Source organism: Hyperoodon ampullatus (assembly GCF_949752795.1).
Source record: "Hyperoodon ampullatus genome assembly, chromosome: 13".
In the NCBI taxonomy this organism is placed as follows: Eukaryota; Metazoa; Chordata; class Mammalia; order Artiodactyla; family Ziphiidae; genus Hyperoodon; species Hyperoodon ampullatus.
In genome coordinates, this window is record NC_136926.1 from 49,560,056 (window position 1) to 50,136,771 (window position 576,716).

Consider the following 576,716-nt stretch of genomic DNA (forward strand, 5'->3'; position numbering starts at 1 on the left):
TTGAAGACATGTCAAAGTAACAATCAATTTATTTGTAAGGTTAGATTGTGTGAAAATTTTCATTTAGCTATTTCCAAAAATAGATGCTTTAACTTCCCTTTCTACTTGAGAGTGTGTCGTCTCACTGACGGTAAGCAGAGCTTACTCCTTGACCCATAATGCTTGTAAACGGATTCTAACAATTGGGGCACTTCTAGTGCCAAGATTCATCCAACACTCAATGAGCAAACATTTTACTGATCCATATTGCTATGCTGGGTGCTGAATTTTAATAAGACAAAAGTTCTTATTGATGACTTGATTCTTCAAGAAATATATAAGTTACCATTTTTTTAGTGTTTTGTGCTTCAGCATTGTGCCACGAAGCATTTTCATAAGATAGAAGGAATTTTCTTTAAAAATGTCATTCAAATATACATTTCCAGGAAGCATCCTATTTCCCAGAACAGCATGGGTGTGGATGGGAGGAATAATGAGAGAATCGAAGTTTCAGAGAGAGAAATCTCCTTTGAAGTCATAATTTAATTTATTGCCTACTTTAGGTTCAGAGTCAAAATATTTAGGCAATATAGTATGAGAGGCAAAATACTTTTCTGCAACTTCTACTGGAGGAATTACACTTTCTCACTTAAAATAGAAAAATGAAAAGAAAGAACTCCTTTGTGTGGAGAATGATTTGTCACCAAATTCGACTCATCTGGAGAAAACAGCACAGATGGTCTGGTTTGCTTCAGAATTGTGGTTTCATGCCCTGTGTGACTCACCAGAGAAGGTAAATCAGTGTCTCATTTCATTTTGGGTTCACTGTTGTACTAATAGATAGCAATGTCAATAACATTCTTTAGACTTTAGCAGAAAAATGAAATAGATTATTTTTCCTATAGTTAACATTCAAGTGAATGAGGCAATGCTTTAAAAATACCTTGGCAAGCTTAATAAAATTCAGGATGACTTGACTTAAAAAGCCCTCTGGCTGAGGTCGAGCAAATCATTCCTCTTTTTTTTAGTGAATATCATGCTAATTTATCAGAAAGGAAAACCTGGGCTGGGCAATTGGCTATTCTTATACATGGTCATTTCTTAAAATATTGTCACAGGGGCTATTTCTGTGTATAATTTGCCTGTGAGAATGGATATTTAAAACATACTTCAGCATATAGATTTGATATAAATATTACCAAGAATGAATGATACATTTAATAACAGGAAATCTGATTTCCTAACCCCTAGTTCAGCAAATAGATTTATGCAACTCTGAAGAGGTAAGCTCCTATGTGAGAAGCAGATGTCTCCCTGGACTGTGCACAGCACAGATTTCTACTTTCCTTCTGGTCATTTCCTGCATTACAGTTTATAGTTAGGAAGCTTCATTCATTTACAGCAAACCCCATATATGTCACTGGACTGAAACTTACTGAAGAGCAGGTTGTGGCATCTCATCTGTTTTGGTATCTCTAAAAGGTTCCATTGTGCACCAAAGAGAATAGTCCATCCATGGGCACAGCAAGCATTGTTTACATTGTTGGCTTCCTCTGTGCCACGCTCTGTCATGGCTGCTACAAGTACCAAAATGAACGAACAGCCCCAAATCCCTGAGTTTTATTTTCGTGTGAGGAAACAGGTAGCAAAGAGTTGAACATATAATATACACAGTATGTTTGAAAATGGAAAGTGCTATGAAGGAAAATAAAGTCTAGTAAGGGCATAAGTAGGATTATGGTGTAGAGGTCGTAAATGTAGATAGGTTTCCAGGGAAGGCCTCACTGAGAAAGTGCTATGGACTGAATTGTGTCCCCCCAAATTCATATGTTGAAGCCCTAATCCTGATTGTGACTATATTTGGAGGAGGTCCTATAAAGAGATAATTAGGATTTAATGAGGCCCTAAAGGTTGGACCCAATACTATAGGATTAGTGTTCTTGTAAGAAAAGATTACAGAGTTTCTCTCTCTCTCTCTCTCTCTCTCTCTCTCTCTCTCTCTCTCTCTGCCATGTAAGGACAAGCAAGAAGGAGGTCTCTCCAGAAACCAAGTCAGCCAACACCTTGATTTTGGACTTCCCAGCCTCCTGAACTGTAAGAAATTAATTTTTGTTGTTTAAGCCACCCAGTCCATGATCTATTGTTGTGATTTCCTGAGCTAATATAAAAGCCATATTTGAGTAGAGAACTGAAGAAAGTATGAGGGTGCAGAGGTATGCCAAGTGGGCATCTATCTGATGGAGAGCCTTCAGGGTGTAGGCAAAAGCAAATGTAACATCCTAGGTCTCTATGCTGTGGTAGATAATTTACATATAATTATCCTAATTCTCAGAATAGCCCTTAAAGAAGGGGAAGCTCTCACACAAGGCAAAATAATGAACTTCTAGGTCTTCCATTTACCAAGACTCTTGTGTGACTGATGGGATCAGCTATTTCCAAAGGCCCAACTTGAGAATAAAGTGTAACTTTCCCAGGAAATAATTAAAATCAATTATGTTTCCTTTGCCCATGTTATTAGCTTCTAATAAAAAGTTGGATTATTTATTTATTCACCAAGCAAGATATTAAAAGTGTATCATATATCATATCATCTACTGCCTTGCTAGCTCTAAAGCCATCTCTAAGAGCTAAGAAAGTGTATGATCCACATTTTCAGATAAGAAAAGTAAGAGTCAAACACATTAAGTCAACTGAAAAGGACCCTCTGTCTCCAAAGGCCATGCCCTTTGTAAAGCACGCAGTCCTGGGTACATGTCAACATGCGTGAACTACTCCAGAATTAGCTTCTCTGTCATAGCCCTTTCTGGTTATGAGTAGCTGTAAATTTTAAAGAAACTGTCAGCTGGGATATGTTTTTGTCTCATAGAGGATTTTATTACATCTTTTATTCAAAACCTCTGAACAATATATACACCCTTTTTGACCTGTTATTGATAATTGCACCATCTAAAATGCAGAAGCTTACAAAAAATCAAAAGAACAATTTTGCCTCTCAGTCATCAGCTCTGAAGTATTCCCTTGACATTTGTGAACAGCATGGGGGAGGAGACAAAGCAATAACCATGCAATAACTCTTTACTGAACCAGGAAGAAACTTCATCTGCCTACCTATATGTGCACCTTTCTGCGTATAGCCTTACAGAGTTCTAGAGATGAATGAATATAGGTCATAGCACCAGAAAGACTTCATTGAATTCAGACTTTGGTGTTGACAAAGAATGTAATCTAGGTTAATTTACTTAATCAGTCTGAACCTCGGAGCTTATCCATGTAACCTGGCAAGTTTGTTATGAGAAATAACGATACACGTAAACAGCTTAGCATAATGTTTGTTGCATGTTGCACTCAAGATACATGACTTCTTGTATTCAAAGAGACATATTCTTCCCCACAGTGTCTCCAATGCCTGCATTTTAGTTGGAAATGAACTCTTTATAAATATCAGTATTCCAGTGACCTTACCCTAACCTTAGGATTTATCATCATTTCCATTTCATATAGGAAGAAATGGAAGCAAGTGAAATGTAAATGTTTTTCCAAGTTTGTGTATTTCCTGTTAACAGTATTACTGAGGCCTCTGACCATATCGTTTTATTTAGAGTGTGAATGGTTCTGAAACTTCAGTATGCATTTAAATAGCTCAGGTAGCTTGTTAAAAACTGCAGAAGTCTGGGCCTCAAACCTGGAGTTCTGATTTTGAATCAATCCAAGTAATTCTGATCGAAAGTTCTGATCAGAAAGCTAAAAAACACATTGCACCAGGATCTCTCACTATATGAAATACTAATTTACCACCTCACGTTGGAAGGCTGAAAACCATCAGCTATCTAGCCTTCAAAATTAGCAACAGTTATCTATAAGAGTAAATACTAGAAAACTTGGTAAATAATTGACAAATGCTTAACAAGAAGAAACTGGTTATAAATTGTTCTAGCCATATGAGGGAATATTATTGAATAACTGAATATAATATTGCAAAAGGATATTGAATGACATGGGGAAATAATTCACATTATGTTAATAGAAAAAAAGAGCAGTTTAAAGTGTTATATAGAAATAGACATTATTATTGTTGAAAAAGACAAGATAAATAATAACAAGTGACTATCAATGGTTAATTTAGGTTTAGAGATTCTGAGTAATTTTGTTCTTTCTCCTTTCTGAATCCTTCAACATTTTTTCTTTGAATAAATAAAACTTCTGTTAGTAGATTTTTAAAGCTATTAAAAGTAATGGCAACTTTTAATTATTAGGAAAACAATGTATGTCCATCTACAAAGTTATCCTGAGTAATGTTAAAATTTCATATTATGTTCATAGACTAATGGGTCATAAGGTTTAATGTTTTGAAGTTTTCTCATAGTCGAATATGCTAGTTTACGTTAGAGAGAAAAGTTAGATGACTATAATCTATCAAAAGATATTTTGTTGAGAAAATATTGTCTTTTAGTATGCTAAACTGAAAGAGATAAGATAAAACAATAAGAAAGTATATTCATGCAGTATATTTATCAAATTTCTGCTGCCACCCAGTGGCTGCCCAATCTGTTTTACATATTTTGTTCACCTAGCTAATTGACCAGTAAAGTTATACTCTACATCTGTAGGTAAAATCAGCCTTCCAGGAAGAAGCCGTGATTTTCCAGCTCTGAGAATGACCAATTAAACCTTATCAAGTAATAGAAAAAAATTTCAATAGATCAGCGCTAAGATGTTTTGGATCCACATAAGTAACATTCCAACAACCCTGCTTGTTCCACAAATTCTAGAATCTCTTTCTTGCTATAACAGATTCCTTCTTAAGGTAATATTCCATGAGTCCCATGCAAGGGACAATTGCCACACAGTCGCAATTAACACCTGTTAGCTGAATTGGATCCAGTCACTTTTAACTCTCAGAGAAGAGAAAAGCTGAGGATGAGGCCAAACTACACTTGGACATCTCCAGAGGGCAGCCACCTGCTGTTCAATAAGGGCATAGCTAGATAAAACGGGACTGGCAGTTCTGCTAAGAGCTGAAGCAAGGTCCCCAGAGTATGATATAAATGAAAATATGTAAAAAATCATGAAGGAAAAATAAGAAAATAATACCTGAACAAGTTCCAGTTCCAGTGCAAAGAAGTTTTAGAAAAACAGCCACATCTAGAGAGCCAAATGAAAAATGTAAAGGTCAGATATGTAAATCAGTGTTTACATAGGTTTGCAAAAGCCTTGGGAGAAGAATGGAGAGATAAACACCAAAATATTATCATTGGTTACATGATGTCGGTGGAATAAAAGGAGAAAACTACCTTTCTCCTCTCTCTCCTTTTTTTGATTGTTACAGTGAATGTACATATCAGTAAATGTAATTTTTTGAAAAACCCTATGAAATATTTATTGTGAAATGAAGGAGAATGTGATAAGTATTGGTCTAGTGACTCCTTATATTTCTTTGAGTAGGAAGAGAAAAAAGCAAACTGAAATTGTCTTCAGGGCTGTAAAAGGGTCATTTTGCCGAAAAAAGACATGAATGTAAGAAAGGGGAATGGTAGAGATGCTCCCACACGAAGCTGGGCAACTTGGGGCCCAAATAGAACCAGGTCAACAAACGTAAGACAGAGATATCATCTGACTGAAAGGTATCTCACGAAACTGAAGCTATTACTAAATTGAACTTATGAAAGGGCAATGTCAAAAGTAATTTAGGAGCTAAAGGAAAATGAATAAAAAAGTGTTTGTATGGAATAATGGCACATTTCAAATTCTAATTGAACCACAATGTCCAACAATCGTTGCTCTGAACAGGGGCAGACTGGAAAACCCTTCAGTAATTGTGAAAATCACACTCATGACTGATGCCTATGTGTCATTAATTCTAAATCAGGGAAGTGGCTTTGGAGGTTTTGAAGGGTAAAACAGGGATTGGTCAGTTGTAAAGATTTGCATCTCAAAGTCTTTCATTCATGAATAGATCTTTGTTGGCCCAGGCTGCCATTTTAAGCTCAGAGGGATAGGCATGATTTTTACTTGATTGTGTGTGTGTGTGTTTAGTGTGTGTGCCCCAGGACTCTTGTCTTTTTTTTTTTTTTTTTTTTTTTTTTTGCGGTATGTGGGCCTCTCACTGTTGTGGCCTCTCCCGTTGCGGAGCACAGGCTCCGGACGCACAGGCTCCGGACGCGCAGGCTCCGGACGCGCAGGATAAACGGCCATGGCTCACGGGCCCAGCCGCTCCGCGGCATGTGGGATCCTCCCAGACCGGGGCACGAACCCGTATCCTCTGCATCGGCAGGCGGACTCTGAACCACTGCGCCACCAGGGAAGCCCTGGACTCTTGTCTTTAAAGCACCTTTTTGGTTTGGCTTGTTCCTGACAGATTCTTGACTTTGGATGGCTGTGACATCAAAGACATAATGGAGATCTGTTGTTTATTTCTGTCTTCTTGGAGAATTAGCTTCTTACAAACCTAAAAAAGGTAGGATTTTGATTGCCTTCTTTTGACCAATTTAAACACATAAGTGATTTTTGTTATTAAATTAAGAATATGTAAAATGACCGCATTTTTGTTTAAATTATGTTTCTGAACTGTTCGAAAATCAACTATACAAAATTTATCTTCTTAGTTTCAGGACAGTAACAGTTGGTATACATTTATATTACTGATGAAACTACCAATGTTGAGTAAACAATACAGGAAATACATTAAGACCAATTAAAGTGTTAGTTTCTATGTCTTTATAAAATTGAATACTTGCTGACCACCTGTATACAGTAGCCTTCCCCAGTCACCTCTCTCTCTTCCCCTTACCTGCTCTATTCTCCTCTGTATAATTATCATTACCAAAGACAAAGCTTGAAGAATGGGGGATAAGAATAAAAGCTCAGTAGTCAGTTATATAACATAGATATGATGCTTTTATCTTTTTCTGATCTTAAAGTTAGCTCAGTGTGAGATTGGTTCACTTAAGCAAGAAAAAAAAGAAAGAAGAAGGAAAAAAGGTCTCTTTTTCAACCACAAACTGTCTTCAACCAGCACTGAAATCCATCTGGGATTTGATTCATATTACTACTACTTAATTTATATTGTGATATTCTTAGACATATTCTCATTTAACTTTGTAAACAAGCAAATCCAGCTGTTAGCTCATTAAACCTTTATATCTTATTTGTTTCCACTTTTACTTCCTATTTGGTAGTTATATATCTTATGCTGTAATCAATTATATTAGCTTGAAGCGAAGTTCTTAAGTATTAGTGTGGCAACAGTCAACTTGGATGCTCGTTGAAAAGGTAGATTCTGGGTCTCAGCCATCAGAATTGGTATATCAGCAATAGAACCCAAGAATCTGTATATGCAGTAGGCAACTCAGGTAATTACACACATAGTCTAGAGATTTAGAGTATGTGATTGTCATCTGCTTTTATTATATCCAGACATGTAGTGTAACTCTAATAATCCCTTTAGAAGTCAGTAATTCTTGGAGAAAAGTGGACAATGCAAGCCATAATATCAATACCTCTGAGAGGTAAGCTTACCATTGAGGAAGGTTTGTTGGATTTTTGGGAAAAAACATATGAGACTTTCCAAACATATGAAATGAGGTCATTTCACAGTTTTACACATTGGCAAATGATTTTTTTTCCTTTCCTTTGCTTTTTCAATTTAATTTCAGCTCCAGGGTTCTGTCTCTTCCATTTTACCTTTTTAATTTATTTGACTGTTCACCCCATAGGCTATTTGAGTACAGGGATAAAAGTAAGTTTTTGACAAGTTTTGATGTACTTAATATTATTTTCTATTAGCCTTTTCATTCAAGAACATTTCACCTGAAAAGCAAATGTGTCCTGCTGGTTAAAAGTAAAGTCTCTTAGCTTTAATTTATTTTCCAATTTGTAATCAACACTTATGCTGAATCAACTAGAGTTATGTCATTTATCTCCCTGTGTAGAAAACAGAAGTACATATTTTTTTGAAAGGAAATTTATATAATTGAATAAGTGTGTTATTCTAAGTATCTTGTATCATCTTTGTTTACATATACATGGACTCATATATTACAAATTTAATATGGAGTTAACTTTACTGCACTTAATTCATAGAATTGATATTATTATATTTATAATATCCTCCAGCTAACTTTTGAATTTGCTCACAAAATCATTAAACAAGATTTTGGCAAACATTTGCCTTCATAAATACTAATACACAATTTAACAATTTAAAGTTTTGTCTTCTCAACTTTTCTAAATCATGCTGTGGGAATAAGTACAGATAGACATTTCTCCAAAGAAGATATACAGATTGCCAACAAACACATGAAAGGATGTTCAACATCACTTATCATTAGCAAAAAGCAAATCAAAACTACAATGAGGTATCACCTCACACCAGTCAGAATGGCCATCATGAAAAAATCTACAAACAATAAATGCTGAAGATAAATAAATGCTGACTTACTTCACTCTGTATGACAGACTCTAGGTCCATCCACCTCACTACAAATAACTCAATTTCACTTCCTTTTATGGTTGAGTAATATTCCATTATATATATGTACCACATCTTCTTTCTCCATTCATCTGCTGTTGGACACTTACGTTGCTTCCATGTCTTGGCTATTGTAAATAGTGCTGCAGTGAACATTGTGGTGCATGACTTTTTTTGAATTATGGTTTTTTCAGGGTGTATTCCCAGTAGGGGGATTGCTGGGTCATATGGTAGTTCTATTTTTATTTTTTTAAGAAACACCATTACTCATCTCCATAGTGGCTGTATCAATTTACATTCCCACCAACAATGCAAGAGGCTTCCCTCTTCTCCACATTCTCTCCAGCATTTGTTTGTAGATATTTTGATGACGGCCATGCTGACCAGTGTGAGGTGATATCTCATTAAAGTTTTCATTTGCATTGCTCTAGTGATTAGTGATGTTGAGCATCCTTTCATGTGTTTGTTGGAGATCTGTATATCTTCTTTGGAGAAATGTCTATTTAGGTCGTCTGCCCATTTTTGGATTGAGTTGTTTGTTTTTCTGATATTGAGTTGCATGAGCTGACTGTATATTTTGGAGATTAATCCTTTGTCAGTTGCTTCATTTGCAAATATTTTCTCCTATTCTGAAGGTTGTCTTTTTGTCTTCTTTATGGTTTCCTTTGCTGTGCAAAAGGTTTTAAGTTTCATTAGGTCCCATTTCTTTATTTTTGTTTTTATTTCCATTTCTCTAGGAGGTGGGTCAAAAAGGATCTTGCTGTGATTTATGTCATAGAGTGTTCTGCCTATGTTTTCCTCTAAGAGTTTGATAGTGTCTGGCCTTACATTTAGGTCTTTAATCCATTTTGAGTTTATTTTTGTGCATGGTGTTAGGGAGTGTTCTAATTTATTCTTTTACATGTAGCTGTCTAGTTTTCCCAGCACTGCTTATTGAAGAAACTGTCTTTTCTCCATTGTATACTCTTGCTTCCTTTACCAAAAATAAGGTGACCATATGTGCATGGGTTTATTCTGGGCTTTCTATCCTGTTCCATTGATCTGTATTTCTGTTTTTGTGCCAGTAATATACTGTCTTGATTATTGTAGCTTTGTTGTATAGTCTGAAGTCAGGGAGTCTGATACCTCCAGCTTCATTTTTCTTTCTCAAGATTGCTTTGGCTATTCGGGTTCTTTTGTGTTTCCATACAAATTGTGAAATTTTTGGGGTCTCTGAGAGTGTCCTCAGTCCTTTGCATTCTTTTTTCTTTATTCTGCTCCATGGTAGTTATTTCCACTATTTCCACTATTTTATCTTCCAGGTCACTTATCCGTTCTTCTGCCTCAGTTATTCAGCTATTGATTCCTTCTAGAGAATTTTTAATTTCATTTATTGTGTTGTTCATCACTGTTCATTTGCTCTTTAGTTCTTCTACATCCTTATTAAACATTTCCTGTATTTTCTCCATTCCGTTTCCAAGATTTTGCATCATGTTTACTATCATTATTCTGAATTCTGTTTTCAGGTAGACTGTCTATTTCCTCTTCATTTGTTTGGTCTGGTGGGTTTTTACTTTGCTTGCTCATCTGCTATGTATTTCTCTGTCTTCTCATTTTGCTTAACTTACTCTGTTTGGGGTTTCACAGGCTGCAGGTTCGTACTTCCCATTATTTTTGGTGTCTGCCCCCAGAGGCTAAGGTTGGTTCAGTGGGTTGTGTAGGCTTCCTGGTGGAGGAGACTGGTGCCTGTGTTCTGGTGGATGAGGCTGGATGTTTTCTTTCTGGTGGGCCAGACTGCATCCAGTGGTGTGTTTTGGGTGTCTGTGAACTGATTATCATTTTAGGCAGCCTCTCAGCTATTGGGTGGGGTTGTGTTCCTGTCTTGCTAGTTGTTTGGCATGGGGTTTCCAGAACTGTAGCTTGCTGTTCCTTGAGTGGAGCTGGACCTTAGCTGGAGATCACTTAGATGGAGATCTCTGGGAGAGCTTTCACCATTTGATATTACAGGGGGCTGGGAGGTATCTGGTGGACCAATGTCCTGAACTCAGCCCTCCCACCTGGAGGCTGAGGCCTCATACCAGGCTGGAACACCAGATCCTGTCAGCCACACGGCTCAGAAGAAAAGGGAGGAAAAATAAAATAAAATAAAGTTATTAAAATTAAAAATAAAAAAATTATTAAAAATTAAAACGTTATAGAAAGAAAGAAAGAAGAGAGTAACCAAACCAATAAACAAATCCAACAATGAAAACAAGTGCTAAAAACTATACAAAAAAAAAAAAAGAGACAGACAGAACCCTTGGACAAATGGTAAAAGCAAAGTTATACAGACAAAATCACACAAAGAAGCATGCACATACTCACTCACAAAAAGAGAAAAAGGAAAAATATATATATATATATATAAAAGGAAGAGAGCAACCAAATCAATAAAGAAATCTACCAATGATAATAAACTCTAAATAACTAAAGTAAGATAAACATAAAACTAGAAGCAAATTAGATGTAGAAAGCAAACCCCAAGTCTACAGTTGCTCCGAAAGTCCTCTATACTGCCTCTATTTTGGGATGATTCATTTTCTATTCAGGTATTCCACAGATGCAGGGTACATCAAGTTGATTGTGGAGATTTAATCCACTGCTCCTGAGGCTCCTGGGAGAGATTTCCCTTTCTCTTCTTTGTTCGCACAGCTACTGGGGTTCAGCTTTGGATTTGACCCCGGCTTTGCTTGTCGGTCACCTGAGGGTGTCTGTTCCCGCCCAGACAGGGCGGGGTTAAAGTAGCAGCTGATTCAGGGGCTCTGGCTCACTCAGGCCAGGGAGAGGGAAGGGTACGTAATGTGGGGTGAGCCTGTGGCGGTAGAGGCCAGCGTGACATTGCAACAGCCTGAGGTGCACTGTGTGTTCTCCCAGGGCAGTTGTCCCTGGATCACGGGACCCTGGCAGTAGCAGGCTGCACAGGCTCCCGGGAGGGGAGGTGTGGATCATGAACTGTGCTTGCACACAGGCTTCTTGGTGGCTGCAGCAGCAGCCTTAGTGTCTCATGCCCATCTCTGGTGTCCGTGCTGATAGCCGTTCCTTGCGCACGTCTCTGGATCTATTTCAGGTGGTGCTCCAAATCCCCTCTCCTTGCACACCCTGAAACAAATGGTCTCTTGCTTCTTAGGCAGGTCCAGACTTTTTTCTGGACTCCCTCTGGGATAGCCGTGGCACACTAGCCCCCTTCAGACTGTCTTCACGCAGCCAACCCCAGCCCTCTCCCTGGGATCTGACCTCCAAAGCCCGAGCCTCAGCTCCCAGCCCCCACCCACCCTGGTGGGTGAACAGACAAGCCTCTCGGGCTGGTGAGTGCTGGTCAGCAGTGATCCTCTGTGCGGGAATCTATCCACTTTGCCCTCTACTCCCCTATTGCTGCGCTCTCCTCCATGGCTCCGAAGCTTCCCCCCTCCACCCCCCGTCTCCCCAGTGAAGGGCCTTCCTAGTGTGTGGAAACTTTTCCTCCTTCACAGCTCCCTCCCAGAGGTGCAGATCCCGTCCCTATTCTTTTGTCTCTGTTTTTTCATTTTTCTTTTGCCCTACCCAGGTATGTGGGGATTTTCTTGCCTTTTGGGAAGTTTGAAGTCTTCTGCCAGGGTTCAGTAGGTGTTCTGTAGGAGTTGTTCCACATGTAGATGTATTTTTGATATATCTGTGGGGAGGAAGATGATCTCCACGTCTTACTCTTCAGCCATCTTGAAGGTCAACCTATTCCTAGGTTCTTGTTCTGCTTGGTGACTTCTTGGGTCTTCCCTGAGGTGTGGTTTGCATACCTGGTTACTGCTTGCTCAGAAGGTGTCAGGAGTTGTGGTCTGTGACTAGTGAGTCAATGACCTTTTCTCTCCTGGCTCTGATAGTCAACTCTGCTGACCCAGCCCCACCTTAACCTTGCTGAAACTGCTAACCTCCACAGTTATGGCAATGCAGCCTATTTAATCTGCATCTGAACATCCTTCATTTAGCTCTTCAGTAGGGTAGGGACCAATCTGAGAGACAAGTCTCTCTCTGAGTCCCGAATAGTCAATGTTAAAAGCCTCTCTGCTTCTGACTCTGCTCTCATCGTATCTACCTGGAATTTTAGCTCAAAGGGAGCTAAACAACCTTGTGACAACCTCGTCTCTCCAGCAGCCTCTGCACTTTATCTCCTTTTTCATCTCAGGAACCACTCAGGGCCAAGAAGAATGGCCTAGTTTTCCCCTTGTTCTTTTTCTTTTGCATGACTCCATTCTACAACACGACCTCTTCCTTACCACTGTGTCATTTATTCTATTTCTTTTTCAGAAATTATAATGGCAGAAATGCCACCTAGAAACATGACTAAATGGAGGGAATAAAACACATTTGGGAGTAGCTTCAAGATGGCGGAAGAGTAAGACGCGGAGATCATCTTCCTCTCCACAAATACATCAGAAATACATCTACATGTGGAACAACGCCTACAGAACACCTACTGAACGCTGGCAGAAGACTTCAGACCTCCCAAAAGGCAAGAAACTCCCCACGTACCTGGGTAAGGCAAAAGAAAAAATAAAAAACAGAGACAAAAGAATAGGGACTGTACCTGCACCTCTGGGAGGGAGCCGTGAAGGAGGAAAGGTTTCCACACACCAGAAGCCCCTTCATGGGCGGAGACTGCAGGTGGCGGAGGGGGGAAGCTTCGGAGCCGCGGATGAGAGCGCAGCAACAGGGCTGCGGAGGGCAAAGCCGAGAGATTCCCGCACAGAGGATCGAGGCCGACCAGCACTCACCAGCTCGAGAGGCTTGTCTACTCACATGCCGGGGCAGGTGGGGGCTGGGAGCTGAGGCTCGGGCTTCAGTCGGATCCCAGGGAGAGGACTGGCGGTGTGAACACAGGCTGAAGGGGGCTGATGCGCCACGGCTAGCCGGGAGGGAGTCTGGGAGAAAGTCTGGAGGTGCCAAAGAGACAAGAGACTTTTTCTTGCCTCTTTGTTTCCTGGTGCTCAAGGAGAGGGGATTAAGAGCGCTGCTTAAAGGAGCTCCAGAGACGGGCGCGTGCCGCAGCTATCAGCGTAGACCCCAGAGACAGGCATGAGACGCTAAGGCTGCTGTTGCAGCCACCAAGAAGCCTGTGTGCGAGCACAGGTCACTATCCACAATGCCCTTCCTGGGAGCCTGTGCAGCCTGCCACTGCCAGGGTCCCGGGATCCAGGGACAACTTCCCCAGGAGAATGCACGGCGTGGCTCAGGCTGCTGCATCGTCACGCTGGCCTCTGCTGCCCCAGGCTCACCCCGCATTCGCACCCCTCCTTCCCACCGGCCTGAGTGAGCCAGAGCCCCCGAATCAGCTGCTCCTTTAACCTTGTCCTATCTGAGCAAAGAACAGACGCCTCAGGTGACCTACATGCAGAGGCGGGTCCAAATCCAAAGCTGAAACCCAGGAGCTGTGCGAACAAAGAAGAGAAAGGGAAATCTCTCCCAGCAGCCTCAGGAGCAGTGGATTAAATCTCCACAATGACTTGATGTACCCTGTATCTGTGGAATACCTGAATAGACAACGAATCATCCCAAATTGGGGAGGTGGACTTTGGGAGCAACGATATATATTCCCCCCCACCTTTTTTTCTCGTTTTGTGAGTGTGTATATGTATGCTTCTGTGTGTGATTTTGTCTGTATAGCTTTGCTTTTACCATTTGCCCTAGGGTTCTGTCCTTTTTTGTTTTGTTTTGTTTTACTTAAAACATTTTTTTTCTTAATAATTATTTTTTATTTTAATAACATTTATTTTATTTTACTTTATTTTATTTTGTCTTCTGCTTTCTTTCTTTTATCCCTTTTTTTCTGAGCCATGGTGGGGGGGACATGCTCTTGGTGCTCCAGCCAGGCATCTGGGCTCTGCCACTGAGGTGAGAGAGCCAAGTTCTAGACACTGGTCCTCAAGAGAGCTCCCAGTTCCACGTAATATCAAACGGTGAAAATCTCCCAGAGATCTCCAACTCAAGGCCAAGACCCAGCTCTACTCATCAACCAACAAGCAACAGTGCTGGACACCCTATGCCAAACAACGAGCAAGACAGGAACACAATCCCATCCATTAGCACAGAGGCTGCCTAAAATCATAATAAGGCCACAGACACCCCAAAACACACCACCAGACGTGGACCTGCCCACCACAAAGACAAGATCCAGCCTCATCCACCAGAACACAGGCACTAGTCCCATCCAACAGGAAGCCTACACAACCCCCTGAACCAATCTTAGCCACTGGGGACAGACACCAAAAACAACGGAAACTACGAACCTGCACCCTACGAAATGGAGACCCCAAACACAGTAAGTTAAGCAAAATGAGATGACAGAGAAACACACAGCAGATGAAGCATCAAGGCAAAAACCCACCAGACCTAACAAATGAGGAGGAAATGCGCAGTCTACCTGAAAAAGAATTCAGAATAATGATAGTAAACACGATCCAAAATCTTGGAAATAGAATGGAGAAAATACAAGAAACGTTTAACAAGGACCTAGAAGAACTAAACAGCAAAAAAACAGAGATGAACAACACAATAAATGAAATTAAAAATTCTCTGACAAAGGATTAATCTCCAAAACATACAAGCAACTCATTCAGCTCAATATCAAAAAAACAAACATCACAATCCAAAAATGGGCAGATGATCTAAATAGACATTTCTCCAAAGAAGATATACAGATTGCCAACAAACACGTGAAAGAATGCTCAATGTCATTAATCATTAGAGGAATGGAAATCAAAACTACAATGAGATATCATCTCACACTGGTCAGAATGGCCATCATCAAAAATTCTACAAACAATAAATGCTGGAGAGGGTTTGGAGAAAAGGGAACCCTCTTACACTGTTGGTGGGAATGTAAATTGATACAGCCACTATGGAGAAGAGTATGGAGGTTCCTTAACAAACTAAAAATAGAACTACCATACATCCCAGCAATCCCACAACTGGGCATATACCCTGAGAAAAACCATAATTCAAAAAGTGTCATGTACCAAAATGTTCATTGCAGCTCTATTTACAATAGCCAGGACTTGGAAGCAACCTAAGTGTCCATCAACAGATGAATGGATAAAGAAGTTGTGGCACATATATACAATGGAATATTACTCAGCCATAAATAGGAACAAAGCTGAGTTATTTGTAGTGAAGTGGATGGACCTAGAGACTGTCATACAGGGTGAAGTAAGTCAGAAAGAGAAAAACAAATACCGTATGCTAACACATATATATGGAATCTAAAAAAAAAAAGGTCAGAAGAACCTAGGGGCAAGACGGGAATAAAGATGCAGACCTACTAGAGAATGGACTTGAGGATACGGGGAGGGGAAAGGGTAAGCTGGGACAAAGTGAGAGAGTGGCATGGACATATATACACTACCAAATGTAAATTAGATATCTAGTGGGAAGCAGCCACACAGCACAGGGAGATCAGCTTGGTGATTTGTGACTACCTAGAGGGATGTGGGGGGGATGCTGGGAGGGAGGGAGATACAAGAGGGAAGAGATATGGGGACATATGTATATGTATAACTGATTCACTGTGTTATAAAGCAGAAACTGACACACCATTGTAAAGCAGTTATACTCTAATAAAGATGTTAAAAAACACACACATTTGGTTAATATTCTCAGTGGATTCACATCTTTACAGCTATAAAATAGGTATATTGATAATCTATTTAAGGGCTCTCTTAAAGATTGGGATAATGTATTTGCAAACTATTTGGGAAATTCTAGTCATTATACAAATGTAAGTTTTTATTATTCAATACTCTAAAGATAATCGCTAATCACTGTCATATAAAATAATACAAATACTATAATTCAGGGGTATATGTGTATTTGGGGCATCAAATGGGAAACTTTCAGCAAAGAAATAGCCACCCTGTGGATTTTTAGAGATTCCTAAACTGGTTAGTTTAACTATGAAGGAAAAGGAGTGTAGCAAATATTAGAGAGTTGTTTAATATTTTAGCCTATTACTCACCATAAAGTTCTTTGTTTTCCCTGAAAGCATTAATAATAGGTAAGTTCTGTGGTTGTTTTTTTTGGAGAAATATGCCTTAAGCATCTTTGTGAGGATCTCAAAATAAGCCTAAGGAAGAGAGAGAATAGAGATTCCCAACAGGAAACTCATAGCAAACTACCCATGATGTGTTTGATGACTCTAAAATTAATCAAATGAATGGTAAGCTGTTTTGGGAATGTTGTGACTCTTCCCTGTTGTTCAGCTGGACTGTAGAATTAGACTTCGTTTTAACCAACAAGCACACAAAGAACAAATTCCTCAGCACTGAAGCAGTAATGGTCATTTCAGCAAAATTTCACACTGTTCCTATCATAAGCAAGGCCTGGAGGTAGGCAATGGAGATAAACACTCGGATGAGAATGGTCAGTGTACTCAAGCTCTATATGGGAAGATGACATCTAAACAGAAATTTCAAAATAATGTGACAGATACTATGATATAGGTAGCTATGGCTGTACAGAGAATCATCACTTAAGTCAGAGCTGGGATTGGAAAGTGGCTTTTGGATGAAACAACACTAAATCTGAATCCTGACTATTGAGTAGGGCTTATCCAGGCAAAGAAAATGGAGATAAATATTTCAAGCAAAGGAAGACTAGGAAGACATATGGGAGTTTGGCATAGACAGGCAATTTTAAGCAATTTATTGTCACTGGAACCTAAAGTGTAAGTAGGGAGTAGTGGGGGATAGAGGCTGGAGAGGGATACAGGAGTCAGGTCGTGGAGGGCCCCTGTGCCACACTAAGGAGTTAGTGCTTTATCCCATGGGTGAGAGCCAGCCAGTGAGGGATTTTCAGCAGGGCTGATTCACAGTTGGTTTTATGTTTTGGATGAACAACTCTGATGTCACCGTGGAGAAAAAGAGTGAGACAATGGACAGAGGCATTCACGAACTGTTACAGTCACTCAGGAAAGAGATAATGAGAATATGGTCTCTACCAGCAGAGATAACACGGTATAGATTTGGAAGATGTGTAGAGTCTAGAACAAACAGGATTCTGGAACCCCCTTAACCTGTGTGTAGTGGGGAGGGGATGAATAAGTGGATGAGGGATGGGATGAGATTGGGATAACCTTTAGTTTTCAGGGTTAAGTACAAAACACACTGATATCTGTGTTATCCCAGAAAGGAGGAGAGTCCATTTAGGGGAATGGTGTAAAAGTCAATTTGATACATATTGACTTGGATGTGTTTGTGAGGCATCAAAATTGTAGTAGGCAATTGATTAAATGATTCTGAAGCTTTGGAAAAAGATGCGGGCCAAAGCTAAATATTAGCATGTCCTCAGCTTATAAATAAATATTCATATCATTAGAATTAATGAGAATGTTCCAGGATAGTGTGTAGAGAGAAGAAACCATTGGCCTGAGGACGTAACTCTGGGAAACCCCTGTATAAGTGGGGCAGGATGCGCAAGCACTCCCAAAGAAGTAATGGTTTGAGTAAAAAAAAGAACAAGAAGAAACGTCATAGAAGGCAAGTGTCAGCAATATCACCTGCAGCTGAAAATACCAGCAAAAGTCAGGATGTAAAGATATCCTGTGTATTTGGAATCACGGATTTAAAGTTTTCCAAAGCATTTTGGGATATGTATATTAAATGACTGAATGAGTACAAAATAAAATCCTCCAATAATTCAAGGTATTTTTTGAAGAGCCAGAGGTCACAACATAGCAGTTGAGGAATGAATAAAAAGTGATAAACTAACACATATATATGGAATCTAAAAAAAAAAAAAAAAAAGTTCTGAAGAACCTAGGGGCAGGACAGGAATAAAGACAGAGACATAGAGAATGGACCTGAGGACACGAGGAGGGAGAAGGGTAAGCTGGGACAAAGTGAGAGAGTGTCATGGACATATATACACTACCAAACGTAAAACAGATAGCTAGTGGGAAGCAGCTGCATAGCCCAGGGAGATCAGCTCAGTGCTTTGTGACCACCTAGAAGGGTGGGGTAGGGAGGGTGGGAGGGAGACGAAAGAGGGAGAGAATATGGGGATATGTGTATACGTATAGCTGATTCACTTTGTTATACAGCAGAAACTAACACACCATTGTAAAGCAATTATACTCTAATAGAGATGTTTAAAAAATAAATAAATAAAATAAAAGGAGAAACTGAATACAGCAAATACAGACAAAAACTTCCCAGAAAACTGAGGAAAATGGGAAGACAGGACCAATAGAAAAAGAGTGATGCAAAGTTAAGAGGGTTTTCTTTGGTTTCTGTTTGCTTTATTTCTTACTTTTAAATAGAAGAGACTTTAGCATGTTTATGGTTTGAATTTCCTTCAGTCAGGGGAGAGAGACTTTGAACCTACAGGAGGGAGAAAGTGCTGGAATACAAAGAACCAGAGAAAGTGGTGTGGAAGAGAGATGAAGATATTGGACTTTGAAGGGACAAGATCAGAGAGAAAGAAGTTAGGATGGCTGCAAATATAGACAGAATTCTGGGCTGGGGAAAAGTCCGGTCCATTTACTCTTGGAGGAAACATGATATGCTGAGCATAATGGGGGCTGGGTATGGAATGCATATGTAAATTTTTCATGAATCTAACTAAGTAAGGATTGACTATTAAACCATTTAATTAGAAGTGCTTATTGACGCAATGCTTCAGAGCTCCGAGGCTTTGTGTTCTCAAAGATACTCAGAATTAAAGCCTTTTATCTGGACTGTCAGGCAGAAATATAAAAACAAGCAGTCATAATATTGACTTTCCCTCTGATTAACCTGCCCATACCATTTTAGAGAGAGGAAGAAAAAAGTCACACCATGCTGGAGAGTTCTTTATGTCCATCACCCTCTGGGTTGTGTTGTGCCATGTTTGCTTTCCTGTCTTTCCCACTAGAGGTAGTGTGGTAGAGTGGGAAGAACCCGAGGTTTGGAGCCACAGAGACTGGGTTGCATCTTACTCTTTCTGTTTAGAAGCTGAAACGTCCTGGGGTAAATTACTTCACGTCTCTGAGCCTCAGTGTCCTCATTTATTAAATACATACATCTCATAAACCTACTGTGTGGGTTTGGTACAAGACACAAACTTTGAATGTTGCTCAGTGCTTGGGACTCACTAGGGCTACCAGTCTCAGTTTCTTTCCTAGGCTGTGAACCCCTAAAGGGCAGGGAGTGTCTTAGTCCTGGATTCTCAGTTCTTAGCACAGTACTGGATACACACATGTGCACACACACACACATACACACTCTTAGAAAATATTGGTTGATTGGTTGAATGAACAAATAAATCAACTAAGGAAGTTCTACAGCTGTTAATATTTTATAATTAAAAAGAAAAACTTAATGAACTTATAGAACAATATACATTGATTTGTTTGAATGTCTTTAAGCAGAGGCTTTGCAGGATCCTGACCTCCCCACCGCCACCCCGTGCCTAGTACAATGATATATAGTAATTTTTTTTATTCTGGTAACTTTTTGCTAAGGTTGCCTTTGACACCTAATGAAAAATAACTCTTCCCCTTTAAATCTTTTTTTAATTTTGGTATAGACAAGTGGGCAAGTGTATCCCACAATAACAAAGACATTGACTGTGCATGTGTCTCTCTTTTTTCTGTGTAATTGTTCTCATTATGGGGTTTCCTCCCCAACCTACTTGTTAGACATAAAAACTTAACATATATAAAGGTAATGTGCAGTTCTCTGCTTTGTTTTAAAAGTTTCTTAGATGCTGTAAGACAGGGAACCCAAAGAAATCTCCTTAAAGTCTAGCTTGGTTAAAAGCTCCTGTTCCTGGGTTATCAAAAACCTGGGGGAAAAGGGTACAAAATAAAGAGGGAATATGAGCACTAAATCTCACAGAAAGCAAATTTTAAAAAAAGTATTGGCCCATATTTCCATGGTCACAGCTGATTTACTTATTCTTTATGTACAGAGAAATTTGGTAATGGCATCATTAGTCACTGAGCGGTGGTTACTGAGTTTTCCAGACACAGAACAAGGCTGAGTGGGAGGCATCATGACATTTGCTCATTAGTGGATCCTTTCATTCGCTGTTCTCTGTTTCTTTCTATCTGGACATGCAAGGGGAAATCTGACTCCGACTCTCGATTCTGATACCCATCTTCTGCTCCCACTAAAGGCAGCTGAGTGGAATTGCCACCCATATCATTTTTTTCTCCACAGCTCAGTTTGTTGGCTCAGTGTGCAATTAATTAGCCTGTTCATGAAATGCAATCATAGCTGACACTTTGTGTGCAACACAGAGGATAGTGGAAGGGGCTTGTCAGTCTTTGCTCAGGACTCAATGGATTTCTGTCCCTCGAGGCTTGGCAGGGACATTTGAGGAGCACAGGCTCCAAGGGGCAGGAGTGGAGGGCTGAAAGTCTAAGGAGATGTTTTACCTGCAATGGGTTATTTAGGCTTCCTCCTGTCTGTCTGTCCTTGTCATATTGTATCCAGGGGAGTGTTACCACATGGCCTTATTTTAGGAAACTGTATGTCTCTAGTCATTATAACTCTGCTCTGTTCAGGAAAAGAGTTGCAGTGCAATCAGTGAGCAGTAATGATTTTGGCAGAAAATTTCTTTGAATGGATTTAAAGATGGATTCATACTACATCATCAAAAGGGGAAAATGCAATTTGTTTTGTTTGTTTGGTTTTGTTTTCTGTGGCTTAATTGACCAGTAGAATATGAAACTGAGATCTTCCTTTTTTTTTTTTTTTTGGCATTTAGAGAACAAAATTATCCCTGTATATAAGGATATCATCATTTTTTTTTTTTTTTTTTTTTGCTGTATGCGGGCCTCTCACTGCTGTGGCCTCTCCTGCTGCGGAGCACAGGCTCCGGGCGCGCAGGCTCAGCGGCCATGGCACACAGGCCTAGCCGCTCCGCGGCATGTGGGATCTTCCCGGACCGGGGCACGAACCCGTGTTCCCTGCATTGGCAGGCAGACTCTCAACCACTGCGCCACCAGGGAAGCCCTCATCATTTATTTTAAAATGGCCTACTATTTTGCCAGTCATCAGCTTTTTCTACCTATGAGACAAAAAGCTTTTCTTTCCTCTTTTGAACATTCTCCCCTACCCTCCCCACCCTGCAAACTTACATTTTAGATTCTAGAAATCCTTTTTTTAGGAATGTTTAAAAGATATAATTTTAAGAATAGTAAATGTAGTGAAAATGGAAAGGACATGAATGGCTATCAATAGAGTGCTGTTAATATAAGTTGTGGTTTGTGCAATGTTGTTCCCTGTAGCAGTTAAATAAAACAAAAACCTATATATTTTGATCTGGAAGGGTGACAGAAGCAAGTTATAGGGTAATACATGTTGTATATCAATTTTTATAAAAATATGATGTGATTATATGTACATGTGGCAATGTCTGTATAAGGGAGGCAAAGAAAAAAGAAAGAAAAATTCCCAGTGGGAAAATATCTTAAACTATATTCACCAAAACATTAATAATGATTGCCTTTGAGGTCTGAAATCAGTGAAAATTTTACTTCATTGTATAAATACTTAAAAAGAAGTGGGTGATTTTAAGGGTGACTTTTGTAGCTTTTGATCTTTAAAAATTAATTTTTATTATTGTTAGTATCTGACCTTTACCTTATAAAGCTATTTTTCTGTGCTTCGGCATGGACACTCTATATATCTATAGGCCATATATAATCTTTAGATGGAATATTTACTCCCACTGAAACTAAAAGAAATCACCAGACAACAAAAATCATACATTTCTTTAAAGTTAATGAAGCTCTATAGATACAAAAATATCTAAAAAACAAGCAAACAAACAAAAAAATAGTACACTCCAGAGAGATGAGCCCTCTGAGACCAATTGCTGGAGGTGGTGGCAGGGCTCGTAGTGGTTCAAGCCTGCAGTATTTTGTTTAGACAAGGAGAAACCAGCTACCTTTGAACAAGCCCATGCACTGGCATGCTGGATGCTGGATTTGAAACTGTAGGAGTCTCAAAAGCAGAAAACAAATGTTTTCTATCAATAAATTATCTTACATAGGAATTTTAATAAGTTAAGGAAAAGCTGGGGGTGGGACTGGAGAACAGAAAGAGATCTCTGCAGTTTTCTGTTCTGCAATCCTAAGTCTTGAAGTCTTATGGTCTCACAATCTCATGGCTTCACAGATGTGCAGTCTTGAGGTTCTCCTGTTTTGTGATTTGGTCCCAGGGCCCTACTGTAGAGAGACAGTTAACTCAAAGTCAAAGCAGTTGAAGCCAGAGATGAACTTAGTCTAATCAAAGTCATAACTAAACTCCCACTCAACTCAACCTGTGATGAGATAATGTATATCAGTGCTGCATCCATATAAGAAGTGGGGTTGAAGAGCAAAGAGGGGTCTAGTAAACTCCTGGTGTTCTAATTCCAGTGATCTGTTAGAGGAATTAAAGCCACGACCCGACCTCACTCCAAACCAACTCAACCTTTGATCAAATCAAGCTGAAGTCAGGTCTAGAAACTGAACTCAGCAGAACAGTAAATCAAGTCAGATTTCTGCCTACCTTACCTAAAGTATCTTTCTGAAGACAATTATCTATCAATCAAGGTTCAAGCAGAAGACAGAAACCACAGAGAAATTTGAACAGGGAAAGTTTAATGTACAGTTTTATCACCTTTAACAGGGGATTGGAGTAATGAGGGATGGACCAGGGAGAAGTAAGAACTATTTTGACTTATTTCACTGGAGTACATACCTTGGACATGTAAACACTAGTTCATCCACAAAAAAACAAACAGGCACACAAACCAACCAAAGTATAGCTAATGAGCTGAGAGAGAGAGAGAGAGAGAGAGAGAGAATGAAATCATAATAGTGCTTCATTAAAACAAAGAAGAAAAACAGAAAATAGGGAATATTATGAATATTATAAATAAATTTATACTAATATACTTAATGCCTTAAATGAAAATGCTGTCCACAGATATCTGTATTTAAATATTTATAGCATGCTATTCATTGTAGCCAAAAATTGGGAGCAATCCAAATATCTGTTAATAGGTGAATAAATAAACAATTTATGGCATATTAATACAATGGGATGCTAGGCAGCAATGACAGTGAATGAACTTGTGATACACACAGTCACATGGATGAATATCACAACCACGTTGGGCAAAGCAGCCTGATAAAAGAATACACACTGTATACTTCCATTTACATGAACTTCTATAACCGGTGAAATTAAGTGTAGTTGCAGAATTTAGGTGTGGTTGCCTGTTGACAGTGAGAGAGGAAACAGGAATTATTGACATGAGAGAACTTTTTTGGGTGATTGATAGAAATATTCTATATCTGGTTTATAAGGAACTGGTTAGAGAAGTGTATACATTTGTTAAAACTCACATAACTGTATATTTAAAACTTGTGCGTTTTGTAGATAAATTATAATTCATTAAAACTGATAAAATATTTAATTGAATAATTATTTAGTTTCTACTGTGTGTAAGGCAAAATTCTGGGTATGAAATCTTAGCATACAATTTCACATTACTTACAAAAGACGGTCTTTCTCTTCTATGTAGATGTTAGTCTCCCCTAAAACTATGTTTATTGATCCCTCTTTCCTGCCCTCCACCTTTCTCACCCACAGGCAGTATCAGTTATCTCGTTTTTTTATTCTTGAGACTGGTTTGATTAAAGTAAGAATAATGATCTTAAGATGTTTTATTTGCTTGTTTTGTTAGTTTTGAGGAGACGTAGCCACATCTATGTTTTTAAAAATCAGCACAATAGAGGGATGAACAGATAAGCATCCAACTTTCCTTGTCATCCCTATCAGTTATTTCTTACAAGAAATCATTGAATATCAGTTTGTTATTGCCTTTGTACAGATGAAGACTGACGGTCAGGCCAAATAGTGTTCTCAGATCCACATATCAAGGCCTCAAAACTCTAGGATTCAGATGTCATCATGCCCCACTTTCATATTTATGAAAAATTTGTTTTCACTGGATAATTCCATTTATATATCTCAAAATACTCCTCTATAATTTGGGGGAATAAATAGTGCTCCTTCTGTCCTACTATAATCCAGATCACAAAACTTGCCCCTTTGAATCTAAATATCTGTTTTTCTTTTGATGTTGCTACAGATGTTAAAAGAAAGGATAGAATAAGAGAAAAAGCTGGAGTGATTTTTTTTCATTATTTCTTTATACTCCACTTATATAACATATAGATCTTGGCTAAAATTCTTTAATTGAAGTTCTTTGGAACTTCAGCAAACTGGATTCAACAAACCCTAGAGATTTCTTCATAAATTTCTGATTGTATTTCTCTCCATTTGTACACTGCTAGTTTTTTAGTGGTTAACATGACCCAAGAGAAAGTCCAAAAGTGAAAATTTACATTCTTATATGCTTCATTTATTAGGTAAGAGGCACGTAACTTATACGTTATTTTATTTAAATTATATATGAAGGCATGTGTTTGATATAGCACACTAACCAACTGCTTCATGTTACAGAAATTGTTATTTGCTTTAATAACAAATTTGGGGAGTTGTTATATAATTCTTAGAAATATTAAAGTAGAAAAAGAAATATATCTTGATTTTGCAGAAATGTTCTCCCAAACCAATGGTAATAAATAATTAACTTACCTCATTGGAAATATTCTTTAACCTCGGGCTAGTCCACAATTACATTATTCTTTTTGATCAAAATAGTATAAACAAGTCATAGGCAAAATACTCTGTTGGCTTTAGGATCTGAAACAGACTTTTGATCATTTGCCTTCAGGCCTATCCAATCTTTGTTCTTTTGGTTGAATTTTCTGTGTTTGTGATGAAAATGAAAGAACCTAAAACATTGCATGTTCTAGTATATTTCCACCCATGATTCACAAGACTTTTTTTTCTCTCTCCTTATCAAGGCTCAGCTTATATTGTTGTGTGTTCTTGTTGAAAGTGTGCTAGCTCTGATAAACCAAAGCCCTTTCCTTTACCATTTTTAGAAACAGTCAAATCTCAAGGAGACTTGTTCTGAGGATTAAACGGTGTACAAATAAATACATACTGAAGCCCAATTCATGATCATCTGCTAACTTTGAGAGTATCAAATAATTTTCTCTATGAATAAGCCTTGTGTAGTTTGACTTTTCCCACCTAGAAGTGGTGATGTGCATGTGTGTTACAGTCAAATCCAGTGCTGAGAGATTTCTACAGCTTGTAGAAGATGTGAACAAGGAGGGGGGACATTCTCACGAACACTTGGGGGTTGTATTTCTCCCTTGTCCATTTGTGTTCCATTTCTCTGGCCTTTGTTCCCTGAAGCCTGAACTGTGTTTCTTACTGAGGCTTGGAATAGATCTTGCCACAAATCGCAGAATCATGTATGTGTGTATGGGGTGGTGGTGCTCGTTTCTCTGGTCATGGAGGCTGAAAGCTTGGATCTTTGAGTGGCCATTGGTAGCATGTTCATTTGCCCACCCCCATCTTCCATTGTGGATCTCTAATAGGTATTGTTGATCATGTGGAAAATGGAAAATTAGAGCTAAATCATCTTTTCTTGTTATCATCCTCAAAAGGAGTCAGAGGAGGGAAGGAGGAAGAGCAAAAAGGAACTGTCTATAGGACAAATTTAATTATCCAGATTTCATATGGAGGGGCTTGAATCAAATGCCCTCCAGAGGCAACCACGGAGCAAATATTACACATCTGAGGGAAAGACTCAATCCTGATGTACAGCTACTAATCTCCTAGGCCACTCGCATTAGGATAGGCTTCCCAAGTTACCTGGGTGTCCCATGATTGGCCAATATAGTAAGGGCAGAATTTTGCTCCAGCAGGTGTAAAACCTGTTGTTTACTTAACAGTGTTGGCAGTGGCGGCTGCTGCTTGTGCTGTTTCAAAGCAATTAAAGAGGGTGCTGTTTATAAGGTTGCCAGGTGCTGGCCTCCCTCTGTGCTGTGACAGGTGGGGCAAAATTTTATGAAAACACCTGCCAGCCTCCAAGACAGACCTGTGCTAACTGGCTATTATGAACACAACATTTAATCTTTTATGGGTTTCGCTGACAAAGCAGGAAAGAGCTACAATGCCCTCCACCAAGGGCTGAAGAGATATATGTAAGCACTTTCTTGCTCACCACTGCAGACAAGCATATTTTGGATATTATGAAGATATTATGACTTTACATTTATCGGTTGTATTTGGAGACCATAGAAAAAACACCCCAAATAGGGAAAAAAAAGTGTTATCTAGAGACATCATATGTTAATAATTAATTATCATGACAAAACTGATTTATGAAACCATAAATACTATAAGACTATTTTCTCCCAGTGCTGAAAAGCTTCTCATTGTCTTTGCTTTTAGTCACAGTTTGTTTCTTCTTAGAATAGTTGACATAAGAAAAATACCTAACATTCATGCTGGAAATAAATAAATGAAGAGAATTACTACAGCTTTTGGATTTGTTTTTTGTTTTTTACATCTTTATTGGAGTATAATTGCTTTACGATGGTATGTTAGTTTCTGCTTTATAACAAAGTGAATCAGTTATACATATACATATGTTCCCATATCTCTTCCCTCTTGCGTCTCCCTCCCTCACACCCTCCCTATCCCACCCCTCTAGGTGGTCACAAAGCACCGAGATGATCTCCCTGTGCTGTGCCGCTGCTTCCCACTAGCTATCTATTTTACATTTGGTAGTGTATATATGTCCATGCCTCTCTCTCGCTTTGTCACAGCTTACCCTTCCCCCTCCCCATATCCTCAAGTCCATTTTCTAGTAGATCTGTGTCTTTATTCCTATCTTACCCCTAGGTGAACACAAATGTGACTTAGGTCTTTAGTTTTCATTACACAAACAATGGAAAACTTCTTGTGGAAGAAATAGAAATCTAGAGATATTCCAAAGGTTAGATCACAACTATTTTCTCTTTGGTATTAAAAACTCCTCAGATGAACTCAGGAGACACATTTAGACTTCCTTTTAAAACATGCTTGAAAAGTCTTAGCCATCTACCAAGAAAAAATCCTTCCATCAGTCTTAGAGCTGTGGAAACTCAATAAACTCAATAAAGAAGTCTAATGGTGTTATCTTAGAACTATATTTTTGTGGTTTTAATTTTCCATTGAAAAAGTGCCTGATATTCTGCCCCCAGACAAGGAAGCTAAACAGAGCTAACAGTTTGTGGTATTTGAAGTGTATCTTCAACCTACTCCTCATACACCCCTTTTTTCCATTTTCTTTCTTCTATTAAAAGTTGCCCTTCTATTAGGTTATTACAAGATATTGAATATAGTTCCCTGCGCTATACAGTAAATCCTTGTTGTTTATCTAATTATATATAGTAGTGTGTATCTGTTAGTCCCAACTAATTTATCCCTTCCCCTTTGGAAACAAACTGTAAGTTTGTTTCCTATGTCATGAGTCTATTTCTGTTTTGTAAATAAGTTCACTTGTATCATTTTTTTAGATTCCACATGTAAATGATATCATATGATAGTTGTCTTTCTCTGTCTGACTTAGTGCCACAATCTCTAGGTGTAACTGAATCACCTTGCTGTACACCTGAAACATTATAAATCAACTTTAGTTCAATAAAAATTGTTTGCTTTAAAAAAATAAAAATAAAATAAAATAGGGCTTCCCTCGTGGCTCAGTGGTTAAGAATCCGCCTGCCAATGCAGGAGACACGGGTTCGAGCCCTGGTCCGGGAAGATCCCACATGCCGTGGAGCAACTAAATGCGTACGCCACAACTACTAAGCCTGCGCTCTAGAGCCCGCAAGCCGCAATTACTGAGCCCGTGTGCTGCAACTACTGAAGTCCACGCGCCTAGAGCTTGTGCTCTGCAACAAGAGAAGCCACCGCAATGAGAATCACATGCACCACAGTGAAGAGTAGAACCCGCTCGCCGCAACTAGAGAAAGCAAGCGCGCAGCAACAAAGACCCAACGCAGCCAATCAATCAATCAACCAATAAAATAAACCAAAAAAATTTGCCTTTCCAAAAAGAAGCTTAAGAACTTACTCATACTATTCATTCATCAATGACTGATATAGAATATTCTGTTACTTGTTCCTAGAACATTTGCATTTTAGGAGCAAGTAATAAATATTAGGTCAAGGGAAACAAACAAACAAACAAACAAAACCCTAATTCTGAAATGTGAAGGATCAGCAAAGAAAGAGGGGTGTATTTGGGAAGCAAAGGCATTTCTGGTTTGCATGCACATGCTTCATGACTGGCTCTTTCATGTCAATCCTTAATGAAGTTCACATGTGTTTCCTTAAGAGAGGCAGAAGGTTGGCTGGAGCAGTGATTTGAATCCCAGTTTGGCCATCTGCCAACTAGGTCCAGCATTTTAAAGCTCTGTTCTTTCATCTGTGAAAATGGAGAGAATATCAACACCTTCAGCTAAAAACTATTGAGGGAATTTCAATTAAATGGCAATATATAAAAGCACCTAGGATAATACTAGACGCAAGTGAAGCACTGGAGAAATTGTGATTTTTCTTTCTTTTCTTTAATTCAAATCTAGTTTAAATTTCTTCAGGAGATAAAGTTCATTCTAAGAGCACCCTTGCTGGTTCATATTCAGCGAGGTGGAAACTGACCACATCTTGGCATTTATTATTGTAGAGAACCACTCAGTAATGATTTATTACTTTTCTGTGAGAAAGGCTTTTGGATGAAATGTGAATCTTTGATACTCTCCTCCCCATCTTTCAAGGAAATATTTCATAACCATCTGATTTAATTGTGAAATGCAAAGTTAGTTTTATTAAATATATTGAGTTTCATGTGACCTTCAACTTCCCATTTCATCTGGCATGAACCTTCATTAATGTTCACCACTGTGATTAAGGTAACATTTTAAAACTGCCACAGAATAATCTAGAGGTTATTATACCTGAGGAAAAAAACGCCTTCATTTCCAAGTTCCTGCTAAGAATCTATGTTGCCCCCATTAAAAATTCTTTTAAACCATGTGGAGAAACAAATTTTTTAAATCAGAAAAGCACCATGTGGGTTTGACATGTGTTTTTTTGTTTTGTTTCATTGTGTTTTTGTTTTTTTTAATTTTTTGGCCATGCCACGAGGCATGTGGGTTCCTAGTTCCCTGACCAGGGATGGAACCTGTGCCCCCTGCAATGGAAGTGCAGAGTCCTAACCACTGGACCACCAGGGAAGTCCCTGCATATGTTTGTTTTTTATTACATATTTACAATTTTAGTTTGTTTCATTCTTGTTTTACTGGCCGCAACTACAGATAAATAAGGATACTGGGTGTGGGCTGGATACTATACTACAGCACCCTTGATGTGAGTAGGATGTTGGAAGCAATGATGATAAGATTGCAAGGACAACCTTGAGCCAGACTGATGGCTCTGATTTCTTGCAATTCCAGCTGTGTGTTTTGGGCGAGTTGGGTTCCCTGTTGATCAGTTTCATCTTTAGTAAAATGAAATGAAATTTTATATCTCATAAGGTTACTGAAAGGATTCAATAGACAAAGCAAATGTTTAAAATAGAGCCTGGCTCTCAGTAAATAATTGCTAACTCTTGTTATTAACTATTAAAATTAGATTTTAACTCATTTTCTTTTCATAGGTAATTTTTTTTGAAGAAATGATTTCTACAAAACCCACAACACACAGTCCTTTTCTTTCTTGTTTATCTTCTGACCTCCAGAAAGTAAATTTTATCTCCTTCCTGGGTAAAAAAGTGAAAACCTCATATTGCAAATATAAAATCTCATAATTGGGTTTTCCTAATGTAATAATCAATGAAGATGAAATCTGAATTTATATTGGGATGTTAATGTCTTAATATTTATGGACTTTCCATGTCAGATAGTCAATAAAAAAAGGAAATGGATGCTAAGAAAAGTGATTATTATAGTTAAAAGAGCGATATTAATGATTAAGGACCTGTGGGCATGGTGGAAAAGAATAGCCAATTAGAACAGACATTTCCTCATCATAAAGAAATTACCACCCAGGTTAGTTTAAATAGTTTTGATTTACAGAAGAAAGAAATAATTAAAATTTTGCCAATACACGCAGAGGATGATTTTGTGTATGATGATTAGAGAAGTTTTCAGTAAAATATAATTGTGATCTGCTAGAGGCACTCTTGTATTTTATTTGTAATCTATAGGAGAAAACTAGACCCAGAGATCTTAGTGTTTTTCTAACAAAGTATCCCATATAATTTATTTCTTGATATACAAGGCTGGTCAGTTCATTTTCAGTTTTGATGAAAATACTCCACTTTCTGTAACAAATGTATTCTATAGACTAAATTAAAAATACAGTGTTTCACATGCTTCATGAATGTTGAATGTTCTGTTTTGGGGAGGTGAAACAAGAACTATTTAGTGCCCCAGCAGAACAAACACCAAACGAACTTGCAATTCCCACTGAGTATCTCCTGAAGATATTGCTGCTTTTGTAGTATTATAACTAAGACATAGCAAGAGACAGAACCTTCACAAATGTAAATAGAACCTTTTCCCCCTTCTGACATGTCTCTTGCCCTGCACTTACTTTGTTTTGAGTCTATGATCACCGAATAGAAATATCCCAACCTTATCATTATAACTTTGAAATGTTATTGACCAATAATATTCTTCCACAGAGTTTATAAAATATTTTTGTGACCTATAGTTTATTTTACTTTTAACAACACTGGATCAAAATTTTACAGCTATGTTTTCTATCTCCAAAATGTGAATGTTAAACTGTTGTAAAACTTTAAATGTTAAGCAACCATTCAAGAACATAACCAGCTATCCTAGACAATCTCTGCCCTTTCTTAGACAAATCCAAAATATGAAGTAAATACCTCTTTGAGATTTATTAACCAACTACAAAGGAAGCAAACATTTTTCAGATGGCAGATCTCCTCCTTTGGGAGTCTCCTTAAATGAGGTGTTCATTGGGTCATATTCATGACTATACCCTATAAACAAACAGAAAACAAAACCACTAGGCTTTTCATAAAAGTGTTATAATGCTATTCTAGGAATTTCTTTTCCAAGGAATTCAGGTCCCTGGGTTGCTGAACCATCATTTCATCCATTACTCTATTTACTGCCCACAGATTCTTGAGTCCTCTCTACCTTGCCAATTCATTACCTCTCTACCGTAATGAATTTTAAAGGAGAGGGGATTCCTCATTTCCAAACCTCAGTGCTTCAGTTTGGAACTTAAAGTCTTTTTGTTACCCTGCTTACTCTCACATTCTCTTCTTATCATTCCTCCTCATTAGTTTCTTCCTCTTGCTTATATTATTAACATATACAGAGTTTAAACATTTTAGGAGAGAGAAAGAATACCATTTTGTTCTATTATGTACATAGTGTATACATTTTATGGTAAAGTACTCAAACAATACATAAATAGGTAAAGTCTAACATGAATTTTTTTCTTTGTTTCTTTTCCTCCAAATTGAAGTTGTCCCCTCCGAGGTAACCATCACTAAAAGTTTGATATTTAAACTTTCATGTGTGTTATATCCACATATACTCACATTCAAACATGCTCATTTCATTCATATAGTTGTATGATTTGCTTTCTTAAAAAGATATTTTGGGGATCTTTCCAATTCTGCATACATAATTCTACTTCATTCATTTTAATAGCTATATAGTATTACAGAGTATGGATGTTCATTTATTTTGTAATGTCTAAGATAAAAGGTATAAGGATTACTTCTGATAAAATCCCTGTCCAGTTTAAGAAATGACATGTTACAATTTCATGGAAGCTCTCTATGAAACCCTCCATGACCCTATCCCAATCCCTCCCTGTCCCTTCCCTCCTCCAGTAACTCCAAACTTGAATTTGGAATTTACTATTCCTTCACATTTCTTTGTACTCTCTACTTTTTATTACATTATTTATGTATGCTTAAACAGTATATCATATTTTTCTGCATGTTTCTAAACATTATATAAATAGTATCAAAATAAATTTAATATTTTCCCTCAGCAAAATGTTTATGATATTCATCAGTGTTGGGATAGAAATTTCTAGTTCATTAGTTGTTAATTTTTATTGATGTAAGATAATTTATTATATAACACAGTATATTTATTCACTCTCCAGGTAATGGACATTTATATGTTTTCAATTTTTCAGAACTAAAAATAACATGTTGAGAACTTCTGGTTTCTTGTCCAGCATGTAAAAAGCTTGGAAGTCATCACTCCCATCCTCACAGAGGCTGAACATATTGAAAATCAATAACTCTTCTTAGATTTATCAGAGAATTGAAGTCACAAGTCAAACTGCTGACACTAAAACTGAAGAGACAGACAGGTGGATACAGAGTATCACAGGTACTAGAGCAGAAGCCCAGCAACAGAAACATCCTCAGAAATAAGTACCAGGGTAGAAAAACCTAAATTGCAATTAACAAATTGCTAGAGGTCAGGATAGGCAAATCGAGGGGACCCAGCCTCAGGGGCGGCCTGATACTTTTGTGAGTCTTACCTCCAGAAGCCATACCAGGTTCTCACAGTAAACATCAGAAAAAAAATTCCCTTTGTTTATGACAGGGAGAGGGGGAAAGTAGCCATACTGAAATATGTCGAGGGCCTTCTGTTCTTCTTAACAAAGCCTATCATCAAGGGAAACTGTTTTACCAGAGCCTAACCAACTGGTGTCTTACCAGAGACTAATGGACCTGAGACAAGGGAAACATCTAACTCGAGACCACTCTGGCCTTTCTGTCTCACCTAAGGGGGAAACAACTGAAATGCTGGTAAAGGTCACAGACCAGGGGTACAGCTCATTAAGAGACTGAGACCTAATTCTAAGATGGTGCTATCCTCTCCCCACATCTTACATTACGTCAACAGGACTCCTGTGTAATAACAGGAAAATACAGCAGAAAGAACTGCATGAATTAGACTTATTTAAAAAGTCTCTAGGAAAAACCAAAGACAGCAGCAGAGATGAAAACAAGGACACCAAAAAAAAAAAAAAACAAAAAACAAACAAACAAAAAAAAACAAGGAGACCTGAGGAAATTTTAGCCTCTGACACTCACAGTTACAGCAAACCATAAACACAGACTAACTGCTGGCCAAATAAATGTAAAACCTCACACTAAAAACTATTTCACTTAGATCTTTAACTAAGCACATCATATCCGGCTTTCAGCAAAAAGAGGCAAAAAGCACAGTTTGAAGAGGTAGAGCAAGGATCAGAACCAGACTCAGATAGTGTAGAGATGTTGGAATTATCAGACAAGAAATTTAAAACTGTCATTAACATTATGAGGACTCTAGTAGAGGAGTGGACAAAATGCAAGAATATATGGGTGATGGAAGCAGAGAAATGAAGACTCTAAGAAAGAATCAAAAGGGAATGCTAGAAATTAAAGCAACCACACTGTAACAGAAATGAAAAATGCCTTCAATAGACCCATTAATAGACTTAATATGGCCAAGAAAAAGTTCTCTGTGTTTGAAGAAATGTCAATAGAAACTTCCAAAAGTGAAAGGCAGAGAAAAAAAAAAAAGAATAAAAAAACAGAATAGAATATTCAAGAATATGGAACAATTACAAAAGTTGGAAGTTACACACAGTGGAACTATCAGGAGAAGAAAGAGTAAAAGGAAGATAAATATTTAAAGCAGTAATGTCTGAACATGTTCAAAACTTAATGATATACACTAAATCACAGATCCAGGAAACTCAAAGAACAACAAGCAGGATAAATACCAAAAACCACATGTAGGCATGAATATCATATTCAAACTACAGAAAATCAAAGACAAAGAAAAATCTTGAAAGAAACTGTGGAGGGGAGCAGGGAAAAGAATTACATCATACTTCTCTTCAGAAACCATGCTAGCAAGAAGAGTGTGGAGTAATATATTTAAAAGTGTTGAAAGAAAAAAAAACACCAACCCAGAAATTATCTTTCAAAAGTGAAGAAGACATAAAGACTTTCTCAGACAAAAATTGAGGGAATTTGTTGCCGGTAGACCAATCTTGCAAGAAATGTTAAAAGAAATTCTTAAGAAAGAAAGAAAATGACTTATGTCACAAATTCAGATCTACATAAAGAATTAGAAGATAAATAAATGAAAATGAAATCTATTTTTCTTAATCTTAATTTATCTAACAGACAAAAGTTTGTTCAAAATAATAATGGCAACAGTGAATAGCTTGTATAATGATTGAAAAAATGACAGCAATGCCATAAGGAATGGGAGAGGGTTATCAGGAAGGTACTCACACTACCTGTGAAGTGGTCTTGTGTTATCTGAAAGAGGATTTGGATTAGTTGCAAATGTATTTGCAAATTCAATGCTAACCACTGATGAAAGGAGAAAAATAGTATAATTGATATGCTAAGAGAGGAGAAAAAATGGAATTATTTAAAAGGACAAATTTAACACCAGAGAAGAAAAATATTTAGTATGAAAGACAACAAAAGAAAAAAAGAAACAAAGAACAAGGGCAATAAATATAAAACAGTAATAAGTATGGTAGCTATTAATCCAACTATATCAATAATCACTTTAAATGTCAATGGTTTAAATAAACCAATTAAAAGACAGAGACAGAGGGGATAAATAAACAAGAACTAACTCTACTTTATCTACAAGAAACCCACTTTAAATATAAAGACACAGATTAAAAGTAAAAAGGTAGAAAAATATATACCATGCTAACATTAATCAAAAGAAAGCTGGAGTAACTCAATTTCAGGCAAAGAAGATTTCAGAGCAAGTGAAATTATCAGGAATAAAGAAGAGCATCATATGATGAGAAAGCAGCCAGTTCTCCAAAAAGACATAGCAGTCCTTGGGGCTCCCCTGGTGGCGCAGTGGTTGAGAGTCCACCTGTCGATGTGTGGCCGCTGAGCCTGGGCATCTGGAGCCTGTGCTCTGCAACGGGAGAGGCCACAACAGTAAGAGGCCCGTGTACCGCAAAAAAAAAAAAAAAAAAAGACATAGCAGTCCTTGACATCTGTAAAATAATTCATCCAACAGCAGAATACAGATTCTTCTGAAGCTCACACAGAGCATTCACCAAGACAGACCACATTCTGGGCCATAAAACACATCTTAGCAAATTTACAGTAGGTAAATCATTCAAAGTGTGCTCTCCTACCACGTTACAATCAAACTAGATTGGTAAAAGAAAGATAGCTGAGAAACCCTCAAATATTTGGAGATTAAACAATATACTTCTAAATAATACATGAGTCAAAAAGAAGTCTTAAGAGAAATTTTAAAATATTTTGAACTAAATGAAGATGAAAACACAAATTATCAAAATTCATGGTATGTAGCAAAAGCACAGTACATTGAGGAAATTTATAACTTTAAATACATATATTAGAACAGAACAAAAATCTAAAGTCAAATATCTAAACTTCCATCATAGGAAACCAGAAAAATAGCAAATTAAATCCAAAGTAAGCATAAGAAAATAAGTAATAACAATAAAAGCAGAAATCAATGATATGAAAATAGACTATCAATACAGAAAATCAATGAAATCAAGAACTGGTTATTTGAAAAGATTGATAAAATTGATAAACTTTTACTCAGGTTTACTAAGAAAGAAAAGAGAGAAGACATAAGTTCTTAATACTGATAATGAAAGAGGGGCCATCATTACTGATTCCATAGACATTAAAATACTATGAACCACTCTATGCCCACAAATTTGATAACCTAGATGAAATGAACCAATTCCTTGAAAGAGATAATCTACCAAAACTCACACAAGGAGAAATAGATAATATGAGTAGATCTATGCCAGTTTAAAAATTTAATCTGTAATTAATAGCCTACAAAAACACAAAGCACCAGGCCCATGTGGGTACCCTCATGAATTTGCCACATCTAAGGAAGAAATTATAACAATTGTCTGAACTCTATTCCAGAAGATAGAAACAAATGGAACATCCTAACTCATTCTATGAGGAAAGAATTACTGTAATACCCTAAACAGACAAAGAAGTTGTTAGAAAGGAAAATTACAGGCCAGTATCTCTCATGCACTTGGTTGCAAAATTCCTCAGCAGAATATTAGCAACTCAACTAGCAGTGTATAAAAAGGTTTATACACCACTACCAAGTGGGATTTAGTCCAGGTATACAAGGTTGGTTTAACATTTAAAATCAATTAATGTAATCCACCACATCAATAAGCTAAAGAAGAAAAATCATATGATCATATCAACAGATATAGGGGAAAAAAAAGACAAAATTCAACACCCATTATGTTGAGAATTCTGAGCAAACTAGGACTAGACAGGAACTTCCTCAACTTAATAAAGAACATCTCCAAAAAACTCCCAAACCCTAGCTGCTTCTGGATGATGGGGTCCATTGTAAGACAGGTAAAATTCAGGGCAATTATACTTTTAAACTTCTTTTGCCATAAAATGTCCCAAGGTCAAGGATGATGTCGTGTGAGATACTATGGCAGTAAATAATACATTCAGCCATTCCAAGTATTATGGTTTCGCAGTAGCATATTAGGAAGGGAAGGCAAATCCATGTCTAGAATACTGGGAATGCAATCGCTGTCAGAAGTGTTGCAAAGCAGCTAGAAAGACCAGGGGAAATACCGTGACCTATCTCTTCCCACCTCTTTTTTATTTTTATTTTTTTGCAGTACGTGGGCTTCTCACTGTTGTGGCCTCTCCCGTTGTGGAGCACAGGCTCCGGATGCGCAGGCTCAGTGGCCATGGCTCGCGGGCCCAGCAGCTCTGCGGCATGTGGCATCTTCCCTGACCGGGGCGTGAACCCGTGTCCCCTGCATCGGCAGGCGGACTCTCAACCACTGCGCCACCAGGGAAGCCCTCTTCCCACCTCTTGATTGCTTTCTGTGAGCCTCATTAGTCACACCCACATGAGAGCCAGAAAGCAGGGACCTCCAGTCTGCACAAAATAAGGCAGAAAAGGGGAAACTGGTTCAAGAAGGGTGGAAAACTGAGAATAATATAACACATTGACATTCTTATATTCTTCTACTTGCACCAAATGTATGATGCACTCGGAATCTCTGATTCAGTCTCTAGTACTGCATTGGGACCAGAAGACCCATTAGTTGAAACAGGAGAAGGGGTGGGACTGCCTAGGTACAAACTGCACACCAGGCAAACCAAGGAAGAGAAACACATCTTGATTGATTGTTCTAGTAAACTGTAGGAAAGCACGTGGCCAACATGAACTAGCAATAATAAACATAAATAGATCCTTCATGTGAAAAAACAGCTATCATGGACCAAATATGGTTATTGACACTTGTTGCCTCTCTAAAAATAGCCAAGTACTAGAAGGCAAGTGATTATTGAGAAAGGAAATGTATTCTATTCACAATCAAATGAAATGAGGTGGGCCCAAAGCCAGAGAATATTCTTGATTGGACTCATTTTATTGCCCTAAATTTAGCGAGTTGAATTTTGGTAAGTATCATCCTATTCATTTTTTGAAGTGGAGGTTTTGGCACTTATAAAATCTCATTTCCATTGCAGAGATATCATAAGGCTCTATAATTAACCCACAGAAAACAGTCTTTTTTTGGACACAACATACATAGCATACAGTGAAGTCTCAGATTATATTATTGTTAACAGGTTGCCCTGGAGGAATCCAGACATGAGGATTTGGAACCTTGATGAGAAGACATGGGGAAAAACTGTCATTTTCAAGTTGCCAGCAGTTCCTCTCTTCTAGAAATAGTGATTTCAACACACACTTGGGGCAGATTTTCCTTTCATGTTAAGGAAACTCCAGGAATTAGCCTTCAGTTACACAAATGTAAAACACATATCTACATGCTGTGAGGCAGAATGTCATTTCCTGCACAACTTTAATACAGTTGTAATATGTTTATTTTGGTAATGTTATATTAGTATGTCTTTGAACTTGAACTGGGTGATAAAATGTTTTTGGAGTTTATTAACTGAGCCCTTATTTTCCCTGAATACTCATGTTTCTAAAAAGATTTTAAAATTTAATATTTTGAAATAATTCTAGACTTAGAGAAAAGTTACAAAATAATACAGAGCCCCTGTTTACTCTTCAATCAGTTTTCCCTAATGTTAATATCTTGTATAACCATAGTACAGTTATCAAAACTAAGAAATGAACACTGGCATAATACTGTTAACTAAAGTCTCAATTTGGATTTACCAGTTTCTTCAATAACATCCCTTTTCTTTCCCAGTATCTAATCCCACATTGCATTTTGTTGTTATGACTACTTAGTTGTCTCCAGTCAGTGACTGTTTATCAGTCTTTCCTGGATATCTTTGAAGAATATTGGTCAGTTTTTATTTTTCTTTTCTTTTATTTTATTTTGGCCTCACCGTGCGGCATGCAGGATCTTAGTTCCCTCACCAGGGATTGAACCTGTGCCCCCTTCAGTGGAAGCACGGAGTCATAACAACAGGACCACCAGGAAATTCTCTATTGGTCAGTTTTTAATAGACTGTATCTCAATTTGGATCTGTCTGATCATTTCTAATGATTAGGTTGAGGTTATGCATTTTTGGCAAGAATATCACACAAGTGATGTGACTTTCTTAGTGCTTCATCGCATCACAGGGCATATGAGTTGGATACATCTTATCAGTAGTGATGTTAACCTTGATCACTAGACCAAGGTTGTGTCAAGTTTCACACTTCCCAGTCTGACAGTATCCAAATATTCTTTCTTTTTAAACTTTTGCCCCACTGGTGGATCTTGCCTGTAATAATTAATACTAGGGCATTCTAATGGTGATTTTCTCTTATTTCTTCAACACTTATTAATTGAAAGTTTGGAAGGAAGAATCCTCCATACATTCGTAATTTATTCACTAATTTACATTTGTCAGTATGGACTTATGAGTATTTATTTTATTCTATGTGTGTTATAATCCAATATTATAGTTATTTATTATTTGCTTAAATCACTCCAGCTTTGGCCACTGGGAGCTCCTTCGGGGTGGCTCCTGTGCTTGTTCATCATGTCTACATCCTGTTTGAGAAGTTATTTACTTTCAGGCACTACACAATGCCCCAGCCTCATCTCATTTTCCGTGGCCCATTCCTGGAATCCACTTCTTCTCCAGAGAGCCCTGGTTCTATTTTTTTTTTTTTTTTTTTTTTGTAGAACAATATTTATAAACCAAGGCCTGGGCTCCTAGGTGTGCTCATTTTTAGTAGATAGATTGTCACTACTTCTAAACCTGTCATCAAACAGAGGTTGGAATATATGTATGTATACTAACCTATGCATGCAAACACATGTATATTTTCATGTATATATGTATGTATACTAACCTATGCTTGCAAACGCATATATATTGATACCTTTGATTCGAGTCTTAATGCCACAAAGTTCATTCTAGGCTTTCCCTTTTCTTTTGTAACCTTTTTCTTTTTTTTTTCGGTACGTGGGCCTCTCACTGATGTGGCCTCTCCCGTTGCGGAGCACAGGATCTGGATGCGCAGGCTCAGCGGCCATGGCCCACAGGCCTAGCCACTCTGCGGCACATGGGATCCTCCCGGAGCGGGGCACGAACCCGTGTCCCCTGCATCGGCAGGCGGACTCCCAACCACTGCGCCACAAGGGAAGCCCTTCCCTTTTTCTTATTTGTAACTTCCTTCTATAAGAGTGAGAAGCCTGGCTCTCATTATCTAATAATGTATTTACTTGTTTGTCCAACTCTAGTACATACATAAAGTACCTTCAGAATTTCTAACCCATATTGTTGTGAGAAACACATTTGCTAACTGCAATAGTTGTATACAGATCTTTTTGTCTTTAGCCTTTCTGCATCTGGTCAAACTATTGTTTTCCTACATTAGTAGGTTAGTTCTTTTCTTCATCATCCTTTTCGTGCAGTCATGGTATTAATAAGTATTAGTTTAATTCCTTTAATAGATATAGAACTATTTAACTGGTTATTTCTTCTTGTGTAACATTTGGCAGCTTGTGTATTCCAAGAAGTTGATCTGTTTCATCTGGGTTTTCAAATTTATGGTTGTAGAGTTGATCATAGTATTCCTTCATTATTCTTTGAATTTTCATGGGATCAGAAGTGATATCCCCTCTTTCTGGTATTAGTATTTCTGATATTAGTAGTTTGTGTCCTCTCTTTTTTCTTAAACTTTCTAGAGGCTCATTAATTTTACTGATCTTTACAAAGAACCAGCTTTTGATATTGCTTATTTTCTCTATTGATTTCCTATTTTCAATTTCATTAATTTTGCATTAATTCTTTTTTTTTAGTCATTGTTCCCTTTACTTTTCTGTTTTTGAAAATTCTGTTGGATATCTTCTAGCACAGCAATTCTTTCCTCAGCTGTGTTTGATCTACTAATAAGCTTATCAAAGGCATTCTTTATTTCTGTTACAGCTTGTTTTTAATCTCTAGGCTTTCTTTTTGTTTTTGTTTTTTTCCTTAGGATTTCTATCACTCTGCTTCCGTTGCCCGTCTGTTTTCGCATGCTATTTTATCCATTAGGGTCCTTAGGATATTAATCATAGTTTAAAAAACGATTCCCAGTCTGATAATTCCAACATCCCTGCCATGTTTGATTCTGAGGTTGCTCTGTCTCTCCAAATTGTGTTTTTGGTCTTTTGGTATGCCTTGTAATATTTCTTAGTGGCCGGACTCAATGTACTATGTATAAGGAACTGTTGTAAATAGGCCTTTAATGATGTGGTTTTCAGGTGAGTAGTGGGGGAGGGGAAGCCTTCCATAGTCCTATGATTCGTTCTCAGTCTTTTAGTGAGCCTGTGCCTCTGGACTGGAAGCTTCACAAGTGTTTCTCAGTTTTTTCCTCCTCCTTAAGTGGGATGGGAGACAGGTTGTCTTGAGTGGGCTGGAATTGGGTATTTTCATCTCCCAGGTCAGTTAGGCTGTGATAAAACGCCAGCAGGTTAGGCTCTGGTTAATTAGTTTCTCCTGATAGGAGGCTATTTAAGAAGAACTGCATTTTCTAGTTTATTTCAAAATGGCTCCTTTACCTCCCGCTTCCCTGATGCCCAAGGAGGTTTTTCTCTGATATTTACTGTGGGAATCTGGTTCAGTTCCTGGAGGTAAACCTCACAGATTGCAGGGGGACCCTCTGACTGGGTCCCCCTGGATTTGGTAGCTCTCAGACTTGTCCACACCGAGCCTCCAACAATTCATCAGTTTCAGTTCCAGCACTTGTTCCTGCAGCGGATCCTTCTCATTGGTCTCTGCCCTGGTAAGTTGTTATTCTCTGTATCCCACTGTCAGTCTCTCCAATCTTGAGTCCAGCAGTTTGCTCTGTATGCTCCCCTCTCTTAGGAATCCAAGAAGAGTTGTTGATTTTTCAGTCTGTTCAGATTTTCACTTGTTAGAACAGAGTGGCAATTTCTAAACTTCTTACATGAGGAATTAAAGTCCAATTTCTAAAAAAGAAAAAAATGTATATACAGTTAAAGACACTCTTTGTGGGGCACAGTTCTATGGGTTTGACAAATATATAGAACAGTTCCATCACCCACCCCCAAATTCTCTGTGCTGCCTCTTTGTAGAGTCACCATGAACCCCCATCTCTTACAACAAGTGATTTGTCTTCACCCTTAAAGTTCTCCACGTCATATAAAGGGAATCATACAGTATGCAGCCTTTTGGACCTGGCTTCTTTTTCTTAGCAAAGTGCATTTAGAAGTCACCCTTTTTGTTGTGGGAACCAATAATTTGCTCCTTTTTATTGCTGAGAAGTATTCTGTTGATATTACATACCACTGGTAGTTTATCCATTCTTGGATTTAAGGGCATCTGGATTATTTCCAGATTTTGGCAATTATGTGTAAAGCTGTAATAAATATTCACACATGGATTTGTGAGTGAACATAAGTTTTTATTCTCTTTGGTCAAATACCCGGGAATGCAATTGCTGAGTCATATGGCAAATGTCTGTTCAACATTGTCCAAAACTGCCAAACTGTTTCCAGAGTAGCTGTACCATTTTGCTTTCCCACCAGCAGCATATGAGAGTTCTGAAAGCTTTGCACTCTCACCGGTACTTGGTATTTTAGCTTTTCCCCCCCTATATTTTTAGCCATTTTGAAGTTAGAATTGGCATGTATACCACTGTGGTTTTAATTTGCATTGCCCTAATGACTAATGATACTGAGGTGTGTGAATTTTTCTTAAATCGTTTTTAGCTGGTTGGTAGGTGCAGGGAAAGTTTGACAGTTCTCCGCAAGAGCTGGGGCGTGGAGGGGAGAAGCTGAGGGATTTTTTGCTTGTGTGTGGTGGGAAGAGGTGAAATACTAGAGGTTACCTATGATAGTTTGCTGCCCAGATTACTGGGTAGATTTTTTTCCCAGTCCCCACATAGAACCTGACACAATTCTGATGTCATGCAATAGGTGGAAATACTGAGATCATTGGAAAGCTGCACCCAAGACAAGAAATAACTCTACTGTGAGGGGTCCATTATAAGAGGTTACAGTACAAGTCCTCCAGTGGTTGCTGGAGCCCTGGGAGAATAACCCTGGGTGACTGTCACTCTTTATTTTTTTCTGATAGTGAAATTGGGAAAGTTAAATTTATTTTTTTCCAGTTTTATTGAGATATAATTGACATACAGGACTGTGTAAGTTTATGGTGTACAGTATAATGATTTGACTTCCATCATGAAATGCTTATCACTATAAGTTTAGTGAACACCCATCATCTCACATATAAATGAAATCACACAGATATTTGTCTTTCTCTGTCTTATTTCACTTAACATAATACCTTCTAGGTCCATTCATATTATCACAAATGGCAAGATTTCATTCTTTTTTATGGCTGAGCTATATATATATATATATATATATATATATATATATATATATATATAGGTATTGGTGGTGGTGGTTGATTGGTTTGTTGATTTGTATAGCCTTTCCTTCTCTAGGGCTCAGGCCTAGTCCCTGTGGGCTCAGTTAGGAGACAGAAATTGTAAATAATGTGGCAATGAACATAGGGGTGCATAAATCTTTTCAAATTTTTGTTTTCATTTTCTTTGGATAAATACTCAGGAGGAGAACTGCTGGATCATATGGTAATTTTATTTTTAAGTTTTTGAGGAACCTCCATATTGTTTTTCATAGTGGCTGCACCAATTTATATTCCCACCAACAATGAACAAGGGTTCCCTTTTCTTCACATCCTTGCCAACATCTATTATTGGGTGTCTTTTCGATAATAGCCATGCTGTCACGTGTGAGGTGATATCTCATTGTGGTTTTTTTTTTTTTTTTATAAATTTATTTATTTATTTTTGGCTGTGTTGGTCTTCATTTCTGTGCGAGTGCTTTCTCTAGCTGCTTCGAGCGGGGGCCACTCTTCATCACGGTGTGCGGGCCTCTCACTATCGCAGCCTCTCTTGTTACAGAGCACAGGCTCCAGTCGTGCAGGCTCAGTAGTTGTGGCTCACGGGCCTAGTTGCTCCGCGGCATGTGGGATCTTCCCAGACCGGGAAACGAACCCGTGTCCCCTGCACTGGCAGGCAGATTCTCAACCACTGCACCACCAGGGAAGCCCTCATTGTGGTTTTGATTTGCATTTCCCTGATGATTTTAGTGATGTTGTGCATCTGTTCATGTGCCTGTTGACCATCTGTATGTCTTTTTAGAAAAATGTCTATTCAGATCCTCTGCCCATTTTAAAAATTTGTTTTTTGTTTTTGTTTTTTTTGATGTTGAATTTTATGAGCTATTTTGCTTTGGATATTAACCCCATATTGGATATATCGTTTCCCTCATTTCAAATTATACTACAAAGCAACAGTAATCAAAACAGTATAGTACTGGCACAAAAACAGACATATAGATCAATGGAACAGAAGAGAGCCTAGAAATGGACCCACACTTATACAGGCAATTAAGCTACAACAAAAGAAACAACAATATACAATGAAACTACATCAAACTACAAAGATTTTTCAAAGTGAAGGAAACGATCAACAAAGTGAAAAGGCCACTTACTGAATGGGAGAAGATTTGCAAAAGGTAAGTTTATTTTTAATTACTGAGAAAGGCATTACATTTTTAAAATACTTCTTTTCTAAGACTGTGAGTGCTTTTGGAAATACTGGATTAGTTAGTTTGCGAAGTGTGATCTGCACTGACCCTAAATTGCAGCTCCTCAGCCCCTGCCAGTAAGTATGGGCACACTGGATCTAATGACAGTTATACTCAGTGCCTGGAGTCAGAAGTGGGAAAGCTGGGGGGCCAGAGACTTCTATGATTTCTGACTCCTAACTGAGCCCACAGGGACTAGGCCTGAGCCCTAGAGAGGGAAAGGCTATAAAAATCAAGAAACCAATCAACCACCACCACCAATACCAAAAATCTTAGACTATTTTTTTAAATTAATTAATTAATTAATTAATTAATTTTAGCTGCATTGGGTCTTTGTTGCTGCACGCAGGCTTTCTTTAGTTGCGGCGAGCGGGGGGCTGCTCTTCGTTGTGGTGTGCAGACTTCTCATGTGGTGGCTTCCCTTGCTGTGGAGCATGGGCTCTAGGCACATGGGCTTCAGTAGTTGTGGCATGCGGGCTTCAGTAGTTCTGCCTCGTGGGCTCTAGAGCGCAGGCTCAGTAGTTGTAGCACACGGGCTTAGTTGCTCCGTGGCATGTGGGATCTTCCTGGACCAGGGATCGAACCCGTGTCCCCTGCGGATTCTTAACCACTGCACCACCAGGGAAGTCCCCTAGACTATTTTTTTTTTTTTTTTTTTTTTTTTTTTTTTTTTTGCGGTTAGGCGGGCCTCTCACTGTTGTGGCCTCTCCCCTTGCGGAGCACAGGCTCCGGAGCACAGGCTCAGTGGCCATGGCTCACGGGCCCAGCCGCTCCGCGGCATGTGGGATCTTCCCAGACCGGGGCACGAACCCGTGTCCCCTGCATCGGCAGGCGGACTCTCAACCACTGCGCCACCAGGGAAGCCCCCCTAGACTATTTTTAACAAGGACATTTTGGTGTAAATAGTGTTGCTTGGGGCTTCCCTGGTGGCACAGTGGTTGAGAGTCTGCCTGCCAGTGCGGGGGACGCGGGTTCGAGCCTTGGTCCGGGAGGATCCCGCATGCCGCAGAGCAACTGGGCCCTTGAGCCACAACTACTGAGCCTGCGCGTCCGGAGCCTGTGCTCCGCAACGGGAGAGGCTGCGACAGTGAGAGGCCCGCGCACCGCGATGAAGAGTGGTCCCCGCTTGCCGCAACTAGAGAGAGCCCTCGCACAGAAACGAAGACCCAACGCAGCCAAATAAAAAAAAAAAAAAAAAAAAAAATAGTGTTGCTTCAGATTCTGTTAAACATCAGTGCAACAGGAGTTGGGAGAAGCCCAGACTCCTAACTGTATGTGGAACATAGCATGGATCTAGGACAATGAAGAGTGAAAGCAAAGGAATGCACACCCTAAGTTCTGCATGTTTGGGCCAGCAGAACTTGCCATGGATCATGAAAGTGCTATTGCTCCAGAAAATGAGCACCAGCCAGCATGTGACTAGAGATGTACAGTGGGAACTGTCCACTCCATGAGCACATGGGAGACGTCCTGGGGCTCCCAGAAACAAATGAGGAGCCTGGGGGTTGTCAGCGAGGTCCTGTGGTGAGGCTGTTATTGGCTCAGCATCATCCTTATATGACCTCTTACCCACAGGCTGATGCAGCCTAGTGAAAGCTGGGTTACACCTGGGTCACTCTACTGGTAGAGAATTACCTTCTCATCAGGGAGCTTGATTAGAAATGTGTGTGTTTAAATGAATTTAAAAAGCCAGGTTCAGGGGCTTTCCTGGTGGTGCAGTGGTTGAGAGTCCGCCTGCCGATGCAGGGGACACGGGTTCATGCCCCGGTCCTGGAAGATCCCATATGCTGCAGAGCGGCTGGGCCCGTGAGCCATGGTCTCTGAGTCTGCGCGTCCGGAGCGTGTGCTCCACAACAGGAGAGGCCACAACAGTGAGAGGCCTGCGTACCGCAAAAAAAAAAAAAAAAATTTAAAAAGCCAGGTTCAGGACTTCATTGAAGAAAACTGAAAATTTCCACCTTATATAAAAAATAAAATGAAAACTGAAAAAAATCCAACTTCCTCATTGATGGACCTCTTTTACATGATGCACATCTCAATGGCCTTCCATTTTCCATGATGGATATGTCTCTGTACCTCTGTTCCTTATAAACAAAGCTTTTTACTGTTCTTTTAACAGCATCATCTTTCTCTCTAGGATAACATAGTAAGGTTATTCTGGAGGTCAGGTGACCTCACACCACTCCCATAGATCAGGGAAAAATATGGTCAAATGTCTTCATTGCAGAATGAGTCAGAAAGTAAAGCTGGCGTTAGTCATGTTTTGTGTAATTACAGGGAGTGGAAAAAATGGTAACATAAATATCAGAGGCAGGAATGTTTTGTTTTCACTTTTCCAATTTGAGCTCATCCCAGTGAGAGAGTTACAACAAAAACCTGGATCCAAACTTGTGTGCATCAGAAAGAAAAGCCCCTTCCCTGCTGCTTTCCTAATAACACATGTCAGTAGTCAGTGATTGCAGTTTAACCCGAGCCCTTGCTCGGATGGCTGCTTCACAAGCTGATCTTCTAGGTTGACACGAAACCGTTGATATTTTCTTACCCTCTGCCCCCACCCCATTCCACTCTCTCCTGCTAGCAATACCCAGAAAAAAGGGGGCATGTTCCTCCTCTGGTTGGAGAAGGTGAAGGCTCTGGGGTCTGAATGGACGTGGGAAAATCAGTGACTCTAAAAAGTTGGTTCATCATAAGAGCACATTTCAAATTTGTTACACAGGTTCTCATTGGTGCCTATGCATCTGAGGAATGTAATTTCAACCAGAGAGGGTGAGCCAGGGTAATGATAACTGTTTTATTCTGTGACTTCCTTTCTGTTATAAAGTAACAATGATGATTTGGAGTGCCAGACCTGGGACATTAGCAATCCCCAAATCTCCACTATCTGCAAGATTTAACATCGAAAGTACTGGTTACAGATTTCCAGATTTAATGGAAGAATGATAAAAAAAAAAAAAAGGAACAATTTTAATAGCTAAACAGGAATAAAAATAACAGCAATGGTTAAAGTTTTTAATGTTAATCAATGCCATACATGTCTTCAGTCTGTCATTCACAGCTCTCAGTACCCTAAACTCAATCTACTTTTTCATCCTTATATTTCTGTCACGTTCTATTCCCCCTGCTACAGACTCCACCTCCAGGATTCTGGCCACTCTGGTCTACTCCTCCCTCCCCTCACTACTCAATAATTTTTTGGATTTCACACCTTGATTTTCCCCCTCCTTACCCTTCTCTTTTTTATTTGTTTGTTTAAATCTTTATCATATATCAGGAACTATTTCTCATGATGGTGAAATCCACTCCAAGTCAGTAAGAATTGCTGTCTCTCTATGTTCACTCATTACATTTGTTTATATGTCTAGTTTATTATTGATCATACTTTTCCTTAGAGTTTCTGACTGTGTAAAGAATGCTTCCCAGTATCCATTCCCACCTTCTTCCTCAGTCTTTGAACTTGCAGTTTCTTAGTGACCCATTTCCCAACCACAACTGCAACCAGGAGCAGCTTTGTGGCTGTTTTATCAAAGGAAAACAAGTGGAATTGGTGTGTCAAAGATCCATATAATGTCATAAAAGGAGGGAAGTGTGCCCTTTTCCTTCCCTTTCTTGTTGCTGTTCAGAATGTAGATGCAGTGGCTGGAACAGTAGCCACCACACTGGGCTATGAGGAGAAAAGTGCCTCTGATCTTAATAATCATGTGACTCCCATAGTTCTATTGCACTCTAATGCATTTCTGTCTTCTTTGAGCCTCTGTTATTTTGGTTTTATGTCTTTTGAATGGAAAGCCAAGCCTAACAATTAGACCTTTGTAAAAGTAGAACTCTCCCATGAGATTGTGATACCTGGGTGGTAGGTTTTCTGTGTTATTTTGCATCCACCTCATCACTTCCCAGCCATTAGCAAAGTGCATAACGTATATCAATTGCCAAAAGTTTTAAAATCATATGTTTGTAGAATTTAGTCAAGGTAAAAAATGTACTTTTTGATATTTTCTCAATACAAGGCAAGAAATGGAAAAATAATTGACAGTTAAAAAGTACATGGGGCTTCCCTGGTGGTGCAGTGGTTGAGAGTCCACCTGCCGATGCAGGGGACACGGGTTCGTGCCCCAGTCCGGGAAGATCCCACATGCCATGGAGCGGCTGGGCCCGTGAGCCATGGCTGCTGAGCCTGTGCATCTGGAGCCTGTGCTCCGCAACAGGAAAGGCCACAACAGTGAGAGGCCCGCATACCGAGAAAAAAAAAAAAAAGTACACGAAAGCAGTGACTATTCAGAACAGAATTCACTTAAAGAATGTGCTAAAGAAGGGGAGTCACAGTCCACACATGTTACACTAGACATATATGGAAGATGGTTCAGTATGAGCACAATTCTTGTCATGGCATACCGAGTATTTAAAGCTATTTTTAAAGTGACTTAATGTGTTTACTGAAGTGTACATGTTTGTTTATTCTATCAATATAAATTTTTGGAGTATCTACTATTGTCAGGTGCTTCAACAGTCAGTAGAGATAGAATGGTAAACAATCAGGTGTGGCCTTGTCCTCACAAGCAATCTAATGAGTAGATCTTTATTATAAAAATTCTCACAGAATTATTGTAAATTATTCATATAATTCATAGCGTATAATTTATAATAATTCATATAATTATTTTTATGGAAGTATAGTTGATTTACAATGTTATTTTAGTTTCAGGTGTATAGTATAGTGATTCAATATTTTTAGATTATACTATAAAGTTATTACAAAATAATGGCTATATTTTCCTGTGCTGAACAATATATCCTTCTTGCTTATTTACTAGATACATGGTTGTTTGTATATATCTTGCCCCTCCCCTCCTTTCCTCTTCCCACTGGTAACTACTAGTTTGTTCTCTATACTGGTGAATCTGTTTCTGTTTTGTTATATACATTCAGTTGTTTTATTTTTTTAGATTCGTATGTAAGTGATAACAGTGTATTTGTCTTTCTCTGAGTTATTTTACTAAGCATACTCTCTAGGTCAATCCATGTTGTTGCAAATGGCAGAATTTCATTCTTTTTTATGGCTGAGTAGTATTCTGTTATATATATATATATATATATCACAACTCTTTATACATTCATCTGTTGATGCACTTATCTTGTTTCCTTATCTTGGCTATTATAAATAATGCTGCTATGATCATAGGGGCACATGTTTCTATTAGAATTAGTGTTTTCATTTTCTTTGGATATATACACAGGAGTGGAATTGTTGGATCATATGTTGGTCCTATTTTTAGTTTTTGGAGGAACCTCCATACTGTTTTCCATAGTGGCTGCACTCATTTACATTCCCACCAACAGTGTAGGAGGGTTCCTTTTTCTCCACATAATCCACATCTGTTACTGGTGGTCTTTTTGATGATAGCCATTCTGACAGGTGTGAGGTGATTTCTCATTGTGGTTTTGATTTGCATTTCTCTGATGATTAACAATTTGAGCATCTTTTCATGTGCCTTTTGACCATCTGTATGTCTTCTTTGGAAAAATGTCTATTTAGAGCCTCTGCCCATTTTTTGGTTTGTTTTTGATATTGAATTTTAGAGCTGTTTATATATTTGGGGTATTTACACCTTATTGGTCATATCATTTCCAAATATTTCCCCCATTTCTTAGGTTGTCTTTTCATTTTTTCAAGGGCTTCCTTTGCTTTGCAAAGTTTAATTAGGTCCTATTTGTTTTAGGTTTTCATTCAGTTTTATTTCTGAATGAAATAAAACTTTTTTATTTTTGCCTTAGGATATTTAGTTTTTGCCTAAATATTATTTAGTTTTGCCTTAGGATACAGATTCAAAAAAATATTGCTACGATTTATGAAAAGAATGTTCTGCCTATATTCTCTTCCAGGAGTTTTATGGTATCAGGTCTTACATTTAGATCTTTAATGCTTTTTGAGTTTATTTTTGTATATGGTGTGAGGATATGTTCTGAATGCATTCTTTTACATGTAGCTGACTAGTTTTCCCAGCATCACTTATTAAGAGACTGTATTTGTCCATTATATATTCTCGCCTCCTTTGTTGTAGATTGATTGACCATAAGTGCATGGATTCTGGGCTCTCTATTCTGTTGCATTGATCTATGTGTATGTTTTTATGCCAGTACCATGCTATTTTGATTACTGTAGCTTTGTGGTATAGTTTGCAGTCAGGGAACATGATACCTCCAGCTTTGTTCTTTTTTTTCAAGATAGCTTTGGAAATTTAGGGTCTTTTGTGGCTCCATATAAATTTTAGGATTTTTTTTTTCTGTGAAAAATGTCATGGGTATTTTGATAGATAGTGCATGAAATCTGTAGATTGCTTTGGATAATATGGACATTTTAACAATTTAAATTCTTCAATTCAAGAATGTGGGATATCTTTACATTTCCTTGTATCATTTTCAAATTCCTTCATCAGGATTTTATACTTTTCAGAGTATAGGTGTTTCATCTCCTTGGTTAATTTATTCCTAGGCATTTATTCTTTTTGATGCATTTAAAAAAGGGATTGTTTTCTTGCTTTCTTTTTCTGATAGTTCATTATTAGTGTATAAAAAGTAACAGATTTCTGTATATTAATCTTGTATCCTGCAACTTTACTGAATTCATTTATTAGATCTAATAGTTTTCTGGTCAAGACTATGGTTTTTATATATAGTATCATGTCATTTTCAAATAGTGACAGTTTTACTTTTCCATTCTAATTTGGATGACTTTTATTTATTTTTCTTATCTGATTGCTGTGGCTAGGACTTACAAACTACATTAAATAGAAATGGCAAGAGTGGGAATCCTTGTTTTGTTCCTGATTTTAGAGGAAAGGTTTTCAGCTTTTCACAGTTGAGTATAATGTTAGCTGTGGGTTTGTCATAAATGGCTTTTATTATGTTGGGATATGTTTCTCTATACCAAGTTTGATGAGAGGTTTTATCATGAATGGATGTTGAATATTGTCAAGTGCTTTTTCTGTGTATGTTGAGATGATCATGCAATTTTTTATCCTTCCTTTTGTTAATGTGGTGTATCACAGTGATTTTGTGAATATTGAATCAACTTTTCATCCCTGGAATAAATCTCACTTGATCATGGTGTATGATCCTTTTTATAAGTTATTAAACTTGGTTTACTAGTGTTTTGTGGAGGATTTTTGCATCTATATACATCAGAGATATTGGCCTGTAACTTTCCTTTTTTCTGGTGTCTGTCTGGTTTTGACATCAGGGTAATGGTCTGAATTTGGGACTGTTCCATCCTCTTCAATATTCTGGAACAGTTTGAGAAGGATAGGTAATAGCTCTTCTTTATACATTTGGTAGAATTCCCCTGTGATGCCATCCAGTCCTGGACTTTTTTTGGCTGGGAGTTTTTTAATTACAAATTCAATTTCAGTACTAGTGATTGGTCTGTTCAAATGGTCTATTTCTTCCTGATTCAATTGTGGCAGGTTGTATGTTTCTAGATATTTGAGTATTTCTTCTAGTTTATCCAATCTTTTAGTACATAACTGTTCATAGTATTCTCTTAGGATTTTTTTGTATCTTTGTGGTATCTGTGATAATTTCTACTCTTTCGTTTCTTATTTTGTTTATTTGGGTCCTCTCTTTTCTTCTTGATGAACCTGGCTAAAGGTTTATCATATTTTTTTAACTTTTTAAAAAAACAGCTCTTTGTTTCATTGATCCTCCTCTTGTTTTTTATCTATTTTATTTATTTCCTCTCTGTTGTTTATTATTTCCTTTCTGCTGCTGACTTTGGGCTTTGTTCTTCTTTTTATGATTCCTTTAGATGGTAAGTTCGGTTGTTTATTTGAGATTTTTCTTGTTTCTTGCATTAGACCTATATTGCTATAAACTTCCCTCTTAGAACTGCTTTTGCTGTGTCCTATATTTCTGTTTTCATTTATCTTTAGGTGTTTTCTGATTTCCTCTTTGATTTCATTTTTGGCCCATTGGTTTTTTAGTAGTATGTTGTTTATTCTCCAGGTATTTTGTGCTTTTCCCATTTTTCTTCCTGTTACTAACTGATTTCTAGTTTCATACTGCTGTGGTTGGAAAAAAATGCTTTGAATTGTTTTTTGGTAAATTATTTCTGTTTCATTATTTTTTTTCAGGGGTTTTTCTTGTTCTTTCTAATGAGACAAATTCTTCAGTCTTCTCATTTTGCTTAACTTTCTCTACCTCTATGAAAATAGGTGAAAGAGTTACCTATTGCAGTCTTGAAGGGGTGTCCTTATGTGGGAGCATGATATACAGCCTGCATGTGCCCAGTGGCTTTGGTGAGAGAGCTGAATTTGATGTAAACACAAGTCACATCTTTCCTCAGGGTGTGCTGGCAACTATCACCTTGGTAGGATGTGGGGCTGGAGACAGAGGGGTTAGGGCCAAAGCCAGGTGTGAGCTAAGGATTCCCCTCTGCTCAGTGGCTGTACTGCCCTATCTGGGGTGGGATCAGGTCCCAAGATGCTGGAGCAGAAGCCCTGAGAGTAGGGTTTGAGCTGGCTCTTTTCCCTTTTAGTTTGTGTTCTCCCCCTCCTAGCACTGGCACCCTCGCACTGGTGTGGAGCTGCACCACAGAGTAGGTGGGGCCTGTGTGGTCTCTTGGCATGGGTTGGGGTGCAGCCTATGGCAGTGTGGCCAGGGTCCAAGACCTGAACTGCTTCTGATGCTCTACCTCTGTAAGCACCAATAACAGTTGCCCCTGCCCTGCTCAGATGCCACTTTGGGTTTGAGCTGCCTCTGTGTCTCACAGCTGAGGTCTCTCCTTGGTCATTGCAGCCCTAGCCCCAGTGTGGAGCTGGATCGTGAAGCCAGCAGGGCTGGAGCATTCACTGGGCTCAGGCTGGGCCACACATCAGGACAGTGATGGGAAACCAGCAGCCACATGTGAAGTTTTCAATCTGCCTTCTCTGCCCTGCTTTGGAAGCGAGCAAGCATCGGTGAACTCCTCACAAGAAGAATCTAAGCTTCTCACAGCTCTCCTGTTAGTCTCACTGGCCCTCTAATCAGCTAAGGGTGCTTGTCTTCCCTCTGTCGAACCCCAGGGCTGGGGCACCCAAAATGTGGCTTGAACTGCTCACTCCCCAGAGGAGATCTCCAACAGTGTAATTTCCCTTTTCCTCTGAGTCCCCTCCCAGGGTACAGGTCCTGACCTAATCACTTCTCTTTTCTTCCTACCCCGTGCTGTGTGGATCTTTCTTACAGTCTTGGTTGTACAGGAGTCTTTCTGCTAGTCTAGAGTTTTCAGTAAGAATTGTCCCACATTTAGATGTATTTTTGGTATGTTCATGGGGGGAGTTGCGTTCCACATTCTCCTACTCTGCTATCTTGACCTCTTCTCATAATTCATATAATTTATAATAAATATTCATTTATGTTAATATAATTTATGTTTCTATAATTTATAACTATAACACATGCAATAAAAAGTATGTGTGTTCCATTAGGGCATTAGAGATAGAATTGAAAGACTGAAGAGCGAGAGATGGGGATAAGTGTAGAGAGAATATGAGAATGAATACATAAATGTGGGGAGCTGGATTTTTTTTTTTTTTTTTTTTGCGGTATGTGGGCCTCTCACTGTTGTGGCCTCTCCCGTTGTGGAGCACAGGCTCCGGACGCGCAGGCTCAGCAGCCATGGCTCACGGGCCCAGCCGCTCCGCAGCATGTGGGATCTTCCCAGACCGGGGCATGAACCCGTGTCCCCTGCATCGGCAGGCGGACTCTCATCCACTGCGCCACCAGGGAAGCCCTGGATTTTTTAATTATGTAAAGTCATTGTGGAGAATAAGAGAGTGAGGTCATAGTATAAATGTTCTTCTTTGTAGTTTTGAGCGCCATTTGAAGCCGGCATTCCTGAATTTGTTGTGGAGCTACTCTTCCATTAAATGTGACTTTCTCCACCAGCTCCTGGCCTCATTGATGCAGCCACAAATAAATTATATATATATAATAATAACCCAGGGTTGGGGTTTTACCCAATGGCTATGATGAAAAAGATGATGGACCAGTGAATTAAGTTATTAAGCTAGTTGCAAAATTTATTCAAATGATCACTGAAGAGTTCTCAGCTACATAATGTAAAAGGGAAAGTATGAAGGTTTGGAAAAAAGGAAAGAGGTCAAGGACCTGGAAGTCCTAATGAGTTCAAGTCATGGCTGCAGTTTGGGATAGGAATGTTGGGTGGGGTGGATAGAGTGAGTGGTGACTTGTTGGAAAGACAGGAGATTGGGTGAGGTAGTGGGATACTTGAATTTGTGATTTTAGAGGTAATACACTGTCACATGATAACTGTGACCACGACGTTGGAGGCTTAGGTGGAGGGGAAAGAATCACTGGGCACAAGTAGGTCAAGAACCAGAGTGACCTGAGCATCCAGGGAATTGAGTGGGTGGTCCATGTTGATGTTAATATCACCAAGGATGACAGAATGTGAGGGTGTAGAGAAAGGCATAAAACCAGGCGCCTTAGTCTAAAATAAATGGAGACTGACCAGAAGACTGGTAGATGATCACAACAGGGGTGAGGGAGGGACAAAAGATCAGAGTGGAAACTTGTGTTTGTTTGTTTGCCTGTTTCTTTAATTCTAACTCTAAAATTCTATCTGTTCTAAAATGAACTGTTAGAAACTTGATGTCACCAAATCCTCTTTTACTTCTAAATAAGTTTATGTAAAATAACTCATAAATAACAACAAGGAGCAAATGTATCCCTTAAAAATGATTGCCTTTAAATTACAATTATGATTGTAGTTAGAAGCACCGATTGTAATTCTCCTCAGGATCAGAAGTTGAAAATGAAATAAACAACTGAAGCTTTTTCAATTTCTGTTTTTTTCAAACAGCCCTTTTTAGTCTAAGCTGGTTTGTAAATATAAGCACTGTAGTTCTGCTAATTAAAACTTCTGTGGCAGACAAGGTAAGACTTTTGGACAGGGAAAACAATAGGCTGGCTGAGGAGAGGAAGATCTGGAGATATTAATCCCTGTTTTATCAGCTAAATCATATTACTCCTTTCTAGTAATATGAAAGAGAAACTCAGAATTTTTGCAGGTCATTTGCAGGAAATTGAGCTGATAGTTATGTTGCATATGGAGGAAGTCCACTGAAATGAACCGGGATTAGAGATACAAGGAAGGGTCTAGAAAGAGAGAAAAACAACAGATACACGGGTGGAGCACCAGGGTAAAAACTTGTGTTACACTTAGAAGAAGAGAAACAAGTCACAGGACCTGATATTTTGTTTCTAGTGATTTTCCTTGTGAGGACCAGCTATATCTCATTTCCTGTTCATGGATCTATATGCAGATTTCTATAGTATACCAGACCATAACGCTGCTTTTTTTACATAGGCCGATTGGATTCTTCATTTGTGTGAGAGTCTTAAGTAGAAAAGTACTCACCCCAGCAACAGACATGTTCTTCTAAAATTTATTTACTTCTTTTTTACTTTTAAAAATACTTTCCTTAAACTCTGGAATTTGTTTTGTTGCATCATGTGAGGAAAAATCTCTACTTGATTGTTCCATGTATTTAGTCAATTCTTTCAACATCATCTATTGAATACTGATATTTCCCCATTTATTTCTGATGATTCCTTTGTTATTTATGAAGTTGTATTAATTACTATTTCAGAGCCTCATACATTTTATCACATTAATCTACCTGTTTCCTTTTTGGTCAATACCACTCTGTAATTAGTGAAGGATTGTGCTCTGTATTCATATTTGATAGTGGAAGGTATATTATTTTTTCCAAAAATTTACTTTCTTACTTGTTTGATCAGCTACAGAAACTTTAAAACAATTTCATCCAGTTACCAAAAAATTCCCTGTACAATTTTATCTTAATTGCATTAAACCTATAAATTAATTTGGAAAGATTTAACATTTTATCATATTACCTTTCTATGCAGTAATGTGGAATATTTTTAATTTTGTTTCAAACACTTAAAAAATCTCTTAGCAAGCCTGCACAGCCTTCTTTATAAGGGATCTTTACATTTCTTTGAGATATTCTAAGTTATTTTTTATATTTTTCTATTGTTGTTAAATATTTTCTCTGTAGTCTTTAGTTCTTTATTGCTTGTATGTAAAAAGTTATTAATAGTTGAGCATTTTTCTTGTACCTTAGAGTTTATTTTGCTTTCTTCTTAATTCTAAGAGTTTTGTAATTTATCCTCATGAATTCTCTAGTTATATGATCACATCATCTGCAGATAATTTGATCTCCTTTCCAATAATTATGCTTTTTAATTTTGGTTTCATTGATCTTATTCCATTGATTAAAATGTAAAACTATTAAATAGTAACGGTGAGCTGTGGATGGACATTCTTCTCTTATGACTGATTTTAATAAGTTAAATTAATAAGCCACACTTCCCAATATGTTCCTCATGTAACAATAGTCCCACAAGATCATCTCGGAAAATGAAATCCAAGGATTTCATAATTGGGGAAACACTCTTCACTATATCACCCCTCCCTGAGATTAGCAATTTGTCCTCTTCTGTCTCCTCAAAAATCTTCTATAAATCATATATTTACTAGTAAATGATATTGTATTGATTTCATTCAGTTTTTAACTTTCTTGATGGTGGAAGCAGGATACAAAAATGAGCTGGCATTGTTCTCAAGGCAAGCTAGGATGAGCTCACCAGGGCAAATCAGGAGTCCCTGTCACCTGGAGATGACACAGTTGATGATTCCTTAAGCACACTTCCAAGTAGGGAATGAGATTTCATCCTCCTCTTCTTGCAGGCATCCTCAGTCTTCATGAAGTATTATTTCAAACAGCACCTCTCCCATGGTTTGTGGGAGGGGGTGCATGCAAGACATGCAGGCAGCACGACACTTTGCCACAGGCCAATGATTCAGGACCAAAGATTTGTCTCTTTCTGTGCAAGCCCTATTTCTCCTCTTATAGAGCCTAGAGGAAGGTGAGGGGGACCTGGGATGATGCTACAGTGGTACCATAGCCTTCTGAGGTTGTTTTTTAATAAACCCAGGGGGCCAAGAGTAGTCTGACCTCAATTTTCATATATTTCTTTAAAATTTGAGTACTTTTTTTCTCTCTGCCTTCAACTAAGATTTCTAATAGCCATTTCCAAGAAATAGGAAATGTTTATTAATCATGTTTTCGAGGAACACTAAAATATGTACTGTAGATAAGGGAAGTTTTTTAAATTAAAATGTTTGATATTCAGTCTGAGTTTATTGGCAGACGAAAGTGTAAAGATCTTTCAAAAGTTCTAGGAGAACCTGCAGGGTTTCTGTAATTGGGAGCTTTGCAAATAATCATCAACTCACAGCGAAGACTAGAACAAATAATCCTTTGAAATAGATTCCAGCTCTAGGATTATGTTTCTGTGAAATGACAAGTGTAAACCACATCACAGTAATAATCCTTGTTATTTTGCTGGCAGTTAATTAATGCTTTTCGAAGTGACAAGTACTATAATGACTATGTGACATAAGAAAAGTATATCAAAAGATGACGCAGCCATTGTGACATTATTGCTCCCTCAGTATGGTTCAAAGACTGTGAGGCAATTATGAAACTAAATAACTTCATCAGTGATCGAAAGGATAAATGCCATTTGGTTTACTCTGTGGCAGCTATAATTTGTTCTAGTATTCCTCAGGATTATACTTTGAACAGTACTGATTCATTTGTTTGTTTTACTTTATCTTATTTTAAAAGGTTTTAAGGTAGCTTACAAAGATCTACAGATTATAGCATGGTAAAAATAAATGGAAAAAGAAAACAAGAAAGAATGAGGCAAAAGGAGTGTATGTAAGATGATTTTAGCGTAGTGTGGTTTAGTGGCCAAAAGACATGCCATGAAGGCCTTTCTGGGGATGATGTAATCAGAGAAACACCAAAAAGTGCATGATTTAGAGGATCCAAAATTTATATCAATCAGTTCCTATGGGAAGCAAAATTATATCCGATGCTGAGAGCTGTCACCCACTGGTTGTCATAGAGAGGGCACTTCTTATTGTAAAGAACAAGGTCCTAGATGATATCATTAGAGTAAACACAGTAAAGAATTTCATAGGACTATGTCAAACTGTGACATTTTAAATTACTCTAAGACCACATTCAAATAACACTCTATCAGTTTTTGTGCAGTGAAGGAACCATATAATAGGTAGAACCTCCAGACCTTATAACACTGTTGTCATTCATTTCACTTATCCATATGTTGTGATGACTTGATGCATTATTATTATTAATTTAAACTGTTATCTTTTTTTTTTTCTTTTTTTTGCGGTATGCGGGCCTCTCACTGTTGTGGCCTCTCCCATTGCGGAGCACAGGCTCCGGACGCGCAGGCTCAGCGGTCATGGCCCACGGGCCTAGCCGCTCTGCGGCATGTGAGATCTTCCCAGACCGGGGCACGAACCCGTGTCCCCTGCATCAGCAGGTGGATTCTCAACCACTGCGCCACCAGGGAAGCCCTAAACTGTTATCTTTTAAATTAATTAAGAAAAAATTACTTTCAAGTTTTCCTTCTCTAGTACCCTTTCTTTCTTGATCTAGATCAAAAATTCTGTCCTATGTAATTTTCCTTTCCTTGAAGAACTTCTTTTAACATTTCTTAACTGGTCAGGTGGTGAAGATTTGCATCCGCTTCTGGTTTTGCTTTTTATTTTTTTCCTGAGAAAGTCTTTATTTCTTGTTCATTGTTGAAGAAAAAATTTCCTGGATATAAAATTATAGGTTGGGTTTGTTTTCTTTCAAAACTTTGAAGATTTCACTCATTATTGTCTTGTTTGCTTAGCTTCTGATGAGAGGTCTGCTTTATTTCTTTTTGCTGCTCCTCTATAGATAAAGTACTTCTGCACCTCCCTGGCTCATTTCAAGGATTACTCTTTGACTTTGGTTTTCTTTCGTATTTAAAATGTATGCCTACCTGTAGTTTTGTTTGTTTTTATTATAGTTTACATTTTACAGTAGTTTTAGGGTTATAACAATTTTGAGCAGAAGATACCGAGATTTCCCATTTATCCCCAGTCCACAAACATGCATAGCCTCTCTCATATCAACATCCCCCATGTAGTGATGTATTTGTTATGACTCATGGGCCTACACTGACACATCGTATCACCCACAGTCCATAATTTACAGTTCACATACGGTGTTGTACATTCTATGGGTTTGTATAAATTTATAATGATATGTATCCACCATTACAGTATCACACAGAGTAATTTCCTTACTAAAAATCCCTGAAAATCCTCTGTGCTCCACATTTTAATCCCTCTGTTTTCTCTAATAATCTGGCAACCACTGATCTTTTTACTGTCTTGATAATTTTGCCTTTTCCGGAATGTCATATAGTTGGAATCATACAGTATGGAACCTTTTCAGATTGGCTTCTTTCACTTAGTAACATGTATTTACATTTCTTCATGTCTTTTCATGGCTTGAAGGCTCATTTCCTTTTCATGCTGAATCATATGCCTTTGCCTGGATGTACCACCATTTATCCATTTGCCTACTGAAGAACATCTTGGTTGCTTCCAAGTTTTGGCAGTTATGAATAGTGCTCCTATATACATCTGTGTGCAGGTTTTGCATGGTCTTAAGTTTTCAACTCATTTGTGTAAATACCAATGAGCTCGATTACTGAATTGTATGGTCAGATGTGTTTAGTTTTGTAACAGACTCCCACACTGTCTTGCAAAGTGGCTGTACTATTTTGCATTCCCACCAGCAATGAATGAGAGTTCCTGTTGCTCCTCATCCTGGTCAGCATTTGGTGTTGTCAATGTTCAAGATTTTGGCCATTCTAAAAGTTTGTAGTGGTATATCATTGTTTTAATGTGCATTTTTCTAATGACATATGACATGGAGCATCTTTTCCTGTGCTTATATGCCATCTCCATTATCTTCTTTGGTGATATGTCTCTTAAGGTCTTTGGCTTATCGTTAAAATTGGGTTCCTTGTGTTCTTATTGTTGAGTTTTGAGTTCTTTGTATATTTTGACTAACAATCCTTTATCAGATATGTCATTTGCAAATATTTTCTTCCAGTTTATGGCTTGCCTTTTCAGTCTCTTGACAATGTCTTTCACATTGCAGAAGGTTTTACCTTTTAATGAAGTCCAGTTAATCAATTATTTCTTTCACGTATTATGTCTTTGTCTTGTATCTAAAGAGTCATTGCCTTGCCAAGGTCATCTAGATTTTCTCTTATGTTACCTTCTAGGAGCTGTGTTTTTTCACATTTTACATTTAGGTTTGTGATCCCTTTTAAGTTAATGTTTGTGAAAGTTATAAGATCTGTGTCTAGATTCATTTTTTTTACACACAGATGCCCAGTTACTCCAGCACCACATGTTGAAAAGACAATCTTTTCACTGTCAATCTTTCACTGTCACTCCTTTTACTTCTTTGTCACAGATCAGTTGACTGAGGCATCTATTTCTGGGCTATTTTGTTCCATTTGTTTGCTTATTCTTTTGACAATACCACACTGTGTGGAATACTGTAGATTTATAAGTCTTAAAGTCAAGTAGTGTCAGTCTAATAACATTGTTCTTCCTCAATATTGTGTTGGCTATTCTGGGTCTTTTGACTTTCTGTAAACAACTTTAGAATCAGTTTGCTGATATCCATAAAGGAACTTGATGGGATTTCAATTGAGATGGTGATCAACCTGGGAAGAACTGACTTATTGACACTACTGAGTCATCTTTTCCTTGAACATGGAATGTCTCTCCATTTATTTAGTTCTTCTTTAATTTCTTCCATCAGAGATTTCCTCATATTGAACTTGAACATATTTTGTTAGATTTGTGCCTAAATATTTATTTTGAAGAAAATTTTGAAAATTTTTTCATTTTGAAGTTATTGTTTTTATTTTCAAACTCTACTTATTCATTGATTTTGTATATTAATTAACCTTATATTCTGAAACCTTGCTGTAATTATTTAATAGTTCCAGTAGTATTTTTGTTGCTTCTTTTAGATTTTCTATAGATGATCCTGTCATCTGCAAATTGTTTTTTCCTCCTTCCCAATTTGTATACTTTTTATTTTCTTTTCTTGGCTTATTGCATTAGCAAATAATTCTAATATAATGTTGAAAAGGAGTGGTGAGAGGGGACATCCTTGCCTTGAACCTGATCTTATGGGAAGGCTTCGAGTTTTTGACCACTAAGTATGATGTTAGCTGTAGGTTTTTTGTGGATACTCTTTATCAAGTTGAGAAAGTTTCCCTCTATTCTCAGTTTACTCAGAGTATTATAAGTGGGCTTTGAATTTTGTCAAATGCTTTTTCTTCATCTATTTATATGATCGTGTAATTTTTATTTAGCCTATTGATGTGATAAATTACATTAATTGACTTTTGAATGCTGAAACTGTCTTGCATACCTGGACTAAATCACTCTTAATGGTGGTGAGTAATTCTTTATATACATTGTGGATTTTATTTGCTAATATTTTGTTGATTTTTGCATCTATACTCATGAGAGATACTGGTTTGTAGTTTACTTTTCTGTAATATCTTTTTCTGGCTTTAGTATTAGGAAAATGCTGGCCTCACAGAATGAGTTAGGAAGTATTCCCTTTGCTTCTATCTTCTGTTAGAGATTGTAAAGAATTCTTATAATTCCTTCCTTAAATGTGGTAAAATTCACCAAGGTACCCATATGTGCCTTACGCTTTCTGTTATGGAAGGTTTTAAATTATCAGTTCAGTTTCCTTAATAGATACAGGCTTATTCAGATCATCTATTTCTTCTTGTGTGAATCTTGGCAGATATTGTCTTTCAGAGAATTGGTCTATTTCATTGGTTATCAAAATCTGTTGGCATAGAGTCTTTAATAGTATTTCTTTTGTATCCTTTTGATGTCTATGAGATCTGTAGTGATGTCCCTTGTTTTATTTGTGACATTAGTAATTTGCATCTTCTCTTTATTTTTCTTAGTTACCTTGTTTAAAGTCTTGTCAGTTTTACTGATCTTTCCAAGCAGCATCTTTTGGTTTTGTTAATTTTTTTCTCTATTGATTCTTTTATTTTGAATCTCATTGATTTCTGTTCTAATTTTTAATTGCTGCTGAGTTTCCACCTATATCATTTTCCCTCTCTCTAAACAATTTCTTTTAACAATTCTTGCAAGGCATGTCTATTGGCAACAAATTCCCTCAATTTTTGTTTGTCAAGAAAGTCTTTATTTCTCTTTCACTTTTGAAGAATAATTTTGTTGGGTACCGAATTATAGCTTGGTGAGATTTTTTTCTGTAAGTACATTAAATATTTCAATCCATTCTCTTCTTCTTTGCATGATTTATGTGGAGTAGTTGGATGTAATTCTTATATTTGCTCTTCTGGCTTCTCTTAGGATTTTTAAAATAATCTTTGATTTTTTTCTGTAGTCCAAAGATAATATGCCTAGGTATAGCTTTTTTGGGCATTTGTTCTGCTTGATCTCTGAGCTTCCTGGATCTGTGGTTTGGTATCTGACATCAATTGGGGGTGATTCTCAATCATTCTTGTTTCAAATATTCCTTCTGGTCCTCTTTCTCTTTTTTCTTCTCTGGTATGAGTATGTTACAACTTTGTAGTTTGTCTCACAACCCATGGATATTCTATTCTTCAGTCTATGTTCTCTTTGCTTTTTGATTTTCAAGTATTCTATTGATATATCCTCTAGCTCAGAGAGTCTATCCTCAGTCATGTCCAGTCTACTAATATACCTATGAAAATTATTCTTCATTTCTGTTACAATATTTTCTTTTTATTTCTAGCATTTCTTTTTGGTGTTTTCTTAGGATTTTTTTCTCTCTGTTTACATTGCCCATCTGTTCTTATATTCTGTCTACTTTATCAGTAAAAATCCTAAGCATATTAATCAGAGTTGTTTTAAATTCCCATTCTGATAATTCCAACGTCCCTGCCATGTCTGGTATGATGCTTGCTCTGCCTTTTCAAACTGTGTTTTTTGCCTTTTAGTATGTATTGTTAATTTTTTTCTTAATAGCTTGAACTGATTTACTGGGTAAAAGGAACTGTTATTAAGTAGACCCTAGGTGATATGGTGTGAGGTCGGGGGAGGGGAAGCCTTCCATAGTCCTATGATTAAGTCTCAGTCTTGTCTTTTTTTTTTTTTTTTTTTAGAGACACAGATGTAGAGAACAAACATATGGACACCAAGGGGGGAAAGTGGGGTGTGGTGGTAGTGGTGGAATGATGGGAGATTGGGATTGACATATATACACTAATATGTATAAAATAGATAACTAATAAGAACCTGCTAAATAATAAAAATAAAATAAAATAAAATTCAAAAAATAAAACATTTATATATTTAAAAAAAATAAGTCTCAGTCTTTTAACGAGCCTGTGCCTCTGGATTGGGAACTTCACATTTGCTTCTCAGATCTCTCCCCTCTTAGATGGGACAAGATTCCTGGAGTGGGCAGGAGTTGTTTAGGCTGTGATAAAACCCCAGCAGGCTAGGATTTGGTGAAATAGTTCCTCCTGAAGGCAGATCTAATTACGAAGAAAATAATGCTCTCGTATATCTCAAAATGGTTCCTTTTCCCTCCCCACTGCTGGAAGCACATGGCGAATTTTCTCGGAAATTCACTGTGAGGATCTGGTAAATGTCCTGGAGATATAACTCACCTAAGTGTGAGGTGTCTCCTTGGAGTTCCCAACCCTCAGACTTGTCCACAGTGAGCCTCTAGCAACTTGTTAATTGGAAGTCAGGTTTTCTTACCCTGGCACTGGTTCCTGCCAGGTTTTCTGCTTATGAGGTTCTGCTGCAGTTGGTTGTGATTCTCTGTATTCACTGTCAGTCTGCAAATTTGGAGGCAGTGGTTTGCCCTATGACCTCACTTCTCTTAAGGATCTAACTAAGACTTGTTGATTTTTTAGTTTGTTCAGCTTTTTACTTATTGTTAGTATGAAATGGCAACGTCTAAGCTTCTTATATGATGAACCAGAAGTCCCTTGGAGGTTTTTTCCCCATGTTTTTCTGCTTGATAACCTGCAGTTTCTATATTCCTATAAGTGAGCTGCCTGTATTTGTGGTATTGTTTCTGTCATTAGTTTTTGAAAGTTCTGAGTCATTATTAATACAAATATTTTCTTCTACTTTATTCTCTTTTCTTCTCCTTCTGATATTCTAATTATGCAAATGTTATACCTTTAAAAATTTTCCCACATTTCTTAGATATTTTGTTTCAAAAATTCTGTTTTTCTCTTGGCGTTTCAGTTTGAGAAGGTACTGTTGTCCTATCTTTGAGCTCACAGTATATTTTTTTCTCATCTGTATCCAGTCTACAAATGAGCCCAGCAATACCTGTTCCATTTCTGTTACCATTTTTTTGATTTCTAGCATTAATTTTTATTCTAAACATTACCATCTCTCTGTCGACATTACCTATCTGTTCTCTCTTGTTTTCTTTTTTATCCATTAGAGACCTTAACATATTGATTATTATTTATTTAAAATTCCCTATCTGAGTGTTTTAACACCTGTACTGTATGAGTCTGGTTCTTATGCTTGCTTTGTCTCTTCCAATTGTGTTTTTTCTTGATGTTTTGCATGTCTTGTAATTATTTGTTGAAAGCCAGACATATTTTATTGGGTCATGGGAACTGAAGTAAATAGGCTTTTAGTGTGAGGATTTATTTTCACGTGTCTAGGCATTGGCCTGTGTTTAACATTTGCTGTAGCTGTGGGTGTCAGAGGCTTCAAATTCCTCTAGTGCTTTTGTTTTTGTTGTTTTGTTTTCCTCTTGATTTTGACTTTAAGTTGTTCTTCTCAGGGAGAGTAGGCACCCTGTAATTTGCTTAGCTGTAGTCCACTGTTGTTATACTGAAACCCTGTTAGTGATGTGGTAAGGTATGTGGGAGGGGGAGCATTCTATCATGCTATGATTAAATCTCAGTCTTTCAGTGGGCCTTTGTCTCTGGATCTGAGCCTTCAAAGGATTTATTTCTCCATAGTAAAGCTTCCCACCACCCTTAGTTGAGACAGGAAGAAATGGGGGCACAGAGTAAGAGGAATGCTTTTTCTCCAGTTCAGGTATGGCTCTGGTAAAGTCTTTTCCCATGAAGAGGAGATAGTTGCTATGGAGAATGCTCCTTGCTTCACAGTGATGACTCTTTTCCTCTTCCTAAGCCACAAAGGACTCTTGCTTGGACCTTTTACCATGACATCCAGATGGGGTTCCTCGAGATAGATTCCTGATTGTGGCCACTCTCCTAAGAATGCAATCCTCTAAGTTTCTCATTGTCATGCTAGTCCATGCTCAGCCTTCAGAAATTTGTCAAAGTGATCATTTAAGTACTTCTGCTACTTTATGCCAGTGGCTGTTCCAGCAAAGCAGATCTCAGCTGTGGCTCTCGATTTTTGGCTGTCTTTCCACATTACTAGGTAGTTCTTTGCTTTTGAGTCTTCATTTCTCTGATAGGTCCAGGAAAAGTCACTGATGTTCAATTTTTTCTTGTTATTAGTACAGGAGAGACAATTTCCAAGCTTTTTACATGTCAGAGGTAAAACTGGAAGTCCCTGTTCTTGATTTTTTGGTTCTGTAAGATTCACTTTTTAAAGCAATTGTGTCTTCATGGCACTTCCCTGAAGGGGGCACTCTTCCTCTTCAATGGTGGGGCCTAGGTGTGGAAATAAGACTATTTGTATCTTTCCATAATAGAGACTGCTGGAACTTTGAAACGAGATTTTCAAAAGACTTGAGGCTCACACAGAGAAATCATCACCTAAACATTATCTAGTTTACAGGCTACAGATTACTTCATTTAAATTTAGGGTTACCCACAGGTGACCTCTTTGCAAAGTTTCCAGTCTGCTTCTCTGTGACAAAGGTCATATTATCTCTAACCTCCCAGAGGCTTCTCAAATATTTCTAAATTCATCAAAGATCAAAGACATTGAGAGAAAGAGAGAGAAAGGAGAGAAATATTGCCAAGCATGTTCTAGCTGAAGATCTGATCTTTTCACATGACAGCTCCCTTCAGTGGGCAATTTGCTGTCCTACCTTGTATTATAAACTTGTCTCAAGGTCTCAACAGGTCAACCCTCCCCAAAAGGAAGCAATCTATCTTAAAGCAGAGGAAAATTAGGAAGGAATAGATTTATATGCCTACTGCATAGTAGATACTCAGAAAGTGTTTATTTTTTTATTTTTATTTTTTTTTTGGTACGCAGGCCTCTCACTGTTGTTGCCTCTCTCATTTCGGGGCACAGGCTCCGGATGCGCAGGCTCAGTGGCCACGGCTCACGGGCCCAGCCGCTCTGCGGCATGTGGGATCTTCCCGGACCAGGGAACGAACCCATGTCCCCTGCATCGGCAGGCGGACTCTCAACCACTGCACCACCAGGGAAGCCCCCAGAAAGTGTTTATTTTTAAAAAATTTATTTTATTGAAGTATAGTTGATTCACAATGTTGGGTTAATTTCTGCTGTACAGCAAAGTGATTCAGTTATACATATGTGTGTGTGTGTGTTCTTTCCCATTACTGTTTATTACAGGATATTGTATATAGTTCCCTGTGCTATACAATAGGACCTTGTTGTTTATCCATCCTATATATACTAATTTGCACCTGCTAATCCCAAACTCCAATCCATCCCTCCCTTCCCCTCCCTCCCCCTTGGCAAACACAAGTCTGTCCTCTATGTCTGTGAGCCTGTGTCTATTTCATAGATAATTTATGTCATATTTTAGATTCCACATATAAGTGATATCATATGGTATTTGTCTTTCTCTTTCTGACTTACTTCACTTAATATGATAATCCATGTTGCTGCAAATGGCATTATTTCATTCTTTTTTATGACTATATACTATTCCATTGTGTATGTGTATATATACATATATTTACACACACACATATACACCTCATCTTCTTTATCCATTCATCTGTCGATGGATATTTAGGTTGTTTCCATGTCTTGGCTGTTGTAAATAGTGCTGCTGTGAACATTGGGGTGCATGTATTTTTTCGAATTATGGTTTTCTCCAGATATATGCCCAGGAGTGGGATTGCTGGATCATATGGCAACTGTATTTTTACTTTTTAAAGGAACTTCCATACTGTTCTCCATAGTGGCTCTATCAATTTACATTCCCACCAAAAGTGCAGGAGGGTTCCCCTTTCTCCACACCCTCTCCAGAATTTATTGTTTGTAGATTTTTTGATGATAGTCATTCTGACTGGTGTGAAGTGATACCTCATTATAGTTCTGATTTGCCTTTCTCTAATAATTAGCAATGATGAGCATCTTTTCATGTGCCTATTGACCATCTGTATGTCTTCTTTGGAGAAATGCCTATTTAAGTCTTCTGCCCACTTTTTGGTTGGGTTGTTTGGTTTTTTTCGTTATTGAGTTGTATGAGCCATTTGTATAATTTGGGAATTAAGCCCTTTTCAGTCACATCATTTGCAAATATTTTCTCCCAGTCTGTAGGTTGTCTTTTCATTTTGCTTATGGCTTCCTTTGCTGTGCAAAAGCTTATAAGTTTGATAAGGTCCCGTTTGTTCATCTTTGCTTTCACTTGTATTGCCTTGGGAGACTGACAGCAAGTTTTTATTCAATTGGTGAATGAATGAAACTAAGTCTAGGAATTTGAAGCAGAAGAAAATAGATTTGAAGTAAGGTAATAAAATGGTTTTGATTGCTTTCTGATAAACTTGCTCTTCCAGAACACAAGAGGGAAATGTGGATTAAAAGAAAAATGTCTAAGGAAAGGAAGGCGATGATGATGAGATGCAGAATTGTAGCAATCACTTGCCTTTACCAAAAAAAAAAAAGAAAGAAAGAAGGAATAAAAAAGATTGGAGATATTTTGGGGCATTTGGAACTGACAATGAAATTAAGTCTGTTGCTTTAACGAGCAGAGTAGCCTAATTTGGTTCTTTGCTCTCAGTCCCACCCCTCACCCCCCACACTTTTTGACTCCCTTCCAATTTGTCCTTCATTGTGCACTCAGAGTTTTCCAGAATATAGATTTGATTATATAATTTGCCTGCTAAAAATCTCTGAATTCCCACCACCTAAAATTAATAACTTAATTTTGGTGTTCAAAGCCAAGTCATTATCTTGCCTTAAATCTTTTTTCCCCCCTAGCTTCATGTCTAGTCCCTCAAATGTGTCCTCCAGTCAAAAATCTCATCAATTCCAACATCAACCACCAACATTTCCTGTAGCTACAACATCATATTTTGCTTGTTGAACTTCTATGCATCTCTTAAAACTCAACTCACTTACTGTGTCAAGACATTACTGAAGAGTCCCTCCCTTTGGTAGGTTCAGTTGCTCTTTGCACCAATTTATTATTTAACATTTTGTAGTGGAAAAGTGAATTTATAGATTTTTATTGCTTCCTATGGGCAGCTGTATCCTGTTAAGACCCTTTATTTGCTGAGTACTATGGAAGATGTGGTATGAGAAGCAGTGTCCATGGCAAAGAGCACAGGCTAGAGTTTCAGTTGCCTACATCTGAAAGCCCTGCTCCATCTCAAACTATACAATCTATGTAATTTTTTCAAGTTACCTCACCTCTATGCCTTAGTTTCCTCAGCTATAAAAATGTAAATGATAAAAATAAAACCTAACCCATTGGGTTCTTGTGAGGATTAAATGAGTCAATCCTTAGAAGAGTGTTGGACACAGAAGTGCATATAATGTTTGCTCTGTTCATGACCATGAGGATCATGATGGTGAAGATGATGAGATGCAGAATTGAGGGTACTGAATTGCATTATCTAATAAGTGGTGGAGACATTTGAGTTTGGTGAGTGGAGGAGTGGGGAGAATTCAGTAGGGAAAAGACAAAGGTTAATGAGGCTGGGCAAAGAAGGGACACATTGTTGGTACCATAGGAAGAATGAATTTTAGAAAACAAACCCATCTGGTTAAAATTTTTAGCATTTTTTTCTGTGATGTAACCTTCCCCTGTCCCCATTTTCCATATGAGACCACGAAATGTAATTTACAAATAACACTTTTGGTGCTATAAGATTCCTTCTCAGTTCCCCTTCTCACGACCCAGATCTGTTTCAGTGTAGCATGGGGCACAATTACCATTTTGTGTGGGGAAAGCTGACTTCAGATTGCAAGTCTGTGTCTTTTAACAATGAATCCTGGAGGTCACTACCCATGTCTTATACTGTAAACAACATTTACTCTCCAGCTTTCACTGCCTAAGAGAGAAAAATGTTAGTATTTTTCTAATACTAATACAGTGAGGATATTAGTATTTGTTTATGAACTCCCAAAAGTAGAACTACTGGAATTCCTACACTTTCTCTTTCTTTCCACTCCTAAAAATATTTCTCAATCATCACCTGTGGGTACACCTAAATGGTTCCCTTAGCCACACTCAGTTGGCTGATAGTCAACAATGATAACACGTGTTTCTTGCTGTTTTCTTCTTTTATTAGTAGTAACCCTTTGCCATTACAACTCCCAGTGTCTTCCAGTAGGATAGCCTTGTTCCATCAGTTTCTGATAATATCTCTTGTGTTTCAACTCTTTTTCAACATTTTCATTTTCAGGCACAAGTTTCCTTCTGAAACTTAAAATACTTCCTTAGGGCTGGTTAGAGAACAATAAAACTGATGCTTCTTGTTATGCTGCCCCAAAATTCCATCCCCAGCAATTACATACCCAGAGTAGAGCCCTTGAGGAATGACCCTCATTTATCTGGAGTGACACTCTCCAGGATGTAAAGACAGCTTTGTTCCTCATTTGTGTTTGAGAGCTTCAGTCCCAAGGACACCTATTCATTTTGACAAGTTTTATCCACATTTCTCTCAGGAGGACTCTAAGAGTCGCATGCAAACCATATCAGTCTGTTCTGATAAACTTGCACTCTATACTGGGTCCCCTCTCACACTCTTTACTGGACTTGGACTCTGTTGGAAGCTTGGTTTCATTTTATTCCAAGCTCGGGGCTGGTGGGCTATAGCTGCTTTGCACTCCATTCCTTATCCATGTGAGTGTCAATGGGCATGGAAACCCATCAGCACATTTGATATTTTAAGAGGTATCTCTTTGTATGGATTTAGTAAACCATTAACAGGACTGTGAACCATCAAAGTATCCTCACATGAAAATAAGATTTTTAAATTCTGGACTTTCCTACAAATGGAAGATAATCATATTCTAAAATGTGCTCTCCGAAATTGATGTGACCTAATTTAAGAGTATTTTACAAGGCAGATTAAGTAACCTGGTCTGAATAATTGGCCAAAGAAACCAAGTTCAATTTAGCCTACCTTATTTATAATTTGAATTTTGTTCATTTCCTTAAAATATTTAAAGTCAGTTTATGTTAATAAAACTGACACGAAACAGAGAAATTATAATAAGTCTAAGAAAAGGCAGAGACAGAAGAAGCAGGTGTCTGGGATGAGTCAGTTATAGCAAAAGAGTGGATACACTTAGCTCTGAGCCTCCTGTCAACAGGGTCAGATGCAGAAACAAATTTGTTGTCACTGTCATCTCTTGAATGCTTACTATGTGTCAGGCCCAGTTCTAAGGGTCTTTTTATGTGTGAGTTTCTTTTACTTCCACAGCTACCCTATGAGGCAGGTATTATCAACACCCACATTTTACAGATGAGTAAACTGAGGCAAAGGAAGAATAAAATAACTTGCCCAAGTTAACATATTGGATTGGCCAACAGGTTCATTCAGTTTTTTCCATAAGATGGCTCTAGTAGCACTTAGTTGTCTTTAATTTCATTCAAAACAATTTTGCTAGATTGTATGTGACAGCTGTCATATCAGCGTGCATTTAAAAAAAGACGTATCAAAATTGGTGAATGTTGGGGGCTTCCCTGGTGGCACAGTGGTGGAGAATCTGCCTGCCAATTCAGGGAACACGGGTTCGAGCCCTGGTCTGGGAAGATCCTACATGCCGCGGAGCACCTGGGCCCGTGAGCCACAACTACTGAGCCTGCACATCTGGAGCCTGTGCTCCGCAACAAGAGAGGCCACGACAGTGAGAGGCCCACGCACTGCAATGAAGAGTGGCCCGCGCTCACTGCAACTAGAGAAAGCCCTCGCACAGAAACAAAGACCCAACACAGCCAAATAAATAAATAAATAAATAAATTTATTAAAAAAAATAATAATAAAAAAATTAAAAATTGGTGAATTTTTGTGTAGCCATTTTAATATTGAAGATGGAAGAAAAAAGCAACATTTTCAGCATATTATGCTTTATTATTTCAAGAAAGGGAAAAATGCAACTGAAATGCAAAAAATGATTTGTGCAGTGCATGGTGAAGGTACTGTGACTAATTGAACATGTCAGAAGTGGTTTGAGAAGTTTCGTGCTGAGATTTCTCGCTGGACGATGCTCCATGGTTGGGTAGACCAGGTGAAGTTGATAGCGATCAAATCGAGACATTAATTCAGAACGATCAATGTTATACACAGGGAAATAGCCGACATACTCAAAAATATGCAAATCAGGTATTGAAAATCATTTGCACCAGCTTGGTTATGTGAATCGCTTTGATGTTTGGGTTCCACATAAGTTAAGCGAAAAAACCTTCTTAACCATATTTCTGCATGCGATTCTCTACTTAAACGTAAGGAAAACGTTCTGTTTAAAAACAAATTGTGACAGGCAATGAGAAATGGACACCGTACAATAATGTGGAATGGAAGAGATTGTGGGGCAAGTGAAATGAACCACCACCAATCACACCAAAGTCTGGTCTTCATAAAGGAAACTACAAACAAGATGAAAAGACAACCCTCAGAATGGCAGAAAATATTTGCAAATGAATCAACACAGGACTAATCTCCAAAATATATAAACAGATCATGCAGCTCAATATAAAAAAACCCAACCCAATCAAAAAATGGGCAGAAGACCTAAATAGACATTTCTCCAAAGAATAAATACAAATGGCCAAGAAGCACATGAAAAGCTGCTCAACATCACTAATTATTAGAGAAATGCAAATCAAAACTACAATGAGGTGTCACCTCACAGCAGTTAGAATGGGCATCATCATAAAATCTACAAACAACAAATGCTGGAGAGGGTGTGGAGAAAAGGGAACCCTCTTGCACTGTTGGTGGGAATGTAAATTGATAGAGCCACTATGGAGAACAGTATGGAGGTTCCTTAAAAAACTAAAAGTAGAATTACCATATGACCCAGCAATCCCACTACTGGGCATATACCCAGAGAAAACCATAGTTCAAAAAGACACATGCACCCCAATGTTCATTGCAGCACTGTTTACAATAGCCAGGTCATGGAAGGAACCAAAATGCCCATTGACAGATGAATGGATAAAGAAGATGTGGTACATATATACAATGGAATATTACTCAGCCATAAAAAGGAACGAAATTGGGTCATTTGTAGAGATGTGGATGGATCTAGAGACTATCATACAGAGTGAAGTAAGTCAGAAAGAGAAAAACAAATATCATATATTAACACATATATGTGGAATCTAGAAAAATGGTACAGATGAACCGGTTTGCAGGGCAGAAATAGAGACACAGATGTAGAGAACAAACGTATGGACACCAAGGTGAGAAAGTGGCGGGGTGGTGGTGGTGATGGGGTGAATTGGGGGATTGGGATTGACATATATACACTAATATGTATAATATAGTTAACTAATAAGAACCTGCTGTATAAAAACTAAATAAAATTCCAAAAAAAAAATTCTGGTCTTCATCCTAAGAAGGTGATGTTGTGTATATGGTGGGATTAGAAAGGAGTCCTCTATTATGAGCTCCTTCCAGAAAACCAAATGATTGTTTCCAACAAGTACTGCTCTCAGTTAGACCAACTGAAAGCAGCACTCAGCGAAAAGCATCCAGAATTAGTCAACAGAAAATGTATAATCTTCCATCAGGATAACACAAGACCACATGTTTCTTTGATGAGCAGGAAAAGCTGTTACAGCTTGGCTGGGAAGTTCTGGTTCAACCGCCATATTCACCAGACATTGCACCTTTGGATTTCCATTTATTTTGGTCTTTACAAAATTCTCTTAGTGAAAAAAATTTCAATTCCCTGGAAGATTGTAAAAGGCACCTGGAACATTTCTTTGCTCAAAAGGATAAAAAGTTTTGGCAAGATGGAATTATGAAGTTGCTTGAAAAATGGCAGAAGGTAGTGGGACAAAACGGTGAATATGTTGTTCAACAAAGTTCTTGGTGAAAATGAAAAATGTGTCTTTTATTTTTACTTAAAAACCAAAGGCACTTTTTGGCCAACCCAACAGCTAGTATATGAGAGTTGAAATCTGAACTCAGGCAATATGACTCCAGAGTTTATGTTGTTAACCACAGCGGTTCTTCTTATACTCCAATAAGAGTCCACCAAGAGGTAAAAGCTTCTTCTTCCCCAGATTTAAAAAAAAAAATGCATTTAGTGTAGCCTTAGTCTGGCTAACGTAATCAAAAACTGAAAATTAAAAACTTGATTCCATTTTTGCAAAAGAAAGAATATATTCTCCATGAGGCAACTTCTTGTGTCACTGTCTTAAAGTTAGGGGAACAGCATCCACCTAGAACTTAGAGGCATATGCACTTGGCTTTATAACGTCGCAACCAAGCACAGATTAGGTTTTAAATGTACTCAGAGATACCTGAGTGAACTTGTCTCTTAGACTGTGTTGCTCACATAGTAGATGTTTTAAGTAAGGTTTTGGAAGTATCTGCTTGAAATCAATGCAGAGTTGGCTTATTTAGCTAATGCTTAAAAATATATAATGCAGATTATTGATAATCTGTATGGCTCGGAATGCTGGTTTGTAGGGTAGTGTTGTCATCTGGATGAGCACAGGATTATGGGTTGGGGATGGTTGCTTTATCTCCACATGGATGAGGGGTTTGGTAGTGTGACCTATGGAACTGGAAGGCACAAATCAGATGAAGAAAAAAAAGTCAGGTGTAATTAATCAGTCTTGTCTATAAAATAAACTTAATATTTTATAAGAAACATTTTTAAAATCCAGGGCCTATATTTATATGTTATCATAACATTATATTTATAATACTATACATGAAATTTACTCCATTAAGAGTTAAAGAGAAAGTGAAATAAATATGTGTTAATATAAGTAAATATGTATATGTGCTGCCTCTAATATTCAGAAAATTTTTTTAGAAGTTTAGCTTAGATAGCCTTTACAATTACATTCCTCAAGAGAATGCCAGCTGGTGAGAGTTTATATAGAGATAATTATTAAACAGCTCACATTTTAAGAATAGTTCTACAGGGAAAAAAATAATTTGTTTTTAAAACATGTCCTATGTATAGGCTTTCTTTTTCTGTTTCACTGATAGCAACCTCATATTCCCCTTGCTTCACTGTTTATTTTGGAAGTAGAAAGTAATATAGGGGATTGGGAAAGCAATTGAGCACATAATTTACTCTAGCAAAAAGAAAATTTTTGTTTCCAAATAGAAAAGCTTGAAGTGCTTTCTCGCTAGTTACTGTTTGTTGTTACTCTCTTTTCCAGTAGGGGGCAGGATGTCGTAATTTGTGAACTCACAAAGTTTTAAGGGGTTAAATGAAGAGGAGTATCACATTCATTTGGAGTTACTGTTTACCTAATAAAACAGCTCTTATTTTTTTCCTGATATATATTATCTGTTAAGTCCCCCAAAGAGAGATTGTGATCATTTGAAAAATATTGTAACAAATCAATAGCTGTCCCAGTTCTGCTCCAGAGTTACCTATATGCTTTCACAGATTTCAAGAAAGTATTTTCCACTGTTTGGTAAACAAAGCAAATGGAAATTCACTATATACTCCAGTCTGTACCCAGATGTTGTATTTTAGGACAAGAAGTGTAGACATTTGTTATTAACTAAGAGGGAGCCACATATCAAATACTTTGCAGCAATACTTGTACCTGGCCCTCTTTCAGGCATGCATTGTAGAAATAAATGGAACAAAACTCCACTTGCAAGGAGCTTACCTTCTACTGTAAGGAGACAGAAGATCTAACAGAAGTTACCAGCTAAATAAAATGAGTGTAGGCACTCATAATTGTTGGAAAGAAAATGAAATAGGTTAGAGAGTAGAAGGGTAGCCTGGTGGTCAGGAAGACCTCTCTGGGAACTGAGAAGTAGTCCCCAAATTCTATATGGGCTGCTTTCTAATAGTGCATTTTTAGGTCCGTGGTTTGCCACTGAGAACTGCGTTTCCCACTAAATCTAAAACATAGTGATTGTATCCTTAAAACAGCTCATAAAAAACTTGGAGTCAGAAAAAACACAACAAAGCAGTGCTTGAGTTCTGGCTGTGATACCAGCAGTCTGCTTTAGACACATCTGACCTCTTTAAGACTCTTTTCCCCAGCTGCAATGTCATGATCATAATATAACTAGCAAGGTTATTAAGATCATTAAAGATCATTTATAAAAGGGGCCTAGTAGAGTGCCTGGCATACAGTAGGAGTAGTAGATAGCTATAATTTATAATATAGTCTTCTAGAGCGGGAGCTGACATTTTCTATAAAGGGCCAGATAGTAAATAATTTTGGCTTTGTGGGCCATAGAGTTTCCATTGCAACTACTTTGCTCTTATAGTGTGAAAACAGCCATACACAACATGGAAGTGAATGAACGTGGTTGTGGTCCAATAAAACTTTATTTACAAAAGCAATGAGTAGGCTGGATTTGGCCCACTGGCCATGATTTTATGACCCCTTTCCTGGAAAACATGTATGGCTTCAACTGTATTTATAATAGTATCGGTAATTGGAATATATTATAACGGAACTCAGTTGCCAGATGTAGCACTAATTCTGTGATAAAAAGCATTCAGTGATCTTTCTCAGTGTGCCAGAAACTTGTCTCCCTGCTGGAGAGATGGAAAAGACTGGGTGGTTAGCAGTGTCCCTAACTGTTATAAATCAGAAGTCCATGGCCTGAGGCCATCCTTCTAGAGCAGAGCTGCTAATAGATAGAGTGGAGTCTCTTGAATGAGAAAGCATTTTGGCATCTTATTTGGTGGGAAAGTAGAAGCCATGGGGTTCAGAGCTTCTCAATAGCATAATTTTCTAGGAACATTTCACAACGTTGGGCTCAGGGTGTCACTTTATTTTCCTTCAAACATGGCCACTTACTGGCCCATCTCTTCCCTTTCTCTGCTCTAGGCCAGAAGTTCTGAAAGTTTCAAGTTGCATCCAAATGATCTAGGAGAGCTTACAACAATGGCAGATTGCTGTACCCCAGCTACTCTGTAACCCCACCCTCCAGGCACCCACTGTGATTCAGATACAGCTATGGTGATGCTCTGGCATCTAGATTTTTAACACATGCAAACTGGTAAAAAGATAGACTGAGGCGTATTAAAAATTTTAAGAGTTTATTTGAGCAAAAATTGATTTCATAGGGCAGCACCAAACCAGAAATGATTAAAATTGCACTGCCAGAGGATCCAGGGAAAAGACTTTTACAGAGAAACCGCGGAAGCAAAGAAAGGAAATTATTGGTTGGCTATAGCTTAAAGCCTAGTTGGTTGTTTGTGATTGGTTGTCCTTGGAGTTTGGCTTTTGCGCTAGCAAGGCATTTACAGGCTTAGACTTGGGTTTGCTTAAGAAGTAGGTAGTCATGGCTTTAGATTCTCCTCTGTCTACTGGTCTCCTTGTGTATTAATGTGACACCACCTAGCTCATTCAGCTGACACTTTCTGAGAAAGACTGCCCTAGGGGAAGGACTTGCTTGGCGTCTGAGAGAGATGGGCTGGCATAAAAATGGGCTCTTGTTCCTGAAGGAGAAAAAAAGGGCTCTTCCTTTTGTCTTCTTTCTCTCTTTTTCTCTCCTCATCTGCTATCATAGGGGCACCTCTATTTGCCCTACCTAGTAAATTTGGTGTCCATGGGAGCAAGCTGGGGAGCTGAGGGCAATGAGAGGGAGTTGAGAAGAAAGAGCAAGCATGCATAAAACATATGAGGCCTGGTGGGCTGCCTTCCCTTAACTTGGCCTTGAGGCTTGGCCCAATCCACAGAGACAGGCCAGCAGTAGGTGCTACCTATTCTTTGCAGCTGAATAAGCAGTGACTGTCAAATACCAATTTTGAGAGAAAGCTCAAACATTTTCACAATTAAAACACATATCTTGCACATGTTCCCTCTGTCCTCTCCCCACAAAAAGGCAATTTAAAGACTAGTCAAAATTAATTCAGTTGTCATTTTCTGAGAACTATCTCTCTTAGGTAAAGAAGTGTTTCGGGTCAGAGATCTAGGATGGCATAAAGACGACATGTAGGGCATAAAAAATGGCATAATTTTTGGAATTAGATGTTTCAGGGGACTAGGATTTTGGCATGTGCATGCATGTTCATAGTGAGCTCATTTTATTTTCTCATCATAAGTCAAGGCTTTATGTGAATCTTAGGATTTTTCACTGATATGAAATAAATGGCTAGAGAGGCAGGGGAATGTGGTACTTAGTAGATTCAGTCCCTTTTTAGCTAAATGGCATTGGAAAAGCTAATTTTACCCTTCTATGCTTTCGGTGTCTCATCTGTAAAATGAGATAATAATACCTCCCTCCTATATAGCTAAAGGGGTAAGAAGTCATACCTGCTAGAACAGCATGTCACATACTGCTGTTCAAGGCATGCTGGCTGTTATGGACCAGGGAATCATAGTCTTGACCTGGTCCTGCAGAAAATGGAATCCATCCTGCACCAACTCTACTTTTTCGGTTAAAAAAATAGCAAGAGCAAAGTTTTTATTGTCTTTAGTGGGAACTTCTTAGGGAAATATGGAGTGCATTGCTCAGGTATTTCAGCAGAGTGACCAAAATCGTGGGCATTAAAAATAATGCATGCATAGTTCAATTCATAGTAAGACTGAGAAGTAATATATGGAAAGTTCCTGACTCCTATTAAGAGCTCAGAAAATATTAGTCATTGGCATTATTCCAACATAAGCAGGGATGCGGGATGTGGAGAGAATGGTACGGCACTGCAGGGAGAAGGAGGGGGCTCCTCCAGACAATTTTGGTGCCTTTTATGGATAAATGATGTGGGTTTGGGTCTGGATCATAGTTTTAAAGAATTAGAAAAAATAGTCCACATGGTGTTTCAGTGTGAATTGAAACTTGATGTATGATGCTGCTTTTTTCAAGTGTCCAATTGCCAAATAACTGTGTCCAAAACAGAGTGAGCAAACAGAAAATTCGTTGTGGCCCAAGTGTACCTTATTTTCTAAGTCCGTGTGCTTTCCCTGTACATGGACGCCCAACACGGGCCTGGTGGAAGCAGCGTGTCTGTGGCTATTACTTTGCTGCCTAGGTGTGCAGAGCAGGGCTGAGAAGCATGTTTCCTATCAAATACTGAGACAAGGTCTTATGTTTTTAGCTTTCATTTGGTTATGTTGGTCCAGCAAGAATTGTTCTTATTTTCTAAAATTAAACAACACTGCCAAGACTTTGAATAGAAATGCAAAAGAGAGTAGTGCTCTTTAATTCTAAATTTTATTTGGTGTGTACCTTAAAACCTGTTCTATTTTCATGTGTACTCCCATGCTTATATTTGTGAAAGAGCTTATTCTCATTTTATGCGTGGACGACGGATCTAGCCCAGTGGTTGTCAGCACAGGGCCTTGTGCCAAAATCCTCGCTGGTGACCTGCACGCCCTCTGCGGACATGTATTTCTTTTCTGTCTAAATCCCCTACCTCTGATGCCAGAGCAGCACGGGGTTCTGCAGGTTAGAGGCATTTCATACATTCTGGTTGAACGACTTTCCTAATGAATTTTTATTAGGAAAAAACCAAACCTACAGGCAAAGGAGGACAGAAAATCAAAAGATATTCTGGTTTGAATGTCTCTGAGGTTATAAATGTGTCAAAGGATGGGTAATTGAGTGGAAAAACACAGATATAAGGTATGTTTGTAATACATCAAAGAAACAACTCTTTGAAATGCAATGTGATATAATGGGGAGGGGTTGGGGACAAGAAAAACACAGGATTCAGAATGAGAAGACCTGGCTTCTTGTCTTGGCGGTAACAATTAGACCGTAACTCTGAGCTTCAGTTTCAGAAAATGATTATAAAATCTTCTGTCTTCCCTGGGATATGGATCAAAGAAAGCAATGCATTATGACAGTGCTTTCCAAGCTATAAAGCTCTCAAAATGGTCCACTAATAATTATATTTTTAAAGATAAATATCATGTGCTAGTACTTTTGTTATGTATTAAGAATACCTGCACAGTTTCTTATATTCTGCTTAATATTCAGTGAGTTATCAAAAGGAGTTTGATGAGGTGTGAAGAGGGAAGTAAAAGATTGTGTAACGTGAGTTTGCCAAGTTCAGCTGGGCTTTCCTTTCTGAGCAACCATAACTGCCTGTGTATTTAGGATTCATTTCCAGTGTCAGCAGAGGTGGCCTTTCCTGTCACAACACCAGCAGCAATGTTTCAATTAATGGGGAGATGTTGTCCCGAAGGACTGATGCCCCTGTACACAAGTTTTGCTCTATATGTGGGCAGATCCCCAATTCAAAAAGGTTTTTATCATTTTCCAGCTGTTTCTCCTTACTCTCCAGCTTCACCTAGTTTGGACATGGAGTCGCTGGGGCTGAAACCTCTGCTGCCACTTCCCTGGGGCCCAAGAGCAGGGGAGGGGTGGGCTGCTGAGAGCCTTCACCCTGAGGACTCAGCAAAAGTACACCCAACCCACCCTGCCCGTAAGTGTAGAATGAGACGGAAGATGCCCAGATGATGAGAGGCTCTGGGGAGAAGGACACACCGACTAAGTCCTGCGGGGGGAGAAATTCAGTGAGAAAGAAGTCCTCTCCAAACATGACATCGAGGCCACCAGTGAGGAGTATGGCTTTCTATTTAATTCTAAGATCTTACGTAGAAATCTGAATTTGACCTTTGGCTTTGGCAGTCTCCGAAGCCAAGCTGCATAATAATGAAGAGAAGGGGAATAATTGATTTAGAGATGGAGCAGGCACGTCATCGCATTCCTGCTGGTCTAAGATCAGCACTGCTCTGCTCTGCATGGCATGTGTAGAGCACAAATGACATATCACATGTCAGATTGTCACATCTTCCAAAAGAGACACACAATTCATTAGGAATTTTTGAAACAAAACAAAACAAAAACCCAAAATGTATACCATGTTATGAGGTTGTGGTTTTTGTGACAAACAAGTCCCCATCCAGTGCCAGGCCTACTAGGGAAACTCTGATGTTCTTGTCTCCAATCTTCAGAGGTGTTCCATGCTCTCCTTGCTCGGGCACAATGTATAAGGCCTCCCTCCTATCTGTTTCAATAGTGGATAGAAAATATATGCAATAATAGATTTTTCTGTTTTTTTTTAAGTGCTCTTGAAGAAAGATTGCTTATAATGAAAGGTTTGTCATAGGTGACATTGTTATAATTTAGGGTTGTCAAATGAAGTGAGAGATTGTTTCTCTGGTTTATAGTTTATTCTTGCAAGCCAAGCATTTATTTTAGATAAAAATGTTTTATTGGGAGATACTTTGTTTCAAATGTATTTTTTTAACTTAAAAATACTTTATTTTTATTTTTTTCAACATCTTCATTGAAGTATAATTGCTTTACAATGGTGTGTTATTTTCTGCTGTATAACAAAGTGAATCAGCTATATGTACACATATATCCCCATATCCCCTCCCTCTTGCATCTCCCTCCCGCCATCCCTATCCCACCCCTCTAGGTGGTCACAAAGCACCGAGCTTCTCTCCCTGTGCTATGTGGCAGCTTCCACTAACATTTCACATTTGCGAGTGTATATATATCTATGCCACTCTCTCACTTTGTCTCAGCTTACCCTTCCCTCTCTCTGTGTCCTCAAGTCCATGCTCTACGTCTGCATCTTTATTCCTGTCCTGCCCCTAGGTTCTTCAGAACCATTTTTTTTCTTTTTTTAATATTCCATATATATGTGTTAGCATACAGTATTTGTTTTTCTCTTTCTGACTTAATTCACTCTGTATGACAGATTCTAGGCCCATCCACTTCACTACAAGTAACTCAATTTCATTTCTTTTTTTTTTTTTTTTTTTTTTTTTTTTTTGTGGTACACGGGCCTCTCACTGTTGTGGCCTCTCCCGTTGCGGAGCACAGGCTCCGGATGCGCAGGCTCAGCGGCCATGGCTCACGGGCCCAGCCGCTCCATGGCATATGGGATCCTCCCGGACCAGGGCACGAACCCATATCCCCTGCATCAGCAGGCGGACTCTCAACCACTGCACCACCAGGGAGGCCCTCATTTCTTTTTATAGCTGAGTAATATTCCATTGTATATATGTGCCACATCTTCTTTATCCATTCACCTATCGATGGACACTTAGGTTGCTTCCATGTTCTGGCTGTTGTAAATAGTGATGCAGTGAACATTGTGGTAATGACTCTTTTTGAATTATGGTTTTCTCAGGGTATATGCCGAGTAGTGAGATTGCTGGGTCATATGGTAGTTACATTTTTAGTTTTTTAAGGAACCTCCATACTGTTCTCCAGAGTGTCTGTATCAATTTACATTCCCAACAACAGTGCTAGAGGGTTCCCTTTTCTCCACACATTCTCCAGCATTTACTGTTTGTAGATATTTTGATGATGGTCATTCTGACTGGAGTGAGGTGATACCTCATTGTAGTTTTGATTTGCATTTCTCTAATGATTAGTGATGTTGAGCATCCTTTCATGTGTTTGTTGGCAATCTGTATATCTTCTTTGGAGAAATGTCTATTTATGTCTTCTGACCATTTTTGGATTGGGTTGTTTTATTTTTTATATTGAGGGGCATGAGCTGCTTGTAAATTTTGGAGATTAATCCTTGGTCAGTTGCTTCATTTGCAAATATTTTCTCCCATTCTGGGGGTGTCTTTTCATCTTGTTTATGGTTTCCTTTGCTGCGCAAAAGCTTTTAAGTTTCATTAGGTCCCATTTGTTTATTTTTGTTTTTATTTCCATTTCTCTAGGAGGTGGGTCAAAAGGGATCTTGCTGTGATTTATGTCAGAGAGTGTTCTGCCTATGTTTTTCTCTAAGAGCTTGATAGTGTCTGGCCTTACATTTAGGCCTTTAATCCATTTTGAGTTTATTTTTGTGTATGGTAGTAGGGAGTGTTCTAATTTCATTCTTTTACATGTAGCTGTCCAGTTTTCCCAGCACCACTTATTGAAGATGCTGTCGTTTCCCCAGTGCATATTCTTGCCTCCTTATCAAAGACAAGGTGACCATATGTGTGTGGGTTTATTTCTGGGCTTTCTATCCTGTTCCATTGATCTATATTTCTATTTTTCTGCCAGTACCATACTGTTCTGACTACTGTAGCTTTGTAGTGTAGCCTGAAGTTGGGAGCCTGATTCATCCAGGTCTGTTTTTCTCAAGATTGCTTTGGCTATTCGGGGTCTTTTGTGTTTCCATACAAATTGTGAAATATTTTGTTTTAGTTCTGTGAAAAAAGCCATTGGTAGTTTGATAGGGATTTCATTGAATCTGTAGATTGCTTTCAGTAGTATAGACATTTTCACAATGTTGATTCTTCCAATCCAAGAACATGGTATATCTCTCCATCTGTTAGTATCATCTGTAATTCCTTTCATCAGTGTCTTATAGTTTTTTGCATACAGGTCTTCTGTTTCCTTAGGCAGGTTTATTCCTAGATATTTTATTCTTTTTGTTGCAATGGTAAATGGCAGTGTTTCCTTAATTTCTCTTTTAGATTTTTCATCATTAGTGTATACGAATGCAAGAGGTTTGTGTGCATTAATTTTGTGTCCTGCTACTTTACCAAATTCACTGATTAGCTCTAGTAGTTTTCTGGTAACATCTTTAGGATTCTCTATGTATAGTATCATGTCATCTGCAAACAGTGACAGCTTTATTTCTTTTCTGATTTGGATTCTGTTTTTTTCTTTTTCTTCCCTGATTGCTGTGGCTAAAACTTCCAAAACTATATTGAAGAGTAGTGGTGAGAGTGGACAACCTTGTCTTGTTCCTGGTCTTAGACAAAATGGTTTCAGTTTTTCACCACTGAGAACAATGTTGGCTCTGGGTTTGTCATATATGGCCTTTATTATGTTGAGGAAAGTTCCCTCTATGATTACTTTCTAGAGGGTTTTTATCATAAATGGGTGTTGAATTTTGTCAAAAGATTTTTCTGCATCTACTGAGATGATCATATGGTTTTTATCCTTCAGTTTGTTAACATGGTGTATCACATTGATTGATTTGCATATATTGAAGAAACCTTTCTTTCCTGGGATAAACCCCACTTGATCATGGTGTATGATCCTTTTAATGTGCTGTTGGATTCTGTTTGCTAGTATTTTGTTGAGGACTTTTCACCTATGTTCATCAGTGATGTTGGCATGTAGTTTTCATTCTTTGTGACATCTTTGGTTTTGGTATCAGGGTGATGGTGGCCTTGTAGAATGAGTTTGGGAGTGTTCCTCCGTCTGCTATATTTTGGAAGAGTTTGAGAAGGATAGGTGTTAGCTCTTCACTAAATGTTTGATAGAATTTGCCTGTGATGCCATCTAGTCCGGGTCTTTTTTGTTGGAAGATTTTTAATTACAGTTTCAATTTCAATGCTTTTGATTGGTCTGTTTATATTTTCTATTTCTTCCTGGTTCAGTCTTGGAAGGTTATGCTTTTCTAAGAATTTGTCCATTTCTTCCAGCTTGTCCATTTTAGTGTAATATAGTTGCTTGTAGTAATCTCTTATGATCCTTTGTATTTCTGCTGTGTCCATTGTTGCTTCTCCTTTTTTGTTTCTAATTTCTTTTGATTGAGTCTTCTCACTTTTTTTCTTGATGAGTCTGGCTAATGGCTTATCAATTTTGTTTACTTCTCTAAGAATCAGCTTTTACTTTTATTGATCTTTGTTATTGTTTCCTTCATTTCTTTTCATTTATTTGTGTTCTGTTCTTTATGATTTCTTCTGCTAACTTTGGGTTTTTTTGTTCTTCTTTCTCTAATTGCTTCAGGTGTGAGGTTAGGTTGTTTATTTGAGATGTTTCTTGAGGTAGGATTGTATTGCTATAAACTTCCCTCTTAGGACTGCTTTTGCTGCATCCCATAGGTTTTGGGTTATTGTGTTTTCATTGTCATTTGTTTCTAGGTATTTTTTGATTTCACCTTTGATTTCTTCAGTGATCTCTTGGTTATTTAGTAGTGTATTGTTTAGCCTCCATGTGATGGTATTTTTTACAGATATTTTTCCTAAAATTGATATGTAGTCTCATATTGTTGTTGTCAGAAAACACTTGATATGATTTCAATTTTCTTAAATTTACAACGGCTTGATTTGTGACCCAAGATATGATCTATCCTGGAGAATGTTCCATGAGCACTTTAGAAGAAAGTCTATTCTGCTGTTTTTAGAGGGAATGTCCTATAAATATCAATTAAGTCCATCTTATTTAATGTAACATTTAAAGCTTGTGTTTCCTTATGTATTTTCATTCTGGATGATTTGTCCATTGGTGAAAGTGAGGACTTAAAGTCCCCTACTATGATTGTGTTACTGTCAATTTTCCCTTTTATGGCTGTTAGCATTTGCCTTATGTATTGACGTGCTCCTATGTTGGGTGCATAAATATTTACAATTGTTATATCTTCTTCTTGGATTGATCCCTTGATCATATGTAGTGTCCTTTATCTCTTGTAATAGTCTTTATTTTAAAGTCTATTTTGTCTGATATGAAAATTGCTTCTCCAGCTTTCTTTTGATTTCCATTTGCATGAATATCTTTTTCCATCCCCTCACTTTCAGTGTGTATGTGACCCTATTTCTGAGGTGGGTCCCCTGTAGACAGCATATGTATGGGTCTTGTTTTTGTATCCATTCAGCCAGTCTATGTCTTTTGGTTGGAGCATTTAATCCATTTACATTTAAGGTAGTTATCAATATGTATGTTCCTACTACCATTTTCTTAATGTTTTGGGTTTGTTTTTGTAGGTCTTTTCCTTCTCTTGTATTTCGTGAGTAGAGAAGTTTTTTTAGCATTTGTTGTTAAGCTGGTTTGGTGGTGCTGAATTCTTTTTGCTTTTGCTTGTCTGTAAAGATTTTAATTTCTCCGTCTAATCGGAATGAGATCCTTGCTGGTTGGAGTAATCTTCCTTGTAGGTTTTTCCCTTTCATCACTTTAAATATGTCTTGCCACTCCCTTCTGGCTTGCAGCATTTCTGCTGAAATATCAGCTGTTAACCTTATGGGGATTCCCTTGTATGTTATTTGTTGTTTTTCCTTTGCTGCTTTTAATATTTTTTCTTTGTATTTAATTTTAGATAGTTTGAATAATATGTGTCTTGGTGTGTTTCTCCTTGGATATTTCCTGTATGGGACTCTCTGTGCTTCCTGGACTTGATTGACTATTTCCTTTCCCATATTAGGGAAGTTTTCAACTATAATCTCTTCACATATTTTCTCGGTGCCTTGTTTTTTCTCTTCTTCTTCTGGGTCCCTTATAATTTGAATGTTGGTGTGTTTAATGTTGTCCCAGAGGTCTCTGAGACTGTCCTCAATTCTATTCATTGTTTTTTCTTTAATCTGCTCTGTGGTAGCTCTTTCCAATATTTTATCTTCCAGGTCACTTATCCGTTCTTCTGCCTTAGTTATTCTGCTATTGATTCCTCGTAGAGAATTTTTAATTTCATTTATTGTGTTGTTCATCATTTTTTGTTGGCTCTTTAGTTCTTCTAGGTCCTCGTTAAATGCTTCTTTTATTTTCTCCATTCTTTTTCCAAGGTTTTGGATCATCTTTTCTTTACTTTCCAAGGTTTTGGATCATCTTTTCTTTACTTTCATTACTCTGAATTCTTTTTCAGGTAGACTGCCTATTTCCTCTTCATTTGTTTGGTCTGGTGGGTTTTTACCTTGCTCCTTCATCTGCTGTGTGTTTCTCTGTCTTCTCATTTTGCTTAACTTACTGTGTTTGGGGTCTCCTTTTCGTTGGCTGCAGGTTCATAGTTTCCATTGGTTTTGGTGTCTGTCCCCAGTGGCTAAGGTTGGTTCAGTGGGTTGTGTAGGCTTCCTGATGGATGGGACTAGTGCCTGTGTTGTGGTGGATGAAGCTGGATCTTGTCTTTCTGGTGGGCAGGTCCACATGTGGTGGTATTTTAGGGGTGTCTGTGACCTTATTATGGTTTTAGGCAGCCTCTCTGCTACTGGGTGGGGTTGTGTTCCTGTCTTGCTAGTTGTTTGGCATATGGTGTCCAGCACTGTAGCTTGCTGGTTGTTTGGTGGACCTGGGTCTTAGCATTGAGATGGAGATCTCTGGGAGAGCTTTCACCATTTGGTGTTACATGGAGCCGGGAAGTCTCTTGTGGACCTTTGTCCTGAACTCGGCTTTTGCACCTCAGAGGCACAGGACTTACACTTGGCCGGAGCACAAAGACCCTGTCAGCCACACAGCTTCAAAGAAAAGGGAGAAAAAAAGAAAAAAAGAAAGAAAAATTAACAATAAAATAAAATAAAGTTATTAAAATAAAAATTTAAAAATTTATTAAAAATAGAAAAATTAAAAAATATTGGAAAAAAGAAAGAAAGAAGAGAGCAACCAAACAAAAAAACAAATCCACCAATGATAACAAGCACTATAAACTATACTAAAAACAAACAAACAGACAAACAAAAAAACCCAGACAGACAGAACCCTAGGGCAAATGGTAAAAGCAAAGCTATACAGACAAAATCACAGAGAGAAGCATACACATTCATGCTCACCAAAAGAGAAAAAAGAAAAAAAAATGTATCTATATATAAATAAAAGAAAAAGGAAGAGAGCAACCAAATCAATAAAGAAATCTATCAATTAAAATAAACTCTAAATACTAAACTAAGATAAACATAAAACCAGAAACAAATTAGATGTGGAAAGCAAACCCCAAGTCTACAGTTGATCACAAAGTCCACCACCTCAATTTTGGGATGATTCATTGTTTATTCAGGTATTCCACAGATGCAGGGTACATCAAGTTGATTGTGGAGATTTAATCTGCTGCTCCTGATGCTGCTGGGAGAGATTTCCCTTTCTCTTCTTTGTTCACACAGCTCCTGGGGTTCAGCTTTGAATTTGGCCCTGCCTGTGCATATAGGTTGCCTGAGGGCTTCTGTTCCCTGCCCAGACAGCACGGGGTTAAAGGAGCAACTGATTTGGGTGTTCTGGCTCACTCAGCCGGGGGGAGGGATGGGTACAGAATGAAGGGTGAGCCTGCAGCAGTAGAGGTCGGTGTGATGTTGCAATAGCTTGAGGCATGCCGTGTGTTCTCCCAGGGAAGTTGTCCCTGGATCTCGGGACCCTGGAAGTGGTAGGCTGTACAGGTCCCTGAAGGGGGTGGTGTGGATAGTGACCTGTGCTTGCACACAGGGTTCTTGGTGGCTGTAACAGCAGCCTTAGCGTCTCATCCCCATCACTGGGGTAAGAGCTGATAGCTGCGGCTTGTGCCTGTCTCTGGAGTTCTTTTAGGCAGTGCTCTGAATCCCCTCTCTTCGTGCACTGCAAAACAATGCTTTCTTGTCTCTTAGGCAGTTCCAGACTTTTTCCCGGACTCCCTCCTGGCTAGCTGTGGCACACTAGCCCCCTTCAGGCTGCGTTTACGCAGCCAACCCCAGTCCTCTCCTTGGGATCTGACCTCAGAAGCCCGAGCCTCAGCTCCCAGCAGACAAGTCTCTCAGGCTGGTGAGTGCTGGTTGGCACTGATCCTCTGTACAGGAATCTCTCTGCTTTGCCTTCTGCACCCCTGTTGCTACGGTCTCCTCCATGCCTCTGAAGCTTCCCCCCACCACCTACACCTGTCTCTGCCAGTGAAGGGGCTTCCCAGTGTGTGGAAACTTTTCGTCCTTCCCAGCTCCCTCCCAGAGGTGCAGGTCCCATCCCTATTCTTTTTTCTTTTGCCCTACCCAGGTACATGGGGAGTTTCTTGCCTTTTGGGAAGTCTGAGGTCTTCTGCCAGCATTCAGTAGGTGTTCTGTAGGAGTTATTCCACATGTTAGATGTATTTTTGATGTTTTGTGGGGAGGAAGGTGATCTCCACGTCTTACTCCTCCGCCATCTTGAAGGTCTCTCTCAAATGTATTTTTTAAAAAACTTGTAGAAACTATTCTTCCATGTCTGCCTGCCTGATTTCCATTCTTTGTGATTGGTTGGATATACAGGTGCCATACTGTTTGTTTACATTTTATTCATATTTATGGGCTATGTTCATTGTTATACTTACTGTTTCTCCAAATACAGTGTGATTAGATTCTCCCTGACATCTCTTTGCCCCTTTTTCTTTTTCTATCTAAACTCACACTTCTTCTCTTTGACCTGCAGCGTGAGGGTGGGCTATTTTGAGTTCTATCTGCTTTTGTTTTGCTGAAAGTTTGGAGAGCAGGGTTCTGGGAAGTGATGCTAGCTATTGAGATTGGGGCGACCAGTCTCTGATCATTGTCTTCTGCAATTTTATTTTGTAGTCCAGTTTCATAACTCACTCCACTTAGGCAGGACTGTGTGCTATCCATATTGGGGGATAGGAAATTTAAGATTCCTAAATTCCCCAGTTTTGTGGTGGACACTCTGGAACTTCACTTTTGACAGAGGCAATGAGACCTAATAACTCATTTCTCCTAATGCCTTCCTTTTCCTCCAGCACCTTTGCCTGTTTCCCTCTCAGAAGAGAAAATCAAATAAGACAAGTGGACCTCATAAGTTTTGGCCACTGACTTATTAGTTAGGGGTGAGGGAGAGGTAAATGAGAGGAGAAAAAGGACAGGACAGGAAGGGGACAAGGGCAATGCCGATTGAATCTCCATTTCTTTCTGTAGAAAGCATACCCTTGTATCACTGTATTCCTCTTTACTCTTCAGTTTGTCTTTTCCACCAGAGAACACATGAAATGGCAAGTCCTGATGGTGTTTCTACTTCTGGAAACTCGTCAGGAGGGCAGCAAGGGTCTTGCGTTCCTGAAGGTTGTGTACATACTTTTCCACAAGCTGGTCCACTTACCCCTCATTGTCCTTTCTTCCAACTAGAACTTTAATAGTGGGGTTTTCAACATTCCTTTCCACTCAGTCTCTTTCCTCAGATCTGTTTCCTAAGGATGAAGTCACATTAATTTGTGACATTTATTGAATCTTCATGGCTCCCACCTTTCAGTGGCTATAGGACAAAGCCCATTCCTTTATTGCTCATATGCTACTTATGTAATACTTTTTGTTTTTCACTATTTTATTTAATTTACTTTTGGGGATGGAGGGACGTCCTGTGATCTAGCATTACGTCATCTTCTTCCACTGAAGTTCCAGCAAATAGTCAACAGAGGTGCCAACGCACACTTACCACTGTGTGAACCTGCCAGGGTCTCTCCATCCCCGGCAGGACACAGCCAGGCTCCTCTGCATGGCAGGTCTGGCCCTGCATGATCTGGCTCCTTTATTCCTCTCCAGGAGTCAGTCTCTTTTCATCTCAAACTCTGCCTTCCGGCAACACTAAACTGCTCAAGAGACTGCCCACCACACTATTCCCTGCCTCCTCCATCCTCAACTTGTGGCGTACTCTGTAGTTGAAAAACGTCTTTAACTCACGCATTTTTCATTCTTCCATCCTCCCTAAATAAACTCAACAGTTTTGCCAAGTATTCCCCACAGCTCCATCTCTGTGACCAACTAGCTCCCTGCACCTACCCTCCCCAACTCCTATAGAGGTCTGTGTCCTCCTTTGACCTGTTTGGCATGTTTCTATCATTACATGTTACACTGTTTCTCTTTATCCTTTTGTATTATAACCATCTGTACCTCTGTCTCTCTCCTCTACTAGATGTGACCCCTTGAAGCAGGAATAGTTTTTCTTTATCAGAGCCTGATGCCCCGAACATAGTAAGTCAAAGAATACGCTATTCAAATGAATGAAAACTAAAACGAGCGAAGAGGCTTACTACTCTATGGGTTTAGTTCAAGGCAGACCTCGGAATCCTTCCACCAGCAAAGGAACTAAGGTTAAATAATCTGTTGTGGAATCTCTGGCCACTTGTTCCGTCACTGCAATGGAGTGCTTTACATAAGTCGAGGCATTTCTCATGGGATGTCTGGGCTAATCCATTCCCCAATAAACAAAGAATATGAGAAGTCAACACTTTAGAGGGAAAAAAACTGGTGCCAATTCCACACTTTGAGTAATAGTATTTGCTCTCTGTGGTCTATGCTTTACTGTTTGTTTGTTTTTTCTCTCACAGCATTAAAAATGGTCTTGAATTATCTTTGATCTTCTTTCAGTGGATAGTAATTGAAAAGGGAAAAAAAAGCACAGTAGATGAGGGGAAATAAAATTTTTAATATGTCAATAAAATAGTTTTCTCACAAAGAAATGGAGGTAAAGAGGTTTAATTTTTAAACTCATTTGATTCTCCTAAATTCAATAGATATGTTATTGCCAAACCCTTCCTTTTAAAAGACATGCCATCTAATAACATCTAGTATTAATATATCTTTTATTTGTTCAGAGTAAATAAAACACCACCAGTAATTACCACTAGAAGTTTTATGAATATGGTTGCATTGCTTACAGAATTTAATTAAGCTTTGGATCCTCATGTACCTATTCTGGTCTAATGAGATGGCCTTAAACATATCTCAGAGAATTTCTTGGGCAGAAGCACTTTCTAGGAAATCAAAGTAAGGAATGAATTCAGAGGTATTTTTGTTTCATTTTCCTTGAAAGATTTAGCTGCACATTTACCATATGTATTTGTTTATTACATTTGATTTGAATGTGAGAAATTAGAGAAAAATGTCATTAAAATAATTTCCAAAAAACTATACCCTTTATAAGAAGAAAAAGTACAGATACGGCAACTGACAATTACTTGTAAAATATTTGTGCTGCTGACTTAGGATCTTTACTACAGGTGAATGGATGAAATACAGTTGGGTACAGAGGCATATAAAAGAAAGAAAAAGGGAAATTAAGATAACTAGAGTAGGCAGACTAATGCCCCCCAGAGAGAGATGTCCATATCTTAATCATCAGAACCTGTCAATATGTTTTGTTATATGTCAAATTAAGGAATTAAATTTATAGATGAAATTAAGTTTGCTAATCATCTGACTTTAAAAGAGGTTGTCCTATTTTATCCATATGGGCCCAGTGTACTCACAAGGGTCCTTAAAGGTGGAAGAGGGGGCAGAAAAGGAGGTCAGAGTTACAGAGAGATTTGAAGATGCTAAGCTCCAGCTTAGTTGATGGAGGAGGGGACCGCAAGTCAAGGAATGCAGGCAGCTTTCAAGCTAGAGCAGGCCAGGAAATGGATTCTCCCCTTGAGCCACCAGAGAGGAACATATTCCTGCTGACACCTAGATTTTAGCCCAGTGAGACTTCCAACTTAGCAGACTGAAATAAATTTATAGTGTTTGTGGTAATTTGTTACAGCTGCAATAGAAAATTAATACAAGTACATTCATACAATATAATACTATAGTCATCAGAAATAATACTTAAGAAGAATATCTAATGATGTGGGAAGTATTCATGGTATATTGTTAGGACAGAAAAGCAGATAAGGAAACACCATATATAGTAAAATTAAACAGAAGAATGTTTATATACCTGTTTAGATAAGCTCTGAAAGATATACTATAAAATGTTATTCATGGTTCTCTATGGCTGCTGGGATTATTTTTCCTTCTTTTCCTGTATTTCTCAAGTTTCTTTTGCAATCTGAAAACAAACTTAAATGTTGAAAACGATTGACCTTAAAACTGGAGATAGGTTAATCTACTAGTTGCATTTTTATCTCCTTTCAAAATATTTTTAAGAAAGGAGATTTTAATCATATTTAAATGGCAAACTCCTGTAGGTTAGCTTGTGCTCATTCTTTACCAAATTTCTGCATCTCAAACACAATTTAAAAGATAAACAGTATGTTAATGTATTGTCTACCTGCTTTATTTTTGGAACTTTTTCTTTACAAACTAAGCTTTTGAAATCTGGGCTGTACGAAATTAGAAAATATTTTTGACATAGAAAGATAAGTCTTTGAATGGTATTTGTGTTAATGGTACCAGGATTAATCAAAATAACCAAATAGCACCTGCAAATAGAACCCGCCAAAGACTGAAATCTCAGGTGAACAAACTTACCTTTACGGGTTCAACTGGATAATCCCTTTTCTCTTTCCTTACCGGAGTCACTACTGGCACCCATCATTGTCTTTAAAAAAAAAAAAAAAAAAAGTCACTGCCTTTTCTTCCTGCTTTATGTATTTGATTCTCATTAGTGGTGGGTTTTATTCTAGTTCTTTATATTTGTAGAGAACATAACTTAAAGGAAATTAAACTTCTATAAGTGGGATAAAACTCTCAGTGTTTAGTCAGATCCTTTATTTGATGCCATAGCTATTATTTAACTACGCAAATAAAACTGCTAAACTTCAGCATAAACAGGCCTGGTTCCAAGTGAGTGCAGAATGTTAAGGATTTAGTACCTGGGAGGCAACGGATTGCAGTGACCAATAGGGGGTGCTCCAGCACTAGGCCTACCTGGGTCAAATAATGGCTTCAAGTTCTCTCTAGCTCGGTGCTCCTGGCGGCAAGTTACTTCATTTTCTTGAGCCTTCTTGTAAAATGTAAAGTGACTATCCTGATCTCCTAGTGTTATTGTGAGAAGTAAAGGAAATAAAATGCCTTTTCCATGTGTAAATAATCAGTAAACGGTGGCTATCCTTCCTGGAATGCCCTTTTTACCAGTGCTGTTATTTTACACAATTTAAGAAAATTCAGTAACTGCTTGTGTTTGCATTCTCTATGGTTATTTCAAGGAATGTTTTCTTATTAAGTGTGATGAAGTAATACATATGTGACAAGAAACTGCTGCTGTATGAAAAGCTGTCAGAAATGACAGAAAATTCTATTTGATCTCCGTGTTTATGAGAGTTTTCTATCACCTCATTTGAATGAGAATATGAACCTGCACCCAATTTCTCCAGAATGCTTTATAAAGGGGATGTGATCTCTATTCTCTTGTGACAGAGGGTTAAAAAGGACCAGAGTGTTTTCAGGTACAAGTTACAAAGGAAAAGGAAAACAACATGGTACTTCGTTTTGGCCTTTGAGCTCTCCCAGGGAAACGATGGGAATCCTGGTACCCTCATTCTTTTAGATAAATGTGCAAAAAGCAGAAGATGTGGGGGGAATTTAGTCCTTGGTGGATGGATGTGGGAGTATAAGTGAAGATGAAAATGAAATGAAAACAAGAGCACCTTGCTGGAACGCCCTTTCTCTAATCCATTTGCTTTATTACCGCTATTAAGGATTTTTTATGTATAGGCTGAACTCAAACCGGGGTGTTACTTTGTTAAATAGTAACCATGCCAAAGCTTCAAATACTCTTACGACAAAACCCAAAGCATAAACAGGCACTTAAAACAGGTATGTTTCTCCCAAAATGTTAAATTAGGAGTGACTAAAAGAGCCAGATTACTTACGAAAAATGGGGAATAAAAGATAAATTCTTAAATCAGATTTAAACAATCAGATGAAATACCCATGATTTGCTAATCTGCTTTACCCCTTCTTGGAATAAATTATTTATTAGACTGAATGTGGAAGCTCTGGGGGACCTTGGGATGTTCTTGAAATATGTTTGAACTGTCAATTTTAAGCTAAATGTAGGTATAAAATAACATTTCATATCATTCAGAAAGTTTATAAGTTTTCACAGTCAGTGTTTTAACACAGAAATCTGTTTATTAAACCCAACAAAACAGAGAAAATTATACCAGCCCTCAGTTTTTGAAGTTTCATTTAAATAAGCAAACTCTAAATCCACACCTTAAAAGATGTTTGTGCATCTATGTATTTCCAAAATACTCATATTTCAATAAGATTTTCACATTATATTCACCAACAGTATCACAAAAGTTCTTTTTTGTTTTTTTGTTTTTTGTTTACGTAACTGTAAGGAACAGTAATTCTAGAAACACTAGAAGAAAAGAGCATAGCAATGTCCACAGTTACAAGAAAAAGTGCACATTACTTGGTCACAATCACAGTCATTACTTGAAAAACTATATGTAACAAGTAGTTAAGAATTATCACTGATGTCTTCAACTTATTATCAAAAACCAAATGACATAAATTTTACATAAAATAAGGCAAATTCAGGAATGCACAAAGAACCTGTATTCCAACCGAAGCCAAACAACAGAAAAAAATTGTACAAGAAGCGTAAACTGATGTACTCCTCCCTAAATATTTAAAAAATAGGCTTGCCTCAGTGCACAAAGAAAACACCATTCATGTGTATTCAACACCATAAAATATGGAAGAAGGGCAAAATATGGGGAAGAGGAGGGGACAGTTCATTGTAGATTGCAGCTGCATCCACTGAGAGTTCTTTACATCATTTTTACCTACAACTGTAAATTATACAAATCATATCAGGAGAGGTAATGGTCTTTTTGGGAACTATTTCTGAAAGAGAGAAAAGAAAACTACACACAAGAGTGCAAATTTTCAGATTGTCACTTGCAACCTCTTTAACATTCAGTCATCGACATCCAATGGCTGCTAGAGGGATGCCCATAAGACAGCAGCGGCAATCTGGGGAGAGCAGCTGTAAGAAATCAAGGTGTCATTTTTTTTTCAATGATATGTCTTTTTCAATATTAAAAAATTCTGTGGTGAAAACCGCTATGGTAAAGCTGCAATGGTGAGTGGGATGCTTGAGACCAGCATGAGTGCAGAAACGCAGGCTTCTCTTGGAAGTAGTTCCTGATGCGACGATTTAAAGAACGTAGGCAAGGGTATTTTTTTCCCCAGCATCAAGTGTTATTTTTGTAGAAAGAATTTGGAAAGAGGAGAAGGCAAAGGGAGGTGGAAAATGTACTTACAGTAGTTTCTCAAAACAGTTTTCTTTTAGGACCTATGAAAAAGTTACCAAAGTAAAAATGACAATTCTGAATGAAAAACAAGTTTTCTTTTTATAAAAATTACATATTTTTTTAAAATACAAGATCCTTTTCATTGTTATATCCTGTAGCAATGAGAAATTTTGGCTTTTTTTTTTTTTTTGCCAGATACTGCAGCTTTCAGTCCAGTAAGTCAGTAGCAAATTCCACTAATATTTCAGTTGGATCTTGAACTACTTTTTATACCACAAGCTTCTTCTGTTTTATCCTTGAATTAGGAATATACAGCCTTTTTTTTTTGCCCCAGATATTTATGCTGGCACACTGAAACAAAAAACAGTAGGCTGGACACATTAAAGTATCTCAAGTACTTCAGAGGCCAGAGTTCCTTTGAAGCACCTAAACACATCACTTTATGGATCAAGGACAATGTGGCATAATGGAAATATTTCTCTTAAGACTGTGCAGTAAGACCAGACGCATCTCTGCTGAGAAATCAAAACGTCATTAGTGGAAACTGCAAATTTAAACCTCAGTGAAGAGGATTGTTGCTGGACTCAGTTCTGTTGTAAAATAAGATTCTCCAGTTCATCTGCGGAACGCAATAAAAATGCAGCGGATTCCCGATATCCTGCAACCAGCTGTCTCACTGCATTGATTTCAGTTGGACTCAGCTGGGGTCTGGAGCTCGAACTGCTGGAGGATCCTGAGCTGGTTGCCAACTGCCTCTTCATGCTGAGATCAGTGGGTCCTAGAAAAAATCAGCACAAATTAGACATGGACAATTTTTCTTCTAGTATCTTGAACATGAGCACTAAATAAATGTGTTGATTTAATTCACCTATTCTTTCGTGAGAAGCTACTGATACCCTTAATCAAATACATCTGCTCTCAGAAAGATGGAAGAGCAACACGATGGGAAAAGAGTGGCTGGATTTTCTTAGACTCCTGGTCCAGCCTCTGGCGGTCACTTCTGATTGTAGAAAGACAGTGAAGAAATTCTCTTAACATGTGCTTTTTGGAAAATTCAATGTTAAGTCCACCTTCCACAAGTAGAAGCTTCTCTGGAGTAGTAGAAAATGATGGGAATCACATTTTTTATTTGCTACATTTGATAACAAATAAGTTGGACCCCACCAATTCAGAAATGAAAAGAGCCTACATGGTGAGGCTAATGACCCTAGATTACAAACTTTTCAATTTAGAACAGAGGAAACTTAGGACTGCGGGGGTTCAATGACACGTTTAGAGGTCCATGACTTTTAAGTGGCACAATAGGGACGTGGATTGCATATTTTTTTCATTTCAGGCCACTGCTTTTCCCACCAGGTTGATTAGTATTTAAAAATGTGAATATATTAGACTGAAGTTTGCTTTCGAAGTGTATTGTAAGTATATGATTAGTACAAACCATACCACAAAGAAACTAGACTTGGAATACTGCTTTAGGTATTGTTAAATACCTATTTAACAATATTTATTTGCACAAAACACTCATGTGTCAACACTTTTTCCTCACATATATTTAACTAAATCATATAGGTCTGCTTTTTGATGACATTTTTGTAAATTTTTACTGAAAAATAATTTATTAAGTGATTTACAACTTCAAGCATTTGTGTTAAGATTCTTTGTATGATTACTCTTAGATTATTATATTAGGTATTTATTAGATACCTAAGCATTCATTTTTATAGTTCTTACCTTTCATTAAGCAATTGCTGTAATTATTAAATTTGCAGTAATAAATTTAAAATCCTTGAAAAAATATTACTAAGCACATAACTAAAGGCATGCTCCAAAACTGTAGTGATTCTATAACTTGAAAGTATTTTAACAGATTTTTTCCTAAACATGTTATAAATTTTCAGATAGTAGTAATTCATTTCATGAACTAAAATGAAGGTTGTTGTTTTATCCTTCTAGTTCTTCTTGAGGCATAATGGAGACAGGTCAAGATCCATCCCCTTACACTCTCCCTCCCAAAGGGAGAGAAGGTCTTCTGTCAGCTAGGAGGCAGATGTCCCATAAGAGGGAAGTAGCTTCACTTGGAATTTAATTAGGGCAGAGACAGGAGTAGCACTCAAACTCTGACATCTGAGAGAAACTTAACTCCACTTCTGCCATGGCCTTTTCAAAGCTTTGATTTTCTAGCAGGAGTTGGCTGCCATTTGTTCTCCTGTTCACAAAATCATGACACAGATATAACAAGCCAAAAGGGAGAGATGCAGGGATGTTACACTTGCAAACAGGAATATTGAACAAGCAAATCATTAACAGCAACTGTTTGGGAAATTCTGAGTGGATTAAGAAACCATCATGACATAATAGGAGTTTGGGTCTCTGAATGAACCAACTTTAAATTTTACTTCTTTCCTTTACATTCAAGAATCCTAGTACAAATCTTATTTATCTATATATTTATTTATTTGAAGTATAGGTGATCTACAATGTTGTGTTAACTTCTGCTGTACAGAAAAGTGATTCATTTATATATATATGTATATATATATGCACATATATATATATATATATTCTTTTTCATATTCTTTTCCATTATGGTTTATCACAGGATATTGAATACAGTTCTCTTTGCTATACAGTAGGACCTTGTCGTTTATCTACTCTCTATATAATAGTTTGTATCTGCTAATCCCAAACTTCCAATCCATCCCTCCCCCACCTCCCTCCCCCATTGGCAACCGCAAGTCTGTTCTCTACCTAGTACAAATCTTTATGAAAGAAAATTGAAAGAATTTTCCTCTCAGTTATGTAGATACCTAGTGTCTGGTTGGCTGATTGTCATTATTTCATTAGAAGGTGTAACATTTTGTGATGGTTTTGCTGTCCTGACAAGTTGCTGACTAGCATCTTGCACTGGAATTGAGAAAGGGTGGGGTGAGGGCTCCGGTTCTTTTTGGGGTGAGAGAGGTTGTGATTTTATTCTAATATTGCAGTTTATGGATTATTCTCCACCTCTGTCTCAAAGGTCTACACCTCCAAACTGAGACATGGCTTTCACTTTCTTTCAGATTTTTATTAATATAGGCAAACTCTAGATAGCTCAGTAATTGAGAAGCCATTCACAGCTCTGCTACTTTTTGTTCTGGAAGAAAGTTAACTTCATTATCTTGGTTTCTTTTAGATCTACAGGATCAGGGTTGAGAATATAAATGAAAAGTACAAGAAATTCTTTTTGCTGAATGTTGATTATTCAGATCATCAAAGTTATGAGGTTGGATAGTGAAGCATAAAAAAAATTAAAATATTCACAAATGAATAATTTAACTAGTGACTGCTCAAACAGTCCTTCCCTGTTTGTCACTAGTTTTCATTTCTGCCTCATTGAGTCAATGTCATACTTGACTGGTTTGGCTTAACTCAAACAATATAATGTAATTAAAATGCAAATTTTGCTATAAAGCAAAATTTCAAATTTTATGAAGTTGCTGAATTTAAAGAAGTCGAGAAAAGTATTCTTGCAGACCTGATCAAATCACAGACAAGACCACTGAAAAGTGTGGTTCTGGAAGAGCAGAACCAGTTAATAAGAAAACGAGCAAGGAAAATGACCCACTAGATGCTTCAAGAGAAAATGATTTGAATATCTAGTATTAAGGCACATATTCAGGAAAATTGACAAGGCCAATTTTATATAAGTACAGCTGACCCTTGAACAGGTGAGGGTTAGAGGCATCCACCCTCTGCCATGGTTGAAAATCTCTGTGTAACTTTGAGTCTGCCCTCTGTATCTCTGGTTCCTCCACCTGTGTGGATTCAGTCAACTTCAAAAAGTGTAGGACTGTAGTATTTGCTATTGAAAAAAAAATTCCGTGTAAGAGGATCCACATAGTTCAAACCCACATTGTTCAAGGGTCAACTGTACTTATTTTAACCCAAATGATGCAGACCTTCTTAATGTTCATTCTGAAAAGCTGAATAAGAAATAAAAGATATTTCGTGCCAACATACAATGTTGTTAGAAAAATTAAGACCCACTAAAATCAACCCTTGATTTATTTTTTAAGGTTTGGGGAGACAATTAAATTATGAGCAAATTCTAATTAAATGAAAATATAGATCCATAATTCTTTATTTTTTAAATTAAATATCAATTGAATACTTTCCCCCTATTTATGGTGCATTTTTGGCCCCTGTTTTAATTAGATTTACCTTTGTGGTCCTATTTTGGTGTCAATTATTCACAGATAATAGAAACCCCTGGACAAAGTTTTGTTGTGTTTTTAAAAAACTTTGATAACCATTTTTATTATATATAATGAGGAAGAATGCAAGACCCATGAAGGCAGGCACCCTTTGTGTCTTACCACATTGTTCTAGGTAGCTGTGGTGGTGCATGGCATAAAATAAGGCTCAATAAATATTTGTGTAACAAATGAATGAGAAATGCCAGGTACTTTCTATAGCTAACACTCAAGAAACGGAGAATGAGTGATGTCATTGATAATACCCAGTTATGGTTAAATGAAAACTAGTTAGACATAGAAAATAGTAGATTTAGTGTAACTTATTCAAGTAAAGTTACCTCTAATATATGGGAATATTAGTATTGCTATGAAAGTTATCATCTGAAATTGTGGAAAAATAAGTATTGCTTATAACAGTACTTTCCATGTGAATTGTTGCTGAAAAAGAGAATAATAGTTACTGTCTATTGCCTAAATAATGTTTTCCCACTAAATGTTACAATGAGTATTGAGTTGGGCATAAAAACGTCCTAACTGCATGCAACCTTCTCCTACTTCCCCTCCTTTACCTACAACCTCTACTCCCAAGTCATGCACTCTGAAATATTTGGATAACTGGCAATTTATTTAACAATTTTAAATAAGTGAGTGATATTTTCAGATTCATGTTTTTAAGCATGATGGGCCAGATAGTAAATATTTTAATCATTACAGGTCAAGAGGCATTTAGGTACTCATAGTTAAAAAGTTTTGTGAGAATTTACTTTTTTTATTGAGATATAATTGACATATAACATTATATTATTTCAGGTGTACAATATAATGATTCAATATTTGTATATAATGCTAAATGATCACCACAATAAGTCTAGTTAACATCCATCATCACACATTGTTACAAACTTTTTTTTCTTCTGATGAGAACTTTTAAGATCTACTCTCTTAACAACTTTCAAATACATCAATACAACACAGTGTTAGTAACTGTCGTCACCATGCTATACACGACATCCTCATGACTAACTTATAAGTGGAAGTTTGTCCCTTTTGATGATCTTCACCCATTTCACTCACTCGTCCAGCCACCAATATGTTCTCTATATCTATGAGCTTGTTTTCATGTTTTTTTTTCCAATTCTGCATGAATTGAGATCAAACAGTATTTGTCTTTCTCTGAGTTATTTCACTTAGCATAATGCCCTCAAGGTCCATTCATGTTGTCACAAATGGCAAGATTTCCTTTTCCTTTTATGGCTAAATCAAATTCCATTGTGTGTGTGTGTATTTATAATTTTATATATATAATTTTATATATTATATATATTATAAAATTATATGTATAATTATATATGTAACCATGGTTATATAATATATAATTATATATAATTATATGTATCCATAATTATATATATAATTTTATATATATATAAAATTACATTTTCTTGATCCACCCATCTATCAGTGGACAATTGCTTCCATGTCTTGGCTATTGTAAATAATGCTGTGATGAACATGGGGCTGCAGCTATCTTTTCAGGTTAGTGTTTTCATTTCCTTTGGATAAATACCCAGAAGTGGAATTGTTGGATCATATGGTAGGGGGGTATTCAAACGTGTCTGATTCAGGATAAAATATAAACACATCCTATTAGAAATTTCTTTTAGATTTTACTGTTATGCCTTCAAATAAAGTCTTTGTTAAAGACCAAAAAAAATCTGGTCTTATGCCATATGTAAATGACTTGTTTGGTTTAGGGTTGCAGTAGAGAGGCCTTACAATTTAGGGAGGTGAGAAAGAAATAGCCAAAGTCCCTTGGATCCCAATGTGGCCCTTCCCAGAGCTCCTGCTCAGTGCTCTGGGAAGATGGTGAGGGAGGCTTTATATATATATATATAATGTACACACATATATGTATATAGGTATATAAAATTTTTTAATTTTGTTGAAGTATAGTTGATTGACAATGTTGTGTTAATCTCTTCTGTAAAGCAAACGGACTCCGTTTATATATATATATTCTTTTCCATATTCTTTTCCATCATAGATTGTCACAGAATATTGAATATAGTTCCCTGTGCTATACAGTAGGACCTTGTTGTTTATCCATCCTATATATAATAGTTTGCCTCTGCTAATCCCAAGCTCCCATCTCTTCCCTCCCTTATTCCCCCCTTCCCCTTGGCAAACACTAGTCTGTTTTTGTTTCATAGATATGTTGATTTGTATCGCATTTTAGATTCCACATACAAGTGATATATGGTATTTGTCTTTCTTTTTCTGACTTCACTTAGTATGATAATCTCTAGGTCCATCCATGTTGCTGCAAATGGCATTATTTCATTATTTCTGGCTAATATTCCATTGTATACCTATATATGCCACATCTTCTTTATCCATTCATTTGTAGATGGACATTTAGGTTGTTTGGCCATTGTAAATAGTGCTTCTATGAACACTGGGAGGTGCATGTATCTTTTTGAGTTAGAGTTTTCTACAGATATATGCCCAGGAGTGGAACTGCTAGGTCGTATGGTAACTCTATATTTAGTTTTTTTAAGGAAACTCCATACTGTTCTCCATAGTGGCTGTACCATTTACATTCCCACCAACAGTGTAGGAGGGTTCCCTTTTCTCCACACCCTCTCCAGCATTTGGTTATTTGTAGACTTTTTAATGATGGCCATTCTGACTAGTATGAGGTGGTATCTCACTGTAGTTTTTTTTTTTTTTTTTTTTTTTTTTTTTATTTTTTATTTAGGGCTGTGTTGGGTCTTCATTTCTGTGCGAGGGCTTTCTCTAGTTGTGGCAAGTGGGGGCCACTCTTCATCGCAGCGCACGGGCCTCTCACTATCGCGGCCTCTCTTGTTGTGGAGCACAGGCTCCAGACGCTCAGGCTCAGTAGTTGTGGCTCACAGGCCTAGTTGCTCCGCGGCATGTTGGATCTTCCCAGACCAGGGCTTGAACCCGTGTCCCCTGCATTAGCAGGCAGATTCTCAACCACTGTGCCACCAGGGGAGCCCATCTCACTGTAGTTTTGATTTGCATTTTTCTAATAATTAGCAATGTTGAGCATCTTTTCATGTGCCTATTGGCCATCTGTATGTCTTCTTTGGAGAAATGTCTACTTAGGTTTTCTGCCCATTTTTCGATTGGGTTGTTTGTTTGTTTTTTTTTTTGTTTGTTTGTTTGTTTTTTTGTTGTTGAGTTGTATGAGCTGTTTGTATATTTTGGAAATTAAGTCCTTGTCAGTCATATCATTTGCAAATATTTTCTCCCATTCCATAGTTTGTCTCTTCATTTTGTTTATGGTTTCCTTTCTGTGCAAAAGCTTGTAAGTTTGATTAGGTCCCATTTGTTTATTTGTTCTTATTTCTATTGCCTTGGGAGACTGACCTAAGAAAACATTGGTACAATTTATGTAAGAGAATGTTTTGCCTATGATCTCTTCTAGGAGTTTTATAGTGTCATATCTTATGTTTAAATCTTTAAGCCATTTTGAGTTTATTTTTGTGCATGGTGTGACGGTGTTCTAACTTCACTGATTTACATGCAGCTGTCCAACTTTCCCAGCACCACTTGCTGAAGAGATTGTCTTTTTTCCCATTTTATATTCTTGCCTCCTTTGTCATGGATTAATTGACCACAGGTGTGAGGGTTTTTTCTGGGCTCTTTATTCTGTTCCATTGATACCTGTATGTCTGTTTTTGTGCCAGTACCACAATGTTTTGATTACTGTAGCTTTGTAGTATTGTCTGAAGTCTGGAAGGGTTATGCCTCCTGCTTTGTTCTTTTCCCTCGGGATTGCTTTGGCAATTCTGGGTCTTTTATGCTTCCATATAAATTTTAGGATAATTTGTTCTAGTTCTGTGAAAAATGTCATGGGTAATTTGATTAGGATAGCATTAAATCTGTAGATTGCTTTGGGTAGTACTGCCCTTTTAACAATATTAATTCTTCCAATCCAGGAGCACAGAATATCTTTCCATTTCTTTGAATCATCTTTAATTTCCTTTATTGTTTTGTAGTTCTTTCACCTCCTTGATGAGGTTTATTCCTAAGTATTTTCTTTTTTTTAATGTGACTTTAAAAGGGATTGTTTGATTACATTCCCGTTCTGATATTTCATTGTTAGTGTAAAGAAATTTTAAATTTTTGTAAAACGGATAGGGGGTAGGAACCTGCTGTATAGCGCAGGAAGCTCAGCTCAGTGCTCTGTGATGACCTAAATGTGTGGGATGGCGGCGGGGTGGGAGGGAGGTCCAAGAGGGAGGGGATATATGTATACATATAGCTGATTCACTTCGTTGTACAACATAAACTAACACAACAGTGTAAAGCAACTATACCCCGATTAAAAAAATAATTATATATATATATATATATATATATATATATATATATAATGTTTAATGGGGACCTTGTTTAATGAAGAACAAAATTGGTAGTACAGGTGAGAGCTGTGGGGGCTCAGAAGAAGGAGGGCAGAGAGGACTGCAATGGTGGGATGGTGAGCAGGACACTGCCTCCCAGCACCTGTCTCCTTGCTAGAAAGTCACACTGTCCCTTTTTGGAGTCTCTCTGCAGTCTGGTGGGACAGCAGAGCAGGATAACTTGTCCCATTTTATAATTGGAAAAACTGAGTTACAAACAGGTTCACTGGCTTTCCCAAAGCCACACAGGGTTACTGGTTTTTCTTCCTGTACCACTGTGGCCTAGCTCAGGAGAAATATTAGTAGTTGGATAGGGGAAGACAAATGCGCCCCTTTAGGAATAGAAAACAAAGATGTGGAGACAAGCAGGAGTGAGCTGCATAGAGTGCTGGCTGGAGCCAAGTGGGAATACAGTTCAGGGGTACTTTTCTTTAAAGCCAGAATTTATTTCTATTTAAAACCATCCAAGAGACTTGAAAAAGGCCCAATGTCCCAAAGGTGTCTGGGCTTAATACAAGATTATACTGAAGTGGTGTCTCTTGGTTCCTCCTTTGCTAAAGCTTCAATTTGATCCTGGTTAATCGCATGCACTGATAATTCTTCTGGTTGGGTAGTGGTGATTTCCTCAGACTCCTGGCGTCTTTCATAAGTGGCCATCAGTCTATGAACCAAACAAAAACAATACCAGAAACACTGGTGAAATGCTTGCAGTTTCTACTTAACATACTTCTTGCATTATTCTTTGAAACCAGGTCCTCTAATTATCAGCTTGGGCAGCTGAGATCATGATGAGTCTTATGTGGTATTGGGGTAATGCTGGCCTCATAAAAATGAGTTTGGAAGTATTTCCATCTCTTCTGTTTTTTGGAAGAGTTTGAGAAAGATTGGTATTCGTTCTTCATTGACTGTTTGATAGACTTCATCAGTGAAAATGTGTGCTCCTAGACTTTTGTTTCATTGGAAGATTTTTAATTACTGATGTGATTGCCTTACCAGTAATTGGTCTACTCAGATTTTCTAGGTCTTGATGATTCAGTCTTAGTAGGTTGTGTTTATAAGAAGTTTATCCATTTGTTCTCAGTTGTCCTATTTGTTGGCATGTAATTGTTCATAGTATGTTATCATCCTTTGTAGTTCTGTGATATCCTCTTTCATTTCTGACTTCATTTATTTGAGTCCACTCTTTTTTCTTAATGAATCTAGCTAAAAGTTTGCCAGTTTTATCTTTCCAAAAGAATAGCTCTTATTTTCATCTGTTGTCTTTTTCATCTCTTTTTCATTTATTTCCACTCTGATCTTTGTTATTTCCTTCCTTCTGCTAACTTTGAGCTTAATTTGTTCTTTTTCTAGTTCCTTGAGGTGTAAAGTAGAGTTGTTTATTTGAGATCTTTCTTGTTTCTTGATGTAGGCATATATCACTATGGACTTCCCTATTAGAATTGCTTTTGCTGTATCCCATAAGCTTTGGTATGTTGTATTTTCATTTTCACTAGTCTTGAGGGTATTTTCTGATATCCCTTTTGATTTACTCTTTGACCCATTGGTTGTTAGCATGTGGCTTAATCTCCACATTATTTGTCAATTTTCTAGTATTTTTCTTGTAATTGATTTCTAGTTTCATAACATTGTGGTCAAAAAAGATCCTTGATATGATTTCAATCTTAAATTTATTAAGACTTGTTTTGTGGTCTAATAAATATATGATCTATTCTAAAGAATGTTCCATGTGCACTTGAGATGGAGTATTCCATATATATCCATTAAGTCAATGATCTAACATGTCATTTAAGGCTGATGTTTCCTTATTGATTTTGTCTGGAGATTTATCCATTGATGTAAGTGGGATATTAAAGTCTCCTACTATTATTGTACTGCTGTCTATTTCTCCCTTTAGGTATGTTAATGCTTGATTTATATATTAAGGTGTTCTTATGTTGGGTGCATACATATTTACAAATGTTATATCATCTTGTTGTACTGACTCCTGTATCATTATGTAAAGACTTTCTTTGTCTTAAAGTCTATTTTGTCTGATGTAATTATAAATATCCCAGCTTTATTTGGTTTCCATTTGCATGGAGTATCTATCTTTTTCAGTTCCTTCACTTTCAGTCTGTGTGTGTCCTTACATCTGAAGTGAGTCTCTTGTAGGCAGTATCTAGATGGGTCTTGTTTTTTTAATCCATTCAGCCACTCTATGTCATTTGATGAGAGAATTTAGTCCATTTGTATTTGAAGGAATTATTGATAGGTATGTACTTATGGCCATTTTGTTAATTGTTTTTTGGATGTTTTGTAATTCCTCTGTCCTTTCTTCTTCTCCTTCTCTCTTCATTTGTGATTTGATGATTTTCTGTAATAGTATGCTTAGATACCAAAACCAGACAAAGACACCACAAGCAAAGAAAATTACAGGCCAATATTCCTGATGAACTTAGATGAAAATATCCTCAACAAAATATTAGCAAGCTGAAGTCAATGATACATTAAGAGGATAACACATTATGATCAAGTATGAGTTACTCTAGCAATGCAAGGATGTTTCAACATCTGCAAATCAACCAATCAATGTGATATACCATATTAACAAAATAAAGGATAAAAATCATATGGTCATATTAATAGATGAAGAAAAAGCATTTGACAAAATTCAACATTGATTTATGAAAAAAACTGTCATGGGTATGGAGGGAATGTGCCTCAACATAATAAAGGCCATATATGACAAGCCCCAACTAACATCAATGGTGAAAAGCTGAAAACTTTTCCTCTTTTCAGGAATAAGACAAGGATGCATCCTCTCACCACTTTTATTCAACATGGTATTGGAGTTCCTAACCAGAGCAATTAGGCAAGAAAAAGAAATAAAATCATTCAAACTGGAAAGGAAAAATTAACTGTCACTATATGAAGATGACATATTATGTACAGAAAATTCTAAAGACTCACCAAAACCTGTTAGAGCTAAAAAACAAATTCAGTAAAATTGCAGGATAAAAAATGAATATACAAAAATCTATTGTGAAAAAAATATCTATTGTGTTTTATATACTAAGAATGAACTATGAGAAAGAGAAATCAAGAAAGCAACCACATTTACAATTGTAGCGAAGAGAATAAAATATATTTTGTAGTACAGGTCTACTATTGAGTATTAGTGTTGCTTGTCATCAAAATCAATTGTAAGTGTTCTTTGCTTAAATTGGATCCGTACAGAGATTTTCTCTGTTTCACCTATGAAAATGGCTTAGTGGAAGATAGATTTTTCCAAATACTGATATCAGTCCACAAGAATATGATTTTAATTCAGCATATTCATCACTTGGAAATAATTTATAGTATTCTCTTAGATTCTTCTCTCGATATGTGCCTTTTAGCATGTCAATGAATGCAAATTAATTACTTCCAATTGAAGGTGAAGCTGGAAGCTCTTCAATTGAACAAGGAAAAGGATTTTGAAATATGGCAAGTTATTTTGTACTTGCATCAGGGTCCATAAAAACATTGCTGAGCCTGTAGTATGTGTTCAGTAAATATATCCACTACAAAATTGTGTGGGAATGGAATTTTAATTTCTTTTTAAAAATTCTGACAGTATGGCATGTTTATCAAGTAGCTAACCATTAATTGTGATTAAAACAATATTGGTAATCAGCAAAATGGCTTTACCACAGCATAAGCTTCACATATAAGCACTGTTTTGCCTTGTATTTAGATTGAATTCATCAAGAAACATTGTCAATTCTGTGGCAAACGCTAATTCCTAAAGACATTTAATAATAAAGCTTACGGACAGTTCTTCTTGCTCAGAAAAATTTCAATCTTAGCCCTGAGCTGAAAAAAAAATGCAATAAAACTTTACCACTAACCTATCAAACTGTTGTGTGGTGGAGAAATTAGGATATTCAGATTCTATTTCTGAAAAAATTTCACAGAACTGATAACACTTGAATAGATGAGGACCAATGAGTTTAAAGCTGATATTACTGCTTCAATAACACTTGATTCAAACGTTTTCCACATTGTATCTGCCGATGAATAGTTCAAGGAATAACCATATGCCTTATGTAAAAGGAAATTTTGTAATTTTATACAAATAAGCCTCTTTTTGCTTCATACATCTTAGAAGATGCCACTTCAGGTTGTACTGAATTAGTTTTTTCCTTAATTTTGAAAACACACTTAGCTAAAGTTGCTCTACTCATACTATTCATAGATGCTAATTCTTCTGTCACTTCAAACTCATCATTGATTCCTCAAATAAACAACAAAAGAACAGTAGCAGAAACATCTCAATTTATTAAAAGACAGGGGAAACAACTTAAAATCAGTTGCCTTGTTCTTAACTGACTATTGATATTGCCAATATCTCAATTTCTTCAACCTCCAAAGCACTGTTTTTGTTATACTACTAATAGTCAAAGAAGTTTATTTTCTCTGGACATATTTCTTCAGCTGCTACAGTCCAACACAACTTAATAAATTCACCATCAGTAAGTGAAGTGATTTTTCTGGCTTGCCTAATACATGAGCCACTTGGAAACTTACTTTGGTTGCAGGTTCATTTTCATTTTATATTTTGATCAGGTGTTTAAGAGGTATTTTGTTGATAGTATTTTTGTACTTTTCTGCCAAATGGTGAAAAAAATAGGCATTATTCTTCAGCATCTCGGCTAAATTAGCTAATGTATATAAAGCATCAAGCATAGGGCCTGGGTTATAGCAGATATACACAACTAGACTCAATGTGCTAATGAGTTACATTTATATTCACAAGTGATTGCAATATAATTTGCTTTTCTAATACTATTCTTGATGATAGGATGACAGTAGCATCCTGTCCTTGGGTGTTTTCTATTTCTTTTTCTTTCCTCTCTTTTAGATCTGTTTGTCTAAATGAAGATTTTCTAGTCCTTGAAGTTCTGGTAAAACTCATTTGTAAAACCATGTGGATATGATTTTTTAATAATGGGTAGATTTTTATAATACTGATTCAGTTTAATCAATTGGAATATCTATTCCTTTTTGAGTCAATATTGGTCAATTATATTTTTGTAAAACAGTCTTATATCTCTAAATTTTCAAATATACTTGAATAAAGTTATAAATATTTTATTATTTTTTATGCTTCCTTTCTCTTAGTTCATTTTGCCAGATATTTTTAAAGTCCTTTCAAAGATTCTGCTTTTGATTTTATTGATCTTCTCTATTGTGTCTTTGTTTTCTATTTAATTTCTCCATTTATTTTCTTCTATATGCCACATTTTCTCTTATATGTTTCTAACTTCTTGAGTTAAATGAGTGCCTCATTAATTTTCTATTTTTTTGTAATGTGCATGTCAAAATACCACCTAATTCCATCACTCAAACTTAATGTGTAGTGTTTTCATCCTCATTAATTATAAATATTCCTGAACAAAATGCTACCAGTATATTAATTCTTTGGTTGTCACCACTTGTTTAGATGGTCAATATGTCTGAGAGAATGTGTATTATCAGATAGCTGGGGCAGGGTTTAGATATAGCCAGATTAATTTTTAATTACTTTTTAAAATCCAAAGGATTTTTCTTTTCTATCCATCAGTTTCTGAGAGAAGTGCGTTAAAGGTCTAAGGCTATGATTGTGCATATGTCAGTTTCTTGTTGTAATTTTGCTATTCTTTTATTTATTAATTTTGAGGTTATGATATTGGGGTTCATAGTTTCTAGACAGTTGTGACTTTCTGATGAAATGTTCCCTTCATTACGTTGTAAATTGTTTATGTTCCAAAGCCTTTGCTTAGAGCCAGATTTTGACTTATTAGTGTATACACACACACACACAAACACACAAACTCATATATATTATAAAATTTTCCTTTAAATACTTCTCCAAGAGAGACCTTCAACATGGCGGAAGAGTAAGACGTGGAGATCACCTTCCTCCACACAAATACATCAGAAATACAGCTACATGTGGAACAACTCTTACAGAACACCTACTGAATGCTGGCAGAAGACCTCAGACTTCCCAAAAGGCAAGAAACTCCCCCACGTACCTGGGTAGAGCAAAAGAAAAAAAGAAAAAACAGAGGCCAAAGAATAGGGATGGGACCTGCACCTCTGGGAGGGAGCTGTGAAGGAGGAAAAGTTTCCACACACTAGGAAGCCCCTTCACTGATGGATACAGGAGGTGGCGGTGGGGCAGCTTCGGAGCATGGAGGAGAGCACAGCAACAGGGGTGCAGAGGACAAAGCGGAGAGATTCCCGCAAAGAGGATCACTGCTGACCAACACTGACTAGCCCAAGAGGCTTGTTTGCTCACATGCTGGGGCGGGCAGGGGCTGGGAACTGAGGCTTGGGCTTCTGAGGTCAGATCTCAGGGAGAGGACTGGGGTTGGCTGTGTGAAGACAGCCTGAAGGGGGCTAGTGCACCTGAACTAGCCAGGACAAAATCCAGAAAAAATCTGGACCTGCCTAAGAGGCAAGAGACCATTGTTTTGGGGTGCACGAGGAGAGGGGATACAGCACACCACCTAAACGACCTCGAGAGACAGGTGCAAGCCACAGCTATAAGTGCGAACACCAGAGATGGGCATGAAATGCTAAGGCACTGCTGCAGCCACCAAGAACCCTGTGTGCAAGCACAGGTCACTATCCACAACCCCTCTCTGGGGAGTCTGTGCAGCCCGCCACTGCCACAATCCCATGATCCAGGGACAACTTCCCTGGGAAAAACACGGTGTGCCTCAGGCTGGTGCAATGTCACATTGGCCTCTGCTGCCACAGGCTCGGCCCACATTCCGTACCCCTCCCTCCCCCTGGCCTGAGTGAGCCAGAGCACCCTAATCAGCTGCTACTTTAACCCTGCCCTGTCTGAGTGAAGAACAGACGCCCTCAGGCAACCTACACACAAAGGCAGGGCCAAATCCAAAACTGAACCACAGGAGCTGTGCAAACAAAGAAGAGAAAGGGAAATTTCTCCCAGCAGCCTCAGGAACAGCAGATTAAATCTCCACAATCAACTTGATGTACGCTGCATCTGTGGAATACCTGAATAGACAATGAATCATCCCAAAATTGAGGCAGTAGACTTTGGGAGCAATGAAGACAGAGAAACACACAGCAGATGAAGGAGCAAGGTAAAAATCCACCAGACCAAGCAAATGAAGAGGAAATAGGCAGTCTACCTGAAACAAAATTCAGAGTAATGATAGTAAAGATGATCCAAAATCTTGGAAACCGAATGAAGAAAATACAAGAAACCTTTAACAAGGACCTAGAAGAACTAAAGAGCAAACAAACAATGATGAACAACACAGTAAATGAAATTGAAAATTCTCTAGAAGGAATCAATAGCAGAATAACTGAGGCAGCAGAATGGATAAGTGAGGTGGAAGACAGAATGGTGGAAATAACTACTGCAGAACAGAATAAAGAAAAAGAATGAGAAGAATTGAGGAAAGTCTTAGAGACCTCTGGGAAAACATTAGACACACCAACATTAGAATTATAGGGGTCCCAGAAGAAAAGAAAAAGAAAGGGACTGAGAAAACCTTTGAAGAGATGATAGTTGAAAAACCTCCCTAATATGGGAAAGGAAATTGTCAGTCAAGTCCAGGAAGTGCATAGAGTCCCATACAGGATAAATACAAGGAGAAACACGCCAAGACACATATTAATCAAACTATCAAAAATTAAATACAAAGAAAAAATATTAAAAGCAGCAAGGGAAAACAACAAATAACATACAAGGGAATCCCCATAAGGTTAACAGCTGATCTTTCAGGAGAAGCTCTGCAAGCCAGAAGGGACTGGCAGGACATATTTAAAATGATGAAAGGGAAAAACCTACAACCAAGATTACCCAGCAAGGATCTCATTCAGATTCAACAGAGAAATTAAAACCTTTACAGACAACCAAAATCTAAGAGAATTCAGTACCACAAACCAGCTTTACAACAAATGCTAAAGGAACTTCTCTAAGTGGGAAACACAGGAGAAGGAAAAGACCTACAATAGCAAACCAAAAACAATTAAGAAATGGTAATAGGAACATACATATCAATAATTACCTTAAATGTAAATGGATTAAATGCTCCAACTAAAAGACATAGACTGGTTGAATGGATACAAAAACAAGGCCCGTATATATGCTGTCTACAAGAGACCCATTTCAGACCCAGGGACACATACAGACTAAAAATGAGGGGATGGAAAATGACATTCCATGCAAATGGAAATCAAAAGAAAGCTGGAGTAGCAATTCTCATATCAGACAAAATAGACTTTAAAATAAAGATTATTACAAGAGACAAAGATGGACACTACATAATCAAGGGATCAATCCAAGAAGATATATCAATTGTAACTATTTATGCACCCAACATAGGAGCACCTCAATACATAAGGCAAATGCTAACAGCCATAAAAGGGGAAACTGACAGTAACACAATCATAGTAGGGGATTTTAACACCCCACTTTCACCAATGGACAGATCATCCAAAGAGAAAATAAATAAGGAAACTGTACTGACACAATAGACCAGATAGATTTAATTGATATTTATAGAACATTATACCCAAAAGTGGCAGAATCCACTTTCTTCTCAAGTGCACACAGAACATTCTCCAGGATAGATCACATCTTGGGTCACAAATTAAGCCTCAGAAAATTTAAGAAAATTGAAATAGTATCAATCATCTTTTCTGGGCACGATGCTAGGAAATTGGAAATCAACTGAAGGAAAAAAAACTGTAAAAAACACAAATACATGGAGGCTAAACAGTACACTACGAAAGAACCAAGAAATCACTGAAGAAATCAAAGAAGAAAGAAAAAACTACATAGAAACAAATGACAATGAAAACATGATGACCCAAAACCTATGGCATATAGCAAAAGCTGTTCTAAGAGGGAAGTTTATAACAATTCAATCTCACTTCAAGAAACAAGAATAGTCTCAAATAAACAATCAAACCATACACTTAAAACAACTAAAGAAAGAAGAACAAAGAAAACCCAAAATCAGTAGAAGGAAAGAAATCATAAAGGTCAGAGCTAAAAAAATGAAATAGAAATGAAGAAAACAATAGCAAAGATTAATAAAACTAAAAGCTGGTTCCTTGAGAAGGTAAACAAAATTGATAAACCCTTAGCCAGCCTCATCAAGAAAAAAAGGGAGATGATGCAAATCAATAAAATGAGAAATGAAAAAGGAGAAATCACAACTGACACTGAAGAAATACAAAGGATTATAAGAGACTACTACAAGCCACTATATGCCAATAAAATGGACAACCACAAAGAAATGGACAAATTCTTGGAAAGGTACAATTTTCCAAGACTGAACCAGGAATAATTAGAAAATATAAACATACCTATCTATCTCAAGTAATGAAATTGAAACCATAATTAAAAATCTTCCAACAAACAAAAGTCCAGGACCAGATGGCTTCACAGGTGAATTCTATCAAACATTTAGAGAAGAGCTAACACCCATCCTTCTCAATTGCAGAGGGAGAAACACTCCCAAATTCATTCTATGAAGCCATCATCACTCTGATACCAAAACCAAAAAAAGACATCACAAAAAAAGAAAATTATAGACCAATATCACTGATGAACATAGAGGCAAAAATCCTGAACAAAATACTAGCAAACAGAATCCAACAACAAATTAAAAGGATCATACACCATGATCAAGTGGGATTTATCCCAGGGATGCAAGGATTCTTCAATATACACAAATCAATCATGGTACACCACATGATCAAATAAAGGAATAAAAACCATATGATAATCTCAATAGATGCAGAAAAAACTTTTGACAAAATTCAACACCGATTTATGATAAAAACTCTCCAGAAAATGGGCATAGAGGGAACCTACCTCAACATAACAAAGGCCATGTATGACAAACCCACAGCTAGCATCATACTCAATGGTGAAAAACTGAAAGCATTTCCACTAAGAGCAGGAGCAAGACAATGATGTTCACTCTCAAACCTTTTATTCAACATAGTTCTGGAACTCCTAGCCACAGAAATCACAGAAGAAAAAGAAATACAAATTGGAAAAGAAGTAAAACTGTAACTGTTTGCAGATGACATGATACTATACACAGAAAATCTTCAATATGCCACCAGAAACCTGCTAGAACTAATCAATGAATTTGGTAAGGTTACAGGATACAAAATTAATTCACAGAAATCTCTGGCATTCCTATACACCAGCAATGAAAAATCAGAAAGAGAAATTAAGGGAACACTACCCTTTACCATTGCAACAAAAATAATAAAATACCTAGGAATAAACCTACCTAAGGAGGCAAAAGACTTGTACTTAGAAAACTATAAAACACTGATGAGAGAAATCAAAGATGACATAATCAGATGGAGAAATATACCATGTTCTTGGATTCGAAGAAGCAATATTGTGATAATGACTATACTACTGAAAGCAATCTACAGATTCAATGCAATCCCTATCAATCTACCAATGACATTCTTCACAGAATTAGAACAAAAAATTTTTACAATTTGTATGGAAACACAAAAGACTCCGAATAGCCAAAGCAATCTTGAGAAAGAAAAACAGAGTTGTAGGAATCAGCCTCCCCTATTTCAAACTATACCACAAAGCTACAGTAATCAAGACAGTATGGTACTGGTATAAAAACAGAAATATAGATCAATGATGCAAGATAGAATGCCCATTATGACAAAGGAGTCTAGAACATACAATGGAGAAAAGATATCCTGTTCAATAAGTGGTGCTGGGAAAACTGGTCAGCTACATGTAAAGAATGAAATCAGAATACTCCCTAACACCATACACAAACATAAACTCAAAATGGATTAAAGACTTAAATGTAAGGTTAACACTATAAAACTCTTGGAGGAAAACATACGAAAAACACTTTTTGACATATACCACAGCAAGATTTTTTTGACCCACCTACCAGAGTAAAGGAAATAAAAACAAAAATAAACAAATGGGACCTAACTAAACTTAAAAACTTTTGCACAGCAAAGGAACCATACACTAGACAACAAGACAACCTTTAGGATGGGAGAAAATATTTGCAAATGAAACAACAAAGGATGAATCTCCAAAATATACAAACATTTCATGGAGCTCAATATCAAAAAAACAAACAGTCCATTTAAAAAATGGGTGGAAGACCTAAATAGATATTTCACCAAGGAAGACATGCAGATGGCCAAGTGGCACATGAAAAGATGCTCAACATCAGTAATTATTAGAGAAATGCAAATGAAAACTACAATGAGGTATTACCTCACACCAGTCAGAATGGCCATTGTCAAAGAAATCTAGAAAAAAACAAATGCTGGAAAGGGTGTGGTGAAAAGGGAAGCCTCCTGCACTTTTGGTGAGAATGTAAATGGATACAACCACTATGGAAAACAGTATGGAGGTTCCATAAAAAACTAAAAATAGAACTACCATATGACCCAACAATCCCAATACTGGGCATATAACCTGAGAAAACCATAATTCAAAATGATATGTACCACAATGTTCACTGCAGCACTATTTATAATAGCCAGGACATGGAACCAACCTAAATGTCCATAATCAGATGAATGCATAAAGAAGATGTGTCTCATATATACAGTGGAATATTACTCAGCCATAAAAAGAAATGAAATTGAGTTATTTGTAGTGAGGTGGATGGACCTAGGGTCTGTCATACAGAGTGAAGTAAGTCAAAGAGAAAAACAAATTTTGTATGCTAATGCATATATATGGAATCTAAAAAAAAAAAAAAAAGTATTGATGAACCTAGTTGCAGGGCAGGAATAAGGATGTAGACACAGAGAATGGACTTGAGGACACGGGGTGGGAGGGGGAGGCTGGGGTGAAGTGAGAGTAGCACTAACATATATACACTACCGAATGTAAAATAGTTATCGAGTGGGAAGCAGCCGCATAGCACAGGGAGATCAGCTCAGTGCTTTGCAATGACCTAGAGGGGTGGCTAGGGAGTATGGGAGGGAGGCCCAAGAGGGAGGGGATATTGGGACATATGGCTGATTAACTTAGGTGTACAACAGAAACTAACACAGTATTGTGAAGCAGTTATAGTCTAATTTAAAAAAATGGCTATACTACCCAGGGTAATCTACAGATTCAATGCAATCCCTATCAAATTACCAATTGGATTTTTCACAGAAGTAGAATAAGAAAATTAAGAAAAAAAAAAAGAAAAAGAAAATAAAATAAGAAAAAAATCTTAAAATTTGTATTGAAACATAAAAGACCCCGAATAGCCAAAGCAATCTTGAGAAAGAAAAACAGAACTGGAGGCATCAGGTTCCCTGCCTTCAGACTATACTACAAAGCTACAGTAATCAAGACAGTATGGTACTGGCACAAAAACAGAAATATAGATCAATGGAACAGGATAGAAAGCCCAGAGATAAACCCACACACCTATGGTCAACTAATCTATGACAAAGGAGGCAAGGACATACAATGGAGAAACGATAGTCTCTTTGATAAGTGGTGCTTGGAAACTGGACAGCCACGTGTAAAAGAAGGAAATTAGAACACTCCCTAACACTATACACAAACAAACTCAAAATGGATTAAAGATCTAAATGTAAGACCGGACACTATAAAACTCTTAGAGGAAAACATAGGAAATGAAAGATTAGTAGTTACAAACAACACCACAGATATGCAAAGGATCGTAAGAGATTACTACAAACAACTATATGCCAACAAATGGACAACCTAGAAGAAATGAATAAATTTCTAGAAATGTACAATTTTCCAAGACTGAATCATGAAGAAACAGAAAATCTGAATAGATCAATTACTAGTAATGAAATTAAATAAACAATTTAAAAAATCCCAACTAATAAAAGTCCAGGACCAGTCCACCTCACAGGTGAATTCTACCAAATATTTAAAGAAGAGTTAACATCTATCCTTCTCAAACTATTATAAAAAATTAAAGAGAAAGGAAATCTCCCAACCTCATTCTATAAGGTCACCATCATCCTATTACAAAGAAAGACAAAGACACCACAAAAAAGAAAATTACAGGCCAATATTACTGTTGAATATAGAGGTAAAAATCCCCAACAAAATATTAGCAAACCAAATGCAACAACATATAAAAAGGACCATACATCATGATCAAGTGAGATTTATTCCAGGGATACAAGGATGGTTCAGTATTCCCAAATCAGTCAATGTGATACACCATATTATGTAAAGAAATAATAAAAATCACATGATCATCTCACTAAATACATACAGAAATAGCATTTGACAAAATTCAACATCTATTCATGAGAGACACTCTCATCAAAGTTGGTAAAGAGGGAACATATCTCAATGTAATAAAAGCCATTTATGATAAACTCACAGCTAATATCATACTCAACAGTCAAGAGTTGAAAGCTTTTCCCCTAAAATCAGGAACAAGACAAGGATGCCCACTTTTGCCACTTATATTTAGTATTGGAAGTCCAAGGCACAGCAAATAAGAGAAGAAAAAGAAATAAAAGGCATCCAAATTGGAAGGCAAAAGTGAAATTGTCACTATTTGAAGATGACATAATATTATATATAGAAAACTCTAATGTTTCCACCAAAAAACTATTAGAACTAATAAAATGAATTCAGTAAAGTTTCAGGATACAAGATTAATATACAGAAATCTGTTGCTTTTCTATACAGTATAATGAACAATCAAAAAGAAAAAGCAAGAAACAATTCCATTTAAAACAGCATCAAAAAGAATAAAATACCTAGGAATAAACTTAACCAAGGAGGCGAACAACCTATACTCTGAAAGCTATGAGACAATGATGAAGGAAATTAAAGATTATGCAAATAAATAGAAAGATATCCCATATTCATGGATTGGAAAAATTAATATTGTTAAAATGTCCATACCACCCAAAGCAGTCTACAGATTTAATGCAATCCCTATAGAAACACACATGACATTTTTCACAGAACTAGAACAAATAATCCTAAAATTTATATGGAACCACAAAAGACCCTGAATAGCCAGAGCAATCTTGAGAAAAAAAGAACAAAGCTGGAGGCATCACACTCACTGACTTCAGACTATACCTCAAGGCTACAGTAATCAAAACAGTATGGTAGACTTGATCAGTGGATTCTACAACTAAAGAAAAATGAATGCCAATCCATCTTAAACCCTTCCAAAAATTTGAAGAGGTGGGGACACTTCAAACTCATTTCATGGTGGAAGAACTTTCCAGATACCAAAGCCAGACAAGGATACTACAAGAAAAGAAAACTATAGATCTATATCTCTGATGAATATAGATGCAAAAATTCACAAGAAAATATTAGTAAACTTAATTCAGCAACACATTAACAGAATTATACACCATGACCAAGTGGGACTTATCCCTGGGATGCAAGGATGGTTCAATATATGCAAATCAATAAATGTGATACCTCATATTAATAGAATGGCAGAAAAAATATCATATGATCATCTCAACAGATGCAGAAGCATTTGACAAAACATGTCTTTTTGTGGTAATTAAAAAAAAAAAACCTCAACAAATTGTGTATAGAAAGAACATACCTCAACATAATAAAGGCCATATAGGACAAAACCAGAGCTAACATTTTAATCAATGGTAAAAAACTGAAAGCTTTTCATTTAAGATCAGGAACAAGACAAGAGTGTCCACTCTAACCACTCTTCTTAAACGTGGTACTGGAAGTCCTAACTGGAGCTATTAGGCAAGACAAAGAAATAAAAAGCATCTAAATCAGAAAGAAACAGGCAAAACTGTCATTATTTGGAGATATTATTAGTTTATATATAGAAATTTCTAAAGGCTCAACCAAAAAAAACTGTTGGGAATAATCAACAAATGCAGTAAAGTTGCAGAATATAGAATCAACACACAGAAATCAGTTATGTGTGTTTTTTATGGTAATACATTTGAATTTTATTCTAAAAGAAATGTGAAACTACAGATTTTTTTCTTTTTTTAATTCAATTTATTTAACCTAAAAACATGTTTATGTAACTAATAATGAAACATGTGAAAAAGAAATAAAGAAAATGATCCCATTTGCAGTAGAATAAAAAAAGTAATACTTATAAATTTAACCAAGTGAAAAACTCTATATAATGAAAACCACAAAACCTTGATGAAAAAAATTGAAGACACAAATGGAAATATATTCCATGTTCACGGATCAGAAGAATTAATATTACTGAAATGTCCATACTACCCAAAGCCATCTATAGATCCAACACAATGCTGGTCAAAATTTCAATACCTTTTTTTTACAGAAATAGAAAAATAATCCTAATAGCCAAAGCCATCATGAGAAAGAAGACTAAAGCTGGAAGCATCAAACTTCCTGATTTCAAACTACACAATAAAGTTAGAGTAAATAAAACAGTATGGAACTGGCATAAAAATAGACACATAGAAAAATGGAAGAGAAACAAGAGCCTAGAAGTAAACATCTGTATATACAGTCAACTAATATTTGACAAGGGAGCCAAGACCACTCACTGGGGAGAGTGTTGGGAAAATTGAAAAAAATGATGCTGGGAAAATTGAAATTGGAGCCATATCTTACACTGCTCACAAAAATTAGCTTGAAATGTATTAAAGACATACAAGAATACCTGATACTATAAAATTCCTACAAGAAAATAGGAAAATCTCCTTGACATTGGTTTGGGCAATTACTTTTTGGATATGACACCAAAAGCACAAGCAATAAAGGCAAAAATCAACAAGTGGGACAACATCAAATTAAAAAGCTTCTGCACAGCAAAAGAAATCGTCAACAAAATGAAAAGGCAAACTACAGAATGAGAGAACATATGTGCAAACCACATATCTGATAAGAGATTAATATCCAGAATACAAAAATTCTTATTCAATAACAACAAAAAAAATACAATCCAATTAAAAAATGGCTCCCTGACTTGAGACTATACTACAAAGATATAGCCATCAAGACAGTATGGTACTGGCACAAAAATAGAAATATAGATCAATGGAACAGGATGGAAAGCCCAGAATAAACCCACACACCCATGGTCAATTAATCTATGACAAAGGAGGCAAGACTTCACAATGGAGGAAAGACAGTCTCTTCAATAAATGGTGCTGGGAAAACTGGACAGCTACATGTAAAAGAATGAAATTAGAACATTCTCTAACAGCATACACAAAAATAAACTCCAAATGTATTAAAGACCTAAATGTAAGACCAAACACTACAAAACTCTTAATGCAAAACATAGGCAGAACACTCTCTGACATAAATCACAGCAATATCTTTTTCAATCCATCTCCCATAGTAATGAAAATAAAAACAAAGATTAAAAAATGAGACCTAATTAAATTATAAAGCTTTTGCATAGCAAAGGAAACCATAAACAAAATGAGAAGACAACCCACAGAATGGGAGAAAATATTTACAAACGATGAAACCGACAAGGGATAAGTCTCCAAAATTTACAAACAGCTAATGTGGCTTAATACCATAAAAACAAACAACCCAATAAAAAAATGGGCAGAAGACCTAAAGAGACATTTCTCCAAAGAAGACATGCAGATGGCCAAGAGGCACTTGAAAAAATGTTCAGCATTGCCAATTATTAGAGAAATGTAAATCAAAACTACACTGAGATATCTCACACCAGTCAAAACGGCCATTATCAAAAAGTCTACAAACAATAAATGCTGGAGAGTGTGTGGAGAAAAGGGAACCCTCCGACACTGTTGGTGGGCATGTAAATTGGTACAGCCACTATGGAGGACAGGATGGAGGTTTCTCAACAAACTAAAAATATAGCTACCATATTATCCAGCAATCCCACTCCTGGGCATATATGCAGAGAAAAACATGGTTTGAAAGGAAACATGCACCTCAATGTTCATTGCAGTGATGTTTATAATAGCCAAGACATGGTAGCAAACTAAATGTCCATTCACAGGTGAATAGATAAAGAAGATGTGGTACCTATATACAATGGTACTAAGCCATTAAAAACAATGAAATAATGTCAGTTGCAGCAACATAGATGGACCTGGAGATTATCATATTAAGTGAAGTAAGTCAGACAGAGAAAGACAAATATCATATGATATCGCTTATATGCAGAACCCAAAAAAGTGATACAAATGAACTTATTTACAAAACAGAAACAGACTCACATATTTAGAGAATGAACTTAAGGTTACCAGGGGGGAAAGGTGGAGGGGGGAGGATAGATTGGGAGTTTGGGATTGATATGTACACACTGCTATATTTAAAATAGATAACCAACAAGGATCTACTGTATAGCACAGGGAACACTGCTCAGTATTATGTAACCACCTAAATGGGAAAAGAATTTGAAAAAGAATAGATACATGTATATGTAAAACTAAATCACTTTGCTGTACACTTGAAACCAACAATATTGTTAATCACCTATACTCCTATAAGATAAAAAGTTAAAAAAAAAGGGCAGAGGAACAAAATAGACATTTTTCCAAAGAAGACATCAAAATGGCTAACAGGTACATTCAGATGCTGAATGTCACTTATCAACAGGGAAAGGAAATCAAAACCACCTCACATGTGTCAGAATGGCTGTCAAGAAAACAAGCATTGGTAAGGATGTAGAGATAAGGGAATCCTTGTACATTGCTGGTGGTAATGTAAATTGGTTCAGTCACTGTGGAAAATAGCATGGAGGTTCCTCAAAAAATTAGAACTATCATATCATCCAGCAATTCTACTTCTGGGTATATATCCAAAGGAAATCAAAACAGGATATTGAAGAGATATAACCACTTCCATGTTTATTGCAGCAATATTCACACTAGCCAGATGTGGAAACAACCTAAGTGGTGTCTGTTAATGGATGAATGGATAAACAAGTAGTGGCATATACATATAAACTACTTGTTTATATACCATTACGTGTGTATCCATATATATATATATACACACACACACATAAACACACATATATATATACACACACAATAGAAAATTATTCAGCCATGAGAAGGAAGGAAATCCTGCCATTTGCAACAACACTGATGGACCTTGAGGGCATTATACTAAGTGAGATGTCAGACAGAGAAAGACAAATACTGTATTATATCACTTATATGTAAAATCTAAAAAAATCCAAATTCACAAAAACATACTGAAGAATGGTGGTTACCAGGGTCTGGAGGGTGGTGGAACTGGGGATATGCTGTTTATGGTTACAAACTTGCAACAAGTAGTAAATAAAGTCTAGAGATCTAATGCACAGCACAGGATGGTAGACAACAATACTGTATTTTAAACTTCAAAGATGCTAAGAGACTAGAGCTTAATTGTTTCCACCCCCAAAAAGAGATGATAATTATTTGACATGCTACAGGTGTTAGCTAACACTATGGTGGAAATCATATTGCAATACATAAATGCATTAAATCAACAAATTGTACACCTTACACTTACCCAATGTTAAATGCCAGTTATATCTCAATAAAAATAAATGTCCACATTTAATTTACAATTATCCAAAACTATGAAGAAAACAACTCGTGTGAAATACAAAGTATTTATACTGAAAGATTATCCTTATTATCTTTTAGTCAATAAAACTTGGACGTAAAAATATAGATTCAAGGAATGTAGAATTTTAAGAAGCAGTGTTTGGAGACAGAGTGCACATGCCTGCATTCCCTCAGTAATTTCTTATCAAATATTTGCTTTGTCAACAGTCAAGAGATACAAATGTTAAACAGGACCATTCTCATGAATCTAGACAAAATATTTTTTTGTGCATGTGAAGGGAGATGGGATTGCTGAAATCAATCCATGGAGGTCAATGTCCTCCTCCAATTTCTCATCTTTGTTTTTAAGTTGCAATGAAAGCAAATTAATATTTTACAGGAAACAGAAGAAATCATGGGAACAGGCCATCACTGGACAGAGTGGTGGGAGAATAGCCCATGGAAGATGAGGATATGAATGAAGTGATTATTATAAACACAGAAGAACATGTCTGCTTGGAAAGATCACACCAAAAATAAACATAGTATGACTTTTCTCCTAATTATAGACACACTGTGTTTATAAATATGTTTTCAGGAACTGTGTTAAGAAAACATGATTATTCCTACCATACTTCTTCAAAGAACAATGAAGAGTAATTTATATTGCCAGAAATAGGAACCAGAAAAAAAATCCCTAAATATAGAGTAGTGAACAAGCTACCTATAGATACATTCAGAGTACTGAAGAGGATTATATTCCCTAATGGGCTTAAATTACCAGAAATAATTTGTTTCTCCTTGTGACCATAGCGATATTGGTCAGAATGTTAGTCATGACACATTTAATTTTGTAATCTTTTGTTAATTCTGGATCTGAGTGAGTGGACCAAATAGCAGCTCAGGAGGCAAAGTTGCACTGTGTGAATGCACATTCAAGCACATCTACTTCCACAAGTTCTAGCACTTGTACCTGGATGGGAGAAAGGGTTTCAGAAAAAGCCTTTGTATATTAGTTAAGAGCCAAATGTCATTTTAAATGACTCTGTGCCTTGAAATCACAAAAGGAAATATTAGCATTCTAATTGTAATCATACTTGGGATTTGAATTTTTTAACATGCAAGAGAAACAAAGAAGGCAACTCTGGCCTTCCTACGCTCTTAGGCAGATTCAGATCTCTAAGGAGGCTAAGGGAGCAGCCCGGTGCCTGTTTCAGAAAGGTGCATCAATACCTGAACCCAGAAAGGAGGAATACAGAAAGTAGCTAATTCAATTTCCATATAGAGAGTGGTATTTCTGACTTCCTAGAAAAGTAGAACATTCTGAACTCCCCAAGAGACCTCCTTCCTGGAGCTGAGGGCTGGCAAGGCCAGGAAATTTTAACTGGTTTGTTTAGAGAGATTACCAGAGGACATGTCAAAGTTCAAAGGAGGTTGTTAAGAAAAGCAACCCAAGCCAACCATAATGAACTCATGCCACCTGGAAAGCCCCTGAATGGTATACCAGTAGGCTCAAGAAGAAAGGTCTGAGAATACTAACAAAGTCTTTTCTTTCCATCTCTTCTGTGAGTAGGCACAAACACAAAATTCTCAAGAGGATCTTAAGAGTACATAAGATCCATTTTACTGTAGAGAACAGGCTTTTAGAAAGCTTCTGCCAGAAAGGCCTGATCAATATTGAGCTATAAAACCAATTACATTGTGCTGGGCAGTCCAGGGAAAACACAGGGTCACTCACCTCTCTTTTCAGAGCCCTTTCTCTGAGGCTCCCTGATCTACAGAAACCTGCTGGAAGATATGAGGTCTCAGTCAGATAAACTGAAAGATGCTTCATTTTATTTTGCAGATAATTCATATCATTTTCCAGCAAATGGTTAACATAATTTCCAATCATTAAAATTTACAAATAAGCATCATCTCCCTGAAACTCTATGTATCTCAATATATATGTGTGCAAAAAATTCAGTCTCAGTTGAATTTTAGGTTATTATTATAGTATGTAGAAGAGCTGGAAAAACAGAATGAGCTCAGTGTCAAAATTGTGGTCACATTTCAAATATGTGGAGTTTAGACTTGCTTTCTCTAAATGCATAATTACAAATTCTGTTACAATGAAATTCTCTTAAAATCTGTTTCTGGTTTTAAAGTAATCCCAGCCTATGCCAAAAGGTTTTCAACACCTATGTTACAAGTTATTATTAGCTCTTCTCAGACTGCTAAAATAACTGAAAGTTATTTAAAAGCTGAGTAGTTTGAATTAAAAGCATTACTATTTAAGAATCACCAATTAAGTCTTCATAAGGTTATTCATTGACCTCATTTATTTCATTGAGTGAATGATACATAATTAAATGCAAGGAGCCAATGAAATAAATGTAGAAAAGATTTTCTGCAATAATAAAGCCAACCAAGGGTCAATACAATGGTGTAGGTGAGACAATTAGAGCCTAGAGTCAGTGTTATTCAATAGAAATTTCTGTGGTGATTGAAATGTTCTGTGCTGTTCAATACAGTAGCCAATCACCACTTTGGCAGTTGAACACTTGAAATGTGTCCCAGTGTGACTGAGAAACTGAATTTTAAATTTTATTTAATTTTAATTAATTTGAATGTCAATAGCCACATGTGGCTAGTGGCTATCGTACTGGATAGCACAGATTTTTTTTTTTTTTTTTTTTTTTTTTTTGCGGTACGCGGAGCACAGGCTCCAGTCGCGCAGGCCCAGCGGCCATGGCGCACGGGCCCAGCCGCTCCGCGGCATGTGGGATCCTCCCGGACCGGGGCACAAACCTGTGTGCCTTGCATTGGCAGGCAGATTCTTAACCATTGCGCCACCAGGAAAGCCCAATAGCACAGATTTTGATAAACTTGTATTTGAAAGAAATGCAGAATAATCAAAATGAGGACAATCAGGATTTAAAGTATGAAAATACTCTGATTCAAAGTCAGGTCATCAAAGGAACACACATGGGAGAAATGGACTTACTAAGAATAGTTACAATAATTTGGGCACAGTGATGGAAAAATCTCTAGATACAAATGAAGTTCCCACTATGTGCTGTAGAATATGCTTTGACAACTCAGTGAGGTTTACTGGAACTCTATTGAGATACAATAACTGCATAATCCCAATCATGTTGACTTCAATTAGATCACACAATTGTCTTTCTTCACATACTATGTTATCATCATGTAGATCTTCCCCATTGTGTAAAGGACATATGAATTACCCAGAGGGCGTCGCTTAACTTCTGTGAACTACTTTAGGCTCTACTCTACAAAATCATGATCTACACAGTTTTACATAATAGACCTTATGGATTTTTCACACCCGAAACCCCCAGCTGGTCTCCTGGAGCAAGATGGTTTTCTCTCCATGCATTTGCACTCCTTGTTTCCACATGGCTAGTGAGCCAGAACAAATTATTAAGAAGGTAAGGTCAAAGTAAAAAGTATACCTTCCCAGTTCCCTACATAACTATGTTAAACATTTTTTTCCTGAATCAGAGGACTTAAACTGAATACATTTTAAAACAGAATATACATGGGTATTTCAAAATATTTGTCACAAATATTTGATATGAAATACTTTTCTTCCAGTATTGTGCTCTTTGGAGTATTAAGAGGAAAAGGCAACAAATACTAAGAAGATATCCTCAACTTCAACTGATTTTCCCCATGCTCAATTAGATTTAATTAAGTTCTCTAAAGAGGCACAATATTTTATTGAAATCATTTCTTTCACTGAGTCATTCATTTATCCATTTACTATTCATTGAGCCATAATATAAGATGGTTACCTATTGACACTGATATGATAGTCAGAAAAAGTTACCTTGCTTGCCCTCAGACTGTACAATCTAGTATAAAAAGGAGCACATATTAGGTTAAAAAAAAAAAAGAGGTATGCCTACAGTATCATGGGGACATAAAGGAAGTAAAGTTAATGCATGAAGCAACCAGAAAATAATCATAGAGAAGGTAATAGCTGATACAGATCAGGTGCAGGGGAGGGCATTTCTGTGTGAGATAACCTCAGAAACAGACAATAATATCTGTGGGGGTGAAGAATTCACTCTTAAATAATTAAATATGAGGTTTCTTGGGATACCTGGATCAAGCTATGTGGCAGACAACTGGATATAAAACCTGAAGCTCAAGGCAAAGCATGGGGGAGATTATGCAGCTTTTGGCACATTCTGAATTTGAAACCATGAGAGCTAGTGGGCTGTCCTTTGAGCAGTGTGCAGAACAAGAGGATTAAATTGACAAGGGAAGGATGCTAGGAGAAACCCAGCAGGGAAGGATGTAGGTCGAGGGAAAGGACTCAAGGCAGCAGGAGAAGAATTATCTGGTGATCAGGTGATATGGAAGCCAAGAGAGTGGATGTTTCAAGGCTCTAGTTATCGACAGATCCAAATATACCCAAGACATCTGGTAAGATCAAGGGCAAAAAGCATTTTTAGTTTGGCAATAAATGGAATCACTGATAGACTTAACCTGACCAGTTTCAGCCAAATGTTGGCATAAGCAAGTTACAGTGGATTGAACAGTACATGGTAGATGAGTGAAGACAGTAAATGAACAGAAGCACTCCTTTGAAAATCTCAGATGAGAAGTGATGTTTCAGAATGTTGATGCTGAGGGACAGCAATAGCCTCATACCAAGCCAGTCACACTATTGTGAACCAGCTCTAGTGTGGTGGTGAATCTTACGGCCAAGCTCCTTTAGGCTCATAATTATAGGCTGTGATCCAAAGCATCTTAACAGCTGACAATCCTCAATATTAGTGAGGAGGAAAGAAGATTACAGATATAAAGATTTGGGCAAACTAGAAATTGCTATACAAATGTTAGTTATTATGGTCATTACTACAATTTGGTCTTGTTAGATTGCGGTCTGTATATCAGCCCAGTTTACATGAGGGTTGAAAAACAAATTGAAAAGTCTGCCCGATGGGGTTTGTGGAGAGGAAACATCAGTAGTTAACTTATGCATTATGCATATAATTTAGACTCAATAGATCCAGTGGATGACTGCAGTGAACAATTGCCCTCTTTAGACAGCTCAATGTGAACTTCCTGATAGAAAGAAAGCATTCCAAAGTCCTATGTAATTGGATGTGATAATAATGGCAGGATTGGCTGCTTGCTTGCTTCTCATTTCAGTGGGATGATTTGAATAAGTTCTTTATAAAAACTGTAACTGCTGTCATTTTGATAACACTCCAACTTGAAAATTTGGATTGTTGGGTGCAGACCCTTGCCAGCTCTAAACAAATGGAGGTTGGCTAACAAAGGATTTGAAGCACACCCTTTCCACACTATGAAGTCTCCAACATGGGCAAGCTTTCACTATTGTTACCATATTCAAACTTAAGCAGGAGTTTATAGAACTCTTTGGAGCCTTCCTCTTTCACCCACAGAATTGTCACCTTCAACCACTGAGCCCTTTGCTTTGTCTAAGATAAACCCTTCACCCTGCCGTCCAATATATATCAATAATTTTCTTTGTATTTTTTTTTACTTTGGCACTAGGTGTTCTATTTTTAAAAATTTATTCACTCATTAAGCCAATCTGATTGAGCACTTACTATATTTCTGGCCTTATTCAAGGGATGAATAAGACAGAGTTCCTGCTTTCAAGGAGTGCACATCTATTTAGGGAAAAATATTTGAAAACACATGTCATAATTCAGTGAGATAAGTGCTAAAAGAAAGGTACATGCAGGAGAGTGATTAATCTTCCAAAGAGTGGAAGAGTGAGTGGCAAGGTAGAGTAAGGTTTCACAGAGGAAGTACGATTTAAATCAGTCTTAAAGGGTTTTGATGTTTAGACAAGAGGAGGAGGAATGTTTTATCTTTTTGATGTGTTAGTTTCTTAATGTCAGTGATTCTGCCTTATTCAACTTGTTTTTTCTTAATGCGCCAGCTATAGATGGAATGTTTGCATCCCCCTCCCCCCACCAAATTCATTTGCTGAAATCTAATCTTCAGTGTGATGGTATTAGATGGTAGGGTCTTTGGGAGGTGATTAGGTCATGAGGGTAGAGCCCTCATGAATGAGATTAGTGCCCTTATAAGAAAGAGACCTCAGAGAGCTCCCTCATTCCTCCACTATGTGAAAGGGGCACAGTGAAAAGATGGTCCTCTATGGAACAGGAAGCAGACTCTCACCAGACAGCAAATCTGCCAGCACCTTAATCTTGGACTTCCCAGCCTCCAGAACTGTGAAAAAATAAATGTCTGTTGTTTAAGCCACCCAGTCTATGCTATTTTTGTTATAGCAGCCTGAACAGACTAAGAAAGTACTTATTACAGTGAATTGAACATGAGAACCCTGAAAATATTTGTTAAATTAAATCCAAATGTTTTTAAGGTATCCTTTTCCATTCTTCTGCCTTCACATTCTTCTTGAACATAGTATAACCTGCAGAGTTCATGTTCTTATTACATTAGTTTAAAAGGTTCTGCAAATATTATATCTCCTTCTATCTTTGCCCTCCTGTTTATGCTACCAACTCAAATTACCTCCCAGTTTCTCCATTAATGGTCTGAATTCTGATTGTCTTCATCTGCTTTATAAATTAAGTCAGATGTTTAACTAATTCAACTTGGTCTCCTGAAAGTTGCTGCTCCCTTCCACACTTTTCAGAAGATCTCTACAAATTCTAAAATTAAGTATTCTCAAACTTAGATTAACTGTAGTTGTCAGCCATCAGATATGATGTTGGCATCTCATATCATGCTAATCTTCTGCTATGCCTTTTTAGCTCTCAAGATTTATGTATATGTATATAGTTTTTTTCCCCCACAGCTCCAAATCTGTTATAGGGAATGACTATTCTGATGTTTTAAAAATGAAAAACTAAGCTAAAGATAATACCATGTTTAAAAGTCAGAATGTTTGGGGTTCCCAGAATTTATGAAGAAAGTCCCCAAATAAAGGGATTTGCAGGTCTGATCAATCTAGGTGCCCTCCTGTGGTTAAAAAAGCAAAAACTAAACAAAATCAAAACAGCAGAAGCCAATACCAGTGTTACAGGTAGAATATGTTTTTGAGAAGAAATGTTATTTAAAACTCCTTCACAACATGAAATTAACCATTTGCCTTGCTACCATTACTATAGCTAGAGTCCTTTCTCAAACGTGAGCTAGAGAAACTCTCTTGGGTTTAAGCCTAAAGTTGCTATTTGCTTAGACTAGTCTTTGCCTTTCTTATTCTTTCTTTTTTATTTTTTCACTCAGTTACACTCAGTCCAAGGCCATTGCTCAAAGAAAGCCATCTCATTTTAAATTTGTTTCATGCCATTCTGGTTATTCTGTTACTCTGGTTTCTTCTCAACAATACACAGTCTGAATTGCTCAAAGTTGTTCTTTGTTGTGTCTTTAAGAGATCTTTATCTCACCATACAAAAAGTCAGAAGATGCATTAAATAAACACCCAAAAAGTCAACCTGTGTGAGCAAGTCATCTAATTTTCCTGGCCTGTTTCGTTCTTAATAGCCTTTAAAAAATAAAGCCGTTGCTATTAAATTATTTTTCAAGTCCATTTAGATTCTATCATTCTATGGTGCCGAGGTTTTTTGGGGGGGAGAATTATATACAAGGCAGACCACACCATAGTACCTACATTCAAATGACAAATTTATAAAAACTGTTTTCTAATAAAACTTTCTATAAAAACTGCTCACTTATATGGCTGCATACCTGGAACTTATGCCAGATTTCCTATGTGGCATTTGACCAGCACTGAACAATACAACTGGGGACTGAATACCAGTGTATTGTGATTACATGTGTGTGGGTATATGTATGTGCACTGTGGTACAAGCTTCAAGGGACAAATTCGGGATGCTATTAGAGTTATGGCTATACCTGATCTAGACGTGTAGATCAAGATTTAAAAATGAGCAATAAATGAGGGATGTAGGGGTAAAAAATGATCAAAGAAAACTTCAAGAGGGAGGACCCTGAGGCATGAAGAGCTGGGTAATGTCATTTTTCTAAGAACAATGAGAGCCCATAGAAGGGTTTTAGATAATGAAGTAATATGATCAGGTTTTCCTTTTCTTAAAGATTACCTTGGTTTCTCTGTGGAGAATGGGTAGAAGGGCAAGCAAACTGTTGGCGCCCTACTCATTAATAATTCATAGCAACATTTTCTCTTTAAGTTCCCTCTCAATTTTTACTCTTGAACGGAAGTTGCTCCAAAGTTCTCTCTTCTCAAAAAAATTCTCTAAAAATATTCTCACTTCTATGTTCAATCTTTTCCCTCATTGTATATATTTTCTTTCTCCTCGCCAGTAGTGCCCTGCCTTTTTCATGAAAACACAATGCTTCCTCCAACTTGCTGAATAAATCAAAGGAGCAAAGTGGACCATGAAATGTGCAGTCCCACAGGATTCTGCTCAGAAATGTCTCATGATTTGTTTAATGCTCTGTTATCACCATCCTGAAATTCTTAATTCTTAAATAAGAGGCCCCACATTTTTCATTTGGCATTGGGCTCCCACAATTACTTAGCCAGTTATGGAGTAGAGATAAATTATTTTGGTTGTGTTTGAGTAAATATTTGTTCTATACTTTTTTTTTTTTTTTTTTTTTTGCTCTACGCGGGCCTCTCTCAATGTGGAGCACAGGCTCCGGACACGCACGCCTAGCAGCCATGGCTCACGGGCCCAGCTGCATCGCGGCATGTAGGATCTTCCCGGACCAGGGCACGAACCCACATCCCCTGCATCAGCAGGCGGACTCTCAACCACTGCGCCACCAGGGAAGCCCTTGTTCTATACTCTTTTACATGTCATTTCCATGTCCAAAGCTTTGCCCAGTTCTCTTCACTTTTAGTATCAACATGAAAACCTAAGTTACCATTGTCTTTTCCTGATCCTGATATTACATAAATAATTAATATTAGGCAAAATAGACTTTAAAACCGTTTCTAGATATAAATAGGGATATTTTACAATGATAAAAGCATCAATCCTCTGTCAAGAGGATATAACAATATAAACAATATCTGTACCTAATGACAGAGTGCCAAAATAAATGAAACAGAGCTGTCAGAATTAAAGGCAAAAATAAATAATTCAACAACAGTAGTTGGAGATCCCATTACCCTTCTTACAACAATGGATATAAAAAACTAGGCAGATGATCAACAAGAATATAGAAGACTTGAACAACACTGTAAACCAACTAGGCCTAATACCATTTACAAAATACCCTACTACCAATGGCAGAATATACATACTTCTCAGGTACACGTGGGACATTCTCCAGGATAGACCATAATCCGGGTCATTAAACCAGCTTCAATAAACATGAAAGGATTGAAATTATACAAAGCCATTGACAAAAGAAATTTGGGAAATTCACAAATACATGGCAATTAAACAACATACTACTAAATAACCAATTGGCCAAAGAAGAAATGATACAGGAAATTAGAAAATACTTTGAGGTGAATGAAAGCAAAAATATAACATACCAAAAATGTAATGCAGATAAGGCAGTACTTAGAAGGAAATTTATAGCTGTAAATGCCTGTATACAAAGAGAAAAAAAGACTTGGAATAAATGTCTTAACTTTTCAGGTTAAGACACTGGAAAATAAGAGAAAACTAAGCTCAATGTAAGCAAAATGAAGGATATAATAAATATGGGAGTAGAAATCAATGAAATAGAGAATAGAAAAGCCATAAAGAAAATCAATGAAACCAAATGCTTGCTCTTTGAAGAGATCAAGAAAACTGACAAACCTTTACCTAGAATCACCAAAGGGGAGAACACTCAAATAACTAGAATCAGAAATGACAATAGGAGCATCACTACTGACCTTACAAAAATACAAAAAGATTATGAAGGAGCATTATGAACACTTGCATCAATAAATTAAATAACTCAGCTGAATGGACAAATGCCTGGAAATACACAAACTACCTACCTGACTCAAGAAGAAAGAGACAATACAAGTAGACCTCTAACAAGTAAGTAGAGATTGATTTAGGAATCAAAAACCTCCCAGAAAAGCTCAGGCACAGATAACATCAGTCCTGAATTCTACCAAACACATAAAGAATATCACTAATTCACAAACTATTCCAAAAAATATAGAATAATGTTTTAAGGAAAACATTCCATCTACAATAGCATCACAAAGGGAAATATTTAGCAATAAAATTAACAAAAGAAGTGCAAAATTCATACTGTAAATACTGTAAGACTTGTTGAGAGAAATTTTAAAAGGTTGAAAGACAGCCCATGTTCAGTTTGTTATTTCCTCAAAATGTTAAACATAGAGCTACGACATATATGAACCAGCAATTCCATTCCCAGGTATATACCTCAAAGAATTGATAACACATATACAGGAACTTTTACATAAACGTTTATAGCAGCATTATTCATAGTAATCCCAAAGTGGAAAAAACCAAGTGCCCATCAATTGAGCTAAACAATTGATGAATTGCTAAATGAAGTATGACATATCCATAGAATGGAATATCATTTGGCAATAAAAATATGAAGCATTGATACATGTTATAAGATAGATGAACCTTGAAAACATCATCTAAGTGAAAGAAGCCAGACACAAAAGACCACATATTGAATGATTCATTCATTTATATGAAATGTCCAGAATGGGAGAATTTCTGGAGACAGTAGATTAGTGCTTACCAGGGGCTATCACTTACTTCAGTACTCGCTTCCATTATATTCTATTACACAGATGGTCAGCTCATTGGTTTACAATGTGGCCTCTCATGTCAGAATGCTTGTGTACAAATCCTGGCCCCTCCTTTTATTATTAAGGAGGGATTTTTGGCAAGTCACTCAACCCTCTGAGCCACACAAAATAGGTTTCAATTATGTTAGAAAAAAAGAAAGTGGTAGCTAGGCATGATTTTTTCAAGTGGGGGCAAGTTCAGTTTTATAAAAAATTTCTCCCAAATTGCAGAATATATCTCATAGAACTGTATAAGGATTGAATGGAGACTACACTGAAACAACATAATGACACAATAAGTGGTAGTTATTGTTATTAATGTTCAGTAAATTAATTTCCTAAATGAACAATTTTTCAAATCTAAAAAATTTGTGTCAATAAAATCTTTAGTGATGAAACTTTTTTTCCCCCAATTTTTTGATTTGGTGGTTGAGTTCTGAACTACCTACAAGTTCTTACTTATATAAAATATTTAAAAAGAAGTGCTAGCATTTCCAGCTTTACAGGTTAAAAGAAGGCTTAGCTTTTGTTTATGTTTTCCTTTTCTGGTCTTGGACTTGCTCTTTCCTGCTGATTTGCTGTTCAAATAAAAATAAGAGTTGAAAACAGCTGAGAAGGCTCACTAGCTGGCTTTTGAAACACTGAATATACACTTGAAACTTAATTTTTTTTTCTGAAATAAGTTGTTTTCTTTTCCTCTTCCACTTCAGGCACCCGTCTTTTGAGCTGGAGGGTGATTGATATAGACTAAATCTCAGTAATCCTGTCCTTACAGGACCTTTAATTTTAAGGCAGACCAAAGAGCCGCAGCCTTCCAGCAGAATCACTCCTGAATACACTCGGAGCATGTTTCTAGTATTGTAAAGGTAAGTAATTTTCTAGAGTATATACTCATTTGATACTAATAACGCAATTCCCTCCCAAATATATTAGAAGCTCATCAAGCCTAATTCAAATTTTCAAATTGGTCTTTGTTTCCAGGCATTTCAGTGGAAAAAGATAGGAAGTATGTGTTTCTTTGAAAACAAAACTACACTGAGCTCTCAATGATACTACCTATTCAAATACAAGATTATGGAGTTTTGGCTTAAACTTATTGATTTCACATCTGTATCTACTTTGCCCTCTGCTGAAAATCCCAGCTTTTGTTGACACCAACATAACTACAAATTTGCTTTAAACTATAATACACAGACAACAGTTCCAAAAGAATAATATCATTACTGAAAATAGTTTAAGGTTTTATCATAAGCTTTCACACTGTGGTGTCAAATTATGACTTTCGAGATCACTTAGAAAATTTCCTATCTATGGGGCTGTGCCAACCACTCATTAAACAGGTAAAGTTCATTTGCATAATTTTTCTTTCAATATTACGGATTCTCAAAATTAGATTGTTTAATAATTATGTAAATACTCAAATTGTTTCAAAGATAAATTTACAAAACAAAGTATGAAAACCAAGTATACTCAGAGAATTCTGGCTTGTATTCCTTTCTTAATACTGTTCCTCCCCCATTCCTGTCTCTATGTAAATTTTAAAAAATTATATATATCCTTCTTTAATGAATGTTAGCATACTATAAGTACTTATCTGGAGTATATAAAGATACCTTACTTTTTATAGCTTCATGTTATTCTCTTATTTGGATGCACTATAATTGAATCAACTAGCCATCTCTTGATGGACATTTTTATTGGTAACCCTTTTTTTGTGCATTTATAAATAACACTGTAACAAATAGCCTTCTGCATATGTCTTCTTGTATTTTTGCCAGTGTATCTTTGAGATAAACTGCTAACAGGAGATTCCTAAAGAGATTGCTAGGTCAAATGGTAAATGCATATTTAATTTTCCTAGACATTGTCAAGTTTACTTTAAATTTCTGTATTTCTGCAAGCAATGCATGAGAGTACTCATTTCCTCCATAGCATTGTCAAAGGAATATTCTGTAAATATTCAGACTTTTCCTAATCTGACAGAAGCTGCATTTCTCTTATTAGGAGTGGGTTTGAGTAGCTGTATTTAGGGGACATTTGCATTGCTTTCTATGAAAATTGTGTGTTCATATTTCTAGCCTTATTTTTTAAATATGCAGTTTTGAGTATTTCTTTCTTTTTAGAAGACCTTCACGTATTGGCCTACTAACTTTGTAGTATAGGAAGATAATAACTTTTTAGTTTATCACTTAATTTTTACTTTATTTTTTTTTGTCATGCAAAAGTTGTGTGTGTGTGTGTGTGTGTGTGCATGTGTCTAATTAAACTTATTTTCCCCTGGATTTTAAGTATAGTTTTGGAAAGCTTTTCCTACAACCCAGTTATAAAAAGTTCACCCATATACTGTATTCCTAATATATGTATGGCTTTATATTACACATTTGGAATTTATTCTGGTACATAAGCTCAAGAAATTCCTAAAAATTTACCAAGCACGAGCCCATACAAGCTGGTTCCAGTATACCACTCACTGCTGGTGGGACACGCCATTGTCACTGACAAGCTGTTGGCTGGAGATCCATGGATTGTTTCTGTGTGTTGTTTCAGTTTGTATCTTCTTAGGTATAATGACTGTGTATGTTTCGTCAAGTCAATAAAGTTCCTGGTGCCTCAAATTTTCCAAATTAAAAACCTCTTCGAACATTGAGAAAAGGTGTCATTATTTTTGACGAACAGTACATTACAGCTTCAAGGAAAGAATGTATAACTATTTGGTAAAAAATGTTCTATTCTCTAGTTGAGATTTTTTGAATATAAAACAGCAATCATTCAGTTGCATAATAGCTGCTACTTTTAGAAACAGCAACTGAATAGGGAGATGTCCTTGTAGGGAGATGGACATTATGTGTTAAATGGTCTTGTTTTTCACAGATTGGCACTGACTACTGCTTATAACACTTCATTCATTTTTTTTCTCAGGTTTAGGGAATTTAATAACCCCAAATGGACACAAAAACATAATATGTAATAAAGACTCACCACTACTAGAAGCATCGTTCAGATTTAGCAGTCCCCCTCCGAGCCCTCTGTAACTATGGTAACTGTAGGTCCCATTTCCGTTGATGTACAACACCTCCTGGGAGCCTGAAACAGCTGAGGTTGAGTAAGTGCCCTGGGCCGCCTCTGGTTTACACTGTTTGTCAGCTGGAGCAGATTCATCCTGCAATGACAATATCATTTCATTATTTATCAAATCACTGTGCTGTTTCACCTTGAACAGGACTATCTTATTGTTATCTACATGTCTGCATTGAACAAGAAGAAAAATATAGTCAACGTTAAGTCAGTACATATGCACATTTTCAATAACTTTGCTAAAAACTAAAAAAAGGAAAGCAAAGTAACAATGTGAGACAGATTGGAGATGGAGCAATTTGCAATTTCCAACTGAATTTAAAATTACGTGAAGAGAGTTGTTCACAATAGCCAAGAGAAGGAAGTAACCTAAATGTCCATTGACAAATGAACAGATAAAGAAAATATGGTATATAAATACAATGCAATATTATTCAGCCTCAAGAAAAGAAGAAAATCCTGTCATCTCCTACAACACGGATGAACCTCGAGGACAATGTTAAGTGAAATTAGCCATCACAAAAAGATAAATATTGCATAATTCCACTTATTTTCGATAAATTAGTCAAGCACATAGAATCAGAAAGTAGAATGGTGGTTGCAACGGTCTGGGGGAGGGGGAAGTGGGGAATTGTTCACTGTGTGATTCAGTCATGCAGGATTGGGGGAGTGGTTCCGGGGAAGAGGGATCCGTTGCACAAAAATGTGCATGTGGTTGACAATATTGAAAATTGTTGGGAGGGTGAACTTTACATTAAAAAATTAAAAAAAATTTTAAAAGAACTAATTAGGTTTTAAAAAAATACATGAAGAGAAATAACAATTTGCAAAAAAAATTTTGCAAAAATTGGCTTTCTTGAAATTCCCTTTTTTTTTTTTTTTTGGAGTCTGCTCTCTCATATGCTCTCTCTCTCTCTTTTATTTTATGGCTATAGGAAAATTTACTGTGTGCTGATTCCACACTAGGCCCATTACATGCATCACAACAGCCTGACAAAGACTTGAGTAAACCCAGGCTTTTCAGCTTGTTTTTCTTAAGTTGCACTGGTGTCTACAAACGATGCTTCAAAACTTCTAACCAATGAAAGTTGTATGGACACAAATTATAATTGGCAATAATTGTATATATGTTCATAGCAAAACAGATTGAATGAATTTCCCTTCAGCTGTGAGTTTATAAAGTCTAAAATATATACAACATATATGACTTGTCTACTGCATTCTTCATCATTTCTTCTTTTTTAATTTCTTTTCTTTTTTAAGAGGGAATTGGAAACAGATTTCTAATAAATTCTTAAGAGTGTTTTTCATAATCAGAAGTATTTTTCAGCTTATATATTTAGAGTGCATGTTTAGGGAAACAAACTTTCAAATACATTTTTTTTTTTTTTGTGGCATCAAGTAATGGAAAAAGAGGAAAAGTGGAATAAGTTTGCTCTGTGGATCCAGTAGTATTGCTATAGCCAGAGATATTCTAATTTTCATGTAGTGAAAGCATTGCCATGACTATCAGAACTATGCAGTTATGACTTTGCTCTTGTTCTTCTGATTTTTGCAACTATAACTGACCTATTCAACGCTATTATACTCAGCTGTAGATCTTAGACATGTGATTTATAAGCTTTTCATCTTTTCATTTCTAGGTAAGATTATGAAATAAACAGCAAAATTCCTCAATGTAAATTAAACTGAAAATAAGAATTTTCCTAGCATTGCCTTTAAAAAAAAAAAACACGAGTGGACGTAAATTGGTATATGAACTAGAAAGTCTAATTGTAATTCCTTGCATTCAAACCTTAGAAATCCCTGTGAAGGTAAATTACTTTAGAATAACACTCTTTCCTGGGAGAAACTGCATTAAAGAAGGGACCCATATACAATCAGATTTTATTTTATTTTATTATCACTGGCTTTACTATTTAGTCTGGGAAGACAGCAGGTTCCAGATTTTTTTTTTCTTAATACTGAAAGTTGGTCTTTGCTAAATACCCAAAGGTGGTGGGTTTTAGACTGTGGTTCTCTACCAAAGAAGATAGGGGGCCTTCACCAAATTTACGATTTGTAATATGGACTTTTTCTACAGACATAACAATATATATGTTTTGGGGTTTTTTTGTACTATGATGAAATTTTATATAACAAATAGTAAGGGAGCTTAAATACTCTAAGATATTGAAGATGATACTTCCAGAAATCTTTGGTTGCTGGAAGCATGTGCCATAAGTAGGTCTAAGGTAAATAATTGTAATAATTACAGTGCTACTGTGAAAAATAACTATTAATAAAGCAACATTAATGGTACAGAAACATAGCAACGATTCGAATTTTAGAATCTGTAACCAGCTGTCTTTTAAATGGCATGTTACAATGACCGGGTGAGTGGAAAATGGTCTAACCAATGATGATTACCGCTCATGCAATATCCAAAAGTCTTTCATAAAGGTACAGTGAAATGGTCTCCCATCTATGAGTGCTCATCTCCTCCCTGCCTGGGGACAGATTAATATGTGTATTATTATTATTATATATATATAGATAGATAGATAGATAGATATAGATATAGATATATTCTTCCATACTAGAATACAGACATATTTTATATATTTATTGCTTGTGAAATTAGCAAAGCTCATCAGAAGATTGATAGATGAATCTGTGATATTTACATGGGTGAACTTTTTTCACATGTATAACTTCTATTTCCTATAAAGTAGTACATCTCAAACTACTCTCCATGGCTTCTGGGGAAATGCCTCAGAGTCTTCCCGAGAATATGGGACAAGGGCATAGAGATATGCTTTCATATTATGTCTTTCCTCTTTACCCAGATGAGCAGCTCTGTCTGCTGTCTTCTACACTCATAAAATCACTGCAGCTAAAGCATTATGAAAAACCACTGGGCTGTGCAGTATTCTTTCTGTAGAGGCATGTAGCCATTGCAACTCAGAAAGAAGGCAAATTATTCAATACTTCAAAGCAATTTTGAGGTTCTTGAGAAGGGGCTAGCCTCAAACCCTCAAACCTTTCTACCACTAGTGTAACATCCCAGTTTCCTGATAGAAAACAACTTGGGGAGCATGATAAAATTTGAGTCTCTTGTTTGAGAAAATTCATGGCTATTATGATACATACCCAGTTTATTTTTTTCTGTGTTTGGAAAATGACAATAGAATATACCCACAGGAGAAGAGTTTCTTAATGATGAAGAAAAAGGGAGAAGGCATTGTCTCCACAATGTTTTCTCTCTGATTCTTTGTATGACAGAATTAATTTGTATTATTAAACGTGTTATTTTTTAAATGTGCCTCAGTCTTTTCATTATTAACTGTTATTGCAAACCACAGTAACTGCACTGAGCAGGCAGATAATTAATCCTATTAATAATCAAAACAGGCCTTGTAGGGAGTCATTTGTAGTCAAACACAGATGTGCACTATTAATGTTTTGGCCGTTCACTATATGTTGAGAAATACAATGTAAGAAAATCCCAGTAATATCTGTGCTGCAGTGTATTTTGGGGAGAAGTTTAATATGAAGTTAATTCATGTTTTTCTTGTGAATGATTACTATTATTGGTTTCAAAGAAAGCATTAAAAAATAAGTAAATGACATATAAAATAAAGATCCCCTGGAGTCACATTTTATCTCTGTAAGCAACGTTTAATAAACATTAGTTCCTAAAGTTCTCAAATTTGACAGCTTGCCCGCGAGGTTGTTATGAAGATTATTTTCAAAAGAGAATAATATTAATATGCTACAAGACTGCATATCTAGGCAATGAAATATATTTTATTCATCAAAAAGTAGAAAAAATCCTATCCCAGATTTTATTAGACATATTTCAAATTTTCTTTAAAAAATTCCATTAAAAAAGATAGCATCGATATGATGGAATGACAATCAGCATTGCACTAGATAATACAAAGTTGTTTTATTCAGATTTCTTTGATTAAAAATATACAACAGATGAAAGAAACAGTTATGGTGACTTTTATAATTAGGCTTTGGACTTATCAATAGATATTTCCTTTATGTATATAAATATGCATCTCAAATTTAGGAAAAAATTGGGCCTAGAATAGGAAGGGGGATTACTTACAGATGGATGGCAAGATTGGAATGATTTAGAAGAGGAGGCATTGTCTACTCATTACCCTCTCATCCACACACTATTTGGGAAGATTGGTTTGTACTCCTTTGTACTCTATCCGTAGAAACTGGAAAGGACAAACTTGAGTTTGCTGAACCTGATCTGGTATTTGGACCATACAGATTGAGTTCCTAACTTACTTCAGCTGCCTAAGGAATCCTTTACTCAGGTACCTTACATAGACATATTTTTCAAAATTAAATCTGACTGGTTCCACTCAACTTTTTGACAATAGGTTTCCAAAAAAACATTGCTTTTATATCTCCCAAGAATTCCACTTTTTCTTAGCTTTTATATTCTCTACCATCTGTTAAATATGCTGTATATTTTCATTAACTTTTCTCTGCCTATAAAGATTATCAGAAAATTCCAGTAAAATTTTCTGCTTGATTCAATAATCCAGATAGCTTTCTTCTGTTTGCCTTTTACCTTACACTGTCATAGCAATTGGAGTTTGTAAGGCATTTTTGCATCAATATGGAATTACATTTTTAGTTCATCACTGAGATGGTCAGGGTACCAGTGATGCACCTTTTTAAGGTAAAAAGAAAAACTTGCATAGACCTTAAACAAGCTTATCACTGCAAAATATTAAACACGTGGATAATTCAGGCATCAATTTGCCTGAACTTTCTATTGTTACTAGACTTCTCCTATCTTTACATGTTCTTTGTAGTCTGTCTATAGAAGCATTTTTACTTTAAATTACTGCTCTAAATGTCCTCTTTGCTCTTTAAGTATGGATGAAGGGAGGGAGTGAAATTTATTTCATATATAAACTGCTGGAAAACATCTCTACCTTCTTCTTCCACTTGATAGCAAGTGTTCCAGAACTAAGCACATGTGACTAAGAGTTTCCAGGGAAATTCATAAACGATATGAGAGAACCAGAGCTCTAATTTAAACTGCTTTCCTGCTAAGAAAAAAAAAAAACAGTCTGCACTAGAAGTAAATGTGATTATTACTTGGGATGAGGAGAAGTGATTTATGATGCCATCAAAACACACACACAAACACTCACACATATAACACTCAGGGAGTAACTTCTTTCACATGGTTAAGAGCATCCATACAGTCTCCACTTGTTGGCCACACAAATGATTAAGATGCCAACACAGAAGACTGTTCTTTGCAAAGACACTCCCAAACTCACTGAGAAAGATAATAAGGGAACACATGTTTTGACTAAATCTAAGTAGCCTAATAATAAGATCTGAAATAACAGAGAAAACAGATTTGGTTTCCGACTTAAGAAACCAAAATCATAGCAGGATAGCTTTCACCTAGAGATTTATCAAAGTGTTCGCAGAATAGGTTATATTAACAAACTCTCTTTGTAGCAATATTTACACACACACACACACACACACACTGACATGATTTTATAAACAATAAATGCTTCAGAACTATTGACTTAAAGAAAAATACAAAATAAATACAGTCCTCAACCTGATATGTAAGGATACATGGCTGGCAAGAAGTAACCCAGTAGCTTGCAAAGCCATCTACTCTAAAATTCTTCCTGATGGCCATAAAGTTTTGTTAGTAAAAACAAAAGTAGAGACTTAGCACTCTTAAATTACAGTCTTAAATGTAACACTATGCTATTTAGTTATTGACCAAAAAAATCAAATTTAAAAAACAGATCTTTTTTTCTATAGGTTTCTAACACTTAATTTTTAGTTCCGTTGTTAATATGACCAAAATGAAAATTTAAATATAATGTTCCTTTGAGGTCCTAAAATCTGATTGCAGATATAATTATTTTGGTCATCGGTTTCCTATGTGTAGCATAATATTTTTCACCTCAGAAAAATCAGTTTTAACAACGCAGTACCAAATTGGTGTTTTTCACATTTAATTGTAATAAATTTTATGAATAAAAAAGATTTTCTTCTAATCATAGTATCTTTGTTTCTCCTGAGTTCTCATCTTTTAGTTATTTTTTTAAATCTACATTTAAAACAACTCAAAACATCTTTGACAAAAATCCCTTTATTTGCAGTTGGGCTGTTTTGATTAAAAAAAAAACAACTTCCTTAAATCATTTTTTTCTTAATCCCCTTTAATACAATATTCCCTTTTGGTAAGATAGTTGCAATGCTCTATCTGGTGATTCTATGGCAGACACGGTTTCTGATATTACCTATATAACTGTTACTCTCAAATTCTCATTTCCAGTTTCTGCCTTCTCCCTGAGGTTCATGCCTGCATTTCCTGTTATTCAGTTATGTCCATTTAACACTTTGAAATTAAATTTCTCTTTCCTCCAGACACTCCTTTCAAAAATTTTTAATTAAAAATCAGGGGCTTCCCTGGTGGCGCAGTGATTGAGAGTCCGCCTGCCGATGCAGGGGACACAGGTTCGTGCCCCTGTCCAGGAGGATCCCACATGCCACGGAGCGGCTGGGCCCGTGGGCCGTGGCCGCTGAGCCTGTGCGTCCAGAGCCTGTGCTCCGCAACGGGAGAGGCCACAACAGTGAGAGGCCGGCATACCACAAAAAAAAAAAAAAATCAAAACAACACCTATTCTATTACCAATGTTTCTTGTTCTAGTTACTGCATCATGTCAAGATTTTTTTCTTATACAAGTTTCCCTCAGTCAAACAATAACCAAGCCCTCTCAACTCCATCTTGGAAATGACCCTCATTGGCATGCATCTGAGAAACACTCATTGTTAATACATAATCCAGAGCACCATAATCCCTCATTTGGGCTATCGTGATAACCCCCTGACCAGTGTTTGCCCCTACACATCTTGTCCACATCTTCTCAAATGTATCTTTTAAAAATCACTTATGTTGATTTCTCTTTAAAAGTTCCTGAGATTTCTTGTTTCCTAGAGAACAAAACCCAAAGCTCCTGGCATCCAAACCCCTTCAGAGTTTGAGAACAGTCTTTCCAGCCACATCTTCTGTCACTTCCTCTCTTGCACTCTATACTCTGGTCATAGCTTAAACTGAAAAAATAAATCTTACCAGTGTAATATTCTGAGTCACCTAAATTGCCTCATACGTGCACTGACATACAGAAAGTTTCTCACCTATAATTATTTTATGTGTCATAGCCTCTGATGATGGTTTGTCATCTAAATTTTAATCTTTTTTCCAAAATTTTCACATATGTATCTAACGATGAATAACAAACTAAAATTTGCTTAAAAGTTTTTTAGTTCTTTTTAAAAACTTTTGTGTAAAATCAAAAAGTGTTATGTAGGTACAGCAGACTTACGTATGCCCTTCATCAAAAGTAAGGAGGCAAAAGGATGGTATTTTCCTTACAATATAAATTCCAGATTAACAACTACTCTCCCTAAATCTCTAATCTATCCGCCAGACACCCTCAAACAAAAGAAGTAGGATCTATTTATTTGAAATTATTGTATCTCTTCTACTGTATACAATTATCTTTATGAAATAAATGCAAGGAAAGAAAATAGAAAGTAAAAGATGTCATAGAAAGAGAACAAAGACTTCAATTGTATATATAAATTAGTTCTTTAGTTCTCAGATTGCTAGAGATCAAAGACCTTGAACCAAACATCCTACTGAAGATGAGGTCTAAAAAAAACACCAACACAATTATTCTAACAATTAGAAATTTCTCCAAAGCAAGATTCTAAACACTATAGCTATGTTAGAATCTTTAGCTATAAAAATATTACAGCTGAAATCTGTAATATTTTTACAGATCAAATCCAGAACAAATAAGTATTACAGTTGTAATAAAAATTCAGAACAAATATTTTTAGCAATTAAACTTTGAGAAGCACAACAGAGATCAATAAGATTCTTTTTTAAAGCAGTTAACCGTTAGTAACTACATAAGAATCCTATTAACATGGTTATGTCAGAAGATTAAGGCTAATACCTGCATAATGGCTAACTAGCCTATGATGTTGGGCAGCCTGGAGAGGTGCATTATTTTATCAACAATGTGATCAAATTTGATACATAAAGCAGAGTTTTAAAGGGATTTAATAAATTTCTGTTAGTTAATTTTAGTCTGATAATAAGATTATATTTTTTATTTTATTTTGTCCACATATAATAACATGTATATATATTATTGTTTAATGCTAAAATAATCTCATAAGTTTTAGTGCTGTTTTTGACTGTAACATTTTTGCTCAGATCAAATAAAAATAACACATGCCACTTCAGAAGATAAATTAAGAGAAACAAACTGACTTTCTTTTCATTTCTGTGAATATCAGTTTTCCCAAAGTACAAGATTAGGCTACAATTTATGTTAAAACTATGGTTGAATACGTTGTCACAAATGGCTACATAAACCAACAAAACTCAGGACAAGTACTTTAAAAGTGACCTCTCAGGGCTTCCCTGGTGACGCAGTGGTTGAGAGTCTGCCTGCCGATGCAGGGGACGCGGGTTCGAGTCCCGGTCTGGGAGGATCCCTCATGCCACGGAGCGGCTGGGCCCGTGGGCCATGGCCGCTGAGCCTGCGCGCCTGGAGCCTGTTCTCCGCAACGGGAGAGGCCACAGCGGTGAGAGGCCCGCGTACCGCAAAAGAAAAAAAAAGAAAAAAAAAAGAAGAAAAAAGTGACCTCTCAGATACGATTTATTTATCCCCAAAGTCAGTTACTCAAAATCTTCTAGGTATGATTCTGGAAGTCTTTACTACCGGCTTAAGAAAATTAGGCTCAACTGGGAAAAAGAGCTTTGAAAAATACAATGGAAGTTTTTTTTTAAGAAAACTTGGCCATGGCAGAAAATTTTCATCTTTTCCTATTTCTTTTTGAGTAAGTAGAAAAACCTGACTAATGATGCTATTTCAACAGGATGTTGGGAGGTAATCATAGGTGGTTTCAATATTAGAAACAGGTGTGCCAGCATGGTTGAATGAGCAGAACAAAGAACAATCCCTTCCGAATGTCACTCTACATAATAGATTCCTTCACAGCTACTTTTAATGAACATTATGTGCAGTCAGATAATAAACATAATTCCATCTGAATTATATATCTTGAAGGAGCCATATAATTGAGATCTTAATTCCTACACACGTTGAAATAAAAGCTTACAGGTTATTATAATTTAATTTAAACTGGGTGTAAAAATTACCCATCCATTTTGATACTTCAAGTATATTCATTATGAAATAGTCAAACTAAGGTAATTAGAAAAACCATCAAAACGGTGATACCTGAATCACTGAGTGATAATGCTTTTACATTAATATAAAAATAAAATTTAAAGGAAACGTGTATGAAACAACATGAAATGATCTAAAAATAATCTAGTGATGAATTTAAAACACATCACTTAAGTCTGACTACATGTTGGTGTTATATGTACACATAAGTAAAATATGTTTTTTGTTAACTTTCCTCTCCTTAATAATACTGCTTCTGATTTACCATGGATAGTGTTATACGTATATAATGTTCTGATTTACCATGTTGACTCTGGGTGGAGGGTATCTAGTAAGAAGAGACATATCATTGTTGACATATTTCTTCAAATATCAGATATAAAGTTTATAATTTTATTTCCATCTACAATGAAAAACTAATTATTCAAGAAGTCAGTAATTTTTAGGAGTTCTGTACTCTAACTTCTCAAACATACACACAAGTAAACCCATTAGTGTTCTTGAACATACTTGTATTTGAAGAGTAATGGTAATATCTTCCTTAAGATATTGGATTACTTTACCCTACTCCATAACAAATTTTGGTAGAAACAGTATAACTCAGCTTCTTTTTCCCTTCCATTTTTATTCTCCTGGAGTCTACTAATTTCCCTGCAAGATTTCATCCTGTTTATGACTTCATCTACCTCTTTACACCAAAGACCTCTAAATCTAAATTTGTAATTAAGACCTTTTCCCAGGTCCGCATTTTCAAATACCTACTGCACATAACTAACTGCATGCCCCACAAGTGCATCCCACTGAGTATGTATGTCAAAATTATACACTTTATCTTCTCCCACTCTTAATTTTCCAGCCATAATTTGCTCTGCCTTCTGAATTCTTGATTTCAATGAACGACACCTTCATCTATCTCCGTAGTCTCCTGAAACAGAGATTTGTGCCATATGCAACAGGCCCCTTTTTTATTATCTCATATGTACAATCCAGGACAAAATCTTATACAGCCATTTTATTTCTTAGTGAATTATTTAAACAATGTTCTATTGAATCCCTTCTATTTACTGGGCTACACATTCAGCAAAGTAGTGGAGATAGATCCTCAGATCCCTGTCCTCAAGGGACCTATAGAGGTATAAGGCAGGGGAGAGACTAGACAAAAAGAAGAAATAAAAGATATAAGTTATAATACTAAGTTCAATAGCGGTAACCATTAAAAATGAAATAAAATAGAGTTATGTAAAAGAATGATTGGAGATGGGTGTTCCAGAGGATGTCTTTCTAAGAAAAATACATATGCCAATCAGCCAAGAAATGGAATGATAAAGAAGAGGCCATCATGTGAAGATAGAGGGGAAGAGTGTGTGTGTGTGTGAGTGTGTGTGTGTGAACATTGCACTGAAATCCACTCTACACTTGATATGAAACATTCCTCGTATCCAATGATCTCTATGATCCCTGGGGTTTGGTTAAATTAGGTAATGTAAACATTATATAGCTTAGACTAGAATTTGCCTTACAACAAGAAATTGTAACAACACATGCTTTTGCTGGTACACTGAATATTCTCAATTTTCCCCTCTAGATGCACTTTCTAACACTGCTTCCTGGGTGTATAACCACTGTGAACTTAACAGCTGGGCTCACCTGCTCTCTGGCTGCTAGGGTTTCATCAACAGGAAGCCCTGACAGGAATTTACAGAGGAGAGCAGGGGGTATTTATCCCCCAGTACCCTTTCCTGCCGTGCCATGGTCTGGGAGCTTGCTGTGCTCCTGGATCCTATAAGACAGCCCCTCTTCCATGGCTTTTGTTCCCATCAGGTTCTGCTAATAGTTCCCTTCCATTGCTCCTCCAGGCTTGCTAGTCCTAGAGTACTTCACCATCTCTTCTTGATTTCCTTGGCCCATCTCACACCTATATAAATAGTCCCTTTATTAAACGGTCTCCAATTACTCTTTTGAACAGGTTACCTGCTGGGACTCAGAATGACACAGTTGTGTTCACTATTGAGCCAACCAGTGAATGAGGAGTACACTTTCTTTATTCCCTAAGTATTAAAATTTTTTTGTGTGGTGTATGTATTCCAAAACACTATTTTTAATTGGCTAGTATTCCAAGACACTGTTACTAATTTCCCCCAAATTTTCTATCACAAATATGAAACCTCTTGGAATATTTTCCATATCATCAAATCCATCAGGGGTTCCATCAGTTCCGTATTCCCCCTCTCCTGGAACTCTTTATCCTTTTATTCCAATCTAGAAAGAGGATTCTCTAGGTCTGCGACATAGCGTCATTCTCCATATCTTTTTCCCTCTCTCCCATTTTGTATTTTCTCTTCTTGGACTCATTAAATTCTTCCTTGGGTTATGTTATTGTTCCAGTGGACAATATTCTCCAGTAACCTTTTGAGAAAGGCTATACCTAAGATAGACTCCAGAAAATTATTTTAAATTATTTTTACCCTCATGTTTGATTTGGCTGGATATAAAATTTTCTTCATAATTTTGCAGGTTTTGCTCCCATATTTTTTAGTGTTGAGAATGGTTTTGCTGGTTAACATCCTCTGGCTTTATGATTCTTTATATGTGACTCTTTTTTTTCCCTCCTTGGAACTTGGAGTTCAAATTTGTCTCTCTATCTCATGTGCTCTGGAACTTTCATGATGATGTGATTGACGTAGGTTTTTTTCATTTACTGTCCTGATAACTTTATGGGTTCTTTCATCCTGCTAATGCAGGTTCTTCAGTTTTAGGAAAAAAAATTATTTTTGATAATTCCTTCCTCTCTATTTTCTCTATAACTCGAATCATCCAGATGTTGCTTCTCTTAAATTGATCCTTCAAAAAAAAAAAACCTTTGTATTTCATTTTCCATTATTTGTCTATTTTTTTAAATTTCTGGGTAATTTCCCAAATGGCCTTCCAATTCTTAAAACGCTTTTTGACTACCATGTGTGTATGTGTATGTGTGTGTGTATATATATATATATATTTTGTTTGTTTGTTTGTTTGTTTGTTTGTTTGTTTTTGCGGTACACGGGCCTCTCACTGTTGTGGCCTCTCCCGTTGCAGAGCACAGGCTCCAGACGTGCAGGCTCAGTGGCCATCGCTCATGGGCCCAGCCACTCCGCGGCACATGGGATCCTCCCGGACCAGGGCACGAACCCGTGTCCCCTGCATCGGCAGGCGGACTCTCAACCTCTGTGCCACCAGGGAAGCCCCTATCATGTATATTTTTTATATTCCAAGAGTTTGGTTTTGTTTATTGTTCATTTTCATGCATTAATTTCTCATTTTGAGAAAATACCTTTTATTTTTTTAAATCTTTCTGAGGATATGAACTGTTTTGCTTGACAATTTTCTTCTGTTCTTTGCTTTGCTTCTGATATTTGAGTACCAGGATCTATAGTTCTTTCCCTCTCTGGCTCCTCAATTTTTGAGAGAAGAATTCTAGTCTCTTTAGTGGAGGGAATAACTAGGCTGTCTATTTTTGGAGCTAAAAAGTGAAAAAGACCTGTAGCAGAGATATGTAATCTTTAGGTTGAAGAATTTATTTTGCCCATTTTCAGTATATTTTTCTTGCTGCTATAACTGGTATCCCTAGGTTTTGAGCTTTTTGCCTCTATTTCTCTACAGAATAAACCTCTTATCTCCTCCTTGGGTGGGAAGAAAAAGAGGTCTCCTGGTACTACAGAATTGAGGAGGGCATCTAGGGGGTCTAAGAACTTCTCAGATACACTGAATCAATACTCTTATTTTCTTATTCATGTAACTCCACTTTCTGAAATACCTGGTGCCCTCAGTTCTTAGACGTTCCAAGGTCTACAGGGATTGAATGGTTCCTTATCAGTATCTCCCTATAGTCACTTGGAGGTCAGATTTCCATTTTCCAAAAAATGAGGTGAATCTCTAATCCTTTCCTGAGTCCTCCCTCATTCTCTACCTCTGTGTAGATCTAAACTTTTTATTTTCACTTTCAATCACTTTAGTAGGGTTTTAGTGGGGTAGAGACAAAGGCAAGTATTCAATTTTCCAGGTCAGAAGACATGTACACTTTAAAACTTTAATGTATGTATTAGATTACTGGTAGGAAAAGTTTGTGAAGCAACGTAATATGTTTAGCATTTGGAGAGTTACATTAAGTGTATCTTTTTATTTCAGATTCTTGCCCTTTGAAATGGTTTTAATATATGAGATGGCAAACTCTATCTGAACTTCTCTTTGATAGAAAAAGAAAATTTAAGATACGTAAGCAGAAAAATCACAGTTTCTATTATAATGGCAGTGTAAGTCATTAAAGTTTATAAATTAAACATTTTAAAACTCTGTTAATAGTGGTAAGAGACAACACCTAGTAAACTTATCTCATTTTCTTTGTGAAAGAACTATTAATAGAAAGGCAGATCATGGTGACTTTCTATACATAAAACAAGGCATGTGGCAAAATAAGGCAGAGTTGCTGAAAGACAGCACTCTGGATGCTGAGGATGATTCACATCTAATAGAATGACCACATCAAAAGACTAGTGAACAAATTGGTGCAACAAGAAGAAAGATCTTTAGAAGGCATGATACAGGGTTTTGCCCTAAGCCCTATGCTATTCAATATTTAAATTGAGACACATAAGTACAATGACGAAATACTGAACATTCAGAAACAGGATGTGAAGAAGGAGGGAAAACACTAAACAATGGGGAGTCAACAGCAACAGGATATGAACAACTTCATTATAGGCTAATACTTTATAAGATAAATTTAACAGGGCTAAAAGTATAGCCTTACACTTAAATCTAAAACATGACCTATACACACAAAGTGAGGAAGAAATATAACATTAGCACCTCTGCAAAAATGTACAGTTATAATTAACTAAAACATTTATTAAAATATTTATTGAGCACATACAATGTGCAAGACACTGCAGTTATAGTGAACAATACAGATAGGAAATTTGCTTCCAGTGAACTTACAGGTTAGCATGGGAAACAGGTAACACTTCAGATTTAATTATAATTGATTTAAGTTGAGCAATAGAGAACATTTAATATTAGGAATGCATAATAGGAGACTTAACATACAGAAGAATTAGACAAAAATATTTAATGTCATCTTAGGCTGCATTAATAAAAGTATATAATGCCTAGAATGTGGACCTGCTGGCAATTAATTATTCCTTGAATAAAGAATGATGCTAACTCAAAAAAAGAGAGAAATATTCTATTATCAGGTAATATTTATTGGGCATTTACTATATGCCAGGAACTGTGCTAATTGTCATATTATCTTGATCCTCCCATCCCAATGAATTAAATATTGTTAAACTCTCATTTTATAGATTGAAAAGACAGAGGCACAAAGGTTGCCAAGGGACTTATCCAAGTTCACACAGTGCTATGTATAGTAACTGAGATCTAAATGTGGGAACTCTGTGTAGTGTGCAGGCTTAACTGATGTGCTTGGCTGAGCAAGTCAAGGCTTCCTGGGAGCCACACTATAAGCCATCATAAGCCGAACACCATCCAGGTGGGAAAAACCAAGTTGCTGGAAGATCTCAACACTTTATAATGAAGTTAAAGGAACTGAAGGTATTCAACTAAAGAAGACAAAAAGTAGTATTTGTTTTTTCATCAGGGAATTATCATTATCAGGCTTACTCTGTCAAACACTGCTGGGAACTCTTTTACAGGTGTCTAGAACAGGTAGAGGGAAATTGGTAGCCAAAGCAGATCTTACCCACTCAGTGTTCCACAGTATAAGTTAATTTTGTTAGACACAAGACACAAAAGGCAGAAAAGAAAGATGGCTAGCTACATCATTTTAATATCCAATGCTTATGTATTTTAATGGGAAAGGATGTGACAATAGAATTGAGAAATTTTTCAAATAAAAAATATTCTATTTTCTATCTGTTTACCTAATAAATAATACTATAATGGATGCTAAACATTAAGTTTTTTGGCATGCCTACTACTAAATATATCTATTTTTAGGTATATCTTCAGATGTTTATAGGTAAAAATTAAAGCTTGTTTTTTAATCTTTTAAAATTTGCCAACTGCCCTAAACTATAGCTTCAAATAAAAACATCATTCAATTATTAAGGAAGGATTGTTTATATTCTAAAATAGCCCTTAAAAATAAAATTATGCAAAGTGAAAAATAATGGAACTGCACAGGATATTTCTCCATGAATTCAGCCTATCTTCCCTTCAAAATTTCTCTTTGTTGAGATTTACTCCGTTTGTTTTAACACAGGCACTGTGCAGGAGGCTGGATTTGCTGATAAGCATTTTTTTTAAAATTTCAGTACAAAATCACCAAGGTAATGAATAATTTTTAATTTCCAGGAGCCTAAATTATGCAAATGAACTACAACTTTCTTTCCTCCTCCTTTACCTTTCATGTGCCCTTGCAAAGGAAATGATGGGATACAGTTCTGTGTATAAACCAGTGAACAGCATGTAAGAACATTCCAGTGCTCATCAGAGGCTCATCCAGAGTTTCAGTAAAATGCTGGGCCCTGCCCTACACCCTATTGGTACTGGTGTCTTTGGGTGGACAAAGAGGTACAGTTCTACCTGCCCTGCAGAGTCCATCTAAGTAAGGTTATATTAATCTTTGTAAAGTTCTGGGTACTACAGAGTAAAATGCTGTATAAGTTGGGTATTTAGCAATATCCACCAGAAAAACCAATATAATCATCTTCAATTCCATAGAAGGCTAATTGAAAAATGAGGACCTCGTTCTAAGATGTATGCCTTTTCAGAGTTGCTCACTGAAGGCTGACTTTTCCTAATTGGGCTCACTCATTCCTTCCACTACTTTTTTTTTTTTTAACATGTTTATTGGAGTATAATTACTTTACAATGGTGTGTTAGTTTCTGCTTTATAACAAAGTGAATCAGCTATATATATATACATATATCCCCATATCCCCTCCCTCTTGTGTCTCCCTCCCACTCTCCCTATCCCACCCCTCCAGGTGGTCACAAAGCACAAAGCTGATCTCCCTGTGCTATGCAGCTGATACCACTAGCTATCTATTTACATTTGGTAGTGTATGTATGTACATGCCACTCTCTCACTTCATCCCAGCTTACCTATCCCCCTCCCCTTGTCCTCAATTCCATTCTGTATGTCTGCATCTTTATTCCTGTCCTTCGCCTAGGTTCTCCACAACCATTTTTTTTTTTAAGATTCCATATACATGTGTTAGCATATGGTACTTTTTTTTCTCTTTCTGACTTACTTAACTCTGTATGACAGACTCTAAGTCCATCCATCTCACTACAAGTAACTCAATTTTGTTTCTTTTTATGGCTGAGTAATATTCCATTGTATATATGTGCCATATCATCTATATCCATTCATCTATCAATGGACACTTAGGTTGCTTCCATGTCCTGGCTATTATAAATAGAGCTGCAATGAACATTGTGGCACAAGACTCTTTCTGAATTATGGTTTTCTCAAGGTATATGTCCAGTAGTGGGACTGCTGGGTCATATGGTAGTTCTATTTTTAGTATTTTAAGAAACCTCCATACTGTTCTCCATAGTGGCTGTATCAGTTTACATTCCCACCAACAGTGCAAGAAGGTTCCCTTTTCTCCACACCCTCTCCAGCATTTATTTTTTGTAGATTTTTTGATGATGACCATTCTGATGGGTGTGAAATGATACCTCACTGAAGTTTTGATTTGCAATTCTCTAATGATTAGTGATATTGAGCATCTTTTCAAGTATTTGTTGGCAATCTGTATATCTTCTTTGGAGAAATGTCTATTAAGGTCTCCTGCCCATTTTTGGATTGGGTTGTTTGTTTTCTGGGTATTGAGCTCATGAACTGCTTGTAAATTCTGGAGATTAATCTTTTGTCAGTTGCTTCATTTGCAAATATTTTCTCCCATTCTGAGGGTTGTCTTTTCTTCTTGTTTATGTTTTCTTTTGCTGTGCAAAAGCTTTTAAGTTTCATTAGGTCCCATTTGTTTATTTTTGTTTTTATTTCCATTTCTCTAGGAGGTGGGTCAAAAAGGATCTTGCTGTGATGTATGTCATAGAGTGTTCTGCCTATGTTTTCCTCTAAGAGTTTTATAGTGTCTGGCCTTACATTTAGGTCTTTAATCCATTTTGAGTTTATTTTTGTGTATGGTGTTAGGGAGTGTTCTAATTTGATTCTTTTACATGTAGCTGTCCAGTTTTCCCAGCACCACTTATTGAAGAGGCTGTCCTTTCTCCACTGTACATTCCTGCCTCCTTTATCAAAAATAAGGTGGCCATATGTGTGTGGGTACATTTCTGGGTTTTCTATCATGTTCCATTGATCTATATTTCTGCTTTTGTGCCTGTACCATACTGTCTTGATTACTGTAGCTTTGTAGTATAGTCTGAAGTCAGGGAGCCTGATGCCTCCAGCTCTGTTTTTCTTTCTCAAGATTGCTTTGGCTATTCAGGGTCTTTGGTGTTTCCATACAAATTGTGAAATTTTTAGTTCTAGTTCTGTGAAAAATGCCATTGGTAGTTTGATAGGAATTGCACTGAATCTGTAGATTGCTTTGGGGAGTATAGTCATTTTCACAATTTTGATTCTTCCAATCCAAGAACATGGTATATCTCTCCATTTGATTATATCGTCTTTAATTTCTTTCATCAGAGTCTTATAGTTTTCTGCATCCAGGTCTTTTGTCTCCTTAGGTAGGTTTATTCCTAGGTATTTTATTCTTTTTGTTGCAGTGGAAAATGGGAGTGTTTTCTTAATTTCTCTTTCAGATTTTTCATCATTAATATGTAGGGATGCAAGAGATTTCTGTGCATTAATTTTGTATCCTGCTACCTTACCAAATTCATTGATTAGCTGTAGTGGTTTTCTGGTAGAGTCTTTAGAATTCTCTATGTATAGTATCATGTCATCTACAAACAGTGACAGCTTTATTTCTTCTTTTCTGATTTGGATTCCTTTTATTTCTTTTTCTTCTCTGATTTCTTTGGCTAAAACTTCCAAAACTATGTTGAATAATAGTGGTGAGAGTGGCCAACCTTGTCTTGTTCCTGATCTTAGAGGAATGGTTTCATTTTTTCACCATTTAGAATGATGTTGGCTGTGGGTTTGTCATATATGGCCTTTATTATGTTGAGGTAAGTTCCCTCTATGCCTACTTTCTGGAGGGTTTTTATCATAAATCAGTGTTGAATTTTGTCGAAAGCTTTTTCTACATCTATTGAGGTGATCAAATGGTTTTTCTCCTTCAATTTGTTAATATGGTGTATCACATTGATTGATTTGCGTATATTGAAGAAAATTTGCATTCCAGGGATAAATCTCTCTTGATCATGGTGTATGATCCTTTTAATATGCTGTTGGATTCTGTTTGCTAGTATTTTGTTGAGGATTTTTGTATCTATGTTCATCAGTGATATTGTCCTATAGTTTTCTTTCTTTGTGACATCTTTTTCTAGTTTTGGTATCAGGGTGATGATGACCTCATAGAATGAGTTCGGGAGTGTTCTTCCCTCTGCTATATTTTGGAAGAGTTTGAGAAGGATAAGTGTTAACTCTTCTCTAATTGTTTGACAGAATTTGCCTGTGAAGCCATCTGGTCCTGGGCTTTTGTTTGTTAGAAGACTTTAAATCACAGCCTAAATTTCAGTGCTTGTGATTGGTCTGTTCATATTTTCTATTTCTTTCTGGTTCATTCTCAGAAGGTTGTGCTTTTCTAAGAATTTGTCCATTTCTTCCAGGTTGTCCATTTTATTGGAATAGTTGCTCGTAGTAATCTCTCATGATCCTTTGTATTTTTGCAGTCTCAGTTGTTATTTCTCCTTTTTCATTTCCAATTCTATTGATTCGAGTTTTCTCCACTTTTTCTTGATGAGTCTGGCTAATGGTTTATCAATTTTGTTTATTTCTCAAAGAACCAGCTTTTAGTTTTATTGATCTTTGCTATTGTTTCCTTCATTTCTTTTTCATTTATTTCCGATCTGATCTTTATGATTTCTTTCCTTCTGCTAACTTTGGGGTTTTTTTGTTCTTCTTTCTCTAATTGCTTTAGGTGTAAGGTTAGGTTCTTTATTTGAGATGTTTCTTGTTTCTTGAGGTAGGATTGTATTGCTATAAACTTCCCTCTTAGAACTGCTTTTGCTGCATCCCATAGGTTTTGGGCTATCGTGTTTTCATTGTCATTTGTTTCTAGGTATGTTTTGATTTCCTCTTTGATTTCTTCAGTGATCTCTTGGTTATTTAGTAATGTATTGTTTAGCCTCCATGTGTTTGTATTTTTTACAGATTTTTTCCTGTAATTGATAACTAGTCTCATAGCATTGTGGTCAGAAAAGATACTTGATATGATTTCAATTTTCTTGAATTTACCAATGCTTGATTTGTGACCCAAGATATGATCTGTCCTGGAGAATGTTCCATGAGCACTTGATAAGAAAGTGTATTCTGCTGTTTTTGGATGGAATGTCTTATAAATATCAATTAAGTCCATCTTGTTTAATGTATCATTTAAAGTTTGTGTTTCCTTGTTTATTTTCATTTTGGATGATTTGTAGATTAGATGTCTCTGGTGGACCAATGTCCTGAACTAGGCTCTCCTACCTCAGAGGCACAGGCCTGATACTTGGCCAGAGAACCAAGACCCTGTCAGCCACACGGCTCAGAAGAAAACAGAGAAGAAAAGAAAGAAAGAAAGAAAGAATAATAAAACAGTTATTTAAATAGAAATTTTAAAAAAATTATTAAAAATAAAAAAATTAAATAGTTATAATAAAAGGAAAAAAAATAAAATAAAAGGAAGAAAGAAGAGAGTAACCAAATCAAAAACCAAATCCAGCCATGATAACAAGTGCTAAAAACTATAAAAAAAAAAAAAAAAGGACAGACAGAACGTTGGACAAATGCTAAAAGCAAAGCTATACAGACAAAATCACACAAAGAAGCATGCACATACCCACTCACAAAGAGAAAAAGGAAAAACATATGTATATCTATATATAAAAAAAGGGAGAGCAACCAAATCAATAAAGAAATCTACCAATGATAATAAACTCTAAATACTAAAGTAAGATAAAAATAAAACTAGAAAAAAATTAGATGCAGAAATCAAACACCAAGGCTACAGTTGCTCCCAAAGTCCACTGCCTCAATTTTGGGATGATTCGTTGTCTATTCAGGTATTCCAGAGATGCAGAGTACATCAAGTTGATTGTGGAGATTTAATCCGCTGCTCCTGAGGCTCCTGAGAGAGATTTCCCTTTCTCTTCTTTGTTCGCACAGCTCCTGGGGTTAGGTTCGGCTTTGGCCCCGCCTCTGTGTGTAGGTCGCCTGAGGGCATCTGTTTTTTGCTCAGACAGGAGGGGGGTAAAGGGGGCTCTGACTCACTCAGGCCGGTGGGGAGGGAGGGGCACGGCATGCAGGGTGAGCATGTGGCAGCAGAGGTTGGCATGAAGTTGCAACAGCCTAAGTTGCGCTGTGTGTTCTTCAGGGGAAGTTGTCCCTGGATCACAGGACCCTGGCAGTGGTGGGCTGCACAGGCTCCCGGGAGGGGAGGTGTGGATAGTGACCTGTGCTTGCACACACGCTTCTTGGTGGCTGCAGCAGCAGCCTTAGCGTTTCAGGCCCATCTCTGCAGTCCACGTTGATAGCCACGGTTCACGCCCGTCTCTGGAGCCCTTTTAGGCGGTGCTCTGAATCCCCTCTCCTCCCACACCCTGAAACAATGGTCTCTTGCCTCTTAGGCAGCTCCAGACTTTTCCCCAGACTCCCTCCCGGCTAGCCGTGGCGCACTAGCTCCCGTCAGGCTGTCTTCACGCAGCCAACCCCAGTCCTCTCCCTGGGGTCTGACCTCCGGAGCCCGAGCCTCAGCTCCCAGTCCCCACCCGTCCCGGCGGGTGAGCAGACAAGCCTCTCAGGCTGGTGAGTGCTGGTCGGCACCGATCCTCTGTGCGGGAATCTCTCTGCTTTGCCCTCCACACCCCGTTGCTGAACTCTCCTCCGTGGCTCCGAAGCTTCCCCCACGCCACCCCCGTCTCCCCCAGTGAAGGGGCTTCCTAGTGTGTGGAAACTTTTCCTCCTTCACAGCTCCCTCCCAGAGGTGCAGGTCCCATCCCTATTCTTTTGTCTCTGTTTATTCTTTTTTCTTTTGCCCTACCCAAGTACGTGGGCAGTTTCTTGCCTTTTGGGAAGTCTGAGGTCTTCTGCCAGCGTTCAGTAGGTGTTCTGTAGGAGTTGTTCCATATGTAGATGTATTTTTGATGTATTTGTGGGGAGGAAGGTGATGTCCACGTCTTACTCCTCTGCCATTATGAAGGCCTCCTCCCCTTCCGCTACTTTAAAGTATTTTATGAGCTGTGGGCATTCAGGATGCTTAATTCCAGTCATCCTTCATTTTAAATAACTTTTTAATTTTTTTTTTGGTTTGCTTTATAAATGTGTTACAATCCTAGTTTAGAGACTTTGGTCCTATTTTTAAACTAAACATATCTTTGCTATGACCAAACATAAATAATATGTTTACTTATTTGGGGACCCAGAGGCTTATCTTCCCTCTGAACTTGTCAGGAATAACAGACAACTCAGTTTAAAACCAAAATTGATAGACACATGTCAAGGTGGTAAAAAATATCTGCCCAGTTGTTTTCCTGTCATATTTTGTGCCAAACAAGGCTGCTGATTTCAAGTAGCTAATGGAAATCAAGCAAAAAAAGTTAGGATTTTTAGGAAGTAAACCTTAATTCAGTGGTTGGTTAAGGACAAAATTTGTAAGTCAGCTTGAGTTTGATTTATACTCGTATATTCTGCCTGATGTATATTCACATACTCATAAAATCTGACTGATATATGTATTACTTCTACAATAGCAAGTATCCTCTCAAGGGCAAAACCATATATTCATCCATGCTAAAATACAGAGAAGAGTCAAATTTAAATAGCTTTCTTGTTCCTATTTCTTATTCTTTAAACATAAGTTTCTATACTGCCATAGAAATATGTGGAGGAGATAGTATCTTTGCATTCATATACGTTGGAGTGGATAAGCACCTCAAGACTATCTTATTTCTCAACCTAATTATTTTTTTCAAAGGATTAGTAAAGCTTTATTTTTTAAAGCAAAAATATTGGTACATATGGTCGGATGATAAAAGACGCAGGTGATACTAGGTATTTCAAAAGTCTTGATCTATTACAAAGCATCAAATTCAACTGTCTCTAGGGACCAGGCAAGGTATATATGTGGTGAAGAGGTCTGGCTATGGGACAATGGGAAGATGTGGGGACAGTGGAAAATTCAAGAGCACATGCCTCATTGAAAAACCTTCAAATGCAAACATTTTACAGCGATGTTCAGGCCAAATAAAACACGTCTGCCTTCTGCCACCCCTCCTATATACTTTTGAAATGTATAGGTTTAATGTACTGAGAAATGAATGATTCAATTCAGTTTTATTTTTATTTATTTATCTATCTTCAAAATACCGGAGCAGTGCTTTTGTGACTTGTTGAAGGAAGTCACATGATACAATGCAGGGGAACTGAATTATTCCTGGAAATACTCATAAGACCTAATGAGTGTGATCCATCTTTGCATTGGACCCTGTGGCCACAGCTATAGCCCAGCCCCAGGTTCCTCATCTGTGTCTCATGAACAGGGGCTCCTGAGTTACTTAATACAAAAGCATCCATTATATTGACTTCACATCTGAGGTTCGAAGAACAAAGGGCCCTGACATGTTACAAAGGCAGAGATGCGGGCCCTTTCTTCCTCCTGATTGGGTTGTTTGGGAAGGGATTAAGGGAAGGAATTTGCAGCCAAGCAGCCCTGATGTTTATCCCCTTAGCCTTGCACAGGGGTGCATCCGGGCTGTTAATGTGCTTGCCTTCATGCTAAGATACACAGTTTTTCAGACCTGCCTTGAGTGGCACCTCCATAATTAATAAATCACTGTCAAATTTTCTACAGTGCTTTCATATTCATGGAAAAGCAAAAGGTAAACAAAGAAACAAAAGACAGCAATATATACAGAGAGGTTAATTTTAGTTGGATTTTAGAACAGAATATACACATTTAAACCTTGGTCAGCACTGTAGAGCTAATGAATGGCCAGTATTTTTCAAGAAGCAGCTCATTAATAATTGGTTTCCTCCTCATCATTAAGAAGCACTTATTATTAGTCTAATTACAAATGGTCTTGATCAGGGATATATATATATATATATACAGGGTTTGCATGCATGAATCACTGGGTTCTGTAAGAGCTTTGTCTCTAAGGCAGAAAACAAACCATTTAAAATGTATGTAATATTCCTATTTTATATGTAATATTTATTAAAGTTTTTTTAACATCTTTATTGGAGTAAAATTGCTTTACAATGGTGTGTTAGTTTCTGCTTTATAACAAAGTGAATCAGCTATACATATACATATATTCCCATATCCCCTCCCTCTTGCATCTCCCTTCCACCCTCCCTATCCCACCCCTCTAGGTGGTCACACAGCACCAAGCTGATCTCCCTGTGCTATGCAGCTGCTTCCCACTAGCTACCTATTTTACATTTGGTAGTGTATATATGTCCATGCCACTTATATGTAATATTTACTAAGGAAAAATAAAATATTAAGATGTTTTAAAAAAAGAACAGATTTTGTGGGTGTGAGGGTGTGGAGGTGTGTAAAGTACTTACTATGTTTGACAGTACCAACATAATGGAGTATATATATTTGTTACATTTGTCAATAGGCAATAGGGCTAATATTTACCCTCTTTTTAAAAAATTGTATTTCCAATATTTATACTCTCCACATGTATCATTGATTTCAGATGACTAGCATTTCTTCACATTTTGCTGTGAAATTTCATTTTGTATAAGAGTTTATCTACACTATGCCCAAGAGAAAGAGAAAGATTATATATAACTGTCTCCTCATGATAAAACTCATGTAATTTTTAAAAACAAATAAATGAATACAGATATTAGCTCTACCTCAAATATTTAAGTAAATAAAACTCAGTTTATAAATTTTTTCCATTTAAATAACATTGGAAGTAGTTATATATTTTGCATTTATAGACACACTTTAAATTCTATGCCTTCACTAGTTCTGTTGGTAAACTCTCATTAGGTGTAACATATGGGCATAAAGCCATACACACATCCTTTAAAAAATGGAATGCAAAAATTGGAATTAGCCTATGTTATGGGTTGAATTTACTAACACAAAGGAACCGGCACTTGATGATTTGGCATATTTTCCAGATAGCGTGCTTTAGAAACAGGGTGTGGCTGGACAGCTCTGTGCCAAAGAGATTAGGTGTGTGACTTATGGGTGCAGTCAACAATCTCAGCAAAGGCTAGGGATAGAGACAAAGTTATCCAGGAAGGATGTGTCAACTAGTGTGGATCACCCTGACATCCATGGAAGACTGATAAAGGTTTTGAGAATTTTATACCAGCAGAAAACCTGCAAACCTGAACTGAAAGGGACATAAGTAGGATGGAATGAAAGAAGGATGACTCCTAGGGCAAAGCCGAAGATGCAGAGATCAGAGAAGGCAGAGCTGACTGAGGCCAGCCAACTAGATGTCTCAGGCTGAGAGGGCAGGGCCACCATCCAGATCGCTCAGGAGGATGGGGCTGCTGCCCAGGTGTGGTGGGAGGACAGAGCATGGAGACATAAACAATTATTCTCACGCCTTGAAATCTAATAGAATTCACTCTGTTGAGTTTTAGATTTGCTTGGGATCTGTGACCCCTTTTTTCCTTCCCACTTCTCCCTTTTGGAATGGGAATGTCTATCCTATGCCTCTCCCATCATTGTATTTTGGAAGATATAACTTGTTTTCTAGGTTTCAGGGTCCACAGATAGATAGGAATTCTGCCCCAGGATGGCCCATACTCAGAGTCTCACCCATAATGGATTTAGATGATTTAGAAGATAGAATTTGAGACTTTTAGGGTTGATTATATTTAGGTGAGATTTTAGATTTAGAGTGGATGCTAGAATGGGTTAAGACTTCTGATGACGTTGGAATGGGTGAATGTATTTTGCAAGTGGGAAAGACATGAATTTGGCAAGGATGGGAGAGGGTAGACATTACAAGTTGAATTGTGTCATCAAAAACATATGTTGAAGCCCTAACCCCTAATACCTACAAATGTGACCTTGTTTAGAAATAGGGTCTTTGCAGATGTAATCTAGTTAAGAGGAAACCATAGTGAATTAGGGTGGGTCCTAATTCAATATGACTGGTATCCTTATAAGAATAGAAGAGATGTAGACACAGATGGTCATGTGAAGATGGAGGCAGTGATGGCTGCTACAAGCCAAGGGATGCCTAAGGGTACCAGAAGCTGGAAGAGGTAAGGAAGGATCCTTCCCGAGATGCTTTGGAGGCAGCATGGCCCTTCCAATGCCTTGATTTTGGACTTCTAGACTCTAGAATTTGGAACTAATAAATTTCTGTTGTTTTAAGCCACTGAGTTAGTGGTACTTTGTCATGGGATCCCTAGGAAACTAATAGATCCCACTAGAGCAAACACTGTTTTCCTTTGATCTTTCAGCATTCATCTCCTCCCCTCCCTCTTTTAATAACTGTATCTGATTTTCCTTTCCCACTCTTACTCCATGTGCTGTGTATAGCTGACTACACACATGAATTAAAAACTGAGCATGCAACCTATTCTGTTCTCCTGGCCCCAACAGTTGCTTCAGGGTTGAACGTGTAACCCAATCATAGTCAGTCAATAGGGAAGATGGAAAACTGGAGCTTCAGCAGCCATATTGCTACCATGAGGGAGAACCTGTCAGAGCACAGAAACAACAAAGATGGTGTAGAACCAAGAGACCTCTGAGAGAGATCCTATTTATCTATAAGACAATCAACTACATGCATATAAAGCTGGACTACTGCTAGAATTTTTAGTTACCTGAGCTTATAATTTCCCTTTTGCTTAAACCATTTTTGACTAACTTTTCTAACACTTTCAAGTAAGAGATTTCCATGCGTTAGATCTCCTAATTCTTGGCACTGCTCTCCTGACGTTGCTTTCAATAGTCACTGAATGCCAGATCATGCTCTCCTGGGTCACTTCTAAGTTTAATATAAAAATAGGGTTAAGAATTTGGTATGGTGTTTCACTGATTACTTAATGAATGAAATGATTTGAAAATTCCTAATTCAAGTTATCTCTGAGAAGAAAAGTAAGCCAGGTTTCCTCATCTCTAAATGTGTACTCATTGGATACTTTCTTATCTAGCCCTCATTCTTGTGGGCTGCAGACTGCAATATAGAGACAGGTAGTCAGCTCTATTTCAATGGCCTGAGACAGCAGACAAATGTTGCTTAACGTTTTCCCAGTGGAATAATACAGGAGAGTATCTGTTTTCATATATAATATACGGATTTAGATTAGATTGGATATACCCTCAATTTTTGTGCCATTGAGGTGAATATATTTTATGTTTTTAAATGCATTCTTAAAATTAAGTTCATTATAATACACTAAATTTTGATATTTACATATTCTCGTGTCCAAACAAATTGTACTTCCAGGCTTTTTGGAAAACTCCCCTAATTTTTAACCTGAGTCATAACAGAGACAAAATTCAATTTTAATTTGATATCTTAAATTAGGTTATCATGTATTCAGATTATTCTATATGCATCCTTTTGTAATTTCTGAAATGCTGGTTTGAAATTACTATAGCATCAATATGTCATATTAATTTTCCTCAAGCTTTAAGCAAAAGTAAATTATTACTATTCAGATTATATTTAATATTTAGAAAAAAATTTTAAACTTTTTATTTTATATTGGGGTATAGCCAATTAACAACATTGTGATAGTGTCAGGTGCACAGCAAAGCAACTCAGCCATACATATACATGTATCCATTAGAAATTCTTTAAGGTCATGATTTAGGATATACAGGTTCTCTGCTGATCATATAGAATATTAGGATTTTTTTCTTTTTTTTGGTTTAAGCAGAAGATTTTCATATATTTTATTTATCATTGGAATAGAAATAATATTTTAGTTAAACAGTTATGTAGTTAACAGTTTATCTGAGTGTTTAGAGATTATACATGCATTAATAATTATAATTGTTTATAAAATATGAGTATATAATGATATATAATTTAACATTGCTATTAAGGCTTTAGTTTTGGGAGAGCATGTCCACATTAACACCAAATTTAGCCTAGTAAACTAAAGCAATATTTTAAAAACTCAAATGAGTACCCCAGTAATGATCCCAAAGCCTTTTTTTTTAACATATTGACAGATACCCCCTCCTTTTTGTGGACATACTGTGTTTACCTAGATACACATCTTTTTATAGATAACTTTAAATAGCTATCTTTGGATTATAAGACACAGATCTAGAGGTGCATGCATATATTTGGGAATAAGCAAAGTGTAAATAAGGACAAAAATTATTTATTTGATGAGAATAGACAGCATACATAGCTTTAAAAAAAAGTGCTACATCCAGTTTACAGCATCTAAACCTTTCTTTTGTTAGCAACACTGTTTAAAATAACTTTTCCCCAAGGAACAATACCCCAGATACATCACTGCAAATCCTCCAAAGGCATGTAGCTGTTGTTGCCTTTAAACATAGACTTCTTATGAAATGAGTACTTAAAATTAGATGAGTGCCGAGTAAAGGAGGGAGACGGCCACCACTAAGGAAGAATTAATATACATACTTGTATATTAATGTTCAAATGTGCTGCATTTAGGGCGCAACTTCTGTCCAGAGACTGCAGTAGTAATTGTATCAAGCTGCGCTATTCAGCCTGCTGCTATGACAACTACCCAAGGGCAAATGTCAGGTCAGCTCCCAGCGTCTGGGTCTTGCCATAATTGCTTTGTCAGGAACCTAAAAGCTGCCTTCTTTTTCTCACTGAACAGTGGAAAGCAATAGTGCTCAAAGAACTAAATGTTGAGACTTCCTTTCCCCAGCCTACACACTTCCTATCATATTGTATTTGTGACTTTCCCCATTTGGTGTTAAAACTGTGTTTACCAAGTTGTCAGACATTTTAAATTGCAGTATTAATTCCAATAATTCCTGCTCTATTTGGCCACATAACACCATTCTTGGGCTTGAACATTTCCTACTGTGTTGGCAGGCATCTCATTAAAAGTCTCTTTCCTTCCTTAAAACTGAACTTTTTGCCATGCTACATCAAGCCACGAATGGATGTTTATTTAATGCTTACCCTTTTCCCAGTACATAACTAGGTATCTTTGGGGCTCAAGGTGATGCAGGCCAAAGCTGTTTTAATCCCACAGAGTGATAAAAATTTATAGAGTCAATATTCCAAAATATTGACCTGGAGGCCATTACAATGTTACCTGGGAATATAATCAAGTCCTCAAATAAGCTGTGCTGATAGTCATTGCTACACAGAGAAGGAGGAAAGGGACTTAGCTTTGTGGGCTGCGAGTTGATCCAAGGGGTGCTTCTAAAGCAGGTGCGCTTTGAGATGGGCATACAAATAAACACAGGAGTGGAACTGGAGCTGCCAGACTGCCTGAGCAAAGGCGTACTGCTGGAAGGAGGGTGTGCTTGGAGCATTAAAGATTCTGCTCCACATTCACATATTCTAAATCCCCCAAATGTCCTTTCTATAGCAAGAAAATAGGAGCAACAGTGAGGCACTGCATTTCCTCTTTGTGTAATTTTTAGTCATGAACAAGAGCAGTAATGATGTAGACCTCACCGAGTTTTGGGAAACAAATTAAATGAGAAAATGTATGTGCATTCAAATTAAGGTGTAAGAGGACACACAAACATTAGTATAATCATGTATGATGTGTTTCCCATACGTCCTGATTTATTTCTCCAATATAGCTGAGATGATACTATGAATGGTGAAGAACTTGGCATTTAAACCTGAATCTGGGTATTTGAAACGATTTCAACCAATTTTGTTAGAATATGAATGATCAAATACATGGTAGTTCAAAAAGTTCATTTAATGTAAAAAACTGCAGAAAGGATTCTGTATTTTTAGAATGACCTCAAATGAAGGATCTTAAATAAAGAATTAAAGAAGATACATGGATAGCTGAGTAGTTCCCTGGAAAGGAAATTTTCCTCACACTTATGGAGACATTTGAAGCTTGACAGTTTCATTGGACTTCTCAAACTTGCTTCACAGGCAATAATAAATGATAGAAAAATGCAATTGAATAAAATAATGTGACCTTCTGAGTTCTGCATCTAAAATAGTACTCAAATTCTTGCATGCTATGAATGTATTATGGCCTTAAGATTTGAAATTTATGAAGCATTCATAAATTCATTACTCAGAACATTACTCTGAAATCTTAAGGGAGCTAAATTCTTTGTATGTATTGGTATGTTTTCCTTCTTTTTAAAGAGAAATTCTGTTTCTAGTGAACTATGAAAAAAATCACTGAAGAAAGAAAGAAAGAAAGAAAGAAAGAAAGAGAGAGAGAGAGAGGAAGGAAGAAAGGAAGAAAGGAAGGAGGGAAGGAAGGAAAGGAAATCTAAACTAAAAATGAAATTTTCCAGGCCTGTTTCTTTTATAAAATAAACCTATTGAACTAAGTGGTCTGTGAGGTTCTTGGAAGCTCTAATGGTTTTTGAGTCCAGTATGTCCTATAGAAAAATGATAATTTAAAAATCTGAAAAAGAGGCTTTTTTGAAAAGTTATATATGTATTAGCAATCCCCAAGTATAGCAACTCTGTATATATGCCCACATATGCAGTTCAAACACGCCACTGCTTCTGAGTTTCCAGACTCTATTTTCCAAACGCCCGAATCAAAGGCTATGTTCTTTCTCTAAACTTCTCAGGTCCCCCCACCAGAAAGAAATCATGTAGCAAAAAAAAATAATGAATAGGAGAGATGGGCATATAGTAGAAAGCTTTACTTTAATTGCCATTTATTGATGGAAATTATAATGCCTATGAGATTCAGATAAACTTTCACTTACATCTACCTATTTTATAACTTAAATTCACAGTTGCAAGTATGACCTCTTTTTGTACTTTTGCTCTTTGCCCTCTTTCAAGAACTCAGAACCCTAACTTCTGTTAAATCTCACTTACATTTTCATAGAGGATTTGGGAATAGGAGGCTAGTCTCAAACCTCAGAGATGAAAAAAAGCGAAGGTTACTACTGGGCTCTGGAAGTTCCCTGAGGGTCCTTGAATATCAGACCCAGAAGGCATTACTATGTTTTCTTAAATAACAGAACTAGCACCAAAACCAAGAAAAATAAGAACACAGAATGTTACCAGAGAAGTGATTTAATGAGAAGTTTGATCTTAATGTAGGAATCTCACTGGACTTTCAACTTAATTGTTTCATTGAAAAGGCTATTTTGATCTTGCTTGTGTTCAAGGCAAAACATTAAAGGGAGCTTAAAAATAAATGTGACTTGATTTTTGACCTATGTAAGTATCACTTTGCTCTTGATGAATGAGTGCAGGTAAGAGCTCTGAGAAAATAGCTTTGTATAAACTCCTAAAACAGTGAGAGGTAGTTTTCCTTATATTCTTTTAACAGGGTGTAAATAAGGACAAATACAGACTGTCCAGTAGACATTCAGAAGCCATTGGATTGTTGAAGCAAGAAAGAAGTAACATTAAAAAAAAAAAAAAAAAAGAAAGAAGTAACATTGTTGACCAGGCAAAGAACACTGATAGCATGGGAAAAATGGGGCTTCTTCCTGAGGATGAGAGATAATATGAGAGATTGATCCATTTCAGCAAAGTTAATAGGTAAAGATCAATTTTGCTGCCAAGCCTGTCAGAAAGTCAGGCTCCCCTCACCATTATGAGAAAGAGGTAAATTACCAATAAAGTGAGTTGACCTGCCTCAGGGAGTTTTCTCTAGGACAGACTTTACAAGATCCCCAGTTCCATCACCTGCTCTGTGGCATCTGTGTCTGTAGCTAAAGCTGATGTCAGCACCACACAATTCTTAGTAAAGATTAATATTAATAACTAAATCCATCTTTAAAGGTTATGATCCAAAGAGTTATGGCATGAAATGAAGATGCATTGAGATTTTAGGAATATTTCCACTACAAATGAAAGTAAAATCATTTGTAAGGCTAACCACAGCTATCTAGAAAATCTAGCTCTGCAGAAACCATGCTTTCTCAAAGTGCTGAGTAACTGAAGAACAACATGTATTACTTGAGGCCACTGGGCTTGTGGTATTTACCACCTGAGTCATGTTAAACATCATAAATCCCTTTAGGAAGCATAGCCCAATTTGTCAAGTTATTATATTGTCTAATTTCATAATAAACTTGTGACTGTGGCTAAATTTCCCCAATACACATAAAATTATTGTTTCAGAGTAACTAGTGGGTTTTAAACTGGCCAGATTAAAGAGAAAAGACAGGACAAGGAATGGACAGATGAGAAATAAATTATAAAAATGAATATATTTGGCATAAAACAATAAGTCAGACTCTTCGTCTGCTAAGCCTAAAATAACTGGTTTTAAAAGAAATTAACAAAAATGCAGTCTTCACGGAGAAGCCAGTAAACCATATGTTCCCCTGACTTTGGCACCAAAAAGTGTATTAACATATTATGATGAATTTCTCTCTCTGAATTCAAACCACCTACTCATATCCTGACGTTGATCAACTTGAAATTAATAACATCCTAAGCCAAAGGTTCACCTAAAATTAAAAAAAGAATCATTTCTACACAAATGTGGGAGAATTCTCAATGAAGCCAGAAAACCAAATAGTGAAGCAAAATGAGTAACAGAAAGACAAAAAATAAAATCAGAAATTGAGGCTGTTCCCAGTTTCCCCTCCTTCAAAACCCCATAGATGTATCCAAAAGAAAGTTTCTTAGATTCAGATTCCCCATCCATAGAAAAGGGAAACCATTTGATCTACATGCTTCATAGTACTATTGAGAGACCAGGAGAATCATGCACTGTACATCACTACTCATACATTGACACTCATCATACATTGACATATCATTACATAAGGAAAATACATACACTAAGGAAAAATTTTATACAGAAGTAACATTACTCTCAATTTAAGAAAAAAAAGATAAGTCACTGTTTGAGGAAAACCATAATGTCAGTTTTTTGAGAGATCATAAAAAGAGAAAAAGATGAAAAATATTTACAATAGAAAGAATAATAATCTATATATACAGTTATATAAGTTGAAACTATAGGAGAAAATTAAACTTTGATTCCTCATTAGCTGAGCTAACACTGCAGCATGGAAGAGTAGGTATTCCGAAATCACTCATTTGTAACTTCAAAATACCTTATAGCAGATTAATCTTCAAAATTACTTTTCGGCATTAGCTCATATTTAACTACTGTTACAATTAAATAGCAAATCTGAAATGTAGGTGGTAGAGAAATGAATTCTTGCTGAATTGGGACCTCACCCTTGCCCCACCCTATCTACGTTTTGTTGTCCCTAGGGTTCTGAAGCTTCCTAAAAATTGGAGATGTCACTCTCCTTCCCACTTATCTCTGGCATGTACTTAAAGTCCAAATAACTTAACAGAGCATATAAAATGCCCACAATCTAATTTAAACCCTCATGTCCAATCCCCTCTCCTTTTATTTCTTCCCAAGAATCTCAAGTTTCACTCACAGATATGACTGTTTTTGATACTCAGGAAACTTTCATGTTTCAAAAGGCTCCATGTGTCTGGACTATCATCCACTAGCTCTCATAATCTCCTTCATTTCTCATGGTCCGGCTCAAATAGTGCCTCCTCTGGGAAGCCCTCCTGGGTTTCCCAGGTAAAATTAGAAGAACTCTCCTCTGGCTTTCGCAACAATCTGATCACACCCTTATAATTTCATTTACCATACTAATTTCACTTGTCTTTAACAGAATGTGAGTTTCTAGAGGAAAGATGTTATGTTTCATCCCTCTGCAAAGAAAGAATAAAAACACCTGCTCAGTAGAAAGTGATTTTAAGTAAATCTAGTACCTGGTAAATCCTCAGTAAAGGTTCTCAATCCTTGTTTTGTAGCCTCTGTACCAAGCAAAATATCTTCCATATAATGATTATTTGCTAAATAAACTACTTTAGGACTACTTAGAGCTAATTTTCTCCTATTAATCATATCTCTTGCTGATACAGATACATGAAATATTTAAGGAACTCCCTAGAGCAGTTCAAACACATTGGAAAAATAAGAATTTTAAACTTTTGCCATTAAAAAGTTATCTTGCAAGACCTCAAGTTGGAAATAATACATATTTGAAGTCCAGCCACATTATTAAATTAATGCTGAAAGAATACAATTCGTAAAGCAATTATCTTGCTCACAAAATACCAACAGAATACAGGTCAAATATTCTTCCCTACAGAGCAAATAAATATTCCAGTAAAACTATTTAACTGTATTTCTCAAATATTACATAATGTGCACAATGAACTAAAAATTTTAAATTAGAATAGTAAATATTTATTGCAGTTATCCATAAGTGATATTTTATGTATCTGTAAAACATTTTAATTTGGTATATATATTTACTTTTTCTTAGTTTTTATGTTTATAAAGTTTCTATGTTTACAAAAATATAATGGAAATATATAATATTTCCCTATTTTTATTATTTAAAAATGTGATTATAACCATTCTGAGAGTCTGTTCTGATATTATATAGGTATGATGGTTGGTTTGCAGTAGTGAGAATGTATTCGAGTCTCTCTGGATTGCTTTACTAATTTGTCCACCCTTTGGTGCTCATGAATTTAAGGTCATGGTTCAATATCCACTTGTTAGCTATTTCCCAGATGGAAAAAACCTCTCTTCCTGTGGAATATGATTACTTACTAACACTGCCAGGCATTTTAGAGACCAAGTGAGTGAATAGATGGTTCAGTGTACACCTAGTCACACCCGCCAATGGTGAGTGTGCAAACAGCATATTTATGAATGATTGAAACTGATGAAAACATGCATTTTTGAAGATTATTGAGCCTTGTCTTTTTGTGGCATTATATTTGTAGCAAACTGTTGGATGTTGTGGTGTCCCTATTGTAAATGTTAAACATGGTAATTTAATTGATGGTGACTTCCAAATTAGAAAAGGATGTAACTGTAATCTCAGGAGATATTGAAAATAGCTGAACGATGAATACAAAATGGAATTATATTTTAGAAATACAACTGGAATTAGTAATCATATGTGGCTTAGTTTTTTGACTGGAGGCATAATTGCTATAGTCATTGACACTTAATTGCTTCCTTCTTGCAAAGAAATAAAATTAAACCAAAGGGCCTGGTTAAGTTATTTTTATCTTATAGCATCCAATTTTTACTTTTAGGCTCTGGCAAATTTAAAAACAAAAAAGTAAACAGAAGGTAGAAAAAAGGATTGGAGGGAGAATTCATTTGACATAATGAGTGAAAATCTACAGAAAATTGTGGGTTTTGAACCTCAAGGCCAGTCTCTTCAAAATGGGAGGAACTGAGTTATGAATTCAGTATCAAGGAATAGATCTGAGAATGTATTATTCTCATTCCTGTATTCAAATCCTAGACTAGTTGTCCACAGCAGTGCTTCTCAGAAACAGCATTACCACTTCTAGGGGACATCTGGAAAATATATAGCAGGTGAAATAGGCATGAAGTGGGAGGACCAGCTTACGGAAAGCTCAGACATTCTCCAGGCAGTACCAATCAACTAAGAACTGTCCCTGTTCCCATGGAATTTTAAAAAGTCATGCTGGATATTTTTGTAGGTGAAAGCCTGAATAGGGTTTCCTGAGCCTAAAGTTTAATTTCATTTTAGGTATAAAAACAAAGTTTTTGTGAATGTTTTAAAATATATGTTGAATTGTCTCAGGAATACACTATCTTGTAAGTCGAGGGACTATTGTGCTGTTTTGTTTGGAAATGTACCACTAGTTTTTCACCGTTTGTGAAGTTCATGTCACTGAATTCTGTGAGCTGCCACAATACACCTGTATCAGAGGACAGTTGTAGCTGTGGTTTCTTCATTGATTTGAGGAACAGGCAGAAGCAGCTGATGACTTTATTGTATCTTCCAGTGATGTGGAATCCCCATATTTCCACACCAAAATACATGTTATTTGATTATATATTACTTTTAAAATAAATAACATATTATTTATATTAAAATCAAGACATTATCCGTACATATTTAAATTGTGAGCATAATTTATATTAACTATAAATTGCATTTCAGGATCTAAAAGTGGGGCATTTCGAGGTGTTTACTGTAAAAAAGACATGCTATGTTTGAAAGGTTTAGGAACCACTGGTTAAGAATCAAAGATTCTTAGATGTTAAAAAAAGCTTTTAATAGGCATATGTTTATAAAACAAGCAAAAATGCTTATTTTTATAGGAATAAGGTAGAAATTAAGAGCACGGACCTTATATATATCAAGAGCTTAAAAAGCCTTGCTGGTTTTTGACCCAGGTCTCATAATTTATCCAAAAAAAAAATAGCTGGCAAGGTATCCTTTTCACAGGAAAATTATGGTAGGAAAAACAAAATCAACATTTAATAATTTAGAAAATACTACATGATGGAGTATTAAGGGGCTTCTAAAAATAATTGATAAACTTACATAGTGATACCATAAATATTCACAACATTAAGCTAAATGGAAGGATACAATGTGATACTATTTTGCTTTTTAAAACAGGAAGTTTTTCATAGATAGAGTAGTAGAAAGAATTATATTATAAAACTGAATAGTGGAATTACTAGTCAATTATATTTCTTCTCTATACATTACTCTATTTCCTAAATTATCAAAAATAAGCCTGCATGTCTGAAGGTATGTCTTTTAAATGTTACTATAAGCATGATTTTAAAAAGCACAAGGATTGGATCCAAGTGGGGATCCATCCTGAGCAGCTCTGCGCTAAGAGCTCTAAGCCTCAATGTCTCCACTTCATGAAAAGCGATGACAGTTACATAAAATAGGCTTGCAACCCACCTCAAACAGTGCTTCATCCATACACGTTCCTAACGTTCTGTTGTTATTAATATCATTACTAATGAAGAAAATAAGGCCTATTACAGTTAGATGACTTGTGAAGTATATTCTATTTCAATTGTTTAAAATTACATGTGTTACAGAGGAAATATAATATATTCAAGGAACTACTCTAGGTGGTACTTTGTTTCTCTTATATTTTTTCTCCTTTGGATGAGAGGGCCATGCTGAAACACATGTTGGAACACTCAAAGATAGAGTTTTCTTTCTCCAAAATATTATATATAAGAAAGACAAATGCTAGAAGTAGAATGAAAGCCAAGGATGACTGAGAGTAGGGGTATGGGAGTGTGGGCTGGAAGGCCACAAAATAGGTTTCAAACCCTATCTCAGTTACTATCACAATGTTTACATTTAAGCATAAAATCCTACCGAAAAATATTTCTTTCAATTATGCATTTGTGAAATTTTATAAATGTTACCAAAAGTACATGCAAATACAGAAGGAAACATGAAAGGAGAGCTGCCTGACTCAAAAACAGCTTGACCATGGTGTTTTCGATGGTCTTCAAATACATCCATGAGAAAATGAAATGTCTGTATTAAAATTGCCATCGTGCTTATGTGGCTATATTTTCAACCTTGATACCTACCATTATGTTTCTTTGAATAACATGCCCAATCATTAGCACCCTAACAGAACAAAGGAAAAATCAGGAAGAGGTACAGGTCACAGAGAATTCACCAGTACTATAGAAAACAGAGTAGCAGGAACTGTGGGCTTACTAAATATTTTTTGGTCTTGGGCCGATGGTTTTCTGTTGGTTTACTAATAGCGATTTTCTTCTTTAACTCAGCAATACATCAGTTTTCAGTATTTTTTCCCCTGCTTTCTCACCTTTTATTATGTCACAAGCAACTAACATGCCAGTTCCCCTTTTCCCCTATGGTGTTCTTTTCAGTAGAGTCAAAGGTGTTACATCACAGCCTACCATTGATTTTCCATCTGTCCCAGTCACCACAAAAACTGTCACCCAGCACACTCGTGCTGCATTGTTCTTCATGAGGGCTGGATCTGCCGAGGAAGCCCTTGACCATTGGTTTTACATGATCCCTTCTATAAAACTAAAAGCTAATTTAACTGAAAGAACTTAAATAGAGAAAAGAAGCCAAAGGAACCCTCACATTAATCAGAAATTTCAACAAGCCTTGGAATAGAATATACGTCATTCCTCAAAAAGAGCAAGTACAAAGCGATGGGGGATAAATGACCAGGAAGTGGATGGTTCTAATCTTTCTCACTTTCTGCCTCGTCTCTCTGGTGAGATGAACTGTAGCCAAAAACATTGAGATAGATTTGTTTCTAAGTAAATAGTAGTGAAATAATACCTAAATAACAAAGATAAAGACAATTTGAGCTATGTCATAGAAATATAAATGTGAAGTCTGACTCTGCCCACCTTTTTGAATTGCCAAAGTGAAAAAGGATTTCCTGGGCAACATAAAAATTCCAGATTTTCATGTTAAAAGACAAGAAATGCTGGGACTTCCCTGGTGCCACAGTGGTTGAGAATCCACCTTCCAATGCAGGGGACACGGGTTCGAGCCCTGGTCCTGGAAGATCCCACATGCCATGGAGCAAGTGAGCCCATGTGCTACAACTAATGAGCCTGTGATCTAGAGCCCGTAAGCCACAACTACTGAAGCCTGCGAGCCACAACTACGAAAGCCCACATACTTAGAGACCATGCTCCCCAATAATGAGAAGCCCGTGCACCGCAACAAAGAGTAGCCCCTGTTCTCCACAACTAGAGGAAGCCCACAAGCAGAAACAAAGACCCAAAGCAGCCAAAAATAAATAAATAAATGTATTTTAAAAAAAAAGAAAGGAAAAGAAATGCTAAGTATATTCTATAATTCATTGGGGATTGACCTCAGCCCTGAGTCATCTGATTCCTAATGAGGCATAGGCTCCTGCCCTTGCCTACTTGCTTCAGGGCGGAGGCTGCCTCCTCTAGACCCTGGGGCAAGGTGGACATATGAAATAAAGTATTTAACACATCCATAGTACCTTTCATGTTCATAGCTTTATAAAGCCCAATTAATTTATCAAGTTTCATAAACTCTGAAGGACACATATAATTACAGCCCTACATATGGCTAACCAGGGGCAGCAAGTAGTCATGTGTGCAGCTGAACAGAATTTAGATTTTAACTGTCTCATTTCTGAACTTTCATGCCCCAACAGAAAGGCAGGGACACAATGAAGAATCTTTGAGTCACGGGAAAATTCTAAGAATTGTGAGTTGAGTTAAGAATGTGCCTAGAAAAGGATGATACCATTGCCAACACCAAAAAGAAGTCTGGTTGTCTCTACTTAGGCAAAGAGTGTTTAGATCCAAATAGGGGAGTTCCCACTCCCACATCTCCATGCTTTGATGAAAGTGTAAAATCCACTTGGTAGAAGCCTTTGTGCTGCATGCCAAGTGAAGTCTATATCATTCACAGTAAGAAGAAATAACTATATATTTGTATCCTCCATTTTACAGATTAGGTCAACAGTGGTTAAATGATTGGACCAAATATTGTGGACGACCAGCTTTGGGAATCTTGTAGAAGGAGACTGTAGGCAGTACATAACATGAATCAGTCATTTAATTTTCATAACAACTGCACATATGATTGATTCTATGATTCAGGGATATTCTAGAGTGTAGATTGGATGAGGTATGTAGCGAACTGACAACCAGGAGATTCCTTTCAATCCCAGAATTCTACTATTCTGATTTCTAGAATAATGATCTTTTCTCAAATGGACTTAGTGTGAATTCAAAACTCCTATATCTGAGATAGTACTATTAATGGTTCTTTATAGTCTTACTGATACCAATGCAATGACAGAAAAGCTAGAACATCAATTAAAATAACTTTTTCTAGGTTGAATTTTCTTGATGCTTACCATGTGCCAGGCAAATTGCTAAGTACCTAACATAAATTTATCATTCAGGGTTCTCACACACCCCTATAAGATTAGTACTGTTATTATTGTTATTTTACATATGAGAAAACTAGGCACAGAGAATTGGAATAATTTCCTGAAGGTCACACAGTTAGTAAGGGTAGAGCTGAGAATCAAAATCAGTTGTATTTAACTCCAGAATATGCAGTCTTAATCACTATGCTAAATATGGTATTATATATTGGCCTGTAACTCATTTTAAGCAAGATAAATTTTAGAGATATAATAACGACAAAAGTCTCATGCTTCCCTGGTGGCACAGTGGTTAAGAACCCTCCTGCCAATGCAGGGGACATGGGTTCGATCCCTGGTCCGGGAAGATCCCACATGCCATGGAGCCACTAAGCCCGTGCCACAACTCTGAAGCCCGGGCGCCTAGAACCCATGCTCCGCAACAAGAGAAGCCACTGCAATGAGAAGTGTGCACGCCGCAAGAGTACATCTACATCACATGGATATACAGTCTTAAAAAAGAGATGTAGAAAGATGATACTTAATGGTTATACAGTAAATGATTTGTTAATGTGAAGGTAAGCACAGGACATAGATTTTCCTTATTTTATAGCCCCATTTTACGGCTTTCTGGTCTTCAAGGTTATGTTTTGTTTTCCCCATACCTAGCATAATCTATTGATATTTGGCAATGGACCAGAGGAAATTAAAGAGAGGTTCATTTTCATTCAAAAAGACCATAATCAGGTTACTATCATAAACGATCGGGTAAACTTACAAAACTACTGTAAATGATCATTTAGAGCCTCTTATTTAAATAAGTCATTAGCCTTCAAATTGGATACTAAACAGAATTTTAACTCATTAATTTTACAATTGTTCATTTTTCATCGCAGAAAATTTTTGTCATTGCATCTCTACTGATCTCATGGACATGCCTTTTTCAAGTTTAAATTCATATCACAAAGACAGAAAAACGATATCTCTGTGGACTTTAAATCCATTCCAGAGATTCTGCTCTTCTCCATAAATCAGATTAACTTAACCATATTTGCTATAGCTGGTGGTCACCAGACCCCAAGACTCCTCAGTACCTGTTGTCTATCCAGACGCATCCTCTTGGCGGCATTTCTACTCTCACTCTCACAGGCTGAAGCCAAGATACTCTCTGCAACTGCTGAAGTAAGGTGGGAAGGAATAGGTCGAGACTAAAAAAAAAGAGAGAAAAAAACATGAAAAAATTATTAACAGTATCATTAACAGTCCAATGCTATGCTCAGAAGATCTCATAGGATGTGCAGGAGTATCCATGTATTTCAACTCAACTGATTTCAATAGAAAGAGGAAATGGAAATTGCAAAGATGAATAATGAAAACTAGTTAGAGGTTAAAGCTAGAGTTGCTACAGATCCATCATCCATTCCCACAGCTCCTTTGTCACAAGTGTTTAGTCTGGGCCATTAAGCTGGAGTTTGAACAGGCAGTGGTAAAATTGCTGACTGGGTTTTGCAAGTAAAACAAGTCCTTTAATCCTCTTATAACATAGGACAATGCACAACAAAACAAAACAAAAACAAGTGACAGGGCCAAAACAGTTGGAAAAACTGACAGACACTCAGACTATGTCAAACAATCTTAATATGAAATATTATGACTATTTACAGTCTGAGTTGTGACACAATTGATGTGATTAAAATTCTTATAAAAAACACCTTATTTTAGCTTAAAAACAAACTAAAACTTCAGTCCTAGAACAATTTTGCTATAACAAAAATTCAGTGTTCTAGATGTGAGATGTGCATGTGTGCCTACATGCTTTGTTTTATTTATAAAATATGTGTCAATATTATTAGTCAAACAGGTACATGTTGGATATCCATCTTCTGTGTAGCCCTTGTAGAAATTCATTAACCCCCTGACTAAGCTCCTAATTAACTACAAATTGTTTGTGATTCTCCATATCATTTGTGATCATCAGAAAAGTTTTCCATTTTTTCCCATAATTACATGAAAAATTATCTAACTGAAAGATGAAGTACTTAATGATACCAGACAGTTTTTAAAAAAATTATGATAAGCAAATGATAGATAAGTAACATAAAAATTAAACGAGATGAGATAGCAAAATATGAAATGACAAAATAAGCATCTTTTAGCAATCTAGCATATATAATGGTATGCCATCTTAGGGTTTTCAAAGCCTGAGTCCAAAATATGTATGGATGCCATACATATTTCTTAGAGGCCTCCCAACTAATAGAGATCTTTTAATTAATTTTTGTAAATGAATGTGAGCATGCCTTTATTGTACTTGATTCATTTTGCTAATGAATGTATGTATGGCATGTATGATGTGCATTAGCACACTGAACCATAGCATTTCTATCTCAAACAATATTCTAGAACAGCTAAATTCAGACCACAGAGTTTTAATAGCTACTCTTCAGTAGAATTTGTTCAGTGCAGAAAGAGACCAAACTTTGACTTTATTTGAACTAGGATGCAATTTCTTATGCTGCCTCACCTGACTCTCCCACGTTTCCACCTCCAAAGTAGCCTCTGTAGGCAAAAGGTAGGAAGGGTATAGGGTGCAGACTCCACCTGATAACCCTGTGAGATGATGGAAATGATAGGTAGACAACTTTGACAATAAAGCATTAGGATATTTGGAATGTCATTTTTGCAAAAGGAAGAAAAGAAAGAGGCCCCCTGAGGTAGCAGGAAGAATAGTTTTGAGAAGGAAATTACAAAGCCAGGACTGTGTGTTGGGAACAGAGAGGGTCAAATGAGGTAAACATTAAAAAATATTTAAATTGTCATAAAGGTGTATATATAATTTCAAAATGCATATTGCTTCATTTCATTCTGTACTTCATTGAATATGGATAAGATAGTCTAGCTCAGAACTGAAAACATACTAAGCTACAAAATCAGTGTTTTATTAAAAGATGGCCATAACATGGCTCAAAATTATACTCTAAACCCCAGGGGAATTGGCTACACAATGTTGTTCTTCTCAACTGAATTATGTTTTGAGGCAACAGTGTTATAGGAAAAATGGGAATAAGAACATTCCATTATTAAAAAAAATCATTTATTTCATTGTAGCTAGCATTATTCAAATAGAAGTGAGAGTTCACACCTTTATAAACTACATCTTTAGACACCTCATTTAGTTCTAGGGATTGAATTAACAGAAGCTAAATAAAATATCAGCAGTCTCTATTTTCCTGATCCAATTATTGATAGGCACATGAACTTCAGAGACTTATTTCTGTTCTTCATTCCTTTTATTTTTTCTCTTTACCTGGTACCTCTATTCAAAATTAGGAATATGTAAGGCTATGGAGCTTCATTAAGCTGACTAAATTGTAGTAATAAACACATACATTTCTTAAACACCTAATACTTTGTTGAACAGAGAGAATACAAGGTAAAATATCTCTTTAATTAAAATGATTTGGTAGCATTTCCTTTCAAATTATTTTTTAATATTTAAAAACAAAATGGGAAATGGCTTTTACTAGAACAGTATAAGTTACTGTGTGTAATAATTTATGTACTTTCCTTTTTGGAGAAAATGATACAGTTGGGTTTTTCCCAAATATATTTAATTGGTCTTCTCAGAAAATAGAATAATTTCCCAGCTGAGTGGAACTAGATATTTTTTTAAGGTCACTGGATAACCTCATTATTTCAAGATTTTGGGAAAAAAGTCAACTTCAAGATAAAGCCATCATGTACTCTTTCCCATTAAGTGAAAAAAATCAGTAGAAGCAAAGATATGTGATTAGACATGGCCAGAAGTTAAACAATATAACTTTGAAAATACAGTTGTTCTGAGTTTACTGTAGAATCATAATCCGATAACTGTAAATGGTCATAGAAATCATTCAGTACAGTTTCTTCCTTAAAGTTTGAAGAAACTTTTTTGCCTAAGGACAAATTGAGCTAGAAATAGAAGCCAGGTTTCATGTCTCCCAAATCTTAACTCTTCCACTCTCCTAAATTCTGTTGTATACTTAGCACTTTTACAAAATTTATTATTAATAACATAAGATATTTTAGGAAAAATCCTTATATATAAAATGTCGGCTCAACTAAAAATAAGCAGGCCAAAGTTAGTCCTTTACATGTCTGTATTACAATTATAACTGACTCAAGCTCATTGCAGAGAAGGTCAGAATGAATGAATAAAATCTATATTACAGTTTAATAGGTACATATGTGTTTTTCAAGGAATTTACAATATCCTAAATACATGATAAAATACGTACCTCCAAGGAGAAGACCAGTACTATTCATTCTAAATTAATCTTAAGATAAATATTAATAATACCTAACTCATATTGAGTGCTTAGATGTGGAAGCATTAATACAAAAATCTTTGATTCATTATCTAATTTCTTCCAAACAACCCTTGGGAAAAAGTACTTATATCACCCATTTTAAAGAAACCCAAATTAAAGTCCTATATAACATGCCCAAGATCACACAGCTATGATGTGGAAACACCTGAATTCATCTTTAAGTCTGATGATAAACTGAGACTAATAATCCCTAGTAAAGTTTATTGTCATATTACAATGAAGGCCTCAGTGCGTTTAAAGAAAGCTAGAGCCCTTAAACACTACACATTCCTCCAGAGGAGTCCATGTACAGCGAACTCCATTATGCATTGAAATGAAGAATATATTAGGGTCTTCCTAAAATTCTTCTCTTAAAGTCATCAAAATCCTCCTAAAACAGCTTCTTATTCATTCTTTAAAACTCTTCTTCATTAATGGAATGATAAAATGGAACTTATCTAAATTCCATCACGTTCTAAACTGATGCAATCTAAATTCACAAGATTTTCACGTTGGAGCAACCAGAAGTGCCAAGAAATTACTGTACATGAAACATAATAAAGCTTAGTTTCATGCCCAGAACGAGAATCAGGAGCCAGGCAGAGAAGTTCTTTCTCTCCTGTTAGGCAATCCTGGTAAAAATCCCCTTGGTTGTAATATTGATGAGCCAGTAATAAATGCTGATGCTCGTCAATACACACAGAGCTCAATTATGCTATGTCCGGTTATATGATACTAAATATGAAAGTCTTTTGCTTATTTTTCCTCCATGGTGTGGCTACTATCTATTTCACAACTCAAAAGTACTTAGACCTAGAGAGTGAGAAGGAAATTTATCAGTTGTGCTCCTTATAAAAGCAGTGTTATCATAGAGAAATTTAAAGCTATTATTTATGAGTTCTCAGAACCATATTCATGGGGACTCCCATTTCCTTTGTGACATTTACTAGTGGAGAGCTTTCTCTTTAGTGTTTTCCTGTCAGTGTGTTAAGGGCTGTAGTCATGGGTTCCACCAGGGATAAATGCTGAAGATTCCTTTTTACACCAGTAAGAGTGGCCATAAAACACAAAAGCTTCCAATGGAATAACTTGAAATAATATTTCACCAAAATGCAAAGAGTTCACTAGATAATTTATGGAAAACAACACTGTTCCTTCCAGTTGAATATAGCTCAGTAAATCTACTATTTAGTATATATCTTAGATATTTAAAAATAATTATTCAAAGATGTATATAATCACATATTCTACATGATGTATACCTAGATTTCTTTCCTGGATATGAGATAATGCTAACTAGCCTTCACTAATTATCTCTTCATAATTAAATGTCATACTCAGCTGGGATGAGTTGATCTTTCCCCAGCACTGCTCTTATTGTAATAATTATCTATGCCCCAATCAATGGTGGTTGTTTCATTAAACAGATGGCTAAACAGTCACATGGGGTTTTGGAGTTTAAAAAGTCACAATTGTAATTGGGGACTTAAGATATGATTGCTGTTGGCACAGTGTAAATGTGTCTTTCCTTATATAGGCATGTAAAACCTACTACCACACCAACAAACTATTCCATTTTTTGGTCTTAAAACTAAACAATGTTAGAGTCCTCTGAACTTCTGCTGTATGTTTAGGATGCTGTAGGGTTTTTGGTTTTGTTTTTTTGCAATTATAAAAAGTAAAAAGAAATAAAGAATATAAGCTCTGTTCATGGGTTACTGTGGCGATGCTCTCGACTCCAGTGTTCAAGCACAGCTTAATCAAGTATTAGACAAGCCAGATTGGGAGCAACGATGACATCAACCTGAGATTTTAAGTAGAAAATGAGCTCTTTTAAAATAATTAAAGCACATAATTCGGTAGTCAGAATTTAGGTAGAGTTTTTAAATTAAGATGATTTCTGCTAAACTTGTTACTTTATAAAATACATAATTTGAAAATTCTGCAGCTTGGATGATATCCTATCACCCCAAAATGGTATACTCATGCCTGAACACATAACTGTTACAGTGTAAAAAGATGCAGCTCCTAAGGGATCCCTTCTTCTGACCAGGTAGCTTCATTTGCCAACATCAGTGGACTAAAGTAACAGTTTAGCAACTAAGTCAGACAGACCTGGATATTATTATGCAATCAGTTCCTTGCAATCTGCCTGACTACTTTTGCTAAATAATCTCTCTGAGCCTCACTCATTCTGCAGACTATCATTATTTGTATTTTTATAAATGACAAAACTGAGGTTCAGTCAATAAGCTATGAATAGGAAAAATAATCTCTATATCAGGGTGCAGTTGTTAGAATTCCATGAAATAAGGTACATAAAGTCACTGATATCTTTACTAGTTTATTCAACAAATATACTTAATGAGAACTTTCTATATGTCAGGAACCGTGCCAAGTCCAAAGATACGGAGATAAACAAAATCAATACTGTCTCTGTTATCATAGAGTTTACTTTGCAAGTTAGTACAATGCCTAGTACATAGGGTATAATATACATGGGACAAAGAGTGTTTATTATAGACTCACAACCTTATATCAGCAATTCTAAGATCCTAATATTGTATAAGCTGAAATATTTCAAAAACTTAGGGCAAACTCAGTTGGCAGAAGAAACTGATACGAGAATATTGAGAAACTTTCTTTTTTCTTCTTTCTGTGAATATTCCTAGGTTTTGTGGCAGAAAGACTAATATATTTGTGCATGGGATGTTTTTCCAGACCCCAATGTGAGTGTTATGCAATAAACAGAATATGCACTTTATCATGTCCCCCAAATCAGAAAAGTTCTGAATTCTGGACCATTGATGATCCAAGATTTTAGATAAGCATGGTGGATGCAGACTAAAATAGCAAATCAACTGCCTTGACTCCATCCTAAAAGGTTTTGGTGGATGTGATAAGCAAAGTCCCTTACTGACCTGACTGGCCACATGACTTAGTCCTGGACAATCATGGGAGCCCATCCCTTTGTTCCCAGTGACTGATCCAAATAGGGCCAATTCAAGTCCTTTCATGGAAATGGAGACCTGGAGCTGGAAGATTGCTCTTGGATTGGGAGTTTTAAGAAAAGAAGCTTAGAGCTGCTGATGGCAACATTTCCCAACAGGTAGCAAGACTGAGAGTTAAACCAATACACAGAGAAGCATTAGGAGAGTGGCAAATCCCTGACATTTGAGCCCAGCTATGTGAGAATCCTTGGACTTTCCAGTTTTCTTGAGAAAAATATCTTGACTAATTTAAAAGGAGTTTAAAAACAAAGATGATAATTAACCCCTATCTAGGCTTTGACTATAAGTATTTCATTATGAATTAATAGTCTGTGCTTTGGCCCTAATTTTAGAACATTATTGGCCTTTAATAATGATCTTTCACAAACACATGGGGGACTGTTAAGTTTTATAGTTGATATTAAAGCCCAATTTAGCTAATGTCATCTGACATATACATCTGATCAAGATGAGATAAACTAAATTTTCAACTAAAATGATATGTTTTCATTTTAACTGACAACTTATTCAAGTCGTCACTAGGAAACATCTTTTAATTCTGAAAATAAGTGATTACATTTACTTATGATTATTTTGGATCATGACATCTTTTCTTTTAATAGTTTACTTATGAAACCTAAAACTATATACAAATTCTATTCATACAATTAATATTCACACTAATTACCAAATAGATAGAAATCTTTTAAAAATAGTGTTTCAAGAGAGTTAAAATTAAACGTTATATGACGCCTTCTTTAGGAAAAAAAACTCCCTAAGATTTAAAATACATTAGGCTAGATTTTCAGTTATCAGTAGCTTTTAAAATTGAAATGCCAATTGCAGGATACTGTGAAAGACAGAGCACACAAAAAACACTAGCTTATCTCCCCACTAATTTTACTACAAAGTAACACATTAGTATGAATGTCCACTCATTCACTCATCCTTCATTCAACAATTTTAATTCCATTGAATTGAACATGGACTGAGCAGATTTCACGAGCAACTAATTGTACCATATAAGACATAGTGGATGATACAGAAATGAACAAGTTAAGAAGCAGAGTAGTCAAGGAACATAACTTCTTATTAGGGAGCTAAGGCCCATATATAAATAACAGTAATATAAGACAGGATAAAATAAAACTACAAAAGTACCACAAAGTACAATTTGCACATGGAAGAAAGAGAGATTTAAGGCTGCTGTTAGCTAGAAGTGATGATTAAATAGATAAAGGCATATTGGATTTAGTCCTCCAAGGAGTTCAACAGATTGAGACAGCAAGGGTTTTCCAGCAAAGGGAGCAGTGGAATGCAATTTCAGATTCGACTGCATTTTATCCTTTTCCTCTGAGACCAGGTACCATGCTATGCAGAAGTTTTTATATTTGTTATTTCAAGTGTTGTTGGTTTTCATGTAGAAGTGCTATTTGTTTCCATTTTTCCCATGAGGAATCTGAACTACAAGAGATACAAGGTCCACAAGTAACAGCTGATAAAACATGGCTAAGAACCAAGATCCACTGACTAAAATCAGGGAGTTTTTCTTCAGATTTGCTCACAATACTGCTAATTTTCCAGTGTCTCCTTTCTGGGTTGTTTCCTTTTTCTTAGAGTACATTTTAGTTCTTCCCAGAAACAACTTGTCAGTGGTAATTTCAGTAGTTGTCTGAAGTATTTTTCTTCCTCACTCTGGAGGTAGAGTTTAGCTAGGCATTGATTTGTAGACTAAAAGTAGTTTCTCTAAAAATTTTTGAAGACTTTTTTCTCAGTATTTTGAAGATTGTCTTCCGACATCTATTTTGAGGACAAGTATTATGTTCAGTCTACTTTCCTGTTTTAGATGATTTCTTGTTTCTTCCTGGTGACATTTAAGAATTTCTTGGGTCTGCTGCAGTTTTGCCTTGATGTACATAGGTGTGACTTTGTTTTTATTTGTGCTGCTCAGGGATGGTCTGTTTCTCTGTTCTTAGTATTCATGGTCTAGTCAATTCTGAAAAATTCTTCCTCCTTTTTTGCTTGAATGTTGTCCTCATTCTCTCTAATTTCTCCTTTGTGATGTCTATTAGATCTATATCACTCTAGTCCCCAAGTTAACTTCTTTATCAAATTCCACTTCTCTTTTTTCTGTCTGTGAGTAATTTCCACAGTTCCAGTGTATCAATTTTCTCTTTGGTTGAATCATCTTATCTGCTATTTAACCCATCTAGTAAGGTTTTAGTTTCAATGTTTATAATGCCTGTCATTTCATTTTTTGAAGTTGTAATTTGATGCTTCTAATTCCCCTTTAATGGAAGAGTAGTCCTTTCCAGGGTCCCAGTTTTTATACAGTTCTCAGTTCATGTTCCTGCCTAGTCATGAACCCAAATCCACATCTCCTGAACTTGAATTGGCTTTCAAATCCCAGCCCTGATCTGTTTGGGCTTAAATTCACTTTTTCTATCTTCCTACTCTGTTACCTTATCAAATTAAGGGCTTACAACTCTGGCTATGAGTCTTCTATTAATTTCAAGCCCTGGGAATTTCCTTTTCTTTCCTTTGAGCTTATATAGGTATTTAAAAATTGTTATATTTTACTCAGGGTTTGTATGTATTTGTAGAGGGATGGTGAGTGGGGTGTGTGAGGCGGTATTCCATGAGACTCAGGTCAACATTTTGCTTAAACTAAAAGATCCATTGATCAGTAACTCTGAAAGCAATGATGGTTGTATTCTTTACACTTTAGTTACTCTTCAATTTTAGTAAATAAAATAATTTAGTAAATAAAGAGAGAATAGTACCCATGAACCCTGAATCAGGAAAAATCAGTGAACCAAGAGAGCACACACTGAGAGAAAGAGTAGCAGTTCCCTGTGATAACTAAGACATTAAAGGAAATAATTGAGCATATTAGAAGAAAGGGTAGAAAGGGGCCAGATTATATGCTAACCATTTTATTTACATTATCACATGTAATACCTCAAGAGCCCTCTCCTTTAGAAAAATGGAGACTCAGAAACATCCATAAAATTGTACAGGAATTTAATCTTGGTGTCTCAGTTTCAAAAGGGCATACTGTGACAAACTATAGTAAGAAATTTGGAATTTGTCCTGAGATGACAAAAGTTTGACAGTATCAAAGCCAGAATTGAGGAAGACTACTCCAGGAGCAAAGGCAGATTTATCATAAAGCCAATGAAGTCCAGGCACCAGGGTTCTTCAACTGGATGGGACTACTTGAGTTTCTTGATGTTGTAAGTGTTCTAGTATTTGTTCTTTTTCTGAAGAAAAAGATTTGAATCTTCAAGATTTCTCTTTTTAAAAAAATGTATTAGGTGTGGCTTTTTTCTAACTGCAGATAAATATTCATCCTTCTACCTAATTTGTGCTCATAATTTTATATTACTTTTCTTTTGAAAAAAAGGTCCCAAATTTCATAATTTTCAGGTGCAAATCCTAGCTCTGTCTCTGTTTATGAATTAGAGGGTAGTATAAGATGGAAGTAGGTAGTTGAGTTAGAAGGATTATGCAAGAGTATAGGTATGAGATTTGAAAGGTTAGAACTAAAATGATACCTGAGAAAATTCAAAATTATGGGACTGATTTGGGAAAGACAACAAAGGAAAAATAAACAGAATTTAGCCAGTGGTAGAATGCAAGTCAGAGGTATAAAGAGAGTCAAATCTCATTCCAAGCTTATGAACACTGGTGTACATGACAACAGTGGTGCGATTGCTGGAAATAGATAAGTCAAGAGGAATTTACTATTGATTTCGTAGATGAGGTGGAAGATCAGTGGAGAGAATGGGTGATAGAGAATATAGAGAATTCAGTGAGGATATAATAACACAGTTGCCTAGCATCTGACTAGAATGTGGAATGAAATACCAAGGCTTTGTATATGACTGGGATCTACTTTGAGAGTAGAGTACTGTATACAGGGGTAGACCTCTGCAGCTGTGGAGAGGGTAATATGCGGTATATGGCCAAGCACAGAATCTTAAGAAAAGCCCCAAATCAAGAAAAAGGTACATGAATAGAAATAGAAAATAGAGTCTTAAGAAAATGGGGTGATTTATAGTTGAGGATGCAATTTTTGGATTTGGTGCAAAGGTAGTCATGTGATCTTCATAAGAACTAATTCAATATAGTGGTAAGAACCAGAGTCTGAATTTAAGGGATTTGGTGGGAACAGGTGTAATCTGTGAGTATAAAATATTTCAGTAAGCATGGCAAAGAAAGATGGATGCATTGAGTCCTCAAAGAAAGATTATAGAAGTTATAAGATTAATTTTTTTTGAATTTGGACACTTTTTATAAAGCAGAAGAGAAGAAAAGGGAAAACTCAGTGAAAAGGGAAAACTGAAAATATGACCATTGGGATGGTCGTAGAAGCCATGTTTTGAAGGAGGTGAAATGACAGGGGAGCAGAAGTGAAGCGTTATCCAGAGCAATAAGACCAAGACACTTCCTCTGTAAAGGCAGCAGGGAATACTTGAAAAATTGTAGATGATTGTGAAAAAATTTTAATATAGCTTGTGCAAGCTCTTTGAGTGAAAGTAAAGACTAAGAAATACCCATGCTAATAATGGCTAGAGTGATACAGATCACTGAAACTGAGAAAGCTAAAGAACTGTCTGTGAGTGCAGATTAGCTATCAAAATTAAGAAAGGTATTATAGGATGTAATTAAAAAGAAATACTATGAATAAATAACTTAGAGGATGGTATGAAAGTATCCTGGGGGATGGTAGATGACATTTATAAAAGAGAGGGCAAAAATTGGTACAAATAGCAGGTGGGGAATTCATACTAATTAGCATCAATTAAGTTAACTGCTCACAAAGAGAGAAACCTGTACAGTTGTGCTCACGATGCATGAAGAATATTGTGAATAATAATGGTCACACAGGTATAAAGTTTTAAACCAAGATCTTGTATGAAGGGCTCAGTATATTTCCAATCAAATTTTTAGTTTAAAGAAGCACTTTAATTCATTTTTTATAATAGCTCTATTTGCTAAAGAATGAATAGTGTCACTGTAGCTTTTGCAATGCCTATGATATCTATGAAAGCTGTGAATTGAAGACGAATTCTGATCTCTCTACTTTAGTCTGCATCAGACAAGTAGAGGCAAAGGATGTTAAGTAGTCAAATTCCCTCAAAAATGTACCATTTTCTAAACATTAAATATTTATTTTCTAATGAAAGAACTGTGAAATCAGATATCAAAATTACTGAGGAGGGTATTATAGGCTGTAATTAAAAAGAAATACTATGAATAAAGAACTTAGGGGCTTCCCTGGTGGTGCAGTGGTTGAGAGTCTGCCTGCCGATGCAGGGGACGCGGGTTCGTGCCCCGGTCCGGGAGGATCCCACGTGCCGTGGAGCGGCTGGGCCCGTGAGCCATGGCCACTGGGCCTGTGCGTCCGGAGCCTGTGCTCCGCAACGGGAGAGGCCACAACAGTGAGAGGCCCGTGTACCGCAAAACAAAAAAAAAAAAAAAAAAAGAAGCATGAGATTTAATTCTTCAAACAAATATAGTCAAATAAATAATATTAAAAAGCAAATTAATAGGTAATATTTCAAGTGGCTGAGTTTACTGAATTCAAATATCTAGGCCACTTGACCTAACTTGATATAGTGTCAAGATATGAGATACAGGAGGAAGGATGGACTGAAAGTCTCTTAGACTATCTCCCCCAAATATTTTCATCTGAGTTCTATAAAAATACGTCTAAATATAAGCAGCATGGTGAAAGAGTCTCTAAACAATGCAAACTCAGAAAATAAAAAGAGAAATCATATCACATAACACAAATAATACTTAGGTATGGGGTAACCTCACATTGTTTATAAAGCTTTCCTTTTATGGCTTTATCTATTATAGGTGTTCTTGAATTTAAGATCAGGACACCTTGGAGAAATACATTTCTTTTCTGAAACAATCAACAAATATTCTTCAGAAAATTAGCTGAAGTAATTTGAGAGTCAACGCTGTATAATAGAATCAATAATGATTTGATATATTTGTCTAAGGATTAATATAAGGGCTGCTTAACTCATTGGTTCTTAAAATCTAATAAAAAGTAAGACAGTACTCTGTATCAAACTTATTGGATTTATTTTTCATAAAACATATCCTTTTATATTCACCACTGAAGAATTTATGATTTGAGATGATTGGGAACACTGAATTAGTGAAAGTGTATAGAAAAGTATCATAATATGGTTATTTAATTTCATGCATTATAGAGACTGTTTGGAGCAATGACATAAACATTTCAGCTACTTCAGCAATTAAGACCTTTGGGGTCTTAATAATTTCAGTGAAATAAGAATGCATAAATATATACTCTAATATTTGTATGCATTCAGTGAAGTCAATGAAAAGTACTTGTGTTGTAAATTCTTAAGGGATAGTGTAGACTAATTAAACATGAATAGATTTTGTATTAGCAGCAGAAAATTAGAGTGAATGTCAACATTGTCAAGTATAATACTAATATAAGTTGTGATAAACCACTTCTATGGGAATATCTCTTTGAATTTCTTAATCAAAGTCAGTAGGGAACACATAATTCAATATTTTGTGTTTTGCTTTACTTAAAGAGTCTGCTGGATTAGAGATCCTAAGTAACTGGATGAGCCAAGCTTGCTGAATGCCACTTTCATTTTATAATACGGAGTCCCCTATCAAATACTCCTATGATTCTACTTTACAAATATATTAAAAACTTCTTTAGGTTGCTTTGTTGACTTACTAAGTACTACAAAATAACTGGCATGTAAAGATAATCATATATTAAAAATGATACATTTTCTTCACATCTACCTACAGCAAAAACAATATAAGAAAATATTTTTTAATGTTTCAATTTTTAAAAACCGTGGATATTATCTTATATTAAAATTTAAAATTATGAAGGCAAAAAAAATTAATGTATAATATTTAGTTGTAATTACTATCTGCCCTAGTCATGCCTTTTCCTATTTGTTCCAGGTAAGGATGAGTGTTCAAAATGATGACATGCTCCATGACGATGAAGTGATACATAAAGCCAATCAAAATTCCAAGTGTTAACTAGATGGCAAATTTAATTTTTATTCCAATAGTGCATTACTGAGCAATGCATTTTTTAAAAATGGGCTAAACTACAATATCAATTTTCATCTGTGTTGTTCATTTAACATTTATTTATATTAGGCCTTATATTATTACTTAAGCACTTCACTTCCCACAACTTGTAATCTCAAAGAATCATGATGATCAGGGAACATGTTAAATTTTCTTAATTAACAAGTCAGGCATCTTTTGTATTTCTCATTACTTTTCATGATGTTATGCACATTATACATATATTGAATAAGTGAACAAAAAATGAACAAATGAAAATTATTAAATATGAAATACAATAGCATTTCTTTACAGCATTAGTTCCTTCAAGATTAGTTTGTAAACCTACTTGATTTTATATTAACTTTTTGTCTTTCTCTATGCATAGCACAAAGTTTATATCAAATAGATGTTCATATTTGGTAAATAAATACAACTAATAAAAAACCTGTGACTATCTCAAATACACCTTTGAGAAATTAAGAATTCTACATGATAATGATTTTTGTCTTTTAAAGAATTATTAATAAATGGAAAATAAGATAAATTTTACCAAAGAAAAGAATCTCTAAATAACATTAAAAGATTTAGAAGAAATAGTAGTGCCAGATGCTGGTAAAATAAAATCTTGGTATATAACATTATTATCTTTATTGTTACTGAAAGAGGAAAGTATATATTGTGCATTGTGCACTGAATGAGACATACTTAGTTTCTATTGGAATTTTACATCAACTGCCAATTTGATGATGAACCGATGTCAAAGCCAGGATTCTGTGCTTTTATTCCTGGTTAGATATCCTTTTTGTCTGTCATCTTTCTCCTATTGGGTGACAATAACTTTTAAAAAATTCAATAATGGGGGAAGTAGCTGTATTTTCTTCAAGCAATCTCTCCTCTCTTATACCATACCACCTCGACTGTCATAATTTAATTTCATCAGGCACAGCTATGTTATTTTATTTTAAAATAACTTAGGCACAACAAACTCCAACTTCAATATAGTTATTCTAAGAAGTAAGCAAATTCTTAAATGTAGTGTTCTGTAATTTTATAATACAAATATTTTGGGTAGCTTTTTTCAGACGATGGATTAAATAATATTTGGTTGATTATATTTTCAGAATTCAGATTTATTGAGTGGTTACTATGTGTCAGAAATGACTTGTTGAGCTTTACATGACAATTTATATAATCCTGTCAGCACTATAAGTTAGGAATTATTCTCACTTCCAGAGTAGGGACCTGAGCTCAGAAAGTTGAAGTACATTGCCTGGGTCACATAGCTACAAACTGGTGGATCCTGAACTCCAGACCAAGCTCTCCAGGGACCGAACCTTGTGTTAGTGACCATCTTGGCAGACTGCCTCTCTATAAGAAACAGTCGTTTTTCTTTTAAAAATATCAAAGATATTTTTATAAGCCATTGTAGAAAAATAGATAATATAGGAGGTATTACTTGTTATTCACTTCATTTATATCTGGAAAACTATTTCTCCTATTGGCATACTCTGAAACCTCTCCTATATCTATACCAACCCCTGTTCCATCACACCTAATAAATTGGAGGCACCAATCACAAGCACGGAGAATCTTGGCTTTTATGGAGCCTTCTCAAAAGTACAATGAAAATAGTTTCAGAAAATTTCTAATACATGTCCACTCAAATACATAAAAATATAAAGAAAGTTTTAAAATACATTGTAAAAACTACTTCTAGGTATAACAATTCCATCAAGGTGAGATAGAATAAAGGTCAAATAACACTGATATCTAATTTTTGCCCATAAAAATCTAACACTGGCATAATACCATCCATCTATAAAAAGCCCAGCTGAATCTAAACGCTCATGTTAACCATCCACGAGACAAGCACACAAATATACCGAGTACACAAAGGCCTTATTTTTCACATAAGGATTTTCATTCCCTGACCTTTATTTTCAAGGCCTGCTATTTGTTAACTGTTGGTATGAAAATACTATTACTTAGATGGATCCATCCATTTCCTTTTGTCCCAGAGAAAGCCATTCTCACAGGCCGTCTAAAGCAACGACTGGTGCTTCAGTTCAAGACTTGAATAACCTTAGATCTGCTTTAGCAGTAACAGAAAGGAAACACACAAGAATGAGACGCTGGCTCTCACTGCTGTTCACTCACATGACCCTCATTTCCTAGGACATGGTACCTAGGCTTGGGAGCACTGATCTCACGAGGTATGTCTTATTGAATCAACAAAGGGGATAAATACTTCAGGAAGATGAAAAGGAGAAAAAACACACAAGCAAACAAAAACCCCTTGGACCTGACGTTATGGAAAAAATTAAAAAGACACTAAGATGAAAAAAAAAAATTGTGTCATGGTTACATGTGGGATTTGGATGGAATCTAGGGCTGTGTTTTAATTCAAAACTCACCATCTCAAAACCACTTCTTTTCATCCGCCTGCAGGACTTGAGGTAAGTACGTATGCGTTTTCGGGCACGCTCTTGATACTCAGGGAATTGTCGCCTGCATGAGTCAATGATAGCCTGGATCTTTTCTTTGGGCTGCTTAGAGATTGGGACCATTCGGTCCAAGTTTTCATCTACAAACAGCCTGACAAACATCTGTTGGCAAGAGGGAGACAGAGGAGAAGGGTTTGGAGGGCTGCTCTCTGCTGTTCCTAGCTTCCTGTCTTGATTACTGATAGGAAAATACTCTTGTCTGGTTTATGCACTGGAGAACTTTGCAATGGAAAGCCAGAAATTTTAAGCAAACACCCTTTACAGACTTTCTAAATGGTTGGGTTAAAAAATAGGGAGAGAAAGAGAGAGAGAAAGGCAGACAGACAGACAGACAGAAAAGTATAGACTATTGCGTAGAAAAAAATCAAGAAATAACAGTAGACTGTGACGATTAAGCACCCCATAAAATTCTCTATTAATAATATGACTGTTTACATTGCTACACTGCACAGTATACTAATCTCGGAAAACAAACAATTGACTCTTTTTTCATGCATAATTAGGTAAGCTGGGAAAGCAAACAAAATAACGGATGACGGGCAGACGCTTCCAAGGGATAAGCTGAGGCTCCCTTCATCCGCTAGGTAAACATGCATACTCACACAGCACAAGTGCAGTTTTCAGCTCACATTTGGCTTTAAAATTCTAAACAAAACACAGCAATTCTGGTGTCTGGTTGGCTAAGAGTGTTTCATGTACTTTTTAAATCCTTCTGTAAATTAAACAAACATGTCTCTAAAGTAGCCACGGTTACCAACAAGCAACAACATGAAAGTGAAGTGGTAAAAATTGAGCCATAATGGTAGGGTGGCAGGACTCACATTAAAAGCTTTCAGCCGCTCGGCCTCAACGCCATCTGTCTCGTTAACTTTCTCAGAATCTTCGTGGTCATCGTGGTCATCTTCATCCTCATCTCCCCTGTTTAGAGACAGGTCCTCAGCACCTCGGTCTACACTCTCATTTTTGCCCGAGTCGTAGCTTGAATAGCTATGTGCAGGGGACTGAAAAGAAAATGGGAAATTGCTGCTTTGAAGTTCCTTGCACAGCTTATAAATTTTGTTTTATTTTTAATGTCAATCATTTCTCAAAAATCTGGTTTAAATAAGTTGATAATTCTAGAGCTGTGGCTATTTTAATTTAAATCAAAATTAGCTTAAATGGAATCAAATTAAAAATTCATTTTCTCAGTCACATCAATCACATTTCAAGTGCTTAATAGCCACATAGTACATTTCCATAACTGCAGAAAGATTTATTGAATTTAGCTTTTTGAGAGCAATTACTGTTTCCATTCAATATACATATTCCAAAAAAAAAAAAAAACCAACCTGTAATCAGTTTTGTAAAAGAATCACTGAATCACATATTCTTTGAAATAGAAATGACCTCAGAGCTTAGTCAGTCTAACTGCATTAGTATTCTTGAAACAGATAAGGAAACTGAGGGGTAGGTATATTTAATTGATTTGCCCAAGAAGGACTATAGAAAATACTGACACTAGGACTGCTAGGAAAACATGTTTTAAAATCAGTTTATAATTTGTCTATGAGTCGAAAGATGGCATCTGATTTTGGTTTAGAAAAAAGCAAATAGGCTTCCTCCTAGCCATTTGTTAAGCTTAGTGCTTGTAATGTACAAAAGAAGATGAATGCCAACCAAGACAATTTTCACGAACGTTGGTAATTGTGTCCAAGACCAACCATTGGTCCTGCTGTGGTAGCTTTAACTTGTTTGTTAGCCCAACACCTGTTCCTTTCAGAATCAGCCCCTGCTTTGCCAGGTCCAAGTGCCAATCCTATGGGCAACAACCTCCTCTCTCCTAGGCATGAGTGCCTTGACTTCACCTGCAAGTGAAGAAAGTGTGCCTGTAACTAAAATCAAGTTGAATCCAGCAGAGCTAAGAAGAATAGAAATAGACCTGATAACATCATTTGAGCATCTAGATTCAACTGTGCCTGAAATTAAATTAACCCATGGACCTTTCAGCTGTGTGATACTATATCCTCTCCATCCCCCCACTTTATATTTTTGCTTAAATCTGAATTTAGATAATTTGCAATGGAGCCTGGACTAGTACAGAAATCAATCATTACAAGGTCAAATTAATGACCCAAATTTCACATATGATGACTTAGATACCTAGGTGACCCCAGCTAAATAGAAAATAATTCTGTAAACAACAGCAGCTATCTTCAAATCTATCAACATAGTCTAATGCTTTTGAAAGCATTTACAATGGGAAATTTTAAATCATCAGCGCTCAAAAATGCCTCCATACAATGATAGCATACGTGTTGCATGCTTTGAGGATTGCACTAATATATTATTACTGTATAATCAGAGGAGGGATAAAAAAAACTAGAATAGGTCACTGACATTAAAAGTGAAAAAAAGGTATATTTTTACAGTTCAGATCATTAACAAGGTGGAATTACCTAATCAAATATAAGGCAAATATTCCATAAGTTTGAAAAATATACTATATATGCTTTTTAAATGGCAATGTGTAATATTTTAAAGTGTTATAATACACTTATCTGGATGAAAATATGCTGGGCTAATCTATTCTTTTTAGATATGATGTGAGACACAGAAGCCAGCCATCTGCTACTAACAGTACCACTTGGAACCACGAAGGATTTATAGTCCTAGTCACTCAAGGTAAAGAAAACCCGTCACAGATCTGAGAATATTCAGGATCTAAATCTAGAGCATAATCAAAGTTTTTTCTTCTATGATATAAACTGAAAGTTTTGTAACACTGAATTATGTTTCTCAGATGGAGTGTCATTTCTCACCTATCTCACTGTTGAAGAACTAACTAGCTTTCAAGGTCAATCAGATTAAGTTCAATTTCCACAAAGATTCCCACTTCTACCTCAGTCAACTTCAATCTTTCCCTCCACTGTGAACTCTTAATACCCAATGGCACTGGACACAGAATTAAACACCACAATTGCTCTCTACTTTCCTTTTCATGTTAATATGCATTTTCTTTCAAGCTAGACTGAGATAGGAATCAACATACAGCCTTCCACCTTTTCCTTCACAGCATCTAAGAAAGGTTCTCTACAGAGTTGGCACTTCAGACTGTAGTTTTCCTTTTACTACAAAGTCTTTGGTCTTAAAATATTGGGGAGTGAAGATAAGCCACAGACTGAAAGAAAATCTTTGCAAAAGACACATCTGTAAAAGGACAGTTATCCAAAATCTACAAAGAACACTGAAGCTCAACAATAAGAAAACAAACAACCTGATTAAAATATGGGCCAGAGACCTTAAGAGACACCTCACCTAAGGAGATATACAGATGGCAAATAGGCATATGAAAAGATGCTCCACATCGTATATCATTGGGGAAATGCAAATTAAAGCAACAATATCACTACACACCTAATAAATGGTCAAAATCTGGAACACTGACAACACTAAATGCTGGAGAGGATGTGAAGCAACAGAAACTCTCATGCATTGCTGGTAGGATATAAAACAGTACTGCCACTTTGGAAAATAGTTTTGCTTTTTCTTCCGAAACTAAACATATTCATCGTATGATCCAGCAATTGTGCTCCTTGGTATTTACCCAAGGAATTAAAATTTTATCTCTACACAAAACCTGCACATTAATGTTTCTAGCAGCTTTATTCATAATTGCCAAAACCTGGAAACAACCAAGACGTGCTTCAGTTGGTAAATGGGTAAATAAACTGTGGTTGACCAGATAATGGAATAATATTTAATACTAAAAGAAATGAGCTATCAAGTCATGAAAAGACACAGAAGAACCTTAAATACAAGTTACTAAGTGAAAGAAGCCAATGGAAAAGACTATATATTGTATGTTTTCAACTATATGACATTCTAGAAAAGGCAAAACTAGGCACAGTAAAAAGATCAGTGGTTGCCAGGGTTTAGGGTGTGGGGAGGGATGAATAGATGGAGCACAGAAGATTTTTAGGGTGATGAAAATACTATGTATGATACTATAGTTGTGCATACATGTCATTACACATTTGTACAAATCCATAAATGTACAATACCATGAGTGAAACTTAATATAAACTATGGACTTTGGGTAATTATAATTCATCAGTTTAGGTTCATCAATTGTAACATGTGTACCACTCTGGTCAGTGATGCTGATAACAGAGAAACTATACATGTGTAAAGGGAAGTGGGAATATGGGAAATCTCTGTACCTTCCTATCAATTTTGCTGTGAATCTATAACTGCTCTAAAAATAGTCCTTTTTAGGGCTTCCCTGGTGGAGCAGTGGTTGAGAATCTGCCTGCTAATGCAGGGGACACAGGTTCGAGCCCTGGTCTGGGAGGATCCCACATGCCACGGAGCAACTAGGCCCGTGAGCCACAACTACTGAGCCTGTGCGTCTGGAGTCTGTGCTCCGCAACAAGAGAGGCCACGACAGTGAAAGGCCCGTGCACCGCGATGAAGAGTGGCCCCCACTTGCCACACTAGAGAAGGCCCTCGCACAGAAACAAAGACCCAACACACCAAAAATAAATAAATAAATTAGTAAAACAAAATACTAGTCTTTGCCAAAGAATGATGGAAGTTTAAAAAAAAATAGTCATTTTTAACAAATGGGGGAATATGGGTATTGGGGTGATAATATAGATTCAGGCAATAGTAATTACTAGAGGCCTCCTAATAACCCACATAAAATATGGCAGTCATTGCCTCATAAACCTGTGCCACCTCAATAAAAACTTTGGATGATCATACCCTAAACAAGCCTCCCCTTCAGGAACAATTATTTTCAGATTCCATGTGTAAATCCAAAATATCCAAATTAGATCTTAAAAAATACAAAGATAAAGAATCACAACTTATGCCCTATGGAAAATATATACCTGCTTATCCTCAAAACACAGGTGTTGGTTTATGGGGACAAGATTAGATTTTTGTCTTAGTTATATATTCCACTCATTCCTCTGGAGATAACATGTGACCATCCTTAGCAAAGACCTTCTTAGAGATATATTTGCACTTTCCTTTTCTCACATTTCTCACCTGAACAGAACTGCCAACTCCAGACCTAGAAAAATTCCCACAGATAGGAAGCTTAACTTTACTTTTAAAGAAAGTTTGCTTACTCTGTGATCAGAGAATTTCACCTCTTTGGTTAAATTTATTCATAATTATTTTATTCTTTTTGATGCAATTGTAAATGGGATAGTTTTCTTAATTTCTCTTTCTGGTAGTTCATTATTAATGCATAGAAATGCAACAGATTTCTATATATTGATTTTGTATCCTGCAACTTCACTGAATTCAGCAAGTTATTTTTTTTAAATATCAGTTATTCATTACTGAATCTACTGGGCATTCTTAGCATCATTAAAAGTGTGATTACCAGACACTGTGTGCCATCTGGTCTGATCCCTAGAATTTTCTTAAATGGTAATGGTAGGGAATCAGTTAATTGTTACCTCATTTCAATTTTGGGTAACAGTTTAAGTTTTGCTTATGGTTTTTCAGAGACACAAGCAAGAAATGACCCAGGTCAAGTCAGTCTCACAAAATAATCTAAATTAAGGTTTGCTTGTATGACTAAACTGGTCTTGTCTGCTCAGGAAATTTTCAAGGTTGGTTCCATTTGGTTTTATTTTTTTATATTAATGAGAGAGTGTGCATTCTTTTTTTAAAAAAATTTATCTTTGAAATCTAGCACATTTTACACTTACAGCCCATCTCACACTAGTCATATTTCAAGTGTTCAATAGCCACATATTCTACATTTGTATATATTATAAAACAATCACCAAACACTACCAACTACAGAGGAACTATTTTCATAAGACACAGAATCATTGTTTCCTAGGCAGATTACATTAAAGGTAATGATAAACCTTTTATAATCTTTTATTAAAAGCAGACCAATAATCTAAGAACTTTTGTGCCTTTTAATGGACAGAAAATTAAATCCTAGTTTTGAACTCTTTTTAAAAACACTTATAAATAAACCTATTCAATTTTAGCCAGCTTTGAACTCACACATAAAACTTCTTTTCCACAAATCTCTGTACCTTTCTATATCCATTCAGCTTTTGTCCTATCATTGTTTTTTTTTTTTTTTTTTTGCTTTCTTATTCTGGAACAATCATTTTAGTTAGGAAAAAATTACTTTTCTCCCTTACCAAAACAAAAAAGCAAAAAAATCCCAAAACCCAATACACAACAACAACAAAAAACCCACCAAAAACCCAAAACCAAGCCAAAAAATGGCCTTCATACCTTTCCTTATCCAAAAAACACATTCTACCTTCCTTACTTCCTTTTCATATACAGTTGTTTTCTTTTACCCTTATTATTACTATTAGTTTTATTTTACATATTGATTATAAATTTTAATTACTAGTACCACTGTTACATGGTGAGTCAGAAGTAGAAAAGGCAGCTCTCTTGCTATTCTAAACATAAAACTTTTTATTCTGATGAATACAATTTAATTTATTCACCATAAGAAGTCATCTATAAGAAGCAATTTTTCTGAGGATGGAGGGTCTTAGAAACATGCATTGAAAACATACTGAGAGATTCAACACTAAACAGATAACAAATTATCTTAGGTATTAACGCACATTTCCAAGCAAAAAAAAATAAGAGAAATATTGGTCAGACTACACAAAATCTGAAGGAGTGGGGGTAGGGAAGAGAGTATAAGCCATCATTCTAAAATGGGTTTGGAACAACTGATTCTCATATTTTTTTTCTGGAACATGTGCCTAGGGTGCCAATGGTTACTGAAGTTTCTCTAACTGAAAAAATAATTGCACCATCATTCTGCTTATTCCACTTAGAAAGAGAAGCTGTAAGTCAAAAGTAGCCCATTTTATTTGAAGTTACTATATACTTCAATGTGAAGGAATTGCTCCTGAGAGAATTTGATATGTATTTTAACCAATTTGTCAAGGCTTTCATTTTTATTTACAAATGATGACAGAAATATGTGCTAGGAATGACATTTCAGGTTTCTTTCAACCTGAAGCTTAAATGATTATACCACTTTTAAGAGGAAGAATCCAACAAACTGTATGTTCTTGAAGCTTCTAGAGATAGATGTCAGTGATACTGCTTTTATCTTTCATTACAAGGTGAGAATATAATCATATTACAGAAGTCTTTTGACTTGATAAGTAAAGATGTGAATCCCTGGTTTAACTCTTCTTTTAAAGGTTCAAACACAACTACTTAAATTATTAACCTATCACCCTAAAGGAGAAATCTTCAAAGGGCAAAATTCATCTTCCAATATCCCACTTCAGTCCTACAATTAAAATAACAAAAGGTAAATGTAGGTATCATATCTCAGAACATCTAATGTAAATAATAATTAGATTTTGTTAGGTACTTTTAAAAAAATGAAAAATGTTATATATACTATTAATGTATTTTCCCCCAAACCCTAAATTTACTGTAATACTATCTCATATGTCTTTAGAAGAACATATTTTTCTTCTCAGAGTTCAAATTTAGGTGAAAGTGAGCCTTGGAAGTGAACTGAACTCCCAATCATTAATTCTATCACTGACAATTCAAATGATTACAATACTGTAGTGGCTTTAAGGCACTATTACTGTTTTTATTTACAAGGGAGTGGGGTTACATAAATATTTTCACAATATTTGGTAATAATTTCACCATCCTAGGCTATAGACAATAAAAAAACAATTGATATAACAAAATTGCCAAGCCTGATATCTATTTTAGAATCCTTTTAACTTGCATATTAAATATTTAATCTTGTTTCATTTGTCTCACTTTAAAAATAAGTATTAGTAGTAAATGACAGCAATATCATCATCAATAATAGCAATCATAATAATAACCACATGTGGTTAGTGGCTGCTATATTAGCACAGGCCGTTACTGATGACCTTGACTTTAAGAGAAATGTGAGTCTTTGTCTAGGGGAGAAACTCTAAATATGATATGCTTCTGGGACTTCGAGGAAGATGGCAGAAGAGTAAGATGCGGAGATCACCTTCCTCCCCACAGATACATCAGAAATACATCTACACGTGGAATAACTCCTACAGAACACGTACTGAACGCTGGTAGAAGACCTCAGACCTCCCAAAAGGCAAGAAACTCCCCCACGTACCTGGGTAGGACAAAAGAAACAAGAATAAACAGAGACAAAAGAATAGGGACGGGACCTGCACCAGTGGGAGGAAGCTGTGAAGGAGGAAAGGTTTCCACACACTAGGAGCCCCTTCGCGGGCGGAGACTGCGGGTGGCGGAGGGGAAGCTTCAGAGCTGCGGAGGAGAGCGCAGCAACACGGGTGCTGAGGGCAAAGCGGAGAGATTCCCGCACAGAGGATCGGTGCCGACCGGCACTCACCAGCCCGAGAGGCTTGTCTGCTCACCCGCCGAGGCAGGCGGGGCTGGGAGCTGAGGTTCGGGCTTCGGTCCGATTGCAGGGAGAGACTGGCAGCGTGAACACACCCTGAAGGGGTTAGTGCACCATGGCTACCCAGGAGGGATTCCAGGGAAAGATCTGGACCTGCCGAACAGGCAAGAGACATTTTCTTCCCTCTTTTTAAAAAAATTTTTTTTATTAGTTTCTGCTTTATAACAAAGTGAATCAGTCATACATATACATCTGATCTCACATCCCTTCCCTCTTGCGTCTCCCTCCCTCCCACCCTCCCTATCCCACCCCTCCAGGCGGTCACAAAGTACCGAGCTGATCTCCCTGTGCTATGCGGCTGCTTCCCACTATCTATCTACCTTACGTTTGGTAGTGTATATATGTCCATGCCTCTCTTTCGCTTTGTCACAGCTTACCCTTCCTGGTGTGCGAGGAGAGGGGATTAAGAGCGATGCTTAAAGGAGCTCCAAAGACGGGCGCGAGCCGCGGCTAACAGCGCGGACCCCAGAGATGGGCATGAGACGCTAAGGCTGCTGCTGCTGCCACCAAGAAGCCTGAGTGCGAGCACAGGTCACTATCCACACCTCCCTTCCGGGGAGCCTGTGCAGCCCGCCACTGCCAGGGTCCGGGATCCAGGGACAACTTCCACGGGAGAACGCACGGCGCGCCTCAGGCTGGTGCAACGTCACGCCGGCCTCTGCCGCCGCAGGCTCGACCCACATCGAGCCCCTCCCTCCCCCCGGCCTGAGTGAGCCAGAGTCCCCGAATCAGCGGCGCCTTTAACCCCGTCCTGTCTGAGCGAAGAACAGACGCCCTCTGGCGGCCTACACACAGAGGTGGGGCCAAATCAAAAGCTGAGCCCCGGGAGCTGCGCGAACAAAGAAGAGAAAGGGAAATCTCTCTCAGCAGCCTCAGGAGCAGTGGATTAAATCTCCACAATCAACTTGATGTACCCTGCATCTGTGGAGTACCTGAATAGACAACGAATCATCCCAAATTGAAGAGGTGGACCTTGACAGCAAGGTTTATACTTTTTTCCCCCTTTCCTCTTTTTGTGAGTGTGTATGTGTATGCTTCTGTGTGAGAAGTGTCTGTATAGCTCTGCTTTCACCATTTGTCCAAGGGTTCTATCCGTCCTATTTTTTTTAACTTAAAAAATATTTTTTCATAATAATTATTTTCTATTTTAATAACTTTATTTTATTTTATCTTACTCTTTCTTTCTTTCTTTTTTCTTTCTTTCTGTCTTTCTGTCTTTCTACTTTTTCTCCCTCTTATTCTGAGCCGTGTGGATGAAAGGCTCTTGGTGGTGCAGCCAGGAGTCAGTGCTGTGCCTCTGAGGTGGGAGAGCCAACTTCAGGACACTGGTCCACAAGAGACCTCCCAGCTCCATGTAATATCAAATGGCGAAAATCTCCCAGAGATCTCCATCTCAACACCAGCACCCAGCTTCACTCAACAACCAGCAAGCTACAGTGCTGGACACCCTATGCCAAACAACTAGCAAGACAGGAACACAACCCCACCCATTAGCAGAGAGGCTGCCTAAAATCATAATAAGTCCACAGACACCCCAAAACACACCACCAGACGTGGACCTGCCCACCACAAAGACAAGATCCAGCTTCATCCACCAGAACACAGGCACTAGTCCCCTCCAACAGGAAGCCTACACAACCCACTGAACCAACTTTAGCCACTGGGGACAGACACCAAAAACAACGGGAACTACAAACCTGTAGCCTGCAAAAAGGAGACCCCAAACACAGTAAGATAAGCAAAATAAGACAGAAAAACACACAGCAGATGAAGGAGCAAGATAAAAACCCACCAGACCTAACAAAAGAAGAGGAAATAGGCAGTCTACCTGAAAAAAGAATTCAGAATAATGACAGTAAAGATGATCCAAAATCTTGGAAATAGAATAGAGAAAATGCAAGAAACATTTAACAAGGACCTAGAAGAACTAAAGATGAAACAAGCAACAATGAACAACACACAAAATGAAATTTAAAATACTCTAGATGGGATCAATAGCAGAATAACTGAGGCAGAAGAACGGATAAGTGACCTGGAAGATAAAATAGTGGAAATAACTACTGCAGAGCAGAATAAAGGAAAAAGAATGAAAAGAACTGAGGGCAGTCTCAGAGACCTCTGGGACAACATTAAATGGACCAACATTCGAATAATAGGGGTTCCAGAAGAAGAAGAGAAAAAGAAAGGGACTGAGAAAATATTTGAAGAGATTATAGTTGAAAACTTCCCTAATATGGGAAAGGAAATAGTTAATCAAGTCCAGGAAGCACAGAGAGTCCCATACAGGTTAAATCCAAGGAGAAACACGCCAAGATACATATTAATCAAACTACGAAAAATTAAACACAAAGAAAACATATTAAAAGCAGCAAGGGAAAAACAATAAATAACACACAAGGGAATCCCCATAAGGTTAACAGCTGATCTTTCAGCAGAAGCTCTACAAGCCAGAAGGGACTGGCAGGATATATTTAAAGTGATGAAGAAGAAAAACCTACAACCAAGATTACTCTACCCAGCAAGGATCTCATTCAGATTTGATGGAGAAATTAAAAACTTTACAGACAAGCAAAACCTGAGAGTTCAGCACCACCAAACCAGCTTCACAACAAATGCTAAAGGAACTTCTCTAGGCAAGAAACACAAGAGAAGGAAAAGAGCTATAATAACAAACCCAAAACAATTAAGAAAATGGGAATAGGAACATACATATCAATAACTACCTTAAATGTGAATGGATTAAATGCTCCCACCAAAAGACAAAGACTGGCTGAATGGATACAAAAACAAGACCCATATATATGCTGTCTACAAGAGACCCACTTCAGACCTAAAGACACATACAGACTCAAAGTAAGGGGATGGAAAAAGACATTCCATGCAAATGGAAACCAAAAGAAAGCTGGAGTAGCAATTCTCATATCATAAAAAATAGACTTTAAAATAAAGACTATTAGAAGAGACAAAGAAGGACACTACATAATGATCAAGGGATCGATCGAAGAAGAAGATATAACAACTGAAAATATTTATGCACCCAACATAGGAGCACCTCAATACATATGGCAAATACTAACAGCCATAAAAGGGGAAATCAACAGTAACACATGCATAGTAGGGGACTTTAACACCCCACTTTCACCTATGGACAGATCATCCAAAATGAAAATAAATAAGGAAACACAAGCTTTAAATGATACATTTAACAAGATGGACTTAAGTGATATTTATAGGACATTCCATCCAAAAACAACAGAATACACATTTTTCTCAAGTGCTCATGGAACATTCTCCAGGATAGATCATATCATGGGTCACAAATTAAGCCTTGGTAAATTTAAGAAAATTTAAATTGTAACAAGTATCTTTTCCAACCACAACGCTATGAGACTAGATATCAATTACAGGAAAAGATCTGTAAAAAATACAAACACAGGGAGGCTAAACAATACACTACTTAATAACGAAGTGATCACTGAAGAAATCAAACAGGAAATCAGAAAATACCTAGAAACAAATGACAATGGAGACATGACGACCCAAAACCTATGGGATGCAGCAAAAGCAGTTCTAAGAGGGAAGTTTATAACAATACAATCCTACCTTAAGAAACAGGAAACATCTCGAATAAACAACCTAACCTTGCATCTAAAGCAATTAGAGAAAGAAGAACAAAAACCCTCCAAATTTAGCAGAAGGAAAGAAATCATAAAGATCATATCAGAAATAAATGAAAAACAAATGAAGGAAACGATAGCAAAGATCAATAAAACTAAAAGCTGGTTCTTCAAGAAGAAAAACAAAATTGATAAACCATTAGCCAGACTCATCAAGAAAAAAAGGGAGAAGACTGAAATCAATAGAATTAGAAATGAAAAAGGACAAGTAACAACGGACACTGCAGAAATGCAAAAGATCATGAGAGATTACTACAAGCAACTCTATGCCAATAAAATGGACAACCTGGAAGAAATAGACAAATTCTTAGAAATGCACAACCTGCTAAGACTGAATCAGGAAGAAATAGAAAATAAGAAAAGATGAATCACAAGCACTGAAATTGAAACTGTGATTAAAAATCTTCCAACAAACAAAAGCCCAGGACCAGGTGGCTTCACAGGTGAATTCTATCAAACATTTAGAGAAGAGCTAACACCTATCCTTCTCAAACTCTTCCAAAATAAAGCAGAGGGACGAACACTCCCAAACTCATTCTACGAGGCCACCATCAATCACCCTGATACCAAAACCAGACAAGGATGTCACAAAGAAAGAAAACTACAGGCCAATATCAATGATTAGCATAGAGGCAAAAATCCTCAACAAAATACAAGCAAACAGAATCCAACAGCACGTTAAGAGGGTCATACACCATGATAAAGTGGGGTTTATTCCAGGAATGCAAGGATTCTTCAATATACACAAATCAATCAATGTGATACACCATATCAACAAACTGAAGGAGAAAAACCATATGGTCATCTCAGTAGATGCAGAGAAAGCTTTTGACAAAATTCAACACCCACTTACGATAAAAACTCTCTAGAAAGTAGGCAAAGAGCGAACTTACCTCAATATAAGAAAGGCCATACAAGACAAACCCACAGCAAACATCATTCTCAATGGTGAAAAACTGAAACATTTTCCACCAAGTTCAGCAACAAGACAAGGTTTCCCACTCTCACCACTATTATTCAACATAGTTTTGGAAGTTTTACCCACGGCAATCAGAGAAGAAAAAGAAATAAAAGGAATCCACATCGGAAAAGAAGAAGTAAAACTGTCATTGTTTGCAGATGACGTGATACTATACACAGAGAATCCTAAAGATGCTACCAGAAAACTACTAGAGCTAATCAACGAATTAGGTAAAGTACAGGATACAAAATTAAGGCACAGAAATATCTTGCAGTCCTATATACTAATGATGAAAAGTCTGAAAGAGAAATTAAGGAAACACTTCCATTTACCACTGAAACAAAAAGAATAAAATGCCTAGGGATAAACCTACCTAAGGAGACAAAAGACCTGTATGTAGAAACCTATAAGACAGTGATGAAAGAAATTAAAGATGATACAAACAGTTGGAGAGATATACCATGTTCTTGGATTGGAAGAATCAACATGGTGAAAATGAGTATACTACACAAAGCAAGCTACAGATTCAGTGCAATCCCTATCACACTATCAATGGCATTTTTCACAGAACTAGACCAAAAAATTTCACAAGTTTTATGGAAACACAAAAGATCCCAAATAGTCAAAGCAATTTTGAGAAAGAAAAACGGAGCTGAAGGAATCAGGCTCCCTGTGTTCAGACTATACTACAAAGCTAGAGTAATCAAGACAGTATGGCACTGGCACAAAAACAGAAATATAGATCAATGGAACAGGATGGAAAGCACGGAGATAAACCCACACACATATGGTCACCTTATCTTTGATAAAGGTGGCAAGAATATACAATGAAGAAAAGGCAGCCTCTTTCATACGTGGTGCTGGGAAAACAGGACAGCTACATGTAGAAGAATGTGATTAGAACACTCCCTAACACCATAGACAAAAATAAACTAAAAATGGATTAAAGACCTAAATGTAAGGCCAGACACTATAAAACTATTAGAGGAAAACATAGGCAGAACACTCTATGACATAAATCACAGCAAGATCCTTTTTGACCCACCTCCTAGAGAAATGGAAATAAAAACAAAAATAAACAAATGGGACCTAATGAAAGTTAAGAGCTTTTGAACAGGAAGGGAAACTATAAACAAGACAAAAAGACAACCCTCAGAATGGGAGAAAATATTTGCAAATGAAGCAACTGACAAAGGATTAATCTCCAAAATTTACAAGCAGCACATGCCCATCAATATTAAAATAACAAACAACCCAATCCAAAAATGGGCAGAAGACCTAAATAGACATTTCTCCAAAGATTTACAGATTGACAACAAACACATGAAAGGATGCTCAACATCACTAATCATTAGAGAAATGCAAATCAAAGCTACAATGAGGTATCACCTCACACTGGTCAGAATGGCCATCATCAAAGAATCTACAACAAGAAATGCTGGAGAGGGTGTGGAGAACAGGGAACCCTCTTGCACTGTTGGTTGGAATGTAAATTGATAAAGCCACTATGGAGAACAGTATGGAGGTTCCTTAAAGAACTAAAATTAACACTACCATATGACCCAGCAATCCCACTACTGGGCATATACCCTGAGAAAACCATAATTCAAAAAGAGCCATGTACCACAATGTGCATTACAGCACTATTTACAATAGCCAGGACATGGAAGCAACCTAAGTGTCCATCGACAGATGAATGGATAAAGAGGATGTGGCATATATATACAATGGAACATTACTCGGCCATAAAAGGAAATGAAATTGATCTATCTGTTGTGAGGTAGATGGACCTATATAGTCTGTCATACAGAGTGAAGTAAGTTAAATAGAGAAAAACAAATACTTTATGCTAACACATATATATGGAATCTAAAAAAAGAATGGTTCTGAAGAACCTAGGGGCAGGAGAGGAATAAAGATGCAGATGTAGAGAATGGACTTGAAGACACAGGGAGGGAGAAGGGTAAGCTGAGGCGAAGTGAGAAAGTGGCACTGACATATATACACTACCAAATGTAAAATAGATAGCTAGTGGGAAGCAGCTGCATAGGACAGGGAGATCAGCTCGGTGCTTTGTGACCACCTAGAGAGGTGTGATAGGGAGTGTGGGAGGGAGACATAAGAGGGAAGACATATGGGGATATATGTGTACGTATAGCTGATTCACTTTGTTATACAGAGGAAGCTAACACAACAATATAAAGCAATTATACTCCAATAAAGTTATAAAAAAATAAAGTAAAATTAAATGGATAACCAAAAGAAATAGAAAACGGTGATAGACTACATTCTAGACTGTAAGACGTACCTTAGCATTCAGACCACAAAGGAATTAAAGTAGAAATTGATAACAAAGATACCTGGAGAATACCCAAATAATTGGAGGTTAAACAACATGCTTCTAAATAACACATGGGTCAAAGAAGAAATCTCAGAAGAAATTTAAAAATATATTGAACTTATAATGAAAATGAAAATACAACTTAGAAAAATTGTGGTATGCAGCTAAAGCAGTGTTTAGAGGGAATTTTATTGCATAGAATGTATGTATTAGAAAAGAACAAAGTTCTAAAATCAGTTATCTAAGTTTCCATCTGAGGAAACTTGAAATACAAGGCAAATGATATCCAAAGTAACCAGTGAAAAGAAATAATAAAAATTAGAGCAGAAATCAATGAAATTGAAAACATGTAAATAATACAGAAAAATCAATGAAAGCAAAAGCTGATTCCTTGAAAACATCAGTAAAATGTATAAGCCTCCAGTCAGGCTAATACAGAAAATAGGAGGAAGAAAGATCCAGTCAGGCTAATAAGGAAAATAGGAGAAAGAATGACAAAAATTACTAATTTCACAAATAAGACAAGGGACATCCCTATAGGTCCCTTAGATATCAAATGGATAGTAAGGAAATACTATGAACAATTCAAGCCCATATTTTTGGTAACCTCTACGAAATGAACTAATTCCTTGAAAGACACAATCTTCAAAAACTAAAATGAGAAAAGATAGACAATCTGAATCAGCTTACATCTATAAAAAATTGAATCAACAATTAACTTTATAAAACAGAAAGCATGATGCCCAGATGGGTTCACTGGTGAATTCTACCAAACATTTAAGGAAGAAATCATACCAATTTTTTACAATCACTTCGAGAAGATAGAAGCAGAGGGAATATTTTCTAACTCACTCAATGAGACCAGCATTTCCCTGAAACCAAGACTAGGTAAACAAATGACAAGGAAACTACAAACCAATGTCTCTTATGAACTTAGATGCAAAATCCTCATCAAAATATTAGCAAATTGAATCCAACAATGTATAAAAAGAATTATACACCTGATTAAGTTGTATTTATCTCAGATATGCAAGGTGGGTTCAACATTTGCAAACCAGTTAAGGTAATCCATCACATGAACAGATCAATTACATGAAAAGAAAAATTAAATGATCATATAAATAGATGTAGAAAAAGCACTGGAGAAGATATAACATCGATTCATGATATAAACTTTCAGCAAGCAAGGAATAGAGGAAAACTTCCTCAACTTGATAAAAAAAAAATATCTACAAAAACCCTACAGATAACATCATCACACTTAACGAGAAACTAGAAGCTTTCCTGATAAGGTCACGAATAAGGCAAAGATACTCCCTCCTACCACTCCTTTTCACAATTAACACACAAAAGCTCAATTATTTCTTACATACTAGCATTGAACAAATGGAATTCAAAATGAAAAACACAATACCATCTACATTAGCACCCAAATAAATGAAATACTTAGTTATAAGTGTAACATTATGTATAAGACCTATATGAGGAAAACTGATGAAAGAAATGAAAGAAAAACTAAATAAAATTGAGAAATATTACACCTTCATTGATAAGATTTAATATGGCCAGAGTCAATTCTTTTCGACTTGATCTAGAGATTCAATGCAATCCTAGTCAAAATCCTAATAAGTTATTTTTTGATTATTAACAAATTGCTTCTAAAGTTTACATTGAAAGACAAATGACTCAGTGAAGACAATTCAGTATTGAAGAAGAAGAATAAAGTCAGAGGACTGACATTTCCTGACTTCAATATTTACTCTAAAGCTACAGTAGTCAAGACAGTGTGGCACTGGTAAAAGAATAAATAGATCAATTAACAGATAGAGGGTCCAGCAATAGACTCACATAAATATAGTCAACTGATTTTTGACAAAGAAGTAAAGAAAATACAATGAAGAAAAGATAGTCTTTTCAACAAATGGTGCTGAAACAACTAAACATTCACATGTAAAAATATTTAGACACAGGCCTTACACACTTCACAAACTTTAACTCAAAGTAGATCACAGACCTAAAGATAAAATTCAAAACTATGAAACTCCTAGAATATAAAACAGGAAGAAATCTAGATGGCCTTGTGCATGGCCATGACTTTTTAGATACAAGAACAAAGATACAATCTATAAAAAAATTTTTTAAAGTAGGATTTCACTAAAATTTAAAATGTGTGCTCTGTGAAAGACATTGCCAAGAAAGTGAAAGATAAACCACAGACTGGGAAGAAATATTTGCAAAGACACACCTGATAAAGACTGTTATCCAAAACAGACAAAGAGCTCTTAAAATTCAACCTAACAACCCAACTAAAAAATGGGCAAAAGGTCTGAACAGGCACCTCACCTAAGAAGATATATGAAGAGCAAATAAGCATATGAAAAGATGTTCAACATCATATGTCATTGGAGAATTACAAATTAAAACAAAAATTAGACACCACTACACACCTATTAGGATGGTGAAAATCCAAAACACTAGTAACACCAAATGCTGGCAAGCATATGGATCAAGAGGAACTCTTATTCATTGTTGGTGGGAATGAAAAATGGTACAGCCAGTATAAGTTCTTCTTTGAATCTTTGGTAGAATTTTCCTGTGAAGCCATCTAGTATTGGACTTCTGTTTGTAGGGAGCTTTATTTATTTATTTTTTTTTAAATTACAGATTCTATTTCACTTCTAGTGGTTGGTCTGTTCAAATTATCTATTTCTCGAGGTCCTACTGTATAGCACAGGGAACTATATTCAATATCCTGTGATAAACCAAAATGGAAAAGAATATAAAAAAGAATGTATATATACATATAACTGAATCACTTTGCTTCACAGCAGAAATTAACACAACACTGTAAATCAAGTATAGCTGAATAAAATAAATTTTAAAAAATGGTACAGCCACTTTGGAAAACAGTTTGCAGTTTCTTACAAAACTAAAATACTTTTATTATATGATTCAGCAATCACACTCCTTGGTATTTACCCAAATGAGTTAAAAACTTATACCTACAAAAAACCTGAACACCAATTATTATAGCAGAATTATTTATAACTGTCAAAACTTGGAAGCAACCATCATGTCCTTAAGTAGGTGAACAGATAAATTGTGGTGCAACCAGACAATGGAATATTATTTATTGCTAAAACAAATGAGCTATCAAGCCACAGAAAGATATGGAGGAACTTTAATACATATTACCAAGTAAAAGAAGACAGTATGAAAAAGTTATACTGTATGATTCCAACTGTAGAACATTCTGGAAAAAGCAAAGCTACAAAGACAGTGAAAAGAATAATGGTTGTCAGGGGTCAAGGGGAGGGAGGGACAAATAGAGCACAGAGGATTTTTAGGAAATAAAACTATTCTCCATGATACTATAATGGTGGAAACGTGTCATACATTTGTCCAAACCCATAGAATGTACAACACTAGGATTTAATCCTAATGTGAACTATGGATTTTGGGGTGATAAAGATGTGTCAGTGTAGGTTCACCAATTGTCTAACAAATGCACCATTCTGCTGAGTGATACTGATAGTGGGAGAGGTTGTGAGCTTGTGGAGACAGGAAGTGGTGGGGGAATATATGGAAATTTTCTGTACTTTCCACTCAATTCTGCTGTGAACCTAAAGCTGCTCTAAAAATAAAGTATATTAAAAACACACAAAAAAAACCCAAAAGACCTTTTTTTAAAAAAAATATATAAAACCATTGTTGCTTTCAAACTACTCACCAGATCCTTGGCTTTATTTTTCACTTCGTTTCTTTAAATGCCCTTTAGCACTCAGCTAATCTGTTCATTACCCATTCTATTTATATTAGAGTGGATCATATGAACTTGCCATTTCTTACAGTCAAAAAATGTCAAATATTGGCAATTTCAACCAGCTCAAATTAATAGTTAACAATAGAAGGAAATAAAGTGCACTAAAATCTAGTGCCTAACTTGTAAAAAATAAGTTTTTTTAAAGATTATTTCTTTATTGCCTGTACATGATTTGAGTTAGAATAAAGAAATTATCTGGCATTAACCAAGATACAGCCTATGAAAAAATATTTTCCAGGGTCATAGGAAACTGGGTCCTCATACCTTACATATGAGATTGATTAAATTTTATTTTTCTTGCCATAGGGCCATATCTGTTCAACAACAGGATACAAAGGATATATTATCTTTTAACCAACAAATTAAATCACAGTAAATTCATAATAAACAAGAAATTATGAAGAAATGTAGTGTAAAGCTCAATTTTAATCCAATTTTCACTCTTACACTACCCTAGGCTCAAATATACAGAAAAATATACCTTCAGATAGATACCTCAGACTTACATAGAAATATTCTTCTGGGTTGACAATATGTGAATTTGCAAGGTTCCCAATGTTAATTTTGTCATTAAAAAGCAAAAACAGAATAAAACAACACAAAACCTAGTGATTTCTATTTCTTTATCAACTCTGCAGAAATGTAATGTGGCCTCAAGTTTTCACAAATCATCAGCATTTGTTCAAGGGCTATCTTGAACACAAGCAATTTAATTCTCCCTCCCAATTTTGCTATCTGTGTGACCTTACTCTAAGTCTCAGGCTCCTCATTAAATACTGAGGATAATAATAATACCTACTCACAGGACTGCAGTGAGGAATACATGAGATGATGTTTAAAAACAAAAATGGATTGAAAGTTATTTCAATAATTTGAAACACTATAGTGCATCAAACTAGTGAACTAAAGTATAGGCTACAATATGATTAAATATTTAAAGACTAGTTTAAAATTATTTAAAAAAGAATCAACCCTAACTGGTTACACCTGTTATAAAACTTCACATGAGAATTTTTGAGAGTGATGTTTTGAACAGTTGGGGAATTCATGCATCTGAAGGTGTTTACTGTAGCAATATATACCCTCTGATGGATGGGGAAAATAAAACCCTCAAGGCACTTAATTGTGAGTGCCTAAATACTGTAATGTTCAATATTTTGCTTACTTGAGTTTTAGTATTTTGTGTATTTTTAAATGCTATAAAAATTATTTTATGTCTCTCATTGAGAAGAAAAGGCTTTATGGCCACCACTATAGTTTGCCAATGGTTTATTACTCACAGCTATTCCTGATGCTCAAAAATATTTTAGACACTCTAATTTGTTTTTCTCTAGACCAATATTTAAAAACCTTCATGTCTCAGTATTCCTTACTATTTTTATTATAGAGAAACACACTAAATGAAACAATATTGGAGGGAATGAAATGCAATCAACTATTTTAGCTTTGCAGTATAGACTGTATGTTCAATAAATTCTAGGTCAAATTCTAACCATTATCTGTCTCTGATGCATGTTGGAAAGGTATGAAATATACAGAAAGATATTTTAAATGAAGACAAAGTTCTGACTTCCTTAATCTCTCTAAACTGATTGCCACATCATCATGGATTTGATCAATCAGCCAATGGTTACTACCCATATTTATTTTATAGATAAAGAAATTGGAATATAGATAAAGAAATTGGAATATAGATAAAGAAATTGGAATATAGATGTGTAGATGAATAAATAATAACTGGAATTGGTTATAAGTCTTTGAACAAGTCAACCACATTTCACTTCTTTATTCTTAAGGTAAAATAAAATAAAATACTAAAGAAAAACAAGTGTGCTTGATATGAAATATCTTTCTACTTAATGTTGGGCTACAAGTACTTTATAGCACAAACTAGGCTATATTCCTTTATATTTATCAGTTTGAAATGTATATGTGTTAAAAAATAGTAATTTTAGCTATTTGACATATTGCTTTAAACTCTATCAATACTCTTTTAATAACTTTGGGACAAGACTAAACAATATTATTTCATTTTACAACCGGCAGGAGCTGTAAACCAATGTATAATATAATGCTGTCAATTTACGTTAAACAGGTTAGTCCAAACAGCATTGTGCTAAATAAAGAACTAAATCACATACTTAATTTTTTATGAGAACTAAAATAGTTAAAGAAAATTTGAGTTGGAAACTCAGAATTGACCACCAAGTTTATGTATTATTTCAATTGCATAGGGTCTTTATAGATTTAAATAAAGATAGAATCTTCCTGCAACAGAATTAACACTGGACCCAATTTCTCCTGGACTCTTCCTATTGTAAGAAAAGTTTAAAAGGAAAGTATTGGTATAATTGTTGTCTTGTGGCAGTTAGTGATTAAAATACACCTTATTGGTCTGAAATAGTTATTATTTTTCCCCCAAAGTTTCAAGTCTACAAATAATATGTTTCATGATAAATACACTGACCAATTTTATTTAGAAAGTAAAAGCTAAGCTGGTTTTTTAGCCTGATGTGGAATATTCTGTTGTACAGCAAAAGGGTATTGATCTTTACAATGAGTTTAATAAGGATTACAATATATATAACAAGTTGTTGCCTGTTACTTAACATTCTACAGAATAGTCAATCATTAAGTCAAAAAAACCTAGTATAACTCTTCAAATCATTCCTTGGCTGTATTACAGATAAATTGATGAAAAATATTCTGGCCTACTTAAAGGATTTTAGACCAGATTTCACATTCAATCTACTAAATGTCTTAAAGAAGTGAGGAATAGTCACACTATTTTATTGGGGTTGGCCAAAAAGTTCGTTTGTTTTTTTCCGTACGATGGCTCTAGGAGCACTCAGTTGTCTTTAACTTCATTCCAAGCAATTTAGTTAGATTGTATTGTGACAGCTCTCATATCAGCATACATTAAAAAAACTTATCAAATTAGTGAATTTTTGTGTAGCCATTTTAATATTGAAGATGGAAGAAAAATACATTTTTGGCATATTATGCTTTATTATTTCAAGAAAGGCAAAAATGCAACTGAAAAGCAAAAAAAAAAAAATGATTTGGGCAGTGTGTGGAGAAGCTACTATGACTGATTGAACATGTCAAAAATGGTTTGAGAAGTTTCGTGCTGGAGATTTCTCGCTGGATGATGCTCCATGGTCGGGTAGACCAGTTGAAGTTGACGGCAATCAAATGGAGACATTAATTGAGAACAGTCAACGTTATACCACTCGGGAAATAGCCAACATACTCAAAATATCCAAATCAAGTGTTGAAAATCGTTTGCACCAGCTTGGTTATGTTAATCATTTTGATGTTTGGGTACCACATAAGTTAAGCGAAAAAAACCTTCTTGACCATATTTCCACATGCGATTCTCTACTTAGACATAAAGAAAATGTTCCATTTTTAAAACAAATTGTGACGGGGATGAAAAGTGGATACTGTACAATAATGTGGAACTGAAGAGATCGTGAGGCAATGAACCACCACCAACCATACCAAAGGCCAGTCTTCATCCAAAGGAGGTGATGTTGTGTATATGGTGGGATTGGAAGGGAGTCCTCTATTATTAGCTCCTTCCAGAAAACCAAATGATTAATTCCAACAAGTACTGATCCCAGTTAGACCAACTGCAAGTGGCACTAGACGAAAAGCATCCAGAATTAGTCAACAGAAAACGCATAATCTTCCATTAGAATAACATAAAACCTCATGTTTCTTTGATGACCAGCAAAAACTGTTAGTTTGTCTGGGAAGTTCTGATTCATCCGCCGTATTCATCAGACATTGCACCTTTGGATTTCCATTTATTTTGGTCTTCACAAAATTCTCTTAATGGAAAAAATTTCAATTCCCTGGAAGACTGTAAAAGGCCCCTGGAACAGCTCCTTGCTCACAAAGATAAAAAGTTTTGGGAAGACAGAATTATGAACTTGCCTGAAAAATGGCAGAAGGTAGTGGAACAAAAGGTTGAATACGTTGTTCAATAAAGTTCTTGGTGAAAATGAAAAATGTGTCTTTTATTTTCACTGAAAAACCAAAGGAACTTTTTGGCCAACCTAATACTTTTGTTTTTTGACTAGGGAAACCAAACAAAAAAAACATAATATGGGATTAGGTGATTTTTTTGGAGGAAGGAAATATGTTTTATATTTTAGGAAATCATGATGATGGACTCATTAGCTATAAGACCATATATTTTACTTATATATCAACAACTCTTCTTGATTCCATAAGAGAGGGTAGGACACAGAACAAATGTTGCCCCTAAGACTGGAGAGACAGACAGGTGAACACATGGACTCATAGCTTAAGATAGCACACTCTCACAAGCAAAAACCCCTGAGGGAATCAGTGCCAGAAAAACCTGAACTGTAACTGATGAATTACTGGAATCTCAGTGTTGGTAACTCTAAAAGTTAAAAATTCTATGGGGACTCAGTTATAGCCCACTTTCCCCCATCCCCCCACCCCCCATATTATAAAAATTACCTTCAGGAGGTCAATCAAGATTCCTACACTAAATACTGGAGAAAAATCCCCTCTTGCTTCTGGCAAAGGGAGGGGGAAAGGAATCATTTTGAAATAAACCAGAGCACTCTGTTCTTCTTAAATAGCCTGCCATCAGGAGAAACTAATTAATCACAGCCTAACCTGCTAGGGTTTTATCACAGCCTAACTGACTTGGGAAAGGAAATACTCAACTCCAGTCCACACAAGCTAACCTTTCCCCTTGTCCCACCTAAGGGGGGGTGGAACTGAGAAACACTTGTGAAGCTCCCAATCCAGAGGCACAGGCTCACTAAAAGACTGAGACCAAATCATAGGACTATGGAATGCTTCCCGTCCCTCCATACTTAAAAACCACACCACCAGGGCTTCCCTGGTGTCACAGTGGTTGAGAGTCCGCCTGCCGATGTAGGGGACACAGGTTCATGCCCCAGTCTGGGAAGATCCCACATGCCGCGGAGTGGCTAGGCCCGTGAGCCATGGACGCCGAGCCTGCGTGTCCGGAGCCTGTGCTCCACAACAGAAGAGGCCACAGCAGTGAGAAGCCCATGTACCGCAAAAAAAAAAAACCACAACCACACCACCAAAGGCCTATTTACAACAGTTCCTTATACATAGTACACTGAGTCCAGCTATTAAGAAAATATTATAAGGGATACTAAAAAGCCAAAAGCATAGTTTGAAAAGACAGAGCAGCATCAGAATCAGACATGGCAGATATGTTGGATATAGACTGAAAATTTTAAAACATATATGATTAATACGCTAAGGGTGTATTAATCCCTCTAAGGGATAAAATAGACAGTGTTAGAATAAAAAATAAAGAGATCAGCTTTGAGAATTCCCTGAGCATACAAAACCAGTTTAGTCATATAAATAAAGCTTAATTTAGCTTATTTTGCAAGGCTAACTTGACCTGGATCATTTCTTGCTTATGCCTCTGGAAATCATAAGAAAAACTTAAACTGTTTCCCACAATTGAAATGAAGTAACCAATTTCTTATCATTATCATTTAAGAAAAGTCTAATATTATAATCAAACACTCTGAAGAATAGACAGTATCTGCTTTCTCAATGTATAAGCTGCTTTATAATGATATGTCCCTGAATCTCATTTCATGTTTGGTTTGAATGCTCCCAGTTCATGAACTGTCTTTTTGGTATGTGCACAATACTCGCTAATTATGTACTTTGGTGATTAATTAGTTTTGCTTCTTCTATTTCTGAACTTTTGACAACAGCATGCAAGAAGAGATGGGCAATGAAGCAGAGAGATAGAAATCCTAAAGGAAAAAAATGCTAGAGATAAAAAATTTGTAACAGAAACAAAAAATGTCCTTGATAGGCTTATTTGTAGACTGGACATAGCTGAGGAAAAAAATCTCTGAGCTAGAGAATATATCAATAGAATCCTCAAAAACAGAAAAGCAAAAAGAACAACAACTTAAAAGAGACAGAATATCCAAACACCATGAGAAAAATACTAAAATGTGTAACATACACATAATAAGAATAACAAAGAGGGAAAGGAACAGAAAAAATACTTGAAACAGCAATTACTGAGAATTTCCCCAAATAAATATCAGACACCGAACCACAGATTCAGGAAACTCATAGAACACCAAGCAGGGTAAAAGCCCTCCCCCCCCCCACCAAAAATACACCCAGGGATATTATTTTCAAATTACAGAAGATCAAAGATAAAGAAAAAAATTCTGAAAGAAGTCAAAGGAAAAAAACACCATACCTATCCAGGAAAAAAGATAAGAATTACATCCAACTTCTCAGAAACCATGAAAGCAAGAAGAGAACAGAGTGAAATATTAAAAGTGTTGAGAGAAAAACACCCACCATTCTAAATTCTGTACCTTGCAAAATTACCCCTTAAAAGTGAAGAATAAAGATTTTCTCAGACAAACAAAAATTGAGGGAATTTCTTGTCAGTAGAATTGCTTCACAAGAAATGTTAAAAGAAGTTCTTTAGAGAAAAGGTAAATGATATAGGTCAGAAACTTGGCTCTGCATAAAGAAAGGAAGAACACCAAGGAAGGAATAAGTAAAGGCAAAATAAAATCTTTTCTTTTTCTTATTCTAATGATCTTATACCAGTTTGTTCAAAATAATAATAGCAACAATGTATTCAATTATGTATGCTCATATATATATATATATATATACACATAGGTTTATGTATGCTTATAGGTAGTTGAAATGAATGACAGCAATAATATAAGGGACAGGAAGGAGAAGCTACGATATATTGTTATTATAAGGTACTCACACTACTCGTGAAGTGGTACAGTGTTATTTAAAAATGGATTTGGATTAGTTGTAAATGTATATTGCAAACTCTAGGGTAAGCACTAAAATTTTTTTTTAAAAGTATAATTGATATACTAAGAAAGGAGAGAAAAAATGAATCATAAAATGCTCAATTAAAATCATTAAAGGTTGGGCTTTTCTGGTGACACAGTGGTTAGGGATCCGCCTGCCAATGCAGGGGACACAGGTTCAAGCCCTGGTCTGGGAAGATCCCACATGCTGCAGAGCAACTGGACCTGTGCGCCACAACTACTGAGCCTGTGCTCTAGAGCCCATGAGCCACAACTACTGAAGCCCATGCACCTAGAGCCCGTGCTCAACAAGAGAAGCCACTGCAATGAGAAGCCTGCGCACCACAACCAAGAGTAGCCCCCGCTCGCCGCAACTAGAGAAAGCCCGTGGCAGCAGTGAAGACCCAATGCAGCCAAAAAAAAAAAAAAAAAAGGAAAAACTATTAAAGGCAAGGGGATTTCCTTGGCGGTCCAGTGGTTAAGGCTCTGTACTTCCAATGCAGGGGGTGCGGGTTCGATCCCTGGTCAGGGAACTAAGATCCCACATGTCGCTCACATGGCCAAAAAAAGAAAAATAAGCCATAAAAGGCAAAAACGAATGGGAGGAGGACTTCCCTGGTGGCACAGTGGTTAAGAATCCGCCTGTCAACACAGGGGACCCGGGCTCGATCCCTGGTCCGGGAAGATCCCACATGCTGCGGAGCAACTAAGCCCATGCACCACAACTACTGAGCCTGCGCTCTAGAGCCTGTGAGCCACAACTACTGAGCCCGTGTGTCACAACTACTGAAGCCCATGTGCCTAGAGCCCGTGCTCCACAACAAGAGAAGCCACCACAATGAGAAGTCCGCACACTGCATGGAAGAGTAGCACACACCGCTTGCCGCAACTAGAGAAAGCCCACACGCAGCAACAAAGACCCAGTGAAGCCAAAAGAAAAAAAAAGAATGGAAGGCAGAAACAGGGACAAAGAACAAGGACAACAAATAGAAAACAGCAACAAATATGGCAGATGTTAATCCAACTCTATCCGTAATCATGTTGAAGGTCAGTGGTCTAAATATACCAATTGAAAGATGGAGATTGTTAGAGTGGATTGAAAAACATACCCCAACAATGTCTTGTTTACAAGAAATTCATTTTAAATATAAAGACAAATAGAACTTAAAAGTAAATGGATGGTGAAAAATATAATGTGCTAGCAATTATCAAAAGAAAGCAGGAGTAGATATATTAATTTCAGACAAAGCAGAGTTCAAAGTAAGGAAATTAATCAGGAATAAAGAAGGACATTACTAATGATAAGAGGTCAGTTCTCCAAGAAGACATAACAAATCTTAATGTGTATGCACCTAACAACAGACTGTCAAACTACATGAGGCAACAACTGATAGAATTGCAGGATAAACAGATCAATCCATTATCATAGTTTAAGATTTCAACACCGCTCCCTCAGAGAAACACATATCCAGCAGTCAGGAAATCAGTAACTACATAATTGAACTCAACAACATTCTCAATCAATTTGATATAATTGACATCTATAGACTACCTCATGCAACAAAAGCAGAATACACATTTTTCTTCAGCTCACATGGAATATTCACCAATATAGAGCACATTCTGGGCCACAAAACACACATTAACACACTTAAAAGAACAGGAATCATACAACATCTGCTCTCAGACCACAATGAAACTAAACTGGAACTAAACAGAAAGATAACTAAAAAATTCCAAACTACATGGATATTAAACCACACACTTCCAAATAACATATGGTCAAAGAAGATATCTCAAGAAAACTTGAAAATATTTTAAAAATGAAAACACAACTTGTCAAAATTTGTGAGATGCAGCAAAAGCAGTGCTCAGAGGGAAATTTCTCCCATTGAATGTATATATTAGAAAGGGAGAAAAATCTAAAATCAATAATATAATTTTCCACCTCAGGAAACTAGAAAAAGAAGTGAATATTAAATCCAAGGTAATCAGAAGAAAAATAATAAAAATTTTAGAGCAGAAATCCATAAAATTGAACACAGGAAAACAAAAGAGAAAATCAACAAAGCCAGAAGATGGTTCTTTGAAAAGATCAATAAAATTGATAAACCTCTCTTTGGGATAATGAGAAAAAAAAGAGAGGACACGAGTTACTAAAAATGAAAGAGAGGACATCATTACTGATCTCATGAATGTTAAAAGGATAATAAAGGAATACTAATAACTCTATGCTTATTAACTTGATAACCTAGATGAAATGGACCAATTACTTGAAAGACATAATTTGCCAAACTCACACAAGAATAAATAGATGATCTGAATAGGCCTGTATCTGTTAAATAAATTGAATCAATAATTAATAACTTGCCAAAACACAAAGCATGATACCCAGATAGGTTCAATGGTGAATTCTGTCAAATATTTAAGGAAGAAATTATACCAATTATTTATACTAACTTTTAGAGAACAGAAGCAGAGAGAACACTTCCTAACTCATTCTATGAGATCCACATTACCCTAATATGAAAACCAGACAAAGATATTACAAGAAAATAAAACTATAAACCAATATCTCTCATGAAGAGAACAAAAATCCTCAATAAAATATTAACAAGTAGAATCCAAAAAAAGTGTAAACAGAATTATCCACCATAACAAAGTGAAAATTATCCCAGGTTGCAAGTCAGGCTCAACATTCAGAAATCAATTAACATAATCTATCACATTAGCAGACAAAAAAGAAAGTCACATGATCATATCAATAGATGCAGAAAAAGCATTTGAGAAAATCCAACACCTATGCATAATAAAAATTATCAGTAAACTAGGAATAGAAGGAAACTTTCTCAACTTGAAAAAATAATCTACAAAAACCTACAGGTGACATCTTACTAAATGGTGAGAAACTTGAAACTTCCCCAGGAAGATCAAGTACAAGGCAAAGATGGTCCCTCTCATCACCCCTTTTTCAACATTATACTGGAAGTCCTTGCTAATTCATTAAGGCAAGAAAAGCAAATGAAAGGTATACACATTGGGAAGGAAGATATAAAACTGTCATTGTTTGCAAATGACATGATCATCTATGTAAAAAATCTGAAAGAATTGACCAAAAAAAAAAAAAAAATCCTGAAACTAATAAGCAATTATAGCAAGGTTGCAGGTACAAGATTAATATACAAAAGTCAATTGCTTTCCCATATATCAACAACGAACATGTGGAATTTCAAATTAAAAACACAAGGCTGTTTATATTAGCACCTAAATAAATGAAATAGGTAAAATTCAACAAAGTATGTACAAGACCTAGGTGAGTAAAACTAGAAACCTCTGAGGCATGAAATCAAAGAGGAACTAAATAAATGGAGAGATATTCCATGTTCATAGATAGGAAGACTCAATATTGTTAAGATATCAGTTCTCCCAATTTGAGCTGTAGATTTAATGCAATCTCAATTAAAATCCCAAAAAGTTATTTTATGGATAAACTACAATGAGATACAATCACATCTATTAGAATGACAAAAACAAAATTGACAATACCGAGGATTAGGGAGGACAGAGAGCCACTGGAACTCGGATACTTTATTGGCAGGACGTTAATAATCAGTTTGCCAGTTTCTTTTAAATGTAAATGTGCTTATTATACTAGTCATTTACCCCACCACACACAAACAATGAAAACATATTTATGTAAACACCTGTTCAGTAATGTTTATAGTAACTTTATTCATATTGCCAAAAACTGGAGAAAACACAAATGTCCTTCAACTGGTGAACAAAAAAAATTACAGCTTATCTATATAAGGCAACATTAATCAGCAATAAAAAGAAACTATTAAGACATGAAACTAAATTATAAACCTCAAATGCATTTTGCTGAAAGAGTGAGAGAAGCCAGATTCAAGGTTATCCACTATGTGACTCAGTTGATATGACATTCTGAAAATGGCAGAACCATAGAGACAAAAATCAGATTAGTGATTGCCAGTGGGGTAGGCATTTACTTACAAAGAAGAAAAAGGGAACTTTGAGGGAATTTCTTTTTGTCAATGAACCTTTTGGGTACATATATACATACGGGTGTATATGTCAAAACTCATAGAACTTGACACTAAGAAGGGTGAATTTTACTTTATGTAAAATGTACTATAAAACAAGACTGAAAAATAACACTAGGGCCTCATTTTATCTTTGGGGGAGTTGAAATGACCATGACCGTGATTTCAGCATGGAGAAGCAAGCCATTCCATAGCTGGAAGTGACCATGAAAGTTTCAGAGAAACATGTCATAGGAAAATGATAACCAGGATGATTGGAAAATATTCCTCAGTGTTTCTAGAAACTCCCTGGAAAGGAGAACAGCTAAAGAAAAAATTGCACTCTTTGTAAATCTGGGCAAGTAGGGGCTCAGAGCTGTTATGATTTGAGCAATAAAGCCGCATAACCTGATGTTGTGGTATCTTAAGCTGGAAAGGAACATATTTATTACATCTTATGATCCTTTGCAGCTATGATCCCAAGCATAAAGTATGTTTGGGTTTAACAATGTCTTCCATGATCCTCCTACAAAAACAAACCAAAAAAACCCAAAAACCAAAAATCACCAAAACCAAAAAATAACTGGAGGAAAGAATCACTATTCCCATTTGTAAAATGAGTCATATTAGGCTAAGAGACTTTTGATAATTAACCCAAAGTGACACATCTAGCAAAGGCAAGACTCATTCCCAGGTTTTCTGAATCCAAATACTGTGCTTTACCTAGTATATTAGTGATCTCCATCCAGCCACCAAGGGGCCACATAGAGGAAAGGGTATTAATGTGAGTGGGCACCACTGGAGTGACCCCAATGTCCCAAGGCATATTAAAACCAGAAGATGGCTGCTTTTATCAGTGAAGCAGAGTGCAGTTAAAGTGCTCTCCCCAAGAAACAAGAAGAAACTCTTAATTTCTTCCCCCTTCCCTGAGTAGGTCATGCAACACAGGGTGGTAGAAATGCTCACCTAGCGTATAAAGATGGGCTTCCAGCTCAGAAAGTAAGGTTCAAATGTTGTTAATATAATATAAAATTCTCATGCAGCTCTTAACATGGTTTTTGAAAAAAAAAAAAACTGTCATGGAGCAAGTTCTGACTGATTTTTGAGGAAAATAAAACCTTACTTACCTTTACTTACTATCCAGGTAAGTAAAATGGATACTGTCAGAATTATTCTTCCAACCTTCCCTATCCCACACTGGCTACTACTCTCCTCCTTTGGAGGGCTCTCCTTCTTTGGGGTACCCAAGAAACCAGATAGAGGTGGAAAACCTCAGAGATTCAGAGGATGACAGAGGTATGAAATATTTAATGATAAGAATGTACTTGAGTCTTGATCATTTCTTTAGAGAAAGAAAACTCATCCCATGAAATAGCCCAGAGAGTGAAGCCCTGCTCACTTAAGAAAAGGCAAGATAGGTGGTATTGGGAGCTGGCAGGGGGCATCCCCTCTTTCATAGACATTGTGATCATTGACATCAGAGTCGTTGTGAATTACTGAAATAGAAGAGGCATCCACCCATGCATAACTACAGGCTTTGGGACCATGAAGAACCACCAGTATGGATGATGCAGATTATGACCTAGCTGAAGAGTGGGTAAGGGATTACTCAGATTTTCACACTATCTCAAACCAAGGTAGCTACACATGTGTCCCATGGGAAAGGAAAAGAAGACACCTACACCACATGGTACATATATTTTATATACTGGAATTCTGTCAAAGGCTAAAGAAAGAAAAAACTACTTTGAAACCACCATACTACATATAACAGCTTCCCTTTCTGTGGACAATGACACCAATTACAATTTGGAAAAGTCCAATAGAATTATTTAAGATAGATATTTAAAATCAGTGGCAAAAGTCAGCCTGAATCAAAGCCTAAAATATAGACTGATTAGTGATATTAAAGGGATTTGCATCAATTCACCATTGCATCTTAGTGAGATGAATGGTAGCATCTGGTAATAATTATGAACCAGATGGATCAGAAAAATACTAGAAATTTATAACATGTAATATCTTTAAACAATATAGTGAAGATAGTTTGCCAGCAGGCAAATCAATAAATAACTTTTAATACAGCATCTATTAATAGGGTTTTAAATAATTATTGTATGGCATCAGACAAAAAAGATGTGTTTCCACAATGGCCCAGCAAAGAATACTATGGATATTCACTTAACCTAAATAATATTTATTTTCTGCAGAGACACAGATGGTAAATGAAATTCTTATCCTCAGCATGTTTCAATGGTTGAAGCCAGACTTTGTAAAATCCAAAGCAAATTCCTTGAACTACTAAGGCAGTATAACGGTTGATCATCAATAATTAATGAGTTAATATTAGTAAAGCTATTAGAACAATTGCTGGCATACAGAAGCCCTATGTAAATGTTTGATAAAATACAAATAAGTACCATAGCTATGTTAGGGGTACTTCTTCACTGACACCTCACTGTAGCTGTGGCATGAATGTGATGTACAATATGTCATGTCCAATGTCCAATAAGTTAGGCATAAACCTTTTAGCCTCTTTTTTCTCCCACTTAGGATAACATAGAAGAATGTAATGAGTTAATTATTTTGTTTACCAAATATTTATTGAGCACTTATTATGTACCAGTCACTGTTCTGAAGACTGGAGATGTAGTAATCAAGTAAAACACAAGACCCTACTCTCATGGGAGACTATTTTCTACTAGGGGAGGAATCTAATCAGAAGACAATTAACCAGGATAACTTCAGATAGTGATGTGGATCATGAAAAAAATCCAATAAAGTATTGTAATAGTGATGAAAGTTGAAGTCATCAGTTCAATAATAACAAAACAACTTTTTTTTTTGCTCAGCAGCCATGGCTCACGGGCCTAGCCGCTCGCAGCATGTGGAATCCTCCTGGACCGGGGCACAAACCCACGCCCCCTGCATCGGCAGGCGGACTCCCAACCACTGCGCCACCAGGGAAGCCCCAACAAAACAACTTTAAAATAATCCCTTTTGCAAAATAGAAGTTAGCTAATTTTTCACATCTCACTTCTAATCACTCTTGGTCCCTACCCAGGAGGTAAACATCCATTCTCGCAAACATCTACTATGCTATGAATCTTTCACATAGCTTACACTGCCCCATTTCTCCAGGGGAAGCACACCCTGTGTCACTTGGTGCTTTGCAGAAGAGAACACACCTCCCCCCTCTCCTTGCCATATGTGAATACAGCCCTCCTTGAGATCTCTGCCTTCTTTGTGGAGTTTATCAATTTATATCACACATTTGTCCAACCCCTACATTTGACCTAGTCCTAGACATTGGCCTATGCATTGTTTATATATTTTATTTTCTACATATTATGTTTTGACATCTTAAAAATCTTTCTGCCTGGGGAGACACTGTCCCTCCCAGGCCTAGGCAATTCTTAGATCTGGCTTAGCCTGGATCATGTCTTTGACATGCAGACGAACCAACCCAGAGTCATACACCCTCTATGGCTCACACTCCAGAAGGCAATTTTCATCTGCCTTAATCATCCCAGAGCCAAGTACCAGGCAACTAAGGACTACTACCACAGTTTACTGTCTGCTGAAATTATTCAAATTAGCCAATCCTAAACTGTTTACTCTTCCCTGCCTTGCTTTTCACACAGAAACTCCAATAAAGGACGTGGCTGCCTAGGTTCTCCCCTTGCTCCTGTCCATTCTTCGTCCTGAGTGATGCTGGTGCTTCCTCATGTAGCCCTGCCTGGTTTGTCACACCTCTGGTTTCTAGGATCTGTGCGTATAATAAACTTCGTTTCCCTGAGCCTCTTCTGCATCTCCTCTGGTGGCTGCATATGACTGACCACCACCTAAAACACACAGAACAGCCTGCTATACTCCTAGATCTGCACTGCCTCTACCAATCATTTATTTTTCCACTGTTCTGTGGAAACAACTCTTACTTTGAAGACTATCTTATCCATTTATACAGCCCCTGATCTCTCCTCATTTGTTATCTTTTACCTATCGTTCACCTCCGTATATTTAAAGATGTATTTATCACCTGGTCCCCAGTCTGCCTTTCCACTCCAAATGGCAGCATTCCTCTGAGTGGCTTCAATGTCCTAAAGATGATGTATTCATCATCCCAGCCTCATAATTCCAGGTACTCCTGGATTCAAATGACATTTGTTTTTATGTCATTTCAGCCACATACATATAACACCATATCCTAGATCTTGTTATCAAAATAAATCATTCCTCTTTGGAAATATAAAACCTCAATTTTCAATTCCCTGGTTACAACTTTTTCATTTTCTTACATCCACTGTGTCTGTTACCTGTCTTCATTAAGTATTGCAATCCTTTAACCAAAATGTCTCCCCATTTACCAGTCCTTGCCCATTTTCATTGCCTTACCAACCTACAAAGTTAATCATAACTTTAGGCATTCCCTCACCAACATCCACCACTAAGTTATCCCTTGATCTTCAGCTGAATTCAATATAAAAAACCCTACATCACTCATGGAGCCTGCCACACAATCTGAGAAAGTTACACAATTGTAAGATAAGGTATCCCCTCAAAGTTGTGGTTGTCAACGTCAGCTAAGCCTCATGTTGCCTAGCCATGCCTGTATGTGTCCCTACTCATCTACTGGTTCCAATTCCTCATCATCAGGGTCAAAACTTCCCCAGCCTCTTCAAATCCCCAGCCCTATGACTCACTTCCATTTCCCCATCCTTCACAGTTAAAATCCCTGAACATTATGTTCCCTATCTACATAGAAAACTTATTTCCTCTGTATCCACCGTCCTCTTATTCCAGTCTAGGATTTCCTGTAGACCTTTAACTCTCTTTAATGATTTAATCACCCTAGATTTGCCCAGTTTGAACCCAGTTTCCACACAACTGCAAGACTATGACTACATTAAGAAAAAAAAAACCCAAACCTGATACCCCTGTTTTGACCCCTTAAATTAGCAACTACCTTCAGGATCAAGTCCAATATTCCTACAACAATGAAACTGTCTCCAGTCAAGTTTCATGTTTTGCCTTCATGCTCACCTCCCCTGCCCCAGTCTAAGAAGCCTGTGGTCCTGCTGTACTGACATGTTTGCATTATTCTGTTCTTACCATGTCCTCTTGCTTTTCTCTTCCTTATCCACTCAAACAACTCCTTCAGCTTTGTCAACTGGTGAACTCCTACTCACCTTTCAAAATTCGTCACGAGGGAGTCTTTACTGATCCCCATCTGTCCTACAGGAGAGATGCCAAATGCGTTAGGCATCTCTCCTGTATATTCCTATATCGCAAACATTAATGCATTTTCTCTTAATGATCTCCATTCTCTGCTCCCCTCTACACTGGAGTGCCTTATGAACAAAGTCAATTTCATCTTTTCATCCACAGGACCTACTGCAGTTTGAAACACAATGCTTATTTAACAACTAATGATGATACATTTTATATGAGCAAACCCTTCATCTGTTTATTTATGTAGACTGTGTGATGACCTACTATCTTACATTGGTCCGCATTTCTTGGACTTTTCATGTAAAAACCCATCTGAGTAAATAAAACCTTATCTATAAATTAATACATATTTCCATTTCAAATTGTAGTTTGCTTCAAAAGATAGTGAAAATAACAAGTATTCACTAAATGGTTTTTTTCTCTATTCTTTAACAACCACTCTTTTGCCAGCTACTAAATTATCTAGCATAGCACACTTGATTTCTCTGGGATACAGCTGTTAATCCTATCTTAGTTTTAAGTTGAAATAATAGCACAGCATTTTTTTGTTTGTTTTTTACATTGACAGGTGGTGGTGAGTGTTAGTCTGTGTGTTCGTGGAAGCAGGAAGGGGAGAGGGTAGAGACAGGATAAATGAAAGAATGGAGCAGTATTTCCATTAACAAATTATTTTAACTCTGTGGTGTCCAATACAATAGCTGCTGAGCAGTATCTATTTTAACTTGTCAAATTAAAAATTTAGTTCTCAATAATAAAGATTAATTCTTTAGTCATACTATCCATATTTCCTATGCTCAATAGCCACATGTGGACAGTGGTTCCCATAGTGGACAGTATAGAACAGAACATTTCTGTAACTGAAGAAATTTCTACTGAACAGTGTTGCTCTAGCTACTGAATTCTGTACTGTACATGGATGGGTATCTATAGAGATAAAAATTGAGGCAAAATTAAGTCATTGGTTTTTGCACATTTGATACATCTGCAAGTAAAATTAATAAAATCATTTTTGTAAAATTAGTCATGTCCGCTCCAACTGTAAACAGCCAAATTTGTCAAGCAGGTATCTGTAAGCTTTAATGAAAACCACTTGACATTACAGATTCAGAGGTTAATTCTCCCATCAGTGCATGCATAAATCTTCCATAAATGTTAACAGGAGAATGTTAATGACAAATACTCCAAGATCAACATGAGAATAGGTTCTGTATTATGGAAATCTATTTTTTATGCATTCGAATCTACTTGAAATTGTGCTTAGCATTTGCATGATTCTAAATTCTGATTTATAATTAAATAAAACCCCCTTTTTAATGTCTTAACTTCCAAATGAATTTATTTTGTAGTCCAAAATTTGGGGTGGGATAGGATAATTGAGATAGTCCCCTAAAAAATATATTCAACTTAAACTGTTAATTCCACTCAGACATTTATTTAGTCAGTTTTCTCGTTTTTGTTCCTTACAAATGAATATGATTAGCCAAAAAAATATTTCTAATAGAAAGCAATGTTCTTTCTCTACATAACGAGATCCACGTAGGTGATGAGTAAAATGTTGCCTTTCTCTGAAGTTCAGTTTTGACTTAGTTCTTTCATCCCATCTGTACTGTACCTCTGTCATACACAGACTTAACCTGAGAGACATGATGAGAGGTCACAAGAATAAAAAATAATTAATTTCAAAATGAATAGAAAAACAAAATTATAAAGAAAAATGAGAGGAATGGAAAGATAAGCTCAATAGGCATGTGCATTTCTTCAGGAAAAGATGGAGGTGTTGAAGTTAAAAAAAATGCAACCTCCGCTATGAAGTATTTTATTCAACAAAATAGTAACAAAAAAACTAAACTCATGTCCCTTTTCCTTTAACATTTCAATCTCTTATTTCTAAATTTCAGACTCTTTTTTTTTATTATTTCTGTGATCAAACTTTCAAAGGTGGGGTGACTTCTATGCAGATAGAAGAGGGATAATTTATATTTCTCACATTAGGCTTGCTTTTATAACACTAGAAAATCTTTCAAAATTAATTGAATTCACTTCTCAAGAGTTGGCAGGCCAGAGAAACATCTGGCATGACAACTTTGAGAGCTCTGTGAACCCACCCCCCTGCAAAATAGATTGCAAAATTGGTGACAATGATAAAACAAACCAAAACCAAAACAACAACAGCAATAACAAAAGCAAAAAAAAAAAAAAAAAAAATTAAAGCTCTGGAAATGGTCTTAAGAGAACACAGTAAATGAGGAAACATCTATTCAAAAAAATCAACTAAAATTTTGTAAAAACAATTAGCATCTGTGAATTTAAACCAACCAGCCCCACACTGCCCTTTTTCAGCTCAGTGAGACAGAAATCCCATTCCAGATTGATGCAAGCAAAACCACAGGATTCCCTCTCCTTACTTAATGGTGAAAGACTGGATGCTTTCACCAAAGATCAGGACCCAAGGAAGGATGTACACTCTTGCCACTTCTATTCAAAATTGTACTGGAGGCTCTACACACTGCAATTTTATAAGAAAAAGAAATAATGGCAACCAGATTAGAAAGGAAGAAGTAGAAGTATCCCTAATCACAGTTGAAATGATCCTATACATAGAAATCCCTAAGGAATCCTGTTAAACTCTATTAGAACTAATGAGTTCACCAAATTTGCACCAATAAAAAAATCAATACTATTTGATTTTTTTGATTATACAATTGCAATGCAAAATTCAAATATGAAATTTAGTTTTTTCATTAATGATAGCATGAAAAAGTACTGGGGAATACATTTAGCAAAAGAGTGCAAACACTTAAACTCTGAAATCTGTAAGATATTTTTGAATATCTAAGTAAGTGGGAAAAGATACCCTATTCATGGATCAGAAGACTTAATATGGCAATACCCATACTGATCTCCAGATTCAGGGAAATTATTATCAGAATCCCTGCTGATTTTTCTTACTTCATTCCTTCCTTCTCTTTCTTTCTTTCTTTTTTTTAGAGATTAACAAGCTAATTCTAAAATTTATACAGAATTGCAAGGAACCCAGAATAGTCAAATCATTTTGAATAAAAAGAACAAAATAGGAGGATACACACTTCCCAGTTTCAAAACTTACTACAAAGCTATGGTAACCAATACAAAGTAGTAACGGCAGAGGACAGACATAAAGACAAATGAAGTTAAATTGAGAGTCCAGAAATAAATCCATCTGTCTATTGTCAACTGATTTTCAACAAGGATGCCAAAACCATTCAGTGAGAAAGAGACAGTTTTGCAACAAATGGTTGCTGAGGCAACTGGAGGTAAGTGCTAAAACTATAAACCTCAGAAGAAAAAATAAGGCTAAATTTTTGTGACCTGGATTTGGCAATGGATTCATAGATGTGACATGAGAAGTATGAACAACAAAAGTAGATAAATCAGATTTCAACAAAATTAAATCTTTTGTGATTCAAAGGACACTATCAAGAAAGTAGAGGACCACCTGCAGAAGGGGAGAAAATATTTGCAAGTTATATATATGGCAAAGGACTTGTATCTGGAATATTAAAGAATTTATACAACTTAATAAAAAGACAACCTAATTTAAAATAGAGCAAAGGATCTGAATAGCCATTTCTCCATAAAAGATACAAATAACTAATGAAAAGAAGCTTGACATTATTAGTCATCAGGGAAATGCAAACCAAAACCATAATGGCATACCACTTTACACCTAACAAGATGGGTAGAATAAAAAAAGTCAGATAATAAGTGTTTGTGAGCATGTGGGGAAACCAAAACCAACATACACTGATGTTGGAAATGGGTACTTTAGAAGAAAAACCTGGCAGTACCTCAAATAGTTAATCATAGAGTTACCATATGAACTGGCAGTTCCACTGCCAAGTATATACCCAAGAGAAATGAAAGCATATGTCCACACACAAAAAGAAACTTGTACACAAATACTTGTCTATTATGAATAACAGACAAAAGGAGAAAATCCAAATGTTCATCAGTTGATTAATGGATAAGCAAATGTGGTAATGTATATGCATACAATGGAACATTATTTGGTCATAAGAAAGAATGAAGTACTAATACATGCTAGAACACAGATGAAACTTAAAAAATACTATAATAAGTGAAAGAAGCCAAACACAAAAGACCACATATTATGTGATTCCATTTATATGAAATGTCCAGAACAGAAAATTCTAAGGAGCCAGAAAGTAGTGGTTGTTGAGGGCTGAGGAGTATGGGGTTTCTTTTCTCCCAGCTTTAAGATATCACTGAAATATAACACTGTGTAAGTTTATAGTGTCTAATGTGATGATTTGATACATATATATTGCAACATGATGCAGAAGGATTAGCCAACACCTCTATTAACTTAATTAATTACCATTTATTTTGTGGGTGAGAACATTTAAGCTTTACTCTCTTAACAGCTTTCAAGTATTTAATACGATTGTTAACTATAATCACCATTCTATACATTAGATCCCCAGAACTTACTCATATCTGAAAGTTTGCACCCTTTGACCAGCAACTCCCCATTTCCCTTAACCTCCAGACTCTATTCTATATTCTATTTTCTGTTTCTGGGAGTTCAGTTTTTTAAATTCCACATATAAGTGATATCATACATTATATGTCTTTCTCTGTCTGCCTTCAAAGTCCATCCATATTGCTGCAAGTTGAAGGATTCCCTTCTTTCTCATGGATGAGTAATATTCATATGTATGTATTATTTATATTATGTGTAACATACAGAATTTCATAATCTATTATAATATATAATCATAATATATTATATAACTACATATAGTATTATAATTATACACTTATAAAGAAACATATTTATCCATTCATCTATAGATGGACACTTAGGTTATTCTTAGTTTGTTTCCATATCTTTGCTATTATGAATAATGCTGTAATGAACATAAGAGTGCAGATATCTCTTCAAGATCTGATTTCATTTCCTTTTCATATATACCCAGAAGTGGGATTGTTGGATCATATGGTAGTTGTATTTTGAAATTTTTGTGGATCTACATACTGTTTTCCATAGTGGCTGCACCAATTTACATTCCCACCAATAGTGCACAAGGGCTCCCTTTTCTCCACATCCTGCCCATCATTCATCTCTTGTCTTTTTGATTATTATCAAATAATAATCATTCTAATAGGTGCAAGGTGGAATTTCACTGTGGTTTTTTTTTTTTTTTTTTTTTTTTTTTTTTTTTTTTTTTTTTTTTTTGCGGTACGCGGGCCTCTCACTGTTGTGGCCTCTCCCGTTGCGGAGCACAGGCTCCGCAGCCATGGCTCGCCATGGCTCACGGGCCCAGCCGCTCCGCGGCATGCGGAATCCTCCCAGACCGGGGCACGAACCCGTGTCCCCTGCATCGGCAGGCGGACTCTCAACCACTGCGCCACCAGGGAGACCCTCACTGTGGTTTTGATTTGCATTTCCCCAATTAGTTGAACATTATTTCATGTATCCATTGACCATTGATATGTTGTATTTGGAAAAAAAATCTATTCAGTTCCTTTGCCCATGTAGTAATAATATTGTTTGGGTATTTTTTGGTTATTGAATTGCCTGTTTTCCTTATATATTTTGGATCTTAATTCCCTTTCAGATATATGGTTGGCAACTATTTTCTCCCAATACGTAGTTTGTCTTTTCATTTTGTTGGCTGTTTCTTTTGCTGTGAAGAAACATTTTAGTTTGGTATAGTCTAATTTACTGATTTTTGTTTTTATTACTTGTACTTTTGTGTCATAGCCAAAAAATTGTTGCCAAGACCAATGTCGAGGAGATTTTTCCCTAGTTTTTCTTCTAGGAGTTTTATGGTTTTGGGGTCTTATGTTTAAGCCTTTGATTGTTTGGAGTCAATTTTTTTAAGTGGTGTAAGATAGGGGTCCAATTTCATTCTTCTGAATGTGATTATCCAGGTTTCCTAGCACCATTTATTAATAACACTATACTTTCCCCCTTGAGTATTCTTGGCTCCCTTGTCAAATATTATCTGATAATGTATGTAGGGATTTATTTCTGGGTTCTTGATTCTGCTCCATTGGTCTATGTGTCCATTTTTATGTCAGTACCATACTGTTTGATTGCTATAGCTTTGCAGTATAGTTTGAAATCTGGAAGTGTGGTGTCTCCAGCTTTGTTCTGCTTTCTCAGGATTGCTTGGCTATTCAGGGTCTTTCATAGTTCCATAAAATTTTAGAATTGTTTTTCCTAAAAAAAAAAAGTCATTGGAATTTTGATAGGGATTACATTGAATCTAACTATAGATAGCTTTAGTTAGTATGGTCATTTTAACTATACTAATGCTTCTAATCTATGGACATGGGATATCTTTCCATTTATTTGTGTCTTCTTCAGCTTCTTTCATCAAAGTCTTCAAGCTTTCAATGTAAAGATCTTTCACCTCCATGATTAAATTTATTCCTAAGTATTTTATTGTTTTTGATGCCATTGTAAATGAGATTGTTTTCTTTATTTCTTTTTTCAATATTTTATTGTTAGTGTATAAAAACACAACTGACTCTGGTATGTTGATTTTGTACCTGCATCTTTACTGGATGCATTGATTAGTTTTAACAGGTTTTTGTTTGTTTGTTTTATGGTGGAGTGCTTAGGATTTTCTATATCTAATGTCATATCATCTCACCTGCAAACTTTGCAAATCATGTATCTGATAAGGGGCTAATATGCTGAATATTTAAAGAGCTCGTACAACAGCACAAAACAAAACAAAAACACACAAAAAATCCAATTAACGAATGGGCAGAGGATCTGAATAAACATTTTTTCCAAAGAAGAAATACAGATAGCCACCAGGTACATTATAGGTGCTCAACACCACTAATTATCAGGGAAATGCAAATCAAAACCACAATGAACCTCACACCTGTTAGAGTGGCCATTATTAAAAAGACAAATGATAAATGCTGGTGGTGATGTGGAGAAAAGAGAACACTTGCTCTGTGGGTGGGAATGTAAACTGATGTCATCACTATGGAAAACAGTATGAAGGTTCCTCAAAAAAATAAAAAATAGAACTACCATATGATCCACCAATCCCACTTCTGGGTATTTATCTGAAGGAAACTAAAACACTAACTCAAAAAGATATATGTGTCTTCATGTTCATTGCAGCATTATTTACAATAGCCAAGCCAGGGAAGCAACCCAGGTGTCCATCAATGGCTAAATAAAATTTTAAAATGTGGTATATATTTTAAATGGATTATTATTCAGCTATGAAAAAGAAGGAAATATTGTTATCTGGACAATATGGGTGGACCTGAGGGCATTATGTTAAATAAGTCAGACAGACAAACAGGCAAGAAAAATACCATATGATTTCACTTACATTGGAATAATAATAATAATAAACATTGAACTCATAGATACAAAGGATAGGTTGGTGATTTCCAGAGGTGGGGGATAGGAGGTAGGTGGAATGGAGGTGAAGGTGCCCAAAAAGTATGAGGTTCCAGTTATAAAATAAATATACTCTGTGGATGTAATATAGAGCGTGGTGACTATAGTTGATAATACTGTCTTGTATATTTGAAAATTAAGGGCCTAGATCCTAAAAGTTCTCATCACACACAAAAATGTGTAACTATGTGTTATGAGGAATGTTAACTAGAATTATTGTGATGATCATTTTGCAATATATACAAACATCAAATCATTATGGTATACATCTGAAACTAATATGTCAATTATATTTCACAAATAAAAAAACTTGAATTGTACACATTAAATTGGTGAATTGTATGCTATATAAACTATTTGGCAATAAAATGGTTAGAAATGAAAGCGTTGATGGGATAGGTGAGCTGATCCTCCTCACAAAATAAATAATAGGATAGGTTAGCTAAAACTTTTCCAATCTGTATGAAAGCATTTTTTCCCCCATGAATGCTTCTCAGCATTATATATATTTTGAGGTCAGGAGTAACAAAAGAAAGATAAAGTGTGGCTTAACAGTCAGAGGAATAACAGAGTTAGGTAGGAAAAGGCAAAATTCCATGCTTTTTTATATTTATGGCATCCATTTTATAATTTGTGAGGAAAAAGCTAGTTTTATATTGCAAAATCCCGAATAAATGGAATTGTAAGAGAGAAAAATGCTATGCAAAATACAGACAAGCATATGGATGTTATAATTTTGTACATCACTTTTCAAATACATCAAACTTAAAGAACTCAGGTTTTACTGATGAGACTCATCTAAAATTGCATAGAGGTTCAGTATTTCCATATGAGAAGTGTTGAAGAAATGTCTCTTTGTTTCTCAGTTGAATGAATGAATGAATGAATGGGAGATGCACTGCAGAGGGTCTGAGAGACAAAACTTCCAAAGTTTACTAGAATGCACAGTCCTGTATCTAGCACATAGTTGGCCCCTGCCAAGTATTTGTTTTCCTCCTCACCTTTTCTTCCCCTTCTACTTGCTTCACTTACATTTTTCATCACAGTAGACTTACAGTTCCTGAGTGGAATGTAAAAGAATACGGAGAAGACAATTACAGCTTTCTTGAAATGTTCACTAAAATTCCTTCAGAAACCATAAAGTGGATTCTGTGCAGTGGATTTTTAAGTTAAAGAGAACACGTAGTGCAACTCCATCATTTTTATTCTATTTAAATACAGAGAATTTAAATAGGGACACACTTACTCATCACTTTTAAGAAATATATTCAGAAAATGCTAATTTTTTCTAATTTTAGTATATCCATAAAATCACAAGTTTTATACCTTAATTTGAATATGACACACTAAGAAATATATTATAAAACAACATAATATCTAAGAATTGTCTAAAGAAAATTCTGAATTTACACATTTATTAACTAGTGTTATTATGGACCTATTATTACAGGTAAATGATTATTGATAATTACCTTGAGTGGGATGGGGGGAGAGTGATGTACCTGTGTGAACTGAGACCAACTGTTTCAGAGGCTGATGATGCTGATAATTTTGAGCTGGAGAGGGTTATCTCAGGTTTGGCAAAGGTATGACTATTCTCATAACCCATGCTCAGGATACGACTTTTTTTTTTTTTTTTTCTTTTTTGCGGTACGCTGGCCTCTCACTGCTGTGGCCTCTCCCGTTGCGGAGCACAGGCTCCAGACGCGCAGGCCCAGCGGCCATGGCTCACGGGCCCAGCTGCTCGCGGCATGTGGGATCTTCCCGGACCGGGGCACGAACCCGTGTCCCTTGCATCAGCAGGCGGACTCTCAACCACTGCGCCACCAGGGAAGCCCCAGAATACACCTTTCAATAGATCATTTTTCTTACCAAGGCTGGGCAAGATATATCTGCAGACCAGGCAGCCAGTACCAAGTATTTGAAACTGAAACAGAAGATGAAATCTATTTGCAAGGCCTAGGATAACGATTATTCAATTGTCATATCAACTTGGAACATCTCTCAGCCAAGAAATGAGGATTAGATAGATAAGAAATAGTTTTGGGGCATGACCACGCATTTAGTATTTATTCTGACTGTCCACGAATAAAGCAATTTCAAACATATAATGTGGACCTTATAGTCAACCTGTTCAAGACCTGGTTAACTGCTGAAAGGGCAAAAAGCCAGGCAAAAGTGCCTACAGAACACAACTTGCTCTTTGGTATTACTGCAGTCTGGTTTAATTCAGAATTTCTTTAAATCATATAAAATACTTTACCATGATCTTAACACTGTTGGGAACTTAGAATTTAAATATGAACAAAATAGTGTTCTTGCTCTCTAGATATTTACATTATAATTATCATGGACTAAAAAGATTGAAGTCTATGTAGGTTTTTTACTAGTCCTTTTTTATCATACTAATTTCTTTATTTTCCACTAAACTTTGGCAAAATTCATAGGGAGAGATGTGTCACCATAATTAGTTCAAGAGCTCAAAGTCCCCAGCACACTCTTCAGATCTGATAATGGTACCAAATTAAACCAAAGAATCCCAAGGTGGTGAAACTCAAGACAATGTGAGCACTTGACAATGTGTGCTCCTTCTCGGGGGAAGGATAATGTCTGTATCTGTTCTCAGTGCCTGGAAACTCCTCTGCAGACATCACCAAATGCTAATTTCTATTTTTTCTACTCAGGAATAGTGACAATGCTGTCATAACAAAGACGTTCTTAAAATTCAACAATGACTTTGAGAGAGATGGTGATTTGATACTGAATTTATTTCCTAAAAGTAAGGAACTATAAACCTGAATGTAGAAAGTATAGCTAAAATACTATGTAAAAAGTTTAAATTGTGAAATGTGATATCCTCACAGAAAAATGATAATCTAAATCATAAGGAAAAACATATTACTACATTTTATAAATCAGGACAATATATCTTGCATACATCAAGAATCTCGGCACAAATAAGAATTATTTTAATTCAGTTATTCCTAGTGACTATAAGCCAAATGGTTCAGAAAGCTTAATCATTTTTATATAGCAGGGTACAATTCAATACAACTTTTCTTTAATTGAATTCTTCCTGAATAAACCTGAGAAGAGTAGCATCTCCAAGTACCACCTCTTTAACACTACAAATGATACTAATTAAATTCTCTAAAAACTGACTGTAGGTTCTTTCTACAAGATAATCACAAAGTTCCTAATTGCCCTCATCCTTTTGTCTTTTCATACCCACATTAGCTAAGAACAACATGCCCTTCACCAACTTCCAGCTGGTCTAGCTGATTCAATAAACACTTATTAGAAACTGTGCTAAATGCTTATGCTTCTGAGATGAATAATGTATGTTTCTTCTCTGTTCCAATACAGGAGAAAAACAAACAGGAATATTCAGAACCTAACATTGCAAATGAAATATAATAACATTTAGAACTATATACCAGTTCTTAGAGACAAGAGAAGGTGGTAACATTCATTGCATCAGGCAAGATTTCACAGCCCTAAACCAAGTTGTATGAAATGGGTAGAAGCACACCAGGTCAAAGGGGTGTTTATGTGTGTACGCTTGGGGCGGGGGGACTGGGGTAGGATGAAGAAAGTAGACATAGCAAATATTCCAGGAAGAGGATATTCAAAGATGATATTTCTAAAAGGATGGAACTCAGGTTTCATCATAGAGAATGCTAAGCACTAAGGTTGAAATTAAACACAACATTTAATGGAGGAAGAGGAGCAGAGGGCTATGGGGGCATGAATTAGGAGAGGCACATTTCCCCAAACCGGGTGTCAGAAGAGCTTTGTGGGGACAGTGACATCTACACAGAGGCCTACTTCAGTGATTTGTTCTACCATCTACTCAGGTCCCCATGCCAGAAACCAGGTCACCAAAATAACTTGCTTGGGTTATTTCAAGGTTTTCGAGATGATCTTGATCCCACCTTGGTTCATCCAGTTCCAGACCCAATAGTTTAAAATAGACTAAAAATGAAAATCATATTATGTCGCTACTCTGATTAATGACCCTTGTAGTGACAATGTCCAAATTCATAAACAAGGACTTTTGGAATGTGGCCTGTTTACTTTCTTGGACTCATCTTTGCCAGTATGTCCCCCATGCCCCAACCTCCCACCACACTGAAGTTCTTTTATTTCCTCAAATATGCCATGCTCTGTCTCAGCTCCAAATCTTGCCTCTGCCTGGAACCAGTTCTTTAGTATAGAATGCAAGACTTCTGTCTTGTTTAACTCCTACTTATTTTTCAGTTCCCTACTTAGATGTATTTCTTCTACAAAGAAAGTCCTGACTCTTCAAATCCAAATTACTCCTCAAATTCAAATCGGTGCATCTCCTAGTTTTCTTCTATGCCATGTCCTCCTATTCTACCTCTAACTTCTCACTAATGAACAACCAGCCTTTGAGAAACAGGCATTGCCTCTGTCCTCTTCACCCTTATATTTCTAATTGCCAATACAACACATGGCTCACAGGAGGGGCTCGATAAATATTTGTTAAATAATGGATAAAATGTAAGACGGCATCAAAAATGTATTATTAAATATAAGCATCCAGATTGGTTCAAGATGGCAGAGTAGAAGGACGTGTGCTCACTCCCTCTTGTGAGAGCATCAGAATCACAACTAACTGCTGAACAATCATTGACAGGAAGACACTGGAACTCACCAGAAAAGACACCCCACATCCAAAGACAAAGGAGAAGCCACAATGAGATGGTAGGAGGGGCACAATCACAATAAAATCAAATCCCATAACTTCTGGGTGGATGACTCACAAACTGGAGAACACTTATACCACAGAAGTCTACCCACTGCAGGGAAGGTTCTAAGCCCCATGTCAGCCTTCCCAATCTGGGGGTCCAGCAATGGGAGGAGGAATTCCTAGAGAATCAGACTTTGAAGGCTAGTGGGATTTGATTGCAGGACTTCAACAGGACTGGGGGAAACAGAGACTCCACTCTTGGAGGGCATACACAAAGCAGTATGCACATAGGGACCCAGGGGAAGGAGCAGTGACCTCATAGGAGGCTAAACCACACCTATCTGCTAGTGTTGGAGGGTCTACAGCAGAGGCGGGGGTGGCTGTGTCTCACTGTGAGGACAAGGACACTGGCAGGAGAAGTTCTGGGAAGTACTTCTTGGTGTGAGCCCTCCCAGAGTCTGCCATTAGCCCAACCAAAGAGACCTGTAGGCTCCAGTATTGGTCGCCTCAGGCCAAACAACCAACAGGGAGTGAACCCAGCCCCACCCATCAGCAGACAAGCAGATTAAAGTTTTACTGGGCTATGCCCACCAGAGCAACACCCAGCTTTACCCACCACCAGTCTCTCCCAAAAGGAAACTTGCACAAGCCTCTTAGACAGCCTCATCCACCAGAGGGCAGACAGCTAAAGCAAGAAGAACTACAGTCCTGCGGCCTGTGGAACAAAAAGCACATTCATAGAAAGATAGACAAGATGAAAAGACAGAGGACTATGTACCAGATGAAGGAACAAGATCAAACCCCAGGAAAACAACTAAATGAAGTGGAGATAGGAAACCTTCCAGAAAAAGAATTCAGAATAATGATACTGAAGATGATCCAGGACCTCGGAAAAAGAATGGAGGCAAAGATCGAGAAGATGCAAGAAATGCTTAACAAAGACCTAGAAGAATTAAAGAACAAACACCTAGAAGAATTAAAGAACAAATAAACAGAGATGAACAGTACAATAACTGAAATGAAAAATACACTAGAAGGAATCAATAGCAGAATAACTGAGGCAGAAGAATGGATAAGTGACCTGGAAGACAGAATGGTGGAATTCACTGCTGCGGAACAGAATAAGGAAAAGAATGAAAAGAAATGAAGACAACCTGAGAGACCTCTGGGACAACATTAAACCCAACAACATTTGCATTATAGGGGTGCCAGAAGGAAGAGACAGAGAATGGACCCAGGAAAATATTTGAAGAGATTATAGTCAAAAACTTCCCTAACATGGGAAAGGAAATAGCCACCCAAGTCCAGGAAGCACAGAGAGTCCCAGACAGGATAAACCCAAAGAGAAACACACCGAGACATAGTAATCAAACTGACAAAAATTAAGACAAAGAAAAATTATTGAAAGCAGCAAGGGAAAAATGACAAATAACATACAAGGGAACTCCCATAAGGTTAACAGCTGATTTCTTAGCCGAAACTCTACAAGCCAGAAGGGAGTGGCATGATATATTTAAAGTGATGAAAGGGAAGAACCTACAACCAAGATTACTCTACCCAGCAGGGATCTCATTCTGATTCAACGGTGAAATCAAAAGCTTTACAGACAAGCAAAAGCTAAGAGAATTCAGCACCACCAAACCAGCTCTACAACAAATGCTAAAGGAACATCTCTAAGTAAGAAACAGAAGAGAAGAAAAGGATCTACAAAAACAAGCCCAAAACAATTAAGAAAATGGTAATAGGAACATACATATCGATAATTACCTTAAACGTGAATGGATTAAATGCTCCAACCAAAAGACACAGGCTCGCTGAATGGATACAAAAACAAGACCCATATATATGCTGTCTACAAGAGACCCACTTCAGACCTAGGGACACATACAGACTGAAAGTGAGGGGATGGAAAAAGATATTCCATGCAAATGGAAATCAAAAGAAGGCTGGAGTAGCAATAATCATATCAGATAAAATAGACTTTAAAATAAAGAATGTTACAAGAGACAAGGAAGGACACTACATAATGATCAAGGGATCAATCCAAGAAGAAGATATAACAATTATAAATATATGTGTACCCAACATAGGAGCACCTCAGTGCATAAGGCAACTGCTAACAGCTATAAAGGAGGGAATTGACAGTAACACAATAATAGTGGGGGACTTTAACACCTCACTTACACCAATGGACACATCATCCAAACAGAAAATTAATAAGGAAACACAAGCTTTAAATGACAAAATAGAGCAGATAGATTTAATTGATATTTATAGGACATTCCATCCAAAGACAGCAGATTACACTTTATTCTCAAGTGCACACAGAACATTCTCCAGGACAGATCACATCTGGGGTCAGAAATCAATCTCAGTAAATTTAAGAAAACTGAAATCATATCAAGCATCTTTTCTGACCACAACACTAAGAGATTAGAAATGAATTACAGGGAAAAAACAGAAACACACAGAGGCTAAACAATACATACTAAATAACCAAGAGATCACTGAAGAAATCAGAGGAAATAAAAAAATACCTAGAGACAAATTACAACAAAAACATGACGATCCAAAACCTATGGGATGGAGCAAAAGCAGTTCTAAGAGGGAAGTTTATAGCAATACAAGCCTACCTCAGGAAACAAGCAAAATCTCAAATAAACAATCTAACCTCACACGTAAATGAACTAGAGAAAGAACAAACAAATCCCAAAGTTAGCAGAAGGAAAGAAATCTTAAAGATCAGAGCAGAAATAAATGAAATCGAAACAAAGAAAACAATAGCAAAGATCAATAAAACTAAAAGCTGGTTCTTTGAGAAGATAAACAAAATTGATAAACCATTAGCCAGACTCATCAAGAAAAAGAGGGAGAGGTCTCAATCAATAAATTAGAAATGAAACAGGAGAAGTTATAACAGACACTGCTGAAATACAAAGCATCCTAAGAGAGTACTACAAGCAACTCTATGCCAATAAAATGGAAAACCTGGAAGAAATGGACAAATTCTTAGAAAGGTATAACCTTCCAAGACTGAACCAGGAAGAAATAGAAAATATGAACAGACGAATCACCAGTAATGAAATTGAAACTGTGATTAAAAATCTTCCAACAAACAAAGTTGGGGACCACATGGCTTCATAGGTGAATTCTGTCAAACATTTACAGAAGAGCTAACACCAATCCTTCTCAAATTCTTCCAAAAAATAGCAGAGGAAGGAACACTCCCAACCTCATTCTATGAGGCCAACGTCACCCTGATACCCAAACCAGACAAAGATACTACAAAAAACCACAAAATTACAGACCAATATCACTGATGAATATAGATGCAGAATAACCCAAAATACTAGCAAAGAGAATCCCACAACACATTAAAAGGATCATACTCCATGATCAAGTGGGATTTTTCCCAGGGATACTGCAAGGATTCTTCAATATATGCAAATCAATCATTGTGATACACCATATTAACCAATTGAAGAATAAAAACCATATGATCATCTCAATAGATGCAGAAAAAGCTTTTGACAAAATTCAACCCCATTTATGATAAAAACTCTCCAGAAAGTGGACACAGAGGGAAACTACCTCAATATAATAAAGGCCATATATGACAAAACCACAGCAAACATCATTCTCAATGGTTAAAAACTGAAACCATTTCCTCTAAGATCAGGAAAAAGACAAGGATGTCAACTCTCGCCACATAGCTTTGGAAGTCCTAGCCATGGCAATCAGAGAAGAAAAATAAATAAAAGGAATATAAATTGGAAAAGAAGAAGTAAAACTGTCACTGTTGCAGATGACATGATACTATATATAGAGGATCCTAAAGATGACACCAGAAAACTACTAGAGCTAATCAATGAATCTGGTAAAGTTGCATGTACAAAATTAATGCACAGAAATCTCTTGCATTCCTATACACTAATGATGAAAAATTTGAAAGAGAAATTAAGGAAACACTCCCATTACCATTGCAACAAAAAGAATAAAATACCTAGGAATAAACCTACCAAGGGAGACAAATGACCTGTATGCAGAAAACTATAAGACACTAATGAAAGAAATTAAACATGATACCAACAGATGGAGAGATATGCCATGTGCTTGGATTGGAAGAATCAATGTTGTGAAAATGACTATACTACCCAAAGCAATCTACAGATTCAATGCAATCCATATCAAATTACCAATGGCATTTTTTACAGAACTAGAACAAAAAATCTTAAAATTTGTATGGAGACACAAAAGACCCCGAATAGCCAAAGCAGTCTTGAGGGAAAAAAATGGAGCTGGAGGAATCAGACTCCCTGACTTCAGACCTTACTACCAAGCTACAGTAATCAAGGCAATATGGTACAGGCACAAAAACAGAAATATAGATCAATGGAACAGGATAGAAAGGCCAGAGATAAACCTACACACCCATGGTCAACTAATCTGTGAGAAGGAGGCAAGGATATATAATGGAGAAAAGACAGTCTCTTCAATAAGTGGTGCTCGGAAAACTGGACAGCTACATGTAAAAGAATGAAATTAGAAAACTCCCTAACACCATAGACAAAAATAAATTCAAAATGGATTAGAGACCTAAATGTAAGACCGTACACTATAATACTCTTAGAGGAAAACATAGGGAGAACACTCTTTGACATAAATCAAAGCAAGGTCTTTTTTGATCCACATCCTAGAATAATGGAAATAAAAACAAAAATAAACAAATGGGACCTAATGAAACTTAAAAGATTTTGCAAAGCAAACTACAAACAAGACAAAAAGACGACCCTCAGAATGGGAGAAAATATTTGCAAATGAAGCAACTGACAAAGGATTAATCTCCAAAATATATAAACAGCTCATGCAGCTCAATATTAAAGAAATAAACAACCCAATCCAAAAATGGGCAGAAGACCTAAATAGATATTTCTCCAAAGAAGACATACAGATGGCCAAGAAGCACATGAAAAGCTGCTCAACATCACTAATTATTAGAGAAATGCAAATCAAAACTACAATGGGGTATCACCTCACACCAGTTAGAATGGGCATCATAAGAAAATCTACAAATAATAAATGCTGGAGAGGGTGTGTAGAAATGGGAACTGTCTTGCACTGATGGTGGGAATGTAAATTGATACAGCCACTATGGAGAACAGTACGGAGGTTCCTTAAAAAACTAAAAATAGAATTACCATATGACCCAGCAATCCAACCTCTGGACGTATACCCAGAGAAAACCATAATCCAACAAAACACATGCACGAGACTGTCATACAGAGTGAAGAAAGTCAGAAAGAGAAAAGCAAATATCGTATATTAATGCAGATATGTGGAACCTAGAAAAATGGAACAGATGAACTGGTTTGCAGGGCAGAAATAGAGACACAGTTGTAGAGAACAAACGTATGGACATCAAGGGGGGAAAGTGGTGGGGTGGGTGGGTGGTGTGATGAATTGGGAGATTGGGATTGACATACATACCCTAATATGTATAAAATGGATAAGTAATAAGAACCCGCTGTATAAAAAAATTAATAAAATTCTAAAATTCAAAAAAAAATTAAAAATTAATATAAGCATCCAAAGAAGTGTTAAGTAAAAACTTCTAACACATAAAAATTAAGTCCCCATTTACCTTCTCATCCATTAAAGGAAGTCAAAACATGACTTTGAATCACTGTAGATTAATGAAACTTCCATGAATAAGTGACTAAAGTTACTGTGTAAAATTTACAAAAGTTAATGTCTAAAATAATCATGCGTCATACTTAAGGTAAAAACCTGGGCTGGGATCATTCCTCCCTAACATAGACATGTTTAACTGTGTTTATCTTACTTGTAGGAAATATTTTGGAAGCAAATAATATCCCCAGGAAAACTCATTCATGCTCATTCTTTGTATCCTTGCATAATAATATTTTTGCAAGAGGTACAGACACAATTTTATTTTACATTTTGGTTTTCGCACTTAACAATTTAGTTCTGAATCCACCCTTCTGAGGAACTTCTTGAGGACAAGTGTTAAAGTATATGATTCTCTTTTGACTTTTGTTGATGTTTTCCAGTGCTCTGAAACTCCTTCATGTGAGTATGCTGCCCAGTGAATATTTTTGTTATTCCACGTGTTTTATTCTAGATAATTATCTATTGATGTAACTGTCTCATTCATGGTCTAGGCTTTTTAGAAAAGAGACCACATTTTATTCATTTCTGCATCCTCAGAGTCCAGCATGGTACCTGACTCATAGTAGACCCTCAAGACATGTTTGTTTGATGGATGAAATAAAGTTTATTTACTTCATCCCTTTTGCAAATCTAGCACTTTGACCATTTAAAATACCTTAGTGAATTAGAAGAGCGTACTATCTATTTGGTTCTCTAAAATGCAAATGGAATAACATTTTCCTCCTTGTTGAAAAATCCTTTCTTGTTACTTTAGCTGCTTAACCTACTGCATGGTTTCATTCATTTACAATCATAATAAAAATAATGATAGTTCCTTTTTCTTTTGTCTTAGGACAAAAGAAACATTTCCAGTTTGTTTTTTTCATTTGGTGTTCATCACATTTTCCAGTTTACTTCTTTCATTTGGTGTTCATCACATTTCCCATATCCCTAGCATTTCACTCAAAGTTTTACCTATAGAAAACAATAAATATATATGTCTAAATGAAGAATTCTAAACAATAAGGATTATTCTCTCATTTTATGGGCAAGTAAAATTGAATTAAAGCAAGATTAAGTAATCTGTCCAAGCCCTCACAGTTTAGTCAACTGCAAAATTCTGAATCACTTTTCTTCCCTTTTCTGGATGAAAACTATTTTCCTTTTAACACTCAGGCGAAATAGGATGTTCCCAGGAAAATCTTTCCTGACCAGCCCAATCTTCCACTCCTACCTCTCCTCTCAAGAAAATGAATCATCCACTTACACATGTGACTTATTTTCAATCTTAAATGACTGTACTTAGCAGACTATCATATAGTAATGTGTTTGTCTCTCCTCTTTTCTTGATGCCCCTGGAGAGAAGACCTATGTCTTTTTCATTTCAGCAATCTTAGTGCTTAGTATGTAATTGGTGCTCACATCTGAATTTGTTGAATTCAGTTGAAAAGCCAATGTTAAGGCAGTATGTTGAAATATTAATTTAAACTTATATTTCATTTTTATAATCATACTATTACTTTAACCAAATATAATTTTAAAAATCATACAAATCCGATGAACCCTTTTTATAAGGAAACCATATATTGACTCAGGCCTCAGTTCTCTGAGATCTGCCTTTGTTCTCACCACTCAACTGAAACGGCCCTCTGGAAGGCCTCTAGGGACACCCAAGTCAATGGCTTCTTCCCTTCTCCAACTCCCCAAATGATCCACCTTGAAAATGATCCATTGCCTCCCTCTCGCACATGGGGCTGGACAGGCCAGGTTCTCTGTGTTTTCTGGCTCTCTGTCAGCTTCATCTCTACCCCTCCTCCCTGTTCTCTCTTCTTTCAGCCGTTAGAGAAAGGCTCTGGTCTGTTGGCTGCCAATTTCCTATCTGATCTCCTGCTGACACTGTGTGGATGACTCCTACTTCTTTCTTTTAGTAGCTTTAGTAGCTTTTAGGTTTGATGTAGCCCCATTTATTGATTTTTTATTTTGTTGTTTGTGCTTTTGGTGTCATATCCATTTGAGTCACGGTTTACTGTGAAATATTCAAATGAGAATCTCTGGCCCAGAGAGGTAAGACTGTATACATATTACCTGGAATAGGACATATTCATATTCCATTAATTCATATTAAGACCAGAGTCAGTTGCACAGTGGGGAGTTCAAGGAAGCCAAGATACAATGTGAGGAAACTGCTACTGCGAGAAAGTGGGTAGAATAAGATCAATACAATATATTCCCACATCACCGTATCATTTCCCTTCAACAAACATTTTGTAGGGAGCAAGCCTCACGATGTAAATCACTTTAGTGTATGACCACACAATCCATCACCCACCACCTCGTCCTCATTCTTCATGGATCAACCTTCTAAAAGTTGAAAAAAGAAGAGATTTTTTTTCCTGGTTTAGGTAATCAAGGAAGGTGTTATGAAGGAAGGTGACATTTGAATTGGACAAACTCCAACAGAGTCAGGAAAGATTTTAATAAGCAGCAGTTCCAAGATATCCTAGGATCTATTTCTATGAGTACATGTTATAAATTCCCAGAAATGGGTCTTAGAATAAATACCTGTAAAATGCCTCTGGGAATGTATTATATATTCTAGATTCCTGGAAAATAAGTGTAACTAAAACAAAATAAGGAAAAGGAGACAAAAAGAGGAAGAAAAGGAAAGTAGTACACACTAGTCGAAATAAATATGCTTCTTCAAATCATCAATCTGAGTTAAGTAATTAGTAGGCTATTAAAAATGGATATTCAACTCCCCAAATAAATACTTATGAATTGAGAACATTTTTGCAAGATTTAGCTAAGCCTCAAATTCTGTAGTCAAAAACAATCACCACAGCAATTCCGTTTACTGTGCATTTATGTGAAAAATGAACACAGCCTTATTTAATCTTCACAATTGCCTACAGGTTAAGTATCATTATCTGCATTTTACTGATAAAGTATCCAGGCTTAAAAAGTATAGACGCTCAAAGTCAAAGAGCTGCAGTATTGCTTCCCAATCAGGGAACAACTGTGAACCATAAAACAGTAGCTAGAGGTCTCAGCATTAAGTCAAATTTGCTTTTGCTCATTTTCAGACCCTACCCTATGACCTCAACTTACACTGTAGTGGTTGAAATGTGAGCCAAATGATTTGGGGTTTAAATCCGAATTACAGAAATTCTTAGTATAGCCATATTTATAAATTCTTTGGGTCTTAGTCTTTCCATATGTGAAAACATGGTAATGATAACTGAGCCTAATTCCATTGTGTTGTTATAAGGATTACATGAGTTAGTTCTTAGAAGAGTACCTGGAAAATAGTAAGAACTCAATGAATGTTACCTGTCATTATTATTCTTTGGGACCAAGTTAATTACTTAATTCTCTTCTTTTTAACTCTGTTATCTGAGTTACCCTCTTGACCCCAGCTAACTCCAGGGTCTCCATTACAAAAATATTTTAAAAATACTAATAATGAGGCTACAGATAGTTGCTCTTAGGGGGTATGCTTTAAGACTCATCAAATATTTAATATTAATGAAAATCATAAGCTATTAAATTGAGACAAATTAGAATGTACTGCTCTCTGTCTCTGGCATTAATTTTTCTTCTTTTATTTTTTCCCCAAATTTGGGTCAACATCAAGTGTTTCAAGGAATGCTGTTAATATCCATTATTTTGAGACATGTATAAATCACTGCAGGGTATTTCAACTACATTTCTTTGTCTAGGGTTCCTCTACCATTCTTTCAAGACACCTACAGACAAAATTACATTTTTAACTAGTTGATATTATTCCAACTGATAGAACATAAGTAAAACAGACAAACACACATATACTGATAAAACAAAATAAGAAAATATCCTCCAGAAGCCTCAAAAAACACTGAACACAAAAACATACAAAATAAAACTCTTATTTCTTTTTGAGCTATTGATGAACCATCAAATAAACACAAAGGTAACAAGTGGTCCATTTTCTTTTTTTTTGTACTTTGGTTAAAGATACAACCTATCATTCTAACCAGATTATTTATGAATGTATGGAATTGAAGGCTGAAGGATCAGTTGAGATTTTGTATTGACCCAACTGAACTCTTACATGTTTAGAAAGGAACTCAAAATTGATATTTTGCTGTGTATGGGAAATTAAAATCAACTTCACTTTGCATACTTCAGGATATAAATTATAAAAGTCCTTTGCCTTCTCCATTCTCCTGAGATAACAAATGTGAAATGATCTAACATGGACTGAAATACGCATAGCAGGCACTCAGAAATGGTAGTTCTACCATCCGTTTTTCTGTAATAACTTATAAAGAATATAAGCATATATAACAGTAAGCATGACAGCATAAGAATTCAAAAGGACACTGATTTGGGTGGTAGGAGTCAGTTGGGTTCATCTCAATTTCTTCAAATGCAAAATGAAGTGGTTCCTGATTTTAAAGATTGAATTTTTCTATAGTGTAAATAATTTTACAGTCTATGAGCAAAGCAAGCATTTTTTCACAAAAGCATTATATACTTTTAAATTTAGATTGCAAATAGGATAGATAGTATAAAACCAATTTATACTATATCATTCTTGTATATCTTTTGATTTAAAAAATGTACTAAGAACAGAAGGAAAAATATGTCCAATAACTAGCAGAACTGAAGTCCAGGCAACCTGTAAAATTAAAATACACTATATGTGTGTGTTTTATACACTTTCTCTATCTATATAACACATATATAAATATATAGGTATATATGTATGTGCATATATACATATATATATATATATTACATGAATACTATTTTAAATTGGTAGCTAATAAAACTTAAGCTTAAAATTTACCCTGGGGCTTTTTTTTTTTTTTATGGTACGCAGGCCTCTCACTGCTGTGGCCTCTCCCGTTGCGGCGGAGCACAGGCCCCGGACACGCAGGCCCAGTGGCCATGGCTCACGGCCCCAGCCGCTCCGCGGCAAGTGGGATCCTCCCGGACCGGGGCACGAACCCGTATCCCCTGCATCGGCAGGCGGACTCTCAACCACTGCATCACCAGGGAAGCCCTACCCTGGGGCTTTTTAAAGACCCACTCTAACTCAGCTCGTACCCATTTGTTTTTACATTCATGCACTAAAACAATAAATGGATATTTTGTAGACTTGCTTAGGTTTTCAACAGAGGCATCTGGTATATTATTTTCATTTTGTAAAATAATTCATAAAGAAGAGCAAAAAATATATATTCGTATAAGAAATGTCACTGCAAGTATTTGCCATTTATCAAGTAACTATCTGCTAATTGTACTAGATCTCTGCCTCTCTGAATTGTTTGCCCGTCATAGCCTCCATATGTGTCCATAAACATAACTGGTCTTACACAGCATCAGCCAGTGTGGGTGTAGTGAAAAGCACATGGGTTTCAGATGATCTGGGTTCAATACTAAGCTCTACCGCTTAAGTAACTATTGATATATAGTTAATTTCAGTTAAATAGTATAACATCCACTAGATTCTATGCCCTTATGTTTCATTGAGACTGGTGTTTACACATTCTCTCCTTATCAGATACAATGAATTGGTTTAAGTTAAAAATATGAAAGCGTTACACAAGTGTTCATCATTATTAGAGTTGATATGGCATCCCAGTGTCATCATCCCTTTATCCTGTGGCTGTTAGTTTCTTTCACACGCAATTCTGTCCATTTAACATTCTAAATATTTCTTAAATCTCTGCTTTCATCTTCATCCCTACTACCACCTCACTTAGGCAGGACCTCATGCTCTGTTTACAGCCTCCTCCCTTTTTATGCCACTTAAAGCCATCTTGTAACAAAGATGCCACAATGATGAATCCCAAAACACAATCAGACCATGCTATATTCCTATCTAACATCCTAAAGTGATTCCCTGTAAAATACAAAGTGAAGTTCAAGCAATAAAAGGGCATTCATAGCCTACCCTAATCTTATACCTGAACTACTTCTCCAGACTCATCTCTCACCACTTCCACCCTCAACATTTCTAGACACTAACTTAATGCTCTGCTCATTAAGAATTCCCTTCTCCCCTTCACCAGGTGACTATCTCCTACTTAACTGCTACGAATTAACCTGAGAACTTTCCAAGGCATGGCTAATAGGCCTAGAAGGCATTCTCACATACAAATTAATTTCCATGTTATAATACACCTATTTATTTATGTGTCTATCTATCTGGCTAAAATGTGAGTTCTTAATGATGGAGACCTTTTTTTTTTCTTTGCCCTGCTAGCAACCAGGCTAATGCCTAGCACATATTAGGCACATTTGTTGATATATATTGTTGTTTCTACCTGAACCACATCTGGGCCAAAAATATCTACACAACACCAAGAAGCCAGAAATTGAAAATCATCAAATTAAAACAATAATAAGCTGGAATAGCCACATGACAAAGACCAAAATAATATTATTCCAAAAGTTAATCCACCATTCCTATGTTTCAAAGGCAATCTCATTACACCTAAGTATTTCAAAGAGATATTTTGAAAAAATCAACTGCTTCCATTCATCATATCTAAATAAAATCACATAGCAATTATTAATGGTAATTGTGGGAAATATTTTATAAACTTTAATTTGAATGGTAATATCCATTTTGATAAAAATTTAAAGGAAAGATTGAAAATAATGTCACATGGGCCACATTGAGAAAAAACATATTTTTAAGTGAAGTGAAGATTGAAGGGTCCTGGGAACTAAGCCAAAAACTTAATATGTAGCAACTACAGTGACACATTAACCCTCAATCAATAATTACCTTCCTACTGCAGTATTACTTGAAAGATTATTCTTTCAGGGATTGATTCAGAATATTTTACCATATTAAGTAAAATGCAGCTGGGTCACAGATACTAAGAGAAAAAGAGAAAACCAAAAAGAAAAAAAAATCTATGATACATGTTTTTAAGTTACGTATTTCCCTCCATTAGAGTTCTAGGTTTGTTTCTGTTCTCATCTATTAATAATTTTGAACATATCTATACCCAGATTTGGGTTTTCTTGGCCTTTCTTTTTTCATATAACTAGTCCCTTAATGCTTCCTCCTGAGTCTTATTTTCCAAGCTCTTAATCAACATTTCCACTTTCTTCTGGGCTCTAATGTTACCAGTTGTCCTTTAAAAATGTGGCCATCTGCAAGTAGCAAATAAATAACTCCTAAACTCTTTTCATGCAATAGATTTCTTCTTTAGATTGGTTAATATGATTCCCAGCTAGTCCAGTAAGTGACTTTGCATAATAATAAGCAATTTGTAAATGGCCTAGTCCAGTTCAGCTATTCTTTTTAAGCATTTCTATTCACTGTTAAGTTTTTAAAATGCTTTATAATCATTTTTGCTTGATATTCTTCATAATAAAATTGTGAAATAGGTCAATATTAAACTCACTGGAATCTAAGTTTCTCAGAGGTACTACATAATTAGGCTTTTATATTCCTCCAAGGTAAAACAGAGGCTAGCCTCAAAAATACTGGAAGAAAGAATTGGTAATAGTGTCACTTTATAAATTTGCACAGAATTGATGAAACATTCCTAAGGACTTGAAAAGGTAGCACTGAACAGATGAGTTTGCTAAACCTTTACATGAAGGTCACCTGACAGCCTTGCGGCATTCTGCATTTAGAGTTGGATTGCAAGAATTCCTGAAGCAAAATTCCAGATACAGTCTCCTTCACAATAAAAATGATTCACCTTTCCTACCCAGCCTCTACAACTAACATCAATCCAATTTCCCACTAACTCTGCTAATTCTTCCTCTGCCATGGGTTTTGAACCATACTCTAAGCCTTAACTCGCCTAAACATCCTCCAAGTTTAGACCTATGTCACTTCACCTAAGGATTACTCCATTTAACCACTTACATCAATCTTGAAATGCCCTGTATTTTGGCTTCTAAAATATCCCCTGTTCTTATCTGGCTGCCTTCATTTTCTTTTGGGGTTCTTTTTCCCCTACAAACTCCTTCTATGCCTCTTGTTCCTGATGGGTTTACATTCTGCAGGATGATATATTTTGAGCTCCTCTCTCCTTAGTCTATGTAATTCCGAGGTGATCTTATCAACCACAACAGCTTCTAGCAGCACTCCTCTGAAATCTTTCAAATGTCTCTCTCTCCAACCTGGATGTTTCTTCTAAGCTGAAACATATGTCCCCAATACCTATTAAACATCTCTAATGGATACTGCAAAATACCATTAACTTTATATATCAAATCAACTTCCTTCAAATGTTTCTCATTTTGAATCTTAGTAAATGTAATCACCATCCACTCAGGAAACCAGATCCTAAATCCTGGAGTCATACTAAAATGTTCTCTGCTTCACTTTCCATATTCAGTAAAACTTTATTTCTCCAAAATATTTGAGAAACTACTATGTACCAGATATTAAGCCATGTGCTAGACATAAAGCAGTGAGCAAGGTAGACATCATTCTTATACTCATAGAATTTACATCCTAATGGAATGTACAGAGGCAAAGAGGCCATTCATATGGTAATCTATGTGAAAGACATTCCCAAGAGTTTGGCAATATACAACCTATGGAGCTGTATATGGTAGTCCTGCAGACACAGTGTCAAAAGAACAAAAGTATCATGTTCATTATACTTTTTTTTTACTATGCCTCTGCATTATAATTTTCCTGGACTGCCACAATAACTCTCTAACCATTTTCTGTCTTTTTTTCCTAGTCCCTATTGTATTCATCCACTACAATGTTGCCAGAATAATCCTTCTAAAATTTCAAGCTGACCATAACCTTATCATGCTAAACACCACCTATAGGATACAATCCAAAGTCCTTAAACTGGCCCACAAAGCCTTCATGATAGAGCCTCTTTATTCTCCATTCCTCCACACGTTCTCCACTGCGGCCATGCTAAGCTCCTTGCCAATCTCCATGCTCAGAGTACTCTCTCACTGTTCTAGGCCTCGAAACATGCTCTACCATAAATAATCCTCCCCTTCTGAATCACTTCTTGCCCTTCACACTTATCCCTGGCATCAATCTCTATAAAGTCTTCCTTAAGATTCATCATGGTCCTATGGAACCATGGGTCCCATAGGTCCTATGGGTCCTCTGCTCTCTCATGTCACCCTGCCATATGCCCAACATATTACTTATGGAATCAGATTATAATTACAAGTTTGCTTCTCTTTCCTGATAGACTATAAGTTTTTGAGAGTCAGGGACCCTGCTTTGCTCATTTTCATATTTTTGCTTCCTCTAACAGTGCCTTGCATGTAGGAGTTCCTCGATAAATAGTTGGTGAATAAATTAATTGGTGGCAAACAGTCTACCTTGCATAATGATATTGGGTTTTTCCTCATATACCATGTTATGAAGTCATACTTATCTCGGAATGGACAGTAGTTTCCTAGTCTAGGAGGCCACTCACCCTTGCTGTCTCCATTCCAGATCCTTCACAGTGTCTAATAAGAGAATCCTTCTGAAAAATGGCAGTCTTACAATTCCTTCAAAGTACAAGACTCACTTCCTGAAGGAAGCCCTCTTCATTACTTCAATAGAAACAGTATATTCTTATTCAGAACTCTCCATGTTTTAACACAGGAATAGATATTTGCCTACTTTTTTGCTAAGAAACTTTTCTATGTATATGTGTAATAGGGAAGAACAAATCTGACTCCATACTGGATCTGTTTATTTTACTTTAACCTTCGTGTTCTATTGTTTCTGCTACAAGTTAAAAATGTTGCCTACAGGACAGCCCATTCTCAAGGCTCTGACGTTTAAAGGTATAACACTTTTCCATTCATATAGAGATAAAAAGTTGCAGAACAGAGAATAACATTTATGACCGGACCTGCCTGGACAGCTACAAGAACAAAGGATTCCCACACTAAGAAGTCTGCACCGACAAACCACACATCCTCCCCTTTTAGTACAAAAGAAGCCTGAATTCTAACTTTGATAAGATGGTTCTTTGGGACGCTAATCCACCATCTTCTTGGTCTGCTGGCTTTCTGAACAAAGTCGCTATTCCTTACCCCAACACCTCAACTTATTGGACTGTTGTGCGGTGAGTAGTACGAGATTGCACTTGGTAACGTATGTACTCTCTTTACCATGACTGTATTAAGAGCCATATGAATAAAGACTCTTCGTCTTTGAGTTGTCTCTACTATCTACCCATTGCTGTAAATGTGACAGGTATTTAATATATCCTTTTTGAAAAAATTCCCTCTGGATTCTGGTCCCAACATGCTGCCACAACTATTCTTACAAATTCAATTATTTTCTATTTCATCTGATTTGATTTCTTAGCAGTGTCTATCAAAGCTGACCGCTCTCTTTCTTGAAAGATGGACTTTGCTTAGCTTTCCTACACTATGCCCTTCTGATTTGTCTTTTGTCTCTCTGGCTACTTCTCAGTCAGCTATGGAAGCTGTTCTTTAACCAAACCATTAAACCTTCTTCCTCAGAGGTGCCTCCTTCTCCCCCGGGTCCACTTTCCATCTTACTCTTCACAGCTCAATCAATCTGTGCTTTTTATAGCCCCGTTTTGAAAGGGGTAGGAAAGTAACTTCATTCTGTCTAATGTATGGAAGAATGTGTTTTAATGAGCATAGTTCCTATGGTAATATTGAACAAGGAGGGAAAGAAGAGAAGAGCAAGCCACTGGATGATTTTAGAAAAAATTTCTGCAGACATATAGCATTAAAAGGACATTTTGTGATTAAGTTTTATAAAGACAGGGTTATGTGGAGGGCAGGGAAACTTAAGGGTTATTTTGTTCTGTAAAATGTAACATGGTGATTCAGATCATGTTAGTGAATATAAAATCACCTGTGTTTGTGTGATCTGGCTTTAAACCACCAAAGAGAGTACTGTTCATTTACCACTTCAAAAGTTGTAACAGCCTTCCTGAGGCAGAAGTGCTTAAGAGTCTGATAATGTCCAGTAACTTACTTAAAAGAGGATAAAACAACACACCGTCAGGCAAGCAATCGGATTTAAATAGAGCTAATTTAGAAAGCATAGTGCTTTAGCAAATTCAGAAATTAATCCAGATTAAGACATTTTGCTTTCAGGATCTATTTCAAAAGACCAATTCTACAGCTCTAACTTAGAAGTGCGAGCAGGGAAGGGAGTCAAAATGTATACGCTATAAAAATCCTCATGCGTTCAAAAGCATACCTTCAAAAATTATAGAGCAAATCATCAGCATGAATTATTTCAAAATGATAGAAATATAGCTTAATTTTTTTAAGAATAAATCCATTGGGAATGGGGAAGATTGTAATTTATTCTGATATAAAGAATCTAGAAATTTAGATAATATATCTGAAACACATTTCTGTCTTTTGTATAATATAGTTTATGATAAATTGTTTGTTCAAGGAGTTATTTAATCTATATGTTTCATCCGGAAAACTGACACATTTCTCCTATATACATGAAGTAAGTTACTGACTGAAGTCCACAGGTCTCTAAAGCAAACTTAAGAATTTAATGGAAATTTTATTGCCACATACGCCTATCCAATCAAGGAGAAACTAGTGATTTTTTATAGTTCAAAATTGTGTTTTGAGAGCTAAACTTTCACATCTGAGTTCAACAAACTCCCAAAGACAGATGCATAAGATTATATAAGTGAGACACATTAAATCAAGTGATTCCATATATAAAAACCCACCACTTTGCCTAAGAAAGGATGCATTTTGTTCACTGTTATTCCTGAAATTTATTCTGTTTATATAACATGAACACACAGTATCTATGATTATAAATTTCTTGGTAACCCATTGTTGGGATTTGTTTACAATATTTTTAGTGACGATAATCTTTATGTCTTGTGTAAATAAGTATTTCTTTATGACCTTTATGACCAACTTAAAAGTTCTTTGAAAATTGTAACATGACCTTACCTTGCTTCCATTTTCTCTTGCTTCTTGTTCCATCTTGAGGTCAGAAATTAGCAGATTCTTATATTTGTTTTTTCCATTACTGCCGTGGTCATCTAGTCTGTATTCTGAAGTCAGCTGTGCTGAGAGGGGACTGTCACTCAGGTTCAGTGGCTGCTCGTCCGGCTCCAGCCCAGTTTTGCCATCACCGTTAGAGTCACCCATTTCCCTGCAGTGTGTTCCCCCTGAAGCAATTGAACTATGCCCCAGAGTCTCATTGCCATTAAAGCTCTCGGCAGCAGAATCATCTGTTGGAAAGAAAAATTTATATTTTGATTTTATTGATATGCTAATCAGTTTCTACTTCAACTAGCATTTTTTTTTTTTTTGGTACAAGAGATAAAAGGAAAATTTATAATGATAACAGGATAAATGTATCAAGAGGTACAACAATATTCATAAACAATACCCATAAAAATTTGCTATGATTTTGATTGGGGTTGAGAACTTACAACTTGACAATACTGAATCTTCCTAGTCGTGAACATGGACGATGTCTCTATTTACTTAGTTCTTCTTTGATTTTGTTCATCAGAGTTTTGAAGTTTTCCTCATATATATCTCATACATATTTTGTTAAATTTATACCTAAGTATTCCATTTTGGCGTGCTAATGTAAATGATACTGTGGGTTTTTTTTGTTTGTTTGTTTTAAACATCTTTATTGGAGTATAATTGCTTTACAATGATGTTAGTTTCTGCTTTATAACAAAGTGAATCAGTTATACATACACATATGTCCCCATATCTCTTCTCTCTTGCATCTCCCTCCCTCTCACCCTCCCTATCCCACCCCTGTAGGTGGTCACAAAGCACCAAGCTGATCTCCCTGTGCTATGCGGCTGCTTCCCACTAGCTATTTATTTTATGTTTGGCAGTGTATATATGTCCATGCCACTCTCTCACTTTGTCCCAGCTTATCCTTCCCCCTCCCCATATCCTCAAGTCCATTCTCTAGAGAATAGACTCAACTAGCATTTATTGAGCTCCAATTGTGTGCTTGGCATTGTGCTACCTAATTTTACATATAATGTGTAGTTTATCCTTAGCAATAAACTTGTGAAGTAGCCATTGTTATTTTTAATCTAGTAGGCAAATTTAGGCACAAGAAGTGAAGTAAAATAATTAGAAGATAAAATAATAAGATGAAACAAAGAAAACAGTTCAATCTCAAATGCAATCGCAGAGAAAAGTAAATTAAAAAAAAAAGCGAGAACAAGATATTTGCCAATTATTTTGCAAGTAGTTTTTGTTTTTCCAGGGAGAACAACCAGATTTGGTGAAAATTCTCTGATGAAAGCATCTTCCACCTTGCTAGTGGGGTATATATTGGTACAAGCTATGGGTGTTTAATATGCACCTGAAACATTAAAAGTGCTCAGAAACTTTGCTCCAGTCATTACAAAGACTATTAAGCCTGAGGAGTTTAATCATTGCATGCATCTCTGTGCAGGTAAAAAGACAGTTAAATCAGTGTTGTTTATAATACAAGATCTAGAAATGATATAAATTATCAAAAATAAAAATTTGGCTTAACATATGTTGGAACGTTTAGATTATGGAATTAATCAATATTCCATTTTAAATACACAAGAAAATGTGAGTCATGAGTCACTGAATGGAAAAAAACTAGCTACAGAAAGGTGTGGTCAATATGATCCCGATTTCATAAAAAGAAAACACATAAACACAAGAACAAAAAGACTGAAAAGTTGTAGTCCAAAACGTTAATACTGATGTCCTCTTAACAGTGTGGCACTGGATTTTCTAATATTCTCTATTATCTACTCTATGTATAATTTATAATGTATTATAAAGTGTATCATTTATAATATATAACTAAATGTATATATAATTTTTCTATAACAAAAATGGAAAAACTGTAGAAAAAAGGGAAAAATGAGAAGAAGCAGAATTAGGAAAACTTTTTTGGCTTTAAAATACATAATAAGCTTGTTTAGAAGAAAATATATCAATAACAATCTACTCAGAGTGAGAAATAAAATTTACATAAAAAATAAAGTTCTGTTTCTCTTAATTTCCTCTTTACATTTATGATAAGAATTTATGATTCATTTTAAAGGATTATGATGGACAAAAGTATTAAACTGTTTCCTTTAGGGCAGGGCTATTGATGAAACCATGTAAATATCAGTGAGCAAGAGTAATAATTTTCAGTAATTTTTTGTGACTTTTTTGTTTGATTTCTACTATTCTCAAATATGCTTTCCTTTTGTAAGGTGCAATGAAATATTTGATGCCTTCTAATCAATTAAATTCACGGAAATAATGTTTACGTTCTGAAGGAGTAGTACAGCTCACTTCTTCATTCATTTGTTCAACAAACATTTATTGAGCGCCTATTTTTGGCCAAAAGGGGGTTAAATATTTGGCCAATAGAGACCCCTTCAGCTTCAATGACTCAATGAGTTCACAGATAATTTAAAGAGACAGAAAAATAAACATGCAACTAAACTACAGAGTAAAAAAGGAACAAGGAATCCAGAACAAGGGATAAAGGCATCAGAGAAGGTTTCTAAAGAAGGTAGCTGAATTCCAAAGCTTTAACCAGGTGAAGAGTTGGGGAAGAGCATTCCCCACCTAGACATCAGCAGGTGCAAAGTCACAGAGGCAAGAATATGCAGGGCACATGAGGAATAAGAGTAGAGAGCTCAGTGCAAAAGAGAGACAGAAGAAAGGAAAAACTAAAAAGGGAGGAAGATAAGTGTTTTGTGTATCAGAGAGCTTGGATTTTACCTTAAGAGTCAACAGAAGTAATTTTAATTTACTGTGGGAAGTGATGTGAAAAAAATATACTTTAAAGATATCACTCTATCTTGGATGAGAATAGTATGAAGGTGACAAAATGGAAGTTGGGGAGACCAGTTAGATGTAGAAGCCATCTAAGTCAGCATTGCTGAATGCTCAAACTAAAACAGCAGCAGTACAGAATAAGAATGGATGACTAAAAAAAAATCTTAAGAATAGGAAAGATATCATAAACAAACTTATGGTTACCAAAGGGAAACGTAGGGAGGAGGAATAAGTCAGGAGATTGGGATTAACATACACATGCTACTATATATAAAATAGGTAACCAACAAGAACCTACTGTATAGCACAGAGAACTCTACTCAATATTCTGTAATATCCTAGATGGGAAAAGAATCTGAAAAAAATGAATATATGTATATGTATAACTGAAACACTTTGCTGTACACCTGAAACTAACAAAACCTTGTAAATCAACTATACTCCAATAAAAATGAAAAAGAACAGTTAAGATTGGTAATAGATAGACAAGGGTCTGGAACAAAGCCCAGGTTCCTTGCTCTAGTAAAAAATGAAAACAAAGGGCATTCAGTGTAATTATCAGCAAAATAGTATTTTTAAACAACTTTCTGAACCTATTTTGTGAGACAATTAAAACGTGTTCACAGAGCAAGATTCTACTTTTAAATTACTCTGTTTATGTACCCATTCAAGAAAAGACCTCATTTGGAGAGAAGACAAGAGAATTTAGGAAACTGGCCATAAGAAATATGATGTAGCAGTTTCCATGGCTATTAATTTGAGAAACTGATAACATTCTTTTAACAAGGAAAGATCAAGGTCTGAAAAAAATGTTAGGGGAATAACGTATGAGTAATTTGGAATTTCATGCTAAGTCATATGGTTATGCTAAAGTATGAAAGGTCATTTCTGATTATTTCCTTCCAAGAAAATCCAAAGAAGAGTATAATGGACACATTCAAGTCCAATTATTTAATTCATGAAGAAAACTGTGATTTAACATTTGTGTACTAGAATCCTTTAAAAAATAATAAAAGTTTCATGTAAGAAATGTTTATCAATATGTTAAAAATATAACGTTAAAGATACCTTTAAAAACTAAATCTACATTAGCATGAAACAAATCCAATGTCAATTATAGTTAAAAATTAAACAAGCTATATCTGTTTCTTTAATCTGATATCATCATACATATTAATAAATAGTATACGGTTTATTCGTTTTTCAGGTAAGAGAAACATCATTTATCGGGAGAGTCTTTAATAAAAGTCATGTATTTATAATTTTTGTATAAAGAATAAACAATAAAGGAGAAAATATTTTTAGACAGAGTGGTTCACTCCAGATGTTACCAAGGTAACTAAATTCAACAGCTTTACACATTTTATTCCTGAGTAAATCAGTATGTTTCATGAAGAACAAATTAATTATTCACTCATTTGTAACAAACACATATCCACATATTTTATCTTGTAAATGGTAAAAGAACTGATAATCTCACGTGCCTCTGTTTCATAAATCAAAATTTAAAACAAAGTTTTTGATGGCTGTATTAGAAAAATTTAATATAAAGAGGTGAGCAGACATGATACCATAACAATTTTTTATTGTCTATCTTCGTAAAACCACATTAATGGCTTTTATTATCTCTTCCTTAAAGATACTTTTTCAGAATTAGACCACAAATCTAAGACTCCTGTTTATCATAACAATTCACATCAGTTTACTGCTTTACATGGGAAATCTGCTTCCTTACCCAACAGAGTTTGCTCCATCCTGAGTGGCTGCTGGCATGTGGGTACCGGGCTGCTACACAGAGAGTGTAGTGTTTAGATCTGTAGATTTGATCTTTAGGTTCACAGGCCCTGATTGATGGTGTTTCTCTCAAATTTCAGCCTGGGTACCATAGCATTGGAACCAAAAACTCTGTATTTGAGTCCCAAGGAAAAACAGCACCTGGAGCTTTGGAAATTAAGGTGCCCAGTGTACCTAGCAACAGAGGAGAATGTGGAATATGATGACAGGTAGTGTGGAATCTAGTGACATCAGAAGGGCAGTTGGATATTTGGGTTGTGTTTGTGCTGAGGTTAGTTTTGATGGGATGAATTTAGTGTTGCCAAGGGGCTGTCCAAGTGAGCTTGGCTCTTGTCTATCACACTAACCGTGAGTTGCAGCCTATTTGTTTACTTCTTTCTCCTTCCCTACGCCCCATCCCCTCCACCAATTAGTACAGACTCTAGAAATACCATTTGTTTAAATTATTTCTAACACCCCCACCAGCACTTTGTGTGAAGTAGTTTCATCAGCACCAGAGTCAATGGTTAGTTCTCCCTATATAAAAAGAACTAACCTATAACAGTGTGTGGTGTATGTGTGTATGTATATTTAAGTATGTCTATTAATATACATAATATGTATATCTATCTTTCTCTATATATATATACATACATATATCTATTTTCTCGATATATGTATACATGTATATGTATATCTCTATTTCTGTGTATAAATATATGTGATATATATTTGAAATCTCCCAAAGCACCTGACCTACTTTTGTACTCACTTTCAGTAGCTCTTCATTATGGCCTTTAGGCCAAGTGCCTTGGGAAAAATGAATAGGAAAAAAATATATATCATCTTCATTTTAAGATTAATACTTGGAAATTTAATCCTAAAATGCAGGTCAGATGCTTATAAGGTCCGAAAAACTATTAATTGTTTGCCCCAAAATGCAACATAGTCTCCCATCTCTAGTCCTTTGACTACATTTTGAAGTCAAAACATTCAGGAGAAGTTTACTGATGCAGATAAAGTCACATGACTACTGCTGAAAGGTTACAGGACATTGATTTTAAAATGATCAAACCAATATTGAGAGTAAGAAAGTAACAAGGAGATTCAGTTTTCCAGTAGATTAATTCTACAGAAGGGTGTTATCCTTGTTTGGGAGCTCTTAATTCGGCCCTTGCCATTGGAAGAATGGGCTCTAATTAAAGGAGCAGGATAGTGATGGCACTGAGATAAGCTACGTGTTCCAAAGCATATAACTTAAGCTCAGCACAATAATTAAATAAGACTATTTCTGAGCTACCAATGAGGAAATAATGTATATTCTTTATATTACTTTCTTTACAAATTTTAACCAAATACCTATTGTGTGCTAGACACTCTTCTTGAGATTGTGAGTTCATAGAGACTCCACATGGAATTTGTTCTTAGACTATAACAAAAGAATTACAATGCAAGGTAGAAAACAGTATCTATCCTACATGAGTTTCATATAAGGTGCAATGAATAAACTAGGTTCTTAGGAGAAAGAAAAGTTGCCTATACGTCACTGGGGATGAGGAAGATATCAGAGAAGGCAGGTTACAAGAGGTGCAATTTGAAAGAGGTGAGATATATGATGGTGATGGTGGAGGTTATTCTACTTCAGAGAGTATAAAAGAAAAAGAACCACAGACAGGAAAGAGCTGGAAGAGGACAGGGAATTGAGTATATTCTACAATTCTACATACTAAGACAGGAAACTGTATATTTCAGTAAAGTTGTGGATCTTTTACTGTATATTCCTTTTTCTGGATCACATAAAATCATTAACGGTTCTCCCAGGGTAGGTACTTGGAGAATCCTACTGACTATGTGAGTCTAGTCTATTAAAAGTCTATCTCTGTTCCCACCTCAGAGCCACTGTCAACTGACTGATAACAAAGCATTCTCCCAGTTCTAAGAGGACCTATTTTTTGAAATGGCCATTAATGTAATAACTTATGAATGGTTTCTTAATTGTCTAAATAAGTTATAAACTACTATTTTCATGCTTACCCATTAGCTTGTTTAGGGTTTCAAAGAACTAGACACTTTATAGAAAATGATAGGCATAACATTTTTAATAATTACAATGTAACTTGAAAATATCTCTGATTTATTTTGCTGATGAAGTCACAGTTACTGTGAATACTGTGTTTTACTGACTATATTTATAATACAATAAAATGTTAACTTTCCATTAGAGGTAAGTGAAAATTATATAGGTATGGATATATATGTATACATATATACATGTGTGTATATATAGAGTGCTTTATACAAAGTTGATGTCATTTATATAAATTAATTTGATAATAAGACAAATGATGTCATAGATAGCATAATGCACTAATGCAGCTGAGTAAGACATTCATGTAGTATTATCAACTCACTCAAGAAGTTATTTACAGCTGCAACTTAAAACCAAAACAATTGGGCTTCCCTGGTGGCGCAGTGGTTGAGAGTCCGCCTGCCGATGCAGGGGACACGGGTTCGTGCCCCGGCCTGGGAAGATCCCACATGCCACGGAGCTGCTGGGCCCGTGAGCCATGGCCGCTGAGCCTGCACATCCGGAGCCTGCGCTCCGCAACGGGAGAGGCCACAACAGTGAGAGGCCCGCGTACCGCAAAAAAAAAAAAAAAAAAAAAAAAAAAAAAAAACCAAAACAATTGATACCATGGGTCTTTTATGTTCTGTCTCATACAACAAGCAGTATATATGATGATAAAGTCTCATTAAATTTAAAGTAAATCTAAGACAATTATAATATAGAAGTTCAATGTTTTCCATGAAAACTGACAGCTAACCACTGGAGAGAAATGTTCAAGAAAACACATTAAATGGGCAATAGAAACAAGAAACAATGTCATGTAGTATTATAATAAAGCCATTCTATTAGAAAGTGATTTGAAAATTTATAAAAGGAATGACTCAGGGATTTACCGTGAATTATCTTAAACTGAAAACTAAGTTAAATGAAAAACAGGTGACAGATTTTGGGCTAAGTGATTCTGAAAAGAAATATTCTAATTAAAGCTAATATTAATGCAATCCAAAAGGAGTTTCCCCTAATTTGGCATTTAGACAAACAAAAACTCAGGAGGGTATTTTTGCCTTGCCAGTAATAAGTCAGGATATACTTTATCCTGAAAAGCTGAAAAGCAATGAAAAGACAAAAAAGAAAAAGAAGACCAACTATAACAAGCTTAATATTTTAAGCAAGTGTCATGTAGCTGGATAGGACTTTGGCTATCTTCAAATTTATCCTTACAGCAAGCACTGTTGGGTCTTTCTACCTCACAGAAGCTCCCCTCTCTGGGAAGTGCCCTTGGCTCACAGTGATAAGACATAAGCAGCCATGCTTCTATTTTGTCTGTTAACCTTTTTGGATCCAATTCCTTCACTAACTTGAACAAATCAGCCATTATTCTGCCTAATGCATCCTTCTGAGTTCCTGTCCACCAGGTCACAACAAGTCATTTGCTTTCACTCACTGCCATGTCCCAGGATCATATTAATTCTCCGGTTCTGGACCACAGTCTAGTTCACAGGGGACTTTAACTGCCAAACCAAATCCTACTAGAAACCACCACAGTTCTACATATGATGAAACCATACTAAAATTTCTGGGGAGCAAAAATGGTATAATCATGTCTGCCTTGGTAAGACATGATGATAAGGGGTGGATGATAACTCTAAAATATAAGGGCCTGCATTCTCGATGAGGGGAAATCTAGTGTTCTGGAGCATAACTATATACTATACACACACTCCAAAGTGAAGGATATGTTGTTAAAACTTGACTTCTTTACCAATAAGAGGAAGGCACATCACCTAGTAGGTTTCGTCTGGTGTAGATTACAGTGAAAGGGGATTTTCCACTTGACCTTCATGAAGACAAAATGAATTAGGTATCTGTAGCAGACCAGGATTGAGTATGGAGCCAGGGGTAATCCCTAACAGGAGAATTTTTGTCAGGACAACCAAGGTTTTAGTGTAAGGCAATGTATTTTTCCTTGAGTGACTTTGCCTTTTGATAAGAGCTCCTAACTCTTTTCCAGTTGGACATCATGAACTGAGCACACTTGGTCCACTAAACATTGTATTTAGGCATGCTCAGTAGTCCTTCCTCATCAAGTGGAAGTGCAATATATAGAAATGAGTCTGTTCAGCCCCAGCGGTGTGTGAGCAGGTTGCTGAAAACTGTCACACAACAGTTGTTTCTTTCATCTCTGCCTAAGTGTCTTAAAAGAAGTTCTTTATAAAAACTGAGAACGGGGCTTCCCTGGTGGCGCAGTGGTTGAGAGTCCGCCTGCCGATGCAGGGGACGCGGGTTCGTGCCCTGGTCCGGGGAGGATCCCACATGCCGCGGAGCGGCTACGCCCGTGAGCCGTGGCTGCTGAGCCTGCGCGTCCAGAGCCTGTGCTCCGCAACGGGAGAGGCCACAACAGTGAGAGGCCCGCGTACCGCAAAAAAAAAAAAAAAAAAAAAAAAAACCTGAGAACGAAAAATGTCAGCCTGGTTTCCATAACTCTGTGAAACACTGCAAAGGTACAGTCCTTTCATGGAGAGACCCAAATATAGAAGAAAATCCACTAAATGGGCAAGACTTTGAGCAGTAAGTCTAGTTGTATATTCTCTTTAGAACAAAGATAATCTACAGTTATTTTTTACACCATTTCTTTGGCAGCAGCCAAATGGTATAGAGACGCGAAAAAGAACAGTTTGGAGTATTTTTAAAGAGAAGTTGGAGGAAGGATGATATTTGATAGATCTTTCACAATAGGCTAAGGGCTTAAAATGTTCATATCCATGTAAATTTCCAACAAAACCCCACTAGCATAGGAGTTGAACTTCATAATCAAGTGTACAGAGTGACTTTTCCTGTGGACATCAATCATCCTACCTGCAAAACCTAGGTTTGCTCAGTGGGATCATGAATTGCGTGGCAATTAAAGCAGGGGTAGAGGATACACATGGGCAGGCACTGGGGGCTTCCATCACCATGTTGATCTGAGTACCCAGTTTGCCAACAAAGTACCCAATCTTAAGATCTTGCTAAAGTACAAAAATCTGAGAAGCTTGCTAACTTCTCTGTGGCAGAGCATTTGTATTTGATGCCTTTAATTAGAGGGGATAGTCACTTGTCCTCAGTAGATGGACGCTTACTTTTGACTTGGTCCTGTATTTCTTGCCCATTCTTTCTCTAACACAACTATATATGAACCTCTGAATGTTTTATATGCTACCTTTTTTCCCCCCACACATTAAATTTAATCAATGAAATCACATCGCAGTAAAAGAAATGAAGCAACTGGAAGATTCCCCTTGGAGTCATTGCTCTTTTTACCTACTCCATCCCTAACAAATTACAGACCTTAAAAAATAATGGAATGAACTATTAAAAACTTTTAAAAATAGCTGTGGTAGGGGACTTCCCTTGTGGTACAGTGGTTAAGACTCCGTACTTCCACTGCAGGGGGCATGGGTTCAATCCCTGGTCAGTGAACTAAGACCCTGCATGCTGTACATCATGGCCAAAATAAGTAAGCAAATAAATAAATTTTTAAAAAGAAAAACATTTAAAAAAATAGCTGTGATGCCCTGAGAGATATTACCTGAACCTGAGGGGCTGCCTTCCAGGATGTGGTCATGTTCTAAACCAGCTACTGATACTTGGGGTTACCTCTCTTAGCCACAATATCAGTCTGGAAAACAAGGCTTTCCAGAGATGGAAGTGACACTTCTCACAATTCTTCTCTACAGCTTTAGGTTCTGTTGGCCTGTAGGAAGGATACTTCCAAGAAATGAGCTAGACAACTGACCATTTCACACCACTCAGGCCACTGTGGGAAGAGAGAAACAGAAGAGCTATGTATTGCCTGCCATCATTGATCCTGAGTACCTGGGGAATAAGATGTCCGAAAACCAAAATGGGTTGGAATGAAGGTCCACAAGAACACCTGAAGCATTTCTCATTCTGCTCTGCAGAAAGAAAAATATTGTCAAAGCAATCTTTGCAGGCAGAGACAAATCTCATTTCCTGATGTGATGCCCCACCTGGCAAATACCCTGAGTCGTTTAAGTGCTAGTGAAAGAAAAGAAAATATGGAAGGAGTAGTGGAGTTGGTTCATCATAACTACTAGCTATGGCTTTGGAATAAGGCACAGAAATATGGCAACTAATGCAATATTTACCTAGATTTCTTTGTTTGCTGTCAGCTGTCAAGTGTCTGAGGATTGAAAACAGATGCCTCATTTTCTTAAGTTTTATTTAAGGGTAGTAGTGGTACTTAAATATACTAATTAGTCCATTAACTGTATAATTTCAATTATTACGGAACTAAAAGAGGTAAGAATGTTATTTGGTGATCTGGCCTCAGAAAGTGAGTCTTCTTAACATCACCTCTCTTTCTCTGTGCAATAGCTGGACAGGACTTACATTTAGTTATATTGGGGGAAAATGAGGTTGTTTGTGGTTTAAGTGACATAGGTGGTAAGTTTTCAGTAGAATTATCTTTGGATGTATAAGAAAGTTGCGTGATGTGTGATGGTGTGATATGTGTGTGTGTGTGTGTCTGTGTGTTAGCAGAAAAATGATGATATGTATTAGGCACCCATAGGGGCAGAAACCTAGTTCATACAATCCCCTCCTAATACAAAAGTGTAGGCTCCAGGAAGGATGATCACTTGCCACTCTGGAAAAATTTGGAGCTTTAAGACAGAGAAAAAGGGAGTAATTGGAACTAGGTCTTTTTATGTTAATCTTTAGAAAGAAAGTATAACAATTATGGTCGATGGAGTTCGCATCATTTAAAAAAATTAGAGCTGCCTTTAGTTCTTGTCTTTCCAGATTATTAGGCAACCAACTCCTTTATGAAATTTTGTGAGAAATTCCAGTGCCCCTTCCATAGATTCCCATTTTTTGTACTGTTTTTGCTTAATTTAGCCAAAAACAAATTTTAACTTGAAAAAAGAAAGCTTAAATAATGCATAATATTTGTTTTACTTCTGAAAAATCTGAGGAACAGAAATGTTAAGTGACTTGACTGGGTTCAGTTAAAAATACAAAGTACATGTTAAAAGGACTTGAAGTCATGTAATAAAATATAGTCATAGAACTAGAGGATGCTAAATTTGAAAAGAGAACACTTTCCGGGGTTGTAGCAAGAGATATAATTTAATCCAATATTTGAACATTTTAATGTGCTTTTATTACCTGTCAGAAGATTAAAGATTAGAAGTTATACAGATCAGTTTTTTGTGAGGTATATGAGAAGTCACTCTGACAAAATTATCAAAACATCAAATAAGTTTCTCTCTAGAGGTGTTTAATTATGAAATGTAAGCTATTGGAGGGCAAGTTCTAGTTCTTATTCCTTTATCAATCTGTGATTAGCACATGGTAATTATACAATAACTATTTGTTGAATTGGACAATCACAGGAGATCACAATCACATATCTATTTAGTGTCTGTTTAAATAAACTGTGAGTCTTTTTACTTCTCTTTATATGTTCGTGAACTATTTATTTATTAATAAATATTGTGTTACTGCATTAGACACTGGTAGGAAGAATCTAAAAGTGCCCCTCCCTGAAGATTCCACACCCTAATTCCTAGAACCTATAAATATGATGAGATATTACTCCTGTGATTATGGTATGTCATATGGTACAGAGGATGTTTAATAGGGAGATTACCTGACTGGGCTTGATCAATTACATGAACAGTTAAAAGCACAGAGCTCTCTCCAGTTAGTGGCAGAAAAGGAAATTAGAGAGATCCAAAGCACAAAAGGTTTCTCACTGTGCCACTGATGGCTTGAAGATGGAGGAGGTCACATAAGAGAATGCAAGCAGTGTTAAGGGGCAGGGCTGACAGCTGACGAGGAAACAGGGACCTCAGTCCTACAACCACAAGGAAGTAACCTCTGCCTACAACTTGAATAAGCTCTGAAGTGGATTCTTTACCAAAGTTTCCTGATAAGAGGTTAGACAGGCTGACACCTTGATTTTAGCCTTTGTGATACCTGGAGCTTAGAACAGAGTTGAACTTTCTTCAACTCTTGACCTACAGAGCTGTTAAGCTTGTGGTAATTTATTACACAGCAATATAAAATGAATACAGTGAAAAACATCAAGGAATGTCTATGGTGCCTTAAGATAGGTAATACCACTCAAAATTATTCAAGTATATTTCAATGATTGGTGTGTATCAGTGTTTCTCAAACTTTAATTGCTTCAGAATTTCCTAGGTAGATTGTTAACAATACAGATTCCCTTGGGCACTAAAAACTTCTAACCCAATAAAAATCTGAAGTCTTGGTTTCATTTATCTTGGTCAGGGGCAGGAAGAAATCCTAGAATCTAGAAGCAATTCTCTTTCAAGAGTTTTGGGGCCACATGTGAGAAATTAATGTAGATCATCTCTGACAACTAACTGGTTGAATATGCAATTGTGGGAGGTAACTGTTGATACTAAGAGAATGGAATATGACTGACAGCTCTCAAATCTGAGCTCAGTAAGACAGAATCTAAGTATATTTTAATGCCATTTAACAAATTTCTAGGAAATTGTCAGAAAAAGAGGCCAGCCAAATATTCTTTCCCTTGATGAAAACTAATAAATAAGAGCCAGTCTGGGCCCACTTTTTAAAAGACTCCTAAAAGGATATGATTTTGCCCAAAGAGCTTATTTCAATACGTACTGAAGAACTAAAGATGTTATTTTTGGGAAAAAGGACCACTTTGATTACCTTGATTAACAAACTCCTAGGCAAGAAGGTCTTTACCAAGGTCAAGTGTATGTTTACAAAATCAAGAATCTTTACCCATAGAGCAGAACTGTGTACCAACTATGGGTTCACATGTGCTGAAATCATTGTCAGTTTTTGTTTGCATAGTAGGTAAAGAGTATCATTCTAGGAAAAATTGTCAAAATCTTCCAGATTTGTTCTCAGTGTCCCTCATGTACTTTTTCCCATCTTCATGGCAAATCCACAAGCTATCTGTGTGCACACTGGCTCTCTGTAAGTCACTTTACTGAGAAACAGATTGACAGACTGACTGATTGATTATCCCTTGACTGAAATTCCCCCACAGGAAAATGCTACTTCAGCTAGGCACTTGTAATTTAAACCTTTTATCTCTAATTGTGGAATGAAAGGCTTTTCTCGTGGTATTTTCAGCCATTAGCAAGCAGATGAAGAGAAGAAATCCTGCAGTCATCTAGACCTAATTCATTCCCAGGTTTTAAGAGTAACTTAGAGGTGAATGATTAGAGTACATGATCTGTGATGTTTTCTCCTAACCCTCCTACTCTCAAAAAAGTCCCTCTCCCTCCTGCAGTGGGTGAGCCAGGACCACTCAACAAGGAAGCTGAAACTCTCATGCCAACATCCCGAAACTTCAAGAAACTTGAGCCACCAAGCATTTCTTGGACTTAATAAGCAAATCCTACACTAAGAGTTCTGAAAGGTTCTCCACACCCTCCTTCCTCTTATGTACCAGTCATTTGCTGTCTTGCTCTCAGATCCATTCTTCTCCCTTTCTTTGCAAACCATTTCCCAGGTTTCCTTGACTATTGTCTTATGACTTGGTTTAAACAATGGGAGATACTGGCAGAGACAGGAGGGGAGAAAGAGAAAATGCCTGGGTATCCCCACTCCCCATCCCACACATACACCCTCTCTGATTCAGGAGACCTCTCTGTCTCCAACTCAGGGGGCATCTTCTCCATGTCTCAGCTCCTGCCAGGAAACGTCTTCCTGCCAGGGAGCATCTTCTGTGTGTCTGTTTCCCAGCAAGTAGGTCTGGCTCTTGGCCTCTAGTAATGCCAACTCTTCCCCAGCTTTTCCACCTCTAGCTCTAGCAGAGGCTTCCTTCTGTTATTAATTCCTGCATTGCTTCACACATTGCAAAGAGTGCCTTGTATTAAATTTTTCTAATGAATGACATGGAATGAACAACATTTTCCAGATTGGATCACAACTGATATAATTCGCTTTACTTTGGCCTCAAGACTTCTGTTTTCTAGCACCTGTGATGTTCTTATAGTCAACATTTTGTGACTTTTTTCCTTCGTAATGCCAATTCATTATCTTATATCCAAGAAGTTTTCCCCGAGCTTTCTTTATTATTTCTACCTCTGGGGTTGAAATCCATCATCGTCCGTAACAGTGGTATTAATGAACTTATATGGCCATCTTGAAGGATTCAAGGTCACTAAGAGTTTTGGTGGCAATTATAAAGCATTATTATTTAGATGTTTGTCAAAGTATTGGTATCTTTCTAATAAACACTAAATTATTCTGATTTAAACAAAAAGATTCATCTGAGTAATGCCAATTGTTTTGAATCATTAAACATCTTAATTACACAAATTCTTTTGGTAGTCATTTCCATTACAATATTCAAAACAGATCTGGGCATAAAATAAGATGATCAGTTTTCCTATTTTAAAGATCTTGGTAAAGATAAAGAACTTATTTGCTCAAGTCACCTCGATGGTGACAAACATAGGATTAGAAACTGATTTCCTAATTTCAGACCAAATTTCTATCTAAACTGTACTGCTACACCTCAGCAGGAAACACAAGTCTAGGTATTGTGAGAAGTGCCTGAAAAAGTAGTGCTACGTGGGGAAAGAAAAGACTTAATTTTCGATTTAGGAGGCTCTTAGAGACACTACCAAATTGAAAGGTGTCATCTAAGGTTACCCATTTTGCAGTACTTCATAAAATCAGGAATCACAGTGAATAGCCTGCTATCACCTTCCCCTCACTTAACAAAGGCATTCTGCCTACACTACTTGTAATTAGCATAAACTGAACAGCTATGATGTTTTTATAAATGCAGATGACCTTTCAATATCACCATGATTAGCAGAGTACTGGCTGACCAATGACATAATATTTATAACCAAAGACAATTCTATTTGACGTTCAGGGCTGAATGATGTCAAATGATATTATTTTAGAAAACTTGCTAAAATTTTGAGTAAGTAGAAAAAAATCAAAGAACTTACAATTATATGAGATCAAAGAAAACTGACATTAACATCAGTATTTAAAGGATACAGAAAATTAAATTCCTCTTGTTGAAGGAGAACAGTAACATGTTTGTTACTTTTCTATTTAAAAAGTGATTTTCATCTCATCATCACAAGAAAACTGAAATTTGTAGCTATGTGCGGTAACGGATATTAACTAGACTTACTGCGGTTAGCATTTGACAACCTATACATCTATCAAATCATTATGCTGTACACCTAAAACTAATATAAGGTTGTATGTCAATTATATCTCAATTTAAAAAAATAAAGGAGTTGCACTCAGACCACAGTTAAGATCTATGCAAAGCACCATGAAGCCAGGGGCCCTGCAGCCACCTCAACAGGGTAAAGCTCTGATACCACTTATATTCCCACCATCACACCCATCACCCCAGATCACCAGAGTCTGGGCAAAGGATAGATGAGGGCCAATGGTCACACTAATCGGAAAGAGTATGAAACCTGGATGACCATGAATGGCTTCATTGCTATGAATGAGTATTCAGTAAGTGTACAACATGTGCATATGCCACCAGGTGCAAGGTTGAATAGTACTGTGAGTAAATACAAAAGAAATGGGGAGAAGGGGAAAAAGACCTACCTGCCCAACTCTAAAATAAACTTCTCTGCAAAAATAGCAAATGCTGTGGTTGCAATGTAGAGAGTAAACTATAAGTCAGGGATATTTATAAATAATAAAATGTTCAACTTTAATAACAGCAGGATCCTAGAGTGTTCATCATCAGTCCATAAAGCCTTCAGACATTTGTCACCACCCAGGGATAAAATGGTGAGACATTTTCAACAACAGACATAGTACTTGCTTTGGTTGTGTTAACTGCAGGAAGTTAACAAACAGTAAAGACAGAAGAGTTGTTTCCACATTTTACATTTCTACTTTACACTCAAAGTACTGAGTACGCTCAGTATAGCTGAGTCAGTTTAAAGCTTTAATTTTGTTAATCTTGAATTAAATAGCCAAAGGTTAGTCTTAGCACCGATTTTGGGAAAAAGGAGGATCATAGTTCAAGGAAACTATGAAAGCCCTCAAAGCATTGACTTTGAAACCAAGCAAACTCTTCCAAGTTGTGGGTGGCTGAGGAGCTGACTCTAATGGAGCAGCCTGGGCAAAACCAGGGCAGCCATCCTGCCCTAAGTCCTCCTCTAGAGAAAGGCTCTCCCAGGCCCATCCCTACCAACAACCATGTAACAATGTTTGAAACAAGGTCAACTGGTTTAAAAAAATGGCTGGAGGGTCACAGAGGTCCAGGTCTCTGTCTGGGGTGGAGCCTAATAGGTTCATCTCTCAAACCAAAAGCTGGAACCAGCATTCCAGACCAACCTCCCAGGGAACCAACCACTAGCTAGGTTCTGTTCTTTTTCTCTGCTGAGGTCAACTGCTTTATTTTGGAAGATGATGTCCACATCAGAAAAAAAAAAAAAAGTAATTTTCATAACTGACCTAATTTATACTTTATAGGGACCCAGTGAAGGAAAATTCATAGGCATTGTTTGCCCCATTTTACCAAAGTGAAAATAGTTGAGTCTTGAAAAGATCCTGTGATTCTCTAAAGGTAGCATAGTTAATGAATGACAAAGCTGGCACTTAATGGAAGACATCACAACCAGCCCTTGGAAACCATTATGCTCTATTAGCTCTCAAGGAAGGTAGGCTTTAGAGATGGCTTGAGTATGGGGAGAGTAGAATATAAAGAAAGCAAACTAAGGAGGAAGACAACATAAAGGCAACTTGGAACAAGCTCTACAACAGGGAGACAGCCAGTAGGCAGGAGAACAGGTACTTGGTGAAAGGCACTGAGGCCAGGGATCATGGGATTAGCAAGAAATACCCTGGGAGGTGTCAGGAACCTGGTGAAATAAAGTGATCGTCATTAGTGTTCATGTATGGGGTACTGAAGTTGGAGAAATACCCTCTAAGAACATAGCCTCTTCCTCTTGCTCTAATGCCCAAATCTACTAAATCACAAACAATGAAAGGCTAAGCTTTTTTCTTTGCTGTGTGCCCTGAAGCTAGCATTATGACTTCTGTGGAGTGTATATTCAGCAAATGCCTCAACAATTACATTGATTCCAAACCACATTGATTCTATTTTCTCAATTCTTGCTTTTCCTAGTTCAAAAACTTTATATCATACACTAATTTTTCACACATGTAAGTCATTTTTCCCCAAATGTTTATGGACCTTGCTTTAACATTCCTTTACATGAAGTAGTATATATAACAAGGCACCAAGTAGAAATATGATATTTTTTAAAAGTCAATGGAAGAAGAGAAAACATTTGGGGTTTTGCTGATGTTTTATTTATTACAGTAAAAGGACTGTCAAAAAGTAATGTCCAAGTGAGTTTGAGAAAAATAAAAATGACTAAGAATTAAAAGGATTCACAGGTAATAAATATTCTTTTTATAGAAGTTATATATGTTCATTTTGATTAATACTGTTTCTATCATGATAAGTCACTGAACTCCCCTGAAATCAAAAATAAAACATCTGTCTTGGTTGACCATTAAAAAATAATATCTTTAAGTCTCTGTACTGATTGTATCCACTTAAACTCTCTGAATTATACCCAAATAAGAGCTGTTTACAAAGTGATTATTTCTAATTAGCCAAGAGCTGCTCAAAATATACTCCCCTCCCCCAACCCCATGCTACTATACCAAAATTACTTAACCATGGCCATCTACAAAATTGCCCTTTAGCTAAAGTGCAGTGGATTCTGGTTTGAAAGCCCTAGTTTCTTGATTTAAGCCAGAGAAGAAACATTTACTGAGCTTTAAATGGCCAGTTTAGTGGGGTGTTCATTGCTGATGGCACATTTTCATGATCCTTTCTCAGTGGCTCTCCATTCAAAGAAACTAAACAGGACAATTAATTACACTGAATACATCATTTTAGTGTATGGACATCCTCTCCATACTCCCTTCTGGAACAAATAAACCTGCCAACAGCCTACTGTCTTGGTAGCCACATGACCTCCAAGGTCAATACTACCAAGGCAGGCACCTAAACCATAAAAGGTCAAAACCACAACCAATGTGTTCAAACCAGAAAGGTGATTTAGGTCAAAAAGGTTCCACCTCAGAATTTGAGCTAACTCCTCTCTCCTCAGTGTGTGGGCTAGTGAGGAGTAGCATCAAAATCATCTGTGAACCTGTTAGAAATACTGAATGTCAGGTCTTACACCAGACCTACTGGATCAGAATCTGCATTTTAACAAGACTCCCAGTCTATCCATGTGCTTAATAAAATCTAAGAAGCCCAAACTCCTAACTGGGTTAGCAGTCACAGCTGAAGCAAAGTCACAAGGAAACACTGGGCTGAAGAGGTTATCAGGGTCCATGTTCAAGCTGAATTCAGCAGAGGAAGCCAGAGTGTGAGGACAGAGGGACACAGAGAAAAGGTACATAATAGAGGGACTATGTGGCAGATTGGCCTCACATGGTGTCATCATAATTACTAATTGTGCCCCATTCGACTTTCAAATATGTTCCTGTTTGGGCAACAGATTATATAATAACTCTATATATAACTCAGTAAGATCAAAGTTAATTCACAGCCTGGCTGTTCCATACTTTCTGTTCTTGGATTCCTTAAATCACTGTCTCCCTTATTGTGACACATCATTCTTAAAAACACTGACATCTCCCTTCTGCCCTCATTATTTGAAGCAACTGATGCAAATATATTTACTGTTTAATTAGTGCCTACTATGTACCATGAAAAATAATTTAAAATTATGTGCTGGGTACTTACTCTGTTATATCTATTCCTCAAAGCAGGCTCAGGTAATCTAATGTCACAGTGGCATATTCTGGGATCTTGATTAAATGACTTCCTCAAGGTCCCATAGGTGCCAAGGCCTGATTCACACTCAGGGCAGCTGACACCATGGCCCTTGTCTTTTCCTTTCCACCCCATACCTCTCCAGGAGATGATCTCATGTCACCTAATTCTACTGGTGATGCTGAAAACCCCAGCCATGAAAAGAAACCATGCTGGGATTTCCCTGGTGGTCCAGTGGGTAAGATTCCGTGCTCCCAATGTAGGGGGCCTGGGTTCGATCCCTAATCGGGGAACTAGATCCCGCATGCATATCACAACTAAGAAGCCCATATGCCATAAATAAGATCCTTCATAGCCTAAATAAGTAAATAAATATTAAAAAAAAAAAAAAGAAACCATGCTAGGCATGATTGTCTCTGAAGGCAGAGAAACACTTTCTGTTTAAAGGATACTATCCTCTATCTCTCAATTTTTCTGAGAAAATGCTTGAGTGCTTTGTAGATATGAATTGAGCTTTATTTTTTGGACCAAAGAAAACAAGACATAGATTTTTTATTTTACTCTATTTAAACATTTTTTCCAAAAAATATACCTTTTTCTTTCAGGCATCAAGGTATAATAACCAATCTGTAAAAGTAAATATAGTGACATAACAACGTAAAATAAATTAATGAATTAAACCAGGAAACCTTTTACATTTACTCAACATGCATATCACTTCAGCTACTATTTACAACTGTTATTAAGACAGTTCATGCCCAGGTTAAATATCTACAGAATCCTGAATTTCATTTCTCTTATTACTTTTGCTTATTTTTCCTCTTAGGGGTGGGAAGAGGGAATAGGAGGTTAAGACTATAGTGGGATGCAAGGCACAATGCTTGCCACATAGCAGTGGCTCAACAAGTTCTAAATAAATCGCCCAGTAGATGGATGAAAGGAAGGAAGGAAAGGAGGAAGAAATAAAGGAAGGTAGGCACATGCTCCTTGGTAATCAGAAAGAGAATATAATACTCTTCAAAAATCAGGATATTGAAATAGTTCTGGTTTTGCTGACTATGATTGATAATAAGATACTAATTGATTCTACTGAATAAAGTTTCTCAGATATAAGAATCAGAGGAGGTGAAAAACAAATGAAAGGTGAAGGGGGACAGTAGGGAGAGCAAGTCATGGCAGGGGAGGGGAGGGAGGAGAGGAGAGATGAATGGGTGTAGACGGGGCAGGGAGGGGAAGACAGGAGAGGGGAGGGCGGGGAGATAAAGAGGAGGGGAGAAGAGAGGAGGAGAGTGGTTGAGAAGGAACATTTATTTCAGTACGAATAACAATCACGTAGTTATCTGATTAATATGTGGGTCTCCCCCAGGACCCCATGCTCTGAGAGAGCAGGGACTAGGTCATTTTCACTCTCTGTGGTTGTTATCTACCACAGCTCCTGTGTCCGAGTACTGCACTTCTCTGTGATAAAGAATTGGATCGTTTTATTTCCAGTCTCTCATGGACAAATCATTTGTAAAATTTAAAAAACTAGAAATGTAGAAAATACAAACCCATTTATTTGTGATTAAATTCCACAGACATACAATTGCTCTGTTCCAAATCCATTACTCGCCATGGACCAGTAACAGTTTGCAGACCAACACTGGTCCACTAACGGTTCCTTGAAGAGCTTGACCTGATAGAAACTCATTGAAATTTAGTAAAATATATAAACATTATAGATATCTGAACATTAGCAGTTTAGCAATAAATTATAGGTATATCATGGTTTTTGTGGAATTTGATCTATTTATTTTCCTCATTTTATTGCTACCACAATTCTGGGAAGAAAACAGGGTGGTAACTATGACCCCTATTTTAAATGGTTACATTGATGACAAAGGACAGGCTTGTTTACTGTTGGGGGCTCAGTAGAACAGAAGGGGACTCAGTTCTCTTGACCCCCAGGCCACTGCTTTCTCTGATAGGCCTGGATGGCTCCTTTTTTCTGCCATCAAATTGGACATGTGGCATTAATTAGTGAGCTGTAAGCACTTTCGTTTTCACTTTTGTCTAGCAGACTCCAGTGAATCTCTAATTTACACATTTCAGCTCTGTAGACATTTGCAGACCAATATTTTAAGAGCTAGTCTTTAATTTGGCTTAGCTTGCCTTTCAGTATCTATAACGTTAAAATGAGTATTTCATTGTCATTCCAGCAGAGACCCTGCCACAACCAATCAACGGTTCACAAAAGACGTGTGTGGTCAATCCTACCCCACTTTGCTCTGGTCTGTAAATTGTTAGGTCTTTGGTAGTAAAAGCTGGCATACAACAACTCGTATAAAAACAATATGAAAACAATGACAACTTCAGCAAATCACTGGCAAAATGTTCTTTACAACCACTAATTCAAAATAATGATAAAACTGAAAAACACCTTCATTCAAAATCTTAGTTACCATTTTTTAAAAAAGGGATATATCTACAATCTATCATTCATCTATCTATCTTGCTGGAAAAGTACATAACAAACTGTTAACAAAAATTATCCATTAGGAGTACAGTGGGTTGAGATAGAAAATAGCAGGACTCTTCCTTTTTCTTTACAATTTTTGTATTTTTGGAAATTTCTCTCATGAATGTATATTTAAATGAATACATAATTTATTAATAATACATTGGTAATACAAGTGATTCTAGAAAGTCTAAATGTTTTATTCATGAATATGTATTTTAAAACAAATGTGTAATATTTTATTAACATCTTCTGATACTCTATCTATTGAACTTTGAAATAAAACAACATGCAAGTCAGGTTCTCAGCCCTTCAGTAGACAGATGAGGAAACTACAGTGGAGGTACAGGGCTGAGATTCCAAGGGAAATCTATGCAATGCCACAGTCTGTATGGCTCCCACTTCTCTATGCTGCCAGGCAATAAAAAATGAGTATATTGTAAAAAAAAAAAAAAAAAAAAAAAAAAAAAAGTATATTGTATCATTTAATGGAATCCCCTTTTCTTTCTAACTTAGGTAACATGGAGTGGATAAACAACAACAAAAAATAAATCTGACATGCACCAGTAACAGTGACACAACCCAGAATTCTCTACCAAAATTGTTCATGTAAGTTTGGTCAGAAGTATATTTTATATTTTAACTATCTACTGAATTTCCCCTCTGTTATTGTTAAATCAGTAAGAGATCCATTTAGTTTCTAAAAGGTTAGATGTGGGTGCAGAGACCATGTTGAATTTGCAAGGATCATGTAATGCACTGTGGATAATTTCATCGGATAACCAAAACTATTCTAGGATGGAGAAAGCATAATGAAAATATTTGCCAGATTACAAATCTAATTTTCTATCACACGTCCAGTAATGCATAATTTGCTTCTCACTGATAATTCCTCAAAACTCAAATACTTAAAATATATTTAAAATAAAAGAGTTACTGATAATATCAGGTGAGTCCCATCACTGCTATTTCTCTTGAAATAGTTTCAACTATATCATAGTTGAAAACTATCATATAAATTTTAAAGAGGATGGTTTACTAAGAAAACTAAGCCTTGGGGTCAAGAAGAAACAATGCTAAATTAACAGGTTAAAATTCTAAGCTCTAAGGAAACCTTAAGAGAAGAACTTGGGAAAGATATCGTGAGGATTTGTAATAAACAGGAAAAAAATCGCATTTTTGAGCCTTTCTTCCCCCACTCTCCACTGTGAAGAATGACAAACAGAGGAAAGAACTAAAGGCAAAGAAGATTCCTGATATTCTCTATTTTGCAGGTGGTAAGAGAAGCACATGTCTCCTTTCCTGGTATGGGTAATAGTCATCCCTTGGGACCTTATTAGCTAGAGTTAAAAAAAAAATTAGTCATCACCTTTAAATTTCCTACTTGCTTAAAGCAATTTCTAGAGAGAGGATATACATGTATAGCATTCTCTAATAAAGTCATGGCTTCTGGGATTTTCTAAGTTTTGAAAACTTCTTTCCAGCTATTAGAAAAGCATTATATGTAATTTTTCATTCTTTTTCTTATTTTTTTTAACTAATAGGAGTGACTGTTATTAGACAAGGTTGGAAGACATTGATAGCATCAATCAAAGTTAATTTCTTATTCCCCTTTCAAAATCTACCTTAGGTTTGTTCCACAAATCATTATATTAACTATAGTAAAATGTGGATTGCTGTCCTTAATATTTATTATACAAGGCTAAACTTTACAATTCTATAGTTAGGTCTTACTAAGAGGTACGAGATATCAGTGATTCTGTCATAGATAAAGCAATAGTTTTCACAAAGGCTTTGAAACAAAGAGCCTTTGTTGCATTAAGTTCTGCATGAATTTAAAAGTACAGAATCAGGCTGCAGGATAAAATTATACATAGACATGCATTCAGGACCAAAAAGGGAAAACCTTGTTCTACAGGTCACAAAGTTTGAATATCTTTAGTATATTCTGATGTTTTGACTCAGATATTGACCCACAGACTCCTTTGTAGACCTGATAATAAACTCTACCCTTTCTTTTCTCTGGCTCTAATTTACTTATTCTTCTCTACAACACATTCAGTGAAACCTATGAATGAAGTCTGTGTAGAGAAAGAAGCAAGTTCCCTAGCTACAAATGGTACCCTCACTTTTAAAAATGAAAAGCTCTCAAGACCTCCCTCCCACCAAGCCCCTTTCTCTCTGTAAGTCTGAAAAAGAAAATTGTGCCAGAAAACATGATCATGTTTTCTAAAGTTTAAAGGAATATCTCCACCATTTCCTATCCCAATTGTTATGAACCCCAGTGTATTCACACTGAAGATCAGATGTTGGAAAAAACTGTCTGTGGATCTTTGATTAGAAATCTCCCAAAGTTGTAGGTAAAGTGAAAGAAGAGGTAGCATGTATATTCACAGACTGTTTATGAAACAATCAAAGAAGTAAGAATAAGAAAGAAAAGGAAAGAAAATCCAGAGCAGTATTGAGACTTAAATTGGTGGATGAGGGATTGTGAGTGATTGCTATCATATATATTAAGCACCTAATACAGTGCAAGTTTCTGTGTATTAGGTAATCTCCTTTAATTCCCCAAACCATTCCTTGAAATAGTTATTATAGAGAAAAATTCTATCTGCTAAAGAAAAATTGTATCTGCCAAGGCATTCCTAGATGGCCACCCCTACCTTGTTGCCACACACTCCTTTCTGTTAGCACTTGTATGGCACTAACCTTCATCATAGTACTTTTCACAGTTGGGCAATAGGTGGAATAATACTGTGGTTAAGAGAATGGGTTTTGCAGCCAGAAAAACATAAATTCAAATGCAGGTGTGTCACTTACAAGTTGGGTGGTTTGGACATAATCTCTGCGAGCCTTAGTTTTCTCATAGGGACAACAGGGACAGGTATAGTATTTACATTACATGACAACTGATACGATTAAAGAAGTTAATGTTTGCAGAGCATCTAGCCCCAGTCTGATCTATATCAAGAATTAGTTTGGTATCATATATGAGGGGAGATGCAGCCTCTGTTTATCTTCATTTTCCTGCAGTGTGCCCAGGCAGAAAGATGTCCAGAGTAATGGTTTTAAATGCTCGTTGAATGAATGAATCAATGAATGGATGGATGAATAATCTTCTGAATCTCATGACAGCATTCTTTCCATTAAAACCCCCAATTGTCAAAATATTAGACAATGTAATTTAATTAATAACTTACTTTATGTAATTGTAATTGTTAATAAATGATTTTCACCCCCCCCCAAAAAAAAACCCTCCAATTGTCCTCATCATTTTCCTTTTCCTGGAATAGAATAAGTTTCTGAAATCTTAAGTGACTACTATCATTTATTAAACACCAAGTGTGGTGCAAGTGTCTTTATATTAGTTATCTCCTTTAATTCCCAAAATAATTCCATGATGTAGTTACTATACATAACAATTGGACCAGACTGTGTCCAATAGCCTGCTTACTTATAACACAAGGCTTATGTGTACATAGAAACCCAAGACAAGACAATAAAAGTAATTGTTTCCTCATCATTACCTCTCCATGGAGCATCCAAAAACAAGTTTCTACAATGATTCATCTTAGAAATAAGAATGTGAGATAAAGAGTGAACTGGAATAATCCTATGCTATTAGTTATACAACTTTAAAAATATTCCTTGACCTCTCTAAGCTTAACATTCCTCATTCAGAAAACTGAGACATAACAGAAATTATATGTGTCTGGCAGTTTTTGATAATTAAATGTGATAATGTGTGCAAAAAGGTACACTCTATAAGGATAAAAGAATGAATTTTCTTTGAGGAGAGAGGTGGCTGCCTCCCCACCATCCTGTCCTTAGGGCATCTTCTTGAAAATATATAGGTGTGACAAGAGGACAAACCTGTTGATTTTTCCATGTAAGACTGGGACTTCTGACCCTTCAAACTGTAAATGCATGCCTCCAGAATTAGCTCAGGGCTTTCTTTCACAAGACTAACAGGAGACATCACAGATGAATCTGTTTATCTCTCAAAGAGATAAAGCAGTTGGAATATTTTTTTATTCTACATTACTGTATAAATACGTGTGATATTGTCCAGACTCTGTAGTCACTTTCATGTCACCTTACATCCTTACTCTGTAATAAATTGTGTTTTCTCTCTTGCTTCTATATAGGTATAGAGGCGTCTTTTAGGGGGCAGGATTGTTTTTATTTCCCCAACAATTATAAACATAAAGTACCAAAAACGTTCACTGTTGAGGCTGCTATCATAATCATTACAATTATTATCATTTCAGGATGACAGTAATAGAAAATTCTGCCAGTTATCCAGATAAAAAAGGCAATACAAAACACTTCTGTCCCTAGCTAATCGGGTAAGCTACAAAAGTGGTTTTCTCATAAATTCAGCTAAATATATACTTTTTTTCTTTGTACTGAATTTATTTTTATCATATATTAATGCCAAGAGCAGAGTACAAAAGAGTTCCCTAGTTAAAAACTATTAAATTTTAGAATTATCAGACTCCAGTAATGAAAGTTAAACTTCTTTTTGATCACACTAAAAAAGTTGTACTTCAAAAGGAAAATACATGTCAAGTTCTCACATATTCTAATTGCTATATACAAATATTACAGAGGAAACAAAGTACAGAGAGTAGTAAAATAAGTGCTAAGATGCTAGGAAATTTCATGTAGTAACGTGACCTTCTAAAATAAACTACGTTATGAGTAAGATAACTACTATAGGGACTTTCCTGGTAGCGCAGTGGTTAAGAATCCTCCTGCCAATGTAGGGAACATAGGTTCGAGCCCTGGTCCGGGAAGATCCCACATGCCGCGGAGCAACTAAGCCCGTGTGCCACAACTACTGTAGCCCGCGCACCTACAGCCCATGCTCTGCAACAAGAGAAGCCACCATAATGAGAAGCCTGCGCACCGCAACAAAGAGTAGCCCCTGCTCGCCACAATTAGAGAAAGCCCGCGCACAGCAATGAAGACCCAACACAGCCAAAAAACAAATACAATAAATAAATTTATAAAAAACCAAAAAACCAAGATAACTACTATAATTAAATGCAGTATTTGTTTTTAAGCCTTATCAAACAAGATGTCCAAAACCAAACTCACAGCTGCCTCAATTACCATCGCCACTCTCCTCCCAAACCCCCTCCTCCTACTGACTTTCCCTCTGTCTAGTAATAGCACCCATGGATTTCGGGTTTGAAGGTTCTTTAATGCTATCCAATCATTGGCCAAGTCTATCTTCTGCTTGTTTTATTACACTCCTTACCACAGTTATTTTGATTTCCTATCTTACAGTCATTCTCACCAGAATGTTTTGATGAATGCCTGAACTTTAGCATTTTGCTCTGCAATTCTTACCATCTGTCTGGTCGCCTGTCACTTGGCAGAGGTCAGATAAACCTTGGTTGTATAAATTCACACATGAAATTCCATAGACTATATGTCTATAATTTTTTTGTCATCTCTTCCCTACGTTTAATTGTCTGTGTTTCTATGCTAGCTTACGCTCTCCATCCTATTCATTTCTCTATCACTCAGACCATCAATTCATCCTACCCCACACGTGTAGGATACATCTTCACAGAGAACTGGTCCTATTTTTCACTCTTGGTTCACAAATGCTCATTGGTCCCCAACTGCCCTCAGAAGTATGTATCATCAAAAGTACAAAGCCCAGACTGATGTTCTGGTCTTTCTACAACTGGATTTCAACAACTGCTGTAGCCACCTTCCCCATACACTATGCACCATGCCACCCATTTGCTTACATGCAACCCTAAGAAAACATAAATTTAGTATCTTACATATTTGTCCTGAGACATACAAAGTAAAACTTAAAGAATTAAAGTAAAATTTGAAGTGAAGATTTTTACATCAATGTAAGTCCCAAAATTTTAAAAAGAGAAGAGGCATGTCCCAACAATGTGTCATAGAATCAAATCTTACATAAATAGTCAAATTGAACCTTAGTTTGATTTTTAAAAGCAAATACAAAAAGTGTTCATATCACAGTATTACCTTTTGTGCTGAAGATTTTTATTTTTAATATTTACTATAATACACATGCCAATCATCAACCATACTGGGTAGTTTTGGAACCTATCCTCAGTTTATATAGTAACTGACTATTAGGAAATCATGTATTAATGCCTCCCACGTGGGTTTGTTTGTTGAGTTCTCCAGCATAAGTTTATGTTGTAATTTTTCCTGTGCCACTGTTTCCTCTTTCTCTTTTCTGTATTATGTTTCCCCATGCAAAAGCTCAGACCATTTCTAGGTCACCTACTAACCCCAGAGCTTTCAGAAGACCTTTACATCCTGAGGATTTTTATCCTTAAAACTGACTTTTGGACTTTCCAAATGACATTTCAAACCTCTGACTCCTGTTCAAGAATGGAGCAACTCACTCTTTCAAAAACTCATGAAGCAGTGCCTTTCAAGGAATAATTAGGCTTTGGAGGATGACTTGTTCCCTCTCCAAGCAAGACCTTGACAGACTAGGAGCCCAAAGCAAACCCTGCCTCAGGGATGTGACAAATTCCCACTAGTCTTCAACCTACAGCATCTGGGTCCAGTTCAATCACTACTGTATTTCTAAAATGATGATGATGTTGATGATAATAATAATAATAATAATAATAACAACAACCACAGAACACAGGAAATGGGAAATTCTAAGTGATATAACAAGTTTTGAGGGTTTTTCTTTACACTGGTTAAGAATACCTCTCAAAAAACATTGGTTAAGGTCGTGAATGGACTAAATCCTTGACTTACTTTTCAATTATTATTCAATTATATATTTGTTTCATTCTGTTATCTCAGTAAATGGTGCCCATTTTTTATTAGCCATCCTTCTTCTTTCCCAGTACTGTTCTATTCATTCTGAGCTTAGCATCATATAGTAGACCCGAAGTTTCTCCCTTTTTAGCATAAGGTCATTCATTGGTTTGCTCACTTTTGCCCCAAGTCTATGAAGAGAGATAAGTAACTCTAGTTTGCTTTCTGCAGGGCTGGGCGTTGAGGATGGGGGTTGGGGGGGAGAACAGCAGATTTGCTTTTCCTCTCTGTGATTTTTAAGGGTCCTACCCTGAACTAGTGATAGAAATCACAGAAAAGAGGTTGTTGGAATAATTTGCAATCTTTTAATGAAAGGGGCTCCCGACTTCCTGCTTTGTCTCCATTTTCTTGAGAGCACCAGGCTTCTGCATGGTTACAAGTTGAATGCTATTAAGCCAAGTACCACCCTTATGGTTTTGTGTGTTTTTCCTGACATATGAAGAGAATAATTTTACGTAGCTTTTGAATATATTTGTTCCTTTAAATCTAAGACATGTAGTCTATTCTAGCATTAAGTTTAAGAGAAAAGCAGTATATGTGTGATCTGTGCTCTGCTTTTCCAGCAACACCTAAATCTCATTCATTCTGATAAATCAGCACATATCAAATGGCAATTAAATATTTTTTATGATAATGGCTACATTTAGCATAGACTGTGATGGTAGCTGTAGTGTGCTAGTACATTAGTAGCCTAGGATTTGGTCCATGGGAAAGAAAACTCACTTTCTAAATACACACTACACATATATGGTCACAATCAAAACATCTGAAAAACATGATGAACACAGCATGATACAGTTTTTACCATGAATGCTTTAAATAAAAAACATATCTACTTTCAGGGTAATACACACTGATAGTCAAAACCACTCAGTTTACATATTAGCAATATCATATGTAAAATCTATATATTTTTGGAAAAAAAATATTTTAATTTTCGGATGTGGATAAAAGTGTACTTTGAAGTAATTAAGTTTTTGAAAGACTGGGCATCTCCACAATAGCTATCAAAATCAAACATTTCAAATCCATAACAAGGTTTCCCAGCACTTTAGCTAGAATACATGCAATCCTTACTAACTACATAAAAAATGTACAAATTCAACCAAGGGGGAAAAAATCTAAATAAATCCGTATAGACAGCCCCCCAGAACAAAATCCATTTGAGGCAAGCAACAGAAAATTCTGAAAGATTTACACATCGCATATGCTTTATGCTGATAAGTTGAAGAAGCAGCTCAAATAGAAGAGGTAAATAAATTCATCTTAAATAAATTAATCTTACCCAATGAATACTTTTTTATAATTTTATAACTACCTTAAAAGAACTCTACCACTTGTATCCTTCTAAAAATATTTTCAAAAAATGTATGCATAACAGAAAAAGAACATTTACAATCCTAAAATGAATTCTCATCACTTTGAGTGTTGAAGAAACACACCTGCTTAGACATATAGGTTTTTTCATGAGTTTCTTTTTCTTTCTCTCAATGAAATTTTAAATTTAAATGCACAAAAACCTAGGGTAAATAAATTAAGTGCCCAAAGCATATAATACATTTTTTTTCTTTTTTCTTTTTTCTTTTTTTTTTGCCTATCTAATTTTGACTTGCTCCCAGGATTTTAGATGGACGTTTCAAAAGTATTTAAAAATTTTCCTCAAGTTCCTGATGTGGTCAACCCTTTAAATACCATCTAAACTAGGAAAATATTGGCAGTCTCATCAGAGTCTCCTGCTGTCCTACTGTTGCATGGGACAGTCTTCAACAAGACTTAGACAAACCTCATTCATCAATATTCTACTCTGGAGGAGCTGACACTTACTGTGAATTCTGCTCTTCAACTTAAATACCAGTGTCTGAGGCGGGCCAATTCTATCATGGCAGAGACAGCATCCCTCAGGCGAGGTCCAACCTTTCTCTCCAAGTGCACCCAGGGATTAGTCTGACTTCCCCTAAATTCTCTCCTCTGCACAGTAAGAGCTAATCTTTCCTGTATGAAGCAGGAGATGGTGTTGCTATGACAACAGAGCACATTCTAGCAGTGGGACTACGGAGATGAGCCTTCAAAGACTCAGGGAAACATTCACTCAGTTTTCCTCCAGGGCTATGGGCTCCTTCCTTTAGGATTTAATCCCCCAACAAGTTTACTGACAGGCTGGGTTGCTGATTATCTATGCATTTTGCTACGGGGTGATCACTGGTTAAGAACATGGCTGGAAGATCACAGAATTCTTTAATAAAAGTGCCATTCTTGGTTATATTAAATTTCCAATTTTAAATGCTCTGTACAGCTCTTTTAAAACACTACTCTCTCTTAAATTTAAATCATCCTCCTTTAAGTTTTTCTAAAATGATATTAGTATGTTGCGAACGGCATTATCAAGGGAAAGGCTTTATCTTTTTTTGTTGTTTGTATATCATCACCATTGTATCAACTTGAAGGTTAGATACACACACACACACACACACACACACACACACACACATCCATTTTCTCTCTCCAGCATAAGCGTCTGGAGCCTTGAGGTTTCAGGGTGGGGGAGGGTATATGCTAACATAAGCAAATCCTTGCAGCTACATTTTGCATACATATATTAGCCAGAGAATAATCACAATAAGCATTAATCATTTAGAAAAATAATCATCAGTGGAATTTAAGTGTCTTTGCAACAGCAGAAGAGATCTAGTATCAGGTCATACTGTATGAGGGCAGATATATTATTTTCAAACACAGCAGTTATATTTTCGGAAAATAATTAACATATACATTATTAAGTATTTTAAATAGTCATTAATGCATTTGAATTGCCCTAATTGTGTCCTATTTTGAATATTCATTTTTCTTCAGAAACATTCCTGTGCATTCAAACTCGTCCATTTCCTTCACTGGAAGGGAAAGGACACAGGGCCAGTTTTCCCCTCTGTAGCCAAGGTTCAGTTTACTACCACCGTGAATGAGGATTTCACCCAGGGAGTCATCCACACTGTATTTTTTACTCCTTGATTTCCCCATTATCCTTTCCATTTCTCAGTCCTTTATGTCAGGAGCAGCTCTTATTAAGCACAACCCTTCCCCCACAGGAAGCTGTGATTACTCCCCTTTGTGGCTGAAGCAATAGAATCTGCATCATCTACATCTACTCTTTCCAGTAAAGAGGGGAAACAGGACCTACGGATGTTGCTGTCACTCAGAGGTGAGGGAATCTCCAGGTTCAAAAAATTCAATGTCCTATTTGTTTTCTAGGAAAATCATCAGGCTGTCTTTAGTTATTTCTTGCTTATCACCCAAATATGTATGAAATGCTTTAAGATATTAACAAGAACATCAATATTGCAAATAACACAGATATTTACATTTAGTAATTCATATCAAATGAACAGGGCATTTGAAAACTCATTTTGATTTGTGTTTTTGATTTCTAACATAGTAAGAAATAACAGTTAAATTTGTTTAAAGTGTACCTTGGGATATATCTCCAGGACACATATGTACTCACCTCATAGGTATATGCAGAACTTTCCCCCCCACCAAGCTCCTACTCTCAGAGTTTGTTCTGAAAATACATTCTCATAATTCAAAAACTTATGGCACCTGTTTTCATTATGTTCATTATTATCTAATTAGTAAGAGGCTGGGTTTTTTTTTTCATTTTCACTCTCATCTTCAGGGAAACTGGATAAAGGCCAAAGCATGTAAACAACATATGGTTTACTTTCAAAATCAACCAACCAGAATTACTTATTCCTAAAGAATCTCTTAGCTCAAAAAAATATGGTGAAGGAATAATTTCCTGCTCTAATAGCTAATGTTTACCATCTGCTATTCCTTTAAGACTAACTACCTGGAAATCAATCATGCTATGTATTTTCCAGCTCCCCTGCCCCCCAAAGACAATATTATTTATTTTTAAGAGTTTTTTAAAGTAGGTCATGCAGAAAGTGTCACAACTTAGATTTGAATTTTGCAAGTTATAACCAACCAAGCTTATATGAATGCCAGCAACCACAGCTGTTAGAAGTTTATCATTTTCTCCACTGTATTATTTTTTGAGCCCCTGCTTTTCAACATAATATCAGTATACCTGTTAAACTATAACAATATTTGTCTTAGGGAAAGTTGGTGGGAAGAGTAGGGGAGAGAGCATTTTTCTGAAAACTCATCTTGAAGATGGACACCAAGGCAGTTCTGAGGAAAGAGGCTAAGACACTACAGCCCATGGCAAAGGGGGCAAAGACTGGGTCAAAATCCATTTTTTTCTAAGCAACCCCCTTTTGTAGAAAGGCTTAGATACAGCCTCTAGACTTTAGCTGGACAGTGAGCACAGATTCCAATGACAAACTATATGACTAATCTCACTGTGCCTCACTTTCCTCCTTTCAAAATGTGGAAAACAATAGCATAATAGTACTTATCTCATGGAATTCTTATAAAAATTCAAGGAGTAAGTATACATAAATTTCTCATAAGAATGCCCAGCAAGAGAAAATGCTACTTAAATGTTAGGTAATATTTAGGATTTGGAAGCCAGAGACTAAATATTACTCATCTTTGTCCCCCCATTCCTAACATAATATCTGCGATATGATATATACTCAGTCAATGTACAAAAATATTTTTCATATCATTTTTATGGTGTTAATATATAATAAAGCAAAGTGACTATATAATAACTAGGGATTCTAAAATAGATCAGATACAGACCAATATCACTGATGAACACAGATGCAAAATTCCTCAACAAAATACTAGCAAACAGAATACAACAGCACATTAAGAGGATCATACAATATCATCAAGTGGGGTTTATCCCAGGAATGCAAGGATTCTTCAATATATGCAAATCAATCCATGTGATAAACCATATTAAAAAACTGAAGGAGAAAAACCACATGATCATCTCAATAGATGCAGAAAAATCTTTCACCAAAATTCAACACCCATTTATGATAAAAACCATCCAGAAAGTAGGCATAGAGGGAACTTACCTCAACATAATAAAGGCCATATATGACAAACCCACAGCCAACATCATTCTCAATGGTGAAAAACTGAAACCATTTCCATTAAGATCAGGAACAAGACAACGTTGCCCACTCTCACCACTATTATTCAACATAGTTTTGGAAGTTTTAGCCACAGCAATCAGAGAAGAAAAATAAAAGGAATCCAAATTGGAAAAGAAGAAGTAAAGCTGTCCCTGTTGGCAGATGACACGATACTATATACAGAGAATCCTAAAGATGCTACCAGAAAACTACTAAATCTAATCAACGAATTTGGTAAATTAGCAGGATACAAAATTAATGCACAGAAATCTCTTGCATTCCTTTACAGTAATGATGAAAAATCTGAAACTAGAAATTAAGGAAACACTCCCATTTACCATTGCAACAAAAAGAATAAAATACCTAGGAATAAACTTACCTAAGGAGACAAAAGACCTGTATGCAGAAAACTATAAGACACTGCTGAAAGAAATTAAAGACGATACAAAGAGATGGAGAGATATACCATGTTCTTGGATTGGAAGAATCAACATGGCAAAAATGACTATACTAGCCAATGCAATCTACAGATTCAATGGAATCCCTATCAAACTAGCAGTGGTATTTTTCACAGAACTAGAACAAAAAATTTCACATTTGTATGGAGACACAAAAGACCCCACATAGCCAAAGCAATCATAAGAAAGAAAAATGGAGCTGGAGGAATCAGGCTCCTGGACCTCAGACTATACTACAAAGCTATAGTAATCAAGACAGTATGTAGTGGCACAAAAACAGAAATATCGATCAATGGAACACAAAAACAGAAATATCGATCAATGGAACAGGATAGAAAGCCCAGAGATGAACCCATGCACATATGGTCACCTTATCTTTGATAAAGGAGGCAAGAATACACAATGGAGAAAAGACAGCCTCTTCAGTAAGTGGTGCAGTGAAAACTGGACAGTCGCATGTAAAAGAATGAAATTAGAACACTCCCTAACACCATACAGAAAAATAAACTCAAAATGGATTAAAGACTTAAATGTAAAGCCAGACCCTATAAAACTCTCAGAGGAAAACATAGGTAGAACACTGTATGACATAAATCACAGCAAGATCCTTTTTGACCCACCTCCTAGAGAAATGGAAATAAAAACAAAAAGAAACAAATGAGACCTAATGAAACTTAAAACATTTTGCACAGCAAAGGTAACCATAAACAAGATGAAAAGACAGCTCTCAGAATGGGAGAAAATATCTGTAAATGAAGCAACTGACATAGGATTAATCTCCAAAATTTACAAGCAGCTCATGTATCTCAATATTAAAAAAACAAACAACCCAATCCAAAAATGGACAGAAGAACTAAAAAGACATTTCTCCAAAGAAGATATACAGACTGCCAACAAACACATGCAAGAATGCTCAATGTCACTAATCATTAGAGAAATGCAAATCAAAAGTACAGTGAGATATCATCTCACACCAGTCAGAATGGCCATCATCAAAAAATCTACAAACAATAAATGCTGGAGAGGGTGTGGAGAAAAGGGAATCCTCTTGCACTGTTGGTGGGAATGTAAATTGATACAGCCACTATGGAGAACAGTATGAAGGTTCCTTAAAAATCTAAACATAGAATTACCATACGACCCAGCAATCCCACTACTGGGCATATACCCTGAGAAAACCATAATTCAAAAAGAGTCATGTGCCACAGTGTTCACTGCTGCTCTATTTACAATAGCCAGAACATGGAAGCAACCTAAATGTCCATCAACAGATGAATGGATAAAGAAGATGTGGCACATATATATATAATGGAATATTACTCAGCCATAAAAAGAAACGAAATTGAGTTATTTGTAGTGAGGTGGATGGAGACCTAGAGTCTGTCATACAGAGTGAAGTAAGTCAGAAAGAGAAAAACAAATACCACATGCTAATAAATATACATGGAATCTAAAGAAAAAAAAAAATGGTTCTGAAGACCCAAGGGGCAGGACAGGAATAAAGACACAGATGTAGAGAATGGACTTGAGGTCACAGGGAAGGGGAAGGGTAAGTTGGGTCAAAGTGAGAGAGTGGCATGGACACATATACACTACCAAATGTAAAACAGATAGCTAATGGGAAGCAGCCACATAGCACAGGGAGATCAGCTCGGTGCTTTGTGACCATCTAGAGGGGTGGGAGAGAGACGCAACAGGGAGGAGATATGGGATATATGTATATGTATAGCTGATTCACTTTGTTATAAAGCAGAAATTAACACACCATTGTAAAGCAATTATAATCCAATAAAGATGTTAAAAAAATAAAATAGATCAGACGAGAAATATAAATCTGTCTATATAACTAATTATTATAGGTTTCTAAAGTTACTAAATAAATATGTATTCAAGGAATGAAGTTGTAAATACATAGTACTCTTGTGTACTAATTCTATTTTACGAACTATTTGCGAAGGCTACAGATTACAATGAGTATGATTCAACTTTGAATATGAACAACATAATCCCTTTTGGTTTTACAAGAGAATGAGTTTTCACTTATTAACAAAAATACTCAGCACCTGCTAGAGGATGGGATACTAAGACTTAGATCACTGGCCCTGTCTCACTGAGTTCACCATCTGATGTAGGAAGTAGACATTTATTCAACACATACTCTGTGTGTCAGGCACAGTTCTAGGTGCTAGGGATACAACAATAAGCCAAACAGAGAGAACTGCTTACTCTCAAGTAGTCTGCCCTTGCTGTGTGTGTGTGTGTGTGTGTGTGTGTGTGTGTGTGTGTGTGTTGAGGACAGGGAATGTGAGTATGTAAGTGTAGTACTACTACTGGAGAGAAAAATAAAGCCAGATTGGGAAATAGGAAGTAAAGTGTTAACAGGCACAAGATTTTAATTTTAATCATATATGTATCATGCAAGTTGATAAGGGCCATAAAAAAGCCACAAAGAACTATGTGCAGTTATGAAAGGGATTAGCTAACTCTCTCCTGAGGAATATGGAAAGGCTTTGTAGAGGAAGTGGTTGAATTCCAACTAGGAAATTTAAAAATAAATAGAGGAAAGTTCTTGTTTGTGTATCAAATAATATTTTTCCCACCATCTATATGATTTTAATACCCAATACAACAAAGAGAATAAATAACATCTAAAAATACTAAAATAGGTCAGAAGCTAAATGTAAATATTTCTATGAACTAATTATTATGGGTTTACAATGTTCAAAAATATTGCTGTCAATTAAAATATACATTATTCTACCAACTGAAATAGTATACATTTGATCCATAAAAGTAATTTCCCCTTATTTTGGAAACTATTGTCTTATTTTCGTAAGCTAAAGAATAACTAAAGAAACAGAATTATAGGGCTTCCCTTGTGGTGCAGTGGATAAGAATCCGCCTGCAAATGCAAGGGACACGGGTTCAAGCCCTGGTCTGGGAAGATCCCACACGCCGCGGAGCAACTAAGCCCATGCGCCACAACTACTGAGCCTGTACTCTAGAAGCCATGAGCCACAACTACTGAAGCCTGTGCACATAGTGCCTGTGCTCCACAACAAGAGAAGCCACTGCAATGGGAAGCCCGCCTACCACAACAAAGAGTAGCCCCCGCTCACCATAACTAGAGAAAGCCTCAGCACAGTGACGAAGACCCAACGCAGCCAAAAATAAAATAAATAAGCTTATTTAAAAAAAAAAGAAACAGAATTATAACTCTATTTTGCTTTGCACAACAAACTAATTTCCAGATGAGTCAAAGATTTAAATTTTTAAAAAGAATAAAGTTATTAAAGTATGGGAAGAAATTGATGTTAAAAACATAGAGGAAAACAAACTCTGAAATATCTGTCAGATAAATGACATCTTGTTTGATCCAGAAACCTACAGATACATACCCACACCCATGATGATTTATTAAACAATCATTTATTCAGCAGCAATCGTGTGCCAGGTACTGGGAATACAAAGAAAAATAAGACTGTCTGCCTTCTACCAGTTTTTGGTCTAACGGTAGAGGCAGACAGGTACATAAGCCTTTACCATTCAGAGTGATCATTTTTATGATGAAATTATACTCAGAATGCTATCAGAGGATCTAGGAGAGAAGTTTGTCCTGGTACAAGGAGGTAGAGCTATGAAATCATCAAAGGGGCAGTAGATACATCCATAATGGAATAGATTGGAACAGGCCAATGCTACCACTGAGAATAACCAGGAAAGCTAATTTTAAAAAATGTATACTTGAAATATGTTTGAAGGCATCAAACAACTTATAGAAAACCAGGATTTGAGAACCCAAGATCCCTGAGAGAAGGAAATCAGAGAACTGTGAACCAATATTCTCTAAACAACTTTTCCCCTCAGGGCAAATGCTGATTTTCTTGTGAAGAGAGACTGAAATCTGAGTATACATTGGTAAGAGGCAGAGAAAAGAGAACAACTTTTAGAAATATCATAATACTGTAAAGAAAAGAAAGGATTTCATATTGAAAAAGGTAGCCAGGATTCGAGGAGTCAAGATCCCAGCGAGACGGTGGTAGCATGGAAGTGAGACCACAGCTCATGGTTTTGCCTTTAAGACTTTTGCCTATTCTTAAGTTTCACAGAGAAAAAGGTAAAGAAGATAAGCAGAAAATCCCTAAAAACAGAGCAATGTTTACTGTCATCCTAGTTCTGGACTGAAAAGACAAGGAACTATAATGGAGGAAGGGCTTTTGTAAATAATCCAGGCTATCTCTTGGCACCTCTGGAAGGTTAGACCCTATGAGTCTAACCTGAGGAAGAAAAACAGATGCAGAAGGACACTTATTATTATTATTATGATAGGTTTTACCACTGATAATAGTTGGAGAGAAAAGTAGAGAGGATTAGTGAATTGGAAGACTGATCCTAGTAGAGAATATCTAGGTTGAAACATTGAGTTGAGTTGAGGGCATGACAAGTAGAGAAAAGAGAATTAGGGACATATACGAAACAGGAAAATGGCAATATCTTTGATGTATTGGTAAATGTTTAACAAGTTCTCCAGAAAAGTAAGGCATACTTTATCTTACAAATTTCACTGATATAAAAATGTGTAACAATTTGTAAAAAATAATATATACATTATTTTCTATTGTAAATTCCATTTGCGAAGTGACTCTCTCAGAATACTTGGCTTCCCATGAATATCACAATGAAATTCAAACCCCTCATCATGGCAAAACAAGTGTTAGAAATCACCTAGTACATTTACAACATGCATGTACAGACACCGTGTGTGTGTGTGTGTGTGTGTGTGTGTGTGTGTATGCCAGAGACTTGATATAATTTAACCCTCACAGCAGCTGAGATAGAGCTATTCTCATTTTGTAAAATGCCCCTGGATCTTGCCCTGTCTTCCTCTTCAGCTTTCTTTCTCATCATTTAGCAAGAGGCTGGACTCTAATCTCATATTAAGTAATTGAAAGTTCTCAGAACACATCACATTCTCCTCTGACACCATGTCTTATATGTTTCATGCTCTCTCTCTCTCTGCTTGGCATATCCTCTGTTCCTCCTTCACTGGCTAATTCTGATTTTTCCTTTAAGGTCTAGTTCAGCATCTTCTTGTTCTTTGAAGCCTTGCTCAAGTACCTCCAGATTGCCAGATGTCCTTCTTCAGTGTTTCCACAGTATGCTGTGCATATTGTAAGCACTGTCTCCTGGAATTGTTAGTCTCCAAAAATGGCCCCAAATGAATTGTGCATCCTATAATTTCCCCTTTGTGAAATACCCTCCCTGAATCTGGACTGGCCTGAGACTCACTTTGACCAGTAGAATGTAGAGAAAGTGACCCTGTGGAAGTTCAGGGCCTACCTCTTAAGGTCTGTCTGTTTCTATTTTTGTACTTTGTGAACCCCTAGACCATCAAGTAAGAAGTCTTACTATCTGTCGGAAGAACCATGTGAAAATACCGGGGAGAGAAGTATATGGAGTCCATAAAGAGAAGAAGAGGTCCTGACACATGGAGTAAAAGAGGCCCAGCTGTCCCAGTGACCCAGTGTCCCAGCTGAAGTGAGTATCGAGCCTTTCCCCTCCAAAGTATCAAGGATGTGAGTGAGCCACTTCTGACGGTCCAGGCCAATCAAGCTCTCAGACAGTCCTAGCCAACAGCAGGAAGAGCAGAAGCACTACCAGCTAAGCTATCAACCCACAGAATCATGAGATCATAAAATGGTATTGTTTAAACAAATATGCTTTGAGGTGGTATTTTTATGCAGAGATAGATAACCAGAATATTTTGTCCTCCAGTCTCTGAGCAGCTTGAGAGTAGAATCTGCACTATATTTATCCTTGTACTCACAATCACTGGAACAGTACTTTAGACAGAATGCTTTTCAATACATGCTTGCTAAGTTGAATTAATAAATTCAATTCTCTTCAATTTGAACATGCAAAATATTCCACACAACTCTGTTTTTTTGGGGTTTTTTGGGGGGTTTTTGTTTGTTTTTTGCGGTACGCGGGCCTCTCACTGTTGAGGCCTCTCCTGTTGGGGAGCACAGGTTCCGGACGCTCAGGCTCAGCGGCCATGGCTCACAAGCCCAGCTGCTCCATGGCATGTGGGATCTTCCCAGACCAGGGCACGAACCCGTGTCCCCTGCATCGGCAGGCGGATCCTCAACCACTGCGCCACTAGGAAAGCCCGAAATATTGTTAATAGTAGTAGATGTAATACGTATTCTTTATTTGTGAATTGTGACATACTATTCAATAGTATTATTAATTATGATATAAATCGATTGTTATATAAATTTCTGTAGTTTGTCTTTATGTATCATTGATTTCTCCAAATTTGAAAAAATTGATTCAAGTCTTACAAATGTTGCAAGCATATTTCAGATTGTCTACCCAAAGCATCTTATTATGGTCTTTCTAATGCATAAGATTTCCAACATCATGACTTTTATTCCCCATGGTGTTTTTAGCATATATGTAATTTATAAATGTCTTATTTTTATGCCAAAAATGTTTTGAATACACAATATTTACTTACGTACTAGATAGCACCATCTATGTAGATAGTTCTCTGATCTTATTAAACCAACTCAACAAAATAGGCAATTAACTTAAACAACAAGAGTTATTCAAATAGGGATATCACTGCATTCTTTAGAAGAGAAAGGAATACAATCTTATTAGAAGTTAGCACAGAAATCTAGCTTAATGCAGTTTTAAGATGTGTTAGAAGGGAAATCAAAAAATGAACACACACATAAAATTTAGTTTATTGTCTCAAATATGACCAATCATCTCAAAATTTCATTTGATTGTATATCCTTGACCTTTGTATTTATTAATTTTATTTGGAAGTTAAAACATTAAAGTAACTAAGAGTCAATAACAGTTTATTAATCCTCACATAAACTGCCTTCTACCACTCTTTCAGTTAAATTCATTCTCCCTACATGCTCAATGAAGTTACAATGATACAAAAATGCGTTCTAAAACCCAGAGATAAAAAAGTTGAATATTAGACATGCTAAAAGTTTCATCAAAAGAAATTAGTTTTTCTTTTTTAAAAAAATGCTAAAATGCACGACTTTTAACATCTGTAATGCTAACAAAGCTTTCAGCATGCAAATGAGTTCTCCCTCAAAAAAGTATTTTAGGGCTTCCCTGGTGGCACAGTGGTTGAGAGTCCGCCTGCCGATGCAGGGGACACGGGTTCGTGCCCCGGTCCGGGAGGATCCCATATGCTGCGGAGCGGCTGGGCCCGTGAGCCATGGCTGCTGGGCCTGTGCGTCCGGAGCCTGTGCTCCATAACGGGGGAGGCCACAGCAGTGAGAGGCCCGCGTACCACAAAAAAAAAAAAAAAAAAAATGTATTCTACAATGTATTGCTACAAAATTATATAATGAAATGCACTGAAATTATAATGATTGTTTGTTTTATATTTTAATTTGAAGGCTCATACACATCTTTATCTTCTCTCTAATATACTGCCATAACTATTTTAAAATTTTGAATAATCTGTTAGCTACATAATCTGATGATAGGCAAAAGAGGCTAAGGATTTCTGATAGGAGATTTTAAGAAGCACTAAGTAATTAATTTTTAGTAATTTTTAAGAACATTTGTTTACTTGATTTAATGGATGACATTGCTTGAATACTTGAGGAAATTTCCATGCAGAAATTTCCTTTTTTTTTTGCCACTAAATATCATATAGTTATAACACTTTCAGAGGTTGTAAATATCCATATAGATTTTCAAAGCACAACTCTTAGAAGTTTGACTTGGGAAACTTTAATCTCTAAAAAAGTACAGGCAGGGAGAACATTCAAGATGGCGGAGGACTAAGATGTTGAGATCACCTTCCTTCCTCCCCACAAATACATCAAAAATACATCTGCAGGTGGAACATCTCCTACAGAACAACTACTGAATGCTGGCAGAAGATTTCAGACTTCCCAAAAGGCAAGAAACTCCCAATGTACCTGGTTAGGGCAAAAGAAAAAAGAAAAACACAGAGACAAAAGAATAGGGATGGGACCTGCATCTCTGGGAGGGAGCTGTGAAGGAGGAAAAGTTTCCAGATATTAGGGAGACCCTTCATTGGTGGAGATGGGGGGGTGGGTTGGGGTGGGGGGAAGCTTCGGAGCCACGGAGGAGAGAGCAGCAACAGGGGTGCAGAGGACAAAGCAGAGAGATTCCCACAGAGAGGATCACTGCTGACCAGCACTCACCAGCCTGAGAGGATTGTCTGCTCACCCGCCGGGGTGGGTGGGGGCTGGGAGCTGAGGCTTGGGCTTCGGAGGCCACATCCCAGGAAGAGAACTGGGGATGGCTGCATGAACACAGCCTGAAAGGGGCTAGTGCACCACAGCTAGCCGGGAGGGAGTCTGGGAAAAAGTCTGGAACTGCCTGAGAGGCAAGGGATCGTTGTTTCAGGGTGCACAAGGAGAGGAGATTCAGAGCACCACCTAAACGAGCTCAAGGGATGGGTGCAAGCCACGGCTATTAGTGAAGACACCAAAGGCGGGCATGAGATGCTAAGGCTGCTGCTGCAGCCACGAAGAATCCTGTGTGCAAGCACAGGTCACTATCCACACCTTCCCTCCTGGGAGACTGTGCAGGCTGCCACTGCCAGGATCCCATGATCCAGGGACAACTTCCCTGGGAGAACACATGGCATGCCTCAGGCTGTTGCAATCTAACACCGGCCTCTGCCTCCGCAGGCTCGCCCTGCATTCTGTACCCCTCCCTCCCTCAGGCCTGAGTGAGCCAGAGCTCCCTAAACAGCCGCTCCGTTAACCCCATCCTGTCTGGGTGAAGAACAGATGCCAGAGGGCTACCTACATGCAGAGGCAGAGCCAAATGCAAAGCTGAACCATAGGAGCTGTGAGAACAAAGAAGAGAAAGGGAAACTTCTTCATGCAGCCTCAGGAAGAGTGGATTAAATCTCCACAATTAACTTGCTGTACCTGCATCTGTGGAATACCTGAATAGACAATGAATCATACCAAAATTGAGGCAGTGGACTATGGGAGCAATTGTAGACTTCGCATTTGCTGTATGTGACTGACTAGTTTCTGATTTGTATGTTTATCTTAGTTTAGGTTTTAGAGCTTGTTATCATTGGTAGATTTGTTTATTGGTTTGGTTGCTCTCTTCATAATTTTTTTAATTTTTTATTTCAATAACTTTATTTATTTATTTATTTATTTTCTTTCTTTCTTTTTCTTCCTCCATTTTCTTCTGAGCCATGTGGCTGACAGGGTCTTGGTGCTCCGGCCGGGTGTCAGGCCTAGCCTCTGAGGTGGGAGAGCCAATTTCAGGACACTGGACCATCAGAGACCTCCTGGCCCAAGTGTTATCAACTGGCAAGAATTCTCCCAGATATCTCCATCTCAATGCTAAGATCCACCTCCAATCAATGATGAGCAAACTCCAGTGCTGGATAACCTATACAAAACAACTAGCAAGAGAGGAACACAACTCCATCCATTAGCAGAGAGGCTGCCTAAAATCATACTAAGTACACAGACACAACAAAACACATCACCGGACGTGGTCCTCCCCACCAGAAAGACAAGATCCAGCCTCATCTACCAGAACACAGGCATTAGTCCTCTCCACCAGGAAGCCTACACAACCCACTGAACCAACTTTAGCCACTGGAGACAGACACCAAAAACAATAGGAACTACGAATCTGCAGCCTGCAGGAAGGAGACCCCAAACACAGTAAGATAAGCAAAATGAGAAGACAGAGAAATATGCAGCAGATGAAGGAGTAAGGTAAAAACCCACTAGGCTAAACGAATGAAGAGGAAATAGGCAGTCTACCTGAAAAAGCATTCAAGGTAATGATAGTAAATATGATCCAAAATCTTGAAAACCGAATGGAGAAAATACAAGAAACATTTAACAGGGACCTAGAAGAACTAAACAGCAAAAAAAAAAAAAAAAAAAAAAAGATGAACAACACAACAAATGAAATTAAAAATTCTCTAGAAGGAATCAGTAGCAGAATAACTGAGGCAGAAGAACAGATAAGTGACCTGGAAAATAAAATAGTGGAAATAACTACCACAGAGCAAAATAAAGAAAAAAAAATGAAAAGAATTGAGGACATTCTCAGAGACTCTGGGACAACGTTAAATGCGCCAACATTCAAATTATAGGGGTCTCAGAAGAAGAAGAGAAAAAGAAAGCAACTGAGAAAATATTTGAAGAGATTATAGTTGAAAACTTCCCTAATATGGGAAGGGAAATAGTCAATCAAATTCAGGAAGTTCAGAGAGTCCATATAGGAAAAATCCAAGGAGAAACATGCCAAGAAATATATTAATCAAATTATCAAAAAATAAATACAAAGAAAAAATATGAAAAGCAGCAAGGGAAATGCAACAATTAACATACAAGGGAATCCCCATAAGGTGAACAGCTGATCTTTCAGCAGAAACTGCAAGCCAGAAGGGAGTGGCAGGACATATTTAAAGTAATGAAAGGGAAAAACCTACAACCAAGATTGCTCTACCAAGCAAGGATCTCATTCACATTCAATGGAGAAATTAAAACCTTTACACACAAGCAAAAGCTAAGAGAATTCAGCACCACCAAACCAGCTTTACAACAAATGCAAAAGGAACTCCTCTAGGCAGGAAACACAAAAGAAGGAAGAGACCTACAATAACAAACCCAAAACAATTAAGAAACTAATAGGAACATACATATCAAAGATTACCTTAAATGTAAATAGATTAAATGCTCCAACCAAAAGACATAGACTGGCTAAATGGATACAAAAACAAGACCTGTATACATGCTGTCTCCAAGAGACCCACTTCAGACCTAGGGACACATACAGATGGAAAGTGAGGGGATGGAAAAAGATATTTTATGCATATGGAAATCAAAAGAAAGCTGGAATACCAATTCTCCTATCAGGTCAAGTAGACATTAAAATAAGGACTATTACAAGAGACAAAGAAGGACACTACATAATGATCAAGGGATAAATCCAAGAAGATATAACAATTGTAAATGTTTATGCACCCAACATAGGAACACCTCAGTACATAAGGCAAATGCTAACAGCCAGAAAATGGGATATTGATGGTAACACAATAATAGTAGGGGACTTTAACACCCCACTTTCACCAATGAACAGATTATCCAAAATGAAAATAAATAAGGAAACACAAGCTTTATATGACACATTAAAAAAGATGGACTTAATTGATATTTATAGGACATTCCATCCAAAAACAACAGAATACACTTTCTTCTCAACTACTCATGGAACATTCTCCAGGATAGATCATATCTTGGGTCACAAATCAAGTCTTGGTAAATTTAAGAAAACTGAAATCATATCAAGTATCTTTTCCAACCACAATGCTATGAGACTAGATATGAATTACAGGAAAAAAATGTAAAAAATACAGACACATGGAGGCTAAACAAGATGCTTCTAAGTAACTAAGAGATCACTGAAGGAATCAAAGAGGAAATCAAAAACTACCTAGAAAGCAATGACAGTGAAAACTTGATGTCCCAAAACCTATGGGAGGCAGCAAAAGCAGTTCTAAGAGGGAAGTTTACAGCAATACAATCCTACCTCAAGAAACAAGAAAAATCTCAAATCAACAACCTAAACTTAAACCTAATGCAACAGAAAAAGAAGAACAAAAAAACCCCAAAGTTAGCAGAAGGAAAGAAGTCATGAAGATCCGATCCGAAATAAATGAAAAGGAAATGATAGCAAAGATCAATAAAACTAAAAGCTGGTTCTTTGAGAAGATAAGTAAAATTGATAAACCATTAGCCAGACTCATCAAGAATAAAAGGGAGAAGACTCAAATCAACAGAATTAGAAATGAAAAAGGACAAGTAAAAACTGACACTGCAGAAATACAAAGGATCATGAGAGATTACTACAAGCAACCATATGCCACAAAAATGGACAATCTGGAAGAAATGGATGAATTCTTAGAAAGGCACAACCATCTGAGACTGAACCGGGAAGAAATAGAAAATATAAACAGACCAATCACAAGCAATGAAATTGAAACTAATTAAAAATCTTCAAACAAACAAAAGCCCAGGACCAGACGAATTCATAGGCGAATTCTACCAAACATTTAGAGAAGAGCTAACACCTTTCCTTCTCAAGCTCTTCCATAATTTAGCAGAGGGAGGAACACTCCCAAACTCTTTCTATGAGGCCACCATCACCCTGATACCAAAACCAGACAAAGATGTCACCAAAAAAGAAAACTACAGGCCAATATCACTGATGAACACAGATGCAAAAATCCTCAACAAAACGGTAGCAAACAGAATTCAACAACACATTAAGAGGATCATACACCCTGATCAAGTGGGGTTTATCCCAGGAACACAAGGATTCTTCAATATACGTAAATCAATCAGTGTGATAGACCACATTAACAAATTGAAGGTGAAAAAACATATGATAATCTGAATAGATGCAGAAAAAGCTTTTGACAAAATTCAACGTCAATTTATGATTAAAAACTCTCCAGAAAGTAGGCAAAGAGCGAACTTACCTGAACATAATAAAGTCCATATATGACAAACCCATAGCAAACACTGTTCTCAATGGTGAAAAATTGAAACCATTTCCACTAAGATCAGGAACAAGATAAGGTTGCCCACTCTCACACTATCATTCAACATAGTTTTGGAAGTTTTAGCCACAGCAATCAGAGAAGAAAAAGAAATAAAGGGAATCCAAATTGGAAAAGAAGTAGCGCTGTCACTCTTTGCAGGTGACATGATACTACATACAGAGAATCCTAAAGATGCTACCAGAAAACTACTAGAGCTAATCAATGAATTTGGTAAAGTAGCAGGATATAAAATTAATGCACAAAAATCTCTTGCATTCCTATACAGTAATGATGAAAAATCTAAAAAAGAAATTAAGGAAACACTCCAATTTACCACTGCAAAAACAGAATAAAATACCTAGGAAACAACCCACCTAAGTAGAGAAAAGACCTGTATGTGGAAAACTATAAGACACTGATGAAAGAAATTAAAGATTATACAAACAGATGGAGAGATATACCTTGTTCTTGGATTGGAAGACTAAACATTGTGAAAATGAGTATACTACCCAAAGCAATCGACAGATTCAATGCAATCCCTATCAGACTACAAATGGCATTTTTCACAGAACTAGAACAAAAAATTCACAATTTCTATGGTAACACAAAAGACCTTGAATAGCCAAAGCAATCTTGAGAAAGAAAAATGGAGCTGAAGGAATCAAGCTCTCTGACTTCAGACTATACTACAAAGCTACAGTAATCAAGACTGTATGGTACTCGCACAAGAACAGAAATATAGATGAATGGCACAGGATAGAAAGCTCAGAGATAAACCCATGCACATATGGTCACCTTATCTTTGATAAAGGAGGCAAGAATATACAATGGAGAAAAGACAACCTCTTCAATAGTGGCACTGGGAAAACTGGACAGCTACATGTAAAAGAATGAAATTAGAACACATCCTAACACCATACACAAAAATAAACTAAAAAAGGATTAAAGACCTAAATGTAAGGCCAGACACTATAAAACTCTTAGAGGAAAACATAGGTAAAACACTCTATGACATAAATCACAGCAAGATCCTTTTTGACCCACCTCCTAGAGAAATGGAAATAAAAACAAAAAGAAACAAATGAGACCTAGTGAAACTTCAAAGCTCTGCACAGATAACCATAAACAAGATGAAAAGAAAACCCTGACAATGGGAGAGAATATTTGCAAATGAAGTAACTGACAAAGGATTAACCATCAAAATGTACAAGCAGCTCATGCAGTTCAATCTTAAGAAAAACAAACAATCCAATCCAAAATTGGGCAGAAGACCTAAATAGACATTTCTGCAAAGAAGATATACAGATTGCCAACAAACATGAAAGGATGCTCAACATCACTAATCATTAAAGAAATGTAAATCAAAACTTCAATGAGGTATCACCTCACACCAGTCAAAATGGCCATCATCAAAAAATCTATAAATGATAAATGCTGGAGAGGGTGTGGAGAAAAGGGAACCCTCTTGCTCTGCTGGTGGGAATGTAAATTCATACAGCCACTATGGAGAACGGTATGGCGGTTCCTTAAAAAACTAAAAAGAGAACTATCATACGACCCAGCAATCCCACTACTGGGCATATACCCTGAAAAACCCATAATTCAAAAAGAGTCATGTACCAAAATTTTCATTGAAGCACTATTTACATTAGCCAGGACATGGAAGCAACCTATGTGTCCATCGACAGATGAATGGACAAAGAAGATGTGGCACATATATACAACGGCATACTACTCAGCCATAAAAAGAAGTGAAACTGAGTTATTTGTAATGAGGTGAATGGACCTAGAGTCTGTCATACAAAGTGAAGCAAGTCAGAAAGAGAAAATGAAATTCTGCATGTTAACACATATATATATGGAATAAAAAAAAAAGTTTCTGAAGTACCTAGGGGAAGGACGGGAATAAAGACACAGACGTAGAGAATGGACTTGAGGATACAGAGAGGGGGAAGTGTAAGCTGGGATGAAGTGAGAGAGTGTCATTGAGATACATACACTACTAAATATAAAATAGATAGCTAGTGGGAAGCAGCCACATAGCACAGGGTGATCAGCTCAGTGCTTTGTGACCACCTAGAGAAGTGGGATAGGGAAGGTGGGAGGGATATGCAAGAGGGAGGGGATATGGGTATATACGTATACGTATAGCTGATTCACTTTGTTATACAGCAGCAACTAACACAACAATGTAAAGCAATTATACTCTAATAAAGATGTTTTTAAAAAATCTAGAAAAATATCAAAATGTATTTAAACAGATGATTGAAATCATAAGCACTATACAGTTTTGTGTTATGATTTTTTTCTTAATATTGAATCAAAGTAATGGGGTTGTAATGTACAGCATGGTTATTATAGTTAACACTATATCGAATATCTGAAGAAAGAAAGTAGACCTTAAAAGTTCTCATCACAACAAAAAATATTTGTAATTAGGTGTGATAATGGATGCTAACTAGACTTCCTATGGTGATCATTTCATAATATATACAAATACCAAATTATTATGTTGAACTCCTGAAACTAATATAATGTTATATGTCAATTATATCTCAGTTTTTAAAAAAGTAAATTTAAAAAAAAATATTTTTTGGGGGGAAAAATAGGCAGACTCTTAGGATGAATTGATTTCAACTGTATATTTTAACAATAAAAATAACATTTTTGAACTCTACTTTGAGATATTTTCATGGAGATTCAAAGTAATGCCTGTGTAAATTTTTAAAATAATGGTTGTGAATAATTCATCTAAAAAAGAAGATACATTTGTGACAAACCTTTTTAGTTACTTCAAAATTAAAATATTTTTTCTAGATGAGTCTGTCTCGAGAATTATCAAAATATCTCTCAAGAGATTTTTATCTTTTTATTACATTAAAAGGCGAAGTTCTTTATTGCTATTCTTAAGCATGAGCAGTTACTCTTTCTCTTTTCAATTTCTGCTTTTCCCCCAATCATTTAAGAGTCTTTACACCTGATTAAAATATGGTTATAGGTATCACTATGAATTCAAATATCCTTGAATTTGCTATAAAGGGAAAAATTATTTTGGAACATTGTTTTAAAAGTATTAAATTATTTACATGGAATTTGAATGTTCAAACTTACATTGTAGGCCTTACAACATTTAAAAGCAGCATGCAGTTGCCAGTGAAGAGCTGATGTGTCAAATCAGTACTAAAATATTCCAAGGCTGTCTACTATGCAAAATATTTTAATTCCTTATATTTGAAAAGTGCTTTAACATTTACAAAGCAGTTTTTTTGAGGATGGAATACAAATATATGTTCCTTTTCTGAGGGTAACACTTAACCTTCATTCAAGAAAATTGTGTTTGCTTTTTCTATTCTAACTGTAACAATAATCCTCAAACTCTAGCACAATTAATATAAGATAATAATATGAAGGGGACAAGTGGGTCACTGTAAAGCAATGAAACCTCTTCATCTTTAGATTGTCACAGTATAAAGACTCAGGTTGGCAATATGAATCAACAGCCAAGTTAGAAAAAAACAGCTAGTAAATCATAGACTCATTTAAAAATACCTCTATGTGTCGAGCATTATTTTATGTATACAGCAGTAACAAAACAGGGAAGAAACCTCTTTTACCCCACTTATATTCCAATGGGGGAGGAAAGAAAATAAAACAAAATACTAAAGTAAGTTACATAGATAATTGAAGAAAATAGTGTTACATGGCAAAATATAGTGGAGGAGTTGTATAGGATTTTCAATTTGAATAAATTGGTTTTTAAGACCTCACTGGGAAGATATTTGAGCAAATCCTCAAAAGAGGCAATGGGGCAAGCAATGCAGATAAGAGACTCTCAGATAAAGTTAACAACAATCACAGAGAACCCCGAGGCCCTTGTATACCTGGCATGTTTGAGGTACAGCACAGAGGTCATTAGAGCTAGGACATACAAAAGAACTTAAAATTTACACTGAGAGATGGGGAAGCCTCTGAATAGTTTTGAGCAAGAGTGACATGGTCTGACTCAAGTTTCAAAAAGATCACCCAGGTTGAGAATATAATGTAGGATAGGAAAGGAGACAAGAATGGAAGCTGAGAGACTATGTCTGGGGTTACTTTAATAAGCCAGGCAAATGATGTTGATGGTTTGGACTAGGATGGTAGACTTAGAAGTGGAGATAACTGTTCAGATTTTGGATATGATCTAAAGATGAAAGGAAGAACCAGCAAAATTTCTGATTGACAGCATGCTGAGTATTATAGAAAGAAGGAAGCAATAGATGACGCTAAGTATTTTGGTCTGAGCAACTTGAAAGATGGAATTACCATTGAGGTGGAAAAGAGTGCAGGTGGAGTAGGTTTTATTTATTTGTTTGTTTATTATTTTGTGGAGAAAAGTTCCTTTTTGGATGTATTAAGATGTTTATTTTGAACTCAATTGGAAATGTCAAATAGCTATTGGGAATACAGGTCTGGGGTTCAGGGTAGAAGTCTGATTTGGAGATTTAACTATGAGTCATCAGTGCACTGATGATATGGAAAGACAAGTCTAGATGACATCACCATAGGAGTAATTGCACACAGAAAACAAAATATTTAAAAACTGAGCTACAAGGCACTGCAAATTTATGACATAGGAGGATGAACAAAAAATTAAGGAATGAACTGAGAATAATGCCAGTGAGACAGAAGGAAAAACAGGAGATGAGAAAAGAGCTACTACAGCTTCCATTCATGGTAGTGGACATGAATGTGGATGGACAGTAGAGGAGCAGACCTGCTACAGATGGAGAGACTTCACAGGGATGAGGAGAAATCAGCCAAGACAAGATGACAATTTGGTCTGGTAGAATGGTTGTATAAACTGAAAATAGCCCCAAATATAAAAAAATACCTTAATATGTCAATTCTCCTTCCTCCTCTCACCAAATTCAACCAAGAGCAGCAGTCAAGGGGAAACAATGCAAAGAGAAATTGCTTATTCCTAAGCATTCTTGCAGTAATTGTATTCCAAAACCCTTTGCAATTGGAACCCAATAGTAAACAAACATACTTGTGACTACAATACACTCTCCTCTCAAACCGAGTACTGACAAGATGAAAAACTCCTGGGAGGTTATGGGTTTGACAAATCAAAGATGAACTCAGTATATTTAAAACTATGGCTCAGCCATAAGAGGAATTTGGAATGGCTAGCCTCTTACCCTAACCACCAGACAATGGAAGAGACATTATTACTTGGGAAATAAAACAATAAAATGGTATACTTCAATCACTCCTTTATAACAATGTCCAGAATACAATAAAACTTTAAAAGATATATGACGGAAAATTTTACCCATAATAAAGGGAAAGCAAAGTAAATAGAAGATCCACAGATAAATCAGTTATTGAAATTAGCATGCCTGGACTTTAAAATAATCATTACTAATATGTTAAAAAAATTACAGCAGAAGATTGATAAAGTGATAGTGTATTTCAGTAGAAAATTGGACACTCTAAAAAAACATCAAATGTAAATTATGGAATTGGAGAATACAGTGTCTTTGGATGAGTGTAACATGCAATTTTACAACTGGAATATCAAAAGGAGAGAAGAGAAGAAATGGGACTAAATATTTTTTGGAAAATAAAAGTATAAAAATTGAAGAAACTGATGAAAAATCTCAGCCCACAGATCTAAGCTCAACAAAGCCTAATGAGAACACACACACACACACACACACACACACACACACACACACACACCCCTGGGCATATCACAGGCAAACTGCTGAAAACCAAATGTAAAAGAAAATCTTAAAAGAAGATAGAGACAAAATACACATAACTGAGAGAATGAACATTCAAATGGGCAATGGCCAGGCCAAATACAAAAAGAGAACTCTGACCCACATCTGCAGCAACCATCCCACGAAACCAACCTATTTTCTATTGTAACTAGACCAGGAAGTCAGCCTACTTTCAATAAGTCAGACTTGTAGGAAGTTAGACAACTATCTCTAGCAACCAGCCTAAGATGTCAAACAATAACCCTTGTAACAATTGCTTTTAAATGGCCAGGACTTGATTAATTACTGACAGCTTCCCATTTTAGTCCCCATGCCCAACTTAGGACCAACCAGAGAAAGCCCTATGCACCCCTAACTACTTGCATAGGACGTACCACTTTTAGTTAGCCCACCTCCAACTTCTACATGCCAATAGCTTCCGATCAGGGCATATCTGAAGCCTTTCCTTTATTTCATTATAAAGTTTTCCATCTCTTCTCTCTGCCTCTGAGTCTCTGTCAAACATGAGTGATGGTAGCTGACTCTTATTATAAAAAATCTGAATAAATAGCCACTGCTTATTCACATTTAGCTGGTCTTCATTTATTTCCACCTAATGTACAGAACAGGAGTGATTGCTGACAACACATAATAAACAATTCAACCCAGAACAACAATCTTTAAAGTACTGGAGGGAAAAATACTCATAATCTAGAATTCTACCATCAGTAAAACTGTCCTTGAAAAATGAATGCAAAATACAGATATATATATATAACAAATAACAGGTGAGAGAATTTGTCACTAGCAGCATCTACACAACAAAAATAATATAGTAAATACTTCAGTATGAAGATAAATAATTCCAGATGGAAACACAGCCTAAAATAAAACTAAAAGGAGTTATAAATATATAGGAAATACAAATGACTATTTTCAATATTTCTTACTTTCTATAAAAGGCTATTAAAAGCAAAAATAGTATTATGAACATGGAGCTTATAAATTATGAAGTGAAACATGAAAACAATAACACAAAGAAAGGGAACACCTGGAAATATATAATTTTAAAATTCTTACATTAAAAATAAAACAGTAAAGTATGAATTCGAGTTATGCTATAGTAAGGTAGATACATATTGAAATTTCTAGATAACCACACACAAAAACCAGTTAAAAATAGAACTAAAAATCCTCCAATTAAAAGATATTGTCAGGCTGGAGATATATACTTAGATCGATTGATCTGTCTATCTATCGAGAAAGGTAGTAGGGGACATTCAACAGTACGGTGTTATACAGAGCTATTTTAAATATAAAGAAAAAGAGAGGTAAAAAGTAAAATGAGAGAAAAACAAGTAGATAAAAATCAGTGAGGATTTAGATTTGAATGACATTATTAACTAAGATGATTTAATTGACATATATAGAATATCACAAAAACAACTACAGAATATTCTTATTTTCAGGTGCATGTGAACATTTCATCAAGTCAAATCATATTCTGAACTGTGGAATAAGTCTCAATAAATTCAAAAGTATGAACATCATACAAAAACACTTCTAAAAATCTAAAACAAACAAACAAACAAACCCTCCAAGATTTAGAAACTGAATACTCCCTTCTAATTAAAACATGAGTCAAATAAGAAATTGCGAGGAAATTTTTAAAATATTTTAACCTGAATTAATATGTATCAAAATGTACCAAAGTACACATGAAGAAGTTAAAGCTGAATTAAATAGAAACATATAGTTTTCAATGTTCACATTAACAAGAGTTTAAAATTAAGAAGCTAGAAAAAGAAAAACAAATGCAAACTAAGCATAATGAAGTAAATCATTAAAACTTAAAAGGGGTAATAATTTAAATGGAAAGCATACAAAATATAGAGAATAAGCAACACAGCTGATGTTGGTTCTTTGACAATATTAATAAAATTCATAATCCTTTGGAATAACTGTTAATGAAAATAATAAAAATACATGAATTACCAATATCAGAAATGAGAAGTACAACAACATGGATGTATCTAGAGGGTGGATCTTGCTAAGTGAAATAAATCATGCAGGGAAAGGCAAATACTGTAAGATCCTAGTTGTATGTGGAATCTAAAAAACAAAGGAAAGAAACAAATAAAACAAAGTGTTAAAAGACTCATAGATACAGAGAACAAATGTGTGTTTATCAGCTGGGGGTGGGGGAGTAGGGTGTTGGGTGAAACAGATGAAGGGAAATAAGAGCTGCAAAACTCCAGTTATAAAATAAACAAGCCATGGGACATAATATACAGCATAAGAAATATGGTCCATAATACTGTAGTAATTGTGTTTGAAACAAATAATTATTAGACTTGTCCCCGCAATCATTTGGTTACTTACACAAATGTCAAATCACTATGTAGTACACCTGAAACTAACATAATACTGTAAGTCAACTATATTTCAATTAAGAAAAACCACAGAACCCAACAGTATATTTTCTGTAAGAAATTTACTTTAAATAGAAAGACACATATAGATTGAAAGTAAATGGGTGGAGAAAATTACCATGCTAATAAGAATCAAAATTAAGCAGAGTAGCTATATTAATTTCAAGAAGTACAGACTTCAAGGCAAGGAAGTTTATCAGGGATAAAGAAGGGCACTATATAATGATAAAGAGGTCACTTCTCCAAGAAGACATAACAAGTCTTAAAATGTGTGTTCTTAACAAAAGAGTGTCCAATTATGTGAGGCAAAAAGTGGTAGAAATGCAAGGAGAAGTAGGTGAATACTCTATCACAGTTGAAGATTTCAATATCTCTCTCTCAGAAATGGACAGATCCAGTAGCCAGAAAATTGGTAAGGACATTGTTGAACTCAACACTGCTCAATTAATTATATATAACTGACATCTAGAGATTATTTCATCCAACAGTAGTGGAACATACATTCTTCTAAAGCTCACATGGAATATACACTAAGATAGATCACACCCTGGACCATAAAACACACCTTGAGACTTTTCAAAGAAGAGATGTTATACAATGGATGCTCTCAGACCACAATGGAATAAACTAGAAATCAATAGCAGAAAGATAACAGGAAGATACCTAAACATGTGGAGATTAAACAACATACTTCTAAATAACACATGGGTCAATGAAGATACCTCAAGAGAAATTTTAAAATAATCTGAACTAAACGAAAGTGAAAACACAGCTTATCCAAATTCGGGGGATGCAACGAAAACAGTGCTTAGAGTAAAATTTATAGCATTAAATGAATATATTGGGAAAGAACAATCTAAAAATCAATAATCTAAGTTTCCACCTTAGGAAACTAGAAAAAGAAGAGAAAATTAAATCCAAAGGAAGAAGAAGAAGAAAAAAGAACTACAACAGAAATCAATGAATTTGGAAATAAGAAATCAGTAAAAAATGAAACCAAAAGATGATTCATCATAAAGATTAATAAAATCAATAAGCCACTAACTAGGCTAAGGAAAAAAACCCAAAAAGGCATATTCTACTAATATCAGTAATGAAGATGGGACATTACTACAGGTCCCATGGATATTAAAAGGATAACAAAAGAATATTATGTACAACTTTATGCCCACAAATTTAATAACATATATAAATGGAGTAATTCCTTGATAGACACAAGCTACCAAACTCAAACAAGAAGGAGAAGACTAAATAGGCTTACATCGATTAATGAAATTAAACCAATAATTAATAACATTCTAAAACAGAAAGCACTAGGACCATATGGGTTTAATGGTGAATTCTACCAAACATTTAATGAAGAAATTATACCTAAGTGGTGTTGGGAAAACTGGACAGCTACATGATGCACAAGAATCAAACTGGACTACTCTTTCACACCATGGACAAAAGTAAATTCAAAATGGATTAAAGACTTAAATGTAAGACTTGAAACCATAAAACTTCTAGAAGAAAACATAGGCAGTAAGCTTTTTGGCATCGGTCTTAACAATATTTTTTGGATATGTCGCTTCAGGCAAGGGAAACAAAACCACAAATAAACAAATGGGCTAAATCAAACTAAAAAGATTTTGCACGGAAAAGGAAACTATCAGCAAAACAAAAAGGCCACCTACTGAATGGGAGAAGATACTTGCTGCAAACAATACATCTGAATAGGGATTAATATCCAAAATACACAAAGAAGTCAAACAACTGAATATGAAAAAAAGAAACAACCAGATTTAAAAATGGGCAGCAGATCTGAATAGACATTTTTTCCAGAGAAGACATACAGATGGGCAACAGGCACATGAAAAGATGCTCAGTATCACTAATCACCAGGGAAATGCAAATGAAAACCACAATGAGATGTCACCTTACTATCAATCAGAATTGTTATTATAAAAAACACAACAAGTACCAAGTGTTGGTGAGGATGAGGAGAAAAGGCAACCCTTGTGCACTGTTTTTGGGAATGTAAATTGGTGCAGACACTATGGAAAACGGTATGGTGATTCCTCAAAAAATTAAAAGTAGAACTACCATATGATCCAGCAATTCTACTGCTGCATATTTATCCAAAGAAAATGAAAACACTAATTCAAAAAGATGAAGTCACCCCTATATTCTTGGCAGCATTATTTCCAAGAACCAAGAAAGATATGGAAGTAACCTAAGTGCCTGCTGATAGATGAATGTATAAAGAAGATGTGGGGTGTGTGTGTGTGTGTGTGTATGAATAAAATCTTGCCATTTGTGACAACATGAATAGACCTAAAGGGTATTATGCTAAGTGAAATAAGTCAGACACAGAAAGACACATACTGTATGATTTCACTTACATGTGAAATCTTAAAAATAAAAGAACAAACAAAATAAAACAGAAACAGAGTTAAAGATACAAAGAGCAAATAGGTGGTTGCCAGAGGGGAGACAGGTGGTAGGAGGAAAGAAATAGGTGAAGGAGACTAAGAGACACAAACTTCCAGTTGCAAAAGAAACAAGTCACAGGTATGAAATGTATAGCGTGGGAAATATAGTCAATAACCATGTAATTTCTTTGTACACTGACATATCATAGCTAGATTTATTATGATGATCATTCTGAAATGTAAAGATATACCAAATCACTATGTTGTATAACAGTAACTAACATGGTGTTGTATTTCAATTTTACTTCAAAACAAAAAAAGATACAAACTCATAGAAAATATCAGATTTGTGGTTCCCAGAGGTAGGGCATGGGGGAAGGGGGAATTGAATGAAGGCAGTCATAAGGTACAAACTTCCAGTTATAAGATAAATAAGTACTAGCAAGTAATGTACAATATTATAAATATAATTAACACTGCCGTATGATATATATGAAAGTGGTAAAGAGGTTAAATCCTAAGAGCTCTAATCACAAGGAAATTATTTTTCAATTTCTTTAATTTTGTATCTATATGAGATGGACATTCACTAAACTTATTGTGATAATCATTTTATGATGTATGTAAGTCAGATCATTAGGTTGTACACCTTAAACTTATATAGTGTTGTATGTCGATCATATCTCAATAAAACTGTAGAAAAGAAAAGAAAATATATGAGTCTTTGGAAAAAAAAGAAACCAATTCTGTATAATCTTGTTCAGATGAGAGAAACAGTGATAATACTTCTTAATTCATTCTATGAGGTCAGCATAATCTTTATACCCAAACCATAAAAAGGCATTAAATGAAAAGAAAACTACTAATCAATCTCTCTCATGAACACAGATGCAATAAACTATCAGCAAATCAAATCCCCCCAAAAATATAAAAAGAATTGTACATCATGGCCAAGTAAAATTTATCCCTGTTATGCAAAGTTAGTTCTATATTCCAAAGTCAATGAATGTAGCCTATCACATCAACAGATTGAAAAAATTACATGACCATATCAACAAAAGCAGAGAAAGTTGACAAAATCTAAAACCTCTTCATGATAAAAACTCAGTAAACTAGGAATAGAGAGTTACTTTCTCAACTTGATAAAGTCTACCTACAAAAACCACACAGCTAGCATCATACTTAATGGTGCAAAATTCAAATCTTTCCCACAAGAGCAGATACAAGGCAAGGATGTCCCCTCTTACCTCTCCTTTCCAACATCATACTTAAAGTACTAGTTAATTCAATAAGGCAAGAAAAGGAGGTAAAATATATACATATTGGGAAGGAAGACATAAAACTCTCTTTGTTTACAGATGACATGTCTGTATATGTAGAAATTCTGAAGAAGTCACAAAAAAACTCCTAGAACTGAGTGATTATGCAAGGTTGTAGGATAGAAGATTAGTACACACAAGTCAATTGTTTTCCCATATACCAACAATGAATAAATGGAATTTGAAATTAAAAACACAATATCCAGCCCTCAAAATGAAATACTCAGGTATATGTTTAACAATATATGTACAATTTCCTTTTAAGAAAAACTACATAACTCTGATGAACAAAATCAAAGAAGAACTAAATGAATGGAGAGATACTCTATGTTCATGGATAGGAAGACTCAATATTGTTGTCAGCTTTCCAAAATTAATCTATATATTCTATTTAATCCCATTCAAAATTCCAGCAAGTTATTTTATGAAAATAGACAACCTGTTATAACATTTACATAGAACGGCAAAAGACTCAAAATAATCAATACAATCTTGAAGAAGAAGAATACAGTTGAAAAACTAACACTACCCAAGTGAAAGGTTTACTATAAGTCTACAGTTGTCAAGAACATGTGGTACTGGCCAAAGATTAGATGAATAGATCAACAAAAGAGAACAGAGAGCCCAAAAATAGATCCATGTAAACATAGTCAAGTGGCACTCCCTCTTGCGAGAGCACCAGAATTACAACTAACTGCTAAAGAATCATTGACAGGAAGATACTGGAACTTACCAAAAAGGATACCCCACATCCAAAGACAAAGGAGAAGCCACAATAAGATGGTAGGAGGGGCGCAATCACAGTAGAATCAAATCCCATAACCACTGGGTGGGTGACTCACAAACTGGAGAACAACTATATCACAGAAGTCCACCCACTGGAGTGAAGATTCTGAGGTCCACATCAGGATTCCCAACCTGGGGTCCAGTAACAGGAGAAGGAATTCCCAGAGAATCAGACTATGAAGGCTAGTGGGATTTCATTGCAGGACTCTGACAGGACAGGGGTAAAGAGACTCCACTCTTGGAGGGGACACACAAAGTAGTGTGCACATCAGGACCCAGGGGGAAGGAGCAGTGACCTGATAGGAGATTGAACCAGACTTACCTGCTAGTGCTGGAGGGTCTCCTGCAGAGGTGGGGGATGGCTGTGGCTCACCATGGGGAAAAGGACAATGGCAGCAGAAGTTCTGGGAAGTACTCCTTGGCATGAGCCCTCCTGGAGTCCAGCATTAGCCCCACCAAAGAGCCTGTAGCCTCCAGTCCTGGGTTGCCTCAGGCCAAACAAACAACAAGGAGGGAACTCAGCCCCACCAATCAGGAGACAAGTGGACTAAAGTTTTACTGACCTCTGCCAACCAGAGCAACACCCAGCTGTACCCACCACCAGTCCCTCCCATCAGGAAGCTTGCACAAACCTCTTAGATAGCCTCATCCACCAGAGGGCAGACAGCAGAAGCAAGAAGAACTACAATCCTGCAGCCTGTGGAATGAAAAGCACATTCACAGAAAGACAGACAAAATGAAAAGGCAGAGGGCTATGTAGCAGACGAAGGAACAAGATAAAGCACCAGAAAAACAATTAAATGCAGATAGGCAACCTTCCAGAAAAAGAAGTCAGAATAACGATACTGAAGATGATCCAGGACCTCAGAAAAAGAATGGAGGAAAACATCGAAAAGATGCAAGAAATGTTTACAAAAACCTAGAAGAATTAAAGAACAAACAAACAGAGATGAACATTACAATAACAGAAATGAAAAATACACTAGAAGGAATCAATAGCAGAATAACTGAAGCAGAAGAATGGATAAGTGACCTGGAAGACAGAATGGTGGAATTCACTGCCGAGGAACAGAATTTAAAAATAAAATAATGAAAAGAAATGAAGACAGCCTAAGTGACCTCTGAGACAACATTAAATGCACCAAGACTCTCATTACAGGGGTCCCAGAAGGAGAACAGAGAGAGAAAGTACCTGAGACAATATTTGAAGAGATTATAGTTGAAAACTTCCCTAACATGGGAAAGGAAATAGCCACCCAAGTCAAGGAAGCACAGAGCATTCCAGACAGGAAAAACCCAAGGAGAAACATGCTGAGACACATAGTAATCAAACTGACAAAGATTAAAAACAAAGAAAAATTATTAAAAGCAACAAGGGAAAAATGACAAATAACATACAAGGGAACTCCCATAACATTAACAGCTGATTTCTCAGCAGAAACTCCACAAGACAGAAGGGAGCAGCACGATATATTTAAAGTGATGAAAGGGAAGAACCTACAACCAAGATTACTCTACATGGCAAGGATCTCATTCAGAGTCCACAGACAAATCAAAAGTTTACAGACAAGCAAAATTTAAGAGAAATCAGCACCACCAAACCAGCTCTACAACAAATGTTAAAAGAACTTCTCTAAGTGGGAAACACAAGAGAAGAAAAGGACCTACAAAAACAAACCCAAAACAATTAATAAAATGGTAATAGGAACATACGTATTGATAATTACCTTAAACATGAATGGATTAAATGCTCCAACCAAAAGACACAGGTTCACTGAATGGATACAAAAACAAGACCCATATATATGTTGTCTACAAGAGACTCACTTCAGACCTAGGGACACATACAGACTGAAAGTGAGGGGATGGAAAAAGATATTCCATGAAAATGGAAATCAAAAGAAAGCTGGAGTAGCAATACTCATATCAGATAAATAGACTTTAAAATAAAGAACGTTACAAGAGACAAGGATGCACACTACATAATGATCAAGGGATCAATCAAAAAAGAAGATATAACAATTATAAACATATATGCACCCAACACAGGAGCACCTCAATACATAAGGCAACTGCTAACAGCTACAAAAGAGGAAATCAACAGTAACACTATAATAGTGGAGGACTTTAACACCTCACCCCAATGGACTGATCATTCAGACAGAAAATTAATAAGGAAACACAACCTTTGAATGACACAACAGACCATATAGATTTAACTGATATTGGTAGGGCATTCCATCTAAAAACAGCAGATTACACTTTCTTCTCAAGTGCACACAGAACATTCTCCAGGATAGATCACATCTTGGGTCACAAATCAAGCCTTGGTAAATTTGAGAAAATTGAAATCATATCAAGTATCTTTTCGGACCACAACACTATGAGACTAGAAATCAATTATGGGGGAAAAACCATAAAAAACACAAACACATGGAAGCTAAACAATACGCTACTAAATAACCAAGAGATCACTGAAGAAATCAAAGAGGAAATAAAAAAATACCTACAGACAAATGACAATGAAAACATGATGATCCAAAACCTATGGGATGCAGCAAAAGCAGTTCTAAGACGGAAGTTTACTGCAATATAATCCTACCTCAAGAAACAAGAAAAATTTCAGAAAACAATCTAACCTTACACCTAAAGTAGATAAAGAAGAAAAAACCAAACCGAAAGTTAGTAGAAGGAAAGAAATCATAAACATCAGAGCAGAAATAAATGAAATAGAAACAAAGAAAACAATAGCAAAGGTCAATAAAAGTAAAAGTAGGTTCTTTGAGAAGATAAACAAAACTGGTAAACCTTTAGCCAGACTCATAAAGAAAATGAGGGAGGGGACTCAAATTAATAAAATTAGAAATGATAAAGGAGAAGTTACAAAGGACACCACAGAAATACAAAGCCTCATAAGAGACTACTACAAGCAAGTCTATACTAATAAAATGGACAACCTGGAAGAAATGCACAAATTCTTAGAAAGGTATAAGCTTCCAAGACTGAACTAGGAAGAAATAGAAAATATGAAGAGACTAATCACAAGTAATGAAATTGAAACTGTGATTAAAAATCTTCCAACAAACAAAAGTCCAGGACCAGATGACTTCACAGGCAAAATCTATCTAACATTTAGAGAAGAGCTCCCACCCACCCTTCTCAAACTCTTCCAAAAAATTGCAGAGGAAGGAACACTCCCAGATTCATTCTACAAGGCCACCATCACCCTGATACCAAAACCTGACAGAGATACTATAAAAAAAGAAAAGTACAGACCAACATCACTGATGAATATAGATGCAAAAATCCTCAGCTAAATACTAGCAAACAGAATCCAACAACACATTAAAAGGATCATATACCATGATCAAGGTGGATTTATCCCAGGGAGGCAAGGATTCCTCAGTATATGCAAATCAATGAATGAGATACACCATATTAACAAGTTGAAGAATAAAAACCATATGATCATCTCAGTAGATGCAGAAAAAGCTTTTAACAAAATTCAACACCAATTTATGATAAAAACTCTCCAGAAAGTGGGCATAGAGGGAAACTACCTCAACATAATAAAGGCCATATACAACAAACCCAAAGCAAGCATCATTCTCAATGGTGAAAAACAGAAAGCATTTCCTCTAAGATTGGAAGAAGACAAGGATGTCCAGTCTCATCACTATTACTCTACATATTTTGGAAGTCCTAGCCACAGCAATCAGAGAAGTAAAAGAAATAAAAAGAATACAAATTGGAAAAGAGGAAGTAAAACTGTCACTGTTTGCATATAACATCATACTATACATAGAGAATCCTAAAAAATGCCACCAGAAAACTACTAGAGCTAATCAATGCATTTGGTAAAGTTGCAGGTACAAAATTAATGCACAGAAATCTTTTGCATACCTATACACTAAAGAGGAAAGATCAGAAAGAGAAGTTAATGAAACAATCCCATTCACCACTGGAACAAAAAGAATAAAATACCTAGAAATAAACCTACGTAAGGAGGTAAAAGACCTGTACTCAGAAAACTATATGACACTGTTGAAAGGAATCAAAGATGACACAAACAGATTAAGAGATATACCACGTTCTTGGATTGAAAGAATCAATATTGTGAAAATGACTATACTACCCAAAGTAATCTACAGATTCAATTCAATCCCTATCAAATTACCAATGTCATTTTTTTTTTAAAGAACTAGAACAAAAATTCTAAAAATTTGTATGGAGACACAAAAGACCCCGAATAGCCAAAGCAATCTTGAGGGAAAAAAGCAGAGCTGAAGGAATCAGACTTCCTGACTTCAGACTGTACTACAAAGCTACAGTAATCAAGACAATACAGTAGTGGCACAAAAACAGAAATATAGATCAATGGAACAAGATAGAAACACCAGAGAAAAACCCATGCACCTATGGTCAACTAATCTATGACAAAGGAGACAAGGATATACAATGGAGAAAAGACAGCCTCTTCAATAAGTGGTGCTGGGAGAACTGGACAGCTACATGTAAAACAATTAAATTAGAACACTCCCTAACACCATACACAAAAATAAACTCAATATTGATTAAAGGCCTAAGTGTAAGACCAGACACTATAAAACTCTTAGAGGAAAACATAGGAAGAACACTCTTTGATATAAATCACAGCAAGATCTTTTTTGACCCACCTCCTAGAGTAATGGAAATAAAACCAAAAATAACAAATGGGACCTAAAGAAACCTAAAAGCCTTTGCACAGCAATGGAAACTATAAACAAGACAAAAATATGACACTCAGAATGGGAGAAAATATTTGCAAACGAATCAATGGACAAAGGATTAATCTCCAAAATATATAAACAGCTCATGCAGCTCAATATTAAAAAAAAAAAACAACTTAATCAGAAAATGGGCAGAAGATCTAAATAGACATTTCTCCAAAGAAGACATACAGATGGCCAAGAGGCACATGAAAAGCTGCTCAACATCATTAATTATTTAGAGAAATGCAAATCAAAAGTACAATGACCTCACACCAGTCAGAATGGGCATCATCAGAAAATCTACAAACAACTAATGCTGGAGAGGGTGTGGAGAAAAGGGAACCTTCTTGCACTGTTGGTAGGAAAGTAAATTGATACAGCCACCATGGAGAACAGTACGGAAGTTCCTTAAAAAACTAAAAATAGAATTACCATATGACCCAGCAATCCTAGAGCATATACCCAGAGAAAACCATAATTCAAAAAGACACACACACCCCAATGTTCATTGCAGCATTATTTACAATAGCCAGGTCATGGAAGCAACCTAAATGCCCATCAACAGATGAATGGATAAAGGAAATGTGACGGTACATATATACAGTGGAATATTACTCAGTCATAAAAAGGATTGAAATTGGGTCATTTGTAGAGATGTGGATGGACCTGGAGACTGTCACACAGAGTGAAGTAAGTCGAAAAGAGTAAAACAAATATCGTATATTAACACATATATCTGGAATCTAGAAAAATGGAACAGATGAACCGGTTTGCAAGGCAGAAATAGAGACACAGATGTAGAGAACAAACGTATAGATACCGAGGGGAAAAGTGGGGTGGGGGTGGGGGGATGAATTGGGAGATTGCGATTGACATATACACACTAATATGTATAAAATAGATAACTTATAAGAACTGGCTGTATAAAAAAATAAAAATTAAATTAATTTTTTTTAAAAAAGGAAAAGATGGAGGAAGTATTTTCGCAAAACTCTTCTATAACAATACACGGTTTCCTCTAAGAAAGTAGTCTTTTATAAACCTACTTGTTTCACTGACTCAAACCACAAAACAGTGGCTTGAACAAGAACAAAATACTACCATGATATACACACGTTACCTTAACTGTATGTGGTTTAAAAACTTCCTCTCATAAATAAACTTTGTGTCCTCCGCCTTCTCCCACAAAAACAAAAACATAGTCATTTGATCTTTGATAAAGGAGTAAAGGCAATGCAATGAAGCATAGACAGTCTCTTCCACAAACGGTGCTCAAACAAATGGACGTCCACGTGTGAAAAATGAATCTAGACACAGTGCTTACACCCTTCACAAAAATTAACTCAAAATGGTTCACAGACCTAAATGTGAATCAAAAACTAGAAAATTCCTAGATGACAACCTAGGAAAAAACCTACATGTCCTTGAGTGTGGTAATGACTTTTTAGATATAACATCAAAGGTATGATCCATAAAAGAAATAATTATCAGCTGAACTTCATGAAATGAAATTTTCCTTCTCTGCAAAATACGGTATCAAGAGAATTAGAAGACACGCTACAGACTGAGAGAAAACCTTTGCAAAAGACACATCTGATAAAAAAATTGTTATCTAAAATATACAAAGAACTCTCAAAACTCAAAATTAAGAAAGCAATTCAATTAAAAAATGGGCCAAAGACATTAACTGATGCCTAAGCAAAAAAGACACACAAGTGGAAAATGAGCATATGAAAAGATGCAAATCTATGTCATTAGTGCAATACAAATTAAAACAACGAGATACCACTACATATTTAGTAGAATGGCCAAAATCCAGAACACTGACTTCATTAAATGCTAGTGATATGGAGCAACAAGAACTCTCCTTCTCTGCTGGTGGGAATGCAAAATGGTATAGACATTTTGGAAGAGAGTTTGATTGTTTCTTAAAAATTGAACATATCTTACCACACAATTCAGAAATCTTGCTACTTAGTACTTACCCAAAGAAGTTGAAAATTTTGTCCACACAGAAACCTACACATAGGTGTATATAGCAGCTTTGTTCATAATTGCCAAAACTTGGAAGTAACTAGATGCCCTTCAATAGGTGTATGGATAAATAGACTGTGGTACATTCATACAATGGAATATTATTCAGTGCTAAAAATAAATGAACTATCAAGCCATGACAAGACATGGAGAAACCTTAAGTGTATATTACTAAGTGAAAGCAGCCAATCTGAACAGGCTACATACAGAGTGATTACATCTACATGGCATTCTGGAAAAGACAAAACTAGGTAGACAATAAAAAGATCAGTGGCTTCCAGGGGTGAGGAGTGAGATAGAAGAATAAGCAGAGCATAGAGAATTTTTACAGAAGTGAAAACACTCTGTATGATATTATAATGATGGATATATATCATTATACATGTATCTCAACCCATAAAATGTATAACATCAAGAGTGAACCCTAAGGTAAATTATAAACTTTGGGTAATTATGATGAGTCAATGTAGGCTCATCTTTGGTTAAAAAAAGAAGTACCATTCTGGTGAATGATTTTGCTAATGTGGAGGCTATGTATGTGTGGAGGCAGAAGTTGTGCAGCAAATCACTGTACCTCCCTCTTAAGTTTGCTGTAAACCTAAAACCGCTCTAAAAATATTTTTAAATTAAGAAACAAAAGACAGTTTTGTATCTGGTTTTCAGGGAAAAGAATTGGCAAAACCATTTTATCTTTCATTTTTGCAGCAGGAAAATAGGAAGTAGTCATGTTCCCATTACCTATAGGAAGTGTATGGTGGTTTTTTTTTTATAGTTTTGAAAAGAATGTACTCTATGCAACATAAGAAACCCAGTTCTTATACAGTTTTACTTACCTCAGCTGATAAAACTTTTAATTACAAGTTTTTACAGTAGTCATTCTTTTATGGCATATCTAATTTTATAAGCAATATTTTATAAATTATGAAAGTAACTCAAGCATGAAGAATCATTAAAGTGCATTTTATAACAGAGTATGGAGGAGTACAAGTTTCATAGCTCAGGAAAGATTGATTTTTCTCAGGTACCAAGAATTTTAAAAAGAGTGGAGCACAGTACAACAAACATATAGATACTTTTTCAGACTTTTCCTCTTAGTTATTAAACAATTTTAATAAAATATTTTCCTTTCTTGAAAGAGAAACTTGTATTTCTGATTTTCTTTTAAAAAGTAGTTTTAATGGTCCATACTTCCTCTCATATACAGGACTTTGTGTTTTATTTTATATCTTATAATTAGGTTTTCTTTTGTTAGAATATAAACTCCAAGTTATGCTGTCTGCCTTGTTCATTGCTATGTTCCTAGTAGTAAGAAGTACCTGGCTCATAGTAAGGGCTTAATAACTAAGGAATAGGTAAATTATTTTAAGGCCATTATATTAAGAACTATAAGTCCTTTCAATCATATTTATTAAATGCTTCCAGAAGTAGTAAGTGAAATAAATTTTTTCATTCATTATATCATGTTGCTCAGACTGAACAAAAGGAGAGAAGGGACTAATCCCCATGTATTTTCCACCATGATCGTGGCACAAGAGGCATGGCCGAAGTGAGGAAAAATTCTGAAAAGTCAAAAGCATGTTCTCTTTCAGTGCTCTTCTTCCCCCAATTTAAACAGTTTACAAGTGAATAAATTTTGAAGCCGGGGGATGAATACATTCTGCTATGAATACATATATATGGTACTATTTTCTCTATTTGCGTATGTGTTTGAAATTTTTGTATATATTTTATGCACTTTGTGTATATAATATATATATTATATACATATAAACAGACATATATAGTTTTTCCATAAATGAAAAATAAAAAGCCTTTAAGTTCCCGTAGAACCTTCCCAGTTAGAAGTTGGTAATTTAAATTTGGACAGTCATTCATATTTGCAAAGGTTTCACTTTGAGGGCTGTATATTTTAATTTTGATAAAGGAGAAAATATGAGAACCTCCAGAAACCAAAAGTACAATCAATGGTAGAATCTTATACACCATGATAGGTGAATGAGGATGATTCTTTAGTAGGGGCAGGCAGTAGCATGCACACGGGGTTCCTTGAGCAAACTACGGAAAGGCTGGCTACTTGCAAGAGGTGCTTCCTCTTGACAGATGAATTATAAAAAGATGTCCATTCGTCTGGGCAGATGAAGCCTTGTACCAGCACATTTGGCCTGGCAGAGCCAAACACAACCTGGAATCAGCCTTCACTCACCCCATGGCCAGCAGCCTTTGTAAAGTGCACAAAGGTCATCCCTTCATACCCAAACACAGCAGTCCAGGGGAGCCATTGCTGGCATCCTCCATCTCCCTAACATCAACAGTAGCATATTCTGCTTACTCAAAAGATCATCCTGGATACTGTAAAATACGATTATCCAGAAACATGTGGCAAAAGAACCATTAGTGCTGGCTAACTGGACTGAATGAAAGTCACCCTTCTGCTGCATTCATAATGTTGCCCCTGCCTCTTAGGTAGAGTGATGTCTGAAAATAAATTCAGTTCACTAAATGGCCCCCCAAAATGTAAATGTGATGTTTCCTTAAATTCAGATGGTTTTCTCTTTATTGAATATTGCAATAAATTTTGCTAGCTGGGACTTTTCAAAGTGCTGTAGGTGCAGGGGACTCTTGGACTACAGGCTGCTTCTTAGTTCAAATGTTCACCTGTGCTCAACTACAGGAAGACAGAAAAGTCACCTGAACAGCATTAACTGAGCTTCTCCTAAGCACGAGAGTTCAAAGAGGAACTCCTTAATTCTTTCATGCAGATTTGAATTGCTACCTTCTTTTATATAAAATAATGTAAATGGCAAATCTCACTGAATAGTACAGTAACATTTAATACTTCCAGTGTTCTCAGACATACATTTTCTACAAAATGGTGGCTAGTCAATTTATTATTTCTAACAGAATAGAAAGCATCTATTTTTAGCAATGTGACTGACTACGACATAAGTCTTTGAATGGTGAACTCTACTTATGCTTGATTGGAATGTACACTGCAAATTCCCTGGAGATGTATTCACAAGTCAATGTGAAAATGTGTTATACCAGACAGTAAGTTCTTGCTTGAATCAAATGGAATTCATACAGTCTACTGAAAAGCAAGACATATTTCTTTTTAACTGTTATAATATATATATATATATATATATGCACACATGCATATATGTGTGTGTATACTTAAAGTATCCAATGCCACCCAATCACTTAAAAGTTAAATTTTCCTAACGAGAAAAACAAAACACAATTCAAACAAAAACAAAAATACTGCCAAGTACCCTCAATTTTAAGTGGAATTGAAGTCCCCAGAATAAAAGATATGTAACAAAGAAGAGGAAAACCACTTTAATTCATGACATAATTTTAAATATTTATAGAAATGAAGAATGTTGGTAGAAATTTGATATCAGTAGACCTCTAGTGGTTATTAGAGTAATTGATAATTTTACTATTTTCCATTACTGCCTCTCTCAGCATAAAACAAAAAGTGTTCAAGTGTTCCAGGATATTACCTTCCATGGTAATAGTGCAAACAGTAGCAAATATCTATTCATGTCTTTGGAAAAACAATATAAAAAATAAAACTAACTTCCAAAGTAGGTTGGCTACAAACTACCAAATAAAAACATCCTAATCTTGCTACCCTTGAAAAATGCCTTTATAAGTTTTAAAATCCAGATATTTATCTTTCCTATCACAAATAACTTCCATGAAAAGAGAAATCCAATGCATATTTGTGTTTTATTTCTTTTCATCTCAGTTGAAATACGCTAGCATTTTCTTGAAACCAAGATACTTTAGTCTAAGTTTAAATATATGAACAATGAATACATGGTTTTACTTATAAGGGAGACAATAAATATATGTTTTATCTTTATATTAGAATGAAATAAATGTCAATTTTGGAGGATGATGGTTATAAACCTCTCAGCATTGGTCGGATCACAGAAATTCACATTAGGTGGGCATAAATCGGATTCTAATTGAAGCTAAAATACCTCAGGTGAAGTTAATTTCCTTCCTCTAAATTTAAGTCTTTGTTATTAATGATGGCTTCTGCCCTTTACTGATAAAGACAGTTGGCAAAATGCAAAAGCTATCTTGAAGCAGCAGCACTCTTCGGGTGACACTAGATGTTGTAGAGACAGAACAACTCCCAGGAGACAATGCCACACAGCCTCAATACCACACTTTAACAAACCAATTACCTCCCACAAGAATGTGTTCCTTTGTTACATATTACCAAATAACTCATTCTAAAAATGTAAGTGGATGGGGTGGTGGTGGTGGTGGTGGGATAAACTGGGAGATTGGGACTGACATGTATACACTAATATGTATAAAATAGGTAACTAACAAGAACCTGCTGTATAATAAATTAATAAATAAAAATTTTTTAAAAGGTAAGTGGAGGAGAAGACAAAACATTTAGTAAGTCATGTTCAAGATAATTATGTGTACATAATGACAAGCCAGTATGAAAAGCAGTAATTCGATGATTACTCTTGGGATCAAAATATATAGTTTTAAAACATCTGTTTTGATCTGGAGGAGGATTTCTAGCAATAAAATCCCTAGTGATCACTTATAAAAGAACATAGGTATAAAATGAACCTGGTATCCAATTTCCTACAAAGTATTTCAAAAGGAGGGAAACTGATCAAGATGATAAATTTAAGGTGTGAAGGTCCCTTAGGAATGTACTTTGGGCTTTTTGTCCTAGATTTAATGATGGTTACTACTGACACGGTCACCAACTCAAGTGTACAAAAAATAGAACATTTCCTTTTTAACTGATTTTAGTTTATTTGTCCCACTTCCGGTCAGGGAGGGAAATTTGTGCCAAGCGAAAGTAGTTCAGTCATTTCCAGTGAAAACTCAGTCTTTTTTGTATAACTACTCAATCTCTCTTGTAAACTAATCAGGATTCTAACCTCCACCGGCACCCCTGCCCCTTCTCCCTAGGAGCCTTGGTGAACTTGTGTTGTATGAAGCTTGGAAAGGGTAGGTGAGAGGAAAGAGAGACCAGTTTATTCTGCCTTGAGTGTTTCCCCATGGGAGAGTAGCTATCTCATGAGATGTCTATTCTTATTGGATTTACTGATGATGACCATGACCCTGCCAGGGCTTCCAGTGATAAATTCAGGACTTTTTCATCCCAACCACAAGATTCTTCCAGCTCACTAGACCTTTCACCTGCTTCTTCCTGTCACCCCATCTCATGCTGGCATGTGTCTGTGAGACTTTCCTTTAATCTATTATCTTAGTACCTCATGCTACCGTTAATGCACTCTTCAGATGTGATGCTGGACACATGGCATCTATGAGGTCTGCAGTCTTTCTGAATAAACCCTGGGTAATGAGACCCACACTCACTCTGTTCTTTGATCCTTCAAGCATATTCCAATTACCCTGCCACCCTGTCCATGGCCACTAGACTTTTCCCAGAGAACCTTGCAGCTCATCCCTCTAAATTGCTCTTTTCCATATATAGTTGGACCATTAACTTCTTTAGGGAGGAAAAAAACAGTTCTTATGTAATTATGCATTCTTATCCATTCTATAATTTATTCATTCAGACCTCTAGGCTTTTGCTCCTATCTTAAGCCAATTTCTTAGAATTGTATTCTATGTTTGGATCTTGCCAGTGAAAGCCATGGTTTTAAAGCTATTTATCCATGCTATTAATTTTAAAATATCTACTGAAGTACTCAAAAGCCAAGCAATTGATTCATTTTTCTTTCTATCCCATGCTTAGCCTGAGGACAGTTCATTGGGAAAGCCCTGGATTCTGCTTGAGAGGAGATGTGGCTAGCAGAAGCAGGATTTGAAACACCAAGGACACACAGTTTAACATCAAAATATCGCCCCATCACACCTTAACATTTACAAAACACATGGCCTTTGCACATGCTGTTGCTTCTGTCTGAAGTGCTCTTGTGTCTTTTTTCACCTGTGAACTGTTTTTCATCTTCTGGATCTAGATCACTTCTGAGTGGTATTTCCAGCTCCTCCATGGTCAGGTTAAATCCGTGCCACTGCTGTGTTCATGAGGGAGTATACTCCTTCCCCTCATAGTGGTTGTTATAATTTGTAATGATAAATTTAGTCGTATATCACCACCCCATTAGACTCTATATCAATGTTAACAGTGTAAAACCCTGGTATGCTTTGCGCATTGCTGAACTTCTAACACTTCATATAGCAGTTCTCACACATAGTAGATGGTCAACAAATTTTTGTTGTAAATGACTATATTATCTTATTGGTTCCTATCACAGACTCTGATTTGTAAAGCAAGCATTACCCCTACTTGAAAGTGGAGGGCTCTTAGGCTAATTGTACATGAAATGACATGTATCAGGACACACAGGTCACGTCATACAACTAGGATCTAAACTTTGGTCCTGTGAACCCTGGTCCACTGCTGTCCGTCAAACCACATCCCTGTCCACTGCCACTGTCATCTTTAATAATAGTTTGGTATCTGGTATATAAAGAATTCTTAGTAAATGCTTGCTGTACAAGGTAAAATATTATTTTGAGTAGCAAACAGCAGTATGGTTTAACGGAAAGAAAACAAAAGACATGGTTTAATTTTGCAATGAGAATAATATGTAAACCAATAAACTATTTTGACTATTAAACAGCCTGATAGTATTATAATAATATCACCTCAAAAGGGTAAGAAATGTTTTTCAAAAGAAAGTGAAAAAACCTAGTGTATCTGGAGCTTATTTACAAATTGGTCATACCCAGAATAACATTTTGTAGTCTTCTTTTTAAGAAAGCAGGAATAGACCCTTATCTATAAATGTAAAAGCAGAAGCTAGCCTATTTACAGATTGGCTGGCTGACAAGTCCTAGAACACATGTAGGGATATTGACAATTGTTAGACAAAAAATATGCCCAAGTGGTAAATGGTTCTATTATTAACCACTCAATTTACCAAATATAGGTTCTCAAAACCAAAAGCTCTCACAATCATCTAATAAATTTTACTGGGCTACTTTTGTTCTTTTGGCAAATGCAAGTAATTTTAATTTATAATATTAAAAGGTTTCTTTTGAAGTTTGATGGTTTGTTTTATTTTGAAAGTTTGCTCACATCTGGGTAGGGCTGAATATCCCATTGTCATACAAGTCTACTTCACTTAATCTGGATAATTTCCACTTTCTGTAACCTTTAACATTCATTTTTAATGTTTTCATTACATTAACATGACTATTATTGTTATATAAAGTATGCAATTTTAAGACATGTGACTTGTTTGAATTATATTTCAAAATAGTCTATTCATCTGGATGCTTTATGCAGGAAAATGGTACTCTTTATCCAAAAATGAGTACACTTTATTGTTATTTCACACAAAGCAAAGCTGAAATATTACCCAAAAAAAGCTTATAAGATAAAATAAGTCATTATGGGCCTGAGTGGATGGTCATGAGTGACAAATGGTATAATTTTTTCCCCTTCTGCCAAACCTTGGTCGTCTTATTTAGAATAAAGCACAGTAAAATAAAATGAGAAGATTCTAAATAAGGAATGCAGTAGAGGAGGTAAATCGCAAATTCTCATTGTCCCTTTCATACAAGGAAAGAATGAGGGAAATGAAAGAAATTTTCAAAAGTCAATTACATATTTAAAAGATAAAAGGAAATATGAATTTTAAACACAGGGCAATTGTTGGCAAGAGATATTATTGAAATAAACAGAATTTAAGTTTGCTACTTCTATTTTAGAAAGCTAAGTAAAACCAACATATTTCAATGGCTAGAAATAATATCTTAATTTCTTCATAACAATGCAGAAACAAAGATACCTGCATGAAAATAGGAAAGTATGGGGACACATCTACAAGTAGCTATTACAGACAGATTAAAAAGCACAGATAATAGTGAAATATTGGTCAGAATATTAATGCTCTGTCCAGGAAATAAGAACTTGATGGGATGGTTGAGCATGCATGGCATAAAATAATGTGTGTAAATAAGCATAGTTACAGAATGTAATAAATACAATGAATACAGACCTGGGGTTGGGGCAACTTGGAAACTCATCTTTAAAAATGTAGACTCCAGATCCAGAATGCCTGTGTTCCAATCCTGATTCTACCACTTAACAGTTGGGTAATGACAGTTACTTAGCCTCAGTTTCTTCATCTATGCCATCAAAATAACAAGCCCCTACTTCATAGGATTGTTGTGAAAACCCACAAAGTTAATTCCTGGGACAGTGCCTGGCATACATTAAGCAGTCAAGACATTTTATTTCTCCTCATCATCTATCTTCACTTTCTTTTGGAAATATGTAAAACAATAATCTGATTTTTAGATGGTTGGATCCAGATGAGAATTTAGATATTTTTCATCAACTCTAAAATAGAATTATGCACATGACATTTTAGATAGATAAACCACTGCTGCTATGGACATGCATTAGGAGAGTAAGCATGTCCTCACTGACACCAATTTAGAACACTGACCTCAGGGTTCAGTGTACTAAACTCCCCCGTACCTATAATGCTAATCTGATTTTCCTGATTGCCTTATCACAGATTTGAATAAAGACAGAGCTAAGTAGTTATGAGCTGTATTTTTTATTTTTATGATACTAGAATCTATTCTCCAAGACTCTGTTATACCGTAGCAATGATGAGATGTTAGTGGATATATTAGTGAAATAAATCTGCATACTGAAAGATAGGCTGATTGATGATATTTCATTGTCAAAACACTCAAAATTTCTGAAATGTATATAGACATTTGAAGTTGTCAAAGCTTTAATGATGTTGCTGTTGAAGGAAATCCCAAGACCCTCCAGTACCTCAGGACAAATTTTATGAAAAACACTTGAAGGAAAACAATCATTATTGCTCAAAGCGCTAAAACTCTCATTCTTTCTCTCTCCCCCTCCCTCCCTCCTTTTCTCCATTTCTATATACACACATACATATATATGCACATGCTTATGTACACACATACATTTGGGAAGGAATAGGAATAAGGTTTCTTATAAATGGTGTTCATAAAGAAGAGGAAAAGAAGGGAATGCTAATTTCATATTTTAGCAATACCCATGAGTCTTTGTGTTGAACACAGTTTCTTACCAAAGGCACGGAAGACTAGAAGTAAAAGGAAGACAGAGAATGATTCTGGGTGACTCCTGCAGTCAAGGAACGAGGGAGAAACTGGGAGAGTGGGAAGTCTGCTCCTTCAGCAATCACCCTGGTTTTCTAAGTACTCATCATATGTGTATCTTGGAATTAAAATGGCTCTTTAAAGATGGGAAAGGCTGTTGGGAGAAGGATGGGGGTGTCTCCATCATTCTTTAATCCCTTTTCTCTAGCATGAGAAAACACTTAAACCAGTTTAGAGACACATAGAAAACAATGGAGCCCTGTTTATTTTTTAAAGGAAAATGTTTTGTCAGGATGAAGACAACAGAAAATGTTATAGACGAAAAAGAGAATCCTAAAAAGGTGAACACTCAGAGTGCTCTGGGGCTAGAATGAATCTTACAGAGGGTTTATCTAAGCTTCTCATGTTCAGATGTAGAGATGGTTGCCCAAATATGTTAACAGGTCTTAAATATGGCTGCAAAATTACTTACTGGCAGATCTGGGCCAAGAAATCAGGTCTCAAGATTTAAAATTAAGAGTTGCTTTAAAATTAAGAGTTGCCTTGTGAATGAATTCGCTTCCAGATCTCAAAGTTACTTTATTGTTCCATTGTTCCTGACAGGATTTAGGAGGTAGACAAGACAGACAGCACAGGCATCAGGAACTCCAAAGAAAGGTGTAAAAAAAGACAGCTGACTACTCATTCATGTGCAAGGAAATCAACTAACTTTCTGTCCAATATTTAGCAAGAAAGACTGAGTCTAAGAGTTGAGTACATTTTCACTACAAAAGTAACCAAATGAAGAAAAAATCTCAAAACACCATTTCAATTCAAAAACTACATTCTACTATATGTCAAACACTGTGCTGGGCTCCAAGGCAGTAAGCTAGGATGCACAAGATACACTCTGTTTCCTGCCCCCAAGGCGCTCCCCATCAAATAAAATGAGACTGATAAGAAAACAATTATACCATAAATTTATAATGAATAAAATGAAATATCCTTTCAACTGCTTTCTTTAATACCCTCCAACTGTTATTTCCTTCTATCAACCCACCATCTAATTATGATCTTTGTAAACCTAGTAAATAAAGATTTTTTATGGTCAATTTAGCCCATTGTGTAACTGCTTTATCTCTCTATACAACTCTCTTGCAACAGCAGCTTCAAAGGCCTACTCAACACTGAGATTATTTTTGCCTAAAGGCTAAAACTGTTTTATTAAAAAAAATAATAGCTAGCTGACCCACATTAGCAACAAGAAATTTGTAAAGAAACACAGCATGGTGTTGGCTTTACAGTGAGAGCTTATAAAGGCTAACCAAGTGATAGTAAAAGGAAACAAAAAAAAATTAGAAAAAAAAAGTTCATTGCTCAAGACTTTCAAATTGGGAAAATTCAAGTGGTTCTGATTCTATAATATGGCAAAGATTCATGGATTTATAGGTTCAAATTTTAGTTGAATAAATTCACAAAGGATATGTACTTTCTAACATCTTTCCACTGTCATGTGAATTCTTGACCTTATTTATGCATTATCAGACAGATAAAAATCAATATTCAAAAAAAAATCAATATTCAAGGACTAATGGGTCTAGCATCTTCTACTTGATTCCAGTAGAATTTTGGCCTCTCCCAGGGACACTGAAACATTGACCACTGGATCCATGTGTAAAAATATTAATAAGCAGAAACCTCAATTAAATAGAGTTGGGAGACCAGAAAGGGGAGCTCTCATACCCTGCAATGACAGCAGCACTCAACAGGAAGAAGAAAGATATCACTTCTTTCCTGGCACAAACTCAGCCAACAAAAACCCATGACTCTGTTTACTATAGTCCTCCAAATTCCCTTTTCCCTTCTGTAAAAGAGTGCTCCTTCCCTTGCACGTGGGGCCTTGTGTGAGGCTCCTCATGGGTAAAAATCCTAAATTATAATTTTATAATTCTCTGCTGTTACTGAATAAACCCATCTTTGCTGGAGAAATATCTGGCAGTCTATTTGTTTTATGTCAACATTTTGGTGGCCGCACAATGACCAGAGAAGACCCCTGAAGGCTCCTGGGCTGGTGGGCAAATGAGTGTGGTATCCATAATTGAGCCCATTGCTGCTCACTGCTTTCTTGCCAACCTTGAAGTTTGAAGGTATATCTTTCTCCTAGATCTGAGTTCACACCCTCTTTGTGTTTGAAGCTCTCCAGGCTTTATCTGGGATCTATTTTACGGTTTTTGTCTATCTGGTTAAGGCCTTGTTCTGTATTTGAGTACTCAGTGCTACGGTCTGATTTTGAGATCAGACTGTTTCAACCAAAGCTGGCTGAGAAGCCATCTGCCTATTCCTTTGGGAACAGGAGCTGCTTCACTAAAACTGTGAAAGTTCATCCATCCTGCTGGCTCATTCTTTTGGAATAGAGGCTGTTCTCCAGCAACTAACTGGCTGGAGAGCCTTTGGTTCCTCCAGGACAGTGCTGTTTCCTTAGACTAGCTGGTGTTAGGCCTTAAAGGCTATTCAATTTGGAAACAGTTTAAGTTGGAAGCTGTCTGAATTGAGGTGTTTAAGCTGTAGGTTACTTAAGCTGTTTGAAAAGTGTTCTTTTACTCTAGAAAAAAACCTCTAAGAAATGGGATCTCAGTTATCTAAATATTTTGAGGGTGCCCCCTCCAGATTCTGGCCAAATTTATGCTTAAAAACCAAGGTCTTTCCTCACGTACATCTATAATTAAACAGACTAACTTGACCGAAGACAATTTAGAGTATCAAAGGCCATTATGGAGAACTTTGGAAATTACCAAACTTAATTTCCTGAAAATGGAATTGGACTACATAACTCAAAAATTTCCAGAACTGAGTGGAATACTTATTTTGATTGGTATTTTCAGGCTTTCTAACATTATGAGGAGTCTAAAATTGCCTCTCTGAAAGTTAAGGTTTTAATATTAACTGAGGCAAACAAATGATTAAAGAAAGAAAAATGGCTCCCAAAGCCTGAAGCCCTGCTTCCTTCAATTGTTTGTCTCAGGTTCGGCCTCTGGTGCCATCTTGCCTCTCTCCCTCAGTTGCTCATGGTCAGACTCCACCTCTAGCACCATCTTCCTCCTTCCCTCCTAGTACAACTACGCCTCCTCTATGCCCTCAATTCCCCCATACCAATTCTCTCTCCTAACTTCCCCCTCTTTCTGAAGCTCTTTCCTCTCCCTTTTTCTCTACACTTACCAGGATTTGCCCCTTTAGAATTAAACCCTCTGAGGATCCAGAGGGTAAACCCTTAATTTCTTATATTCCCTGGACTAAAGCTTAACGGCGAGCCATAGCCAAAAATTTTCCTAAAGTAACCAAAGATCTTCACGGACTTGCTGAGGAATTTAATATAGTCATTTAAACTTACCAACCTGGGGGCTTCCCTGGTGGCGCAGCGGTTGAGAGTCCGCCTGCCGATGCAGGGGACATGGGTTTGTGCCCCAGTCCGGGAGGGTCCCACATGCAGCGGAGCGGCTGGGCCCGTGAGCCATGGCTGCTGAGCCTGCTCGTCCGGAGCCTGTGCTCCGCAACGGGAGAGGCCACAACAGTGAGAGGCCCGTGTACCACACACACACACACACACACAAAATAAAAAATTAAAAAAAAAAAACTTACCAACCTGGTTTCTCAGATTTGTATCAGTAGATCATAAGCCTGTTGGTAAAGGCCAGGCCCAGCACTGGATGAAAACCACTAATTGGGAAAATCCTGAAAGGTCTCTGGAATTAAAATAGGGAGACCAGCCTGCTAACTTATATAGGATCAGGCTTAAAGCAACTTCATCAGGCAATTCGCAGGGCTTTTCCAAAGCTTGTTAACTGGAACAAGATTCAGGCCTGCAAACAAAAATCTGATGAACCTGCTCATGGTTTCACAATTGACGTCAGATTATTTTTAAAGAAAATTCTGGTCTTCTTTCAGATGTTGGTTCCTTCCAGGTAGCTTTTAACTTTATGCTTATTAAAGGGCTGAACCAGGACCTTTTCCTTCTAGTAAAAAGGACAGGATGGAATGGGAAGCTATGTCCACTCCGGATTCAGTTAATCTAGCAAAGCAGCTCTCTCACACCCTAGATAAGTCACCTAAAAGGAAGACCACCAAAATTCTTAATCTTCACATCCAGCAAATGAAGACTCCTAAACGAAACCAAAACCCTATTAGTTTCTGCTATCATTTCAAAGAGCCAGGACATTAGAAAAGAGACTTATAAATGTAGGCACTTTAGGTGCTTTCTAACCAGTTTTTCTAATGTCCTGCCGACTCTCAATGACAAACCTCCAAAGAACTATAGGAATCTTCCCAATCCTCCCTCTTAATTGGCTTGGAGAAAGATTTTTCCAGATTCAGGATGAATTTCTTTCAATCCTAACTGACACTGGAGCCACATTCTTTGTACTCAAACACACTGCTATAAAGCAGCCCCTGTCTCAGAATACTGGAACAGTTCTAGTGGGGATCTCTAATGAAGCTATCTCTGAACCTACTCTCTTTTGTTTAGGCCCTTTGAGAAATATACATCCTTTTATTTCCCCTTTAGTTCCTCAGTCCCTATACATTTATTAGGCTGGGAATTCTTAGGGAAGTATCATGCTGGGATTTTTTTCTCCCAAAAGGGGTAAATCATTCTAGAATTTCCCAGTAGTCATCAAGTAACCAACCAGGTGAATTAAATAACCCTTTGGCATATTTCATTTGTTCCCTTTCTGATGGTACTAGAGCTGATTCTGGAAACACTCTTAGTTCCTATTGAATTAGCTACCATAATTTTTATGGGAAAAACCTCCAAATGATATTGGCAAAATTCACAACACACCTCCCATCAAAATTCAAATAGATCCCTCAAAACCTCTTCCCAGAATCAATCCATACCCTATAAGTAAAGCAGCCCTTTAAGACATAAAACTCATAATAGAGGCTTCCCTGGTGGTGCAGTGGTTGGGAGTCCATCTGCCGATGCAGGGGACGTGGGTTCGTGCCCCGGTCCGGGAGGATCCCACATGCCGTGGAGCGGCTGGGCCCGTGAGCCATGGCTGCTGAGCCTGCGCGTCCGGAGCCTGTGCTCCGCAGCGGGAGAGGCCACAGCAGTGAGAGGCAGACGTACCGCAAAAAACAAACAAACAGAAAAAACAACCTCATAATACAAGATTTCAAGGCTGAAGGCCTCATTATCTCTTGTAGTAGCCCCTGGTGCTACTATTTTACTGGTGCGAAAACCTAAGGGCTGAGGGTGAAGGTGTATCTAGGACCTCTAAGCAATAAACGATACTGTTAACCCTCTACACTCTGTTGTTCCTAATCCTCATAGGTTACTAATACCTATTCATTTCTACCAGAAGTAAATTCTTTACTGTAATTGATTTATACAGTGCATTCTTTAGTATTCCAGTATTGATGAAGCTGGTCAATACCTTTTTGCCTTCACTTGGGAAGAAAAACAATTCACCTGGACAGTAATGCCTCCGGGTTTTACTGAGAGTCCTTCTTATTTCTTGCAAATCCTGAAGGCTGATCTGGATGACATAAAGTTCTCTAGTGGTTCTATTTTGTTGCAAAATGTGTACGATTCGCTTCTTTGCTCTCATTCTCAAGCTTCTTCATAGGAAGACCACATCCATGTGTTAAAGCTTTTAGCCTTAAAGGGCCATAAGTTGCCAAAACAATTGCATTTTTTCCAAACCCAGGTTCAATATAGCATCTGATATCAGAACAAGGGCTACACCTAGATGCAGACAGGCTTCAAGTTGTCCTAAACTTCCCTAAACCCAAAGCTCAGTGCCAGCTGCAAGGCTTTCTCTGGCCAGTTAGTTATTGCTGAAATTGGATTGCAAATTTCTCTCTTATGGCCAAATCTCCATATGTTTTACTAAAGGACAACAACCCTGATCCAATTCTGTGGGAGTAACTGAATGGCACAGCCGTTAAAGGAGAGTCTGATGAACCCATCTGCCCTTGGGCAGCCCAATTAGCAGATGACCTTTTTTCGTTTTGTACATGAAAAGGAAGGAAATGCCCTTGGGGCACTTGCCCAAAAACATAGAGACCACCATCCACCCAATAGGTGGATGTCTTAGAGCCATTACCACCACCGTTCATTTGGTTAAGACCATCAAGAAAATTGTTGTGGGATTTCTTTTCACCATTTCTGTACTTCATGCATTTTTGTACTATTTTTGTACCTCTCCTGAATTCTCATCATGCTCATCATTTCTCATTCAGCCACCTCACCTCCTATGAAGTCCTTTTATTAACTGCTCTTCACATAACTCTTTTACATTGTAGCAACCTTAACCCTACTACTTGCCTCCCCTCTGTCACTGATGAAGTCCCTCACAACTGCTTAGCACTGATGAATCACCTCCTGACGCCTCATGATGATCTACAGGAAACTCCTCTGGAGCAACCTTTTCACAGTGTGCTATCAGGAGATGAAGACCTTATGCATTGCACCTTGTAACCTGGAGATTTCATCTACTGGGAAAAAACACCTCCTGAAGAACTCCTCAAATTCGATAGAGATGTACCTATCAGGTACTTCTAACTAACTCCTGTCCCACCAAACTCCAAGAAATAGATTCTTAGATTCAAATGACACACCTATAGAAAGCACTGAACCCTGAATGGACCTACACATCATCTGGTGACATGAAAGTAAAGATTTCCTGGAATTGAAGCAGGTGACATTTGATAGAATAACTTTCCTAAGATATCAGGACCAGGCCTGTTGGAAGGTATCGGGACCAAACCTTTGATGGTGACATAACACTTCAGATGATATCTGATGTCTATGGTCTTGATAACATATGGACCTTAGATAAAATGTGTCTGAGAGTTCCCCCTACTACCACTCCTCATTATTCAAATGTGACCTCAATAGTTTTCTAAACTGTGCACTTTCCCTCTGACATGAAACATTACTCCTAGGAAAGGTCCTTCTTGGAACTGAGGGACAAAAAGCCACTAAAACTAGAAAAACTTACGCTTGATCAGCGATGTGTTCAGAGAAAGAACTTGTTCAAAAGGGGGACATGAAAAAAATAAATAGAAACCTCAATTAAATAGAGTTGGGAGAACAGAAGGGGGAACTCTCATGCCCTGCAATGACAACAGAACCCAAATGGAAGAAGAAATACCACACTTCTTTCCTTGGAAGGACTCAGCCAATGAAAAGCCATGGACACTTTGTTTATTATAACCCTCCCAACTTTGTTTTCCCCTCTATAAAAACATTCTCCCTCCCTTGCCACTAGGGGACTTATTGCTACTTTGTATATCTCACCATGATTGCAGACCCCAAATTGCAATCCTCTGCTAATCAGGAATAAACCCATCTTTCCTGGAGAAATATCTGGCAATCTATTTGTCTGGCAATCTATTTGTTTTAGGTCAACACACTCATGAACCAGCAATCACTACCATGAAGAAAATGACAAACCACAAGAGCAATACTTGAAAACAAAGAACTAAAACCCAGAAGTAAAATTCCAAATTAATTTGACACCCTTTAATGATCAGATTAGACTCTCCAAGGCAAGCCTGGAACCAAGCCAGTTTCCCCTGATTTTCCAGAGACCCAGGACCTAGCTAAGATTGGATTGGTCTCTGGGGTGTGCAAACTTCAGACTGAAATCAATAAGGTAAATTTCTATCAAGCACTCACTTATATGAAAAATCACTTATGTAATATAAGAATCAAAAAGCAGAATTTTAATCTAAGAGAAAAGTAAACTTTCAAATAATATGATGCTAAATGCAAGAAGAAAATAACTTCCCCCACAAAAGTATACTAAATAAATGCATAATTCAGCATCTTTTTTCCATACTTATGCTTTATATGTAAGTCAAGTTGCTATTTCTTCTTCTGCTTTTGGAAATAGAGAATTACTACTTAAAAGCAATTTCAAATGATTAAATACACAAACACCAAGACACACAAACACAAGCATACATAATATTATAAAAAAATCTATCAATCAAAATTTCCTCTAATTCATAGTAACATTCTTTATAATTAATTATTGATTTTCTTTATTTAGCTTATAATAATACTTTATATTTCTGCAAATTGTAATATAATTACTTATAGAACAACTGCAATGAAGAGAAAGCTCTTTAAAAGCTTCATCAGCTTAACTACTTCAACCCAGAATAATTAATTAAATAAATTTACCATGAGAATTACTTTTTAATCAGGCATTAGAACAACTTGTTCTAAGAAAAAACAGCAGCACTGTAATATTTTCATGTATTTTAAGTCCATAAGTGTATTCAACTTAAAAATTGAGAACAGTAACAGTGTTAAGAATAGACTGAAATTTGGAAGTCAAAAACTTTATTACACTTACGTAAAAAGAAAATAAATCAACATTTTTTGACCATTTTTGCTTTATGCAAAACAATTAGACAGTTAAACAGTTAAACAATTAGAAACAGTTAAAAGAAAATAAAGTTGTAGAACAAAGAAAATGACTTACAGAAGACAACACAACCTCAGTAGGGAATTTGGTGTTCAGTCTGAACAAATTTTAATAGCTTTTCTACTTAAAACTCACCATCATTAAAAATTAATTACTAAATTTAATTTTCTATTATGTATACCGTTTTACATCATTTTTATTAAAAACATGTTTTATTAGATTTTCCAACTAAATTAAATGGCGAATAGTTGTTTTATTGCTGGTTTGTATACTTTAATAATTACCGGAAACTATTCTATTCAGCTAAATTAGATGCAGTTTTAGTCACAAACACATTTTTACTAAAACTGTATTAACATGTACACAGAGAAGTAAAAAGGTATTGTGTGTGTGTGTTTTCTTAAGTCCAAGGTGTACAATATTCAGATAGATCAGACTGCAAACAGACTATAAAACATAATAGACTAGTAGAAGGATGTTTTCAAAAGTAATAAAAAATGCAGTATGCAGCAACTTTCATAATGAAGAAAACAATGTTAACTGAAACCCATAGAAACTTGCACAATCCTCACTCAGAAAGTGACTCAGAAGGTACCACTGACGAAAAACAGCATTTGAGCATCTGAACTACACCAACCTGACTCAATTCTATTGTCATCTTCATATTCCAAAACTGCCAGGTAGAAATATGGGGAGTATCTTCAAAAGTATAGTCAGGAACATCGGCACCACATTTTTCCCCACACCTTAGTCATCCCATCTGAGGTGGGTCCCCTAGATCTGTATTTTTAAAATAAGTTCCCCAGGTAGGAGTCTATGCTGTCAGCTCAGCATATAATCTAAACAAGGACAGAAAAAAAAGTGCAATGGCCACTACAATATCACTTTACCCAGTTATTTACCTCCCAACTAAATTGCTATTTTTAAATTTACTCCCTTTCATGTTTACACTCAAAACAAGACTATGGTCATCTTAAAAATGTACTAGTCAAGATACACAATGTTTGCTGTACATGTGTATGCATCAGTGCTCTGAAACAATATATTTTGAAATATATCCCAATTTCATAAATATTTTGCTTTCATAATTTTCATGTTCTATTTTATCTTAAGTTATTCTAAAGCTTAAACTATTAGGTTCAGTCAATATGGCAAGTTCATATGGTTCAACCTAATACATCATGTTCATGTTTGGACATTAGAATTCAAAATGTTTACCTATTACTTGGAGATAATGCAGGTTTGGTTCCAGACCACCACAGTAAAAATGAATACTGTAATAAAGCAAGTCATATAAACTTTTTGGTTTCCCAATGCATATAAAAGTTATGTTTACACGATACTGCAGTCAATTAAGTATGCAATAGCATTACATCTCAAAAAACAATGTACATACCTTAACTTAAAAATACTTCATTGCTAAAAAATGTTAACTGTCATCTGAGCCTACGGTTAGTCAATCTTTTTGCAATAGTAATATCATCGATCACTGAGCTTTTGCATCAAAGATCACTGATTGCATATCACTATAACAAATATAATAATAATAAAAAAGCTTTGAAATATTACAAGAATTACCAAAATGTGACACAGAGACACAAAGTGAGCAAATGCTATTGGAAAATTGTCACTGATAGACTTGCTCGACACATAGTTGCCACAAACCTTCAATTTGTAAAAAAACAAAATATCTGCAAAGTACAATAAACTGAAGAGCAATAAAATGAGGCATGGCTGTATTTTATTACCTATAATATATTAATAGCTTATATGAATTATTACTTAATTTTCACTAAACTGATATTTATGTAAAAAATTTACCTGCTCTTAGCAGTGAAGTAAGACCTAAAGTTCTTCTAAGTCTATTATAATTAAGCATTATTGTAAGACATATATATATATATATGATTATACATACACACACACAGTATTCTAATATTTGTATGCACATTAGCCACTAAATTCCAATTCATTTTTTCCTGTTTATCAAAAATGGCCTAACCAATTGAAGCCTATCAAAACATTTCCAGAATATAAACATTATACAGAAAGAGGGAGATTTTCAAATTCTGGCAAATGAACTATGCATTTCTATATGATATTAGAATTAACAAATACATCTTTGAATGAAAAACTTGGCTTAAATACATTATTTACAAGTCCATCACGGGTAGAAATTCAAGTAAATGTTGATGAATGCTTTAAGAGAATTCTTAACTCTCAAGTCTTTCTCCCTCTTTTGTTGTTTCTAGACATTACAACGCTTTGCTTGGCACATGGAACATTGTTAATTTTCAATGTATAAACAAGTCATTGTTTGATACATTAATGAAGTACCAAATATTGCAAAAAAATTATGTTAAAAAATATCTCTACATAACTTCATTGAGTCGAGAGACAAGGCAAATTCAACACGTTCTCCTAAGGGATATATATCATGTAATGTCACAACCAAAACAAAACAAAATGAGGGTCAAAGAGAAATGTATATATTTTTTTCTATTGCAGTCCCTTACTTTTAAAGCTGATTAAGTTGATGGGCAAAGAGTTGAAGGTTTCGACTTCCTTTTGTATTCCTATAATCTTAAAAAAATGGCAAAAGGGAAAATACAATTTGTTGTGACTTAAAAATACAGAAATCCTTTGCTGGCAATAACCTAATAATATTTTCTGAGTTCCAAAAAGCACACATAGGGGTTTCCCTGGTGGTGCAGTGGTTAAGAATCTGCCTGCCAATGCAGGGGACACGGGTTCGAGCCCTGGCAGGAAGATCCCACATGCCACGGAGCAACTAAGCTTGTGGGCCACAACTACTGAGCCTGCAATCTAGAGCCTGCGAGCCACAACTACTGAGCCCACGTGCCACAACTACTGAAGCCCATGCACCTAGATCCCGTGTTCCACAACAAGAGAAGCTACCGCAATAAGAAGCCCACGCACCGCAACGAAGAGTAGCCCTCGCTCTCTGCAACTAGAGAAAGCTCACACACAGCAACGAAGACCCAACACAGCCAAAAATAAATAAATAAATAAATAAAAATTTAAAAATATATATATTAAAAAAAGCACATATATTCCCTTATAGAAAATATCAATAGTATACAGTATGCTATTAACTCAGAAAAGCAATTAAAATCGTTCTTAGAAAAGTATGTCTCTATCAGAAGAAGTTGAATATTTATTTTACACTGAATCTTTGTTTCTAAATCTGACACTTTTGCCAGACATCTTTTAATAAACAACCTAAGACAACAACAAAAAGTAAATCAGCTGTTTTTAGATTGTACAAATTCAGAATAAATAATTGATTAAGAAAAAAGAATACTATTTTGAGCTAATCCATGTTCCCACAAATTTCTAGGATCTGAGATTGGAAGACAGAAGTCTTAAGTGACAATATTCCTACTTATAATCCATCGAAATGGATGGCAGAACAAGAATACTTACAAACTGATGAACATTCGAGTACAGAACACCTTTAAGCTTTTTGAACCAGGAACGCTTTTTGGAATTCCATCGACCCTAGCCACTACAGAGCAGAACCTCTTTCACAGTAAGCCCCTTATATTCCACCGCGGCTTAAAGGAACTCATGCTTTCATGAGTAACTCAAATGATTATACAATCTTTAAATATTTTAAACTAAAGGCATTATTTTAAGACTGCAAAAAAGTTTTAAATAGCATAATATATTTTACTCAAAAAATGGGTGAGGTGGTCAAAAGGTAAAAACTTCCAGTTATAAAAGAAATAAGTCCTAGGGCTATATTGTACAGCATAGAGTTAATAAGGCTGTATTGCATATTTGAAAGTTACTTAGAGAGTAGATCTTAAAAGTTCTCATTACAAGAAAAAACAATTGTAACTATATGTGGTAATGGATGTTAACTAGAATTATTGTGGTGATCATTTCAAATTGTTATGTTGTGTATCTGAAAATAATATGATGTTATATGTAAATTAGATTTCAATTTTTTAAAATGAGGGTAAAATGCTTCCTATGCAAAGATTCAAAGTTTCTGTGCATTTTCTATCTTCATATTTTCATTGAGTTAGGGGAGCATTATAAAGTTAAAATAAGCAAAAGAAGCTGAATATTATACATCAATTGACACATACTTCTGTTTACCAAATTCCTCATTCTGGTTTGTGTCTTCTTCACCTTTACCTAATTATCTAGCCTGGTGGCAAGATATTTCCATTCTTTTCCTCCCTTTCCTCAATATGCATAAGATAATTATATTTCCAAAATGATCTATATTTTATATTCTTTCTTTCCCTTGGTATTGAATAGATTTCAGATCTTCTATAACCATAGTGAGATGAACACTGAAAAAGTTTTTTCTATTTTATAGAAATATGTGTCCAATAACACATTGTTATACTTACTTGTGTTATAATTAGTGGGAAGGATTCCTAAAATATCACAATATGCTATTTTAATTTCTTTACAATAATATCTTAACAGTAATCACTTTCATAATCACTTAGTGTTAATGAAAATAGAGTTTATATTGTTCATATTTCACGAATATTAAACTGGAGTTTCAGCTGTTAAAATATGAATTTCTCTTACAATATGAACTCTCTTTTAATTTTTCCAAAGACTTCAGACACATCTAATCCAAGGCTGCAGAGAAAAGAATTTAACTGCCAAGTCAAAATAAAATAATGCTCTAGACTACACTGTCCAATAAAGTAGCCACCCACCACACGTGGCTATTGAAATATAAATTAACATTAATTAAAATTAAGTCAAATAAAATCAAAATTAGTCTCTCCATGCACTAGTCAGATGCCAAGTACTCAACAGCCACAATGGTTAGTGACTATTGGTACTGGACAGTGCAAATACAGAACATTTCCACAATCTCAGAAAGTCGATTGAGCAGTGTTTCCTAGACTTTCCTTCTCAAGGAGAAGTGTGAAGAGAAGTCATTGAACATGTAAGGGAAGGCTTAGGGTTAGGCTGGAGAAGGAACAACTAGGTAAGTCCTTATCCTTCATACATCAATGTACGATGAGAAAGTGCTTTGTCCTAAGAGGAAGTAATATTTGACATTATTCCACTGCATTTTATTGATATAGATTTATATCACATCAGCTGTCCCCTAGCCAAAGATCCACCATAGACAAATCAATCAAGAAAACAAAGAATTTCCATCATGAGAGGTATCCTCTTATTATTTATGGTCCCCAAAATTAAGGAATAAAAACGATGATGGTATAAACAAGCAAAATACATGGATAAATATTAATAGAGTAATATATATATAGTTATTAGTTATATACAGTTATATAGTTATTATTTTTATATAGTTACATAGTTTTATATATATATATATATACACACACACACATATATATATATATATATATATATATATATAAAGAGAGAGTTATTCCATCATCCTGGTGCTACACATTTTCCATTAAAACTTAAAATCTGAAGATCTACTAATATTTTAGAAGAAAAAAAGTAATTTATACCCACACCAGAAGAACTACATTCTTAGAAATTTCCCAAATAAATGTCATTTCTATTGCAATAGCTATTTTACTATGTAGTGAGTAATGTATGATTTTAAAACCACTGATGATCAATGTACTGCTCTTTCCTCGTAACTCATGCCAACAAGGACACCAACATCTTTTAGACGCATCTGAAGTGGGAACAAAAGCCCCCTCACCTTTTTAAAGACTTTTTGTATGCTTAAAATTAGGGATTTCTAATTTGACAACATAAGAACACAAACAGCAGCTAGAAATGCAGCAATCTTTTGTAACCAGTTTTTAACAGCAAGTGTCAGAGAAAGCAAGGAAAGATCTTTTTTTGTTCTCAACAGATGTAGGCACAAAAATACACAGCCAGAAAGCTCATTTAAACTTGCTAATTACAGGAATAATAAACTAATTTTGAATAAAACTGGACAATTTCCTTCTATTTGTAACCCTGAATTTTCATCCACAATTACCCAAGTAAGGTACATTTACTTGCATACATAATTTTATATTTACAAAGACAAAAATCTACAAAGATAGCTTTAAAAGATCTCTGAATATATTAGACCTAAAGTGTTAACTGCTAAGTCTACTTTCTATACATGTCCAGTTTTCTCTACCTTAACTGTTCTATCAAGAAGAGTGGGATGACTCAGGAATCTTCAATGGACCCAGGAATAAAAGATCACGATCTGTCCTTCCTTTACAGCTGAATAAAATAGCTCAAAATCGCAGCAAAAATCTTCTTACCCAGAAAAATCCCTATGGTAAAACTGTCCTTTTATAGCAATTGTTTTTGGCAAAAACTTTGTCTTTTAGTAAAATGAAAACATCCAAATTAATCTTTTGACCATTTTTAAACTCTTAATTCAGTCAGGAGAATAATGGCCTAAGAAACCAAAGCCAGAAAACATCACAGAAACCCGAACTACATTGATAGAACTCATTTTAAGTTCAGAGAGCAAAACATGGGCAAGCCTGGATTTTATAACCAGTATTTGCAGTTTTAAACCAAGTATTGATACTTGAATCTAAAGATAATGAAGCGGATAATATAACCTGAGTGCACAGAAAAAAAGTCTCCATGGAAACAGATAAAAAATTAACACAAGAATAAGAAGAAGTTGTTTTAACAAATTCTGATCCAGGTTTTTGTTAATGTTTTGTTTTATTTATTTGTTTGTTTGCTCAATTTGAAAGCCTTACCATCCTGCTGGCCGTGAAGAGCCTGGGGACTTTGCATCCTTTCCTCAAGATTGGAGCTAAGGTCAGAGTTCACAGCTGACATCCGTGTTGAATCACTCATATCAAATTCGTCACTTTCTATTGAACTTTCATCCTGAAAATTGTTTTAAAATATCATCAAGTATCATAAAATATAATACATTCAGATAATGACCATTTTATCTATAGGATCAGTTAAAGTTTAGCCAGTTAGTAAGCTTTTACAGAACTCAGAAAATGTTACTCATGAATAGATTCTTGAAATAGCAAATAAGAAATTTGAAAACGTGTGAAGATTCAATGTTCTATGTAAAAGATGTAAAACATAAAATAATGTATTTAGGAAGGACATAGTTGAGGAATTATCTGAATAGTGAAAGAATGGATTTTTTTTAATTAGTAAAAAACTTCCTAAAAGAGTCTGTCACAAAACATAGCATAAAAAGAAACACGTTTTGATTTTTTAAATAAAGGACAATAAAATATTATAAGCAAAAATCTGACACTGCAATAAAAAATCTTAACTAAAAATTTTCCTTTGGTAAACAAAATGGAATCTAAAAACAGACAAACTTACATGGCTAGATTCAAAGTCCACATTTGCTGGAAAACAAGTTAATCTTAGCACAACCTTTCTTTCGTTACAAGGGAACATAAATGGCATTGCAAACACAAAAAGTTCAAGGTAAAAGTGTGTAAGATCCATTTACCAAAAGCCAGATCAGCAGATGGCTAAATTACCAAAAGGCAAGTTTGCCAAATGGTCAATTCATCAAAATCTGTGAAATATTAACTTAAACCCAATCTATGCTATGTTGCTATAGTCATTTCCTTGAATCAAACTCCTTTTTTGCTTTGGAGAACTGACTTTTGGACAAATGCTGTGCTTATGTAGGCAGGAAGGCCTTAGAAACCTGTGTGAGATATCATAAATGTTTGATTGAAACCACCAGGTTTAACTTCAATTTGTAAACATTTGATCTGAAAGTCTAACATTAATGTAATGATTACCAGTAGCAGTAGTGCTGCTATGTATGTTGCAGACACTATTATTTATATTTGCTTACATACTTCATCTTCATCACAGCCTGTGAGTTAGGTGCCAGCATTTACCCAATTTTACAGATTGAGAAATTGAGGCACAAAGCTGTTAAGTAATTTATTATACTATTATATACCAGAACTGGGATTCATTATGATGTCTCCCAAACTTAAAAAAAGAGCTTCTTTGAATAGGAAGAGTTCCCCTGGCTTCATAAATGACATCTTGGTATCAGCAAAGAAGTTGCTATGGTTAAGATACAGGAGTGTTCTAGCAGACTTATAACGGGCATTCTGATCCCTAGGTCAGGCCCAGGTGATTTGGGTGTTCTTCCCTTACCTAAGGTCTGATTGTGTCTGGGTCTACTGAGTAGCACTAGCTCTTCATTAATTCAGCGAGGAAATGCCACCCTGGGAGGCCTCTGGGCAATCAGCCACACAGACTTCTCCCAGCCACGTGCCCTCTTGGTACATTATGTTATCTCCAATTCTAAATTCTAAGAAAATCCAAAGCATCTGAAATATTAAATATACATGTTCAAAAGAGAAGAAAAATAACAGAATTCAGTGCACACATCCATGTTATCAATGTGTACCATATACATATATGTACATATATACACACACATAGCTAGATGATATAGATATCCATTATATACACTCTATATAGTGTCTGTAATATCACAGTATTTTAGAGCACATTCTCTGGAACCAGACTGCCTGGATTCAGATTTATACTCTGCCACCTATTAGATGTGTCTCCTTAAGCAAATTACCTAACATTTCTGTGCCTCAGTTTCCTCACCTATAAAATGGGAGAAATAATAGTATCAATCTCATAGGGCTATATAATGATTGAGGGGCTATAATATATCTAAAGTAGTTAAAACAACGTCAGATCCATAATAAGCACAAAACTGTTTGATATTGTTATATAGAATATGTAATAAATTCTACAGTGCATACGATTCATATTTATTATATGAACACATACAAAAATAAATGTAATGGTAAAGATGATCAATATGTGTTTATAAAGTAGCTGTGGATACTATATAAACATAGTCTTTATAAAAGCATTTATTATATACCCTACAAAGAGCTAACTAGATGTAATCTAGTAAAATACTGTTTCCAAGGTATGTGTGTGTGTATGTACACACACAACCATCTGAGATATATATATATATGTGTGTGTGTCTCTGTGTAAAAGGTATGTGTGTGAGGCTATGTGTGTGTATGTTTAAGAAGAGCTAGACACAACGACTGAGGCTGCAGTCTCTGTTCTACAGAATGGTTAATACAAACTGCACATTATGGCTAATCAATGTAGCTAGTGTGACTAAAGAACTGACAATTTAATTTTAGTTAATTTGAATTAATTTTTATTAAATTTAAATATCCCTGTATGTCTAATGGCTACCACGTTGGACAGTGCAGATTCAACATTCCTCACTGTTGGATATTTCCAACCATCACTATTAGCAATACAGTAAACATCCTAACACTTAAATTGTTTTATGCCACAAATTCCTTAGTATAAATTTCTAGTCAAAGCATATAAATAACTTTTAAAGTTTTAAAATAATTATTGCCAAACTCTCCCCCAGAAAGTTTGTTATGGTTTAAACTCTCATCAACAGTTTGTAAGAAGGTCAATTGACCTTACTTTGGATACAGTATTTTGTAATTCTAAAGGGATTCCCATTCCTGGCCTTCTTTATCTCTCTGAATAGCATTTAGTATTGTCCTATATACATACTTTCATTATTTACTTCCTTTATTGTCTGTTCCCCCACCACCACTAGAAGATAAGCTTAATAAAGGCAAGAATTTTGTCAATTTATTCACTGTTTATCTCCATTACCTATAAGAGTGACAGTTACAGAGAAGGTACTCAATAAATATTGATTGAAGTAACTGAATAAACATTTATTAAAATTTAACTCATCACAAAGGAATATCTTACTTGATTTCCATTTTAACATGACTTATCTTACTTAACCACCTTCCTTTCTTTCAATAATCACAATTTCCAAAATTTCATAAATAATCTAACTCATCATTTATCTGAATAGTTTTAAGACAGTGTACACCCAAGTTAGCTTTTTTTTTTTTTTGGCGGTACGCGGGCCTCTCACTGTTGCGGCCCCTCCCGTTGCGGAGTACAGGTTCCAGACGCGCAGGCTCAGCAGCCATGGCTCACGGGCCCAGCCGCTCCGCGGCATGTGGGATCTCCCCAGACCGGGGCACGAACCCGTGTCCCCTGCATCGGTAGGCGGACTCTCAACCACTGCGCCACCAGGGAAGCCCCCAAGTTAGCATTTTTGAAATGTAAGGATAAGAGTTATTTTCCTAACCCAGTTATAATTTAAAAGGATCTGTCTCTCTTATGCGAAACACTTAGGATGTTTTAGAAGCCAGAAGGATTTAGTATATGTGGACTCTACTGTTGGCACAAAGTTGATCTTACTTTTTGGCCTAGAAATAAACAGATCAATATCTAAATGAGTTTCCTACAAATAATCTGACAGCTCTAACTAGTTTATGAGTTTTTTAAAAAGATTTTCAATTATGTGATGATTCATAGGAATAATATTTTTATTCTCAGGGATGGATAAACTAATATTTTCTTGTCTTTCCTGTCTTTGAATGATTTTATTACTAGTCATTCAATCATTTATATACAGCTATCTAATAATATGGAATCTGATACTGCCACTGCACTAATACAGATATTCTTACAGAGTGTACTTTTCATAAAATCTTGAGATAAAACAATTTTATAAACATGGTTTTGAGATTAAACCTGATCACATAAAGAGGAAAATCAAAAATTTGATTTCTGGGCTTCCCTGGTGGCGCAGTGGTTGGGAGTCCACCTGCCGATGCAGGGGACGCGGGTTTGTGCCCCGGTCCGGAAGGATCCCACATGCAAGGGAGCAGCTGGACCCGTGAGCCATGGCTGCTGAGACTGCGCGTCCAGAGCCTGTGCTCCACAGCGGGAGAGGCCACAGCAGTGAGAGGCCTGCGTACCGCAAAAAAAAAAAAAAAAAATTCATTTGTGTTTTATGAACAAAATAATTGTAAAAGAATTTAATAATATCTCACCAAATAATGCTATATTTAAAAATATATATTTAACCACATTTCCTGTTCTAGAGAAATTTCAAAAAGGAGAGAATGTATTAGCCTGAGAAACTATTCCTAATATAGTTACTTTGAATGTGTATATTAATTAATGGCTACTAACTAGTTAACAAGGATTTACTAAGCCCATATTGTTATAAGTGTTTTGGGGAATATACACAGGGTATATATATATATATATAACTTAGTCCCTGCCTTTGAGATACTTCAACCAAACTGGTGAGTTAATTAGTATCTTAGAGGAGAATATTTAACAAATATGCATTTAGCATCTAATATACGCCAACAAGAACATTGCTAGACTCTTACTATACAAATTAAATAATTTGAAACATCAAAAAATCTCTAGTTAAGAAGAATCACCACAAATTGTAGAAAATGCAGAGAAGTAGACAAACAAATACTTAGAATAATGATTAACTGAAAAACAACTTTAAAATATACACAAGATTTGGATGGTGGGGAAATGGTTATATTTGAAATATCTATGAAATTGAACTTTCTGATTTCCAGGTAAAATAGCCTTAGTACTAAAACTTCCCTAGATACAGACTTATTTGGAATACTTTCCCCTGAACTTTCTAGCACTTTACCTAGGTTAGCTCGATGGTGAGCTACTAAGGAAAATGAATCTTTCTGGGGAATGAGCAAATTCCCACACAGCACTAAGGCAGAAGTGGTAAGATAGGGTATCTCTGTTGAGCACTAGAAATTTCTGCATATTTCTCTATCTGTGCAGTCCTAGTGACACTCCTTTCATTAAAAATAAATAAATTACCATCTTCCAAATGCCGTCATGCTTAACACAATAGTCACAGTTATCAAACTTCATTCTGACTTGTGATATAAGTGTAGATGTTTCCATTTTACCTCATCTTGCTGTGAGTTTAGCAGCTGCAGTTTCATGTGCTTCATATAGGCCATGGTAATTGGCATGTTGTAGTCAATCATGCTGGTCACCAAAGTGGGAGGTTTTCCATTATCTGTAATAAAACATTTTTAATGGGTAATGAAAGTGATTGCATTCTACCTGTAATTTCAGAATGATCCAATCTGTTCAAATTGAAATAAGATTCTAGATACCAAGTGTTTAGGAGATTGGTAGCATTAGAGATGGATCGCAGAAAAAATAAATAACCGGTAAGATTCAACAAAGGTGTTTTGGGACAAATTAGCGCTATGGATAAATCTGTTATTTCTAACTACAAGGAGTGATTTTTGATATCCTGGATAACAATGAGTGAAACTAATAGAGTGATTAAACAAAATTATTGGTATTTTTGTATTTTTCTCCTTTGCTGCACACTTAACTTTTTTTGCTTCTTTGGTCGTGCCGTGTGGCATGAGGGATCTTAGTTCCCTGACCAGGGATCAAACCCGTGCCCCCTGCAGTGAGTCGTAGCCACTGGACTGTCAGGGAAGTCCCCAGATTTGCTTTCTACATGGACTACTTGAGCGCAAGAGGAAATTTACTTTTTATTTTTTGCTGTTCCACCCATCCTCCAACACAAGGGAATAGGCTAGCCTAGATGTATCTTTGAGATTAATCTCTGAGAGAAACTCATACATTAGAAAAATAATCCAAATAATTTTTAATGAAAGCCAAAGCCAAATTATAACTTTTCTGTAAAATTTTTCAGTGAAAGAACTCTATACTATTCATTACTTTTAGAAATAAGAAATTGGTAGATTTAAAAGAACACAGATGGAACATCAATTTCCTTGCTGAAAATATCTAAAATACCATGAAATACACACAATAAATGACATTTAAACATTATTTTAGGAAAAAAAGTTATTTGCTACCGTCAAAACTGCTTTTCTTCTGAGAAAGGACACTGAGTTGCTTTGTAGTGAAACTTCAACATTCACTGTCTCCTGCTTGAATACATGAGACGATCTGACTTGTTAAACTGTTTCTGTCTACCACATTCTTATAAAAATGTGGGATATAAATTGTCATTATGAATAAAATTACTTGAAATCTCACTATTTGACACTGCGGCTACCTTTATGATCTGTTCCATCTGGGTTTAAATGCATTCTTTTCTGGCACTCTGAGCAGCTCATTAGAAACCGTGTCACCGCTTCTCTTGGTAGGAAGGCATAGCTCTCTGAAATCTGAAATGATTCACAAAATAGAGGTGTTATTATATAAGCTGACTGGGCATGATTCAACAGAAGTGATCATTGTATTTCCAAATAAGACGCATTATTCCATAATGGCAGGAAGCACAATGAAAGCATGCACTGCATACCATGCATCATTTCAAGAAATATCTATCCAACTTGATTGCATGTCTCTTAATAATCGCTAATAATGCAATGTGGAGGAAAAAAATCAACCACATCTGGATGGAGATCTGTTTATATTTCTGCATTTCTTTCAGGAAAAATAATCCCAGTGTACAGATACTCTAGTGAATTTTCCTTATTAAAATTTGCCCACGATTGTTTTGACAATTAAACTTATTGCTAGCACCATTAAAATTTTATCCAATTTTACATATATTTTTAAAAATTTAGCCCCAAGGTGAAACAATAAACTTTGGATTTTGCAGTAATAAGCATTTCTTCATTATTGCTTTTTAAAGTACTTTAAGGAAAAATAAAAAAATAATCTGAACAGAACTCATGTATCTATTTACTGCAGTGAATCATCCCTTCCACAGAAAATGACACACTTGGAATGCATTCTGGCCACCTATTTCAGTTGTTATTTTATGTCAGTTTTTCATAATTTATGTCCACAATAGTTCACATTGATTGTCAGAGCCAGCTTTTCCAGTGCCCTATACAGAGCTTCTCTTTTCAGAACCATGATCCAGAATCAAGTTAGAAATCAATACTCTTGCCAGTGATTCTTCAAATATTAACTTTTCAAAAACCAAGGTATTTCTCTCAAGAAAGCAAAGATTTCTAAAGTGAAACTGACAGATTGTTAAACATCTCTAAATAAAAGCTGACAGTGCTGCTAAGAAGTCTGATGCAGGGCATTAGTTTTCCACCATACTGTCACTGACACTGGTCCATGAAATATGAGGTAAGCAAAAGGAATAAATGAGTTGTAAATTAGACATAATTGCCATAAACGATTCCTCAGGTGCATGCAGAGCTGTTATGAACACTGATGTATTTTAAGCTTGTAGAAGGAAGGAAAATATGCACCTTGCATATAATTGAGCACAAATCTGCGCCAATTCCATTAATGGTGATGGGGTTAACTTTTGCTGGAGCACAGCATCGAGGAAACCTCACATATTAAAATCCAAAATTGTAAAGCATATTTTCCCCTGACTTTCATGTGAAAATCAGTTCACATCACTTAGCCTATCTCTTTGACTCTCAGGGAAAAGAAGCCGTAAGAATGTCAAAGAGAAGGAACAAGTCAACAATTAAAAATCTGCCATGGATGACCCATACACAGGTAATCCACAGTCAACTCTACTGCGATTGGAATATGAAACTGATTTTTAATATAACTATCATTTGTAAATTAAGGTGTTGTCCAGTTTAAAAAAAAACAAACTTCGTTGTACTATACAAGGAATTGCGGGAGAAAAGATGCAGAGCAATTTGAAAGTATTTCATCAAAATATTTTATATTAGCTATTGAATAAAGAAATACATAAATGCAATAGAAATGTTCATTCATTCTCGCTCACTCTCTTTGTCTCTTCACACATGCACACACACACACACACACACACACACATTTGATTCTTATTCATCTATTTTTACACTTTTACATCTATTTAACACTTCAGTCTGATTTATTTATCTGATTAGGGATCATTTTTTCTGACTCTCTGAAAACCTTTTTTACAATAATTCAGAAGTTAAGTCTCTGATTCATGCCCAGTCTGATACTTCATATTTTAACTCACATGGAATTATAATCCATGGGAACTAATAGAGCTGACCAGTAAATTCATTAACAAACAGAATTTGAGAAGAATGCTCTACTGACTTTCATAGAGGACTTCTGTTAAGGCTTTTCTCTCCTTATATAAAAGAGAAATCTTCAATTGAAAAAACTAGCCAACTGGTGGAGTTAAAGAGATGCTGCGTTTGCTTCAACGGTTCTGATGCTCTCCACAATCTGCCCTTTTCTCAGTGCTAATAAAGCACTTATGTAGAAATCCCTTCTAGAGAGCTTTATCATTGACCTGACTCAATTGTATTATTAGTCCTAGCACTACTTAGCTCCAAATCAATTTTTTCTTGGAATCATTAATCATATTATATTTCCTTTATACTTTTACTCTAAAAAACGTACCTGTATTGACCACAAATATGTTATATAAGTGGATAAATATGCTATTTGTACATGTGTGAATGTGTGAATGAAATAATATAAAGTCCCATCTTGTATCTTAGAAGATTTTTTTTTTTTTTGGCAGTACGCGGGCCTCTCACTGTTGTGGCCTCTCCCGTTGCGGAGCACAGGCCCTGGATGCGCAGACTCAGCGGCCATGGCTCACGGGTCTAGCCGCTCCGCGCGGCATGTGGGATCTTCCCGGACCAGCGCACGAACCCGTGTCCCCTGCATCGGCAGGCGGACTCTCAACCACTGCGCCACCAGGGAAGCCCTAGAAAAGATTTTTTAGTAAGTATTATATCACATTGTTCTCTGTGGTGTTATTCTGGGCACGATATGTTATATAAATGGACAAAATCCCTTATTTGGGAGTACTTTCTTGGTGTTCAGAACCCACCTATAGGGAGACCTGCTGAGACAGCCCACTCTCGTCAGATCTTTTCTACACCACCTCATGTTCATTGGGGCCCAAGGATCTCAGAGTCTTCTTAGGCACAGGGAGAAGAGACCCTCAGAAAGTCTCACACTCATTTCTGAAACAGTATTTCTCCTGCCATGGAGGTGAAGAGGGAAAATGATTCCTTTTTCTTTATCTAGGCTCGTTCCTCTCCAGCTTCTTTGAAATTAAGGGCCCTGGGCAACCTTCACTGCTGAAGTTCTCAGAACATTTTTAAACAATGAGATGTCCTTTAAAAGTTCTAAAATTACGGTACATTTGAATAATTGCATTTCACAATTAAAGCCCATAATGAAATGCTGTGGTTGGTCCTGTCAATATCCTTCCATGACCCCATTCAGAGATTATACAGAAAGCCTACATGAAGGCTCTTGAACTTGAGGCCTGAGCTAAATGCTCCTATGGCTCTTGCTCTAATGAAAGGGTCTGTTTCTGTGAGTGTTTGAAATGCTGAATCAACTTTAAATAGATGTTCATAAGTAGTGATAAAATCAGGGATGTGTTCTTCTATGCTGTCTATTCATCAAAGTCCTAACATTCTTCATACAACATGTAAAAGCAGGTGCAAATAAAATATAGAAGGGACAGAAATTGCAAAACGTTTTGATTCAGATACTTGAAACACCGTTCTACTAACACTATAATTAATGATATAAAATGCTATAGTCATTCATAAATGTCTATTTCCTTGACCCACTTTTCAAATCTAAACACTTCTCTGTTTCTAAGACAGAAATCGGACTTTGACTATACAGTACAGAACATTTCTAGAACACTAGTGAGGATAATATTCACTTGAAAAATGCATTCTTAGAAATATCTTTATATTTGGGAAAGATAGAGAGTATTTCCTTAGAATTGGTTTGTCAACACAGAAATGCTGCATCTTGTGAGTAATATGAAACAAAACATCACATGAATGGATATTAGTCTTGCTCCTTCTGAATTAAACACTAAAAGAAACAAACAAAAAACAACTGCCATGGGACAAGCCACATATATTGCCAGTAACAGAAATAAACATCCAAAGGAAGGACTAGAACATAGTCATATTGAATCTTATAAACCAACGATCTCACACTATTTATCAGGTAAATAATTGTGAGGCATCTTTTCCTTAGAAATGTTATTTTCTATGAATCCAGACTTGTTTTCTTAGATTTATATGATAGTTTTCATCGGGGTTTGCATCCATTATTTTAGACAGTGGCTAAAATAGGTTTTACAGTAATTTTTTGACAATGGGATCCACTGGTATAAAGAGGTTAAATGAATTGCATTGTCACACAATAGAGGGCAAAGCCAAGAGCTGAAACTTGAACCTGGATCTCTCAAATCCTGGTCTCATCCAACAGACAGATTAGACAAATGCGTAGGGTCCAAGGAAAGCAGGAACATCAAAATAGGTTTTTTAAAACTGGTATTTCAAAAAAAAAAAAAACCCCGAAGTATCAAAGTGTTACCAAAGTCAGGACTTGGGCACTTCTTCTGCTATCACTGTTATTTTTTATTATAATAAGTATTATAGCTACAAAGCTCTATATGATACACATATTAAGTTTTTAAAATTAATTTATTTTTTCTATTCTTTTCCAAATTCTTTTCCCATTTAGGTTATTTCAGAATATTGAGCAGAGTTCCCTGTGTTATACAGTAGGTCCTTGTTGGTTATCTATTTTAAATATTCCTTAAACTTGTGTTGTGGCTGAAGATTTGTTGTTGTTGCTATTTTTTAACTTTGAATTAGCTATGGTTGAGGGGTGGAAATGCTGTAGCACAACACAATTTTTTCATTGCTTATCATTTCTAAAGACCTTAATTCAACTGTATATTAGACAACATTGATACTGTTTTCAATGAAAATATTACATTCTAAGTCTGTTAAGACTGGAATTCATCAGTAATGCAGAAATAATAAATTGCATTATCATCCTAAATTAGAAGTAGAAATCACCTCTCCAATTAAATAATATGGTAATACTTCTACATAAAAATAATTGAACTGCAGCATCTTTTGATGGACTAAGCTAAATCAGCATCTAGAGCAAAGATAGTATGATATTAGTGACCTAATGATAAACCTATCCACCTGAAGAGGGTATCATGATTAAATCCCATAAGGAGCACTGCTATTGATCTTGCACTTGTAGGTTAAAATAAAAAATTTTAAAAACTAATGGGAATATATTTCTGAAAAGTTTACTGACAAATATTATAGTTGAAAGGAGGATGAGCATTTTTAACTTGCCATGTCCCTGTCTTCTGAAGGAAGAAGAAACAGTACCTTTTTAAACACTACAGTTATAAAACCAAATTCTGGCAGTTCTCAAGTGCCACTCACCTTCCCCTCAACAGCTTGGTTAAGGTAAAACTGTAACTTATTCAAAAGAACTGATATTTAAAAAATCAATCGCAGTCAAGTTAGTTTGCAAATCTCATCTTATAAATTTGATAATATATATAATTCCTAAAGTTTTCTTACATTTACTTTTGAATAGCACAGTTTTATCTCCAGAAATGTCTCCTTTCTTACTTGGATCTGAACATATGAAGCAATATAAAATTAGAAAAAAGTTTAAGAATTAATTAACGAAAATAATTTAATAACAAATTGTTCCTTTGCTGTACATTTCCAGACTGTGCGTCACAATTACATGATGCAAGTGTATCTCACTAACTTGAGCCATTAGGTTTATAAGTTAAGAGCAAAATTGATAACAGACAAAAATTTTGAAACAGGACTGTTTGTCCTGTCCTGCTTCCTCAGTCCCAAACATTCTTCCCTTCTAATATTAACAGTGTTTAATTTCTGAACATTTTCAATAGAAAGGCCCTCAAAATTGACTCAGCTTGTCCATAAACCTGCAATTCTCTGGCTCCTGGAATGGTAGAAAGTTGACAATTCTCTAAATTAGGATTCTCATTAACTGTATGATAACTGTTACTTTCTTTGGCTGTTTTACACAAAAGGAAATGCTTCCTAAAAGAGTATACGTGTGTTTGTTTCCCATTGATTGAGTGCTTAATAATAATTATGCCAAGTAAGAATTTTATATGGATTTTATCACTTAATCCTCACATCAGTCCCAGAATAGATTACTATCATCACCATTATAATCTCTGTTTAACAGATGAGGAAACTAAGCTTCAGAGAGGTTGTATAATTTGTCAAACAAGGAGAAGAGACAGGACTCATGTGATAATCTGGTTTCAGAGCCTATCTTTTATTCACTTTTAATCACCATATTTTATAGCCTCTCCTGGTCATCAGTATTAAAAATGAAAGAGACTGTCTCATCCATAAAAAGTGGGAATATTAACCTTACAGCATAGGTTAATTATACTAAAATGTTTATAATGTTCCCTGGTGTGAGATTCTTTGTAAGTATAAAATGCTCTGACTGGTTTGAGGTGATCCTTTTGAACACAAGGCCAGTCAAGGGCCCTGTACCTTGTCTCAGGTTACAGAGTTCCACAAGAAGCACATCAGACTGTGCAGTTACAATACAGAGCTCCACCTGGAGGAAATTAACTGACCATCTGTCCTGTTCCAGCAGAACTGACTGCTAAAGTAATGGCTTTGATGATGGCCATTCTGACTAGTTTGAAGTGATACCTCACTGTAGTTTTGATTTGCATTTCTCTAATGATTAGTGATGTTGAACATCTTTTCATGTGTTTGTTGGCCACCTGTATGTCTTCTTTGGAGAAATGTCTATTTAGGTCTTCCACCCATTTTTTGACTGGGTTGTTCATTTTTTTTGATATTGAGCTGCATAAGCTCCTTGTATATTTTGGAGATTAATCCTTTGTCAGTTGCTTCATTTGCAAATATTTTCTCCCATTCTGAGGGTAATCCTTTGGCAGTTGCTTCATTTCCAAATACTTTGTCCCAATCTGAGGGTTGTCTAATGCTGGAGAAGGTGTGGAGAAAAGGGAACCCTCGTGCACCATTGGTGGGAGTGTAAATTGATACAGCCACTATGGAAAACAGTAGGGGGTTCCTAAAAAACTAAAAATAGAACTACCATATGACCCAGAAATCCCACTACTGGGCATATACCCAGAGATAAAAATAATTCAAAAAGATACATGCACCCCAATGTTCATAGCAGCTCTATTAACAATAGCCAGGACATGGAAACAACCTAAATGTCCATCAACAGAGGAATGGATAAAGAAGATGTGGTACATATATACAATTGACTATTACTCAGCCATAAAAAGGAAGGAAACTGAGTCATTTGTAGAGACGTGGATGGACCTAGAGACTGTCATACAGAGTAAAGTAAGTCAGAAAGAGAAAAACCAATATCGTATATTAACACATATATGTGGAATCTAGAAAAAATGGTATAGATGATCCCATTTGCAAAGCAGAAATAGAGACACAGACGTAGAAAACAAATGTATGGATACAAAGGGGGAAGGGGGGAGTGGGATGAATTGGGAGATTGGGATTGACATACATACACTACTATGTATAAAATAGATAACTAATGAGAACCACCTACTGTATAGCACAGGGAACGTTACTTAGTGCACTGTAGTGACCTGAATGGGAAGAAAATCCAAAAGGGAGGGGATGTATGTATTTGTATGGCTGATTCATTTTGCTGTACAGTAGAAACTAACACAACATTGTAAAGTAACTATACTCCAATAAAAATTAATTTTAAAAAATGAATAAAGTAATGGCTTTGCAATAACACTGTAACACTGTAACAACCAGGAACTAAATGCAGAGGACTTCCATTTTTAATAGAATATACAAGAAGAAGTGTAAGTAGACTATTTCTAAAGGAATGACTTCTAATTGTTCAAAGAAATTTACCAATAGAGAAGTTATTGTTGCTTTAAGATTTGAACCTAACACATGAGCTGAAATAGAGACATCACATGACATGGGTAAATCATGAGCATTAGCAAAACAGAAAAAGCTAAAATCAAAAGATTTATCAACCAAAATCACACCATATTGTCCTAAGTTCCCTAAGGTCTTAGCAAAAGGAAAAATCATAATTAATGTTACTCAATATTAGTAATTTGGAAAAGTAGCAGGCAAGTGCTGAATTTCATTATAAGTAACATTCCTCCACAGCTTGATGCCTTTGTCTATAGTGTGCTCCATTTCAGACACCGAGCTTTAGAGCAAAATAAAGTTGGTCTAATCGCACTATTTTTTAAATTACGTTCTCCACCTTTGCTCTATAAAATGAATTTAGAAAATAGAAATAACACCTTTATTTCACTGGAATAATAACATTAAAACTTTTTTTTGCCAAATATCATGCTGTACACTCATGGAAGAATTTGACTTCAAGGCCAAATTTTTAACATTTTCTCTTGTGAAACTCTTGAAATTATGAATAAAGAAATAGTCTCCTAATGAAATTTGTTTATCAGATTGCTATTGTGATATTTAATATTTAATACTGTGATATACTATCACAAACCACCTGCAATGTACATAACTGGATAACGAAGCTGTAGAAAATTTATTTTTAAAAACTAATAAAATTAAAATGTAATTGAACAGAACCTATAAATCCAAATGCTATTAAAGACCTCATATGTCCTGATTCACAAAGACACCATAGTCCGGAGGGACCCCTATCTAAGGAAGGGAAGTCTTGTTTATGGGCACTATCTCCAGTTCAACAAGGGCCACTCTGTCTTTACCTGCTTTATACTTTGTATATTTTTGAATACATCTGAAGAGAGGGAATTAAGAAAAAAAAATACATATATATATACACACACATATCATATACATATAAAGCTTTACAAACACTATAACATTTGGCCCAGATATTTTTATAGATGTGTTACAAAACTGAAAAGTCCAGCCAATGGTTTTCTCTTATATTTATATGGATTCTTTTTTACCCATTTCATGCATAAGAAAAGGTAAGCAGCGAACATCACTATACTTCTACAGAGGAATTTATTAATCTGGGGAGTTGCACATGGAAACAGTCTTACACAAATGAAGACATTTTTCATCTAAACATTTATTTACTGAACAAATATCTATTAAGTGCATAGGCACTATAATTATCCCTGAATACTGTGAGATATGGTTCTACACCACTAATGTGCCCGGCTATATCAAATTATTGGAATCACCTGTTGGTAATTGTTTGGTTAATTTTGAAGAGATTCCGAAAAATGTTTTGATCAGGACTCAGCATAAATACTCTTAGGTTAAAAAGTGTATCATAGCAATAATCAATTAACAAAAAGCCAGACATTTGGCCTGCCTAATCAAATTTGCATTTACTCTGGCCCTCAACAATTTTTTTTTTTTTTTTTTTTTTTTTTGCGGTACGCGGGCCTCTCACCGCTGCGGCCTCTCCCATTGCGGAGCACAGGCTCCGGACGCGCAGGCCCAGCGGCCATGGCTCACGGGCCCAGCTGCTCCGCGGCACGCGGGATCCTCCCAGACCGGGGCATGAACCCGTGGCCCCTGCATCGGCAGGCGGACCCCCAACCACGGCGCCACCAGGGAAGCCCCCTCAACAATTTTTGCTTCCAAACCCTAACTTCTATTTCAGAAACACTTCCTGTTTAATTGTATCTGTTTGACCTCTAAACATCTGATAAATAACCAAATGAATTCCTGTACCTTAACAATATCTCCAATACTGAAACTAGGATGCTGCCAGATTTACACTTCAGCTCCAAACGTGCCACTGCCCCCGTGGTGGCAGATTCTCACGTTTTGGTTGGGTTCCTAACAATCCCTAAGTATTGCTTGTTTTGTTGCACTCTGGTACTATTATCACCTACTCCAACATGCTATTTTCAGTTCATATCACTGTCTACTATTTCCCTTCATTCTTCTCTGAGTACTTTCTATATATTCAATCATCACACCCATTCATCAGCTCCTCTTGTCTTTTTCATTTAGTTAAGTGGGAAGGGGGTGGCCTAGCCCAGTCTGAAATATCTTGGGTTGCTTTTTAAAGAGTATTAAGGTTCCTAGATAAAATACAGCACACACAATTAAATGTGAATTCCAGATAAACATGTGATATTGGGAATAACTTATATTAAAAATTATCATTTATCTGAAGTTCAAATATAACTGGGCATCCTGTATTTGTTAAATCTGACAACCTTATATGGTACATTTATCTAAGATGAATGAAAATATGGGTTAGAGCCCAAAGATAATCTTAAATTTGGAACAAATTGTTATGTCAGGAAGATCTAAGAATATACCAAGAGCAGAAGTGAGAAGCAGGGTAGGTGGAAGTGATTATTGGGCATCTGCAGACAGTCTGAAATCACAGTGCCCATTGAAAGCAATATTTTCCAACTTTTTAGACCAACAGCACAGGTAGAAATATATTTTATATCATAAGCCAGCACATATACACATTTCAACAATAAAACAGACCATTTCTATTTTCTTCTATTTCATTTTTTAGAGTTATCACAACCCACTAAATTGGCTTGAAAACTCACTAATGGGTTGTGATACATAATGTGAAAAACACTGGTCTAAAGCAGAAGGATGCAGCCTGTCAGTCCAAAGATATTTGCTTGAGAGAAGATGGTAGTTATGTGGTCAAGTTTAAAATGAAGGCTGCAAATTCAAAGGAGGTCTAAAGCAGGCAGAACTATTTTTAGACAGTTCGGGTCAAATTTTAGACAGCTAAAAGCAAGTTGGAAATCTGAGGCAAATGCATCAAATGAAGAGCAAAAGGAATAAAAAGTGAATGAGGTGCAGTCTGTATCCTCCAGGGATAGGGTAATGGTACAATTGTGAGGCAAGAGGCAAAGACAGTGAACCTGGGCCAAGGCACAGAAATCTGTTATATGATGAAAAGAAACTAGAGGAGGAAAACAGAGAGCAGTAACAACATTCCAGGGCAACATCGTATGAATTGGGCACCACATCACCGTGCATTAGTACATCGAGGTATAGGCAAACAAGAAATAGAACGTGACTTAAGTTAATTATAGCTAATTCCTTTTATTAGAAACAGTTTTTGCTCCACTGATAACACTTCAAATTTAGCTATATTGCTTTGCAGAAAATAACTTTATTTTCTGTTGTTTTATCTTCATTATAATGATGAACATCTTTAACTTGGAGTTGTATTTTACAATTATTAAAATAGTCATCAACTGAGCAAATGTGACAATATCAAAAAGAGAGAGAGTCCAATAATCTGGAGGTATGTCTCCAAAGTTGTGGGTAATGTTTTTGTGTCTCTTTTTACATTAGAATATCTGGCTGTTAAGGAACAGATTGTCATAACAGAATTCTTACATTTATTGAAAAAATGAGCAGATGGGCACTGAAAAAGTTTTTCTTCATATGTGTTTCCTAATAGTAAAATAAAGAGAATTTTTAAATGTTGCATGTAAATAAAATGGCTCTGCAAAGCAAATATTTATACAATTACTTGCAGCATGAATAGCTACATTAAAATATACAATTACACACATGGAAGAGTGGGGAAATGACTCCTTCTCTTGATGTTTCCTGAAGAATGTATATTCTGTGATATATTAGTGTTTCTTCTGGGGCTTAGGGGAGAACAAGTTGAATCCAACCTTTCTGGTCTAGAATTCAATGGCATGTTCAAGCTCTCCTGGGCTCCTGTTGCAGCTTTCTTCATTAAACGTTACCCTCACTAAGCCCTGCTAGGCAGGGGAAGACAGCACTTTCTTTTTTTTTTTTTTTTTTTTTTTTGCGGTACGCGGGCCTCTCACTATTGTGGACTCTCCCGTTGCGGAGCACAGGCTCTGGACGCTCAGGCTCAGCGGCCATGGCTCACGGGCCCAGCCGCTCCGCGGCATGTGGGATCCTCCCAGACCGGGGCACGAACCCGTGTCCCCTGTATCGGCAGGCAGACTCTCAACCACGGCACCACCAGGGAAGCCCGACAGCACTTCTTTTAAAACAGGTGGCCAAAACTACTGCTGCCACAGTCACTTAAAGCAGGCAAGATTTAGCCATCTTAGGGGAAAAGGAAGAAAAATGGAGAAGGTTAGGCTTCACTTCTCTAGGGAGTGCAGTGAGTCACACGACCCTCATATGTTTGTGAAAACTGCAGAGTCTGTGAGATGGTAATAATGAGATAATGGATGCAGAATTCGTTGTCTGGATTCTTCAACTGCTCCACAACTGGCAAATAACGAAAACATTTTTCTGAGATGCCAAGTAAAGAAATGGCCACATGGTTTCCTTTAGAAAACATCTCTCAACTTGCGTGTTTACTGTGCTCTAGAGGTTGCAATAGGGAAGAACAAATCTGGCTCCATATTAGACCTGCTCCTTTTACATTAACCTTTGTGCTCTGTTGCCGTGCTTGGTCATGCTGGCCTTGCGCCTTTAGTAAAAGAATGTTGCCTATAGCCTGAAATATACAGGATAGCCTATCCTCAAGGCTCTGACCTTTAAGAGTCCATTCATATAGAGATAAAAAGTTGCAGAACAGAGCATAGCACTTGTCTTGTTGGAGGTTTGCAGAAACATCGTAACCTGACCTAAGTGGACCGCTACAAGAACAAAGGAATCCGACACCAAGAAGTTTGCAACAACTAACCACACCCCTCACCTTGCCTTTAAAAGTGTTTTACTGAAACCCTTCCAGGGGTTTGGGGGGTTTTTGGGCACGAGCCACCTGTCTCCTTGCAAGGGCTTCCAATAAACCTTTCTCTGCTCCAAACTCCAATGTTTTGCTTTATTTGGCCTCACCATGTGTTGGGCACATGAACTTGTGTTCAGTAACAAGGTAACTTTTGAAAACGGAATAACTGTGACTTGTGTTGCTGGAACTTAGACCCCAGGGGTTAAGGATAAAGCTCTGAGTACTTGGGGCAATGCCAACTGTCTGACCCCAAAGTCTATAGTGCCCTATTGAGAAATATTGCTTTAGACTACACAAATAACTATGCAAACTAACGGATACATATAACAAAAGATATTATGTTCATATGTTCTCCACTGAAGAATTAAAACACACCAAGACAGAAATTTCTTGGTCCAAATTTCAAATTCTCAACATCTGTTTCTTTCATGATTCACCTCCTTTCCGATTGCTAGGGTTAAGGAACAGAGCAATGCTCAAATACGGCTGTGATGTGGGAGAGGACATTCCCAGCAAAATGAAGGTAGAGGAGAGGATGAGAAGTAGAGCAGATAAACATAAAAAACAGGTGAAGGCTTGTCACTCGTCACTTACGATGAACTGACTAAAATTGCAGCAGATGAAGTTAGTGAACAGCACTTTCAATTCTGGAAAAGTCATGAATGAAGACATGGGTGCATGTTATCCTTGGGCCACTGGGGATCACAGATGATACAAAGAAAGAAATAGACCTCTCAATATCTAGTTAATAGAAAAAAATCATCTGTTACCCCACAAACAATGCCATATTTTTTTAAAAATCACATTACCTCACTATCATAATATCATGTTTGAAGCAATTATTAAGTTAAAACCTTTACATACATTATTTATGAGGCTCAGAGCAACCCTAAATATAACACATACCCAAATCACACATATAGAACTTACCTAATCAGGATTTGACCCTAAGTCTAGCTGACATCAAAGCTGGCACCATTTTCTTTCTATTACTTCACACCAAGAGCCCATGCCCTAGTCCTCTTTCCTATTATATTTTATCCCAATTAAATACACATATAGGTATTTATACAGGTGCATATACTGTAAGAAATTCAGGAGATTTTATTTATTACATCATCACAGTACCCAGGAACCTCTGGATCTGAAGAAGAATCATCCACTAGTAGGTACTAATCTTCCGAGTAGTTTTAAAAGCTGCATTGGCACATTTTCACCACAAGGGTGCACTGAAGTAGCAATTTATCAGGCTGGACATGAAGAGTTAACGCTGTTTCTCCAAAAGGTTAATTCCCTTTCAAGGAATATATCTATTCACAATAATACGAAAATTATTAATGACAGGGTTTGTGACATTAGCTGGTGATAAACTGGTTTGGGTGAGTTATGTCTTTTGACGGTCTCTACTACCTAAAAGAAAGGTTCTGAGTGTACAGGATTTGCACTGTTACTCTGCTCACCTGTGATAATTCTCACTACACCTATATAAGAAATAAATCAAATTTGATGAATGGCAGAACACTCTTCTTCTGTTTTAAGATTGTTATTTAATAACTCTAATTCTCATGCCACTGATTTATTTTTTCCTTCTGAGATGATTTTACATATCTGACTTCTTAGTCTGAATAATATTTTTAGTTATCTAAAACAATGAGACTGTTCCTACATAAATGTAGGTTTAATATTATGTGTACCATGTTTAATAGCTGTTCAATATTTAGCAATAATCACCTTTATAAAACCTATTATGTGTGTGGGGGGATATGTGGATATGGGTGTGCATCTGATAAGAAATAAACCAATGTGTGGAAATGTAAGTGATGTGTTTATATCCTGCCTCTAAGATGATAGCATAATTTAATGCAGCATCAAAGTCTTCTCTAAAAAGCAAGGGGGAAGCACTTGTGTTAAATAATTTTGTTACCTTATTCATAGCCTGCAAAATTACAGAAACCCAAGGTGCTGTTCAAGGTAAACATGAGTTGTGTAGTGCAGGGTCTTTACAGACACAGGCTACAGCTCTGATCTTATTCCATTATCTCTATTTATAGTAACATCTTTATGCTACTTAGTTGGTATCAAAAAGGCGAGGACTTCACAGAGACGAGGTAAATTTTTTCCTTCAACGAGTATCTATGGAATACTCTACCATGAGATGGTTCTTTTACTAAGCTGTGATTATACAGTAATATGAGAAACAGACATGGCCCCCCACCATTAGGGACTACAAGATTTTTTTTTAACTTTGACCCTAGCTATAAATAAAGAAAAAAAAGAACGAAATTTTGCCATTCGCAGCAACACGGATGGACTTGGAGGGCATTATGCTAAGGGAAATAAGTCAGAGAGAGAAAGACAAATATTGTATGATATCACTTATGTGTGCAATCTAAAAAATACAACTAACTAGTGAATATAACAAAAAAGAAGCAGACTCACAGATATAGAGAATAAACTAGTGGTTACCAGTTGCGGGGGGAGGAGCAATAGAGGAGTGGAGGAGTGGGAGGTACATACTACTGGGTGTAAGACAGGCTCAAGGATGTACAATATGGGGAATATAGCCAATATTTTGGCTCATCTTGAGCCAAAGCTCAAGATATTGATGAGCCAATATCAATTCATCTTGATAACATGAGTTCTCAACTTCTATAAGATACATGCCAAAGGCTATTACTCATGATGCCACACTGGGATTCACACAAAAATCAGGACGATGTTATGCTACTTGGAACATCAGTAGGTCTATGTATGGCATGTCACACATTTCTTTCCTATCTATTCTTGAGTTAAACCCAGCTAGATATGAGAGACAAACACATTTACAAAATGATCATACAAAGTGTCAATGATTGCTATCAGCCTAATTTATTCTCTAGCTTCTCTTGCCCAAGGATATTTGAAGTCCATATAAAGATATATAGGTCAATGCTTTAATCCAAACATATTAAATTCTAATTTAATTAAATTAGAATTGGAGTCATTGTGTAAACCTTGAGTCATTGTGACAGGGAAGGGAAATGTACTTAGAGAGCACGGTGTTCCTGGTACTAATCACAGAAATAGATATAACCCCCTATTTCAACAGTGTCTCAGACTATAGGACTATAAGACAAGCAACACTGATGTTCACAGGATCGTTTATGTTTACAACGAAATTTTAGGTCACATCTGTTGCACTCCCGCTTAAAATCACATTATAACTTATGTAGCCATCCGTTGACAACATGGTTCAGATTACTGCAAACATTTTAATGAAAATGGAGAGCAGTGAAAATGTGCTGACACCTGAGAGTCATTTTTATGGCCTTTCTTCTTATATCGCTATTTTAAAATCCTAGATATAGGAAGTCTAATGACTACAGATCCTTTTCATGATTATTACCATCATCATTATTATTATTTATAGGAGAGTTCTCTAGATGATAATGAAGCCAAAATCTTCTATCTCTCTGCTTTGCTCATCAGCCAATCTGCTTTTCCAAGAGCAGGAGGCATTTCCCTATGTTTGAACATTTCTTGTGCCAACCTATTTGCTCACTTTGGTTACTATTTTCCTTGTGCCCCTTCCATAGTAATGGCTCCACACACAGCATGAAAACTGCTGTAATTCCTTCAGAGCTGGAAGAAAAATGGAAACATAGCCCCCTCATTTTATATGTGCGAAAAAAAACTGTGGCCTAAGTCAAAAGGAGGGTAAATTAATTGCTAGGAACTCTCGAATTTTAATTTAGTGTTATTTTTTTCACACCACAATGGCTGCAAATTTTGGTCATTTGCCTCATTCTAAGTTGACAAGAATTCTGGGAATTTTGATATAGCAAACGAGCCCAAATGGTGCAAGTTAAAAAAAACCCATTTAGCAGTAGAGACACCAAACCAATAGATATTAATAAAACAGAACAGGATAAAATGACACTAACTGAAGTTTTAAGGTTAAGAGTTGTAGACCTGCTAGAATAAGACTTTTCCTTTTTAACATTCAGAGTAGGGATACAGACATTCTGCCTAATATATTATTTTTCTACAGCACGTCCCTGGAAAGGAATATTCTATTCATATTGAAAGTAAATTCTTTAAAGAGATCCAGTTTTAAAATTTTTCAGAAAAGCAATTTAAAATTAACGTAAGACTGAAACTTGGGTAAAAGCAAATGAAATAACTGAAATTCTCATAAACTTCATCTAGCAGGAGAGCTCCTAAACACAGGTACCCTGGCTTGTTCCATGCTTCCCTTCAGCCAGGTCAAAGCTTGGAGAACAGTTGCACTGTGGACTGCCAGAGATAGTGACATTTATAAGATGTACATAAGAGAATGCCTAAGTTATTACTATTCATCTCTCTCCCAACACGGAGGCATTGGGGCAAGCAGAGGAAATTACATCCATAATTATAATTAGGGCAACGAGGGAACTATGTTGATTGTCTCGTTTGTCCTTCTACCTGGAACATGACTAGTGATTGGATAAAGGAGAAAAAACATTATTCAAAAGTTGACCATAAGGAAAGCACTTCATGCATATTAACTCATTTATTTTGCCACACCATGCATATCATTATCTCCCTCTAAACAGGAGGAGAAAAAAAGTAAATAATTGGCCAAAAGTGGCACAGATAGGAAGTACTAGATTTGAAATTTGAAACTGAGTTTGTCTGGCTTCTAGCCTATTTTCTTTTAGCTATAGCATATGCTCTCCACTCGGAATTAAATGAACGTAATTATTGGCAGCTATGTATGTGAGTAATACATGTAAACTTACTGTATCACACCACAAGTTGTGTGTGTGTGTGTGTGTACATATACACATATATATGCAGACTGTTCTCTCCACTGAAAACACTGACTTTCCCTGCTAGTTCCTGGATTTCCACCAGTTACTTTTATTTTACATGTAGCAAGAAAGAGTTTTGAAACTTTATCTTTAATCGGACCATAACTGAAGAAACCTTTCTGGAAAGGCAGCTGTGCTTTAGCCTGTGGTGAAATGCAAGACATAAAAGACAACTAGAGAAGAGTTATATATTCCCTGAAGGTAGAATTCAGACAATAGCTGAGAAAAGTTAAGGACTGGAAGACAACTTCCTGCATTCATGATTTTTTTAACATTGTTACCACATTAATTTTGAAGTCACTTTCCAAATTGCTAAGCACACTTGCATTCAATTTTCAGTAGAAAGATATACTTAAGTTCAAATATAAGTGATATCTGAATGATTCACACTTCTTCTCCACTGTTAATGTAGATAATCAACCAAAAATATTGAAGGAAACACATTCAGTGCACCAGTAAAGGTTAATATATACACAGGGACAAATGAAGGGGGGAAGAAAATACCTAAAAGACACTAGAATTCAACAATGACTAAAACAATTACTTATGATAGCCTTTACATATTCCTAAAATGTGTCATTTTATGTGGATTTTTAAAAAGAGCTCATGAGTCACAGAATATACACCCTCCAATTTTTTTCTCTAGTCAGATCAGATTGCAATAAAATTTAAGTTGTATAACGACTAGATATTTCAAGGAATGATATACTGCAGATAGGTAAAAACAAATAGCATTCAAAAGTTAATCCAATATTAAAGGACCACCATTTCCTGCAGAGTGAAAACATAGAAAGATTTGCAAAAAAGGCAAAGTAAATAAAATGACTGCTAAATCTATTGGTAATATTATTAAGACAAAATGACACGTTTTAATGATTAGTTGTATAAGTATGGTTTCTTGGCCATGTAGGATAAGGGAGAAGAAGAAAGTCAATAATCATGCATGCTCTATGAGCTTATGTGTTAGAAGTAGGAAAAATATATTAATCTTAATGGGAACCATTATAACTGCAATAGGTATCTAGCTAATTCTACCAGTGACTAGCCAATTCCAGCATTAGTATTGAGAACTAAATTCTGACCCAACAGTCTAGGGCCCTAATAGCACTACACCATTTCATTTCAAATTGCATTTAGTTTTATGCCCCATTAGTTGAACATTTATATTCATTTTAACATTAGACTTAAATTCATTGTGGCGTCATGTGCAGTTTTGCTGGCAATGCAGCAGTGTTTTTTTCTTTTTTTTCTACAATTTATTATTACTCCATAAAATGGAAATGTTTTCTAGTTAGGATTCCGTTGAGAAATACCAGAAGGCAGAAGGTGAGGCCAGAAGAAACCTTCATGATATTAGGAAAAGGTGAGACTACTTTAGATGCGGAAACAAAAAATAAACTTGGGAAAGAAAAGAATCTTCAAATAGGACATTCTCAAGAGGGAATGGATGATGTTTCAGATACTATTTATACATTCAAAGTTGGTATCCAGCCCTACCCCAAAATGCAGAAAACATCTTCAAAATGTTAACGCAAAACGATATATGTTGGAAATGTGTTTACCAATTTATTGGAAGTGTTTAGCATGCATTATGGCAGTGGATCAGATTCTCTACATTGCATTTAGCAAAACACCGGGTGAGAGACTTGGGTTTATGTCATATTTCTCTTTTAATTAAAGGTCTCTAATAAGTGGATTTCAAATATTAAATCACTTTAAATTGCTTTTGGCACCTAAACAGATTTGGCTGCCACACTATTCCTGACAGTGAAGCCACTTGTTTTTTGTTGGTTTGTTTTCATTGAATACAACTGAACTTATGTATTCCTACCTTACAAAGTCCTATCAAGTTTAGGTAGCTATTCTGTGAAAATGAATTATCATAAGAGTACACAGTTAGTGATATTAGTAGATCAATATACAGTTTTTTTCCCTATTAGTATCCAGAGATACAACCCTGGCTTAGGAGGCAGGCAAAATGAGTATGTTCAGTAACATTAGTCTACACAAAAGTATCTTAAGAAGCTAGGTCATTATCATTAGTCATGATAAAGATGTCTCCTCAGATATGTAAGTCAAAAGAAAGTTTATGTGGCAGAGTTATGTAAGGAAACTTACAATAGTGCCTGCCCACAAACCATGCAATTTGGAAACAGCCAAGAAACAAAACCATAGAGAAGGAGAGATAAATACAACATGTATTAGGGGTTATTATGCAACTATAAAGATTCAATATGACCCTGGAGATATAGCAAAAAATAGTTATGGAAAAGAAGCTATTTCTTATGCTCAGTAGCTAATTTTCAAACATATGTACCTGTATTTGAAACTTTGAGCATTTCACACATTTTTCTGTATCTGAAAAAAAAATGGATCCAGACTGATATTGTGTATAAATATAGCTGAAAACAGTTAATATAAAGGTAGCCAAAAGCAAAGTTCAATAAGAATTTTTTAAAAGGATATTATTCTGATTGCTGATAAAGTATTTCCAATGTACACTTTGCTCATATTGGAAAAGAATAATTTACTGTTCAATTTTCCTAGAAAGGATGAATTATCTATAGTAAGATGATTTCATAAAATGTTTAATTAAATAAAACTAGATTAAAGTGTCTAGATCGAACAGTAAGTATAATTAAAAACTTTAGAAATAATATATAACTCCATTTTGACAATATATATTTCAATATCTAACAGTTAAATCTGTTTTCTAGATAATTTACAATAAAAGCATTATATATTTTCATTTTTAAATGTTCAAGGGCACTAGGCCTATGAAAATAACACATATTTTTAAATAATCTATACTGGAAAATTAAGAAAGGCATACCCTTCAGGGCAAATGTATTTAATATAAGGTAACATAAGAAAAGCACATAAAATTTTCTTATTCATGTGACTATAAGTATTAAATAAGAAATACCTGAACATATTAATATGTTTTGAAGGGGAAGGACTGTTAAGACAATAGTGGTAGTACAAAAGTTCATATGTTCTGGTAGATAATTTATATATTATGATTTGAACACATATTATATATTGAATATATAACACAAATAATCTTCCCATTTGTGGGCATTTGACTGGGACTACCACATTTTATGCATATTTAAAGAAAAGAAAATGATAATGCTAGAAACAGGTTTCTAGCAATATATGCAATAGACTTAGTGAACATACAACCAAAACAGAATTCAATAATAATAGTTTAAATGTTGGGTGTGACCATGATATAGTCTAATTTATGTTGAAGATAGAATACTCATAGCTATTTAACCCATCTTTAATAAGCATATAATATCAAATTTCAAAATGCATGCCTTTTTCTTTTCTTTTTTTTGTTTTTTTAACTTACTGCTTTGTAAGTTCTCTTTTGTCCAGCATGTTTCCGAATTTGTTCTCCATTTGGCCCTGTTTCCACATGCATTGAATAGATAATGTCAAAGAAATCTTCAACCACGGCTACCCGCCGCAAAGATAGCTTCTCATCTACCCCTACGCCATCCTGGAAACAAAGCCAAAGAAAAAAAGGGGCACAAGATTAATAAAGAAATATGGAAATATGTATTTAATATATAAGGTTGACACAGAAAGTTCATTAGACAAAAACATTTTAATAAACTGATCCAAATCATCTAGATAGTAAACTTCAAAAAATTATGATTGAATATCTCATCATTTTATATATTATTTACATACAAAACTTTAAGAAACATGAAAAAAGATATTTGGCATAGTCAATCACGCTTACCCATTAATGCCACCTTTTAAATTTTAAAATGACTTAGTTGTAACCATCAGTGTAACTTTCTTAAATTACTCTGAAATACATTAGTAAGGTCCAGTAATTCTTTTACTGTAACAATTTCTTCTAGATATTGATTTCTTATTTAATCAATATCTATTGTGTCCCTGGGTACTGAGCATTGTGATTAGAGAAATGAAAGAAATAATATGAAACCTCTACCCTTAATACCATACAATATAGGAAAGAAAATTCATCTACTCTGCTATCCGTATTAGACTAAGGGAGAGTATGGGTCAAAGGTTAAAAATGTGAGCTCTGGAGATGATCTAGGTGTGAACTTTGGATCATCCACTCAGAAGTTGTGTATTTTGTGCAAATCTTTCAAACCTCTCGAAATTTGTTTTCTCACTTGTAAAATAGGGATAATAGAGCCTACTTTGCAGACCTGTAATCATTGAATGAAATAATGTATGTAAAGCATATAACCCAATGTTTGGCATATAATGAACAGTCAATAAATGGTGGCTTTTGCCATTTTGATGATCATGATAAAAATATAAGTCAAGTAGTAGGGGAGTTCAGAGAATAAAGATGTCACATTTTACTGAAGCAACTTCATGCAAGAAACAGAATTTGACATGGGTGGGAGCTGAAGCAGGGGATAAGTCATGGCAGTGGGAAAGAAAGCAAAGAGCCAAAAGTTTCTGTACATGACTGAGAAGAATAAGTAATAAATTTGGAATGAGATAAGAGATAAATTTAATCTTACATGGCTGCCACATGAATAAATTCACTACTTCTGAGTGGAGGATCCAAAGTTAACACCTAGATATTCTCTAGAGCTCCCATTTTTAACCTTTAACCCATCTGTCCCTTAGTCTAATATTGACAACACAGTAGATGCATTTTCATTTCTGAAATGAAAGGTTTCCTCTTACAAACACACACACACACACACACACACACACACTCTTACACAATGTTCTTAGTCAGACCTTGAGGCATAACCTGAAGTAACATGACAGCTCCATAAATGCTGGCATACAATTACAAGAAGATGATTAACCTGAGCAAAATCATTACACAGTCAATGAGTCAAATGGCAAAAGCCTCTTTGAACAGTAGTGCCAGCAGACTGAGCTTACTGCAAAACTGAAAGCAAATCACCTGATGCTTTTTGTTAGTTTGGTTTTTACTTTATTTATTTCTTCTGGTTTACAATAGGTCTCAGTAGCAGCAGTGCCTAAAGCAGGATATTCAAATAACTATATACATGAAGTTTTATATAAGGCCAAACAGCCAGGCATTCCACCTTTGTTAAATTTGAAGTGCTCCCTCACAAATTATCTGTGATGCATGTGGTTCCTCACTAGGTTTCAGACCTTTCTGACTTCTCTCCTTTAACATCTTGAGCCATCTCTTCTTCTACACTGGGCTCCATGGATAATCCCTCATTGCCTTATGATGCAAGATCAATCTGCAGTGAGAGGACAGGGAAGCTCCATGAATCACAGCAGTGACCAGCCTGGAAATTAGTTGAAACTTAGAGGATAGTGTCAGGGAAGCACCATTTCAGATGTCCGCCCACCAGCTCTCCTGGCCTACCCCCTCCTCCTCAGAGAACATCCACTCTTCCTAGGCTGGAAATCCAAATTCTAAGTCCACTGACTAGCAAAACTACTTCATCTTTTCTCTCAGAAATAAAACTTAGAGTTTCCTCTCAGTTCCCTTGCCAGATAACCAAAAATACAGTAATTTTGTACAGTTAGTAAACTATGAGTGATGTAGGGATCATAGCCTATGAATTCATTCCTTCAGCATGTATCCTAAAAGTACCAACTACTGCCAAGTCCTCTTCTGCTAGGTGCTGAAGTTATCAAAGTGTATGAGACAGATAACCCAGGTTTTTGTGGTTTTCAGTCTAGTAGAGAAAATATTAAACAACTCATTGCTACAGCTACATATTAATTTCCTGTAGCTTCTGTAACAATATACCACAAAATGGGTGGCTTACAAAAAAGCAAATTTATTCTCCCATAGTCCTGGAAGCTAGAAGTTCAAAATCAAGATGTTGACAGAGCTGGTCTCCCTTTAAAAGTTCTAGGGAAGAATCCATTCTTTGTCTTTTCCAGGCTCTGGAGGTTGCTGGCATTCATGGCTTGAGGCCATATCACATTGACTTCTCTTTGATGTGTTTCTCCTCTGTGTCTCTCATTTACAAGGACCCATCTTATATGAGGGAATGTAGGACCTGACCAGATAATCCAGGATAATCTCCTCCTATCAAGATCCTTAACTTAATTGCATCTACGAAGACTCTCTTCCCAAACAAAGTAACTTTTACAAATTCCCAGAATTGGGATTTGAAATCTTTGGGCAGGCATTATTTAACTGACTACAGGTAATATGTATCAGAGTACAGAAGGTACAAGTTGTGCTATGGGAGCATATATTGGAAATGGCTTACAATTATTGGTCAACAGTAAGCACTTCCTGATTTCAGACTACACTACAAATCTACAGTAGTCAAAACAGTATGGCACTGGCATAAAAACAGAAGCATAGATCAATGGAACAGGACAGAGAGCCCAGAAATAAACCCACGCACTTATGGTCAATTAATCTACCTCAAAGGAGGCAAGAGTACACAGTGGAGAAAAGACAGTCTCTTTATTAAGTGGTGCTGGGAAAACTGGACAGCTACATGTAAAAGAATGAAACAAGAACGTTCTTTAACACCATATACAATCTCATTTACTGTTGCATCAAAAAGAATAAAATACCGAGGAATAAACTTACCTAAGGAGACAAAAGACCTGTACTCCAAAAACTATAAGACGCCAATGAAAGAATTAAAGATGACACAAACAGATGGAAAGAGATACCATGTTCTTGGACTAGAAGAATTAATATTGTTAAAATGACCATATTACCAAGGCAATCTACAGATTCAATGCAATCTCTATTAAAATACCAATGGCATTTTTCACAGAACTAGAACAATTAATTTTAAAATTTGTATGGAAACACAAAAGACCCCAAATAGCCAAAGCAATATTGGGAAAGAAAAATGGAGCTGGAGGTATCAGGCTCCCTGACTTCACACTATACTACAAAGCTACAGAGATTAAAACATCATGGTACTGGCAGAAAAACAGATATATATATATATATATATATATATATATATATATATACATACATATATATATATATGTATATATATATATGTGTATATATATATATGTATGTATGTATATATATATAATGGAGTATTACCCAGCCATAAAAAAGAATTAGATGTTGCCATTTGCGACAACACGGATGACCTAGAGAGTATTATGCTAAGTGAAATCGTTCAGAGAAAGACAAATACTGTATGATTTCACTTACATGTAGAATCTAAAAAACAAAACAAGTGAACAAACATAACAAAACAGAAACAGAGTCACAGACACAGAGAACAAAGAGATGGTTGCCAGAGGGACAGTGCGTAGGGGATGAGAAATAGGTGAGAGAAATTAACAGGTATAAACTTCCAGTTACAAAATAAATGACTCACAGGGATGAAATGTATGGCATGGGAAATATAGTCAATAACAATGTAATATCTTTGTATATTAACTAGTCTTATTGTGGTGATCATTTTGTAATGTACAGAAACACTGAATCACTAGATATGCACAGGGAGCTAACAGAATGTTATAGATCAGTTATACTTCAAAAAGCAAACAGTCATAGAAAAAGAAATCAGATTTGTGGTTACTTGAAGAGAAGGGTAAGAGTAGGGGAAATTGGATTAAAGTGGTCAAAAGGTACAAATTTCCAGTTATAAGTCCTAGGGATATAATATACAACATGATTAATATAATTAACACTGCTGTATGTTATATATGAAAATTGTTAAGAGTTTTCATCACAAGGAAAAAATTATTTTTCTCCTTTTACTTTGTATTTATATGAGATGATTGATGTTTACTAAACTTATTGTGGTAATCATCTCATGATGTATGTAAGTCAAATTATTCTGCTGTACACCTTAAACTTATAGTGCTGTATTTCAATTATATCTCAATAAAACTGGATGGCCAAAAAGATAAGAAAAATCTCAAATCAGATTCCTATCTTTCTACCTTAAGTAGAAAAAGAGTAAAGTAAAATGAAGCAAAAGGAGGAAATATTTAAAAAGAGGAGAAAAAATTAAAAGAGAATAGAAAACAATGAACAAGATCAGTAAAACCAAAGAGTAGTCTTTGAAAGAGTTTTTTAAATGACAAAACTTTAGCTTTACTGCCCCAAATAAAGAGGGAGAAGACTCAAATTACTAAAATCAGGAATAAAAGAAATATCCCTACTGACCTGACAAAAATAAAAAAGGGTTTAAAAATATTATAAACAACTGTATGCTAACAAATCAAATAGCCACATAAAATGAACAATTCCTAGAAAGATGTAAATTACTGAAATTGACTAAAAAAATAGAAAATCTGAATAGGTCTGTGACAAGTAAAGACACAAAATTGGTAATGAAAAAACCCTTTCACAAAGAAAAGCCCAGGTTCATAGGGTTTTACTGGACTAAACATTCAAGGAATAATGGCCAACTCATCAGAAAAACAGATGAGAAAACACTTCTGAAATCACTCTATGAGGCCAGGATTACCTTTATATCAAAACTAAATACATCACAAGGAAAAAAACTACAGACAAATATATTTTATGAATACAGATATAAAAATCTTCAACAAAACACTAACAAATTCCAATCATATATATATAGTAATTATTATTATATACCACAACCAAGTAGGATAATCCCAAGTTGATTTAACTCAAGAAATGAATTAATGTAATAAACCGTTTTAATAGAGTAAAGGGAAAAAAGCATATGATCACCTCAACAGATGCAGAAAAATATTTGACAAAAGGAACATGCTTTTCTGGCAAAAACTTAGTAAACTAGGAATAGAAAGGAATCCTCAATCTGATAAAGGACATCTTTCAAAACCCCACAACAAATATCTTATTTAATGGTGAAAGACTGAATGTTTTCCCTCTAAGAACAGGGGCAAGACAAGAATGTCTGCTCAAGCCACTCTACATAACACTGTATTTTGAGCTTCTAGTCAGGGCAATTAGGCAAGAAAAGGCCCCTAGATTGGAAAAGAGGAAAAAAACTATCTCTTTTTGCAGATGACATAATCTTATACATAAAAAAGCCTAAGGAATCCACTAAAAAATCTTAGAATTCATAAATGAATTTTGCAAAGTTAACATTCAAAATCAATATACAAAAATCAGTTGTATTCCTGTTCATTAGTAATGAACAACCCAAAAATAAATTAGGAAAAATAATTCTATTTATAATGGCATATAAAAGAATAGAATACTAGGTATTAATTTAGATTTAACTAAGTTATAGTTAACAAAAAAGTGCAAAACTTGAACATTGACAGCTGCAAAACATTGTTTATAAGCAATTTAAAATCATCTAAATAAATGTAAAGACATCCTACGTTCATGGATCAGAAGGCTTAATATTGTTAAGATGGCAATACTTCAAAAAATAATTTACAGATTCAATGCAATTGCTATTAAAAAGCTAACTAGCTTTTTTGCAGAAATTGACAAGTTACAATTCATATGTAACTGCAAAGTATTAAGAAAAACCAAAGTAGTCTTTTAAAAGAAGAAATTTGGAGATCTTACATTTCTTAATTTCAAAACCTACTATAAGTCTAAAGTAATAAACATAGCATGGTACTGGCATGAGAACAGATATATAGATCAATGGGTTAGAACTGAGCTTCCAGAGATAAATCCTTACACTTATTTTCAATTCATTTCCAACAGGAGTGTCAAGATAATGCAACTGGGAAAGAATAGTCTTTTCAACAAGTGGTGCTGAGACAACTGGATACCCAATGCAAAAGAATGAAGTAGAATCCCTACGTCACACCACAAAAATTAAATCACAATGGATCATATATCTAAACATAAGAGCTAAAACTTACAAGAAAACAGGAGTAAATATTTTTAATCTTTAGTAAGGCAAGGTCTTCTCAGTTATGACACCAAAAGCAAAAGCAACAATAGAAAAACTAATAAATTGGACTACACCAAAATGTTTTTTTTAATTCATGCTGCAAATGATACAATCAAAAAAGTGAAATGAGAGCCCATAAAAATGAGAGAAAATATTTGAAAATCATATGTCTAATAAGAGACTTTCATCTGTAATACAGGAAAACACTTGCAACTCAATAATAGAAAGAAAAATGACCCAATTAAAAATTGGTAAAAGACTTACAGACATTTCTGTAGAGAAGATGTTCAAATGGCAAAAAAGCACAACAAAACATGCCTAACATCATAAGTAATTAGGGAAATATAAATCAAAATCTCAATAAGATACTACCTCACATGTACTGAGATTGTTATAATCAAAAATAATAAATATTGGTGAGGATATAGAAAAATTAGAACCCTCATGCTTTGCTGATGGGAATGCAAAATAATGCCATTGCTTTGGAAAGTTTGGCAGTAACCTGGAAAATCAAAACGTAGACTTACCAAATGACTCAACAAGCCCACACATTTGTATATATTCAAGAGAACTGAAAACATACATTCACATAAAATATATTGTACATGACAAAGCAGCATACTCATAATAGCCAAAAAAGTGGAAACAATTCCAATGTCCCTGAACTGATGAATATATATAAACAAAGTGTGTTTATACAAAAAAAAATTTACAGAGAAATAAAAAGATGAAATATTGATTCATGCTATGCCATGGAAGAACCTGGAAGATATCAAGATAAGTAAAAGTGCCAGACACACAAAAAACACATATTATATGACTCATTTCATACAAAATATCCAAAAGAGGCATATTTACATAGATATATTTTACATTTGGTAGTGTGTGTATGTCCATGCCACTCTCTCACTTTGTCCCAGCGTACCCTTCCCCCTCCCCATGTCCTCAAGTCCATTCTTGGTTGCTGAGGACTTGGGAAGAGGAGAGAATGAGGATCGACTGCTAATGGGTACAAGTGTCTTTTAGAAGGGACAAAAATGTTCTAAAATTAGGTGGTGGTGAAATTTTTATACCCTGTGAATATGCTAAAAACATTGAATTGTACACTTTAAATGAATGGATTGTGTGGTGTGTGATTTATATCTCAATAAAGCTGTTAAGTATGTGGTCTCCAACAGTTTTGGATTTTGAGTTTAAAGTTGCAAAAAAACAGGAAGAGGAGCTCATACAATATAAATTTAAACAGTCTGCAAACACACGAGCATCCAGTGCAAATAGAAGTGGTTTAATCACCAAGGCTTATAGTTGTATATTGGTAAGTGTTTAACAGCTGTCTCATAAAAAATAAATACATAAGGTTACTGTAAATTTTAATGATATAAAAGATGTGTAGCATGTAACTTATAAATAATAATAAAATATACAATACTTTTTATTGTAAATTCCATATAGACAATTAGCTCCCATGAGCTAATAAAACCTAGCTCCAGGATTCCACTGTTTTTATGTCATTCAAGATGAGTGAATGACATATTTAATGAATTAAATGAGTAATTTACAGTATAGTTCCTGTGGTTAACCACTGACCAAAAAAGCCTCTGATAACAAAAACAAAAAATTAACTGTTCTAATGTGACAATTCAGGGTGCCATAAAAGAAACACAGCTTCTTTTGGATAAACTTTATATTAAAGCTAATATAATAGCAAAACTAATCAAGTTTGTAAATTGAATCTGTGATGGCAAATCTGTGCTTAAAAAAAGATTTTTTAATGCCCTTATTGTATTATATTAACATATTAAAATTATACTGAAGGAAAACAATAGTTAAGCTCAAAAATGAGTCACCCTCACTTTCTGCTAGCTTACTGATTGCCAATTGTTAAGATGATACACATACACATAAAAATTTAAGGCAATCATATGAAATTGATAAATGAGAGACACCAAGCCTAGAGATGCTAACATTATTATGATGAAATCAAAATGTCATTCATGTTAAGAGACTACCATGTAGTTCTACATGTATCTTCTTGGCCCTACAGGATTTATTGTGAAGATACTATTCCTGAACCGTTGTGGGATAGATCCCTCTCTTGCAATCCTTCCTGACTACCATTCTCCACAGGAGACTGTATCTGCTTGGGAGGTAATATGGCAAGACATGGATACACATTGCCACTAGTATGTCACTCAAGCATACTATTCAGATCAAAACAGGAACATTTATGAGAGTTTTCCACTCAGTTAAAAATTGTAATTTGGGACTTCCCTGCTGGCGAAGTGGTTAAGAATCCACCTGCCAATGCAGGGGACACGAGTTTGATCCCTGGGCCGGAAGATCCCACATGCCACGGAGCAACTAAGCCCATGCACCACAACTACCAAGCCTGCGCTCTAGAGCCCTCAAGTCACAACTACTGAGCCCATGTGCCACAACTACTGAAGCTCACCCACCCTGTGCTGCACAACAAGAGAAGCCACCACAACGAGAAGCCCATGCACCGCAACGAAGAGTAGCTCCTGCTCGCCGCAACAAGAAAGCCCATGAGCAGCAGTGAAGACCCAACACAGCCAAAAATAAATAAATAAAATAAAATAAATTTATTAAAAAATGTAATTAAAAGTCCAATTTTTGATACATCAAATATAACATCTACTGAAATAATTTTCTTTTAAATTATAAGAGAGAATTCAAACTAAGGTCAATGAAGCACATATACTGCTAGAAATCAATGAATGAAAATGATTATCACCTTTTTCCCTCAGTCCAACTCTTATCAAACAGATATCCTAACTGGCAAAATCATTATCATAAACTAACTGATGTGATAGATAACAACTTCAGTGCAATATCTAGAAATAAAAGCCGTATGAAGGGTTTCCAATTCATAAGCAACAAATAAAACAACATAATAAAGAAAACAGAAGAGATAGTGAAATAAATCTAAATCCCCAAAATTCAATTTTCAAGAGTCCTAAACTCATGAATTCGCAGAGAACATCTATAAATAATCTAACCTAATTTTTACCAATACCTTTGAGGCTCCACCTAAACTGAGAGTTAGCCTTGCTCCTATCCTGTTCTGTTGACACCTTCTGCTACTCTCCATTGGCAGATTAGTTGTCCCAGGCTGAGATACAATGATGAAAGACGAAAGATGAGAGAGGGTTCAGTCTGCGAAGACTGAAAGGTATGCAAAACATAGCTTACCACAACTACATAAGGACACCCAGATGCTGTGGAATATAGCTCTGCAGGAGAGATGCAATCAGGAAGCCCAGGAGTGGGGCAGTATGAAATACAGGTATTGGCAAGGCTTAGGAATTTACCTCTACTATGTGCAAGATACTACGATAGATCTTTAGCTGATTTTTTTTTAAACCAACTTGTATTTGTAAGATGTATTTCCCTTCCTGAAAGAGCTTGTGGTCTACCACTAGAAGTTCTGATGAAGTATGCTGAAAGAGACTATAATTAGTAGAGTATGATAAAGCCAATGTGCTCCAAGACAGGTTCCCAAACTTGGCTACACACTGGGATCTCCTGGTGAACTTTAAAGAACAGCCTGATACCTAGATTCCTCCCACAGAGAATGTGATTGAATAGGTCAGGGGTGCACCTGGGCATGGGTTTTTTAAATACCTCCCTCGGTGATTCTGACGTACAGCCAAAGTTGAGAAATCAGGAGAGGGGTGAATTAGAGATGAGGATGGAAGAGAATGCTGGGCTCATGGACGTCAGACCCGGTAGTGATTTATTACTTTACATGCAGTGGGAAACCATTCAAGGATTTTTTACTATGAGAATTCCAAAACAGATCAGTGCCCTAAAACAACTCCTGTAACAGTGAAATGTAAAGTATAACCACATTAAACAAGGGAGGTAGTGACAAGAGGGGAAAGAAAGGCAAAGTTAAGAGAAAATTTGAGAAGGTAAAATTCACCCATTCCTGGTGATGGCTTACATGTAAAGGTGAGTTGAAGAATGAATGGATTTAAAATGAGGCAGAGAAGTGAATGAGACCAAAAAGGGGGGGGGGGGGCGGGGTAGGCAGGGTGGAGTAAAGAGTAGAATGAAAGGGAGAAATTGGTAGATGAAGTAGAAGCCAAGGGGCTGAGGTTAGAGGAAACGAGCAGCACAAGAGCTGCTTTGCCCTGGTCCCTGCTAGTGTGGTGCCCGCATGGTACTTTACCCTTGTAGCTACTCTTGGGGTCTGACAATGCTGCTATTCCCAGTTTACATACAGGGCACTGGGCACAGAGAATATAAATAACTTTCTCAAATCACTAGACTGTGCTAGGATACAAAGCAGGACTCTGGTGCACAAGCAGTTACCCCTATGAAGGGGAAAAGTGACACAACAATACCCATCTCCACTCTTATTCAAGCAGAATGTGCTAATTTTCAAAGAGCCCATCTGCAGCCCTAAACTCTTTCTTTTTAACCTTAGGGAAGATCCTGCCACTCGGCCCTCAGGGCTTCAGTTCACTCGTATATTAAAAAAAAAAAAAAAAAAAAAAAAAACTGATAAATAACTTACAAGAAGCCTTCAGCTAATAAAAAAATTTGATTTTATGTATTGATTATTGAAGAAATTCACCCCACATATGTGTGAAATATAGTATGTTTAAAAATTAAATTAAAAACTTTGAATCAGTGGCATTTTTTAGCTAACACCTTCTAAAGGGTTTGAGTTACTGACTGTGTTTTAAAAAGGAAAATAACATGTAGAATTTTAAACAAACAATAGTTCAGGGGAAAAACAGTACAAAGTAAAGATAGCATAAAGAGAAAAATGAAGTATTTCAACCTAAAAAGTACATGTCATTGTGAAAGGCAAACCTCTACAAAATTTATTAATTTTGTACCAGCAATTTATTTGCAAAAAAATAGAGAAAACTTAATTCTACTTCTTTCTAAAATTGATGATTTACCCAAGAAAATAGCACTGAATCCCAAACTTATGTTTCTTCAATGAGAAGATAAGTTATAATTATTTATGTGGAATATTCATCTTCTCTGCAGCACAAACAAAAGTCCAAGTTACTAGGAGGCCAATCCCTGCCAGCACAAAGAAGTCTGGAAAAACATTGCTTTGCCATATGTTCAGATACTGGCAAAAGGAGCTCTCCTTGTCAGATACTGTCTTATAGGAGGGACTTTTCACCATATCCCTCACAGACGTTGTCACTGCCTTTGAAGTACAAATAACTTTCAATTTTGAGGTTTTGATTAACCAATTAATATTTAGGCTGCATGTTTCCTGCTTTTTTCATTATTTCACGGCATTAGCATCTATTAAACAGTCTGTGTAGTAACCAAGAAAAAGGTAAAAACTAAATATCTCTCCTTAACTGATTTGTTTAATATAAACTGAGCATTCATCTGGAGATTTAATCATTTGAGCTATTTCTTTTAGTCATCACTGTGGATCATTCAGTATTTGGCTTTGATTTAAGAAGTTCAAATGCATCTTCTTGCATTTTCCATTAATTAACAGTCACAATCATTACCTAAAAGAGTGGTAAAGTCCCTTCTATACTTTGGTACCAGGAACCTAGAGCAAGGCAAATAAAAAATGAATTTTAGAGATACTGGTACTCATAGTAAACTTAATGTTAAAAAATTAATAGGTCCAAAGATGTATAGTGTTCATGGTCAATAACCTGTAATGCATGAGTATATTCAGAAGAAAATGATAACAAGAAACAAATCATTTAAAGCCTTTGGAGATAAGAAGGCTAGCTTTTGAGTCACAATCCCGGGATGGGTGGTGGAGAAAGACTTTATTTTAGGAAAACTCTGAGGGCAGTAAGTGAATTAGTTACATATGATCACAAAGCAAGAATTTTGTATCTAATTACAAGGCAAAGAATTAAAGCCTAGAAAGAAAAATTCTTCCCTTCAAATTGATCAGAAGAGCTGCAACAGAGTTTCACTTGAAAGTAAACGTGAAGATTTAGCTAGTGAGGTGTATAAGTAAGATCTCTGTCAAAACTTTATCACATCAAAACTACAATGAGGTATCACCTCATACCTGTCAGAATGGCCACCATCAAAAAAATCTACAAACAATAAACACTGGAGAGGGTGTGGAGAAAAGGGAACCCTCTTGCACTGTTGGTGGGAATGTAAACTGATACAGCCACTATGGAGAACAGCATGGAGGTTCCTTAAAAAACTAAAAATAGAACTACCATATGACCCAGCAATCCCACTACTGGGCATATACCCTGAGAAAACCATAATTCAAAAAGAGACATGTACCACAATGTTCATTGCAGCACTATTTACAATAGTGGACATGGAACCAACCTAAGTGTCCATTGAGAGTTGAATGGATAAAGAAGATGTGGCACACATATACAATGGAATATTACTCAGCCATAAAAAGAAATGAAATTGAGCTCTCTGTAGTGAGGTGGATGGACCTAGAGTCTGTCATACAGAGTGAAGTAAGTCAGAGAGAGAAAAACAAATACCGTATGCTAACACATATATATGGAATCTAAAAACAAAAAAAATGGTTCTGATGAACCTAGGGGCAGGACAGGAATAAAGACACAGACGTAGAGGATGGACTTGAGGACACGGGGAGGGGGAAGGGTAAGCTGAGACAAAGTGAAAGAGTGGCATGGACATATATACACCACCAAATGTAAAACAGATAGCTAGTTGGAAGCAGCTACATAGCACAGGGAGATCAGCTCAGTGCTTTGTGACCACCTAGAGGGGTGGGATAGGGAAGGTGGGAGGGAGATGCAAGAGGGAGGGGATATCGGATATATGTATACATATAGCTGATTCACTTTGTTATACAGCAGGAACTAACACAACATTGTAAAGCAATTATACTCCAATAAAGATGTTTAAAAAAAAAAAAAAAAGACCAGTCAGGAGTGTCTCCTGATGGATCTCATAAAGGGGACATAGTGTCCTTAACAACTTCCTGACAATGGTCATGACGATAAGACATAGAAAGTTAGTAGAATTACATGTAAGTTAGTTAGTAAATGGTTCCTTTCTAAAAAAAAAAAAAAAATGAATAAAGCTATGGGTAAACAACAAGGTCCTACTGTATAGTGCAGGGAACTATATTCAATATCCTATGATAAACCATAATGGAAAAGAATATGAAAAAGAATGTATATGTGTGTGTGTGTGTGTGTATGTATATATATATATATATGTATATATATATATGTATAAGAGTCACTTTGCCGTACAGCAGTATTTAACAGAACATTTGTTAACTCAACTGTACTTCAGTAAAAAATAAATTAAAAAAAAATTTATCACACTTCCCCAACACATTCTATGCCCTGTGTAATTAATATTATTACTATTATTATTACTAGTATATTTTGATTAATAGTACTGACACCTAGACTGGCAATCTAGAATTCTGAATCTTTCTCTTACCCAGTAATCAAATAATTCTACCGCTGGACTGGCTCTCCTATCCAATCCTACCCCCTTTTCTACTGGGCTCTTGATTTACTAGCCCAGGAAATGATTTTTGGAGTCTAGACCAGGAATTGCAGATAGGTCTAATTACATCGCCAAATCTATTTTTGATGGTGGCTATACAGTATGTAAAGCCTTGATTTGGGTTGATGAGGAAGAGTAGTTTTCTGAGTTAGCACTGTCTACTATGGACTCAAAAATATGAGGTGGCACATGTACTGAGTTTCTGCCAACCCTAACATTTTCTTTACCACTTTTCCATTAATTTCTCTCTTTTCCACTCTGTCCTCAAATGACTAAAATAGTCTTCCTTAAAAATGATAAACATATCAACTTATGATTTATAAATTGCTATTAGACTCTCATGCTTATAAGATAAAATTCAAGCTCCTTAATTTTACACATCAATCTTAATTTGATTCCAATTTACTTACCATGACCCAACTTGTCTCTCACTATCCAACACACGCTAATCACAATGAACTTCTCTCAACATTCCCTGAAAATTCCATAAACTTGTGACTCTTGACTTCCCCATTAGAATCTAAGCTTTCTGCAGGACAAGACTGAGTTTGTCTTTTTACTGCTATATCACAAGGACCTAGAATTGTACCAAGCAGAGAATAAATGGACCATAATTTCTGAGCAGATACATGAATAAATTAAGGAATTAATAAATGAATATTATCTGCTTTCTTCCTAGAATGTCTCTTTTCAACTGGTAAATTCCTGTTCACCCTTCAAAATCCATCTCACACAACCAGCGTTCCATGAAGCTTTCCCTGATTCTTTAAAGTTAAGTTACTCATGTATCTCCCCTGTGTTTCTACCTCCCTTTGTTCATTCCTGTTTTTAGCAATTAATATGCTATTTGGTATTTTTTTAATTTTCTTATAATTTATATACAGTGAAATGCTCATATCTTAAGTATACTGTTCATCCAGTTAAGAAAAAGGCATCAAACAAAAACATTTCCATCATCCTACAGAGTTCTTTCATAATCCTTCTTAGTCAATTCCTTCAAAGCAATGGCTAATGATTTAAATCCCCAGAGGCTAATATTTGCCTATTCCAAATGTTTATATAAGTGAGATTATATAGTATGTATTTGTGTACTTGTGTCTCATTTCTTTCATTTAGCATAATGATTTACAGATCTATTCATGTTTTGTGTGCATGAATAGTTATTTATTTTTATTTCTGAATATTCCATTGCATGACTAAGCCACAATTTGTCCACTTTCCAGTTGATGCGCATTTAGGTTGGTTCCAGTTTGGCACTATTATGAAAAAAAGCACCTATGTTGTATTTTAAATGGTCCCTTCACTATAAGGTCCTTAATCTGCACAATGAGTTCATCCAGGGAAGATGTTTGGTGACAATTATTTTGAAATTTTAATACTTAGAGTAGTCCATGGCATATAGTACTTGATCAGTAAAGGTGCAATTAGAGTATAAATCATATTTCTATAACCTGGATAATTTGTAGAATCTCTTTGTCAAACAGCTGGCTCATGCTGTAGGTATTGGGAAGTGATACCACATTTTGCCTCTGAGGCAAACTACCATATTCCACCATTTACTTCCTAAGTTTCCTTGGGAAATTCCCTTACATTTCTCTAGGCTTTGGTTTCCTTATCTGAAACATGAAGATAATTATAGCACTGACCTGTTTGGCTTAATTTGAGAATTACTTTAACTTTACATATCATTTAATAAGGACTCAACAAAGGTTAGTTGTTACTTTATTATAGATAATATGTATCCTTCAAATATCTGACTAGGCCTTTTAATAAATAGACAGCTTGGGGGATAGTTCTCTAAACAATGTTAGAAAATGTAAAAGGTGCCCAGAAGGGCCAACACAGTATTAAAGGAGAAGGACAAAGTCAGAAGACTGACACTACCTGACTTCAAGACTTACTATGGGGCTTCCCTGGTGGCGCAGTGGTTGAGAGTCTGCCTGCCAATGCAGGGGACACGGGGTCGTGCCCCAGTCTGGGAAGATCCCACATGCCACAGAGCGGCTAGGCCCATGAGCCATGGCCACTGAGCCTGCGCGTCTGGAGCCTGTGCTCCGCAACGGGAGAGGCCACAACAGTGAGAGGCCTGCATACCGCAAAAAAAAAAAAAGAGTAAAAAGACTTACTATGAAGTGATCAACAGTGATCAAGACAGTGTCATATTGGTGAAAGAACAAATAGAACAATGGAACACAATATAAAGTGCAGAAATAAATCTACATGAATATAGTCAACTGGTCTTTGACAAAGAGGCAAAGGAAACACAATGGTGTTGGAATAACTGGACATCTATATGTGAAAAAAAAAAAAGAAAAGGAATCTAGACACAGACCTTACATTCTTCACAAAAATTAACTCAAAATGAACCACAGACCTAAGTGTAAAATTCAAACCTATAAAGACTCCTAGAAGATAATATAGGAAAAAAACTAGATGACCGTAGGCATGGCAATGATTTTTTGGTACAACACTAAGGGTAAGAAATAATTGATAAGCTGGACTCTACGAAAATTAAAAAATCTTCTGCTCTGTGAAAGACAGTATCAAGAGATCGAGAAGACAAGTCATAGGTTAGAAGAAAATATTTGCAAAAATATCTGAGAAATGATTGTTATCCAAAATAGACAAAGAACTCTTAAAATCCAACAATAAGAAAACCAACACACTGATTTTAAAATGGGCAAAAGACCTGGACAGATAGCTCACTGCAGAAGATATATAGATGGAAAGCAAGCACTATATGCCATCAGGAAAATGCAAATTAAAACAATAAGATACCCCTATACACTTATTAGAATGGCCAAAATCCAGAACACTGACAACACCTAGTGCTGGTCAGGTTGTGGAGCCACAGGAACTCTCATTTATTGCTGATGGGAATTCAAAATGGGACAGCCGATTTGGAAAACACTTCAGCAATTTCTTACAAAACTTAACATACTCTTACCATGTGATCCAGTAATTATGCTCTTTGGTATTTACTCAAAGGAGCCAAATTTATGTCCATATAAAAGCCTGCACACGGATGTTTATAGCAGTTTTATTCATAATTGCCAAAACTTGGAAACAACCAAGATATCTTTCAGCAGGTGAATGGATAATAAATTGTGGTATACCATGCTAAAATGAATGAGCTAGCAAACCACGAAAAGACATGAAGGAATCTTAAATGCATACTACTAATGAAATAAGCCAATCTGATAAGGCCACACACTATACTATTCAAACTATATGAAAAGGCAAAACTATGGAGACAGTAAGAGGATCAGTGGTCACCAAGGGTTAAGAGGGAGAAAGGGACAAATAGGCAAAGCAAAGAGAATTTTTAGGGCAGAGAAACTATTCTTTACAGTATTGTAATAATGGATATATTTGTCAAAACCCATAGAATGTATACCAAGAGCGAATCCTAATGTAAACTATCAATTTTGGATAATAATGATGTGCAGTGTAGGTTCCTCAATTATAACAAATGCACTACTCTGGTGTGGAATGTTGATAATGGGGGAGGCTGTATATGTGTAAGGACGGGGGTTATACGGGAAATCGTAGTTTTTACTCAATATTGCCATGAACCTAAAATTGATCTAAAACAATTTAAAATATAATTATTTTTAATAATTTTAAATTTTATTAAACATATAAAATTTAAATTTAGAAAAAAATTATAAGTAGTTTAAAAATATATTTTAAAAGAAAAAATGTTGGCTTCCCTGGTGGCGCAGTGGTTGAGAATCCGCCTGCCGATTCAGGGGACACGGATTCGTGCCCCGGTCCGGGAAGATCCCACGTGCCGCAGAGCGACTGGGCCCGTGAGCCATGGCCGCTGAGCCTGCGCGTCCAGAGCCTGTGCTCCGCAACGGGAGAGGCCACAGCAGTGAGAGGCCCGCATAACTCAAAAAAAAAAAAGAAAAAATGTAAAAGGCCATGGACTCCTTTGGAGAGTGAAAGCCTTGTTTTACTGTGTGACACAGTGGGAAGTTATTCAAGGGGACCAAAAATCAATTCAAGACATTTTTTGTAAAGTAACCTTGGTCAATTTTTAAAAATCAATTGAAAATTCACAGAAAATTAAAATATAACAAAAATCTATTATACCTATTTTTAACTATATATATTTCTAAAAATATTTCTTCATATTTTTAGAACAATTCATATTGAAAAATAAAAATCTGCCAAGGATCTAAAACATCCACTTCCATTATTTTTTTTTTTTAAAGAAATTTTCCACCAAGTAAGTCAAATTTCTAGGGTCATGCGCACAATGACTTAAAACAGAAACCACCACCTAAAAACAGGACTCTGAAAAAAAGGTTAACCCATATAGTGAAAGGATGGGGTAGAAAAAAATCTGCCCATTTGTAAATAGAGGCGACATGGTGACTTGTTTTGCTTTCATTTGTCTCTTCGTTGGGGGAAACATTGAGGGAAAATTGATAGAGCTATTAGCCCTCAGATTTAAGAAATACAAGGAATCCCAAACAGGATAATTTTGTTTTAAAAAATACACTCTTGAATATGTCATAGTAAAATTGCAGATAACTATAACAACGAACAGCCAAAAAGATATGACAAATCACTCTTAAGGACCAACTCTGTATCTGACTACAAACTTCTCAATAGTCACAAAGTCAGAAGACAGTAGAATAATAGCTTCATGATTCTATGCGCAAATACATATTAATTTAGAACTGTATAGTCAGGTAAATGATCATTCCAGACTGAGAATTTTCAGACAAACAAAAACCAAAAGCATTAACCACCCCTATTCAGAGAATTTAAAGTACTTTAGATACAAGAAAATTGCTAGACGATTCTAGAAAATACTCAAATTAGAAGTATAATTTATTTGTAACATGTTTTTAGCAATTTTCCCCAAAGCACTGTGTAATATATGTCACATTCTTAAGGAGTCAACAGTCAGGAATTATTATCCCCTATATTTAAGGGGAAAGAGAAGCATGGGACAGTTAAAAGAAATATGCCAACATTAAGAGCTAGTTTTGCTCCTATAGATAGGAAACAACTGAGTCGTTTCCATTTGTCTATTAAAAAGAATTCTGCTGTGAATATTTTGTGCATAGTTTTGGAATACTCATGCACTTACTTCTTTTGGATATATAACTAAGGTAGAATTGCTTAGTCATGAGTATATTTATGTACACATTGCACTATTTTCAATATTTATGAAATAATCACAAATTTCTAGAAGGCCTGGAGTCATAAAACAAGACGAGCTAGTCTTTTAAATCCCCTTAACTTGGATATCTCCCTCTAACATATACTGATCTTCTGTGCTGTGCCTTTGCTTAATTCTATAATGTCATGAATGTAAATTCAAACTATTATGTGAAAATAAGACTATATCTGTTGACAGCTTAATATGTACCCCAGGCTGTGCTTAACATTTACATGTATTATATCTTTTAATCTTGATAATAATCATGTTTTTCCCATTTTACAGATAAGGAAGCTGAGGCTCATGGTCACATATACAGGAAATGGAAAGCACTGCAGGAGACAAAAAATGAATATGGCACAGCCTGGAGGTCATTTCAGTAGGAACCTAGGAAACCTCTGGAAAGAGTGATTTGCCTCACTTAATGGACAAAAGCACATAATGAATCACAATGTTTATGAAATACTAAGTGTGCTAAATGTAGAGACTATCTTGTAATAAACAGACCTCAAAATGTTGTAGCTTAAGTGAGATAGAAACATATTCCTCTCTCATCTAAAGTCTAGTGGGTCAAAGCCAGCCTGGTAGCTTTGCCATTAGAAGCACGTGACTTCTGAGGATTCTCCAGACATCGCTAGTTCCCACCCAGAAATAAAAGTAAAAAAGAGAAAGTACAGTGAATAAGTTGCATTCAGCACGGCTGGTTACATAACATCAGTCCAAAATTAATCACAGGGCCACACCTAGAGGCAAGGAAAGCTACAAAATGTAGTCAGTAGATTGGTTAAAAGCAGTCAGGTGTCCAACTGAAATTCAGAGGGTTCTGCTTCTAAAATGAAGAAAATGATATATATGAAGAACAAATGGAAGCTTCTGCCTGATTTACTAATCAATTCTGATGGAATCACGGGACTTGTGCAAAGATAGAAGAGGGATGGCCTGGAAAACTAAATTACAATCCACTTAGGGGAGGCTTGAACGCCAATCTGGAGTAACCTAATACAACAGTTAATGAGAAGCCTTTTTTTAAATAAATATTTTAATTGAAATATAACACAGAGTAAAAAATGCACAAAACGTATACATCCTGATGAATTTACACAAATTAAACACACCCATGTAAAGATCACTCAGATTAAGAAATATAAGAGTGTCAGCATAGGGCTTCCCTGGTGGCGCAGTGGTTAAGAGTCCGCCTGCCGATGCAGGGGACGCGGGTTCGTGCCCCGGTCCGGGAAGATCCCACATGCCGCGGGGCGGCTGGGCCCGTGAGCCATGGCCGCTGAGCCTGCGCGTCCGGAGCCTGTGCTCCATAACGGGAGAGGCCACAACAGTGAGAGGCCCGCGTACCGCAAAAAAAAAAAAAAAAAAGGGTAGCAGCGAAACAAGCTTCCTCATGCCTCTTCCCAATCACTAACTTTGCTCACCTCCCCAAAGATAACCACTACCTTAACTTAACACAGATTAAGGTTGCCTATCTTGTTATGCCATTATGTTTGTGGGATTCATACATGTTGTAGTGTATAGCAGTATTTTTTATCTATTACTGCTACATAGCATTTATTCCATTATAGAATATGCGATAATTTACTTAACTATTTCCCTCAAGATAAACATTTGTGTTGTTTCCAGTTTTCAGCTATTAAAAATAATACTGCTATAACAGTTTCCTTTATTTGTTTTTTATTTTTTTGGTTCACCCATCACTCATTTCTTTTTAGTATATACCCAAGGAGTAGAATTTCTTCATAGAGATTCATATATTCAACTTCTGTAGATTATGCCAAGCATCAGTATTAATTTATTGTCCCACCAGAGTATCTGAGCACGCTTCTTGTGCTACAATCTCACCAACATCGGGCAATGTCATTCTTTTTCATTGCAGTCATTCTGGTGGGTATGATTTTCATTTCTCTGATGACTTTCTTGTGGTTTTTTTCATTCTTTCATGACTAATGAGACTGAAGATCCTTGCTTTCATTTATTAGTCAATTGGAGAGCCCCTTTTGTTGGGTATCTCTCGTAGTCTCTTGCTCAATTTTTTATTGGGTGGTCTGTCTTTTTAATTTATAGTTCTGTATATAGTCTGAATATGAATCCTTTGCCAGTTTGTAACTTTCATCTCAGTGAACAGCTTTTGAATTTTTTGAATGAAAGAGTGACATGAATAGCTGCATACTTTGAGAAAATTAATCTGCCATGAATATGTAAAAGTCAAGCAGAGAGATTTTAAAAAGATAACACATATATTCCTGGAGAAAGTGAATGAGGGTCTAATTTAGACAGAGGGTGACAATAATAGAAAAAAAAGGAAAATGATGAAAATGATACTCTATAATTGATTAATTCATCCATTTATTTATTCAACACTGAGAAGCCTTGATAACTGATTTGGAAAATTATGGAATATAGGTCATTCATGAAGGACAGTGATTATTTCATAAAACAAGGCAATCAATATTGGCAGATGAGAACTTAGGAAAATGAAAGTTTGGAATTACTGAGGAGCCTTTAATATGGAATCAGCAAGACCAAAAAAAAAGACCACCAAGTAGCAGCAAGCCCCAATTTTTCCCAACTTAAAGACATTCTATCATCCTCGCCACAATTAAAATTCCTTTTTCTTGCAGATCACTCAAATAAGAAAAAATAAAATAGCAAAACACAGGCTTTAAAAATCAGAATGGAGAGAAAACTCTTTTCTCATGGTCAATTTGTCCAAGAAGAGATATTTGAGGGGTAGCGACCCTAGGATGCCTGTCTGTCAAAACATTTCCCATTTCCTTTCACCCTAAAGTTTAGCCATAATGCCCTTCCTCTTCCGATTCTTAGACTTACTAGTAAGTTAAAAGTAAAGGCTGTAGAACTTCCCTCTAATGGTTACATTCAAATGCTCATCAGAGTGAGATCTCAAGTCATCTATCATTATCATCAGCACCAGCATCATCATCTAACACTTACTGAGCATTTACCATGTACTGTGTATTATATGTATTAGTTAAGCCCTCTAACGTCCTGTAAATAAGTATTATTACTATGATTCCTGTCGAATAGCTGGAAAAGATGAAACAGAAAGGTTAAGCAATTTGTCCGAAGTGACACAGCTAGTAAGTCATGGAGCTTGGATAGGAGCCAAGGCAGCTTAACTCTAGAACCTGCTTTCCTATCTATTATCTTTCTTCCTTATCTACCTAAATTCTCCCTGTCAGCTGTCATGTAACGATCATTGACAGTTAAGGTTTTCAAAGAATAAGGCCTTATTCTTTTAGGAGGTAGTAGTCAGGACCTGGGTGTAGGAAGCCCCAAATGGCACAGTACACTCTAAGGACAGAAATGAGATTGAGACCCAACTGAGTGATAAAAAAGACCACTGAAAATACCTCGTATTTGTTCCCTTATCTCCCTTTCCATGCCCACACCTGCACTGTCACTAATCTGGATCACTTCCATAGTCTTTAATTTCCTCTCCACCTCCAAACTGTCACCTCCTCCAATTCATTCTCCACCCCACAGCCAGAATCATCTTTTAAAATGATAAAACAGTTCATGCCACTCTTCTTAAAAACATTCAGCAGCTTCCCACTGCACGTAAGATAAAATCCAAACTCCTCAGCAGGGCCCACAAAGTCCTGTAAAATCTGTCCCCAGCCTCCCTTTTCACTCTCACCGTGACCCACTTTTCCCTTCCCAACGTGAACATTGGCTTTTATGCCAATTCCTTGAACACAAGAAGCGCTTCTCCACCTCGGATCATTGTGATGCTCTGCTTTCTGCCTAGACTGTTCTTTCTCCAGCAACTTAAATGTTCACCTTCTTCTCATCCTTCATTGTAACTTAACACACAGAACTTTGCTTTGATCATCTCATGCTCCTCCCACCTTATTCTTTGTCATACAGTACCCCAACTTACTTATGTAGTAGACTTTGTCAAAGGCTGTCATTTGATTACTCAGTTGTAAGTGTAGCCCTCTGTCTTTCCCACTAGAATTAAGCTTCATGACAGTGTTGGCCTGGCACATGCTAGATACCAATAAGAAATCTGATCAGATAAATGTAAGAATCAATAAATGCCTCTCATGGTTCTTATCCTGGGTAACTGGGGGGATAGGAGGGTCACTTATGGAGATATAAAATACAGTTGGAAAAGCAAGTTTTGGAGAGGAACCTAGTTCAGTGAGAGACAGGTTGAATTTGAGATGCCCATAGGGAAGACAAGTAGAAATGCTCATGAAGTAGCTAGAAATAGGGGTCTAGAGTTCAGAGAAAAGTCTGCACAAGATAACAGATTTAGAAGACGAGAATAATAGGGCAGATGCAGCTATAGATGTCAATAGCAAGGCCCGGGAAAATATACAGGATGGATAAAGCAGAAGACCAACAAGTAATATTTTAAAAAGAAAAGGAAAAAGGAAAAGACTATGAACGAGCCTTCAAAGAGGTCAGAGAAGTGCCAGGAGAAGACAGAACAGATTTTCAAGGAAAATGAGAGGTTCAATCAAGAGGGTCAAATTCTTGGGATAAGTCAAGTAGGATGACAAACGAAAGGGGGGAATCAGATTTATTGTTTAGGAAAACCTAGTGCCCTTTGGAAGAGGTTGCAACCAAACAGATTTGGACACCAAAGACAAAAGTGTTTCCAATTCATAGCTTTAGCTAGGGCTTGGACTCTATAAAAATCTTTTTCAGTGGCTTTGAAAACCCTGGGACACAGGAAGTGTGACAAAATGAAATTATTAAGTATCTCACCTATCAGCTTTAGGAAAAAAATAGTTACCCTGCATTGTTGGGATTTTCTAAAGAGGTACCATTAAAGTCAGTTGAAAAGGCTGGTCTATTCAAAACTGCAGAACTATGTAAGGAAACTCATGATTAACAGTGGCAAAAGCTACCAGGGTGCTTTCAGAGAATGAAAGCTGTATGATATACACATTAGACAGGAAAGAAATTTGAGAGGTAAGAGGTTGTGACCAACAGCAGTTCATAGAGCCTGCTAGGGTATTGCTGGCAATTTAAGATCACAGATGTGTCAACTTGCTCTAATCAGGGAGAGTCCTTCTTGCTAAGTGCATTCATGCTGGTAGTCAGTAGAGATGCAACCATGCACTAAATTTTGAACCTGAGAAGAGTATAAGTGTTCTAGAGAATTTAATTTACCTCCCTCCCCCTACTTCAAAGGCAGACCCATGCTAAAATAACCCCCCTTGCAAAGCCAAAAATTGATTTCAAATGTGGATGGAATAGAGCCAAGAAAAGAGAGGTTTTAGCACTGGACTGACATAAAGAGCTGGAAAAAAACAGGGAAGGGGCTTCTGAACAGTCCATTCTCTCTCTATTATGATAGATATTCCGACACATAATTATTCCACTCATTTGTCCAAAAGTGGTTAATTTCAGTAAAAAGACATTCCTATAAATATTATCCATATCCTATAAATGAAAACTAGAAATTTCACATATCTGTGGTAATTTAAAATAAAAACAATTTAAAATCCCTTTCTGTTGATAATTAGATTTGGCCCAGGACAGTGTTCTGTGGAACTAAATAAGCTGTTAAGAAGAGGTGTAGGGCAGACACAGTTAAGTATCAAGTGAGCCGCTTTTTCATCCTTCCAGACAGGCTATTGTGGAAGACACTGAGATATAAAATTCTGGGTGGAAAGCTGAATAAAGGAAGACATGGTGGAGGAACCCGGGGCGAATTTTGGACGTCTGCCCTCGTTTCCTGTTTGTGGGAGGCGAGCAGTGGCAGCTGCTGGGTTAGAGTTCCTGGTAGAGACCGCTGGGGCAAAAGAGGGCTCGGGTATCTGTTTCTTTTACTTAGGCAGCAGCAGCTGTAGCAGCGGGTACAGGTGAGGGTGCCCTGACGGTCTCCATGGCAACACTGGAGGGGTGGAGGTGAGAAAGGCGCCCTCCATCCGGCAAACCTCTGCCTCGCCAACCCCGCCCCCTGTCCGCGACCTCGAGCTGGCTCTCGGCTAGTCCTCCAACCACGCGCACGCTCCGCAAAGGGGATCCGCGCTCCAGCCTCCCTAGCGTCCACCGCCAACTGCACGGTTGCCTTGGCAACGATTGGGGGAGGGAGGCCAAGGCCCTTTCTCCTCTGCGTTCTCCGCCCCCATGCCCAGAGTGTGAGGGCTCACAGGAGATCTGAGTCTTTCCCTAGCAGGGCTGGGCCACGCAGGGCACTCAGCACTCAGAGGACAAGGCGACGCAGGCTGGAGACCCCGGCCCCGACTCAGCAGCCGCCAGGGTAGCAGCTCAACCTCCTGGCCCTGGAAAGGCATCTCTCTCCTCACTCCTCGGGGACAGAGGCGCAGTCATGCTGGGGTTGTGATGTCACCTTCCAAAGGTCCAAGGACCAGAAAAAAGCTTGCCTCAACCCAGTCCATCGCCACGTTTCCACACGGAAGCAGGAAGGAGGCTGCCTTCCCAGGGAAATAGAGGAGTCCCTGCTGGCCATCGGCTCTCTTAGTGGGATTCCCTCCAGTCCCAGCAAGCTCAGCCATACCCTCTGTCGGCCCCTTCCATCCACTTAAGGTTATCTCCAAGGACTAGGACAGCGAGTCCTCTCCCTATTCTCTCCTCTTCCCTGGCCTTTGGGGAGCGAAGGGTAGAGGCCCTCGGAGCCCTGCAGAAGGCAGCAGGACCCCAGGCTTCCCTAAGGTCAGTGGCTCCTCTCTGCCTAGACCTCCCATGGGAGAGGGACACGGGAGGGGGGGTTTTCAGTAGGCAGTGTCCTACCACCCCCAGCCAGGTAAATCGTGTCCAGGAGAGGCACCCCTGAGGGATGATTCAGTATTGCATACAGAAACTGATTTTGCTCAGAGCCTAAAAGAAATAAGTTGTGTGTTTATTTACTGGAGCAAAACAAGCACAGGTGGAGAAGGGTGTCTCTTCTGGCAGCTAAGTCAACGGACATTGTTGCTTTTCTTTCAAATGCATCAGAAAGCACCATGATTTTGAAAGAAATTATTGTTTGGATGTAGACAAAGAAAAAGCCAAAGAAACTACATTGCATTCTCTAGTTGAAATTTTGAGGACAGTTTTTCTATAGTTTACAATATAGACCTGTCCTCTTCTTGAGCAGTAATTAATATTTTATTGCTATAACCAGGAGTTTTCATAAAACTTTTATTATCTTTTTAATAAGATGCACAAAATTTGAAAATTAATAAAATCATAAGCAATACCTATGTTGCTGAAAATACATTGTATCATTGATTTTACCGAATATTTCTGGAGATGCTTGATGAATCAGCTTATTGTTAAACAATTGTTTGTTACCTAGCACTTACAGAAAAGATTATATTTAACTGGAGAAAATATGTAAGAAAACAAAAAGTATTTATGAAATAGAATTAAGTTTAACAGTTTGCTTAAGAAATTTGAAAGTGATTTGTTTTATATATATACATAATTTGATATAAATATATACATATTTGAATACTAAATAAATTTGGCTACCAAAACATAAAGGATCTCTGAGTTAAAGTTCTGAGATTAGATATAAGCTTTAAAATGCAAATTGAAGTGTTATCTGATTGTTAACTCAGATATGTCCTGTTGTCTTTGCACTGAGATATTCAACTTTACAAGGCAGTTATTTCAAAAGATGATTTAATAATTAATAATTAATAAAGTTAATAATTAATAAAGACAATCTTCCTTTAATCACCTTCCAAACTGCCAAACTATTTCAAATATTACTGGCAGAAATGTTTCTACTATCTCCCTAAGGATATTATCCATGCTTTTAATGCCAGATTTGTTCCTTTAAAAAAATTTTTTTTTTGCCCACATTGATTAAAAGTAAATGTATGTTTCAATTGGGAGACAGATATGTCTATAAGTCATAGAATGTATACTGACTGATGTTTAATACCTCGGTTTATGTTATCAGGATCCCACAGAAGGAGGCTCATGATCAGAGCACCCCATGTTACAATGTGAAGTTTAAGTGAATGGGAAGTGAGAAGAAAAGGTTTTAGCTTTCTGGACTGCTTCTTCTGCCATTTGGAAAGGTTAGCCTCGCCTCTCACCACTATTATTTCACATGGTATTAGAAGCTCTCAGCAGGTCTGGCATGTCTCCAGTTAGGTGTCAATGTTTGCATATTCAAGTACTGTTCCACTTCCTCAGGGTACAATATATACCGGGGCATTAAAATATAAAACTTGAAACAGAGCTGCTAACTAAAACTTTCAAAATGAATAATTATCTGGTCATTTAATATTAGTGTATACTAGAACTGAGGAAGCTGGGAAAAGCAAAGTATATTAAGAAATGATTTTAAAGAAACATATATCATATATTCAATATGTAATCTGTGTTAACAGATGTCTCTAGATAGTAGAACAGTAGTTTTTTTCTTTCATTTTTCTTTACTTTTCAAGAAATCTATAATAAGCAGATAGTAATTTAATAATAATAAACATAATATATATTTATTATTAATAAATGTCTACACTTTTAAAAGCACATATGTTTATTTTAATTTATTAGTTGTGACTAACAGTGTTGTATTTTTTCAATGTTTAAAATCTTTAGGTTGTACTATGTACTAGAAAAAAAGTCAAGTGAATGAAAATTTATAAAATATGTCTTTCTAAGAGTTGGGAACATTTCCCAGGTTCTTAAAATCAAATACAGAAGGAGAGAAACTTGTATGTAAATGTCCAGCTTACTCACTAAACAATGTTATATTACAAGAAATTGTTATATTTTAAATGTCCATTAACCTTAGTACAAGACTGTCAAACCCCCTAAGTATCACATAATGGAAAGCTGACAGTTTTTATCCACAGCTCTATCAGAATATAATCACATCACAGTTTATTTGGGTCAGTAGATACCAACTAATTTATAAGTTGGAAATAAAATGTTTGCTAGAAAGGCATTACTAAAACAATAAAAGGACACAACATAAAAATAGCCACCTTGTAATTCTCACTTCAACAGGGTGTGCCACCTGAATTTGAAGTAAATAAACAGATTCTGTCATAGGTAAGCAGGGAGGAATAGAAAGATGTTTGTCTTTTACAGAAAATAGATTACACAAAAATTTGTCTATATCCATTTCCCCAAAGTCCCATTATCAGAGGTATATCATTTGAACTTGAGCTAATAATAAACATCTATCAATGCAATGATGTCCACTAAAGAAATAGAACAATATTAACTATAGTTTATAAATTTATAATGATCAAGCTGTTACTCCAAAAGGTATGTAATAATTGATATACAAAGTTCTGTTAAGCTTTAAAATAGTCATCTTTGACTTTTTGCACCTCCCACATAATCCATATTAAACTGTTCTCTAATCTGCTGATACTTGCCTGTATCTCTTGCTTGGATTACTTATTCAATTTACAACTTTGTTCTACTTGTTTTATTTCTGAATGTTACAAGTCATTCTTCTCAGAGTAGCCAAAAGTATCTTTCTAAAATGCAAATCTGAGACTGCTTATTTAAGTATTATATATAGATAGATGGGGGAGAGAGAGAGAGAACACAAGCATCTTAAATGTATTATTGAGCTCACTCATAAGTACAGGTAATCCTCAAGGACCCAAAAATTAAAATTTAAAAGAAATGGCAAAATGAAACCAGAGGAGTAAGCTATAACAGAAAACTAAAGCTTAATTTTCTCTGGGAGCAATTGCCTATACCAGGAACCTACAGCTTCTGGGACTGGAGAGTGGGGGGAAGAAGAGACTAAACCTTGGATTCTGGTGAAGTAAGGAAAATGAAGCAGATTTCTAAGTGCAAGGAATTAGAGGGAAAGGAATGAGTGAACAATGACTGCATTTGGGGAAATATCTGCACATCCAGATTTCGCTTCATCAATTCTCTTTTCAATGTTATCTAAATTTCTATTGAAACCTTAGAGTTCCTATTTTCTAAATTTGTTTTTTTTTCCTCTTTTATTATTTTCTAAATTTTCCTACTCATTTTTACATAACTTCTTTCTCTCTTTAAGTTTAAGAAGATAATAATTCTCCACACTGATAAAAGTCATGAATTCAGAAGTTTAAGAAATATATATCAAAAAGCATAACTATTTTGAAGTCTCCTCCTAGACACATTGTAGTGAATCTGTAGAACATTATAGAATGATAAAGAAAAAAAATGTGAAGACCTTCAAGAAAAAGAGACAGATCATCTACAGAGAGGACAATAGGACTGACAGCACATTTCTCAACAGGAGGTATAATGGAATATAGAAAATAAAATAACCTTTTTAAAAAGAGTTTAAGAGTTAAAATAATAGGTCTAAATAAAAATATTTTCAGCTAGAAAATTAAGAAATAACCAACCACTGACTAACTAAAGGAACTTCTAAAGCACTAATTTTAGGGGGAAAAAACACCTGCAAAGGAAAATACCAACTGACTAGAAAAAGAAATATGGAAAGAAACTAGTGAATTTGGATATAAGCCTAAAAACAACTGGATTTATGAAATAAAGATAAATAATCTTTATATGTTATATATAATATATATTTAGAAGAAATAATTATATAAAAGAAGAACAATAATATTATCTACATTCTGGAGTTCAAAAGACTAAACAAAACAATTGTAATCCATGAAAATATGGTAAGAGTAAAATGACTAGCAGGAAGGTCAAGATGTAGGATTTAATAATTATGCATGATCTCGAATGTAAATGGCAAGCACTAAGACAAATCTAGTGTATAAATTCCAAATTATAAATGGGAAATGTGAATTAAAAAATAATTTAAAATGTCAGTGTCATGGAAAAGGGACATTAAGAAAAGCAAGGTAAATAGAAAACAAAGAATGAGATTTAAAATATACAGACATGTATAAACAATCACAGTATCTTTTAAAAATGAGGAAAAGATATATTGTCAGACATACAAAGCCAAAAGAATTTGGCTAACGGACCTATACTATAAGAAATGTTAATATCCTTCATGGAGAAACGTCTTTCAGGCAGAAAGAAATGATACCAGATGGAAATATGGATCTATAAAAGGAATGAAGAGCACTAGAATGGTAACCACATGGGTAAATATATTTGAATATTATTCTTATTATGTAAATATCTTTAAAGATCATTGATATTGGAACAAAATAATGTATTATGGGATTTATCACATACCTATAGGAAAAACACTGTTAATATATATTAATACTATAAAAGTCAGGAGTGTACTGAAAGTGTACTATTACAGGCTCCCTGAACTACACAAGTTGTATAATTCTTGAAGGCAGACTTTCATTATTTAAAGATGTACACTATAAACTGCACAGCAACCACTAATATTTAATTCAAAAAATGCAGAGAAGAGGGGGAAAAGAACAAAGAACAGACTGGATATATAGAAAGCAAACAGCAAGATGACAGACTTAACCCAAACCACATTAAATATAAATGTTCTTATGAACACCCAATTGAAACGCAGGCATTGTATTAAAAAAGCAAGACCCCAGGGGCTTCCCTGGTGGCACAGTGGTTGAGAGTCTGCCTGCTGATGCAGGGAACACAGGTTCGTGCCCCGGTCCAGGAAGATCCCACATGACATGGAGCAGCTAGGCCCGTGAGCCATGGCCACTGAGCCTGCGCATCCAGAGCCTGTGCTCCGCAACGGGAGAGGCCACAACAGTGAGAGGCCCGCATACCACAAAAAAAAAAAAAGCAAAACCCAACTGTATGCTATTTACAAGAAATGCATTTTATATCTGACACTTGAACAAGTGTTTTAAACTTCCTCTAGTTCCATCTCCTAATATGTTGCTCTGCAGTAGCTTTGATAAGTAACAGCCCACATTATTAGTGCAACCTTGTAGCCACCAGAAGAAAGAGAATGGAACTGCAACTTTTTTGAAGCCCTAATCCCAAAGAATATTCACATTATTTTATCTGTCTAGTAGTTCCCTGGGAGACCCCACTTAACAGTCTGTCTGAAGTTGAATGACTCGGAACTTACCTAATGTGAAAAGCCCTTCCCTCAGGAGTATTTATGGAAAACAATTACAGGAAAATGTTTTACTTTCATAGCTTCCTAAGACAGTGAATAACATCTGAGTTAAGCAATAGACTAAACAAAAGCTTAAAAATAAAAACTATGGGGCTTCCCTGGTGGCGCAGTGGTTGAGAGTCCGCCTGCCGATGCAGGGGACATGGGTTCGTGCCCCGGCCCGGGAAGATCCCACATGCCACGGAGTGGCTGGGCTGGGCCCGTGAGCCATGGCCACTGAGCCTGTGTGTCTGGAGCCTGTGTTCCACAACGGGAGAGGTCACAACAGTGAGAGGCCCGAGTACCGCAAAAAAAATAATAAAATAATAAAAAAAAATAAAAACTATGGAATGAGATGTCCATACGGTTTTGAAAGACTCCAACATATTCCTTAGGAATCCAGAAGAACACACACATGTATAGAAATGTGTGCATGCTCAGAGAAGGTCTAAGAAGGACCTAGGTTCTCACCTCTAGATGACCTTGAGGCTCTGCACACACAGGAAGTAAAGGTTAGGAAAGAGCTGTCGGCTACCCAGCTGAATGTCAAAGGTTTGCCCTAACACACACAGATAGCCTCTTAGCAAATACTGGGAGATTTACTGGTTCCAGGAATTTAGGAGCAAAATTTTGTATACTATTGAAATTATGCTGATAAAAATCCTAACTAGACTGCTATATATTAAGAAATTTTTTAAAAAGAAAGAAATTGATGGTAATCCTCATAGCAACCACTACGAAAATAACTCAAAAATGTATAGGGGCTTCCCTGGTGGCGCAGTGGTTGAGAGTCCACCTGCCGATGCAGGGGACACGGGTTCGTGCCCCGGTCTGGGAGGATTCCACATGCCGCGGAGTGGCTGGGCCGTGAGCCATGGCCACTGGGCCTGCGCGTCTGGAGCCTGTGCTCCGCAACGGGAGAAGCCACGACAGTGAGAGGCCCGCATACTGCAAAAAAAAAAAAAAAAGTATAGTAAAGGAAACAAAAAGAAAATTAAAATGGTACAATGCAAATAAGTATTGAATACAAATGAAAATAATAAAGAAGGAATTAAGAAACAAAAAAATGACATATAGAAAACAAGTAGCAAAGTAGAAGAAATAAGTCCTTCCTTATCTCCTTGTCAGTAATTACATTAAATGTAAATGGATTAAATACAACAATTAAAAGACAGATACTGGCAAAATGGATTAACAGAATTATTCAAAAAGACATCTGCAATAGACATACTTCATATTCAGACACAAACATGTTGAAGGTGAAAGGATGGAAAAAGATATACCATGCAAACAGAAACCAAAACAGAGGTGAAGATGCTATATCACTGTTAGACCAAACAGACTTTAAGATAAAAATTATTACTAGAGGCCAAGAATAACACTTTATAATGATAAAATTGACAATCCTTCAAGAATACATAAAAATCATTAACATATACATGCTGAACAGACCCACAAAATACAAGAAGAAAAAACTGACAGAATTAAAGGGTGTAACAGTTCAAAAATAATAGTTGGAGACTTCAATACTCAACTTTCAATAATGCATCAAACAACTATACAGAAGATCAGCAAAGAAACAGACAACTTGAACAACATTATAAACCAACTAAACCAGGAATCCCCAAGCCCGGGGCCACGGACTGGTACCGGAACCAGACCACACAGCAGAAGGTGAGCAGCGGGTGAGCAAGTGAAGCGTAATCTGTATTTACAGCTGCTCCCCATCGTTCTCATTACCACCTGAGCTCCACCTCCTGTAAGATCAGCGGCGGCATTAGATTCTCATAGGAGCACAAACCCTACTATGAACGGCACATGGAAGGGATCTAGGTTTCATGCTCCTTATGAGAATCTAATGCCTGATGATCTGAAATGGAGCTGAGGTGGTGATGCTAGGTTGGGCAGCAGCTGGAAATACAGATTATTATTAGCATAGAGCTAATGTATGGTCTCTGCACAGAGACCATAGTAAATCAATTGCTTGCAAACTCATATCAAAACTTTATCAGTGAGTGCCAAGTGACAAGCTGCATCTTACGGAGTAGACTGGACATAAGCAACACCCTTTGGGTATCACTGTGTCCCACCATCCCCAGACAGGACCATCTAGTTGCAGGAAAACAAGCTCAGGGCTCCCACTGATTCTGCATTATGGTGAGTTGTATAATTATTTCACTATATATTACAATGTAATAATAATGGAAATAAAGTGTACAATAAATATAATGCCCTTGAATCATCCCCAAACCATCCACCCTCAGCCGGTCTGTGGAAAAATTGTCTTCCACGAAACTGGTCCCTGGTGCCAAAAAGGTTGGGGACCGCTGAACTAAATCGAACAGGCATCTTTAGAGCCCTCTGCCCAACAACAGCAGAAATACTTATTCTTCTCAAGTGCACATTCAACATTCTCCATTATAGGCCATATACTACTCCCCAAAATAAGTCTCAATAAATTCGAAAGGATTGAAATCATACAAGATATGTTTCTACAACCATGATATAAAGAAATTAGAAATCAATAACAAAGAAATTTGGAAAGCTCACAAATATGTTAGAAATAAAACAACACACTCTTCAATAACCAATAATTAGATACTTTGAGATGAAGGAAAACAAAACCATATCAAAATTTAGGGTCTACAGCAAAAGAAGTGCTTTGAGGGAGTAAATTTATACAATTTATACCATTTAAATTTATACCATTTATAGCGGTAAAGGCATTTACTACAGTTTAAAAAATAAAGATCTCAACCTAATTTTCTGTCATAAGAAATTAGAAAAACAAAAGCAAGCTAAATGCAAGACATGCAGAAATAGAATGTAGAAAAACAAGAGAGAAAATCAATGGAAACAAAAATTCATTCATGGAAAATATCAAAAACACTGATAAATCTTTAGCTAGACAAACCAATTACAAAAAGAGAGAAGACTCAAATTACTAAAATAAGGAATTAAAAAGGGAACAATGCTACCAACCTACATAAAAAGGATTACAAGGGGATACTATGAACAGCTGCTTACAAAAAAATAGATAATATAGATGAAAGTGGACAAATTACTAGAAAAACACAAACTACCAAAACTGACTCAAGAAAAAGTAGAAAATCTGAATAGATACAGAACAGAAAAAGAGATTGCATATTAATTTTTTTTTAAGTTACAACAAATATGGGCCCAGGACCATACAGCCTCACTAATGAATTCTACCAAATGTTTAAAGAAGAATTAATACCATCACTTTATATATACTCCTCAAAAAAAAAAAAAGAGGAAATACTTCCCAACTGATTCTCTAAGGTCAGTATCACCCTGATACCAAAACCATGCAATGACATGACAGGAAAACAAAATTACAGATCAGTATCCCTTATGAATACAGATACAAAAATCTCCAACAAAACTATAGCAAGCTAATTTCAGCAGCATATACAAAATTATATACACAATGACCACATGGGTTAGTCACAGGAATATAAAGCTGATTCAATCTATAAAAATTAATGTATAGAGAATATTCTTACAAACCAACTGAAAAACTGATAGGATTAGTAAATGAGTTTAGCACAGTTGCAGGATACAAGAACAATATATTTAAGTTGTGTTTTATACATTAGCAATGAAAAATCTGAAAATGAAATTACTAAAACAATTCCCTTTGCAACACCATAGAAAATACGAACAAATTTTCGAGAAGAAATTACTTGAATACTGAAAATTTCAAAATACTGTTGAAATAAAGGAGACTTGCACCCCTATTTTACACGATACCCAAAAACCAATTCTAAATGGATTAAACACTTGAATGTAAGACCTGAAACCATAAAACTCCTAAAAGAAACATAGGCAGTAAGCTCCTTGACAGTGGTCTTTGTAATGATTTTTTGGATTCGACACCAAAAACAAAGGCAACGAAAGAAAAAGTAAACAAGTAGGACTATATCAAATTAAAAACCTTCTGCATGGTAAAGAAAACCATCAAGAAAATGAAAGGGCAACCTACTGGACTAGTTGAAAATATCTGCGAACCATATATCTGATAAGGGGTTAATATCCAAAACAGAAAAAGAACTTATAAACTTAACAGGAAAAAAGTTCTATTAAAACATGAGCAGCGGATCTGAATAGAGAATTTTCCAAAGAAAACATCCAAATGGCCAACAAGTACGTGCAAAGGTGTTCAACATAACTAATCATCAGGGAAATGAAAGTCAAAACCACAATGAGATAATCGCTTCACACCTGTTCGAATGGCTATCATCAAAAAGAAAAGACATAACAAGGGTTTACAAGGACACAAAAAAAAGGAACTGTAAATGGCTGCAGGCACTATGGAAAACAATATGGTATTTCTCAAAAAAATTAAAAATCGAACTACCGTATGACCCAAAAATACTTTTCCTAGGTATATATCCAAAGGAAATGAAAACAAAATATTGAAGGGGTATCTGTACTCTCATGTTCACTCTATTTTTCTTTTAAACATCTTTATCGGAGTGTAATTGCTTTACAATGGCGTGTTAGTTTCTGCTTTATAACAAAGTGAATCAGCTATACATATACATATGTCCCCATATCTCCTCCCTCTTGCATCTCCCTCCCACGCTCCCTATCCCACCCCTCTAGGTGGTCACAAAGCACCGAGCTGATCTCCCTGTGCTATGCGGCTGCTTCCCACTAGCTATCTATTTTACATTTGGTAGTGTATATATGTCCATGCCACTCTCTCACTTCGTCCCACCTTACCCTTCCCCTCCTCGTGTCCTCAAGTCCATTCTCTACATCTGCATCTTTATTCCTGTCTTGCCCCTAGGTTTTTCCAGAACCATTTCTTTTACACTCCATGTATATGTGTTAGCATATGGTATTTGTTTTTCTCTCTCTGACTTATTCACACTATGACAGACTCTAGGTCCATCCACCTCATTACAGATACAGATTTCTTTTTATGGCTAATATTCCATTGTATATATGTGCCACATCTTCTTTATCCATTTATCTGTCGATGGACACTTAGGTTGCTTCCATGTCCTGGCTATTGTAAATAGAGCTGCAATGAACATTTTGGTACATGACTCTTTTTGAATTATGGTTTTCTCATGGTTTCTCATGCCCAGTAAGGGGATGCTGGGTCATATGGTAGTTCTATTTTTAGTTTTTTAAGGCACCTCCATACTGTTCTCTATAGTGGCTGTATGAATTTATATTCCCACCAATAGTGCATGAGGGTTCCCTTTTCTCCACACCCTCTCCAGCATTTACTGTCTGTAGATTTTTTTGATGATGGCCATTCTGACATGTATGAGGTGATACCCCATTATAGTTTTGATTTGCATTTCTCTAATGATTAGTGATGTTGAGCGTCCTTACATGTGTTTGTTGGTGATCTATATATCTTCTTTGGAGAAATGTCTATTTAGGTCTTCTGCCCATTTTTGGATTGCATTGTTTGTTTTTTCAATATTGAGCTGCATCTGCTCCTTATATATTTCGGAGATTAATCCTTTGTCAGTGCTTCATTTGCAAATAGTTTCTCACTTTCTGAGGGTTGTCTTTTTGTCTTGTTTATGGTTTCCTTTGCTGTGTAAAAGCTTTTACGTTTCATTAGGTCCCATTTGTTGATTTTTGTTTTTATTTCCATTACTCTAGGAGGTGGGTCAAAAAGGATCTTGCTGTGGTTTATGTCATAGAGTGTTCTGCCTATGTTTTTTAAGAGTTTTATCATGTCTGGCCATACATTTAGGCCTTTAATCCATTTGGAGTCAATTTTTGTGTATGGTGCTAGGGAGTGTTCTAATTTAATTCTTTTACATGTAGCTGTCCAGTTTTCCCAGCATCACTTATTGAAGAGACTGCCTTTTCTCCATTGTATATTCTTGCCTCCTTTATCAAAGATAAGGTGACCATATGTGTGTGGGTTTATCTCTGGGCTTTCTATCTTGTGCCATTGATCTATATTTCTGTTATAGTGCCAGTACCACACTGTCCTGATTACTGTAGCTTTGTAGTATAGTCTGAAGTCCAGGAACCTAATTCCTCCAGCTCTGTTTTTCTTTCTCAAGATTGCTTTGGCTATTCAGGATCTTTTGTGTTTCCATAAATATTGTGAATTTTTTACTCTAGTTCTGTGAAGAATGCCATTGGTAGTTTGATAGGGATTGCATTGAATCTGTAGATTGCTTTGGGTAGTATAGTCATTTTCACAATGTTGATTCTTCCAATCCAAGAACATGGTACACCTCTCAATCAGTTTGTATAATCTTTAATTTCTTTCATCAGTGTCTTATTGTTTTCTGCATGCAGGTCTTTTGTCTCCTTAGGTAGGTTTATTCCTAGGTATTTTATTCCTTTTGTTTCAGTAGTAAATGGGAGTGTTTCCTTAATTTCTAGTTTCAGATTTTTCATCATTAGTGTATAGGAATGCAAGAGAATTCTGTGCATTAATTTGGTATCCTGCTGTTTTACCAAATTCATTGAGGAGCTCTAGTAGTTTTCTGGTAGCATCTTTATGGATTCTCTATGTATAGTATCATGTCATCTGCAAACAGTGACAGCTTTACTTCTTCTTTTCCAATATGGATTCCTTTTACCTGGTTTTCAAATCTGATTGCTATGGCTAAATGTTCTAAAACTATGTTGAATAATACTGGCGAGAGTGGCCAACCTTGTCTTGTTCCTGTTCTTAGAGGAAATGGTTTCAGTTTTTCACCAGTTAGAATGATGTTGCCTGTGGGTTTGTCATATATGGCCTTTATTATGTTGAGGTAAGTTCCCTCTATGCCTACTTTCAGGAGGGTGTTTATCATAAATGGGTATTGAACTTTGTTGAAAACTTGTTCTCCATCTATTGAGATGATCATATAGTTTTTCTCCTTCAATTTGTTAATATGGTTTATCACATTGATTGATTTGCATACATTGAAGAATCCTTGCATAACTGGGATAAACCCCACTTGATCATGGTGTGTGATCCTTTTAATGTGCTGTTGGATTCTGCTTACTAGTATTTTGTTGAGGATTTTTCCATCTATGTTCATCAGTGATATTGGCCTGTAGTTTTCTTTCTTTGTGGCATCTTTTATTTTGGTATCAGGGTGATGGTGGCCTTGTAGAATGAGATTGGGAGTGTTCCTTCCTCTGCTATATTTTGAAAAAGTTTGAGAAGTATAGGTGTTAGCTGTTCTCTAAATGTTTGACAAAACTCACCTGTGAAGCCATCTGGTCCTCAGCTTTTGTTTGTTGGAAACTTTTTAATCAAAGATTCAATTTCAGTGCTTGTGATTTGTCAGTTTATATTTTCTATTTCTTCCTGCTTAGTCTCAGAAGGTTGTGCTTTTCTAAGAATTTGTCTGTTTCTTCCAGGTTGTCCATTTTATTGGCCTAGAGCTGCTTGTAGTAATCTCTCATAAAACTATGTATTTCTGCAATACGAGTATTTCTTCTCCTTTTCATATCAAATTCTATTGATTTGAGTAGCTTCCCTTTTATTCTTGATGAGTCTGGCTAATGGTTTATCAATTTTGTTTATCTTCTCAAAGAACCATCTTTTAGTTTTACTGACCTTTGCTATTGTTTCCTTCATTTGTTTTTCATTTATTTCTGATCTGGTCTTTATGATTTCTTTCCTTCTTCTAATTTTGGGGTTATTTTGTTCTTCTTTCTCTAACTGCTTTAGCTGTAAGGTTAGGTTGTTTATTTGAGATGTTTCTTGTTTCTTGAGGTAGGAGATTGTATTGCTATAAGTTTCCCTCTTAGAGCTGCTTTCGCTGCATCCCATAGGTTTTGAGTCATTGTATTTTCATTGTCATTTGTTTCTAGGTATTTTTTGATTTCCCCTTTGATTTCTTCAGTGTTCTCTTGGTTATTTAGTAGTGTACTGTTTAGCCTCCATGTGTTTGTATTTTTTACAGAATTTTTCCTGTAATTGATGTCTGGTCTCATAGCGTTGTTCTCAGAAAAGATACTTGAAATGATTTCAATTTTCTTAACTTTACCAAGGCTTGATTTGTGACCCAAGGTATGATCTCTCCTGGAGAACGTTCCATGAGCACTTGAGAAGAAAGTATATTCTGTTGTTTTTGGATGGAATGTCCTATAAATATCAATTAAATCCATCTTGTTTAATGTATCATTTAAAGCTTGTGTTTCTTATTCAGTTTCATTTTGGATGATCTGTCCATTGGTGAAAGTGGGGTGTTAAAGTCCCCTACTATGACTGTGTTAGTGTCGATTTCCCCTTTTATGGCTATTAGCATTTGCCTTATGTATTGAGGTGCTCCTATGTTGGCTGCATAAATATTTACACTTCTTATATCTTCTTCTTGGATTGAGTCCTTGATCGTTATGTAATGTCCTTCTTTGTGTCTTGTAATAGTCTTTATTTTAAAGTCTATTTTCTTTGATATGAGAATTGCTACCTCAGCTTTTTATGATTTCCATTTGCATGGAATATCTTTTGCCATCCCCTCAATTTTCCATCATATGTGTCCCTAGGTCTGAAGTGGGTCTCTTGTAGGCAGCATATATATGGGTCTTGTTTCTGTATCCATTCAGCCAGGCTATGTCTTTTGGTTGGAGCATTTAATCCATTTACATTTAAGTCAATTTTTGATATGTATGTTCCTATTACCATTTCTTAATAGTTTTGTGTTTGTTATTGTAGGTCTGTCCTTCTGTTGTATTTCCTGCCTAGAGAAGTTTCTTTATCATTTGTTGTAAAGCTGTTTGGTGGTGCTGAATTCTTTTAGCTTTTGCTTGTCTGTAAAGGTTTTAATTTCCCCGTCGAATCTGAATGAGATCCTTGCTGGGTAGAGTAATCTTGGTTTTAGGTTTTCCCCTTTCATCACTTTAAATATATTGTGCCACTCCCTTTTGGCTTGCAGAGTTTCTGGTGAAAGATCAGCTGTTAACCTTATGGGGACTTCCTTGTATGTTATTTGTTGGTTTTTCCTTGTTGCTTTTAATATTTTTTCTTTGTATTTAATTTTTGATAGTTTGATTAATATGTGTCCTGGTGTGTTTCTCCTTGGTTTTATCCTGTATGGGACTCTCTGCACTTCCTGGACTTGATTGAGTATTTCCTTTCCCATATTAGGGAAGTTTTCAACTATAATCTCTTTAAACATTTTCTTGGTGCCTTTTTTTTTCTCTTCTTCTGGGACCCCTATAATTCGAATGTTGGTACGTTTAATGTTGTCCCAGAAGTCTCTGAGACTGTCCTCAAATCATTTCATTCTTTTTTCTTTATTCTGCTCTGCAGTAGTTATTTCCACTATTTTATCTTCCACATCACTTATCCATTCCTCTGCCTCAGTTATTCTACTATTGATTCCTTTTAGAGAATTTTTAATTTCATTTATTGTATTGTTCATCATTGTTTGTTTGCTCTTTAGTTCCTCTAGGTCCTTGTTAAACCTTTCTTGTATTTTCTCCATTCTATTTCCAAGATTTTGGATCATCTTTACTATCATTATTCTGAATTCTTTTTCAGGTAGACTGCCTATTTCTTCTTCACTTATTTGGTCTGGTGGGTTTTTACCTTGCTCCTTCATCTGCTGTGTGTTTCTCTCTCCTCTCACTTTGCTTAACTTACTGTGTTTGGGGTCTCCTTTTCACAGGCTGCAGGTTCGTAGTACCCACTGCTTTGGTGTTTGCCCCCAGTGGGTAAGGTTGGTTCAGTGGGTTGTGTAGTCTTCCTGGTGGAGGGGACTGGTGCCTGTGTTCTGGTGGATGAGGCCAGAACTTGTCTTTCTGGTGGGCAGGACCACATCCAGTGGTGTGTTTTGGGGTGTCTGTGACCTCATTATGATTTTAGGCAGCCTCTCTGCTAATGGGTGAGGTTGTGTTCCTGTCTTGCTAGCTGTTTGGCATAGGGTGTCTAGCACTGTAGCTTCTTGGTCGTTGGGTGGAACTGGGTTTTACTTTGAGATGGAGATCACTGGGAGAGCTTTTGCTGTTTGATATTATGTGGAACCAGGAGGTCTCCAGTGGAGCAATGTCCTGAACTCGGCTCTCCCACCTCAGAGGCTCAGGCCTGACACCGGCCGGAGCACGAAGACATTGTGAGCCACATGGCTCAGAAGCAAAGGTAGATAAAAAGAAAGAAAGAAAAAAATAAAATAAAATAAAGTTATTAAAATAAAATATAAAAAAATTATTAAAAATAAAAAATTTTAAAGTAATACAAAGAAAAGAAAAAAGAAAGTAAGAAAGCAACCAAAGCAGAAAACAAATCCATCAATGATAACAAGTGCTAAAAAGTATCCAAAAATACCCAAAACAAAACAAAACTAAAAAAACCACGGACAAATGGAACCCTAGGACAAATGGTAAAAGCAAAGCTATACAGAAAAAATCACACAAAGAAGCATACACATACACACTCACAAAAAGAGAAAAGGGAGATACATATATATATATTTTTTTTAAAAAAAGGAGAGCCCCCAAATCAATAAACAAATCTACCAATGATAATAAACTCTAAATACTAAGATAAACATAAAACCAGAAACAAATTAGATGCAGAAAGCAAACCCCAAGTCTACAGTTGCTCCCAATGTCCACCGCCTCAATTTTGGGATGATTCAATGTCTATTCAGGTATTCCACTGATATAGGGTACATCTAGTTGATTGTGGAGATTTAATCCAATGATCCTAAGGCTGCTGGGAGAAATTTTCCTTTCTCTTCTTTGTTTGCACAGCTCCTGGGGTTCAGCTTTGGATTTGGCCCTGCCTCTGCATGTAGGTCGCCTGAGGGCACGTGTTCTTCACTCAGACAGGACGGGGTTAAAGCAACAGCTGATTGGGGGCTCTGGCTCACTCAGACTGGGAGTAGGCAGGGGTATGGAATGTGGGGCAAACCTGAGGCAGCAGAGGCCAGCATGACATTGCAACAGCCTGAGGTGCACATGTGTTCTCCAGGGGAAGTTGTCCCTGGATCATGGGACCCTGGCAGTGGCAGGCTGCACAGGCTCCCGGGAGCGGGGGAGTGGATAGTGACCTGTGCTTGCACACACAGGCTACTTGGTGACTGTAGCAGCAATGTTAGCATTTTGTTCCTGTCTCTGGCATCCACGCTGATAGCCACGGCTCGCACCAGTCTCTGGAGCTCATCTAGGTGGTACTCTGAATCCTCTCTCCTTGCGCACCTTGAAACAATGGTCTCTTGCCTCTTTGGAAGTTCCAGACTTTTTCCTGGACTCCCTCCTGGCTAGCTGTGGCGCATTAGCCCCCTTCAGGCTGTGTTCATGCAGCCAACCCCAGTCCTCTCCCTGGGATCTGACTTCCGAAGCCAGAGCCGCAGCTCCCAGCCCCCACCCCCCACCAGCTCCAGCGGGTGAGCAGACAAGCCTCTCAGGCTGGCGAGTGCTGGTCGGCACCAACCCTCTGTCCAGGAATGTCTCCACTTTGCCCTCTGCATCCCTGTTGCTGTTCAAGCCCTCTTCCATCCTTGTCGAGGGGACTGCTAACATTTTCTCCTTTTATACAACACCCATGTTCACTGTATTATTCACAATAGCCAAGATATGCAAACAATCTTTGTCCATCAATGGATGAACACATAATGAAGATGTGATATATATATATATATACATATATATACACACACACACACACACATACATATATATGTATATATATACACATACATACATATATGTATATATATAATGGAATACTATTCAGCCCTGAGAAAGGAGGAAATAGTACAATTTGCAACAACACTGATGGACCTTGAGGGCATTATGCTAAGTGAAATAAGCCATACAGCAAAAGACAAAAACCTCATGGTATCATATGTGGAATTTAAAAAGAAAGTCAAAAATCATAGAAACAGAGAGTAGAAAAGTGGTTGCCAGGGAGGCTGCATAAAGGGTACAAACTTTCAGCTATAATATGAATAAGATCTGAAGATCTAATGCAAAACATGGTGACTACAGTTGATGACACTGCACCATATCATTGAAATTTGCTAAGAGAATAGAACTTAAATTTTTTCAGCAAGAAAAAAGAGAAAGCTGACATATGTGTTAATTATCTAGATGGGAGGAATCCTCTCACCATGTATATCCAATCACCACAGTGTACACTCTAAATATCTTACAATTTTATATGTCAATTTACCTCATTAAACTGATTTTTAAAAATACAAATAAATAGACATCCCAAGTTCCAAGATTAGAAGACTTAATATTGGTATGATACCAATATTGCCCAAATTAATCTAGAGATTCAACACAATCTATATCAAAATTCCAACTCCTTTTTTTAAGAGGTACAAACCATTATGTATAAAATAAGCTACAAGGATATATTGTACAACACGGGGAATATAGCTAATATTTTATAATAACTATAAATGTATTATAACCTTGAAAAAATGTTAATCACTATATTGTACACCTGTAACTTATATAATATTGTACATCAACTATACTTCAACAAAAAAATAAAAGGTTTAAAAAAAATTGGCAAGTTGATCCTAAAATTCACTGGAGATGCAAGACTCAGAAAAACTAAACCCATCTACAAAAAGGAAAGTTAGATAAGTCACTCTTCTTTATGTCAAAACATACTACAAAAGTGCAATAATCAAGACAGCATGCTACTACCATAAAGATAGACATATAGATCAATGGAGTAGAATTGAGCACTCATAAGTAAATCATACATCCATAGTCACATGGTTTTTGACAAGTGTGACAAGACAATTAAGTAAAGCAAAGAATAGTTTTTGACAAATGGTGCTAGGACAACTGGATATGCACGTGCAAAAGACTGAATTGGATGCCTCTCTGATACCATATCCAAAATGTAACTCAAAATTAATCAATAACCTAAATGTTAGTGCTAAAGTTATATTCTTAGAAGAAAACATAGGTGCAAATCTTTATCACCCTGCTTTAGGTGACAGTTTATTAATATGACACCTACAGCATAATCAACCAAAGAAAAGAGAGATAATTTGGACTGTATCAAAACTAAAAATTTTACATGTTAAAGAACACTATCAAAGAAGTGAAAATCCAAACCACAGAGTGGAAGAAAATATTTGCTCATAATATATTGGATAAGGATATAGTTCTAGAATATATAAAGAAGTCTTAACAGTTCTACAATAAACAGGCAACACAATTTTTAAAATGGGCAAAAAACTTGAATAGACATTTCCCTAGAGAAGATATATTGTACAAATGGTCAATAAGCACATGAAATGATGCTCAACATGATTAGTCATTTAGATAAATGCAAACCACAAGATGATACTATTCCATAGCCACTAGGATGACTATAATTTTTAAAAATGGGAAATAGCAAGTGTTGGTTAACATGTGGAGAATTTGGAAACCTCAAACGTTGCTGTGTGAATTTAAATAGTAAAACTATTTTGAAAACAGCTTGGCAGTTCCTAAAATAGTTAGAGTTACCATATGACCCAGGAATTCCCCTCCTGGGTATAAAACGAAGAGAATTGAATAATATGTCCACACAAAAATTTGTACACAAATGTTCACAACAGCATTATTCATGATAGCCAAAATTAGAAACTACTCAAAGTATCAATCAACTAAAGAATGTATAAACAAAATTTGGCATATCCATACAATGGAATATTACTCATATATAAAAAGAAATGATGTACTAACTCATGCTATGACATTGTTGAACTTTGAAAACATTACACTAAGTGGAAGAAGGCTGACATAAAGGCCACATATTGTATCATTCCATTTATATAAAATTTCCAGGATAGGCAAATCCATTGAGATAATTAAGTTGATTAGTTTTCAGGGGCTAGGAGGAGGGAGAAATGAAGAGTGAATGCTAATGGATGTGAGCAATTATTTTCAGGATGATGAATATATTCTGCAATTATGTAGCGGTGACGGTTGCACAGCCTGGTGAATATACTTAAAATCACTAAATTGTTCATGTTAAAAGGGTGAATTTTATGGTACATAAATTATATCAGTAAAATAGCAATACAAAAATACATTTGTGAATGGTTTCATATCTTCCCCAATTTATTGTAAACTGAGTGCAGAAAGAATAAAGTGTGGAAAGCAACACACCAAAATGTTTAACAGTGACAATTCTGGGGTGGTGGGATTAAGGGTTATTTTTTCAATTTAACTTCCTCTTTCTCATATTTTTAAATAATTCAATTAACCTTATAATCCTAATAAAATGAATTTGATAGAAAACAACAGACATCCATTAGCTGAAAAGCACATAAAATTTAACCCACCCCTCACACTTTATTAACTCAAATGGATCATATAATAAATATAAAATGTAAAACTATAAAATATTTTACTAGAAAACATAGGAGAATCCCATGACTAGGTAGAATTTGATCCAGGAATGCAAGTTTGGTTAATCAACTAATGTAATCCATCATGTCAACAAACTTTTAAAAAAGAAAAAAAAAAGCACATGATTATATCAATAGATGCAGAAAAAGCTTTTGACAAAAACCAGTACATATTAACGGTAAAAACTTTCAGTAAACTAGGAATAGAGAGGAGCTTTCTCAACTTGACAAAGACTATTTACAAAAAAACTACAGCTAATGTCATATTTAATGGTGAGAAACTCAAAGCTTTCCCCCTGAGAACAAGTACAAGGTAAGGATTTTCCCCCCTCACCACTCCTTTAAACACTGTACTGGAAGTCCTTGCTAATGCTATAAAAGGCAATGAAAGATATACAGATTGGGAAGGAAGACATAAAATTGTCTTTGTTCACAGATGACATGATCATCTGTGTGGAAAATCTAAATGAATCAACAACAACAACAACAACAACAAAAACTCCTGGGATTTATAAGCAGTTATAACAAGGGTGCAGAATAAAAGGCTAAATATGCAAAAGTCAACTGATTTTCCATATACTAGCAATGAACAAGTGGACTTGAAATAAAAACAATATCATTTACAGTGGCACCAAAAAATAAAATACTTAGATATAAACCTAACAAAATATGTACATGATCTATCCAAGGAAAACTACAAAACTCTGGTGAATAAAATCAAAGAAGAACTATATAAATGGAGAGATATTCTATGTTCCTGGATAGGAAGACTCAGTATTGTCAAGACGTCAGTTTCTCCCAACTTGATCTGTGGATTCAAGGCACATCCAGTCAAAATCCCAGCAAATTATTTTATGGATAGTGACAAACTGTTTTAAAGTTTGTGGGAAGAGGCAAATGACCAAGAAGAGCCAACACAACATTGAAGGAGAAAAAGAAAGTTGGAGGAATGACACTACCTGATTTCAAGACTTACTATAAAGCTGAAATAATCAAAACATTGTGCTATTGGTAAAAGAACAGACAAACAGAACAATGGAACATAATATAGATCCCAGAAATACATCCCCATAAATATACCTAACTGATCTTTGGCAAAAGGGCAAAAGTACTAAAATGGAGAACAGACAGTCTTTTTAACAAATGGCGCTGGAACAACTGGACTTTCACATGATGAATCTAGACACAGATCATACACTCTTCACAAAAATTAATTCAAAATTGATCACAGACCTAAATGTAAAATGCAAAGCTATGAAATTCCTAGAAGAAAAACATAGGAGAAAACCTAGATGGCTTCTGGTATGATGGTGCCTTTTTAGATACACCACCATTGGCACAATCCATGAAGGAAATAATTTATAAACTGGGTTAGATTAAAATTTAAAACTTCTTCTCTGCAAAAGAAAATATCAAGAGAATTATAAGATAAGCTACAGATTGAGAGAAAAGATTTGCAAAAGACACATCTGATACAGGACTATTATCCAAAGTATATAAAGAACTCTTAAAACTCAACAATAAGAAAACCAACAACTCGATTAAATCATGAGCCAATACCTTAACAGACACCTCATCTAAGAAGATATACTGATGGCAAACAAGCATATGAAAAGATGCTCTGCATTGTATGTCATCAGGGAAATGCAAACTGAAACAATGAGATACAACTCTACACCTATTAGAATGGCCAAGATCAGAACAATGACAACATCAAATGCTGGCAAGGATATGGAACAACAGAAACCCTCATTCATTGCTTATAGGAATGCAAAATGGTGCAGCCATCTTGGAAGACAGTTTGGCTTTTTCTTACAAAAGTAAACGTACTCTTACCTATGATCCAGCAGTAGTACTCCTTGATGTGTACCCATAGGAGTGAAAAATTATGCCCCCACAAAAACACTGTGCATAGATGTTAATAGTAGATTTGTCCATAACTGCCAAAACTTGGAACCAAGCAAGCTGTCCTTCAGTAGGTGAATGAATAAATAAACTATGGTACACCAGACAATGAAATACATTCAGCACTAAAAAGGAATGAGCTATCAAGCCATGAAAAGACATCAGCAGGGGTTAGGGAGTTTAAATGCATATTACTAAGTGAAAGAAGCCAATCTGAAAAGGCTACATACTGTATGATTCCAACCATATGACTTTCTGGAAAAGGCAAAACTATGTACACAATAAAAAGATCAGTGGATGTCAGGGGTTGGGGGAGAGAGATGAATAGAGCAGTGGAAATACTCTGCATGATATTATAATGATGGATATTTGTCATTATACATTTGTCCAAACCCACAGAATGTACAACTCCTAAGTTAAATTATGGACCTTGGGCGATTATGAGGTGTCAATGTAGGTTCATCCCTGGTAAACATTTTTTAAGGACCAAACTGGGGAGTGATACTGATAATGTGGGAGGCTATGCATGTATGGAGGTAGAGAGTAAATCTTTAAAAAGAGCAAATCTGTTCAACCTTAGTTTAAGCAGAGTCCTTCAGCATGATATCAAAATATGATCCATGGAAGGAAAACTGATAAATTAGATATACCAAAATAGGAAATACCTGTTCTGTAAAAGATATGGTTTAAAATGTGTAAAGACAAGACACAGACTGGGAGAAAATATTTGCAAATCACATTTTTGACAAAATACTTGGATCTAGGATATACAGTCAACTCTCAAAAACTCAATAATAAGCAAACAAATATCCCAAATTAATAAATGAGTAATGAGCAACCTAAGTGTCCATCAACAGATGAATGGATAAAGAAGATGTGGCACATATATACAATGGAACATTATTCAGCCATAAAAAGAAAGGAAATTGAGTTATTTGTAGCGAGGTGGATGGATCTAGAGACTGTCATACAGAGTGAAATAAGTCAGAAAGAGAAAAACAAATACCATATGCTAATGCATATATATATGGAAATCAAAAAAAAAACAAAACAGGTCTGAAGAACCTAGGGGCAGGACAGGAATAAAGACGCAGACGTAGAGAATGGACTTGAGGACACACGGAGGGGGAAGGGTAGGCTGGGACAAAGTGAGAGACTGGCATGGACATATATAGACTACCAAATATAAAACAGATAGTTAGTGGGAAGCTGCCGCATAGCACAGGGAGATCAGCTTAGTGCTTTGTGTCCACCTAGAGGGGTGGGGTAGGGAGGGTGGGAGGGAGACGTAAGAGGGAGAGGATATGGGGATATATGTATATGTATAGCTGATTCATTTTGTTATAAAGCAGCAACTAACACACCAGTGTAAAGCAATTATACTCCAATAAAGATGTTAAAAAATTAAAAAGTAAAAAATAAATAAATGAGTAATGATCTAAACAAACACTTCATCAAAGAATATATGTGGATTCAAGGAAACATAGGAAAAGATGCTCAATACCACTACTCATTAGGACAAAGGAAAGTAAAACTACAATGAGATACTACTACATAGCTATTAGAATAACAACAACAACAACAAAATCCTGACAACATCAAGTATTAGTTAGGAATGGAGCAACTGGCACTCTATACTTTGCTAGCAGGAGTGCAAATGGTACTGTCACTTTGGAAAACAGTTTGTCAATGTCTTATGAAAGTAAACACACATCTATCATATAACATTGCATTCCCATTCCTAGATACTTATCCAAGAAATAAAAACATATTCACACCAAAACCTGTATGCAAATGTTTACAGCAACTCTATTCAAAATCACCCAAAGTGGAAACCACTCAGATGTCCTTCAATAAAGTAAATGGATAAATTATGGTATAGTCACTCAAAGGAATAGTACTCAGAGATTTCAAGGAACAAAGTATTGATTCACACACCATGGATAAGTCTCAATTTCATTTTGCTAAATGAAAGAACCAGAGCCAAAAGTCTACATGTCGTGTGATGCCACTCATATGATATCATGTAAAAGGCAAAACTACACGGACAGGGAATGGACCAGTTGTTGCCAGGTGTAGGGGGTGGGGACAGGAGTTGTTTAAAAAGGGAAAGAATGAGGGTGTTTCAGGTGTAATGGAACCATTCTATTTTATGGTGGTGGTGGTGGTGGTGGTTACATAACTCTATGCCTTTGTCAAAACCCAAAGAACTGCATGTCATAAAGAGAATGTTACTCTATGTGAGTAAAATATACAAATAAAAATGAATAAATAATATCTTAGAAGAAAAACAAAATAAGCAATTGGTAAAAGATGAAAAGTATTAAATAATTGTAATCACGCAAAGGAACACTATCTCAATTCATATACAAGCAAATAAGCTTATATATACATACTAGGCCTGGAGAGAAAAGTAATTTTTGTCTAAACGTTGAACATATTAGCCCTGCCAAGGAATTTAAAGCTTCAGCTGAGCTCTTCTAACTGCAAAGAGAAATTCAGAGCTAATTTGAGTAAGTGCTGAATTGTTATGAATAAGAAAATAATTTACATTGTTACTATTATTGTTACCATGACAATGTTATAATATACAAATTATATATATTATGTATATACAGTATATACATAAATATTATATACAATAGCACATTATAATTATGTTTCTAAGAAAGATGTATCAATAAAAAAGATAGAAGATGGGCAAGTAACCAAAAGAGGAATCGAAGAGCACTTTTAAGAGGATAACTGACACTTAAGAATTGCTTGAATTACTATGACACTTCCCCCCAATAATAGTAAACTCTACAACAAAGACAGAGAATGTGGAGTGGGGCAGATGCCACTCAAGGAAGGGACTGAGTTTCACGTTTGAGTGACATCAGTCTGATGATAAAGGAAGAGCCACTAGGGACAGAAAAAATAGCAAGAAATCTGAGAAGACAGGGATTCAGATCCAAAGGTGACATGGAAATAAAAATCCCCTCATTAATTCACAGAAATTTGTGAGAGAGCATTTGACTTTTCAAATTTCATAATGGAGGGAGGCTCAAACCAATCTCTTAGGAGAAGGGAATCTCTAGTTGGCATATGGGTTACATATGGGATATCTGGGAGCAATCAAACTGTTCACTGTCAAATAACTTACAAAAATAAACCACTAGAAATCAAGTGTTTGTATAAATCAAGAAGTGAAGAAGACATATAAGCAATAAATTGGTGAAATTGAAATTGGAGAAACCGAAGTTGGTATTCAAAGGTAGTAAGTAGAAACTTCTGTGAAGCCTATACAGTACCCCAGATTAGGGGTTCAAAATTTTCTTACTCTCCTGTCACCCACTCTCTCACTACACTCACTCTCTATTTTGTCCCTAGTTAAGACTTTCGGTTACCTCACACCCTCCTATCTTCCCAATTATCAGTCCACTTTTCAATTTCACTTGCCTCCTTACCCTAGGCCCCCATAGGCAACCATTAAAACACAATGTCTATCTTAAAATCTGGATAATTCTGTCAAGAGCTGTGAAGGATCTGAGATTTTCCCCTACTTGCAAGCTAATTCAGCCTGCCACAGTTTCATGGATGGTGGCAGAAGACACAAGACTCCTGCATTAGTGACAAAGGGCCACTGGCCATTATAGGAATTGTAGTAGCCAGAGTTTCAACACTTGCATCAGTTCCCCAAGTTACAATACTCACAGAGCAACAAGAAAAAGGCCAGTTGTCACCTGCACACACAGTGGGATACATACAGGAAAGAAATCCCGAGCTCAGGGAAACTGAATCTTTTATAATGGGTAGTAAGTCAGCCTAGACCTCGCCCTGGAGGAAGATACCATCTTTATTATACTGAACAGTCAGCAAACCCACCCTTTTCCCCAAGGGGAGACATTATCTTTTTTGTCCAAGCCTGTTCACTCTACAAATATCCTTTGAAGACAGTTCCAAACAAAGGCAGTCAGTGCCTCTACTCACAAGATATGCAGAAATGCTAGCAGCCTTCCAACAGTCCCCAAGTTTTCTCTCTTGGTTTTGGGGTCTTATATTTACTCTAGAAATTTATTAAATCACACCCTACAGCATCCTTTATGAAAAAGAATTTCAGGTGGTCCTCACAGACACTCACCTTTATCATTTTCATCTTTTGTCTATATTACAGATGTCTGATTGCTCACCTCTGATTTGCAGAGAACCAATGATAATCTGCAAAGGATTTCCTCTAAGCCCTTACCACATAACTGGCCCTAACTGGACCAAAGTCCCTCTTCCCAAGAAATTGAACTTGAAACAAAAGACTGAGGCAGCCAACACGGTGCCATGTGCAAACTGAAGACACAGAAGATAACTAGCAAAGTCTTACTTTCTAAAAAATGTAATCTTTAGAGAGCAGAATGGAACAGTCATGCAGTGGGAAGCATTTCCAATCCACCAGGCAATCCCACAAAGGGGAAGAAAAACAAGCTTTCTTGCTCCAATGAGGCCCAGCTCTATTATCTTCGACTGTGCTCCATGATAACTTCTTGTTTCCCGTGAAGTTCCCTACAATACCCCCAAGTAGTTTTACATTTTCTTTAACTTTTTAGGGTAGGTTTATAGTCTGTACCTATCAATTCTTGAATAACCCTTAAATACAATTTACCTTCCTAAGATCATCAAGCCACTCAAATCATGGCCCAATCTCCTTCTTCACTAAGGAGATAAAGGTAATTGTCATGAGCTCCTCTTATTCTACCTCAAAAGACTTATAATATCATCTATCTATCTAGAACATATACATGATAGCAATTTTTACTTTACACTGTATGCTTAATATGATGTGACAACCAGCAGTCCTTTGATCAAAGAAAGTATTTCCCCTTTGTGTTAAATAGGCTTATAACTAGCTTTACAACATTATCAGAAATAAGCATGTTTGTTTTGGCAAAGATATCTTCAGCTCTGAAAAATGTCACTTTACTTTTAGAATCTTTTTAGCCTTTCATGACAAAAACTGATCCATTTTATTACGAAAAGTGTTATTTTACTCTTTCCCTGAAAGACAGTTTTGACTGCTTTACAAAGAGATCACTATGCTTTCTTTTTTGGAAATTTAAGCGAAAACTTTCATGATGTCAAGCATTGTTTGATAGTTTCATTATTGCCAATGTGCCAGGGAAAGAGGGTAAGTAGATACACAGTCAAAATCCAATTTTCAGATGTTCATCATCATATTTCCTATGTAACTCTTCTTTTTGGGCTGCTTGGTGGAAATAATACACTTGTAAATCCACTTATTCTCTCTTCTGTTTACTTTACTGTGAGTTACATTAGTCTCATACTTTGACAAATCATCTTATTTCCCTGGTCCACTTTTGTGAATTCGGGATATAACTCAATAAAATAATATGCAAATTTCACAAATATAAGCAATAGCATGAAAGCACCTGACCTTCTCCTTGCTAACCGAATGTTAGCAAAGACCAAGTGAGCAATATTTCCTTCACAGTACCTGAGCAACCAAGGATATAATAGTCATGAACCATTACAGAGAATGTAATTGAGAATGTATTGAGAAAGTAATCTGATGATGATATCATAATTAATCCTGCATTTCATATTTATTAAAGCTATTTCAAGCAATGTTTCATCCTTTTTCCCCTCTGGCACAGCTAAACTTCCTGTGGACCACTTGATACTCAGCCAGGTCATAAAGTAGGTCAAAGATTTTGCTTTGAGAAACACTCATCTGTTAGCTACCTGAAGGCAAAGATTTTCACCCATTCCTTTGACTACCACACACCTAGACCAGCAGAGAACTAATATATGCCTAATAAAAGGTCACAGTCCTTAAATGTGAATATTTCAAATTTTGTCCTTTCCCTTCCTTTGCCTTAACATCCTTTTGACTCCAAGGAGACAACTTTTGTAAGCATGACTTTTCAATCCAGTTTGGCCTCTCTGAATTTCTAATCCTTATTGCTACTTCCCTGCTGGAAAATTTCCACTTATGTGGTAAAAATCATCAAGTTTAATATTCCCAAAATAAACTCATTGCTATGTACTACATAACATAAAAAGCGCCTCACATTTCCCCCTGCCACTTGTCACATTATTCCATTAGTAATCCAGGCTCACCTTCTCAGCTTTTTATTTCCTCTTTCTCCCATATCTACTGTCAATATTAAAGCCTTATTATCCTTTTAAAATGTTTATTTTATTTATAGTTATGTTTAAATTACAACTGTAATATGGACTTATTTGAACAGCTAATACAATCCAAAGCTGCATAATAAAATAGTTGATAGTTCAACCCCAGCATCCATGTCCTACCCCTTCAACACAATCAGGGTTTCAAGACTGTTATGGCACAATGACTATTGATACCTAATTGATACCCAAATTCATGCCAAGCCTCTTTCCAGTTCTACTGCAACTACCGTAACTCAGGTCTGCTCTATCAAAATGACCATTTTTCATGTTTGAGTCTTTCCACTTCGTCCATAATCCATTCTGCTCACTTCCACCATATAGATCTTAAGATCATGTTCTATTTTGCCACTCTCTAACAAAACAAAAACAACAACAAAAAACACAGCCAGTTGAATAAAGTCTAAACTCCTTATTTTAACATTCAAGGATCTTCTATAGTTGCCAAGGCACAAAATAACAAAAATTTCGATTAGGAATTAAGTGAACAAACTTATCCATTATTAATTGTGTTATCCTAGGATAACACAATTAGTAATGTGTAGGATTACACATTCTATTCTAAGTCTCCTTCTTTCTCTATAGAATGAAAAATGAGTATATCAAACAAACATTCTAGTTAACTTTAAAATTATACAAGTCTATCTTTCAAATCTTAGCTTTCATTATTCCACTAAGTGTTCTCTACTTTTCAGTCCAATGAAACTACAGTTGATCCTTGAACATGGGTTTGAACTGTGTGGGTCCACTTACAGGTGAAAGTTTTCAATAAATATGCAAAAATGTACATGTACAACATAGTGTGCAAAACTTTTATTGAAGCAGATAGCCTATCCTTACAAAAACATAGGGTGAGTGACATTTAATATAAAGTTAATAATGTGTTAGTTTTCTGTTTCATAACTTTGCTTTCAAAGAATTACATTACTATATGGTATGCTTCTCTCTCGTAATTGGAGAAACTTCATATCAGCCTATCATCACAGGTAAGGGATTTTTTTTAATGTAACGATGTTTCCAATACTGTATTATGAATATGACTGAAACATTGTATGCTATACAAATTGATAATGATTCATTCATTAGTGTACAGGATAGGCTACTGTGAAGCAATCATATGTATTACACTAGGCTACCATAAAACAATCATAGTTCTGCCCCTTCATTACCAACGCATGAATCATTATACCTGTAAATAAATAGCAATTTCTTTTTCACATTATCTTTTCATTTTTGATGTCTACTGTTAGTAATATGTATAACATCTAGTGTTTTGTATCTTGTGGATACTACTGATGTAGGTACTGATAGGTGATTCATCTTATAAACAGAGGAAATAAACCTAGGTTATGGATAAATATGATACAGTACTGTAAGTGTATTTTCTCTTCCTTATGATTTTCTTAACATTTTCTTTTCTCTAGCTCACTTTATTGTAAGAATACAGTATACAATACATATAACACACAAAATATGCCTTAACCAACTGCTTATTTTATCAGTAAGACCTCCAGTCAACAGTAGGTTACTAGTAGTTAAGTTCTGGGGGAGTCAAAGATTTTCAACTGCATGGGGTCAAGTGCCCCAAATCCCCGCATTGTTAAGGGTCAACTATATGTGCCATTTGCTAGTACTACAACTGCCAGAGATTTTGCCCTTGCCATTCCTCTCTGTGAGCAATACTGAACTCTTACCCTTAATAAAATATTATCTATACATCATAGTAACATTTTTCAGAAAAATTTTCCTTAACCAGGAAAAAATTATCTTCTATAAATCCCCAAAGCACGTGAATTTTGCTTCTAAACTGCATACTTTTTTAATATAGATTTTTTAAAAGTACTTTATAGTTTAAAACAGGTTTAGGTTCACAGCAAAATTGCGTGGAAGATACAGAGATTTCCCATATACTCCCTGACCCTGCACGTGCACAGCTTCACCCACTATCAACATCGCCCACCAGAGTGGGACATTTGCTACAATCGATGAAACTACTTTGTCACCCAGAGTTCATAGTTTACATCAGGGTTCACTCTTGATGTTGTACACTCTATGGGTTTAGACAAATGTACAGTGACATATACTTATCATTAGAGTGTAATACAAAACAGTCTCAATGCCCCAAGAATCTTCTGTGCTCCACCTATTCATCCCTCCCTCCTCTATAACCTGTAGAAACCATTCATCATTTACTGTCTCCATAATTTTGCATTTTCCAGAATGTTGCTGGAATCATACATTATGTAGCTTTTTCAGTTTGGCTTCTTTCACTTAGGATTGTGCACTTAAGTTTCCTCCAGGTCATTTCATAACCTGACAGCTCATTTCTCTATAGAGATGAATAATATTCCATTGTCAGGGCGTACAACAGTTTATTTACCATTCACCTGCTGAAGTATAGCTTGATGGCTTCCAAGTCTGGGAATTATGTATAAACTGCTATAAACATCCATGTGCAGGTTTTTGTGTGGACATAAATTTTCAACTAATTTGGGTAAATACCACAGTTTACAATTGATGTGTTGAAGGGTAAGAGAATGCTTAGTTTTGTAAGAAACTGCCAAACTGTCTTCCAACGTGGCTCTACAGTTTTGCATTCCCACCAACAATGAATGAGAGTTTCTGTTGCTCCATATACTTGTCAGTATTTGGTGCTGTCAGTGTTTTGGATTTATTCCATTCTAGGAGTGTGTAGTAGTATCTCATTATTGTTCTCATTTGCAATTCCTTAATAACAGATGATGTTGAGTATTATAACTATTTTTGTACACATTATATCTCCATTTTAATTATGGACTTCTAAGGGTAGCCAAAGTTATTTATCTTTTTGTCATCTACTGAATGTAACATAATGCCTTAAAATAATTAATGAATAAATGTTAGGATGTTAGTGAAGAATTAAATAAAATTATAAAGGATTGTCTCAGTTAATTAGAAGGATGAATGCAGTCTCCCAGGTGTCTAAGTTATAAGGCCAGAGTTAGTCATTGCTAGAATTGTAGTAATTTTCTATATTTGCAAATATTTATATGTATATTATTTGTTCACAGATGGTATTCTTTCTTGTAATGAAATAGATCTGTAGGTCCAAGGTACATGACCTTAATGTACTACTCTTGGTGCTTTGTTTGTTTGCATAGACTGAGAGAGATTAACAGGAAAATGAGCTATACTTCAAATATGTTAACTCCTATCCAGGACCTCCCAAAACCTTCAGTAATGGCAATCTAACATTCAAAGTTAATTCAGCAAAGATCTATCATTTACTACATACTGGGCACTATTCTACAACAAGTTAACACGCTGTGAGCAAAAGCAAACAGCTTCTATTAATGATAAAGCTGATTACAGTAAAGTTAATGATAAAGCAAATGTAAAGATATACATTTCAGCTTTTCCCTCTATATCTAATAAAATATTTCAAGATCATATGCCATTCAGTATATTTTAAATCAATGTTATTTTAGTTTAGAAATAAATAAATCTGAAAAGAATAAGGTTAAAACCCTTTAAACCAAGTTCAAAATATTTACTTTATTTCTATTCTTCATTTGCAAAATAAATATGTATATTTTAATTTCCTTATGGCTATGAGACAGTTGAATCTAGAAGACTCATTTTGACATTTGGACTTGAAGATGCATTTTTAACCATCTTTTTGCTTTTTGCTATGACTTCATCAGGTTTCCCATCCAAACTATATACTGGAATTTTTTTTTAAGTTAAAAGAAATTTTATATATATATATATATATATATATATATATATATATGTTCCACTGCATACAGATAGTATCCAAATGAATTTCAACCTCTCTGTTTTGGCAGAAATTCAGACTTATAAACAGCAGGCTTCCGTCTGGAATTATAGTCTATAAAAAGAGGGAAAACAGATTGATATTCATTCACCATAGTTTACAAGAGCTGAGAATGCTTATCCCTTGATAAGGATGGCTGGAGGCCATCTGTAACAGATCACATGAAAATAAAAGTTTGGAATGTAAATTAATCTCTTAAAATACAATGCAACTGGAAAGTGATATATATGATATACATCCAATGCTCTTCTATAAATAATTGTCAAATAATTATAAATTCAGTAAAATTCTATTATGTGTAGATATTTAATATTTGTATGAATGAATGTGCTGTCCTTTATATATGAAGTTAAAATTATCCAGTCACCATGAGTTAAATGTGCGCTTTGAATTGTTGGTAGGATTTATCAGTCTATAGTGAGTCACAGTCTTTTAATCCTCTTTATGGTGTATACACATAAACTGGCTGGAATGGGTCAAGGAAAGAGTTCATAGATAGTGTTAATATACAAAAATATGTAATGGAATTTTAGGTCTTGATAGTTTAAAATTTGAATAATATTTTCATTTGAATACACATATAACTATGTTCAGACAATGATTTTAAAGTTATTTTGCATTTTATTATAGTTGTATGTTTATTTTCTACTCTAAAGAAGTACTATGATATATTCAGATCAGGACATTATAGGAACTACTTTGTATTTTAAAACAAGTGTAAATGGTATATTATACATAGGTCTGGTACACAATGCAAAACTGTTTCACACACAATCACACAAATATGCTAACAGAGCCAAAGAAGTCCATTGGGGCCCCAGAGTCATAAATGTCCCATGTTTTTTAAAATCCTCAAATAAGCTAATATACTTTAGCTTGAAATCACAGCACAGAAACAAGAACTCAGCTTTACCTGTGTTTTGCTAAAGATGGCTATGTAATGATGGCACACAGTTTCAGAAGGTCCTGGACATATGTGATAAAGTAGAAAAATTCCATAAATACTTGAGTGTATCTCCACTCAACTGTAATTACTTAATCATTTTAGAACATATTGTCAATTGAAAAACAGTAATTAAGTGCACTCTCTTCATTCTGATTTGTCTAAATGTTTGGAAAAGTGAGTTACATAATACTGAAGGAAAAAGCACACACACACACACACACATATGTATACCCACACATATATATATACATATACATACTGATATAAATGTGTGTAGGTATATATATATACACACGCACATCTATGCACATTTTTATACCTATGCACATTTATATGTATGTATATGTGTATATATATGATAAGAACTGATCATTTGTGTCAGTTGATTGTGCTGTAATTAACAGATTAACCACCTTAAAATTATTTATACATCTAATATTTTGTACACAAAAATTTCCAGAGGCAGTGTTGTTTCAGATTTGGTTCTAAGTCAAGAAGGTATTATCATGACCCAAGTAAATTCTTTCTATTGGTCTCCTCTGTTATCCTCCCCATATCAGCTCTATCTCTCTCATGACTGCAAGCAGGCTTCAGAAATCCCAGACGCCACGTGCACTCACTGCCACAACCACCAAAGAAGAGTGTTTTATGCTTTTCATCTCTTTTTATTTGCAGAGAATTATCTTTCCTGACACCTTACAAAAGACCTTCCCTTTCCATTGGCACGGTCAAGTTTATATTCCAATGTCCTAGCTGCAGGGGAAGCTGGGAAAGCAAGTATATAAGCCTACAAGGAGAAGCCAGCTCTGCCCAGAGAGAAGGACCAGGAGAAGGGCAGGGGTTGGGAGAATTATCTGCAAGTCTACCACATCTCTAGATTTGTCTAATTTACCCAAGGTTGTTCAAAATTTGTCTACGTACCTACCTATCCCCCTTTTTTTCTCTCTCCCTCTCCCCCGCCACAGAGACACACATACACACATACATGCACCCATGTGTACACTTTTCTCCTGCAGTTATTAGCTGTGTAACGGAGATGCTGTTTATTATGATGTTCTAAGACATCACCTCTCTACTATATCCAGATTGTAATTAAAACTCTTAAACCTTGGCTGGATTTTTACCTACAAGGATTACAGAAGCCTTTCTTGGCATCTGTAAAAACAAAGAGCTGTCACAGGTTTGTAGCTCTTAAAAAAATAAATAAATAAAATAAAAAGGAAGAGGAGACTGACTTCAGACTATACTACAAAGCTACAGTAATCAAGACAGTGTGGTACTGGCACAAAAACAGAAAGATAGATCAATGGAACAGGATAGAAAGCCCAGAGATAAACCCACGCACATATGGTCAACTTATCTTTGATAAAGGAGGCAGGAATGTACAGTGGGGAAAGGACAGCCTCTTCAATAAGTGGTGCTGGGAAAACTGGACAGGGACATGTAAAAGTATGAGATTAGATCATTCCCTAACACCATACACAAAAATAAGCTCAAAGTGGATTAAAGACCTAAATGTAAGGCCAGAAACTATCAAACTCTTAGAGGAAAACATAGGCAGAACACTCTATGACATAAATCACAGCAAGATCCTTTTGGACCCACCTCCTAGAGAAATGGAAATAAAAACAAAGATAAATAAATGGGACCTAATGAAACTTCAAAGCTTTTGCACAGCAAAGGAAACCATAAACAAGACCAAAAGAGAACCCTCAGAATGGGAGAAAATATTTGCAAATGAAGCAACTGACAAAGGATTAATCTCCAAAATTTATAAAGAGCTCATGCAGCTCAATAGCAAAAAAAACAAACAACCCAATCCAAAAATGGGCAGAAGACTTAAATAGGCATTTCTCCAAAGAAGATATACAGACTGCCAACAAACACATGAAAGAATGCTCAACATCATTAATCATTAGAGAAATGCAAATCAAAACTACAATGAGATATCATCTCACACCAGTCAGAATGGCCATTATCAAGAAATCTAGAAACAATAAATGCTGGAGAGGGTGTGGAGAAAAGGGAACGCTCTTGCACTGCTGGTGGGAATGTGAATTGGTACAGCCACTATGGAGAACAGTATGGAGGTTCCTTAAAAAACTACAAATAGAACTACCATATGACCCAGCAATCCCACTACTAGGCATATACCCTGAGAAAACCATAATTCAAAAAGAGACATGTACCAAAATGTTCATTGCAGCTCTATTCACAATAGCCCGGAGCTGGAAACAACCTAAGTGTCCATCATTGGATGAATGGATAAAGAAGATGTGGCACATATATACAATGGAATATTACTCAGCCATAAAAAGAAACGAAACTGAGCTATTTGTAATGAGGTGGATAGACCTAGAGTCTGTCATACAGAGTGAAGTAAGTCAGAAAGAGAAAGACAAATACCGTATGCTAACACATATATATGGAATTTAAAAAAAAATGTCATGAAGAACCTAGGGGTAAAACGGGAATAAAGACACAGACCTACTTGAGAATGGACTTGAGGATATGGGGAGGGGGAAGGGTAAGCTGTGACAAAGCGAAAGAGAGGCATGGACATATATACATTACCAAACGTAAGGTAGATAGATAGTGGGAAGCAGCTGCAGAGCACAGGGAGATCAGCTCGGTGCTTTGTGACCGCCTGGAGGGGTGGGATGGGGAGGGTGGGAGGGAGGGAGATGCATGAGGGAAGGGATGTGGGAAAAGATGTATATGTATGACTGATTCACTTTGTTATAAAGCAGAAACTAATAAAAAAAAAAAAAAAAGGAAGAGGAGAAGAGAAAAGCAATAAAAATGTGTGTTGGACTCATGTATTTCTCTTATAAGTTAGTTGGGGAAAAATGTACCCATGCCCAGCATTGCTAAATGCCTTTATTCAAAATTCAAATATTAAAAGATGTTACACATTTTGTTTCCCCTTATTCATTTTTCAAGAGCTACTATGTCAGCTCTCTCATCTTCAGCAGTTTTTGGATGATAGGTTATAGTTCATTTTTGCACGTAATTGATATAGAGACAACTCACCTAAATGCAAGTATCTTTTAAAGAGCTAATATTTAACATACAGATATTTAACTGACTCCAATGCAATTGATTCAAATTAATGGAAAGTGTACAGTGAAAAGGATTTTCAAATGACTTATCAGAATCTTATAATTACAGGCTTGTGTTAAATCATTTATAAATAAAATTGAAAATGACACATCAGAAATTATTGATATGGTTTTCATGAAACACTAAAGCATGACTGTATCATTTGTCTCAAATCTGCATTTTATGATTTTATTACTGACAATTGGTATCCTGTATATGCTCTTTCTAATTACACTCACTCAAAGTTGAAATTAATAAAAAGAAAAACTCAAGGATGGGTCACAAATAGCAAAATTAATATCTCTCAACTCAGAAACCCAAGCAGTTAAGTAAAATCATAAGTTGCAAATCTTGGTGTTTCTATTAATGCAAAATAATGAAAAGGCCAAACTTCATTTGTATAAATTTTATGTGTGTATTGACACATGGTGACCTTTTAAAATCATAAAAGCCATGTTTTCCTTTATTTGAAGTCTCAGTGTTTGTAAAATGATGTTAGTTTTTGGGTTTTTTTTTTTTTTCCAAAAAGAATGCTATTTAACTTCATATGTACCTGTCTGTGCCAAAATAGCTTTTATGTTGCCATTGCATTGAGGCCAAATATGCCTGTTTTACAAGTGGTTGTATGCATTTTATTTTCCATTAGCAATGGTCAAGATACCTGAGACCTTAATAAGAGTCACCTTGTCTGGAATTCTTTACCAGCATTGCTTCAGTAAGGTGAAGTAGCATAATATTGGCATAAGGTACAAAAGTGGATCAATAACCTATTTTAAAAAAATCCCTTCCAGCATGTAAAGAATTTATTGTTCTACTCTGCAAGCTAATCTCTATGTAAGTTTCTCACTTAAAAATAATTAGATAACTGCAGGGAATAGATATATTCATAAAGACCCCAAAAAGGTAGTAAAATCTCATTTTCTGACAAAATGAAAAGGGTCATTATGTGAATGAACCTTCTTTTTTTTTCTTATGTTTGAAAAATGCATTGATTTTTAAATAACAGATTCCCTTCTGGAATGTCTATGCTGAAGACACTGTTTCCCTCAATATTCCTTGAGGACACGGAGCAACTTATTTGCACTATTGTATCTGGTTCATGAAATATTAAAGCTACATGGAAATGGCTGCTTAAATGTGTGCACATATTTTCCCTCATAGAAATCCTTAGTCAACTATATTACAAAGACTCTATCTCCCCGTTTTAATCAAAGTACGAAAATCTCACACCTTAGGGAAATTGCTGATCAGAGCCATTTGAGACTGGAAACCACACACATTCACAGCATTTTAAACTGTATACAGCAGCGGTCCCCAAACTTTTGGGCACCAGGGACCGGTTTCATGGAAGACAATTTTTCCACAGGCAAGGGGTGGAGGGGGGTGATTCAGGTGGTAATGGGAGCGATGGGGACTCAAGCAAACCTTTCTGAGGAGATTTCTTCACACTCTGTAAACTGCAAAACAGACGAATCTGCTGCAAATTTCCATACAATGGAAAGATTATTTGGCATTTACAGAATCCACCAGGAAGGGACTTATTCCTTGCAACAGTTTAACTTATTTTCCATGAACTTTTGCCTTTCTCCATGCACAAAAGTCACACTGAAAAGTTCAAGAAACTAAATAATATTCAACAATGGGTATTTCCTCTAAATTGAATAATTGTTGTTTAATTATACATAGTAAAAAAATCACATTATAACTTTTTAGATATTTTCAAGAGCACTTTTGAGAAGGTTTTTTTAAACTGCTAGGCAGATATTTTAGAGCTTTTGGAGATGGATTTCTGCTACCCTCACAGTCTCTCAAATGTACTTAAAGTGTAGATATAGCTAAGAATATAACTAAGTAGATATAGCTAAGTAGATATATAATTTCCTGGGTTGGGGGTGGTTTGGCGGGAGGTGGGGAGGAGGATGTAATGATGGATTTGTACAGATCCACTACTCAGATAGAGAAAACAATATAAAACAGCACTAACTCATATATAAGAATTAAGCAAGTTTCAGTAATAGTCAATATATTATTTCATTTAATTTAGTCTTTACAATTAAGAAAATGTAAAGAACCCTGAATAGTATCATCTTTATCTTTTTCTCCTAAGTTAGTCCTTTTAAACCAAGGGTAGATGACAAATGGCATTTCAGAGTTGAACAGATCCACAGGCAAAATCTAATCCAATACCTTCATTTCATAGTTCAGCAAGGTGAGGTTAAAAAAAGAGACAAATTAATATTTGACTTGTCTACATTAAACACATGTGTGAGGGCTGATAATACTCTAAAAGAACAAAGCCACATGTTTTTATTCAACATTTACTGTATGCTTGCTTTGTGCCAGGGGCTACACAATAGTGGGGAGAAAGTTAGATTCTTCTGCCTGTTCCATGAAACTTATCTCATGGAAATGACAAGCTTTAATTAATTAATCACATTGAGGCCGGAGATGGATGGGCTCCAGATTAGACATTTACAACTGGCCTTATGTTTACATTTCATGGGGCAGGAAAAAGTGGGCTTTGACCTGGACACTTGCAACTAGCATCCTGTTTGCATTTCCTGAGACAGGAGATAGGCGGGCTTCAGGTTAGACATTTAAAATCAGCCTCCTGTTTGCTCTCCGAAATGGAAGCAATGACAGAGACAGGGTAAATAGCCAAGCTCTGTCTCTTGTGGATGATTTAAGATAACAGTCATGGCAGGAACAAAGAGAGGCAAACCCTTGTCTCAGTAAAGGATCGAGGGATTTCCACTTCCCCTCTCCTTGGGGCAAGGGAGACACAACACTTGTGCAGAAAGGCTCCTTGGGAGTCAAAAGTCAGGGGACAACTCCAGGCCATGGTGACTCTTGCTTCTCTCAGAGGCCTTCGTATCGGGGTCCATTTTGGCTGAGAGGTGCGTGCGCACCTAAGGGGAGGGTCCTGAGACAAATTAGCCAGGGGTTACAAAGCAAGATGATTGGCCAGAAGGGAGACAAAGACCTGGAAAACTGCCCCCTTATAAAGGATTTAAACTTCCCAAAGGTGCGACTCTCTCTGAATTTGCCCGTGCATCTTTCGGCATGTACTCCGCTTTTCCAATATACTTTTTACTTTTCTCTTTACCTTCTGCCTCCATGCCTGAATCTTTCTTGACAAGGCAGGCAAGAACTGGGGGTTTAGGTCCTAGCAGCTGGCCTCTGTGGTCTAGCAGTTAGGACTCCCGGTCTGGGAACTAAAGTCTTGCTTCCAGCTACTGCTCGCTGCTGCTTGCTGCAAGTTGCCGCTTACTGCTATGTGCGTCCAAAATCAATACTAGCATATGTATTATCATAAAGTGAGATAAGTGCTAAGAAGTAACGTTAATGAGACAGAAACCTATCTTAGGTTTGAAAAAGGCATTGCCTGAAATGATACCTGAAGAATGTATAGGACTTAACTAGCAGAAAGAGATTATGGGAGAGTGGTTCGATTTCCTGGCACAGGAAACAACGTATGCAAAGGCCTTTGTGGGGTGAGAGCATCATCAGTTTAAGAATGTGAATGCATATAGATCTACAGAAATCACCTAAGCTGAAGAGAGAGAGGAAATGGATTCAAAAAATGAACACAGCTTCAAAGCTTTATGGGAAAATATCAAATGTTGTATCCTATGAGTAATTGAAGTCCCAGAAGACAGGGAGACAGAGAATGGGGCAAAGGAAACATTTGAAGAAACAGTGGGCAAAAACTTCTCAAATTTGATGAAGACATAAACTTACAAGACTCAATAAGCTCATTAGACTCCAAAGAAAATGCAAAGAAAACCCCAGGTAATCATAGCATAGTAAAACTGCTGTAAACCAAAGACAAAAAGATCATCTTCAAAACAACTAAGTAAAAAAACATTATTCCATACAGAATAATAACAACTTAGACTACTGTGGATTTCTCATTAGAAAGCATGCAAGTCAGGTCAGTGGGAAAATATCTGAAAGTTCTGAAGGGATTTATTAGTTTCTACTCTTGTATTATTTACTTTCTCTGGATTACTTATTTTCTTTAACTTCTCAAATTTAACAGGATATCTCATTGATTTTCAGTCCTCATTTTGTATAAAAAGAAGCACTAAAAGTGATAAATACCAACGTGACTGCATCACTAAATTTCTGATATAATTTTTATCACCTAGCTTAAAATATTTTCTAATTTCCATTTTGATTTTTTCTGCAATGCATGAGTTATTTAAAAGTGTGCTTTTAAAATTGCCAATTCTATTTTTTAATAATTCACTTTTAATTTTTAATCTGAGTCAAAATGGAATGTAGGAATCAGAGGCTTAGAAATTCATCAACACCTGTTCTTATAGTATAATGCATATCCAATTTTTACAAATGATTTGTATATTCTTGATAACAATGTGAAGGCTGTAACTGCTAGGTACAAGCTAAATACATATGCTTATTAGACCAAGCTTATTTACAGTTGGATTAAATCTTGTATTTCTTTAGTAAAGGATAATCAAATCAGACAAAAATTAAAAGGGAGATATGAGATATACTTCTAACTATCATGGTGGCTTTGTCTATTGTTCCATGTAATTCTGTCAAATTTTTCTTTGTATATAATAAAGGTTACACTATTCGTAGCATACAAGTTAATAATTGTTTTCTTTTTATGTTTATGTAAAGACTCTCCTTATCCATAATAATATTGTTACTAATAATGAAATTGTATTTAGTTTGCCATAAATATACATTCACCTGCTGTGTTAATATTCACTGAAATCTTTTAATTTTAATTTGTAACTTTATAATTTGATACATCACTTCTAAAGACCAGATTAGCTGGATTTATATTTTTATCTAATGTGCTCATTTTTCCTTTTTAATCAAAAATTTTATTTATTTTAATGTATTTAATGATATATTTAGATTGAATTGTATGAGTTCATTTTGTGCTCACCTTTCTCCTTTACATACATTTCTATTTTCCTCCATTTATACAATTTTTAGAATATACTGAAGTTATTTTTTATTTCACTTTTGTTCTCTAACAAGTTGAACATTATTTTTTTCTATTCTTAGATGAATAAATTTATGTTTTAAATGCATATTTAATAAAGTCCAAACCTAAACAATATTTCAGCTCTCCTTTTATTCAATACAAGCTTAAATCGCTTTAAATTCCATAAGTCATCTTCCATTTAAGATGTTATTTTTGTTCAGAACTTTGCTACCACTTTTTTATTTCCCAGTATTACATATTAACATAATTATTTTACGATAATATTTAGTATGCCCTCATGTGTTCTAATTTTTATGTTCACAGTTTATTCTGACATCCTGATCATTCCTTTTGAGATCTCTGTATTCCTTCTTCCCAAAACATATCTTCTAAAATTTCTTTGGTGAAGGTCTATTAATGGTATTCTCTCATAGGAAAATGTCTCATTACACCTTCTTATTTCTTCTCAGCATTTTGAAGTCATTTGGTTTCCATTACTGATCTTCAGACGTAAGCTGTTTACTTAATTGTTCTTAAATAGTATTTTCTTTCTTTCTTTCTGCTTTTAAAGTTTTTCTCCTTTTCCATGGCTTTCTGATATTTCACTACTATGTGTCTAGTTATGAATTTCCTTTTTTTGGTCCTGCTCAATATTTGCTATATTTCCTGAATTTGTGGATTCATCTCTTTCAAAGATCCTAATTCTAAGAAAATATATACTCAAAAAGCTCATCTCCTTTATCTGCTATCTTCTACCTATGGAACTCTAATTAAATTTTTGACCTCATTTTATTCTCCATGTGTCCTAATCCCTTTTCCTTATTTGCTATCACCGTGTCCATCTATTACATCTAAAGAAATTATCCAAGCTTATCTTTCAGTTCACAAATTCAATATTAAATTGTGTCTAATCTGCTGTTTAACTTCTCTACTGACACTGAGAGAATGCCACCTGAAGATGGTCACAGCCAATGAACACCAAAGACTGTCAGTAAACCAACAGAAACTAAAAGAGTGATTCTCTCTCCCAGCCCTCAGAAGTAATCCAGCCTGCTAACACCTTTATTTTGGACTTCTAGCCTCTAGAGCTGTGAGAAAATATATTTCTGTTGTTTTAAGCCACCCAGTTTTTGTTACTTTTTTATGGTAGCCCTAGAAAACTAGTACATTTTTAGAAGTATCTGGTTCTTTTGAAAATCTTCCTGTCTTTTTTGGATGCATATCTCATTTCTTTCTTACATTTTGAGTCTGTATTTTGAAAGGCATATAAAACATATTCCACATATATGTCATATATAATAATTCTAATATCAATTCTAGCAGGTGTGATTCTTCTCTTTGCAATTTCTGCTGACTCTTGGTGATGTGTGCTTGTTTTTCAATTTGTAATTTTGGCAAATTCAAGTACAGTTGAGCTGTATCTATTGGAATCCTGAGAGGTGTGTGATTAAAGTAGATCATTCTAAAGAGAGTGTGCATCAGCTGCTGCCAGTCACCCTCAGGTGCTGCCAACTGATTCACTTATGTTAATTTCTTACCTTGGGATTTCTAAGACCACACTGCTGTTATATATTTGAACCCCAGACCAACATACATGGGGAGGTCTATGGTTATAAATTCTCCTAAGAAGTTTTCTTTCCTTCCAGAGCCAAATCTGAGTAAAGATGTTTCCTTGTTATATCCTAGTCTACGATTCACTAAGAATGAAATTCTTTGATGGTTTCAGCTTTACTAGGAGTCTTAATTCCAATTTTATACCATATAAGTTCCCAGGACCATATCTCCTGGCCCACAGACAGCTGTTAAAGTGCCAACTTTAACATAATTAGTACTTTAAGTAGATGAATCTGGTTAAAATAGGATGGTAGTTTCAAACGAAAAGAAGAGCAAGAGTGACCTAAAAAGGACTTGAAACCTATTCAGCTTTACCTCTGCATGCACACAAAAAATGAGCTCCTTAAGGGAAAAAAATCTAGACTTATTTATCTCTGTATCCACAGCATTAAGTGTAGTTTTTACTACATTCTCAACCAGACCAAACCATAAACACCATATAAACATTTTATATAACACCAGAAGATGAATCCTTCAAAATTCTATAAATTTATAGTTCTAGTTACCATGCACAAGTATAGAAATAAGTGGTATGGGTTAATTATGGGTTTGAATATCCTGGAAGTTTCTTTATTATAGCATATGGTAGAGAAAAAAATCAGTAATATCAGTTAATTCTAGGAGATGAGAAAAAGTCTTCCTACAATCAAAAAATACCAAACTTTTATTTAATTGTGCATATTAACATATTGCTTCACATGAAGCAGTTGCAGTTTGGAGAGGGAGGGGGGGGGGGATTCCTGTAAATATACAGTAAAAATTGTGGCTGGTGTCCACTGACAATTTCCAACCTACTCACATAACTGGATACCAACAATAACAGCAGCAGCCTCTGAAACTGAGAGAAAAAAGGGTTTACATTTACCATTCCTTTTATACTTTCTACTTTTTTTCTTCATTTTTCATCCTAGTAACTGTTAAGGTGTTTTTCAGCCCCTGGCACCATCGACTGACTATCATAGCAGCAGTAAGCAAATAAATAAGAGTTGACGGGGTTGAAAAGAGTTGAAAAGATAAGAGTTGAAAAGTTACTGTGTTACTTTCTAAAGAGCTCTTTAGAAATTTCATTCTGAGTCATGGCTTTCACCATTTCATAAACTGGACCACCAGTCACATTGATTTAACAGCACATCACTGGCTTTCCTTTCATAACCAATAGATCTTTAGAAACAAACCCACAAAATATGTGCCCATAAAGAGATGTGGTTGTCCCATTTCTAGCATCAATCCATGATGTGGTTCTTACCACATTATGGTAAATAATAAAGTAAAAATTAAGTGAGTTTTTCCTTAGGTTAAACTTATTCCATTTAAAGAACTTCATTCGCAAATTGTCCTTCCTAGTTTCTGTTGTTGTGGTTTGTTGTTGTTACGTTAAAGTGTTTTATTTCACAAAATGTTGTTATAATAGGTGACACAGTTTTTGTTTTGTCTTGTCTTAACGTTCTTATATCCTTATATGGCAAAACAAAAATTTCGCAAATTTGTTTTGATCTCATGTTTAAAAATTATTTAATTTACTAATCCAGGAAATGAAAAAGTCGCCAGGAACCTCTCTACAAAAGCAATATATTGATATATTGCACGCAAAGGACCCTAATCCATTCAGGTCAGACACTGAAGCCATGCCACAGTGGTACCAAAAGTCAGCTGCTAATAGGGGAGAGCTGATCAGTTGAAAGAAATAGAAAATGTTTTCGGAATAAGTAAATTGGCTAATTCAATGAAAATATTCAATGTAATAGTTCTATATGGCAAGAGGAATTCCCTAAGGAAAGGAGTTGGTTGTTTTTTTTTTATTTATTTATTCTTTTTGTTTTTTTCCAGAATGGTCTTATGGTCCTAACCAACAGAACAGTGCCTTATGATTAGAGAACATTTCAAAACTGAAGATCAGCTTCTGATCAAAAACAAATACTCATTTTTGTCTTCAAAAAATTAACTTTCATAACATATTTTTCTTTTCACTTTCAACCTATTTATAGGGTTGTTGCTTTCTGTTATAAGATAAAGATTAAGAGAAATAGAGACACAGGAGAAAAATACAGACAGACACATAGACACACAAACACATAACACACACACACAAATAGAGAGAGAAGAAAATGATATTCTATTGTCTTTCTGCATTTTCATTTCCAAATACACAATTTTTACTTAGAAATGTTACTTCTATGACATGTACTATGCATCAGGCATTTCTCTAGTGTTTTACAAATATTAACTCATTTAATATTCATTTAAAAAAACCCATGAGGTAAGTGCTATCTTCGGTTTATAGATGAACAAAGTGAGGCACAGAGATATTAGGTAATTTGCCAAAAGTCACACAGCCAATATGTGATAGAAGTGAAAATCAAACCCAGGCAGTTGTCTGCCTTTAGAGTTCATGTTCTTAACCACTACCACTGCTGCCACCATGAATTAATAGTAGGCACTGTATATCTCAAGAATCGGAAAACCAAAACAACCACATCTAAGGATTGTACAGAGTTAGTAATATAAAGTATAACAAATAAATCCCAGTGGTTTGATACTTTTCCTCAGCAACCTTTCTCCATTAGACATAAAATATTATGTCTCTCACAGTTTCTTTCACAGCTCTGTTAGCCCACCCAAGTGAATATTGGGCCACATCCAATAAATTTCTTAGTTCAAAAATTTTTGTCTGGGGTTCTCAGTTCAATAATAGTCTCTTGGAATTTTTCAAAATTCTTTTAATGTCTGAATTACATTTTTAAAAATACTTGTAAATTTTCTATTTAAATCTATTATATATATAATAGAGATATTATAATCAGGCAGATATATATATATATATATATATATATATATATATATATATATATCTGTATCATGAATGCAAATTTTATATTTGGTGCCATGAAAATACCAACATTCTACACTGATGTTCTAGTCAAGAAATAAACTACCTCTCCTCTTATCTAGATCCACGTTTAATCCATATGGAAAATTTGCTCATTACCTAGATTTGTAAATATATATTTTTCTTATCAATAAATGTATTTGTTTATTTTAATTTTTTAGAGCATTAAAAAAGTTAAAGTAAACATGTTATTGAATTCTATTTGCCCTGAGTGTAGTAACCAATCAGACGTAGGACTGACAATGTTGATTTCAACTTATATTGACATAAAAAAAGATCAAGGGCTTCCCTGGTGGCCCAGTGGTTGAGAGTCCACCTGTCAATGCAGGGGATGCGGGTTTGTGCCCCGGTCTGGGAGGATCCCGCGTGCCATGGAGTGGCTGGGCCTGAGAGCCATGGCTGCTGAGCCTGTGCGTCTGGAGCCTGTGCTCCACAATGGGAGAGCCCACGGCGGTGAGAGGTCCGCATACCGGAAAAAAAAAAAGGTCAAAATCCCACTTTTGCTACAATTACATTCTTTTATTAAATATGTATCAAGCACTTACTGTGAGTTAGATACCACACAGAGTTCTAGGGATACTGAGATTAATGTAAGTATTGCTGCTGCTCAGAGATAAATTTTGGCATGTCCATTTAGTCCATCAGACAGAAATCATTAGTTAAAAAATTACAGGTCTACAAAATTTACTGTAAACTAGATTATTCACTTCAGTATCTTTGTCTTAGAATTAAAATCGAATCCTTCCTTTCATTGCCTATAAATATTAACGTATTTGTTTCTATAGCTCCCATTTTATGAAGATAGTTACTGGTTGGTTGGTAACATGTCGATTTTTCTAATTTTGACTATACAGACAAGCACTACTAAGAAACTTTTCAAAGACAGTGAAGTCCAACCTTCTAGGCAATAGATATTAACACTGGAGATGAATAAATTCAGTAAATATCCATGACTTTCACAAAATAAAAATTGAGAAAATATTATAATCATACCTCTCTATGGTCTTATTTGCCTTTGTGATAGTTACCTTCAAATGTAAACTACAAACTGGATAACAGCTCAAAGACAAAGTAGGGCTTTCTTTATGATGTTATTGGTATAAGTTATTTTTGCTTTTACACTAAAAAATGGATAGAACAGGAAACTATATCATGCACACACAGCCAGTAGGAAAGTAAAATGGTACAGACGTTCTGGGAACCAAATTTGGCAGTTTTGCAAAACAAAGATGCACTTACTCTGCAACAAATCAGTTGCACTCTTGGGCATTTATCCCAGAGAAATGAAAACTTACGTTCACACAAAACCTATACACGAATATTCACAGCAGCTTTATGTGTAACGGCTCCAAACTGAAATCAGAGCAGATATCCTTCAAGAGATTAATGATTAAACATCCATAACGTAGAGTACTATGCAGCAACAAAGAGATACAAACTACTGATACACACAAGAATTTGTATAAGTCTCCAGGGAATTATACTGAGTGAAAAAAAAAAGAAGCCAATCTCCAAAGGTATGTTGTATGTATGGTTTCATTTTGAAATTGTAAGTTTTAGAAATTTAGTATAGATTGTTGGTTGGAAAGTTACATTTAGGGGTCATGGGGGGATAAAGGGGACAGGAGATATGTGTGATTATAAAAGGGTAGACTGAGGTATCCTTGTGTTGTTGGAACTATTCAGTATCTTGAGCATGGTAGTGGATACAAAAACCCAGACACATAACAAAATTGTGTGCAATTTAACACACACAAACACAAACACACACACAAACAAGTACAAGAAAACGTGGGGAAATCTAAATAAGACTAGTGGGTTATATCAATATAATTATACTGGCTATGATATTACAATATAGTTTTGAAAAGGTTAACCATTAGTGAGAAGTGAGTACAGATGAATCTACAGTGATCTCAATAAAAACTTCAATTAAAAAAAGAGGGGACTTTATTGGGAGGAACCAAGATGGTGGAGTAGAAGGACGTGCTCTCACTCTCTCCTGTGAGAACACCAGAATCACAACTAGCTGCTGGACATTTACTGACAGGAGGACACTGGAATTCACCAAAAAATATAACCCACATCCAAAGACAAAGGAGAAGCCACAATGAGACAGTAGGAGGGGTGCAATCACAGTAAAATCAAATCCCATAACTGCTGGGTGGGTGACTCACAGACTAGAGAACACTTATACCACAGAAGTCCACCCACTGGAGTGAAGGTTCTGAGCCACACATCAGTATTCCCAAGCTGGGGGTCCAGCAATGGGAGGAGGAAACACTAGAGAATCAGAATTTGAAGCCTAGTGGGATTTGAATGCAGGACTTCGACAGGACTGGGGGAAACAGAGACTCCACACTTCGAGGACACACACAAAGTAGTGTGCATATCGGGACCCAGGGGAAGGAGCAGTAACCCCAGGGGAAACTGAACTAGACCTACCTGCTAGTGTTGGAGGGTCTCCTGCAGAGGCAGGGGGTGCTTGTGGCTAACTGTGGGGACAAGGACACTGGCAGCAGAAGTTCTGAAAAGTACTCCTTGGCGTGAGCACCCCAAGAGTCTGTCCTTAGACCCACCAAAGAGCTCAGGTAGGCTCCACTGTTGGGTTGCCTCAGGCCAAACAACCAACACGGAGGGTACCCAGCCCCAACCATCAGCAGTCAAGTGGATTAAAATTTTACTGAGCTCTACCCACCACAGCAACAGTCAGCTCTACCCACCAACAGTCCCTCCCATCAGGAAACTTGCACAAGCCTCTTAGATAGCCTCATCCACCAGAAGGAAGATAATAGAAGCAAGGAGAACTACAATCCTGCAGCCTGTGGAACAAAAACCACATTCACAGAAAGATAGACAAGATGAAAAGGCAGAGGGCTATGTACCAGATGAAGGAACAAGATAAAACCCCAGAAAAACAACTAAATGAAATGGAGATAGGCAACTTTCCAGAAAAACAATTCAGAATAATGATACTGAAGATGATCCAGGACCTCAGAAAAAGAATGGAGGCAAAGATCGAGAAGATGCAAGAAATGTTTAAGAAAGACCTAGAAGAATTAAAGAACAAACAAACAGAGATGAACAATACAATAATTGAAATGAAAACTACACTAGAACGAATCAAGAGCAGAATAACTGAAGCCGAAGAACGGATAAGTGACCTGGAAGACAGAATGGTGGAATACACTGCTGCGGAACACAATAAAGAAAAAAGAATGAAAAGAAATGAAGACAGCCTAAGAGACTTCTGGGACAACATTAAACACAACAACATTTGAATTATAGGGGTCCCAGAAGGAGAAGAGAGACAGAAAGGACCCGAGAAAATATTTGAAGAGATTATAGTCGAAAACTTCCCTAACACGGGAAAGGAAATAACCACCCAAAGTCCAAGAAGTGCAGTGAGTCCCATATAGGATAAACCCAAGGGGAAACATGCCGAGACACATAGTAATCAAGTTGGCAAAAATTAAAGACAAAGAAAAATTATTGAAAAGAGCAAGGGAAAATGACAAATAACATACAAGGGAACTCCCATAAGGTTAACAGCTGATTTCTCAGCAGAAACTCTACAAGCCAGAAGGGAGTGGCATGATATACTTAAAGCGATGAAAGGGAAGAACCTACAACCAAGATTACTTTACCCAGCAAGGATCTCAGATTCCATGGAGAAATCAAAAGCTTTACAGACAAGTAAAAGCTAAGAGAATTCAGCACCACCAAACCAGCTCTATAACAAATGCTAAAGGAACTTCTCTAAGTGGGGAACAAAAGAGAAGAAAAGGACCTACAAAAACAAACACCCCAAAATTAAGAAAATGTCCATAGGAACATACATATCGATAATTACCTTAAACGTGAATGGACTAAGTGCTCCAACCAAAAGACACAGGATTGCTGAATGGATACAAAAACAAGACCCATATATATGCTGTCTACAAGAGACCCACTTTAGACAAAGGGACACATACAGACTGAAAGTGAGGGGATGGAAAAAGACAGTCCATGCAGATGGAAGTCAAAAGAAAGCTGGAGTAGCAATACTCATGGCAAATAAAATAGACTTTAAAATAAAGAATGTTACAAGAGACAAGGAAGGACACTACATAATGATCAAGGGATCAATCCAGGAAAAATATATAATAATTATAAATATATATGCACCAAACATAGGAGCACCTCAATACATAAGGCAACTGGTAACAGCTATAAAAAAGAAAATCGACAGTAACACAATAATAATGGGGGACTTTAACACCTCACTTACACCAAAGTACAGATCATCCAAAATGAAAATTAATAAGGAAACACAAGCTTTAAATGACACAATAGACCATATAGATTTATTTGATATTTATATGACATTCCATCCAAAAACAGCAGATTACACTTTCTTCTCAAGTGTGCATGGAACATTCTCCAGGATAGATCATATCTTGGATCGCAAATCAAGCCTTAGTAAATTTAAGAAAATTGAAATCATATCAAGCATCTTATCTGACCACAACGCTATGAGATTAGAAATGAATTACAGGGAAGAAAACGTAAAAAACACAAACACATGGAGGCGAAACAATACATTACTAAATAACCAAGAGATCACTGAAGATATCAAAGAGGAAGTCACAAAATACCTAGAGACAAATGACAATGAAAACATGATGACCCAAAACCTACGGGATGCAGCAAAAGCAGTTCTAAGAGGGAAGTTTATAGCTCTACAAGCCTACCTCAAGAAACCGGAAAAATCTCAAATAAACAATCTAAAGTTATACCTAAAGGAACTAGAGAAAGACAAACAAACAAAACCCGAAATTAGCAGAAGGAAAGAATCATAAAGATCAAAAAGAAATAAATGAAATAGAAACAAAGAAAACAATAGCAAAGATCAATAAAACTAAAAGCTGATTCTTTGAGAAGATAAACAAAACTGATAAACCATTAGCCAGACTCATCAAGAAAAAGAGGGAGAGGACTCAAATCAATAAAATTAGAAATGAAAAAGGAGAAGTTACAACAGACACCGCAGAAATACAAAGCATGCTAAGAGACTACTACAAGCAACTCTATGCCAATAAAATGGACAACCTGGAAGAAATGAACAAATTTTTAGAAAGGTATAACCTTCCAAGACTGAACCTGGAAGAAATAGAAAATATGAACAGATCACAAGTAATGCAATTTAAACTGTTATTAAAAATCTTCCAACAAACAAAAGTCCAGGCCCAGATGGCTTCACAGGTGAATTCTATCAAACATTTAGAGAAGAGCTAACACCCAACCTTCTCAAACTCTTCCAAAAAATTGCGGAGAAAGGAACAGTCCCAAATTCATTCTATGATGCCACCATCACCCTGATACCAAAACCAGACAAAGATACCACAAAAAAAGAAAATTACAGACCAATATTACTGATGAATATAGATGCAAAAATCCCCAAGAAAATACTAACACACAGAATCCAGCAGCACATTAAAAGGATCATACACCATTATCAAGTGGGATTTATCTCAGGGATGCAAGGATTCTTCAATATACACAAATCAATCAATGTGATACACCATATTAACAAATTGAAGAAGAAAAACCATATGATCATCTCAATAGATGCAGAAAAAGCTTTTGACAAAATTCAACACCCATTTATGATAAAAACTCTCCAGAAAGTGGGCATAGAGGGAACCTACCTCAACATAATAAAGGCCATATATGACAAACCCATAGCAAACATCATTCTCAATGGTGAAAAACTGAAAGCATTTCCTCTAATATCAGGAACAAGACAAGGATGTCCGCTCTCACCACTATTATTCAACATAGTTTTGAAAGTTCCAGCCACAGTAATCAGAGAAGAAAAAGAAATAAAAGGAATACAAATTGGAAAAGAAGAAGTAAAACTGTCACTGTTTGCAGATGACATGATACTATACATAGAGAATCCTAAAAATGCCCCCAGAAAACTACTAGAGCCAATCAATGAATTTGGTAAAGTTCCAGGATACAAAATTAATGCACAGACATCTCTTGCATTCCTATACACTAATGATGAAAAATCTGAAAGAGAAATTAAGGAAACACTCCCTTTTACCATTGCAACAAAAAGAAAAAAATACCTAGGAATAAACCTATATGCAGAAAACAATAAGACAGTGATGAAAGAAATTAAAGATGATACCAAGAGATGGAGAGATATACCATGTTCTTGGAGTGGAAGAATCAATATTGTGAAAATGACTCTACTACCCAAAGCAATCTACAGATTCAATGCAATCCCTATCAAATTACCAATGGCATTTTTTATGAACTGGAGCAAAAAATCATAAAATTTGTATGGAGACACAAAAGACCCCGAATAGCCAAAGCACTGTTGAAGGGAAAAAAGGGAGCTGAAGAAATCAGACTCCCTGACTTCAGACTCTACTACAAAGCTACAGTAATCAAGAAAATACAGTACTGGCACAAAAACAGAAACATAGATCAATGAAACAAGATAGAAAGCCCAGAGATAAATCCACACACCTATGGTCAACTAATCTAAGACAAAGGAGGCAAGGATATACAATGGAGATAAGGCAGTCTCTTCAATAAGTGGTACTGGGAAAACTGGACAGCTACATGTAAAAGAATGAAATTAGAACATTCCTTAATCCCATGCACAAAAATAAACTCAAAATGGATTCGAGACCTAAATGTAAGACAGAATACTATAAAACTCTTACAGGAAAATATAGGAAGAACACTCTTTGACATAAATCACAGCAAGATCTTTTTTGATCCACCTCCTAGAGTAATGGAAATAAAACCAAAAATAAACAAATGGGACCTACTGAAACTTCAAAGCTTCTGCACAGCAAAGCAAACCATAAACAAAACGAAAAGAAAACCCTCAGAATGGGAGAAAATATTTGCAAATGAATCAATGGACAAAGGATTAATCTTCAAAATATATAAACAGCTCATGCATTAAAGAAACAAACAACCACATCCAAAAATGGGCAGAAGACCTAAATAGACATTTCTCCAAAGAAGACATACGGATGGGCAAGAAGCACATGAAAAGCTGCTCAACATCACTAATTATTAGAGAAATGCAAATCAAAACTACAATGAGGTATCACCTCACATAAGTTAGACTGGGCATCATCAGAAAATCTACAAACAGCAAACGCTGGAGAGGGTGTGGAGAAAAGGGAACCCTCTTGCCTGCTGGTGGGAATGTAAATTGATACAGCCACTCTGGAGAACAGTATGGAGGTTCCTTAAAGAACTAAAAATAGAATTACCATATGATCCAGCAATCCCACTACTGTGCATATATGCAGAGAAAACCATAATTCAAAAAGACACATGCACCCCAATGTTCACTGCAACACTATTTAGCCAGCCAGCACTATATAGCCAGGTCACGGAAGCAACCTAAATGCCCATCGACTGACGAATGGATAAAGAAGATGTGGTACAGATATACAATGGAATATTACTCAGCCATAAAAAGGAAAGCAGTTGGGTCATTTGTTTAGATGTGGATGGATCTAGAGACTGTCATACAGAGTGAAGTAAGTAAGAAAGAGAAAAACAAATATCGTATATTAACGCATGTATGTGGAACCTAGATAAATGGTACAGATGAACTGGTTTGCAGGGCAGAAGTTGAGACACAGATGTAGAGAACAAACATTTGGACACCAAGGAGGGAATGCACTGGGGGGGTGGGGATGGTGGTGTGATGAATTGGATGATTGGAATTGACATGTATACACTGATGTGTATAAAATTGATGACGAATAAGAACCTGCTGTATAAAAAAATAAATAAAATTAAATTTAAAAATTTTAAAAAAATACAGGGCCAAAAAAAAAAAAAAAGAAGGATTAGGGAGCTGGAGGAGTCTCAGTATCCTTTCTATATCTCTGTGTCTCTCTCTCTTTCTCACACTCACACTCACACACACACACACACACACACACACACACACACACACACAGAATTTTCTGCCTGGAAAGCAGCATGTCTACCGGAACTAGAGCTGCTCCAACAAGTGAGGATGAAGGCTATATTACAAATGGCAAATAGGAAAATAGGAGCCTTGATCCTTATGACATCAGGACTTTGCCACGTCATCCCTTGACTATCTACCTTTAGACCTTTTTTTGAATGAGAGAAAAAAAACTTCTACTTGTTTGAAAAATGAACACAGTGTGACAAGTGCTAATAAGGCAGCATAGACAAGATATACCTCTCCTCATTACATCCTGCCTCATCTGACTCCACTCTGTACAGCTCTGACTCAATAAAAATGCTATTTGTTGAGAACTAAAATGGCTCTCAACAAAACCTACATCTGTGCATACATAATACACAAATATAACACCCTATTGCTCCACAATCCCATACATGATCTCGTTCGCAGGATCTCTGCAACAAGAGGAGAATCTATACCTCTTGAGAGTGAGTTCTAGACTCTATCAAACATAATCTCAGCCAGCGATTAGTTCTTATGGTCTGCAATAAGCGTTTTTAATCCACTGGTCCATACAACAATCTTTAAAATAAAATTCTTTATAATACCTGTCTTATATAATTACTTTTCATTTCAGTTTTCTGTGGTTCCCTAATGCTTGGATTTTTATAATTTTGAATATATGTACTATATTTCAAAGTAATCATCTGGTTTATATGAGGAGACTTTTAAAATGTATTGTCAAACTCTCTCCTGGATAATAGGTAAGACAAAGAATAGATGAAGGAAAAAATCAGTCCCTACCCTTCTCTTGGCCATTTGTGTTCTATTCTAGAGCCATGAGCTTCTCCTCAAGCATATTATTTTCCTGAATTGTTTCATATAATTAATAAACTCTAAGACACCTTTATATTCTCCCTAGGCATAGGTGATACTTCAGCATTGTATTTATTGGGAAAAGGAGGAGATGACAATGACAAAAAGGGGAAAGATATTTAAATTATTGGTTGTCCGAAACTGACACATGAATCATATGTATTGATTCATTTAATCATCACAATAACCATGTGAAATAGCTATCATTTACTCTCCTTACTTAACGTATGTTAGAACTTTTGAAGTGTTAACTGATTTCTTCCATTTGACTTTCTATGTGTATCTTGTTCCTTTCCCCAAATTGGGTTGTTAGGGCTATCCATAGTGACTCCCCTGGGGAAAGGTTGTGATGATGACACACATTGTTTAAAAACGTTCAAGTCTCAGATTTTCTGTTTCAAAAGTTTACTTGGACTTGCAAGAGCCTGAGCTTTGGAGCTTCGGAAACCTAAAGCCTGGAGACCCATCACATAATATGTATACCATAAGAAACAGACCTGAAAAAATGCTGAGAAAGTAATAAACAATTTCACACTTCCTGTGAGATAACAATTCTCTCAGTGGGTGAAGACAGATACAGAGGAAAATGTAAGCTGCATATTCATGAGTTCCTGAGAAGTTCCCTGCTGTCTATGCCTCCCTAAAGTATAAGCCTAAGGGTTCTGAGAAGCTAAACCCAGATAGCTTTGGGAATTCCTGAAACGCCAAATATAATAGGTGGGTGGCTTGTTTTTAAATCTTTTTCTGCATCTGACATAGTTTGTGAGCAACAGAACAGAGACAGCCAAATGTGATGCATATTAGTGTGAGACAGTCTCACAAGTTCCCAAGAGTAGGTGAACTCATCCCATGATATCAAGAAAGACACTCATGCAGCTCAATATTAAAAAAACAAACAACCCAATCAAAAAATGGGCAGAAGACGTAAATAGATGTTTCTCCAAAGAAGACATACAGATACCAAGAGGCACATGAAAAGCTTCTCAACATCACTAATTATTAGAGAAATGCAAATCAAGACTATAATGAGGTATCACCTCACACCGTTTAGAATGGCATCATCAGAAAATCTACAAACAACAAATGCTAGAAAGGGTGTGGAGAAAATGGAACCCTCTTGCACTGCTGGTGGGAATGTAAACTGATACAGCCACTATGGAAAACAGTATGGAGGTTCCTTAAAAAACTAAAAGTAGAATTACCATATGACCCAGCAATCCCACTACTGGGCATATACCCAGAGAGAACCATAATTCAAAAAGTCACATGCAACCCAATGTTCATTGCAGCATTATTTACAATAGCCAGGTCATGGAAACAACCTAAATGCCTATAAACAGACAAATGGATAAAGAAGATGTGGTACATATATACAATGGAATATTACTCAGCCATAAAAAGGGACGAAATTGGGTCATTGGTAGAGACATGTATGGACCTAGAGACTGTAGAGTGAAGCAAGTCAGAAAGAGAAAAACAAATATCGTATATTAACGCATATATGTGGAATCTAGAAAAATGGTACAGATGAACCAGTTTGCAAGGCAGAAATAGAGACACAGATGTAGAGAACAAACATATGGACACAAAGTGGGGAAAGCAGGGTGGGAGGTGGTGGTGGGATGAATTGGGAAATTGGGATTGACATATATACACTAACATGTATAAAATAGATAATAAGAACCTGCTGTATAAAAAAAAAATAAAATTCAAAAAATAAGACAACAAAATACCTAAGAAAGCCCCATATTTGCATATTCCCTATATTCAGAAGCAAAGTGAACCACATTACCAATCTACATGACAGGAGTAAATTGAATGGGGAAATGTACATCTCAGCAGATACCGTTACCATCATCAGATAAACAAGGCCCAGCTACCTCTCACTCTAAGGCTGTGAAACTACATGAACCATCCTCATTCCTCAGAACCCCAGGCAAAGGGGTACTTCAGACTTACAGAGATTATCAGGAATTAACTAAAATTAAGTTTCTGCTTTCATTGGGTTTCATTTGCTCTTCTTTATCTAGTTCCTTAGGTGGAAGCTTGGAGTATTATTTTGAGACTTTCATCTTTTGTAATATAAGCATTTACCAACATAAATTTTCCTCAAAGCCTTGCTTTTGGTTCATCTGGTAAATTTTGATATGCTACACTACCATTTTCATTCTGTTCAAAATATTGTCTAATTTCCTTTGGGATTTCCTCTTTTGCCTATAGATTACTTAAAAGTATGTTGTCTAATCTTTAAATACTTGGGGAATTACCAGATAATTTTCTCTTATTGATTTGTAATTTAAATCTTTGGGTTAGAGAATATCCTTTGTATATTATATATATTTATATGTATCACATCTACATAGATTTTAAAACCCCACAAGACAATGCTATAATTTTTGCTTTCAAGAGTCCTATATATTTTAAAGACTACAGAAGATGAAAAATAGCCTATTTATAATTTCTGTTGCTCTTCCTTTTAATCAAATAAAATAAAAATGGGCAAATTAATTAAATAAATTTTTCAAAAGATAGTTATGGTATAGATACTTGATTAGGTATTTGTAAAGCCATAAAAATAATTATCAAGACTATTGGGAAAATTTTAATAATAATTTTAAATGAAAAAAGCACAACTCAAAGTTATATTAAACTATTATTATAACCCTATAAAGTATGCTAAGTACCATATTTTAGAAAGCAATTTAATCAGAAGAGAGCAACCAGAACATCAAGGGAACTGGAAATAAGACAGAATGATTGCCTAGAAGGAAGATTTCCAAATGAGTCGGATAACGGACCCCGTTTTATTGCCTCCCTAGTACCCATTTTCCCCCTCCCATCTCAACAGCTCTCCAACGTTCTTTTGGAGATCTCCTCAGTGTATATAAGTTGATTAGATATAGAGGCTCTGAACTCCACCAAAACTGACAAGAGATTATAGTATAGAAATTAAATTACTTCACTTATACTGAGAAATACAACTTAAATATTCCCAACATCGGCAACAGTTTGACCAGTGCATTCTCTCTTTAGTCAAGTCATGTGGGAACCCAAATAATCAAAAGGTAGCTTGTTAAATATGGGTTTAAAGAGGCCATAATAATCTCACATGACTACGTTAGGTCATTTGGCTCATCTGGATGGAAACATTTTCTTCCATAATAGGGATATACCTTCAGGAAGCACTAAGTTCTTCGTCATCATGACAGTATATTATTTTATCAGCACTGCCAGTATGTGTATCTTTAACTCACATGTCCATGGCTGACCAAACACCACTTATTATAACTTTCTATATTGGTGCATAAAGCTCTTGTTATCCTTTGTGAAGCTGTCCACTTAACATAGAAAAATTTAAGTGAAGGACAGGAATAAAGACGCAGACATAGAGAATGGACTTAAGGACTTGGGGTGGGGAGGGGGAAGCTGGGGCAAAGTGATAGTAGCATCGACATATATATACTACCAAACTACCTAAAATAGATAGCTAGTGGGAAGCAGCAGCATAGCACAGGGAGATCACCTCGGTGCTTTGCGATGACCTAGAGAGGTGGGAGAGAGAGGGTGGGAGGGAGACGCAAGAGGGAGAAGATATGGGGATATATGTATGCATACGGCTGATTCACTTTGTTGTACAACAGAAACTAACACAGTATTGTGAAGCAACATTAAAAAATAAAATAAAATAAAATAGATAACTAAAAAAAAAAGTTAAAGTTGGAAGGCAGAGAAGATGATCTACACACACTTCAATATCAAATTTTCATTTAATACATGCTAATATATAATTATTTGTTAAACTTATGATAAGACAAAGATCTCTTCTTTAAGTATGGGTCTACGGATTGACATTCCAAGTATATAAGCCCCCCAATAATGCACTGTCTATGACTTCTAGTTTCAGTTACTTTAAAGTAGAATGAGAAGTTAGTTATTACTTGTAAAGTAATCTAGGCTGTGCAGAAACCTAAGTTTTCTTCTTTTTTTCTCTATTTTTCCTAATTGTTTTTTTAGCAATTAACATTTATTTTGAGACTTTCTAAAGCATTGAATTTAAGTTCATGCACTCAATTAATCAGTTTATGAAATATTTAAGTCACATTTATGATAATAATTGAAATTCACTAAAAATGATGTGGGAAAAACATAACCAGTAATACGCACACAACTCAATTTTATGTGCACAAGGTATAAGTAACTATAGGGTAGACTACTGTGAATGAATCTGTCCACACCCTAGGAAGAGAGAGTTTTGGTTAATTCACTAGTGAAGTTCTATTAAGAGATCTTTTATTATATTTTCAAGCAAAATGCCATCTAGCCTTGATTTGAAAATCACATCTAGTTAGGTCAATTGGTTAGAGCATGGTGTTATTATGACCAAGCTAGACATTAGATCCTCATATATGTCACTTAGCTTTGCCTCATGTTCCTAGATTAAACCCCTAAAGCCCTCTAGCCATCTGGCAACTGCAGTCATGTTCACCTGTAAGTATCCTCTCTGTACCCCCTCACACTGGCATCCAACCAAAAGAAAAATAATAATTTCAGAAATATTGGCCAACCTTATCTCAATGACTACTATCTTTATATATAATGATGAGACCCAAATATTCAAGTAATATTTTCTGAAAACATATTTTAACTTTTAAAAAGGAAGGAAAATAACTACTAACGACAAAAACACCCACTCTCTGCCTGTAAGACAAGTTATTCTTTCTTACTACCAAAATGAAGTTTCCAACTTCCTGAACTTATATTCTGAATCTGCTTTTCAACCTTTCAGTTTTCTAACAGCTCTGTAACTGTGAGAATAACTAGCACAGATAAATGCTTGATTAAAATTAGGAAGAGTGGAACATAAGAGACTATTGAATAAACCTCAGATAGAGAAAAAGGGAAAAAAATCAAAATAAAGATTTTCTCTTCTCAACATAAGAGAGGGGAAAATAATTTCCAGTCCCAGCTAATATCTTAACAGAAGAAGATATACCTATTAATATTATTTTCTATATTATATTCCCCAAATACTAGGCAGGTCTTCTTTATAAGGTATAATATTATAACAAAATAATAATTTAAAAATAAAATTATAGAATAGTTATTTCTAATAAATGATAATGGATGCTATATTTTGTTATTTTTCTCTATATATTCAAGAATACTTAAACATACATTAATATAATTATGTGAATAATAATGTCTTTTGATATGTGCACTCCTCTATCTCTATCCTCCCATGAAAAACCTAAAACTGTAAGCCACCTCATATTCTATTTAGGAGACAGAATGGAATATAATGGAATATATGATGGAAGATAATGAAATAAAATGTTTTTAAGTAAAAACATTGAGAAAAATCAAAACAATATACATGTGTATATTATACATATGCATATGTATTATTAGGAATATATATATTCCTAATGTGATCAATCATTAAATATTTCAAATGATCTGTTAGAAATTATATATTTCACTAAATTATGGACCATCTCATCAAAAACTATTAAAATGGCAACACATTAGGCATTAGGCAAGAATATCATTTAAATTATTCCCAGTTGTATCTTAAACCACAAATAATATTAGTCAAATATGCTTTTTTAAAAGTTGTTTTAACTGAGCAAATGCTTTTTGGAAAATTTAGACCAAAAAATTATGTATTAGTTTTCTTTTGCTATATAACTGCAAATTGGGTGGTTTAAAACTTCACAAACTTATTATCTCACAGTTTCTGTGTGTCCAAAATCCAGCACATTTTAACTGGGTCTTCTGCTCAGGTTCTCTTAAAGCTGAAATCAAGTGTCAGACAGCTGCATTCTTATTTGGAAGCCCAACTAGGGAAAGACCCTCTTCCAAGCTTCCTTTGATTGTCACCAGAATCCGTTCCTTGTGGTTGTAGGACTTAGGTCCCCATTGTTTTGCTAGCTGTTGGCAAAGCATGCTCTCAGCTCCTAGAGGTTGCTCTCAGCTCTTAACCACATGGCCCCCTCCATCTCAGCAATAGAGAACCTCCCTTACATTGAATCCATCTCAGACTTTGAAACTCTCTACTTCTTCTGCTATAAGCCAGGGGAAAAAAACTCTGCTTTTAAAAGGTTAATGTGACTATGTCAGACCCATCTGAAAGAGCCCCCTTTCTTCAAGCTAACTGTGCCATATAACATAACATAATCATGGGAATGATAGCTCATCATATCCACAAGTTCCACCCACACTCAAAGGAAAGGGAATTAAACAAGTGTGAGGGTTATTTGGGAATTATCTTAGAATCCTGCCTACCACAGTATACAAAAATTGAAGAATCATAGGGAAGACGCTTAGTGGCAGAGACTGGCATGTGGATTTAAAATCACAGATGTCTGAGCAAGAAACAACTTGGAGTAAGATTTAGAATACTGCCTTAAAGTATAAAACTCCATATTCTAAGCAATATTTGAAACAGTAACTTTACTTTGAAAAGGTCTGTGCTTAAATAAGTATTCTGTATAGATCTCCCCTGGGTTTTTAGAAGGATTTCCCTGGGAAATCTTTGTAGTTGTGTATGTAGTAACAACTAAGGGGTCAAAAATTACTTCTCCTCAACTCCAAAAACAAAAAAGAACAGTTTATTATAAGATGATTTGATCCATATTCCTTTTAAATGCCTTTAAATCTATTTTTTCTTATATTTCACAAATCCTATTTTTACTATTTTATTGGAATTAATAAATCTGAAATTTGTACAGCATGATTCAATTACACAACAATATCAAGCTATTGTATTATATTGAGTTACTGCTTGATAATTTGATTTCAATACCTGTATAACATTTATTTATAACTATAATATTTCAAACAATACATTGAACCAAAGAAACTATTTAAGTTTTATTCTTTATTCATCTGATTTATATTCTGCAGCATAAACCAAGGAGAGACCTCAAGTCCCTACCTATAAGACCTAAATCATAACATCCCTGCTCAAACACTTTTGGTAGCTGCCATTCCCTATAGAATGAAGGTCAAACTTTTTAACATGGCAGTAGAGGTTTTCAATGATTTTGCCCCAGCCTACTTTTCCAACTTCAACTTCCACTGTACCCTCACTTCAGCTATTCTTGATTGTGTACCATCTCCTCAATTTGCCTTTGATGAAATAAAACTCTCACCTCAACCAAACCAACAGCAAAATTGTATCTGTTTTATGGATGTCATGGATTTGAATGGCTAAGAAATTATTTTAATATTGTGTTGATTAAGTACAGAGGCACCCCATCCTGTAAGAGAGGAGGTGATATTTTAGCTGAAGTGTAAGGTCTTAACCAAAATGATTTACTGTGAGGCAACACTCTACTAGGGATTAAAGTAATTGTCTCCAAATTGGTATATGCACACCCCAGGGAACGCAAGAGATGACCTACTGAGATGAAGAAAAAATATTAAAATGTATGTTTATATCTATTTAATATCAGCCTTATATATTTATATTTTTGAACATGTGTTATCTGTTAAGTACTGATACAGAACTATATGTAATTTATAAAAATACACATACTGGGGGAATATTTAATTTTTTAAATCATTGGAATGCATTATTTTGAAAGTTTGGAGACCAAAGCAAGGACTTAGGAATCCCACTGAAATAGTTTCTTATCCCAGCTCTAACACTTAGAAGCTCTGTGACTTTAGAAAGTTATCTTAACTTAAACCACAATTTTCTCAAGTATGTAATGAAAAGTGTTCATACTGTAGGACTATTGTGAATATTAAAGGGGACATTTTTTAAAGGTATTAGCCCAATCTTTAACCAATATATATTAAGAACTTGATAAATGTAAAGCATTATTATAACATTATTATTAATCGTGTTACATTCAATACTTGCTATTGCCTAAAGAAAAAAACATGCTTGTTAAAGAGCCCTAGATGACAAGCAAAGTCACTAGTTTCTCAGCCTTAAAAAGAGCCCATCCTTGTGCCCTTTTGGTGGGACTATAAGATGGTATAACTGTTAAGGAAAACAGTATGGAAGTTCCTGAAAAAATTAAAAATAGAACTACTATGTGATCCAGCAATCACACTTGTGGGTATACATCCAAAAGAATTGAAAGCAGGGTCTTGAAGGGACACCCTTCATACACCCATTTTCATAGCAGCACTATTTTCAACAGCCAAAGGTGGAAGCAACCCAATGTCCATTGACAGATAAATAAACAAAATGTGGTAAATACATACAATAGCGTATTATTCAACCTTTAAAAGGAAGGAAATCCTGTCACACACTTTAACATGGATGAATATTGAGGACATTATGCTAAGTGAGATAATCAATCACAAAAAGACAAACATTGTGTAGTTCCACTTATATGAGGTATCAAAAGTAGTCAGATTCACAGAAACAGAAAGTAGAGTGGTGGTTACCAGGGGCTGGAGGGAAGGGGAAAAGGGAAAATGTTGTTTATTGGGTCTAGAGTTTCAGTTTTACAAGATGAAAAAGTTCTGGAGATCTGTTGCACAACAATGTACATATACTATTGCACCATACACTTATACATGTAAAAATGGAAAATATATATTATGTGTTTTTTACCACAATTTAAAAAAATAATTATAATTAAAAAAAAAAAGAGTTCCCAGTATGGCCATGAAACTAGTTGTGTGGTGGTAAATAAGAAGTTCCCATCTGTGGTATTGGGCTGGGAGGTGATTTTCATTTATTCCATTAATACTGAGCACCAGTGAGGCATTACACATTGTGCACTCCCTTCCTTCAAAACAGGTTTTAGAAAAATTACCAAATTATCAAGCAATAGACATACTGCATGGTATGGTGTGGTAAGAATATGGTCGGTCAATTCAAGAGATATTAAGTTGGTAGAATCAACAATACACTGTCAAGTACTGACTATAAGGAGGGAAGAAAAGGGAGAAATCAAGCATATCACACAGATTTTTGGCTTGGATAGGTAAGCAAATTGTGTTGCCACCCATGGAAAAAAAATTTTTTTAAGAATTTTTTTTTCAAAAGAGGTCAGCTTGGAGGACCTAGGATGGGGAAATGGAGAGAAGAAAAATTCATTTTTGAATTTGTTTAATTTTAGGTGCTTTGGAATATCTTGATGGAAACTTCTAGTAGAAAACCCAAAACACAGATCTGAACTCCAGAAGATGCGCAGTAAGTCCCCAGAACAGAGACACAACTGAAGCCATGGACATGAGTATCATTACTCAGGAGAAAGAAAGAGTGAGAAAAGGAATTCAAGACATATCTTAGTGAAATTATTTAATCTCAAGGATACCTATGTAAACAATCCATGAAATCTGGAAAACAGGTTTGCCTTAGATTTTAACAGAGCTAACACAATATCTATAATGCCTGGTGGAAAGAGTGAAATGAAGAAATGACACCTAGCTAAGTTGCTCTTTAGGTACAAAGACAAAGGACAAATATTTTCAATTGCATATAAACCTTAAAGAATAGAACACAGGAACCCTTCTTTAGGAAAAAAAAAAAAAGATGATCAGGAATCACAGTTAATCAACTGATGAATCAAAGAATTTAGAAGTAAAGAAAACCAGATAAAAGAATGGATGATAAGCATTTGAGTACAGCAAAGGAAAATATCAATAATTGTAAGAAGCAAATTATGTACTATAACATAAATATAAAAAACCTTGAGAGTAAAAGCTATTAGATAATATAACTGATATAATACAATCAGATATATAACAATTATAATATAATCAATGTAATTGATTATAAACAGGGAGGTAAGTAATAAGGAGGTGAGAAGTGAAAATATATTTGTCTCTTACCTACCATTGGAGAAAGTGAATTATATGGTATAAAATTGAAGTCTGTAGTTGAAAAAATAAATGTAATTCACTCTCAATGTTTTTCTTAATCTTTTCTATTAATTTTAGGAATAAATACCTCTGTGAAGAAGCCTTTATTAGCAATTTTTTGAATTTCGTGTAATTCTTTTTCTTTTGTTGTATTTTGGTAATATTATATTTTATTCTTCTTACTTAAATCAGCATATAATTATCATACTAGTTTCAGAAAATTACTTTTGCTAGTCCATATACAGTATCACTATCAATCATTATGTCTCATCTTCTTTTGGCATACATGTTTAGAGGGACATCTATAATCATGTTCAAAATTAGCTAACGGTGGTTATATATGGGCAGGAGATTAGCATGAATTTTTAGCATTTTTTTCCTTTTCCCTTAGATTTTTGAAATAATGAGAATGTATCACTTTTAAGAAGACAAAGTCATTTCTGTTTTCTAAAAATGGAGTAGGCAGAATAAATATGTGAAAAATACATTAATACATACATATATATGTATCTTGTATTTTAACTCTGTTACAGTGTGATTTTTACTTCAGAACACAAATTATAATTACATCATGGTGTTCTTGCTTTGTTAATACTTAGAACAGCTTCTGTCTTTTTAGTATTTACTATGTGCCAGGCATATGCTATATATGCTATATGTTTAGGAAGTATGAATTATGATTATTAATTCTTATCCCAAACTAATTAGGCAAGTAATATTATGTACATTTACAAAGAAGAAACTGTGTCTTTAGTTAAGAAACTTCCCCTAATTAACAGGTTCAGTAAATGTCAAATCCAGGATTTAAATCTTGCTCTAAAATCTATACCCTGCCCACTATACCATGTTTCATGCCATCCATGAAGTTTATCTTGTTATTCCAGGACTATGAAAATAAACGTAACCTAAAACACATTAGATTCACTTTAATTTTCCCAGTTAGATATAAAAAGTCTTGGCAAATACAACAGTTATTAGTGAAAGGTCTTTATGATCTTGACATGGAGATGGAAACTTTGGAAGTTCTGTTGCCACATCCCTGGATTTCCCTCCTCATCTTTCCTTTATCCTACGCAGAAAGTCTAGAGTTAAAATCTTGACAAGCAGAATCTCCGCTGGCTCAGGAGGTTTCTAGAGGGAATATATATGAGTGCTGAGTCTTGCCCCTCACCTCCACTATAGTTACTAGCAAGACAAGGAAGAACCAATGGAAAAGTCAAGGACTGGTATCTTCGGAAGTAAGTGTGGGATAGTCCTCATATACTAAGAGGGTCTGATTTCCTCCTAAAATTCAGGGGGGGCTTCCCTGGTGGCGCAGTGGTTGAGAGTCCTCCTGCTGGTGCAGGGGACACAAGTTCGTGCCCCGGTCCTGGAGGATACCACATGCCGCGGAGGGGCTGGGCCCGTGGGCCGTGGCCACTGAGCCTGCGCGTCTGCAGCCTGCGCTCCGCGATGGGAGAGGCCACAGCAGTGAGAGGCCCGCGTACCGCAAAAAAAAAAAAAAAAAAAAAAAATTCAGGGGGGTTATCTCTACAAGCCCTTTGCCCCTTAATCCTCATGGCCAACTGGCCTCTAGTAAAGTTACCCACATTCCCTGAGAGCCTTAAGGAGGCGCTGTGCTAGGGACTTGCCATGGATTACTTATCCCTCCCAACAACTCACAAGGAACCACTAAAGTCAGCTTATAAACCACAATGCTGAGAATCATACTTGGGATCTCTTTAACCCTCCCCCCACCAGAGACCTATGGTAGAGAGTGTCCCAAAATACTTAAATGAAGAAAAAAATGCATTGGTCATCAATAGTAATTCCCACTAGTATGGAAGTATTAAGAGATAAGCAAAAAATTGCTCATATCTCAGTGACTACTATTGTGATTTGTCTCTGTGTCAGAGTTACAAAGTATCATCATGTATAGCTGGCATGTCCCTCAGCTCTGTTTTCTAGAATTTCTTTCGCAAATTCCAGATCAAGGCCCAATACATATGATGTGTGCCTCAGGCATGGGGTTAGGCCAAGTGGAAATGTATACAGACTCCTTATGTACTATTTCCTTCACTCTGACATGGTATAAAAAATAACCAAAAACCATAGTCAGAGAACTAAAAAAACAGTAACTGGGTATGAACCAGTCCATGAATATTCATTCTAATCACGGTACAATAATCAATTAGTACTATACACAGCAAGAAAATATGAAATCTGAGGCTACAGATTGCAGAACTGAATAAATCATCATTTTTAAATGACATAACTAGAGATAATGCATTTTCTTTTCTGGATGAAAGATTCATTTATGTTTCCTAGTGGAATACACATGAATGGTAAAAAATACATTACCAGGGGAAAAAATACACATGAATGGTAAAAACAAAATTAAGCCAAAGTGTCTGTTCCTACAAATACAGGTCAAGAAAAGCACTGCTCACATTATTTGATTTTACAGTTTGGATATTCATTACCTCGTTTGCTTAAGACTGAAAAAAAAAATAGAAATGTGAGTTTACTGAATTTCCTAATGTTTTATACAATGCAGTCGACTTTTTAAAAAATACACGTTAGGGGCTTCCCTGGTGGTGCAGTGGTTGGGAGTCCGCCTGCCGATGCAGGGGACACGGGTTCATGCCCCGGTCCGGGAAGATCCCACATGCCGCGGAGCGGCTGGGCCCGTGAGCCATGGCCACTGAGCCTGCGCATCCGGAGCCTGTGCTCCACAATGGGAGAGGCCACAGCAGTGAGAAGCCCGCGTACCGAAAAAAAAAAAAAAAAAAATACACGTTAACACATTAATAATATTACTAACGAAAAGTTGTAATGAAATTTCTGGTTCTTTTCTAAGTTTACCTTTCCTAATATCAAGTGGTAGAATGTGCTCTGGTGCTTTACATTTTAAATGTGATGTTTCAACTAATGTTGCCAGAAAACAAAATGTCAATGAGTATGCAAAGCTTCTAAAAACAAACTAAACTAGAATTATCAAAGACATAAAATAGAGTAACCATAGTAATGCTAATTTTAAACAGTCACTGATTAAACATTTTTTTCCTAATCAATGTCAGGCATTTGCTATATCTTTTTCAGAACTGTTTTTAAGTTATTCATAATTTCATACTTCTAAATTTCTCACACCTTTAATGAAGGAACATAAAAATAATAGTGGCAGCGTGGAAAAGAACTTAGATGCAATGTTCAACAAACCTTACATATATGTGTGTGTACGTGTGCACGTGCACACACACATTCCCACTCCAGACCTAAAATGGCTGAGTTGCAGGATGTTGTTGCTTGGTGACCAAACAGTATCTCCTCAGCCACACAGTAATCTAAACAGTGACAGATATGTCTCCTCAGTGTTAGGCATGGCCAGGACAAATATTAAAGGGCACGTTTATCTTCTCCAATATTCCACATTTTTAAGTCAGTTGTCGCTTGCTTGATTTTATCATCAGTTATATTTAGGCTTCAGGGGGGAAGGTATTTGCAAAGCTACATATGTTATTTTGGAAAAACAAGAGGTAGAACCAAGCTTCTTTCAGACTGAAAGATAGTCCTGTTTCAGTTAAGTCTGTGTGGTGTGTCTGCACTCTTCTAGTCCGACCTCCCAGTTGCTATCAGTCTCCCTTTCTTTCATTAAACACAAGGAGTTAATTAGCCCCAGCCTGTCCTCTCCCCGTCTCTCTTTCCCTTTTTGCAGTAGTAATGATGTCTAATTACCGGCAACAGTGGGTTACTGAAACACCAGGCGCAAATCTCTCTCAATGACAGCAAAGCCAGCCGTGAACCTTCAAGCCTCAAAAAGCTAGCATGATTCTTAGTCTACTTGAAAATACCATTCAAATACAGTACTTTCTTTCAACCGATATATGCCTTTGAATGAAAAGAGAAAGATATTCTTTGTCTTTCTGGTGACTGCACTCCTGTTATCATAAAGAAAAACCAACATATTTTTAAGGAAGAAATATTTTGAGATATGGGGAAACACATGATAAAAGGGGATCTTTATTTTTTAACTCATTGAAATGATGATTGGCTGCCTCTCAGAGAAGGAGGAGCCTATAATTCTATGTCAGGAGCAGCATAAAAATTTCATAAACAGCAATAGGAGAGTTCATGAATTAAAAACATCTGCAACATTTCCAAACGGGTCTGAATGAAGATCAGAGCTCTTAAATACTACACGGGAAACCACTATCAAGAACATCACCTGAAGGATTACATTTTCTCCCCTAGCTATATGGAATCCTTACTGAAAAGAGACACACTTGTTACTTTATAATTAACCCTGGAGTTGTTACTCTATATTAGATGTCTTAGCAGCAATTCTTTAACAACTCTGCATTAATTTTTCAATGAAAATATGGTATCTGAGCATGTGAATGCTGGTTTGAATTACTGGCATCCATGTTTATCTTAGCGCCTCTACAACCATTACAGAATTTACGTTAGAATTTTGAATTAATGTTTTAAAAAGGCACACCTGTTTATACATACAGTGGATGTAACCAAATCCATGCAAGTATAAACTCACTGGAGCAATACACAAGTGAAGCTATCTGACACGTAAACAGAGGTGCCGAAGTGTAACATAAAAAAAAAAAGAAAAAGAAAAACAAACTCCCAAGCTAGCAATTTAAAAAGACATAGAATTATTAAATCATATTCAGGTAAATATATCTTAAATGATTATTTTATTCATCAATTAGCCCCATATTGCCCAAAGGAAAATATATTCATATGCTGTGAATTCTAATTTACTTTGTCTAACAGTAAGTTATTTTTTTAAATCAGGTTCTTCATGTTACTCCCAATACAAATGAATGAAAGCACTTCATTCTCTGTGACAGACTTCTGGCTCATCCAGATGTAAATAAACCTCAGTTCATCCATGCTCATTACTTAGTAAAGCAATCTCACCATTGTCTTTAGCAATGCCACATGTTAAAAGAGAAGGCTGCATTTATAGATCGACCTTCTAGAAACCTTCCAACAATGGTACATTTTTTTAAAAAATCAGAACTTTTATGTGTGTTTCCATTTCACCTTTATTTCCATGTCCCATTTTCCATATAAATTTCAAGAGAAATATACTCCCTTCAAACAACTACCCCTAATTAATCTCAAGAAACCATAAACTGCTTTCCAAACATAAAAGAGTCCTCCAAATAATCCTTTGAAAAACCTTTCATGCACATATTTCCAATTGAATATACCTCCATTTGATAGAGAAGAATAGCTTTCAAGGCATCTCGTTTCTAGCGTCCTCCAGGAATACTGCACGAGAAACAGTGGCCAGTAAGGAAGGGAGGAAAAGGAGCAAATGCTCAAGAAACCCGAAAGCGAGGCAAAAATGTACAGGATGCCAGATACCCTCCCCCACCCCTACTCCAGACGAGTACCCACCTAGCATGATGAAGAAAGAGGTCTTACGGATCTGATCTGCAATCCTACTTGTAGCCCACAGTTCCCATCTCCTTAAAAAGGAAATTGACGCTGCCGCCGCTCCCCAACCTCACAGGCTTCTGCCTAGTAGGCTGAGGTATACTGAGCTCTCAAAGCCAGCGCCTGGGCTTAGAGCTTTGTGGCCATGAGACTAGAGCCATCCCAGAATAAGGAACAAATACGTACACCACTTGATTGCGCCCAAACCCATCTCGCTTTGTTGTTCATCGTGTAGCTGCGGCTTTATTTGTGAAAGGGGGAAGTGAGGAAGGGAATGGGGGAAATAGGAGGAGGAATCTCCAGGACCTAATCTACAATCTAAATAGTCGCGGTAAGATCTCCGGGAGTGATCAAGGCGATCGGACAGCCCGGTGTCTCCCAACAGCGGCGGTCTAACAATAAAACCTGATAGTGTCCGGGGGAAAACCCCACATCCACGACCAGCGCCACGTTTGGGCTTTGTGCCAATAAGGAGACACTGTAGACTATCGATCAGAATCGTCTATTATCAGAGCGTGCGTCTGGGGTTCCAGCGTGGCCTTTATGAGCGGTGGCGAAGGCGGGACACGCGCCAGGCGCCCAGCGAAGGACGTGGGACAATGGCCCAGCCCGAGGACGCGGGACGCCGCCCGACCAGGGGATGGAATCTCCAGCAGCGGGTCCGGGAGCCCGGAGGCCAGGAGGGCTGCGCGTTCTGAAGGTGCGCTGCCGCTTTAAAATAAAGGACCACAAAGACTCCACGTTGGGGGAAACGCGCCTGGCTCACGCGACTGGGGACGACTTGGGGAGGGGGTTGAGAAGGGTGGGGGCAAACGAGCCAACGTTGGCTCACGGCTCCCCCTTTCTCGCCCCCCCCTCGCCGCCGCCACCACCCCCCACCCGCGCCGGGCTGCTCGGGCAGACGAATAACAGAGGAAGGCGAGTCACTCACCGTGGTCTTGACCGGCACGTAGAGCACTTGCTTTGCGCCGCCGCCGCCCCCGCGGACCTCGTCCGGCTGGCCCAGCTGGAAACCCTTCGATTTGACCCAGAATTTAAATTTGGCGTTGTCCGTGGAGCTCGACTCGCAGCCGTTGAGGAGCTGGACGATCCGCTCGTATTTTTTACGGGTCACCGTCTTGGTCTTGCCTGAGTCCCCGTAAGTCCTGAGGCACCAGTCCTGGAACTGGCGGTACATGTCGCGCTCACTCTCCATGTTCCCTGCTCCCGGCCGCCGGCCGGATGCTCCCAGCGCACTTCGCACCTGTTCACCCCGGGCTCATGAAAAATGCAGCTCCCGCCACGATGTAGGGACGCGAGGTCCCGGCCGCCGCCAGAGCCTGCCTCGGGTGGGGTGGGGGGAGGAATGGGGAGAGGGGAGGAGGGTCGGTTGGGCACCAGCGATCAATGCCCTGTGCTACCAAGTCTCTGGTTCGTTCGTAATTGCGACGGATGTCTTGGACGCTTTTCTCGTCCTCTTAGTGATGGGTCTCTTTAATACTGTGGGAGTAGGACCATCCTAACAGCATCTGGCCCGGAGGAGCTGGGTTTTGAATAATTAAAATCCCATTCCTTGGTTTATTAAAAACCCACTATTGACTTGGGGTGGTCCCTCGACGCCTCGCCCGGGGCTGTGTCCGGGGCAGGCAGGTGGAGCGCAGCGCCGCCTCCCCGCGCGCGCCCCAGAAGCTTCCCCAGCCTCCGGCCCCACGGCCCAGGAGCGAGGGCTGCGCCTCTCTCAAAAGCAGCTGCCCGGCCGAGCGCCTGAGAGCGCTCCAGGGTCCTGTTCCGCTTCGGCCTTCCCTGCGTGGGGCGTTCAGGGACTAGAAAGAGAGAAAGTTCTTACCTGTCATGTTGCTAAACCTATCAAATCCTGCCACACAGGAAATTTTTAAGGTATTTTTAAAGCGGCATAAAATGTCATTTCTTCAGGTGCATTTAGGCTAAATTCCAATCCCGGAGGTACGTTCCAGGAGATAAGTCCCAAAATTAGCAAAGCATTCACGAAGATTTGGCCATAGTTCTATAGGATAGCCTGTAGTACCCCAAACAGATATCCGTTCCAGGGGGATGTGGCTAAACGAAGGCAGGCCGCTGGCGGCGGGTCTCCCGGATAATGATGGGGTCCCCAGACAGGACTCCTCTGGTCTCTGGCGAACTGGGTACAAGGCATAGAAGTAAGTTTATGATACAGATGCTTAAAACCCTTTGCATGAAATTAGAATATAGCGAGGTATCATTTTCCCATTGCTTGGTTACAGTTTGCAGTTCACACGGGAGGTTTCGGATGTCTATTTTCCCCCTGCCACGTCATGGACACCCCCTCCACAGCTCAGAGTAGCCAAATATGAGTTCCTCCGGACGATTTCTCAAGCAAATGAAATCAGCTGTTCCTCCATTCAGGATTTCCATCCGTTTGTTACAGAGCTTGGAATAGGAGAGTTCCCATCCTCCTCGCGCTGCGATTGCGGCCGCTCCTCTTTATTCTACTCTCTGCGGAGGCCCGCGCCCGTCCCGGGAGGCGGCTCTGCCAGCAAGGCGGCCCGACCAGTGCTCAGCGCCGGGTCCGCGTCCTAGCCCACCTTCGCCCCTCGTCGTGGTCTCCAAGACGAAAGCCCCGACTGGGAACGCGGAGTGTTTGTACCCAGTGCGCCGCAGCTGGTCCCGGCACTTGCAAAATGGTCAGTGGCTCCTGCTCGGCCAGGCTTAGTGTGTGCGTGTGTGTGAGCCAGGGAGCGAGGGCGTGCGGTGTGCAGGGGGTGCGCCGTGTGTGAGCGCGTCTCCGGGAAGGTCTCGCGGCGGCTGGAGCCGGGACTGACAGCCCAGGCGGAGCGCGAGCAGCTCCACACACTAAACCTCTCGCCTCTCCCCTCACCCCCACCCCTCCCACTCCCCTCTCCTCCCGCCCCCCCTTCCCCGGGCCCTTCCAAGCTCTCTGATTGGCCAATGGGACAAAAGTTTCTGTGGAGACGGCTGGGCGCTGACGTCACGGACAGAATTGTCCCATTTAGGGATCCCGGGGGCAGTGCGCATGCTGCAGGCTGCAGGTTAGAGGCAGGAGGAGGTAGCAGCGGGCCCGGCGGCAGCCAGGTGGCGGAAAGGAGCACTCAGCATCCAGGTGGGGGGACGACTCCAGCAGGGTTTCCATGGAGATTCCTCTGGGTCTAGCCTAAAAACAGCAGATCAGCTGACACCATTAGCTCAGGACCTAATTACTGCTTATTGGAGCAACAAATGAGGGAGAGGGCCAGCTGCAAAGGAAGAGTTGTTATCCACCCCCCTCCCCATCTCCTCCTCTCTCCCCTCTCTGGGGGGCTCTAGAGTCCCGGGTGAATTCTCATTAACTTGCAAGATTGCTGCAACGACAGCTCCTCCTCTAGAGGCTACCTTGACTGCTTTTCTTCTTTTTATTCCCTTCTTTTGTATCAAAAAGAAAATGCTAAAATAAATCAGTTGTCCTGAGTCCTTGAATTTTTTTTGCCCAATAAATATTAGACCGGTAGAGCTCAAAGAATCCACCGGCCAATAGAAGTCACAAGTGGATCACATATAAGGGAAGGATCACTTTCAGTTTATTGAATTGGGTATTTACCTTTAGACTTTTCACATTAAAATTTTTTTTCAATATCTTAAATAAATATTTGGAACAAACAATTGGACAGAATAGTATTTTCCATCACCCTTCTAAATGTGGTATACCTCACAGGAACAACTCTCTTAAAAGTTTCCCTTGTGATATCAGAGACGGAGGATGATTCCAAGCCAAGAGATCTAGATTTTCTGGTATATTGGTCATAGGTTTCCTAGGAGATTCTGGAAGTATAGTTGGTCACAGGGTGGTCATTCATTCAAGATCAAGTTGGTTCTATAGAGTTTACTTTCTCTTACGGTTATAGCTGAATTCGCAATTCTAGAATTCGTTTTCGTAGCTCTTTCATTTGAAAAGTCACCCCACCTCCTCTAAGCCTCATTCAAATACCTTCAGAACCAGAAAGACTTCCTTCCTTGACTTATTCAAATTAAGGTAATCTGCCTCTCTAAACTCCTCTGGATAGAGTCTTTCAAATATTTTTTTAACCTTGTCTCATAGTAAGACACATATTTTACTTTGGCATAAAGTGCATACATACATCTGTCCTCCAAAAATTTTATGAAATAAGTGTTTTTTATTACATGCAATACACACTATTTGCCATTTTCTCCTATTTATTTTATTTGGTAAAGTATTGTCCTAACTCAATAAATTTATTTTATGATCCATCAAAGGATGACTGGCAACTATAGTTTGGAAAACATGGTTTTAGATCACAAGAACTGCACTGCTCCTCGTACTATATTTATATTTTCATGTAAGCATGTTTAAATATTCAAATAGAATCTTGCTTGGAAGACTCTTGAGAGTTTGCATTTTCTTGTTTTCCAAGTAACTCCAGCACAATGAACAATGCACACAGTAAGTACTTAATAAATATATACTAAGTTAGTTAATTACTAAAGGAAGGAAAAACGAGGAAGGGAAGGAAGGAAGAAGCAGGCAGGCATAATTCTTGGCCATTCCTGTTGCCTTTTGCTAGGTGTCCTTTGGATGAAGTTGGGCCCCACTTAAGGAAATCATAGGGACTGACCACATACACGTGTTCATTCTATTTATGATTATACTTGACACGCCAGTGTATGGAAATTAGAACCCTTGAGACATAAAGGATTCACAGAATACAAACAAATATGTCATCAACCCCTAGTCATATTAACTAGATTTTGTATGTAAGCCAAAAAAACCCCACAAAATTGAAAGAGATCATGTAAGACACATTCTTTTTAGAAGGAAGAGGTAAATTTTAACTATTGAAAGAGTATTCACATTGGACTAAAGGAAAAGAGAGTTCTAGGACTTTGAGAGCCAAGTTTCTCAGAGCCCTGTGGATTCTCTGGTCTCCAGTGTGCTCTGTCCTGTACTTGTACTCATTATTAATTGGCGGGCTGGGTCAACACCTTTTACCATATCTTATCTACATAAAAGCATAAGCACCTGAAATATCTAAAATCTGCTTCAGCAACTCACTCTGGATTCATTTCTCTCCTTTACTTTTAACTTCTCTAGAAGTTCTTCCCAGCTCCACCTAAAGGGTCATACTGAGCCTTTCCTTCAGCTAAATTATTCATTGAACAGGCTGCCTGGAATTTAATTGGCATTTCCCCCAAGACACTTTCTTCAGAATTGATTCTCTACAGAGCATCTCTCTCCAAAAAAGTGACTCTTCACCCTTATATTTGAATACCAATCACTAAGCCCTGGCCCAGGGTTCTGCATGCCATTTATAGGGAGAGGAAGTCAGAAATTACTATATCAGAATTGTAATATATATTAAAAAATATATTTTAATGAAGGATAATCCAAATTTTGAAACACAATCAACATGATTTTATTATGAAAGTAAAATTTCTTCCAACCTCATGGTCAGTTTGCATATGACATTTAAAAAACTCTGGAAAATCTTGCATTTTAATATCCATCACAAATAGTCATGCAACACTACATATTCATCAGCAAAATGTTACAGTGCAAACAACATATAATCCGTAATCATAAAATAAAGATTCAAAGAATAAACAAGCCTTCATTCATCCATCCATATAATTATACTTTCATTCAGCAAATATTTACTGAGCACCAATTTCTCTGATAGGCCCTAGAGTTAAAGTAGTCAACAAGACTGATGTATATATATGGTCATCATCTAATGGAACTTAAATTTTTTAAGGCAAACATAACAAGCAAAGAAATAAATAATTAGCCCTTAAGGTAAGTGCCAGGAGGGAAGAAAATGGTGCTATAATAGAAAACAGTGGCAGAGTTAGAGGGACTTGGTGACTCAGGGAAGATATATCTGGGTAGGTAACACTTATCGTGAGACCTGATGGATGCAAAGAAGTCAACCAGTCAAAAAGCCAGGGAGGGGAACTACAGGCACAGCACAAAGGCAAGACCTCTTGGCATGTTTGAGGACTAGAAAGAAGACCAGTGTAACTGGAGCTTATTGAGCTTCAAAGGGAGAGGTAGGCTATGAGGTCTGAGTTGTCTTTTGCTGCCATATCCTATAGGGCACTGGTCACCATGATAAGGAATTTGCATTGTATTATTGGTCCAGTGGAAAATCAATCAAGTATTTAAAGCAGGAGAAGTATGTGATATGAGATGCATTTTTAGAAGTTTCACTGGCCACTTTGAAAAGAAAGGATTAGGAGGAGGAAAGCATAGCCAATTAGGAAACTTGCTGTAGTTGTAGTAGTTTAGGTGAAATATTATACTAATGGATTAGAAAGGTAATGGTCGAGGTACAGGGAGAGAAGTGAAGGATTGAAGATACGTTTTAAAGATAGCAGAAGGCTTGCTGATGGATTGCATGCGGCAGGTGAGAGAAAAGATTGAGTCAAGGATGACCAGATGGCTTCTGGCTTTAGTAGTATGGCTAGTGAGGACACTGACTTAGAGAGGGGGGTTTGAGAGAGGAACAGATTGGGAGTTGGAGGCTGAGGTAGAAGCAGAAGTAGGTTGGGGTGGAGAGGCAGGAAGAAAAATTTAATTTCAGAAAAGTTAAATTTGAAATATGGAAAGAGTTGTTCATGTAGGAATTTGAATATAGAAGCTTGAACGACAGAGAAAAGTCTGGGCTGGAGATATAAATACAGGAAATTTAAAGCCATGGGAATGAAAGACATCACCTCTATCCACATTCCTCCATCCCCGTAAAGGGAAAGACTCTATATTTTGATACTGATTTTGTATAAACTGATACCCTAGGGCTAAAATGGAATGTCATGTACTGACTGAACGGCAAAAGTTAGCTTCCCATTGGTGTAACTCTGATGATGGGAAAGCCTGAGAAAAATAGCAAAGCAATTTGAATCAATCCTTGGCTGGACCTAAACTGTGAGTGAGTTCCAAAATTTACATGGCCCTAAAATCATCTAAGGTTTTTTTTTTTTTTTTTTGGCCTCACTGTATGGGTTGTAGGATCTTAGTTCTCAACCAGGGATCAAACCCAGGCCCCCTGCAGTGGAAGTGCAGAGTCCTAACCACTGGATGGCCAGGGGATTCCCAATCATTTAAATTTTAAAAAGGAAAGACAAATACTGTATGATATCACTTATATGTTAAATCTAAAAAATACAACAAACTAATGAATAAAACAAAAATGAAGCAGATTCACACATATAGAGAACAAACTGGTGGGCGCCAGTGGGGAAAGGGAATGGGGAGGGGCAATATGGGGGGGGAAGGGTTATTATAGGATTATATGAAATCATGTATGTGAAACTTTTGAAAATTGTAAAGCACTATAGAATTTAAAGTATCTTTCATTAAATTAAAAATTGAATTAAATTTTGTTAAAGTCAAAAAATAAAAATAAATAAAATTTGACTTCAAAATAAATAAAGAAAATTTTTAAAGATGGAAAACTTTGGTTAGACCTGTTCTACATTAGATCAGGACACAAAGCCATGCTAAAATAGGAATCTACGCTTTGAAGAAGGCCTATGAGCAAATCTGTCATTGAAGGGATCAAATAAAGCCTTTGTCTACAGAGTTAAGTCAGTAAGAGAATTCGAGCCCTTTAGCCAGACCAGAGAGTGTGATAGATGGTCCTTGCTACTTTGAAACCTGGAAGTTTTAAACATCATTATGCATCCAGATGTTTAACCGTCTATAAATAACTCCTCCATGGAAAAGGAATTTGTAAAGGAAGAAAATGGCCAACTCAGTCAGCAACTTGATTACCGTACAGCATGGCAACTTTTCAAAATGAAACAGAATAAACAAAATTAAAGCAGAAAGGTACATATTGTGCCAATAGGGAAATTTGAGACTACATAAAAGGTGTCACAAGTCTGATTTTATTATTTGACTTCCATCCTGATGACTCTTCTTCCAAATAATTTTGAAAAGAGCTATCTTTAGTATGCTATAGCTATCTTTTGGTTCAGAAAAAAAATGATTTTTAGAAAGTTTAAATATTGCTCTGATCTTTAGGGCTGTCATTACTAAGACACACCAAAAAAGTGTTGTTTTATTTTTTAATTCGTAAGCTATAGTATCAGTATCTTTATTCCATTTTCTAACCAAAAGAAAAAAGATTAGAAATTTAATGTTTTTTGCTTGGCCCCAAGTTGATTGACATTTATGTCTGTTTGGTGTGATCACCATTAAATATGATACATTGGTCAGCAGTTAATTTCCATATATACGTGTGTGCAAACTAAGAACAAACTAGATTTGACAAGTCTAGTGGATTTGCTGAATTTCTCTTTAGTTCCTACCTTTAACATCTCTGTATAAACAAGTCCATGGCACAGCCAATCCCTGCATTTTAACAGCCACATATGGATTCATTCAACATTTATCCACCTGACATTTTCATCTAGCTGTCAGAACTATGATGAAGTCCAACGCTAAGTCTGGTGTTCATGTCCCTTGTAACAGAGAAGAAAAAACATTTTTTTCTGGCCGCAAATATTGCTTTATTTTCAGTAGCCATATGGCTTATCTTTTCTTCCAAAATATATGGCTTAAAACAGTAATCCGCATATCATCTTCAACTCAGTGGACAGCACGATTATAGAATTTCTGCATTATTTTTAGAAGTTATTTTTTCATGGAAAGTAACAACTCTTCAGGGAAGAGGGAACAACGTACCTCTGCCCAACTCCCATTATACTTTTCCGCGTTTCCAGTTTTCACTCCTATTTCTATTGAATGAACCAATTAATATCTTACCACCATCACCTAACCCTCATATATTTATTTACAATATATTATTAATAATTGTAGGACATTTGTTTAACTTGCAGGCTAAAAGTGACAAGAACGGACACAGATATTTCTTGGCTAAAACAACAGACTCTAGAAATAGTTTTCACGTGGAAGACATCTGAGTTCTAATATCAGAATCTGCAAAATAGCTGTAACAATGCAAAAATACTGTCCTTTGCGGGGGGGGGGGGGTGGTGAAAGAAGTTGAAGGGAAAACTACCCCTAGTTTTCCTGGGACTATTCTAACAGGCATTGAAAAGCAAGGCAGAAAATAAGTTTTAGATTTCTCTTGTCTCTTTTCTTCTAAAATGAACATCTCCCAAGTCTTTAGAAAACTCTTTAATTAAACTTCTTGATCAAAAAGCAGAGTAACCATTTAGAAGCTCCAAAAATTTAAGTTCTTTTTCTAGTTTGTATTGACTTTTGAAAATGAGAGTTAACTTTTAAAACATGAAGTGTTCATTTATATGCACAAATACTTATTAGGCAATTCAATTTTGAACTGTCTGCTTTGGTCATCTTGATAGCTTGGAAAAGCAGAACACCACTATGGGGGTGAGACACTTCCATTTATCTTAATAAATTGCAAATTTTAGATTAAACTAATCTTCAAGGCAGAGTTTTACACATGTGTGCATGAGATACAAATTGCTTAACATATCATAAAACATAATTTATTAAGAACAACCTCACTAGGTACAATGAAGCTGTGAGCCAATCAAACTTTTAAGAGTCATTTTAGCCATTAATTTGTAATTGGGTGTGATGATTGAAATAAGCCCCAACATACTAGGGGAAGATGAAACAGCTCCTTGAGTGTCAGTGGTAGAGAATGGTTTACAAAGACAGCTATGTTTCTGAGCATATTTATGCATACATGTCTTCTTGTAGAAAAACAATTATACCTGAATTTTGAAACAGCAATACTCTTGAAATTTCAAGATTTCTCTGACTCAAATAAAATCATCTGAGCATATCATTTTGTTGGAGTATTAAATTTACTAATCCCAAGTAAAATGATTTCATGCCTTACACATTTTTTAACTGTTTCCAAATATTTATATGACCAGTATTTTCTAAAATAGCAAAAAACTATAACTTTTAAGTATCAATCAGTGAATTAAGAAACATACAGTGATGATATTGGCTCACTTTTTTACTAATACCCATTAAGGTAAAGGCATAATATTGATTTATACATTTTAAGAATGAAATTAATGTGGATTTCCGATTCCAGTGCTATGGCTGACTAGAGACACCAAGAGCCCTTTTTCAAGAAAACAACTCAAGGATGTATAATAAGTAGTTTTGATTGCGTGACTGGGCTCACAGGATGTGAGGAAAGTATCTCGCTCTCCCCTCCCACAAAAAAGTCCATTGAAAACTGATCAGTGAGCAGTCAACACACCCAAGAGGCTAGATGATCTCATAACCAACGTTATATCAACATTATGGTAGAAAGACTGAACATTAGATCAGCAACATAGTGCTGGAGCTGTTCCTGAAAATCCTATATGAAGCCGGAGACACTCGAAGGGTAGTAAAATAGTTATGAAGTTGGCCTTGACACCTGGTTCATAGTAAAAGTAAATACAAATTCTCTGTAGAGGAAAACATCCACCATTTGAGTAATCAGGTTTGTCTAAGATTAAGAACAACCAAATATGATCATACAAGTTGAAATGTCCAAAAATAAGAAAACCAACTATCATCTATAAAAGCCAGCATAAGTAACAAGAACAAAAATAAATTCCCAAAGATTTTATTCAAAAACAAACTGTTTACTTTGATTGTAGTAACTGGTGGAGAACACTAAGAGTGTTTCTAAAATGATAGTAACATACAGTTTCCTGAACTATGTGCTAATTATACAGGTGGTTCACTTTCAGAAAATACATTGTGTTATAAACTTATTATTAGTACACTTTTCCCCATGTATGTTAATCTTTAATTAAGAAGTTTACTTTTAAAATGCAATAAACATGCAAATTCCATAGACCAATCACTAACAATATTTTTTAACATCTTTATTAGAGTATAATTGCTTTACAATGGTGTGTCAGTTTCTGCTTTATAACAAAGTGAATCAGTTATACATATACATATGTCCCCATATCTCTTCCCTCTTACATCTCCCTCCCTCCCACCCTCCCTATCCCACCCCTCTAGGTGGTCACAAAGCACTGAGCTGATCACCATGTGCTATGCGGCTGCTTCCCACTAGCTATCTATTTTACGTTTGGTAGTGTATATATGTCCATGCCACTCTCTCACTTTGTCCCAGCTTACCCTTCCCCCTCCCCATATCCTCAAGTCCATTATCTGGTAGGTCTGCATCTTTATTCCCATCTTGCCCCTAGGTCCTTCTGACCATTTTCTTTTTTTTTTTTTTTAGATTCCATATATATGTGTTAGCATATGGTGTTGTTTTTCCTATTCTGACTTACTTCACTCTGTATGACAGTCTCTAGGTCCATCCACCTCACTACAAATAACTCAGTTTCGTTCCCTTTTATGGCTGAGTAATATTCCATTGTATATATGTGCCACATCTTCTTTATGCATTCATCTGTTGATGGACACTTAGGTTGTTTCCATGTCCTGGCTATTGTAAATAGAGCTGCAATGAACATTGTGGTACATGTCTCTTTTTGAATTATGCTTTTCTCAGGGTATATGACCAGTAGTGGGATTGCTGGGTTGCATGGTAGTTCTGTTTTTAGTTTTTTAAGGAACCTTCATACTGTTCTCCATAGTGGCTGTATCAATTTACATTCCCACCAACAGTGCAAGAGGGCTCCCTTTTCTCCACACCCTCTCCAGCATTAATTGTTTGTAGATTTTTTGACTATGGCCATTCTGACCGGTGTGAGATGATATCTCACTGTAGTTTTGATTTGCATTTCTCTAATGATTAATGATATTGAGCATTCTTGCATGTGTTTGTTGGCAGTCTGTATATCTTCTTTGGAGAAATGTCTATTTAGGTTTTCTGCCCATTTTTGGATTGGGTTGTTTGTTATTTTGGTATTGAGCTGCATGAGTTGCTTGTATGTTTTGGAGATTAATCCTTTGTCAGTTGCTTCATTTGCAAATATTTTCTCCCATTCTGAGGGTTGTCTTTTCGTCTTGTTTACAGATTCTTTTGCTGTGCAAAAGCTTTTTAAGTTTCATTAGGTCCCATCGGTTTTTTTGTTTGTTTGTTTTTCTTTCCATCTCTCTAGGAGGTGGGTCAAAAATGATCTTGCTGTGGTTTATGTCATAGAGTGTTCTACCTATGTTTTCCTCTAAGAGTTTGATGGTGTCTGGCCTTACATTTAGGTCTTTAATCCATTTTGAGTTTATTTTTGTGTATGGTGTTAGGGAGTGTTCTAATTTCATTCTTTTACATCTAGCTGTCCAGTTTTCCTAGCACCACTTATTGAAGAGGCTTTCTTTTCTCCACTGTATATTCTTGCCTCCTTTATCAAAGAGAAGGTGACCATATGTGCATGCATTTATCTCTGGGCTTTCTATCCTGTTCCATTGTTCTGTATTTCTCTTATTGTGGCAGTACCATACTGTCGTGATTACTGTAGCTTTGTAGTATAGTCTGAAGTCAGGGAGCCTGATTCCTCCAGCTCCGTTTTTCGTTCTCAAGATTGCTTTGGTTATTCGGGGTCTTTTGTGTTTCCATACAAATTGTGAAATTTTTTGTTCTAGTTCTCTGATAAATGCCAGTGGTAGTTTGATAGGGATTGCATTGAATCTGTAGATTGATTTGGATAGAGACTCATTGTCACAATGTTGATTCTTCCAATCCAGGAACATGGTATATCTCTCCATCTGTTTGTATCATCTTTAATTTCTTTCATCAGTGTCTTATAATTTTCTGCATATAGGCATTTTGTCTCCTTAGGTAGGTTTATTCCTAGATATTTTATTCTTTTGGTTGCAATGGTAAATGGGAATGTTTTCTTAATTTCACTTTCAGATTTTTCATCATTAGTGTATAGGAAAGTAAGAGATTTCTGTGCATTAATTTTGTATCCTGCTATTTTAACAAATTCATTGATTAGCTCTAGTAGTTTTATGGTAGCATCTTTAGGATTTTCTATGTAAAGTATCATGTCATCTGCAAACAGTGACAGCTTTACTTCTTCTTTTCCAATTTGGATTCCTTTTATTTCTTTTTCTTCTCTGATTGCTGTGGCTAAAACTTCCAAGACTATGTTGAATAACAGTGGTGAGAGTGGAAAACCTTGTCTTGTTCCTGATCTTAATGGAAATGGTTTCAGTTTTTCACCATTGAGGACAATGTTGGCTGTGGGTGTGTGATATATGACCTTTATTATGTTGAGGTAAGTTGCCTCTATGCCTACTTTCTGGAGGGTTTTTATCATATATGGGTGTTGAATTTTGTCGAAAGCTTTCTCTGCATCTATTGAGATGATCATATGGTTTTTCTCCTTCAACTTGTTAATATGGTGTATCACATTGATTGATTTGAGTATACTGAAGGATCCTTGCATTCTTGGGATAAACCCCACTTGATGATAATGTATGATCCTTTTAATGTGCTGTTGGATTCTGTTTGCTAGTATTTTGTTGAGGATTTTTGCATCCGTGTTGTTCACTGATATTGGCCTGTGGTTTTCTTTCTTTGTGACATCTTTGTCTGGTTTCGGTATCAGAGTTATGGTGGCCTCGTAGAATGAGTTTGGGAGTGTTCCTCCCTCTGCTATATTTTGGAAGCGTTTGAGAAGGATAGGTGTTAACTCTTCTCTAAATGTTTGATAGAATTCGCCTATGAAGCCATCTGGTCCTGGGCTTTTGTTGGTTGGAAGATTTTTTATCACAATTTCAGTTTCAGTTCTTGTGACTGGTCTCTTCGTATTTTCTATTTCTTCCTGGTTCAGTCTCAGAAGGTTGTGCATTTCTAAGAATTTCTCCATTTCTTCCACATTGTCCATTTTATTGACATATAGTTGCTTGTATTAATCTCTCCTGATCCTTTGTATTTCTGCAGTGTCAGTTGTTACTTCTCCTTTTTCATTTCTAATTTTATTAATTTGAGTTTTCTTCCTTTTTTTCTTGATAGGTCTGGCTAATGGCTTATCAATTTTGTTTATCTTCTCAAAGAACCAGCTTTTAGTTTTATTGATCTATGCTATCATTTCCTTCATTTCTTTATCACTTATTTCTGATCTGATCTTTATGATTTCTTTCCTTCTGCTAATTTTGGGTTTTTTTTGTTTTTCTTTCTCTAATTGCTTTAGGTGTAAGGTTAGGTTGTTTATTTGAGATATTTCATGTTTCTTAAGGTAGGCTTGTATAGCTATAAAATTCCCTCTTAGAATGGCTTTTGCTGCATCTCATAGGTTTTCGGTCTTTGTGGTTTCATTGCCATTTGTTTCTAGGTAGTATTTTTTGATTTCCTCTTTGATTTCTTCAGTGATCTCTTGGTTATTAAGTACTGTGCTGTTTAGCCTCCATGTGTTTGTATTTCTTACAGATCTTTTCCTGTAATTGATATCTAGTCTCATAGCATTGTGGTCGGAGAAGATACTTGATAAAATTTAACTCTTCTTAAATTTACCAAGGCTTGACTTGTGACCCAAGATATGATCTATCCTGGAGAATATTCCATGAGCACTTTAGAAGAACGTGTATTCTGTTGTTTTTGGATGGAATGTCCTGTAAATATCAATTAAGTCCATCTTGTTTAATGTGTCATTTAAAGCTTGTGTTTCCTTATTTATGTTCATTTTGGATGATCTGTCCATTGGTGAAAGTGGGGTGTTAAAGTCCCCTACTATGGTTGTGTTACTGTCGATTTCCCCTTTTATGGCTGTTAGTATTTGCCTTATGTATTGAGGTGCTCCTATGTTGGGTACATAAATATTTTCAACTGTTATGTCTTCTTCTTGGATTCATCTCTTTCTTGATCATTAGGTAGTGTCCTTGTCTCTTGTAATAGTCTTTGTTTCAAAGTCTATTTTGTCTGATATGAGAATTGCTACTCCACCTTTCTTTTGATTTCCATTTGCATGGAATATCTTTTTCCATCCCCTCACTTTCAGTCTGTGTATGTCCCTAGGTCTGAAGTGGGTCTCTTGTAGACAGCATATATACGGCCTTGTTTTGGTATCCATTCAGCCAGTCTATATCTTTTGGTTCGAGCATTTAATCCATTTACATTTAAGGTAGTTATTGATATGTAGGTTCCTATTACCATTTTCTTAATTGTTTTGGGTTTGGTATTGTAGGTCTTTTCCTTCTCTTGTGTTTCCTGCCTAGAGACGTTCCTTTAGCATTTGTTGTAAAGCTGGTTTGGTGGTGCTGAATTCTCTTAGCTTTTGCTTGTCTATAAAGCTCTTAATTTCTCCATCAAATCTGAATGAGATCCTTGCAGGGTAGAGTAATCTTGGTTGTAGGTTTTTCTCTTTCATCACTTTAAATACATCCTGCCACTCCCTTCTGGCTTGCAGAGTTTCTACTGAAAGTTCAGCTGGTGACCTTATGGGGATTCCCTTATGTGTTACTTGTTGTTTTTCCCTTACTGCTTTTAATATATGTTCTTTGTATTTAATTTTTGATAGTTTGATTAATATGTGTCTTGGTGTGTTTATCCTTGGATTTATCCTGTATGGGACTCCCTGGGCTTCCTGGACTTGATTAACTATTTCCTTTCCCATATTAGGGAAGTTTCAACTATAATCTCTTTAAATATTTTCTCAGTCACTTTCTTTTTCTCTTCTTCTTCTGGGACCCCCATAATTCGAATGTTGGTGTGTTGCATGTTGTTCCAGAGGTCTCTGAAACTGTCCACAATTCTTTTCATTCTTTTTTCTTTACTCTGCTCTGCAGTAGTTATTTCCACTATTTTATCTTCCAGGTCACTTATCTGTTCTTCTGCCTCAGTTATTCTGCTATTGATCCCTTCTAGAGAATTTTTAATTTCATTTATTGTGTTGTTCATCTCTGTTTTGCATCATCTTTACTATCATTATTCTGAATTCTTTTTCAGGTAGACTGCTTATTTCCTCCTCATTTGTTAGGTCTGGTGGCTTTTTGCCTTGCTACTTCATATGCTGCGTTTCTCTGTCTTCTCATTTTGCTTAACTTACTGTGTTTGGGGTCTCCTTTTCGTAGGCTGCAGGTTCGTAGTTTCCATTGTTTTGGTGTCTGTCCCCAGTGGCTAAGGTTGGTTCAGTGGGTTGTAGGCTTCCCGGTGGAGGGGACTGGTGCCTGTGTTCTGGTGGACAAGGCTTGATCTTGTCTTTCTAGTAGGCAGGTCCACATGTGGTGGTTTGTTTTGGGGTGCCTGTGGCCTTTTTATGATTTTAGGCAGCCTCTGTGCTAATGCATGGAGTTGTGTTCCTTTCTTGCTAGTTGTTTGGCATAGGGTGTCCTGCACTGTAGCTTGCTGGTCTTTGAGTGGAGCTGGGTCTTGGCGTTGACATGGAGATCTCTGAGAGATTTTTGCCATTTGATATTACATGGAGCTGGGCGGTCTCTTGTGGACCAGTGTCCTGAACTTGCCTCAGTGGCACAGCCCTCACACCTGGCTGGGGCACCAAGAGCCTGTTCTCTACACAGCTCAGAATAAAAGGGAGAAGGCTTCCTTGGTGGCACAGTGGTTGAGAGTCCGCCTGCCGATGCAGGGAACGCGGGTTCGTGCCCCAGTCAGGGAAGATCCCACATGCCGCGAAGCAGTTAGGCCCGTGATCCATGGCCGCTCAGCCTGCACGTCTGGAGCCTGTGCTACACAACAGGAGAGGCCACAAGAGTGAGAGGCCTGCATACCGCAAAAAAAAAAAGAAAGAAAGAAAGAAAGAAACTGAGTTTAAATATAAGAATTCATATAGATGAAAGGCAGAGGAATGGAGAAATATATACCATGTTAACATAATGGGAAAAAAAAGCTGATCTATACTAAATTCAAAGAAACAGACTTTGGAATAATAAAAATCATCAGAGATAAAGAGATGCATATAGTATGATAAAGTGATCAGTTTTCCAATTACATATAACAATTTTTTTTTCTGCGGTATGAGGGCCTCTCACTGTTGTGGCCTCTGCTGTTTCGGAGCGCAGGCTCTGGACGCGCAGGCTCAGTGGCCATGGCTCACAGGCCCAGCCACTCTGCAGCATGTGGGATCTTCCCAGACCGGGGCACAAACCCGTGTCCCCTGCATTGGCTGGCGGACTCTCGACCACTGAGCCAACAGGGAAGCCCTACATATAACAATTCTTAATGCACGTGCACCTAACATCAAAATATGTCAGGCAAAAACTGTTGGAATTGCAAGGAGAAATAAATCCACTACAACAGGTTAGACTTCAACATCTCACTGCCAGTATTGATAGATAACACAGGCATAAAGTCAGTGAAGATATAGATGACCTGGGCAGAATTATCAATCACCTTGACCTAAGTGACATTTATAGAACACTCCATCTAACAGTAGTGGAATGCACATTCTTCTCAAGTTTACATGGAACAGTTATCAAAGTATACCACATTCTGCACCAAACAAAAAAAAAACATAAATTTATAGGAATAGAAGTTATACAAAGTATGTCCTCAGACCATAGGGAGTTAAATTAGAAATCAATAACAGAAAGATAGCTGGAAAAGTCCCCAAATTTTGGAGATTAAACGAATTACTTATAAATAACACATGAGTTAAAGAAAAAATGCTTGGGAGAAAAAAATGTTTATTTTAACTTAATGAGCATGAAAATACACATTATCAAAATTTCTGGGATGCAGCAAAAGTAGTGCGTAGAGTAAAATTATAGCATTAAATACATATTTTAGAAAAGAAGAAAAATCTAAAGGGAGTAGCCTACCTTTCACCTTAGAAAACTAAGAAAGAAGAGCCAGTTAAGCCAAAACAACAAGAAGAAAGGACATAATAAAATAGAGTTGAAATTAAATTAAAAATAGGAGAACAGAGAAAATCAACAAAATCAAAAGCTGTTTCTCTAGAAAATGAAACTAAAGCAATACACCTCTAGCAGACTAACCAAGAAAAATAGAGAAAACACAGATTACCTAATTCAGAGATTAGAGGTCCTTACTACTTATCACATGGACATTAAAAAGATAATAAGGAATTACTATGAACAACCCTATGTCCACACATTTGATAGCTTAGTTAAAACGGACCAATTCCTTGAAAGACAAAAACTGCCAACACTCACACAAGGAAAAATGAATAATCTGAATAGACCTATATCTATTAAAGAAATTGAATCAATAATTAACAACCTTCCAAAAGAGAAAGCATCAGGCCCAGACGGTTTCACTGGTAAATCTACCATTTAAAGAAGAAGTAATCCAAATCTACAATCTCTTCTAAAAAACTAGAAGCAGAGGGAACAGTTCCAAACTTATTCTATGAGACCATCACTACCTTAATACAAAAACTAGATAAAGACATCTAAGGAAAGAAAAACTATAGACTAGTATCTCTCATAAACACGATGTAAATATTCTCAACACAATGTTAGCAAATCACATACAACAATATATAATAAAAATATACCCTAACCAAGTGGGATTTATTCCAGATATAGAAGGTTGGCTCAACATTTGGAAGTCAGTCATAATTATCCACCACATCAAGAGGCTGAAGAAGAAAAATCATATGTCCATATCAATTGACACAGATAAAACAATTGACAAAAATCCAACACACATTCACTATAAAAACTTGGAATAAATAGAACTTTCTCAGCTTGATAAAGAACATCTACAAGCCTCCTAAAGCTGACATCACACTTAATGGTGAAAAATTTCTGTAAGTTTTAAGACCAGGCAAGAGTGTCCCATCTCACCACTCCTATTCAACACTGTATTATAAGTCCTAGCTAGTGCAATTAAGATATTTTAAAAAAGGAAAAGAAAAAATAAGGTACACAAATTGGGAAGGAAGAAATAAAACTACCTTTTCAATGGATGGCATGATTGTCTATGTAGAAAACTATAAATAATCTGCAAACCAAAACTCCTGGAACAAATAAGAAATTATAGCAAGATTGCAAGATGTAACGTCAATATACGAAAGCCAACTGTGCCTACAAGGTAGCACTGAACACTTCTAATATGAATTTTTTAAATGCCATTTATAATAGCATCAAAAACTTATGAAATGCTTAGGTATACATCTAAAATATATATACAAGATCTATATGCAGAAAAAGATAAAATTCTGAGTCATTTTGTAGAAATTAACAAATTGATTTTTAAAGTGCATTCAAGAAGGCAAAAGACCTAAAATAGCCAGCAGTATAATGAAGAAGGAAAACAAAGATGTAGGAAACACAAGACCCAATGTCAATACTTAGTACAAAGCCACAGTAATCAAGACATTGCGGTATTGGCTAAAGAATAGAACACGTAGATCAATTGAGCAAGATAGACCCACCCCCAGAAATGCACCCAAGCAAATATACTGACAAAAGAGCAAAGGCCATTTAGTTGAGAAAAGATATTCTTTTCCACACATGGTGCTGAAACAATTGGACATTCATATTTGAGGAAAAAAGATAACCTAGACACAGATTTTACATCTCACATAAAAATTAACTCAAAAAATCACAGAAATTTATGTAATATCTAAAACTATGAAACTTCTAGAAAAAAACATAGGAAAAAAATCCATTTGACCTTCAGTTTGGCAATGAGTTTTTAGATAAAACACCAAAAGCACAATCCGTGAAAGAAAAATGTAATTTGGATTTTATTAAAAATAAAAACATCTGTTCTGTGAAAACACTGTTAAGAGAATGAAGAAACAAGCCACAAACTGAGAGAAAATATTTGCAAAACATATATCTGATGAAGTGCTTGTATTCAAAGTATACAAAGAATTCTTAAAACTCAACAACAAGAAGATAAACAATCCAATTTTTAAAATGGACCAAATCTCTACATGTATATCTTACCCAAGAAGGTAAACGTATGGCAAATACACATATGAAAAGATGCTCAACATAATTTTTCATTAAGATTTCACTACACACCTATTAGAATGACTAAATAAAAAAAAAATCTGACAACACCAAATGCTAGCAAAGATGAGGAGCAAGAGGAACACTCATTCATTGCTGGTAGGGTTTCAAAATGGTAAAACAATTTGAAAGACAGTTTGGCAGTTTCTTATAAAGCAAAACATAGGTTTGCCATGTAATCCAGCAGTTGCAATCTTAAGTTTCTTCCCAACTGATTTAAAAATCTATGTGCACACAAGAAACTGCTTGTGAATGTTTAATCTAGCTTTATCACCCCAAAACTGGAAGCAACCAAGAGTCCTTCAATAGGTGGTTGGGTAAACAAACCATAGTACATCTATACAATGGAAAACTGTTCAGAAATAAAATAGGTGAACTATCATTTCATTTTATAAATGAACATCCATACAATGGAATATTGTTCAGAAATAAAAACAGAAATAATAAAAAGACAGATAAGTTTTAAACTTAGCATACTGCTAAGCGAAAGTCAGTCTGGAAAGATTGCACACTGTCTCTTCCTAATTATATGATGTTCTAGAACAGGCAAAACTATAGAGTGTTTGGGGATTTCTTGATGTTTGGGTTGGGGACGGTTTGAATAAATGAAGAACAGGGAAACTTTTATGTTCGTGAAACTATTCACTGTGACGGTACAATAGTGTATACAAGACACTATACATTTGTCAAAACCCATAGAACTTTACCACACAAAGAACAAACCTTAATGTATGCAAATTTTAAATCATTTTTTAGGTCACGAGGTCCCAGGATGGAATGCAGAAGATGACAAAACAATCTGTTACAAACGTATGAATACAGTCTCATTAAGGGGAAAGAGATACTGACCTAAGTAAACTTGGAAATGAGTGAACCTTATGAAAACTAAAGGCAAAAAGCAATTTGTTCAGGTAATAAATGTATTGAAAGTGCAAGTTTACAATTCTGATACTTCTGTACATGTATAGTTGAACAGTTAAGCAAATGGATGTCAGGTGGTTGAAGCCAGGTCTCTCACTGTTGGAGTGGGAGTTTACAGATACGCAAAGGGAGAAGGCTAGAATGACCGATAGTTAAGATTAGTTGGATTAGAGTTGGAGACATCAGTATGAACTCCAGTTTGACTTAATACAGATACAGATGTTTACACATGGAAACATTTATGTAGATGTAGATACATAAATTAGTATATACAAATATATATTTCTTTGCTCCATTATCTGAGAGGGCCTAGAATAACAACACCCCAGTATCAGTGAACATACCTAAAACATCTTGGTTTTTAATACCCTTTTAAAATAGAAGCTACTAGGGCTCCTTAGGGAAATGACTGATTATTGGACTGGGGCAGGAAATAAAAACAGATGATCCTTGAGCAACTTGTAGTGTCAGAAAGTACAAAACAAACAAACATCAACAACAAAAGATGGGGTATGTCAAAGGGATACAGGAGCTAATTGCCAGAGCTGCCAATGGCTCAAGATGGAAAATCTGAGCAATCAGTAAACATGAAAATCAATATTATGTCTATGATCTGTTCTAAAACAGCTCTCTTCTGGGTAAAGGAAGGTCATTCCAAGGCACCATGAGGCAAGGTCAGTGCCTGAGTCAGAATCAAACTTGCCTTTTTTAAGCCTCTCACTGGAAAATACCCATCTCCTTGCTGCTATGTGGTATCTTAAATTGAGGTCTGCTTCAAGCCTTTGCAGAATGAAAAGCAAAGCCTGTATCTCAATCACTTAATGCAGAGATTATTGATGAAGTATAGTGAGTCCCCAAAGGAAAAGAAAAACTTCTCTAAAAGATTTTATGTTTATTAAAGCAATGACAATAAGAGGCACTTTTCAAATGTATGCCACAGTGTCTGTACCCTGAGATTGTTAATGCATAATTTTCCCATCTGAATAGGTGGGTAAAAAAAAGTTATTTTCAAACAGTCTAAGAGATACATATAACAATCACATCCAAAAGTAGTACATCAGTCAGTCCCTGTTGCTTTCATTCTTGTCCTACACTATCACTCCATTGAACATATTCTGGATCTTGATATACAGAATCATCCATTTGGATTTGGGGGAATCTCCTGCCTTTGAAACAGTTTGGTGGTTCACAATCCATGAGATATTTAGAGCTGTTTCTGCATAAACTGCAGAAGTATTAAATTAGAAATTAGAAAAGCAGAAAGATGGCACCAAAATAAAAGTACTTGTGTATAACTCTAACAAAATATATACAAGATCTATACATGGAAAACTACACAACTCTGATGAAAGCAATCAAAGTAGATATTAAAAAATGGAATGATATCCCGTGTTCATGGATTGGAAGACTTAATATTAAAATGTCAATTCTTTTCAACTTGATCTATAGAGTCTATACAATTTCAATCAAGATCTCCACAAGCTGTTTTATAGATATGAACAAACTGATTCTAAAATTTATGTAGAAAGTCAAGCAGACTACAATAAATAATATAATGTTGAAAAAGAACAAAGTTGGAGGACTTACATTTTCTGATTTCAAGACTTATTATAAAACTACAATAACCAAGCCAGCATGCATGTCATTGGTGAAAGAATATACACATAGATCAATGAAACAAAACAAAGAGCCCAGAAATAGATCCAAACAAAACATAATCAACTGATTTTTGCAAAGGTGCAAAGACAATTCAATGGAGAAAGGTGGTCTTTTCAAGGCAGTGCTGGAACAATTGGATATCCATATACATAAACTTGAACCTAGACACAGACCTTACACTTTATACAAAAATTAACTTAACATGAATCTTTCCATTCCAGCTATATTCCTGTTACTGATTTCTAATTTAATTTCATGTGGTCACAGGACATACTTTGTATGATTTCTATAGTTCTATAGTGAGGTGTGTTTTATGATCCATGTTGGTAAATGTTCCATATGAGCTTGTGAAGAATGTGTATTCTGCTGCTATTGGATAGAGTGTTTGAAAAATGTCACTTAGATCCAGATGATTAATGGTGCTGTGCAGGGCATCTATATCCTTAGCGATTTATGCCTGCTCCGTCCATTACTTAGAGAGGGATGTTGAAGTATGAAACAGTAATAGTACTTTTGTCTATTTTTTCTTCAGTTCTCTCAGGTTTAGTCTCATGTATTTGGAGACTCTGTTGTCAGCTGCATAGCATTAGTGTTTGTTATGTGTTCTTGGAGAACTCACCCCATTATCATCATGTAACTCCCCTCTTTATCCCTGATAATTTTCCTTACATTGTTGTGTGCTTTGTCTAAAATTAATATTAGTACTCCAGCTTTCTTTTGATTAGTGTTAGAATGGTGTATCTTTCTCCATTCCTTTACTTTTAATCTATCTGAGCCTTTATATTTAAAGTGGGTTTCTTGTAGACAACATATAGTTGGGTCTTGTTTTCCTATCCATTGTGACAATTTCTGTCTTTTTATTGTGAATTTAGACATTCACATTTAAAGTGATTAATGATATAGTCAGATGAACACATACCATGTTTTTGTTTTCTACTCATTGCATTGTTTTTTGTTTCTTCCCCCATTTCTTTTTCTCCCTTCTTTAATTTTAATAGAGTATTTTATGATTCCATGTTGGTTTAAAGAATGGATATCTTTTAGATCAGTTAAAAAGAAGACAAAGAAAATATTTCATTTTATTTTCATTTATTCCTTCTCCAACACTCTTTATGGAGAGCTGAGTTTCTGACATTCCTTGCAAGGAATGTCTACTAGAGATGAATTCCCTCAGTTTTTGTTGATTTGAGAAAGCCTTTCTCCTTTACATTTGATTGACACTTTTGCTGGATATAGAATTCTAGGTTGGTAGATTTATTTTTTCTTTTAACACTTTAAAAGTTTTATTCCTCTATTTCTTGCTTGCTTTATTTTTGACAAGATGTTTATTATAATTCTTATGCCTGTTACTCTATAGATAAGGTACAGCTTATCTATAGAGTAACAGGCATGTATCTGGCTTCTTTCAAGATACTTTGTCTTTGGTTTTCTGCAATTTGAATATGATATGCTTAGCTTTGTATGAGTGTTTTTGTTAGCTTGTTGTATTTGTTCTCTGAGCTTCATTCTTCCCGGATCTGTGGTTTGTTGATTCTATTGGCATACCTTCAACTCAGAGATTCTTTCCTTGACACATCTAATCTACTGATGAACCAACAAAGACTTTCTTCATTTTTGGTCCAGTATTTTTGATTTCTAACATTTCCTGTGTATCTTTCTTAGAGTTTCTGTCTCTCTGCAGCTGTAAGAGAATACTACACACTGGGTAACTTATAAGTAACAAGTCTCTATTTCTCACAGTTCTGTAGGCTGAGAAGTCTGAGATCAAGGTGCCAGCAAGGTCACACACTCCTTCGGGTCCATAGCTAGCACCTTCTCACTGTGTCCTCACATGATGGAAGAGGCTGGGGATCTCTCTGAGGCAACTTTTATAAAACAGTAATTTCACTCACGAAGGTTTCACTCACAAGACAAACACTTCCCAAAGGTCCCAGCTACTAATCTCATTACACTGGCCATTAGGATTTCAAGGTTGCCATGAACTAGTTTGTAGTTTTGTAATATTTATATTCTAGATTAATGACTGGGTTAAAATGTAGTTAAAACAAGCCTTTTAATTGGTCTTCATATTTATATACACTAGAAACAATGGAAACGTAGTGATACACTAATCCTACAATTTCAAATTATTTTCTAGACCAGTGTTTGTTGTGATCCCAGGGATAGCAGGGTCAGACTCACCTGGAAACTTGTTAGAAATGCAGATCCTTAAACCCCACCCCAGAGCTACTGAATCAGAAACTCAAGAGGCTGGAGCCAGACTCTTCAATTTAACAAGCCCTCCAGGTGCTTCTCATGCTATCTCAGGTTTGATAATCACTGATCAACACTAAATTGTATTTGCACTTGTAAGTGGAATGTAGTTATAATTTTCTAATTGAATTGTCTGTTAGCTTTGTACCTGTTGTAAAAAAAAGTTACTCAATTAGTCACTATTAATGATTCTATTACTCTGGAGATTATCTCAAGCAGTTGCAAAATGAGTTCCTAGAATCATACAAGGTTCGAATGTGTGAAAATAGACTGTCAAATTTACAAATTTTATGTCTTCTTGTGATTGGAAGGGAAGATTCCATTTTATAAGAAAAAATATTTTGATTAAAATATTTTAATTTTAAGCTTTTCATTGCAAAATAATTTTATACTTGTAAAAATAATACAAAGAATTTCAATATACCCTTTATCCAACTACTCCAACAGTTAACACTTTACATAAGTGCAAAGATTCATATCTGGGAAATTGAAAATATTATTAAATAATCAGCAAACCTTAGTCAGATTTCACCAGTTGTCCCATTAATATCCTTTTACATACCCAAGCTCTAACTAGGATTGTACATTGCATTTAGTTGCCATGTCTCCTAAATCTTCTCTAATCTTGGACAGTTCTTTGTTTCTTTGTTTTTCAGGACCTTGAAACTTTTGAAGCATGTAGGTCAGCCAGTTATTTTGTCTATATCCTTCATTTTAGGCTTGTCTGATATTTTCTTGTGACTAAATTCAAGGTATTCATTTCTGACAAGAATACCATTAAAATGATACTATGCCCTTCTCAGTGCTTTGTAAGAAGATGTTGTTACTGGTGTGTTACCTTTGATCGTTTGGTTAAGGTGATGTCTACCAGGTTTATTCATGTAGTTACTACTTTTTCCCTTTATAATTAATAAGTATTGTATGGGGAGGACTTCCCTGGTGGTGCAGTGGTTAAGAATCCACCTGATAATGCAGGGCACATGGTTTCGAGCTCTGGTCCAGGAAGATGCCGCGGAGAAACTAAGCCCGTGTGCCACAACTACTGAGCCTGTGCTCTAGGGCCCGCAAGCCACAACAACTGAAGCCCACGTGCCTAGAGCCCGTGCTCTGCAACAAGAGAAGCCATCTCAATGAGAAGCCTATGCGCCGCAACGAAGAGTAGCCCCTGCTCACCGCAACTAGAGAAAGCCCATGCACAGCAATGAAGACCCAATGCAGCCAAAAATAAATAAATAAATAATAAGTATTGTATTGGGGGAAATACTTTGAAATTATGAAAATATTCTGTTTCCCATACTTTTGTTTGTTTGTTTGTTTCTCATACTCCCATTAATTTTAGGACTCACTGACGATTCTTGCCTACAATAATTATTACTGTGTTATTCACCAAATGGTGAATTTTTTTAAAAACTCCATCATTTTTTATTTGTTAATTGGAGTTCTATTGTAATGAAGTGCTATCCCTTACCTCCTTTCCTTTTTGTATTCAATTATATATCAGTATAGCTCATAAAAATTTACTTTATTCTGTGGATTATTCTCCATTGCTATCTCTATTTCATTTGTTGCTCAAGTTGACCCAGATGCAGCCACTGGGAACTACAAGTTGGCTGCAGTATCCTTTCAACATACTGTCATTATCTTTTGAGCACTTGAATACTCTCTGACATCACACATTATTTCATGCTCATTTTGTACTTTCCCCAGCCCAGCCCTGGATTCAGTATTTCTCTGAAAGCACTAGTTCATTAAAGGATGACATTTAGAAACTAAGATCTGAATATAAGTTGTGCTCATTCCTACTAAGTTATCTTTGCTTCTAGGTACTCTCAGTGGAGGGAGTATATACACTTAAATTCATCTATGTCTATTTCTCTGTCTACATATCAAATCATATTTAATACTGATTCCCACACTTCCAAATCTAATACCACATGCTTCATTCTAACTATACTGCCTTCCTAATTTATAACTACTTTCCACAAAAAAAAAGAAATTTGGCTTTCATTATTCAAAATATACTTATTTTCTTAGTCCCAGAATACACATAAAATAATTTCAGTATTGCTAACACATACCTCTGTGGAAAATAATTTATAGTCGACAGTATTTGTGTTCAGTACGTTTTAGAAGAACATATTGTAAAGACCTTAACGTTTCACACCTAGGCAGTTTTATATTTCCAAAATTTTGTACTGCTATTTAACATAGTTGAACATCTTCAGCCCAATAAGGATCAAACCAGGTCTAAAATTTTTGACTTTTTATAAACAACAAGTTACTACTATATAGCACAGGGTACTATATTCAATATCCTGGGATAAACCATAATGGAAAAGAATATAAAAGAGAATGTATATATGTGTATAACTGAGTTACTTTGCTGTACAGCAGAAATTAATACAACATTGTAAATGAACTGTAATTCAATAAATAAATAAAATAAAAATGTCCACTTTTAGTGCCTAATGAGTTTCAAATATATAAAATATGTATCCTACACTTCTCATATTATTAAAGATTTTTAAATTTTTCTATTTTTCCCTCATTTTTATTTAGAAAAGAGAACAAATTTTAATAGCATATAAGCTCCGCAAGGACAATTATTGTATTGGGTTTTTTTTTTAATTTTCTTTTTCTACTGTAGTTCTAATGCCTGGAAAATGATTTGACATCTACTAGCCATTCAACAAAAATTGGTTGACTAGAGTGTTCAAATAATTATACAAGCAGGTGTATAACAATGGCAGTTCTGCCAAAACTAAGCTATTGGTGAGCAAGCAATCACCACTAGGTGACAGTATAAAACATTCATACCTTAACTAATGCACCAATTTTCTAAATGGGACCATGAAAGGAAAGTTAGGGATGTCACTATGTGATACGTATAGCTTGCCTTAGGAATACCTAGTGGTACCTGTATAAGGAAAGCAGTAATTCAAAGGTACAAGCCTACTAAGTGCTCATCTGTGATAATAGGATGAACATTTTCTAAATGGGACCATGAAAGGAAAGTTAGGGATGTCACTATGTGATACGTATAGCTTGCCTTAGGAATATCTAGTGGTACCTGTATAAGGAAAGCAGTAATTCAAAGGTACAAGCCTACTAAGTGTTCATCTGTGATAATAGGATGAACATTTTAGGAATAGCAGTGCTGTTAGAAAAAAGTGAATTGGGCCTCAGAGAGCTTTGACTTTATTGGAGGACATGAAATGTGTAATAAGAAAAGCAGAGAATGAAGTGGAAGCTGCTTAAGCCACAGGGACAGTATTAAGATATGCATTAACCAAGGATAACTCGAGGACTCTGATATTCAGTGGAGTGGTAAGTCATTGCCAAGTTGAACAGTGAAGTAATATGTAGGGAATATTGGTACTATTTTGCCTGTTTTTAAGAAATGAGGATATTTAAATGAGTGCTTATCTAATGTCACACAGCTATTCTGATTCCAGAATTGCTGATTTCTCTCACAACTTGAACAACCTGTTGCTCTTAAATTCTTTTTTTTTTTTAACATCTTTATTGGAGCATAATTGCTTTACAATGTTATGTTAGTTTCTGCTGTATAACTAAGTGAATCAACTATATGTATACATATATCCCCATATCCCCTCCCTCTTGCACCTCCCTCCCACTCTCCCTATCCCACCCCTCTAGGTGGTCACAAAGCACCAAGCTCATCTCTCTGTGCTATGCAGCTGCTTCCCACTAGCCATCTATTTTACATTTGGTAGTGTATATATGCCAATGCTACTCTCTCACTTCATCCCAAGTTACCCTTCCCCCTCAAACCTAATGAAACTTAAAAGCTATTGCACAGCAAAGGAAACCATAAACAAGATGAAAGGACAACCCTCAGAATGGGAGAAAATATTTGCAAATGAAGCAACTGACAAAGGATTAATCTCCAAAATTTACAAGCAGCTCATGCAGCTCAATATCAAAAAAGCAAACAACCTAATCCAAAAATGGGTGGAAGACCTTACTAGACATTTCTCTAAAGAGACATACAGATTGCCAACAAACACATGAAAGGATGCTCAACATCACTAATCATTAGAGAAATGAAAATCAAAACCACAACGAGGTATCACCTCACACAGGTCAGAAAGGCCATCATCAAAAAAACTACATCCAAAGAGACCTTCAAGATGACAGAGGAGTAAGAAGTGGAGATCACCTTCCTCCCCACAAATACATCAGAAATACACCTACATGTGGAACAACTCCTACAGAACACTTACTGAATTCTGGCAGAAGACCTCAGACTTCCCAAAAGGCAAGAAACTCCCCCACGTACCTGGGTAGGACAAAAGAAAAAAGAAAAAACAGAGACAAAAGAATAGGGACAGGACCTGCACCTCTGGGAGGGAGCTGTGAAGGAGGAAAAGCTTCCACACACTAGGAAGCCCCTTCACTGGCGGAGACGGGGGTGGAGGGGGGCGGAGCTTCGGAGCCACGGAGGAGAGCACAGCAACAGGGGTGCAGAGGACAAAGCAGAGAGATTCCCGCACAGATGATCGGTGCCGACCAGCACTCACCAGCCCTAGAGGCTTGTCTGCTCACCCGCCAGGACGTGTGGGGGCTGGGAGCTGAGGCTCGGGCTTTGGAGGTCAGATCCCAGGGAGAAGACTGGGTTTGGCTGCGCAGCCTGAAGGGGGCTAGTGTGCCACAGCTAGCTGGGAGGGAGTCCAGGAAAAAGTCTGGAACTGCCTAAGAGGCAAGAGACCATTGTTTCGGGCTGCACAAGGAGAGGGGATTCAGAGGACCGCCTAAACAAGCTCCAGAGATGAGCGTGAGCCGCGGCTATCAGCGCGGACCCCAGAGACGGGCATGAGACGCTAATGCTGCTGCTGCAGCCACGAAGAAGCCTGTTTGCAAGCACAGGTCACTCTCCACACCTCCCCTCCCGGGAGCCTGTGCAGCCCGCCACTGTCAGGGTCCTGTGATTCAGGGGCAACTTCCCTGGGAGAACAAGCAGCGGGCCTCAGGCTATTGCAATGTCACGGTGGCCTCTGCTGCCTCAGGCTCACCCCGCATCCGTACCCCTCCATCCCCCCGGCCTGAGTGAGCCAGAGCCCCCAAATCAGTTGCTACTTTTTAACCCCGTCCTGTCTGAGTGAAGAACAGACACCCTCAGGCGACCTACACACAGAGGCGGGGCCAAACCGAAACCTGAACCCCGAGAGTTGTGCGAACAAAGAAGATAAAGGGAAATTTATTCCAGCAGCCTCAGAAGCAGCGGATTAAATCTCCACAATCAACTTGATGTACCCTATATCAGTGGAATACCTGAATAGACAATGAATCACCCCAAAATAAGGCGGTGGACTTTGGGAGCAACTGTAGACTTGGGGTTTGCTTTCTGCCTCAAATTTGTTGCTGGTTTTATGATTATCTTAGTTTAGTATTTACAGTTTATTATCATTGTTAGATTTGTTTATTGATTTGGTTGCCCTCTTCCTTTTTCTCTTTTATAGATATATATATATTTATTTATTTCCTTTTTCTTTTTTTGTGAGTGTGTATGTGAATGCTTCTGTGTGTGATTTTGTCTGTATAGCTTTGCTTTTACCATCTGTCCTAGAGTTCTGTCCACTTTTTCACGTGTTTTGTTTTTTTTTTTGTATAGTTTTTAGCATATGTTGTCATTGGTGGATTTGTTTATTGGTTCAGTTGCTCTCTTTTTTCTTTTTTCTATGACTTTTTACTTTTATATTTTTAATAATTTTTTTATTTTAATAACTTTAAAATTTTTTCTTCTTTCTTCCTTTCTTTCTTCCTTCCTTCCTTTCTTTCTTTCTCTCTCCCTTTGTTTCTTTCTTTCTTTGTTTCATTCATTCATTCATTCATTCTTCTTATTCCCTTTTCTTCTGAGCCATGTGGCTGACAGGGTCTTGGTGCTCCAGCTGGGTGTTAGGCCTGTGCCTCTGAAGTGGGAGAGCTGAGTTCAGGACATTGGTCCACCAGAGATCTCCCGGCTGCATGTAATATCAAACAGCTAAAGATCTCCCAGAGATCTCAATCTCAACACTTAGAACCAGCTCCACTGAAGGACCAGCAAGCTACACTACTGCACAACTTATGCCAAACAACAAGGAAGACAGGAACACAACTCATTAGCAAAGAAGCTGTCTAAAATAATAACAAGGTCACAGACACACCAACAGACATGGTCCTGTCCAACAGAAAGAAAAGATCGAGCCTCACCCACCAGAACACAGGCACAAGTCACCTCCACCAGGAAGCCTACACAGCCCACTGAACCAACCTTACCCACTGGAGGCAGACACCAAAAACAATCAGAACTACTAACCTGCATCCTGTGAAAAGGAGAAACCAAACACAGTAAGTTAAGCAAAATGAGAAGACAGAGAAACACACATCAGATGAAGGAGCAAGGTTAAAACCCACCAGACCAAACAAATGAAGAGGAAATAGACAGTCTATCTGAAGAAGAATTCAGAGTAATGATAGTAAAGATGATCCAAAATTTTGGAAAAACAATGGAGAAAATACAAGAAGCATTTAACAAGGACCTAGAAGAACTAAAGAGCAAACAAACGTGTTGAACAACACAATAAATGAAATTTAAAATTCTCTAGAAGGGATCAATAGCAGAATAACTGAGGCAGAAGAACGGATAAGTGAAAGGAAGATAAAATAGTGGAAATAACTACTAAAGAGCAGAATAAAGAAAAAAGAATGAAATGATTTGAGGACAGTCTCAGAGGCCTCTGGGACAACATTAAATGCACCAACATTTGAATTATAGGGGTCCCAGAAGAAGAAGAGAAAAAGAAAGTGACTGAAAAGATATTTGAAGAGATTATAATTGAAAACTTCCCTAATATGGGAAAGAAAATAGTCAATCAATTCCAGGAAGTGCAGAGAGTCCCATACAGGATAAATCGAAAGCGAAACATGTCAACACACAGATTAATCAAACTATCAAAAATTAAATACAGAGAAAAAATATTACAAACATCTAGGGAAAAACAACAAATAACATACAAGGGAATCCCCATGAGGTTAACACCTGCTCTTTTGTCAGAAACTCTGCAAGCCAGAATGGAGAGGCAGGACATATTTATAGTGATGAAGGGGAAAAACCTACACACAAGATTACTCTACCCAGCAAGGATCTCATTCTGATTTGACAGAGAAATTAAAAGCTTTAAAGACAAGCAAAAGCTAAGAGAATTCAGCACCACCAAACCAGCTTTACAACAAATGCTAAAGGGATGTCTCTAGGCAGGAAACACAAGAGAAGGAAAAGACCTACAATAACAAACCCAAAACAATTAAGAAAAAAGTAATAGGAACCTAGATATCAATAACTACCTTAAATGTAAATGGATTAAATGCTCCAACCAAAAGACATTGACTGGCTGAATGGATACAAAAACAAGACCGTGTATATGCTGTCTACAAGATACCCACTTCAGACCTAGGGACACATACAGACTGAAAGTGAGGGGATGGAAAAAGATATTCCATGCAAATGGAAATCAAAAGAAAGCTCGAGTAGCAATTCTCACATCAGACAAAATAGACTTTAAAATAAAGACTATTACAAGAGACAAAGAAGGACACTACATTATGATCAAGGGATCAATCCAAGAAGAAGATATAACAATTGTAAATATTTACGCACCCCACATAGGAGTACCTCAATACATAAGGCAAATGCTAACAACCATAAAAGGGGAAATCGACAGTAACACAATCATAGTAGGGGACTTTAACTCCTCGCTTTCAACAATGGACAGCTCAACCAAAATGAAAATAAATAAGGAAACACAAGCTTTAAATGACACACTAAACAAGATGGACTTAACTGATATGTATAGGACATTCCATCCAAAAACAACAGAAAATATTTTCGTCTCAAGTGCTCATGGAACCTTCTCCAGGATAGATCATACCTTGAGTCACAAATCTAGACTTAGTAAATTTAAGAAAATTGAAATCATATCAAGTACCTTTTCCAACCACAACACTATGAGACTAGATATCAATTACAGAAAAAAAAAAAAAGTAAAAAATACAAACACATGGAGGCTAAACAATACACTACTAAACAACCAAGAGATCACAGAAGAAATCAAAGAGGAAATCAGAAAACACCTAGAAACAAACAACAATGAAAACATGACAACCCAAAACCAATTGGATACAGAAAAAGCAGTTCTAAGAGGGAAGTTTATAGCAATACAAGAAACAAGAAACATCTCAAATAAACAACCAAAACTTACAACTAAATCAATTGGAGAAAGAAGAACAAAAATCCCCCAAAATTAGCAGAAGTAAAGAAATCATAAAGATCAGATCAGAAATAAATGAAAAAGAAATGAAGGAAACAATAGCTAAGATCAATAAAACTAAAATCTGGTTCTTTGAGAAGATAAACAAAATTGATAAACCATTAGCCAGACTAATCAAGAAAAGAAGGGAGAAGACTCAGATCAATAGAAATAGAAATGGAAAAGAAGAAGAAATACTCACATTGCAGAAATACAAAGTATTATGAGAGATTACTACAAGCATCTGTATGCCAATAAAATGGACAACCTGGAAGAAATGGACAAATATTTGGAAAAGTACAACCTTCCAAGACTAACCAGGAAGAAATAGAAAATATAAACTGACCAATCACAAGCACTGAAATTGAAACTGTGATTAAAAATCTTCCAACAAACAAAAGCCCAGGACCAGATGGCTTCACAGGTGAATTCTATCAAACATTTAAAGAAGAGCTAACACCTATCCTTCTCAAGCTCTTCCAAAATATAGCAGAAGGAGGAACACTCCCAAACTCATTCTACAGTACCACCATCACCCTGATACCAAAACCAAAGATGTCACAAAGAAAGAAAACTACCGGCCAATATAACTGATGAACATAGATGCAAAAATCCTCAACAAAATACTAGCAAACAGCATCCAACAGCATACTAAAAGGATCATACATTACGATCAAGTGGGTCTTAGCACAGGAATACAAGGATTCTTCAATATACACAAATCGCTCAATGTGATACACCATATTAACAAACTGACGGAGAAAAACCATATGATCATCTCAATAGATGCAGAAAAAGTTTTCGACAAAATTCAACACCCATTTATGATAAAAAACCGTCCAGAAAGTAGGCATAGAGGGAACTTACCTCAACATAATAAAGGCCATATATGACAAACCCACAGCCAACATTGTTCTCAATGGTGAAAAACTGAAAACATTTCCTCTACGATCAGGAAGAAGACAAAGTTGTCCACTCTCACCACTATTATTCAACTTAGTTTTGGAAGTTTTAGCCACAGCAAACAGAGAGGTAAAAAAATAAAAGGAATGGGGCCTCCCTGGTGGCGCAGTGGTTGAGAGTCCGCCTGCCGATGCAGGGGATACGGGTTCGTGCCCCGGTCTGGGAGGATCCCATATGCCGCGGAGCGGCTGGGCCCGTGAGCCATGGCTGCTGAGCTTGTGCGTCCGGAGCCTGTGCTCCGCAACGGGAGAGGCCACAACAGTGAGAGGCCCGCGTACCACAAAAAAAAAAAAATAAAAAAAAAAAAATAAAAGGAATGCAAATCACAAAAGAAGAAGTAAAGCTGTCACTGTTTGCAGATGACATGATACTATACATAGAAAATCCTAAAGATGCTACCAGAAAACTACTAAAGCTCATCAATGAATTTGGTAAAGTAGCAGGATACAAAATTAATGCACAGAAATCTCTTACATTCCTATACAGTAACAGTGAAAAATCTGAAAGAGAAATTAAGGAAACACCCCCATTTACCACTGCAACAAAAGAATAGAATACCTAGGAATAAACCTACCTAAAGAGACAAAAGACCTGTAGGCAGAAAACTATAAGAGACTGATGAAAGAAACTAAAGATGACACAAACAGATGGGAGATATTCCATGTCCTTGGATTGGAAGAATCAACATTGTGAAAATGACTCTGCTACTCAAAGCAATCTACAGATTCATTGCAATCCCTATCAAAGTGCCAGTGGCATTTTTCACAGAACTACAACAAAAAATTTCACAATTTGTATGGAAACACAAAAGATCCCGAATAGCCAAAGCAATCTTGAGAAAGAAAAACGGAGCTGGAGGAATCAGGCTCCCGGACTTCAGACTATACTACTACAAAGCTACAGTAATCAAGGCAGTATGGTACTGCCATGATAACAGAAATATAAATCAATGGCACAGGATAGAAAGCCGAGAGATAAACCCACACACATATGGTCACTTTATTTTATTTTATTTATTTATTTTTTTGAGGTATGTGGGCCTCTCGCTGTTATGGCCTCCCCCGTTGCAGAGCACAGGCTCCGGACATGCAGGCTCAGGGGCCATGGCTCACGGGCCCAGACGTTCCGCGGCATGTGGGATCTTCCCGGACCGAGGCACAAACCCATGTCCCCTGCATCGGCAGGCGGACTCTCAAACACTGTGCCACCAGGGAAGCCCTGGTCACCTTATTTTTGATAAAGGAGGCAAGAATATACAATGGAGAAGAGACAGCCTCTTCAATAAGTGGTGCTGGGAAAACTGGACAGCTACATGCGGAAGAATGAAATTAGAACACGCCCTAACACCATACACAAAAATAAACTCAAAATGGATTAAAGACCTAAAACTAAGGCCAAACAGTATAAAACTCTTAGAGGAAAACAGAGGCAGAGCCCTCTATGACATAAATCACAGCAAAATCCTTTTTGACCAACCTCCTAGAAAATGGAAATAAAGACAAAAATAAACAAATAGGACCTAATGAAACTTAAAAGCTTTTGGGCAACAAAGGAAATCATAAACAAGAAAAAAAAGACAACCCTCCAAATGGGAGAAGATATTTGCAAATGAAGCAACTGACAAAGGATTAATCTCCAAAATATATGAGTGGCTCATGCAGCTCAATATTGAAAAAACAAACAACGCAATCCATAAATGGGTAGAAGACCTAACTAGACATTTCTCCAAGGAAGATATACAGATTGCCAACAAACACCTGAAACGAAGCTCAACATCCCTAATCATTAGACAAATGCAAATCAAAACTACAATGAGGTATCAGCTCATACCTGTCAGAATGGCCGTCATTAAAAAGTCTACAAACAATAAATACTGGAGAGGTGTGGAGAAAAGGGAACCCTCTTGCATTGTTGGTGGGAATGTAAATTGATACAGCTATTATGGAGAAAAGTATGGAGGTTCCTTAGAAAACTAAAAACGGAACTACCATATGACCCAGCAATCCCACTACTGGACATATACCCTGAGAAAACCATAATTCAAAAAGAGTCATGTACCACAATATTCATTGCAGCTCTATTTACAATAGCCAGGACATGGAATCAACCTAAATGTCCATCGACAGATGAATGGATACAGAAGATGTGGCACATATATACAACGGAATATTACTCAGCCATTAAAAGAAACAAAATTGAGTTATTTGTAGTGAGGTGGATGGACCTAGACTCTGCCATACAAATCGAAGTAAGTCAGAAAGAGAAAAACAAATATCATATGCTAGCACATAAATATGGAATCTAAAAAAAAATGGTTCTGAAGAACCTAGGGGCATGACAGGAATAAAGACGCAGATGTAGAGGATGGACTTGAGGACACGGGAAGGGGACAAAGTGAGAGAGTGGCATTGACATATATACACTACCAAATGTAAAGTAGATATCTAGTGGGAAGCAGCTGCATAGCACAGGGAGATAAGCTCGGTGCTTTGTGACCATTTAGAGGGGTGGGGTAGGGAGGGTGGGAGGGAGACACAAGAGGGAGGGTATACGGGGATATATTTATACATATAGCTGATCTCTTTTTTATACAGCAGAAACTAACACAGCAATGTAAAGCAATTATACTCCAATAAGCATGTTTTTTTTTAAAAAAAGGAAATAAACCTCAGCAAAGCCACCCCTGGAATATTAGTATTAGGGAATGGTAAGGTCTAGGTATCAAAGTAAGAACTCAGAGCAAGTCAAAATTTCTAAAGCTGGAAATTTGAATTCTTATATATGAAATTATTCAATCACTTGTCACGGTTTCATTTTATTACACCAACATTTTTCCAAAAGTGCCTATTAAAAACAAAAAACTAAACAAAAGCAAAATATTACCTCATGAAAGAGTCCATAAGATTTACCAGAGTACCAGATGGGTTCATGGTACAAAAAAGTTATAAATTCTGGTGTAATTTAAATATTGAGTTAAAGAGTTTTAAGGCTGTTATCTTCTTTTTTAACCTGGAAGGCTAAGACATTTGAGCATTTTTTATTGTTCATTTTAAGACTTGCTAGATAGATGGAAAGCAGGATAGATAATGTAATAGAAACAAATGGACAAATGAATGGATAGACAATTGGATAATGCATATCTACAGAATGCTGGTCTGTTGACTTGCAAACACATTGACTGTATATATTAGATCTATAATTACCAATACATCTTAAGTTTATCTACTTTAATAATTATATATTTTTCATTCCGATGTCTCTACTGTCTCAGATATTTTCACTATTGCTTTCCCTTAGCAGTATCTTTCCCTATTTTAGGCAATAAACTTACTGAATCTGGTCATTGATATAGTAGAATTTTCCAATATCTATATAAACTTTCCTTTTAATTAATGGAAATCTATCATATGCTCATCAGGACTTTCAGTGGAAGATGTCAGATTTAATGCAAACAACTCTGTCCACTTTCTCTTCAGGCATATATATATATATATATATATATATATATATATATATATATTTTAATGAAAATCACAATGTTTAGAAATTAAAAAAGAAATTGAGCTATCAGTATACTAGAAAGCTTGAGGGAATCCTAGCTAATAAACAGAATCAGACTGAAGGGTAAAACAAGATGGAGAAGCCTCAGTCCTAAACACTAAATGAAAGTTCTGTCCCCAAGATAACCAAGGACTATCTCCAAATTCCAACTCAACAAAGATAAAAAGCAGGAATGGATCACTTAATTAAAATGCTTTATAATGTTTTAATTAAATAAGTCAACTCAGAGCAAAATAACTTTATAAAAGAGGGAGTTGATCTGCCTAGGATAGAAACCTACTATTCCTATAGGAGCCCAAGAGAGAGACTAAGAGAAAGGATTTCAATAGACACAGCAGATGCTGAGCAAAGAAAGGGAAGGGGAAAAGCAGCTCTAAAGAGAGATATGCACTAAAGAGTTTTACTCTGGAATAAAGCCCTCTTTACTTTGCCTAATTATGCAAGTCCCCAGTCAGCTATACAAGTCCATGCTTAGCAACCTACAGAGCAGTAGTAACTGACACTTCTTCTCTATGTAAATAGATCATTAATCATCCTAATCCTTTATTCAATAAATACAGATTTTTATCTAAGAATCACCACATACTGGAGGAAAACCAGTGATATCCATGGTAAAAGTCGCAGTGAATAAACAAAAAAATTAACCCTATAGGAAACAAAAATGTTAGGAACCAAAAGGAAAGTTTAAAATATTCCAATTAGTTTCCTCAGAGAAGTTTAAAAGGATATTGCATCCAGCAAACAAGGATAGACTATTATTTCTTTAAAAAGGGAACCACCAGAGAATAAGAGTTAGTGGAACTAAAAAATTTGTGATCATGAAACAAATTAGTCAAGGCGCTGAATAAAAGAATAATCAAGTAAGACCAAGGTTAATATTGGAAAAATTATGTTTAAGAAATTTCTCACACTTTTACATATGTATAATATATATATACACACATATATAATTATGTTATATATAAATATTTTATTTATATATAATATAAATATATGTAAATATTTTTTCTTTATAACATGGAGGTTCAATTCCAGGATGCCAATGTTCATCTAATAGGCATTCCAGGAGGAGTTAATGATTAATGAAGGTAAGGAAATAATCAAAGAAATAATGGAAATATTTTCAACTGAAGGACCTATCAGTTATTGAGCTGGGTATACAGAGGAAACCCACATATCAATACATTTCTGTGAAATTTCAGGGCTTCAAGGATAAAGAGGAAATCAAGAAAACTTCCAGGGAAAAGATAATAATACAACAGATATGTATAACAAATGGAATCAAGTTGATTTTACCAAAATAATAGGCTCAAAGACAGTGGAAAATGCTATCAAATTTGAGTGGGAAAATGATTTAAAATAATAATTCTACATACAGTTAGTCTATCAATGAAACTTGAGAAAAGAAATACATTTTTAAGATGAAAGGACTGAGAAGGTTTACAGATCATCCCTACTTACTATGAGTAAATAATGTTTTCAAAATAAAGAAATGCAAGAGAAAGAAAGGCATGAGAGAAGAAGGCATCAGCCTGAGTTTGAGCCAGAAGAATTGTCCTCAACCCTATGCAGACATTAGAATTTCATCTGGAGATTTTAAAAATACTACTTTTCAAATAGAAGGGCATCTGAGATGCTGGTAATGTTCTATGTTTTGGATTACTGGTATACAGATGTGTTCATTTTGTAATATTTAGTCACAAAAAATTCACACTCTTAATTTCTACCCCAGACTTATTAAATCAGAAAATCTAGGGGTTGGGTACAAGTGTGGGCATTTTTTAAAAGTACCTCGGGATATTATAATTTGCATCCTAAATTGAACCACTGCCCCCCAAAGAGGCTAAAGTGCAAACAAATTAATATTTTTGAATCCTTGGTGCAGAAGGTTAAGTTAGTCATGCTCCTTAATTCATAGCACATCAAATACCCCCTTGTTTTATTCATTTATTAATTTATGTATTCCTTTATTGTCTTCCCATAATCCCATTTTCCATTCTTCCCCAGATAACCATTCTACTGTTTTAATGTATATCCTTTTATGTTTTTATAAAATATGAATTATTGTGTATGCTTGTATAACTTATTTAAAATATATTGTCTTTGATAACTTATTCTTTTACTTTAGATAGTACTGTCTAATATGATAAATCAAAAACTGGAACAATCATTATGAAATCTAGCAATATAAGGTTTAGCATCAAAATGAACTACACAAACTTAGAATATTTAATTTTAGAGAATAGAACTAGGCAAGGCAATAGAGATCTTTCATCTTATTAAATAATGATTATCAAGATGACTTCTTTCTCAGAAAGATTAAATCCTTTTACTTTTGAGGGCATATAGCACCATTATGGCACACTGTACGTAATTTAGCTATTATTCTTCTTCTGAAGTTTTAATTTGAGTATTATAGGAATTTTTGGTTTATTAGTGTCATGTTTTGGACAATTCTTAGTTTGTGCTTAGCACAGCATAGCATGCTTTCAAAATCTATGGAATGGTTGTAGCCTCCTATATTGAATGTGAAGACATTTTTCACAAGTGACAGTTTTCTCTGATTGCATTGCTTTGCTGAAAAAATTCAACTTGCAACCAAGAAATTTGTGATCTCTTGAAAATAGCATACTAAAAATGTGGATCTGTCACTGGACAAGTATCATAATTTGATCTTAAATAACAGCACATATACTTGTGTGTACATATGCCAGTATAAGCACACAGGAATGCATTCAATTAAACACATCTAAATAGTAAAGCATATGTAAAACCAGGCAAAAGGAATAAAAGATGTAGAAAGATACAAACTCTTCAGGTATCTATAATATTCTGATCTCCCATGAACATATGTGGAATGATAAGATAAATTCTTCCATTCTGCAGATGCCAAAATGTTAAGAAGAGCTTCCAGCTGCCATTAGGAGAGACAGCTGCTACTTAGCCAAGGATGCCTTAGGAGTTGGCCAAGATGGTCAGGCAATGAACACCAAGAAAAACCCCCAACAAAAGGAAAAAGCAATTTTATATTGTCATTCCATTAGTGAGTTTCTTCTTGAAAAACCTATATAACTGAAAAGTTAGAATGTCAAGACCATGCTGTGATATGATATGGAAGATTAAATAGAAGAAAAATTTTACAGTATAGAACAGAAATGCACACAGGCATAAACATATCTGAAAACATTGAACATTATATCAATGGAAATTGGCTTCTTAATTTTACCCACTTATTACTGAATATTTTTTTAAAGTTCTCATTGGTGAAGAAATGAAGATGGTGTGCATCTCTGGAAGCTGAATTACTGTTTCACTGGAAAAGAGAATTAGCTGAATCTGTATTCATAAGATAGTTACAAGCTCACAAATGTACATACATAGACACAGAAGGCATGGTCCATTTAACTTGTGGCAAGATTGAATCTGATGACCCTATTACCAACCTATTGTGTATATATTATTCCAGAGAAAAAAAGAATGAAGTCTTACACTAATTTGAAAAGGTATATGCACCCGAATGTTCACAGAAGCATTATTTACAATTGCCAAGATATGGAAGCAACCTAGGCATCCATCAAGAGAAGAATGGATAAAGAAGATGTGGTATATATATATATACAATGGAATAGTACTCAGCCATAAAAAACACAAATTTTTGCCGTTTACAGTAACATGGATAGACTTGGAGAGTGTTAAGCTAAGTGAAATAAGTCAGACAGAGAAAGAAAAATACTGTATGATATCAATTATATGTAGAATCCAAAAAATACAATAAACTAGTGAATACAAAAAAAAAGAAGCAGACTCAAAGATATAGAGGACAAACTAGTAGTTACCAGTGGGGAGAGGGAAGTGGGGAGGGGTAACATTGGGGTAGGGGAGTAACAGGCACAAACTATTAGGTTTAAAATAAGCTACAAGGATATATTAGACAATATGGGGAATATAGTCAATATTTTATAATAACTATAAATGGAGTATAACCTTTAAAAATTGTGAATTACTACATTGAACACCTGTAATTTATATAATGTTGTATAACATCTGTACTTCAATTTAAAAAAATAGCCACCAAGATACAGAAACGAACTAAGTGTCCTTCAGCTAATTAACAAGTACAGAAAATGTAGTATACACACACACACACACACACACACACACTGGTATATTATTCAGCCATAATAATAAAAAAGAAAAGAATGAAGTTATATGTGTGTGTGTATATATATATATATATATATATATATATATAGTCTCTCCATATATTGGGTGGGCTAAAAAGTGCCTTTGGTTTTTTAAGTAAAAATAAAACACACATTTTTCATTTTCACCAATAACTTTATTGAATAACGTATTCACCCTTTTGTTCCACTACCCTCTGCTATTTTTCAGGCTACTTCATAATTCCACCTTCCCAAAACTTTTTATCTTTTTGAGCAAGGAACTGTTCCAGGTGCCTTTTACACTCTTCCTGGGAATTGAAATTTTTTTCACTAAGAGAATTTTCTAAAGACCAAAGTAAATGGAAATCCGAAGGTGCAATGTCTGGTAAATATGGCGGATGAATCAGAACTTCCCAGCCAACACATAACAGTTTTTGCCTGGTCATGAAAGAAACATGCAGTCTTGCGTTATACTGATGGAAGATTATGCGTTTTCTGTTGACCAACTCTGGACGCTTTTCATTGAGTGCTGCTTTGTTGGTCTAATTGAGAGCAGTACTTGCTGGAATTAATTGTTTGGTTTTCCGGAAGGAGCTCATAATAGAGAACTCCCTTCCAATCCCACCATATACACAACATCGTCTTCTTTGGATGAAGACCAGCCTTCATTGTAGTTGGTGGTGGTTCATTTCGCTTGTCCCACGATCTCTTCCATTCCACATTATTGTTACAATATCCACTTTTCATTGCCCGTCACAATTTGTTTTAAAAATGGAATGTTTTTGTTATGTTTAAGTAGAGAATCACATGTGGAAATATGGTCAAGAAGGTTTTTGTTTTTTGCTTAACTTATGTGGAACCGAAACATCAAATCAATTAACATAACCAAGCTGGTGCAAATGATTTTCAGCGCTTGACTTGGATATTTTGAGTATGTCGGCTATCTCCCATGTGGTGTAACATTTATTGTTCTCAATTAATGTCTCGATTTGATCACAATCAACTTCAACTGGTCTATCCGACTGTAGAGCATCATCCAGCGAGAACTGTCCAGCATGAAACTTTGCAAACCACTTTTGACATGTTTGATCAGTCACAGCACCTTCTCCATATACTGTGCAAATCTTTTTTTTTTTTTTTGCATTTCAGTTGTGTTTTTACCTTTCTTGAAATAATAAAGCATAATATGCCAAAAGTGTTGCTTTTCTCTTCCACCTTCAATATTAAAATGGCTACATAAAAATTCACCAATTTTGATAGGTCTTTTTAAATGCACACTGATATGACAGCTGTCACATACAATCTAACAAAATTGTTTCAAATTAAGTTAAAGACAACTAAGTGCTACTAGAGCCATCTTATGGAAACAGAAGGAACATTTTCGCCCTATATATATATATATATATATATATATATATATATATATATATCCTTACACTACATTATTTTATTTGATCCATTCAATAACCCTGAAAGGTATATGCACCAATATTGAGTATTTCCACGTTATAGGTGAAGAAACTGAGTGAAGTAAATGACTTGCCCAAGGTCCCACAGCTAGAGACAGTGTAAAACACAGAGCCAGGCCATCAGAGTCAATGTGACTCTGCTATATGTTTTATCTTATGACTTCAAACAACCACAGGAAGCCACTGTTTTATGTACATTTACAAAGTAGTTGCTAGGTCTCTGGTTTTTTTGCAACATCATCCTTGATTACAACACTCATACTGCAGAATAAGTGCCCCCAAAGATGTCCATGTCTTAATCATTAGAACTTGTGAATATGTTAAGGTTACAGAACAAAGGAAGTTTAAGGTTGCTATTCAGCTGACCTTAAAGTTCAGAGATCATCCTAAATCACTGAATGAGCCCAGTGAAATCACAAGAGTCCTTAAAAGTGAAAGAGGCAGGCAGAAAAAGACAATCAGAGGGAGCTGTAACTGTGGGAAAATGGTCAGAGAGATTCAGTGTCATTGTTTTGAAGAGGGTGGAAGGGAGCCACCAGCCAAGGAATGTGGGCGGCCTCTAGAATCTGGAAAAGGCAAGGAAACAGATTCTCCCCTAAAACCTACAGAAATGGACACAGCTCTGCCAACACCTTGATTTTAGCCCAGTGAGACACATGTTGGACTTTACCTATAGAACTGTAGGATGAATTTGTGTTGTTTAAGCTGCTAAGTTTGTGGTAATTTGTTACAGCAGCAATAGCAATCAAATACATATACCTTATTAGTTTACAATGGCACTTACTTCTTGTTCAAATACCTGAGGTCAGCAAGTCAGCTGTGGCTCTGATTGGTTCTGTTCAGCTCTTCTCTGTTAGTTTTCTCATTTTGGAACCAAGTTCAAAGAATTAACTACTGTCTGGGTCATGCTCTTTTCAAGTAAAGGGTGGGCCTAAAAGATACAAAACCAACAGTAAATAAGCATATTTAAAGATGTGCTTAGATGTGGAATTCAGTCAGCCCTTGTATGGTAGATGCAGGAACTTGAGCATCCTTGGATTTTGATGTCCAAGGGAGTCCTGGAACCAAACCCTGATGGATAGCAAGGAATGAGTGTACATCATATCTGCTCACATTCCACTGGCCAAAGCACATCAAACGACCAAACCAAAAGTAATGGAATGAGAAGGATATGGTTTACTCCACAGAAATGAAAGGGAAATGTAATTGGTGAATATATAACACAATGTGTCACAGATATAAAGAACAGTGTATCTAGGGAATGAGATCTAAGCTAAATTTTCCTACTTACATTTTCCTAAGCTAAAGAGGGTTAAAGTAATATGTGCTGGTGACTATTTTCCATGATTCCTCAGAGACAGAGTGTGACTGATCTTAAAGGAAAAATAGTACAGGAAGATTGCTAGCTACACATGCTTTTATAACTCTGGCTTCAGGATTAAAGTAAACCTACGTGGAGATGTTGTTTTACACTTAAACTTCCTTCCCCTCTATATAATTTTCACTCAACACATATTCACGTGCCAGGTACTGTTGTAAACACAGGATAGGGTATTTTGCTGCAGAGAAGAATATAACAAATTTTATATAGGGTGGGGTGGGGTGAACTTATGAGGTTGATCCAAGGCAATGTTGCAAAGTGAATTAAATGTGGTTTTGTCTTTGATACCAGCTTCATGGTTTGTATGTTCATTTTCATGGCAGTACCTCTTTCCCTACACTAATGTCAATGTCAGGAACTCATGCTACACCATGTCTGTCTGTTCAGGACCATGACAGTGCCCCGCCCTGTCCCGTCCTCTCTCAAGGACATGCTGTGCTCTTTTATATCTCATTCCTCTTTTGTGCTATCAAACTAACTTGTCCTTTGTCCAGGTTAGTAGGGAATTTTGAAAAATTGTGAATAATTCTGAGTTGGTCCTTTCTCCATTCTCCTCTTCACCACACTACACATTCATCAGGACCCATTACTGACATCATGGACTCCTACAGGTCCAGAACTATCTAATTGAAGATGCAAATGTGTTTCCTGGAAAGGATACTACTTCCTTTCCACTAACAAGTCCACCCCATAGACATTTATTAAGCTTGCATTTTATTTGAGGTTGTGTGAAATGAGCAGGGGATGCAAAGCCGAAGAAATGCAGTTCCTGATTCTGGGCAGCTCACATTCTTAGAGGAAAGACACCTATATAAACAAACATGAATGTGCTGTGTAGTGGTCCAAGGCTGGTTTGCCTTCTGATGCCTCAACCCTGCCCTGTCTATTCACAAGTGGCCAAGACCTGCAGGTTGTGGTTCTCTGGACGCTCTGTCAGCTGGCTTTCTGCTAGATTCAGCCAAAGGTAGGTGCTGACTAGAGATTGGAGGGCATTAAAAAAGGATGAAAAATTAAGTAATGAAAATGGAGGCATGGAGAAATTAATAACTTGCTAAGAGAATACAGTAGGTGGCAGAAGTGAAACTGAAAACCTGAACTAATCAATAAAGAGCCCTCTTTCCTGCTATCCTATATTTAACACAGTAATCTAATACTACCAATTGCCACTTTGCAGAGCTGTGAGGAAGTGAAACAGGAACAGATTGACAAATAAGTTCTAAAGAGATGTCCAGACGTAGAGAAGATCTCAGAGCATGAGAGAAGGAAGAGAGAAGTTACCTACATGAGATTTTCTGTGCAGTGTCTTAAAGTAGTCAAAGAATGAGATAGAGGGAGGGGACTCAGGTAGAGGCAGTGATGGAAAAGATGGGGTAAGTTAGAAGGAAGTGGAAAATAGAAGGTTCTTAGTAAGGCTTATCCTAGGTGGAGGTGAGGAAGACTTAAGGAAGAGAAAAGAACAGAAGAGGAGCAGTGCACAAATACTCTCAAGGGTCCTCCTAAGAGATGGGAGACACTATCAGCTCCATGTCCCAGGCAGAGGGCCTAGGAGCTCTTCCTTTCATGCTTTTATGCTCACCACCAACTCAGCCATGGAAATTGACTGCAGGACAGGCACTTTTCTCTGAGTTTATATATATTAACAGCCCTCGCTGCAAATGATGAGCTTACAAAAGAAAGCAAAGGCACAATGTGGGGTTACATAGAAACCAAAAATAGACAACTAAGATTTTGTCTTTTTAGAGTTTAGGTATTAGTTGAAGAAGAAGAACAAAATAAACGTGGGTAGAGTAATAAGTGCTTGTCTGTTTTAAAAATACTGACATTACTGTAGTGCCCTTGTCTCTTCTCATAGCCTTGCTTCTATTTCTCTGGGCATTTACTCTCCTCTCCACCTTTCTCCCTGACCAGATGTTAGAAATGGATATGACTATAGAAAATAAGTAGTATCTGAATGAATGGGACCTAATTAAACTTAAAACCTTTTGCACAGCAAAGAAAGCCATTGACAAAATGAAGACAACCTGCTACATGGGAGAAAAGGTTTGCAAATGATATGACTGTTAAGGGGTTAATATCCAAAATACATAAATACCACATATAACTCAATAACAACATCAAAAAAAGATTAAAAAATGGGCAAAGAGTTAAGTAGATATTTCTCAAAGAAGACATACAGAAGGCAAACGGGCACATGAAAAGATGTCGAACATCACTAAACATCAAGGAAATGCAAATCAAAACCACAGTGAGATATCACCTCATACCTATCAGAATGGCTATCATTCAAAAAGACCACAAATAAAAAATATTGGCAAGGATGTGGAGAAAGGGGACCTTAGTACACTGTTAGTGGGAATGTAAGTTGGTGCAGCCACTATGGAAAACAGTACGGAGATTTCTCAAAAAACTAAAAATAGAACTACCATATGATCCAGCAGTTCCACTCCTGAGAATATATCTGAAGAAAATTAAAACACTAATTTAAAAAGAAACATGTACCCCAGTGTTCATAGCAGCGTTATTTACAATAGCCAAGATATGGAAGCGACCTAAGTGTCCATCAACAGATGACTGGCTTAAGAAGATGTGGTACATATACACAATGAATATTACTCAGACATAAAAAAGAATGAAATTCTGCCACTTGCAACAATGTGGATGGATCTAGCGAGTATTATGCTTAGTGAAACAAGTCAGATGGAGAAAGACTTACTTATGGATGTTATCACTTATACGTGAAATCTAAAAAATAAAACAAACAAATGTATTGGGTTGGCCAAAAAGTTCATGCGGGTTTTTCCATAATATCTTACAAACTTTTTGGCCAACCCAATATAGAAGAAAACAGAAAGAGACTCACAAATATTGAGAACAAACTTGTGGGTACCAGTGGAGAGAGGAAATGGGGAGGGGCAAAGTAGGGGTACAGGATTAAGAGATACAAACTACTAGGTATAAAATAGATAAGCAACAAGGATATATCATACAGCACAAGGAAACATAGCCAATATTTTGTAATAATTTTAAATGGAGTCTAATCTATGAAAATAGTGAATCACAATGTTGTACACCTGAAGTAATATTGTAAATCAACTATACTTCAATTAAAAATGAAAATAGGGATCTGGATCAAGATAGTTCTGACTGATTAACGTGTAATGAAAACAGGAAAGAAAGGAAAATTGTACATACTTACGTGTCTACATCAAATACAGCCATTCGAGCTAATAGGCCCACATTTATTTGAAAATCATGTTATGAAACTAAGAGGAAGCCATCAGAGATACTACAAAATTCTACATATATACAATTCCATAAATACATGAATAAGTGAAATGTATCAAAATATGCAGCGCTGGCCATGCACTGTACCTTCTTTGAGGGAGGAGGCTTGAACTGCACAAAACAAGCTTAAGCATTATGCTTACCCTCCTGGCTGGGCACTCAGGCAAAGAAAGCCAAACACTAAAGAACCTGTTTCCTCCCTCTCCCGGACACCGTTCCCATAGAGACTACAAGGAAAGCACAGGGATGACTTGATACAGAGGGCTGTGCACCACCATTGCCTTTCCTGGCTGTTAAATCAGTAGCTGTAACAAGCAGTAGGAAACAACTCCAGAAAAACCTTCAATCATCCATGGATTTTCAGCACCTACTGTGTGCTGCATTATGTGCCAGGCATCGGGGATATGATGGCAAGTAAGTTAGGTATGCTCCTGGCTTTAGAGGCCAATGAGGAAACTGAAGTTTAGAGAAATTACAGTTTGGAACTTGCCGGAAATCACACAGCTCATAAAAGTGGAGCCAAGATTCACACCAGCATCTGACCTTTGAAGCTCATTCCCTCCACCACTAGCCTAGACTACTATTTCTTTCCCTTTTTCACTCTGAAATTTTCTCTCCTGTAAATTTCAGGGCAACAGTCTATATGGGGCAGGTCATCCAGTGCCTAATGAATGTTTCTTTAAATATGAATTTGAGAGCCCCTGGTATTGTATCCAGTTGCAGTTTTGTCTTAACTGATCAACAGTGCAGGGCCAAGTCTGCCAAGCCCTGGCTTGACGGAATGAATCAGCCCGAGGCTGTCCCAGGGAAGCCTGCAATTCTGCAGTAACTTTCCCCATACAGATGGCCCCTTAGCTCTGAGAATGCTGAGGGAGGTCTGGCTCGGCGTCTCAGCAGCAGCCTGAGTGGACCCAGATGCCCAAGCAATTGTATTGAGTCTGTTTCCTGTCATTTCAACCCAGTGTCATTTATTATTCATCTCAGAGTGTATTTTGGAGATTCAATTTGTAGGGTATATGACACATATAGTAAATTGGTGCGTATTATCTCAGTTCATTTGCTGGAGGACAGGTGTTCACATCATAAGAACCAACAGCTCCATCGACAGTAATTGGTGCCTTGGCTGCCAGTCTGAGCCTAGAGGGCAAAGATTAAAAGTGCATGAAGAATGAACTAATAATAATTTCCACATGTGACATCGTGTGTTTTACTTGAGGCTCCCAAAGAACATTCTGGGCATTCATTCACCCTCACTACCACACTGCCTGGACTTGCTATTACTCTCCTGCCAAAGCTAGGAAAACAAAAGCAAAGAAGGGCAGACTCAAGTTCACAGAGGAAAACAATGGCAGGATGGGGATTACAAACTCAGGAGGCATGAAGCCTTGTTCTCTCTCCTTGGAATCTCACCACTTCCACTCACCTCTCATTTATTATTGAATATCTTAGCCAGTGTATTAGTAGGAACCCAGACTGGTAAATTCAACTGCTTTCAGGTTAATTAATTTCAAAATGTTTACTAGTCTGCATGGTGCACTAAATCACACTTAACACAAATGAAAACAAACAGCAACAATATATATATAGTTCTCATAATAGTTACCATAGGTTTCAAATTTGTGTAGCATACAAACAATAATCACAACAAACCCACTGAATACACTTTCAGTAACAGGCAGGTTGTGTGGTTACATATTCCTGTGTGAACAGAGGGCAGTGAGTCTGGGTAGAATGTAAAGATTTGTGTGAAGCAAAGAAACTCCAGAGCCTAGGTATAATCTTAACTACACATCTCATGTCATTTCAGAGCACTTTGCATGCTAAATTCACTTAAAAATGTGAAATTAGAAAACCTTGTCCTTGTGGGTTTTGCTAATAATGAGCAGGGAGAAAAATGGAACTTTTGCCCTGGAGCTCCAGTGAAAAGACATAATTAAAAATACTGCACTGGAAAAAGTGATTTTTACTTCCCAGGTGACATTTGGTTTCTGCATACTTACAAATAGCCATCTATAACAAAACCAATACAATCAAGCTCCTTCCACTTATAACAAATGAAGTTTTCTTTATCACCAGTTGAGAAGTTCCAAAGGATAAACTGAATAAATGGAAAAACAGATGACTGCCATTTCTCTATTCAAGGGTAAGGTATGCAAATAATCTCAGTTTTCTGACCTTTGGGAAATTAAATTTGACAAATAACATGATGAAGATGTACAAAGTCAGTACCCATGATCAGTACCTGGTACAACTCCAGGGCACCTCAACATACCCAAGGCTCAGATTGGAGACTCTGGGTTTGAGCACGTAGTGCATCCTGTCTATCTTGAGAGGACAAAATGTCTTTTATATTAAATCCAATTTATCTAGTTAACTGATCCAGCATAAGTAGAGTATAAAATTATCTAAAACCCTTCATAGAGGACAAGCAGTTGTTAGCTTTTGTTTGACACAGTTATTGATTTATAATGAATGATCTCTACCATCACAATGCTTTCAATATAATTCTCAGTTTAATCCAAAATGAAAGTCGAAAGAAAGGAAAAGTGGGTCCTCAGAATAGCAACATAGTGTGGGGAGAAAAATGGCTCAAAAAGAGAAGATCATTAGTCCAAATTGGCCATCAGAAAAATCTAGAAAAGTATGACTCTAAGGACCATGATTTTCCAATTCCCTACAAGTTCTTGGATTTCATACCACTGAGAGGTGTGACCACCCTATTTAATGAGCTTCCCCCAAAGCTAGGTTCCATAGTTGAGTAGAGTGAAACTCTATTTGCAGAGTAAGCCACATCTGTAGCTCTGGGACCAAATTGTCAAGGGGAACAATAAAGGAGTCAAGCCAGGAATTCAGTGTCTCCCTAGCCTCATATTCTGCTCTAGTAACTAAGCCATTGCTTTATTCTGGAGACATAGTTCCCATGTTGTATCCCATCTACAGTGACCACCTGCTGTATTTTTTGATGTCTCAGTCCCTCCCTTGAAATTCAGCATGCCTACTTTTCTCATTGCCTTGCCCTAGTCCCCTGCCAGGTCCTGCCTGGTTCCTGGACCACTGCCTCTCTTTTGTCACCATGATCTCTGGCTCCTTCCAGCCTATCAACAGCTGCAGTTGTCATCAGGGAAGCCAACTCCCCAACCCAAGAAAGTGGAGCAATCAAGAATATCAAAGCAAGTAGCAGAAAGAATCTGTTTATAGTTACCATATTATCACTGATATTAATTTCTGACTTTTCTTCCATTTGGTATTTGCCTTCGTCCCACTTTTTGGCACCTGGAACAAAGGTGATCACTGAATTCATTTCCCGGCTACACGTGTCTTTTTGTTGGTCCCCTTCTCTTCCATCAATGAACACATTTATCTTCTACTCATTAAGTCAGCTGGCGTGAGTTTGCTAGCATATGTTCACTGGAAGAAATTTAAATGATTGTGAACTTAAACTCAAGAGAACAAAAACATTAGTCATTTAAAATTTTTTTTTAAATTTTAACATAGCGTACTAAATGCGTATTATGTTATCTGAAGACCAGACATGTCTTTATTCATTTTAACACTAAGATATGTCCAATGGATTTTGATGATTTCTATTTTCATTAAGAACAGAAGATTACCTGGTACGTGCCTGTCACATCTAGAACAGTGCCTAGCACATAAAAGGCCCTCAATAAATACTTGCTGAATGAATAAATTAGGTAAATAAAATGTATTTGGATGGCAGATTTCTTCTCTCAATATTTTTTTTCCTCTTGCATTCACCACAATATGAACCAGAGCTTCCCATACAAAGGTGATAACTATCAAATGAATAAACTGATGAATGAGACCCAATAACATCAGTTATAAAATATCTGTATATGATCTCAAATATATCCAAACAATCATATGTAAGCATAAAAAATTTGTAGCGGGAAATGCAGCCCAATATGAAGAGTAGTTATACCTGTGTTCTGTGATTATGTATCTTTTGTTTCAATTTTTCTAAAATTAATAGGGATAACCTTAATTTATACTACAAAAGTGATTGTAGTCATAATAAAAATAATTTAACAAATATCAAATTTGTTTAAGTATAAATATTGTCTTCATCTCAAACCTTACTCTCCAAAGATGAATGTCATTAACACTTTGGTATGAAGTCACACGCACAAAAAATACATAAATATAAAATGGCTCGGTCATACTATATATACCATAGTGTAACTTGCTTTTTCATTCAGTTATATGGTGTGTGTATACGTATATTTTTTTAACTTTTTGACTGTAATAAATGTACCATTTCATACTTGTTCAATTATTTTCTTATACAGCATTCCTATGAACACACTTGTAATTCAAGACCATATCTTTTTCCCCGAGCTTTACTGAGATATAATTCACATACAACACTGTATAAGTTTAAAGTGTACACTGTGTTTATTAGATACACTTATATATTGCAAAACAATTACCACTGTAGCAATAGCTAATACTTCCATCATTACAACCATGTCTTTATCATATGTCTACGTGGAACCAGCCCAGTTCTTCTTTGGTGATAATGTTACTGCTAGTTGCTTTTCTCCCAAGAATATGCAATAATGGATGATCAAAACCATGCAAGAACCAGACCTTCATTTCCACTTATAACTTACTGACAATCAGGTAGTTTCTAGGTTGTGTTAATGTGATATGGTTATGTTTGTTTTGCTTTTACTCAAATGTTTCTTGAACATGAGTATTCTTTTTTGGAAGGGTGGCATGATGCAAACTGGTTTTCCTTAGTTATATGTGCTTACTTTTACAGGAACATTAGCCTATTTTTATTATTTTTATTTCACTCCTCCCCCCAAAAAGGCTATTACACTCATAAAAATATAAGTGATACAGGCCTGGATGAGAAGAGTGAAAGTGAGAGAGGAAAGAGAAAAATTAATATGAATATGGAAAGAGAACTCAAAGAGACTGGGTGAACAATAGAATACAGAGGGTCACGAATATGGAAATGTAAAGGACAACTCTATTTTCCTTTCCTATTGACCTGGGTGAAATCTATCAGCACTGACATTGATGAAAAAGGCAGGAGAGGGGTCTTCTTAGGGGACAGAAAGAAAGATAATGAATTTTTTTTAGAAATGCTGAGTATGAAGCGACAATAGAATTTCCAAATAGATGTGTCCAGGGACAGTTGGAAGCCATCAGGTGGTGATAGGAGCACACCTGAGCACTCTGAAGGCTGCAGGTAGGGCGCTGAGACCACACAGAGCCCCCGGGGGGAATGAGAGAGCCAGAAATTGCACCAGTGATAGGAGCAAGGTGAGTTGAGCACCAGGCAAGTCAGAGATCGCATAGTAGGCAAAGGTTCAGACGAACAGGTTGGTAAGAAGACAAAAGTCATAGAAACCCAGACCCCAGGGATGGCAGTTCAGAGCCAGAGTTCATTCTTTAGAATTTGGAGTAACTATCTAGACAACAAAATAAGGACTTGTGTACTAGAGTATAGGATATGAACCAGAAGAATCCAAATCAGTAACCTCCTCAATCAAACACAGTGAAATTCATTACACTAAGTTGTTCTCTAAGCATAGCTTTAAGTACCTACTTGACAGTGATGAGCTCTAAAAGATAAAGGTATTTATGGTCTTACTTCAAAGTAAAAGGTCATTAGCCTCAAAAGTTATTTCACTCTTGTTTTATGATTTATGCTCAGTTTTTGCCTCAGAAGATCAGAAAGTGAGAGCAAGAGCGTTTGAAATCTTCACTCTTACTGATCTATTTTCCTTCAGTATTATTTAATGGCAGTTTTGCTCATGAAGTCCTTTTACTTCTACAATTACTGCTTGGTTTTCAGTGGTATTTGTAGCATCTCCTAATTTAGAATCATCTACAAGTTTAATTAACACACTGGCTACTCCTATAATTAACACAGATGTTAAATAAGACAGGCCATAATACCCATGTCATTAGCCATCACACCTTAACTTGACATTGCCATTTATTATTAACTTTGTTTTATAGCCTTCATCCAGATTTCAGTCCTTGAGATGGTGCTTGAATCTTATCCAATCTCAATAAATTTAGCAAATAGATTTAATAAAACATGATCCTGAATGTTACTCTATTGTGGTTTAGTATATGTCTATTATTTCCCCTTCTAATAGAATCAGAATGACAGGTGCATTTTATAAATATGGTTTGTCCTTTAAAACAGTGGTGTTTGTAATTTTTAAACATTATTGCCAAGATTAATCATTAGGATCTGGTTATGTATATTGTTTTACTGTTTTTGTTTGTTTCATGTTTGTAAGTTTCACCTACGGAACAAAAAGCTGTGCACTTATGGACTCTTTTATGAATTTATTTATCAAGATTCATTAAATATCTACCACATTGAGACCATGTCTCCTTTCCTTTTCAGTTATAAATATTTGATCTAAAAATATTACCAAAGTTCAAATCACGTCAAAATCCTCTATGAATATTTGCTAAAATATATGAGGAATTACCAAAGGCATACCATTTTCTTTAGAGAGATTTCTTCCTCAGTTTTATTACCACTTTAAATACTTTAAATTGCCATGTTGAACTAGTTTTCTTTTTTAATAGCAGTCATTCTTTTTATTATCAAATAACTTTAAACATTATACACACACACACACACATTTCTCATGGCAATGAAATTCTGACATGAAGCACTAGTTCAAATGGAAAAAAAAAAAAAACAGTATGTTTAAGGAAACCAGAGAAGATGCATTAGGAACATTAAGATGAATTCTTATATTAAAAAGACAGGACCATAAAATAGAAAATGTCACAAAAAAGCTAAAGTAAAATCAAATACTTTTAAGAGCCTGTGAGAAGAGTTTCAAAAAGATAAAAGCTCAAGATGGCATGGAGCTTAGATGGGAAAGGGTTAAGAAAAATACACATGGCTTACAAAAAACCTTGAGATATACTTACATATGGTAAAGTGTAGACAGACTAAGCACATGTTGATAGTTTTAGGATAAAGAAAAAAAAAAGGCAGAAGCAAATTTTGGTGGTTCAAACTATTCTCTGAAAGTGACACATGGCACTTGTGTTTGTATTTCATTGGCCAAAGCAAGTTCCATTGTCAAGCTTGATGCCCATTGGGTGGAAAGAAATATTCCTTCCATGGAGAGGGACAATGAATGTTTTAACAAAAAATACAATCAACTATAATAAGGTCTAACTTTCTAGCAATTAGAGCTGAATAGCTGTGTACTGATCAATGAAAATATCTCAACAGAATCTGAAAAATCGTTACCATCATGATAAGTACACCTACCATTTATAAAGTACATTATAAGACCCTAGACCCCTGCCACCATTTAATCTTCATAAAACCTAAGCAATGGTGGGAACTGTGGCTCAGAGAGGCACTTTACCCAAGATTATACAGCAATTAGTGACAAAGCTGGAATTCCCATCCAGGTCTGCCTGAATTCAAAGTCCAGGGTTTCCCAATGCAAAACACAATGAGAGCTATAAAATGGTTTCACCCAGCAAGTGAGAGAAATTGGATTGATACCCTCCTACACTGGCTTCACCGAGATTCTTTCCCTGATTGTGGACATTTTAAATTAGAGACTTTAAGGAACTCTTTATTAGGGCTAGGATTCAGTGGATGCAAATTGGAAAAATAATGTCAATTGTAAAATATTTTAAAACATTTGTTCTGGTTGGTAAATAGCATTGTCTAAAGCCCCCCAAGGACCCCTTTTAGACATGGTCAAGGACCCCCAGGACTGCATTTTGATTCAGCAATGAATGTGTTAATTCTACCCTATTAGGGTTAATCTAGAGCCAGGACCATATCCTTGGCCGTTGGTCAGTGCCTGTACTTTACTGGTTGTTAAATATTCTGAATATCACTCTCATCAGTAACTGTTGAGTCATAAATGGGCTAAGTAAAGATTAAAACGTATTCTGAGGGAATAATTAGTCAATTGGAAAGAAACTGTTCATCAAAAAATTAAGAGAAGTTAACTATTAGTTGAGAAATATGAAAGGGTCATATGTTTCAAAAGGCTTAACCATGAAAATGTATAATTCAAGTTATTCAATTGCAATGAATCAGATTGATAACTTAATAGACACATGGTTTCATTTGTTGAAGGTAAAATGGGAGCTCTGCACAACTAGTCCATGTTGTCTTTCTTACAGCCTATTTTGTGTGACTGTTTGTATCAAATACAGTGAAATTTAAATATTCTTCTATCAGTAATTGGTGTTATATAGGAATCAGTTTCATGAACTCAAAATATAGCCACATTGAAGGTTTAACATAGCACATGGGGAGACCATTTCAATGGCTCCCTATGTCAGTGCTTCTCAGTCTTGGCTACACATTGGACTCATCTGGGGAACTTGTCCAGGCCACACTCCAGAACAATTAAATCAAAGCTCGCGGTGGTGGGACACAGGTAGTTTTTAAAGCTCCCCAGGTTATTCTAACGCACAGCCAAGGTTGAGAACCACCACCCTATATCCATTTCTTCCTTTTTGAGATTATGCTCCTTAGCTAGGATCAACTGCATTTCCCTACTTCTCAGGTTTCTGCTGTACATCTGCAAATAGCCCCTGGAAAAGGGGGGCAAATAAACCAGGAACTAGGGTGAGCAAGATCCTGGCTTGCCAGGGACTACTGGCTTCCCAGGGTGCAGGACTTCCAATATTAAAACCCTACCCAGAAAAATTTCCTTTGCCCTTTCTCTGAAGGGCCAGCTTACTTAGGTCCGCTCTCTGGAGTCTGGGATCAAGAAATAAAAGTGACAAAATTGTAAAGGGAATTGTCATGTCCTTTTATGAGTTTACAGTCCATAAACAGTATAGAAAGGGTGACACCTGTGAAAACTCTAGAAGAGCAGAATTTTTCCATCATCAGGGGTTTTATTTTGTTGAAGCCTAAAATATTTGCACATATAATAGCAGTCAGACTTTCATTTTTTTTCTTAAGCCCTCAGGCATTCGATTCACTGGCCTCTGCTAGGCTAGAACTTGGCAGGCTTTGCCAAAATAGGCCAACTTCATCAGCATTTTAAAAAAACTATTTAAGGGGCTAGGCTGGTTTGGGTGGGGAGGGGAGGAAGCTGCAAAATTGTTCTGTAGCTTCATGGCTTTCTGTTTCTGTTTTTTGAACAAGTTACGTCTAGCATTCTGATGTTTACTCTCACACAACTTAGTAACATTTGTTTATAAAATCCTTTGCTTTTCCAGTTTGCATGGAGTGCAGAGAGAGGTGTTTGCCGGCAGTTGGGGGAAGTTTGGGATCGTGGTGTAGGACAGTTTATATGTAACACTTGATTACAGCTCTACTAACATCAGCAGTTTACCCTATTAAGGTTGTCTTTTCTCTGATGGTAAGAACGATAGTGAATGGGCCACAGACAGCTGTTGGGTTGCCTTAAGCGTGACAGTGAATATTGATGTGCTTTGAGACAATCAAACTAAAAGGAATTTAGCTTGCCTTCTCTCTAAATGTTTTCTTTTGAGGTATATGAAGCCATCTGCATACCTACAGTGTTTCCTCAATCCTACTCTTTACTGTGGCACGATGATGCCCTGTGGAATCACAGACATAAGCACTGGGATGCCATTTGAACTTGACTCCCACTTTTTTTTTTTTTTTTTTTTTTTTTTTTTTTACTTTTTTCACTGCCACTATCTCGGTGCTATTCCTTCTACTCTATGGAAATTCGTTCCCCTCCTTTATCTTGACTTCTTTCTTCTTATTATTTCTTCCATTCCTTGTATCTCCTGTATTTGCACACCAGCAACTTGGCTTTAAAATGAACCATGTTTCCTTCTGGTCAGTGAACTGACCAGTTGCCTTATGTCAGACACAATCTTGGGAGCATCTTCATACTCTTCAACAGTGTTTTCCCAGGAGCTGTTCATTCCTGTCAGTGTCTGTTTTTCTGGTTTAGGCTTTCCACATGCTTTCAAGTTCCATGAAGATTTCTTTCTAGAATCATGAGGCATTTTTATGTTTTTGTATTTTTAAGCATCATGGAATCATGTTCTTCAATAAAGTGCTTACCTAAGGACAAAGTTCTATATTTTAGGAGAAGATTCCAAAATTAAGTAATTATCCTCAAGTAAAAAAAATGATGGATGTAGTAAGGATAATTTGTAGATTATTACACCTAGGTTTTCTTTTATTCCATATGTATTCATTAAACACTGCTCTGTCAGGTACTGGGTTGGGTGTTGGCAACATAAAGCTGAACAGGTTATGGTTCAAATTCTCTGTGAAACCTCACATTCATCTGGGAGATAGACTTAAGAACAACTTAAGAACAACTAACATTTCATTTTCTTTTAAAGTTTCTATTTATTCATTTAGGAAATTCATTTTTAAAGCTTTGATTTTAATATAATGTTTTCTAAAATATCTTTTCTAACAGTAAAAGTATGAGACTTCAAAAATACTCTACCAAAATTGATACTACACCTTTCATATATGGACATTAATTAGAGGATTAATTTTGAGGATTGCTTGGTACTTAAATAATTTAAATATAGGCTATTTGAAATTAATATTATTCATAAAATGAAATAAATGGACATTTGAGAGCACTGAGAACATTGTAATCTTTTGATAATGTTACTAAGTGGTAGGAAATGTATTACATTTGGGTAAAATTTTTGAATTTATTTTTAGTGATGTTTTTATACTGATTATAAAACAATCTGACTATGTCTAAAGGTACAAGACATTGGAAATAAGTAATCTAATACCTGAATGAATAGAAACTTTGTTATTCACAAAATATTGTGTACATATGTGCTTGTATGTGTGTCTCTCTGTCTGTGAGAGAGATGAGAAAAAACAGATATTTCAAATATCTGACCTAAAGTTTAACTTAACAAACAAGTAAAAACATTGAGTATAAATCTTAGGTCTAAGTTGCATTATCATTCTCTTTGGAACATAGATAAATATTTAGCAGATACCTTTTAAGGGCATAGCTTTTGATGTCTCATTATAAATATGTTAGAGGGTTAAAATATTTTAATAAATAGCCTTTGATATTTTATTCTAAAACTGACATACTGGCATGAAGAAAGTGCTGAATCTTCCTCAAGTTTTCCATAAGATGACATATCTTTTTAAAAAAATTTTATTCGGGTATAGTTGATTTACAGTGTTGTGTTAATTTCTGCTGTACAGCAGTCACTCACTTATACACATATATATTCTTTTTCATATCCTTTTCCATTATGGTTTATCACAGGCTATTAAATTTAGTTCCCTGTGCTATAAAGCAGGACCTTGTTGTTTATCCATCCTATACATAATAGTTCACATCTGGTAATCCCAAAATCCCAATCCTTCCTCCCTGACCCCCTTCCCCCTTGGCAACCACAAGTCTGTTCTCTATATCTGTGAGTCTGTTTTTGTTTTGTAGATATGTTCATTTGTGTTGTATTTTATTTATTTATTTTTTAACATCTTTATTGGAGTATAATTCCTTTACAATGGTGTGTCAGTTTCTGCTTTATAACAAAGTGAATCAGTTATATATATACATATGTTCCCATATCTCTTCTCTCTTGCATCTCCATCCCTCCCACCCTCCCTATCCAACCCCTCTAGGTGGTCACAAAGCACCAAGCTGATCTCCCTATGCTATGCAGCTGCTTCTCACTAGCTATCTGTTTTACGTTTGGTAGTGTATATATGTCCATTCCACTCTCTCATTTTGTCCCAGCTTACCCTTCCCCCTCCCCGTATCCTCAAGTCCATTCTCTAGTAGGTCTGCATCTTTATTCCCATCTTGCCCCTAGGTTCTTCATGACCTTTTTTTTTTTTTGTAGATTCCGTATATATGTGTTAGCATACAGTATTTGTTTTTCTCTTTCTGACTTACTTCACTCTGTATGACAGTCTCTAGGTCCATCCACCTCACTGCAAATAACTCAGTTTTGTTTCTTTTTATGGCTGAGTAATATTCCATTGTATATATGTGCCACATCTTCTTTATCCATTCATCTGTTGATGGACACTTTGGTTGCTTCCATGTCCTGGCTATTGTAAATAGAGCTGCAATGAACATTTGGTACATGACTCTTTTTGAATTATGCTTTTCTCAGGATATATGCTCAGTAGTGGGATTGCTGGTTCCACATATAAGTGATATCCTATGGTATCTGTAGATGACATATCTTGAAGCCCACTGATACTGGATTCATCTGTGATTCTGCTAGCTTAACACATATCTGAGATAGGATTTTTCCACTCACCTTCCTTTTGGAGCTGTCTCTATGGGGCTCCTTTTGTGATACATTTTTTACAATTGTATACTTTCAATCAGATCTTGAGTTATTCCATTTGAGTTAAATTCTTGTAGAATTTTTTCAGCATTCATTTTATCAACCATTTATAACACACTCTGGGACATCAGTTGAAAGATACTATTGAGGGGGAGCTTAATTGGATGAGATTGATTCCACCACACACATCATTACACAGGCTACAGATATGTGTACACAGCTAAAGGATAAATGGGATATGCTTTTCTCTCTCTGACATACTATTTAAATAACACTATTAACTGATTAATCAGTACAGGAGCTACATGGAATGTATGGCTTTGGTTTTCTGAATTCTGATTGATACTGGAAATCAAGTGGTAGCTCTTTTGAATTGTTACTGACTGGTTTAGAACAGATGCAAATCCATCTAGAATGAAATAAAATCTTCCTGAATCATCAGTTCAGCACAATTATTTGTAGAGAATCAGGCTGTGTCTCTAAAACCTAAGTAATCATATTGCAGCATGGGTAAACTGCTTATTTAAATTAGGATGGCTATACCATCTATATGATTATCAAATACTGTACATTAATAAATTCTAAAATAGTCTGAATAGACTAAATAATTTTTCCTTTTCAAATGGATACACAGTTACCAGTTACTACTAGGGATGGAAAATGAAGGGAAAGCAAAAGAATTTCATCTCACATATGCCTTCATAAATGGTTCTATTTTATACACAGATGTCAGAGCCCAGCATTTGGGGAAATGGTAAGGGGACACAGTAAAGCCTTCCTGGGAGGAAAAGAAATCTAGGACAGAGGAGAAAAATAGAGCACACAGGGCAAAGCAAAGCCCACAGGAGTAGAATAAAACGCACAGCCAGAGCATGAGTGTCTGAACACAGCTAACGATAAGCATATATATACGCATGAAAACACACGTCCACTCCCATGATCCAGAAAGGGGATACAAACAGAAAAAAAAGTTAAATTAGAGGACCTCAATTGTCTTAGCTCAAGACACTCCACAATGCTGAGCCTGAGATAAAGCTTGTGTTCAGGTAGTTTATTTTGGAAACTGATTCCAAGGATCAAGAACAGAAGGCAGACAAGGTTGATTTGGGGAAGGAAAAAAAGCAAGTCCAAGGGACTGTATTGAACTGGTTCCCACTGTGGGCCCCTGTTGGGGACCTTCTAAAGAACAGTAGAATGAGACTCAGAATGGTCTGCTCAGGGAGAAGGGAAATATTTATACACTAGCTCCTGCACTGATGGCTCAAGACTGCCCATAGCACCTGCAGGTTTGTGTAAACATCAAAATGGCTGAGTATATTCCAAGACATCCAGGGAGCAGAGGAAGAGAACCCCATGGCAGAAAGCGAGGGATACTCAGTCCAGCTGAATGAAGGTGCAGTCAAATTACACCTGCACCTAAAATGTATCACAATAGCAACCGGGAGAAAAAGATGGGTGGAAAGGATCTGAGGAGGGCCTGAGAGGTGTCTAGTACAGGCAATCCTTGCCCTGCCGAGACCCACTTGCTCCTTACACCGAGTCCAAGATAGTGGCCGCCTGTAATGTCTACAGAAGACTTAACACGCACTGACATGGAACAAGCTACAGCCCCAACAGCTGTGACTAATCCCAATGCGGTCATCAGTATTTATCTTTCTCTTCCATTACCCATTTGGAGTTGTCCTTTAGACTGGATTGTTTGACTGATGTCAAAACTTGACTTTTATTCCCCAAGGGTCAGAACCCTTAGTTGCTTGTGGGTCATGGTTGTGGACACTGTCCATTTACGTTTTTGTTTGTTTGAGAAAGTTTATTTTGTGACTGAAAGTTACATGCTGAAAATTTAATATCTGAATTTCATAAGTCCTGCTGAAGTTGCATTTACATAAAATGTCACTGTATGTCACCACTGATCTTCATCCTTCATTTGCTTAATTCTTTCAGTTCTTCAGATACCTTTAAAATCCTTTTCTCCTAACCTCCATATCTATTTATTTATTTATTTTTGATTTCTTTTTTGTTTTTATATACAGCAGGGTCTTATTGGTTATCTATTTTATACATATTACTGTATACATGTCAATCCCAATCTCCCAATTCATCCCACCACCACCACCTCGCCCCTCTGCTTTCCCTCCTTGGTGCCCATACATTTGTTCTCTACATCTGTATCTCCGTTTCTGCCCTGCAAACCAGTTCACCTGTACCATTTTTCTAGGTTCCACATGTATGCATTAATATACAATATTTGTTTTTCTCTTTCTGACTTACTTCACTCTGTATGACAGTCTCTAGGTCCATCCAAGTCTCTAGCAATGACCCAAGTTCATTCCTTTTTATGGCTGAGTAATATTCCATTGTATATACATACCACATCTTCTTTATCCATTCACTGTTGATGGGCATTTAGGTTGCTTTCCATGACCTGGCTATTGTAAATAGTGCTGCAATGAACATTGGGGCACATGTGTCTTTTTGAATTATGGTTTTCTCTGGGTATATGCCCAGTAGTGGGATTGCTGGATAATGTGGTAATTCTATTTTTAGTTTTTTAAGGAACCTCCATACTGTTCTCCATAGTGGCTGTATCAATTTATATTCCCACCAACAGTGCAAGAGGGTTCCCTTTTCTCCACACTCTCTCCAGCATTTGTTGTTTGTAGATTTTCTGAGGATGCCCATTCTAACTGGTGTGAGGTGATATCTCATTGTAGTTTTGATTTGCATTTCTCTAATAATTAGTGATGTTGAGCAGCTTTTCATGTGACTCTTGCCCACCTGTATGTCTTCTTTGGAGAAATATCTATTTAGGTCTTCTGCTCATTTTTTGATTGGGTTGTTTGTTTTTTTAATATTGAGCTACATGATCTCTTTATATATTTTGGAATTTAATTCTTTGTCTGTTGATTCATCTGCAAATATTTTCTCCCATTCTGGGGGTTGTCTTTTCATCTTTATAGTTTCCTTTGCTGTGCAAAAGCTTTTCAGTTTCATTAGGTTCCATTTTTTTTATTTTTGTTTTTATTTCCATTACTCTAGGAGGTGGGTCAAAAAATATCTTGCTGTGATTTATGTCAAAGAGTGCTCTTCCTATGTTTTCCTCTAGGGATTTTATAGTGTCTGGTCTTACATTTAGGTCATTAATCAATTTTGAGTTTATTTTTGTGTATGGTGTTAGGGAGTGTTCTAATTTCATTCTTTTACATGCAGCTGTCCAGTTCCAGTACCCCGCAGCACCACTTATTGAAGAGACTGTTTTTTCTTCATTGTATAGCCTTGACTCCTTTATCATAGATTAGTTGATCATAGGTGTGTGGGTTTATCTCTGGGCTTTCTATCCTCTTCCATTGGTCTATATTTCTGGTTTTGTGCCAGTACCATACTGTCTTGATTACTGTAGCTTTGTAGTATAGTCTGAAGTCAGGGAGTCTGATTCCTCCAGCTCTGCTTTTCTTCCTCAGGATTGCTTTGGCTATTTGGGGTCTTTTGTGTCTCCATACAAATTTTAAGATTTTTTGTTCTAGTTCTGTGAAAATTGCCACTGGTAATTTGATAGGGATTTCATTGAATCTGTAGATTGCTTTGGGTAGTATAGTCATTTTCACAGTATTGATTCTTCCATTCCAAGAACATGGTCTATCTCTCCATCTGTTTATGTCATCTTTTATTTCTTTCATTAGTGTCTTATAGTTTTCTGAGTACAGGTCTTTCACCTCCTTAGGTAGGTTCATTCTTAGAAATTTTATTCTTTTTATTGCAGTGGTGAATGGGGTTGTTTCCTTAATTTCTCTTTCTGATCTTTCGTTGTTAGTGTGTAGGAATGCAACAGATTTCTGTGCATTAATTTTATGTCCTGTAACTTTACCAAATTCATTGATTACCTCTAGTAGTTTTCTAGTGGCATCTTTATTATCTATGCATACTATCATGTCATCTGCAAACAGGGACAGTTTTACTTCTTCTTTTCCAATTGGTATTCCTTTTATTTTTTTCTTCTCTGATTGCCGTGGCTAGAACTTCCAAAACTATGTTGAATGATAGTGGCAAGAGTGGACATCCTTGTCTTGTTCCTGATCTTAGTGGGAATGCTTTCAGTTTTTCACCATTGAGAATGATGTTTGCTGTGGGTCTGTCATATACGGCCTTTATTATGTTGAGGTAGGTTCCCTCTATGCCCACTTTCTGGAGAGTTTTTATCATAAATGGGTGTTGAATTTTGTCAAAGCTTTTTCTGCATCTATTGAGATGATCATATGGTTTTTAGTCTTCAATTTGTTAATATGGGGCATCACATTGATTGATTTGCATATATTGAGGAATCCTTGCATCCCTGGGATAAATCCCACTTGATCATGGTATATGATCCTTTTCACGTGTTGTTGGATTCTGTTTGCTAGTGATTTGTTGAGGATTTTTGTATCTTTATTCATCACTGATATTAGTCTGTAATTTTCTTTTTTTGTAGTATCTTTGTCTGATTTAGGTATCAGGGTGATGGTGGCATCATAGAATGAGTTTGAGAGTGTTCCTTCCTCTGCAAGTTTTTGGAAGAGTTAGAGAAGAATGGGTGTTAGCGCTTCTCTAAATGATAGAATTCACCTGTGAAACTATCTGGTCCTGGACTTTTGTTTGTTGGAGGATTTTTAATCACAGTTTCAATTTCTTCACTTGTGATTGGTCTGTTCATGTGTTTTATTTCTTTCTGGTTCTGTCTTGGAAGGTTATACCTTTCTAAGAATTTGTCCATTTCTTTCAGGTTGTCCATTTTATTGGCATAGAGTTGCTTGTAGTAGTCTCTTATGATGCTTTGTATTTCTGTGGTGTCCATTGTAACTTCTTTTTCATTTCTGATTTTTTGATTTGAGTCCTCTCCCTCTTTTTCTTGATGAGTCTGGCTAAAGGTTTATCAATTTTATTTATTTTCTCAAAGAATTTTTGTTTATTTTTAGTTTTATTGATCTTTGGTACTGTTTTCTTTGTTTCTATTTCATTTATTTCTGCTCTGATCTTTATGATTTCTTTCCTTCTACTAACTTTGGGTTTTGTTTGTTCTTCATTCTCTAGTTCCTTTAGGTGTAAAGTTAGATTGTTTATTTGCGATTTTTCTTATTTCTTGAGGTAGGCTTTTATTGCTATAAACTTCCCTCTTAGAACTGCTTTTGTTGCATCCATAGGTTTTGGATCATCATGTTTTCATTATCATTTGTCCCTAGGTATGTTTTGATTTCCTCTTTAATTTCTTCAGCGATCTCTTGGTTATTAAGCAATGTATTGTTTGGCCTCCATGTGTTTGTGTCTTTTATGTTTTTTTCCCCATAATTGATTTCTAATGTCATAGCGTTGTGCTCAGAAAATATGCTTTATATGATTTCAACTTTCTTAAATTTACTGAGGCTTGATTTGTGACCCAAGATGTGATCTATCCTGGAGAATATTCCGTGTGCACTTGAGAAGAAAGTGTAATCTGTTGTTTTTGGATGGAATGTCCTATAAATATCAATTAAATCTATCTGCTCTATTGTGTAATTTAATGTTTGTGTTTCCTTATTAATTTTCTGCCTGGATAATATGTCCATTGGTGTAAGTGAGGTGTTAAAGTCCCCCACTATTATTGTGTGACTGTCGATTTCCTCTTTTAGAGCTATTAGCAGTTGCCTTATTGAGGTGCTCCTATGTTGGGTGCATATATATTTATAATTGTTATATCTTCTTCTTGGATTGATCCCTTGATCATTATGTAGTGTCCTTCATTGTCTCTTGTAACATTCTTTACTTTAAAGTCTATTTTATCTGATATGAGTATTGCTACTCCAGCTTTCTTTTGATTTCCATTTGCATGGAATATCTTTTTCCATCCCCTCATTTTCAGTCTGAAGTGGGTCTCTTGTAGACAGCATATATATGGGTCTTGTTTTTGTATCCATTCAGCAAGCCTGTGTCTTTTGGTTGGAGAATTTAATCCATTCACATTTAAGGTAATTATCAATATGTATGTTCTATTACCATTTTCTCAATTGTTTTGGGTTTGTTTTTGTAGATCCTTTTCTTCTCTTGTGTTTCCCATGTAAAGAAGTTCCTTTAGCATTTGTTGTAGAGCTGGTTTGGTGGTGCTGAATTCTCTTAGCTTTAGCTTGTCTGTAAAGCTTTTGATTTCTCTATCGAATCTGAATGAGATCCTTGCTGGGTAGAGTAATATTGGATGTTGGTTTTTCCTCTTGTCACTTTAAATATATCATGCCACTCCCTTCTGGCTTATAGAGCTTCTGGTAAGAAATGAGCTGTTAACCTTCTGGGAGTTCCCTTGTATGTTATTCGTTGCTGTTGTTGTTTTTTAATAGTGTTGTTTTTAATAATTTTTTGTTGCTTTTAATAATTTTTCCCTTGTTTTTAATAATTTTGCTTTTAATAATTCCCTTGTGGCTTTTAATAATTTTTCTTTGTATTTAATTTTTGTCAGTTTGATTATTATGTGTCTTGGCATGTTTCTCCTTGGGTTTATCCTGCCTGGGACTCCTGCACTTCCTGGACTTGGATGGCTATTTCCTTTTCCATGTTAGGGAAGTTTTCGACTATAATCTCTTCAAATATTTTCTAGGGTCCTTTCTCTCTCTCTTCTCCTCCTGGGCCCCCTATAATGTGAATGTTGGTGCATTTAATGTTGTCCCAGAGGTCTCTTAGGCTGTCTTCATTTCTTTTCATTCTTTTTTCTTTATTCTGTTCTGTGGCAGTGAATTCCACTATTCTGTCTTCCAGGTCACTTATCCGTTCTTCTGCTTCAGTTATTCTGCTATTGATTCCTTCTAGTGTATTTTTCATTTCAGTTATTGTATTGTTCATCTCTATTTGTTTGTTCTTTAATTCTTCTAGGTCTTTGTTAAACATTTTTTCATCTTCTTGATCTTTGCCTCCATTCTTTTTCCGAGGTTCTGGATCTTCATTATCATTATTCTGAATTGTTTTTCTGGAAGGTTGCCTATCTCCATTTCATTTAGTTGTTTTTCTGGGGTTTTATCTTGTTCCTTCATCTGGTACAGAGTCCTCTGCCTTTTCATTTTGTCTATCTTTCTGTGAATGTGGTTTTCGTTCTGCCGGCTGCAGGATTGCAGTTCTTTTTGCTTCTGCTGTCTGCCCTCTGGTGGACAAGGTTATCTAAGAGGCGTGGACAAGGTTATCTAAGAGGCTTGTGCAAGCTTCCTGGTGGAAGGGACTGGCGGTGGGTAGAGCTGTGTGTTGCTCTGTTGGAGTAAAACTTTAATCCTCTTGTCTGCTGATGGGTGGGGCTGGGTTCACCCCCTGTTTGTTGTTTGGCCTGAGGCCCCCCAGCACTGGAGGCTACAGGCTCTTTGGTGGGGCTAATGGCAGACTCCAGGAGGGCTCATGCCAAGGAGTACTTCCCAGAACTTCTGATGCCAGTGTCCTTGTCCCCGTGGTGAGCCACAGCCACCCCCCACCTCTGCAGGATCCCATCCGACACTAGCAGGTAGGTCTGGTTCAGTCTCCTATGGGGTCACTGCTCCTTCCCCTGGGGTTTTGATGCTCACATTACTTTGTGCATGCACTCCTAGAGTGGAGTCTCTCTTTCCCCCAGTCTTTTGAAGTCCTGCAATCAAATCCCACTAGGCTTCCAAGTCTGATTCACTGGGAATTCCTCCTCCTGTTGCTGGACCCTCAGGTTGTGAAGCCTGATGTGGGGCTCAGAACCTTCACTCCAGTGGGTGGATTTCTGTGGTATAATTGTTCTGCAGTTTGTGAGTCACCCACCCAGCAGTTATGGGATTGATTTTATTGTGATTGTGCCCCTCCTACCATCTCATTGCACCTTTCCTTTGTCTTTGGATGTAGGGTATCTTTTTTGGTGAGTTCCAATGTCTTCCTGTCGATGACTGTTCAGCAGTTATTTGTGATTCTGGTGCTCTTGCAAGAGGGAGTTAGTGCACGTCTTTTTACTCTGCCATCTTGAACCAATCTCCTCTCCATTTACTTTTGTGCCTGTGTGTAGAGTAGACGAGACAAACTCCAGGCAGTTCCTTGGGTTTCAGAAATTGTCCTAGTAGGAACTGCCTAGTAGCAATCTTAAACCTCCATAGTAATCAGGTTCAATAACCCTCACCAACATGGCAATTCCTTTCTTCACCTTAAGACCCAGTAGCACGAGGGGCCAAAATCAAAAATGACCAAATGATAGTCATAGCTTTAGGTTCAGTGGAATCTTTATTGGGTCCCCTAATGGAAGCATCTCTCTCTGCCAAAGAAACAATTCATCTTTTCCAACATGGCCTAGTAGAGAAAGCACAAATTTCATAGGTGGGTAGCTGGGGAGATGATGAGAGAGGCCAATCCTCCTGCCACCCACTGGTTCTCAGATATGTGTGTGTTCTAGCTGTTAAGGACACAGTGCCTTAATATTATCTGGTTTATATGCCACATCCTTGAGGTTAGTGCTCCAGCCCTGCATTGTCCCCAAACTGGTACCTTTGTGGAGTCTTTTATAAATGATTCCATCACGCTTTTTCACTGTGTACTTCAGGTAATGTAGTATATGTTAGGACCAGTGGATCTTATAGTTATGCATGCATTGTTACCCTCATTAATTGTGAAGTGTGTCCCTTTGTTTGAGATAATGTCGTGTTGCATCCATGTTGTTAAATCAGACATGCAGTAAGCTCTCAGATAATGGTGCTGGTAGAGGCAAATCTATATTTTCAACTAAGAAAAGATAATCGTTGCTCCTTGAGAGTTGAAGGAGCTGACATAATCAACTTGCTATCAAGGAAGGAATGGTGCCATAGTGAGGGTTCAGAGTCAGTCTCTGCTTTTGAAAGCTTGGGCAATCAGCATAGGTGAAACTAACTAGATCAGTCTTAGTGAGAGGGCCCAAACTTCGGGACCTGTGCATAACCTCCATTCCTGCCACTTGGGCTATTCCATCTGTCAAAGCATTAGGATAGTTAAGGGCAAGACTGATAATCACTGGACAAGTCACCCCGTCTCCCTGGCGGGTGAGTGCCTTTGCCACCACAGATGCTCTCTGGTTGACATCATCACATGATGCAGTGGTCCTCATGCTTTGGACTCCCCTATGTCCATCCCTGAGGGGTAGTATGGTGACAGTCCATTTTCAGCTAGCACCAACATATACAGCCAATCCATTTCCAAATCACCTTTAGGTTTTTCTCCTCTATTAGTTGGTAATTAAGAAACTGCACCCCACACCATGAGGCCATAAATGTAAATTTAGAGAGTGAAGGAAGTGGTACAACAGAAGTAAGTGACACTAGAATCTAACCCACTTGTTCGTGTGGGCCAACACCCAAATGCACTATTTCCATCATACTGTCAAACGTCTATTGCACCTGCTCAAACTTTTTACTTGGTGGGTGTGTTAACACTCATCTTATGCTGGGGAGCACTGGTCACATAATAACCTAGTGTCCCATGATTAGGAACTCACCCTATACTAGGGCCCGGAAACATATCAGAAGCTGCTTTATCAAATGGCAAGTACTTCTCTGACCCACAAGGTATGGCTGCCTGATGTTGCTTAAGGATCCTAGGCATCTGTGCTATGATTCTCCTCTTTGGTCTAGACAGAGACAATACATTGCATCACATCTGCTAGTCACATGGACCAACAGGTTACAGAGTCCTCTCCTACCCTGGGCCCCACTCCAAAGCACATGCCTTCCAGGATACCCAATAAGTTAGTTACAGCAGAAATCCCAAGCACAGAATATGCACGTTCTAAGATCTAAAAAAAAAAAAAAACTCACCAAGAGCTGTGTCCTTTTGGGTAGGGGCACATCGGCAACAACTTGCCCTTTGCCTCAGAGGGAACGGCAATATGGTCCAGACAATCAGAGTCCAAAATCTTCACTGATTCTGCAGGTCCCTGAATCTCCATGGTGTTATTCTCTCACTTTCTAGCCCACATGTATCTTACAAGGGAATACGCGGTACAAGGGAATACGCCAAGTCCATTTAGCATATTGTTATCAACATAGTCGACCAATGTGGTATTCTTCAGAATATCAAATTGATCAGGATTCCTGAGAATTGTACTGTGACAGAGAACAAGGGAGTTAATGAAGCTCAGACTAGGGAGGTTTTTGGTCTTCTTACATAACAGAATTGTTTTGGATCTTCTTTGCTAATGGAATTGGGAAAAAATTCAATCGTCACATATGTAATTCCTGAGACTGTTCTAGTAAAGAGTCCATATGCAGCACAACATCTGGAGTTAGGACTATCATTTGCTTAAGTTTATGGCAATCCTGCATCATGCACCACAACCCACAGAGGTTTTGTGGAGGCTTTACAGTTAAACGGAATGAGGACATAATAGAAACCACCCCTTCTGCATCCTTTTAAGTCTTTAATGTTGGCTCTAATTCCTTTGATTCCTCCTAGTGTGTGATTTACCATCTTAGCTGGGCTGGGAGTTGGGAGGAGCAGTAGGTCAGTTTCTGGGGCTTCCACTTGGCCTTTCCTACAATAATGGCTATCACTCCAAAAATCAGGGAACCAATGTGAGAGCTCTTCCAGCTGCTAAGTAGATGCACGCTAATTATGCATTCAAGAAATGAGTAAATACCCCTAGAGTGGATCCATAAACCCAACAAACTCAGTATTGAGGAGCCTTGGGCCAGGACTTTTATCTCCTGGTCTCTAATCACTTTAACCACTCTAAAAACTGTTGGGTTTCTGAGTGTCAGATCAGATCTGGTACCTAAAAACTCAAAATTTCAACATATTTCCTCTGAACGTCCCGTTGGGAGAAGATTATGGGGATGATTATTGAATATATTTGCAGTAGCATTGCAGAGTTCTTCCTCAAGGGGACCCTGCTTCTACCTCAATCAGTAAGTCTGGGTCTGAAAACTGGCTGAGATCTGTAAAGTGGTGTCATGCCCTAACTTACCAAAATGTTCGTATGGGGCTGAGTGTGATGGAAGAGGAAGCATTGGCTTTTGTAATAGCTGAGCTGCTTCAACAGCATGAGGACAATGATAAACGTAGGGACTGTGGAGTTCACTGGCTTGTATAAGTGCTTTGAGAGGCTTTGAAAATAGAAAATGGAAAGCTCGAGTCAAACAACTAAGTAAGTAGAGACACATAAAAAGAAGCCATAAATGAGATCTTTCTTGTACTCATGCTATTGGTAGCTTGCTTATTTAGAGCTAAGCTTTCTAGCTGGCCTTCCATTAGCCCATAAGCTTGTAATATGTTGAGATTTCATGAATAAAACACTAGAGCAGAAATAATTGATCAGCTCATAGCCCTTATTACCATGTGTTCCTGATATGCACTGGTGGTTTTACGTGAATGGCTCCACCCCGGCCAGACTGCGTGTTCCATGTCATGTGTGCCATGGGAACTGCGTGTTTGCAGTTTACTCTGGCACATTGCTTAGTAATGGCTCAGGTGATCTCAATGGAATAAAGAACATATGAATCAGTCGGTGAAAAGTCATAGTTTCATGTCTCAAAGCAAGGTTTAAGTAAATAGGTTTGGTGGTTGGATAAGCCTTAGTGGAGCACTTGTTGGATCAGGTTTGCTTTAACTGACTGCCATTTGTGTGGCATATTGTATAAAACCACAGTGTGAGTGGGATCATTCCTGGGGTGAAAATGCTGCTTCCCAGTTTTGGATGATGTGATACACGGGAGCCGTGAACAGAAAACAATGGAGATTTGAGTGTTTTCTGTTAGTGTTTAGAGAGGTGTCTTATCTATTAAAAAATCAATCAATCAATCTCACTGATCACTCAAAGAGATGTAGTCTTTTTCTCAGAGGAATAGGAAAAAGTTTTAACGAGAGACAGAGAGAAAGAACAGAACAGGCACCAGGAGACCCATTCTCAAACCAGCTCTGCCGCTGCTTGGCTGAGTGGATTTTAGCCAAGTGTTTTCACTTTGCCAAGCCTCAGTTTGCACATCTGTGATTGAATGAGATGATATGCAAAGCTCCCTTCAGCCCAAAGGTCAGAGACACCAGGAACCCCCATCTCATGTTCACGTATCTCTATATTATACACATCCCCTGGAAATGTAGCTCTAGAGCTGAACCAATGTGACTCAGGGTCCCCAACGCTTCCTTGTGATGGGAAGGCAGCAGCGACCCTGATCAGGTATTGGAAGAAAACCTGAGTCCTCTCTCCCATTTGAAAGCCTCCTTCCCGCTTGCACGGACCCGAACCTTCTCTTATCCCCATTCTCCCTGAATGTGCATTTCCCTCCCTTGCTCCCTGTTTATAATTCACCTCTAACCAAAAATCAACACCCAGTTAGGGAACATTTAATCCAGCCTGGACTTTCATGAATTGTCCACACTTTGGCTGACGGTCAGAGATTTTCAGTGACTCACTCTGCCCCCTGCCTTTGGGCTAGCGTCCTCCCTGTAGAAGCCACCCCAGCATTTTTGTCTTTTGAATACCTTTCTGAAGTTTAACTGGCTCTGCTCTTCATGTTTGCTTACACAGAAGTTCCCTGGCCCATCTTCCGGAAATGCAGTCTTCCGACCTCCATCAGAGGCCCCCTGACCTCCCTTCTTCCCCCTGCTTCCACCCTACCTTCCAGCAAGGCCCTCAATGGGATCCTAATGTCCTATTCATTAGAGCCCCTTGTCCTCAAGCACGGGGTGTCACTCTCCAGCCCTGTCCTGATCAGCCAGGGTATTTTCTGGCTGCACATGGAGTTAACCTTTAATACCAACGTATTTTGGGCTGTGCAGGGGACAAAGGTGTGGCTTTCAGAACCCAGAGGTGCCAAAATATTCAGCCTCTCTCTCTTTTCCCAATATATGGATTTTAACCAAAATATAGACTAAATGCTCCATGATTCAAAGCTACTTTAACAAGACCCATTGCAAAGCAAAGCGAACGTGGGAGGTGTCTGGTACTCTTTCTAATTAGCAGGTTCTCTGAGTTACTGATTAAGTAGCTAAGAGAGGCACTTCTTACTCTGAAAGCTGGATCGGGACATGGCAGCTGCCACTGCAGCCTGGGCCTGTGGTACAATTGTGCTGGGGCTTCCAGAAGGCCGGTCAAAGCTGTATACAAAGACTGCCTTCTGAGAAGCAGAGACCCTTTTAGAAATTAGCCATCCAAAGCTTGATAATGTCTGACTTCAGATTTACATTTAGCGTTTTTGTTTTTTTTAAGCAGGTGTACATGAGGGAAGGCAGGCGCTGCTTTCTTTTTACTACATCGCCTTCACACACCCAGATGAAAATCCACTCTTGATTCTAAATAAACAAATACACTGTATTCCAAGTCTGGAATTTTGCTTTTATCAATCCAGTACCTGAAACACAATATTTTGGTTTCGGCTGAAAGAAAAAGGACTAAAATCGGTTTCAGAAATAAATATAAAAGCTCTGTTTTCGCAGAAGCCCACTGGAATAGAAATCATATACCAGAGAGAAAGACAACAGATCCTTACAGCTCTGTGTGTATAATGAACACAAATAGTCATAATTATCCCTGCCCCAGGGACTTAACCCCTTCGGGAAAAGGCCAGGCTTCCAGCCTCCTTATCAAACTAAAATCCTTTTGAAATAGATTTATCATGTCCTCCAGCTCTGTTTAGAAATATTTGTAGATAGATACTGTTTGTTGTTCTTTTTTTCTGCCTTCATTTTGTTTCCAGTGTTCACAAGGACAATTAAAACTCAGGCTGTAATAAGGCATCCGTTGTAAACAAGTTCAGACAAAGGAAGCAATTTTTCTGGCAAGCAGGGGGCATGCGGAGATGTGGAGGCCTGCGTTATAGAAAGCATAGATGAAAACAGAATAAACCCTTTTTACCTCCACAGCACTCCTTCAACGTTGGGGATCTTGGTGGCTAAAATTCTCAGCTGTGTAAGTTGTTTTGGGAAATGTTAGTCCTCAAAAATATTGTTCATCTCCGAAATGTGCATTGCTTTCACTCTTACGGGTTTAACCTCATCCGTTCATAGATTTCCTAGGATCTGTCCATTCTGCACTAAGAACAACGAGGCCTCTGTCTCCATCAACAGAACTACATCCCGTCTGCAGTACATGTGCACACACGCACACACACAAAGGCGCACAGATGTGCACGCACAGGCGCACAGATGTGCACACACAGAGACACAGTGCATGGATGTGTATACCTTTGCATACATACAAGAACACATGCATGATGAATCACATGTGCACAGGTACACGTGTGTATACCCACATACACCCACATGCGTGACCAGGCATGCAGAGAGACACACTTTGCATGCATACCCATGCATATATGCATGCACACACACACACACTCACTCTTCCTGGGCTGGTCCCTGAGAAGGGTCCTGTCTTCCCACCCTGCACGAGGCCTCTGGGCTTCTGAGCTTGTGCTCATTCTCATCTCTGCAAATTATCTTCAGCCCATCTCTCCTCAGCGCCTCAGGGGAGTTCATTCCTATTGCTGCTTCCACATCCCCTTTCCATATTAGGGCCCCACAGCCAAATCTTTCCATTTCAAAGAAAAATCACTAGCCCCAAACTGCTCAGCCTCTCTCCGTAGGCGGGTTTGAAGAGCTGCTTCGCACATCTTTCCCTGAGATACAGGAAGGTGACCCAGAGCTCCCGAGCATTCCCCTGCAGGAGACAGCTGCGCGTCTCCTCCCTCGGCCCGACCCCCGGGAGCCCAGTGGAGCAGGTCCTGGAAAACTAAGCCATCTTCTCACTGCCCCCAGGCAGGGATGGTGTCTTATTCATCTTTGCATCCACAGTGCCTAGCACAGTGCCTGCCACGGAACAGAATCCAGTAAAGATCTACGGAAAGATGAAATTCCAGGATTTGATCCTTTCCCCTCAGTTTCTCAAATCTGGGTAGACATACTCACAGGAGTATATGCCTGTGTACCAGGGAGTAGAAGTCACAGGCTAAACATAGCCCATTGTCCTAGAAAGTCCACTTTCTTTCTATCAAGTCATCTTTAAAAGATTATTTTTCTATGAAAGCTAGCACTGGATAAAGAGAATCTAATACGTGTCTTGTTGGTAGTTATGATAAAGATCTTGGGCATTGAAGACAGTTTTAAGAAAAAAAGGTATGGACACCAAGAAGGGAAGGGGGCGGGTGGGATGAACTGGGAGAATGGGATTGACATATATATGCTACTATGCGTAAAATAGATAACTAATGAGAACCTACTGTATAGCACTGGGAATGCTCTACTCAGTGCTCCGTGGTGACCTAAATGGGAAGGAAATCCAAAAAGGAGGGGATATGTGTATATGTATAGCTGATTCACTTTGCTGTGCAGCAGAAACTAGCACACCATTGTAAAGCAATTATACTCCAATAAAAAGTCCATATCTACCACTGATTAGTAATGCAACCTCTAGTAAGCTTTAAAAATGTCTCCAAACATTTGTATTCTCAGTTGCAAAATCTAGGTCATAATAACTGTCTCATAGAGATTTTGAAATTCAAATAAGAGAATGTGTTTTAATGGAAGTTAATTTCATAGTGATATGGCAGGCAGTCACCAAGGTGGTGACTACTACAGCCCCAGTGCAGTAATGCTGATAGGAGCCACAGCAATGTTTGTATTTGCAGGGGAAATTTTAACAGCCACAGAAATAAACAGCAGAAGGAGGGAGGAAGAAAGTGATTGAATAAACAAAGTGAGACCAGTTAACTTAAGTGTCAGGGCCAGCCTTTTAGGTCAGAAGCCACTAGTGGGAATCACTTTATCCCACCACTTTGCTGTACAGACGAGGAAACCGAGGCTTAGAGAACTTAACAAAGTGACTCACCCAACTTCATCACAATGACTGACAGTGTCAAGTCTACACTCCACTCCCAATTCCAGGTGTAGAGCTTCTAAATTGCACTATAATCTCATCTCTGAATATGATAATTATTCTCATGTGGTGGCAAAAAGATAAGCACCTGCAGTGAAGTGGCTTATTGATGGTCACACAGCAAAAGGAACCTGGCCTGTGGAGTCCTGAGATCGAATTATACCTCTGCCCTTTTGTAGATTTCTGGCTGTGGCCAAGTTACTTAATCTTTCTGAAAATTGTTATCCACATGTGGAGTGGAGAGGATAACATCTACCTTGATGAGTGAATTAGAGAAAATGATTCCGAGCGCCTGGTGGCACATGGCAGCAGTCACTAAATGATAGCTTTTATGTATTTATCCATTTTCATTATCCTATTACTAATTCTTAATAATCCCTATAAATACACTTACCAATCTAGTATGAAAAATAATTATCATGTTCATAATGTATTCTGAACATGTCAGAAATTAAGGTGATAGAATAGATTAAAAATCCAGGGACTTTGTGGCTTCATCCCGACAGTCACTGGAATATCAATGACCATAATGATGATATCTGGCTCTTCTGTGCCTAAATTTCTTCACCACTATTGAGTATGTAGTATGCGTTAGGGTAGGAGGTTGTAACATAATTTGAAAATTTAAAAGGCGATGAACTTTCTTAAGAACAATAGTGAATAATAACTAAAGAGCAGACTAAGCACTTGAAATAGTTGGACTAAAATATTTTCACTTTTGATGTGGTTTTATTTTTTCTTCTTTTAAAGGATCTCTCAGATGCTCTAAAGAGCATGATATGTCCTGCTTAGATCCTGACCTGGAAATCGAAAGACCTATATTGTATTCATGGCTAAAACAATGAATTCTGGAATAACCATACAAATCATTTTGCTGCACTTCAGCTAGCTCATCTCTCACCTCTAGCAAAAAGAAAAAGAAAAAGTAGGCAGTATCATCTCATAATAATGGAATCATTTAAATATGAATTTTTAGTGTTATTAAAAACTTACTAATTTTTCTTATTTTCATCATTTTCTCTCAGCCTGGTGAAAGCCCTGCCATGAAGCAGCACTGTTGATTGGAATAAGCTGGAGGCTGGGACCAAAAGTCAGAAGGTGTTGGCCAGAGCCAGATGGGCCACCCTCTGTGTGACCCTGAGTTGTTTCTGACCCCATCTCTCATGGTCTCCCATAGATTGGCCTGCATGTTTAATAAGTCTTCCAGATCTCTCACAACCTCTGACTCAGCCCAGGAAGGTGAAGAAGGGCTGAACCCGTAACTCTCCATAACTCTCCCTACGGCAGAGCACACTGGTGAGATCCCCCCAGCCTTGCCATGTGCTGATATCAGAACACTGGCAAAGGAGTGGAGTTATGAGAAAGCAACTATTTTGAGACAACCCCTGGTGTATACACGTTTTTCCCCAGATATTCAGTCAAACACTAATCTAGGTGCTGCTGTGAAAATATTTTGCAGGTGTAATGAAGAACCCATATCGGGACACCCCTGGTAGTCCAGTGGTTAAGACTCCACACTTCCACTGCAGGGGGCATAGGTTCGATCACTGGTTGGGAAACTAAGATCCCACATGCTGTGTGGCGTGGCCAAAAAATAAAAACTAATAGTAATAAAAAAAATAAAGAGAAACAATTTTTTAAAAGGAACTCATATCATTCAATCTGAAGAAAGAGAACTATCTGGGTGAGCGTGACCTAATCAATCGCCTGAACCCTTTAAAAGTGGGGAGGGTTTTTTTCCGTCTGGCTGGTCTTAGAGGAAGAAGCCAGAAAGTCATGTTCTGTCTGGCCTGGAAGAAACAAACACCATGTTGTGAATTGCCCATGGAGGCCACATGCAAGGAGCTGTGAGTGGCCTCTAGGAGCTATGAGTGGCCCTGTCTGACCGGTAACCAGAAAATATGGATCTCAGTCCTACAGCCACAAGGAAATGAGTTCTGCCAACAACCACTGAGCTTGGTTGCAGATTTTTCCTCCAGAGCCTCCAGAAGAGAACTCAGTCCTGTTGGCATCTTGATTTCAACCTTGTAATACTCTGAGCACAGGACCCAGTCATACCATGCCCAGACTTCTGACCTACAGAACTGTGAACCAGTAAGTGGGTGTCTTTAAACCACTCGGCTCATGGAAATTTGTTACACAGCAATAGAAATCTAATGCACTTCCACAACTAGGGAAAATAACAGATAATTTAATAGCCTTTTCTCTTATCAACAATCACTCCTTGAGCAAACAGCCATGCTGTGAACTGCCTATGAAGAGGGCCACATGGCAGGGAACTGCAGTCGGCCTTGAGCCCACAGACAGCAAAAAAGTCAGGACCTCAGTCCTCCAACTGCAAGGAAATGAATTCTTCCAACAACCCAAATGAGCTTGGAAGCAGACTCATCCCCAGTCGAGCCTCTATGATGCAGGCTGGTGGACACCTTGACAACAGCCTTGTGAGTTGAGGACCTGAGCACAGGCTCCAGTGAAGATGGGCCTGGACTCCTGACAGGTGGAGACTTTGAGATAATTGATAGCTGTCTTTTATACAACAAGAAAGAATCAGAAAATACCACAGGAAATGTATTGTTTCTAGCCTGTGAGTTTGTGGTAATTTGTTTTGCAGGGATAGTAAATTAAAACACTGAAACTGAATGATCTCCAAGACACTGGCGTCCTGTTTCACTATGAATTAAATTAAAAAAAAAAAAATCTCACGCTAAAAAGAAAAAAATACTTCTTGCATAGTCAACTTATAATTTCCTCTTCATATAGCTCAGCTGAAATGTTATTCTGCCGCCTATGAGTTATCGATTGATAGCAGAAATCACCGAGCCAGTCTTGCTCCAAGTGTTCTGAACTAGATCTTCTTCTACCTTAAGGCAACTTTCTCTCAAGAGGAAACACAGGCTCCCCGCAGGCAAAAGACACTGCTATTCCATAGCTTTCCCTACTTTAGGACTATGGGCTTTCTGCAGATTTGGAGTTTAAACTGGAATGACTGCATCCCAGGACTCCATCCATCAGACCTTGTTTCTCTTTATCGCATAAGTACATCTTTTTTCAGGTTGGTCAGAATGAGTGAGCAAGCTATTGGTCAGGAAGCTGGGGTGTGCTAGAAATTCCCCAGTGACTCATTTGGGAGAGGATGACAGGGATTGTGAATGGGCAAAGAGAGCAGTCACAAGAAAAGATTAGGATTATCTTCAAACCAGCCTCTGATTGTTCAGAATCAGGCAGTTTCCGCTAGGTCTCCACCTTTGGGTCCTGGAGGCTGCAGCTACATGAGCCGAAGTCAAGGGCACCTGCAGGCCTCTTAAACAGGAGAATGATACAGGGATGAGGTAGAGAAAACACTAAAGAGAACATTTTTTGTTTTCCTAAGACCATCCAAAGCTGAGGAGTGGATGCTTTGGGTTGTTTTAAACTTCATGTTTTGTCAATCCTTTCCCTAAAAAGCACCAGCGACTTCACTAAAGGCACAACCAGAGCGCCACCATGTGGTGGAGCCTTTATGGATCGACACGGGCTTGCAGTGGGTTTGCAGGCAGTACTGCAGAGAAGAAAACTTATAAGAATGGGTTGACACATTGTGACAAAGGCCAGAAAACCTAATGCTAAAGATCATGCGTGTTTTCCAAAGCTTGGTAACAGGCTTGTTTTTTTAAAGGTCATATTCCTACAAGGTTTTATATTTAACACCACAAACTTATCATTGATGTGATTTGTAAAGTGAAGTTATTTCAAAGACCTGATTATTTTCAAAAAGAAAGAACACGACTAGCCCTAGCATTCATCATGGTACAGAACAGCATTTGCTCTGGTTCAGGGATCATCACATTTATACAAATTCCTCATGGCTGTCAGCTAACATTTTGAGTGTTTTTGATGATGGTGGTATTGGTGGATTTGGGGCTTTTTGTTTGGTTGTGGGGTTATGGTTGTTGTTGTTTTTGAGCAAAAAAAAAAAAAAAAAAGTCACCCTATTCCTCAATTGGAATGATTAGTTCCAATTATTTTGTGTTCTTACATCACTCTGCTCTGGGTTTAAATTCTGGAAAAGAATGATTGATTAGCTTTGCTTAATCTCCTCATCAACTTTTATCCAGGGATCTTGACTTATAGTCTGATCAAGACAACACGCAAAGAAGTGGTAGCCAAAAGGAAAACAAGGGGACAGGCAAAAAAACAACAGATGACAAGTACACTTCATGCCATTTCAGGGACCAGTCCATCACTGTTCACTACGCCAGACCAAAAGTGTGGCATATGTACCATAACATTCAGTGTCTACGTACTGATCTCATGATCAATGATACAGAGATCCTTCTAATCTGCCTGAAGTCTTATGGCTCATGGGCATTCTGCCAGCGTGGGCTCGTCAATTACAGCTTCATCATGCGGTCACCTGCCATTTGATTATAAGACTCCCGGAGAAGACATGTCTGAGGGCCACTTCAGACCTGAAGACACTCATGCTTTGTTTTCGATGCTGCATGTTGACCTAAGTCTCAGTTTTCTCTTACTACGATGGGAAACATCAGGGAAATACCCCCCAAAAGGACCTGAGACCCTCTTGACACCTTTTCACAAGGAGATTTTTCCATTTTGCAAGGAGATGAAGGCATTAGTAATACTGTCACTACTGCTTTTGTGTAAAGTGTCTAAGGTCTTTGTCCCTTCCAAGAAAGAACTTGCTTGGGATGAAAGAGACTCATGTATTGATAGTATCTGAGGATCCCTTAGATAATTTTTTCTTAGATATTTATACTGTGTTTAAATATTCTTTGCCAAGAAACCTCCCTTTCTTTGAGGACTATGACTGTTTTTTTAGATATTGTATAGTCTCTGTATAGATTAGGGAAAACTCTTGTGATCAGTGTACCGAATCAAGGAAGAGCAGGTTGTTATAAAGCGTCACTGTGGTCCCTTAATTTATTACCTAGATGTGATTATGATGGGAATCAGACCATTCCTGTCTTCCCATCTCTCTGCTTTCCCAGCAGTCGGCAGGTTGTACCTGAACAGGTGTGTTCACAGGCCTCCAGCCCTCCCTGATGCTTCAACCTCCATAGCAGTTTCTTGACATTTCATGATTCCTATTTCAAGGCAATCAAGGAATCAGTACATTCTGCCCTCAGAGAGATGGCCCGACTTGCAGGCCCTCAGACAGCACTAGGCTTCCAGGCTTCGGTCTCTGGCCACAGCTCTTTCCACAGACACTGCTTCTCCATAGCCCTGATCATTTCTCTTACTGATGTCTTCATGGCATTACTTTTATGTTAGAAAATTGTAGAAATAAGTATTAGCAAAATCATGGAAACAAAAATTATTAAAATTATATAAAAATAATCATTAACAATATTAAAGGCTAAATTATTAAAATAATAAATATTTAAATATTAAGATTATATTAATAATTTCATATTTCAATGATTACATTTAAATATTTAAATATAAAATATATATACATATATTTTAAAGGGATGATTCAATATATACACTATCAAGTAGCTTTAAAACCTCTTACAAACCGTTGCTTTTAAGTTCAGTCAATTTCTGAGCCGAAAAAGATTCCAAGATTCTCTTAGTATTACAGATTTTAAATAGTCGATATCAAATATCTTCCTTTTCTTGGAGAATTATTTTCCTAACTATATTTAAGACAAACTGTCATATTATAAAATCTACTAAGCTACAGGGAAATTTTTCATCTCTGTAGCTGACTTATTTTAGCATTTCTTCTAAATACTGCTCTCTCCAGTAGCTTTTTAAAAACTTTCTATAGAAAAGTCAATAGAGGGAGTAATTTTCTCCAAAACGTCCCATTATTTCTAGGCAAACAGCAAAAACAAGTTGTTTGTTGAAGACAGAACAGGCTGAAGGGTTGTTTCATTGATATATGTGTGTACTGCCTTTGTCAGGTTCTTGGTAATTGCTGTATAGGAAAAATAGTACACAACTGAAGAAAAAAGATTGTAATGTGTCCAATAATCTAGGCACAGCTAATGATTAAAAAAGAAGACTTTGTATTCACCTTGTGTTTTTTCTTCGAGTAGACTTTCTATTCCTGACTTTTGAAGGTGAACAAGTTGATTTATACCAGTTTTACAAGACAAAAGCTCATTTTGTGACTCCCCACACAGGGTAAAATCTAACCCTTTAAATTGACCTATGAGGCATTTCACAACATACATAGCCTTAGTCACTCTTATTCAGCTCATTCCCAGCACTTTCTATTCTGGCTATATTCATGTTCCTATTACCCAGGGATACATAGGCTCTCTCTTTGGATCTTTTATCATGTTGTTCCCTGTACCTGAAATACCTTTACCTTACTTATCCCTCATCACTTAGTTCAAGGGTCAGTAAACTATGGCTCTGTCTGTTCTGCTGCTTTGTCTCCTTTTGTAGAATAAAGTTTTATTAAAACACAGCCATTTACCTATGGTCTATGACTGCTTTCACACCTACATCTGCCAAATTGAGTAGTTAGAACAAAGACAGTCTGGCTGCAAAGCTTAAAATATTTACTGTCTGGTCCTTTACAAAAAAACTTGCTGACCTCTGACCTATATCAATACCACTTTTCTTGTGAAGTAATCATTCCATCTTAGTCTCCTAATTGACAGATCATTTCTGTGATCCCAGAGCATTCATGACCAGACACTAAAAGAGTAACTACCACTGTTTGCAGATTTTCTTATGTGTCTATCCTTCCCAAAGCAACTGTTTGTAGACAGGGACTATTTTATTTATTGCTATATGACCAGGTCCTAGTGCAGCACTTGAAATAGAGAAAAGTGCTTAGGCGAAGTTGGTGACATAGTGAATACAGTATTTGAGGAATAAATTAAAACCCATAAAGCAGAAAATGAGAAGGAAAGTTAAATGTTTTCCACTTTATTTCTTTGAGTATGTTACTCATTATAGCTTTATGAGGATTATAGATTTCATTGAGGAGCCATTGTTCTCTAGCTTAGATGGTTTCCATAAAGTAAAATCAAATGATGCTATATTTAACAAAGGCCCAAGACTACACTACTTCCAGGCAGCGCAACATAACAAGGGTGGCTATACAATATCATGGCTGATTTTTTAAAACACCCTCAAAAAAAATCAACTAAATGAGCATAATCCCTTTTAAAGAATTCCTGGTAGGAGACCATATACTTCTAGAAATTCCACAATTAATTGAAATTTGCTCAAATGACCTGTTTGAGAAATTCCTTCCCAGTCTGTGCCACATGCATTTAGCAAACTCCAATAGTGGTAAATCCTCAGCCTGGGGTGAAGGGCTGCTTATTTTTTAAAATGTCCCATGGTCATCTGGTGACATGCAGGTTAGGCACAAAAAAAGGTGATAAAAGTTGGGAAATGCTCTGTTGACTAATAAGAAGTATTCTTATGAAACAACAAGATTGACGTTCTTGTACATGTTTATAATGGACTCATCCAACAAACACCAACTGAGTTCTTATTATATAAGGCACCGTGTTCAGAAAGCAATCGAAACGGGGTGTTTCAAATATGTTCTGAGAATAACAGCATCATAAGAATACATGTGAAGCCCTCCAAGCATTTGAAACCGAGCAGGACCCTGTGGGGTCTTCCTGGGACAGACCCCTCCCCCATCTTCTGCTGGAGCTCCTCTCTGAAGTACTCAGATAATAGTATCCGATGACTATTTCCTGAGTTTTTCAGATGCTGAAAAACCACTACATGGAAGAAATTAACTACTTGATGATCATGAGCACATAGTCCCCAGACCTTCTGGCACCTGAGGATTGATAATGTTAACTGCCCCGTTATCTCAGCATTAACCAATCAGAGAATTGTGCATGAGCTAATCACATACCCTGGGATGATCCCTTCCTCACCTGGCCTTTAAAAATGCTTTGCTAAATCCCTCTGAGGAGCTCAGGGTTTTTTGAGCACAAGCCACCCATTCTCCTTGCTTGGTCCTGCAATAAACCTTTCTCTGCTCCAAACTTGAAGTTTCAGTTTGTTTGGCATCGCTGTGCATCAGGCACATGAACTTGTGTTTGTTAATAAATATAATAAACATTTTACAAAAGAAACCTAACCACACAGACTCAGATACAACTGGAGGACTGATGCAAACTACTTAGACCATCAGACCAACATTGGACAAGAAAGCATTGACCTTTACCATTGGATGAGGGTGGGGGTGAGAGTGGAGGGATCCTCCTCCTTTTCAGGGACCAGTCACAGGAGCATAGGCAACACTGGATTGGTATAGAGGAGCCAAAAACAGAACAGGTAGGATCACAGGGTAAGAGCAGGTTTGAGGGTCAATTTGGAAACGTTGAATCTAGAACTAGATCTCAGGGCCAAGTATTAGGCTTTAGGCAGGAAAGTCATAGGTCAGGAGCTGAATGAACACAGAAGCAAGACAGGGGACAAGAGTGAGAATAAAGAAAGATGGACCCAAACTTTGGGGCTCCTAGAGTTGCCTTTTATTGGATGTGGAGGAGGTGGAGGGTATATGGATCAGCATGGGCTAAAGGCACAGGGTCAGAGCAGAAAGGAGAATCTCTGTCCAGATTGGAGGACACAAGTAATAGAGAACAAAACAATCATTCTTAATAGTAACCTGCTACTTCTAACTTTTCATGTTGAAAAACTAGTAGTATAAATTTAGGCCACTTCCTGGGAAATAGTCTTTAAAAACCAGTAAACATAAAATGCTTCCACAAGGAAACTTGTCTGATATTTTGTTTTCTCTGTCCTCCATTTTTCCGGCCCCCAGAAAAGCCCTATGGACCAGATACAGATGAGAAGTCTCTGTCAGGAGGCACTCCCTTTATGACCCATATATTTATAGTCTCAAGCACTGGAAGACATATAACTCCTCCAATAATGCACAGAAGGATTTATAGTGAGCCCTCTCTCAAAAAAGAAAATGCCTCACAGACACAAATCATTATCCTGTTTTTATTTTGTGTGTTCAGGTGGAGGTTATATTCACCTGCCAGTGGAGTACAAAGAACACTGCAATTCAGAATCAAAGATTGGTACTTACTAGTTACTTTTTGTACTGACAAGGAGCTTCATACAAATAGAACTTCAATCATGTTTATTTTCCAGGAAGCCAAAATTGTAACGCTCTTACTGATATTCAACTGTCTGTAGCATTCTTGGAGTTAAAAGAGAAAATAACGACTAAGCAACCTACAAAGTGAGAAAAGCATTCAAGATTTTATATAAAAGAGGATGCTGGAAGTATCTGTTTTTTAAGCACCCCGGGCCATCTTAAACCCAGACTGATTTATAGGGTAAAGAGGAATCTGCCCAGTGGGGTCGCTGTTGGACGATATGCCCACTTTATAAACTGGAAACGTTTTCTATTGCTCCCCTTCCAGTCGCTCACTCAGAAACAACCACCTCCACTCCCAAATTAAACTAATTAATCTTGAAAATAATAATCGGGAGGCAGGAAACTCGAGAGGACATCTGGAGATAGATTTCCAAGCCAGGCTAATTACCAGACTCTGCTGAGAGTTCTCAAAGATGACAGAAAGAAAGGGAACAAATCTTTGGGCTCCACCCCCAGAGAATACATAAACTTGGGGTGTGGCTAACTTTTTGCATAGCAAAGGACCCCCAGGTGATTCTGAAGATCAGACAGGTTTAGGTACCCCTGGTCCATCCCATTCTCTCCACACCAGGAGAGGCTACCTCTAAAGCATCCCCTAGGAAACAAACAATCCTTTTTCAAAGAAGGAAATTCCCTAGTTTTTCAGTACACAATATATTTATACTTTAAAGTTCACCTAGAAATAACGTACGTATCTAGATTCTATTTAAATTGTTACATTTAGATTAGCTTTCACTTCACAAAGTAATTCACTAGGAAAATTACGCACATGCTCTCTCTTTTAGTGTTATTTTTACCGTTATATATTTTGAAAAGCATAAATAAAATATAACAAAGTACAAAGGTAAGAACCCATTGTCCCAAAACAGAATATGTTGATTTTTTAAAATATTTGCCTTAGGTCTTTTGTGTTATTGTAGTTTAAGAAATAAAACTTGAAGGAAACACTGTTTGCTCTATTTCTCTCACCAGTTCTGTTCCACACACCATCTCTCTTTCCCTCCAGCAAGATAAACACTGTCACAGATTTGCTATATAAAGTCTACAAGGTGTACGTTCACCTCACATCTGTATCCATTAACAATATACACAGATTGATTTTTTAAAAACATAAATGATGTCATGCCGTATTGAACATTCTGAAACTTGATTTTTTCTTTCAGTCTTATATTTTCAAATCTATCCATGTTTATTCATATAGAATGGATTCATTCATTTAAAATACTGTATGAACATCCTGTGAAATAAATATGCCACCAAAATATACTCTTCATGCCCTTACTGATAGATATTCGAACGTTTAAGAAGTACTTTCACAAAAAATGCTGCTGGAGCATCCTTATATTTTCCTCTTAATGCATGTGTTTAAGAATTTCTCTAATTATTTGAGTTTAACTGCAAAGTTATTAAGTGTCAAATGGCTATCCAAAGTACTGATTAAAACTAATCAGCACTGGATGGTAATGTCCAGTTTCCCATATTTTTGACAACATTGACATTATCAGCTCTTTACAAATTGTGTGAATCTGATCATACCTCAGTGTCATTTTAATGGGTATCTCCCCAATTACTTGGGACATTGAGCATATTTTTATACACGTATTGTGCATTCAACGTTCCTTAAACACACTTATCTTCTGAGCAAAACATTCCCTTAGAGAAATATCTCGACTTGACATTTCTCTGCTTCCCTTCCCATTTTTACTACCCATTCACCCAATTGTTTGCATCTATTATCAACAGTAATGGGTCCATTCTGGGCAAGAATGTATCACAATGAGAGGATTCTGTAACCAACTCCATGAAAAACCCAAATCACCTCAAAATATTCTACAAGTATTTATTGAGCACCTGCTAAATGACAGCATAATATCATGGTCAAGTGTGACATCTTAGGAGCTGAACTGCATGCTTTCAAATCCTAGCTCCACCATTTCACAGCTAGGTAACCAAGGAAAATATCTTGACCTCTCTGAGCCATAGTTGTCGTATATATAAAATGGGGGCATTAATAGTACCTAACTCTTGAACATTATCTTAGATAATACACATGAAGGATTTAGCATAGTGTTCAGCACATAATAAATATTCAAATGTTTGTTATTATTATCATTGTTAAGATGTTATTATTGATGGGAGGATAGTGGTGGTGATTGTCCCGTACTGCATTCCCCAGATAGCAGACTCTAGATGGAGATTAGCACGCAGAAGTTCTATTAGGAAGTGCTCTTGGGATTAGCACGTGGAATGGAAGGGAAGAAAGAAGGACTGGCCAGACAAATGAAACCAGTATTCATGCACTTTTTGCTGTGATTCAATATCCGTGCTTACAACTTATCAGAAATATCAAAAGTATTGCCCTTGAACCATATTAATTATAAAAAGAAGGGGGAGGAGAAAGGGGAAGATGAAGGGATAAAGAAAGCAGAAGAGACAGAAAAGTCTCTGGAACTATTCTAAACATTTAACACATTAACTAATGTCATCCTCACAAAATCTTTAGACAATGTTGGGTTAAGAAATGACAAAAATGAGAGAATCTAAATAGCCCACAGTCCCACAGCTAGGAAGAGGTTTAGCTGGAATCTGAACCCAGGCAACATAGCTTCAGGAATCATGTTCTTAACCGCTGTCCATCCAGGACCACCAGGATGAATGTCAACACCACTATCAGGCTTTATTGGTTTATCCTTGTCACCCCACTATTGCTCTCTACCAGATATTTTGCTAGGTGTTTTACTTACATGATTTAATCTCATCCTTAGAGTAATGCATAGGGGGTTGCATTTTATCCCCATTTAGAGCTGAAGAAACTAGGAAACGTCAAGTTCCTTTCTCAAAGTCATACAGTAGGAGAGCCAGGATTGTACTCCATGCTTGTTTGGCTCTGAAATTCAGTGTTCTTTCCCATTCTAACATGGTTTTATCTTTGACAAAGGGCTTTCTTTTCCAGCAAACTGATGACTCTATCATACCTCTTATGTCGTGTCTTCCCTCAGATAAATAATATCAAGTTGTTAACTTCCTTATTGTTTACCTTGTCCATTATTGGCATCCTTTGATTATTCTCCATGTATGTTGCCTTATTTAATTATGGAAGCAGAACTGAGCACGGAGAGATTTTGACAATTTTGAGTACTTAATGGGAAAGGTGCCAAGTGTTTCCTACATTTGGAATTCTCACTTAGCATTTCAAGGCCATAATTACCATTTCAAGAACAGAATCGCTGTACTGACACGTTTAATGCACTTTCTGAAGTGACCAAGAGACCTCTTTCTATGGTGCTTAGTTCAGACTTCCTACATGTTCTATTTGTATAATTTGCTTCAAATGTATTCAAATAATTTTTACTCCTTATCAAGTTTGTGCAGTTATTACCTACTCCTAATTATCCTATTTTTAAATTAAAACATTTTACTGATACATGATTTTAAAAAATTCAGAATCTTTCCTTACTGGATTTATCCAAGAGAAAATTTTATACAGATAAGATATAAAATAAGTGCTTCCAGAACAATCCTAGGGCCTGGTCAGAATCCAAGCTCTTCAGTTGGATTCCAGTGTGGGAGCCTGGTCATAATCAGAAAGATGCAGCCATAGGGGTACTTTGACCTTTGTACCCACTAGGCCTTATTTAGAATAAAATAGCTCCAGGGGAAAAAAGGAAATATATATATTCCAGCTAGCTTTTTTATGATTATTCAGGGCATAAGAACTTTATAGCCAAGGTAGATCTTTTAGAGAGATGTGCTTTACACGTATAGCTATATGTACAGCTACATGAATGAAAACGCTTGATTAGCTAGAAGGGTGTCAGTGCCTAGGACTCTGAACAAAGGGTTTTAAGTGACCCAAGAGCTACTGGCATTGTTTCCCTCCTGGTTTGGGGTGTGTCCATGGCTCTGAGAAGTAGAGTGCATCTTGAAGCATCTCCTGCCAGGAGTCCCATCTGCCATCCAGGTCACTTAAATCCCAATACTACTGCTTTAGAAGCCTAGCTCAGTGCACTGTGAAAAGAGATGCTGAGAAAACTGGTGAAGGGGCTGGGCCTTGTCTCTGAGAACAGTAAGAAAGGGAATCGTGTACAAGGATGTGGGATCCACCGTCATCAGTGACCCTAAGCTAAATAAACTGCTTTTATTTCACAGGGCAGTGATGTTCCACCGACCTCTGGGCTTTAGAGAGAGAAACCGGGAGAGAGAGAGAGAATGAGAGCGTGGAGGAGACAAATGTAAATAAATAGTTTCTGACCTTTCATCCCAAGGATTTCCCCAGGGCCGTTGTTGCTTTCTTCACTTCTCACCCACACAATTTCCACTCTGGGATTAACGAAAGCTCCCAGGAAGCTGTGTGGACACGAAGCCTCATTCTGCATCCAGAGAAGAGTTAATTCCATGCTTCTCATGCCCACTGCAACTTCAAATGCCAGTCCCTTAGGTCATCCCCCTCTTTCTACTCCGTTCTTCCTCCCAGCTGACTCATTCTTGACCTAAGCAACTTCTCACATCCAATTAAGTCATTCTGAACTTTTACAAAATACAGCTGACACCCCCAATCTGTGAGAATTAGACTCCACTGGTTTGGGGAAGTGCCCAGACCTGGGTGATTTTTAAAAATTTTTCCTGCAGTATATATATATATATAATATATATATTTAAATTTTTATTGGAGTATAGTTGATCTACATCATTGTGTTAGTTTCTGCTGTACAGCAAAGTGAATCAGTGATACATATACATACATCCGCTCTCTTTAAAATTCTATTCCCATAGAGGTCATTACACAGTATTGGCAACTCTTCTCAGGCCTGGGTGATTTTTAAAAGCCCTGGGGGCGATTCTAATGCAGTCAGGTGAGAATCATCAGCCTCCACCCTCTTAGCCTCCTAGTCTTCTCTTAAACTTGGTTTCCCCCTCCAAATACTGCTCTCCTGCAACCTCTTTCAAGTGCAGACTCTTTCTCAGAAATCTGAAATGCCTCAGGACAAGGGGTTGTTGTTCCTGACTCTGGTCCTTGGACTCTATAAGCAATAGAAATTGACAAGAGGCCAGATAAGGAATTCAGACATGGCTTTACTGGGACTTGTGCTGCAGCACAAGGGAGAAAAAACAAGTAACAGATGCCCTTTCTCGTGGGTTGGTTCCTTAAATGGGCTGAGGGTAGGGACAGGTTAGGGGGTTGGGCTAGAGGTGTGGCTTAGGTGGTCTTCCCACCCCCTTGGTGGTGCTGTGTGCTGGGATCATGTGCGGTGCCTTGCTTTTGCTCCCGGCACCTCAAAAGTGTCAATTGTTTCTGGCCTTTCTGTATCTTGTTGTTCATAATTTCCCCCAACTGTGCATGTGTGCAGTGATTTTTATCCCTTATAGTTTCTTTGTATTCTGTTGCTTGCAGACATGCTTGTCCAGGTGCAAGCACTGCAGTAAAAGGTCCCAGGTCCCAAGTCCCAGCCTCTCTGTGTCACTTGTCTTCTAGCTACTAAATGTTGACTGAGTTTCCTGCAATAACCCCTCTTCCATGGAGATCTGAGTTGCCTAGCTAGTACACCCTTTACCCTTCCTCATTGATATTAGTTTTCCACCTCCTGCTCATTTTCCAAGCCATCTTCTGCCATCATTTTGGGGACATCTGTGAATATGTAAATCACCCATCTGTCACCTTGGCTTCATGGTTATTTGACCTTCCAATATTAATTAATTCCAATTATCCCCTTCTCCCCTTCTTTTCAGCATGACCACAACTTGGACTTTGTCATTATTCACAACTGTTCCACCTTTGAAAAGCATATGCCCCAGTATTCAGCCTGCTCTGCATAATCTCCTGTCTTTCCAGCTCTCACCTCCCATACCTCCAATCTCCACTTAGCGTTTGATCCAGTCTCTGAACTTCTCTGATTTCTCCTGTATCTCACCTTGTGAGGGGCTTCGCTTCCATCCATATTCAGCCTAGTCCACTAGGCTGAATATGCACATTTTGTTAATCACTTCCTCACCATCCTTCTCCATCCCTTTCTGCTTATTTGGATGCACCTGCCCTGCAAACTCCCAAACATTAATCAAGCCAACCCTTCTGACAGCTCTGCTCTCACCTTCTGTGATACACACACTCACAGCATCTGATTTGGTTTTGCAGTCACAAAGGGAATAAATATATTCCTAATACTTGCCAATAGTATGTTCCACTAGTGACAAAAAGTAAATATAATGTAATAAAAACTTACGTTTAAGGCAAGCTATCACTTAATCTTCACACCAAACTTAAGAGGCAGTTGCAGGTATCATTCCCATTTCACAGATGAGGAAAATGAACCTTAGAAAGATGAATGACTTACTTAAGGTCACACAAGTGTTAGGTAGTGAAGCCTATATTCAAACCATTATCCATTTTGGTTCTGGAGTCTGAGTTCTTGAGCTGCTATATAATGGTGCCTCTCTCTGTGTTATACATTATTCTCAAAGGAGTCCAAATAATGAGGTTGATATTTACATTTTGTTTCTCTAGTCAATTTTGTTTAAAAATATGATTTGATTAGATGTTGTATTGCAAAATTACTCATAAGCTAATCAACATTTTCTGTTTAAATGAAGTCTACAATGTTTGTAAAGTTTATATATTCTCTTATTCTCTTTTAGCCTCGTGTCTTTCCCTATCTTATTGGTGTCTGTGTGTGGGATATACATCATCTACCTGAAGATCACTCACTTAAATACTTGTTTTCTTTAGAACTAGGTGACAGTGTTGTAAACTCAAAAGAAACCAGCCTCTCATGTCAAAACCATACAGGAAGTGAATTCAGGTACAACTAAGGAACTGAAAATGGCCTACATGTTTCAGATACTAGTTCACCTACCACTACTTTGGCTTTTCCTAAGAGAATAGGAATGGACGACTCCCCTATTTTGGGCTCCATCCATTTCTCAACAAGCTGCCCTATCACCTATCCCTATTCTTACATCCATAGTCACTCTGTTCTGTACCTTCTGAAGTGTCATATGTGCCAGAAATCACTCAGAATGTGAGAACCTAGGAAATGATCACAGACAAGCTATTAAAGAAGTGTAAATGTAACTAGCCACCAAAAGCATGGACACAGGTGGAAAGAATCTGGATTTTGGGTCCCATCCTGTCACCTAAGTGACTTTGAGGCATACCATTTTAGCTCTCTGACCTTAAGTAGTTTCACCTCTTCAAAATGGGAATAGAATACTTTACCTGTAGGACTTGTGTCAGACTTTTTCCTTGAAATACCTTTAAGAGATATAAGGTATAAATAACAGAATATCATCCATACTTAAGAATGAAGCCAATAAAATCTTTAGCACCCACAACAAATCAGTACCATTTATTTCCTTATATCCTAAGTACCACCTCACCCAAGGTGATCTATCTTATGCATTTTCTGAAAACTGAACTGGATTCAAATTTCCAACTCACTCTCACCATATCCATTGAATTCTTTCTGCTTTCACCTTATTTTGAAATATTTTCCAAGACAATGAAAGATATATGACGGAAACTTCTTTGAAGTTTAAATAATTGGTAAGAAAAATACCAGAGGACCTAAAACAAAATCTCCAACCTCCAAGTGAAGTGTTCTTAATAGTTATGCAAGCTTGATTGTGCAGATTTACCCCACAGATTTTACGTTATCAGGACCAGCAACATATGGGCAGTGGATGATTTCTGCTCACACTTCGTGAGCAGCCTCCCTCATAAATCCCCAAAGCTAATCATGACAAAAAGCAGCCTTGTCTATTCCCTTTAAGAGCTGGAAGCAATTTGTTCAGCAAGCACACTGCTAAGGTAGATATAAAGAAAAGGAGCACTGAGGGCAACAAAAAAAGATCAAAAATGTGGAAGAATGTGTACAGAATTAAAATGACCATGGGAAGGAGTGACTGCTCATAGATCATTTTATCTTCTTAGTCTGGAAATAGATTGCTAGTTATAAAGGAAAATTAGGAATTGAGATTTTAGAGAAACACACCTTGATTCATTCCACTGTGTTGAGTAATTTCTGACTCTAAATTCCCAGTTCATTATTCATTCAATAATTGCAAAATGAATGAATGTAAGTCTATATTCAGCAAACTGTACACTTAATAAATGGTGAAAAAAGTAAAAAACAAAACAAAACTAACAACAAAGCAGAAGACACAAGCATCATCTTCACAAGAGCAAGCTGCATTCAAATTAAAAAGGAAGAAGAAGGTCAGGGGTCAGGGATTCCTGCATTCCAGACATACTCCTTATCCTCATTATGCAGCAGGAACAAATTTCCCCTTAATAATCAGGAAATTTTACCCCATCCAGTACAGTAATTCCCTTCTTTTTCTGTTGGGTCAATGTCATGAGATGCCCAACGTGGTCAGATAACAGTCTCAATTTCCAATGCAATGGAATTATCTCACTTAGTGGAAGCATTCCTCCCTTTAGAATTACAAATTCTAGCAAGCAGAGTCCAAAGTTCAGTCCCATGATTTCTGGACCCATGAATCTTGGCTATGGGAGAAACAACAGTACCAAATACTGGATGCTGATTTAGGGCATATGCCACATCCTGAAAGACATTGCCCTAGCCCCACAAGACATTATACTCAAGCCAGTGCCACAGCTGAATCCTTCAAAGGCCATTCCATCAACCTGTCACATCAGTTGTTTCAGGGCAACTTGGTACTATTAGTGAAGTCCATAAGCTTGAGCTCATTGCTGTGAAGGGATTTCCTTGGTCATGAGCAACGCTATGGCCATGTGGACGGAGAAGGCATTCTGTAAGCCCATAGATGGTATTAATAGTTTGGGAAGAAGAATTGCCAGCAGGGAAGGCAAATTAGAAGGCAGTTGGATACTCAGCAATGACTCTGGCCAGGCTGGCCCAGAGGCATGAAAGTTCATGTTGATGAGCCCATGCATAACCTCCCTTTCTGCCAGCATAGGCTCTTTTTCCTGAGCTCAGTCGGTAAGTGGCAGGAGTAGCTAGGGAAGAAGGCTCATTGACATTCACAACACATGGTATCTTATCTATCTTATCACTAAAATCCCCTTTTGCTGGGGTCAACCTTTGGTGAGCATTCATATGGGACACAAATATCTTCATGTTGGGTGCCCAATCAGATAAGTCTATCCACTTCTTTTCCCCAGACATCCTGTCATCAATCTGCTAATTATATTCTTTCCACATCCCTGACTATCCAGCCAACCCTTTAGCCCAGTCCAGAACTATATATACCCCTCTGATCATCTCTGTTTTTTTTTTGTTTGTTTGTTTGTTTTGCCAGGCATAGTTCTTTTTTATTTTTATTTTTTGCTTTATAACAAATTTAATCAGTTATACATACACATATGTTCCCATATCCACTCCCTTTTGCGTCTCCCTCCCACCCTCCCTATCCCACCCCTCCAGGCGGTCACAAAGTACCGAGCTGATCTCCCTGTGCTATGCGGCTACTTCCCACTACCTATCTGCCTTTGGTAGTGTATATATGTCCATGCCGCTCTTTCACTTTGTCACAGCTTACCCTTCCCCCTCCCCATATCCTCAAGTCCATTCTCTAGTAGGTCTGTGTCTTTATTCCTGTCTTACCCCTATGTTCTTCATGACATTTTTTTTTCTTAAATTCCATATATATGTGTCAGCATACAGTATTTGTCTTTCTCTTTCTGACTTACTTCACTCTGTATGACAGACTCTAGGTCCATCCACCTCATTACAAATAGCTCAATTTCGTTTCTTTTTATGGCTGAGTAATATTCCATTGTATATATGTGCCACATCTTCTTTACCCATTCATCCGATGATGGACACTTAGGCTGTTTCCATCTCCGGGCTATTGTAAATAGGGCTGCTATGAACATTTTGGTACATGTCTCTTTTGGAATTATGGTTTTCTCAGGGTATATGCCCAGTAGTGGGATTGCTGGGTCATATGGTAGTTCTATTTGTAGTTTTTTAAGGAACCTCCATACCGTTCTCCATAGTGGCTGTACCAATTCACATTCCCACCAGCAGTGCAAGAGTGTTCCCTTTTTTCCACACCCTCTCCAGCATTTATTGTTTCTAGATTTTTTTGATGATGGCCATTCTGACTGGTGTGAGATGATATCTCATTGAAGTTTTGATTTGCATTTCTCTAATGAGTAAAGATGTGGAGCATCCTTTCATGTGTTTGTTGGCAGTCTGTATATCTTCTGTGGAGAAATGTCTATTTAGGTCTTCTGCCCATTTTTGGATTGGGTTGTTTGTTTTTTTGTTATTGAGCTGCATGAGCTGCTTATAAATTTTGGAGATTAGTCCTTTGTCAGTTGCTTCATTTGCAAATATTTTCTCCCATTCTGAGGGTTGTCTTTTGGTCTTCTTTATGGTTTCCTTTGCTGTGCAAAAGCTTTTAAGTTTCATTAGGTCCCATGTGTTTATTTTTGTCTTTATTTCCATTCCTCTAGGAGGTGGGTCAAAAAGGATCTTGCTGTGATTTATGTCATAGAGTGTTCTGCCTAAGTTTTCCTCTAAGAGTTTGATAGTGTCTGGCCTTACATTTAGGTCTTTAATCCATTTTGAGCTTATTTTTGTGTATGGTGTTAGGGAGTGATCTAATCTCATACTTTTACATGTCCCTATCCAGTTTTCCCAGCACCACTTATTGAAGAGACTGTCCTTTCTCCACTGTACATTCCTGCCTCCTTTATCAAAGATAAGGTGACCATATGTCCGTGGGTTTATCTCTGGGCTTTCTATCCTGTTCCATAGATCTATCTTTCTGTTTTTGTGCCAGTACCATACTGTCTTGATTACTGTAGCTTTGTAGTATAGTCTGAAGTCAGGGAGCCTGATTCCTCCAGCTCCATTTTTCGTTCTCAAGATTGCTTTGGCTATTCAGGGTCTTTTGTGTTTCCATACAAATTGTGAAATTTTTTGTTCTAGTTCTGTGAAAAATGCCAGTGGTAGTTTGATAGGGATTGCATTGAATCTGTAGATTGCTTTGGGTAGTAGAGTCATTTTCACAATGTTGATTCTTCCAATCCAAGAACATGGTACATCTCTCCATCTATTTGTATCATCTTTAATTTCTTTCATCAGTGTCTTATAATTTTCTGCATACAGGTCTTTTGTCTCCTTAGGTAGGTTTATTCCTAGATATTTTATTCTTTTTGCTGCAATGGTAAATGGGAGTGTTTCCTTGATTTCACTTTCAGATTTTTCATCATTAGTATATAGGAATGCCAGAGATTTCTGTGCATTAATTTTGTATCCTGCAACTTTACCAAATTCATTGATTAGCTCTAGTAGTTTTCTGGTAGCATCTTTAGGATTCTCTATGTATAGTATCATGTCATCTGCAAACAGTGACAGCGTTACTTCTTCTTTTCCGATTTGGATTCCTTTTATTTCCTTTTCTTCTCTGATTGCTGTGGCTAAAACTTCCAAAACTATGTTGAATAAGAGTGGTGAGAGTGGGCAACCTTGTCTTGTTCCTGATCTTAGTAGAAATGGTTTCAGTTTTTCACCATTGAGGATGATGCTGGCTGTGGGTTTGTCATATATGGCCTTTATTATGTTGAGGAAAGTTCCCTCTATGCCTACTTTCTGAAGGGTTTTTATCATAAATGGGTGTTGAATTTTGTCGAAAGCTTTCTCTGCATCTATTGAGATGATCATATGGTTTTTCTCCTTCAATTTGTTAATATGGTGTATCACGTTGATTGATTTGCGTATATTGAAGAATCCTTGCATTCCTGGAATAAACCCCACTTGATCATGGTGTATGATCCTTTTAATGTGCTGTTGGATTCTGTTTGCTAGTATTTTGTTGAGAATTTTTGCATCTATGTTCATCAGTGATATTGGCCTGTAGTTTTCTTTCTTTGTGACATCCTTGCCTGGTTTTGGTATCAAGGTGATGGTGGCCTCGTAGAATGAGTTTGGGAGTGTTCCTCCCTCTGCTATATTTTGGAAGAGTTTGAGAAGGATAGGTGTTAGCTCTTCTCTAAATGTTTGATAGAATTCGCCTGTGAAGCCATCTGGTCCTGGGCTTTTGTTTGTTGGAAGATTTTTTATCACAGTTTCAATTTCAGTGCTTGTGATTGGTCTGTTCATATTTTCTATTTCTTCCTGATTCAGTCTTGGCAGGTTGTGCATTTCTAAGAATTTGTCCATTTCTTCCAGGTTGTCCATTTTATTGGCATAGAGTTGCTTATAGTAATCTCTCATGATCTTTTGTATTTCTGCAGTGTCAGCTGTTACTTCTCCTTTTTCATTTCTAATTCTATTGATTTGAGTCTTCTCCCTTTTTTTCTTGATGAGTCTGGCTAATGGTTTATCAATTTTGTTTATCTTCTCCAAGAACCAGCTTTTAGTTTTATTGATCTTTGCTATCCTTTCCTTCATTTCTTTTTCATTTATTTCTGATCTGATTTTTATGATTTCTTTCCTTCTGCTAACTTTGGGATGTTTTTGTTCTTCTTTCTCTAATTGCTTTAGGTGCAAGGTTAGGTTGTTTATTCGAGATGTTTCCTGTTTCTTAAGGTGGGATTGTATTGCTATAAACTTCCCTCTTAGAACTGCTTTTGCTACATCCCATAGGTTTTGGGTCGTCATGTCTCCATTGTCATTTGTTTCTAGGTATTTTTTAATTTCCTCTTTGATTTCTTCAGTGATCACTTCGTTATTAAGTAGTGTATTGTTTAGCCTCCATGTGTTTGTATTTTTTACAGCTCTTTTCCTGTAATTGATATCTAGTCTCATAGCATTGTGGTCAGAAAAGATACTTGATACAATTTCAATTTTCTTAAATTTACCAAGGCTTGATTTGTGACCCAAGATATGATCTATCCTGGAGAATGTTCCATGAGCACTTGAGAAGAACATGGATTCTGTTGTTTTTAGATGGAATGTCCTATAAATATCAATTAAGTCCATCTTGTTTAATGTATCATTTAAAGCTTGTGTTTCCTTATTTATTTTCATTTTGGATGATCTGTCCATTGGTGAAAGTGGGGTGTTAAAGTCCCCTACTATGATTGTGTTACTGTCGATTTCTCCTTTTATGGCTGTTAGTATTTGCCTTATGTATTGAGGTGGTCCTATGTTGGGTGCATAAATATTTACAATTGTTATATCTTCTTCTTGGATCGATCCCTTGATCATTATGTAGTGTCCTTCTTTGTCTCTTCTAATAGTCTTTATTTTAAAGTCTATTTTGTCTGATATGAGAATTGCTACTCCAGCTTTCTTTTGGTTTCCATTTGCATGGAATATCTTTTTCCATCCCCTTACTTTCAGTCTGTATGTGTCTCTAGATCTGAAGTGGGTCTCTTGTAGACAGCATATATATGGGTCTTGTTTTTGTATCCATTCAGCCAATCTGTGTCTTTTGGTGGGAGCATTTAGTCCATTTACATTTAAGGTAATTATCGATATGTATGTTCCTATTCCCATTTTCTTAATTGTTTTGGGTTCGTTATTGTAGGTCTTTTCCTTCTGTTGTGTTTCTTGCCTAGAGAAGTTCCTTTAGCATTTGTTGTAAAGCTGGTTTGGTGGTGCTTAGCTCTCTCAGCTTTTGCTTGTCTGTAAACGTTTTAATTTCTCCATCAAATCTGAATGAGATCCTTGCTGGGTAGAGTAATCTTGGTTGCAGCTTTTTCTCCTTCATCACTTTAATTATGTCCTGCCACTCCCTTCTGGCTTGTAGAGGTTCTGCTGAGAGATCAGCTGTTATCCTGATGGGGATTCCCTTGTGTGTTATTTGTTGTTTTTGCCTTGCTGCTTTTAATATGATTTCTTTGTGTTTAATTTTTGACAGTTTGATTAATATGTGTCTTGGCGTATTTCTCCTTGGATTTATTCTGTATGGGACTCTCTGTGCCTCCTGGACTTGATTAACTATTTCCTTTCCCATATTAGGGAAGCTTTCAACTATAATCTCTTCAAATATATTCTCAGTCCCTTTCTTTTTCTCTTCTTCTTCTTGAACCCCTATAATTCGAATGTTGGTGCGTTTAATGTTGTCCCAGAGGTCTCTGAGACTGTCCTCTGTTCTTTTCATTCTTTTTTCTTTATTTTGCTCTGCAGCAGTTATTTCCACTATTTCATCTTCCACCTCACTTATCCGTTCTTCTGCCTCAGTTATTCTGCTATTGATCCCATCTAGAGTATTTTTTATTTCATGTATTGTGTTTTTAATCGATGCTTGATTCATCTTTAGTTCTTCTAGGTCCTTGTTAACTGTTTCTTGCATTTTGTCTATTCTATTTCCAAGATTTTGGATCTTGGATATAGAATCTTGGATCATCTTTACCATCATTATTCTGAATTCTTTTTCAGGTAGACTGCCTATTACCTCTTCATTTGTTAGGTCTGGTGGGTTTTTATCTTGCTCCTTCTCCTGCTGTGTGTTTTTCTGTCTTCTCATTTTGCTTATGTTACTGTGTTTGGGGTCTCCTTTTTGCAGGCTGCAGGTTCGTAGTTCCCGTTGTTTTTGGTGTCTGTCCCCAGTGGCTAAGGTTGGTTTAGTGGGTTGTGTAGGCTTCCTGGTGGAGGGGACTAGTGCCTGTGTTCTGGTGGATGAGGCTGGATCTTGTCTTTCTGGTGGGCAGGTCCACGTCTGGTGGTGTGTTTTGGGGTGTCTGCGGACTTTTTATGATTTTAGGCCACCTCTCTGCTAATGGGTGGCGTTGTGTTCCTGTCTTGCTAGTTGTTTGGCATAGGGTGTCCAGCACTGTAGCTTGTTGGTCGTTGAGTGAAGCTGGGTGCTGGTGTTGAGATGGAGATCTCTGGAAGATTTTCGCCGTTTGATATTATGTGGAGCTGGGAGGTCTCTTGTGGACCAGTGTCCTGAAGTTGGCTCTCCCACCTCAGAGGCACAGCACTGACTCCTGGCTCCTCAGTTTGGGATGATTTGTTGTCTATTCATGTATTCCACAGATGCAGGGTACATCAAGTTGATTGTGGAGCTTTAATCTGCTGCTTCTGAGGCTGCTGGGAGAGGTTTCCCTTTCTCTTCTTTGTTCTCACAGCTCCTGGGTCTCAGCTTTGGATTTGGCCCCGCCTCTGCGTGTAGGTCGCCGGAGGGCGTGTGTTCTTCGCTCAGACAGGACAGGGTTAAAGGAGCAGCCTCTTCGGGGACTCTGGCTCACTCAGGCCGGGCGGGAGGGAGGGGCACGGAGTGCGGGGCGAGCCTGCAGTGGCAGAGGTCGGCGTGACGTTGCACCAGCCCGAGGCGCGCCGTGCGTTCTCCCAGGGAAGCCGCCCCTTGATCCCGGGACTCCGGCAGTGTCGGGCTGCACAGGCTCCCGGAAGGGCGGTGTGGACAGTGACCTGCGCTCGCACACAGGCTACTTGGCGGCGGCAGCAGCAGCCCCAGCGTCCCACGCCCGTCACTGGGCTCCGCGCTTTCAGCCGCGACTCGCGCCCGTCTGTGGGGCTCCTTTAAGCAGCGCTCTTAATCCCCTCTCCTCGCGCACCAGGAAACCAAGAGGGAAGAAAAAGTCTCTTGCCTCTTCGGCAGCTCCAGAGTTTTCCCGGACTCCCTTCCGGCTAGCTGTGGCACATTAGCCCCCTTCAGGCTGAGTTCTCGCCGCCAGCCCCAGTCCTCTCCCTGCGCTCTGACCGAAGCCCGAGCCTCAGCTTCCAGCGCCGCCCGCCCAGACAAGCCTCTCAGGCTGGTGAGTGCCGCTCGGCACCGATCCTCTGTGCGGGAATCTCTCCGCTTTGCCCTACCCAGGTATGTGGGGAGTTTCTTGCCTTTTGGGAGGTCTGGGGTCTTCTGCCAGCGTTCAGTAGGTGTTCTGTAGGAGTTGTTCCACGTGTAGCTGTATTTCTGGTGTATCCGTGGGGAGGAGGGTGATCTCCGCGTCTTACTCTTCCGCCATCTTACCCGGAAGTGATCTCTGCTTTTAAGAAACATAAGCAGTTTGAATTTTGGTTCTTCATCACCATCTTTCAGGGTCATGATGCTGCCACTCGCCTTTGTATATTTTGCAGAACTATTGGTAAAGCCAGGCCCAATCTCTTTCTTCTGTAGTCAGTTGGTCATAGAAAACTCCCTGAGACCACAGGTTGAGAAGGTTGGGAGAAAGAAGGCAATGTAGTAGAGGTAAAGGCCATGGAGCTTTGGACCATTTCTTCATGCAACTTACTGTGCCTTCAGGAACTACTTGAGCCTAATCTGGTATATACCTCTTCCGTTTGATAATATAGTGCTGCTGCTTGTCCCCAGATTTACAGCTTCGTGAGTCAAACGACATCAGCTTGTGATGGGCAGCTCAGGTTACATGGTAACTTGGTGGTTGGTAGTCGTGTTCTGTCTCTGCTAAAACTTGGTAGCAAACCAAAAGGTGTTTCTCAATAGGAAAGAAGATGTTTCTGTCATAGAAAATGGCAAAACTTTGTTCCAACATCATAATAATCTTCTCTGTGATTCACCTATGGGATCCTGGCAAAGATTCCAGACAGCAGCCCATCTACCACTGACATTTCAAGTTGCATCCAATCTGCTGGAGGACCTGTTGAGTTGGAAGATTCCCTTCTAAGACTCACTCACAGGGCTCTTGACTGAACACTTCAGTTCTTTGCCAGTTGGACCTCTCCACAGGGCTGCTTAAGTGTCTTCCCCAGAGCAAATAAAATCAGAGAGCCAGCAAGGATGAAATAGTGATCCATTTTATAACCTAGTCACACACTATCACTTTCGCCATGTTCTACTCAGAAGCGAGTCACTAAGTCCTGCCCTCACTCAATAGGCTTCACATTTTGGAGGGAGTGGTTAAAACATTTGTGGACTTATTTTAAAAACACCACCATACCTTATTTATATTACTGAAAGATAAAAAATCAGCAGCCTTATACAAAAATCCTCAACACATTTCTCATAATTTGCTTAGACAAAAGTCCTAAAAATTAACTATGGGATCTAAGCACACTCACTGCAAAACAATCCTATAATGAATCTTTGCTAAGTTGGCTTTGTCCCCAAGCAATGGCATGTATGATTATTTCATTGCACATCAGCCAATGTCAACTTAGTATTAAAAATATATATATTTGTTAAAATTTTTTCAGTATTTTATTATTAGTGAAGTTATATTTTTCTATGATGCTTAATATTTTGTATTTTTCTTTTATGAATTCTTTGTTGATAAGTATAGCCAATTTGTCTACTAGGATGTTTTATATTGTTGATTTGGAAAAACTCATTATATAGAAAATTATTAATCCTTTACCTATCATTTTTACAAGTAGCTTACCAATTTATCATTAATTTTATATTTTTCTTCAAGTACAAATGTTTTAAATTTTGAATTGTCAAAGAAGTCTACCATTTTCTTTGTAATTTCTTGCACAGCTGCTGTCACCGTGTTTAATCATAAATCTCAGCAAACGTTTTAATGAAATCTTCGTTTCACTACTACTAACTCCTTTGTTGTATATAATAAATATTTTTTCTTTAAAAGTTCAGGGCTGGTTACATTATTTGCAGGGCCCTGCGCAAAATGAAAATGCAGGGCCCTTGTGCAAAAGACAGGAAAAAGGTGCAGTTAAAGGTCCTAAAATATACTTTTCTTTTTTTCATGGTGTTTCTCTTAAATTGTCATTGTGCTTTTTTATTTGCTATTTATTGTTATAGTAGTTAAAGAAAAATGAAAAATTTAAATAAAAAATTAATGAGTTACATCCTTTGCCTTTATGTTGTTCAATAGCAGTTTTCAATGCAAATACAAGGGCAAGATAAGTCACTAAAAATACAATATGCATATTTATAGCTCATACAAACATATGTGTTTTCCTTTTATCAAATGCTGAAGATTATGTACAAAACCAACTCCACTGTTTTTTTTATTTTGCTTCTGTACAGGTACACATTCTACCAACATTCTCTACCTTCAGAAAGGACCAAGAGGAAAAAGAACAATGGATTGCCCTATGCTTGCCTTTCCCTCTGTGTCATCATTTCTTTTCTTTTTCCTTTGGGTAATCTGAGGGATAGCAAGAGTAAGAAAGGATGTGATAGAGTTCCTTGGCTATTTGTTTTTAGAATGCCATTGCCTTCTTTCTGTTTGAAGTTCCTATTACAAAGGAAAGCATGGCTTCTCTGGCCCCTCAATACCCCTGCTAACTCTATGGAATGTGCTTAACTTGTATTCCCTTTCAGTCTGGCTAAAACTCTACACATTGTTGCTCCACCAAAATTTTGTGCTTATAGGGCATCTTGAAGGCTGTATGTGATGAAGTGGCAAAGAAAGGAAGATACGCATATTGTGCTTATCTCCTCTGCTCACGGGCATGCTTCACTGTCCAGCTAGACTTCACTTACAAGTCACAAGTTCAAAGACAAAATTATTAAGAATTTAAAGACAGGAACAATAGAGCATGAAACCAAATGTGAAGCCCTTCTGAACATGGGGTCCTGTGTGACAACACAGGTATCATGAAGCTAGCTCTGCAAGAACTGTCACCAAATTCAGGGAAGGTTTCTCACCAAAAATAAACCATATGGAGTAAAGGTAAAAGATAGTCATAATTAATAAAAATCTACTACTAAAAGAAAAGGAAAAATTGATAAAAGTTTAAGTTTAGTGTCCATACACAATAAACAGAGAAATAGGCATACACAGACTGGCCAACACCATCAATCAAATGGTTTTCGAATACTTCATCCAACAAAAGCAGAATATATATATTCATCCTTCTCAAGCTCTTATGGAACACTCACCAAAATAGACCACATTTTGGCTGATTCACAATCCTCACCAGTGGGTGGCTGTTTTTTTAAGCATCAACAGAGTCGCCACACAGAGATCTCAGATACTTGCCCCTCACAAGGCACACCAAGTCCTAGTGGAACATTTGGGGCCCTGGACAGACTTTGGCCTGCTGGACAAACTTGCTGCCCTCACATCCAGGGTCTGGGCCTGGTCCTACAGCCCCAGGGCTGGGTCTCCAGGCAGGCTCATTTAACAATGTCTTCCTCAAAGGGGTCATGGGCAGGTGTAGGGAGACCCCCACCTTGCTGGGAAGTCCCCTGTGTCCTCACCTTCTGCTCCCCATGATCCACGGAGAGGGGTACCCCAAACCATCCAGGGATCTGGGAAGGAATCAGGATGGGGATTGGGGTTTCCTCCGTACCCTGGAGAATCCCACATGCCTTTGGAATATCAGAAGGCCTAGTTAGGTGTCCATTCCAGTAGGAAGATGCCAAAGGGAGTCTCCCCATTCTGCCCTCACCAACCCCCAGAGCCAAGCAAGAACAAAAATGGTGGGGAATCCAAGCAAATAGTCAGGTGGGGGTGACTTCTGGATGCCTCTGGGCTTGACATTCCAACTTGTATAAACATGGTTACATTTGCACAGATGCTTGAGGCCCTGGGGATTGGTGGGAGTAATGAGGTTGTACTCCAGAATCCCAGCTTGACATGTAGATGGGCCAGATTAAGAGGTTGCTCAGAGACAGGGTAGCATCTGTGTCCATGTTGCCTGTCACTGTCACTATTGCTCAGTGGTAGATGCTTATGCAGGCTGCACAGCAGCACTTCCAGGGGTGGGGCACAGTCTCCTAATGGTCATAATGGCCAGTTAATTGTGCTGTATATGAAGATTCTGCTGTGTGTGTCTGGGCGAATGAGGCTGGTCATCATTGTAGACAAAATTAAAAGAAAACAAAAATCATACGAAGTATACTCTCAGGCCACAATGGAACTAAACTAGAAATCAATTACAGAAGGATAGCTAGAAAATGCAAAAAACATTTCAATATGAAATACCACTTCAAAATAACACATGAGTCAAAAAAGAAGTCTCAAGAAAAATTTTAAAATATTTTGAATAAATGAAAATGAAAAGACAAACTATCAAGATTTGTGGGATGCAGCAAAAGCATTTCTTATATGGAAATTTATAGCATTGGATGCGTGTATTACTAAAGAAAAAAGATCTAAAATTAGTAATCTAATTTAGCCTTAGGAAACTAGAAAAAGAAGAGTAATTAAATCCAAAGTAAGCACAAAGAAAGGACATAATAAATATTAGATCATAAATAAATAAAATCAAAACCAGGAAATCAATAGAGAAAAAGCAATAAAACCAAAAGCTGGTTCTTTGAATAGATCGATAAAATTGACAAACCTCTAGCTAGGGGCTAACCAAGAGAAAAAACTTAAAAAGAGAGCAAACACAAATTACTAATTTCAGAAATGAAAAAGGAGATATCACTACTGATCTCATGTAATTAAAAGAATGATAAAAGAATATTGTAAACAATTCTATGTCCAGAAATTTGATAACTTATTAAAATGCATCAACTCCTCGAAAGACACAATCTACCAAAACTCATACAAGGAGAAATAGATAATCTGAAAAGACCTACATAGATTAAAGAAATTGAATCAATAAGTAATAAACTTTCAAAACAGAAAACGCCAGGCCCAGATGGTTTCACTTTTGAATTCTATCAGACATTTAAGGAAGAAATGAGAGCAGTACTCTATAATTTCTTCCAGAAAATAGAAGAGGAAACACTTCCAAGCTCATTCTATGAGGCCACCATCTGCCTAACACCAAAACCAGCCAAAGACATTACAAGAAAGGAGAACTCTCTCATAAACATAGATGCCAACATCCTCAACAAAGTATTAACAAATCAAGCCCAACAATGTATAAAAAGATTTATACACCATAATCAAGTGGAATTTATTCTAGGTATGCAAGGTTTGTTAAATATTCAAAAAAGTCAATTATTAATGCAATCAACAGACTAAAGAAAAATTTTAATTATATCAACAGATTTTTTTAAAGCATGTGGAGAAATCCAACATCCATTCATAGTAAAAACTCTTAGCAAAGTAGTAGAGAGAAACTTCCTCAACTTGTTAAAGAATGTATGCAAAAACCTGCATCTAACATCAGACTTAAATGCTTTCTAAATCAGGAAGAAAGCAAGTATGCCCCCTCTCACGACTCACATTCAATAGTACATGGAATTCCTAGACTGGGAAGAAGGAAATAAAGCTTTGTTCAGAGATGACATGATGGTCTTTGTAGAAAACTCCCAAGAATCAACAACAACAAAACTCTGGAACTGATAAGACATTATAGCAAGGTGGCAGGATAGAAGATTAATATACAACAGTCAATCGTTTTTATATATATCAGCAATGAACACATGTAATCTGAATTTAAAAATACAACACCATTTACATTACATTTACATTATTTCATTACCAAAAATGAAATACTTAGGTATAAGTCTAACATAATATGTACACGATCTATATAAGGAAAACTACAAAATACTGATGAAGGAAATTAAATATCTAAATAAATGGAGAGACATTTCATGTTCATAGATAGGAAGACTCAGTATCATTAAGATGTCAGTTCTCTCCAACTTGATCTATAGATTCAATGCAATCCCAATCAAAATCCCAGCAAGTTATTTTGTGGGTATCAATAAAGTGATTCCAAAGCTTTTATGGAAAGGCAAAGACACAGAATATCCAACACAATTCTAAAGTGGGACGAAGTAAGAGAACTGACAACTTCAAGACTTACTATACTAATCAAGAGAGCATGGTATTGGCAAAAGAATAGACAAATAGATCAATGGAAAAAATAGAGAGCCCAGAAATAGGTCCACACAAATATGGTCAACTAATGTTTGATGAAAGAGCAAAGGCAGTTCAAAGGAGAAAGGATGGTCTTTCCAAAACTGGCACTGGAATAACTGGACATCCACAC

At 36.6% G+C, this 576,716-nt stretch overlaps 1 protein-coding gene across 5 annotated transcripts; it reads right to left on the bottom strand.

The window, feature by feature from the left end:
* Nucleotides 1–95,937: 95,937 nt before the first annotated feature.
* NOL4 (nucleolar protein 4) lies at nucleotides 95,938–471,225 on the bottom strand (the record flags this gene model as incomplete). Of its 5 annotated transcripts, none has more annotated exons than XM_079717451.1 (11): nucleotides 95,938–96,131; nucleotides 136,252–136,432; nucleotides 176,657–176,770; nucleotides 192,417–192,608; nucleotides 193,328–193,507; nucleotides 257,601–257,884; nucleotides 348,298–348,430; nucleotides 353,377–353,489; nucleotides 354,516–354,627; nucleotides 375,086–375,235; nucleotides 470,962–471,225. In XM_079717451.1, 11 exons carry the CDS (start codon nucleotides 471,223–471,225, stop codon nucleotides 95,938–95,940), a joined length of 1,917 nt encoding a protein of 638 aa, XP_079573577.1. The 5 variants fall into 5 exon arrangements, with proteins under 5 accessions (XP_079573577.1, XP_079573576.1, XP_079573578.1 ...); XM_079717450.1 differs by having other exon boundaries at nucleotides 136,252–136,474; XM_079717452.1 differs by lacking the exon at nucleotides 192,417–192,608 and adding an exon at nucleotides 374,045–374,107.
* Between the last annotated feature and the right edge of the window lie 105,491 nt (nucleotides 471,226–576,716).